This window comes from Bos grunniens, chromosome 13 (genome assembly GCF_055505025.1).
Source record: "Bos grunniens cultivar Pamir isolate PY7600 chromosome 13, Bosgru_T2T1.0, whole genome shotgun sequence".
NCBI lineage: Eukaryota > Metazoa > Chordata > Mammalia > Artiodactyla > Bovidae > Bos > Bos grunniens.
Window position 1 is genome coordinate 73,808,163 of NC_141177.1, and position 576,716 is coordinate 74,384,878.

A 576,716-nucleotide genomic window follows, 5' to 3' on the forward strand; every position below is an offset into this window, starting at 1 on the left:
AGATATTTTTTTCCCTCTGCAAGACTGGTTTCTAGTACCGACTTCACTGGGTTAATCAATAAGTTATCTCGCGTTAAATTTAATAACTCTTGAGTCAATGAAAATGACAAGGATTTTTTTTCTTTGCTGAATTTCGTTGTTGTATTGTTGTTTATTTAAGATAAATGGAAGAAGTCTCGTTTTCAATGTGAGTTTGCTTATTTCCATCTTAAAAGATGAAAACTTTCAGAGATAATCTTGGCCAAAACCCAGGACAGAATAATGACAGACCTTGGATGGCAAGTCAACTCCTTAAAAAAAAAATGCTGGTTACCTGCTGATTAGCCAAATGCTGGTTTCCTTGGGAGAACATGAAGCTGTATTCCCTCCCTGCTCCAACCCCCCCACCACCGTTTTCCTCCTGGTGCTCTGTCCGATGATGGGGGATGGGCCAGGGCATACATATGTAGATCAACAGGGCTCCGTGGATGGACTTGTCTCCCTGCTGCGGAGAAGGCTCAACCTTGTAGAACTGAGGTTCAAGGGCCTGTAGCAGCTCTAGATCAGTGATGCCAGGTGGTGGCTGAACTCTGATTTCCTCACCACTTCCTACTCCAATGAGAAAGGGATCTCTGACTCCTGTTCTGGAGAACACAAGGACTACTCCATTTTACAGAGCAAAGTACATTCCCACTCCCATGGCCATAACAAAGCAACTCACAAAGAAACTTATGCAGAATGTACTCACTATGGAAAATCAGGTTAGTTTTATTTCATTCATTCAACCAATGTTTATTGATGATTGACATGTGACACCAACTACTAGGAGCAAAAAGAAGGTAAAGGACATGGTCTGTCTCAGTGAGGTCAAGGTTAACTCGAGGTAAGAGAGCACAGCCGGCAAGAAGATCAGGCTCAAGTCCACTGCTTTGATCTCTTCATAGGAAATCTAGTCAAAGACTAAGTGGACAGGTCAGAGGAAGAGAGATTTAAGTTTTTCTTTGGGGATTAAGTATCCACAGACCAAATCTGGGAACACTTAGGGCTTATGTTCTTGGAATAGAAATTCCTATACTTTTGCTGGGTGTGGAAGAATTTTTGTTTATGTAAATTCTCCCTGATAAAGAGTGTGTTTGCTTTTATATACCTTATGTCAGATTTCTTTTCATTAATAATGGAGTGAGAAGAGCAGCCTCCAAGATATTCCCATCCAACTCCTTCATTTTAAATGTTCAGTTCAGTTCAGTTACTCAGTTGTGTCTGACTCTGCGACCCCATGGACTGCAGCATGCCAGGCTTCCCTGTCCATCACCAACTCCCAGAGCCTACCCAAACTCATGTCCATTGAGTCGGTGATGTAATCCAACCATCTCATCCTCTGTCATCTCCTACTCCTCCTGCCCTCAATCTTTCCCAGCATCAGGGTCTTTTCAGATGAGTCAGCTCTTCGCATTAGGTGGCCAAAGTATTGGAGTTTCAGCTTCAACATCAGTCCTTCCAATGAACACCCAGGACTGATCTCCTTTAGGATGGACTGGTTGCATCTCCTTGCAGTCCAAGGGGCTCTCGAGAGTCTTCTCCAGCACCACAGTTCAAAAGCATGGTTCTTTGGTACTCAGCTTTCTTCACAGTCCAACTCTCACATCCATACATGACTACTGGAAAAACCATAGCCTTGACTAGACAGACCTTTGTTGAGAAAGTAATGTCTCTGCTTTTGAATATGCTGTCTAGGTTGGTTATAACTTTCCTTCCAAGGAGTAAGCGCCTTTTAATTTCATGGCTGCAATCACCATCTGCAGTGATTTTGGAGCCCCCCAAAAAAGTCAGCCACTGTTTCCACTGTTTCCCATCTATTTGCCATGAAGTGATGGGACCAGATGCCATGATCTTCGTTTTCTGAATGTTGAGTTTTAAGCCAACTTTTTCACTCTCCTCTTTCACTTTCATCAAGAGGCTCTTTAGTTCCTCTTCACTTTCTGCCATAAGGGTGGTATCATCTGCATATCTGAGGTTATTGATATTTCTCCCAGCAATCTTGATTCCAGCTTATGCTTCATCCAGCCCAACATTTCTCATGATGTACTCTGCATATAAGTTAAATAAGCAGGGTGACAATGTACAGCTTTGATGTACTCCTTTTCCTATTTGGAATCAGTCTGTTGTTCCATGTCCAGTTCTAACTGTTGCTTCCTGACCTGCATATAGGTTTCTCAAGAGGCAGGTCAGGTGGTCTGGTATTCCTATGTCTTTCAGAATTTTCCAGTTTATTGTGATCCACGAAATCTAATTCTGAACCTATATGGTTTATCCAAAATCACACTGATTAAAAAAAAATGGTAGACTGAGTCTGGAACTCAGTTTTCCTACCCAATCTTATGATATTTCAGAATAAGAAATTACTAAGTAATTGCTGTAATTTCTCCACGATATTCTCTTAATCACTTAAATTTTGTGGAGAAATCTTCAATGTGTCTGGCGGAACTGAATTCATAGATTCAATTAAAATGCGTTGGTAGATTGCAAAATGGCCATAAATTCTTTCACTCTTTGATATAGTCTTTACCTTGTGAGTGATGGTTTTTAAACAATGGGATATTAACAAGTGTGAGGCTAGCTCAGGCCTCAAGGGGGTTCATGCTTTGGGTTTTACCCTCTTTCTGCTGTTGGGGCCCAGCCTCCTCTTGAAGCAGTGGAAGCTAGCATGCAGGCTGATAAGAGAGTGGAACAGTCAGACCAGCTTCTCTATCACCCCTGCCAATAGCCCAGGCAGCCCTTGGCCAAATCATCCACTGACTACAGATGCATGAATGAGGCCAGCTGAGTTCAGCCAAGCCTCGCCCAGACAGAAGAGCACCTGGTCAGTGCTTGAGCTAGATGAATGACTGTTGTTTTAAGCCCCATGATAGGAAGGGTGGTTCATTGCAAAACAAAAATTAGCTGATACAGTGAATGTAAGAATGAATGATGGGGCTTCCCTGGTGGCTCAGTGGTAAAAAATCCGCCTGCCAATGCGAGAGATGTGGGTTTGATCCCTGGGTCAGGAAGATTCCCCTGGAGAAGGAAATGGCAACCCACCCCAGTCATCTTGCCTGGGAAATCCCATGAAGCAGAGGAGCCTGGCAGGCTATAGTTCATGGGGTCACAAAAGAGTTGGACCCCGCTTACAACTAAATATCAAAGAATGAATGATAAGCACAGAAGCGAGTTCAAGAGGGAAGAGCAGACTGTTGCAGGCAGAGTAAATGGTCAAAGGATTCTTTTGAAATTGAGCCTTCCCTGGTGGTTCAAGGAACTAGATCCCACATGCTGCAACTAAGACCCGGTGCAGCCAAATAAACATTTAAAAAAACTAAGCTTTATATACGAGAGCAGAACCTTCATGCTGAATTTGCTATTTTATGGAGGAAAAGGGAAAATCATACTTTATTTTTTCTCTGTAAGAGAATCTTCCTCATGGGATGGATACAAGTTCTTTTTATACTTATTTCCTAATTTAATATCAAGTCTTGGCTAATAACTGGTCACAATTAGCATGAAATTGCAAATAAAACTTTCTATCAAAAGCACACAGGCTTACACACACGCACGCACACACACAACATGTCAGATGCAGAACTGTGCCTCCTCTTACAGGTCATTTATCTGAAGACTGCGTATTGTGGTCTTTTTGAGCCAGAGCCCTGTTTACTGTGGATTTCTGCCAAGATAACTCTTGGCATTCTTCAAAGATTTCTCTTCTAACAAGAGCATCTCTATAATGCAATATGCTTTCAAGGAGTTGAAATATAACCCTGATAGAATATAAAGATAACTCCTTGTAATAAATAAATACAACACTATTTCCTGTTATCCCTGAGAACAAAACTTAGAAAACAGGTTTTTAAAGTCTGATCAGAAAGACACAGACTCCTGACAATATTCTGTAATTTCTTCCTGTTGCACGAAAATACGAATTATAGGAGAAATATATATTGAAAAATAAATACATAATTAGATTGGAAAACAAGAAGAGTTGTTTTTGGTAGATCCGAAGGAAAATAAGATTTTACCATGCAAAGTGAAAATTCATATAGGAAAGGACTTCTATAAAATGTGGGGCATTTCCAGCCTAGAGGTGGCAAGGAGAAGAGTGGGAGAGGACCTAGCTGAGACACTGCAAACAGATAAGCTCAACAGATAAGCTCAGCAGAAGAATCTGGCATTTAGATGGGAGAGAGGGACAACACTCAGGAGGATAGTGACCAAAAGTTTTGGAAATTGCTCCTGTCCAGAAGGTGGTATGCCCTGCCCAGCAACACATCCTGTGCCCACCTGCTGCTCTCAGATCTGAAGAGACTGCAGTCCACCCCATCTGGAAGCAGATCTATGAATCCCTGAAAGGGTTGCCCTGTGAAGACAAAGTATTCACAGAACCAGGGCAATAGGAAAGCAGCAAGAATCTGCAAATATTTGAATGAATCAGCAACTGAAAAAGGGGCACCAAATGCAACAAATTAAGAAACTGAGTTACGATGGTAAACGGTAGAAGATTTTGGAATTATAATAATTCCTATTCTCAGACAGATTTAAGAAGATACTGTAGCCATGAAACTGCTCAATTAGAGATCTAGGAAAATTTTTTAAAATATGTTTTTGAAATTAACAACTAACTAATGTTTTGAACAGCAAATTAGACATTGGTGTAACATAAATCAGTGGCCTGAAAGATTAAGGTGAGGAATCCTCCCAGAAAGCAGGATAAAAAGATAAAAACAAAATTATGAGGTAGAGAAGAAAAATTAAGGGGTTTGAAGGAACAAGCCAGAAGTGCCAACGTCTAAAAAGAATTTTAGGAGAGAATAGAGTGAATGGAGTGTGAGCTCCAAAAGCAATACTAGAAAAAGAAATCACAGAATAAAGAAAAACATCACTCAGGTTGAAGAGGCCCAGTGATGTGTTATTAACAGGAGATGTATCAATAGCATAAGCATGTCAAAAGGTTGAAAATACGTAGATATAAAAGCTATAGGAGGTAAACGCTACCAAAACAGAACAGAAAATCAGTATCTCCGGGCAAGTTTAGATGGGAAAGCATTAAAGGGACAAGAGAGAAGTGTTTTGGACAATGCCACACAGTGTGTAGGTTCCTAATCCCCCAACCGAGGACTGGAGCCACTCCCGCTGCACTGGGAGCTCAGAGTCGTAAGCGCCAAGTCTTAATCACTGGACTCAGGAGATATTTCCTATGGATAAAAGGAACACCTAACACAACAGTCACAAACACTAGGCCCTTTATTTCCCAGCTTTAGAATTTGTAAACAAAAATAAATAGAAGGACACAGCCTTTTAAAGAACTCGTCCCAACTGGTAACAGTGATTATATCTGTGGAGGATAGTGAGACTTGGTTAAATAATACTTTTTCTAACTCTATATTACCTGAAATTATTTTTTTAAGTTTGATGCATCTATGTATTGGTTTTACATTTAATACATTTTAAAATAAAGATTTTACACATATATTTTTCTTATTCCATACTTATAGTACCTTGAATATTTAAGCCAGGAATAATTCCAATCCTGGCCAAAACTTTCTCTTTCACCTATTAAAACCTTCTTTGTCTCTGCCACATAGACTTTATCACTAAATTTCTTATCTTTCTGCATTGTTGTTGGGTTGTTAAATAAACTTCAGTCATGTAACTTCAATCAGAGTATCGTGGATGAAAGAGTTTTTTTTTTTTTTAATTATTTAGGGCTGTGCTGGGTCAATTATTAAATTATTTAAATTATTATTTTTTAATTATTTAGGGCTGCGCTGGGTCTTGGTTTTCTCTAGTTGCGGTGAGTGGGGGCTACTCTCTTGCCGCAGTGCATGGGCTTCTCACTGAGGTGGCTTCTTGTGCGGTGGAGCACTAGCTCCAGGCATGCAGGCTTCAGGAGTCATGGTGCACCGGCTTAGCTGCTCTGCCGCATGTGGGATCCTCCTGGACAAGGGATCGAACCCGTGTCCCTTGCATCGGCAGGTCTCAACCACTGGACCATCTAGGAAGTCCAAGGGATTCTTCTTACATTCTAATAGAATATTATTAATAGTATTTAGAAATACTGTTTTTAATGAATACTCATTATGTGGTACCATATGCATTATTTCATTAATCTTCTCAATAACCTTTTAGAATAAGTACTGTTACAGTTCCCATTTTACAGATGAGACAACTGAGGTTTTAGGCAGAGTAAATGACTTGTCCATTTACTGAAAGCAAATTCTGAGAGCAAGTAAGAACTGAAGGAACCAGTATTTGAAAGTAAGTCTGCTTGACTCAGGACTCTGAGTTGTAATCATTGTGAACAAGTCTGGGCTCATAGAAACTGCTCATCATGTTTCACTGATTAATCGGTAATTTCATGTCTCATGGACAATCCTCAGATTGCAACACCATATGGCATCATGAGGAGGGAGTTGAATCAGAGAATCTGAAGGGTCATACTGAATAATTTTAAGCCTAAGTATCTTGAGTTTGATTATTTGACTGCTGAGGGGAGTGAGAGTAAGAGAGTAGTTCAAGGTCACAGAGCTGGACCCTGAAACAGCTAAGACGGGAACTAGGCTCCCTTGGATCCAAGTGCAGCTCCGTAGAAAGAAACATCAGAGGCCGTGGCTCCTGCAGCTTCTTGGCAGCCCTCCTTCAGCATTCCTCCCTGCAGCCCTTCTTGCTGCCCTGTCCCTCTGGGATACCTTGTGGGGCACCCTTCCAGTCTTGGAGCCCCAGCACGTAAGTCACCGTGTGGAGTGTCTGTAAGGGAACCATAGGGATTCACTGCAGGTGACTTTTTTTTTAAGGTGCTAAAATAAAAAATGATTCCCAGAGCAGAATGCAAGACCGTCAGATACTCAGAGAGTTGCAGAGGGGAGAAAACCAGAGAATAATCACAAACCATAGAGGGAGAACAGAGAGATCCTGAAAAGTTCTGGAAGGCAGAAGAACGGGGACTACATATGGGACAGAATGGATTCAGATGTCAGCACGCAGATGGATGGGAATAATTCCAGAACCTTCTGCTGAGATTCCTGGGCAGTTTCTCCTTGTGCTTTTGTGGTTTCTTTGTGTGTGAGCAGTCACAATTAGAAATTTTGGTGTTTATCCAATGTAGAAACAATAGTCAGACTTATAAAGGAAAATGGCTTTTTCTTTTTATTTAATTTAATTTTATTTTTTAAATTTTATTTTATTTTTAAACTTTACAATATTGTATTAGTTTTGCCAAATATCGAAATGAATCCACCACAGGTATACATGTGTTCCCCATCCTGAACCCTTCTCCCTCCTCCCTCCCCATACCATCCCTCTGGGTCATCCCAGTGCACCAGCCCCAAGCATCCAGTATTGTGCATTGAACCTGGACTGGCGACTCGTTTCATAGATGATATTATACATGTTTCAATGCCATTTTCCCATATCTTCCCACCCTCTCCGTCTCCCACAGAGTCCTTATGATCCAGCAATCCCACTGCTGGGCATACACACTGACGAAACCAGAAGGGAAAGAGACACATGTACCCCAATGTTCATCGCAGCACTGTTTTATAGCCAGGACATGGAAGCAACCTAGATGTCCATCAGCAGATGAATGGATAAGAAAGCTGTGGTACATATACACAATGGAGTATTACTCAGCCATTAAAAAGAATACATTTGAATCAGTTCTAATGAGGTGGATGAAACTGGAGCCTATTATACAGAGTGAAGTAAGCCAGAAAGAAAAACACCAATACAGTATATTAATGCATATATATGGAATTTAGAAAGATGGTAACAATAACCCTGTGTACGAGACAGCAAAAGAGACACTGATGTATAGAACAGTCTTTTTATTTAATTTTAAAACATTCTATTTAAGCCATGTATTTCAAATGTATAGAAGAATTTCAGAAATGAAACAATGAAGACCTGCATACCTTTTGTCTAGATTTGCCAAAAGTATTAGTTTGGCCAAATATTCATTTGGTTTTTTTCATAAAATGTTATGGAAAAAACTGAACTTTTTGTCCAGCCCAATATTTTGCCTCACATTTCTATGCATTTTTTCCTGTTTCTTTCTTTTTTTTGATCTTGCTGAACCACTTCAGAACTTCAGACATCATAACCCTTTACCTGTAAATACTTTAGCCCACATATCCTAAGAAGGAGGGCATTCCCTTCTGTAATTACAATACCATTATCAAATCCTCGTTGTTTTACTATATTGATAAAATATGATTATCAAATAGACAGCCTGTATTCAAATTACAGCAATTCTCTCAATTCTGTTCTTTCATCTCTGGTCAAACATTGCATATAGTTGACATTTCTCTTTAATCTGGAGTAGTTCCTCGGCCTTTCTTTGTTCTTTACAACCTTGACATTTTGAAGAGGATGATTTGGTTTTGTCTGGTGTTTTCTCATGATGAGAGTCATTCAGTATTTACAGCAAGCATGCCACAGAAGTGAGGCTGTGCCCAAAGGAAACAGCTTTAATCACAATATTTTTATATGATATTCATCCTGTCGGATATACTGTTTATTGAGTTCAAGGAGTATGGTGCTAAATGACATCGGATTAGCCATAAAGCAAGCCCAGAAGAGAGAACACACACTCAGAATGCAGGTCCCGCCATTGACTGCATTTTCAACTGCACTCAGCATGGAAAGCAACTACCCTCTACCCAGGTCACGTTACACTGGCCTCTTTGTGTCTGCCGTAGTGACATCACTGATTAATTAATTCTCTTAAGAATTAATTCTCTAAAGAAGGAAGGGAAGGGTCTACTTGGAACGTAACTCCCTGTTTTAATTGGTCCATAAACGAAAAACTTGGAACTTTCATCACCAAACATAGTAATTTCCCTTTGGAATCATCAATCCTCAAAGGATTTCAAAAGTTAGAATAATTCAATCAACTTCCCATTTCTCTCCACTTAAATTTAAAAAATGATGAGGTGAGATATCACATGTAATGATAGCCATATCATTATGTATTTACAGGGTGTTTGTGTTAAGGGCACGTTTCATCTGAGAAGCTCATAATACTGAGTTCTGAAGACTGAAAAACACCTCCTCTGTTGACTGGTTTCTGTCTTCCAAGCTTGTCTTCTTCTCTCCATGCACTTGCCATGCCCTTGCAAGCCTCTACCATCCTACTCAAGATTCTTCTGTTTCCTAACTGCATCCAGCACTCTTGCCCCCACAATCCAATTTTTACCCAGCAGGCATCATGACTCCCCTAAAATGCACCTCACGTCATGCTGCTTTTCTGCCTGATACTGTTCAGTGACTTCCTCTTTATTGCATTTACTTAAAACCCAGATGCCCTACCACAGGCAACAGGACTGACCCTCGTACCTTTCCCTGCCTCTCCTGCTCTCTCCTGTCAGCCAGGTCCAGCCACATTAACTCTTCTGTTCCTTGAGTGAGCCTGTCTCCTCACCTAAGGGCATTTGCACTTGCTGATCTTTCTGCTTGGAATCTACTTTCTTTGACTTGATCCTTGAGGGTTCCTTCTTGACATTTGGATTTCGGCTCAAATGTCACCTCATCACAGAGGCTTTCAAACATACTGGAGTCCCACAAGCAACAAATTTAATTGGTGTAATTAGTTCATGATTTTGTTTTTAAAGCTGTCCAAGTGACGCTAATATGCATCTTGAATAACTGTACTAATGTAATGAAACTAACGTTATAAAAAATGGCCAGTGCAGTTGAAAAAGCATTTGTGGGAATCAGTGTATTTGTATCTTAATTCTGATTCCACTACCTTCTAGCTTTTTGGCCTTGAGAAACCTCAGTGTCCTCACCTGCATAATAGGGCAGTAGTAATATTGGGTTGGCCAAAAAGTTCATTTGGGTTTTTCCATAACATCTTCATTTAGAAGAACCTGAATGAAAATTTGGGCTAACCCAATACCTAATGCATAGGGTTTGCCAGTATAAGAAATAACATTTTTAAAGTGTATATTAAAAGAGAATTAAAAGAAATAGTGTATCAAAATTGTAAGAAATAGTCAAGACCAAATTAAAGTGCTTGGATATGCACAATGGGATGATAAAACTATTTTTTAAAATAAATGTATTTAAAATATTAATTAATTAACTAACTTATTTTGGCTGTGCTGGGTCTTCACTGCTGCACAGGCTTCTCTCTAGGTGTGATGAGTGGGGGCCGCTCTTAGTTGCAGTGCACGGGCTTCTCACCATGGCGGCTTCTTTTGTTGTGGAGCAGGGGGCTCTAGGCTGTGTGGGCTCAATAGCTGCAGTCCCCGGGCTCTAGATCACAGGCTCAATTGTTGTAGTGCATTGGCTTAACTGCTCCATAGCATGCGGGATCTTTCCAGACCAGGGATCACATCCCTGTCTCCTGCATTGGCAGGTGGATTCTTGACCACTGAGCCATCAGGGGAGCCTGATAAAAGTATTTAAAAAATGTTTACTATGAGAGTCAAGATACATATTTGTACATATGTATACATATGCCACGTTCATAGTAATGTTATTCCCAATAGCCAAAGTCAGAAGCAACCCCAGTGTCCATCAACAAAATGAATGGATAGACAAAATGTGCTACATACATACAGTGGAATATTATTCAGTCATAAGAAGGAAGGAAATCCTGAAACTTGCTGTAACCTGGAAGAAACTTAAAGCCATGATGCTAAGTGAAATAAGGACAAATACTGCATGAGTTTATATGAAAGACCTAGAATAGTCAAATTCATAGACACAGAAAGGGAATTGTGGTTGCAAAGAACTAAGGGAAGGGGGACCTGGGGTATTGTTTAATGAGGACAGAATTTCAACAAGGAAAAATGAAAAAGGTCTTAGATGGAGAGTGGTGATGGTTGAACAAAAATGTAAACATATGTAATGCCACTGAATTGCACACTAAACATGGTAAATTTTGTGCTATTGTATTTTACCACAGTTTTTAAAAAGTTAAAATAATAGTTTTGTTTTATGGGGAAAGGAAACAAGACATCCTGATTGGGATGAGACGTGTGGGTGGATCCACAGTCACCAGGGAGGTTCTGTTCATTGAGGTGCATGGTGTTCACAAGGGCATTTGCTTTATAATAGCTCATTGTCTGTTTTATTTGATTTTCTGTCTACGTTTTATTTTATAGCAAAAAGGTTTTTTTTGAAATAAAAGAATAATATATAGAACACTTGGAATCGTGCTTAGCATAGAGACAGCCCTCCACGCACGTGAGTTATTATTGCCGTTACTCTGTGAATCATCGCCGTCTCTGCCTCTTTCCACCCACCTCCACCACCACCTCCCAGCACGGTGATCTGCTAAATTAATGGTGACAGCACAGGACCCAGAGAGCCTGCCTGACTGAACCTGAGGCCTCCTAGCCTGATGGAAGAGGCAAAAAACCCCAAGCTGGACCTCAGTGCTGGGAGCAAATGGTAATCATATGGGGTCATGGGGTGGCATCAGTTGGGGTGCCTTCTCAGGGGGAAGGAGGGAGGCCATGCCTGTTCTTAACAGAAAGAAGCTGAGTTAATCTCCAGGGTACATTTTCTGTTTCAGCACTCCATGCTCAGCTTGGATGAGGGGCATGAAAATTGGTGACCAATCTGAGATGAGAAGCTAATAAATATGTCAGGTTATCAGTGCTGCAGGCATTCAGAGCAAAAAGAAATAGCCTTGAAAAATGAATGAGGTTTGGAAGGACACAGGGAAGATGGCAAAGGAATGGTTTTCCAGAAGCCAACATCAAGAGGAACTGGCTGGCACATTATAATTGGTGAAAAGGCCAGCTGGCACCAGAGGGACACACGGGGGATATCAGGTTAGACAGGTTGCCTGGAGCCAGATGCAGGATGGCCTTGGATTCAGGTAGAGAAATTCACATCTGAAATGATGGGATATAGGGGGTCCATGGGAATTTTTTGAGCAGATGTAGTGAAAAGATTTTTTTCAGCAGCTGCCCTCAAGAAAGTTGGAAGGGGCTGGCGAGGGACAAGCTTGTGAGACACAAGAAAGACTTATTTGGAAAGAAAATCAACAAGACTTGATACCTAACTGGATATGAGGAATGAGGAAAAAATATTTCTAGTCTGAATTAAGGAAGATGAACCATGTCTGTCACAAGATTAGACTATTGTTTTTTTCTGGGTTCTAGACAATCTCAACTTGGACTGCACAATTGAATCATCTAGTGAAGCAAGTGAAGTCGCTCAGTCATGTCTGACTCTTGGTGACCCCATGGACTGTAGCCAAGGCTCCAGTCCATGGAATTTTCAAGGCAAGAGTCCTGGAATGGGTTGCCATTTCCTTCTCCAGGGGATCAAACCTGGGTCTCCCACATTGCGGGCAGATGCTTTACCGACTGAGCCAGCAGGGAATCATCTAGAGACTGTATCAAAATACAGATTGATTCAATGTATCTGGGGCAAATTCTCCATTGGTTTTCTGGCCATGCCTCACATCATGGGGGATCTTAGTTTTCCATCCAGGGGTCAAACCTGCACCCCCAGCATTGGAAGCACAGGTCTTTATCCGTTTGACCTCAAGGGAAGTCCCAGAAGTCTCCATTTCTACCAGACTCCCTGGTAGCTGAGATGGTAAAGAATCTGCCTGCAATGCAGGAGACCTGGGTTTGATCCCTGGCTTGGGAAGTTCCCCTGGAGAAGGGACTGGCAACCCATTCTAGTATTTTTGCCTGGGAAATCCCACCGAGGAGTCTGGCGGGCTATGCCCCATGGGATCGCAAAGAATCTGACACAACTGAGTGACATTCACATTCACACAACAGGTTCCCTCATGCTGCTGGTCCACAGATCAACCACACTTTGAGATACAAAGTTTTAAAATAGTCATTTCCAACTTGACGGTGCACAGAGTCTTCTGGGGAGCTTTAAAACATTCAAACAGCCAGACCAGACCCCTTCAGTCAGCATCTCTGGGTGGTGAGCTACAGGCATCAAGGTTTCTAAAGCTCTCCGGGAGGTTCACACCCACAGCCTAGGTGAATTGGGCTTTAGTCCTTCTGGATTGTGGAGGTTAAAATAACACATTTAAAGTCTTCAAAGGTTTCCTGGATATATTCTCCAGGGAAAATGACTTGACTGAGATTCTTTTTGGAGTGGTTCAATAATTAGCCTATTTAAACCTGTGTGCACCCAATAATCTATAACAACAAAAATCAAATTGTCCCTTAAAATGAAGGTACCTGAGCAAAATAACTGGTAGTAGATCATTAATGCTGCAGCAGCGAGCACATTTCTTTTAACTGCATGGTGGGAGATGTCTTACAATGCCTGCAAAGCTGTGTGATTTATGAGTGTGAATGCACGGTGCAGAAGCCGCTGAATCACCTCAGCTCATCAAAGAAGCTTCTCTGAGGGCTATTTTGAAGACTCCCTGCTGGGTCTTCAGTCCACATTTCTGTACATCCATCTCTGAATGGTCAGGCCACTGCTCCCAACTCCACAGGTTCCTGACTCAGCTCCCCGTTAGTCTCACCATGCTGCAGACACACACAGGCAAGTCCTATACCTTGAAGCAATTCAAGTCCTTTACAACAGACTGCAAATTGTGGTTGTGAAAGAGTGCTTCACCCAGAGCTTTCTCCCAGCACCTTGGGATTTATAGCAAGTGGCTATAAATCTTTCTTTCTCCTGAGTAATAGAATGACACAATGCCCATGCTGGGCAGAGAAATTTAGGAGGCAGGGCCTAGCCCCTCTCTCAGCGACAAGCCCTTTCAATCAGATTTCTGCTGGGCAGCCTGGCACTGAGATGCAGAGCGAGAGCAGTTCCTCCCTAGTGCACGGAGAGGCAGTGCGGTATCATGCCAAGAGCCTCAGTGCAGCAACCACGGGGCCTGTCTCTTGCTTGAGTTTTGTGTTTTAGTGGCCAGAGTTTCCTCAATCATAAATCTGGAATTAGATGGCTTTCTTAGTGAGATTATGGTCAGAGATATGTTGGTAAATGTTTAACAACTATCAGCATGGCAAAAAACCCTGACTTTACAGTTTGCCCATTTCCATGGTGTAAATATCCCCAACCTGGCCTGTTTCAAACTGTCAACCTGTGGGAGCGTGCTGTTATGCAGTATTTCCTCCATTCAGATACAACAGACATAAATTCAAGGACACAGATAATAGTAATATGTAGTAAAATAATTAGGATGTATTTAGTTTTGCAAATTCATCACCTTTTAAGAGTATAGTTTGTTTCATTTTAAGTTAACATAGCTTAATTTTTGCCACAATTTTGGACGGTAAAGAATCTGCTTATGATGGCAGGAGGCCTAGGTTTGATTCCTGGGTCAGGAAGATCCCCTGGAGAAGGGAAAGGCAACCCACTCCGGTATTTTTGCCTGGAGAATCCCATGGACAGAGACACCTAATGGGCTACAGTCCATGGGGTTGCAAAGAGTCAGACCTGATTGAGTGACTAACACATACATAGCTTAATTTTTAATAATGGATGTCCTAAAAATCAGCTCACAAAATTCCTAATATTTTAAGTTGGCTCTCACAAGCCAGCAGAAGATGGTTCCAGGAATGTCCCGGATATGATGATTTAATAAAACGACGTGTAAAAACATCTAGCACACTCACTAGGTGTTTGTTTGCTAGGGCTGTCGTAACAAAATCACAGATGGGGAGACTAACAGAGAAATTTATTTCTTCACAGTTATGGAGCCTGGAGACCCACGTTTAAGGTGTTGGCAAGGTTGTTTTTTCCTGAGGCCTCTCTTTGGCTTGCAGTTGGCAGCCTTCTTGCTATGTCCTCACATGGTCGTTCCTCCTGCTTGCACAACCCTCGTGTTTTTTCCTCTTCTTATAAGGACACCAATCCAGTTGATTAAGGGCCCCACCTTTATGAATTTGTTTAACCTTAATTATCTCTTTAAAGGGCCTATCTCCCAATATAGTCAATCATATTGAGAATTAGGGCTTCAACGTAGAAATTTGAGGAGGTTGGTGGACATGAGTCAGTCAACAGCAGCATTTGGTAAATATTGGTTGTATGTAAATAGAACAGCTTCAACAATGAGCAGAGAAGGATTCATCTCTTCTTTTACAGGTATTACAAAAGATCTTATAGATCTTATGTTATAGATCTTATGTCTCTTATAGATCTTATGTTGTTTTTCAGTCGCTAAGTCATGTCCGACTCTTTGTGACCCCATGGACTGCAGCATGCCAGGTTTCCCTGTGCTTCACTATCTCCTGGAGTTTGCTCAAGTTGATGTCCATTGAGTCAGTGATGCCATCCAACCATCACAGCCTCTGTTGCCTCCTTCTCCTCTTGCTCTCAATTATTCCCAGTGTTCCAGGGTCTTTTGCACTGAGTTGGCTCTTCCTATCAGGTGGCCAAAGTGTTGGAGCTTCAGCATCAGTCCTTCCAATGAATATTCAGGGTTGATTTCCTTTAGGATTGACTGGTTTGATCTCCTTGCAATCCAAGGGATTCTCAAGCATCTTCTCCAGCACCAGAGTTCAAAAGCATCTGTTTTTCAGCACTCAGCCTTCTTTATGGTCCAGCTCTCACATCCATACACGACTACTGGAAAAACCATAACTTTGACTAGATGGACCTTTGTCAGCAAAGTAGTGTCTCTGCTTCTTAATGTGCTGTCTAGGTTTGTCATAGCTTTCCTTCCAAGGAGCAAGAGTCTTTTAATTCATGGCTGCAGTCCCTGGTGGTGGTGATTTTGGAATCCAAGAAAATAAAATCTGTCACTGCTTCCCCTTCTATTTGCCATGAAGTGATGGGACTGGATGCTGTAATCTTAGTTTTTTTTAATGTTGAATTTCAAGCCAGCGTTTTCACTCTCCTCTTTCACCCTCATCATGAGGCTCTTTAGATCCTATAGGTAAAGAAAAGACGTAGCTATGCCAAAATAAACTCTGCCTGGGGGTCTGACCTCGCCACGCTCTCAGGCTCATGTGCATATGGTCCAGTAATGTACAAAGGGCTGTACAAGTGGGATATTGCTGTTGTGGTTAGTTATTTCCTTTCTGCCATGGCTGGTTGCTTTAGTACAAACTAAAAATTTTCTCTAACTGCCCTTAGGGATGTTGCGTGTACAATAGTCTATCGTGGGTAAGTCCATTATGGGTGTATAATTACTTATGTTTTGTGCTTTCTAGTTCTTTATGCCTAGAGGCTATGAAGCATGGAGGTTATGAGTTCAATCTCTAAATCCAGAATGCCTGGATTTGAATCTCAGCTCCACAGTTATATTGTGTGTGTGTGTGTGTGTGTGTGTGTGTTTTAACTTGGATAAACTTCTATTTATATACCAAAAGGAAAACCAATATTTACTTAAAGTCACCTAATCCATATTTCCAACAGTGAAAGTGTTTAGTTTGCACATATTACATTTTCACATCTCATTACAGTTGCCGTAGAAGTTAAAGCCGTCATCCAAAGACCACCAGGAATACAACCATCATTCAAATGTTTAGGTTTATTTAGCTTCCTGTAGCAACGGAGAAGGCAATGGCACCCCACTCCAGTACTCCTGCCTGGAAAATCCCAAGGACGGAGGAGCCTGGTGGGCTACAGTCCATGGGGTCGCTACGAGTCATATACGACTGAGCGACTTCACTTTCACTTTTCACTTTCATGCATTGGAAAAGGAAATGGCAACCCACTCCAGTGTTCTTGCCTGGAGAATCCCAGGGACGGGGGAGCCTGGTGGGCTGCTGTCTATGGGGTCACACAGAGTCGGACATGACGGAAGTGACTTAGCAGCAGCAGCAGCAGCTTCCTGTAGCAAAGGAAAGCATACCCCAAAGAAACCACAGGCTTCTGCATAAGAAGGAATTAGGATGGGATTGCAGTGGGGTTGGGCTTGTTGTGAGTATTTCTAGGAAGTTTGAAGGAAGTTGGGGGTGACAGTTTTGGATGGGACCTGTCAGTACTAGGGGATCATGCAATGATTGGGCATCAGAATCATTTTTATTTGGAGGACAAGAGTATTAAGGCAAGGCGAAAGTTCCAAGTGGTAAAGAAGCAATAGTCACTTGTCTTCATCGTAAGAAGAAAGTGTTCAGTCATCTTTGTGTTTCTAGAGTGTCCTAGTCTTTGTCTTATTTAAAATATTGTCACACCATGAACTTATCTGGTGATCATGTGTATTCTTTGAGCACTGTTCATTTCAACTGGGATCATTACAGCCTATTGCCTCCTGGGGTGTTTCTTACAAGTATCTCAAAATAGCATTCTTATCACTACTTAGAAATAATATTTATTAAACAGGCAACTGTTTAAAACATGAGTATATTGTGATTATATTGCATGATATGTATAGGTCAAATCATACTCTACAACTTAAACTTATACAGTGCTGCATGTCAATTATATATCAATGAAACTGGAAGAAAAGAAAGACTTGAGTAAAGAAGCATATGCAATACCATTTCACACCTATCTTGTGAGATATACACATATTATCGTGATAAGTGTACTTCAATACAATTGTGGGTTTTGTAATTCTATATGTATTTCATTTTTTTGCATTTAAAAACATTATTCTGAGAAAGAATTTGTAGATTTCTTCCAACTGTCAAAGAAACCCAAGGATTTCAGAAGTTTAAGAGCATCTGATAGCCCAACTCTGATTCTAGAAGTCGGGAAACATGTACAAGAAGACAAGTAGCTTTCCTGAATTTATACCGAAAGTCAGGGGCAAAGCAAGGATCAAGATCCACTTCTTCTCCCTCCTTGCTGCTGCTGCTGCTGCTAAGTCGCTTCAGTCGTGTCCGACTCTGTGCGACCCCATAGATGGCAGCCCACCAGGCTCCCCCGTCCCTGGGATTCTCCAGGCAAGAGTACTAGAGTGGGATGCCATTTCCTTCTCCTTCCTTAGGAGGCAGTAAATAAAAGAGTGAAAAAAGCACAGGCTTTGGGGACCAAAAGACCAGCATTTGTTGGGATAATAATATTGTCTTAGCTTTAGTCTCCTTGAGAGTAAGACACTTGGCAAAACTTCCTCTTAATGTTTTATCAAGGGGTGCAACCCCAGGGTGCCAAGAGGGGAGAGGAAAGAAAAGTGAGACTGAGATGGAAGAAAAGCGAACACCAGGAGTTGGATTACTAAGTTTGCTGCAAAAAAAAAGCAGACAGCTATTCAGTCATGAGGATGCCCACCAGCAACAAAGCATCAAAGTCACAGTAAGAGAGAAGACACCGAGGGGACACCAAGTCCCACATCAACAGCCTGGAACATGCTGTCTTCCCACCCCCATGGTAGAGGAACACGGAGAAATTTGGCAAGAACATATTTGTGAGTTAACAGGAGATAAGTTGATGGTGGCAACAAGATTCTCCATCAGGAGATATTTGGAACTCAGAAAATTTGGAAAGGTGCGTAAATTGGAACTGGCTTGAATCACTCTCTTATATCATTGTTGTTAGGATCAGCAATAGAGCACTGAGCTAAAAAACAAATCCCCAAATTGGAATATGCAATGTAATTGCAGCACACACCCTCTCTGTGGTCTTTCCATCGTAACTTAGAAGCTTCCCTTAACGATTTTTCCTCAAGAAGGAACTCAGGATGTGACAGTCTCTTCCTTAAATGTGGTCCTCAGACATGGTTGCACATTGAAGTCAGCTGGAGAATTTTCAAAAACAATGATGACTGGGTCCCACCCTGGTGATTCTGGCTCTGTTGGTTTGTGGTTTAAGCTGGGCATCAGCCGATCTCAAAGGAGGGTTTGGGTTATGATGGCACTTGCTTAATTGACAAACTGACAGCTTGGAGTTCTTTAGTGGATCTTAATTTTATTCTTTAGTTCAATTCTCTACATTCCTTGGATTCATTTTACTTGAAAATTCCACTCTGATTGCACCTTCTCTGTGGCCTAGGCTAAAAGTTCCCTCACGTTCTTACTGTTCCTTTCTATCTCCATATCTATATCTGAAGGCACTCAGGGATGTGTCAAGAGGACCTCAGAAAGCAATTTCTGCTTGTATCCACTTCATAGCATGCAGCACACGCAACGCTGCCGTTTCTTCCATCACTGCTGTCTGTCTGTGCATGCAAACGTCCCACCTGCTGACTGAGACCCTGCTCTAGGCATTTCAATAGGAATAAATCTAAAGCATTAGGGGCTGTTGCCAATAGAAGGTCACTTGGCAATGAAAGGGACAAATCTCTAAAGTTATCAGTAAAATTGAGAATTCAGGATACCTAAACTCATAAGATCTCAGACTTTAGGGAGAGCGGGGTGAGTTACTTGGACCAATCCTCTCCACATTGTAAAGGTTCTCTTCTACAGCATTCTTGCAGATACCAAATGCCAAAGCATTTTATTTATGTAAATAAGGTTCGGGACTTCCTTGGCGGTCCAGTGGTTTAGACTCCACTCTTCCAATGCAGGGGCGCACATTTGATCCCTGGCTGGGGAACTAAGATCCCACATGCTATGTGGTGTGGCTAAAAAATATAAAATAAAATAAGACAGAATCACACAGCTTTAAAAAAGCAAGTTTAAGCCTCAACTTTTCAAAAACATACCTAGTGGATAAAATGCAGACCAGAGGTCCTGATGAAGTTCACCAGGTGGTGAAAGTGAAAGTGTTAGTCACTCAGACATGTCCAACTCTTTTCAACTCCAAGCCTGCCAGGCTTCTCTGTCCATGGAATCCTCCAGGCAAGAATGCTGGGGTGGGTTGCCATTTCCTTCCCCAGGGGATCTTCCCAACCCAGGATTGAGCCCAGGTCTCCTGGATGGCAGGCAGATGCTTTACCATGGGAACCACCGGGGAAGCCACACCAGTGGTAGTGATGCAGAGTCCAGCAAAGCTGCTGGGGTGATGGGAAGCACCCAAGACACCGCAAGTCTGCATACAGATGCGGGAGACTGCTATTCAGGATATGTGCAGAGAGTTGCCTTTTTGTTATTCAAAAGGCACCAAAATTGAAAAAGATACATGTATCCCATTGTTCATTGCAGCGCTATTTACAATAGCTAGAACATGGAAGAAACCTAGATGTCCTTCAACTGATGAATGGATAAAGAAGTGGTGGTACATGTACACAATGGGCTATTACTCAGCCATAAAAAGGAATTCATTTGAGTCAGTTCTGATGAGGTGGATGGACCTAGAACCTATTATACAGAGTGAAGTGAGTCAGAAAGAGAAAGATAAAAGTTGTATTCTAACACACATTGAATCTAGAAGAACGGTACTGAACTTATTTACAGGGCAGCAATGGAGAAAGACACACAGACAATAAACTTATGGACCTGGGGAGAGGGGGGGAGAGGGTGAGATGTATGGAAAGAGTAACATGGAAACTTACCTTACCGTATCTAAAATAGATAGCCAATAGGAATTTGCTGTATAACTTAGGAAAGTCAAACAGGGGCTCTGTATCAACCTAAAGGGGTGGGATGGGGAGGGAGTCAGGAGGGAGGTTCAAAAGGGAGGGGCTATATGTATACCTATGGCTGATTCATGTTGAGGTTTGACAGAAAACAACAAAATTCTGTAAAGCAATTTTCCTTCAATAAAAGAATAAATTTTTAAAATGGCACTTTCTCATTTGAAGTGTTGAGGAAATCAGTATGCTGTAGTGACTGAGGCATTCAGAAGCTCAAGGCACAATAGAGAATGACCTCCCCTCAACCCCGCCCCCAAATACACGGGTCAAAATCAAAGCTCTAGTCCTGTGTATAAGAGCGGAGGCTTGGGAAGTCCACAAGGCAAGAACTTAGCCTTGCTCCCCAGAGAGATGGAAGGTTATTGTTGGTTCAAAGAATGAGAGAAAACATCAAAGTTTAAAAACAAACATTCAAACTTTAGAATAGTTATCTGCTACATCCAGATCAGTAAGACATAATTTCTTTTTATTCTCCACTTGGAAATAACATTCAAACCAGATGTGGAAATAGAAGAGAGGTCGACTGGCATAACACAGTTCCCCGCCACCCCTTCCACTTCCACTTCCTTAGTTTGCTATTTGGGCATAAGGAAGTGTATGCAAGGGCTTACCCGGTGGCTCAGCAGTAAAGAATCCTCCTGCAAAGCAGGAGCCGCATGAGATGTGGGCTCAGTCCCTGAGCCAGGAAGGTCCCCTGGAGAAGGGCATGGCAACCCACTCCAGTGTTCTTGCCTGGAGAATCCCACGGACAGAGGAGGCTGGTGGGCTACAGTCCGTACAGTCACACAGAGTCAGACATGACTGAAGTGACTCAGCACGCATGCAGAAGCGTATGCAAAGTTTATCACACTTTATTTTTGTCATAAAACTGAAACAAGCTTTTATGCAGTGCCTACAATACTCAGCCGACTATGGTAAGAATGGTGATTGAAACACGTCTTTACTATTTTAATATTCAGTTCAGTTCAACCTGTGAACTCAGCCTTTGGCTGGGCCCCTGGGTGCCCAGCTGTCCCCATGCCTGGGACTAACCCTGGTTTGGGCTCTGAAAGTCCTGCATCCTGAGAGCCTCTCACTGGAGGCAAGCTGGGACAGGCGGTCACCGTGGGCACTGAGGGAGTGACCGAAGAAATGTTTCTGAACTTAAGGAGTTTACACCTTACTTAGATTTAAAAGTAAGTTTACAACTTAGATGTTCTTAAAAAGAAACAAAATCTGTACATTACACTGACAGATAGCAATTCAAGAAAGAGTGTGAGTAATACAAGCTTGCTGTGTGGTTAATATGGAGTAGTATTGAAAAGGGGGCTATGGAAGTGCTTATGAAAATAAGTGCTTCAAAGGAAGGAGAGATGAGTTAGCTTTGACGTTCTTAGAGTTTTCAAGCATTGAGTCAAGTATTTATGGAGGGACAAACAGTGCTGATGTCAAACAAGGTTCACCTCTGCCTCGAGACGTGGTTTCTAGTCTCTGTACCAATAATCCTCCCACTGTTGTGAGAAAACCCCTTAAACTCTCTGAATTCTGGTTTTCATATCTATAAAACGGGTCTTATAACCTTATTTGTCTATCTCTTAAGGATGTTGGGAGGCTCATATGAGATGAGAGGTATATATAGGAACATTTTGAAAACTATAGAATGCAATACAAATTTAAGGGGGTAGGTAATGTTATAATTGCTGATGGATAATAAATATATAGGGTGGATTTCAGTGGTCTAGAACTATGCTGGTCAATACAACATAGCCACTAGTGGTTATTTGAATTTAAATTTAAGTTAATTAAAGCTAAATTCAAATTTAAACATTTGTTACTCAGTCACCCTACTCACATTCCAACTGCTTGATAACTATACCTGGCTGGAGGTTGCTCTATTGGTCAATGCAGAGAATATTTCCATTACTGCAGAAAGTTTTTACTGGACCAAGCTGATCTGGAAATAAATGATTGAAATTTTATATCTTGAATATGGTAATATCGTGTCTTTGAGGTGGGACATTTAATGACCCCAAACCCTCTGGCCACAATCAGGTTGAAGTGGCTATGACTTCTGTTCACCAGATGGTTCAGTTCTCTTTCTCTTCTGGGTACATGGTAGCATGCTACTTCCTAGAGCCCCAGGTGGTCGATTGGCAACCATGATCAATTCTGGGCAATAAGCTGTGAGCACGACTGATGTATGTCACTACTAGGCTGAACATGTAATTATTATTATTATTGGTTTCACTGCAAGGTTTGTGGGATCTTAGTTCCCCAAGCAGGGATTGAACCTTCACACTCGGCAGTGAAAGTGTGGAGTCCTAACCACTGGACCACCAGGGAACTGCCAAGCATTTAATAACTGATGGAAAGACATCCAGGGTGCTCTCTCTCTCTCTTTCTCCTCTTGTATAGTTACTAAAAACTTCCCAGACGATGGCTGTTGACCATCCTGGGTCCTGAAGGGAGACTAGATGAACAAAGGCAGAGATCATTTCCCAGCTGACCCTTGAGGGACACACAGAAGGGGCAGTAAATCAACCTTTGCTTGTGTAAGCCACTAGAATTTAGGGACTGTTTGTTATCTTGGCATGACTTAGCCTATCCTGACTGATACATTCATCTTGAGGTAAGAACAGAAAGAGACATAATGGGTTAGATTTCTGATCCCGGTTATTCTCTAGCCCAGATCATTCACCAACACACACACACTCAGACCCAAATGCACCTGTAATAAAAACAGAACAAAACAAGAACGACACAGCACAGCCCCCCTACCCACAAATGCACACAAGCTGCACTGTCTCACTTCTTTGCCAAGGGAAGATTCAAAGCAATTTGTAACCCATTTACCACAGCTCGATTTCAGAAATAGAGTATGATATTCCCATTTTCTTTTACGAGGCTCTGGATATTATCATGTCATGAGGACTCAAATTGATGTAACTGGAATCTGAGTTTTCCAGGGCGGGCTTCATGCCCTGTTTACCTCTTGTCTTAGTCTCTGCAATTGTCAAAGGAGGAAGCAAGAAGGATAGTCTTCTCAAGTGAGATGATTTCTCCTCCCCTAAGGAAGTGTCGGATGCCTTGAGCTAATGGCAGAAAGTACTTAATTTTTGAAGAATGGAAGGGAATATATTGGTTCAAATTATACATATTCTGCTGCCTGATCCCAAAGCAAAGATTCCATTTTAAGATGCCAGTCAGCAATTTAGCTTTTGAAACACATCATGTATTATACTAAAGAGGTGCCGTTGGGAAAACTTTATGAAGAAACTGCACAAATCTTATCTTTCTATGCAAATATGTTGAAGGATCCCCATGGACGAAGATGCAATACTCTACCTGATGCTTCTCTTCCTGTTCACCAGCAATGCTCAACCCAGTGTCTACCCGCCATTTCCACCCCACCCGCTCCTTCCACTCAATTCTGTAAAGCACAGGGCCTGTTGGCAGGGTTATCTGCTGTCATAGCTATGGAGAGTCCACAAGAAAAAGGAAGGTACCTATTTTGAGGGCACTGTGCCAAGCACTCCCTCACATGAGCTTTTCTCCTTCACAAGACTCTGGAACAGTAGCTGCCATGATCTCCACTCTCCACAGGAGAAAACCAAGGCTTTAAGACATTGCCTAACACGTCTGTGGTAGACTCACCACTCACATACACCTGCTGATGTCAGATCAGAGGCATCTGTCACCTCTGGCCTGGTTTTCTCTGGCTAGAGAAGCAAACAGCCCACACAGAGCAGCACAGAAAGGCTAGAGTGTTTGCACCCCTGGGAGCAGTCCCTGGGCCACACGGAGAGATGTCAGTGGATAAAGGCTCCAGCTTCCTCTCCTCCTGTGTGGGGTAATGCTGAGGCATGCTCTGCACAGCACCCTGGAGTCCCCCAGCAGGAAGGAGACAGTTGCCCATAGCAGTAAATTTCTCATTCCCATGCCTTGTCGAGGTCTCCTTCCCCTCCCCTCCTCTCTTTCCCATTCTGTATGTGCACTTCTTGGAAGCACCTCCCCAGGTAACCACTTGCCCTCAAGACTTGTTCTCAGAACCTCCTTTCAGATAGGACCCAATGTTAGACAATATAATGAACAAATGCTACAGCCAAGATTCAAATTCATTTGACTCAATATTTTCTACATCAAGGAGGAGAGAGTATTTTTCATATGGTCTCTTGTCTCCACTCCAGGCCGTGGTGATGGACACTCCATTGGCCAGATTAGAGCAGGGGGTCACCGTCCTCACCAAGGACCTCTGTGCTCCCCAGGGCCCTGACTTGATCCTTCCCAAGAAGCAGCCTCAGAAAGACTTCTTGGCCCTTGAGCATCTGGGAAAATGGGTATCCTGACAGACAGGTATCATTTCTGAGAATGCATGAAGAGTTTGGAGGGAAGGTTTCTGGAAACTGGACATATGACTCATGTATAAACAGCCAGCGCGGTTGGGAAGGAGAAACGTCACTCTGCTCCTACCTGTTTCCTCGTAGTCACAGCATAGCTGCAGTGCCATTGACGGTGGCATCTGCATTTGCCCACTCTGGTCAGGGGCCAGAAACCCAATGACCTGTGGTTGGAAACTCCCTGCAAGGATGAAGTTCCTTTACAGATCAACCACAGCAAGTCATTTCAAGAAGGAAGGATTACCCAAACTACTGAAGAATGATTACCTTTCACTGTAGCTTTTAGTGTTGACACCTCACCCAATTTAATCCTACTAGTCGAGTCTAGTTGGGAAAATCACCACTGTGACTGCCTTCACAAACAATGGGGACACATCAGGGTCAAGAGGCCAGCTATCAGAGAAGGCGGCATTGCCTGGCACAGTTTGGACCAGACTTGGAACTTAATAAATACACAGGAAATTTAGTCAAGGTTTTACTTTAAGTCTGGTAAGTTGCGTGAACTAAGGCCAATTGATCTAGTTTTTGAAAAAGAGGGATGATAGGAAGAGGTGATAAGAAATAGCCTGAAGAATGTCAGTTCACAGATGTCTGCTGCCTGTCTGAATATCCTTGAGATTCTATCTTTCTACAGCTACCTTTTTCCTTTTAAAAAAAAAATCACGGAAGTATAGTTGATTTAAAATGTTGTGTTCTCTTTTCCTTCATATTCAAAAAATGGTTTAAAATGGCTTCATAGTAAAAGTGGTTTGTGACATTTAAAAATCATTTAAGTAGATCTTTTAATTTTTCATTACTAGAAAAACTAATTTGTAACCAGTGTTTGCTGATGGATGTTAACTAAATTTATTGTTGTGATCATTTTGCAATACATACAAATACTGAGTCTTTACACTGTAAACCTGGAAATAGTGTTAAATGTAAGTTATATCTTGTTGTTTCATCACTAATTGGTGTCCGATTCTTTGCAACCCCAGGGACTCCAGCTTGATAGGCTTCCCTGTCTTTCAATGTCTCCCAGTGAGTGAGTGAAGTCACTCAGTTGTGTCTGACTCTTTGCGACCCCATGGACTGTAGCTTGCCAGGCTCTTCCGTCCATGGGATTTTCCAGGCTAGAGTACTGGAGTGGGTTGCCATTGCCTTCCCCAGAGGATCTTCCCGACCCAGGGATCAAACCCAGGTCTCCTGCATTGTAGGCAGATGTTTTACCATCTGAGCCACCAGGGAAGTCCCCAGAGTTGGCTCAAACTCATGTCCATTGAGTTGGTGATGCCATACAACCATCTCATGCTCTTTTACCTCCTTCTCTTCCTGCCTTCAATCTTGCCCAGCATCAGGGTCTTTTCCAATAGGTCAGCTCTTCGAAGCAGGTGGTCAAAGTACTGGAGCTTCAGCTTCAGCATCAGTCCTTCCAATGAATATTCAGGTTTGATATCTAAAATTTTAAAAATGGCTTGTGTAATTTCAAGAAGCTCCCTTGGGCCAGAGATGGGAAAATCTGAGCACCTAATAAATAACAGGATAATAACAAATATAATAACTTGACAAATTTGTTTGAATACATGAGTTCATAATAATTTAAAATTATTTGGAGACCTTTGAGGGGTTGAAGTGAACCAACACACTGTTCCCTGGTAGCTCAGCTGGTAAAGAAGCTGCCTGCAATACAAGAGACCCTGGTTCAATTCCTGGGTTGGGATGATCCCCTGGAGAAGGGATAGGCTACCCACTCCAGTATTCTTGGGTTTCTCTGGTGGCTCAGATGGTAAAGAATCTGCCTGCAATACAGGATACCTGGGTTCAATCCCTGGGTTGAGAAGATCCCTTGGAGAAGGGCATGGCAAACCACTCTGGTATTCTTGCCTGGAGAATCCCATGGACAGAGGAGCCTGGTGGGCTACAGTTCATAGGGTCACAAAGAGTGGGACATGACTGAGCAAGTAAGCACAGCACGCACACAGCACAAATGAAGGGAATGAGTCAGTTAGAAAAGGGTGAAAACAGCAGAAACTAACAGAAAAGCAACTACACTCCAATAAAAATCAATTTAAAAACTATGAAAAAGTCCTATGCCCTGTATAAATTAATAAATATGAAACCTCAATTAAATAGAGTTGGGTGACCAGAAGAGCAGCTCTCATACCCTGTAACAATAGCAGAGCTCAACAGAAGACAGAAAGACTCTTCATTCCTGGCAAGGACTCAGCCAGAGAAAACTCAATAGTCTCTCTCTTTCCTACAGCCCTCCCAACTTCCTCACCCCTTCTATAAAAGCGCTCTCCTTGCCTTGCTATCTGGGGAGCTTGCATGAGGCTCATGATATTTGCAGACCTTGAACTGCAATTCTCTGCTGATCCTGAATAAACCCATCTTTACTGGAGGAATATCTGGCAGTCTATTTGTCTCGTGTCAACAGCCCCATGCCATGTACTCACAGAGGTTCTGGCAGGTCACCACCGAGTCTTGTTGGGGAGGCATTCTTTCTCCTGAAGCAATCCCCCCTGCCATATGCCCTTCCTTCCCCACTGTTGCCTTCGACACCCAGCTCCTCCTGCTTCCACAGTTGCGACCTTCTTTCTGTGTCCTCAGCCCATGCTGGACACAAGCGTCTTCCTTCTTTTCCCAAACACTCCACTCTCATGAGCCAGTTCCATTTGGAAGACTTTAATTGAATTCTTGGGGAAATGGGGGCAGAAGGAAGTACAAAAAACAAATTAAAACTGAATCTTCATTTTGAACTACATTGACCACATTCGCTCCTTGGGAAATTTCTTCCATCTTTGGTCGATTTTCTTTATCTACAGATGGATGAATACATGCCATCTGTGTATCTTGGGTTCCCTCCCCACCCTTTAAAAATGTTTACTTATTTGGATGTCTTGGGTCTTTGTTGCATCACGTGGGATCTGTTGTTGAGGCAAGCATACTTAGTTGCTTCATAAGGCACACGAGGCATGTGGGATGTTACTTCCTCACCAGAGATTGTACCAGCATCCCCTGCATTGGCAGGTGGATTCTTAAACACTGGACCCACAGGAAGGTTCCTGCCCCCACACCTTTTTATTAACTTCTTTTCAAATATCCTTCAAAATCCTTCTCCCAGTTACCACAAGCCCCTACCAGCCTCTTCAAACTTTCTTAAGCTTTTTATTTTTTTAAATTTAACTTTATTTATTTTAATTAGAGGCTAATTACTTTACAATATTGTATTGGTTTTGCCATATATCAACATGAATCTGCCATGGGTGTACACGTGTTCCCAATCCTGAACCCCCCTTCCACCTCCCTCCCCATACCACCCCTCTGGGTCATCCCAATGCACCAGCCCCAAGCTTCCTGTATATCATATAAGAAACGAATCGCCAGGCCAGGTTCAATGCAGGATACAGGAAGCTTTTTATTTTTAAAGGCAAACATGTTAACCCTTCCTTGATTAAATCTCTTCTCATCCAGATTATGCCCTGGAGAACTTGGCATATATATAATCAAATATGCCCATTAAAATTGCTTTTCTTAAAAACAAGACACATTTCTCACTAAATAGAATTCTGGTTTCTTGAGGGTCTGACTCAAACCCCAGTCAGGTTTCTTATTTTCAATTTTCTCATTATAATGAAAAGTCTCTAAAAATTTTAAAGGCTTAATTTCAAGTACTTGTTGGTGCTGTTAATCAAAGATGCAGTATGTATACATTTCAAACAAACGCTGTTCATCAGCCGCCAATTATGTTTTATTTTGTGTGGTCTGTTTCCCCCACAGGCACCAGCCCTCACCTTTTACCCAAAGTGCAGGTTTCCAGCTTTGTTCATTGTAGTATTAGTCTATGACCTTCGAAAACAGACTGTTGCTTTGCTTGGGAAAAAAAAATCTAATTACTGTAGTTAAATGAACTGGAATTAATTAAGTTGTGGGTACTTGACATTTATAGTTAATTAGTCTTATCTATCATAAAAAGAAAAATTGGGCTTTTTAATCTTTCTGTTTTATCAACCATGCTGAAAATCCATATCGTTTTTAGAAGCATGTGTGCATGGGGTGGGGTGAGAGGACCAAGTCTCACAGCCTGTTTGACCCAGAAGAAAACACAAGATGCTACTGAATTATGGCTAGAAACTTCTTAGCTGGAGAGAATCCTCGAAAAAGAATCATGGGCTTCTGCGTTGCTGCACAGGGACTTTGGAGACAGCCTAGACTAGGGACCTTTGCACAGAAAATTTGCTCAATTGAGGAAAGGAGCACTGTCCTCAGTGCTTACTTGCTTGTTTTTTTTTTAATATAAAAAATTACTTATTCATTTGGCCGTGTCAGGTCTTAGTTGTGGCACGTGGTCTAGTTCCTGCCCACGGGTCAGACCTGGGTCTTCTGTATGGGAAGCATGGGGACCACTGGACCATGGGGAAAGTCCCGACGATTTTTTTTTTTTTTTTGATGTGGACTATTTTTAAAGTCTTTATTGAATCAACCCTGAATACTCTTTGGGAGGACTTATGCTATAGCAGAAGCTCCTAGACTTTGGCCATCTGATGCGAACAGCTAACTCACTGGAAAAGACCCTGATGCTGGAAAAGATTGAAGGCAGAAGGAGAAGAGGGCAAAAGAGGATGAGACGGTTGGATGGCATCACTGATTCAATGGACATGAACTTGGGTAAACTCCTGGAGATGGTGAGGGACAGGGAAGCCTAGAATGCTGCAGTCCACGGGCTCTTGAAGAGTTGGACATGACTTGGTGAATGAACAACATTTTTAAAGTCTTTATTGAATTTGTTAGAATATTGCTGCTTCTTTTTCTTTTTTTTTTTTACATTTTACTTTTTGGGCCATGAGGCAGCGTAGCTCCCCGACCAGGGGTCAAACCTGCACCCCTTGTGTTGGAAAGGGAAATCTTAGCCACTGGACCACCAGGGATGTGCTTATGTGTTGAGCCTCATTTCCTCGAGAGTCCCACACTTTCTTTCCATCCCCACGTGTCCAATGTGAACAGCATCCCACCACCAACCAGGGGATGAATTTCTAAGAGCTCATGTGAGGTTTGCTGAAGGTACCTGAAGTCCACGATCCTTCAGCCTTTCTGTTCCACTCCCCGGGGGTGGAAGGGATAATCTACGAGGGAGTGAGTCTATAGTGTCATCATGTCTTTATTTGTTCACAGAAGTGGAAAGAAACACGAAAGGACAAGAGACTTGTCTTGTTTCTGTGACCCTATAAATAAGCCATAACTGCCTTCCAGGAAGGCTGGGACATTTTGTATTTTCATCAGCAGTGTATGAGATGATGGTTCTCCCTGGAGTTATGCTGATGTTATAGCTCTTTGTTTATATATAGTTTTTTATATATATAGTTTTTCAATCTGATGGATGTAAAATAATGCTTTGTTGTTAGGGTAAATTGCATTTCCTTGATGACTAGTGAATTTAGCATCTTTTCATATGTGTATTGACCATTTGGCAGTAACCATTAGAGTCTAAACTGTATATTCTTGGGCTTTATTATTAAAAATCATTATTTGGCTGGTGTCAGGTCTTGGTTACAGCATGTGGGATCTTAGTTCCCTGACCAGGGATTGAACCTGTGTTCCCTGCATTGCAAGGCAGATTCTTAACCACTGGACCACCAGGGAAATTTCCCTAAACTGGTTTTTGGTTTTTTTAATTAATTTATCTGGCTGCACTGGGTTTAGTTGTTGCACATGGGGTCTTTAGTTGTGGCATGTAAACACTTAGTTGTGGCATGTGGGCTCTAGTCGCATGGGGAGCACAGAGTCTTAGCCACTGGACCACCGGGGAAGTCCCTAAAGTGTATATTCTTGATAAATCAGTTCCATTCCCAGAAATACAAAAATCCATTGAAATAACACCAACATATGTAAATACTTATAACAGCATTGTTCATAACTGAAAACTAGACGTGGGTCAGTCAATATCCACTAACAGAGAAGAGCTTGGCGAAACTATGATGTATCTATACCATGAAATGGGGCTTCCCTGGTGTCTCAGTGGTAAAGAATCTGCCTGCTGAGGCAGGAGATGCTAGACACATAGGTTTGATCCCTGTGTTGGGAAGATTCCCTAGAGAAGGAAATGGCATCCTACTCCAGTATTCTTGCCTGAAAAACTCCATGGACAGAAGAGCCCAGCAGGCTACAGTCCATGGCATCGCAAAGAGTCAGACATGACTGAGCTACTGAGGACAATACCATGAAATAGGATACAGGCATTAAGAAAGAACAAATCTTTTAAAAATTAAAAAAAGAAAAGAAAGAACAAACTGTGGCACACAAAGACTTCTGTACAGTGTTACTGAGTGAGTAAAGTAAGAAGCAGAAACGAGGTATAATATCATCCCATTTGGGGATGCAGTACCCTCCTTGGATCCAGAGCCCTGGGTCTTGTGCATCAGAGGCCTTGCTCTGGTCCTTTTCCAGAGTGGATGTGTGCAGGGCTCAGGAAATGTGCCCATGAAGATACCCCGTGCTTCCATTCAGACCCTGGGACCCTCTGCATGGACCTCTTCCCTTGGTCTTTACTCTCAAGTGTGACCATGCTAAGTTAGGCATCCCTAGGCCTGAGGGGTGGCTTTTGGTGGAGGATGTGAATGGGACTTAAGCTTGAAGGCCAGGTATCCATGTGTATTGGTACAAGGTCCTTTGCTGTGCGGGATGGAATCAGGCTAAGAAGCCAAGGAGGCGACCTCAGGCTGAGTCTCCATTTGCGTTCTTGCCACAGTCAAACAAATATGGCAGGCAGGCCACCCCCAGACATGGTGCCATGGACCAACCACCAGGACACTGAGCGAGTGAGTGAGTGAGTGAGTGTGGGAAGTTGTTACGTGCTGCCGCCCAAGAGTTGTCCGGTCCAGCCCGAACATATTGTTCTTTTTCTGTTCATTGTTTAGGCAAAGATACTGTTCCCAGCAGAGTGTCTTTTAGAATGCTGCACACTGAGAGAATGTAGGCCCCAGGCAATAACTGTACCTCTAGAGAGAAAGCAGACACAGAGCTCTCAGCATCTGCAGAGTTGGTCCTTCCTGGAGCCACAGGCACAAGCCCAACACAGCGCAAAGAGGGTGATCCAGGGGGCAGAACAGGCCTGTGATTCCAGGAAAATACTTGAAAAGGTCCTGTTCAGACCCAGAGCATGCCCCTCACCCACCTGGTTAAATATGGGCGTTGCATCTCAGGACCCACCAAGCATCTTTCTATTCATTGACATATATGTTTGCCCAGTGCAAGGTACAGATTTCTCACTCCAGACTGTAAATCCATGTGCCGATGGACCTCTATACATATGTTTACACGTGGGTATCTGCATGAGGTGGTTCCTGTCTGAAGAGAAGAGTCAGGATATTGACCAAGAAAATTCAGATAAAGAACATCCCTCCCAGACTCCATTTTAATGAGATTCTTTTCTCTCTGGTTTTATTGTGCTTCACATAAAACCTATTAAAAGTTCCATGGAAAAAGATGTCCCTCGATATCTTGTGTCTTACTCAAAAAGTTCAGACATTTATTTGGGCTTACAGATGTTGAAAGCATTTTAAACTATTACATAATCATGACATGTTTTAGTTGGAATGAAGCTTTTAGTTCAATAATTTTTCAAAGTTTTTTTTTTAATTCTTCCTCAAAGAAGAAATGAAATAGATCAAAGATGAGCTGATCTAGCTGAATTAGAGCTGAGGATTTCTGTCTTCATACACTGACTCCCCCTTCTCCATTCCCCCTGTGGAAACTTCTAGGGTGAGGAGAGAACGGGTGTCATCACTAAATCCCTTGACTCCTTTGAGCCTGGTCTAAATACCACTCATCAATTTACTCTTCCTTATTTTAGACAGAAAAATATAATTATTAAGAGGTTAACCTTTGGGAGTAAGTACAGATTTATTATTGTTCAAAGTATATAAAATTTTAGAATTTTAATATAATAATAGCAATAGTGGCCAGTACTTGATGAGTACTATAGGTCAGGCCCTGTGCCAAGCGTCTTCCCTCTGGTACCTCATGGAACTGTCTTGACAACCCTAGCAGACAGACACTAGTATTATCCTCATTTTCAGATGAGGAAACTTAGGCTTCAGTTCAGCTCTATGGACCTTCATGCCAGAATCTTCACCTCTACTGTCTCCAGCAGGGTTTCTCAATTGTGGCACCACTGGCCTTCGGAATCGGGTAATTCTTTGGTCCGGAGAACTGTCCTGGGCGTTGCAGGATGTTGAGCAGCAACTCTGGCCCCTCTCCACCTTCCAGATGCCAGTCTCATCCTCTCAGTTGTGGCGATCAAAAGTGCCTCCAGACTTTACCAAATGTTCCATGGAAGGCAAATCACCCCCAGCTGGAAGACACTGGCCCACAGATAGACTAAGTATTCATAAAACTGTTTTATGGAGTACCATCTTCACCCAGCTGCCCACATGGATCTATCACAGGGACCAGCTAAGCAGCTGACAGAGGGCACCAAGCAATACTCACTTTGGGGAACTGTTGATGAAAGAATTTTGTCCTGTGTACTCAAAGCAACAGGTGTAGGTACTGAATGTTTCCTCTCATGAGCTGTCTGTCTTTCTCCATAGATGTTGGTACAAGTGTCTCACTCATGATAATTTCTTTTGGCAAAATTATATCCAATAGGAGGCAGATCCCAATCTGGGAGCCTGGAGATGGAGCTAATGTGGGGGTTCGTTGTATTTTACTTATTTTTAAAAGTATTTATTTAATATATTTATTTGGCTGTGTCATGTCTTAGGTATAGCATAGGGATCTTCACTGCATTCTTCAGGGCCTTTCATTGCAACGCACTGATTCTCTAGTCGTATCACATGGGCTTAGTTGCTTCTCTGCATGTGAGGTCTTAGTTCCCTGCTCAGGGATCGAGCTCATGTCATCTGCATTGCAAGGCAGATTCTTAACCACTGGACCACCAGGGAAGTCCCTGCGGGTCCATTTTAGAAGAAAGGAATAAAAATGTCAATGAGCAAAGAATGAAGCTGAAGCTGAAACTCCAATGCTTTGGCCACCTGACTCATTGGAAAAGGCCTGGATGCTGGGAAAGACTGACGGCGGGAGGAGAAGGGGATGACAGAGGATGAGATGGTTGAATGGCATCACCGACTCCATGGACATGAGTTTGAGTAAGCTCTGGGAGTTGGTGAAGGACAGGGAAGCCTGGCGTGCTGCAGTCCATGGGGGTGCAAAGAGTTGGACACGACTGAGCAACTGAACTGAACTGAACTGAAAGAAGGAAGTACAGAGCCATGGAGGTGCTCATGTAAGTGAGCGGCCGCTAAGCTGAAGCTTCATTTGCTTTACAGTGGATCTGCCTCTGTGCACACAGACAAGGCCTTGGAATCCTGCCTATTTTATTCACACATAGGAAGACTTGACTCCGCCGAGCATAGTCATTTCGCATTCTTTCTCATTCAGGCAGCATCACCGTTTCCTCTTTTGTGATGGCCTTGCTGTATCAGGGTGATGGAAGCTTCCTTGTCATTACCAGGATTTATGTGATCTTGTCCCAAAATATGCTATCCAAATTATGGAAGGAATTTGTCTTGCTTAGTAGCAATTTAATATAGCTGGTGGAAAGTAAAATGGGGTAAATACTTGAAAAAGTGAGTTCCGTTTCACTGATGAAAATCATACTGCAGCTTTGAAGTAGCCAACTTTCTGACTATTAAAAAGAATTATGCTTTGCTACCCTGCTCATAAAGTGTCCCAGCGAAGTTTCTGATCAATAACTTTTCCTTTGCTTTATTAAGCACAGAAAGTGATTGGGTGGAAAAATCAACTTGATAAACCTCAGCAATAATTTAATTTGTCTTCCTTAAAGTTTCTCATGCAGTCGGCGAGAGTAAAAAATGTGGTAAAAACATTAGAGAAAAGAGTGGATTGTGGTAACAAGGAAGGACAGTCTGTCCAGTAATGCCATCCGCATGTCATTAATATGGTTCATACTTCATCTGCTGTTGGAAGAGAGGAGGCAGATTGCTGAAGACAGCAGGTCCTGCCACACTTCCCAGTTAAGAAAAACAAGCCACATCCTCCTCCTCCTCCTCTGTTTCATATAAGCCTCCATCTGCCTTCCATTTCGGCTCTGAGAAATATGAAACCATCGATTTCCATTCTCCCCTTGTCCCTCTGTGTCCTCTGAGAGTGGCCCAGAGTCGAAGGTAAATATTCGTAAATAAAGTTGGTTTCTAAAAGCTTGTGGAGCACCCTCGAAGAGGTGCCACTCCATAACCTTAGAGGGTGGATCCCTTTACCAACCAGGACGTCCGTCCTCCAGCTGCTGGGCATGGTGGCGGGTGACACTGAGCACAGCTTCTGCAGAGAACTGCCCTTGGTCAAATTTAGGTCGTTTGCTAGGGCTGATGTAACAAAACACTATGGACTGAGTGGATTAAACAACAGAAATTCATCTCCTCATCATTCTGAAGTCACGAGTCCAGCCGAGACCAAGTGTCAGAGCACGGGTTTCATTCCTAGGTCTCCCTCCTTGACTTGGAGGCGGTCATCCTCTTCTGCTATTTTCCATCGTCTTCTACGTGCGCGCGCATGTGTGGGTGTCTTTGTTCAATTTTTCCCTTCTTATAAAGACGCTAGTGGTGGTGGATGACATTTTAACTAAATTATCTCTTTAAAGACCTTATCTCCAAATACAGTCACTTTCTGAGGGACTAGGAGTTAGGAATATGAATTTCGGGGAGGCAAAATTCAGCCAGTAACAAAAGGCCACCATGGTGACCCAGCTGCCCACAGCCAGCGGCTGCGATGGAGTTCAAAAGGTAGGCCCTCTTGCCTCCAGGTTAGACCAACTCTGTGGTGGTCTGTGCTCCCGAGTTCCAGGTGGGGACACGCGCCTGCTTAGCTTCTATTCCTTTGTTCTATCCAGCTCCCCTCATGTCCTTTCTCCTGATAATTCTCCAACAAATCACTTTCACAAGAATATCCATCTCAGCCTCTGCTTCTAGGAGACCCTGTAAGCATGTACTTATTAGGACTGATCTTAGAATCCAGGAGACACATTTTCCAGCCATGGTTCACCTTGCCATTTACCTTCGGACACCCTGAGCATCATTTTCCTCGCCTGTAAAATGATGGTGATGGTCAGATGCCCTCTAAAGCTCTAGCCAGCTCCTACCACCATATATGTCCAACTAGCCAGGCCAGTACTCCTTTATTTCTGTTGTTACTAAGGCATCCGCTGCAAAGCTTACCTCCATAGAATTGGAGTCCTTAGCTGACACCAAGGCTCTTTTCTGATATTTTCTTCTGCTATTTTAAGTGGTTAAGCAAGAGAAATGATGAGCAGCTACGTAAAACCTGCCACCAAGGCTGCCACCAGAGAGGCCCCCAGAACCTTCTCTGTCTTGACGAGACTTTAGGTAAGATCATCATATATACTCAAATCTGTAACTGGCAAAAGAATCTCTCAAAACCCACCAAATTGCCAAGTAAGAATAGTACTGCTAAGCTGCTGCTAAGTCACTTCAGTCATGTCCAACTCTGTGTGACCCCACAGACGGCAGCCCACCAGGCTCCCCCATCCCTGGGATTCTCCAGGCAAGAACACTGGAGTGGGTTGCCATTTCCTTCTCCAATGCATGAAAGTGAAAAGTGAAAGTGAAGTCACTCAGTGGTATCTGACTCGTAGCGACCCCATGGACTGCAGCCTACCAGGCTCCCCTGTCCATGGGATTTTCCAGGCAGGAGTACTGGAGTGGGGTGCCATTGCCTTCTCCGAAGAATAGTACAGTACTTGTCAATTGATTAAAACTAATTTCTTTCCCCATTGGACAGGAACAAATCACTGAGGCTAACCAGGCCAGTCGAAGTTTTATATTTTATCAAAACTAAAAAGTTATCAATAGCACACTACTATTTTATATACCACTCAAGAAAAAAAATTATCAATCTCAACTCAAGTAAATGCATTTTTATCGATTAGAATTTTTTGTCCTAATGAAAGAGAATTTTTTAACAATGGCCTTGATTTTTTTAGCCCTATTGAATGAATTAGATTCATTTAAGCATTTTTTCATCAATCACTCTCAAACATTAGAAAAGCAAAGTATTCAGGAAAAACTGTTTAAAGTACTCTTAAAAATTGTTCACATTTGGAGTTTAATTCTGAATCACTGTTTCCATTTTCCCAATGACTGTATTGATATTTTGTGCCAGAATAACGGGTTATGAGGCACTTGTGAAAATGTGTGCACCATGATTGTCTGCTGGATTTTCTGCCAAGCCATTGACACCATATTATAAGACTAAAATTTTTTTCTTTTTTACTTTTCATTATGGAGAATTCTGAACAAATACAGCAGCAACCGAGTAGAATAATGAGCCGCAGTTCTGTGTATCCATCACCCAGCAAATTCACTCACTTTCACACCTTTGTCTGCCTTCTCCTCTTCTGTATAATTTTGAAACAAATGTCTGACAAATCATTTCATATTACACATCTTTCTGACATATGTCTGAAATATCATTCATCCATAAATCTTTTAGTATATATCTTTTTTTGAAAGTTTAAGTGTTTATTTTTAAATATCCAGATTCAAAGAAAGAAAATAACTAAAAAGTTAAACTAAAAGGTTATTAATAATCATGCCACCCAGAGATTAAAATTATTAACATTTTGGTGAGTATATATGGTGAGTATATTTTAGTATATATCTTTTTTTGAAAGTTTAAGTGTTTATTTTTAAATATCCAGATTCAAAGAAAGAAAATAACTAAAAAGTTAAACTAAAAGGTTATTAATAATCATGCCACCCAGAGATTAAAATTATTAACATTTTGGTGAGTACTCCACCAAATGTATGCTCACTGTGTGTTCTTTATACGTGTACAGTCATCCCTTAGTATCTGTGGGGAATTGGTTCCAGGTCCCTCATGGATACCAAAATCTGTGGTTGCTCAGGTTTCTCATTTAAAAAAATCTTTTAGTATATATCTTTAAAAAATAGGATTGCTTTTAGCATACTATTAATACCTTTTCAAACCCCCAAAATAATTCTTTAACATAATCAGATATCCAGGCAATATTCAAATTTCCAACTATCTCATAAGCGTCATGACACTTCTTGAAACTTTTTTTAAAAAATTAGAATTCAAATCATGTTTTCACATGATAGTTTTCTGATATGTCTTTTTTTTAAAACTACAGGCTCCCTTTCATTTTCTTTTTTTCCCTTGAAATTTATTTCCTGAAGAAATTGGGTTGTTTGCCCTTGCAGAGTTTGTTGCCATCTGAATTTTGTTGATTTCATCCCTGTGGTGTAATTTAAAAGATCGCTTTGTCCCCTGTATTTCCTGTAAATTGTTTTTTTGATCTAAAAGCGGATCACAGATAGGTTTGAATTGGGGGCAAGCACTTCATAGGTGACGCTGTATTCTTCCAGCAGGTGGCGCTATGCCTAGTTGTCTCTTCTCATGATTAGCAGCCACTGAAGTTTCATACCAGAGCCCATTAGTTCATTAACAGCTATAAAAAGGTGATATTCCGAATCTATAATTCCTCATCATGTAATGGCTGAAAGCTTCTATAAAGAGAAACATTTTCTCATCTACTGTTTCTGCAAGTCTTAATACATGCACCAGTCAGGAATGGTCATTTCAGCAATACAGCCTGACCATGAGTGGTTGAAATAGTCATCAGCATGTATTTAAGGACCGTATGGTATGAAGATCACTGTTTCTTTAAGCACTGGGAGCTGAGAACATGTGATGCATCTCCTAAGTCGTGCTCCCTTCCAGAGCACTATGTGTGTGCCTGTGTGTGTGTATTTGCCAGATGTGTATAGTGCAACTCATATAAGTTAAATGCAAATATGGTGTATAATATTATACATTATAACCATTACCATGGTTGGTTTTATGTATATGTTTCTACGCCCTTAGGTTATGAGCACATTTACATAATCTTTGTCAGTCTTGAAGTCCTCAAAGTCAAGTTTCTTACAAAAGCAATTTGCCTTGAATCCCTGCCCCCAGCCCCATTCTCACCTCCCTTAACGTTAGAGCAGCCCTTAGTAGTATTCTCCCAACAGCCGAAACTGGAACCCTACGCAAAGATGTCCTGGCTCTCGTGGCTGATGATCTCTTCTGTATTGTATTGTAAGCGCTGTTTCTATGGCCCCATGTTCCTCAAACAATCCAAGCCAAGTAACTATTATTACCTATTTTTACACATGAGAAAACTGAGGTTAAGAGATGTAAAGTGCCTCACCCATGGGACAAGGGTTTAAAGTGAGTTCAGTGTTATTTTATTTTCTTTATTTTCCAAACATCCTCTCTATTAATTCCATTGGGGTATAGCTGTTTTACAGTGTTGTGCTAGTTTCTGCTGTACAGCAAAGTAAATGCCATGTGTATAAATATAGCCCCCTTTTTTGGATTTTCTTCCCATTTAGGTCACCACATCAGGTCAGAGCATTAAGTACAATTCCCTGGGCTATACAGTGGACTCTCATTAGTTATCTGTTTTATACATAATAGTGTACATATGTCAATCCCAGTCTCCCAATTCATCCCACCTCTCTTCCCCCCTTGGTATCCATACATTTGTTGTCTACATCTGTGTCTCTACTTCTGATTTGCACATAAGTTCATCTGTACCATTTTCCTAGATTCCACATATAAACAGTGTTATAGTATCCCTATTTTTAGTGTAAAAATTTTAAATTGTTACAGACATTTCAAAGTAAATATTTTAACTTGTTACAGACAAGCATAAAAATCATAAGTGCACAGCCCAGTGAATTTTTACAAAATGCACACATCCATGTTCTTAGAAACCAGCTTGAGAAAGAGAACATGAGAACTCTAGAAGTTCCCTAGCATCCCTCCAGTTACCAGTTAACCTATAGGCAAGCACCTATAAGCAACCACTATCCAAACTTCTGACAGCAGAGGTTCCCTTTATAGATTTTTGAACATTATATAAGTGGAAGCATGCCAAGTGTACTATCTTCTGTCTGGCTTCTTTCACACATTATGAGATTCACCAAGCCAGGAGCTACATTTTCCAGGCTCTCTTATAGCTAGGTGGGGTCATGTGACTAGTTTGGGCCAATGGAATGTGAGGAAAAGTGGATATGTATTGCATTGGAAAAGACCCTGATGCTGGGAGGGATTGAGGGCAGAAGGAGAAGGGGACGACAGAGGATGAGATGGCTGAATGGCATCACCGACTCGATGGACATGAGTTTGGGTAAACTCCAGGAAATGGTGATGGACAGGGAGGCCTGGTGTGCTGCGGTTCATGGGGTCGCAAAGAGTCGGACACGACTGAGCGACTGAACTGAACTGAACTGAACTGATCCCTATCAGACATCGGTGGGTAGTGCCTTCTCCGTATTGTCCTCAATCTTTCTGTGAGACTCTAGAGGGTAGGTACTGGGACTGGCAGTGTTGAAGCTCAAAGGAGCCTGAATTCCTGAGATACCTCTCAGATCAGGCAAGAAACCAACCAGAAATATCCACATTTGACTTTATGTCACCAAGAAACAAACTTCTATTGTAGTGAGCCATGAAGGCTTGGGGTATGTTTGCTTTAGCAGCTGCCCTACCCTGATTGATATGGTTGGGTTCCTGGGTCTCTCTGTTTCTCAAAACAAGGATTGATAGGGAGAGATCCAATGTGGCAAAGAGTACCTTTTCCTCATTTCTTTTTTCCCTCTTAAGGAAGTGATTTCTTTAGTAAAGGAAGAGAAAACTGAATCCCTTGAGTGGCAGTCCAGGGTTAGGACTCTGAGCTTTCACTTCAGGGGGCACAGGTTTGATCTGTGGTCAGGAACTAAGAACCCACATGCCCAACAAAATTACAGAAGCCCATGCACCTGCCAGCCACAAATAAAGAAATAGTGAATGTATGAAAGACCTGAGAAGCATGATTGTATTATGATGTAAAAGGTTCATGTCTTGCTTCCTCTGCTTTTAAAAATTAGAAATCTGTCTTTTCTAGATCTTTGTATTTAGCCCATTCAAACATGGTGTGTGCAAGGATTATTCCAGATTTCTCATGGGTTGATTTCCTGTTTACTCCTGAAAAATATGCCTGGAGGATCCTTGTTTTTCTAGTGGCACAGAAGACAACTGAGAAGGGCATTTGAGTTTTTAATCTAGAACAGAGGTTAGTAAGCTGTTTTGGTCAAGGGCCAGATAATAAATATTTTAGACTATGTGGGTCACATATGAGCTCTGTCATATATTCATCTTTGTCTCTTTGTTTGTTCATTTATAAACCTTTAAAAATGTAAAGCTGTCTGAGCTTAAGGACTATACAAAAACAGGATGCAAGCTGGATTTGGCCTGTGGCCCATAGTTTGCCAACCCTTGGTCTAGAGCATGGATCACTTTTCTCTGGTTCCTTCTCATCTGGAGCTGAAACATTGCAGAAACAGTTTGCCTCCTAATCCGTAATCTGGAGCAAAACTTAACAGGGTCATTTACTCAACATTCTTTGGATGCTGTTGGAGACTTGAAAGTGAGTCTTTTCCAGCCTCTCAGTTCAACATTCCTCAGTGAGATTATTGGTGAAGAGACACCAATAGCCAGAGGCCTAGCTGCTGTGGCTTTGAACAGCTCCTGTTTCTCATGGTGGGTTGGTCTGGACCACAGAACCCACAAAATCATGTTCTAAAGCCCTCCTGAAGCGGAGCACATCCTGGGGTATATCAACAGGAAAATGGCTCATTTCAGATGATCGCGTACTCCAGCCTAGGACCCCTTCATCATAGTGATGTTTTCATTCAGTTCTAGACCTGGGGCCTGGAGGTAGCCTCTCCGTTCACTGTGGCCTCTGAATTGGCAACCACTGGGTTCCCACACCCTTTGTACTTCTTGCCCCCGGGTCCAATGTGAGGCCCTCAGGCAGGTACTAAAAAGCTACCGTGGACACTGTATAGATGTTTCTGTTTCCTCTTCCCAAGCACTTTGTCTCCTCGCTGGCCCAAATTTGGTTCTGGAATAAGCAGCATCAGTTTCCCCTGGAAATTCCATAGAATGCAGACTTGGGGTCCTGCCTCAGAATTACTAAGTCAGAATCAGCATTTTTAACAAGCTCCCTTGGTGACTGGTATGCACATTGAAGTTTGAGAAGCATGGTTCTAACCTTCTCTTTGTAGATAGATTAGATACAAAGTTCTCAATTCTGGTCATATAGTTGAACCATCTAAGGAACTTTGAGACACACAAATGCCTGAACCCCAACCTCATAATTTCTAATTGTTCTAGGTGAAGGTGAGTTAGAATTACTTGGCTGCACATTAGTATCACTTGATCTGAATTAAATCAATCTCTGGGAGTGAGTTTTTGGTTTAGCATATCTCCCTCAGTCCCAGACCCAGACATGTGGCCATAAACCTCCCATGTATTGTAGTGAGGGCTGAAGGGAGCCTTTGGGATGGGGCTGCTTTCCAATTATTTGTTGCTGTATTACAAAACTCCAAGGCTCAGTAGCTTAAAGCAACATCTTTTTTTTTTTTTCTAGCCCATGAATCCACAATTTTGGCAGGGCTCAGCAAGGGCAGTTCATCTCTGGTCCACTAAACATCAACTGGGACAGCTCACCTGGGAACTGCAGGATTCACTTCCAAGATGGCACGCTCACATAGCTAGCAAGGTGGTACTCTCTGTTGGTTGGGAACTCAGCCAGGATTTTGAACTGCAAGGCTTGGTAACTTTCCATGTGGTCCTCTCCGTAGGCTGCTTGAGCTTCCTTGCAGCATGGTGGCTGGGTTCCTAGAGTGAGTGCTCCATCAAAGAACTAGGCTCTATGGTCTTTTACGACTTAGCCTCAGAAGTCATATTGCATCACTTCAGCCATAATCACAAGATTGAAGGAGGTGAAGTTTGATAGGATTGCTAAAGCCTGTCTATTCCAGAATTTTCCCTCCCAGTCCACTAAGGCCTGGGTTCTGATTCTGACCACTCAGTATCTTTCTCAGAATCTATTCTCAGTTGGGCTGTCAGCAGGAATACCTGCTCACGTCCTCTTCATGTGGCTTAGGCTCCCTCACAGCATGGCAGCTGGGCTCAGAGAATGACCATCCATCCCAAGAGCAAACATTCTGAGGAGCAGGAAGCAGAAGTATCTGGTTCTGTTACAGACCAAGTCTGGAGCAGGCCCTGCATCATTTTGCCACATTCTACAGATAAAGCAGCCACTGGGCCAACCCAGATTCTAGGGGAGAAGAAAAAAAAATCCACCTCTCAAAAGCAAATAACAAAGAATCTGTAGTCATCTTTAATCTCCCACACAAAGTGGAGCAAGTGGAAGAGCAAGCAGACTCCTTTAGGTCTTGCAAGTTTCAGAAACAGAGGGAATGTGGGATTGCTCATATAGGGCAACAGCTTGATGCTAATGTTGCCCTTTTCCTCTGCCTGGAAAAGGAACATTGTACTGTTTATCCTTCATTCATAATTTTACCAGGAAGTGCAGAAGTGTATTTTTTCATTAATCACATTTGGAACTCCATGAGCACTTTTATCTAGAAACCAAGTCTTTTGACAAATGAGCAAAGTTTTCAAGTATGTGAGTGATTAACTCCCTCCCATCTGTCCTGGCTCCTCCATCTGGAATGCCTATTAGTCTCGCGTAGGTCTCTTAGATCCAGCCTCCAAATCTTTTATTTATTTTTTTTAACTTGTGATTTCTATTTCTGTATTATTGCTTCTGTTTTGAGAGCAATTTTTCTCTTTGTGCCCTATCTTCCCAGCTACTAACTCAACTGTCAGCAGTGACCACTGTTTTCTATTAAATATGTCTCTTTACCAGGGTGGGGGCTGGTGGCGGTTGAAGAGGCAGGGATAGGCACTACATCCAACATTTTTTTAACCTCTAAGATATGAAAAAAATACTATTAATTTCAAGGAGGCCCTTTGCCTATACATGTATGCACACCCATATGTGTGCCTGTGTGTATTAACATGTGTACACAGATTTCCACTTACATGTGGCATTTATGAAAGATAAGTGAGCACCCCTCCCCCCTTTTTCTGGCTTTATCGAGACATGATTGACATGGAACATTGTGTGAGATTAAGGAGTACAGTGTGATGGTTACATTTATATACTGCAAAATGATCACCATTAGCTACCACACCTCTTACCTGTCACATCGTTATTTATTCTTTTTTTTTTTTTTTGTGGTGAGAATATTTAAGATCTACTCTCTTAGCAATCTCCAGGGAAATAGTAGAGGGTTATTAGCTATAATCATCACTAGGGCATCTTCCCTTTTTGCTGGTGTTAGGACATACCCTTCAAAACCAGTTATAGCCTCTCAAAATACCTTTTAATATAATTAACACGAATAATTAATTCTTTAATATAAAATCGAAGCCCTTAAAAATGTACACATCTGGAAAGAGCAAAACAAGTATCTTCCCACATAAGGGATACTGTATGTACCACTCAATAAAGACAAAATTATAGTATTTTAATAGAAATGCAAGGATACAAAACAGATACGATGAACAAAATTATTAAATACTTGTTCCTTGGAGATTAATCCTGTGTAGGCTTCCTCATATCTGAGTCTCTGCCTGTAATTACTTGTGTGAAAAGATGATCTGTTTACTTGTTGAGTTGCTGAGAATAAAAAGAGAAGGTGTAGGGTGGGGTGAGTGACTGAAGTATTAGCAGTTTTGTACTGAGGGCCTGCTCTCAGTGTGACCTGGGCCAGCAGGAGCAGCATCTGGAGACTTTTTAGGGAGGAAAAGCCTTCACCTCCTCCCTCAGCCTCCCACCCCCCTGCCCCAGATCTATGGAAATCAAAAGACCTGGAGGTGGGGCCCAGCAACTAGTGTCTTAACAAGTCCTCCAGGAGCTTGCAAGGCACGCGCAAGTTGGGGAACAATCACCCTAATCTTAGTGTGGTCAACTAAGGGGAGGATGGCCGCTTGCAGAACAGGAAGCTGAGCTGGTAACAACGGTCAGGCTTCCTTTTCCATCCTCAGTGCTCCACATCTTGGTGCTCGTCAAACCTCTCCCAGTTCATCCTTCTACACCCTTGCGTAACTGCTTAACTCATTCTTGACATTGTTTAAAAATCACTTTAAAAAAAAATATTCACTTAGACACATTTTCTACCTCTCTAGTGTCAGTTTTGGTCGTGTGTTTTCATAAACATTTATGTCTTTATTGTAGATACCCTTCTGTATTATTCATCACTAATTATTTTTATTTCCTTTTGGTTATATCTAAGATCCTTTATTTGACACAGTAATTACTTGGCTTACATTTTCCCCAGTATTTTATTATGAAAACCTTCAAACATTAAACCCTTTTTTTGAAAAATTGTACAGTGAGCTCCGGATACCCACCATCTAGGTTCTACAACTTTTGATCCTTTGTTTGTTTTATCACTAACCTATCTGTCTAAACATCCCATCTTTTTCTTTTTTCTTTTGGCTGCCCTGGGTCTTCGTTGCAGCATGAGAGTTTTCCTTTGTGGTTGGAAGGCTTTTTTTTTTTTTCCCTCTCTACTTGCTTTATGCAGGCTTCTATAGTTGCGGAGCGCAGCCTCTACAGCGTGAGGGCTCAGTAGCTGCTCTGCAGCGTGTGGGATTCAGTTCCCTGCTCAGAGCTTGACTGAGGTCTGGATCCCAGCTGTGGCTGGCAATGCATCTCCAGTGAGCTCTCTCCAAAGCATCTGAGTCATTAGAGTGGTCTGGAATAGGGCTAGAAAGTCAAGGTCCATCATTACGAGCGATTGGCAGTCGGCCGGGATTCTGGAGGTGACCCTGAAGCAGTAATCATGTATAACATCATCAGTCATTGGCACCTTGGCGTGCAAATGTGTATTAGATCAGCATTGGGATTAGAAGGGAAGGGGCAGGTGGAGAAAGGCTGATGGTGTGTAGGAAAAGGGGAGGGACAATTATTCTCTACAGAAAAGCCTTTGAAAGCAGAACTATAGGAAAGTGCATTGTAAGTAAGTAAGCACATGGAGTAGCTCTGGGCAGCTGGAGAAAGGATGTGATGTGTCCCTGCATTCATTCACCAGGCAGACAGAAGCGTAGAGAGAGGGATGAGGACAGCTGGACTTGCTTTCGCTTGTGTCTCATTCATTTTTCTGGCCTCATTTTCTTCTGGCTCAGCTGGTCCAGAAAGAATTGTGTTTATTTTACATTGAGAGGCTGGATCCCTTGGGTTTCTACTTGCTTTGAGCAACAGGAGAACCAAAAAGGAATGAATTCTGAACACTCTGAGAAAACAGATTTGTGGAAATACACCGGAGATGGTGTTCAAGAAGAGTTTATTCAAGCGAAACTGGAACCTTTATAACCCTGCCAAGGCCAGTGGATCCCATGGTACTTCCCCACGGATGGGCATCCGTGCTCTGAGCCAAGAGGGGCCCATTCTCCCCTTCCAGTCTCCTTAGGAAGGCCCTAGCTCAGTCAGAAGGTAGGTAGCAGGGGAAATTCAAAGAGCTAAACCATGGACCCAACATTGTTGCCACTGCTTAACAGACCTGACGAATGATTGGGAGGAAAGGGAGGTGAAAACCCTGCCCCGGGTGAAGGCTCAGGATATTCTGAGAATTTGAGGGGCTCATCCTTTCAGGGTCACGTGGATATTTGACGGCTGACCATCCATAGGTCAGAAGTAAGACAAGACTCAGATCAGACAGGTGAAAAGGAAATTTGTCCTACACAATTGCTTTGAGGATTTGACTTTGGAGACTAAAGGAAAAAGGGAGGGAAGCGAAGTCGTAGGTCTGAGTCCTGGGAAGATCACCCTCTTCTAGGAAAAACTGCCCAGAGTTCCATGATGCTAAACTGGCCAAATGATTTCTATCATGTCACCCCAACTCACCACTTAGGGTGGTGTTTGTCCTTATTTGAAAATAGGCACCAAAAAGATAAAGATAAAAAAGGAACAAAAAAAGAGAAAATATGCACAAATAAAAATGCAGATTCAAAAGACAATCTGAAGAAAATGATAAGATGGGAAATAGACCTATTTGTGTGTGCCTGAACCACACTTGTGGCAGCCACACTTGTGGCAGCGTGAAGAATCCCTACACTGGTGTTCCCTGGAACTGTCTTATGAATTTGCATTTTTGTTTGTGCATATATTCAAACAGCTGTTGTTGTTCAGTTCTAACTTGCGTCTGACTCTTTGCAACCCCACTGACTACAGCGGGCCGAGTTTCTCTTTCCTTCACTATCTCCCAGAGTTTGCTCAGATTCATGTCCATTGAGTCGGTGATGATGTGTAAATATCTCATCCTCTGCTGTCCCCTTCTCCTATTGCCTTCAGTCTTTCCCCGCATCAGAATCTTTTACAATGACTTGGCTCTTCACATTACGTGGCCAAATTATTGGAGTTTCAGCTTCAGCAACAGTCCTTCTGATGACTATTAAGGGTTGATTTCCTTTAGGATTGACTGGTTTGGTCTCCTTGCAGTCCATGGAGTGGCTATCACTGAAATACAAAATAACAGAATATCGAAACACATCCCTAGGATGACTTGTCCAGGATGATAGAGTGGGGACATCTGCTCTGAGGGGAGCAGACACTGCCCCTTAACACTCTGAAAGCCGATGACTATTCAACTACCTACACTGTCTCCCCTCCACATGTTCTATAGAAAACGATGATCGGGTTGGGTGGGCTTGCCACTCGGCAAAGTCGGGACACAGGTGAATTTTGTCCCCTGTCTTCTATATAGTTTTCCTTTTTTACATTATACTTAATATTTTATTGAAGAATAACATACATATAGAATAAACCCTAACTTTACAACTCCGCAAATTTTCACAAACTGAACTTACCAGTTTAACAAAGTAACCAAACTCAGGTCAAGCAATAGACCACCACTCACCCAGGAGCTGCTCCCCTGAAGCCCATTTTCAGGCACTAGCCCGTCCCTGGGGCAAAGTCACCACTCTTCTGACATTCAGCAGTGTAATTAGATTTGCCAGAACTTTTTTCCTTTATATCAATGAAATCAGAAAGTAAGTACTTTTTCGGTGCCTAGATTCTGGGTTGTGGTGTGAATTACCTGTGTTGTTGCCTGTAATTACAGATGTCTTCTGATATTACTACTATTTTTAGTTGTAGTATTTTGAGAACACTCCTAGCGGTCGATAGGACTGTTAGCTAGTAGCATTCTACTATGTGCTGTGCTGTGCTTAGTCTCGGTCGTGAATGTACCGCAGTCATCCATTCCACTGTTGATGAACCTCTGGGTTGTTTCAGTCTGGGGCTATCAAAGTAATGCTGTCTTCATCTTTTCTGTATTTAATTTTTGCTGAACACGTGTAACTTCGTTGGGCGTATTCAATGAAGTGGAATTGCTGGATAATAGAGTGTTCAGGTGCTTAATTTTCATGGACATCACCAAAGTCTTCCAACGTGGTTGACCATTAGCTCTCTCTGTAATGCTTCCTTATCCCTAATTCAGCTCCTACATTTTTGTCTAGTCCTGAACTCGAAGTTTGTCTGCTGCCTCTGACTACCCAGGGTTTGGCTACATAGATGTACATACACCTTGACATTACACAACATCAAATATTCCAGACATTTTCCTTTGGGGAAAAAAAAAAGTCTGAAAACCTACCTCTACTCCTGCAGTTCCTAAGATGTTTGGCTTATTTCCTCTAAGATCAAGTCTGTCTTCAAATGTGGGCTCTTAAAGACTAAGGGCACGTTATATCTATCCTGCTGTAATTCTGTGCCTGGAGTTCTGGTCATTGTCTTTTGTGACTGACCTGATCACAGGGCCATCAAAGCTAGTGTGTCCTCCTGTGCCCCAGGGCTACTGCCCCTGCCTTACAAGAGCTAGTGTGCATCACCCCGTTTACACTGATTTCATCAACATGCGATGCTTCAGTGTCTCATCTGTTGTTCCTCCTCTCCCAGTGCCTACCCTCTGAAGATTCAGTGCCCACCAAGCAGTGTCAGGAGGCTGAGCGGCTTCTTTGGGAGAGGCAGCATCTTGCAGTCTTAGATTATGGCAGCTTTGATGAGTGGGTCTTCGGGTTCTCACCAAGGGCTCTGACAATGCTGTGCATTTCCTTGACCTAGTCACCTACCTACATAAAAAAGAGTGCTCACAGAGGAAATATTTTAGGAAGGCAGATCTTTTATCATACCTCAACTCCCATCTTTCTCTCTCTCTCTCTCTTTTTTTTTTTTTGACTATGCTGGGTCTTCTTGGAGGTGCACAGTGGGTGAGGGCTGAGTTGATCCACAGCATGTGGGATCTTAGTTTCCCGACCTCGGATCGAATATATGTCCCCTGCATTGGGAAGCAGATTCTTAACCACTGGACCACCAGGGATGTCCCTTCAACTCCCATCTTGAAGCTGCTTCATTTGTGCTTCAACAACATTTAGCAGGACTCCGAGTTCCCACATTTTATTAATTCACTAATTATCTAACGATGCTGGGACTGGTTCCAGAGTAGTTTTGAGGCATGATTGCAATGCTTTTTTGTTCCTTGGGTTTTCTTTGCTGTTAAAAGTGAGTGACCTAAGAGTGCCCGGTTTAGTCTATAGTGCTGTGTTGTGCTTAGTTGCTCAGTCGTGTCCAACTCTTTGAGACCCCATGGACTGTAGCCCACCAGGCTCCTCTGTCCATGGGATTCTCCAGGCAAGAACACTCGAGTGGGTTGCCATGCCCTCCTCCAGGGGATCTTTCCAACTAGGAATCGAACCAGGGTCTCCTGCATTGCAGGTGGATTCTTTACCAGCTGAGCTATCAGGGAAACCCAGTTTAGTTTACAGTAGTAGATACGGAGGAGCCTGTAGGCTACAGTCCATGGGGTCGCTAAGAGTCGGACACGACTGTGCGACTTCACTTTCACTTTCCACTTTCATGCATCGGAGAAGGAAATGGCAACCCACTCCAGTGTTCTTGCCTTGAGAATCCCAGGGATGGGGGAGCCTGGTGGGCTGCCGTCTATGGGTCGCACAAGGTCAGACACGACTGAAGTGACTTAGCAGCAGCAGCAGCAGTAGTAGATACTAAACAAATTTAATTTTTGTTAATAGTTATATTACTTATACATAATTTATGCTTCCATGTACAATTCAATTCAACAAATATTTATTGACCATTTATTATGTATTAAGTATTGCAAATAGGCCTTCCCAAGTGACGCTAGTGGTAAAGAACCCGCCTATCAATGCAGGGTTGGGAAGATCCCCTGGAGGAAAGCATGGCAATCCACTCCAGTATTCTTGCTTGGAGAATCAATCCCATGGATAGAGGAGCCTGGGGGGCTATGGTTCAGAGGATCAAAGAGTTGGACACATCTTTAGATGTGAGAGCATCTAGAGTTTTAAGCAGACTTAACACACACGCATTGCAAATAAGTTGCAGTTCCAGAGAATGGCATTGAAATACGTATAATATCATATATGAAACGAGTCACCAGTCTAGGTTCGATGCACGATACTGGATGCTTGGGGCTGGTGCACTGGGACGACCCAGAGGGGTGGTATGGGGAGGGAGGAGGGAGCGGGGTTCAGGATGGGGAACATATGTATACCTGTGGTGGATTCATTTCGATATTTGGCAAAACCAATACAATATTGTAAAGTTTAAAAAAAAATTGTCCTCAGGGAAATGATTATCCTTGAGGAATTAGGAACCATCAAGGATTAGAGATACCAAGGGAACATTTCATGCAAAGATGGGCTCAATAAAGGACAGAAATGGTATGGACCTAACAGAAGCAGAAGATATTAAGAAGAGATGGCAAGAATACACAGAAGAACTGTACAAAAAAGATCTTCATGACCCAGATAATCATGATGGTGTGATCACTCACCTAGAGCCAGATATCCTGGAATGTGAAGTCAAGTGGGCCTTAAGAAGCATCGCTATGAACAAAGCTAGTGGAGGTGATGGAATTCCAGTTAAGCTCTTTCAAATCCTGAAAGCTGATGCTGTGAAAGTGCTGCACTCAATATGCCAGCAAATTTGGAAAACTCAGCAGTGGCCACAGGACTGGAAAAGGTCAGTTTTCATTCTAATCCCAAAGAAAGACAATGCCAAAGAATGCTCAAACTACCGCACAATTGCACTCATCTCACACACTAGTAAAGTAATGCTCAAAATTCTCCAAGCCAGGCTTCAGCAATATGTGAACCGTGAACTTCCAGATATTCAAGCTGGTTTTAGAAAAGGCATAGGACCAGAGACCAAATTGCAAACATCTGCTGAATCATGGAAAAAGCAAGAGAGTTCCAGAAAGAATCTATTTCTGCTTTATTGACTATGCCAAAGCCTTTGACTGTGTGGATCACAATAAACTGGAAAATTCTGAAAGAGATGGGAAAACCAGACCACCTGACCTGCCTCTTGAGAAATTTGTATGCAGGTCAGGAAGCAACAGTTAGAACTGGACATGGAACAACAGACTGGTTCCAAATAGGAAAAGGAGTATGTCAAGGCTGTATATTGTCACCCTGCTTATTTACCTTATATGCAGAGTACATCATTAGAAACGCTGGACTGGAAGAAACACAAGCTGGAATCAAGATTGCCAGAAGAAATATCAATAACCTCAGATATGCAGATGACACCACCCTTATGGCAGAAAGTGAAGAGGAACTAAAAAGCCTCTTGATGAAAGTGAAAGTGGAGAGTGAAAAAGTTGGCTTAAAACTCAACATTCAGAAAACAAAGATCATGGCATCCAGTTCCATCACTTCATGGGAAATAGATGGGGAAATGGAAACAGTGTCAGAGTTTATTTTTCTGGGCTCCAAAATCACTGCAGATGGTGACTGCAGCCATGAAATTAAAAGATGCTTACTCCTTGGAAGAAAAGTTATGACCAACCTAGATAGCATATTCAAAAGCAGAGACATTGAAGATGGCAGAGGAGTAGGATGGGGAGAACACTTTCTCCCCCACAAATTCATCAAAAGAGCATTTAAACGTCGAGTAAATTCCACAAAACAACTTCTGAATGCCGGCAGAGGACATCAGGCACCCAGAAAAGCAACCCAACTCTTCGAAAAGAGGTAGGAAAAAATATTAAAGACAAAAAAAAGAGACAAAAGAGGGAGGGACGGAGCTCCGTCCCGGGAAGGGAATCTTAAAAAGAGAGAAGTTTCCAAACACCAGGAAACCTTCTCACTGCCGAATCTGTGCCGAGCTTTGGAAGCACAGAGGGCAACATAACAGGGAGAAAAATAAATAAACAATTAAAACTCGCAGATTTCGAGCCCTACGGTAACTCCCCCAGCGGAGAAGCAGCGCAGACGCCTGCACACGCCATTAGCAAGCGGGGGCTGGGCAGGGAGGCGCGGCGCGGGCTGCGTCGCTGAGAGTAAGAATCTGACCTGAATACCCTGAGCGCTATCTGAGCAAAATAATTTGGGTTAGCAAACCAGACTGTGGGATATCTACCACGCGAAAAGACAGTCCTAACCTAAAACCGCCAGGCCCGCGCACGGAACAAAGGACTGAACAGAGATAGCCGGCTGCAGACCTTCCTCCTCCGGTGACAGGCAGCCAGAGCCGGAAGGGGGCAATCGCAGCCCCAGAGAGACATTATCTATAAAACTGTAAGCGGGCTTCTTTGCTAACTAAAACTTCTTGGGGGTCTGGACGGTCAACATCTGCCTGAGAAGGTGCGCCGATGTTACAACCAGAAAACCGAGTGACAGGGAGGCGGTAAGTCGCAGCATTGGCGCTCGCCAAACACCTCATCACCTGAGCTGCTCGGACCTGGGAAGAGCACAAAACGCAGGCCCAACTGAGTCTGCGCCTCTGAGGACTACCCGAGTGCCTGAACCTGAGCGGCTTGGACCTGGGAGGTGCATGCAGCCCAGGGCCAGCCTCGGATTGTTCCCGGCGGAACAACCTAGAGCCCGAGCAGTGTGGACAGGGAGGCTACACGCGCCGTGAGCGGGGGCAGACCCAGGGTGGCTGAGGCACTGCAAGCCCACGCCAGTGTTATTTGTTTGCAGCATTCCTCCCTCCCTCCCCACAGCGCGACTGAACAAGTAAGCCTAAAAAAAAAAAAAAAAAGTGTCCTCCACCGTCCCCTTTGTGTCAGGGCGGAAACCAGATACTGAAGAGACTAGCAAACAGAAGAAGATATAACAGAGGGAAACGCCTTGGAAGCTACAGGCAATAGACCAAAACCCTGTGGTTACTACGGACTACATAGGAAGGGGCCTATAGATCTTGAGAAATATAAGTCTGACCAAGGAACTAGCCAAAAATGAACTGAACACACAACACCACCAAGAAAGTCCTAGATATATTTTTATTATTTTTACGATCATTCTTTTTTTTTAATTAAAAAAAAAAATTTTTTTAAGTCCTCTATTGTTCCTTTAATTTTCACTTTTATAACCTATTACTTTGCAAAAAAAAAAAAAACAAAAAGACCCTATTTTTTTCTTCTTCGGCAAACTTCATATATATATATATTTTATAATTTTTTGACCTTGTTTTTTTTTTTTTTCTTTTCTTTAACATTGTATTTTTGAAATTCTAAACTCTACTCTAGATTTTTAATTTTTGCTTTTTGGTATTTGTTATCAATTTTGTACCTATAGTTTATTTTTATATAATTTCTGTGACTTCTTTTTTTCTTCTTCTTTGTTTCTTTCTCTTCTTCTTCTATATAACATTGTATATCTGAATAATATCAATTTTGTACCTGTATTTTCTTTATAATTTTTGTGACATTGTTTGTTTACATTTGTCTGTTTTCTCTCTTTATTTTTCTTCTTCTTCTTTTTTTTTTTTTTTAACATTGTATTTTTGAAACTCCAAACTCTACTCTAGATTTTTAATTTTTGCTTTTTGGTATTAGTTATCAATTTTGTACCTGTACTTTCTTTACAATTTTCGCGACCTTGTTTGTTTTTGTTTGTTCGTTTTTTCTCTCTTTCTTTTCCTTCTTCTTTTCTTTAACATCGTATTTTTGAAATTCCAAACTCTACTCTAGATTTTTAATTCTTGCTTTTATGTATTTGTTACCAATTTTGTACCTTTAAGAACCCAATCTTCAGGACCCATTTTTCACTAGGGAGCAAGAATACTGGCTTGACTGCTCTCTCTCCCTTTAGACTCTCCTTTTTCTCCACCAGGTCGCCTGTGTCTCCTCCCTAACCCCTCTACTCTACCCAACTCTATGAATTTCTGTGTGTTCCAGACGGTGGAGAACACTTAGGGAACTGATTACTGGCTGGATCTGTCTCCCTCCTTTTCATTCCCCCCTTTTATCCTTCTGGCCACCTCTGTCACCTTCCTCCTTCTTCTCTTCTCTGTATGACTCCGTGAACATCTCTGAGTGGTCTAGTTGTGGAGTGCACATAAGGAAGTGACTACTGGCTACCCTACTCTCTCCATTATTGATTCACCTCATCTCATTTGGGTCACCTCTAACTCCCTCCTCCCTCTTCTCTTCTCCATGTAACCCTGTGAACCTCTCTGAGTGACCCTCATCGTATAGAAACTTTTCATCTTTAATGTAGATGTTTTATCAATGGTGCTGTATAGAAGGAGAAGTTTTGAAACTACTGTAAAAATAAGACCGATAACCGGAAGCAGGAGACTTAAGTCCAAACCCTGACTCCAGGGAACTCCTGACTCCAAGGAACATTAATTGACAGGAGCTCATCAAATGCCTCCATACCGACACTGAAACCAAGCACCACACAAGGGCCAATAAGTCCCAGGGCAAGACATACCAAGCAAATTCTCCAGCAACAAAGGAACACAGCCCTGAGCTTCAAGATACAGGCTGCCCAAAGTCACCCCAAAACTATAGACATCTCATAACTCACTACTGGACATTTCATTGCACTCCAGAGAGAAGAAATACAGCTCCATCCACCAGAACACCGACACAAGCTTCCCTAACCAGGAAACCTTGACAAGCCACCTGTACAAACCCACACACAGTGAGGATACGCCACAATAAAGAGAACTCCACAAACTGCCAGAATACATAAAGGACACCCCAAACTCAGCAATTTAAACAAGATGAAGAGACAGAGGAATATTCAGCAGATAAAGGAACAGGATAAATGCCCACCAAACCAAACAAAAGAGGAAGAGATAGGGAATCTACCTGATAAAGAATTCCGAATAATGATAGTGAAATTGATCCAAAATCTTGAAACTAAAATGGAATCACAGATAAATAGCCTGGAGACAAGGATTGAGAAGATGCTAGAAAGGTTTAACAAGGACCTAGAAGAAATAAAAAAGAGTCAATATATAATGAATAATGCAGTAAATGAAATTAAAAACACTCTGGAGGCAACAAATAGTAGAATAACAGAGGCAGAAGATAGGATTAGTGAATTAGAAGATAGAATGGTAGAAATAAATGAATCAGAGAGGATAAAAGAAAAACGAATTAAAAGAAATGAGGACAATCTCAGAGACCTCCAGGACAATATTAAACGCTACAACATTCGAATAATAGGGGTTCCAGAAGAAGAAGACAAAAAGAAAGACCATGAGAAAATACTTGAGGAGATAATAGTTGAAAACTTCCCTAAAATGGGGAAGGAAATAATCACCCAAGTCCAAGAATCCCAGAGAGTCCCAAACAGGATAAACCCAAGGAGAAACACCCCAAGACACATATTAATCAAATTAACAAAGATCAAACACAAAGAACAAATATTAAAAGCAGCAAGGGAAAAACAACAAATAACACACAAGGGAATTCCCATAAGGATAACAGCTGATCTTTCAATAGAAACTCTTCAAGCCAGGAGGGAATGGCAAGACATACTTAAAATGATGAAAGAAAATAACCTACAGCCCAGATTATTGTACCCAGCAAGGATCTCATTCAAGTATGAAGGAGAAATCAAAAGCTTTTCAGACAAGCAAAAGCTGAGAGAATTCTGCACCACCAAACCAGCTCTCCAACAAATACTAAAGGATATTCTCTAGACAAGAAACACAAAAACGGTGTATAAACTCGAACCCAAAACAATAAAGTAAATGGCAACGGGATCATACTTATCAGTAATTACCTTAAACGTAAATGGGTTGAATGCCCCAACCAAAAGACAAAGACTGGCTGAATGGATACAAAAACAAGACCCCTACATATGTTGTCTACAGGAGACCCACCTCAAAACAGGGGACACATACAGACTGAAAGTGAAGGGCTGGAAAAAGATTTTCCATGCAAATAGGGACAAAAAGAAAGCAGGAGTAGCAATACTCATATCAGATAAAATAGACTTTAAAACAAAGGCTGTGAAAAGAGACAAAGAAGGTCACTACATAATGATCAAAGGATCAATCCAAGAAGAAGATATAACAATTATAAATATATATGCACCCAACACGGGAGCACCACAGTACGTAAGACAAATGCTAACAAGTATGAAAGGAGAAATTAACAATAACACAATAATAGTGGGAGACTTTAATACCCCACTCACACCTATGGATAGATCAACTAAACAGAAAATTAACAAGGAAACACAAACTTTAAACGATACAATAGACCAGTTAGACCTAATTGATATATATAGGACATTTCATCCCAAAACAATGAATTTCACCTTTTTCTCAAGCGCACATGGAACCTTCTCCAGGATAGATCACATCCTGGGCCATAAAGCTAGCCTTGGTAAATTCAAAAAAATAGAAATCATCCCAAGCATTTTTTCTGACCACAATGCAGTAAGATTAGATCTCAATTACAGGAGAAAAACTATTAAAAATTCCAACATATGGAGGCTGAACAACACGCTGCTGAATAACCAACAAATAACAGAAGAAATCAAAAAAGAAATCAAAATTTGCATAGAAACGAATGAAAATGAAAACACAACAACCCAAAACCTGTGGGACACGGTAAAAGCAGTCCTAAGGGGAAAGTTCATAGCAATACAGGCACACCTCAAGAAACAAGAAAAAAGTCAAATAAATAACCTAACTCTACACCTAAAGCAACTAGAAAAGGAAGAAATGAAGAACCCCAGGGTTAGTAGAAGGAAAGAAATCTTAAAAATTAGAGCAGAAATAAATGCAAAAGAAACAAAAGAGACCATAGCAAAAATCAACAAAACCAAAAGCTGGTTCTTTGAAAGGATAAATAAAATTGACAAACCATTAGCCAGACTCATCAAGAAACAAAGGGAGAAAAATCAAATCAACAAAATTAGAAACGAAAATGGAGAGATCACAACAGACAACACAGAAATACAAAGGATCATAAGAGACTACTATCAACAATTATATGCCAATAAAATGGACAACGTGGAAGAAATGGACAAATTCTTAGAAAAATACAACTTTCCAAAACTCGACCAGGAAGAAATAGAAAATCTTAACAGACCCATCACAAGCACGGAAATTGAAACTGTAATCAAAAATCTTCCAGCAAACAAAAGCCCCGGTCCAGATGGCTTCACAGCTGAATTCTACCAAAAATTTAGAGAAGAGCTGACACCTATCCTGCTCAAACTCTTCCAAAAAATTGCAGAGGAAGGTAAACTTCCAAACTCCTTCTATGAGGCCACCATCACCCTAATACCAAAACCTGACAAAGATGCCACAAAAAAAGAAAACTACAGGCCAATATCACTGATGAACATAGATGCAAAAATCCTTAACAAAATTCTAGCAATCAGAATCCAACAACACATTAAAAAGATCATACACCATGATCAAGTGGGCTTTATCCCAGGGATGCAAGGATTCTTCAATATCCGCAAATCAATCAATGTAATACACCACATTAACAAATTGAAAAATAAAAACCATATGATTATCTCAATAGACGCAGAGAAAGCCTTTGACAAAATTCAACATCCATTTATGATAAAAACTCTCCAGAAAGCAGGAATAGAAGGAACATACCTCAACATAATAAAAGCTATATATGACAAACCCACAGCAAACATTATCCTCAATGGTGAAAAATTGAAAGCCTTTCCTCTAAAGTCAGGAACAAGACAAGGGTGCCCACTTTCACCATTACTATTCAACATAGTTTTGGAAGTCTTGGCCACAGCAATCAGAGCAGAAAAAGAAATAAAAGGAATCCAAATTGGAAAAGAAGAAGTAAAACTCTCACTATTTGCAGATGACATGATCCTCTACATAGAAAACCCTAAAGACTCCACCAGAAAATTACTAGAACTAATCAATGACTATAGTAAAGTTGCAGGATATAAAATGAACACACAGAAATCCCTTGCATTCCTATACACTAATAATGAGAAAACAGAGAGAGAAATTAAGGAAACAATTCCATTCACCATTGCAACGGAAAGAATAAAATACTTAGGAATATATCTACCTAAAGAAACTAAAGACCTATATATAGAAAACTATAAAACACTGGTGAAAGAAATCAAAGAGGACACTAATAGATGGAGAAATATACCATGTTCATGGATTGGAAGAATCAATATAGTGAAAATGAGTATACTACCCAAAGCAATTTATAGATTCAACGCAATCCCTATCAAGCTACCAACAGTATTCTTCACAGAGCTGGAACAAATAATTTCACAATTTGTATGGAAAAACAAAAAACCTCGAATAGCCAAAGCGATCTTGAGAAAGAAGAATGGAACTGGAGGAATCAACCTACCTGACTTCAGGCTCTACTACAAAGCCACAGTTATCAAGACAGTATGGTACTGGCACAAAGACAGATATATAGATCAATGGAATAAAATAGAAAGCCCAGAGATAAATCCACGCACATATGGACACCTTATCTTTGACAAAGGAGGCAAGAATATACAATGGATTAAAGACAATCTCTTTAACAAGTGGTGCTGGGAAATCTGGTCAACCACGTGTAAAAGAATGAAACTAGACCACTTTCTAACACCATACACAAAAATAAACTCAAAATGGATTAAAGATCTAAACGTAAGACCAGAAACTATAAAACTCCTAGAGGAGAACATAGGCAAAACACTCTCTGACATACATCACAGCAGGATCCTCTATGACCCACCTCCCAGAATATTGGAAATAAAAGCAAAAATAAACAAATGGGACCTAATTAACCTTAAAAGCTTCTGCACATCAAAGGAAACTATTAGCAAGGTGAAAAGACAGCCTTCAGAATGGGAGAAAATAATAGCAAATGAAGCAACTGACGAACAACTAATCTCAAAAATATACAAGCAACTCCTACAGCTCAACTCCAGAAAAATAAATGACCCAATCAAAAAATGGGCCAAAGAACTAAATAGACATTTCTCCAAAGAAGACATACAGATGGCTAACAAACACATGAAAAGATGCTCAACATCACTCATTATCAGAGAAATGCAAATCAAAACCACTATGAGATACCATTTCACACCAGTCAGAATGGCCGCGATCCAAAAGTCTACAAATAATAAGTGCTGGAGAGGGTGTGGAGAAAAGGGAACCCTCTTACACTGTTGGTGGGAATGCAAACTAGTACAGCCACTATGGAGAACAGTGTGGAGATTCCTTAAAAAACTAGAAATAGAACTGCCTTATGATCCAGCAATCCCACTGCTGGGCATACACACTGAGGAAACCAGAAGGGAAAGAGACACGTGTACCCCAATGTTCATCGCAGCACTGTTTATAATAGCCAGGACATGGAAGCAACCTAGATGTCCATCAGCAGATGAATGGATAAGAAAGCTGTGGTACATATACACAATGGAGTATTACTCAGCCATTAAAAAGAATACATTTGAATCAGTTCTAATGAGGTGGATGAAACTGGAGCCTATTATACAGAGTGAAGTAAGCCAGAAGGAAAAACAGAAATACAGTATACTAACGCATATATATGGAATTTAGAAAGATGGTAACAATAACCTGGTGTACGAGACAGCAAAAGAGACACTGATGTATAGAACAGTCTTATGGACTCTGTGGGAGAGGGAGAGGGTGGGAAGATTTGGGAGAGTGACATTGAAACATGTAGAATATCATGTAAGAAACGAGTTGCCAGTCCAGGTTTGACGCGCGATACTGGATGCTTGGGGCTGGTGCACTGGGACGACCCAGAGGGATGGTGTGGGGAGGGAGGAGGGAGGAGGGTTCAGGATGGGGAACACATGTATGCCTGTGGCGGATTCATTTTGATATTTGGCAAAACTAATACAATTATGTAAAGTTTAAAAATAAAATAAAATTAAAAAAAAAAAAAGCAGAGACATTACTTTGCCAACAAAGGTCCATCTAGTCAAGGCTATGGTTTTTCCAGTGGTCATGTATGGATGTGAAAGTTGGACTGTGAAGAAAGCTGAGCACCGAAGAATTGATGCTTTTGAACTGTGGTGTTGGAAGACTCTTGAGAGTCCCTGGGACTGCAAGGAGATCCAACCAGTCCATTCTGAAGGAGATCAGCCCTGGGATTTCTTTGGAAGGAATGATGCTAAAGCTGAAACTCCAGTACTTTGGCCACCTCATGCGAAGAGTTGACTCATTGGAAAAGACTGTGATGCTGGGAGGGATTGGGAGCAGGAGGAGAAGGGGACGACAGAGGATGAGATGGCTGGATGGCATCACTGACTCGATGGACGTGAGTCTGAGTGAACTCCAGGAGTTGGTGATGGACAGGGAGGCCTGACGTGCTGTGATTCATGGGGTCACAAAGAGTCGGACACGACTGAGTGACTGAACTGAACTGAAGATTTTACCAACAATGTTCTACGTTCGACTTGCCCAGAAATTGACCTTGAGACAAAATACGAGGGCTAGCTGTTTGCGAGGAATCGTAGATGTTGTTGGTATCTGCCCATACCCATTACCTTGTGTTTATCTGGGTAAACAGCCAACAGCTGAATAGTGGAGGATGAGGGTGGGGAGGTTGCAAAGGTCAGTCCCCTATAACTCCAGAGTGTTACAAAGTCTTGGTCTCCAGAGTGTCCCACAGAATCCAGCTGAGGTCAGAGTCTTCCTAAAACCATGCCCTTGCTCCCCCCTCCCCACCTCCATCCTGCTTCCCAGCATTCATTCAGGTTTCTGCTCAGAGCATTCCCTCAATAAAACTCTTGGGTAAGAACCCCTTGATCTACTTCTAGGGAATCTGAAAGTGGCAGGGAGTCTCAGGAAGCACGGGTGGGAGAAAAGTGAAGTGATTCCAAGAAGGAGGCCAGAACCTTCTACAATATCAATAGGTGACCATGTGGGCAACTGGGGTTCAACTTCTCTGGGGTAGAGTCACTACATTTAGCAAATAAAAACACTCCATGAAATTTGAATGCCTGATAAACAACAAATACTTTTTTTGATTCAAGAATGTCCCATGCAATATTTAGGATAGACCTAACTGAAAAATTTTTCATTGCTTAACTGAAATTCACATTTAACCAGACATCCTGTATCTTGTCTTGCAACCGTTGTCTGCAGGTCCCTAGGTGAGAAGATGATCTGGAGCATACCTTGTCCTATTCAAGGGGTGAGGGAGCTAGGGGTATTTATCCTCCAATCCTATCCATCACTGACAAAGTGACACTCCTGATAGCATTAACTCTTTGGTGTTTCTGACTCAGTCTAGACACAGGCTGGGAGAAAGCCATCAAATCGTGAGAAGCAAACTTACAGAAGAATGCTTGCAACAAGTGCTGGGATGGGGGGTGCGAGAGGATGTGAGCAGGACACGCACAGTGTCTGCTGCACACCGCAGCTGAAGTGAGAGGTTTTCTGAACTCCCACAAGGAAAGCTGGATGAAAAGGCAGTTTGTCTTTCCTCATTTCTCTGGATGAGTTCACATTATAACCACAGGATGCAAAAGAGAGAGTCAGCCTGAAAGGAATTAACTATTACACTGAATCATGGCAGGTTGAAGCATGTGCGTTTGTGCGTGTATGTGACAGGGAGAGAGGAAAGGCAGTGTTTACTAGTCCAGAAATGGCATAAGAAAATGAAGATTTCCTGACCTGTCGTTTTCAGCAAAATAATGGTGCAATTATAGGAAGTGTCTGGGTAGTTCTAAAATTCTTTCTGCAACTAGGGACCAAGTTCTCTTTCCATCTTTAGTTAGAATAATGAGGCCAAATGACTGTCTTTCCATCAGCAAGGCCAATTAGATTTTCAAAATTCTCTTTACACCAATAAGTGTCAATACTATGGGTATGTATTTTTATCAGCAGTTCATTGAGTTTCCATATGCCATCTGCTCTAACACATGGGGCTTGTATATTTTCTCTTGTTTTTACAGTTCTTTGGGAATTGTTTAATCTCTAATCAAAACCAGAGAAAATGAGCTAGACATAATTTTAGTGTTATTTCTTCATTCACTGGGTAAATGTGTGTGTTCTTCTGGTCTGAAGGGCCATGGCCTCACTCGGGAAGAGTACAACTCATTTAGACAGTGGTAAAAAGGCGTTCCTTCCTTTCTGGGTTTTCCTGGCTCAAATTCCAGTTTTAAATTATTGGGAATATATGTAATTTGGTCTTGTGACATGTGATATATTCAATTGCTCTAGGGAAAAGGCATAAAATATTAATGAAGTGAAGTGTCTTTTAGTAGGATGGCAGAGGTTAGAAGTTGAATCCCATTGTTTCTAAATAACATTAATGACTTTCAGATTCTCCCCCCCCCTTTTTTTTTGTCCTTAGAAGGACAAGGTGAGATTCTATTAGATTAATTTTGAAAGGCAGGGTATGGGCCATAGCCCATTCAAAGCGATCTGTGAGCCAGCTAGATTGCTACCTCACTTGTACCATTTCAGTCTCGAGAGGAAATATAAACAAACAGTAGCAAAGGCCATCATGTACAATTGCACAGGTTGTCTACAAAGACACCCAGTCAAGCAGATGAATTGAAATCAAGCCATGTACCCTGGGGCAGGGCTATTTATTTCTCAGAAGAAGGGATACTTTTCTTTAATAAACACAGAAGTGGGCAGATGGACTAATGCAAATCTTAGCCATAGCCTTCAAAAAGCATGAATTCTTCTGATTTTGAAAACAAGTTATTTAGGCTTTCCTGGTGGGTTTTTCATTATTACAAGTTCCACTACTGTGCTTCACTTCATGGCAGTTTATATACAATATCTAGGATCTCTGTGCCTTGTTGCAGGGTCCTTCTCCTCTGTGCCTCCAGAAAAATTCAGAGCAGGCTAGTTGTCCTACAGTGCAGGGGAAATTGGTGCCTGATCTCTGAGGGAGGTAGGTAACCCATCCCGGACTGCCTGTCTGCAGATTGCTTCTTTTTTAAAAAAAATAAAATAAAATTTATTTTTGATTGTGCTGGGTCTTTGTTGCTGCGTGTGGGCTTTCTCTAGTTGGGGCAAGCGGGGCTGCTCTCTAGTTCCAGTGTGCAGGCTTCTCATGGCAGGGGCTTCTCTTGTTGCCGAGCACAGGCTCTAGGCACACGGACTCCACAGATGCAGGTCAAGGGCTCTAGAGCTCAGGCTCAGTAGTTGTGACGCACAGGCTTAGCTGCTCTCCAGCATGTGGAATCTTTCTGGACCAGGTACTGAACCCATGTCCCCTGTGTTGGCAGGCAGATTCTTTACCACTGAGCCACCTAGGAAGCCCTGAGTTTGGTAGGACTTCATCCTCACAGATACATTGGAACAAGGAATTTTCCAGGCCATTTAGAACTGTCCATCACCACAGATTTCTTGACCCCTCAGAGCTAACATAACAGCCTTTGCAGCACAGTCCTTCTGGGGGATGATTTTGTGGAGACATGCTGGGATTGACTGGGGGAGACGATCCTAATCACCATTTTGGTGAGTACCATAATATAGAGTGTCCAGGAGGCTAGTGCCAATTTAAGCTTTAATTATTAATACACGGGAAGTGTAAATGCTGTAAACCTACAACAAATAGCATCTGAAAGATCCGTTATTAAAGTTTTGCAGTAGTGATATGTTCCTATTAAATTCAACATCCCCACCTTCCTGTACTAGGTATCACTCCAGTCAGTTTCGAATGTTGTAAACTTTTGTCAGCAGCTGCTCAGTCATCCAGTAACTGAGGCTTCACTTCATCCATAGGAGTTTTAATTAATTAATTAATTTTGGCTGCACTGGGTCTTAGTTGCAGCTCTTGGGCTCTTCATCGCAGCATACGCGAAGGATCAAGTTCCCTAGCCAGGGCCCGAACCCGGGCCCCCCGCATTGAGAGCTTGGAATCTTACCCGCTGGACCACAAGGGGAGTCCCCATCTGAGAGTCTTGACATGACTCCCACAAGAAACAGCCTAATGGGACTGCATGAGGCGATGACGCTGCCAAGCCAGAGGCCCCTCCTGCACATCCACCTGAGAAAGCATCACCCGGTGACGGTGGCACAGGAAAAACTACATATAAAATGGATTATTTAAAATGTGTGAAAGTAAACAAGTGTCAAGTAAAGGTAAGCAATCAGACTTCTGAAGGATGGGTTTTGTTAAGTTGTAACGTTGATACTTCTGAAGTTGTTAAAGCTTAAAACTGCAAGAGGAGTTTTGCACCACCCTGCGAGATCCTTTAGGAATGACATAGAACTTCCATAGATGATTGCGTCTCATCTGCACAGCACATCAGAAGGGCAGCTTTTTGTTCCCACTTTACAATCCAGTAAACTGGATCTTTAGACCCGTAATGTCAACATGGCTAGTGGCCACTAGCCCTGTGTGGCTACTGAGCATCAGGTATGTGGTAAGTTGGAATTGAGATCAGCTATAAACTTAAAATCAGAGAAGGTGCTGGCACCCCACTCCAGTACTTTTGCCTGGAAACTCCCAGGGACAGAAGAGCCTGGTAGGCTGCAGTCCATGGGGTCGCTAAGAGTCGGACACGACTGTGCGACTTCCCTTTCACTTTCCACTTTCATGCATTGGAGAAGGAAATAGCAACCCACTCCAGTGTTCTTGCCTTGAGGATCCCAGGGACGGAGGAGCCTGATGGGCTGCCGTCTATGGGGTCGCACAGAGTCAGACACGACTGAAGCGACTTAGCAGCAGCATAAACCTAAAATATATCCAAGATTTTGAAGACTTGGTAAGAAAAAAATAATATAAAGTACCTCATTAATAATTTTTTAAAAATATTGATCACATATTGAAATAAAAAGAGCTTGGAATTGGGTTAGATAAAACATTTAAAAATTAATTCCATTTGTTTCTTTATAGTTTTCAATGTAGCTACTAGAAAATTAAAAATTACATCTGTGGCTCACATTATTTCTCTTGGACAGTGCTGTTCCAGACCAGTGCATCAACGCTGAACAAAAACCAATATGAATCTACTCTATGTCCTGCTCTGAAGTAAGAAATTAACTGGATTGATGGGTTGTCCTTTCAGGGAGATTTGAAACTTCTAGATTTTTAAAGGCTGCAAAGTTTAACCAAAGGAATGTGTTTCTGATAATAGAAATTGGGGGTCTTTTGGGTGTGCAGTAACTTATTCCACTGAAAAACAAAGTCAGCCAGAATCACGGTTGGGAGGACATCAGAAAGATCACCTCGCATCTAAGCTCTCCGGACCAGCAGCCACCAGAAGCTTCCATTCCTTGGCTGGTCTGGAAAGTCAAAGCCATCAGTGGTGACCAGTAACGTCAGACGAGAAACTGTCGCCAGCCTCCTTTGTTGGGGTAGGAGAGGAGAGAGGGCTAGTTTGTAAGCTCGTTTCCTCAGCTCAGTCATGCTTCTTTGACTGTATATTCAAAAAGCTCACAGACACCGAGAGATCCCACATAGGATCCTACCTGAGTGGAGAGATTTTGTTTCATCTGAGAACACTGTCTAAATATGCCCTGTGCTAATATCCAGAGAAGATGAAAACTCCAGTTGGAAGAGATATCAATATATGCACCCCTGTGTTCTCAGCAGCACTATGTACAATAGCCAAGACCTGTAAACAACCTAAATATCCATCGACAGAGGAATGGATAAAGAAGACATGGTACATACAAAGAATAAAATATTACCCAGCCATAAATAAAAATGAAATAATGCAATTTGCAGCAACATGTAATTTGCAGCTGGTGCTGCTGCTACTAAATCACTTCTGTCGTGTCCAACTCTGTGCAATCCCATAGATGCAGCCCACCAGGCCCCACCATCCCTGGGATTCTCCAGGCAAGAACAATGGAGTGGGTTGCCATTTCCTTCTCCAATGCAAGAAAGTGAAAAGTGAAAGTGAAGTTGCTCAATCGTGTCCAACTCTTAACGACCCCATGGACTGCAGCCTGCAGCTCTTCCGTCCAACATGGATGGAATAGAGATTATCATACCAAGTGAAGTCAGATAGAGAAAGACAAATACCATATGATATTACTTATATGTGGAATTTAAAAAATGATACAAATGAACTTATTTACAGAGCAGAATCAGACTCATAGACATAGAAACAAATTTATGGTTACTGAAGTGGAAGGTGGGGGTAAATTAGGAGATAACAGATACACACTCACTCAGCTGTGTCTCTTTGTGACTCCATGGACTGTAGCCTGCCAGGCTACTCTAGTGAGAAGTTATTCCCTTCTCCAGGGGATCTTCCCAACCCAAGGATAGAACCCAGATCTCCTGCATTGCAAGCAGATTCTTTACCATACACACTGCTATTGTATATGGAAAATAGAGAAACAACAGGGATCTGCTGTATAACACAGGTAACTATATTCATTATCTTGTAATGACCGATAATAGAAAAGAGTCTGAAAAAAACATATATATATTCAGCCATATTTATATATATGGCTGAATCACTTTGCTATATGCCTGAAACTATCCCAACACTGTAAATCTACTATACTCAATTTAAAAAAATTACATAAATAAGTAAATATGCCCTGTGCCTTGCTCTTCTTCCTCAGCAACTATCTGAAGGATCTGGACAACCAAGGAGATACGTATGTTAGCCTTGAGCCTCCACTTCCTCATCAGTAAAGTAGAAAATAACATCATCTGCCTCACAGGATTATTGTGTGATTTAACTAAGACAGCAGTTATGAAAGCAGCTGCCTTTAGGTTTATTAGTTAACCTTTGCTGTGTAATAAATGACTCCAAAGCTTAGTAACTTAAGCAAAAAAATTTTTCTCAAAATTCCATCATTAACCTCATTGTATTCCTGCCCTGAGCTGGTCTCACTTGGGCAGCTGCATTCAGCTTCAGGGTTGGCCGGACCATTCTCTCTCTCTCTCTCTCTCTCCCCATGTGGCCCTTCCTGCTCCAGTGGGTTAGGTTGGGCTTCCTTATGTGGTTGGGGGCAGCTTTCCCAGAGGGAAAGCCCCAGTACACAAGCTCTTATCAAGTCTTTCTTCCAGTCACATTTGCTGATGTCCATTGGTGAAGGCAAGTCACACAGCCAACTCTAGACTATGACTGATGTCAACACCAGGAAGCAGGTCATTGGGGCCATTGATTAAACAATTAAACAATACCAGGCGACCGTTTATTGAGTCCTTACTATGTACCAGACACGGGGTTAAACATTTCAGATACCTATATCATCTAACTTGTTGGCAATCTGGGGAGTTGGGGGCCTTTGGCTACATTTTACAAATACAAAACTGTGGCTAAGTGAGACTGAGCAACAAGCCCAGGAATCCACCAATAGGGAGTCAATAAGCCATATGTTGTCCTAATCCCTCTAAAGTTTGTGTTCTGAAACCACTGATTACCTCTCTCACTGCATGTTAGGACAAGGAAGGGAAAAGGAAAGGGAAAGATTCTACTCTCTGCAGTGCCTTAAATTACTCTCAAGGACAACCTCTGGCCAGTGTATTAGAGGGACAAAGCAAAGGGACTTCTTGGTGGTCCAATTGTTAAGAATCCACCTTGTAATGCAGGCGACATGAGTTCGATCCCTCGTGGAGAAACTAAGATCCCACATGCCGAGGAGAAACTAGGCCCGCGTGCCACAACTGCTGAAGCTCATGCTTTGGAGACCCAACACTGCTGCTACTGAGCCACAGCTAGAGAGTCTGTGCAATGCAGCGGAGGATCTTGCACAATGCAATGAAGATCCCTTGTGCCACAGCTAAGACCCAATGCAGCCAAATGGGTAAATATTTTTAAAAATAAATAAATATAAGAAGGAAACAAAGCAGAGCGCTAAAGGAACTAGGCAGCCAGCCTGGAGCATTTTCATATGCCTCGCCATTTAAAGGTACACCCCTTAGCGTGAGAAACGGAGGGACAGCAGACAGATGAGGTTGGGGCGACCACTATTACAAGCGTCACTCCAGCCCTGAAGTTGTTGGAGGCTGATAAGAACTATGAAACCCATTGAGATTTTAGTACTATTTGATTTCCCCCTTTGCCCAATTGCATATTTATTTTTAAACCTCACACATGAGGAAGCAAAGATATTAGACAAATTACATATTCCAACCAGCAGATAAAGTCAACAAAAGCCATCACAGACAAGCTCCAGCAGAATGGGCCTGCCGTTATCTTCCTTAGAAAATGGGATTTGACTTGAAAAGTGAGCGTCTCCATAGAGAAGTAAAAATGGTCTCCTTAGATAAAAATCTCATTAATAATTCTTTTCTCAAACAAGAGGAGAGGAAGAAAAGATTTGTTGAGCTGGAGCCCACAGAAGCAGATAGCAGTGGTCCCCCGCTGCAGCCCGCAGGAGCTGGAGGAAGGCACTAAAGGTTACATGAATGAAGATCGTTAATATTCACGGCAGCATCTGGTGCTATGTTGCCAGGAGACAGTAATGAGGAAGGAGCAGCTTCCAGGTCTAATGGCACCGCGGCTGCCACATCAATCCCGATGTCCCCAGAAATGAGATCTCTATCATTTGCAAACAGGGAAGTGCTGGTGGCTCGGCTGTCATTCTGGAAGGTCACTAAAAGATATGCAGATGAGCTGCTCATATTTCTCGGGCTGACACCCACCAGGCTCCCCGCAGGGCTTCTCCTTTTCAGAGACACTGTCTGACACAGCAGCTCTACACACGTAGAGGGAACTGGGGATCTGCTCTCGGTCTTCAGCACACGGTGAAATTCTGGCTTCTTGGTTTTCCATCCAAATATCTGCTACATGCACTTTGGGGGAGGCATTTAGCCTTGTCAGACTTGTACTCTCATAACTCCAGTGAAGGGATTAGCTTGCCCAGCTGTGAACGTCCTAAAGATCAACAAGCTAAACATGTAGTCAGAACCCCTTGGCCCTATGTCGCGTTCGGTCTCTCCCAGGAGCAGACCCTGAGACAAAGATTTGCCTTAAACAAAATGTTTGTTTCTCTCTGTGGTTAATGAGATTCTAAATGGAAGAGATGTTTCTAGATCTTTTCTGTCTTTACTTCTTGCCTATCAGGACTGAAGCTTTCCATTATATATGTTTAGAGACCAGGTAGGTATAGAGCGCCTGTTACATTTCTATCCCCATTTCCCACTTTTCTTAGCACTTTTACATTAACTTCTCTGCAACTTCATGGATCAAAAACTATCTCTGACTTGCTATATGTGCATGAGCACACAACGGTGAACGAAACTACACAAAATTTACACGCTTGTGGAATTACAGACTATGAATGAATATGCACATAAATTCATGCAGTCAACCAGTAGTTTTTTAATCAATTGATATTTTGTTTTATTGAAGCAGAATTGACTTACAATGTTGTGTTAATTTCCTTTGTACAGCAAAGTGATTCAGTTATATATATATACACACACACACACATGTATATATACTCTTTATTTTTAATATTCTTTTCCATTATGATTTATCATAGGATATTGACTATAGTGTCCTGTGCTATACAATAAGACTTTTTGTTTATCCATCCTATATATAAGAGCTTACATTTGCTGAGCCCAACCTCCCACTCAGTCCTTCTCCCAACCCTCTCCTCCGTGACCACCACCGGTCTGTTCTTTATATCCATGATTCTACTGCCATTTTGTACATAGCTTCATTTGTCATATTTTAGATTCCACATATAAGTGATATCATTTGGTATTTGTCTTTCTCTTTCTGACTTACTTCACTTAGTATGACGATCTCTAGTTGCAACAAATAATTATTGATCACCTATCCTGGGTCAGGGATCCTTCTAGGCACTGAGGACTCAGCTTGGAATGAGACAGAAAATTGTGCCTTCTTGAAGATTACAACTCAGTAGGGGACAATGAAGCTTAGGAATAGAAATGCATCATTGGTGGAAATAAATGCAATGAACTAAAATAAGAGAAGAGCAATTGATTGGGGAATGGTTATAGGATTTTCTCCTATTATCAGGGAAGCCCTCTTGGAGGAAGTGACATTGAGCAGAGACGTGATAACATCATCTGATCACTGATGCATTGAGTCAGCTGATGCTGGCTCTTGAGAAGAGGAGGCACATCTCTTCCCAACTTCACCTTCAATGACCTTTCACAGGCAGCTTAAAACCAGCCATAGTGGGAAGATTTGCACGCCAGAAATCAGCAAATGCTGTGAATGAAGATTTTTTTTTTCAGATAGTCAGTCATTAACTTGTTTTTTTGTTTTGTTTTTTTTTTTTTGGCTACACCATGAGGTATGTTGGGGTCTTAGCTCCCCAACCATGGATTGAACCCACACTCCCTGCATTGGAAGTTCAGAGTCTTAACTACTGGGCCACAAGGGGAGTCCCAGTCATTAAGTATTTGTCAGAACTCAATTACATCCAAATATCCAGGGAAAGTGTCTTCCTGGAAGAAAGAGCATCCAGTACGAAGGCCCTGGACTGGGAGAGTCCTTTGTATGTTGACACATATCAAGAAGGCCAGCAGACCAGCATGTCTAGAGCAATGGTTCTCATCATCTGGGAAATTTTTAGAATTACAAATTATTGGGCTCTATCTCAGACCTACTGGATCAGAAACTCTGGGGCCAGGGCCTGGAAATCTGTTTTTAAAAAGTGTTTCTGCCACACAGAACATTTAACAACCGCTGATCCAGAATGAGCACAATTATCAGGTAGGAAGGTGGCTTGGGTGAAGGAAGTTTGGAGACAAGGGTTGGGATTCAAATGGCAGAGTCAGAGAGGATGAGTAATGATGCCAGGGGGATAAAATCTGAAGTTAAAGCTGATGTAACTTGTTGACTACATTAGAATTCTTGAATTTGTAAATTGAGAGTCCTTGTACTCAAAGAGACTTATATGAAAAAGAGTTTGTTGCCTCAAGTAACAGAAAAGTCAGATGGCAGGCATGATTGGATTCATGAACTCAAATAACATCATCCTGGCTCATCTCTCCCTTTCTCCATGGCCCATTTCCACTCTCCTCTATGTTGACATAATTCTCAGGTTGGCCATCATGTCTTTAAGCTTGCATCCTTTCTACAGTTAGCAATACCATAGGGAAGATGGTTTCTCTTTTCCAAGTGGTTCCAAGAGGAGTCTCAGAATTTAGTAATTAGGCTCACCTTAGGTCCTGTTCCCTTTGCTGGACAAACTTTGAAGGAAATAAAAATTTGTCACCCTCTTTGGTATATGCCTCTTTGGTATAAAAATTATTTTTACCTGAAAGGAATTGCTGCTGCTGCTGCTGCTGCTGCTAAGTCGCTTCAGTTGTGTCCGACTCTGTGCGACCCCATAGACGGCAGCCCACCAGGCTTCCCTGTCCCTGGGATTCTCCAGGCAAGAACACTGGAGTGGGTTGCCATTTCCTTCTCCAATGCATGAAAGTGAAAAGTGAAAGTGAAGTCGCTCAGTGTCCAACTCTAGCAACTCCATGGACGGCAGCCTACCAGGCTCCTCCATCCATGGGATTTTCTAGGCAAAAGTACTGGAGTGGGGTGCCATTGCCTTCTCCGTGAAAGCAATTAAGAAGTAGTAAATGCAGAAAAATCTCCCCCTTTCTGCCTAAAAGCAGGAAATCAATTCTCCTTTTACTGGAGACAGACTTATCAACCCTGCAATGGTACCAGTGGAATCTGCAAGCAAATGTTAAACTTACCTAGTTGTTTCTTCAGCATTTATTAGCCACAGCCCAAACCCCTGTATCTAACCAATTCTTCACGGATGTATTATTTCTTTGTCTAAAGGGTTTAAAATCTACCCATTCTGGTTACTTCTTCAGCTCTTCATTCTCTTTGGAAGGCTCTAATGCACATATAAAATTTTTATAAAATGAGTATGTTTTTCTCTTGTTAATTTTTGTCGGCTTAATTTTCAGACCCAGCCAGCCACCCTAACAGGACTGAAGAAAGCTTTTTCTTTCCCTACAACTTCTTGGGGGACCCATAGAATACACTGATTGGCCAGTACTGGATCATGTGACCACCATTAAGGAAGTGAGGGTCATCTTCAAGTAAACTCAAGGCCAAGAGGAGGAGTAGTTTCCTAAAAGAAAAGATAATTTACCTGGAAGGGGATGAATGATGAAAGATCAAATTAACCAACATCCAGATGGTAAAGTAGGTAAGACAAATATTTTAGTATTTGTGGGCAAGTCAAGATAGGGGCTTCCCTGGTGGCTCAGATAGAAACGAATCTGCTTGCAATGCGGGAGACCCAGGCTCGATCCTTGGGTTGGGAAGATCCCCTGGAAAATGGCAGGGGATGGCAACCCACTCCAGTATTCTTTCCTAGAGAATTCCATGGACAGAGGAGCCTGGCGAGCTACAGTCCATGGGGTTGCAAAGAGTTGGACACAACTGACCTACTAACACATACACACAAGATGACTGACTTAGACTGCTAATGACAAATAAATGTCTAACCACTCTCAGAATTCTTTTTAGTTCACTTTCTTATTCAGTCAGTCTTGGAGATCTCTTTTTAGATGGTTCTATGTCAACTCTCATAAAGAAAGTGTTTAGAAACCAAAGTTGAGAAATAAGATTACTTACATTTTCTTTACTTGCCAAAGTGTTTAGTGCAGACACCAAACTAATATAAAATTTTAAAAGTCTTGAAATTTGGAAATCTTAGCCTTTCCTTCCTTCACAAAGCCCTGAAAGTAAAACTCTGGTTCACTCTCCCTACCCTCCATCTGTTATCCTGACACTCAGTTACCACTAAAGGGAAATGGGGGAGCCAAATTGATGCCCTCCAGGAGGCCAAAGCTCTGCAGAGCTCCCCACAGCCCAGTGAAGTCATCAATCTTCGAGTCTGCACAGCCCACATTGGAAACAGGGGACTAAGAGTCTGAAGCTGGGGCAGCAGGACTACAAAGAGGATGTGGCTGGATGGGATTAGGAAAGCTCCCCACCAGGAGCTAACTCAATTTTGATACATGTCAGCTTGCAGAGCCCTACCCCACGGTGCAGTGATGACCACGAAACAGAGAAAGAGAGAGGAGCAAGCTAGGTTCATGGGTTGGCAGGCTGGCTGCCCTAGCAGGACCTCCCAAGGGGTCTGCCCTTGACGTGGACAACGTGGGCTTGTGGTCCAATCCTCATCTGTGAACGTACAGGGTTGACTTATTTATTTTTCACTTCTAATCACAAACCCAACCCATCAAAGATTTAGAATGTATGCCAGAATGAAGAAGTTTATTGATTTGCAGTAAAGATGACTTTGCAGTATTCAGTGTTCAAATTCTCCATCCAAGATAGCTCTTTCCCAGGATCAAGGTAGTTGGAAAGCTAATTCAGTCACTAGAAGGCTGCTCACAGGTTTTATGAGAAGGCAGAGCATCAGAGCAAAGGGATGTGGGAACTCTTGTACGATCCTTTATGTACATGGTAGAGTCTAGCAGATTCACTCTGCCACAGAAGGGTAAAACTGGGGCCAGATAAGGTAGACATCCTCTGTACTTCATATGGTTGGAAGCTGGATGAATTTCAACTGTCTCATTTTCAATTGTATTCTTATCAGCCACAAACATCCCTTGGGCATGGACTTGCTACATACAGTCTCCAAGAATATAGTTTATCTCAAATTAATTAACTGTTCAATGATGCCTTCTTGGTGAGATTCTAGGTGAGCCCTTTGAGCCCTTTCAGTAACGCAGGAAACATCTCAGCTTCATCATCCGAGAGCGTTGTTCTGAAAGTCCAGTGACCTTTACTGGATTTGTCCCCGAATTCTATAGTAAACTTTGAGTCATGAAAGTTCCTGGGTGTTGGATTCCAGACCTAGGTGTTGGTTCTTTATCTAACTCCTTCTCTCCCCTCTCTTTCTTCCTTGGAGCGAGATAACTAAATCTATTCCTGTGTATACCCTCCTCTGATGGCACTGTCTCTGGCTCCAAGGGGATGGAAGGAGGGGAATCTCCTTGATGGTGATTTAAGTAATCCTGGCTAATAAAATGTGTAATTTAGGTAATCCTGACTATAACATATAAGATTTATGTAAGCCAGGCTAATAAAATGTGAGGTCTAAGAGAAGTCATTTGGGAAGGATTCCTACTAACCTCAGAGTAAATAGCTTCATTTCTTTCCACTGAACAGTTAACTGCAAATAAGATCTGGCATTGGGAGCCATTTGGAAACCATGAAGGAGTTAACCTGAAGATCTGAAAGAAAGTCGACATTGGTGCCATTCTCTGGCAATAGTCCTTATGAGAGGTAAGATTCCCCTCACTGCTCAAGCCATTTTAAGTTGAGACTTTTGTTTCTTGTAGCTTGCAGCTCCCTCACAGGTTCATTTGGTTAATGGGTCTAGACCTACAACCAGTTGCTCTGTGTGTCTAGATCACTGAAGAGAGATCAGTTAACTTCTCTAGACTCCCATTGCTTCATTTATGAAGTTGGCAAGTTGAAGGAAAGTCTTTCTTCCTTCTCTTTTAACCTTGGCATTTGGAGTTTCTGATTTTTCTTCTGAAAACGAAGAAACCCCTGATTCATCTCTGCTGTTTGTTCTCTGGATTCTCAAGGCAGACAAGCTCTCTGCTCTGCTCCTTTATTCTGAGGTCTGAATTAGATGTTTGATATGTCAGGATGACCTCCTATATGATTCGTTTCTCTTGGATCATCTTAGAACCTGAAGGGGATCAGAATATGCCACCCCCAAATATGCCACTTTGGTATAAGGATTATTTTGAGCTGAAGGCAACTGATTCAGGAACGGTTCTCTGCTCTATCCATATCTCCTAAACTAGACATTAATTTTTCTTTGGGGAAGGTGTCCCTCTATACCAGGACAGAGAGACTGTCTCTCATCTCTGGAGAAGGATGGGGAGTGGTCACACTGAGATGAATTTGCTTAAACAGACTTTACTAAAATAACCCTTCTCTTCCAATAGATTTCCTTATATATTTCCTAGCCATTTCCCCATAATTTATCACCCCTAAGAGCCCAAAGTGAAAGTGAAAGTCACTCAGTCGTGTCTGACTCTTTGCCACCCCATGGACTATACAGTCCATGGAATTCTCCAGGCCAGAATACTGGAGTGGGTAGCCTTTCCCTTCTCCAGGGGATCTTCCCAACCCAAGGATTGAATCCAGGTCTCCCTCATCAGGTGGATTCTTTACCAGCTGAGTCACAAAGGAAGCCCAAGAATACTGGAGTGGGTAGTCTATCCCTTCTCCAGCAAATCTTCCTGACTCAGGAATCAAACCAGGGTCTCCTGTATATTGCAGGTGGATTCTTTACCAACTGAGCTATCAGGGAAGCCCAAACCCTCTTTCATTTTTTCTAGTTGCTCCTCCACAATTTATTACCCATTTGTCTAAATGGTATATAAGCAGGCCCACCACCACTTCTGCTTAAATTCAAACTGCTTCTTTGAATTTTTACTTCTTTTTTGAGAATCTTTCATGCGTGTAAAAAATATTAACATCAGTTTTTAAATTGTATATTTTCTTTGTTAATGTCTTTTGTCAGCTTAATTAACAGGATTCGGGAACAAAACATTAGAGGGTAGAGAGAAGTTTTTCTTTCAGACAAATTCCAACAGTTCCTAAGTTTTCTCACAAATAAAATTAGGACCTAACGACTCTAAGACACCTTTCAATCTAAACATTCCACAGATGTTAAAAATCATGGTAGGATTCATTTTCAGTGATAACCTCTATTAAAATGTGGTTATGAAGTAATATATTTATGTTTTCAAACATTCCAACTCTTACTCCACTTCTCCCAGCTCAGCTTCACATGAAGATACAAGATCCCCTCAGCCTTTAACCTTTCACCCAATTGTTCCAGCCACAGAAATACACTCTCTCTAGGAAGGTGAAGCCAGCCTGGAATATTCCAGTTAGTTCAAGACATAGCTGATGCGGACTGGAAGAAAGGATGTTAAAGGTGGCAAGTGTGTCCACCCAGGAATCAGTCGAGGAGGGAGTGTTTTGGAAAGGTACTGTAATTCACAGCCATTTTGACAAACATTGGAGCTAGACCAATGCCCTCAACACACACACACATACACACCTACACACACACACACACACACACCCCTAACCAACAACCACTAATAGAGTATTTCTGGCTCTTAAGCACACCAGCCCCTTGGCCAAAAAGCTGACTAGTTGAAATAGCCTGCCAACTCACAGAGAAAACCTAGCCGTTTTAAGACTGGTATTCCCCACACAGTCGCAAAGGTGAATATCTAGTTCTCGCATAAGAAAAAAAAAAAAGGTCTATTGACTTCTCTGAATTGGAAAGTTAAATGCTTGAGAATCAACAATACCTCCCCAAATTACAGATTTAATATCAGATAACATTTTGATACCTAACTACCCCTTTTTCTCTTTAATTCTAGCTCCTTTTTATTTAGAAAGTTATGTAACATGCAAGATTTATGCTCCTGCTGACTATGTTGCAGTTTATTTAGAACACGTGGGTTTTTGAGTACCAAACAGGTGCAGTATAGAAAGAAAGCTTAAACATAAATCAACAGGAAATAACATAATACAGTTACACTAATAGCTTTTTCAGCCAGTTTCTATAACATCTTCAATTAGGTCAGGGTCCCATGAACCATTAAAAGGGGAAAATAATCATGAGTCTTTTGAAAGAACATGTTCACAATCTGATTATCTACAGGTCTGCTCTGTATGGAGTATTTTCAACTTCTCTGCTTTATGCTAGTATTGACAATGGATTTTTGTTATTCAATCTACATAAAGCAACATGGAGAAGAGTAATTTGCAAATCAGCTATTGATAATGATTTTAGATAGTTCAGTGAGAAGATGGCAGTAGGGCCATGATCAATTTGACACTAATAGGTTTGTGAGGACCGCTGAAATGGAAACAACACTGCAGCTCAGACTGCTGCTGTCTCCCTCACCTCACCAAGGCCATCAACATGCGGGTTCCCCACTGGAAGTTTGGGTTGGGCATCTGAAGTTTGGGAGGTTGCATCGTTGGTCAGCCTGGTCTTGCCTCGTAAACACAGTCTGAGAAAAGTGCTTAGGAAGTGTGATGTAGGCTGGGGTCCCAGCAGAAGCCAAGTCCTGATGCAAGTGTTGTTTGGAAGGTGATCCCAGGAGCACCAGTGGTAAAGGACCCACCTGCCTGCCAGTGCAGAAGATGTAAGAGACATGGGTTCAATCCTTGCATTGGGAAGATCCCCTGGAGGAGGGCACAGCAACCCACTCCAGTATTCTTGCCTGGAGAATCCCCATGGACAGAGGAGCCTGGCAGGCTACTGTCCATAGGGTCACAAAGAGTTGGACATGACTGAAGCCACAGCTCACCCAGGAAGCCTCCATAGGGGAGGGGAGGAATGAGAGAAGGAAAGGAAGGAGGCTGTGCTAGTTTGGGCCCTCCAAGAAAAACAGGATTAGACACGCAAGAGATATATTGAGAAACCACTTGTGAGGTTGAAAATGCGGATGAAAAAAATGCAGATGGAGCGGCAGCTTGGCTGTTTACAATAGCCGAGACATGGAAGCACCCTGAGAGTTCATGACAGATGAATGGATAAAGAAGAAGTGGTACATATATATGATGGAATATTATTCAGCTGTAAAAAAGAATGGAATATTGTCATTTGCAGGAACATGGATGAACCTAGAGATTATCATACTAAGTGAAGTGAGTCGGACAGAGGAAGACAAATGTTGTATGATATTATTTATATGTTGAATCTTAAAAAATCATACAAATAAACTTATTTACGAAACAGCGACTGACTCGCAGACATAGAAAACAAATTTATGGTTACCAAAGGGGAAAGGGAGGATGGGGATGGATAAGCTGGGAGTCTGGATTAACAGATACACACTACTATGGTGAAAGTGGAGAGTGAAAAAATTGGCTTAAAGCTCAACATTCAGAAAGTGAAGATCATGGCATCCGGTCCCATCACTTCATGGGAAATAGATGGGGAAACAGTGGAAACAGTGTCAGACTTTATTTTTCTGGGCTCCAACATCACTGCAGATGGTGACTGCAGCCATGAAATTAAAAGATGCTTACTCCTTGGAAGGAAAGTTATGACCAACCTAGATAGCATATTCAAAAGCAGAGACATTACTTTGCCAACAAAGGTTTGTCTAGTCAAGACTATGGTTTTTCCTGTGGTCATGTATGGATGTGAGAGTTGGACTGTGAAGAAGGCTGAGCCCCAAAGAATTGATGCTTTTGAACTGTGGTGTTGGAGAAGACTCTTGAGAGTCCCTTGGACTGCAAGGAGATCCAACCAGTCCATTCTGAAGGAGATCAGCCCTGGTATTTCTTTGGAAGGAATGATGCTAAAGCTGAAACTCCAGTCCTTTGGCCACCTCATGCGAAGAGTTGACTCATTGGAAAAGATTCTGATGCTGGGAGGGATTGGGGGCAGGAGAAGAAGGGGATGACAGAGGATGAGATGGCTGGATGGCATCACTGACTCGATGGATGTGAGTCCGAGTGAACTCCGGGAGTTGGTGATGGACAGGGAGGCCTGGCGTGCTGCGATTCATGGGGTCGCAAAGAGTCGGACACGACTGAGCGACTGATCTGACCTGATTGATATATAAAATGGATACGCCATCAGGTCCTACTGCAGAGCACAGGGAATTATATACAATATTTTATAATAACCTACAAAGGAAAAGAATCTGGAAAATATATATATGTGTATATTTAACTGAATCACTTTGCTGTTCATCTGAATCTGACACGACCTTGTAAATCAACTATACTCTAATTTAAAAAATACAGGTGGAGCTGCAGGTATCACCCCTGTAGAGCAGAAGGGAGGAGGCTTGGATGGGAAAGTCTGAGACCGTGGTGCAGCTCTGAGGACGTTTTGGCGAAGCCAGTGGCAAGTCCCTGAGCCACAGTCAGCAGTTAGAAGAGCCCCGTTTCTCCCACCGCTGGGTCTGCCTCAGCTTCCCTGCTGTGCTGCGCCCCGGCAGCCCACAGGCCTTGGGAAGCCCAGACGTGGGGCCGACACAGTGGTGGATTTCAGAGTGCCTCTGTGGGACGTGCATCCTCCATACTTTCTGTGGTCAGAGGTCTAAGAGGTGCATTTTCACGGACAACACAGAAATCACGTCAGAGTGGGAGGGTGGGGAAGATTGAGCTTAAAACGACAGGTGAAGGGCTTCCCTGGTGGTCCAGTGGCTAAGACTGCCTGCTTCCACTGTAGGGGGCAAGATCCCACATGCTGCATGGCAAGATCAAAAAATAAGTGATAATAATAAGACGAAAGTAATTGTGAAAAGCTACTGGTGAGCTCTTGGAGCTTGTGTAGCACTCACATTAGAGATGTCACATCTAAGAAGTGAGGAAGCTGGATTATTTAGTGGCTCTGGCTTATTCCTCAGGCACTTCCCACCCTGCTGTGGAAGGGCTCACAGACAGCCGTCAGGAAGAGTCCAAGACGCTTGCAGTTGGAACTAGGAAGGTGTCCTCTTACACAAAGCGAGGGGTTACAGGGGTACTGGAAGTGTCCTGCGTTTCCCTGCCAAGAAGGAAGCACAGCATGTGCAAGCGTTACATAACCTGCCCTGGGCATGTCGTATGACTGGACAGCCTGCACTGTCTTCACCACGGCCGGGTCAGCCCAGGACTCTGGGCAGCGTGTACTGGTCACTCTCCCACGTAAATGAGCCAGCAGAATTCAGAGCCGTGAGTCCAGTCACAGTGAGGCAACAGTCAGGATCCAGTCCTTCATACTGTGGGCAGCTGGGCTCACAGACTAAAATACAGGGAGAAAAACTTCCAAGTGAATGTGCTTCATGTGGTCTGTCCAGCAGGGCACATACACACTTACACTGATCACTGCACTTATACTCTTCAGTTCCAGATTTCATTCAGGCCAAGGCTTAAACACAGCCTGATACACCCAAACATCCACTGTTAGAGGTGGTACATGAGATGCTCTCTTGTAGGTATATACATACTTAGTTGGAGAGGAAAATTTTTTTTCCTTTATCCTTCTCTAGGTTCTTTGGTTGATCTAATAATTAAATTGACATAAGACAGATTAACAGGAGAAAAAAAGATTTAATTACATACATAAAGGGGACCCCACAAGGATAATGAGACCCAAGGGTGAGTTCGAGATCGAGGCTTACATGCCATGCGAGTTGAAGAATGAGCTAGGGGCTTCAAAAGGAGAAGGGTGACCTCACAGGATGATAAGAGCAGGTCTTTAGTAATTAGATGTTTGTCCTGCCGCAGAGATGGGTCACTCAGATAAAAAGTTATCTCTTAGTAATAGCTGTCCTTCTGGGTCAGGCCCCCCTATCTAAATTCTTTTAGGGACTTTAGGGTAAAAAGTTGTTTTTGTTTTGTTTCTTTGTATCTGCTGGGCTTTGATTGCTTTCATCTCAAAACAATCTGCATGCCAAAGTGGCACATATTTTTGGGGGGGACTCATTCTGATCCTCTTCAATCTCTTTAGGTATATGTTTCATATATATATATATATAAACACTTAAAAATTATTTATTTATTTAGCTGCACTGGGCATGTGGGATCTAGTTCCCCCACCAGGGATCAAACCTGGGCCCCTTGCATTGGGAGCTCAGAGTGTTAGCCACTGGACAACCAGGGAAGTCCCAAACATATTATATATATGTGTGTATGTATATATATGTGTGCATATATGTATGTATATATATTTTAGATATGTATATCTCTTTTGGGTATATATGTATGATATATATATGCATATTTCAAGTGTTATGTATCTCTTTTAGATATATAAGATATATATCTTCATGTATATATTATAGTATATTTTATATATTATATATATATTTGTTTGAGGATAGTAACAAATTTGGCCTGGGAGTCATAGCTTTCCAATCCCTGCACTAAAATATAAAAGTTATTTCTAAGTACTCTGGTCAATAGAAACTAGACTAAAGGGAGTGTATTTCTGGCGCAGGACCAAGGCAGCAATGTGGAATGTGGGTATTATGGATAATGTGGATAATGTCATGACTGAGAATATTAAAGGTCTTCAAGGTAGTGAGACCTGGCAGAGTCTGCACTTAAAGCTCCACATAGGAAGAGAGAGGTGGTGGGTAAGCGTCAGCCTCAGGGGATCAGCATCTTCTGTTTTAATTAGCGTGAAAATGGAGAAGTTAGAAGCCAGAGTCCAGAGACCGAGGTGCCAAAGTCTTAACCTTAGCTATTTTATCTTCTCCTGTTGGTTTCTCCTTTGTGACACCAGTGAGAAAACCACTATCAATGTACATTCCCGGCTTCAGAAATGCTCTGGGGGCTGTGGGGTAGGAAGATGAATTTCTTCTCTTCAGAGCCAGAAATGAATCCGGATCCAATTTAGAAACTGCAGAGAACAGAATCCTCAAAACTCTACAGCTGTAAGCAGGGCACGCTCGGTTAGAGGCACCCTAGGGTTCTCGTCCCCCCTCTCTTTCTCTCTCTCTCAGTGAGATTCACAATGAAACACTTTCTTCACACGTACAAAACTTACGGAGAGCAGTTTTGGTGTTGTTATACTCCATTAACTTTGTAAGGCTACTCTTTGGGAAAATTGTTTTTGCTTATGTGCTTGAAGACGGGGAGGGGGGGGAATATTCTTTTGGAAAGCTGCAGAAGCTTTGAATAGATTCAACAGCTTTTCAAAAGTACTTTAGACCACTCTGTAATAGCACACATGTTGACATAAGCTCTGTAGCACCCACTTCATAACATCTTCAAGTTTCGTCCAACAAATTCTCTTCTTTTTCACTCTGAACAGAAATAGAGGAAGTAGAAATGAAGATGAGTCAGATCCTCTGGCATATTCCCAACAGTCAGGTAATTTGGTGTGGAGATGACTCTCTTTTAAAATTAAAAAAAAAAAAAAGGAACCAGAAGACACCTGTGATACCATGATGCCACACATGTTGGAAATTTACCTACAGGCTCGCCAAGCTTAGAACTTATTCTGAGGGATGACTTTGGTCATTGTCATCCAGGGAGATGTTCAGTGAGGAGAAATGTTGAAAAAGAGAAGGGATGTCACACATTCCCAGGGTGGGAACTCCCAACAGCAGTATGAACTTCCAGGGCCTGAAACATTGGTATTAAGTTCTAACACAATGTTAAAAGCCAGTGTTTTCAGGTCATCTGTTGTGTATTACTTATTTCATTATTGATTAATGAAATGATTCATTTCCACTAATGTAGGTGAATAATTTAGAGCCATTGTCCCAAAGCAGAACTTTCCAGTCTTCTCTGCCCTTCTCTGTCCTTCCTTCTTTTTTTCTGTAATAGTTTAATTATGGTTGTCAGAAGTCACCTGATTGTAAATAGAAAGGAATTTGAGGCAGGGAGGTAGATGTTTGTAAAACCACTGGGAGCCCAGCAGAAAGGCTCTTGGCTGTTTCCAGGAATAACACCGAGAACAGTCCTCCCAAAGGAGCTGCTTCCTGGCCATGGTCAGGATGCCACAAACCCTACCTACGGCCCCCCAGGACACGTGGGCTCTGAAGTGATCTGGGCTCACGAGGCCATCCTCACACCCTTCCTGCCAAGAACATGTCACCTTGGCTGTGACCCATCCTGATAAATGGGTCCCTCTGGCCTGGAACCTAGGGACGCCTTCATCAGGATGATAAACAAAGCCTGGGACTTCTGCTGCCTCAGCGGCTGGTCAACTGCGCTGTGCCATGGCCACAGCTCTCTGCAGAAATATCAAAGGAAAAGAAGGACTGGAGGTCTCTGTCTCACAGCTACCTTCCAAGCACCGCAGGTGTCCCTGGAGGTAACTTGGTTCCCCAAAGTGCAAGGGAGTCTTTCAAATGTGGGCTTCATCTTTCCAGCCTCTGCTACTAAGGTTATGGGGGTGTAACAGAGTGGAGTGGAGTGGGCCAAACCAGAGAGTCTGCTCCACTCTGTTTTCTTGCCCAGTGACTTCATTTAGAGATCTCTCTCCCACTAAAGTAGAAATGACTGGTGGCAGCCCAAGTATTACGCTTTCCAGCTAGGTCTATATGGACTGAAAATTTAAAAATAGCAGGACTTTCAGTGTGATGAAATAAAATTTAAATTTTAAGGCAGGACTAAACATAAAATCTGTGCATTTGTTTGGCCTCCCTCCCCCCTCCCCCTGTGCTTCCCCGGTGGCACCAGGTGGGTAAAGAATCCACCTGCCAATGCAGGAGACATAGGAGATGTGGGTTTGATCCCTGGGTTGGGAAGATCCCTTGGAAGAGAGCATGGCAACCCAGAGTATTCTTGCCTGGAGAAGCCCATGGACAGAGGAGCCTGGGGGCTACAGTCCATAGAGTCGCAAAGAGTCGGACACGACTGAAGCGATTCATTACAACCCCCACCACCTGTGCAATGTGTATCTGTGTTACACATTAACCAGGGCTCCTCAAAGATGAGAAGATTGCCCAACCATAAAGATCAATTTTTTTCTTTTTTCTAATGCCAGCAATGTAGCTTCTTAAAACAACAGTGTTCTTTCCCAGCTCTGTAGGGAAACGTGGTGCCTTTCTGCTTCCTTTGTATGTGCTTTCCAGGACTGTATGTCTTTGGTGAACTTCGTGTGAAATATCAGTGTGTCGTTTTGGTGTACAATCCTTTGTCTCAAAAATGTATGTGACCACACCTTCAGCTTCTAACAGGGAGAACAGAGCTCAGAGCTTTCTGAGAATCTGCTTCCTGTGTTTTAATCCTCGGTTTGACTCAAATAAAATTCTTTGTTTCCCCTTAACTTGACAGTTAATTGATTTTTGTCTATAAGTGAAAAGATAGGAAGCTACAGGATATTCATAAAATTATAGCATTTTGGGAAAATGATGTGGGTGTGCATGCATGTGTGGTCATGCACATAAATGTGTGTGTGCATGTGTGTGCACAAACATATACATGCATAAGACGTATTTGCTCACACAAGACTATGTATGTATCCACATATATAAATAAAATACAACATAGAAAAGGCCTAGAAGAATATACACCTCACACAGTAACAGTGATTAATGCTGGATGAAGGAATAAGGGATGATGTGAGAGGGAAATTATTAATTTTCATAGCTTTGTTATGTTTTAAAGTCCTGTAAAGAATATGTATGACTTTTTGTAATATTTTAATATTAAAACATGGTAGGGTCTCCTAGGGTGCTGATCTGTGTGATGTTCACATATGTAAGAATTCACTATACCACATATATACATATAAAAGAATATACCTCTATACTAAGCTATGCATTCATATATATGTTTGCATAGTTTACTATAGTGGCATATTCTTCAATAAAACAAAGTTGAAAACTAATGGATAATTTAAATGAAATAGTAAAAGAAAAACCTCAGACACTTACCAGGTGTAAAAGAACCTGAGGCAGCCACACCCAAACAGTAAAAGTCACAGACCCTAAGCAAGTCATGTGACTTCTCTGAGACTCGGTTTTACTCATCTGCAAACGACGTATCACAGTGGTAGCTATCCCAGTGCTACAGTGAGAATAAAATGAATTAATCTGTATAAATTGCTTACTGAGTGCCTAGGCACCCAATAGTAAATATGGAAAGGGTCTTCATTCTTCTCCATCAGAGTCATTGTATTACTTTCCTAGGGTGACCATAACAAATGACCACAAGTTGGGAGGCTCAAACCAACAGCAATGTATTCTCTCATAGTTCAAGAGTCCAGAATCCAAAATAAAGGTCTTATCAGCAGGGCTGATTCCGTGTGAATTTCTGATGGAGAACCTCTCCGTGCCTCTCTGTTAGCTTCTGGGGGCTGCTGGTACCCTTGGTGTTCCTGGGCCTGTATTCTTATCTCTCGTCTCTGCTTCCATCCTCATGTGAGCTTCTTCCCTGTGTCTGTCTCCCTGAGCGTCCTCTCCTCTTCTTATAAGGATGCCAGTTTGCCCACCCTCACCTAGCATGACTTCATCTTGACTAATTATATCTGAAAAGACCCTATGTCCAAATAAACTTACATTCTGTAGTTCCAGGTGGACTTGAATTTGGAGTGACACTGTCTTACTCGGGCTTTCCTGGTGGCTCAGTGGTAAAGAATCTGTCTGCAATGCAGGAAACGCAGGTTCAGTACCTAGGTCAGGAAGATCCCCTGGAGGAGGGCACGGCAACCCACTCCAGCAGTCTTGCCTGGAGAATCCTGTGGGCAGAGGAGCCTAGTGGGCTACCGTCCATAAGGTTGGAAAGAGTCAGACACAACTGAAGTGACTTAGCATACACACTATCTTACTGCAGAAAGGCATCATTATTCAGAGATAATAAACATTTAAGGGCAGGGCAGGGGGAGTATCTCATTATCCAAACAGGCTGCCTGCAATCAGCATCTCTGACTACCCAATATTTGCAGACTTCTATTTTATTGTTTTTAATAAAAAATAAAAGTGCCAAGTGAGTATAAATCACAAAACTCTTATGGCTATGATCCAGCCTGTTGTGTTGACAGCAATATCATTTGGCATAAATAAAGTGCAAACTTTTCACCACGATCGATAATAAACAAATATTATTAATCTCCCAAGTCTTGGGTAAACTCTCTCTCTTTGTTTCCCTTGATTTTAATAGGCAAGAGCAGCCTCTGTGATACTTGAGGTTGCTTTTTAAATGTGCCACTAGAGGGAGAGAAGGTTGTATGTTTGTTTTTGAAGTGCATATTGCAGGATAATGAGGTTTTCTTTGTGCAATTACTGAGAGTATGAGCTCCGTGTGTGATTGCAGAGTAATTTCATCTTAATGTTGATGATGCATGCTGCACTGCAGATCAAAGCGAAACAGTATAAATCACAAGCTGTGTTCCTATTAAAAGCATATTGTTTGGATGGAGATGGGAATCTATAACAATTCAAATGCTTTCTTTAATCACTGAAGTTCAAATGCTCTCTTTAAAACTGAACTTTTGCAAAGTGAGGATGGGCATTGCATTATACACAGAATAGCTTCTAAAAAGAACTGTGGTATAGAAATTTGAGAAGATGGAAAATGCCATCGAAAAGCTTCAAGGTATGACCTCTCAGCATTGTTTTTAATGCAACTTTGGGCACCAGGTAGCAAAGCAGTGGTCCAGCCCTGGGTAAAATAAAAGCAATAATAATTATCACTAAGTAGTACTTATTCTGCACCAGTGCTTTACATATATTAACTCATTTAACCTTCACAACAACCTTTTAAAGGAGATATTCTATCATTATCCTCATAAATGTGGAAACTGAGATCCATGTTTACAAAGGTTCTGAGCACCCAGGCTGACAGCAGGGTCTGGACTCAGCCATGATGCTCTGCAGCCTTCTAAGGTGAACATACATACATACATCCTTCGTGCGCCCTAAATGCTTTCATGACATACTATACCACAGCATACTTATTGGAGTTCCTGAAATTAAAAAAACAAAAACTGACAATGACAAGTGCTGACGAGAATGTGGAGCAATTGAAACTCTCATCCACTACTGGTGATAATGGACAATGACTCAACCCTCCAGAAAACAGTTTGGCCATTTCTCTCGCAAAGGTAAATATAAAGGATCACATAATAGAAAGCCAGCACCCACATCACAGGTTGCTAAAAGATCATATGAGTCAGTATCTAGAGAACAAAAGCCACACAAGGTATTTTAACAGAGAGAATGTAATTACACAGATATTGGAAGAAAGCAAAAGGAAATTCTGAGGCAGTAACTGCAGGAAGCAGCTGCAGTGTGCAGTTCCTTAGGGCTAGGGGAACAAGGGGAAGAAATCAGAGTTCGGACAGATTCTAGGAGGAGGAGCCCCATGGAGCTGGATCCAGACCTCTAAAGTGTGCGGGTGTGCTGCACAGCTGTGGCAGGTCCTTTTGTGTGTGTGTGCGCATGTGGCAGGTCCTTCTAAGGGGAGATGAGGCTGATTCTCGGAGAGCAGGATAAGGCTGAAAACTAGAGCCAACCGACAGACGATGCTGGGGAAAGGGCTATGGCGGGGCCATGCTGACATGCTGATGGGAATAGCCGCAAAACAGGAACTAGGGCATCTCCCTCCCCCAGCCTGCTGAGCACCACTTCCAGCCTTCCAATTTCCCTCTGGCTCTCTTCTTGGCAGAAGCTGCCCAGAAGCCAGGTGACAAGGAGCCTCACATAGAAGGGGTGGGTGGGGGCGCCCTCTGGAGCAAAGAACCTAGCATCAGTCCGGGGTGTACAGTCAGCACCCCTCACTCACTCATACGTTCAGTCATTCATTCCTCAAATATTTGTTGAGGATCAAGTACTCAGCTAAGACTCCCATCCTGAAGGAATTACAACTAAATAAGAAAGATTAAAGCAGAATAAACTTATATGCAGAGTATATCATGAGAAACCCTGGGCTGGAAGAAGCACAAGCTGGAATCAAGATTGCTGGGAGAAATATCAATAACCTCAGATATGCAGATGACACCACCCTTATGGCAGAAAGAGAAGAGGACCTAAAAAGCCTCTTGATGAAAGTGAAAGAGGAGAGTGAAAAAGTTGGCTTAAAGCTCAACATTCAGAAAACGAAGATCATGGCATCCAGTCCCATCACTTCATGGGAAATAGATGGGGAAACAGTGGACACAGTGGCTGACTTTATTTTTCTGGGCTCCAAAATCACTGCAGATGGTGATTGCAGCCATGAAATTAAAAGATGCTTACTCCTTGGAAGAAAAGTTATGACCAACCTAGATAGCATATTCAAAAGCAGAGACGTTACTTTGCCAACAAAGGTTCATCTAGTCAAGGCTATGGTTTCTCCAGTGGTCATGTATGGATGTGAGAGTTGGAGTGTGAAGAAGGCTGAGCGCCAAAGAATTGATGCTTTTGAACTATGGTGTTGGAGAAGACTCTTAAGAGTCCCTTGGACTGCAAGGGGATCTAACCAGTCCATTCTAGAGGAGATCAGCCCTGGGATTTCTTTGGAAGGACTGATGCTAAAGCTGAAACTCCAGTACTTTGGCTACCTCATGCGTAGAGTTGACTCATTGGAAAAGACTCTGATGCTGGGAGGGATTGGGGGCAGGAGGAGAAGGGGACGACAGAGGATGAGATGGCTGGATGGCATCACCGACTCGATGGACCTGAGTTTGAGTGAACTCTGGGAGATGGTAATGGATAGGGAGGCCTGGCGTGCTGCGATTCATGGGGTCGCAAAGAGTCGGACACGACTGAGCGACTGAACTGAACTGAACTGAAGCAGAGGTCTTTGTGGATATTTCAGTCTAGTATAGTATCATTTCCATGGGGAAGGCACCTCCTCCAGGTGTCAAATACTTGGAACGGTAAAGCTGGAACAACATCACTTTGTATGGCATTGAGACTGGCTGTCTGCCTGGGGAAAGAAAGTACTCTGCACGCCCTCCTGACATCCCTGGGTCACTATAAGATTGCAGGATCTGATAACTTGAGCAGCCTAGAAGGAATCTTACATGGGATTGTTAGCACAACAAATTTTATTGGCCATTTGCCCTGGGATCTCAAGTAGTCAGATCTCTCCCAAATCCTCCCTATTTCCTTAAAAGGAAATTAAAAGACCTGTATTCTATTTGAAAACAAGGGTGAAATTCTGTTCCCTCTTGCCAATCACAGATATTCATGTAGCAATCTTCATGAAGGTATTGATTTGACTCAATTCCCAGCTTGAGGATTGTTTTTGATTGTTCCAGCTGACTTTATGACTTTATTATGACTCCTGTAGGCAAAATGCCTTCTGGCTTAGCAGCCCTTCTTACACTCAAAAACCCTTGTTCCCCTTCCCAGTGAATTACCTTCCAACTAAAACCTGTCTCAGGCTTTGCTTTTAAGGAACCTGATGCGAGACATCAGTTATTTCTACTAGTTCTCAAAGTGAACCCTTACAGGTACCCCCAGATTAGTTAGGGACGGTCGTCACCTGCTGCTGGCGGGCGCACTTGCATGAACATCTCCGCACTAAGGATGACAGCACTAGACGTGCTCGGAGGTTACGATCCTCCGGGACCTGGGCTCTGTGCGGGGAGCTGGGAAACTGAACACACTGCGCCGGCCGTCCTGGAAGGGCAGACGGCCTCCATCCCATACAGAGTGCTTCCATCCTTGGTGGCCTGCGAATTGCTATGGACACCGGGTTAAAACAGGTTTTCTAAAAGTTTCTATTGGAGTGTTGTCGATTTACTGTTCACGGGGTTCTCAAGGCAAGAAATCTGAAGTGGTTTGCCATTCTCTTCTCCAGTGGACCACATGTTGTCAGAACTCTCCAGCATGACCTGTCCGTCTTGGGTGGCCCTACACGGCATGGCTTATAGTTTCATTGAGTTAGACAAGGTGGTGATCCATGTGATCAATTTGGTTAGTTTTCTGTGATTGTGGTTTTCATTCTGTCTGCCCTCTGATGGGTGACGATTAGAGGCTTGTGGAAGCTTCCTGATGGGATGTACTGGCTATGAAGAAACCTGGGTCTTGCTGTGGTGGGTGGGACCATGTTCAGTAAATCTTTAATCCAATTATCTGTTGATGGGTGGGGCTGTGTTCCCTCTCTGTAGTTTGGCCTGAGGCCAAACTATGGTAGGGGTAATAACAGCAGTAATGGGCCTCCTTCAAAAGGACACATGCCAGCATGCCACAGCTCCCAGGACTGTTGTATTCAGTGCCCCTGACCGTGCAGCATGCCACTGTCGACCCATGCCTCTGCCAGAGACTCCTGGACACAAGGCTGAGCACCGAACAACTGATGCTTTTGAACTGCAGGGTTGGAGAAGATTCCTGAGAGTCCCTGGGACTGCAAGGAGATCAAACTAGTCAGTCCTAAAGGAAATCAATCCTAAATATTCATTGGAAGAACTGATGCTGAAGCTGAAGCTCCAATACTTTGGCCACCTGATGCGAAGAACTAACTCATTAGAAAAGACCCTAATGCTGGGAAAGATTGAACTAGGAGGAGAAAGGGACGACAGAGGACCAGATGATTAGATGGCATCACTGACTTGAAGAACATGAATTTGAGCAAGCTCTGGGAGTTGGTGATGGACAGGGAAGCCTGGCGTGCTGCAGTCCATGGGCTTACAAAGAGTTGGACACGATTGAGGGACTGAGCAACAAAGTTGGTTTATAATATTGTGTTAGTTCATGTGTGAATCAATTATATATATATATGTAACAGCAAAGTGAATCAATTATATATGTATAAATAACATACTTTATATATATAACATATATATATATATATATATAGCACAGGGGCCTCTACTCAATACTCTGTAGTAACCTATATGGGAAAAGAATCTTAAAAAGAGTGGATATCTTTTTAATATTTAAATTAATATCCACATTAATTTAAAAATGGGAAGATCCTTTTCCCATATAGGTTACTACAGAGTATTGAGTAGAGCTCCCTGTGCTATACAGTAGGTCCTTATCAGTTATTTATTTTATATATAGTAGTTATGTCCTGGTGTCAAAGCCGAAGACTGAAACATCAAGGGATGGGGTGCTTGAGCCAGTGTGCTCAAGCTGATTCCAAATTCAGTTTTTGCCAAGCAGAAGTGATCTTCTTAGTGATATGGAGTGCATACCACTCTGCAGGGGAAAGAACATACACTTTGGAGCTAGTTCAGATACAAATGGTGACTCACAAATCACTTGGCTTCTCTGTGCCTCCGTGTTCTCAACTATAGGACAGGGCGATGCAGGAATTCCCTGACAGTCCAGTGGTGGAGACACTGCACTTTCACTGCCAAGGCCTCAGTTTCGATCCCTGGTAGGGGAACTAGCTATACCATGTGGCTTAAAAAAAAAGGATAATAAAACTTCACAGGATGTGAAAATGACAATTTACCTGTGAAACAAGCAGCATGAGGCCTGGAGCTTTTTAAGTGACAGTGATGTAGTTCTTATTAAGGGGTAGCAAGAACTGTCTTCACTCTTCCTTTATCAGCTATACCTGTTTTGTTATCAGGTTGTTATAATTTAGTCGCTCAGTTATGTCTGACTCTTTGCGACTCCATGGACTGTAGCATGCCAGGCTTCCTGTCCTCCACCGTCCCCAGCTGACTGCAGATGTTGACAATACAACTGGCCTGTAGCACAGAGACACTGTGCTACACCGTCTCCCACTTGGGACTTCCTCCATCTTCTGTCATTTCTTTTTCCTCCTCTCACGTTTCTTTGCCTCTTTTTCATCCCTCTTCTGTCTCCTTATCTCATGTTCCCTTTTAACCCTGTTCCCTGAGATCTATTTTAATGTTACTAGAAAGATAGGCTAACCCAACTCTGGGAATCACGAGACGGCATCACAGATCTGCCCTCATGCATTCAGTCCATGAAAGATTTTGTCCGTGCCTTGATTTTGTCTCCTTGGCCCTCACCTTTCCATGCGTGCTCTTGAAACATCTAGGACACACTACAGGCTCCCTCTGGCGTGCTCAGTCCACCCACACCTCTGTCTGGAGGTGCTGGGGATGTAATCAAGAGCAGCTCTCAGCCAAAAGGAAATGAGATTTGGAGGATAAACGTCCCAGTATACTTGCCTTTCAGGAACATCAATTCTGAGGCATGTTTTCCAGTTTCCCAGATGTTCCCAGCAGAACTAAGCTCCCGCTACGGGGTGGAGAAGCAACCCCATCAAATAACTCCCCTCAGATTGTCTTCCTCCCTTCCCATCTTACCTGCCTGATCCCTGGCTGCTGTGTTCAAATCCTTATCTCAGGTTCTGCTTGGAGGGGCTGGGAGCAGCTCAGCAGAAGACATCACCTCACCTGCCCTGCATCTTCAGGCTCAGGGCCATCCCTGGCCTCTTCCTGTCGTGATCTAAGTTAGGAACCAGGGAATTGGTACAAAGAAGAGATATAGGGAGATTTGCTGCAGGGCTCCTGCCACCAGTTTTCTTTGTTTCAAATAGAAAGCATGATTATGGTCACAACTCACTGTGTGTGTGTGTGCGCTCAGCTGCTAAATCGTGTCCAACTCTTTGCAACCCCACAGACAATAGCCCACCAGGCTCCTGTGTCCATGGGATCATTCAGGCAAAAATACTGGAATGGGTTGCCATTTCCTTCTCAGGGGATCTTTTGCACCAAGGGATCAAACCCACATCTCCTATGTCTCCTGCATTGGCAGGTGGGTTCTCTACCACTGGGAGGCCTCACAATTCACTGGATAATACTAATCTTGTTGGTTCTTGCTTCTGTAGGCATTTGTCACCCAGCATTATCTCTTTATTATTTAACCATAACAGTTTTTCCATTTCTCAAAAGACAGCAACAGTTCTGTGAACAACGAAGACAAAATTGGCTGACAGGGGAAATATATTAGGAGTACCATGAGCTCACCAACAAAGAGTCATTAAAACGTCTCTCCGGTTAAAAAGAAAACCAACAAATTGTTCCATTTCGGCTGATGTGAGACAGGTTGGTTGGGAAAAGAAAGAAGAGATTCCTTAGAGACGTTTTCATTTTCCTACTCCCTGCAGCAATTAGATGTTAACCAAGAACACCTATTCTTCATGTATTCCCTTACGTATTTATCTCCAGCCAACATTCTTGCCTGAAATTGGAAAGCTGTGAAAGGTAAATTTTTTTCCTTTCAAGAAATGAAACTAATGGTCAGATTTAAGTGACAGGAAAACATTTCTCATGATAAAAATAAGGCCCAAAGCTCCAGTACTGGTGTACATTGTTTTCAATTCATCAGAACCCCTGGTATTAGCAGAAGTGTCAGGATACAGTAATCAAGCATCTCTACTAGATGTGTTCATCAGGAATTCTTCAGGTTTCTACTTTTGAAATATAGAAAACCCACAAACAGTAAATTCATCCATAATCCCCTTATAATTATTTTAATTGATTTATAAGATAAATAAAATTAACTTTTTTTCCCCACTCTCCCAATACCCTCCCCACTCCATGGGGGGGCATAATTTCACTGTGATAGACATACCTCCAGTCCCTTTCTATGCCTACGAGACATACTTACACTCACATTTTTACATTCAGTTCAGTTCAGTTCAGTTCAGTCACTCATTCATGTCTGACTCTTTGTAACCCCATGGACTGTAGCACGCCAGGCTTCCCTGTCCATCACCAATTCCCAGAGCTTGCTCAAACTCATGTCCATCGAGTCAATGATCCCATCCAACCATCTCATCCTCTGTAATCCCCTTCTCCTCCTGCCTTCAATCTTTCCCAGCATCAGGGTCTTTTCCAATGAGTCAGTTTTTTGCATCAGGTGGCCAAATTATTGGAGTTTCAGCTTCAGCATCAGTCCTTCCAGTGAATATTCAGGGTTGATTTCCTTTAGGATTCACTGGTTTGATCTCCTTGCAGTCCCATCACTTCATGGAAAATAGATGGGAAAACAATGGAAACAATGACAGACTTTATTTTCTTGGGCTCCAAAATCACTGCAGATGGTGACTGCAGCCATGAAATTAAAAGATGGTTGCTCCTTGGAAGAAAAGCTATGACCAACCTAGACAGCATATTAAAAAGCAGAGATATTACTTTGCCGACAATTTTTATATTCACCTACCTGCTATTTTCCTTTTTTTGTTTGTTTTTTTATATAAATTTAATTATTGTAATTGGAAGCTAATTACAATATTGTATTGGCTTTGCCATACATCAACATGAATCCACCATGGGTGTACATGTGTTATTTTCCTAATGAAAATAATATATATACATTTTTGCAAAATTTTTATTTCTATCATATATCATGGGCATTCTTCTAAGAAACCACGTATGAGCCTATTGTAGGTGCAGTGATAAAGAATTCACCTGCCAATGGAGGAGACACAAGAGATGATTATTTAATTATATGCTCATAATAATGTTGTTCAGTTGCAAAGTTGTGTCTGATTCTTTGCAACCCCATGGACTGCAGCACGCCAGGCACCTCTGGCTTCCACTATCTCCCCCAGTTTGTTCAAATTCATGTCCACTGAATCAGTGATGTTATCTAACCATTTTATCCTCTGCTGTCCCCTTCTCCTTTTGCCTTCAATCTTCCCCAGCATCAGGGTCCTTTCCAGTGAGTCGGCTCTTTGTATCAGGTGGCCCAAGTTTTGGAGCTTTGGCCTCAGCATCATCCTTCCAATGAATATTCAGAACTGATTTCCTTTAAAATTGACTGGTTTGATCTCCTTGCAGTCCAAGGGACTCTTAAGAGTTCTCCAGCACCACAGTTTGAAAGCATCAGTTCTTTGGCACCCAGCCTTCTTTGTGGTCCAACTCTCACATCCATACATGACTACTGGAAAAACCATAGCTTTGACTAGACGGACCTTTGTTGGCAAATTGATGTCTCTGCTTTTTAATATGCTATCTACATTTGTCATAGCTTTCCTTCCAAGAATCAAACATCTTCCAATTTCATGGCTGCAGTCACCATTCCCAGTGATTTTGGAGCCCAAGGAAAGTAAAATCTGTCACTGTTTCACCCTTTCCTTTCCTATTTGCCATCAAGTGACAGGACCATATGCCATGATCTTAGTTTTTTGAATGTTGAGTTTCAAGGCAGCTTTTTCACTCTTTCACTTTCATCAAGAGACTCTTTAGTTCCTCTTCACTTTCTGCCATTAGAGAGGTATATCTGCACATCTGAGGTTGTTGATATTTCTTCCAGCAACCTTGATTCCACCTTGTGATTCATCCAGCCCAGTATTTTGCATGATGTATTCTTCGTGTAAGTTAAATAAGTAGGGTGACAATATACAACCTTTTACTCCTTTCCTAATTTTGAACCAGTTGGTTGTTCCATGGAAGGTTCTAACTGTTGCTTCTTGACCCACATGCAGGCTTTTCAGGAGACAGGTAAAGTGATCTAGTAGTATTTCCCTTTCTTTAAGAATTTTCCACAGTTTGTTGTGATCCACACAGTCAAAGGCTATAGCATAATCAAGGAAGGAAAAGTAGATGTTTTTCTGGAATTCCCTTGCTTTTTCTATTATCCAAAGGATGTTGGCAATTTGATCTCTGGTTCCTCTGCCTTTTCTAAACCCGGCTTGTACATCTGGAAGTTCTCGGTTCATGTACTGCTGAAGCCTAGCTTGAGGATTTTGAGCATAACCTTGCTGGCATGTGAAATGAGCACAAGTATACGGCAGTTTGAACATTCTTTGGCATTGCCTTTCTTTGGAATTGGAATGAAAACTGACCTTTTCCAGTCCTTGTGGCCAGTGCTGAGGTTTCCAAGTTTGCTGATATATGGAATGCAGCATTTTAACAGCATCGTCTTTTAGGATCTTAAATAACTCACCTGGAATTTGGTCACCTCCACAGAAAGAACTGTGCACACACGAATGAGCTGCTGTTGGCCTCTGCGATGCTCAGAGCAGTCTGAGAGGTGCCTGGTGCCCACCCCTAAGGTCCGGGCAGAGGGCTGAGGGTGAAGAATGGGCTACTGGCTCTTTTCTGTTAGCTTGTTTAAAAGATGAGAATTGAAGGGAGAAGATTATGCTACCCCAAATATGCCTCTTTGGAGGCATAACATTGTTTTGAACTGCTAATTTTGAGAAACTGATGACACAGTTTGCAATTCTTTGCGACCCCATGAACTGTATAGTCCATAGAGTTCTCCAGGCCAGAATATTGGAGTGGGTAGCTGTTTCCTTCTCCAGGGGATCTTCCCAACCCAGGGATCAAACCCAGGTCTCCTACATTGCAGACATATGCTTCACCAGGCGAACCACCAGGGAAGCCCAAGGACAAGCTCTAAAAACAGAAAAGTTACCCTTTCAGAAGGGAAATTTACATTAGAAAGAGGGCTATTGCCAGAGAGAACTTTTTGCTTGACAGACTTCCTTGCATGGCAGGGCGCCTTTGTTTATGAAACATTTACTCTTCTCACCTTCCCCTCTTGAAGCCCTAACTCCATCCATTAGCTCAGCAAGGTGTATAAGCCTCAACTGTCTGGATTTCTTCCTAGTCTCATATCTTTGTGGTGCTCTCATACATACATAATAAAAATTGTTTTTCTTTTTGTCCTGTTAACCTATCTTTTATTGCAGGGGCATCTCAGCCAAGAATTTAGCACAGAAAGAAAGTTAGTCTTCCTCCTCTATGGAATAATCATGGAAAGTGTTGTCTGTGAGCGAGCTGGAGAAGCACTTTCAGACAGAGGCAGAATGAGAGAATAGAGTTTATTAGAGCAGGAGATGCTGTTAAAAGTGCAGGTTGGCTCAAGGGAGAGCTGAAGCCTTTTGAGGGCTAGTAATCAATTTTTATAGCCTTGAGACAGAGAAAATTCCTTTGGAAGGGTGGCAATAGGTGGTTGGTTAGGATGCTATTGGGTGGGAAATAGAGTGGGTGTTTTGCCTAATATGGGGTCAGGGAACTGGACAATTTTGATTAGGAGGCTCATGGCGACAGTTGCTATGGGAGATGTTTGTCCTGTGACCTTGGTATAAGGCTCCACATCTGTGACCTTAGTACAGGTCTACACAGAAAGCAAAAACAAAGCAAAATTAGAAGAAAGACAGACAAGGAGGAAGGAAGGAGACAGGGAGGGAGGGAAGGAAGGAGTGCGCTACTCAGAGGCAGCATGTAGCCCTCAGATCCAGCTGCAGGAGATGATGAGGGACTGAGGCGCACCATGTGAGGGCATCATCCTTTTCAGCACAAAATCCAGCCCTAAGCTTGAGAGAGACACTGAAGTCCTTTGTGAGAAGGGGACCGCATTCCCTCTAACAGGAATTCGTGGACAGGAAGAAGACACAGGAATTCGTGGACAGGAAGAAGACACGGTTGCCTTAAAAATACACACAAAGTTGATACTTTCCTTTCCACTTTTAAACTTTTTATTTGACTACACTGGGTCTTAGTTGCAGAACTTGGGATCTTTAGTTAAGACACGTGGGACCTAGTTCCCTGACCAGGGATCGAATCCTGGCCCCCTTCACTGGGAGTGCAGAGTCTCAGCCTCTGGACTATCAGGAGGGTCTGTCCCTCCCAGGTTTTTAAACTGCTGACTCTGCTCAAGGTTAACAACGATGCTTGGAGTGTAAGAAATCAACTAGTTCCTTAGCCATTGGAGAAAGTTTTAATGGTATAAGTCAAGGCAGACCCAAGGCCACGCATCTGTCTGTTTTTTAGTAATAATAATGCCATAGTTAAATTTATTTAGCACTTAACTGTGGCCAGGCTCTGGGGAAAGAACTCTCTGGGGAAAGCTCTGAGAGCTAATGTAAACCTTAACAGAGTAAAACCTTAACTCATTTAACTGCCCTCTAAGTGGGTGCTTAGAATAACAGGCAAATTAAACCTTGGAGTACAAAATGAAGCAGGGCAAAGGCTAATAGAGTTCTGCCAAGAGAACGCACTGGTCATAGCAAACACCCGCTTCCAACAACACAAGAGAAGACTCTACACATGTGTATCACCAGATGGTCAATACCAAAATCAGATTGATTATATTCTTTGCAGCCAAAGATGAAGAAGCTCTATACAGTCAACAGAAACAAGACCAGGAGCTGACTGTGGCTCAGATCATGAACTCCTTATTGCCAAATTCAGACTTAAACTGAAGAAACTAGGGAAAACCCCTAGACCATCCAGGTGTGACCTAAATCAAATCCCTTACAATTATACAGTGGAAGTGAGAAATATATTCAAGGGATTAGATCTGATAGACAGAGTGCCTGAAGAACTATGGACGGAGACTCATGACATTGTACAGGAGGCAGGGATCAAGATCATTCCCAGGAAAAAGAAATGCAAAAAGGCAAAATGGTTGTCTGAGGAAGCCTTACAAATAGCTGAGAAAAGAAGAGAAGTGAAAGGCAAAGGAGAAAAGGAAAGATATACCCATTTGAATGCAGAGTTCCAAAGAATACCAAGGAGAGATAAGAAAGCCTTCCTCAGTAATCAATGCAAAGAAATAGAGGAAAACAATAGAATGGGAAAGACTAGAGATCTCTTCAAGAAAATTAAAGATACCAAGGGAACATTTCATGCAAAAATGGACACAATAAACAACAGAAATGAAATGTACCTAACAGAAGCAGAGGATATTAAGAAGAGGTGGCAAGAATACACAGAAGAACTGTACAAAAAAGATCTTTACAACCCAGATAACCACAATGGTGTGACCACTCACCTAGAGCCAGACATCCTGGAATACGAAGTCAAGTGGGTCTTAGGAAGCATCACTACAAACAAAGTTGGTGGAGGTCATGGAATTCCAGTTGAGCTATTTCAAACCCTAAAAGATAATGCTGTGAAAGTGCTGCACTCACTTCAGTTCAGTTCAGTTGCTCAGTCGTGTCCAGCTGTTTGCAACCCCATGAACCGAAGCACGGCCAGGCCTCCCTGTCCATCACCAACTCCCAGAGTCCACCCAAACCCATGTCCATCGAGTCGGTGATGCCATTCAACCATCTCATCTTCTGTCGTCCCCTTCTCCTCCTACCCTCAATCTTTCCCAGCATCAGGGTCTTTTCAAATGAGTCAGGTATTCTCATCAGGTGGCCAAAGTATTGGAGTTTCAGCTTCAGCATCAGTCCCTCCAATGAACACCCAGGATTGATCTCCTTTAGGATGGACTGGTTGGATCTCCTTGTAGTCCAAGGGACTCTCAAGAGTCTTCTCCAACAACACAGTTCAAAAGCATCAATTCTTCGGTGCTCAGCCTTCTTTATAGTCCAACTCTCTCATCCATACATAACCACTGGAAAAACCATAGCTTTGACTAGACGGACCTTTGTTGGCAAAGTAATGTCTCTGCTTTTTAATATGCTATCTAGGTTGGTCATAACTTTTCTTCCAAGGAGTAAGCATCTTTTAATTTCATGGCTGCAGTCACCATCTGCAGTGATTTTGGAGCCCAGAAAAACAAAGTCAGCCACTGTGTCCACTGTTTCCCCATCTATTTCCCATGAAGTGATGGGACTGGATGTCATGATCTTCGTTTTCTGAATGTTGAGCTTTAAGCCAACTTTTTCACTCTCCTCTTTCACTTTCATCTAGAGGCTTTTTAGTTCCTCTTCACTTTCTGCCATAAGGGTGGTGTCATCTGCATATCTGAGGTTATTGATATTTCTCCTGGCAATCTTGATTCCAGCTTGTGCTTCTTCCAGCCCACCGTTTCTCATGTTGTACTCTGCATATAAGTTAAATAAGCAGGGTGACAATATACAGACTTGACGTACTCCTTTTCCTATTTGGAACCAGTCTGTTGTTCCATGTCCAGTTCTAACTGTTGCTTCCTGACCTGCATATAGGTTTCTCAAGAGGCAGGTCAGGTGGTCTGGTATTTTCATCTCTTGAAGAATTTTCCACAGTTTATTGTGATCCACACAGTCAAAGGCTTTGGCATAGTCAATAAAGCAGAAATAGATGTTTTTCTGGAGTCTCTTGCTTTTTCCATGATCCAGCAGATGTTGGCAATTTGATCTCTGTTTCTTCTGCCTTTTCTAAAACCAGCTTGAACTTCTGGAAGTTCATGGTTCACATATTGCTGAAGATTACTTTACTAGTGTGTGAGATGAGTGCAATTGTCCAGTAGTTTGAGCATTCTTTGGCATTTCCTTTCTTTGGGATTGGAATGAAAACTGACCTTTTCCAGTCCTGTGGCCACTGCTGAGTTTTCCAAATTTGCTGGCATATTGAGTGCAGCACTTTCACAGCATCATCTTTCAGGATTTGAAATAGCTCAACTGGAATTCCATCACCTCCACTAGCTTTGTTCATACTGATGCTTCTTAAGGCCCACTTGACTTCACATTCCAGGATGTCTGGCTCTAGGTGAGAGATCACACTATGGTGATTATCTTGGTCATGAAGATCTTTTTTGTACGGTTCTCATGTGTATTCTTGACACGTCTTCTTAATATCTTTTGCTTCTGTTAGGTCACTACCATTTCTGTCCTTTATTGAGCCCATCTTGGCATGAAATGTTCCCTTGGTATCTCTAATTTTCTTGAAGAGATCTCTAATCTTTCCCATTCTATTGTTTTCCTCTATTTCTTTGCATTGATTACTGAGGAATGCTTTCTTATCTCTCCTTGCATTCCTTGGAACTCTGCACTCAACATGCCAGCAAATTCATAAATGCCAGGCTTCAGCAATATGTGAACTGTGAACTTCCAGATGTTCAAGCTGTATTTAGGAAAGGCAGAGGAACCAGAGATCAAATTGCCAACATCTGTTGGATCCTAGAAAAAGCAAGAGAGTTCCAGAATAACATCTACTTCTGCTTTCTTGACTATGCGAAAGCCTTTGACTGTGTGGATAACAACAAACTGTGGAAAATTCTTAAAGAAATGGGAATACCAGACCACTTTACCTGCCTCCTGAGAAATCTGTATGCGGGTTAAGAAGCAACAGTTAGAACCAGATATGGAACAATGAACTGGTTCAAACTTGGGAAAGAAGTGTGTCAAAGCTGTATATTGTCATCCTACTTATTTAACTTATATGCAGAGTATAACATGTGAAATGCCAGGCTGGATGAAACACAAGCTGGAATCAAGATTGCTGGGAGAAATATCAATAACCTCAGATATGCAGATGACACCACCCTTATGGCCAAAAGCGAAGAGGAACTGAAGAGCCTCTTGATGAAAGTGAAAGAGTAGAGTGAAAAAGTTGGCTTAAAACTCAACATTCAGAAAATGAAGATCATGGCATCTGGTCCCATCACTTCATGGGAAATAGATGGGGAAACAGTGGAAACAGTGACATACTTTATTTTTTTGGGCTCCAAAATCACTGCAGATGGTGACTACAGCCACAAAATTAAAAGATGCTTGCTCCTTGGAAGAAAAGCTATACCAATTTAGACAGCATATTAAAAAGCAGAGATATTACTTTGCCAAAAAAGGTCCATCTAGTCAAAACCGTGGTTTTTCCAGTAGTCATATATGGTTTTGAGAGTTGGACTATAAAGAAAGCTAAGCGCCGAAGAATTCATGCTTTTCAACTGTTTTGTTGAAGACTTTGAGAGTCCCTTGGACTGCAAGGAGATCCAACCAGTCCATCCTAAAGGAGATCAGTCCTGGGTGTTCATTGGAGAGACTGATGCTGATGCTGAAACTCCAATACTTTGGCCATCTAATGCAAAGAACTGATTCATTAGAAAAGACCCTGATGCTGGGAAAGATCGAAGGCAGCAGAAGAAAGGAACGACAGAGGAACAGATGGTTGAATGGCATCACCGATTCGATGAACATGAGTTTGAGCAAGCTCTGAGTGTTGGTGATAGACTGGCAAGCCGAGTGTGCTGCAATCCATGGGGTCGCAAAATGACACAATTAAGCAACTAAACTGAACTGTAGTTGGTGCTAGATTTATAGACAAGGAAAGAAACAAAAAGGGTTTAAAGACTTGCCTGGGGTCAGAGGAATGAAGCCCCAGGAGCCCAGGCAGTCTGATGCTGGATCTCCGCCCAGTTCTCCCTGGTAGCTCAGAGTGAGGCTTTGTCTTGCTCCGTGCCCCGTAGGTCTAACCCAGGCCAGGCTCAGACCTGCTTTCTCCACCTTGGTTCATGCCTCCATGTCCTTGTTTTGCTCTTGGCCATTGTTGCTTCCCTTGGCTTTCCTACAAATGGGACATTTAAATAATCCTAATGTTGATTGGAGAAGGCAATGGCATCCCACTCCAGTGCTCTTGCCTGGAAAATCCCATGGACGGAGGAGCCTGGTAGGCTGCAGTCCATGGGGTCGCTGAGGGTCGGACACGACTGAACGACTTCACTTTCACTTTTCACTTTCATGCATTGGAGGAGGAAATGGCAACCCACTCCAGTGTTCTTGCCTGGAGAATCCCAGGGACGGGGGAGCCTGGTGGGCTGTCATCTCTGGGGTCGCACAGAGTCGGACATGACTGAAGCGACTTAGCAGCAATGGTGTTGATTGACCCAGGAATTACAAGGGATTTTTCTTGTGCTTTAGTCAAAGATAGAGAGGCTAACCCCAGCTTAAAGGTCCTACAGGGAGGAGTGGAGTCACCACCTCTCATTTGCGGCAAAGGATGAAAGCTGAGGATGTGTGAGGGCTGTGGCAGCGTGGGTGGTCTCGGAGGGTGGGGGTGGGGTGGGGGGTGTGTGGAGAAAGACCTTTCAGGCTGGCCCCTCCCAGGTCAGTGAAATGACCGTAAGGACCCCAGCCTGATTCTATGCCTAAGTTTTCTAGTTGATGGGGTTGAGATGGAGGGAGGAAGGAAAGGAGATGGGAGAGAGGAAAGTGGAGATCAAAGTTGGTGATTGGAATCCGGCGGACACTGAGCAGAGCAGATCAATGTGTTTCTGCCTCAGATCTCTTTAACTCACCCAAATGGACGTGCTCACCTAAGCTGTATTTAACACCTGATGTTTACAGGGAAAGGAAAAAAAAAAAAGCATATTGGTCACGTGGAGAAAAGTAAAGAAAGAAGGGACACCCTCAAGACACCTCCTTCCCCACGGCCCTGGGGCCAGAAGTAATTCAAGGCCCAGCTCTGTTTGCCTTGGAGGGAAGGAGCGGGGGAACCTGCCTGGCCTCTCAGCCCTCAGTCTCCCCTAAACCAGGGAGAGCTGCACACCCCAGCTCAGCAGCCCGGGACACAGCTCACACCCTGCGGCGGCCCACACTCAGTTCAAGAGCTGCCTCCTCGTGGAGTAGTTTCTGGTTTTCTCAAGAAGCCTTTGTCTCTCCTTTACATGTCCACCCTTCACCTGTAAAATTGATAGTTCATAGCTCTCATTCATGTCACAAGGTTGCCCATGCCCAGTGAATGGAAACCCCTCAGGCGTGCGGGCCCTTACCTGCCCCAGCACACCTGGTGTGTGGTACATCGTCCAGCACAAAGCAGGGACTAATAAATACTTGCTGAGTAAGTGTAGTTGGGTGGGTGTTTCAGTGAAAAAGCAAATTCATGCCAGTGCTTGGGGGAGACAAAGTGGAACAGCGGCTTGTGCCCAGATTGTATAGCGCGTTTCTCAGCCGCCTTTGTACTCTGATGTTGATGCTCAGTCACTCAGCTGTAGTTTTGTGACTAAGTTCTAAGCAATAGGATATGAGTGTAAATACTGCGTGCGATGTCCAGGGAAGCTCCTCAGGTGCAGGGCCTACCATTGTTTGCCTTTTCCCCTTCCTGCTGGCGAGAACAAGGGCGGTGCTCCAGCTGTCATCTTAACAGCAGTGCCGTCCAGCAGAAATACAGGGCAGGCTGCACGGGAACGCCACACACACAGATTAAACTTTCTAGGAGCCACATTTTTAAAAGTAGAAAGAGAACCTCCATGGTAATCCAGTAGCTAAGACTCCATGCTCCAAATGCAGGGGGCCTGGGTTCAATCCCTGGTCAGGGAACTAGATCCCACATGCTGCAGCGTGAGTGCTACAATTAAGACCTGGTTCAGCCAAAGAAATAAACAAATGTAGAAATAAGCAGGCAAATTAAATTTTAATACTACGTTTTTTCATCATACTAAGTTTTAAAAAATGTCAGTTAGGACTGTGATGTGGCTATTATGCTGGGCAGCACAGTTTCAGATCACCAGAAACAAGCTGTGCTTTGAAAATGGCAGAACATAGCCAGGACATGGAAGCAACCTAGATGCCCATCAGCAGATGAATGGATAAGAAAGCTGTGGTACATATATACAATTGGATATTACACAGCCATTAAAAAGAATACATTTGAATCAGTTCTAATGGGGTGGATGAAACTGGAGCCTCTTATACAGAGTGAAGTAAGCCAGAAAGAAAAACACCAATACAGTATACTAATACATATATATGGAATTTAGAAAAATGGTAATGATAACCCTCTATGCGAGACAACAATAGAGGCACAGATGTATAGAACAGTCTCTTGGACTCTGTGGGAGAAGGCGAGGGTGGGATGATCTGAGAGGTTAGCATTGAAACATGTATATTATCATATATGAAACAGATCGCCATTCCACGTTCGATGCATGAGACAGGGTGCTCAGGGATGGTGCCCTGGGATGACCCAGAGGGATGGGATAGGGAGGGAGGTAGGAGGGGAGTTCAGTATGGGGAACACATGTATACCCATGGCTGATTCATGTCAATGTATGGCAAAACCACTAAAATATTGTAAAGTAATTAGCCTCCAACTAAAATAAATAAATTAAAAAAAATTAAAGTTAAAAAAAATAAAAATGGCAGAGCACACAGTAGAAACAGCCTGGGTTCCTGAACATTATAGAACTGCCCTGCCAGCACTGAGTAACTCATCTCTAGACTCCATTTACATTAGAGAGTGAGGGAAAAAATACTTCTGTTCTCTTTTCAATTCAGTTCAGTTCAGTCACTCAGTCGTGCCCCATGGATTGCAGTATGCCAGGCTTCCCTGTCCATCACTAACCCCTGGAGCTTACTCAAACTCATGTCCATTGAGTTGGTGATGCCATCCAACCATCTCATCCTGTATCATTCCCTTCTCCTCCTGCCTTCAATCTTTTCCAGCATCAGGGTCTTTTCCAATGAGTCAGTTCTTCCCATCAGTGGCCCAGGTATTGGAGTTTCAGCTTCAGCATCAGTCCTTCAGGACTGATTTCCTTTAGGATGGACTGGTTGGATCTCCTTGCAGTCCAAGGGACTCTCAAGAGTCTTCTCCAACACCACAGTTCAAAAGCATCAATTTTTCAGTGCTCAGTTTTCTTTATAGTCCAACTCTCACATCTATACATGACCACTGGGAAAACCATAGCCTTGACTACATGGACCTTTGTTGGTAAAGTAATGTCTCTGCCCTTTAATATGCAGTCTAGGTTGGTCATAGCTTTTCTTCCAAGGAGCAACCATCTTTTAATTTCTTGGCTGCAATCACCATCTGCAGTGATTTTGGAGCCCAAGAAAATAAAGTCTCTCACTGTTTCCATGGTTACCCCATCTATTTGCCATGAGGTGATGGGACCAGATGCCATGATCTTAGTTTTCTGAATGTTGAGTTTTGAGCCAACTTTTTCACTCTCCTCTTTCACTTTCATTTTTCTTTAAACTTTCTATTTTGTTTAAACCAGTGCTATTTTTAGTTTTCCACTGCTTGTAGAAGAACTGAGTTCTAACCGTGGTCACTAACCTGTGTTTGACCTCAGCCGTGATATGAAGCACACATGCCCAAGCTAGGGGCTCTGCTGTGCTGAGCACTAGGTGCTCTCATCAGATAACTGGCAATGCCAAGCCAGCTGTAATTGGCTGAGGCAGGGGTCCAGGTGACTCTTTCAGGCAGAACCTGTATTCTCTGTTTGCCACAGAACCTGCCTCTCATTTTTCTTTCTTTCATTTTTAAAAGTATTTATTTTTAGTTGTGGCCCACGGGATCTTTTGTTGTGGTATGTGAACTTCCTCCTGGCTGTGGCATTCGGGCTCTAGTTCCCCAGCCATCGATCGAACCCACGTCCCCTGCACTGGAAAGAGTGTTCTTAACCACTGGACCTCCAGGAAAGTCCCCTGCCTCTCCCCTTTCTTAAAGCCATATGCCTCACTCCAACGCGTGCAGTAGATGCTGGCTCCACCCCAGGCCAACATCCCATCGTCCACCTGGGGTGAATACTACTGTTCACAGCTCTTCCTCCCTCCGGGTCACTCTTCTCACTGAACAGGGGCTGCCTCCTGAGAAGTTATGTGTCCTTCCCCACTAGGTGCTCTCCTAGTGATGGACTGACCCAGGTGTGCAAGAGGTGCACACTACTCCACCCTCCTCTGCTTCCTTTTCTCAAGGTGGGACCAACTCTGTGATATATCTCCTGCTCCAGTGTTCCCCCTGGCACCAGGCTGAGTGCCTACCCCAGCTGAGACCATGCTCTTGTTCAGCTCCTTCCCTCGCTCTGTCCTTTCCCTTCCCTCCCTCCTGCCCCTGAGCGTATGCAGGCAGCAAAGTAAATGCACCAAGTTTCTTGTACCAGGTACAGCTTCTGGAGAAGAAGCCCCCTGTAGAAATTTGAGTTTTCAGTTCTTGGATTAGAGAGAGAACTGAAGTGTGCTGAAACAGTTAAAATATAACCTGTCTACCAGGCAGGGCTGTAGTAGCTGGCCAGCATGCTTCAAGTAGTCACAGTCGATCTTCAGAGATCAGTATAGGCTGCCAGGTTGCTGGCATCATGCGGGACCCAGAATGCATTCCCGCAGTGATCCAAGAGACTTACCGTTCTGATCAAGCACTTGATTCTTTGTACTGGACACCATGGGCTTGTGCGGTGTTCAGTCACTAAGTTGTGTCTGACTTTTTGCAACCCCGTGGACTGTAGCCCACCAGACTCCTCTGTCCGTGGGATTTCTCAGGCAAGACTACTGGAGTAGGTTTCCATTTCCTCCTTCAGGGGTATCTTCCTGCTCCAGGGATAGAACCCAAGTCTGTTTCATTGCAGGCAGATTCTTTACCGCTGAGCCACCTGGGAAGCCCACACCACAGGCTTACTTGTCTCCTAATTGTTGCCTGCCTTCTCTGTCATCAGCTAGGCAAACCGCCCATCCAGAGTCAACTCTATGAAACCAGTAAGATCCCTGACTGCTGCTAGCATGGTGTGGGTAGGGGGGAAGCCTTCCTTGACATGTGTCCTAGCAGAAGAGCTTCTTTTCTGGGCATTGGATGGCTAGCTCATTATTCTACACTAATGAGGTCATGTTCCACCTTCGTACTCTGCTGGAAATAACTGAATCTCTGAGAGCATGCCGAAGGCATCCAGGAATTTTCCAAGAGAACCTGCTGAGAGGAATGTCATTGGCTGAGAGCCTCCAGCTGCTGCAGCTTCAGATCACTCAGCTGAGGCCATGATGAAACGTGGCGGGGGCACTTGAGTCAGGTCATTTTTGCCAGGGGTCACCCGCGAGCAGCTCTCTCTCTGAGGCTCCCCAGTGGTCTGGCTGTGACTTGCTCAGAGCTGGAGTGTGGTCTGAGGCTCCCCTTACTCCACCCCACTCTGTTTCTCTCCCTCCCTTCCCAGGACTTGGGCAGATGCTCTGAAGGTTCTCACCACCTACTCCTGTCTCCTCTTCCTGTTATTCTTTGCAGGCGTTTCCCCCAGGAAACTTCTCAGCCTTTTCATTCTATCCTGGCATCTGTTTCTCACAGGACTCAAGCCAACATATGCAACTTAAACCTTGAGAGCTGATCCATGGAGTTGTGGGTGCAAAGTGAAGATCAAGCATAAACAAGACATTACAATGGAATCCAAGGTAGCAACACTTAAAATTACAGGAAACATTGGTTAATTGGCATGGGAAGATGTTTGTGATAAAGTAAATCGAGAAATTACATTAGTATATAGTGATGTATAATGTGTGTGTGCTTAGTCACTCAGTTGTGTCTGACTCTTTGTGACCCCATGGACTACACCCCTCCAGGCTCCTCTGTCCATGGGATTCTCCAGGCAAGATACTGGAATGGGTTGCCATTCCCTTCTCCAGGAGAACTTCCCAACCCAGGGATCGAGCCCAGGCCTCCTGCGTTCCAGGCAGATTCTCTACCATCTGACCCACCAGGGCTAGCTCGCTAGCCTATATAGTGTAAATAGTATAAAGTGTATATTCCAAATTTGTTTTATGATATTTAAATATAAAAAAAATTTAGAAGAGTCTACCTCAAAATGTTGTTTGCTTTGCAGAAGTCTTTGTTTTTGTCTTTTTTGCACATTTGCATTTTCAAATTTTCTCATAGTAAAAACTGTTTCAGCCTGGAAGAGGAATACCAGAGAATTCTGGGAAATTCACGCAGGTCTAAGATTCCATCGAGCCTCAGGGCTGCTCCAGGAAGGGCTCCATGTGAGTACCCGGGACCGAGGGAAGAACTTGAGAGATGTGAGGGCATAAAGCTGGAGGGAAGTCCCCGGAGACAGTGTGTGTGAGGTTTCCCTCCGGGTCGAAGCAGGGTGAGTCAACAGCTGTCCTCATCAGTACCGCCTGTTTGATTCTGATGTCTTTCTTCTAGGTCCCAATGGCTCTGGCTGTGTGTATTTATTACAGCTCTTTCATTCATTCAACAACAATTTATTAAGTCCTACCCTTCGCTGGTTCTATTAAGTTCTGAGGATTCTAGGATATGGAAGACACCAACAGTGGCCTCTCGATATCCATTCTCCTGTTAAGAAAATGCTGATTTTGTTCAGGGCAGCAGCCTGTCTGGTTACAAACCGCATGTCCCAGCGCTCCTTGCAGCTGGGAGGGGGCTGGCTCAAACTGTGGGCTCCTTTGCTCTTCATCCTCTCCCCTCTCTGGAAAGTAGATGGGGTGCTGGAGAGGAAGAGCCACCTTGGGACCCTGACATGAACATGTGGGACAAGGATTATACCAAAGACATTGGAACAAAAACCTTGAAAGAATCAGTCATTGGCAGCGTCATCAAATCGCTGAGAAGGATCTCTAGATTTCTTGTTCTGTGAGAGAAACAAACTCCTAGTCTCTTTAAAGTGCTGTTTGGGTGGTTTCTGTAACTTGCAACTTTACAGAATCCTAAGCGGTGCAAACAGAATGAGCCATAAGCCCCGCCCTGTGGGTGGGCAGAGAGCAGACAACCAAAAGGCAACCAGGCAAACAGTGCCGTCAGCGGGGCAGAGGAGAAACATACCTGGCTCTCCGGGTGTGTGTATCAAAGACAACCCACAAGAACTGGGGGGTCAGAAAGGATTTCCTAGAAGATGCAACCCTTGGGATAAGTCATGAAAGGTAAGTGGGGATTTAGGGAGTGAAAGGGAGGGAGAGAGTGTGAATGAATGGTTCTGGGCAGAGGCTGTGTAGAATGGCTGGAGCATAGAAAGAGAGCAGTGATGCAGGAGATGAGGAAATGAAGTTGCGCAGTGGTGTGTGACTCTTTGCGATCCCATGGACTGTATTACTCCCAGGCTCCTTCATCCATGGACTTTTCCAGGCAAGAGTACTGGAGTGGGTTGCCATTTCCTTCTCCAGGGGATCTTCCCGACCTGAGGATTAAGCCCAGGTCTCCCACATTGCAGGCAGACACTTTACCCTCTGAGCCACCAGAGAAGCAGGAAATGAGGCCTGGGCTGCAAATCTTAATACTCTGGCCACAGTAAGGAGCTAGATGTTTATCCTTAAGACAACGGAGCAGTTCATTCTCATTTTATCATGTAGTGGAGAATGGATGGGTAGGGTTGGGTGAAGAACATTGCTGATGCTGTCACCCAGAAGAAAGGAGGCAGTGGCCAAAGCCTCAGAGTATGGAAAAGGATCGCAGGAAGGTAGAGGGGTCTGAGGGGCAGTAGGAAACCATACCCAAGCAGCTCTGAAGCGTAAGAGTCACACAAAAGGGAGAAGCAATGATAAAAATGGAAGCATTCAGGGAGTGGCTGACCTGGGGCTGAGCCAGGAGGACTTGGTAAGGCCAGAGGTGGAAGGAACATTCAGGGATGATGCTCCATGTACCCACACGGTGCTCCTGAGGTTTTATGGAAAGGTCAGCCGGGACGGGGGCAGTGGGCACGTGGTTGGAGTATATGCCAGAACAGTGTAGGCAGAGAGAAATAAAGGTGGACAGCTGTGTTTGACACAGATGACAAGGATGTTAGATGTGAGAGATTTAGCTAGTTTCCAAGAGAATTCATCTCTGCAATCCCAGCCTGGGATGAGTCGCTCCACTACTAGGCAAGGGGTCCCTGCCATGTGCTCAGAAAGCTGGGTTTCAACACGTCCTCTTGGGACTTCTAACACCTACCAAAGATTGAGCACCACTTGGCTTGACTGATGCTTCTCAGACTTAAATGTGCATCCCCAAGTTTCCTGGTAAGTGTAGATTTCGACTCAGTAGATCTGGGACTAGGGAGGAGAGTGTGTTTCTAATATACTTTAGGGGGACGCTGCTGTTGCTGGTCACGGACCACGCTTTGAGTAGCAAGAGTCTAGACAAAAGAACTTGTTGAGATAGTAGAGAAACAGCTTCTATACAGAGATCAGGGAATTGGCTTCTTAGCCTGCACAAGGCTGAAATGATTTACTGGCATTCTCCAAAGGACGTTGTTTCAATTTTTCTTTTTTTATTGAGGTCAAGGCACTAGAGAAATGGGCCAGCTTAGAAACAGGCATAATTCAGGATTGTCTGCTTTTTCCTCAGCCTCGGTAATGAAATCTTCAGAGGGTGCTTGTCCCAAGGTTTCTGCCCACGTGGGACTTCCTGGGAGGTTTTCCCCTCGTCACCACCCTGCTAACATCTACAGTCTCTGCTGTATTAAGTCTGAAGGCGACACAGTGGAGGGAAGGCAGGACAAAGACACTGCTGGAGTGAGTTTACTGAAAACGGCAGAGAAGAAATGGAATTTTAAGTACAGTTGTCCCTTGGTGTCCATAGGGTATTGGTTCCAAGACCCTGCAGATACCAAAATCCACAAATGCTCATGTCCCTTATAGGGAATAGTGTCGTATTTGTATATAACCTCTATAAACATCCTCCCCTATGCTTCATTTTTATTTTAAAAAGTATCTATCTATTTGGCTGCACCAGGTCTTAGTGTATGTTCATTGTGACATGCAGGCTTTTAAAAATGTATTGTTACTATTTTTAGTTGCAGCACGTTCGATCTTTAGTTGTGGCACATGGGATCCGGTTCCCTGACCAGGGATTGAATCTAGGCCCCCTGCACTAGGATCATGGAGTTTTAGCCACTGGATGGCCAGGGAAGTGCCCCTCATCTATACTTCAAATCATCTTTAGATTACTTATAATACCTAATACAATGTAAATACTATGTAAATAGTTGCCAGCACATGGGAAATTCAGGTTTTGCTGTTTGGAACTTTCTAGAATTTTGTTTCCAAATATTTTCAACCCATGGTTGGTTGAATCCATGGATGTGAAACTCGCAGATTTGAAGGGATGACTGAAACTGCTGTGGTGACAAATGAACTAGAATCAATAACTAAGATTTCTCCCAGTTCCTCGGAGAACCCTCCTGGGCTGGGGGAGGGGCTGGAGTGCAGGTCACAAAGACCACTCCTCCTACTTAACTGCCAGCTGAACTTCAGTCAGTTCAGTCGCTCAGTCGTATCCATCTCTTTGTGATCCCATGGACTGTGGCATGCCAGGGTTCCCTGTCCGTTACCAACTCCGAGAGCTTGCTCAAACTCATGTCTATCGAGTTGGTGATGCCATCCAACCATCTCATCCTCTGTTGTCCCCTTTTCCTCCTTTCTTCAATCCCTCCCAGCATCAGGGCCTTTTCCAATGAGTCAACTCTTCACATGAGGTGGCCAAAGTATTGGAGTTTCAGCTTCAGCATCAGTCCTTCCAGTGAACACCCAGGACTGATCTCCTTTAGAATGGACTGGTTGGATCTCCTTGCAGTCCAAGGGACTCTCAATAGTCTTCTCCAACACCACAGTTCAAAAGCATCAATTCTTCAGTGCTCTGCTTTCTTTACAGTCCAACATACACGACTACTGGAAAAACCATAGCTTTGACTAAGTGGACCTTTGTTGGCAAAGTAATGTCTCTGCTTTTTAATATGCTGTCTAGGTTGGTCAGAGCTTTTCTTCCAAGGAGCAAGCGTCTTTTCATTTCATGGCTGCAGTCACCATCTGCAGTAATTTTGGAGCCCAAGAAAATAAAGTCTGTCACTATTTCCATTGTTTCCTTTTCTGTTTGCCATGACGTGATGGGATCAGATGCCATGATCTTCATTTTTTGAAAGTTGAGTTTTAAGCCAAATTTTTCACTCTCCTCTTTCACTTTCATCAAGAGGCTCTTCAGTTCCTCTTCGCTTTCTGCTGTAAGGGTGGTGTCATCTGCATATCTGAGGTTATTGATATTTCTCCCATTAATCTTGATTCCAGTTTGTGCTTCATCCAGCCTGGCATTTCACATGATGTATTCTGCATATAAGTTAAATAAGCAGGGTGACAATATACAGCCTTCACATACTCCTTTCCCAAGTTTGAACCAGTTCATTGTTCCGTGTCCAGTTCTAACTGTTGCTTCTTGACCTGCATATAGGTTTCTCAAGAGGCAGGTCAGGTGGTCTGGTATTCCCATCTCTTTCAGAATTTTCCACAGTTTGTTGTTAGCCACAGAGTCAAAGGCTTTGACATAGTCAAGAAAGCAGAAGTAGATGTTATTCTGGAACTCTCTTGCATTTTCTAGGATCCAACAGATGTTGACAGTTTCATCTTTGGTTCCTCTGCCTTTCTTAAATACAGCTTGAACATCTGGATGTTCACAATTCATGTACTGTTGAAGCCTGGCTTGTAGAATTTTGAGCATTACTTTGCTAGTGTGTGAGATGAGTGCAATTGTTCAGTAGTTTGAAAATTCTTTGGCATTGCCTTTGTTTGGAATTGGAATGAAAACTGACCTTTGCCAGTCCTGTGGCCACTGTTGAGTTTTCCAAATTTGCAGGCATATTAGGTGCAGCACTTTAATAGCATCACCTTTTATGATTTGAAACAGCTCAGCTAGAATTCCATCACCTCCACTAGCTATGTTTGTAGTGATGCTTCCTAAGGCTGAACTTGGTAGACAAAGCAAGACTTCTGTTCATACCAGCAGAACAATGGCCTCCAGATACCACAGCAGAGCCTCAGGCTAGGGAGAGACCCTTCCATCCCCATCCTCACCAAGGGTTTTTGTGTGTGCCTCTGGGCAAAGATTTCCTCACTCACAGCTTTCTCCAAGAGGAAAGCCAATGAGGAAAATTACTATAATAATAGCTCACAGTTCAGAAAGAGAAGCAGTCACAGATGCCAGTCTCTGAAATCACAACATCTCGGTTTGAGTACAAACTCCAGCATTTACTAGCTGTGTGTCTTTGGACAGGTTTCTTTACCTCTCTGTGCTTCAGTTTCTTTAACAACCAGCTCTATTTGTTCTCTCCCTTTTACCAGGCTGTGAACTAAGGACAGTAACTTCACTTTGCTCATTTTTGCCTTCTGATAGTGTCTGATTGAGCTTAAGGTGCCTAAGTGACCATTTTAAGTTGGGACCTCCAGGCAGGAAGTGCCACTGACATTCAGGAGAAGGAGAAAGGGGTGCCTCTGTGATTGTGGCAGTTGTGTTGAGAAGGTTTGGAGAAGAAAAACTGTTCTGACTAAAATGGCACAATTATACATTCCAGAGGAGGTGACAACTGCAGGGGCTCAAATGATGTCATCAGGACTCCATCTCCTTCTTTTCACTTCTAAGCCCAACTTGTCCCAGGGTAGGCTCCATCTTCCTGGAAGCTTCCTCTTCAGACCAAATGGAGTCCCCAGACAACTCCAGCTGAAAGAGTTTCCTTTTTTTAATAATTCTGAAACTCCAATACTTTGGCCACCTCACGCGAAGAGTTGACTCATTGGAAAAGACGATGCTGGAAGGGATTGGGGGCAGGAGGAGAAGGGGACGACAGAGGGTGAGATGGCATCACTGACTCAATGGATGTGAGTCTGAGTGAACTCTGGGAGTTGGTGATGGACAGGGAGGCCTGGCGTGCTGCGATTCATGGGGTCACAAAGAGTCGGACACGACTGAGTGACTGAACTGAACTGAACTGAAGGAAAGTCCTGGAATTGAGCCCTTAATGGGCTCTAATTGGTTCACAAGCCATGTCAGGGTCTCCTCTTATTGGTCAGGCCAGGGTCACATGCTCAGCCAGGATGCTGAATGGGGGTCGAGCCTGTTCCACCTACTACACATGGACTGAGGTTGGGGGAAGGTGATGCCCCAAGGAAATAGCAGTGTTGGTACCAGAAGTAGGCAGAAACACCCCCTGATCCTCAGAGCATCCATCCCTGCGCCCTGGGCTTTCTGACTCTGCTCACAACTCCATCCATCTTACCAGAGGAGTTGGCCATGAGCAGGCACCAGGTCACACTCCATGTCCCTCCTATCTTTCTACTGCCTGCATCTGATTCCTGAGCTCAGTAGAGTCAGGGATGATCAAAAGAGTAAATGACTTCACACACAGAGCAGCCCAGCCTAACTTGGACCTTATGGTCAACTTTTATTACATTGTTTCAATGAGAGATCCAACCAGTCCATCCTGAAGGAAATCAGTCCTGAATATTCACTAGAAGGACTGATGCTGAAGCTGAAACTCTCATCCTTTGGCCACCTGATGTGAAGAGTTGACTCATTTGAAAAGACCCTGATGCTGGGAAAGATTGAAGGCAGGAGGAGAAGGGGATGACAGAGGATGGGATGGTTAGATGGCATCACCAACTCAATGGAGATGAGTTTGAGTCAACTCCCAGAGTTGGTGATGGACAGGGAAGCCTGGCATGCTGCAGTCCATGGGATCGCAAAGAGTTGGACATGACTGAGCAATTGAACTGATCTGAACTGAATGAGAAAATGCACTGTGAGTTCCACACAACTGCTCTGCAGATGAGATTTTGGAAAACCAGTATTAGAAGCTAGGATGCTCTTTTTCCATTTGGATCAATAACCATCGGTCAATTTTCCTGCTTGGGAAAATAAAAGCAGCTGATCAGGGTGTCCTCAAGCAAAATCCATAACACTCAGTCTTGGCCCTGGATGGTAGTTTAAATGTTTCCTGCTCTGGCCGCTTTGTCCACATTTGTGACTCTCCCACTCTCGCCTCTCTCCATCCGTTCCCTACTTCCAACCCCTACACCAGTCTTTCCTTCCCACTCACTCTGGCCCAACCAGGCAGCACCTCTGCCTGGAGGAAACAGTAAAGACTGTCCTCATCCTTAAAGGTCAGGGCCTCTGCTTTTCAAACAATTCTTCTGTTCATATCACAGCCAGGTCAGTCTTGGAAGCAGGGGCGGCAAGACGAGTTGAGAAGCAGGTGTTCCAGAAGAAGGCAGCCAACAGGTAAATCACCTGAATGAGGAGGACTTCTAGGAAAGCAGCTGTTGAAGCAGGGCCAGGAATAGAAAACAAGCTCGTGCATTGTTAAATCTAAAAAGGCTCTTTAAGCACAAGTAGGAGCAATCTGTCTTTGGTGCCATGAAGGGAGCAATGCACTTTGTCAGAGGGAGGGGGGTGCCCACAAAACAGGAGGAAAATCTGGCCAGCCGTATCTCCAAAAGGTCAGGAACTGATGAGAGAGTTAATTCTTAGGTAGCTTGATAAGGAATCCTGGGCCCTCAAGGAAGAAGGGGTCTGGGGCCCTCAAAAAGGAGAAAGGGGTCTGGGGCTCTTAAGGTGGAGAAAAGAACAAACATTATTTTTTTCCCCCTACATTCTTTAGTCTTAATCACATAAGATGCTATTTTCTTTAAGCCCAGAGCTAATGATTACACATCAAAACAACTCATCTTAAAAGCTGTCAGATCAGATCAGATCAGTCGCTCAGTCGTGTCCGACTCTTTGCGACCCCATGAATCGCAGCACGCCAGGCCTCCCTGTCCATCACCAACTCCCGGAGTTCACTCAGACTCACGTCCATTGAGTCAGCGGTGCCATCCAGCCATCTCATCCTCTGTCGTCCCCTTCTCCTCCTGCCCCCAATCCCTCCCAGCATCAGAGTCTTTTCCAATGAGTCAACTCTTCGAATGAGGTGGCCAAAGTACCAGAGTTTCAGCTTTAGCATCATTCCTTCCAAAGAAATCCCAGGGCTGATCTCCTTCAGAGTGGACTGGTTGGATCTCCTTGCAGTCCAAGGGACTCTCAAGAGTCTTCTCCAACACCACAGTTCAAAAGCATCAATTCTTCGGCACTCAGCCTTCTTCACAGTCCCACTTACTCCTTGGAAGGAAATTTATGACCAACCTGCTGCTACTGCTGCTAAGTTACTTCAGTCATGTCTAACTGTGTGACCCCATAGACGGCAGCCCATCAGGCTCCCCCATCCCTGGGATTCTCCAGGCAAGAACACTGGAGTGGGTTGCTATTTCCTTCTCCAATGCATGAAAGTGAAAGTGAAGTTGCTCAGTCATGTCTGACCCTCAGCGACCCCATGGACTGCAGCCTTCCAGGCTCCTCCATCCATGGGATTTTCCAGGCAAGAGTACTGGAGTGGGGTGACATTGCCTTCTTCGTATGACCAACCTAGATAGCATATTAAAAAGCAGAGACATTACTTTGCCAACAAAGGTCCGTTTAGTCAAGGCTATGGTTTTTCCAGTGGTCATATATGGATGTGAGAGTTGGACTGTGAAGAAGGCTGAGCACCGAAGAATTGATGCTTTTGAACTGTGGTGTTGGAGAAGACTCTTGAGAGTCCTTTGGACTGCGAGGAGATCCAACCAGTCCATCCTAAAGGAGATCAGTCCTGGGTGTTCATTGGAAGGACTGATGCTGAAGCTGAAACTCCAATACTTTGGCCACATCATGCAAAGAGTTGACTCATTGGAAAAGGCCCTGATGCTGGGAGGGATTGGGGGCAGGAGGAGAAGGGGTCGACAGAGGATGAAATGGCTGGATGGCATCACTGACTCGATGGTCATGAGATGAGTCTGGGTGAATTCCGGGAGTTGGTGATGGACAGGGAGGCCTGGCGTGCTGCGATTCATGGGGTTGCAAAGAGTCAGACACAGCTGAGTGACTGAACTGAACTGAACTGAAGATCCATTCACATTTCACATTGCCAGGAGTCTGGTTGACCCACCTCTGAGAGCCCTGCAGTACTGTACGCAGTGGAGGGAAGTAGATTCCCCAAGAACAGCTGAGGGGCTGTTGCCGAGAGACAGGCAAACACTGTAGTTCTCCTCTAGAGGTCTTCATGTTGTACTTAAGCTTTCCCCATTTATTTAGACTTTGGATATGCTTTTCTGGACTGTTTCTCTCGGCCTCCATGTGAACTCCAGAGACAAAGTTGTAAGTAATCATTCAGTAAGGACGTTCCCCAGGTATTTGACTAAGTGCCTGTGTTAGACCCTTGTGCTGGTCACTGCAACACAAATAAAGCATCACCGTGGCCCCAAGGGTTAGATAGGGAAGGTCCATGCACTGCGGGTCAGTGCAGAGAAACATGGGGCAGGTCTGCCAAGGCAGCGGAGGCTTGAGAAAACTGTGCAACCTGGCAGGTTGGGGAGGTAGGGGCTCAGCTGGGAGACACTCAGGTCAGGAGTCAGCAGCGTGGTGTTCTAGCCAGTCGTGGAGTACTCAGAGCAAGAACAAAGGGGCAGAGGCAGCTCCAGGGATTCTGGGTCCTTAGGAGGAGTAAGATCTCAGATGCTGAGGAGGAAGTGCAGTGTGGTGCTAGAAAAAGCTAGAGGGGAAATCACAGGCCAGGCCAGATCACAGGCGGCCTTTGCAGTCCATGCTAAGGACTTTGGAATGCATCTGTAGGTAAGGGGTGGGGGAGCCCTGCAAGGATTTGAAGCAGAGAAGTGATCTGATTTGCATTTCAGGACGATCCCGCTGTCCCAGGATGAAGGCTGGAAGTAGAGACAGATAACACGTTTATTGCAAAATTCTGGGCAGGCAACCAGAACTAAAGTCATAATCATGAGGGTGAAGAAGAGGCAACAGGTAGTGAGATGCGTAGCAGGAACCATCTAGGACGTAGAACTGATTTGCTAGAAAGGTGAGGGACAGGGAGCATCAGCCCCAGGTTTACGGCTTTGATAGAGGCGGGGGGTGACGCTCTTCTCTCCAAACAGGGTCTTCACAAGAGAGGAAGAACAGGTTTAGGAGAGAAAAACACTAAATTCGGTGTCAGGTATTGGATCTTGGATGTCTGTGGGGCACCTAGGAAGTGCTTTCCCATAGAAGGTGGGATCTCAGTGTCCCAGAGCTGAGAGAGAGGGGTGAGTGGAGGTGGGTGTGTGAATGTGGGTGGGAGAGACCTTAGGCTTGAATGCTTGGGAGTGAAGATGGAGAGGCCAGGGGAGACTGTCGGGGAGGAGGAGAGAAAGGTGTTCTCAGAAGAGGACATGCTCAACCTCAGATGCCTTGGAGAGAGCCCCCGCAGTGAAGCCTGAAAAAAGTCCCAATTGGATTTGACATTTATGAGGTCACTGTTGACTGAAGCTAGAGATCCTTCAGTGGGGTGGTGGGGCCAGATGCTGGATTGGGGTGAGTGACAAGTCAAAGAGAGGGATCTATGATCATAGGCAGCTAAATCCTAACCCTTCTACCTCTCACCTTGGGCCCCAAGCTGCTGGGACCAAGATGACCGGGGCTCTAAGGGATGATGAAGGTTTTCATTCATGTGTTCATCCATGGGTTTGTCAAGCATTGTCTATAGAGGGTCTGCTACATGCCAGGTACTGTTCTGGGCACCCAAACCCAAAGGATAAGTAAGACCAGTTGCTGCCCTAGAAACACTTATGATATAATTGGAGGAACACACCCAAAGGTCAGACATGTAGCCGTGTGATGAAGTCCCTGTTATAACCGAGTTATTACCGAAAGCAGAAATCAAGGAAGGCTTCATGGAGAAAGGGGAGGGACAAGATCAGCTTTTTGTGGTTGTTTCATGCAGATAAGTGATGAATTTTCATAAACAGCACCCAGAATGAGAAACAGGCCATGACCAGCCTCCAGAAGTCCCTCCTTGTCTCCTTCCAGTCACTGGTCCCTCACCGTCGTGACTTCCCCATCCCCACCCTTTTTAGATTTTTTTACACTTAAAAGGGGTATTCATTTCTCATTTGTGTTTTCTGTCTTTAGCTTGAGATTCCATTTATAAGATTCTTCTGTATCACTGCATATAGTACTGGCTGGTCACTCTCTGTTGGTCTGTTAGGAAGATGTGCAAAGATGTGAATGAGTAGATTGTGAAACTCAGTCCCTTCCTTTGCTCTGCAGTTCTGGTACATCTAATTTACCAGGAACCTTGGCTCCTTACCTGTCCCCAAATTTAAATGGGTAGGCCCAGCTCTCCCCACTCCTCACCTTTCTCCTTAAGATTCATCATCCATTTCTCACATTGCTTACAATGTTCATTAAGTGTTCAGTTCAGTTCAGTTCAGTCGCTCAGTCGTGTCTGACTCTTTGCAACCCCATGAATTGCAGCACACCAGGCCTCTCTGTCCATCACCAACTCCCGGAGTTCACTGAGACTCACGTCCATTGAGTCAGCGGTGCCATCCAGCCAACTCATCCTCTGTTGTCCCCTTCTCCTCCTGCCCCCAATCCCTTCCAGCATCAGAGTCTTTTCCAATGAGTCAACTAACTCTTCATATGAGGTGGCCAAAGTACTGGAGTTTCAGCTTCAGCATCATTCCCTCCAAAGAAATCCCAGGGCTGATCTCCTTCAGAATGGACTGGTTGGATCTCCTTGCAGTCCAGGGGACTCTCAACAGTCTTCTCCAACACCACAGTTCAAAAGCATCAATTCTTCAGTGCTCAGCCTTCTTCACAGTCCAACTCTCACATCCATACATAATCACTGGAAAAACCATAGCCTTGACTAGACAGACCTTTGTCGGCAAAGTAATGTCTCTGCTTTTTAATATGCTATCTAGGTTGGTCATAACTTCCCTTCCAGGGAGTAAGCGTCTTTTAAGTTCATGGCTGCAGTCATCATCTGCAGTGATTTTGGAGCCCAGAAAAATAAAGTCTGACACGGTTTCCACTGTTTCCCCATTTATTTCCCATGAAGTGATGGGACCAGATGCCATGATCTTCGTTTTCTGAATGTTGAGCTTTAAGCCAACTTTTTCACTCTCCTCTTTCACTTTCATCAAGAGGCTTTTTAGTTCCTCTTCACTTTCTGCCATAAGGGTGGTGTCATCTGCATGTCTGAGGTGATTGATATTTCTCCTGGCAATCTTGATTCCAGCTTGTGTTTCTTCCAGCCCAGCGTTTCTCATGATGTACTCTGCATAGAAGTTAAATAAACAGGGTGACAATATACAGCCTTGACGTACTCCTTTTCCTATTTGGAATCAGTCTGTTGTTCCATGTCCAGTTCTAACTGTTGCTTCCTGACCTGCATACAAATTTCTCAAGAGGCAGGTCAGGTGGTCTGGTATTCCCATCTCTTGAAGAATTTTCCACAGTTTATTGTGATCCACACAGTCAAAGGCTTTGGCATAGTCAATAAAGCAGAAATAGATGTTTTTCTGGAACTCTCTTGCTTTTTCCATGATCCAGCGAATGTTGGCAATTTGATCTCTGGTTCCTCTGCCTTTTCTAAAACCAGCTTGAACATCTAGAAGTTCACGGTTCACGTATTGCTGAAGCCTGGCTTGGAGAATTTTGAGCATTACTTTACTAGCGTGTGAGATGACTGCAATTGTGCAGTAGTTTGAGCATTCTTTGGCATTGCCTTTCTTTGGGACTGGAATGAAAACTGACCTTTTCCAGTCCTGTGGCCACTGCTGAGTTTTCCAAATTTGCTGGCATATTGAGTGCAGCACTTTCACAGCATCATCTTTCAGGATTTGAAAGAGCTCAACTAGAATTCCATCACCTCCACCAGTTTTGTTCGTACTGATGCTTTCTAAGGCCCACTTGACTTCACATTCCTGGAGGTCTGGCTCTAGGTGAGTGATCACACATTGTGATTATCTTGGTCGTGAAGATCTTTTTTGTACAGTTCTTCTGTGTATTCTTGCCATCTCTTCTTAATATCTTCTGCTTCTGTTAGGTCCCTACCATTTCTGCCCTTTATCGAGCCCATCTTTGCATGAAATGTTCCCTTGGTATCTCTGATTTTCTTGAAGAGATCTCTAGTCTTTCCCATTCTGTTGTTTGCCTCTATTTCTTTGCATTGATCTCTGAGGAAGGCTTTCTTATCTCTCCTTGCTATGCTTTGGAACTCTGCATTAACTTAAGTGTTAGTTCTCTCAAATGTTCACATGTGCACATGTGTGTACATGTATGTGTGCATTTGTTTGTGTGCATGTGTGCCGGTAGGGATGGAGCAGGGAGGGGCTCTGCAAGGTTTGCTCCAGCCCGTGTCCCCTTTGGACAGGTGGCCATGAGGCTGACAGGCTGTCCTGGAGAGAGACAGGCCAGCTTTCAGGCGGAACTAGGATGGACAGTGTGGGAAGTGGAGTGGTAGACGGCATGGCAGGGTGTGAATGATGAAGCCAGAGCCTAGTCTGCTGCAGTGATGAAGGGACCACCCTCCGGGGAGGCCTGAGTCATTACTGTCATTCTAACTGCCACCCTCTTGAATGCTCAGGAAGCTTGCAAATCCCAGAGCAATTCATTCCCCATTTCTGCTGGAAGAAAAATGAGAAATCATACACTGGGAGGAATAAGTAATTCCTGCCTGTCTTCTTAAAAATACATCAAGACCCTGCAGAGAATATGCTTTCAAACTGAGGCCTTCAGATTCCATGCAGCTGGGTGGTTTCTGCCGCCAAGGTCTCTGCTACCTGACAGGTCCCCATAAAATTCCTGAAGGAAGAGGTTATATCACTAATAAAACCTACCCTTGGAGCCGTTCTTGGCTGAGTTTTGCCCTAGGAGCCCTTTATTCTTTCCTTCATCTATTCGGAGGTTAATAAGCTCGTATTTTCAAGGGCAGCTCTCGATGTAAAGGAGCATTGGCTCTGTTCCCTCTCGACCTAGGATGAAGATTTGTTCTTTCTTAAGTTGACAGTAGAAATGTTTAGAGACCTGGCCTGCCACTTGAAAGGGCCCTCTTGTAAATTCTACAGGGCCGGGGGACTTTTGGGGAGTGGTGGGATGGGGCTCTGAAAGGTGACCAGGGACTCTTGTCTCTAAAATACATATGGGCTTTCTCTCCATAGGCATCCAATCTAGTGTTCTGCTTGCTCTGTATTTCTGAGTTTCCTTGTCTGCAAGAGTCTGATTATCTTAAAAGTAGGCAGGTTGGCCTCTGGCTCCAGCTACCTTAGAATGTGGATGGAGCCAAGACCTGAAAAGTCTGTCCCAGAACTTCTAGCTCCTTAGGGGCAGAATCGGGCCTAGGTGGTTTCAGGAGTGCACCCAGCATTTAAGATGTGTTAATTGGGAGCACTCGTTGACATGAAGGTGGAAGGAGTGTTAGAAAGTGAGCCCAGGCCACCAAACACCTGCTTCATTCCTCTTCAGAGCCAGACACCTCCAGACACCTGTGAGACCAGATAGACACTGGTTAGGCCCAGAAGATGCCTGGGCTACAAGTCCAGGCTGTGTACATTATTGGATTATAATTGACATCCCTTTGCCCTCATTTGATTTTTCCCTACATTGCTTTTCTCTAAAAACATAAGTCTTTGCAGACAGTGTTATAGGAGTCAGCCAAATCCATCCCTATATATTCTCCAAGTCAACCATTGCAAATTCAGTCTCACAGAATTTTATTAAGAACCTACTATGTGCCCTTAGAGATGACCTCTGTCTGAATTTTCATAGTCTAGCAGAGAAGATGAAACATTAAAAAATAATTAGGACAAACTGTGGGACTTCCTTGGCAGTCCAGTGGTTAAGACTTGTGCTCCCAATGCAGAGAGCAGAGGTTCCATCCCTGGTCAGGGAACAAAGATCCTGCATGATGTTTGGTGCAGCCAAATATCAATAATGATAATAAATAAATACAAGTGAAAAAATAACTAGAACGAAATGTAAGCACTGTATATAGCTCATTCATCCAATAAACGTTTGGTGAAGATGTTTGTGTCCCAGGTAACAGAGGTCATAGAAAGTGTAGATGTATGAGTAGACAGTAATAGAAACATTTAGGAGCAAAGATCTCCTTTCGGGTGAAGGGAGGTATTCTAGGTACTATAGTGCTTCATAACAATCCCCCCGAAACCTCAGGGACTTAAAATAGCCATTGTATTAAATTCAGGCAGGGCGCAGCAGAAGTGGATTATCTCTGCTACTAACATCTTGAAGGACACTAAGTCTGTCTGTGACCTCATGGCCCCGGACTAGAGTCATCGGAGAGTACTTCACTCAAATGTTTGGTGCCTGGACTAGAATGATCAAGGAGGAACTGACAACCTGCAGGTAGCCTTTCAGTGTGGCTTGAGCTTCTCACAGTATAGAATCTGGGTCCCAGGAGGGAATATCCCAGGACAAGTGTCGGGAGAATGAGGGATCCACAAGAATCAGGAGCACACGGTGAGGCCTTTTATGACCTAGCCTCAGAAGCCTTAAGTGTCACTTCCTCTGCATCCTGCTGGTTATAAGACAGTCACTAAGGTCAACCCAGATTCAAGGGGCAAGACATGATGCCACCTGTCAATGTGAGGAACATACACGAATTTGTAGACATGTTTTAAAACCACCACAGTAAGGGAGGATTCAGAACTTGCTATTGTCTTAATTCAGTTTTATTTTTGCCTTCTTAGTAGCAGAACCCTTCTGTTGATCACCCAATATGCCAGAGAATAAAACCTATATACATAGTAAGGGATCATCTTGCATCTAATAACTATTGATATAATCAGAAACAATGAAAAAACAGTGTTCCTGGACTGATGCTGCACTCAAGTTTTCTGAAACAATACAGTGAGTAGTTTTTCTTACAACAGGGGATTATTTCTTGGGTACATTGTCCAAAAGAAAACTAAGGAAAGATAAACCAAACTCTGTACGCTCAGTTTCTGAACGCATACCCCCCTGTCACCTTCAACTGCTCTGCTGAGAGAAAATAAAGTGTAGTGGTTAATAGCTTAGCGCCCAACGGCTGACTCCCTACATGACTGTGTGATCTTGGTTAGGTAACTTTGTCTCTCTGTGCCTCAGCTTCTTCAATATAGCATGGTAATAATTTATGCCTGATTCAAAGAGTCACCATAAAGGTAAAAAGAGATCGGCCTTGAATAGGGTTTGAAAGGTAGGAAGAATTCAATAAGTTAGAAATTGCAAAAAGCAAATTTTCAAAATATGTAGCTTTAGAGCATTCTAGTTCCTTTGGGGCATAAATCTTGCCATTTTCATGCAGTGCTAGTGTAATGTCATATGCTTAGTCAATTTTTGCTTGTCGGTTGAGTTTAATACCTTCTACAAGGAGGTATTACAAGGAGTTGGCGCACGTGTGTAATTGGAAAGGAGCAAGGCTGGGGAGAAATTTGATTTTTGAGATGTTATAGCACATATTCACGATCCAGAAATGTACTTTGATTCATTCATGACTCATTTTGTTTTCAAGGCTTTAAAAAGCAAAACTCAGTTTGGAGGTCTATTAGGGAATTGGGTAAGTAAACCAGTCTATTTTCTCACATTATTTGATACTGAAATAGTACTTGTCTAGGGAAGGCTTCTTGGAGAAGGCAATGGCACCCCACTGCAGTACTGTTGCCTGGAAAATCCCATGGTCGGAGGAGCCTGGTGGGCTACAGTCCACGGGGTCACGAAAAGTCAGACACGACTGAGCGACTTCACTTTCACTTTTCACTTTCATGCATTGGAGAAGGAAATGGCAACCCACTCCAGTGTTCTTGCCTGGAGAATCCCAGGGACGGGGGAGCCTGGTGGGCTGCCGTCTATGGGGTCGCACAGAGTCAGACACGACTGAAGCGATTTGGCAGCAGCAGGGAAGGCTTCTATTGTAGCTAATGTTCGGGGTGCCACTCTCTGCTCAACCTCTCCATCCATTCAGCCACTAAATCGTCACTGAGCTCCTCCATGTGCCATTGTCAATGCCAGGTGATGGGACTGTTCATGCCCATGTCCATGTCCTAAGTCCATGCCCTCGTGATGCTTACAAAGTGATGGAAAGTCACAAGAAAGAAATGCAATGCTAGTAATTGCGACAAGTGCTCTGAAGAAAAATGGGTACCACAGTGATGTTTCCTGAAGAGGGCAGATGTGTGTGCAGGTATGTTGGCGTATGCATGTGCGTGGGTGCTCAAACACTTATATACGTGTATATACGTGGATATCCACAAACATCCAACATGTGCTTTAAGTTTAAGGGTATCATGAATTTTATTGTCAACAATCAGATTCAAACTGCTACTTTGATGTAATATTGTGCGTAGTCTCTTGCTATTGTGTGTGTCTATTGCTCTTTTCCAACTATTAATAATAATTGACATTTGTTGGGCACTAACAGATACTGTGTCAAAAGCTTGAATATTCCCAACACCACCCTGAGGCAGGAACTCCCATTAGCCCTAGTTCCAGATGAGGGATCGAGGCCAAGTGAGTTCAGTACCTTGTCCTAAGTCAGTCATGGGGCTTGTGTGTCTGCCCACCTGCTTTTGTGTTCCTTCAACAATCACAGTAGAAGAATGAATCCTGTGGGAGACACAGGAGTGCAGGATCTGCACAGAGAGGCAGGGAGCACGCACGTGGTGACTGTTCAATGTAACGCACAAGGTGGTCTCGCGAGAGCAGCAGCAGTTTGCTCTTATGGGCACCACCTGGCCCCTGGCTCTCCTTGAGCGAGCTGGATTGCATCCACCATTTTAACAGCCTCTGGTGCTTGGACAGCCGCTCATCTCAGTCCGTTGCTGAGGTTAAAGGCGTGAAATGCCAGGTGTCTTCTGAAAACCTCTACCTGGTGGTGTCCAGCCCTTCAAGTTCAGCAGGACCACACTCGTCACTCCCCCACCCCATCTCCTATTTCTTTCCTGTTCTCTCATCACCACTTATAGCATGGGTTCCAGATTCATCTTCAGCTTCCCCAGCCCCAACACAAAGCAACTCACAAGGTGAGTGATTGTATCTCAGAGATATTTTGTTCAAATGCTTCCACTCCGTGGCTCTTGTCTGATGATGGTGTGGCTGCCAGAGTCTTCTTGGAGATGTGTCGTTCCCCACTGACTTTTCTTGTCCCCTCATTCCTCGAAGTCTGGGTCCCTGCATGAGCACCCATCAATTCACCCGTGCCTCTCAGCTCAGGTGTTGAAAGTCATTCCCATGCTTGACATGTGAATGGCTCTGGCCACACTGAAGGTTCCAAGGGATTTCCATGGCAGAGAAACTAGGCCGAATGTCTCCTATGGGAGTGGATACAGTGTCAGCAGATGTACTGCTCTCTGAAAACTGAACTTGCCAATTTCTCAAAAGCACTTGGATCCTCCCAGTGTCATGCTCGCAAGTCCACCAAAGCTGGCTTCTGACTGCCCTGAAGTAATCTGTCAGGGAAACCAGCTGCTCCGAGAGTCCAAGGCCAGCTTTCCAGAGGCCTGTGCTAAGTTATGCTTCTGTGCAGTGTTTTGGGGCAGCTGTGTGTATGTGCCCAGTGGGTGGGCAGGCAGCACCTACAATTCCTGGGGGAGCAGGGAAAGGGTGTCTAGCCAGAGAGGAGTGAGAGGACTAAGACAGATAGTGATTGGGGTACTTTGAGAAGGACTAAATTTAAATGAAAACTGAGTTCCATATCTGCACCAAATATTAATGACCAGTAACTTTTGTCAAGAAAGCTAATGGGATTAACAGTATTTCACATATGGTATCGTTTAGGTCTTGTGAGAATTCTAGAAGAAGCTTCTGTTAGCCTGCTGTGTGCTTCACCTTGAGTATTTGTCATAATGACAACTATGCATTTCTTTTGAGATTTGTTAAATGGTTGTCTTCCCTATTAAACCATAAGAATCCTGAGGACAAATCTTATTTTCTCTCTGCGTGCTATGCCCAGCACCTACAGCAATGCCCTGGCTTACAACAGGTGCTCAACTTATACTCAGTGGATGAAGGAATTTAGTAAGTAAATGGACAACTGTATGATGAGGAAGTGATATTATATGGCAGTTGCATAAAAAATATTATCTAAGGTAAAACATCCCTGACAAATATGCATACAGGATTTACCTTTTTGAATGAAGAGAGAGCCTATTCTTTTTATTATTATTATTTTACTTTATGCCTAATGCAACAGCAGACTTTTTAAAAACTTTCTGTTTTGAAATAATTATAGATTCAGAGGAAGTTGCAAAGAAATGTAACTTCCCATGTACCATTCACTCCTCTTTCCCCCAATGTTGAAATATTATATAACTATAGTATAATTCAGGGGCAGTGGCTGGGAGGACCAACCCCTCACCGTGGCTGCACGGGCACAGGTGGGCCTAGAGGAGCTGTCCTACGTTGAAGGTCAGGAAGGGTGGCGGTGAGGAGATACCCCTCGTCCAAGGTAAGGAGCATTGGCTGTGCTTTGCTGGAGCAGCCGTGAAGAGATACCCCACGCCCAAGGTAAGATAAACCCAAGTAAGATGGTAGGTATTGCAAGAGGGCATCAGAGGGCAGACACACTGAAACCATACTCACAGAAAACTAGTCAGTCTAATCACACTAGGACCACAGCCTTGTCTAACTCAATGAAACTAAGCCATGCCCGTGGGGCAACCCAAGACAGGCGGGTCATGGTGGAGAGATCTGACAGAATGTGGTCCACTGGAGAAGGGGATGGCAAACCATTTCAGTATTCTTGCCTTGAGAACCCCATGAACAGTATGAAAAGGCAAAATGATAGGATACTGAAAGAGAAACTCCCCAGGTCAGTAGGTGCCCAATATGCTACTGGAGATCAGTGGAGAAATAACTCCAGACAGAATGAAGGGATGGAGCCAAAGCAAAAAGAATACCCAGCTGTGGATGTGACTGGTGATAGAAGCAAGGTCCGATGCTGTAAAGAGCAATATTGCATAGGAACCTGGCATGTCAGGACCATGAATCAAGGCAAATTGGAAGTGGTCAAACAAGAGATGGCAAGAGTGAATGTCGGCATTCTAGGAATCAGCTAACTAAAATGGACTGGAATGGGTGAATTTAACTCAGATGACCATTGACCATTATATCTACTACTGCGGGCAGGAATCCCTCAGAAGAAATGGAGTAGCCATCATGGTCAACAGGAGTCCGAAATGCAGTACTTGGATGCAATCTCAAAAACGACAGAATGATCTCTGTTCATTTCCAAGGCAAACCATTCAATATCACAGTAATCCAAGCCTATGCCCCAACCAGTAAAGCTGAAGAAGCTGAAGTTGAATGGTTCTATGAAGACCCACAAGACCTTTTAGAACTAACACCCAAAAAAGATGTCCTTTTCATTATAGGGGACTGGAATGCAAAAGTAGGAAGTCAAGAAACACCTGGAGTAACAGGCAAATTTGGCCTTGGAATATGGAATGAAGCAGGGCAAAGACTAATAGAGTTTTCCAAGAAAATGCACTGGTCATAGCAAACACCCTCTTCCAACAACACAAGAGAAGACTCTACACATGGACATCACCAGATGGTCAACATCGAAATCAGATTGATTATATTCTTTGCAGCCAAAGATGGAGAAGCTCTATACAGTCAGCAAAAACAAGACCAGGAGCTGATTGTGGCTCGGACCATGAACTCCTTATTGCCAAATTCAGACTTAAATTGAAGAAAGTAGGGAAAACCACTAGACCATTCAGGTATGACCTAAATCAAATCCCTTATGATTATACAGTGGAAGTGAGAAATAGATTTAAGGGACTAGATCTGATAGATAGAGTGCCTGATGTGCTATGGAATGAGGTTCGTGACATTGTACAGGAGACAGGGATCAAGACCATGCCCATGGAAAAGAAATGCAAAAAAGCAAAATGGCTGTCTGGGGAGGCCTTACAAATAGCTGTGAAAAGAAGAGAAGTGAAAAGCAAAGGAGAAAAGGAAAGATATAAACATCTGAATGCAGAGTTCCAAAGAATAGCAAGAAGAGATAAGAAAGCCTTCTTCAGCAATCAGTGCAAAGAAATAGAGGCAAACAACAGAATGGGAAAGACTAGAGATCTCTTCAAGAAAATCCGAGATACCAAAGGAACATTTCATGCAAAGATGGGCTTGATAAAGGACAGAAATGGTATGGACCTAACAGAAGCAGAAGATATTAAGAAGAGATGGCAAGAATACACAGAAGAACTGTACAAAAAATATCTTTACGACCCAGATAATCACAATGATGTGATCACTGATGTAGAGCCAGACATCCTGGAATGTGAAGTCAAGTGGGCCTTAGAAAGCATCACTACGAACAAAGCTAGTGGAGGTGATAGAATTCCAGTTGAGCTATTCCAAATCCTGAAAGATGATGCTGTGAAAGTGCTGCACTCAATATGCCAGCAAATTTGGAAAACTCAGCAGTGGCCACAGGACTGGAAAAGGTCAGTTTTCATTCCAATCCCAAAGAAAGGCAATGCCAAAGAATGCTCAAACTACTGCACAATTGTACTCATCTCACACGCTAGTAAAGTAATGCTCAAAATTCTCCAAGCCAGGCTTCAGCAATATGTGAACCGCGAACTTCCAGATGTTCAAGCTGGTTTTAGAAAAGGCAGAGGAACCAGAGATCAAATTGCCAACATCTGCTGGATCATGGAAAAAGCAAGAGAGTTCCAGAAAAACATCTATGTCTGCTTTATTGACTATACCAAAGCCTTTGACTGTGTGGATCACAATAAACTGTGGAAAATTCTGAAAGAGATGGGAATACCAGACCACCTAATCTGCCTCTTGAGAAATTTGTATGCAGGTCAGGAAGCAACAGTTAGAACTGGACATGGAACAACAGACTGGTTCCAAATAGGAAAAGGAGTATGTCAAGGCTGTATATTGTCACTCCGTTTATTTAACTTCTATGCAGAGTACATCATGAGAAACGCTGGGCTGGAAGAAACACAAGCTGGAATCAAGATTGCCAGGAGAAATATCAATAACCTCAGATATGCAGATGACACCACCCTTATGGCAGAAAGTGAAGAGGAACTAAAAAGCCTCTTGATGAAGGTGAAAGAAGAGAGTGAAAAAGTTGGCTTAAAGCTCTACATTCAGAAAACGAAGATCATGGCATCTGGTCCCATCACTTCATGGCAAATAGATGGGAAACAGTGTAGACAGTGTCAGACTTTATTTTTGGGGGCTCCAAAATCACTGCAGATGGTGACTGAAGCCATGAACTTAAAAGACACTTACTCCTTGGAAGGAAAGTTATGACCAACTTAGATAGCATATTCAAAAGCAGAGACATTACTTTGCCAACAAAGGTTCGTCTAGTCAAGGCTATGGTTTTCCCAGTGGTCATGTATGGATGTGAGAGTTGGACTGTGAAGAAGGCTGAGTGCTGAAGAATTGATGCTTTTGAACTGTGGTGTTGGAGAAAACTCTTGCAAGTCCCTTGGACGGCAAGGAGATCCAACCAGTCCATTCTGAAGGAGATCAGCCCTGGGATTTCTTTGGAAGGAATGATGCTAAGCTGAAACTCCAGTACTTTGGCCACCTCATGCGAAGAGTTGACTCATTGGAAAAGACTCTGATGCTGGGAGGGATTGGGGGCAGGAGGAGAAGGGGACGACAGAGGATGAGATGGCTGGATGGCATCACTGACTCAATGGACATGAGTCTGAGTGAACTCCGGGAGTTGGTGATGCACAGGGAGGCCTGGCGTGCTGCGATTCATGGGGTCGCAAAGAGTTGGACACAACTGAGAGACTGATCTGATCTGATCTGAGAGTATGATTCTACAAGAGTTTGAAAGAAGTCGTGTTCTAAAAAGAACCTGAAGACAACATTATCATCTCCAAAAGCTGTCTGCACCACACCCCTCTCCCTGACCATGTTCACTGAAGCCAAGATATGGAAACAATCTAATTGTCCATCTATGGATAAATGGATAAAGATGTGATATATATATATATATACATTTCACCATGAAAAAGGAGATCTTGCCATTTGTGATAATATGGAATGGACCTTAATACTATTATACTAAGTGAAATAAATCAGGCTAATAAAGGCAAATACTGTATAATCTCACCTATGTGTGGAATCTAAATGAAACAAAACAAAACAACAAAATAAACTCACAGATACAGATTTGTGGTTGCTAGAGGTGAAGGGGTGGGGGGAGAGTAGGTGAAATGGATGAGGGTGGTCAAAAAGGATAAGTTTCTAATTATAAGAAAAATAAGTCCCAGGGATGTAACGTACAGTATGGTGACAATAGTTAACAATACTGCATCCTGTATTTTATAACCGAAAATTCTTAAGAGAGTAGATCTTTAAAGTTCTCTTACACGAAATATAATGTTGTGACTTACATGTATGGTGATGGGTATAAACTAAAGCTCTTGTGGTGATCATTTCACAATACATTCATATATCAAATCATTATGCTGTGCCCCGAAAATGAATACAATGTTATAAGCCAATTATATCTTAAAAAAAATAAGAACCCAAAAAATAGAGTAAGTGGTGCCTGACAAAGCAGATCATCTCTCTTTCACTGCATGACTAAGCTGCTCATCCTCTAAAACCCTCCCGTGATCTGCATGTTCCCCTCTCCACTCAACTCAGGTGAGCAAGGAGGGTGACTGACAGGTGCGCACGGACCTGGACCCCAGAAGCGCACTTAGCTGCTGCCACCTCTGTGTTCCCTGGAGCTTGAGAGCCAGGCCTCAGTGTTGGTTTTGCCACTTTCCTGCAATTACGGATTCTGAGATCCTCACTCTCAGGACTCATTAACTCCAGGACTTAGGAACTAAAGCTGAGCTTTTTGCACCTGTGTGAATAGTATTTACAGTAATGGAAAATTGAATCTCTGGAGGCTGGTGTATGAGGTTTTGTACCTTCCCCACCTGCTCCCTCTCTGTGTATATTCCTGCGACAAAAAAAAAAAAAAAAAACAAACCCAACTCTAGCAAACATTTGACAAGTGGAAGCTTAGCACTTGTTTTTCATTTCCAGTGCACCTACGGCGTTCTTAGTGAGGCGGACCGACCATCCATCCCATCTGCCACTCGTTAGCGTGACAGGAATTAAATGCTCTTTCCTCCAGCCAAATCAAGTTTCCCTGCGGAAGGCAGGCCTGAAACTCACAGATGGGTTGGAGGCACCTGATTTCTATAATATCCTGTTGCTGCTGCTAAGTCACTTCAATTGTGTCTGACTCTGTGTGACCCCATAGGCGGCAGCCCACCAGGCTCCCCCGTCCCTGGGATTCTCCAGGCAAGAACACTGGAGTGGGTTGCCATTTCCTTCTCCAATGCATGAAAGTGAAAAGTGAAAGTGAAGTCGCTCAGTCATGTCCGACTCCTAGCGACCCCATGGACTGCAGCCCACCAGGCTCCTCCATCCATGGGATTTTCCAGGCAAGAGGACTGGAGTAGGGTGCCTTAGCACTTATCCCGAGGTGTGGAAATTGCTTGTCTCTCTCCAGCAGACAAGATGAGAGCAGGGATCATGACTCAAGTAATTCTCTTAATGCTTGGGGATTCAGTGAAGCATGAATTAAATCAGTATTGAATGGCAATTCTTGATTTGTTCTGAATACAATTTGGAGTGATGAATTTGCCCATCTTTACCAGCCAGCTAACCTGGCTGAATTAAACCTTACGCCAACAATCCCTCATGTCTCATTATGTCTTGGCACCATCTTGCTGTGGCTCTGGGACCAGGACAGGCATGATCTGGTTTTCCTCCTGTGTCTCTCCACTCTGCTTATGCATCAGTGTACAGGGAAGAAACGGTCCCGTCATGGCAGTGCCTTTCTGGCACACGTGGGCCTTCCTGGGTAAGCAAAATCTCTAGGAAATTATATAAGGAGAGAATTGACTGTGCCGTACACCCAGGGTCCATCCAAGCCTGGTAGTTTCCCCGAAAAGACAACTTAAAATTTGCTGTTTTAATTTTTTTTTTAGTTTATTTTTTTTATTGAAGGATAATTTATTTACAGAATTTTGCTGTTTTCTGTCAAACCTCAACATGAATCAGCCATAGGTATACATATATCCCCTCCCTTTTGAAACTCTCTCCCATCTCTCTCCCCATCCCACCCCTCTAGATTGATGCAGAGCCCCTCTTTGAGTTTCCTGAGCCATATAGCAAATTCCCGTTGGCTATCTATTTTATATATGGTAATGTAAGTTTCCATGTTGCTCTTTCCATACATCTCACCCTCTCCTCCCCTCTCCCCATGTCCATAAGTCTGTTCTCTATGACTGTTTCTCCATTGCTGCCCTGTAAATAAATTCCTCAGTACCATTTTTCTAGATTCTGTATATGTGCATTAGAATACAATATTTATCTTTCTTTTTCTGCCTCACTTCACTCTGTATAATAGGTTCTAGGTTCATCCACCTCATCAGAACTGACTCAAATGCATTCCTTTTTATGGCTGAGTAATATTCCATTGTGTATATGTACCACAACTTCTTTATCCATTCATCTATCGATGGGCATCTAGGTTGCTTCCATGTTCTAGCTATTGTAAATAGTACTACAATGAACAACGGGATACATGTGTCTTTTTCAATTTTGGTTTCCTCAGGGTATATTCCTAGGAGTGGGATTGCTGGGTCATATGGTGGTTTTATTCCTAGTTTTTTAAGGAATCTTCATACCTTCTTCCATAGTGGCTGTAAATGTAAATGTATCAATTTACATTCCCAACACTGCAAGAGCATTCCCTTTTCTCCACACCCTCTCCAGCATTTATTGTTTGTAGACTTGTTGATCATGGCCATTCTGACAAGTGTGAGGTGATATCTCATTGTAGTTTTGATTTGCATTTCTCTAATAATTCATGATGTTGAGCATCTTTTCATGTGTTTGTTAGCCATCTGTATGTCTTTCTTTGGAGAAATGTCTGTTTAGGTATTTACCCTGCTTTTTCATTGGTTGGTTGTTTTTCTGGCATTGAGTTGTATGATCTGCTTGTATATTTTGGAAGTTAATCCTTTGTCAGTTGTTTCATTTGCTATTATTTTTCTCCCATTCTGAGGTTTGTCTTTTCACCTTGCTTATAGTTTCCTTTGCTGTTAAAAAGCTTTTAAGTTTAATCAGGTCCCACTTGTGTACTTTTGTTTTTATTTCCATTACTCTAGGAGGTGGGCCATAGAGGATCTTACTTTGATTTAGGTCATCGACTGTTCTGCCTATGTTTTCCTCTAAGAGTTTCATAGTTTCTGGTCTTACATTTAGGTCTTTAATCCATTTTGAGTTTATCTTTGTGCATGGTGTTGGAAAGTGTTCTAATTTCATTCTTTTACATGTAGCTCTCCAGTTTTCCCAGCACCATTTATTGAAGAGGCTGTCTTTGCCCCATTGTATATTCTTGCCTCCTTTGTCAAAAATAAACTACCCATAGGTGCATGGGTTTATTTCTGGGCTTTTTATCTTGTTCCATTGCTCTATATTCCTGTTTTTGTGCCAGTACCATACTGTCTTGATGACTGTAGCTTTGTAGTATAATCCGAAATCAGGAAGGTTGATTCCTCCAGCTCCATTCTTCTTTCTCAAGACTGCTTTGGCTAGTTGGGGTCTTTTGTGTTTCCAAATGAATTGTGAAATTTTTTGTTCTAGTTCTGTGAAAAATGCCATTGGTAAAAATGCCATTGGTAATCCACATTGAATCTGTGGATTGCATTTGGTAGTATAGTCATTTCACAATATTGATTCTTCCTACCCAGGAACATGGAATATCTCTCCATCTGTTTATGTCATCTTTGATTTCTTTCATTAGTGTCTTATAATTTTCTGTGTACAGTTCTTTTGTCTCCTTAGATAAGTTTATTCCTAGATATTTAATTCTTTTTGTTTTAATGGTGAGTGAGATTGATTCCTTAATTTCTCTTTCTGATTTTTCATTGTTAGTATATAGAAATGCAAGTGATTTCTGTGTATTGGTTTTGTATCCTGCAAATTTGTTAAATCCTCTGGTTAGCTCTAGTAATTTTCTGATACTGTCTTTAGGGATTTTTATGTACAGTATCATGTCCTCTGCAAGCAGTGGGAGCTTTACTTCTTTTCTGATCTGGATTCCTTTTATTTCTTTTTCTACTCTGATTGCTGTACCTAGGATTTCCAGAGCTATGTTGAATAATTGTGGTGAAAGTGGACACCCTTGTCTTGTTCCTGATCTTAGGGGGAATGCTTTCAGTTTTTTGCCATTGAGAATAATGTTTGCTCTGGGATTATCATATATGGCCTTTACTATGTTGAGGTAACTTCCTTCTATGCCCACTTTTTGAAGAGTTTTAATCATAAATGTATGCTGAATTTTGTCAAAGGCTTTTTCTGCATCTACTGAGATGATCATATGGTTTTTATCTTTCAATTTGTTAATATGGTGTATCACATTGATTGATTTGTGTATATTGACGAATCTTTGCATTCCTGGAATAAACCCAACTTGCTCATGGTGTGTGAGCTTTTTGATGTTTTGCTGAATTCTGTTTGCTAAAATTTTGTTGAGAATTTTTGCGTCTATGTTCATCAGTGATATTGGCCTGCAGTTTTCTTTTTTTGTGTTGTCATTGTCTGGTTTTGGTATCAGGGTGATAGTGGCCTCATAGGATGAGTTTGGAAGTGTTCCTTCCTCTGCAATTTTTTGAAAGAGTTTTAGAAGGATAGGCATTAGCTCTTCTCTAAATGTTTGATAGAATTCTCCTGTGAAGCCATCTGGTCCTGGGCTTTTGTTTTGGGGGAGATTTTTGATCACAGCTTCAATTTCAGTGCTTGGAATTGGGTTGTTCATGATTTCTATTTCTTTCTGGTTCAGTCTTCGAAGATGGAACTTTTCTAAGAATCTGTCTGTTTCTTCCTGGTTATCCATTTTGTTGCCATATAGTTGTTCATAATAGTCTCTTATAATCCTTTGTATTTTTGCACTGTCTGTTGTAACCTCTCATTTTCCATTTCTAATTTTGTTGATTTGATTCTTCTCTCTTCTTTTCTTGATGAGTCTAGCTAAAGGTTTGCCAATTTTGTTTATCTTCTCAAAGAACCAGCTTTTAGTTTTATTCATCTTTACTATTGTTTCTTTCATTTCTTTTTCATTTATTTCTGCTTGGATCTTTATAATTTCCTTCCTTCTACTAATTTTGGGGGTTTTTTGTTCTTCTTTTTCCAGTTGTTTTAGGTGTAAAATTAGGTTGTCTATTTGATGTTTTTCTTGTTTCTTGAGGTAGGATTGTATTGCTATAAGCTTCCCTCTTAGGAATGCTTTTTCTGCATCCCATAGGCTTTGAGTTGTCATGTTTTCATTGTTATTTGTTTCTAGAAATTTTTGTATTTCCCTTTTGATTTCTTCAGTAACCTGTTGGTTATTTAGAAACATGTTGTTTAATCTCCATGTGTTTCTGTTTATTATAGTTTTTTTCTTATAATTAATATCTAGTCTCTTAGCATTGTGGTCAGAGAAGATGCTTGATACAATTTCAGTTTTCTTAAGTTTACTGAGGTTTGATTTGTGACCCAAGATGTGGTCTATCCTGGGGATGTTCCATGTGCACTTGAGAAGAAGGTGTACTCTTCTTTGGAAGGAATGTCCTGAAGATAACAGGATCCATCTCATCTAATTTGTATCACTTAAGCCTTGTGTTTCCTTATTTTCTTTTTTGATGATCTGTCCATTGGTGTGAGTGGGATGTTGAAGTCTCCTACTATTACGGTGTTACTGTCTATTTCTCCTTTTATGTCTGTTAGTGTTTGTCTTATGTATTGAGGTGCTCCTATGTTGAGTGCATTCAGTTCAGTTCAGTCGCTCAGTCGTGTCCAACTCTTTGCGACCCCATGAACCACAGCACGCCAGGCCTCCCTGTCCATCATCATCTCCCGGAGTTCACTCAAACTCATGTCCATCGAGTCGGTGATGCCATCCAGCCATCTCATCCTCTGTCATCCCCTTCTCCTCCTGCCCCCAATCCCTCCCAGCATCAGAGTCTTTCCAGTGAGTCAACTCTTCACATGAGGTGGCCAAAGTACTGGAGTTTCAGCTTTAGCATCAGTCCTTTTAATGAACACCCAGGACTGCCATCCTTGCATAGATATTTACAATTGTTACGTCTTCCTCTTGGATTGATCCCTTGATCATTTTGTAATGTCCTTTCTTATCTCTTGTAATTTTCTTCATTTCAGGGTCTATTTTGTCTGATATGAAGATTGCTACTTCAGCTTTCTTTTGCTTCCCATTTGCATGGAATATATTTTTCCATCCTCTCACTTTCAGTCTGTATGTGTCTTTAGATTTGAAGTGGGTTTCTTGTAGACAACATATATATGGGTCTTGTTTTTGTATCCATTCAGCCAGCCTATGTCTTTTGGTTGGAGAATTTAATCTATTTACATTTAAAGTATTATTGATATATATGTTCCTATTGCCATTTTCTTAATTGTTTGGGGTTGATTTTGTAGATCTTTTTTATTCTCTTGTATTTCTTGACTATATAAGTCCATTTAACATTTGTTGTAAAGCTGGCTTTGTGGTACTGAATTCTCTTAACTTTCGCTTGTCTGAAAAGCTTTTTATTTGTCCATCAGTTTTGAATGAGATCCTTGCTGGGTACTGTAACCTTGATTGTAGATTTTTCCCTTTTAGTACTTTAAATATATCCTGCCATTCTCTTCTGGCCCGCAGAGTTTCTGCTGAAAGGTCAGCTATTTAAGCATATGGGGTTTCCCTTGTATGTTACCTGTTGCTTCTCCCTTGCTGCTTTTAATATTCTTTCTTTGTGTTTAGTCTCTGTTAGTTTGATTAGTATGTGTCTTGATGTGCTTCACCTTGCATTATCCTGTATGGGAGTTTTGTGCTTTTTGGACTTGATTGACTATTTCCTTTTCCATATTGAGGAAATTTTCAACTATAATCTCTTCAAAAATTTTCTCATGCCCTTTCTTTTTCTCTTTTTCCTCTGGGACCCCTATAATTTGAATGTTGGTGTCTTTGATATTGTCCCAGAGGTCTCTGAGACTATCCTCAGTTCTTTTCATTCTTTTTACTTTATTCTGCTCTTCAGAAGTTATTTCCACCATTTTATCTTCCAGCTCACTGATCCATTCTTCTGCTTTAGATATTCTGCTATTGATTCCTTCTAGAGTATTTTTAATGTCAGTAATTGTGTTGTTTGTCTCTGTATGTTTATTTTTTAATTCTTCTACATCTTTGTTGATTGATTCTTGCGTTTTCTCCATTTTGTTTTCAAGGTTTTTGATCATCTCTACTATCATTATTCTGAATTCTTTTTCAGGTAGTTTGCCTATTTCCTCTTCATTTATTTGGACTTCTGTGTTTCTAGGTTGTTCCTTCATTTGGTAGTATTTCTCTGCCTTTTCATTATTTCTTTTTCTAACCTATTGTGTTTGAGGCTTAAAGGTTGAATTCTTTCTTCCTTTTGGTTTCTGGCCTAAGGTTGGTACAGTGGTTTGTGTAAGCTTCATATAGGCTGAGATTTGTACTGAGTTTTTGTTTGTTTGTTTTCCTCTGATGGACAGGCTGAGTGAGGTGGTAATCCTGTCTGCTGATGATTGGGTTTGTATTTTTGTTTTTTTTGTTGTTTAGATGAGGCATCCTGCACAGGGTGCTGCTGGTGGTTGGGTGATGCCGGTCTTGTATTCAAGTGGTTTCCTTTGTGTGAGTTCTCACTACTTGACACTCCCTAGGGTTAGTTCTCTGGTAGCCTAGGGTCTTGGAGTCAGCGCTCCCATTCCAAAGGTTCAGGGCTTGACTTCTGGTCAGGAATGAATATTTCACAAGTGGTTTGTTATGGCACTAAGTGAGATTAAAACAAATATCAAAAGGCAAGAAACCAAAGATGAACCCCAGACAAATGGCAGTTACAAAATCTGGCAAATATTAATTAAAATAATGGAATATACACATATGCATATATACCCCTGAGCAAAGTCAAAACAGTCCAACAAAAATAAAGTACAGTAGACTGACCTGGCGAACAAAGTAAATAAAAAATTATATTTACCAGTTAAGAACAAAACTAACTAAAGCACAAATGGGAAGACAAGACTAAGGCAAGGTGCCAATGGGGAATAAAGCAATGAAAATAAAACTAACAAATATGCTGAGAGGAAAGCAAAGAAAGAAAAGAAAGAAAGAATAGATGTGCAAAGTTAAATAGAGGTAGATAAAGAAGATTTATTACGTTAAAGATTAACTGCTTTAATGGGGTAAAAGAACAGTAGGGAAGGCAAACAAAGGAATAAATGTAGAAAAAATATAATAGGTTTTTTAAAAAATTAAAATTATAAAAAAGAAAAGGAAAAAAAATGGAAGAAGAAAGAAAAACAGGAAAAGAAAAGAAAACTCCACAGAGCTGCAAAAGTCCAACTTAGATGCAGAGGTTTATAGCAACAATAAAAAGTGTGAGTGAATATACACCTATACATACACACCCATAAGCAAAATCAAAACAGCCCAATATAAATAACATGAATAGATCAACATGGTGAACAAAGAAAACCAAAACTTATATCTACCAGAACAAAACTAACTAAAGCAAAAACTGGAAAACAAAGCTAGAGCAAGGTGCCAAGTGGGGAATAAAGCAATGAAAATAAAACTAACAAATATGTTGAGAGAAAAGCAAAGAAAGCAACGAAAGAATAGATATGCAAAGTTAGAGGAAGATAAAGAAGATTTTCTCATTGGAAGGACTGACGTTGAAGCTCAAACTCCAATACTTTGGCCACTGATGGGAAGAACTGACTCATTTGCTCCACATTTCCCGAACTCCAGCTCCCAGCCGCTGCGCCTTCCAGGGGACCCTCATCCCTGCCTGGGGTGTGTATGGCTGCGGCAAGGACTGTCTGATTCTCATTCTATTTAGGCTGCCACAGATCAGCTGTTTCACTCTCAGCCTTAAATGTTTCTCCTGTTACTCAGACAGTTGCCCCGACGTGGGGATTGGACCCCTGCTTCAGTTCCCCCGCCCGCTGAGGGCAGGTCCGGTCCTACTCACACTCCTGTTCTTCCCCTTAGTTCCTTTGTCCTACCGAGTTTTGCGTGGTTCTATGTATTCTTTTCCTCTGGTCAGGTCCTCCTGTCCGCTCTCAGCTGGTGTTCTGCATGCACTTCTGAAGGTGTAGTCCTGATGTATCATCTGTGGAGAGACATGTACTCCATGTCCACCTACTCCTCTGCCATCTTGTTCTCCTCCTGCTGTTTTGCTTTAACTTAAATTATCTGACTTGGGAACTTCCCTGCTGGTTCACCAGTTAAGACTGCATTTCCAATGGAGGGACTAAGTTTCAATCCCTGGTCAGAGAACTAAGACTCCACGTGCAGAGTGGCATGGCCAGAAAAGAAGATATTAAATTATCTGACTAGGTTGTCTATATAATGATCAAACTAGTCAAGGGCTTCCCTGATAGCTCAGTTGGTAAAGAATCCACCTGCAATGCAGGAGACCCCGGTTCAGTTCCTGAGTTGGGAAGATCCTATCCAAGAAGGGAAAGGCTACCCAGTCCAGTAATCTTGAGCTTCTCTTGTGGCTCAGCTGATAAAAAATCCACCCATAGTGTGGGAGACCTGTGTTTGATCCCTGGGTTGGGACGATCCCCTGGAGAAGGGAAAGGCTACCCACTCCAGTATTCTGGCCTGGAGAATTCCCAAGTTGTCTATATAATGATCAAGCTAATCAAATAGTTATCTATGTCTTTTCATATGATTATATATACAGTGGGCCAATCTCAGATTGTACAAGGAAGTGGGACTTTTTTTCTGATTAGCTGAGAGTTTTTAAATTATTTTAAAAATATAGGCATTTTTCATTTAGTTTATTTTACTTGTGTCAACTGGGATATTCTGGGATACTTTCAAATCTTTATTCCAGGCAGCCTGCTAGGGTCACAAAAGCACAAAGGTAGACAGTCTGAATAATTCAGCTCTGTCCAAATGTGTGATTAACCCAGAGGCTTCTCAGGCAGATAACAAGATGCCAAACTTTAAAATCAGAAATTCCTCATGCTGAGAAAAATAAGCTTGACAGTTGATTTTGTAAGCAATACTGGGTCATATCTTTTGGTACTTTTTTATTCCACAAATAATGTTACCTACCTGCCCTGTTGAACTTCTATAAACAAATACTTTTCAGGACTTCCCCAGTGATCCAATAGTTAAGAATCTGTGCTCCCAATGCAGGGGGCATGGGTTCAATCCCTGTTTGTAGAATTAAGATCTCACATGCCATATGGTGTGATCAAAATTTTTTTAAAAATTAAAACTAAATACTTGTCATGTTAGCAAAGGTCCCTAGGGCTGCCAGGGGTGAGCATCCCAAGAAGCAAAGTTGGTGTGTCTCTCAGAGACCACCCATCATTTCATTTCTTTGGTTTTGGTAGTCTGTGGTTCTACTTCATTCTGTACCATTTCTTACCAACTTATTAAGTACATATAGATCAATGGACCTCTTTCTAGGTTCCATTGGGTTAGGAGAACATGAAAAAACACCCACAGAGTTCTATCTCTTGAGGTGTTAATTTATTTAATTTAGATTAAATTGAACCAACATGTCACCACTTGAAAGGAAATTCTTTTATAAAGGCCAGTATGTTGATTATAGAATGTGTTGTATAGTTACTTTCAACATTAGCCTGATAAATATGGTACTCCACTGAATTAATAACTGTAAGTCGTTTACCAGTGGAAATGGCCCATGCAAGGTAAAGAATCCACCTGCCAATGCAAGAAACACGGGTTTGATCCCTGGGTCAGGAAGATCCCCTGGAGGAGGAAATGGCAACCCATTCCAGTATTCTTGCCTGGGAAATTCCACGGACAGAGGAGCCTGGTGGGCTACAGTCCATGGGGTTGCAGAGTCAGACACCACTGATCATACATACACACAAGTGGATGACACTGATAAAGACTTGGATTGAGCCATTTCATGTAAAATGTGAGGCACAACAAAGACGTGGAAGTAAGGCTCCTGTTATCTTAGTGAAGAGGAGCAAGGTCTGCCATGGATAACGAATCCAGTCTTGCTGAATGTGCAGTAGTATGGTGATGGGTCTCTACTGGTGTATAGTCCCAGCCAAGGGACAATTCTTTCCCAAAGTCACATTCAGAACAACCACATTATTAATTTCCCTTTCCTAACATCTCCTCAATTTCTTCAAGGTGAATAGTATTACTATCAAATCTAGAAAAGTAATTCGAAGAGCCTTTCAGTATGGGTCCAGTCGCAGAGCTCTGAAATTTTTCCTGGTGCTAGTAAATATAACTGTATATATTTTAGCCAAACATTATTGGAGTCTTCCTTTCCGTTTCCATAGCAGTCCGTGTGTTCATGTTATGGAACAGAAGGAAAAAATGCTTATTTCCATATTTATTTTGTGTGTCACTTCGCCCCCAAGTGATTGATCATTTAAAGCAAGTTATTGGGCATTCTTCCCTGAAAGCTGTAAATTTGTTCTCTTTCCTCTCCAATGCTGACTTTCAGTATAGCAATATATACAGCGATGTTAAAAACAAAGTCAAAACAAGTAAAGCTTACACTTTTTAAAAGCAACTTTATTGACATAAAATTCATATGCCAATGCAACAGTCACTTAACATGTATAATGCAATGGTTTTAATATATTCTCAGAATTATGCAAAATTCACTAATAATTTTAGAATATTATTAAAAGAAATATACCCATGAGAAGTCACTCTGCATTCTCCTTTTCCACGACCTCTCTACTTTCTGTCCCTATACATTTGGCTATTTAGCATATTTCTTATAAATGTATTCCTATATGATCTTTTTTGACTGTTTTCTTTTCCTTAGCATAATAGTTTCATTCATGCTGTAGCATGTGCTGCTGCTGCTGCTAAGTCACTTCAGTTGTGTCCGACTCTGTGCGACCCCATAGACGGCAGCCACCAGGCTCCCACATCCCTGGGATTCTCCAGGCAAGAACACTGGAGTGGGTTGCCATTTCTTTCTCCAATGCAGGAAAGTGAAAAGTGAAAGTGAAATCGCTCAGTGGTATCTGACTCTTTGCGACCCCATGGACTGCAGCCCACCAGGCTCCTCCATCCATGGGATTTTCCAGGCAAGAGTACTGGAGTGGGGTGCCATTGCCTTCTCTGCTGTAGCATGTATTCATACTTTATTTCTTTTTATGGCTGGGTAGTATTCTATTGTACGGATATAGCATGGTTTGTTCATCCTCTCATCAGTTATGGATATTTGGGTTGTTTTCACTTATAGGCTAATTTGAATAATATTGCTATGGATATTTGTGTATAAGTGTTTTTATAGACATGTATTTTCAGATTTCTTGAATTTGTACCTAGGAATTGCTGAATTGTATGCTAAATCATACAGATTCCTCATTGGTTCAGTGGTAAAGAACTTTCCTGCCAGTGCAGGAGACTTGAGTTCTATCCCTGGGTAGGGAAGATCTCCTGAAGAAGGAAATGGCAACCCACTATAGCATTCTTGCCTGGGAAATCCCATGGACAGTGGAGCCTGGCTGGTTATAGCCCTTGGGGTGGCAAAGAATCAGACATAACTTATCAACTAAACAACAACATTGGTAACTCTGTGTGTGACGTTTTGAGGAACTGGCAGTTTTCCAAAGTGACCAGACGTTCTCACCAGCAAAGGGTTTCAGTTTTTCCACATCTTTGCCAGCATTTATTACTGTGAGTCTTTTTGACTGCAACTGTCCTAGTGGATGTGAAGTGGGATCTCATTGCGGTTTTGATTTGCATTCCCCAATGAATAGTAACGCTGAGCATCTTTAACATACTTGGACTATTGTATATCTTCTTTAAAGAAGTGACTATGCAGAGCCTTCGTCCATTTTTTAGATTGGAATCTTTTTACTGCCAGATTGTCTGATTCCTTTAACACACATATGATTTGTAAATGTTTCAAAATATTTTCTGTACTTCTATGGGTTGTCTTTTCACTTTTTTAATGATTTACTTGGAAGAAATGTTTTTAATTTTAATAAAATTCAGTATATCATTGTTTCTCTTTGACACTTGTGTTTTTGGTATCAGATCTAAAAAAAATTGACTAACTCAAAGTAATAAGATTTATTCCTATGTTTTCTTCTGAGTTTTATAGTTTTTAGCTATACATTTAGGTCTAAGATTTATTTTGCATTAATGGTATAAGAAAGGAATGCAACTTCATTCTTTTACATGTGGAAATACTATAGTCTCGGGACAATTTCTAAAGAGATTATTCTTTCCCCAAATAAATTGTCTCGGTACCCTTGTCAACAATCAATTAACCATAAATATAAAGGCTTATTTCTGAATTCTCAATTCTGTTCCACTGACCTATATGTCTATCCTTATCTGGTACCACCCTGACTTAATTATTGTAATTTTGAAGTAAGTTTTTAAAATGGGAAGAGTGAGCCTTCTATCTTTTTTTTCTTTTTCAAGGTGGTTTTGGCTATTCTGGGTCCTTTGAATTTTCACATGAATTCTAGCATCAGTTTGGTCACTGACCTTCTCGCAGAAGGTCAGGTGGGAATCTGCAGATCAATTTGGGGAGTATTACCATATTTACTATAACATGTCTTTTATTCATAAATGCAATAGCTTTTCTTTTATTTACATCTTTTTAATTTCTTTTCAACAATGTCTTGTAGATTTCAAGGTACACATTTTTTGTGTGTTGGGCTGGATTGAAGCCTGTACTTGGGAAAAAAACAAAAAACCCTGGGATGCAAAGAACTTTTGCAGCAAGAGTCAGCAGCAACGTGATAGCTGAAAACTGCACAGTGGGTCTGGTGATGGGCTGCTGTTGATAAAGCAGGTCAAGGGCTGGAATATTAAGGATGTGGCTTCCGAGTGAGAAGGGGTAACCTAGGGTAGCAAGTGTAAAAGTGAGGATACTGAGAGCTCTCCTGACATCCTCGCTCTGTCCTGGCCCCCTTGATCCTACTGATCTGGGCATGTTTTAGCAATGGATAAGAAATGCACCAAGGAACCCTAAGTTCTTCAACATCAAGCATATGCTTAACCCTTTGCAGCAAAAACTTATCCCCACCGAGTCCACATGTCTGAGTGTCTCATTTCTGCTGACCCACCCACTAGCTAATGGGGGTCTTGGTCTCTCATAGATGGCCACCTGCAAATTGTGTGTTCTATCTGACAGCTCTCTGCAGATAATGGATAAGTACAGCACCAACTTTTTCAAAAGGCAAAATACCCAGGGATAAGGTAGACCCAGAAAAGTCATTTCCCCTGGAAAGAGCTCAAGGAAATTGGAGACGCCTGTGGTGATGAACTGATCTATAATTGTGACAAGCTGGTATTGTTCCTGAAAGCTGCAACGGGCTTCAGGGACGAGAGAGCTCAGGAAACAATCTCTCTGAAAAAGATGAAACACAGATAATGGTTTTATTTTGTCTGAACCAAACAGGAAACCACATCCCAAACCCTTTCAATCACTCTGCCATGTCATTATTCCCCTCCTTTAACACTGCTCATCACCCCTGACAGTGACAGGAAGACCTCCAGGATGGCATTTATTTCAGGGAAATGGATGTATCAGCTCCTTGTGTGACCTCGGAGGGGAAATATTTGCAAGCGGAGAAGTACCCACAGAAGCAATCCCTCTTGGTTGCTGTGTTTGGGAGTAAAGCTGACATCTTGTTGCTGGGATTAGATTTCTTTTTGAAAATAGATGTTTGGGAGAAAATGCTAATTTCTTTCCACCTTGCCCTGTCCTCTCCTCACCATCCCTATCTCCATTCAAATTCTGTCTGGTCCCAGGATAGATATTGCTCTCTAGAATCAGCAGACAGAAACAGGACTGGGTATTCATCTCTGGAACTTCACTGGTATCTGAACTTTAGGTAGGCCCCCCATGTCTTGACATCAGGCCACCCTGCTCTTATCCTGCCCCTGCCTTGGACCACCTGGTGTTGAGAACCCCCTGGGAAAGCTCTGCTTCTGCATCCCCCAGTGAGCAGATGATCTATGAGGCAAACTCTTATTTTGGTTTCTCTTTACACTCTATTTTCTATTAATTTTTTACAATGCAAAATCAGGCACACCCCACACTGAATATGAAGACTCTAACATTGTGAAACTTTGCAGTTCCACAGTCCTCTCTGCAAAAAGAGGCAGCATGTCTAAGGGATGTTTCAAATCTAGAGTTTGAGGATTAGCATTTTCAAGAAGATGAAGTGTCCCTCTTGTTCTCAAAGAAGAGGTGAGGAAGCAAATTGCAAATAGATGAAATGATAGGAAATACAGATGACCCTTGAAAAATGTGAGTTTGTGTGGGTTCACTTACATATGTGTTTTTTTTTTTTTTCAATAGCAAATACTACAGTACACTATGATCTGAAAGTTGTTAAAACCGGGAATGTAGAACTGTGGATACGAGGACTGCATAGATGGAGGGCAGACTATAAATTTTCCACTGGGTGGAGGGTGGGTGCCCCTAACCCCCATGTTATTCAAGGGTCAGCTGTACTTGACGAGGCCCTAGGGACCATAGACACTCAAATAAATGGAGGCTCTTTTTACATAGGCATCATGAATATATGAGTGTGTATATATGTGTAGTTGTTCAGTCACCCAGTTGTGTCTGACTTTGCAACCCTGTGGACTGTAGATGCCAGGCCTCTCTGTCCCTCACTATCTCACAAAGTTTGTAAAGTTCATGTTCATTGCATCGGTGATGCTATCTGGCCATCTCTGACACCCTCTTCTCCTTTAGCTCTCAATCTTTCCCAGCATCAGGGACTTTTCCAATGAGTCAGCTGTTCGCATCAGATGACCAAAATACTGAAGTTTTAGCTTCAGCATCAGTCCTTCCAATGAGTATTCAGGGTTGATTTCCCTTAAAATTACCTGGCTTGATCTCCTTGCTGTCCAAAGACTCCCATGAGTCTTCTCCAGCACCATAGTTCAAAGGCATCAGTTCTTCAGCGCTCTGCCTTCTTTCATAGCCACATGTGACCACTGGGAAGACCATAGCCTTGACTATACAGGGCTTTGTTGGCAGAATAATGTCTCGGCTTTTCAACCCACTGTCTAGGTTTGTCTTCGCTTTCCTGCCAAGAAGCAAATATCTGGTTTCATGGCTGCAGTCACCATCCGCAGTGATTTCAGAGCCCAAGGAGAGGAAGTCTGTCACTACTACCACCTTCTCCCCTCTATTTGTCACGAGTGGGGCCGGATGCCATGACCGTAGTTTTTTTAATATTTAGTTTTAAGCCAGCTCTTTCACTCTTGTCCTTCACCCTCATCAAGAGGCTCTTTTGTTCATCTTCGTTTTCCGCCATTATCATATATCATCCACATATCTGAGGTTGTTGATGTTTCCTCCACCTACCTTGATTCCAGCTTGTAACTCATCCAGCCCAGCATTTCTCATGATCTGCTCAGCGTATAGATTAAACAGAGTGACAGCAGACAGTCCTGATGTACTCTTTTCTCAATATTGAACCAATCAGTTGTTCCATACAGAGTTCTAACTATTGCTCTTGATCCACATACAGGTTTCTCAGGAGACAGGTAAGATGGTCTGGTATTCCCATCTCTTTAAGAGCTTTCCATGGTTTATTATGCTCCACACAGTCAAAACTTTAGAGATACCTAGGGAACATTTCATGCAAAGATGGCCACAATAAAGGACAGAAATGGATGGACCTAACAGAAGCAGAAGATATTAAGAAGAGGTGGCAAGAATACAAAGAAGAACTATACAAAAGGTCTTAATGACCCAGATAACCACAAAGGTGTGATCACTCACGTAGAGTCAGACATCCTGGAGTGTAAAGTAAAGTGGGCCTTAGGAAGCATCACTACAAACAAAGCTAGTGAAGGTCATGGAATTCCAGTTGAGTTATTTCAAATCCGAAAAGATGATGCTGTGAAAGTGCTGCACTCAGTATGCCAGCAAATTTGGAAAACTCAGCAGTGGCCACAGGACTGAAAAAGGTCAGTTTTCATTCCGATCCCAAAGAAAGGCAATGCCAAAGAATGTTTAAACTACCACACAATTGCACTCATCTCACATGCTAGCAAAGTAATGCTCCAAATTCTCCAAGCGATGCTTCAAAAGTATGTGAACCAAAAACTTCCATATGTTCAAGCTGGATTTAGAAAAGGCAGAGGATTGCCAACATCCATGGGATTATAGAGAAAGTAAGGGAATCCCAGAAAAACATCTACTTCTGCTTTGTTGACTATGCCAAAGTCTTTGACTGTGTGGATCACAACAAACTCTGGAAAATTCTACCAGACCACCTTACCTGTCTCCTGCAAAACCTGTATGCAGGTCAAGAAGCAATGGTTAGAACTGGACATAGAACAACAGAACTGGTTCCAAATTGTCAAGGCTGTATATTGTTACCCTGCTTACATAAGTTAACTTATATGCAGAGTACATCATGCAAAATGCTGGGCTGGATGAAGCATAAGCTGGAATCAAGATTACTGGGAGAAATATCAATAACCTCAGTATGCAGATAACACTACCCTAATGGAAGAAAGTAAAGAACTAAAGAGCCTCTTGATGAAAGTGAGAGAAGAGTGAAAAAGCTGGCTTAAAACTCAACATTCACAAAACAAAGATCATGGCATCTGGTTCCATCACTTCATTGCAAATAGATGGGGAAACAATGGAAATAGTGACAGACTTTATTTTCTTGAGCTCCAAAATCACTGCAGATGGTGACTGCAGCCATGAAATTAAAAGATGCTTGCTCCTTGGAATAAAAGCTATGACCAACCCAGACAGCATATTAAAAAGCAGAGACATTCCTTTGCCAACAAAGGTCTGTCTAGTCAAAGTTATGGTTTTTCCAGTAGTCATGTATATATGTGAGAATTGGACTATAAAGAAAGCTGAACACTGAAGAATTGATGCTTTTAAACTGTGGTGTTGGAGAAGACTTCTGAGAGCCCCTTCGACTGCAAGGAGATCCAACCAGTCCATGCTAAAGGAAATCAGTCCTGAATATTCATTGGAAGGACTAATGCTGAAGCTGAAGCTTTAGTACTTTGGCCACCTGATGCAAAGAACTGATTCATTGGAAAAGACCCTGATGCTGGGAAAAATTGAAGGCGGGAAGAGAAGGGGACAACAGAGGATGAGATGGTTGGATGGCATCACCAACCTGATGAACATGTGTTTGAGCAAGCTCCGGGAGTTGGTGATGGACAGGGGAGCCTGGCCTGCTGTAGTCCATGGGCTCTCAAAGAGTTGGACATGACTGGGCAACTGAACAACAGCCACACAGGCAAAGGCTTTGACATGGTCAATGAAACAGAGGTAGATGTTTTTCTAGAATTCCCTAGCTATCTCTATGATCTGGTGAATGTTGGCAATTTGATATCTGGTTCCTCTTCCTTTTCTAAGTCTAGCTTGGACATCTGGAAGTTCTTGGTTCGCATAATGCTGAAGCCTAGCATGCAAGTTTTTAAGCATGACCTTACTAGCATGGGAGATGAGTGCAATTGTCTGATGGTTAGCACATTCTTTAGTACACCCCTTCTTGGGAATTGGGATGCAGATTGACCTTTTCCAATCCTGTGGCCACTGCTGGGTCTTCCAGATTTGCTGACATACTGAATGCAGCACCTTGATGGCATCATCCTTTAGGGTTTTGAATAGTTCTACTGGAATTCTCTTGCATCCACTAGCTTGACAGCAGTGCTTCCTAAGGCCTACTTGAATTTGCTCTCCAGAATGTCTGGCTCTGGGTGGCTGATCACACCATCATAATAATCTAGTTCATTTGGATCTTTTTTGAACAATTCTTCCATGTATTGTTGCCATTTCCTCTTGATCTCTTCAGTGTCTACCATGTATATACGTATGTATGTGTGCATGTATGTATGTATAATTTGTTTATGCAGATACCTGCACATATATATATATACACAGAGAGAGAGAGATCACTTAAGATTGAAGCATCCTATGATGTAGGTAATATTTATTTCTACTTTATAGATGAAACAGTTCAAACTACTTGCCCAAGGACACCCAAGACTGAGAATCCAATTCAGATGGCCCTGGTTCAATGTTTTCACCTGCTCGGTATCAGTCTCCTTTCTTCCATGGGTTCCTTTTTTTCAGAAACAGCCTACCCCCATGTTGTGCAGTCTTCTGGGGACTGTCAGTCAAGGGGTCATGCCCTCCTCTGCCCAAAAGCAAGTAGGTGATCAAGGTCACTCTATCCTATGAGTCAGAATCCTGAAAGGAACAGCACAGTGATGGTTGGGGCCAATTCATCCCTGTGATTGTTGCACGAGAAATGGTCTCGTTTGTTCCTGCATTCCACACTCCCAAGGCCACTCTGCGCCAGCCCTTGCTGAGGGCTGCTCCTTCAGGCTGCCCCTCTGAGCTGTGAGCTTCCCTTCTGCACAGGGAGGTAGATGCGGGGGAGTGCCATCAGATCCCTCTCCTGGGCCACAGTGGCGCTGGCCCTGATGGCTCACAGCCAAGGCCCTCCCAGTGCTTGCCCTCAGCTACACAGAACTCCCTCACCTGGTGTAGGATCTCGTCCAGGGCACAGTCTTCAGGGGTACAAAGACCTGGCCCTCTTGGCTCAATCTGGATTACCATCAAGGGCACCTCAGGTCCAGAGCTCCCCCTCGGATCAACGCAGTCTCCTGCTGCAGTTACAGTTCAGCTTCTTCTCCCCGCCGCCTTCACTGCCTCGCAGGTGCGGCTCCTGCGGCCACTCGCAGCATACCTGCTGTCTGCAGGCCTATACCTCAGGGTCCAGAGAACGTGGCCGAAGACTGCAGCTCTGAGTAAACTGCTACAACCTGCTGCCAGAGACCCCTAACTGATTCAGCCAGGCCTATGTGCCTCTGTGTGAGTCTCCTCGAGCTGTCCTCACAAAGTGCCACAGACTGGGTGACTCCGACAGCAGACGGTAATCTCACATTTCTGGAGGCTGCAAGTCTGAGGTGTCAACAGGGTCGGTTTCCTCCAGACCTCTCTCTGGCTTGTAGACGGCCGTCTTTCCCTTTGTCTTCATGTGGACTTCCCTCTGTGTTCGTCTGCGTCCTGGTTTCCGTTTCTTATAAAGATACCAGTTATGTAGCGTCAGGGCCTAACTATATGACCTCATTATAACTTAACTTCCTCTCTCAAGGTCCCCTCTCCAAATACAGTTACATTTTGAGGTACTAGGGCTTCAACATATGAATTTGGGGTGGCCACTTGTCAGTCTAGAAAAACCTCTGTAGCCTGAATTCCTTCCCCACTCTACTGTTTAGCAGTACATGGTTCGGAATCTAGGCTGTGAGCAGATGAGTCTGGATGCTTAACTCTCTTGGTGCTTAACTCTTCTCACTGCAAACTGGATACAACTGCAATGTGTGACTCTAAAAGGTAGTGAATAATATCATTGACAGTACAGGAGCTAACCAACAGAAAGTACAATTAAGATGCATCCATTTTAAGTGAATAAGAACTATTGTCTTCCTTTGAGATATAGCCAAGCTGTCAAATCAGTGGAGGAAGGTGAATGGGTCAGGGTGCCAGGGTAACCAGCAGTCATGTAAAAATAAATCAAGTTGGAGCTTCTTTGTAATTATTATTAGTATGAAAAAGAATATCATAGGAGTTTCTTTTTGTTAATGACTTTGGTATGGAAAGCACTTTCCTAAGACTGTCCCAAAGCCCAAAAGCATTTTTAAAGAGGGATCAATTTAGCCACATTAAAAACAAATTACCATCCACATCCTGAGTGATGTGCAGCTAATTAAGACTGGAAACAAAGGGAGAAGCCATGAAACTACACTGAGGAACACTCCGAAAATCGCCCCTTCTCCCCCAGACTTCTCATCCAGCATCTATAAGCCCAAGGTCTCTGACAGCACAAACTGTGTTCTTGCTTCCTGGGGGGTGTCTGCAGATCTGCTGCCCACCTGTGGCATCGCTAACCCATTCTGTCATCAGCAGGTCCAAGTGATCATGGCTTGGTCTGTGGAAACTGATTATACCTTCCATTTGCTGCAAAAGTCAAGGCCTTTTGGCTGCTGCATCTGTATTTGTGGCTGCTGCTCCTATGGCTGCTGCCCCAGCTCCAGCCAAGGTTGTAGAATATGAAGTGTCAGGCTGGAATGAGGATATGGAATTCGATCCCTCTGACTAATCACTGAATAGCAACCAACTCTGCTAAACTTTCCTTGTGAAACAAAGAAATAAAGGCTTCCATCCCTTAAAAAAGTCATGGAAATAAAAACAATAAATAAAATCAAAACTATGAAAAAATATTTATCATATGTACTACTGAAAATGTTTATTTCCCCAGCTTATGAAGAATTTCTACAGGGCAACAAGGAAATGATCCAGTGAACAAATGGGCAAATGATGGAAACCATTCAGAGTTAAGGAAATACTATTAATAGAAATGATACATTTGAAAAAGTACTCAGCTTAACTAAAAATAAGAGAACGTCCTATTAAGTCAAGCTAAGACTATTGGGGGTACTGTATGTTAGCTATCACATTGGTAAAGATAAAGATCAAAAAATAAAAATTGTGAGCACTCTTGGAATTGTTCAGGAAGTGGGAGCGCTATGACAAAATGTTGGTACAGGTAGGCATTATTCCCTTGTCAGTGGGTGGCAACTGGTAATACCCATGAAAGTAAAAATGCACACACCATGTGACGTAGAAATTCTACAGGTCTTCCCACATAGTGTGAAATAGAAGGTTCACAAAGATATATACTTCAACAGTATTTGTAAGAGTTAATGAACCAGCAACAATTCTGGGACAAAAACTGATTGTCGAATCTCAGTATTCATTCTTATCTCCTCCTTTCTTAATAGAACCTCCAAGTATCCACTGATTCCCTGGACTGTGATGACATTCCCCATCTTCCCTTCCAGCTAGGTGTAGCTTCGTGACTAGTTTTGGAAAATGAGATATATCTGAAAGGATTTTGTGAGCTGGGATGTGTCCTTCTTGATAGGGAGCATGTTTGCCTTCAGGCTGGAATGCATACATGAAGGTTGGAGCTCAAGCAGCCACCTTTAAACATGAGAAATCCATATGCTGAGAACAGAGGAACATCAAGATGAAAGCACATTCAGTCTCTGAGACTACAGTTACCAACACCAGCCCTAAGCCACCTAACTCTGCTCATCTTTCTCATGATACACAGTTCTATTTTATTTAAGCCTCTAAGTCATTATTTTAGGTGTGTTTAAAAAGACTTTGCTGAAATAAACCATGTGTACATATAACATTGAGCATTAAATAACTTTTTTAAAAAATGAGGGAAATCTATTGAGGTTTACACAGTAGTACATGCAGGTATGCTGAGATGAAATCTTTTACAAGACATACATTTTATGTGGAAAAAAGGCACATAAAGATGTTTTAAATTGTTATAGTTTCTGCAAAGAATAACAATCTCTAGATTATGTGTTGTTGATTTGTAGACTACTTCTTTTTGGAAGGGCACGAGACACTGGTAACAGTAGTTAACTCTGAGCAAGGGAATTAGGGAAACAGGAAACAGAGACTTCTAGATCTATGCCCCTGGGTACCTTTAAGATTATGGGTTCCCAGGTGGCGCTAGTGGTAAAGAACCCGCCTGCAATGCAGGAGACATAAGAGACACAGGTTTGATTCCTGGTTCTTCCCAGGGCATGGCAACCCACTTCAGTATTCTTGGCTGGAGAATTCCATGGAGAGAGGAGCCTGGGAGGCTATGATCCATAGGATCACAGAATCTGACATGACTGAAGTGACTTAGCAGACACTTGTGTACCTTTTGGATTTATCCTTTGTGTATGTATATCTTATTATTTATAGTAAGTAATATAATTTAGAAAAAATGAGAGGATGCAGCTGAGGATGTCTAGCATGTTCTTCTGTTTAGGGATGAGGCAGAGATATGGAAATTGCTGGGGCAGGGGGAGAGGAGGGACATATGTAACACATAGGAGGTGACCCATATGTCACAGCCTAAAGGCTGACAGCACAGCGTTAGAACCAGCAGACAGGGTGGGTGGCTATCAGCAAAGAGATGCAGAGAAAAGCCACAGGAGGGAGGAATTTGTGTAACAGTCTGAGAGGACCAGGTTCTGACTACGTGTGTTTTCTGCCCAAGACGAAAAATCAGCCTCGGTTACTTCTAGAAAATAACACAATATGATCTGTGCACATTGTAAGGCAGAGCCAGAAAGTGATTGAATTCTCTGCCTAAGCGTGACAGCTTGTTTGCTGCAATGAAGCATGTTTTTCCTTCCTCCATCTTAGGGTGTTTTTGATAGATACATTCTTTTTTTTTTTTCCGGCTGAATCTTACAATTTTTTTTTAATTGGAGGATAATTGCTTTGTGTTGGTTTCTGCCGTACAGCAACGAGAATCAGCCATATACATATCCCCTCTCTCTTGAGCCTCTTTCCCACCCCCCTACTCCACCATTCTAGATCATCACAGAGTATTAGGCTGAGTTCCCTGTGTTATACGGATGCTTCCCATTGGCTATCTATTTTTTGATAGATATATTCTTGAAAGTAGCAGCCGAGATGTTTCATCTTCTGGGTACAGAAAACACACATAAACAGAGTGATTAGAGCTAGGTTACAGAGTTTTAAAGATGCCAGAGGAAGTGAGGAGCTGTCACGTCCAGGCATCACCTGCAGGGTGGTGGCAAGTAAGACTCTCACCCTTAACCAGTGTGCTAAGGAAATTGGCAAGGATGCTGCTTGAGTCATAAACAAACCAATCAAAACTGGACTGACTGAGTACAAGTAATTCCAGTCAGGATTGTTATATGAACTCCCTAATTAACAGGCAGCCAAGTAGCTCTCATATATATATATATATATATATATAGAGAGAGAGAGAGAGAGAGAGAGAGATGTTTAAGGTTGATTTAAGTCTTCTCTGAAGACAGCAATAAAGTCTGTGAACATGTTTATTCAGCTTCAAAAATCTGTACCACATACCTGGTGAAGTGACTTTAAAAAATTGGTGATGCCAAGTGCTCATGAAAAAATGGAGCAGTTAAAATCTCCTATGCTGCTGGTGGGAATGCAAAATGGCATAAGCTCTCTGAAAACCGTTCTGCTTAAAAAAGTAATAACGTTCAACATGGACTTAGCTAGACCAAGATATCCACTTCCTGGGTTTTTACCCCAAAGAAATGAAAACTTAGATTCACATAAAACCCTATACGTGAATGTTTATAGTGGCTTTATTCATAATTGTCAAAAAACTGGAAACAGCACACGTCCTTTAACTGATAAATATACAGAATGTGGTATAATTAAGTACTACTTAGGAATCAAAAAGAAGGAACTATTTATTGATACACTCAACTACATGGATGGCTCTCAAATGTATTGTGCTCAGTGAAAGAAGTCTGACTCATACTGTATGGTCCATTTATAAGACATTCTAGAAAACATAAACCATAGGGACAGAATACAGATTAGTGGTTGCCAGGGGTTGGAGAAGGAGGGAGGGATTTACTACAATGATGCAGAGGGGAATTTTTTTTTCGGAGGTGGGTCTGAGTGATGGGACAGTTCTATATCTTGATTTTATTGGTAGCCACACAACTATAGGCATTTGTTAAGACTCATAGAACTGACTACAAAAAAGGGAAAATATTGCCAATTAAAATGTACCTCATTAAATCTGACTTTCAAATAAAAAGTCTGTAGCTTGATGGATGTTACTGTAATGATGGACGTGTTCTGAATCTCATCTGTGTGGGGGTTACATGAGTGTATATGCATGAAGCAATTCATTAAGGTGTACAGTTAATATCTGTATACTTTGTGCATCCCACTGAATGGATTTTATATCTTATTTTAGAAAAAATGAAGAAGATAAAAGTGTCATAGCTGTTAAAAAACAAATTCAACCGAGTAAATTAGAAAGATCTTATTGGCTTTATTCAACAGTTCACGAGTTGGGGAACATCCCTTCTTAGCGGAAAGAAGAGAGCTTCGGAGAGCTGTACAAAGTAGAAGACTTGTATAGGCAGGAGGGGAGCGCGATGAGAAAGTTATACTGGCAAAGAACTGATTGTGGCGAGGTCGTCTAATTTTAGGGGATGTTTGGGGTTTATCAAGCAGGTTGCCTCACTAGTGCTGACAGTAGTTCTAGAAATTGGTTTAAGGTTCCATTCGGGCATGAAGTGTGGGCTGGGACTATAGTTAGTCAGTTTAGTCACTAGGCTGTGTTTACTTTGCAGTCCTATGGACTGTAGCCTGCCAGGCTCATCTGTCCATGGGATTTCCCAGACAAAAATGCTGGAGTAGGTTGCCATTTCCTTCTCCAGGGGATCTTCCTGACCCAAGGATCGAACCTATTTCTCCTGCATTCACAAGTGGATTCTTTACTGCTGACCACCAGGGAAACTGTTATAAGGTAGGTTTGGCCTTCCCAGGTAGCTCAGATGGTAAAGAACCAGCCTGCAATGCAGGACACCCGGCTTCAACCCCTGGGTTGGAAAGATCCCCTGGAGAAGGAAATGGCAAACCCTTCCAGTATTCTTGCCTGCAGAATCCCATGGACAGAGAAGCCTGGTGGGCTACAGTCCATGGGGTCGCAAAGAGCTGGACACAACTAAGTGACTAACGGTGGTCAGTTGGTGACATGAGGCTTAGCGTAAGTGACTCCATTTTGGGCCTATTTTCTCTCTCTCTTTTAACATAGTTAGGAGAGGAAGAGAGAGGGAGAGAGGAGGGGAATTAAATGAGTCTCTACCACCCTGATGGGGTTGATATAAGACCCCAAATATGATGTTTGATAATGACAGGTAGGAAGGTTGTGGACCCTGGACAGATGTCAACAATGTCACCCTTTGTATCGATGCATGTTTGTGCTTTTTCTCTTTTTATTTAGTTCTGCTTCTGACAGCTGCTTTTCCATTTCTAGCATTTTCTCCAACACATCCTGTGCTGAGGAGGAGGGCTAAAAAGAAAGAAATCCCAGCTCTGAGGACACAGACATTTGAATTCAGAGTCCAGTTTCCTTACCTAGAAGATATCTTCAGAAAATTCTCCATGTTTTTTCATTAGGCAGGTTTTTCTCGATGAGGCACATGTGTATATAGAAGTCCTAGTAATTCAGGGATCTTCCTGAACATTATGACTCTTTCAATAACAAATTTGAAGCCTTCTATTTTGAACTAACACTTATTTTAGGGTTTTAAAGATTTCCACAGCAGTAACAGAAATCCACGGCCTCCTTATGAAGTCATCTGCACAGGGCCAATTGATTTGGATGGTAACAATTCTGATAATCTTTCCCTGGAGGGCAGTGGGGCAGAGTCCCATTTACATACTTTGTGCAGAACAGAAACTGCTGCAGCTCCTAAACAGCCCATCTCTATTCCTACAAACACAAATGTTCAACTGTGCCATCTCCACTGACTGTTGACTAGAGTCACAGGTGAGCCTGGAGGTGTACTCTTAACCCAGATGCCAAGAATACATCCATGGCCTCTGAGGTCAGAGAGAAAGGGAACTTAAACACAGTCTTGGATACATTGAAATATAGAGGTTTGGGTGGTGGTGGGGGAGCGTCTCAGGTGGCCCAGTGGTAAAGAATCTGCTTGCCAATGCAGGAGATGCAGGTTCTATCCCTGGCTCAGGAAGATCCCCTGCAGGGGGAAACGGCAACCCGCTCCAGTATTCTTGCCTGGAAAATCCCATGGACAGAGGAGCCTAGCGGGGTCCATGGGGTCACAAAGAATCAGACATGACTGAGCACGCACAAGGATTTTTTTGCTTGTTTGTATTTTATATTCTGGATAGGCAGATAGTTTATTTTCAAGTAATTGGTCACTCAGAGCTTTTCAGATCCAATGTCTCTGGGTGCTGATCGTTGTGAAACTTCAACCTGCTGCCATCAAGCCTTGGACTCAGCCCAGAGCTACGGAATGCCATGTTGGCTGCATCACTGTCTGCCACGAGCCTTGGGGCTGCTTTGCTGTGACTGGCCGCTCCTCCTTCTTCCTTCTGTTGGCTTTGAAATGCTTCCTTCTTTCGGACCAGTGATGCAGTAAAGCAAGTTACTTGGAGCTGTGCCTTCAGCAATTCGAGGTTTCAACAGTTGTAGATGGGTACACAGGGCAAAGGTTTAATCAGGTGAATCCGATGAACAAACTGTTTAGTTTCTAGGCTAGTGTTCCATGGTAGCATATTTGTCTCCATATGTAAAGAGAGTGCAAATTACTACCCCATCATCTTCTATACAGTATTGAATTACCAATGTAATTGTCATCAGCGCTTCTGGATGTGCTGATGGCCTATTTTGTACGCGTTTGTGTTAATCAATGTTAATTACGAAGAAAGCACAGGGGTTAACGAATTATAATGCGCTTAATTAAGCCTGACAGTAACAAATAGCAAAACCTTTATGTTATGACCTGGTTAGAGGAACAGAAAAGGACAAAAAATGGGCCAAAGAATCATCACATAGAAATTCATATTTATATACTGGCCATCTACAGAAACAGAACAGTATAATGAGTTTACTTGTTTTGCCAATCTGGCATCACCAGGAATGCAGACAACTACTGAGACACACTGTTTACCCTTCAAGGGTTTATACTCCGATTGGGAGAGAGACACAGAAAACCAAGTTTGAAAATTTTCCAGTGAGTAACAAGTGAGTCTGAATTTGGCAATAAGGAGTTCATGATCCGAGCCACAGTCAGTTCCCGCTCTTGTTTTTGCTGACTGTATAGAGCTTCTCCATCTTTGGCTGCAAAGAATATAATCAATCTGATTTCCATGTTGACCATCTGGTAATGTCCATGTGTAGAGTCTTCTCTTGTGTTATTGGAAGAGGGTGTTTGCTATGACCAGTGCGTTCTCTTGGCAAAACTTTATTAGGCTTTGCCCTGCTTCATTCCGTATTCCAAGGCCAAATTTGCCTGTTACCCCAGGTGTTTCTTGACTTCCTACTTTTGCATTCCAGTCCCCTATAATGAAAAGGACATCTTTTTTGGGTGTTAGTTCTAAAAGGTCTTGTAGGTCTTCATAGAACCGTTCAACTTCAGCTTCTACAGCATTACTGGTTGGGGCTAGACTTGGATTACTATGATATTGAATGGTTTGCCTTGGAAACGAACAGTGATCATTCTGCTATTTTTGAGATTGCATCCAAGTACTGCATTTCGGACTCTTTTGTTGACGATGGTGGCTACTCTGTTCCTTATAAGGGATTCCTGCCCACAGTAGTAGATATAATGGAGGTCCCTGACATTGTACAGGGGGCAGGGATCAAGACCATACCCATGGAAAAGAAATGCAAAAAAGCAAAATGACTGTCTGGGGAGGTCTTACAAATAGCTGTGAAGAGAAGAGAAGCGAAAAGCAAAGGAGAAAAGGAAAGATATAAGCATCCGAACGCAGAGTTCCAAAGAATAGCAAGGAGAGATAAGAAAGCATTCCTCAGTAATCAATGCAAAGAAATAGAGGAAAACAACAGAATGGGAAAGACTAGAGATCTCTTCAAGAAAATTAGAGATACCAAGGGAACATTTCATGCAAAGATGGGCTCAATAAAGGACAGAAATGGTATGGACCTAACAGAAACAGAAGATATTAAGAAGAGGTAGCAAGAATACACAGAAGAACTGTACATAAAAGAGCTTCATGACCAAGATAATCACGATGTGTGATCACTCACCTAGAGCCAGACATCCTGGAATGTGAAGTCAAGTGGGCCTTAGAAAGCATCACTACAAACAAAGCTAGTGGAGGTGATGGAATTCCAGTGGAGCTATTTCAAATCCTGGAAGATGATGCTGTGAAAGTGCTGTACTCAATATGCCAGCAAATTTGGAAAACTCAGCAGTGGCCACAGGACTGGAAAAGGTCAGTTTTCATTCCAATCCCAAAGAAAGGCAATGCCAAAGAATGCTCAAACTACTGCACAATTGCACTCATCTCACACACTAGTAAAGTAATGCTCAAAATTCTCCAAGCCAGGCTTCAGCAATACATGAACCGTGGACTTCCAGAAGTTCAAGCTGGTTTTAGAAAAGGCAGAGGAACCAGAGATCAAATTGCCAACATCTGTTGGATCATCGAAAAAGCAAGAGAGTTCCAGAAAAACATCTATTTCTGCTTTATTGACTATGCCAAAGCCTTTGACTATGTGGATCACAATAAACTGTGGGAAATTCTGAAAGAGATGGGAATACCAGACCACCTGACCTGCCTCTTGAGAAACCAATATGCAGGTCAGGAAGCAACAGTTAGAACTGGACATGGAAAAACAGACTGGTTCCACATAGGAAAAGGAGTACATCAAGGCTGTATATTGTCACCCTGCTTATTTAACTTATATGCAGAGTACATCATGAGAAACGCTGGGCTGGAAGAAGCACAAGCTGGAATCAAGATTGCCGGGAGAAATATCAGTCACCTCAGATATGCAGATACAACCACTCTTATGGCAGAAAGTGAAGAAGAATTAAAGAGCCTCTTGATGAAAGTGAAAGAAGAGAGTGAAAAAGTTGGCTTAAAGCTCAACATTCAAAAAACGAAGATCATGGCATCTGGTCCCATCACTTCTTGACAGATAGATGGGGAAACAGTGGAAACAGTGTCAGACTTTATATTTTTGGGCTCCAAAATCACTGCAGATGGTGATTGCAGCCATGAAATTAAAAGACACTTATTCCTTGGAAGGAAAATTATGACCAATCTAGATAGCATATTAAAAAACAGAGACATTACTTTGCCAACAAAGGTCTGTCTAGTCAAGGCTATGGTTTTTCCTGTGGTGATGTATGGATGTGAGAGTTGGACTGTGAATAAAGCTGAGCACCAAAGAATTGATGCTTTTGAACTGTGGTGTTGGAGAAGACTCTTGAGAGTCCCTTGGACTGCAAGGAGATCCAACCAGTCCATTCTAAAGGAGATCAGTCCTCGGTGTTCACTGGAAGGGCTGATGCTGAAGCTGAAACTCCAGTACTTTGGCCACCTCATGCGAAGAGTTGACTCATTGGAAAAGACTCTGATGCTGGGAGGGATTGGGGGCAGGAGGAGAAGGGGACGATGAAGGATGAGATGGCTGGATGCTGTCACCGACTCGATGGACATGAGTTTGAGTGAACTCCGGGAGTTGGTGATGGACAGGGAGGCTTGGCATGCTGTGATTCATGGGGTCGCAAAGAGTCAGACATGACTGAGCGACTGAACTGAATTGAATAGAAGCAGGAGATATTAAGAAGAGGTGGCAAGAATACACAGAACTATACAAAAAAGATTTTCATGACCCAGGTAATCACAATGGTTTGATCACCAACCTAGAGCCAGACATCCTGGAATGTGAAGTCAAGTGGTCCTTAGGAAGCATCACTACAAACAAAGCTAGTGGAGGTGATGGAATTCCAGTTGAGCTATTTCAAATCCTGAAAGTTGATGCTGTGAAAGTGTGGCACTCAGTATGCCAGCAAATTTGGAAAACTCAGCAGTGGCCACAGACTGGAAAAGCTCTGTTTTCATTTCAATCCCAAAGAAAGGCAATGCCAAAGAATTCTCAAACTACCACCCAATTGACCTCATCTCACACGCTAGTAAAGAAATGCTCAAAATTCTCCAAGTCAGGCTTCAACAGTACATCATGAACTGTGAACTTCCAGATGTTCAAGCTGGTTTTAGAAGAGGCAGAGGAACCAAAGATCAAATTGCCAACATCTGTTGAATCATCGAAAAAGCAAGAGAGTTCCAGAAAAATATCTACTTCTGTTTTATTGACTATGCCAAAGCCTTTGACTGTGTGGGCCACAACAAACTCTGGAAAATTCTTAAAGAGATGGGCATACCAGACCACCTGACCTGCCTCTTGAGAAATCTGTATGCAGGTCAGGAAGCAACAGTTAGAACTGGAGATGGAACAACACACTGGTTCCACATAGGGAAAGGAGTACATCAAGCCTGTGTATTTTCACACTGCTTATTTAACTTATATGCATGAGAAACACTGGACTGGATGAAGCACAAATTGGGATCAAGATTGCTGGGAGAAAAATCAATAACCTCAGATATGGAGATGACACCACCCTTATGGCAGAAAGTGAAGAAGAATTAAAGAGCCTCTTGATGAAAGTGAAAGAAAAATTGGCTTAAAACTCAACATTCAGAAAACTAAGATCATGGCATCTGGTCCCATCACTTCATGACAAACAGATGGTGAAACAGTGGAAACAGTGAGAGACTTTAGTTTTAGGGGCTCCAAAATCACTGTGGATGGTGACTGCAGCCATGAAATTAAAAGATGCTTGCTCCTTGGAAGAAAAGTTGTGATCAACCTAGATAGCATATTAAAAAGCAGAGACATTCCTTTGCCAACAAAGGTCCGTCTAGTCAAAGCTATGGCTTTTCCAGAAGTCACATGTGGATGTGAGAGTTGGACTATAAAGAAAGCTGGGCACCGAAGAATTCATGCTTTTGAACTGTGTTGTTGGAGAAGACTCTTGAGAGTCCCTTGGACTGTAAGGAGATCCAACCTCTCCATCCTAAAGGAAATCAGTCCTGAATATTCATTGGAAGGACTGATGTTGAAGCTGAAACTCCAATACTCTGGCCACCTGATTTGAAGAACTGACTTACTGGAAAAGACCCTGATGCTGGGAAAGATTGAAGGCAGGAGGAGAAGGGGACGACAGAGGATGAGATGGTTGGATGGCATCACTGATTCAATGGACCTGGATTTGAGCAAATTCCAGGGGATGGTAAAGGACAGGGAAGCCTGTTGGGCCACAATCCATGGAGTCACAGAGTCAGACATGACTTAGTGACTGAATAACAACACCACCCTAAACCAAATGGCTTAAATGACCACCACAGGTTTATTGTTCATGAGTCTTGTCAGGGTGGGAAAAAAAGAGCTTCCTTTACTTTCTTGAGTTGATAACCTGGGTGTGCAAATTAAACTGGCAAAACAGTTTAACAGAACAAAGTGTTCTTTTCACCATCCAGTCTCAATTAAAGTTAAGGTTAGGTTATGTTAAGGGTAAGGTTAGATTAACGTTAGGTTAAGGTTAAGGTTAGCTCAGGTTAGACTGAGAAGAAAGGTTTAGTTTTTATCTGCATGGAAGGCATCACTGAAAAGAAGTGAAAAAACCCAAAGCAATCAGGCATTGGAATTTATTATTTTAACAAAAGGCAGTACATTTTAGAGAAGTGACTACAAAAAGGAAAAGGGTTCTCATCTCCTAGTGGCTGTAAGGACTGGGTGGTTGTAAATCACGGCAAAGTAAGTATGTGGGGGAAACAAATGGGAGATCAAAGTCAGCTTAGTAAGCTTTGTTGCCTTTCTACCTCTAGTAAGAAGGCATGTTCTTTTGGTATGGGGGAGGGAAGGAGGACCAGCTTCACCAAGGGAAATTTCTGTCCTGCTTTTTGGAAGATGTGGGAAGGCAAAAGCTCTTCCTGTGTTGGCTTATTTTTAATTGCCTTCAGATTTAAGATAATTCTTATACCACAGTTGCATATTTTGGCATCCTGATCCCCGTCCATCTACAGGTCAGCTTGGTGGTTGTGCTGGTCTGGACAGGCTCTGTCATTCTGGGCTGCTCTCGTAAATCTCTGACCAGCTCATGAAGTGGCTGGGGCTGGCTGCTGCAAGGGGTCTCACTCCCATGTCTGGGGGTTGGCTGGCTATTGATGGTGGCACTGGGTTTGACCGGTTATGCCATCATTCAGCAGACTAGCCTGATCGTGCTTGCTTCACATGACAGTGGTAGCGATCCTGGAGTAACAGGGAAAGCACAGGAAGCCTTTCCAAGCTGAGGCTGGAAGGTTAATTCTGCTGCATTCAGTGGGCCAAAGTAAGTAACCAGGCCAGCCATGCAAACAGGTGGAGAAACAGACTCCTTTCCCTGTTTGAGCGCTGCAAAGTGACACTACCAGTACAGGGTTGTGGGGCGCGGGGAGCGTGAGAAAGTCTATCTTTATTTTTTTTTAATATTTACCATTTGGCTGTGACTGGTCTTCATTGCGGCACAGGGAATGTTCATTGCCAGGTGTGGGATCTTGGTTCAGCCTGGGGGACCTTGAGTTGTGGCATGTGGGATCCAGTTCCCATCTAGAGATATTTCCCTGGCACTGGGAGTGTGGAATCGTAACCACTGGACCACCAGGAGAGTGCCCTGTATCACTGTCTTTAAACCTCTAACACTATGCCCTAGGTAAGAGGCTCTCCTTCCTCACTATTTCTGGGGCAGAAAGAAAGAAAGGAAGAAAAGTTGCTCAGTCATGTCCAACTCTTTGCGACCCTGTGGACTACACAGTCCGTGGAATTCTCCAGGCCAGAATCCTGGAGTAGGTAGCCTTTCCCTTCTCCAGAGGATCTTCCCAACCCAGGGACTGAACTCAGGTCTCCTGCATTGCAGACAGATTCTTTATCAGCTGAGCCACCAGGGAAGCCCATTTCTGGGGCAGGACCCTACCTTTCCTGTCTCTGAATATTTGTTCAAGGTATTTCCTCTACCTCAGAAGTCATCTCCTTATCCACCTTCAGGCTTAAATGCTGTCTATCCTGTAAGACTTGTCTCTGCAACCAATTCATCCATGAAACTTGTTTTCATCCCTCCAACTAAATGTGGTTTCTCACTCTGAAGTTGAAATGCTTCCAGACTCTACAAAGTCCATTGATTCTGAACTCTTTTTGACCATAGGTCTAGTTATACACAATTGAAAACAATCTTTTTTTCTATCTTAGTGTATAAAATGACTGTGATTTAGGGTGATAGCTTCTATTAAATTGAATCTCTGTGATTTCTTCATTCACTTCTGCTCTAAAAGAAAACTGCTATTCATAGCTACCTGCCTATAGCTTGCCAACAAAATTACTATGTATGACTTTCAAGATTATCTTTACTGTTACTTTGGTGCTCAGGTTTCACTTTCAGGTCCCCAAGTACATTCTCTCAAATGATGATTGCTTTTAATGTTTAGTGTTTTAGGAGATTCTAAATTTACTTTAAAATTTTATGACTTAGAACATAAAAATCTTCCAGGTTTGGATTTGATATCTATGATTTCTGTCTCTAATACGATTATGTATTTGTTTGAGAACCTGAAGAATAGTTAGTTTTTTGGCTCACTGCATACCTCCTAAATCCAACTTAAGTCCCATGATGTACACCCACATGAAGATATTAAGTGTGCTATGTGATATAATGCTTGAAGTCCGTACTTGCAAACAGAAAAACAGATGGGTTTCTGAGATGTCAGTTGTATTCTATGTTCCAATTGAAGTGTGCCAGTCTGCTGTTTCTCAAGGTTTTGAAAAAGTCATACTGGTGAGAGAGTAAATCAACTTTGTTCCTTAGAGACTAGAGGAAAAATATATAACTGTACATACAGCAGATAGGAGTGTGGTGGTTTTTTTTTTTTTTCTGATAATGGCATTTCAAGATGATTCAAATATTTTGCAGTGGAGTAAACATTTCAATGCGATCTCACTTTGAAATGAAGAAGCTAAATCTCAGGGAGTTTACATGAGTCACAACTATTTGGCAGTACGGGACTGTGAAACATTAGAGGGAAAAAAAGAAAAAGAATTCAACAATAAATGAAGATCCAAACAGGCTACATCAAAACAAGCAAACAAAAGCAAACCATACACACACACACACACGGCTTTAAGGGTGATGGGGTCAATACTCCATTCTTATTTGATAGCATTTGGGGTCTTATTGTTTTACAATTTTATTTTCTTATTTTTGGCTGAGCTGGGCCTTTGTTGCTTTGCCCAGGCTTTCTCTAGCTGTGGTGCCCAGGCTTGGCATTGCAGTGGCTTGTGGAGCACAGCTCTAGGGCGTGTGGGCTTCCATAGTCGCTGAATGTGGGCTCAACAGTTGCAGTTCCCATTCTCTAGAGCACAGGCCCAATAGTTGGGGCGCACGGGCTTAGTGGCTCTGCGACATGTGGACTCTTCCCCTACCAGGATTGAACTAGTGTCTCCTGCATTAGCAGGGTCTCCTTTTACCGTTGAGCCACCAGGGAAGCCCCCCATTCAGGTTTTAACATAGGCCTCAGAATCTTTTCTTCCCTCCATCACCATTCAATTTTTTTTTTTTTTTGAAACTAGAATTGCCCTTCACTCATCCAAGTGAAATGAATTTCCAAATTGTAGATTCTGAAATGCTTTTGTGCCCTGGACCCTTTTGGTTGTCTGGTGAAATGCCATTTTCAGAATAACCTTTTTAAATGCACAAAATACACGGGATGGAAAGGAAAATCAATTTTAACGAAACACAGTGAGCAAGATATAAAAAAGATAAATTTGTGATAGACTAACACATGTGGTTATATTAAATAACAAGATGTAGTGTCAGTCTAATGAGGACCAATTTCAGTGTAACAGTGACTTTTAACAATTTGAGAAAGCTGCAACAATTAAAATTGAACAGGAAAATCCATAATTTCTAGAGGTGTCAAAATCTCTGGTATTACTAAAGTGAATATGTTTTACTTAGAGGCTGTAACAGATATTTACATCCCGCCCCCGCCCCCCCCCCCCCCCCCACCAACCCCCAATCCAAGTTCAGGGACCTTCTGGTAGACTTGTAATTTTGGTATCTCTCATGAGTACCTGCTCCTGGTGGGGGATGCCCTCCACACCGGTGCTGGACTTGCTGCCTTTGACCAATTCGGGAAATCGGCAAACTGAGCTACAACAGAGTCGCGGGGATTGCCATCCTGAAAGGCTGCCTCGCCCAACTAAGAAACCTCGGCTAACTTTTCGAGGCTAAGAAAGAGAAAGAAGCACAGGCTTCCCAGTAATCCCAATTGAGCCCAACCTCCAGCCCCGGGCCCCATAAATTAGGCCACGTGAGACCAGCTGCACCCACAGAGTTTGCTGGAAAAGCAGTATCTCAGGTTTCACACCAGAGCTGTCCAATCATAATCTGCCAGTTCACAAGTTTCCCCAGGTGACTTGTATAAGCATTATTGTTTGCAAAGTACTCCAGAAACGTGCTGTTTACTTTTGACAAGTAGAGCCACCTACTTATCTTGTCGTTCGTCTTCCCTTTGAGAGACTTCTTTCACTCTGGGTTAGAAAGAAATGTTCTCCGGCCAAGTCTCTGTCCCATCCTGCCCAGCGTGAGTCGAAGACTTACAGCCTCACATTCAAAAGTTCCAGGAGTGCTAGGTGAGGCCAAAGTGTCTGCGGGACTGCTTTGGTCTGTTTCGTCAAATGGCGAAGTCACGAAGGGATAGAGGGCTTAGAGGCAAGAGCAGGGTGTTGGAAATGAATGAATGAACAAAACCTTCCGAAGAGCCAACCAGTGAAGCCCTAGACACAGAAAACAGCTTTTAATCTTGAACTCCTCCTGCAAGCTTGTGTAATTTGTTGTCTTTAAGAATTGGGCTGGCTTTGTCGGCTCTGGACCCCTCGCGTGCTCTGTGCACTGAAGCCCCCGACCTTAATAGAGTGGTCGTTAGCAGGGGCGGCGGCGGCTCACGCAGACGATGGGACGCGCCCCCCTCCCCCGGGAAGGCGGCCAGCGCGCAGTTTGTCCCCGCGCAGCTCCCATATAAGGTTGGCTCCGCCCCTGCCCGGGTATCCCGGGCGCCGCGCGAGCTTCTCCGCCTTGTCTTTACCCGGCCCGCCGCTACCGCGCATGCCCGGCCCGTTCCGGACCACGGCGCGCCTAGTTTCTCCGCCTCTTGGTGGTCGAATCCGCACACAGCTCTGTGCTCCCAAAGGGGAAAAGCCATGGGTCTCTGGGCTCTAGGAACTCGCAGGGTGCTGATTCCCGGCCAGCGTCAGGGCTCTCGGGGAACTGACGCTACGATTCCTTGTTTAAGTGTGTCACGTGTTTGCAGGCATCATCTCAAAGCGTGAACCGACAACCAGAGGTTTTTCCTGACTTGTGGATAAAGCAAGAGCCTTAGAGGCGCCCAATAATGCAGACTGGGCTACCCAAAGCTAATGCTGGAGCCGAAGCTCAAACCCAGGAACCCAGCCTCCACTTCTTGTGGGCCCCCATCATAGCTGGACTTGTGGAAAAGCAGTGCCCCGCCCCCCGCCCCCTCTCAGCTCTCTGGGTGCCCTGGGGGTGTGAAACACCGGCAAGGAGGAGATGAGGGCAGAGCACCCTTTTGTGGCTCCATTAGGAACGTGGGGGCACACTGGCTGTTGAGTATGGCACTGCCTTCTGTGGATTTTCCTGCCTGCCCCCACCCCCCTTCAGCTGTGAGACCGGAGGCAGGAAGGGTGGGTCGTGGGGCTGGGATGGGTGGGCTGAGAGGCCCAGAGTGGGGCAGCGGAGGAAGGCAGAATTGATGTCTTGGTTAATGTGGCCTGTGGCTCATAGATGGGCCCTTGGGTGTGTGTGAACGAATGCCCCAAAGAGTGCATTCTTCGGGAGAGGGGAGCAGACAGGAGCCGGGATAGGACCTCGGACTTCACTTCTCCGAGACCCTAAACCCCGGGAGAGAGTCGTTCCCACCCCTAATTCCTTGAAGACGGAACTGTAACATATATGTGCTCAGTCGCTAAGTCCTGTCGGACGCTTTGGGGCCTCATGGACTGTAGCCCACCAGTTCCTCTGTCCTTGGAATTCTCCAGGCAAGAATACTGGAGCAAGTTGCCATTTCTTTCTCTAGAGAATCTTCCTGATCCAGGGATGGAACCCCCATCTCCTGCACTGCAGGGAGATTCTTTACCACTCATTCACCTGGGAAGCCCCAACTGTAACATAAGTGCAAAAAAAGTCCAATTAAGATCTGGTTTCAGACCATATAGCCATTCTTGCCGTACCCTTTTTATTTTCATTTCTTCGTATCCCTGAATTGAAGGGTCCAGAACACAGGCTCAGACAGCTTCAGAGTAGTAGAGAAGACCTGAGCAGTGGCCCACTATCAAGCTGTGATAATCTCTGTGCTCCGGTTTTAAATTGGATGAGTTAACTCCTTCCCGGTGGGGTAAAGCCAGGTCCTTGGTTAGGGCTGAAAAACTGTTTTTGGTAATTTGACCTCAGGATTGTGGTTCTTGAGCTGGCTCTAAATTGCTGCGAACTCCTCTTCTTCTGCCTCCTCCCAGTTTTTTCAAGGAATGAGGTTGGGTTTTAGGCTTTCTTGAAATCGCCCCGTCCCTAGCAGCCCTGAGGCTCGAACTACCTGATTTCTTGACCTCGGAACCGGCTCCCAGGCACCCTGGCTCCGCCCCTGCGCGCCGCCCGGGAGCCGCCGGAGCGCGGATCACGCGGGCCGGAGCCGCTCTGAGCATGCTCAGAGGCGGGGCCGGAGGGCAGCCGCTGCCGTAGAGTCCGGCCCGAGCGCAGGGGCGGGGGCCGGGGAAGGGGGCGGGAGCCGCGGGCAGCGTCTCGGGAGTCGCGGGCTGCGGCGGGCGCGGGATCGCGCGGGCGCACGCGGGCCGGGCCGGGATGAGCGATGGCCTCGGTCAAGGTGGCCGTGAGGGTCCGGCCCATGAATCGCAGGTGAGTACAGGGGTTGGGGCGCAGGTGGCTCCCGCGCGCTTCCTCACCCGGAGGGAGCTGGTGTCCAGCTCCCCTCCAGAGCCGTCCTGGACTTGGGGTCCAGAGCCGTCCCCGGCACCCCGGGCCCGGTGATGGCCTCTGGGGGCCTGGGGCAACTTGAAGCTTTGCTCTCGCTTTTACACTGCTCCGGAGGACACTCGGGGGGTAAAGAGTTTACGGCGCCATGAAGATTCCTGTCAACTCCTCCCCGTCCCGAGAATTTGAGGAAGTTTGCACCCTCCCCCTTTAAAAAGCATCAAGGGATCACTTTCCTGAAGGTGTAAATTCACGAGCGTGGTTACGGGGCACCAGAGCAGTGAGGCAAAGTCCCCTCAATTGTGCCAACTGAGAAGTTCTCTCACTATCATCGGTGTAACTTTTTAATTTCTTAATAAGAGATGATTATGATTCACCGAACATGAACCTTGACTTCTTCTGATCAGTAGTTTCGCCATCCTTAACTTCAGCTTAAAGAGTGGATGGGAAAACTTTAATAAGTTTTGCTTCCTGGGAGAAAAAATTCAAGGACACTTAAGTACACGTGTTTGAAATATGCCGATGTTAATAGGGAGGTGGTTATAATTTAATCTTGAATGTTTCCACTAAGTGATGCTTTTCAGAATGATTTCACTCTACATTCTCTGAAGAATAATCTGTTCTTCCTTTTCAGTGACTATAATCACTGGCTTTAGAATAGTTACTTTTTAAATTGGTTTAACTTTAAAGAATAAAGTGGATCCAAATGGGATATGTCCTTTCCAGTTGATAGGAGTAGTTCACACAAGGCCATTTGTTTTTATTGGCTTCTCAAGCAAGTTGAGCATTTAACTTGCCATATGGCCTTTGCTACTTTTCTTGTGTTGACTTTGGAGGTCATTGTTTGTTAGTTCTGACAGCTGATTGAGGCATCAGAGGATTATAAAATCAAGAGATTGCTGGAACCTTCTTTAATTCACCTGACTATGTTTTTCTTTTGGCAGATAGGGAGTCATTATTCTGATTTGTAGCTATTGGAAACCTGTGCTTTTGTGATTTTTAAGTTATTTCTAAAGCTTTTTAGGGAAGAAGTTTGACTTTTTGGTAAGTCAGATATATGCATTTCTATGTATATTCAGTCCTACAAAACAAATGGCCCCATTTAGATGTTTTTAAAAGATTGTTCTTTATTTTGGATTTACATGTACAAGATATGAAAGTTCTTTTCCTTCTTTGAACTAAAGAAGCTTTGGAGCACATGCTACAAGATTGTATTGAGTAACTAGAAAGCATTTATTTAGCGCCTGCCAATGCTGGAGACCTGTGTTTGATCCCTGGGTCAGGAAGATACCCTGGAGAAGGAAATGGCAACCCACTCTGGTATTCTTGCCTGGGAAATCCCGTGGACAGAGGAGCCTGGCAAGCTACAGTTCATAGGGTCAAAGAGTTGGACACGACTGAGCAATTGAGCACGAGGAGGCAGAAGTCTGGCTACAGGTGGGGGTGGGAAGGCTGGAAGGATCCACGGAGACAGTTTGCTGGCAGAATTGACAGGAGTTGGCAGTTCATTGGGTGGGAAGTTGGGGAGAGGGGAAGAATAGTCACTAACTGAGGTTTGATGCTTAAGAAGGTGTGAGAGGTTTGAGGAAGGTGTGTTCTCTTGGGTTTGTGAGTTTCAGGAGATGCAGTAAATGTAAAATACAAGCACAGTGTCCCCCTAGAATGAGTGCTCCCCCAAGTGTTGACGAAGTTCACTGTCTGAAGTGTCGGAAGGACATCCATTTCTTTGCTGTTGTTGAGAAGACTGGAAGAAAACACGAGTCTCAGGTGATCTGAGGATTGGCATTTGGAAATTTTTAGCACATGGATGACAGTTTAAGAATGTTACAGTGAGGTGGAGATTTCTCAGGAGGAGAAATTTTTTTTTTTTTAACATTTTGTTTATCTATTTATTTGGCTGTGCTGGGTCTTAGTTTTGGCATGTAGGATCTAGTTTGCGGGATCTAGTATCCTGATACGCTGACCCAGAGATCAGACCAAGGCCCCCTGCATTGAGAGCGTGGAATCCTAGCCACTGGACCACGAGGGAAATACCTAGAAACCTTATTTTTCTGTATAAAGCACAGATATACAGTAGATTAAAAAAAAAGACTGTTTACCATCAGAAGAAGAGGGAATCAGGCTGGGCGCTGGGATATGCTTCTCAGCAGGTTTCCAGGGAGATGATTGGCCTGCAGGCGTGGAGGAGAACCAGCACAGCACATGGTCGTGAAGGGAAGGGAGAAGGCGCCCGGAAGAGGCGGTGGTTGCTGGTGTCTGGTGTTGCCAAGATGGTACTCTGCTGTTGCCAGTACGTCTTTGGTCTTGGAGACGAGTGTTGATAACCTTCCAAAGAGCAATTTCAAGGAGAGAAAATGTTCTGGAAGTTGGCAGTGAAGTGGAAAGAGGTATACTAATGGCCAACCAGAAATGCTTGGCTTAACTCATAAGGAAAGAGTTGCAGGTTATAATATTTGTAAGAAACCATTTTTCACTGATGAGATTGGTGATTAGCTGAACTTTGAGTGTTGGTGATGGGATCATAAAGGGTCAACACCTTTGAAACTTCCATGTTGGGAAATTTGACAGTAGCTGTCAAGATATGAAATTTATAAACTCTTTGGTTGAGAAATTTCATTTCTAAGATTTTATTTTATAGATTGTATTCCTATCTACCAAGATGTATGTATAAGGATACTTCTGCATCATTCTTTGTATAACAACAACAAAAACATCATAAATGACCTAAATGTACAGTAATGGGGGAATTTTAAAATTGTGGCCAAGTCATTTGGCAGAGTACAATTTAATACTTACAAAAGACTCTTAGGATCTTTGTCTTAAAAAGAGTTCCAAGATAGAGAATTAGATAAGAAAAGCAAGGTTCTCACAGATGCATACACTGTTGTAGAGTTGTGTGAATGTTAAAAATGTTAAAAATGCACACACACGGCCATATCTGTGTAGAGTGATTCACAAGAAGCCTGACAGCTAACTCCGCGGAGGAGGGCTGATGAAAAGTGTATTAGGCCAGGATAGAAGACTGTTTGAGTTTTTACTTTGCTCTTGGTAGTTTTATAATTAATAATTCAAAACTTGTTTATGTAGTTTTAAAGAGTTATCCAAGAAGTCATTGGCGCCACAGAAAGAAGTTTTAGCTCGTTGTTCAGGAGGTTTGAAGGAAGTTGTTAAATGAATTTTCCCCCAGTTTGATTGAGATGTGTTGACATATTTGTAAGTGTCAGATATACGGCCTAATAACTTGACTTGTATACGTTGTGAAATAATTACCACAGTAAGGTTAGTTAACATCCATCATCTCATATTGTTCCAAAAAAAAGAAAAAAATGTTTTTCCCCTTGTGATGAAAACTCTTAGGATTTACTCTCAAAACAGCTTTTAAATACTTTCCAGAGGTATTAACTATGGTCATCATGTTGTACATTATATCCCCAGGACTTATTTATCTTATAACTGAAAGTTTGTGACTTTGGACGCCCATCATCCAGTCCCCCTGTTCCCTATCCCTTCCCTCTGGAAAGTACAAATTGAATTCCTTTGACCTAGTTGTTGCTGGTTTTTTTTTTTTTGATTCCACGTGTAAGGGCCATCTATACAGTAGTTCTCTTTCTCTGACTGTTTTCACTTGGCATAATGCCCTCAAGATTCATCTATGTTGTTACAGATAGCAGGATCTCCTTCTTCTTTTTCATGGCTGGGTAATACTCACATATTCATATTTATGTGTGTTTGTCGGTCACGTCTTCTTTATCCATTCGTCTGTTGATGGACCCTTAAGTTGTTCCCTGTCTTGGCTTTTGCAAATAAGGGTGCAAGCCCTGAAGGCAGGCAAACAGGAAGCAGCCAGTAGGAAGGAGAGGCCTGGGGTGATAGGGCGGTTAGGTTGCATCCTGTTGAAGGATGGGGCAAGGGGGTGAGATACTGACTCTAAGCCAGGAGCCTGTGTGGTCACCAGTCCTCTGAAGAGGCACCCACTGCTTGATTAAGGACGAAATGTGATGCGTTCTTTTTACTAATTATCCAGGAGGAGGAAACTTCTTCCTCTCCCTCTTGGTGAGTTCTTAGTGCCTGGTCTAATAATGAAATTGACAGAAGGTTAACAGGCGGAAAAGAAACAAACTTGTAAAGAATTGACAGAGGTCAAAGAACCTTAGGTTTTGTGTGCCCAATTAGTGAGGAGTCTAAACAGGGTTTGAGCTTGGGGTGGTTGTTTCGTTGCTAAGTGGCATCTGGCTCTTCGTGACCCCATGGGTTGTAGCTCACCAGGGCCCTTTGTGGAGAATCCCAGGGACGGGGGAGCCTGGTGGGTGGGCTGCCGTCTATGGGATCGCACAGAGTTGGACACGACTGAAGCGACTTAGCAGCAGCAGCAGCGGGGCCCTTTGTCCATGGGGTTTCCCAGGCAAGAATACCGAAGTGGATTGCCGTTTCCTTCCCCGGGGGATCTTCCTGACCCGCGCCTTCTATATTGGCTGAGCCCGCAGGGAAGCCCCTTGGGGTAGCACATTGAAGAAGAACAAGGTCCAGAATCCCCATCTTTGGCAGTAGGGGTGTCCTCCCACCTCCACAGACAGGGGGTCTGCCTTTCATGTGGAGATTGGTTTCTTGCTTTCAGGGAGACGGAGAGGAGGGCCAGAGTATCCCTCATAGATGGGCCGTTTCTTAAGTAACTTTAATTTAAAACAATCAATATGTCATGGAAGTGAATTTTGGGGTGGCCCACCCTGAACCCCAGCACTATCTTGTGGTTTTTGGTTATGTGGCAGAAGTAGTAGTTTGAAGTTTGAAAAAGCCATTGCGTTCCATCAAGTAACAGCCCCTCCCTTTATTGAGTGTTTTCTCTGGACCAGTGGTGCAGAACCTCATTTAATCACAGGTAGAGGCTGTGATTATCATGCCATTTTCCAGACTGAAGAAGATAGCTTGTCCAAAAGTCAGTTTCCTAGACAGTCACAGCTATGCTTTATAACACGAATAAAATGTCAGCAGACACTTCATTCATTCATAATTTTTGTGGGCAAAAGCTTACTATTTATGTACTGTCTCTGTCTTTTTCTTGGTGATTTCTCCCCCTGGTCTGATGCCTCATCTTTTCTTTTTTCACTGGTTTCATTTTTACAGTCTTACAAGATAGATTTTTTTTTTTTTTTTAACCTTCTGAAGAGCCAGCAAAATAATAATTGGGGAACTAATTTGTCCATTTCCCGTCGGTTTCAGTTGCTTGTTTTTTCCTGGAAACACTAGGTGATTTTTCAGGGTCATCCATCCTATCTGGTTGATCTATTGGGGTTACATGTTCGGGGTCTGAGGGTAGACGGCCTGGGTTCCTGTCTTAGCTGTCATTTACCAGGTGGGTACCTTTGAACAAGAGACTTAATTGTCCTAAGCCCCAATTTTTACATCTGCAAAATGGTGACGATAATTATATATACCTTATAAAATCTTCTGTGAGACAAGGTCTTTTCCAAATACTTTTTACTATGACTCACAATAAGAAACACATTTAAAATCGAAGCCCTGTAGATATGTAAAAGATTTATGAAGTGTTACATGCAATTCACTCATAGTTTCAATTTTATCCTATTCTGTCTCTTTTAAAATTTTCTCTTAAAATTTTTTAAAAAATTAATTTCTTGGCCACATCTTGGGACATGTGGGATCCTAGGTCCCTGACCAGGGATCGCACCCACAGCCCCAGCAGTGGAAGCCCGGAGTCTCAACAACTGGACCACTAGGGAAACCCCCCCGCATGTCTATTTTTAGGTCTACTAAATTGACTTGAAGATCTACTGATGAGTTGCAGTTGGCAGTGTGAAGAACACTCATGAGGTGCAGAAGACATACGTGCATGGGGCAAAGCTCTACACGTGGTGCCTGGCATATAGCATGGGCTCTGTGAAGACTGCTGCTGCTGCTGCTAAGTCGCTTCAGTCGTGTCCGACTCCGTGCGGCCCCATAGACGGCAGCCCACCAGGCTCCGCCGTCCCTGGGATTCTCCAGGCAAGATCACTGAAGTGGGTTGCCATTTCCTTCTCCAATGCATGAAAGTGAAAAGTGAAAGTGAAGTCGCTCAGTCGTGTCTGACTCTTTGAGACCCCATGGACTGCAGCCCACCAGGCTCCTCCATCCATGGGATTTTCCAGGCAAGAGTACTGGAGTGGGTTGCCATGGCTGCTGTTATTATTAGAATTTCACAATTGTACCTTTATGCAATAACTTGTATTTTAAAATGTTCTCCCCCCCAGTTTTTTTTTGTTGAGTGCTGGCAGCAGACCAGATGTTAGCTTTGTAATGCGCTTTCTCATCTGACAAGGCAGGTCCACCCCACACCTTCTATCCATGACGGTTCTCAGCCTCTCTTCCCGATTAGCCTCTCAGGTAGAATTTGCTGTCATGTCTGTCAAGTTAAAAGGAAAAGAAAAAATGCCAGTGGTTGTTTGACTGGGGTTGGTGTCGTTAGGCTCTGCTGAAGTCTTCCCATTGGAGAGCAGGTGTGGCGGGGAAGATAGCTCTGCGGAGGCCTCTTCGATCTGTTTTGGCACCAGGCTCTGGTGGGCTGTGTCTGTTGAGCTGCTGCCTTGCCTTGCACCAGGCACGTGCTCACTTCTTCATCTTGGGGACTTCCTTTCCCCCTTCCACCAACTCACTGACAGAGGCTTTTCACCCCCATTTGACAGAGGGGAAACAGAACGGCTGCCCCAGATAATCAAGCGGGCTGATCTGGCTCCGCCTCCCTCTGGAGCCCTCCGCCCGGGGACTTGTTGTCCTGGGCTCGCTGATGACAGAGCTGTTGGCCTCAGGGGACGGCTGGGCTGCTGGCGGAGAAGTCAGGGCCACAGCCACACACGCTGGCAGCAACAGAATCCGAGTGTGGTTGTCAGGGGGACCTCGGGGTTCTGGAGGTTGGAGGCAGAGGTCTGTAGCTTCCCAGGGTCCCTTAGATGAGAGGGTAGAGACTCAATTGAGCCCTGAAGAAGGGGTGTCAGTGACCACCATTTAGAGAGGGTCTGTGAAGTTCTTGACTGATGCCCTTTGAAAGGCAGCACAGTCCCTCCATTCTGCAGATGAGGAGCAAGGCTCAGAGACCCAGAGAGCCTGCCTGAGGTCACATAGCTCGGTCATGGTGGAGAATGGGTTCCCCCCCATAGTACAGAAGGCTCAGATGAGGATAGGCGGGGATGCCTGGCAGATGGCACCAAATACAGTTACCGGGGATCTTAGACAAACTGGAGATTTGGGTAAGGATTGGTTGAGAGGTTGGTAGGCAGGGTGTTCTGAGGACATTTCTTTGTTCAGCTTGGGAGTTGGGGCTTTTATAGTCCTGTCTTGTGCTGGCTAGCGTCGTAGCCCTTGGCTGCGTGCAGCTGCTCATATTAATATTAAATAAGATGTAAAATGTAGTTTCTTGGCTGTACAAGTCACATTTCAAGTGCTCAGTATCTACATGTGGAACAGGGCATGTCTGTCCTCGTGGAAAGTTCCGTCAGACAGGAAGGCTGGGCTGGGCTGGGTTTGAACCCCAGTCCTCCCGCTTCCTCGCTCTGGGTCTTGGCACTCTACTCAGGTGTTCTGTGCTTCCGTTTCTTCACCTGTAAGGTGGAGATTGTCGCAGGAGCCCTCTCGTGGGGCTGAGATGGTTTTTGAATGAAGTAACCCTTGCTAACAGTATCAGGCCTCAGAGTAAGCGCTCTGTAAATATTGGTTGCTCTTTTTAGGCGCTGAGAGCTGCTGATGGATTTTCAGAAGTTTCATCCAATAGCAGTGTAGAGAAACACCACTATGGCCAGCAACAGTGAGCATTGGTTGACTATTTCCCAAGGGCGGTGCTAAGTGCCTTGTATACACCGTTACCCACTGACTTTGCTGCCATTTCCTGGGCTGCAGGGCCCCGAGGCCTCAGCTCTCTGTGGAGTGGGCACACGTTCAGGGAACTGGAGTGTGGCTGAGAGGGCTGGGACCCTGGCTGAGGCTGGAGTTCTGAGTAATAGGAAAGGGCATGAGATCGAAACTTATGAACAGGACCCTGAAAAAACTTTCACAATATTGTTTCGATTGTGAAAATACCGTGTGCTTATTAAAAATGTGTGCAAAAAGTGTACCCAAGAAATCAAATCGAAAATTGTATATAATTTCATGATTCAGAGATGATCCAAAATTCAGGTGCATTTGAATCCAGTCTTTTTTTTTCTTTCTCCTGATTGTGTAGCAACATAATGTATAACTGTTTTATATCCTGTATTTTGCATTTGCAAGAAACATCTTGAAGACCAGTCAGTAGGGCGTAGAGAGGGGAAGAGCCAGATGACTGAGTGGCTCGGGGCCCTGTTAAGTGGAGGCATGACCTTTCCCAAGGTTAGGATGTGGGCTGAGCAGGTCAGAGTAAAGGGCCACCGTGGTGAATTGAGTTGGCTTAGGATGCTGGTGGGGGATCTAGGCAGTAGGCACTCGGGTGGGTAGCTGTGGGGCCCCGGGGAGACTCCCCGGGGAGCGCTGTGCTGGCGCTGACCCTGACTCATGGAGTCTGGGGCAGATGGAGGCTTTTTCTTTCTTTTAGGTAAGACTTGACTTCCTCCACTTTCAGGTGGACTTGACAAGTAACATGAAGCAAATGACTGGCGATGTTTTTCATACACAAAATTTAAAACTATCTTAATATGTGTGATGCACTTGCACATGTGAGTACCAGAAGTTTGAAATAATGTTAAGTGACTTGAGTATTTAGTAAGTGTAATTTAATAGTAAAATTTGCTTTATTTTATTCATGGCATCTGTGTGTGTGTGTGTTTGTGTCAGAGGTTATTTTGAAATGTCCAGTGGTGCAATGTAGAGAGAGCACTTTGGTCTAAAGCTGATTTAGCCTACACAGTCTCATTTCACAATTAATTTTCTAAATTATTTCAATAGCTTTTTCTGTTTTTGTGGATCCTGGAATTGGGATGTAATCTTGCTAAGGCCTGTTTTGTGGAAGGAAATACATTATACTTCTGGCCTGGGGCTGATGTGACAACGCCCCAGCACCTCCATCCCCTCCCCAGGGCAGGGCCTCCCTCTGTTCTCGATGGCCTGGATTGCCTTCTGTCTCGCTGTAGTTACAGACAGCAGCCCGCAGAAACCCCTCACGGAAAGGTAGTCCTTTTCCCCTTGGGTTCAGCCCAGTAACTCTCACCAGACACGGGAGGGACCGCCAGAGGGGCCTGGGTGCGTCCCTTCACTTCCTCCGACTCTGCACCGAGCTTGTGTTTCCTACTCTGTTCTTTCCCAAGTATATTCATTATTCATTGTTGCTGCCCAGGGGAGGGGAAGGAACTTTTTCTGTGATCAGCAGTCCACTCATAGACACGTGGAGCAAATGTCAACACAGAATTTAAAGTCAGTTGAGAAAGTGCTTCACTGTAATAGTGTTGGTAAGTGATTTTTGGCACCAATTACTGTGTCTAGGCACTCACTAGGAACTCTGCTAAATCCTTTGCCATCATTATCTAATTTAATTCTTGACAACAGTCCACAGGAGTGAATATTTTTAGCTCCACTTGCTAGATGAGGAAACTGGGGATTAGAGAAAGATCAGGTCCTGGCTCAAATACCACTTCTTCTGAGACGTCTTTATCAACTGCACTGGTCATCGGCTTCATGGCATTTACCGTGATTGAGTTTTGTGCGTGTGCATGTGAAAGGATTTTTGTTTGGTTTCTTGTTTATCGTCTCTCTCCTTGAATGTAAACTCCATGAAAGCTGGTAACCTTGTCAGGTTTGTTCGTGGCTGTTTTCCAGGGGCCCAGAACGGTGCCTGGCAGGGATGGGCACTCAGAATGTACTTGCTGCATTAATGACTGTCCCCTCCTCCCCAGTCTCTCAGTTCGTGGATGCGTATAGGAATCAGCATCCTTGGGATGCCTCGCGTTGCTCCCTGTGAGTGCAGGGGAATCTTGATGATCTTCCTGTCAGATGTTAGGGGATGGGGAGGTAGGAGCGGGCCAAGGAAGGGCCTCGGTAAGGAGGCTTTGGGCTTTCCCTGTGTATGAAGTTGAAAAAGTGAAACTGAAAGTGTTGGTCACTCAGTTGAGCTTGACTCACTGTGACCCCATGGACTGTTGCCTGCTAGGCTCCTCCATCCATAGGGTTCTCCAGGCAAGAATCCTGGGGTGGGTAGTCCTTCCCTTCTCCAGGGGATCTTCCCAACCAGGGATTGAACTCTGGTCTCCCACATTGCAGACAGATCCTTTATCCATCTGACCCCCCAGGGAAGCCTGTGTATTAAGTTAATTATACACTATACATGTAAAATTTGTTATGTTTATCTCTTAAGGTTAGAGAATTGGTGGTAAAACACTATTTTTCAGTGATATGTGGTTTATGGGACAGAACACTCTTGTTCTTTGGAAAAAGGTTTTTTTTTTTTTTTTTTTAACTTGAAATAGTTATACAGTAAGGTTCCCATATATGCTTCCCCCAGCTTCCTCTGAATCAGCTTTGTATGTAACCATGGTGCAGTTGTTAGGACCAAGGTATTAACAAGGGCAACCCTGGTAACTGGACATGGTTTTCCCACTAACATCCTTCTTCTGTTTTGGGATCCAGTGCAGGATCCCACATGCTATTTAGTTGCTTTGTCTCCTTAAACTCTTCTGGTCAGTGACAGTTTCTGAGACTCCAGAGAGTGCCAGTGAGTTATTTAGTAGCTGCTGCTGTTCAGTCGCTCAGTTGTGTCCGACTCTTTGTGACCCCATGGACTGTAGCATGCCAGGCTTCCCTGTTCTTCACTGTCTTGGAGTTTGCCCAAACTCATGTGCACTGAGTCAGTGATGCCATCCAACCATCTCATCCTCTGTCAGCCCCTTCTCCTCCTGTCCTCAATCTTTCCCAGCATCAGGGTCTTTTCCAGTGAGTCAGTTCTTCACATCAGGTGGCTCAAGTATTGGAGTTTCAGCATCAGTCCTTCCAATGAGTAATCAGGGTTGATTTCCTTTAGGAATGACTGGTTTGATCTCCTAGGAGATCAGCCTTCTTTATGGTCCAACCCTCTACATCTGTACATGACTACTGGAAAAACCATAGCATTGACTAAACAGACCTTTGTTGGCAGAGTGGTGTCTTTGCTTTTTAATATGCTGTCCAGGTTTGTCACAGCTTTTCTTCCAAGAAGCAAGCGTCTTTTAATTTCATGGCTGCCGTCACTGTCCGCAGTGATTTTGGAGCCCAAGAAAATAAAGTCTGTCACTGCTTCCACTTTTTCCCCATCCCTATGCCAGGAAGTGATGGGACTGGATGCCATAATCTTCATTTTCTGAATGTTGAGTTTTAAGCCAGCTTTTTCATGCTTCTTTTTCACCTTAATCAAGAGGCTCTCTTGTTCTTTTTCGATTTCTGCCATTAGGATGGTATCATCTGCATATCTGAAATTATTTACTTTTCCCCTGGCAGTCTTGATTCCAGCTTGTGCTTCATCTAGCCTGGTATTTCTCATGATGTACTCTGCATGTGAGTTAAATGAGCGGGGTGATGATATACAGCCTTGATGTGCTCCTTTCTCAGTTTTGAACCAGTGCATTGTTCCATGTCCGGTTCTAACTGTTGCTTCTTGACCTGCATACAGGTTTCTCAGGAGGCAGGGATGGTGGTCTGGTATTCCCATTTCTTTAAGAATTTTCTATAGTTTTTTGTGATCCACAGTCAAAGGCTTCAGTGTAATCAGCAGAAGTAGATGTTTTCTGGAATTCCCTTGCTTTTTCTATGATCCGACAGATGTTCGATCTCTGGTTTCTCTGTCTTTTCTAAATCCAACTTGATATATGGAAGTTCTCAGTTCATGGAGTGTTGAAGCCCAGCTTGAAGGATTTTGAGCATTACCTTGCTAGCGTGTGAGATGAGTGCAATTGTGCGGTAGTTTGAGCATTCTTTGGCATTGCCCTTCTTTGGGATTGGAGTGTAAACTGACCTTTTCTAGTCCTGTGGCCGCTGCTGAGTTTTCCAAATTTACTAGCATATTGAGTGCAGCACTTAAACAGCATCATCTTTTAGGATTTGAAATAGTTCAGCTGGAATTCCATCACCTCCACTAGCTTTGTCCTTTTTTTTTTTTTTTTTTTTGAATTGAGAAAAGCATTTATTCACTTACAAATTTTATTTTTCTCTCAATGATTTAAAATCTTTCCATCTTGATTTTTTGGGGGGGGGCAGCTAAACCAGAATATTATAGTTTTCCTCCTTAAAAAAATGCAGTGATGTTCTTTCTTATAAACTGGCCTCTCTAATTTTCTTGTCAGCCTGCTTCAAGGAAATCCATGTGTTTAATACACTTGCCTGCAGTCGGGCCCAGATCAAATGGTTATTTAATCCAAATATCTGAGCAGCAAACTGAGCTGATCCTTCTGGAGAAAGGATGGTTGAACAGCCAAGACCACGGGTAATTGAAGAGAAGACCACACATCCTGAGCTCCCCAGTCTGGAGTGAGAGGAGGACAGCTGATAACTGGATATGCAGTGTTACCATACAACACCAGCCCTAAACCATTGCTTCTGCCTGCCACTGCCACAAATACAGTAGGAATTCCATCTCCTTCATACTCAGCTTTAATCCTCAGAGTTTCATCTGGTCCTTTATGGGCAGAGGTGACCCTGAGTTCGCATGGAATGCCAAAATTTCCACAAGCCTTCTTAATTTTTTCACAGTGATTAAGATCAGAGGTTGAGCCCATCAATACTATAACCCTGCACTGACTTTCTGGTTTCAGAAGCAACTCTACTCTTTCTGCAACCTACTCAAAATTTTTCTTTACCATCTGTAGCTCTTCAGGAGTTACTTCCTTGAGATCACGATACGACTGTTTGTCTTTTTGCTGGCTTCGGTCTCCTGATGGCCAGAGTCTCCAGGAATCATTATCAATAACATCAGCAAGAACAATTTCTCTGGTGATTACATCAACACCAAATTCAATCTTCATATCAACTAGTGTACAGTTCTGGGGCAACCAGGATTTCTCCAGTATTTCAAAAATAGCCTGCGTAGCATGACTCATGATATCCACTTCAGTTTGTCCTATAACAAGTCCAGCAAAGCAAAAATTTGCAGCAATTAGCTGTTCCTCAGACCACTGTGGATCATTATTGGCATCATCCTTAAAAAACACCTCCACTTTAGGTGGGTAGAACTTATATCCTTCCTTAACACCAGGATTTCTTTTGAGAAAAGAACCAGTTGCTATTCTTCTACAAACCCATTCAATTGGAATCACTTCACACTTAGGTGCAATGAAAGCTGTCTCCCCACATTTTTTGGTGAAAGCAGTTTTGATACCTGCTTCCTGTAACAACTGAAAAATACAGCTGGTAATTTTATTTGAGATTGCAGCTTTTCCTTCAAGGTGATTCTTTCTGGCTGCATTTCCTGCTGTTATCTGGTCCTTGGATTGCAGGAGGACTTTTCCTGGACTATCCAACAATTCGTAGACTCCTTTTGTTTTACCCTCATAGAGTTTTTTTACCAATCTTCAGTACTTCGACTGCTGCCATTGTCCGGAGAGGTCTGAAGGCTTCGGCCGCCCTGGGAAGAGACGCAGGACTCTGGAAAAGAAACGCATCAGAGAGGCTCACGGGGCGGGGGAGCGAGGTACCGCCCGCAGGCACGCCCCTGGCATGGCCGCGTGACCCCTAGCGCCCCCTCCGGGTCTCTTCGAACATCTCCGCGGCCACGGAATATCGCGGGTCCCTAACCTTCCCAGAACTTGGACCCCGGAGCTCTAGCTTTGTTCTTAATGTCCCTCAGTTTGAATTTCTCTGACATTTTGTCATGACTAAAGAGAAGTTATTCGGTTCTGGCGTGTGGAGAATGTGTAGAATGCCACGTGAGTGCCCTTTGTCTCCTATCATGGGGGTTCATAATGCCAGTGTGTCTCTTTACTGGTGATATTGACCTTGATCCCTTGGTCAAGGTGGTGTCCACCGTATTGTTATATTTTTTTTCCTTTTTGTAATTAATGCATATCTGAAGGAAATACTTTGCAAGAAAAGTTTTTGCCTTCCGTTTTAACAGTATTTATTTATTTATTTATTTTTGCCTGTGGGAACATTTCAGATTTTCTGATAAAAGTTCTTGTGAGTATAAGTTCATTTAAAACATTTTTCTACCTCTGAGTTAGTGAAAAAGGGTTAATCATGTTTCCAATGAAGGACATTTGTACTTTGGAAGGCTGATGACAATTGTGCAGGACTATGCACTTAAACGCTGGACTGGAAGAAACACAAGCTGGAATCAAGATTGCTGGGAGAAATATCAATAACCTCAGATATGCAGATGACACCACCCTTATGGCAGAAAGTGGTGAGGAACTAAAAAGTCTCTTGGTGAAAGTGGAGAGTGAAAAAGTTGGCTTAAAGCTCAACATTCAGAAAATGAAGATCATGGCATCCGGTCCCATCACTTCATGGGAAATAGATGGGGAAACAGTGGAAACAGTGTCGGACTTTTATTTTTTTGGGCTCCAGAATCACTGCAGATGATGACTGCAGCCATGAACTTAAAAGACGCTTACTCCTTGGGAGGAAAGTTATGACCAACCTAGATAGCATATTCAAAAGCGGAGACATTACTTTGCCAACAAAGATCTGTCTAGTCAAGGCTATGGTTTTACAGAGTTGGACTGTGAAGAAGGCTGAGCGCTGAAGAATTGATGCTTTTGAACTGTGGTGTTGGAGAAGACTCTTGAGAGTCCCTTGGACGGCAAGGAGATCCAACCAGTCCATTCTGAAGGAGACCAGCCCTGGGATTTCTTTGGAAGGAATGATGCTAAAGCTGAAACTCCAGTACTTTGGCCACCTCATGCGAAGAGTTGCCTCATTGGAAAAGACTGTGATGCTGGGAGGGATTGGGGGCAGGAGGAGAAGGGGACGACAGAGGATGAGCTGGCTGGATGGCATCACTGACTCGATGGACATGAGTTTGGGTCAACTCCGGGAGTTGGTGATGGACAGGGAGGCCTGGCGTGCTGCGATTCATGGGGTCGCAAAGAATCGGAGACGACTGAGCTACTGAACTGAACTGATGCACTTAAAACGTCTGCAGTAAATCGTTTATCAGCTCAGTCCATGCTCAGGTTTTGTACTCTCTACCGTTTCATTTTTTTTTTAAAAGATTGTTATTATCCACTAAACTGATTTTATAATTGGCAGTTTGAAAACCTTCGTGTAGTGAATCCATTATTCAGAGCAGAACTTGGTAAAATCTGATTTTTCTATGTGAGAGAACTTTGAAATTAGGATGTTACTAGAAAGTGAGTCCTCTTTCCTCTGGGAAGCTGGGGGTGGGGGTTGGGCTTTTGACCCCAAGAGGATAAATAAAGCTTAGAATGAGAATTTTCAGCCAAAGAATCTAGGAACCTGAGCCGACCGTGGGATGTCCACTGTCAGGAGCTTTCTTTCTCAAGTCCTTGTGCCTCATGGTCTTGGGGTCTCTTGCCTGGATGAACCTCCAGAACCTTATTTTCAGGGTTTATTAAACAGAGTCTAAGTCATCAAGGTGACTCAGCCTGGGGCACAGCTAAATTACTTTGTGAGTTCCCTCTGAGTGGGACTTAAACTTTCCCAGGGAGCTTTCCAGAAAAACCATTCAGGTTGATGGAGACTAGCTCAGAAATGAAGCACGTTGTAGAGATATAGCTTTTAAAATATTAGGTTTTGGCCTGTTCGCTTCCTTTTTGTAAAGTTAGTGTTTTTATAGGAGTTATCTCTGCTTGGTCAGATAGAAGGGCAACTATGAGAAAAAAGTCTGTAGTCCTGGGCTGGTGCTCATATATGGTGATCCAGCTGAGATGTTTTTCTTCTGTTTTGAAAAATATTAAAAAATTTTTCATTTTGAAATAGGTATAAAAGTTACAAAAATAGCACAGCGTTCCCATGTATTTTTCACCTTGTACAACTGTAGTATAATTAAAAACCAGGCAAGGAGCTTGATACAGTATTATTCAGTGGTCTGATTCATCCAGATTTCCCAAGTTGCCCCTATAGTATCTTTTTCTCTGGTCTAAGATCACACAAGTCATTTAGTTGTCTTGTAAAATATCTCCTTTTTTAGCTTTTCTTGTTCTTAGGGCCAACTTTGGCTGTACTGATACACTATATTAAAGGTGAGAATAGGTACCCTCCTCCCAGGCCCCCAGTACCTCTGTCTCCTCAAAGGACTGAGGAATTTTGCCTCATGGCATCCTTGATTATTTGAGCTGCTGACCCCTTGGTTGGATTAGTTGTTCCACGTGTCAATGAAAAGGACAGTTGGGGACCTTTAATCCTCGATGGGGCTTTTCCCCAAGAGAGCCTTATTTCTAGTGTTAACTTAACCTGTACGTCTTACTAAAAGCTCTCAGATTTTCTGTTCTTTCTGATGACTAATAAATGAATTAAAGGACCAGTGGAAGGAATTTATTCTTTCTTTCCTGGAACCTAAGTGCTCTGGAATGGATTTGATTGTCTCTAATTTGATCTTGGCTGGAATTCCTCTCTCTCTTGATTATAAAGAGTCAGAGGATTTTGTGGTTGTTTCTGCTTTTACCATCTTTCTCCCTCTTCATTTTAGTTTACTCTTGACTTTTGAGAGACAGCTATTGATAATCGGTCTTGGATAAATCTGATTTATTTTCTCTACCGTCTTTTTCAGGCTTTGGCCCATGTTTGTAGTTATTGATTTTCCATTTCTTATTCATTTCTGCCTTCACTCAGCAGACATTAAGTGCTCTCACATAAGAGAAACTGCTTTTTTTGTGTGGGATCTTTTCCTTGGAGGGACATCTCAGTACTGTGGCTGGATTAAATTAGCAGGACAGAAATTTCACTGCCTCATAATTCCAGACTTTCACACGGTGCTCAGTGAAGGTGCAAGAGAGGCATGGGTGTTGAAAGGTAGGTGAGTCAGATGGTCCCAGAGTTGCCTCCTGCTATTGCCAGTAACTACCTGCATGGTTTTCTAAAGGATACTTTAGTCTTCTGATCTCTTCTTCCTTCATCTGTACAGTGAGGACAGTGATACCTACTTGTAAGGTTATTTTCACAGCGTAAGGAATTCATGGCGGTAAAGTGCTTGCACAGAGTGGGCAAATCAGTGGTAACTTATAATTTCGTGTTGTGCCTTTTGGGATTTCACATGAGTAGTGTGATGATGGAGCAGCATCTTATATAACTCAGTAATGAGTGGATTTGTCTGCTTGTCACCTAGTGTTAGGGTCTCTGTATAGATAATAAAATGCAGTATATGTTGGGATAAAGGAGAATCAATGTGAGCTCAAGTCTACAGGTAGATGTTATAATAGAAATGGAGCTCTGTGGTTTGTATAGGCTTCATGTGGTGAAGAGCAGGTATTTTTCTGGTGACCTTGGCATCTGTCCAGCCATCGAGCTTTTATTGGGCTTTTTCTTTCGTCAGAGATGAACAGGCTCACGATCCCTGCCCTCCAGTAGCTCATGACCTAGTGGGAGCCGTAGACACAAAGAATGTCCCCAGTTCTGTGGGTGATGGTGGGTACTCAGGGCATGGTGGTGAGGGGCTGCAGAGGTATTGAGTGGAGCACCTTTTCGGGGCTGGGAGGGACAGCCCGGAACACTCCACCACTGAGGGCAGGACTCTGTACACGAGTTGGCTGCGCAGACAAGGTGGGCGATGGCATTTGAAGCAGAAAGGGTCCATCGGCCCCAGGCTCGGGAGTGTGACTGGGGAGCTGCAGTGTTGTTACGTGTCCAAAACTTCAGATGGCTCTGAGCACGGGGACAGGGCCGGGAGGCCCAGATTCGGGGTCGTGCCGTCTGGACTTCATTATCGTTTCTCCCTTTTGGTTGTCCTGAAATGGTAAAACTTAAAGCTGATTCTGTAGGTAATGGGAACTGTTTTACAAATGGAGGTAACACTTTTCTAACGTGTGTGAAAGCCAAGGAGTGAGACTGACAGGCAGCCCTGGGTGGGCATCAGGTGTGACTGAATGCAGAGGGGTGGGAACTAGTGCCTTGGAATTGGAGCAGCCCTACTTTCCCAGCCACCTGCTGCCACCACCCCACCCGCCCATCTGTCTACCCATCCACCCATCACTCCACCCATCCACCCCACCCGCCCGTCCACCCACTCGTCCACCCCACCCCTCCACCTGTCCACCCACCCGCCCATCCACTCATCCATCCATCCACCCACCTGCCTATCCACTCATCTATCCACCCACCCACCTGCCCATCCACTCATCTATCCACCCACCCATCCACCCCACCCATCCATCCAATCACCCACCCCACCCACCCACCCATCCATCCATCCATTCATTCACCACCACACCCACCCACCCACCCACCCACCCATCCACCCATCCATCCATCCATTCACCCACCTATCCACCCACCCATCACTCCACCCATCCACCCAACTATCACTCCACCCACCCATCCATCCACCCATCCATCCATCCACCCACCCATCCACCCATCCACCCACCCATCACTCCACCCATCCACCCACCCACCCACCCATCCATCCATTCATCCACCCATCCACCCACCCACCCATCCATCCATCCATCCACCCACCCACCCACCCACCCATCCATCTGTCCTCATTACCACTCACTCCCATCTACCTGCTCATTCATCTCCTCTCCCACCCATCCACCTGCCTGTCTCGCCAACTAGCTGGGTAATCTGGTTCTTTCCTTTCTTAAGAAAGAGTCAACTTAAAAAAAAAAAAGCAAAAAATCCTGACGCTTGGGCACCTCTTTTCTCTATCTTTTGTCTTTACCAGACTACAAACTAGATGTCAGTGTATTTCTAGAAAGAGGTTTCATTTCCCTGTCATTGATTGATTGATAGATTGATCAAACTCTGCCGGCTGTATGCCAGGTCTTGTATTAGACCAGCAGTTTCCAAAAGGTTTTGGAGATTGTTTAAAAATTATTGATGAACCCAGAGAGCTTTTGTTTTGTGGGTTATATCAGTATCTTTACCACATTGGAGGTAAAAAACATATTACTTGTATTTTTCTATATTTAAAAAAAGTGTTTATTGTTTTTAAAATTTTTTGACTGTGGTGAGTGGCATGTGGGATCTTAATTCCCTGCCCAGGGATCGAACCCGAGTCCCCTGCACTGGAAGTGTGGAGTCTGAACCCCTGACCTACCAGGGAAACCCCAGAGCAGACATTTTTAGAAGAATATTTGAGCACATTGTCATTGCACATCTTGCAGCCTCTGGAAAACTTCACTGAGCAGTCATGAGTGAGAGTGAAAAGGCACGTGGTGTCCCGGCATCTTTATGAAAAGGGTCTGGACCTCTCCCAGTTCCCCGCCTCCCGCTCCAGACTGTGAGAAGCCGCTAGGCTGCATGTTGGGAGTCCGGTGGGGGCTCCAGCCCCGCGCAGGCCCTGTGGCCGTGGGACGGCCCCATGGTGCTGTGGAAGCCTGTGATGGGGCTCAGGGCCTCGCTGAGACTTGGGGTGCTGGGAAAGGCCCTTGGAGGGAGAGGCGGCTCAGGCAGGCCTGCAGCGGGCACCGGCGAGTGTGGCGGGTAGAGGGAGCAGCGCCCAGAGGCTTCACGGGAGCAGCTGAGAGCAGTTCCTCAGGGCTCTGTTAAGGTCGCATTTGCTAGGAAGAGACCAGCAGTTTGCTTTCTCTGTGTGGCTTCAGTGTGATGTGATTTTATCCACCTGTTTAACCTCAGAGGCAGACACAGCTGCTCTCAAGTCTCTTTCCCGTGTGACTCAGGGAAGCCTGGGGCCAGGTCTCGGCACTCCTGTTGGAGAGCCTCCTATTTCAGATGCTGAGCGGGATTTGCCAAGCTTTAAAAAGGCCAACAAGAGCCACGAAAGGTGAGGGGCTGAGAAGCAGCGTGGATGGTGCAGCAGAGCGGAGGCCACATGGAAAAGCTTGATTAATCATCAGAGAACAGGAGGGCGACACTTGCGAGCTGAGGACTCGAGTGCAGCAGAAGGGGCCCTGCTCACCCGATGTCACCGTATTATCAGTGAGAGTCCTTGCAAGGAGGGCCGTCTCCCCCCGCTTCTCATCTCTGCCTTTGAGATGACGTCCAGACAAGAGGTGTAGGCCCTGGCCAGGTGCAACCTGAGACCTCCTTCCCCCTGTGTGGCCGTAGGAGGGGTCGCTTTATTGTGCCAGGACTCTCCGCTCAGCAGAGCCCAGGAATGAGGCCAGGCCTGTTCTGCTCTGTCTCCGTTTTACTGCAGAAAGCATGGGGCTATCAGAGGACTTTCTCACCTCAGGCCCTTCAGGCTTGACGACGAGGTGAGTGCTCTGATTTCTGTGTGTAAATCGTGGCAGGGTATTTGGTTTTGAGGAATCTGGGGTGAGCTCTTGAATAGGAGCCTGTGAATGCTGCACCAGTGCTACAGCTCGGGGAGGGGCAGTTTCTTCTTCTCGAGGTGCCTTGAGGACACTTGGGGTGAAGATACTACCCAGGAGTCTGGAAGAATAATCAGGGAGGGTGCAGCCCCCTCTGACAAGACAAAAGGAAATGAGAGAAAGCCACCTCCTGGTGGTTTCTTCAATAAACCCTTAATTCCTGAACGAATCAAACCTTATTTGCTTTTGGCTGAGTGAAATTATGTATCGTTAAAAGTCAGCTAGATGAGTTTCGGGGCCTCTGCCAGCTTTTCCAGGACTCTGTTGCTCCGTCCCAGCACTGTGGGTGGGAGGAGGTCATGAAATCCAGCAGAAGGTACAGGAAGTTTGAAAAGGCATGGTCAGCTCATTTAAATCTGCTGGCAGTTGGTCATCTCAAGGGTTTTACTGTTAGAGGCACAGCCCTTTCTGTGAAGTCTGTGGGTTTCTGGGTGGGGGGCTCAGTGCTCAGGTCTGGGGAGCCAGGTGAGGGGCTGGCTGGCAGGACCCTGCGAGGAGCCCGTCCTGCTGTCGATGCGGATGCAAGAGGGTCCTCTGCTTCCAGAGAAGTCTGAAACCCAGGTTTGTATGTTTGTATGTAAAACCTGATTTTTAACATGTGATGACACGCCAGCTGCCGACACCTGCATTTCCTGCCTGATGACTGTCTTGGGCACCAAAGTGAACCAGGCTGGAATCACCGGGTAATTTAACACCCCAGAACCAGCCCTCAACCAGTGATCCACGAGTATAAATTCCCCCACTCCCTCACCCTCTTGGGCACTTTGGGGTAACTTTTGGGGTAACTTTGGGGTAACTTTGAAGTCTGTATGTCACACCATTTCCAGAGTCCCCAGGTGAAACTAAGCTCCATCGTGCACAGTGTAACTGGCTTGATAATACACCTCTAATACACTTCTGTCCTTTTACCGTCTCACTTCCCTTCCCTCCTACTGGCGTTTGCCAGGATTGCCTCCCACATCAATGCCATGGATTTAAAAAAAAACACACACCCCAAATTAAAGGTATTTTGTCTATTTATTTTTATAATTTTTTATAATTTTAATGAAGTATAGTTGATTTACAGTGTTGTGTTAATTTCAGGTGTACAGCACAGCGATTCAGTTATTTTCAAGTTCTTTTCCATTATAGGCTATTACAAGATATCGAATATAGTTCCCTGTACCACACAGTAGGTCCTTGTTTATCTGTTTTATGTGTAGTAGTGTGTCTGTTAATCCCAAACTCCTCATTTATACCTCCCCGCGTAGGTGTTTTAGAATGCAGCATGTATCAGTCCTTATCCTGGGTGTCCCTGTAAAACCTTTGGTGTAGAATGGAGGTTTAAAATTCTTCCTCCTTTCTTTATTTTATTTAGAACTCATACACTTTGCACCTTTCCCTTCCTACTCGCCTGCATGTCAGCGTCATCCACGCTTGCCAGTCCCATGGTCGAGCCACACGCATCCCTGAATCTCACCGAGCGCTTAGAGATGCAGGTGCTTCCTGGTGGCCGCGAAGATCAGGAGAGAGGGCACATGGGGGCGGGAGCTGCTGGGAGACGCGGGTCTGTAGGGAGCATCTGTGGGCTCCGGGTGCCTGGGAGGCTTGGTCCTCCGCCTAGGGCCTGGGGTCTGCCTTCTGAAAGTGGCGCCCCCTCGGAGGCAGGCTTGGGGATGGGTAGGCCTAGTGGTCCCCAAAGCGTTGGTCGGTCACAGGTGTGGAACCTCAGCCCGGCTGTTTAGATCCGAACCTCAGCTGTAGCTCTGAGCAGGCCGCCTACCTGCGTGGGGTGGGGCGGGGTTCTCTCCTTAGCCTCAGGGATTTTGGGGCTTGCTCTTTTTCCGTCTCTCTCACCTGGTTTCTCCCAGGTCTGGGTCATGATTTGTTTTCCTTTTAGGGCTTTGGTGGTGGCCTGAGTATGGGTGAGCCCTGCCTTGCCCCTGGGACACTGAGTTGGGGGACTGGAGGAGCCAGGAGCTTGAGACACTGGCCTCCACCTGGACTGAGACTTCCCACCCCAGAGAGTTGGATTTAATGAGTGTGGGGTGCAGGTGGGGTGCTGGGGGGCTCCCGAGGCAGGAGCCCTGCTGGGAGGGGATTGACGGCACTTTGCTCTGGGGACCGGATGCCTCGAGGGAGGTCTCCATGCTCTCCTCCTGTTGACGGCCTCGTGTTTCCAGGTGAAACCCTCTGGTGCCCTACCTCCTACGTGTCACTTTTGGTCACGATTGTGCTTCCTTTCTGGGCTGACTTTGTTTCGCCTGCTGACCACAGCCTGGGCTCTCCTTGGTCTGGACGCCTACCCAGCTGTATGCTGGCTTGTCTTCCACAGCCTGTTTGCTCTCGTCCTCGTGGGTGATCGCGGGCAAGAGCTACGATCGTATGTCTGCATCCCTGGAGAGCCCTGTGCAGGGGAGACCAGTGTGTTTGTCCGCTGACCTCCTCCTGCCTCTGGCGACTGTTGCTCCCATTAATTGTGTGTAAGAGTGTGCATTGCACGCTTGCCCCGGGGATGGGCACGATGCGGGAAGGATGGTGTGTCTTCAGATGGCGCGGTCCGTGTGCTCAGTCAGGAATAACCAGACCTAATCATAGATATTTAAGTGAATTTTGGTGTTTCTGATGTTCTTTTTTTAATTTTAAATAGTTAAAAAAATTTTTTTTATTTGGCTGCACCGGGTCATAGTTGCAGCACGTGGCGTCTTGAATCTTCGTGGCAGCGGGCAGACTCTTAGTTGCAGCTTTGGGGTCTAGTGCCCTGACCCTGGATTGAACCCGGACCCCCTGCATTGGGATCTTGGATTCTTAGCCACTGGACCACAGGGAAGTCCCTGTTTCTCACATTCTTATCTTTTTTTTTTTACGAACTATGGCCTCTGGATTGTGTTGTTCATCAAATGATAAGCATTATATAAACAAAATTTATGAAGATCAGCTCTATGGTGGTTGCTCATTTTGTGAGATCTGGCTAGAAAATTTGGCAAAATTTGTTTTTTGGATTCCCTCCATTTCCACTTACTTTGGGAAAAGATTGGAAAGGTTTTGTTAAAATGAATGTCAGTCCCCAGAGGGCAGGAGAGGCACCGTGAATATTTGTTGAATAAATGTTTGGGTCTCGGATTTGTGGTGGAAATGAAAGGGCACTTTGGTTTTCTGCTGGTGTGGGGCCTTGTGTGGTCTGCTTTCCTCTGTCACATCTCTCAGCAAAAAATTATACATGAGGGAAGCTCAGTACTTTTATAGGCGAGGCAGCAAAGACTCAGCAAAGTTAAATGAAGTGCCAGCATCTCGCAGCTACTCAGAGTCAGAATTTGCACCCAGCTCACCGAAGCGTGGTGCTCTCCTGATGATGATTAACCCGCTCTGCTGGGCAACACCTGAGGCTGGGCCTGGTGGAAACGCTGCGAGAGACCACGACTGCATCTCATTCCACCTCGACGCCGAGTGAAGTCCTGAAGAAACAGCCCTGCAGTTTAGTATTTCGTAGCACACCCTTCTGTCAGGTATACTTAGCTGGCAGTGTTGTAAAAGGAATCAATCTTCTCTTTACGTGCCAGCTATTGTATTTTTTTTTTTTTTCCCCTCAAAGGCTGCCACTGAGAACATTTTTCTAAAATGGAGGTAAATCTGGAAGGAGTTTTGTAGTGGCGGTGTGGGTGCAGAGCAGACAGAACTTGGTATTTCGCGGGGCTGTAGCACTAAGCTGATTTCTTTGTGCATGAGTCAACTTAATGTCTGAACACAGAAGAACAAAAGTATTAATAGATCTTATGTTCTCGTTATCATATTATGCTACCCCCTTTAAACTTTCACTTTAAAATAAAAAATGAATAGGTCGGTTGTGTGTTTGGAGAGGCACACTGGAGAAGTTTGGCCATGTGCACATCCTGGCTTTTCCTCTTTCCTGTGACTCAAAAGAGAGGGAAGGTCCCTGTGGCTCACTCTTGGAGTCACAGTCACAGCTGTGGGTCTGCAGGAAGGGTGAGCTTCGTGTCTGCTTTGGAGTTGACATCTGCCAGGTGAGCTGGTGTTTATGGGGGTGTACTTACCTGCGTTTAAAAATCGAAAACATGTCATAAACTTGGAAGCATTTCCTTCACTTTAGTGCTTGAATTTAAGAAAAGCATCTTGCTTTCAGCTGTTTCGTTGATTTCATTTGCTTACTCATTCTTTCGTTCATCCATTCATCTAAGTGCTCACTGTATATAAGGACACTGCAGTTCGTGTCGGGGTAGCTATCAGAAGCAGGGCATAACCTCTGCCTTTGGGAAGCATCTAGACTGGTGGGGAAGATGAAGTGTAGTGGCCCAGCCGTAAGTGGGTAGAAAACGGCAGCTTCCGTGGTGTGTTGTGGGCTGTCACCGCCCAGATGTGGTGAGTGATGGTAGGACTTCACACAGAAGACGTTGGCTAGGGCTGTTTAGGAAGACCTGCTGGAGGAGGAGGCTCGTTAAGCATCTTGAAGGGTAAGTGAGATGGAGGAGGAAAGCACCGTCCAGGCAGCGGGACTGGTGTGAGGGTCTATATGTGTCTTGGAAGAAGGGCCAGCTTAGAACGGCAGGGAGCTCGGGTGACTGGCGTGGGTGGCAGCCGAGGCTGGATGGGCTTCTTGTGCCCCTCCATCCAGCACCTGATGCAGCTGGTGACTTGCACCTGTTTAGACTAATCTTCCTGTGGACCCCTTAAACGTGCTGACCTGCCCACTGGGATCCCATGGGTGCCGAGCTTGCAGAGCTCCCACCTTGAGGAGAACGTCGCTGAAATCAAGTTGGGGTCCTGGCATGTCCTCGACGGTCCTCTGTGGCTGAATTTCTCTAACCTTTCCCAAGGCTGACTCTGCAGGAGCAACTTCGACCCGGTCACTTCACCTCTGGGGTCTTGGGTTCTTTGTGGGTGAGACCAGGGCTGGGCTGGGGCTCCTCTCTCCTGAGCCAACCCCCTCTTCTCGCCTCCTTGTGGTGATGAGCCTCCCCTCGGCTCTCCAGCCGTCAGGATCTTCATCTCAGGTGCTCCCCCTGCGTCGCCTCCAGAATTCCCTGAGAAAGTGTCATTGTCGTCTGCAGTCTTGAGCACGATTTGGTCCTTCAAGATTTGAGGCTTGAGTTTTTGTCTCGTATGAAATTCTTGAGCTTTCAACCAGCTTTTCTCAGCTGGAATCAGGGTTCCATGGCACAATTAAGCGTAACTCCCAGAGTAAGGCATCCATTATATGCAGTGAACTAACCTTGCTCCTGTGCTTTTAGAATGCTACTAGCTATAACCTTCTTTAGGGAAATTGAGAATATAGTTACTTGGTGTATGCACATGCTATTTTCTCTTCCCTGCTTGCTTTTTTGCTGCAAACTGCATCAAAGTTTGCACGCTTTTTTGCTACCTGCTCTTTTTCCCCACGTAACAGTGTTCCTCAGTTCTGTGATGTTCTAGACTTCAAAGAGAAGCCCCGGCCAGAAGCAGCAGTGATACCGCAGAAGGCACAACCCTGCCCTGGGTTTTTGTCCTGGAATTGGGGATTTAGAGGAAGGGAGGGCATCACTGAGCAGAGGGCGCCTGAGAAGGAGCTGGAAGGCAGTGAGGCTTCCCCACACTTTAGGATTCCAGTGTTTCTGGGTTGAGGAGGGCATCACGCTTGGCCATTAGTGTCTCCCAGGAGGTTAAATACCCACACCTGGTCTCCATCCTGGATGTTCTCACCTGGGAAGCCGGGGCTGGGCTCTTGAGATGATTCCATTGCTCGGCGGGGCTTAGGAACCCGGGTTTGACCGTGTTGCCTTTTGAACACATCTTTGCTCTTGCCCCGGTCCAGTGTCTCTGTGTGGCTTGTATCAGTCTCCTCACTGGTCTCCTTGTGCTCTCTTCCTGCTCCGGAGTCTAAGCAGCAGCTTGAGGGGTCATTTAAAAATGTAGCAGCGTTTTGCCCTCCCTTGTCTCCCTGTGTCTGAAACTTCCTGTCCCACGTCGGTTCCTGGTGTCATCTGGCCCCTGCCCCTGTTTTGGCCTGTCTTGCTCCCCGCCTCCCCTCCTGTAGTCCCACCAACCTTCCCTCTCTTCCCCAGACTTCTGGCTGGGTCTTGCCCCAGGGTCTCTGCACCTGCTGTTCCTTTTTCATGGGCTGCCCTCCCAGCTGTCTACCTCGCTGCAATTCAGCCCTTGCTCCCACGCCGCCCCTTGGAGAGGTCCTGTCTGACTACTTGCCTCTCCCTGTCTCTGCCCCTAGTCCCAGCCTAGGACACCCTTTCATTTATTTCTAGCACTTACCAGTATCTACAATGGTATTTATTTTTTTCTAACCCCCTCCCTAAAATGAAGACTTCAGACAGTACTCTGTGTTGTTTACCACTTTATCCCTGTGCTGAGAGTGCTGTTTGGCATTTGAAGGTCTCATGAATATCTGTGGACTGAAGGAATATCTGGATCTCTCCATCCAGCATCCTGGATAAGGATTTGTCATTTAGATCTCCAGCTAAACCTTCTCTGATGATTCTGCACGTCTCAGGGAAGCCTGTTGGGTATGGAGACACTTCTGGTGGTTATGCTGGCCTTCCTTCAATGGAAAGCTGAAAGCAGGTGGTGGTTCAGTTGCTCAGTCGTGTCCGACTTTGCAGCCCCATGGACTGTAACACTCCAGGCTTCCCTGTCCTTTACCATCTCCTGGAGTTTACTCAAACTCATGTCCATTGAGTCGGTGATGCCATCCAACCATCTCATCTGTCGTCCCCTTCTCCTCCCCGCCTTCAATCTTTCCCAGCATCAGGGTCTTTTCCACTGAGTCAGTTCTTCCAATCAGGTGGCCGAAGTATGGGAGTTTCAGCATCAGCATCAGTCCTTCCAATGAATATTCAGGAATTATTTCCTTTAGGATGGACTGGTTGGATCTCCTTGCAGTCCAAGGGACTCTCAAGTCTTCTCCAACATCCACAGTTTGAAGGCATCAATTCTGCGTGCTCAGCCTGAAAGCAGGTTTAAGCAGGTTTAAGGCCTGTCTTAAGGCCTGCAGCCCTGGCTCCTCACTCTCCGCTGGGGGTTTGGGGTGGTTGAAGCTGCCGCTCAACGACACCCTCCACAGCATCAGTTTAAGAGCACTCGGGGTGGTGGACCCTGTGCCTTCATGCACAGAGCTTCCTTTGTGAAGCATGGGCTCCCTGGCCGCTTGGGTGCTGTCTGTGTGGCCTTCTGTGTCAGCCCCTCGGATGCTCAATGTTAGACCCCTTTCCCAGGCAGCCAGTGGTCCTGGTACCTGGCTGTACCTCCAGAACAGCCCATGGGTCAGCCTGGACCACCGCTGGGTCTGGTCGCAGCTTACTGCCCTTTCTGCCCGTCCTGATCCCCTGTCCTCCTCTCCCAGGCCCGGACCCCAAGGGCACACCCTGCCCGCCAGGCTCCCTCAGACCGTCCGCTCCTTGGGGATCCCAGCCCGGAACAGTTGGTTCTTGCCTAATCGTGTAGGTTTATCGCAAGCTCTTGCGGCCGGGGAGATTGTAAGAGGCACAGCCTGATGGCTCTCTCCCACAGTGAGGGTCCCGGCCCAGCAGAGGATCTCATTTGGCCTGAGATGCTCCCAGCATTGGAAGCTGGGATGCTGCTCTTGGCTCGCCGTGGACAGCCCCCAGGGAGCCCAGGTGAGCAGGCTCCCCGCCGGGATGTGGGTCACGGCCCTGCTGACATACTGCTCACCGCTGTGTGGCGAGGCATGTTCCAAGATGCAGTCAGGGTGATGGCCTGAAAACCCACTCCTGTGTGTCTTTGAGGAGAAAAGCCCTTGGGTTTTTTGCAAAAGTTGAGCCAATGCTTTATGATTTTTATGAACAGCAGCTAAGAGAAGTCAGCAAGATATTTGCATGCTCAGAACCAGCTGGAAAGGCTGAGGAGTAGCTCGGGGAGAGAGGGTTGCAGGAGAGTGGCCTGCCCTGAGTTTGATTTCAAGCTTTGACATGGGCGGGCGAGGCGACACGTCTTAATGGAGCCTCTGCTACTGCAGTGGGCACTGAGGTCGCTCCCTCTCTGGGTTGGGGGAGGGAGGTGAGTATAATTGCATCTAAGTGGAAGAGCCGCGAAGTCTGAATAAGTCTCAGGCAATGTTTGGAATGCAGTTACATTAAAACATCCGTTTATCTGAGACTGAAGTTTATTTGGGCTTCCCATGTTTTGTCTGGCACCCTAATCAGGGAAAAAGTGCCATTGGGTGGGGAGGAGGAGTGAACAGCTCATTGAGCATTTGGAGAGCAGGACTGCTTCCTGCAAAGGTGGGATCTCACCTGGTTTTGAATATTGACCTCTCGGGGCCTGGGGCCTGGTGGACATGCGGAGGGTGGGGGTGCGGCAGAGGCAAATCGGGGTGGTGGGTGGTGGTGGTGGGGGGTGTGTCCCCTGTGATGGGAGAGCCGGGGCAGTGAGCCAGCCCTTTGAGAACCTGGACGCACCCCAGGGTGCTGAGGAGCCACCCGATGCCTAAAGTCAGAGACTTTTTGCCTTTTCAGTTCAGTTCATTCACTCAGTCATGTCCGACTCTTTGCGACCCGATGAACCGCAGCACACCAGGCCTCCCTGTCCATCACCAACTCCTGGAGTTTACCCAAACCCATGTCCATCGAGTCGGTGATGCTATCCAGCCATCTCATCGTCTGTCATCCCCTTTTCCTCCTGCCCTCAATCTTTCCCAGCATCAGGGTCTTTTGCCTTTTAATTAACTAAATTTACTTTAATCAACATAATATCAAATCATGCTGAAATAATTCCCACAGTGAAATATTTCAGTTCATTTTCTCATCCCCTGAGGTCTTGCTCCCACTTGCTCTCCAGAGGCCACCAGCTTCACACTTAGCATTTTGCAAATGTTCAGCGGTGTTCTGTGCGTCTAGAAGCATCAGTGTGCATATCCTCTCTGCTTTTTTATCTGCTTATGTGATTGCACACTGGATGTCATCTGCGTGCTTGGTTCTTTCCCCCACTTAACGGTGTTCCTTGGACTTCTTCCCATAGTAGTACCCATGGAGGTCATGCATTCTTTTTATTTTGTATTTAGTTATATCAGTTAATTTATACTTGTATTTTGTTTTTAAATTGAAGTATAGTTGATATACAATAGTATATAAGTTACAGGTGTACAACATGCTGTTTAGTCTCTAGGTTATATCTGATTCTTTGCAACCCCATGGACAGTAGCCCACCAGGCTCCTCTGTTCGTGGGATTCTCTACTAAATGAAGTATTCAGGCAAGAATGCTGAAGTGGGTTGCCATTTCTTTCTCCAGGGAATTTTTCCAACCCAGGGACTGATCCTGTGTCTCCTGCTTGGCAGGCAGATTCTTTACCAGTGAGCCACCTGGGAAGCCTGTACAATATAGTGATTCACGATTGAAAAAAAAAATTTTTTTTGGAGTATACTTGATTAATGATGTGTTTCTGCTGTACAGCAAAGTGGATCACTTACATATATATCCACTCTTTTTAAAAGATTCTTTTTCTATAGAGGTCATTACCAGAGTATTGAAGAGAGTTCCCTGTGCTGTACAATAGGTTCTTTTTTGTTTTAATATTTATTTATTAGGCTGCGCTGGGTCTTAGCTGCAGCACGCGGGATCTTCAGTCTTCACTGTGGCCTGTGAGATCTTTCAATTTTGGCATGCAGGCTCAGTTGCAGCTTGTGGGAGCCAGTTTCCTGCCTAGGGACCGAACCCAGGCCCCTGCGTTGGGAGCGTGGAGTCTTAGCCACTGGCCTGCTGGGGCGTCCCCTGCAATAAGGGCTTTTTGTCTATTTTGTGTTAATAGCAGTGTGTACGTCATTCCCAGCCTTCCGATGACCCCCGCCCACCTTCCTACCAGTAACTGTAAGACTGTTTTCTACATCTATGTGTTTTCTATATGTGATTCTATTTCTGTTTTGTAAATAAGTTCATTTTTACTGGCTTTTTATTTTTTTAGGTTCCACATATAAGAGCTATCATAATATAGTGATTCACAGTTTTAAAGGTTACATTTATGCATTCTTTTTAAAAACAGAGTTTAGAATTTTTGCTCTTGAGTGTCCTCCTGCCCCTCAAGCGAAGGCAGTTCAAGTATTGGTTCATAGTATGTAACTCTTCAGGTGAATTTGGGAATGCTAGCTCACTTCAGAGCTAGGCTGAACGAGCCACTCTTTGGACTCTTCCAGGCTAGTGACGCAGTTTGGGGATCTCGGCGTCACCCAGCCTCGCTGTTCCGTTATGGGACGACCAAACACCATCAGCTGCACAAGGGGAATCAGTCTGAATAGCTGAATAATTTTGAAACATTTTAAAAATACTTGAATTAACAGTTTTTTTTTTTTTTCTAACAAGTTTTCTCTGCTCTCATATCTAGCAGCTGATATAATTCATCTCTTTCTCTGAGTGGATATTTTGCATCTTTTCCTTTCTCCCCCACTTCCCCCAGTATTGATCTGTAACTCAGTCTGATTATTCCAGTGGGTTCATTTGTAGCATCTTATGATCTAGTTTCCAGACCTTTCAAATAAATTACTTATTTATATGAGTGAACCATAACTGACTTTTCACTTGAGAAACCCAGTTCACCAAAGTGGCCAGGGAGAGACATAGTTCATTTTGCTCTATTATCAAATCAATGTTCAAATAATATTTCAGGATGATTTATTTTCCTCAATATGAGAAAAATGTCAAGATTCATTTCCCATGTTTCATAAATGTCAGAGGAAATTGACCCGAGCCTGGCGTCACCTGGATTTTAGCTGAAGGGCTGGAAGACAGAGCACTGAGCTGTGGTTATGAGCGTTGCCCTTGTGCAGGGGGCTCAGCTTGTGGGGTGCAGAGGAAGTGGGCTTTTTGCTTCCCTGGGACCCTCTAGACGACAGGAGAGATGACACCAGCAGGGTTGAAGCCTGTGTGGGTGGGATGAAGGGGTTTTTGAAGGTTCACAGGGTGGGGGGTCAGTCTAGACCTGGGACAAGCCTCACTCGAGGGCCTGAGTGGGAAATCTAGAAGCAGAAATGATGAGAGACCGGCGGGGAGCGTGGCCCTCAGGAGGGCAGCGCCCCTGGGGAAGAGTGGTCTTCATGGGGAGTGTCCATTCAGTGCTTTGGTCTTGATCAGTTGGTCTGTCACATTCGGCAACTGTCTACGGGCACCCACCATGCCAGCTGCAGGCGTGCACACCTGCCACGTGCAGTCCTTCCTTCTAGAGGTTCACACTGGGGTGAGACCAGCTCACGAGGGGCTGGGGCGGAGGCTCAGTGAAGCCTCAGGAAGATATGGAGGGCAGGCTGCGCACTGCCCGGGATGTGGGGGGAGTAGTGTGGATGGTTAGGCTGAGTTGGGTCGGAAGGCCTTGGGTATAGCCAGGAGTTGGGCTTCACCCTGTGGCCTGTGGACGTTGCTGTAAAGCTGGGGAACCACGTGATGTTCTCTATGTTCAGAAAGAGGGGAGGAAAAGGCTGGAGGTAAAGAGACTCGAGGAGGAGGTGGTGGGCGACCTGGGATGGTGGCAGAAGTGACCAAGGTTGGTAGCCTGGTGGTAGGTCAGATGGGACTGTTGGTTGGGGGGAAGGGGAGAAAGCAAGGCTGCCCAAGGGAGTGTCATGTGGACCCTCAAGCCACATGCAATACTTAGAAGCCCTGGGGGTGCAGAAGAGGCTGGAGCAAAAGCCAGTCTCCAGGGGACGAGGAGCCTGGGTGGTAGGGTCAGCAGGGTGGAGAGAAAGGAGCCAGGGGCCGCCGCCTTCCTTTCGTCATCTCTGAAATCCTAGGAAGCCGGAGAGCTGCCTGAAATCCACCGGGGATGAGGGCATCAGGAGTTCGTTTCAGCATTTAATCACACTAGCCATCATAACCACTTTCTAGAGATTACATTGGCTTTCCCGTATTTTCCGTAACTAGATTGAGATTCACTGTCTATGGCTAAATCGCTAGCTAGCTTCTTTATATTTATAGTGCTATTCTTAAAGATTACTTTCAGAGTAAAGATACTTCTTTTTCTTACAATTTTAGTTTTTATGCTTAAGAAAGAAGCAATCTAAGAAATTGTTATTTGTGAAATTTCCTTCTGGAACAGATGGCTTTCCTTATTTATCTTAATGACTTGTGCTGTGACTTAAAATTACTTCAAGCTATTGGCAGCAGCCTTACAGTGATTTTGGGAAACCGTCTGGGTATTGACAGGGCTGGAAGCTTGGCCGGGTACTAAGGATGTGGGAGCCTGGAGATCAGGACACTCAGATGACTTCTGAGATCTGATGATGTTAGACATGCATTGCTCTTGGTTTGAAGCCACCGTACAACTCAGAACCAAGAGTCAAGTCAGTGTCAGCTGACCGAGGTTATCTCCAGTTCTGTCATGAGATTTTACAAGTAAGACTTAAAGGTCGAAGTACAAAGTTAGCGTGTCTCCCAGTGTAGGAAGCAGATTACATGGTAGAGTTTGTCTCGTGAGAGTAACTGAGGCCGATTATGACTTTGTCATGTTCAGACAGTGCCCCAGCCTGGCGTCCCAGTGTCAGTGGTCACTGGGGTCCCTCAGGGCTCCTGTCCCAAGAAGGTTCTGTTCAGCGGGTCTGCAGTGGACCCGAGATCCCTCATTGCTAATGAGCTCTGGGGGCTGCTGGCTCCTGCGTTGCACTTGAATAAGAAGGGTCTGAGCTGGGGTTCCCATCTTTTGGGGCACAGAGCCCTTTGAGGAACTGAGGAAACTCTGAACCCTCCGAAAAGTGAGCCTGCCACCTCCCCAACCCCATCCCATCCTGCCCCACCACCTGCTGTTTCAAGGTTGTATAAACCTGTTGAAACCCACTGAGTGTCTTCAGTTTTTTTTCTTTTTTAATTTATTGGAGCATCTTCAATTTTGATTCAGACGTGGCTGGTAGAAAAGATGCTCATTCAGTCAGTATCTTCCTTCATGTCTTTATAGAGTGGATGTTAATTTAAAACTGGGCATGTACTGTCGTGGCTTCCTATGGGTTTGGAGTCAATGATCCTGGGGAGAGCCCTTTAAACTTAGTGGCTCTCAAAGACTCGTGGCTTCGAGCCTGGGGCTCCTTTCCCTTTGGCTTCCCATCGATGAGAGTGGTGGGCGCCATGTGACCTGCAATTTCATTTTACTTTATTTAAATATTTTTTCCTTTATTTTAATCTTTCGCATTTAGATTTATGATCCATCTCTAATTTTTGTGTATAGTGTGAGGTCTGTTCTTTTTTTCTTTTGGCCATGCCTGGTGGCACGTGGGATCTTAGTTCCCCAACCAGGGATCAAAGCTGAGCCCCTTGTGTTCGAGCATGGAGTCTTAACCGGTGGACCGTCAGAGAAGTTTCTTTCTTCCTGTTTTATGAGTAAGAATTGGCTGGTGATATGAGCGCCTGTCAAGGACTAGTCCTCAGATCCCTGGGTGGTTTCTGTGCTGCTGGCAGATTATTTGTTGACAACATTAGTGGTTTTAAAGTGCAAGAGCTAAACACAGTAGACTGGTGAATGACTGAGAAATGGCCCAGGTGGAAACGGGAGGGATGTCATTAACAAAGGGAATCCTCCTGGCTTTCTCCGTGGGCAGAATGTGCTTTGGAAGTTGAATGCTGTGAAGATAAGTGTGTGTTTTCCAGCTCCATGAACATGGGGTTTCCCCAAGGCAGTTCTCACTTTTGGGTTCACAGTGGAGCCGCCCAAAGACCTGGAGGGTGGAGTGGAAGCTCCACACAGGCGAGGGGGATTCATTTATTTGTCTCTGAGCCAGTGTTGTGTTCGCCCAACCCTGGACTTCCTCAGACTGGCCTGGAGAAGCTGAATTAGGCCATGGGGATCCACTGTAGCTCTTGAATGGTGTTTACCGCAGCATACTCTTCGGGCTTCTGGCTGGTGTGTGTTCTGTCTCTGTTCACCCTGAGGTGGTCAGGGTGCTTCCCCTTCCCAGTTCCACTCCCTACTAGATTATCTGAAAATAAGTCCCAGACATCATTTCATTTGAAATGTTTCAGTGTCTCTCTCTAAAAGGTCAAGACCTTGTAAGACTCAACATGATAGCATTATTACACTTAATAATTCCTTAGTATAATCACATATCTAGTCAGACTTAATTTTTCCCTCATGTCATATAATTTCTAAAAATGTTTTTCTATATGAATTGAGATCCAGTCAATGGATAAGTCTCTAAAATCTTTTTTAATCTATAGGTTCTGCTTCCATCTTTACATTCCTTGCAGGTTTTTGTCATTATTGAACAACCCAGGTAGGGAAAATGACATGATGTCAGGGCCTCTTTCTTCCCCGAGACACAGTCATTTTGAAAGTGGCCACTTAATAATCCTACTATGGCCTGTAGGTGTTCAAGCGAAAGGAAGAGGTGCATGTCTCATCTTAAATCAAAAGCTCGGAGTGATTACGCTTAGTGGGGAAGGCATGTCAAAAGTCGAGATAGGCTGAAAGCTAGGCCTCTTGTGCCAAATATTTAGCCTACCTGTGAATGCAGAGGAAAAGTTCTTGAAGAAAATTAAAATTGCTGTTCCAGTGAACACATGAATAAGAAAGCAAAACAGCTTTATTGCTGTTGTAGAGAAAGTTTGAGTGGTCTGGATAGAAGATCTAACTAGCTACAACATTCCCTTAATCCAGTGCAAGGCCTTAACTCTCTTCCATGCTATGAAGGCAAGGAGAGGTGAGGAAGCTTCGAGAGAAAAATTTGAAGGCAGCAGAAGTTAGATCATGAAGTTTAAGGAAAGAAGGCGTCTCCATGACATCCAAGTGCAAAGTGAAGCAGCAAATGCTGCTGATGCAGAAGATCTAGTTAAGATCATTAACGAAGGTGGCTGCACTAAACAGCAGATAATCAATGTAGACACAGCAGCTTTCGATTGGAAGAAGATGTCGTTTAGGACTGCCATTGGGCAATGCAGTTGGTAACTTTAAAACCAAAGCTCATTGACCATTCCAACAAATTTTAAGACCCTTTAGAATTTATGCTCAGTCTGCTCTGCCTGTGCCCTGTAAATGGAACAACCAAACCTGGATGATAGCACATCTCTTTACAACATAGTTTACTAAATATTTTAAGCCCACTGTTGAGACCTTCTCTCAAAAAAAAAAAAAAGATTGCTTTCAAAATGTTACTGTTCATTGCCAATGCTCCTGGTCACCCATGCCATGGAGATTAATGTTGTTTTCATGCCTGCTAACACAGTATCCATTCTGCAGCCCTCGGATCAAAGAGTAACTTCCCCTTTCAAGTTTTATTATTTAAATATACTTCATAAGGCTGTAGTTGCTATAGATAGTGATTCCTTCAATGGATCTGCGCAAAGTAAATTGAAAACCTTCTGGAAAGGATTTGACGTTCTAGATGCCATTAAGAACATTCATGCTTCATGGGAAGAAGTCACAATACCAGCATTAGCAGGTGTTTGGAAGAGTTGATTCCAGCCCCATGGATGATTTTGAGGAGTTCAAGACTTCAGTGGAGGAAGAAATAATACCACTTCAGAGGTGGTAGAAATAGCAAGAGAACTGATTTAGAAGTGGGGCCTGAAGATGTGACTGAATTGCTACACCTCATGAAAGAACTCTGATGGATGAGGAGTTGCTTCTTACGGATGAACAATGAAAGTGGTTCCTTGAGATGGAATCTACTCCTGGTGAAGATGCCGTGAAGATTATTGAAGTGACAACAATGGATTTAGAATATTACATAAATTTGGTTGATAAAGCGGTGTTTGAGAGGATTGGCTCCAATTTTGAGTGTGTGGTTTAAATACCGTCAAATAGCATTGCATGCTACAGGGAAACTGTTCATGAAGGGAAGAGTCCGTCAGCGAGCAGCACTTCATTGTTGTCACATATGAAGAAACCGCCTCAGTCAGCAGCCACCAACACTGAGGCAAGACCCTCCACCAGCAAAGAGATGACCATTTGTCAAAGGCTCAGATAATGGTTAGAAGTTTTTAGTCATAAAGTAATTTTAAGTTAAGGTATGTACCTTGTTTTTTTTTTAGACAAAATGCTATTGCACATTTTAAACATAATTTTGATACGCTCTGGGGAACAGCAAGGTTGATGTGACTCACTGTGTTGTGATACTCGCTTTACTGCCACGGTCTGGAAGGAACCCACGGTATCTCTGAGGTCTGCCTGAGTATCTGAATTGAATCGTCTCTAGTAAGCCCTGGCATAGCTTAGTGGAAAATGGTATTTAGATACTACTTTGGCCATAAGACTCTAGGCCTTTTCCGAGGACAAAGCTGGGGAGTACTTCTTTTCAGTTTCAGATAAAGTTCATCTTAGATTTCCCGTTTAGATTTAGGACTAAGGAGTTTTTACCTTATGTCATCAATCTGTTTAAAAAAATTCAACCAAGTCAATTTGAAGATCTTATTGGTTTTATTCAATGATTCATGAATCTGGCAGCATCCCCACCTGGCAAGTAGAAAGGCCCTGCCAGGAGCTGTACAAAATGGAAGGCTTTTATGGGCAGAAGGAGGCTGTGACAAGGAAGTTAAAAAAAGTGGATTATATCAGGCAAAGTCAGCTTCCCTGGGGGACTGCAGGGGTTCTTACCAGGCAGGTTACCTTAGACCAGGAATTTCCAGATGGACTGGTTCAAGACTTACTCTTGGGAGAGGCTGAAGCTGCCTTAAGTTAGGTATTAGGTCTTGGTGGGGCTTAGCTTAAGTGACTCCCATTTTGGTGTTACAGTTTCTTTTTAACAAATCTGATGTTTGTATCTCCTTTCAAACCAAAAACTTGGCTATCAGGGGCAGCAACATAATTACTCATGTATTATCCCTCATGTATTACACGCAGACAGAAATGCTAGGATAAATACACTTATTTTATCACCAAAATATGATGCCTAAAAAAAAACTTGACAGTGTCTTTGTATTAATAGTTCTTTTTTCCCTTAGCCTAGATTCCTCCTGCCCAAGGAATCTAGCATGAGATCTGTTCTCACTGTGCAGTGCACAGATTGATTGACTTCAACTTACTTTTGGGTTTTAGGTTATTTAATAAAAATTGTTTTATTTTTGTGTAAATTATTTTCATCATTTTAAACACGATCTACAGATCAAGATGTTTTTGTAGAAATCTAGCTTCGTTCTCTGTCTCTTCTTTCTCCCTAGGTGACCTTTTGAAAGATAAATAGGTTATCCTTTTTATCTTTAAATACAAGTAGTGGTTTCCTGCGTATACTTTTCTCCGCTTTGAATTTCCCACTCAGGGTCCCCTGGCCTCTATCCACAGCAGTACCTAGAGACCTTCCTCTCCCCATTACCAGGGACAACCCTCCTCATTGTGTGGGTGTGGGCTTGTTTATTTAGGAGTTCTCTTAACTTCCTGTTCCAGTGTTTTCTGGGAATGCCAGTTTCTGGATGGAGGTAGAAAGAAGGTGGGGGCAGGGGTTGGCCTGGCTGCCTCTGGGAGCATCCTGGCTGTGAGCACGCACTCCTCTTTCTTCTCAGTCCTCATCCTGGATGGAGCGTAGGTGCCTGTCCTCTGTCCCAGGTGGGCAGGCCCCTCTTACCGAGAGTCAGAGCGCCATCCACGGTCTCTGTCTTTGCATTTATGCTCCTTTTGGCTCCCATGTAGACATTCTCCCAGGGTTTGAGTAATGCAGCATTTTCAGTCTTAAGGTTTTGATAACAGCCTGTTTTGTCCTCATGTTTATGTGGAGAAGGAGTTAGAGATTGTGCTTCATGTGCTGAATAAAAACAGGTCGCTGTACATAAAAAGTAAACACAACAAAAATTGTAGAAGCACTCTTTTCTGTCCTACCTAACCAATACTGAATTACTTGTGTTGCAGGGAAAAGGACTTGGAAGCCAAATTCATTATTCAAATGGAGAAAAGCAAAACGACCATCACAAACTTAAAGGCAAGTAGTGACCTGGCCTGGCTCCAGTTCTGAGTTGCGTGCTTTGTTTCAGTGTTAAATGGTTTGTGGGTGAATAGGACGCATCTGTTTTCACAGCTTTCTTCTCTCAGTTCAGTTAATGATGTCAGCTTGAACTTGGCTTGGGCTTGGCCACGAAGCAAATGGGTGACAGGTGATTATCTGTTACCTGTCCTGTCTCTGGTTTTGTTGACCTTAGCTGCAGAGCCAGGCCTCAGCCTGGGGAGGTGAGACCAGGCATTTTTATCCTCTGTCCTATTGTGGATTTTCAGCCTGGAAATGAGCTCATTGTGGATTATTATACGCTTTGACCCTAGATTTGTTTTCATTTCTTAAAAAGTATTTACTTTTATTTATTTATTCAGCTCTTCCAGGCCCCAGTTGTGGCACACGGGGTCTTTGATCTTCATTGTACAATGTGGGATGTAGTTCCCTGACCAGGGATGGAACCCAGGCCCCCTGCATTGGGATTGTGCAATCTTAGCCCCGGGACCACCGGGGAAGTCCCTGTTTTCATTTTTTACTGAAAGTAACTTTGTAAACCTTGCAGGAGGAGCTGGTATTACTGTTCAAAACTCGAGATGAAAAAATGTAAAAAACTGAAATTTTTTTCTGAAAAAAAAAAAAAAAAAGAAAAATCCCAGAATTTTCTAAGATGGCAAGTTCTTTTGTATTTAAAATATCTTGAATACTTGCCATTTATGGGCAAAAGAAGTGTGTAAAACCAGTAATAAAGGAACCACGCCCCTAAGGACCCAAGCCCCTCCTTCTCCGAGGTTGGTCATTAGCTCACAGGTTTGGGTTTCAGAGGCCTGCTGTCCCGCAGCCAAGTACAGATCACCCTCTGGTTGGATTTCTGTTAATTCATGGCTCAGGGGACTGGACACTTTGTAATCCAGTTTCAAAGTCATGCAACCTGATCCCCAGTGATGGAAGCCAGTAATGTGCCCATCTTCAAACAGGCCGTGGCCCTGGGGGATTCCAGAGGCCTCCTCTGAGGCGCCAGTGCCCCTCGCCTGCGGCCTCTGCAGTGGAATGTTTTTCTTGCTCTGCTGACCTGCACTTCTTGTTCCTCCTGGCTCTGCCCAGCCGCACCTGGCTTCTCCTCCTCTGACCACCCACATCTTCTTGCTTGGCTCACCCTTTCTCTGCTGTTGGTTACCTTCACTTTGCTCTGCTTCCTGTGTCTTTATGTACTCACAGGGCTGTAGACAAAGTCCATCATTCTAATAGTGTATTTACCGGAACCAGTGGGGAGAACCGAGCATTGGATGAATATCCTTTCTTTGTGTGTTGTGGAATCTCACTTTCCTTGATTACTCTATTGCTTTTTGAGTTTTGCAAACATTGCTTTGTTTGATACAACTGCAATAGGTGCCTGGAGTTTTAAACATTTTAATAAGAAGAACCTTAAAATTTTTTCTTTTTTATAGCTTATAGTACATATAGTGCTGTTGTTGAGTCACTTAGTCGTGTCCGACTCTGTGATCCCATGGACTGCAGCATGCCAGAATGTCCTTCACCATTTCCTGAAGTTTGTTCACATTCATGTCCATTGAGTTAATGATACCATCCAACCATCCTATTCTTTGTCACCCCCTTCTCCTGCCCTCAATCTTTCCCAGCATCCGAGTCTTTTTCTAGTGAGTTGGTTCTTTGCATCAGGTGGCCAAAGTATTGGAGTTTCAGCATCAGTCCTTCCAATGGATATTCAGGACTGATTTCCTTTAGGATTGACTGATTTAATCTCCTTGCTGTGCAAGGGACTCTCAAGAGTCTTCTCCAGCACCACAGTTCAAAAATATCAATTCCTTGGCACTCAACCTTCTTTATGGTCCAGCCCTCACATCTGTACATGGCTACTGGAAAAACCAAAGCTTTGACTAGATAGACCTTTTTCAGCAAAGTGATGTCTGCTTTTTAATACACTGTCTAGGTTTGTCATAGCTTTTCCTCCAAGGAGCAAGCATCTTTTGATTTCATGGTTGCAGTCACTATCTGTAGTGATTTTGGAGCCCAAGAAAACAAACTCTGTCTCTGTTTATATTCCCCCCCCCATCTATTTGCCGTGAAATGTTGGGACCAGATGCCATGATTTTTGCTTTTTTGACTGTTGAGTTTTAAACCAGCTTTTCACTCTCCTCTTTGACCTTCATCAAGAGGCTCTTTAGTTTCTCTTCTGTTTCTGCCATAAGGGTGGTGTCATCTGCATATCTGAGGTTACTGATATTTCTCCTGGCAATCTTGATTCCAGCTTGTGCTGCATCCAGCCTGGCATTTCATATGATGTACTCTGCATATAAGTTAAATAAATAGGATGACAGTATACAGCCTTGGCGTACTCCTTTCCCAATTTTGAACCAGTTCGTTGTTCCATTTAAGGTTCTAATTGTTTCTTTTTGACCTGCATACAGATTTCTCAGGAGACAAGTACATTGTCTAAGAATTATCCAGTTTGTTAATGATCCACACAGTCAATGGCTTTAGTGTAGTCAATGAAGCAAAAAATAGGTGTTTTTCTGGAATTCCCTTGCTTTGTCTATGATCCAACAGATGTTGGAAGTTTGATCTCTGGTTCCTTTGCCTTTCTAAACCCAGCTTGTTCATCTGGAAGTTCTTGGTTCAGGTACTGCTGAAGCCTAGCTTGAAGGATTTGGAGCATTGCCTTGCTAGCATGTGAAATGACTTCAATTGTGCAGTAGTTTGATCATTCTTTGGCATTGCCTTTCTTTGGGGTTGGAGTGAAAACTGACTTTTTCCAGTCCTGTGGCCACTGCTGAGTTTTCCAAATTTGCTAGCATATTGAGTGAAGCGCTTCAACAGCATCATCTTTTAGGATTTAAAATAACTCAGCTAGAATTTCATCATCTCCACTAGCTTTGTTCGAAGTAATGCTTCTTCAGGCCCACTCGACTTCACATTCCAGGATGACTGACTCCAGGTGAGTGACCACACTGTCATGGGTATTTAGGTCATTAAGACATTTTTGTATGATTCTTCTGTGTATTCTTGCCACCTCTTAATATCTTCTGCTTCTGTTAGGTCCGTACCGTTTCTGTCCTTTATTGTTCTCATTTTTGCGTGAAGTGTTCCCTTGGAATCTCTAATTTTCTTAAAGAGATCTCTAGCGTTTCCCATTGTATTGTTTTCCTCTATTTCTTTGCATTGTTCACTTAGGAAGGCTTTCTTATCTCTCCTTACCTTCTTTGGGACTCTGCATTCCAATGGATGTATCTTTCCTTTTCTCCTTTGCCTTTCGGTTCTCTTCTCAGCTATTTGTAAGGCCTCCTCAGACAGAGTTTGCCTTTTTGCATTCCTTTTTCTTTGGGATTGTTTTGATCACCACCTCCTGTACAGTGTTATGAACCTCTATGTGGTTCTTCAGGCACTCTGTCTGTCGGATCTAATCCCTTGAATCTATTTGTCACTTCCACTGTATAATCATATATGCCTGAATGACTTAATGGTTTTCCCTACTTTCTTCAGTTTAAGTCTGGATTTGGCAATAAAGAGTTCATGATCTGAGGAGCAGGCAGCTCCTGGTCTTGTTTTTGCTGATTGTATGGAGCTTCTCCATCTTTGCCTGCAAAGACTATAATCAGTCTGATTTTAGTGTTGACCATCTGGTGATATCTACGTGTAGAGTCTTCTCTTGTGCTGGAAGAGGGTGTTGCTGTGACCCGTGCGTTCTCTTGGTAAAACTGTTTGCCTTTCCCCTGCTTCCTTTTTTTTTTTTTTTTTCACTACAAGGCCAAACTTGCCTGTTACTCCAGATGTCTCTTGACTCCTACTTTTGCATTCCAGTCCCCCATGATGAAAAGGAGACATAGGTAGTATCTGAATTATGTTGGCAAATATGATACCGATTAAATTTATTTAGCACATATCCAGGAAGCTGTGTGAGGCATTGGTGGCATATGAAGATGTTTAAACATGATTTTTTTGTTCAGTTTTGGTATGTAGCAAGATAAATCAGATGTATGCAAACATATGCCATAGACTCATAATAGAATGTGTCCTGGGAGAGGCTCGTCTCTTAGGGATGGGAGAAACTACTTCTGGATGGAGTGCCAAGGGGAGCCTTATGGAAGAGGCGGCGTCTGACTTGGAGTTTTCAGTGGAGCCAGTAGATCACACATCTGTTCTCACATTGTCATCTGTGTGAACAGCACCCCCTGGAGTTTTGCAGACTTTAGCTTTGGCCAGAATGTCAGGCTCTTATAAGGTAATCATGATAAAAAGTCCAGAAAAGTTAGCCTTGGGTCGTATTGTAGAGAGTCTGAATGAGAGGCTGGGAGGAGTTCATGTTTGCTTTCTGTTCCTTCATTGAGAAGGTGGTCAGGAGGAATTAAATGGATTTGAGTCAGGGTATAAATAATGCACATTGGTGATTGTTGTGAGCTTTTTACACAATTGTTTTTTTTTTTTTTTTCTTTGAATTGGGTGGATTACTTGTCAGCTAACAGTATTCTTAACATTATTATGGTTTTTCTAGTTGCACTGTTATTATCACAATCTTCTCTCTCTAGATACCAGAAGGAGGGACTGGGGACTCAGGAAGAGAACGGACCAAGACCTTCACCTACGACTTTTCTTTTTATTCTGCTGATACAGAAAGTCCAGATTATGTTTCTCAAGAAATGGTATGATGTTTTCAAAAATCTCTATTTTGGTTTATTTTCATGTTGAGAAAAACATGCCTACCCTCAAACTCTTTAAAACATCTTGCTAATTTTTTTTTTTTTCTGAAAATCATTTATATAAAATTAGTCTTTGCTAACTTAGCTTTTTGGTTGTTACATAGCATGATTTCTCTTAGGCCTGAGATAAATTCCATCCCCAAAAGGTGGAGTTTTTTTTTCCTTTTCCAAGCATGATCGTAATTTTTGTTTCAAAACTTGGCAGTGACTACAGTTTTAAAGGAGCTTTGCAAATAAAGCATTTTGAGGGGGACGTTTATAGACTTACTTTATTTTACTGTGCTTTGCTTTATTAAACTTTGTAGATACTCTTTTTTATAAATTGAAGGTTGTAGCAACCTCGTGTCAAGTGAGTTTGTGTCATTTTTCCAACAGCATTTGCTCAGTCGGTATCTCCATGTCACGTTTTGGTACTTCTCGCAATATTTCAAACTTTTTCCATTATTATATTTGACCAGTGATCTGTCATATTACTTTTGCAACAAGATAATGACTTGTTGAAGGCTCAGATGATGGTTAGTATTTTCTAGTAAGAAAATATTTTTTAATTAAAGTATGTATATTATTTTTTTTAGACATTATGCTACTACACACTTAGTAGACTACTACAATACAATATAAACATAATTTTTATTTGCGCAGGGAACCAAAACATTTGTGAGCCTTGGTTTATTCCAGTTGTTGCTTTGTTGCGGTGATCTGAACTGGATCACAGTGTCTTTGAGGTCTTCCTGTGTGTACTGCTAAGCCTGGCAGATTACTCATTTGACCTTGAGTCCTACCCAGATGCAGAGCTTTAGGATGTAGACTTCAAACCCAAGTCACATTTCCCCTTCTTGGGTGCACCATTGTAGGTTCCAGAAAGAAGGATTCTAGAAAGAAAGATCGTTTTGCCCAGAATCTTTCTGGAAGATAGAATGAAGATGGGGTTTGTCCAGGAAACCTGTGCTGTGGACTTCTGTGATCTGAAATGTATACCTGACATTGGCAGGGAACAGACCCGAAGGCCCTCCAGGGGACCATCACGTGATGACATGTCACGTGACCAGAAGGACTAGTGGGTTTCCTTGGGTGGGACAAGCAGGCATTAGAGCATAGCGGGGTTCTGGGGAAGCGCAGTGTTGTGGGAGAAACTGGTTGCATCTCTGGGCTTCTTCCTGGCTTGCTAACAGCTTCTTTCGAGATGTAGCTTCAGTTCTCCAGGTGTTAAACTGAGGGTATTAAGGGTGGTGCAAATGTGATTGCTGTTTTGGACCGTGAATTTTAAATCATGGTAACGAGGCTCAAACACATTTTTATTAATCAAAATAAGAACCATTACAATCAACACATTTTTGCCAACAAGAAATAAGTTTGTTTATTCCTGTAGCTTAAAAATCTGTGGCTCAGGATTCAACAAACTCTTGGGAAAGCATTTTCTGCCTCCTGCTGGTTGTGGATGCATTTTCCCTGCAAAAAAGTCATTGAGATGCTCAAAGAAGTGGTAGAAAGTTGGTGAGAAGTCAGGTGAATGTGGCAGATGAGGCAGAGCTTTGTAGAATAATTGTTTAACTTTTGAAGTGTTGGTTATGTGACATGTGGTCAGGCGTTGTCGTGGAAAAGAATTGGGCCTGTTCTGTTGACCAATGTCGAATGCAGGCATTGCAGTTTTCAGTTCATCTCATCTTTTTGCTGAGCATACTTCTCAGTTGTAATGGTTTTGCTGGGATTCAGAAAGCTGTAGTGGATCAGATTGGCAGCAGACCACTGAACAGTGACCATGGCCTTTTTTTGGTGCGAGTTTGGCTTTGGGAAGTACTTTGGAGCTTCACGGTCCAACCACTGAGCTGGTTGTTGTATAAAATCCACTTTTCGTTGCACGTCCCAATCTAATTGAGAAATAGTTCATTGTTGCATAGAATAAGAGGAGACGATACTTCAGAACAACGATTTTTTTTTAGATTTGTGGTCAGCTCATGAGGCACCCACTTACTGAACTTTTTCACCTTTCCAAGTTGCTTCAAATGCTGAACGACCATAGAATGGTTGACGCTGAATTCTTTGGCAACTTCTTGTGTAGTTGTAAGAGGATCAGCTTTGATGATGGCTCTCAATTGTCATTGTCAGCTTCCAATGGCTGGCCATTGCACTTCTCATCTTCAAGGCACTCCTTTGCAGAACTTCTTGAACCACCACTGCACTGAACATCCATTAGCAGTTCCTGGGCCAAATGTGTTACTCATGTTGTGAGTTGTCTCTGGTCCTTTCAACCCATTTTGAACTTGAGTAAGGAAATCACTCGAATTTGCTTTTTGTCTAACATCATTTCCATAGTCCAAAATAAATATAAAATATACAGCAAGTAATCACTAGCAAAAGCATAAAGCGAGAAATGTGCATTAAAATGATGTATAACATCACCACATTTATTTAAGAACGTGTTCCAGCCAACCTAATAGAATTCCCAACCTGGCCGTCCTACCCATGTGGTAGCATCTTGAAGTGGTATCATCATCTAGTTTCTTGTCAGCTGGTGTGTCCACGTGCTGGAATCTCAGCATTGCCTGAGGAAGTGTTAGAAATGCAAAATTTCAGGGACTATTCCCACTGAACCAGACTGCATTTTTAGAAGAACCCCAGATGACATGCATACTCCTAATCTGAGAAATGTAGTTGGTTTAGAAATGTTTGGTGGAGACGGCTTTCTGAGGCGATGTAAGTGCTGGGTTAGAGTTAAGATGGGCTGTGAACTTGGAGAAGTTGTTCCAAGGAAGAGCCTGGAGGGATTGGATCTGGAAGATGTTGATTCACCATCAGGGAAACATAGACAGGATGATGGCAGAAGGAGTAGAAGGAGTGGAGGCTGTGAGCGGACGGGAGGCGCCTGGCATGCGGGAGGGGCAGGGAGAGGCAGCGGGGACTGGTGTTGCTGGCATGTGCCCCGGACTCAGAAACGCTGCTGGGTGTGCTGGGTGCTCGTGGCCGCTGCCTGTTTAAGCCCCCCAGGAACCAGACGAGGTCAACGTAGCTCAAATTTTCTTGTCAGAGAGACTCAGGGTAAATAACTCAGTGGATTAGATCAAGTCCGTAGATCTAATCCACTGAATTGAAAGAAAGTGAAGTCGCTCAGTCGTGTCCAACTCTTTGCTACCCTGTGGACTGTAACCTACCAGGATCCTCTGTCCATGGGATTCTCCAGGCAAGAATACTGGAGTGGGTTGCCATTTCCTTCTCCAGGGGATCTTCCCAACCCAGGGCTTGAACCCAGGTCGCCCGTGTTGCGGGCAGACGCTTTACCGTCTGAGCCATGAGGGAAGCCAAACTGGGCAGCGTAGAAATCCTAGGGCTGCTGTACAGGGCAGAGGAGATGCCAGTGGAAGGCCTTAAGGGTATAGGAGAAAGGGTCGGTGTGTTCTCAGTGACAGGTGGACAGGGCTGCCCAGTTGAGTGAGTAAATGGGCCAGCGAGAGAATGAAGATAACTTTGGTCCTGAGATTAGTGGACTTATCAATGTTGGTAGCTAGGAGTGTGGCGAAGAACAGAATGTTACAGCTAGTGGAATCCAGACTTGGGCTTTCGTGTAGGAGTGGGGATGAGGTGACCCGTGTGAGACAGTTTAAGGGGAAAGCTGGTTTCTTCCCCCTCCTTAGAGCGTCTTCACCAGAGGATGAAGGAAGTACCACGAAGCCTTTCCTCCTGACTTACCTGGCTTTCCCCGCATGGAACCTGGGTTTGAGGCCCCTAGGGACAGGGGCTGTGCTGAGGGAAAGCCCAGGCGTGGGAGTGGCGGCGTGGACAGCAGGGCCTGGCCCCCTGGAGGTGCTCAGCATGCGTTTGCTAACCAAGAAGCCTCGTCTGTGGTTGGTGGTCCAATTATGGGAACAGGTGACAGTTCCTGGATTCAGGGAGAGTTAAGGTCAGGGAAGCAGAAACAGGAGGCAAAAATACCTGTCCAGAGTTAAAAATAGTGAGAATATGAAGAGTTCTCAACTCAGGAGCACACTTCCCAGCTTCCGGTCTGAGATTCAGATGTTTGGGTTCCTTGACTCTGAACAGTCTCAGGTTATTTATACGCACTTCAAAACTGATAAAAACCTTTGAGATACGTGAGTGAATGCTGCTTTCTGGTAGAACCACATGTTAATAGAACCAGCAGAGATACAGGAAAATACCTGTGTTTTGCATTTTTTCCCCCAGTTTTACTGAGAAGTAATTGACATACATCACCATGTAAGTTTAAGGTATACAGCATGGTGGTTTGCTTTATATATCTTGTGAAATGATGACCACAGTAGGTTCAGCTGACATCCGTCTTCTCATATAGATACAAGGAAAAGAAAAAGAAAAAAATTCTCCTTGTGATGACAACTCTTAAGATCTGCTCTCTTAACAACTTTACTGTATACTGTGCGGCAGTGTTAACGGTAGTCATCACTGTTTTATATTTCATCCTTAGTATTTATTTCACTGCACTGGTCATAACAAACACCCTCTTCCAACAACACAAGAGAAGACTCTATACATGGACATTACCAGATGGTCAACACCGAAATCAGATTGATTATATTCTTTGCAGCCATAGGTGGAGAAGCTCTATACAGTCAGCAAAAACAAGACCAGGAGCTGACTGTGGCTCAGACCATGAACTCCTTATTGCCAAATTCAGACTTAAATTCAAGAAAGTAGGGAAAACCACTAGACCATTCAGGTATGAACTAAATCAAATCCCTTATGATTATACAGTGGAGAAGGCGATGGCACCCCACTCCCGTACTCTTGCCTGGAAAATCCCATGGACAGAGGAGCCTGGTGGGCTGCAGTCCATGGGGTCGCTAAGAGTAGGACACGACTGAGCGACTTCACTTTCACTTTTCACTTTCATCCATTTGAGAAGGTAGTGGCAACCCACTCCAGTGTTCTTGCCTGGAGAATCCCAGGGACAGGGGAGCGGCTGCCGTCTATGGGGTCGCACAGAGTCGGACACGACTGAAGTGACTTAGCAGCAGCAGCAGCAGATCTGATTGATAGAGTGCCTGATGAACTATGGAATGAGGTTCGTGACGTTGTACAGGAGACAGGGATCAAGACCATCCCCATGGAAAACAAATGCAAAAAAGCAAAATGGCTGCCTGGGAAGGCCTTACAAATAGCTGTGAAAAGAAGAGAAGCGAAAAGCAAAGGAGAAAAGGAAAGATATAAACATCTGAATGCAGAGTTCCAAAGAATAGCAAGAAGAGATAAGAAAGCCTTCTTCAGCAATCAATGCAAAGAAATAGAGGCAAACAACAGAATGGGAAAGACTAGAGATCTCTTCAAGAAAATCCGAGATACCAAAGGAACATTTCATGCAAAGATGGGCTCGATAAAGGACAGAAATGGTATGGACCTAACAGAAGCAGAAGATATTAAGAAGAGATGGCAAGAATACACAGAAGAACTGTACAAAAAAGATCTTCACGACCCAGATAATCACAATGGTGTGATCACTGACCTAGAGCCAGACATTCTGGAATGTGAAGTCAAGTGGGCCTTAGAAAGCATCACTACGAACAAAGCTAGTGGAGGTGATAGAATTCCAGTTGAGCTCTTTCAAATCCTGAAAGAGGATACTGTGAAAGTGCTGCACTCAATATGCCAGCAAATTTGGAAAACTCAGCAGTGGCCACAGCACTGGAAAAGGTCAGTTTTCATTTAATCCCAAAGAAAGGCAATGCCAAAGAATGCTCAAACAATGCCAAGGCAATGCCAAAGAATGCCACACAATTGCACTCATCTCACACGCTAGTAAAGTAATGCTCAAAATTCTCCAAGCCAGGCTTCAGCAATATGTGAACCGTGAACTTCCTGATGTTCAAGCTGGTTTTAGAAAAGGCAGAGGAACCAGAGATCAAATTGCCAACATCCGCTGGATCATGGAAAAAGCAAGAGAGTTCCAGAAAAAATCTATTTCTGCATTATTGACTATGCCAAAGCCTTTGACTGTGTGGATCACAAGAAACTGTGGAAAATTCTGAAAGAGATGGGAATACCAGACCACCTGATCTACCTCTTGAGAAATTTGTATGCAGGTCAGGAAGCAACAGTTAGAACTGGACATGGAACAACAGACTGGTTCCAAATAGGAAAAGGAGTACGTCAAGGCTGTATATTGTCACCCTGTTTATTTAACTTCTATGCAGAGTACATCATGAGAAACAATGGACTGGAAGAAATACAAGCTGAATCAAGATTGCCAGGAGAAATATCAATAACCTCAGATATGCAGATAACACCACCCTCATGGCAGAAAGTGAAGAGGAACTCAAAAGCCTCTTGATGAAAGTGAAAGTGGAGAGTGAAAAAGTTGGCTTAAAGCTCAACATTCAGAAAACGAAGATCATGGCATCCAGTCCCATCACTTCATGGGAAATAGATGGGGAAACAGTGGAAACAGTGTCAGACTTTATTTTTCTGGGCTCCAAAAATCACTGCAGATGGTGACTTCAGCCATGAAATTAAAAGACACTTACTCCTTGGAAGGAAAGTTATGACCAACCTGGATAGCATATTCAAAAGCAGAGACATTACTTTGCCAACAAAGGTTCGTCTAGTCAAGGCTATGGTTTTTCCTTTGGTCATGTATGGATGTGAGAGTTGGACTGTGAGGAATGCTGAGCGCCGAAGAATTGATGCTTTTGAACTGTGGTGTTGGAGAAGACTCTTGAGAGCCCCTTGGACTGCAAGGAGATCCAACCAGTCCATTCTGAAGGAGATCAGCCCTGGGATTTCTTTGGAAGGAATGATACTAAAGCTGAAACTCCAGTACTTTGGCCATCTCATGCAAAGAGTTGACTCATTGGAAAAGACTCTGATGGTGGGAGGGATTGGGGGCAAGAGGAGAAGGGGACGACAGAGGATGAGATGGCTGGATGGCATCACTGACTCGATGGACGTGAGTCTGGGTGAACTCCGGGAGTTGGTGATGGACAGGGAGGCCTGGCGTGCTGTGATTCATGGGGTCTCAAAGAGTCGTACACGACTGAGCGACTGATCTGATCTGATTTATTTCTCTAATAACTGCAGGGTTGTACCTCTTGTCCAACTTCTTCCAGTTCTCTCTCCCCCTACTTCCCACCTTTGTAATCACAAATCTGATCTCTTTTTCTATAAGTTTGGCATTTTGGGGAAAACACCCATTTTCTACTCTGTTCAAAAGGCAATCTCCCTCACCTCTGATTTTATTAGCTGGTATTGTGTGGGCTCATGTTTCACGCTGGCAGATCCTGCCCAGGAGCTGAGCTGACAGGTCACACGCCGGCTGTAAAGAGGGGACGATCACAAGCTTAGTGTGCGTGAAGTCACCCTTTGTCTTTTTCTTCTCTTTAAAAATGATTAAAATGTAATGGCACCTTGAGACAGTATATCATGCCCGTTACTGTAGTACAAGTCAAGTTTCCCATGATCTTAAACAAATTCCAAATAAGATGACAGTTAATATTTCTTCCTTCCAAATTAATTTTAAATTTAGAAAAAAAAAATCAGTGAGCAGTTAAAAGTCCATGCTCATCTTGATTAAAGACCATTTAAGTAAGTTCTGATTTTCTTTTTTTTTTTTTTTTTATTTTTTAATTTTATTTTATTTTTAAACTTACAATATTGTATTAGTTTTGCCAAATATCGAAATGAATCCACCACAGGTATACCCGCGTTCCCCATCCTGAACCCTCCTCCCTCCTCCCTCCCCTACCCTCCCTCTGGGTCGTCCCAGTGCACCAGCCCCAAGCATCCAGTACCGTGCATCGAACCTGGACTGGCGACTCGTTTCATACATGATATTATACATGTTTCAATGCTATTCTCCCAAATCTCCCCACCCTCTCCCTCTCCCACAGAGTCCATAAGATTGATCTATACATCGGTGTCTCTTTTGCTGTCTCGTACACAGGGTTATTGTTACCATCTTTCTAAATTCCATATATATGTGTTAGTATACTGTATTGGTGTTTTTCTTTCTGGCTTACTTCGCTCTGTATAATAGGTTCCAGTTTTATCCATCTCATTAGAACTGATTCAAATGTATTCTTTTTAATGGCTGAGTAATACTCCATTGTGTATATGTACCACAGCTTTCTTATTGATTCATCTGCTGATGGGCATCTAGGTTGCTTCCATGTCCTGGCTATTATAAACAGTGCTGCGATGAACATTGGGGTACACGTGTCTCTTTCCCTTCTGGTTTCCTCAGTGTGTATGCCCAGTAGTGGGATTGCTGGATCATAAGGCAGTTCTCTTTCCAGTTTTTTAAGGAATCTCCACACTGTTCTCCGTAGTGGCTGTACTAGTTTGCATTCCCACCAACAGTGTAAGAGGGTTCCCTTTTCTCCACACCCTCTCCAGCATTTATTGCTTGTAGACTTTTGGATCGCAGCCATTCTGACTGGTGTGAAATGGTACCTCATAGTGGTTTTGATTTGCATTTCTCTGATAATGAGTGATGTTGAGCATCTTTTCATGTGTTTGTTAGCCATCTGTATGTCTTCTTTGGAGAAATGTCTATTTAGTTCTTTGGCCCATTTTTTGATTGGGTCATTTATTTTTCTGGAGTTGAGCTGTATTAGCAAGGTGATTTTCTTAATGGTTCTTCCAACTCCAAAGGGAGGCTCTGCTCTCAGGCTTGCCTGTTCCTTGATTCGACCCCAGAGAAACTTGAGACGTAAAATCTCCCCCTTGATAGCTGGAAGGAGAGTCTTTTGTTTGCAAGTGCCCCGCTGTGGGCAGTTGCCCTCCAGCGAGGACCTGCAGTGCCTCCCTTTGCTCTGGAATCGGCTTTAAGCCTCTCAGCAAGCGTGGTCTCCAGGTCCCTGGCCAGGAGGGCAGCCCATCAGCCCATCCAGCGGCCCCTCCTTCCCCACCTCAGTTGGTCGACAAGTCCTTGGTGGGAGCTGCCACGGGGAGCCTGTTTCCCTGCTAGGGGCCCTGAGGTGTGGGCACTGCCCTGCTGATTCTCTGGGTTCCCAGCCGACTTGAAGCTGAGACCGAGCCCGACCTGCATCTCAGCCCCTCGGGGCCTGCGTTTTTCTGTACCAGTTACAGGGTCCTCTCCACCAGCCCCTGCCCTACCCCCAGGCCCCGAGTCAGGTGGAATACCAGCTGAGTAGATTTCTAGAGAATAAATGAAGAGTAAAGTGGCGGGTATGGATTTTAACCCAAGGGAAGAATTCCATCTTGAAAACTTTGGGGTTTGTTTTTTATTATTGTTATTATTTTGGCCACAGCCTGCGGCATGTGGAATCTGAGTTCCCTGCCCAGGAATGGAATTCAGGCCCCCTTCGGGGGAAGCGTGGAGTCTTAGCCACTGGACCACCAGGGAAGTCCCTGGGGTTTGGTTTAAATATGGCATTTTCCGTGACTTTGTTTTAGCCCCAGACAAAAGTATGAGAGATTGTTTCTTTATTCTTTGGGAAGCTTTTGGAAGGTTGTTCTTCCTCTCCACTGGCATCCTGTGACGTGTTAAAAATCATAATCTGTCATTTGGTTTTTTGTCTGATCAGGAAGAATTAAATATTTGCAGTTTTCTTCCTATTCTATATGCGGTGGTGAAAACCAGCCTCTCAGATGGTTAGTCTGGAGCCCAAAGTCCCTGTGGGATTCCTGGTTCTGCTTCACGGAAGTGTGTGTGTGTGTGGATGTGTGTGGAGGGGGTGAAGGAAGGCCTTCAGCGTGGGCTCGGGCCTCCAGGCCGATGCTGAGCGGCGCGCGGCCCGGGCTGGGGGGGTGGCTGTGGTTCCCAGCCCTGCGGCTGCTGCGGGCCCGCTGCCTCGCCTCTCCCTGGGACAGAGGACCTGGTGGCACGGCTTGCCCCAAGGGTGGGTCACGAATACAGTTGAAGGTTGAGTTAGTCATCTGACTGTGAGAAAAAGATCAGAAGATGTCAGCTCCTAAAGCGGAAGTGGATGAAACTTAAGTCAGAGTGAAGGAGGGTAATGGGAGGTCCTCCGTGGAGACGGCCTGGTTGAAGGGGTAGGCTGTACACCTCTGACTGAGGAGACGAAGCTTGAACAGGAGGGCAGGCCGATGGGCCGGAGGCGTCCTGGCTGACAGCCCGTGTAGGTGGCGGGACGCTTACCGGGGGAGGGGGGAGCAGGCGGCCGGTGGTCATCAGGCCGTCTGGGGTGGGGTCTGCCCGGAGGGCCCAGGCCCCTCGGGAAGGCGGTGTTTCTAGAGTCGGTTCGCGCAGCGTCGCTCCCGGAGAGTCCGCTGTCCTGCTGGGCTGATGTGGATCCTGCCCCGGCCTTTGTGCATCCCACACCTCTTGCTGCTCTGAGAGCCTGATTGCACCCCCGCTCCCTGCCGTCTCCTCAGCTGCTGATGCGACTTGTTTTTGAAGGAGGGAGGTGTTCTTTGTGCCCTTGGTGTCCTGGTCTGAGAGGCCAGGAGGCGACCTGAAAGGCAGGTGGGGGTTAGAAAGCTTCGGCTGGTCCCCTCCCTCGCTGGGGTAAGGAGGATGACCCGGCATCTCGGGTTGCTTCGTTCGCATTGATCACGTAGGTCACGCATTTGTCCTTCGCTCCCTTCCATTCCCGAGTGTCCCACTGCGGTTGTGGGGTACACTGGACGTGGACTCAGGGCTGTGAGCACCATCACAGGCCCCACAAAGCTCATCTTGCTTCGAAAATATCCAAAGAGGGAAGATCGACTGGACTCTGACTTGGTGGAGCCCAGCATCCCAGCCTCACCCGCACCCACCTGTCACTCAGCTCGTGAGAGCCTCTGGAGACTGATGAATAGCCGTATCCTTAAAATGATGGCGTTGATTTGGCATGGTTTGAGCCATAACTTCTGGCTGCTGTGACTTTCAGGTTTTGAATATTTAGTTTATGGAAGCTCTGGTATAGAATGAATCACTTTATGTGTTTATTTACTTTTGAGATGGTAAGTCACCATGCTTTAAAATTGTCTCTGCTTCTGTACATGATTGTCACTTCGCCTTGTTTGCCTTTTTATGTTTTAGGAATCTTTTGTTAACTTAAGTGGGAAAAAGGATGAGATTGCTTTTTGCTTTGTTAAGAAGTTTCTTTTTGATTAAAAACTGGAGTACACGTATTCTGTTGTTAACAGCTCTTCAGTGATTTCTTCGCATGGTATAATCCTATGAATGTAGTATTCAAGAATGCTGTCAGCACTGAAGGGGCTTCTATTAAAATCCATGGTTAATTATATCTTTTTTGTTTTTTTGCTTCCAGGTTTTCAAAACCCTTGGCACAGATGTCGTGAAGTCTGCGTTCGAAGGTTATAATGCTTGTGTCTTTGCGTACGGGCAGACCGGATCAGGAAAGTCATACACTATGATGGGAGACTCTGTACGTGGCTTACACTGTGTGGGAAGCAAATTTCTCATTTTCTCTTTGGACTGATGAGAATGTCCCTTTTGTCTACGTGGTTGGTACTAAACATGCTTTTCGTGTTCTCATCATTCTTTAGTAGTAAGATAAAACTCAGTAATAAGTGGGATGAAATTTCCTCTGAGAGATTTTAAAATTAGAAACAGTTTTAAGTTTATAAGCATGAATAATGGATGGGAGTCTCAGTTCCTTTTCTGTTTTTAAAGGCTTTATAATCTTATAAAAAAAAAAGTGTGCTGGGCCCGCAAGTAATTTATTCTTCTTTTCTGCCAACCCAACAGTTTGAATAAAATTACTGAATTCTGTTCTTTTTAAAATTATTCAAAACACTTTTGCCCAAGAAAAATGTAAAAAAAAAGAATCTCCTTGGTGGAAAGGTACTGCATAAATCCAGTGAATACATGAAAAATGTAAGAATTACATGGGTTATATAGAGTCTACACAGTTACAAATATAGTGTGTAGAGTTTAGTAGTCATGCTATATAAATTAAAGACATTAAAATTATACTTGCCCCAAAATAGACGGCAGAGGAGAAGCTGGGAGTGATTGTAGAACCTTATCCCGTTGTGTTTTCTCCAGACCTGGACGGTGCTGGTGTGTTTTACTTCTCTCATGTCATGGTTTGGAAAACTGTTCACTGACTCTGGGAGTCGAGGACCTAGCAGAGCTTGGCTGGGCTTCCTGCCGGCAGGCTCAGAGGTGGCCCAAGTGCTGCAGGTTCGGTGGTTCGTGGGAGAAGTAATGCATTGAAAGAGGATAGGTCTTTCTGGATGAAAGCCTTTCAGCCCGTGTGTCCTGGCTCCTTAAATCCAGGCGTCTTCTTTGTAGTAGAAGTAAATGCAGTGCTGCGAATCCTCAGTCCTGAGAAGCAACGAAAAATAAGAGAAGAACTGAAGAACCGATGATTTCAAGAGTTTCACATTTCCTTTTACCATTACTCCACCCTTCCTTCTTTCCTGCTGTGCTTTGGGGAAAAAGCCTTCTCTAAAAATGAAATTTTTGGGACTTCCCCAGTGGTCCAGTGGTTAAGACTCTGAGCTTCCACTGCAGTAGGCATGGGTGTGATGCCTGGTCAGGGAACTAAGATACCACATGCCGTGTGTGGCCAAAAAATAGAAAACAAAATTTTTTTTTTTTTTTGCTTGTTGATTTCCTCTTAGCTAGTTTATGTAAGTTCAGCATTTATAAAGCACTCACAAGTTACAGCTGTTTTTCTCTGACCTTAAATTGAGTACCATTTGAGTATTCTTTTTTTATTTGATTTGTTAAAGTAAGAACAAAAAATGTGGTGAAAGGGCCAATTTTTATTTTATAAGAATTGGTACTGATTTAATGGTGTAAAGGAAAAAAAGTTCTCCTAAACCTTGTGATGATATATATATATAAATGTGTATATATATGTATATATATCTTTTTTGGATGGGGGGAATGGGAGATTAGGTGCGAGGAGAGAGAGATTTCAGAAGAAAACATTGAAACCTCAGTTTGGCCTCCTAACAGGAGCATTTTTCCTTGTCTTTGGTGCCATTCTGAGGCTCGTCAGCTTGTCATTGCCGACCGAAACATGAATACTATAATTACACCCAGGTCACATAAGTAATGTGATGTACTGAAATCTTTCTGTCGAGGGAGGACAGGGTAGGAATTAGTGCATCACAGTCTGTATGTCTTAATGTGGTCATCAGCTCCTTTGTAAGACAAATAGCTTCTTTGAGGACTTCTTAAGGTTTCTGCCCAGTGTGTATTTTAGCTTTTTTTGTCCTTTGACCAGATCAAATTTTTTAACATTTGTTTTACAGCAGTAGACTCTCTGGTTTGAGAGCTAGAGAATACATCTTATGTTTGCAAGCCACGATTTAGCTGATTGACAGCTGACAACTGTCTATTACTATGGTCCCAGCATGTAGAAATTAGAAGGCTCAATCCTCTTATTTCAGAGGATAGGAAGCAGTCCTGGAAGGGGTGAGTGGTGAGCCCAGGTCCCTGGGGTGGGCCTGTAGGCCCCCGGAGTCTAAGTCCACCCCAGCCCATTGCAGATGCAATCAACAGGTGCTTTTATTTCAAGTTACAGCTGAGGCACCCCTCTTTCCCACTGCAGGGCGATTCTGGCTTAATACCCCGGATCTGCGAAGGGCTCTTCAGTCAGATAAACGAAACCACCAGATGGGATGAGGCGTCTTTTCGAACTGAAGTCAGGTAGGGCCTGTGCCTTGAGTGAGTGTGTGTGAGCTTGATTCAAGGCATGAGGAATGGATACGGCCTTTGCATCCCTGAAAGGAGAGTCTGCCTTTCCCCATCCTGTGCTGTGCTGGTTGGAAGTCAAGCTCAAAGCACAAATGTGTTCAGTGACCTCCTTGGGTACCATTTGGATGAGGGCTTTGGAGGTTAGTGGAGGTAACCCAGCCTGGTCTGAAATTAATGTATGATGATCATCTCAAATGCAGTGAGCTTTTGACCTTTCAGTTTGTACCCACTTGCCTTATTCTTTTATTTGAATAAGGTTTGTGTTATTCTTTATGTTGATTGGATCACTGTCATTCTGATCTTTAAGTAAATCTGGGCGGTGGAGGTGTTTTTTTCCCCCTCTCCTTGGACTTAAACCTGTGTGGAGAGGCAGTTTGGTCAGTGGTTTGAGGGCAGATATGGCAATCAGGGTATTCTCCTGGCTGCCTGAGCTCTCAGAGGCTGTGAGGCCTTGGACAGGCTGTTTAAATCGCCCAAGTCTTTGCTGCCTAGTGTGTAAGACGAGGAAGATAGTACCTACCTTTGAGCTATTGTAGGGATTAAAGGAAATAATCCCCGTAAAGTGCTGTACCTGATATGTAGTTATCGCCCATAAATGTATGCTGCTGCTGCTGCTATTAGTGCCTGTAGTAATTTTACTGAATTCAACTCTGTTTGTCATTTTTAGCTACTTAGAAATTTATAATGAACGTGTGAGAGATCTTCTTAGGCGGAAGTCATCCAAAACCTTCAATCTAAGAGTCCGTGAGCATCCAAAAGAGGGGCCTTATGTGGAAGGTAAGAGTGGATGTTTTCACAGCTCTTTTCTTCTTGGGAGTTTTTGTTAAGAATAATAGTTTCAGAGAAAAAGAAATGAAGGATAATGGTGACATCTAAAAAATTTAATTTTGGAGTTTAATTATAGTAAAAATTACATGTGCTGCCACTGAACACTGGGGCTTCCCAGGTGGTACTGGTGGCAAAGAAACCACCTGCCAGTGCAGGAGGCATAAGAGACGTGGGGTTTGATCCCTGGGTTGGGAAGATTCCTTGGAGGAGGGCACGGCAACCCACTCCAGTACTTTTGCTTGGAGAATTCCATGGACCGAGCAGCCTGGTGGGCTATAGTCTATAGAGTCTGTAGAGTCCAACTGTAGAGTCTGTAGAGTCCGAGACGACTGAAGCAAATTAGCACGCCACTGTGCTCTATTCACTTAATGTGCTTCTACTTTACTGGCCATTAGCCGATTTTGCAGGGCTTGCCAATAGATCGTGTCTACCTTTAAGAACTCCAGAAACTTATTTTCCAAAGTTTTCAGGCAAGATAAGTAACTCTATAGCTTCTTTAAATGGCGTTGCATTTCAGGGGTGTGTTTTTACTCATCTTAACGGTAACATGACTGTAGGGTGATTCTGAGACCTCTCACCTTTGGGAAGAGTGTTTGAAGTTCCCGTGCTGTGTTCTCGGCCTTTGTGTTGTGATACATTCGTCAGGTCACTGTCCATTGGGAGGACTGTCCCAAGGAGTGATGGGTAAAGGACTGGCTCCTGCAAACTATTTTAAAAACAGGCTGGACGGAAGGCTGTCCTTAGAATAGTCAGCTCTGCACGCTCCTCTGTGTGAGGCAGCTGAGGTGAGGCTGAAGACGAGGAATTGCACACAGACAGGCTCTCCTATCTCCTGTTGTGGTGATGTCCTTCCTGTGTGTTTCATCGGAGGCAAGGCTGAGAACTGGTCATGGATTCAAAGATGTTTCTACTTCTGTTGTCTTTTTCACCTGGAAAACCAGGTGTGCTAACAGGATCCCATCTGCATTTTAGTAAATTTTCGATTGAACTTTTGTGTTTCATGCCCACAGCAAGGTGAGTAACTATGTATCTGTTCCATGGAGTGTGGGATAAATACTGTCGTTAATAGTTTTTAGCCTAACTGCCTTTTCCCTTTAACTGTCTTATCAAATGTTAAGACATACTATAGGGCTGGGTTTGTGGAGAGACAGGTTAATCAAGCAGGGTAAAAATCCAGAATCTACTGTCAATACTTAAAGGGGATTTAGTTTCTAATAAATCTGCTATTCAAACACTGGGGGAATAGGGGTTAGTAAGTTGTCTGGGAGAAAAAAAAAAAGAGAAAATTGGTACCAGAGCTCAATTTGTATACTAAAGTAAATGGCAGATGGAGCAAAGATTTAATGTAAAAAGTGACATAATGACTGCAAGAAACCCTGGATTATTTTTTTTCTGGAAATTTAGAGAAGGGAGGGCTTTTAAAATTTACTTAAAATCCAGAAAATATGAAATAAAAGTGTTAAATTTGAAATGTTGAAACAAAACAAAAAATGAACTTTATACTTGGTAGAAACACCATAGGCAAAGTGAAAAAACAACTTACAAGGTGGAGAGGATATTTTCAATTCAAGTTTCAGACAAAGGACTTGTTTTCCTATTATATAAGGAGCTCCTGTAAATTACAGACAGCTCCACTACCAAGGAGAAAAATGAACAAAGAATGTGACTAGGTTGTCCATAGAAATACTGATGATTTTTAATCAGTATTTAAAAAAATTAATTTACAGTGTTGTGTTAATTTCTGCTATACAGCAGTGCTTCAGTTATACATTTATATGTATGTATGTGTATATATATACACATACATTTTAAAAATACTCTTTTCCATTATGGTTTATAATAGGATATTGAATATAGTCCTTTGTGCTATACAGTAGGACCTTGTCATTTATCCCTTCTGTATATAATAGCTTACATCGCTGACCTCAGCCTCCAACTCCGTTCCTCCCACCGCGCCTCACCCTGGGCACCAGTCCTTGGTCCATGTCTGTGATTCTGTTTCTGTTTAATAGGTAGGTTCATTGGTGCCATATTTTAGACTTCACACAGAAGTGATACCATAAGCTATTTGTCTTTTTCTTTCTGACTTAATTCACTTAGCATGGTAATCTCTAGTTGGGTCCATGTTGCTGCACATGGCATTAATTGCTTCTTTTCTAATGATGTGCATACACACACGTGTATATGTATGTATGTATATCACATCTTGATTTACCCCTTCATCTGTTGATGGATGTCGAGGTTGTTTCCACGCCTCAACTATTGTAAATAGTGCTGCTGGAAACATAGCGGTGCATGTATCTTGTCTGGCTGTATGTCTAGGAATGGAATTGCTGGAGCATACGTAACTCTCCTTACAGTTTTCTGATGAACCTTTATACTGTTTCCACAGTGGCTGCACCAGCTTCCATTGCCACCAGCAGAGTAGGAGGGTTCCCTTTTCTCCATATCCCCTCCAGCATTTATCTGTAGATTTTTAAAATGATGGCCATTCTGACCAGGGGTGAGGGAGTACCCTGTACTTTTGATTTGCATTTATCTAATAATGTTGAGCATCCTTTCATTTGTCTGTTGGCCACCTGGAAACACACATGATTTTTAAATGAAGGAAAGAAAGATTGACGTCACTAATAAGCAGAGGAAAGCAGAAGAAAACTTCTTTGAGATAGCTTCTGCTGCCTGTCCCCAGCAGCTGTAAGGAACCTGATGGGACAGTGTTGGGAGACAGGCAGTCTTTTGCATTGTTACTGTTGTGTGTAAGTTGCCTTTTATGGAGGACAGTTCTGCAATATCCATCAACATTTTGTATATGCTTCAATCTAGAAATTCCACCTCTTAAGAATTTCAGTTCAGTTCATTTCAGTCCCTTACTTGTGTCCGACTCTCTGCGACCCCATGGAGTGCAGCACACCAGGCCTCCCTGTCCATCACCAACTCCCAGAGTCTACCCAAACTCATGTCCATTGTGTCAGTGATGCCATCCAACCATCTCATCCTCTGTTGTCCCCTTCTCCTGCCTTCAATCTTTCCCAACATCAGGGTCTTTTCAAATGAGTCAGCTCTTTGCATCAGGTGGCCAAAGTATTGGAGTTTCAGCTTTAACATCAGTCCTTCCAATGAATACCCAGGACTCATTTCCCTTAGGATGGACTGGTTGGATCTCCTTGCAGTCCAAGGGACTCTCAAGAGTCTTCTCCAACACTACAGTTCAAAAGCATCAGTTCTTCTGCGCTCAGCCCTCTTTATAGTCTACCTCTCACATCCATACATGACCACTGGAAAAACCGTAGTCTTGACTAGATGGTATTCTGGGGCAATTCCTGGGCCTGAGAGAGAGTGTGGCTGCCCGCGTGCAGAGGGCAGAGGTGGTGGCGGGCCAAGTGCCCTTCCCTGCGCCTCCAGACCCCCTTACCCCCGCTCGCCCACATCCATGAGCCTCGTGCCGCTGCCCCGTCCGCAGACCCACGCCCAGCCTCACCTAGCTGCGCCGGTACGCCGGCCATGCCACCCGGCCACAGCTTCCATGCCCATGGCGACCAACAGCAGTGGGGGACGCTGCTGAGTCGCAGGAGCGCAGCCTGAGCACCGGCCCTGCTTAACGCGCTTTGCTGATTGTCCATTTTTATGAGTTTACAACTTTTCTAAGAACTTTTGTTTACAAAGCAACTTTTATTTTAAAGGCATCTCCCTTTTGTATTTAATCCAAAGGAGAAGTATGTCGGGCAATTTGCGGTTTGGTTTTGGCTTCGTTTCTAAATTTTTTTCCTCTTCGTTGACTTTGGGGTTCAGATACTCCTACCGCTTCAGACTCCCGAGGACCTTTTGGGCCCCCATGTTAATGAGCCACCTGGTGAGTCTGATGTGGCCGCCAGGGAGGCGCTGCTCACGTCCCTCCCCACGTTCACATCCGGCCTGGCTGGAAGGACGAGGTGCCCCGAATGACCGCTGGCAGGAGGAGCTCCCCCACATGAAGTGGTTTCCCCGGTGCTTCCCGGCTGCCCCTACGACCTGGCGGCGGCGACCGCGGCCACCGACCTGGAGAGTGGTGGAGTTTGCAGCTGCAGCCCGGCCCTCCTGCTCTGGAAGGAGGCGGGAGAGTTCAGTGATCTCCTGGACCTGGACCTTATCCTCTCCAGCTCACTGTCACATCAGGAGCCCGTGGTCACCATGGCGTTCTGGTAAACATCAGCCTCGTCCTCGCCCTCCCCATGGAGCAGCGGCCCCGCCAGCGTGCCCTCCACCTGCAGCCTCAGCGATGATCGATCCGGGCTGGGGGCGAGGCGGGCGCAGCCGCCTCTGCAGCCGGGAGTCTGCACTCCCTCCGACGGCTCCCTACAACCTGGCAACATCAGTGACGTGAGCCCCTCTAGCGGCTTCGTGGCCCTGCTTCTGCGGCCCAAATTGGACCTGGTGTGCATTCCGCTGCAGCCGCCACGTGGTGGACTGACGGGCACGTTCGCCTGAGTGCCCCTGGCAGCGAGTATGGCAGCCCTTGGTTATCAGTGTTCTCACAGGCAGCCCGGATGGCAGCCACTCGGTGGTGGTGGGCCCTATAGCAGCAGGCCACTGCGTATGTGCCCGAAGATCAAGCGGGAGGCTGTCTCCTCGTGTACTGTCGGTTGGCCCCTCAAGGCCCGCTTGGGCACTGGATCTCTGCTCAGCAGTGGCCACCGGCTGCCTGCGCACGACTTTCCCCTGGGGCAGCAGCTCCCTGGCAGGGCTACCCCGACCCTGGGTGCCGAGGAACTGCTGAGCAGCCCAGACTGTCATCCTGCCCTGCCGCTCCCCCCGGGCTTCCATCCCCACCCCGGGCCCAACCACCCTCCCTTCCTGCTCGATCAGATGCAGACGCAGTTCCCATCGTGCCATGACCAAGCGCGTGCCAGTCAGTTCCTGCATGCTGGAGGAGCCCAAGCCAAAAAGGAGGAGGAGGTCATGGCTCCGGAAAACGATGGCCTCTCATACTTGTAATTATGCAGGCTGCGGCTAAACCTGCGCGGAGAGTTCTCATCTCAAGGCACACCTGCGCACCCCACACAGGTGCAAAACCTTACCACTGTGACTGGGATGGCTGAGGGTGGAAGTTCGCCCGCTCAGATGAACTGACCAAGCACTATGGCAGACAAACCGGGCAGTGTCAGAAGTGTGACCAGGCATTCTTGAGGTTGGACCACCTTGCCTTACACATGAAGAGGCACTTTTAAATCCCCAAACAGTGGATGTGACCCACACTGCCAGAAGAGAATTCAGTGTTTTTTACCTTTCACACTGTCTTCCTGGTGAGGGGAGGAACCCAGCTAGAAAGCATTACAATCATGGTCAAGTTCCCAAGGAGTAAACTTGTAAATGGATAATCAGGAGACACAGGAAACCAAAAGACAAACTCAAAAAAACAGATGGGGTCTGTGACTGGATCTTCTAGCATTCCAATTCTAAATCCAACTTGAATATATATTTCTGGACTTAAAACACGTGAGTTGTAAGGGGGTGACTGGAAGTTGTGGATATCAGGGTATAAGATCTGAAAGTTGGGGGGAGGGAAGACCAGAACCCCCTGAATTGTTTTGATGCAATATAAACATAAAGATCACATTGTATTCTATTTGCCTTCTGAAGGCCATTATGATGATCTTAGAAGAGGAAGAAATCAGGTACAGAAAACGGTGTTTAATAGCCTAAAGGATGGTTCTTGGTAAGTCTTGGTTCTAAAGGTACCAGATGAGGCCAAAGTTCTCAAACTGCTGCTTGCTTTGACAAGGAAAATCTGTTTTTGTCTTCTGATCTAAATTTATGACCTAACTCCAGTAAATACATCTGGTTTACTTTATTGTTTTATATAGTCTGTTACGCATTGTGGTTTCAGATGTGCAATAATTTGTACAATGGTTTATTCCGAAGTATGCCTTAAGCAGAACAAATGTTTTTTTCTATATAGTTCCTTGCCTTAATAAATATGTAATATAAATTTAAGCCAACTTCTATTTTGTATATTTGTAAACTACAAAGTAAAAAAATGAACATTTTGTGGAGTTTGTATTTTGCATACTCAAGGTGAGAACTAAGTTTTAAATAAATGTATAATATCTGGAAAAAAAAGAATTTGTTCTGCAGAATTATTCACATATTCATAAAAACTTGTGTACAAGATTATATGTAGCAGCATTGCTTGTATTGAAAGCAAACTCTCAACAATGTCTGTCATCTCAATAGGAGACTATTCAGTTGGTTATGGTCTATACATAGCGTCTAGTGCTAGTACAGTCTAGTGCTCTGCAGCCATAGACATGAATGAGGGATCACTTTGATACACAGAATTCTTCAATGTATTTTTCACAGAAAAAAGCAAGATGCAAAACAATGTGTATGGTATGCTACCATGTGTAAAAGGGGGAAAAAGATGGTTTAATATTTATGTAATGGCCTGGCCACCTCATGAGAAGAGTTGACTCATTGGAAAAGACCCTGATGCTGGGAGGGATTGGGGGCAGGAGGAGAAGGGGACAACAGAGGATGAGATGGCTGGATGGCATCACCGACTCAATGCACATGAGTTTGGGTAAACTCCCGGTGTTGGTGATGGACAGGGATGCCTGGCTTGCTGCAATTCATGGGGTCGCAAAGAGTCGGACATGACTGAGCGACTGAACTGAACTGAACTGAATGGCCTGTATACATATGGCTTATTTCTAGAAAGTTTTGGAAAAACTAAGAATGTTGGGTTGCCTGACAGCAAAGTGTGGGGTAGGTTATCAGATGGTGGAGGGGAAAGACCCTTGAACAGTGTCCTTTTTGTAGTTTTTGACTATAAGAGCATATGAATGTTTCTCAAAAAAATGAATGAAAAGTTTCTTTAAAAAGGATTTTAAAGAATGTGGTCGTGTTTTGCCTGGAGGTAGTGTTTGCATTTTCCCTGACTGTGACTAGGGCTAGTGATGTTGACGGTGATATCTCACGGTTATCCTGAATACTGTATGCAATAGGTGAGCCCTATCAGGAGAGGTGACCAAGGCTCAGTGAGGTTAAATGACTTCTTCGTAGCCATGTGAGTCCACTGGTCAGCCACCGAGCTGCACCCGAGGCAGTTAGCTCCTGGGTCTGCATTAGGAGCCACCACAGGTTTGTACAGGTGCAGATGCGTGTGCGCTCAGTTGTGTCCGACTCTTTGCCACCCCATGGACTGTAGCCCGCCAGGCTCCTCTGTCCGTGCAATTTCCCAGGCAAGAATTGTGGAGTATTGCCATTTCCTTCTCCAGGGGATCTTCCCCACCCAGGAATTGAACCCTTGTCTCCTGCATTGGCAAACGGATTTTTGCCACTGTGCCATTTGGGAAGCCCACAGATCTTTACAGTCGTGTATTATTTTGTAGAGGTACCTCTCTTCTTCCCTCTACTATCTATTGGGGAGATTTCTTCACCCCCTCTTTTTTTTCAGATTTATCCAAACACTTAGTTCAGAATTATGGTGATGTTGAAGAGCTTATGGACGCAGGAAACATCAACCGGACCACCGCCGCCACCGGGATGAATGACGTCAGCAGCCGGTCTCACGCCATCTTCACCATCAAGTTCACGCAGGTGAGGGCCATCGCCCCGCCCCTGAGCGCGTAGGCAGCGCCGGCTGTGGACTGGTCTGTGCTGAGCCAGGCGCCTCGGAGGCGCCCCACTGCTGTTTTCTTGTTCTTTAGACTGTTGAGCTGTGTGATGGTTTCTCTGCCGTTACATTTGAAATGTAGCCCGATGAAGACCCCTAAGACATATTTAGCAGGCTTCTGCCCTGTTCTCCACATAAAAAGAAAAAAAAAGGTGCTCTGTGTTTAATTAAGCCAGAGTTTTCATTGTTGCAAGCTCTGTGGTAGGTAATGGGTTGCCAGACAGAGCAGCTGGAGGCCAACGTGAGGAACTCATCACCTTGAGTGGTCTAAGGTGGGTGGTCCTGTATGGCTCCGTGGAATTCACCCCACAATGCTAATTATGATGATATTAAAGGACAAGGGATGTTTTTAAGTATTAATGTTCTGATCTGGAGGTGGAGAGCGTTTAGAACACACATGGAAATGAAGTAATGTTAGGGGGAAATAATGTTAACACCGAGGCCAGTTAAACCAATGAGCCTGAAAGTGTAGGGTCCTCTCAGCGCTCAGCCCGTATTAGGAGTTTGGGGGAGTCTGGCCTGTGTTAGCCATTGAGCATATCAGGTAGAAAGACTTGCATAATTCATGAGGGGGATCAGAGAGCAAAGAAGATGAAAAAATTCTCCAAGGTTAATTGGAACAACTCCTGATAAATTCTCCAGAAATGTATCTTTTATTCCGTTGACTGGTTTTTCTCCTGTTTTCTGGTTAATGTGGATTAGGATGTGGCCATCCCTAGTTCCTAAGAGGCTTGTTTTTGTATCAAAATGCAGTAATTTCTTCTTGGCATTTTGGTTCAGACTGTAAAACATAGGTTAAAAGTCTTGGGAAAGTAAGATTTTGGTAAAATTCAGAATCAATATAGTATTTAAGATTTTTGCTATTTTATAATTGTGAAACAAATTGTATTTTAACATCAAATAACAGTTGGATGATCTTTCACATAATTGTCTATGATTATCATATTTTGGAAAACCATTGTGCTTGTCCTGTTCAAGATTTTAGGTGAGAGCAAAACTAATTATTTGTTTACTTACATTTTTCTTTATGGAGTGAGTGCCCCTCAGGGCCTAGCTTCCTTCTCTGCCAGGGTCAGACTCAGCCCTTGTTGAATGAGTGATTTGGATAATGAAATTCGTGGTTCTTCAGAAAGTTTAAGACTCACATATGGTCAGCTTCTATTGTATCCAGTATAATTATTGTAATCAGGAAGAAGCCCAGTGAAACAACAAAATTAAGAAAAAAAATCTACCCTGAGAGATCACAGTGAGGAGTGGGAAATAATTAGAACTTGTTTTGGTGGTTTAGTCGCCAAGTCATGTCTGACTCTTGTGACCCCATGGACAGTAGCCTGCCAAGCTCCTCTGTCCGTGAGATTCTCCAGGCAAGAATACTGGAGTGGGTTGCCATTTTCTTCTCCAGGGGATCTTCCCAACCCAGGGATCAAACCAGGGTCTCCTGCATTGTAGGCAGATTCTTTACCAACTGAGCTATGAGGGAAGCCCTTGAACTTGTGTTATAAACACATAAACATATGTGGCAGCCTGGATGGAAGGGGAGTTTGGGGGGGAATGGATCCATGTATATGTATGGCTGAGTTACTCTCATGTACACCCAAAATTATCACAACATTGTTAATTTATATTCTGATAAAAGAGTCAAAAAAAAAAAGAGTCAATCAAGAAGAATTTGATTGCTAAATACGTTGCCAGTCCAATGCTAGTTATCAGTGAGGATGTAAAAGATTTTGTTCCTGTTAAGAAATAATAATCTAGTTGGGGAGAGAAGATTAATAAGTATGAATGACAGAGAAGAAAAACAAACACACAATGTTATATAAACATTGGTGTCCCTTATACCTCTTCATTTTGCATTTATATTTTACCATAGGCCAAATTTGATTCTGAAATGCCGTCTGAAACCGTGAGTAAGATCCACTTGGTCGATCTTGCGGGAAGTGAGCGGGCGGACGCCACTGGTGCCACCGGGGTCCGGCTGAAGGAAGGGGGCAACATCAACAAGTCCCTTGTGACGCTGGGCAACGTCATTTCCGCCTTAGGTAGGTTCACGCTGGTCTCCTGCCTCCTCTCGTTCTCCATGCTGCATAGTGGCATGAAGAGCTTAGGTTTAATGTTTGTGTTACAAACTAGAGTAATAGCTTCAAGGTTTTTTGAAGCCAAATTCAAGAAGGAAAAAAAACCTTTAATAATTGTCTTTGCCTTCCCCCACCTTTTCTTTCTCCCTGCAGCTGATTTATCTCAGGATGCATCAAACCCTCTAGTAAAGAAGAAGCAAGTTTTTGTGCCTTACAGGGATTCTGTTTTGACTTGGTTGTTGAAAGACAGCCTCGGCGGAAACTCTAAAACTATCATGATAGCCAGTAAGAATTTTTGTTTTTTTTCTTCTCAACGTATAGTGTTTCATGTGAATTGATTATAGCTGTTTTAAGTATTTCATTAGGAAGTAGCACCTCTTTATTAAAAAAAAAATAGTTTTCTATTTTGAAGAAAAGTACTTACTGTGATCCAGTTTACAGTATGGTATTATTGACTCTTTTTGCCTCTTCCTGGTTACATTAACTTGCTGTTTTCTTGGTTATGCAAGCTGATATCCGTGCAGGATGATCCTCAGTTGTGCTTAAAGTATAGGACAGAAACTTCCAACTCTGCCAACTCATGCCAACTCTAGACATAAACTAGAAATAACCCAACTTTGTTTTTCTATTTAAAAGCAGAAAATAAGGAATTTAAGATTAAGAATTGAGAGGAAAAAGTGTGGTATATATGATAACAATAATATACGTCTATATTTTCACTAATTAACAGGAAGAAGCAGAACAGAGGGGAAATGTGCAAAGGGGAGATAACTGTTGAGAATTTCTCTTCCAGCTCCACCCCCACCCTCTTTTCTTGTCTCCGGGTCTCCTCCTGCCCAAGTTGTGCAGTCCCTGTGGAGGCCAGGGGTCTTCCCAGGGGTGTGCACCCCAGATGCAATTGTGTAGTAACTTTAGGTCTAAAGTTTGTTGGGGTTGAGGTGGGGATGTGATCAACCAAAGCTTTGGGAGGAGGAGCGTTAGCTGATCTATAGATTCTTTACAAAAGTTATCATACTCTGGGTTTTCATAGGTGGTAGGTTTTGCCAGAACTCTTTCAAAAGGATTTAAATTTCTGCTTTTTCTTGAGAAGTGTAAATAGTCTTGAAATCCTCTACTTATATGTTCAACAGAGGAAACTCCCTAAGCTGCAATGGAGTGTTTCCAGTCTCGTTTTAGATTTGGTTAGATGGCTGATTCTAAACTTAAGAAGAGTGAAATGGCATTTAATTTGGCATAGTGAGCACCTTTCCTATGAGTCCCAGATAATTTGTAATATTCATGACTGCAGTAATGAATATTTAGTCTATTCAGCAACCTGGGGTTAATCTGACTTTTAAATTACAAAACAACTTTGTGTTAAATGAAACAGAGTGCTGGATAAATTATTTTTTGAATTCATTCTTCACAGCCATTTCACCTGCTGATGTCAATTACGGAGAAACCCTAAGTACTCTTCGCTATGCAAATAGAGCCAAAAACATCATCAACAAGCCTACCATTAATGAGGACGCCAACGTCAAACTCATCCGTGAACTGCGAGCTGAAATAGCCAGGCTGAAGATGCTGCTTGCCCAGGGGAATCAGGTTGGCTCTTTTCTCAGACTTACGGGTAATTTTCTTTGAGTAATGGCATCTATTTCTAGATCTTAATGAGACACTCATCTTGGGAGTCGTATTGATTTGAGTAAATAAGTGCTAAGTAAAGCTTTGAGTGAGTTAGTCCGGTCTCTCCTTAACATCACCCTCCCGTTGGCCTTCGAATTCATTATATGCTCTGTGCTTAAGATTTTATCCACTAAACCCGAGATGATTAACTACCTAATAGTTATCAATTATGGATGGAAATTTAGCATGCAGTAGGATTAGCAGCATAATCTCCATTAGTGCAAGGAAATCGAGGTGCTTGGAGCAATGTTTAAAATTCTACTGAAGCATTTTATGACTTAGATGTATTTTAACAGAATGAGAGACTCATTTGAGCCCCTTTCTGAGTCTGTCTTTGGTACTGCTCCTTACAGCAGTGGTTATAGTGATGCGGGGTCCTGAGACATCCCTGTGGCCTGGCTGAGGTGATGTGCCTGGGCCCCCAGGTGATGGCGGAAACAGCCTCCCTTCAGGATCCTTTGGGGTTTTTGTGAAGGAGTGTTGTCCTTTTCACCGTAGTCTTCTGCATGGTGTGTGTAGCAAGCTACGTTCTGTGATGACAGTGTGATCCGTGCTGGTTGGTTTAGACACAGTCAAGAGAGAAAGTCAGGATCACTTTTTAAAACACTCGAGTTAAAGTGGAGTTAGAAATAAAGAGGGACTTACCTGGTGGTTGAGTAATTGAGACTGTGCTTCCAAAGCATGGGGCATGGGTTTGGTCCCTGGCTGGGGAGCTAAGATCCTGCATGCTGCATGATGTGGCCAAGAAAAACAGCCCCCAGCAAAACAAGATACATTTCTTGCCATTTTCCTAACCCATGAATGGATGTCTGAAGTGTATCATTAAAAAAAAAAGAACCCAGCTTTTCTTCAAATGCACAGAGCTGTCTTCAGAGCAGCGTTCCCTCCAGGAGCATGGGGCCCTTGAAGCCCTTGGCATCCTGTGAGTAGTTTGACTCATGAGACTCAACAGGCCAAGAGCCTCACAGAGTTTCCCGTGTCCTGAAAGCCCCGAGAGTCGCTGTCCTCTAAACTGGGGGACTAGAGTGGGCTGGGAGCTGATCTCTGCACCTAAAAATAGCTCCACATAATTGTACTCTTTTTTTTTTTAATCTTTTGGGTGTGCTGCTTTGCATATGGGATTAGTACCTTGACCAGGGATCGAACCCTTGCACCCCGCATTGGCAACTCAGAGTCTTAACCCCGGGACCACCAGGGAGGTCCCAGCTGTGCTTACTGATGGGGAACTTCCCTGTGTGTGCGTGGAAGCCTCAGCATGAGAGTCCAGCAGCTCATGATGTTACCAGGCTCGAATCACTGATGACGCCGGCCACAGCTGTCATGTTCATTTATATGCTCTGTTACTGGGATCTTTTTTCAATGTTTTAAAAATACTTGTCTGAGGTAAACATATAAAGGTGGTTTGATAGAGTTACCCAGACTACTGCGTGTGAAGGGAAGGACTGGAACATTCTTGTAGTTACCATTTAGTAAGTCGTGAGAACGGAGGAAAAGAAAGATCAGCCTGTTAAATGTTAAACTGAGAACGTCCTCGAAAGGAGCCTTATCACACCAACGGAAGGACTTCATTCAAACTTTTGCAGATTCTGTCCTAGGAATGTCTCAGAGGTGTTGTATATGCCAGTTGCCATATACTTTCTGATCTTCCCTTGTCTTTTTCTTTCATGGCCAAAGACCACCACAGTCATTAAAGGATTATTTTAGTTACTGTAGTTTTGGGGATAAGGATGGAAAAGATTGTTGTCTATTTTGGGATACAGTGAAGAACTCTGAAAAACAATACGTTACAATAAAAACGAGTCCAATTTAAAATAATTTATTGCACCATGAAGCTATAAATTGTTGTGAGACAATACAAGCTTATCCAAAATTAATTAAATTTGTGATGCTCAATAAAATAAGCAGGGGTTCTTAAGCGCTCATTAGAAAAATCTCTGTATAAAATTTTTTGGTGACATTCTTGTTTTCCCACAGTATCCTGTTCCAGATGGCTGCTGTGGTTCATTGAGAATGCTGTTCAAGTCAGAGCTCCATTTCTGGGTTGTTGAAGTACAGCCAGATAAAAGCTCCTGCTTTTAATAATTTTATGTTTAATAATTTGCCAATGCAAAATGCCAAGTATATCAGAATTTCAAAAGCACAGTTTAAATACAGCAAAAGATTCTGACATGTATCCGCTTCTCCTGCTGCATAGATTATAGACAGATAAATGTGTAGTGGTATGTATGTATATATGCATCCATGTGAACGCTCCGCTGAAGAATGACACCCATTCTGAGTGTACGTATCCGTGAATTTTCACAAGCTGTATTCACCCATGTGACCTGCGTGCTATCAAGAAGCAGAACGTTCCCCAGTGCCCTAGAAGCTCTCTTCACGTTCCTCTCCTAGACCCGCCTGCCCTTCCCCTCAAGGGTACCCTCTATCCTGACTTATTCAGGCCGGGTTAGTTTTTAGTTTTGCCTCTTTGTTCTTTATATAAATGTAATCATGTAGTACATACTCTTGCTCTCACTTTTATATAAGATCAGATTTATGGCATTGCAACACATAGACCTACAAAAAACCCGTTTCATAAGGTTGCAGACGTGCAAGGGTGCTGGCCTGCGGTACAGCCTGGGGAGGTGACAAGTTCAGGCAGCGGGGCTGAGGGACAAGTGGAAAGTGACAGTGAGAGCAGAGGACAGACTGAGGGGCCTCATGCGGCGGTGGGAGTGTGCTGGGCCCCCGATGATCATGACCAGCTTCTGTCTGAGGCCTTGTGAGATTCCTCCACGGTGGAGCGTGTGGGTTCAGATCCATGTATGAGCACCGCTGTGCTGCACTCCATCACACGCGTGTGCGCCAGCTCATCTGTTCTGTTTGATGGGCTTTGGAGATTTTCTCTTTGCTACTATTGCTGCTGCTGTGGACTGTCTTCTCCGTGTCTTTTTGTGAACATCCAGCTTCATTTCCAGAGAAGGCAATGGCACCCCACTCCAGTACTCTTGCCTGGAAAATCCCATGGACAGAGGAGCCTGGTAGGCTGCAGTCCATGGGGTCGTTGAGGGTCGGACACGACTGAGCAACTTCACTTTCACTTTTCACTTTCATGCATTGGAGAAGGAAAGAGCAACCCACTCCAGTGTTCTTGCCTGGAGACTCCCAGGGACGGGGGAGCCTGGTGGGCTGCAGTCTCTGGGGTCGCACAGAGTCGGGCACGACTGAAGCGACTTAGCAGCAGCAGCAGCAGCTTCATTTCTGTTAAGTTTATACCGAAGAGTGGAGTTTGTGTGAGAAGGGGTACATAGTGTTTGGTTTTAGTAGATAGCTGCAGAATAATTTTTCAAGGTTTTTGTACCAACTTATATTCCAACATCAGTATGTGAAAGTGCCAGTTCCTTGCCAATGCCTGGTGGTATCTGCTTTTCATCATAGGCCATTCTGAGGGGGCATCGTGGTGTCACAGAATGATTGTAGTTTCCGTGTCTCCAGTGATTAATGCAGTCAAGTGTTTGGGTATCTTCTCTTTTCACATGTTCTCCTTTGTTATATTTAAAGCATCTTTTCAGACTTCTGCTTTGAGTTTGGCAGAGAGAAAATGTCCATTAACTTTTCTCTCTTAAATGTCTCTGAAGATAGCAAGAAAATTAACAACATAGAAATAGGCAAGAACAGTCCAGGAAGCAAAGAAGGCAATGAGTTAGAGAAGGTGGAAGGAGAAAGGATTTCTCATTTGTGTAGCTGAAGTCGCAGATAAACTTTGACTAATAGCTGTATAATAAAAGTGTCATTATGTGTAAACTTTCAAGGTGGACAGCATCTCAGGGAGGGTCACAGAGTAAAACCAGGTGATAGGGTGTTTGTGAAGATGGGCAAAAGCAGACCAGGTAGTCAAGGAAATGTGAAAGCCTCCATGGAGGAGAGACAATGAAAAAAAGTCGTGCATATAGATGATTAACAAATGCCCTTCTAGGAATTTATTCTGTTGATACTGCCATGCATACTGTAGGCAGCTGGTATAAGATAAGTCCCTGTATCAGTGACTTATCTTCTGGTAAAGCAGAAGATGAGAAAAAACTACCAGTCCACTAAGAGGAAATTGTGGACATAAATTGTTGAATAACCACACAGTGGAGCGCTGTGCGGTGGAACTGGAGTTGTTACAAAGAATAAAATAGATTTATTTGTACTGAGTTTTTCCCAAGATTGTGAGATGAAAAAGGCAATATTCAGAATAGCGTTCATGCTGTTACGTTTGAAAAGCAACACAAGCACACTTGCATGTGACCAGAATAACTGCACAGTTATGTAGCAGAATGGGTGAGACGGGTTGCCCGTGGCCTGGAGAGGTGGAGAGGGAGACCCCCTTCCGTCTTCCTTTCAGGTAGCCTCGTCTGGAGCCCCGTGTTCTGCCTCTCAGGTTGTGAGTTACGAATGCAGTCAAAGCCCCCTGTGCCCCACCTGGCTGTGTTTCCCTCTCCCGTCTCTGCCTTGCCTCGTCCCCCCAGGGTGAACCTGATTTTGGAGTTTATCACTCTCACATCCATCTTTGCAACACAGATGAGGAAATGGACACAGACTGTGGCCAGCCTCCCTGTAACTGTGTGACCCAGCAGTGGTGATAAAGGAGGGTCATTTGCACGTGTCAGTGTGGATAAATCTCAGAACCCTCTGGTTGGATAACCCTTCTTTTTGAATCTGTACTTGGTGCAAATTCAAAACGGAAGAGTCTTTCAGGATCTAGGGATTTAGACTGTTTGATTTTGATAAAATGTCAGCCAGTTACGTGTTTGTCTTTTTCTTTGCCTTTGCTGATTTGTGTTGCAAATGTAGTTTTACCAGGATGCTGTGGTTTTTTGAATATTACGAGGCATGTACCTTGTGGATTAAAGACTTCGTGGTGACTAACACTTTGAGGGAGGTGTGGGAAAATACTTTTCACCTCTGTTTGTTTATATGGCAGTTTTTGATGGTTTACAGTGTCAGGACAGATCGTTCCTCTAGATCATCGGTGTACACTCATGGCCTCTGCCTTTTGTGGTTTGCATTGCAGATTGCCCTCCTGGACTCCCCCACAGCCTTAAGTATGGAGGAGAAACTTCAGCAGAATGAAGCCAGAGTAAGTGACACCGTAACTTGGTTTTTTTTTTTTTTTAATCGTAAGTTTCACTATTTTATTTTATTTATTTATTTTTTAAGTTTCACTATTTTAAGTGGATACTTTTTTAGTATTGGGTTAGCCAGAAAGTTTGTTCAGATTTGTCCCCAAGATGTCATGGGAAAACCCAAACAAACTTTTTGGCCAGCCCAGGACTTGCTGTCTGACATTCAGTTTCTCTCTTCATGACAGTTAACGCTCCCACCCTGTTTTTAAAGACCCACACTTGCTGACTTCCGGTGTATCTCCTGTGTCCTCTGTGATTTAATAGATGGGGTTTGTCTGGTAGTCAAGGGTTGAATTGGAGAAGGCAGTGGCACCCCACTTCAGTACTCTTGCCTGGAAAATCCCATGGACGGAGGAGCCTGGTGGGCTGCAGTCCATGGGGTCTCAAAGAGTCAGACACGACTGAGTGACTTCACTTTCACTTTTCACTTTCATGCATTGGAGAAGGAAATGGCACCACACTCCAGTGTTATTGCCTGGAGAATCCCGGGGACGGGGGAGCCTGGAGAATCCCGGGGACGGGGGAGCCTGGTGGGCTGCTGTCTCTGGGGTCGCACAGAGTCAGACACGACTGAAGTGACTTAGCAGCAGCAGCAGCAGCGAGGGCTGAATACAGCTGAGACTGGGCCATTGCACGAGGCGGTGAGGCTGCACTTCAGGAAAGGGAGGCTGTGTTCACATGCTGGTCCCCACAGCCTCACCGTGGGGTTTTTTGGCCATCCTTCTACTTACTAGTGGGAATTGCAGCACTTAGGGAATCACTGAATACTCCGTGAAGGTGCTTCGTTGCTGTAAGCAAAGTGGGATTTGAGGCTGGGGGGAGGGTGTTCTGGGCTGAAGCCAGTGTTAGTGCTGGTGCTTTCTGAAAACTAGTTTCACGGATGACCTGCTTCTATACTATCTTTTTTTTTTTTTTTTTCTTTTTAAAAGAAAAAGACCTTCTGTGAAAAGAGAAACGGGTATTGATAATGTTTTCAGAGTGGATTTTGTCCACTGTGCCAAATGGTTAAAGCAGATTGAGAAAGAAAATAGGATTCTGTTGGCAAAGCTCTTTCAAGAATACACAGTGTTGAAGATACAAATCAAGAGTGTAGTTAGGAACTTGTTGACACTTCCTGGGTAATTATGCTGATTAATTTGCTGATAATAGCATTAGTGAAAACATTAGTTTTTTAACCCCTGTTTTTCTCTTGACATTTTGTATTTTGGTACTTCAGATTTTAATTTTGAGGACTTTGATGGATGTGTCTGGATTGTGTGTGTTCATCACTCAGTTGTATCCAACTCTTTGTTATCCTGTGGACTGTCCCAGCCCGCTGGCTCCTCTGTCCCTGAAATTCTCCAGGCAAAGAATACTAGAGTGGGTTGCCATTCTTTCTTCAGGGGATCTTCCTGACCTAGGGATTGAACCCAGGTTTTCTGCATTGCAGGCAGAGTCTTTACCATCTGAGCCACCAGGGAAACCCTTGATGTGTCTGAATATAGTCTTAAATTATTTCTTACTGATAGTTTTCAGGAATACCTAGCAAGTTAATAGAAACCAATAAACATTTTAATTTGAATTGTTATACATGTGCGGACAGATGTGACTCTTGTTAACAACATTTTCTAAATTTTCATCTCTTCCTTTGCTGACCTTTTAAAATTGTTTGCCATCCACTTGGCTGTAAATCTTATCACCTGGTCACATTGTGAGAGGTGCTATCAGACTTTGCATTTTTTTTTTTCTTGAATTTTAAAAATGAAGATTATTTGGTTTAAATTCAGTGGTAAAAGAAACCGAAGGCATACTTACAGTTCTTTGAAAGCTGGAATTATTTGATTGAATTGGAAAAGGATTAATTGGCTTACGTTTCTTTAGGGAGAACTTACCTCTTGGTAAAATCCCAAAGCATGCTTTGTTAAATACTTGGTGTTTCTCAGATAAATTGCCAATGAGAATCTGTTAACTGATTATTATAAATTAGTAAATTCATCACCCCAGTCTCTTCTACGTCTGTAGGGAGAGAAGGTGTAGAAATATTCCCTCTCTGAAAGCTTTTCCAACACAAAAAGCCCTGTGACCCATGGGGTTGGCGCCACTTGAGTGATGAAAGGAGAGCCTGTGTGTGTGGCTGGTCCAGGGGGGCAGGACAGCCTTGCCTGACAAGTACCAGTGAGCACGAAAAGAAGTTACAGAGGCTCAGTCCTATTTCTTCTCTTACTAAGAAGATGATAGATTTGACATTAATAACTAAAGAAGACGTGTGTGTGTGCTTAGTCACTCAGTTGTGTCTGACTCTGTGACCCCCTGGACTGTAGCACACAGGCTCCTCTGTCTGTGGGGATTCTCCAGGCAAGAATACTGGAGTGGGTTGCCATGCCCTCCTCCAGTGGATCCTTCCAACCCAGGGGTCAAACCCAGGTCTCCTGCACTGCAGGCAGATTCTTTACAGTCTGAGCCACCAGGGAAGCCCAAGAATACTGGAGTGGGTAGGCTACTTCTCCAGGGGATCTTCCCAACCCAGGAATTGAACTGGGGTCTCCTGCATTGCAGGCATATTCTTTACCAGCTGAGCTACCAGGGAAGCCCAGTTAAAGAAGATATATTTTTAAAACCTTTTGTTTTGTATTGGGGTATAGCTGATTAACAAACAGTGTTGTGATAGTTTCAGGTGAACAGTGAAGGGATTCAGCCATACATACACATGTATGCATTCTCCCCCACACCCCCTCCCATCCAGGCTGCACATCACGCTGAGCAGAGTCCGCTGTGCTGTACAGCAGGTCCTTGCTGGTTATCCATTTTAAATACAGCAGTGTGTACACGTCCTTCCCAAGTTCCCTAACTACCCACCCTCCTCTCTCGCCCCGGCCTGCAACCATAAGTTCATTCTCCTTCTCTAAGCCTCTTCCTGTTTTGTAAATAAGTTTATTTGTATCATTTTAAGGAAGATATTTTATTAAAAAAAAAATGCTACCTTAGAACTCCTGTAGTTGTTTGCGGTAAGTGTTCTGTTGCTCAGCCGTGTCCAACCTTGTCCTAGCGACCCCAAGGACAGCAGCCCACTAGGCTCCTCTGTCCATGGGATTCTCCAGGCAAGAATGCTGGGGTGGGTTGCCATTTCCTTCTCCAGGGTGTTTGCGGTAAATCGAGGAGTAAAATGTCTAGCCGTTGAATGAACAAGGTGAGTGAGAGGTGTTTTGGTTTTGCTCTCAGATAAACTGTCACTCCAGTCCCTCCTTTTTTGTCAGTGATGAACACAGCCTTTCTTGAAGGTTGCTGACTCGTCCTTTCTGTTTATGATACCTAAGGCCTGTGGAAAGCATCTTCCTCTTAGCATTGAGCACGTAATCCAATGTATTCTGTGCTTCCACTTTGACCTGGTTGAACAGGGTAACTTACTGGTAGGGAGACCAGTCAGGTGAACTGGGATGGCGTCTGCTGCTGGGTGGGGAGGTGGCAGGAACACTGAAGGGCAGAAGGGAAGAGGCTTCGGGAGGGTGTGTGCCCCGCACTCCCCCAGCGCCTCGGAGGTCACTCGCTTTTAATCCGAAGTATATTCCTTTTGACAGAATTTTCCATTCTTTTTTTCTACCTCTCAATCAGGTATCATTTTACTTCTTAATGACTCACTCAGGTCATTTAAAAAGTTGTGTGGAACTAGCAGAGTATTTTCATTAACTGAGAAGCTATTTCCAACTGTGCTGTGTTTGACAGTGGGGGATATTTTCTCCCTTAAGTTACTGCAGACTGGAAAGAAGCTGATTATTATCAAAAAGATATTTTTACCTTTACTAAGAGTCAATTAAGGAGCTACCTTAAAAAAAAAAAGATAAAATGATATTTATAAACCTTATTAATTAGCTACAAAAGCAGATTATCTCCTAAAAGAAAATGGCAGTTTCCAAGGTGATTTAATCATCACATCTAATTAGAAAGTAAAGTAAATCACCATTTCTTAGGACCTAAAGTATAATCAGGAAAAATTAACCCATGTAATGGGATGGTGGCATCTTTGAACGTGTAATTTTGGTTAATATCCAAGGAAGCAGCTTTTATTTAAGTGCACCTTGAAAAAGACTGCTGTAAAGCTCTAGGCAGCTTGACAGGTTTTTTTTCTGTTCTTTCCTTTGCCGTAATGTAGGTTGTAGGGTGAGATCAGCTCGTTTGATTTATATTTGGTAATGGTACTCTGCAGCATTGCTATCTAATTTAAAAAGGTATAGTATGTTCTTCTATAATCTATAAAAGTTTGAAAACTTTCAAAAGAAAATCACAGTAATTTTTTTATAGAGCAATGACGTTTTTTTTTTTTTTTCTTTTAGGTTCAAGAATTAACCAAGGAATGGACAAATAAGTGGAACGAAACCCAAAATATTTTGAAAGTAAGGACTGTAAAAGGTGCCATAATCTTACTGTGCTTGCTTCAGTAGGTAAACTCCTGCCTTTCTCTGTCACACGCGGCACTTGTGTGCTTTGTTGGGCTGGGACTCTGGTTGGATTTTAAAGGAACAGAAAAGGGAGCTATTAGCCATTAAAGCTGTGTGTTTAGAGACGGTGCTCATACTTACGGCATTTCCTCTCACTTGTGGAGTTTTTTCCATTTTTGACTCAACATATGTTAAATTCCGTTTAATATTCAAGGGCTCCCACTTTGTCTTTCTGCTTTTTGTTAAACTCAATATAAAAGCAATGTGTTTAAAAAAATGTGAAATGGATAGCCAGTGGGAGTTTGATGTGTGATGCAAGGCACCCAGAGCTGGTGCTCAGTGACAGCCTGGAGCCTTGGGGTGGAAAGGAAGGTAGGAACAGGGTTCAGGAGGGAGGGGACACGTGTGCGCCTGAGGCCGGTTCATGTTGATGGTGATGTATGGCAGAAACCATCACAATACTGTAAAGTAGTTATCCTCCAGTTAAGATACATGAATTACAAAAAAAAAAACTTCCCTTGGCAATACTGTAGAGTATGTGTGTAGCGTGCTAGACTTCAGAAGTTTCCCAACTACTGATTTCCTACTGGAATTATTCTTTTCCTGTGTGTCTTAAAGGCTAGGCAGTGATGGGCTGTATTTTTGGCAAGATTCATGGTGAAAAGATGTCAGTAATAGCCTCCATGGTTCATACTTTATGCTTCAAAATACACGTTTCTTTGTGGTCCCATTTTTTTTGCTGAGTTGGTAGGAAACTTGTGTCATCTGTGGAGGATCAGCCATGTCAGGTTTGAGGTTCAGCCTGGAATTTCACGCTTTGATAGCGTCTGTCTGTCCTTACACATGAGAGAAGGTGATTCAGAGATGATTACTGAATCCTGGTTTTTTTTTAAGGTCTGTGGAGGTAAAACTTTCCCAGAGGACTGAGGCCTCCCTTGAACATTGGTGAGGATGATGAGGTTTAGCTGTGTGTCTTTGCAGAACCCTGAGTTGGATGGCCTTCACGTGAGGACGGAGCAGCAGGTGACCGTTGCACAGGGTTGAAGGGGGAGCTTCTGGAGGCCTGGGATAGCCACTGAGCTACTCGGTCTGAGAGTGGGGTCTGCATCATCTTATGAAAGCTTCCTTGTACCATATAGGCAGCCTGGCCTGCTCTGGGGGCTACAACGCTTATTGCTCACGAGCAGAGTTGAGCTGCAGTCCTCAGTAGCCGTGGATCGTGGTGGTCCCAGAGACATTCTTTCCAGCTCTGAAAAGGGCTGCAGTAAGTAAGACTTCTACATCCAGAATTTCTTTGCTTTCCTCCTGATGATGATGATAGCGTCATGTTATTTTAAGGTACTTTCTCAGTGTTTGTTTTGTTGAGAGGTTTTCGTGCAGGAAAACTGAGCAAAGACTTTAGTTGCATTTCTTGAGAGTTGGGTGGGAATGAGCTCGGGCAGAGATGAAACTATTCATCATCGTCTCTGTTGCACCCGTTTGGAGGTGTCGGGCTGCAGCCCCAGTGTTAAGAAGCCCGATCGTTGGACCGTTCATGGCATGATGTATACTTTCCTCAGCAAATTTGCCGGAGAGGACTAAAATCTGCTGCACATAAGGAAAAGAGAAATCAAGTCATTAGCTATTTGCAAAGCCACTGGTGTGCGTTGTGCCTTATAGCACAGGAGGCGGTGCAGCAGTGAACGCGAAGATGTCAGCCCACCCTTGCTGCCGGGTCTCTCTTTGTCACTGTGCTGGGGGTTTTATAATAGCGCTGCAGAGCTGTCCACACTGAGAGTCACCATGGTGAACCCCTGAACCTTTTCTGATGCTTTTTATCCAAATGTTATTCTGGACCCTGAAGCTAAATAAATCCTCTTCCAATTTCAGCTCTGTTTTTCATAAATCTCACTATTTTTATCTTTTATTAACTTTTGAGATGAGAAGACTAGCGAGGTGTTATGTGCTCAGTGTTGAAAGTTATGAAAAGGGCTCATGATGTTTCAGATATTTCCCTTCTTTTGACCCAGCAAGCCCTTTTTAGATCTCTCTACTGGTGTCTATGTTTTAAACCCGTAGTTGCTTTCTGCTCACGTTTGGTATTTTAAGAGCTGTCTTCATCTCTTACTGGAAGACAGCACCTGAGGGCTGAGGTAAAGAAAACGGCTACTCAGATGCTTTTGAAAACATTCTTTGGAAACTGACGGGGAAAGAGATTGCTTTGCGATGAGTTTGTGTCTGTTCAGTGTGTGAATCTTCCTGGTATTTTTGCTGCCCGAATGTTCCTTCATCAGCTCTTGTTCCAGTCATGCTACAGAGAACCCACTCCAGTCCAGTGGCTTAAAACAACATGCACTGTCCCTCGTGCCTGTGCATATTGGCTGCGTGGCTGGTCTGGCTGGGTTTGGATTCAGGCTTCGGGTGGGTTCCAGGTCAGTCTCTCACTCTCTGGGACTAGCTGGTTGTCCTAGGAATGGTCTGTGGTCATGGCCAATGTAGAATCAGGCACACCTGGTCTCGCAAGCACATTTCAAGCATCTCCTCATATCGTGATGGAAGCAAGTCTGAACAGAAAGTCAAGGGGGTGGGGTGAAGTGTATTTCCCCCTCGGGGCTGTGGCAAGGGTGTAAAGGTATAATCTTGCTTTGAGATCAGTGGTTTAATCGACCTGTGCCCCTGATAAAATACGAATCTTCAATTCTGGGACCTTGTTTTTCCACTGCATTTGCTTGTTTCTAGAGATGAGCCCAGTGAGACAGTAGATTCCCAGTATCATCTCCACCATAGCGCTGATTGTTTACTTTGCCGACTTGTCAGTATCATCCCTTCTAAGCCCTGAATCCTGAACATCCAAGGAGAGACCTTTGGAGAGAAGACTGAGAGTGAAACGGTCTGGGGGACTGAAGGGCGATACAGGATGCTTCAGTGCCTCTTGGCACTAGGAGCTGGCCTTGTGGCTTTTTCTTTCCTGAGCTCTCAGACGCTAAGAAACTCAGACGCTCAGAGTGACTTTGTCCCCTTCTTTGTGATCTGGTCTGGGGCTTTCCTTGCTGGGGATGAGTGAAGTCTCAGGCGTGTTGAGTGGGGTGAAGAGGGGATGAAAGGTGCTCTGATGAGATGCTGGGTGTTTGAAGCTGGGCAGGTGACGCCGTGGTGATAATTGCACGAGCCTGGGGCTTTGACCTTCCAGCTCCATCTCAGGCTTCAGTTCTCTTCCCGAGTCACTCGTGGGTTGTGACACTTACCACAGGGTCATGTCCCCTCATCCCCAGCTTGAAAGTCAGGGTGGATGGCAACCTCTTCCTTATACCCAGGTCATGAGGCGAGAGGTGATAAAGTGCTTGGGATTAGGATGCAAGTAGCTGATGAGAGTGTAAAGTGTGTTGACCTTGAAGAGACATTTCTTAGGTGGGTAGTAATGTGGGCTTTATCATCCTCTGCCGCTCACACTGTATATCCACTCTTTTGCCTGTTAATCTCGCTTCCTCATTTTCATTAATCTTCCTTTCTAGAAATTAAAGTCTAGACCCCCTTGTTGGTCCCCAGAGGCACTGAGCTCCTTCCCAGTTCCATAGTTGCGTCTGCCTGTAGCTCCTGGTCTCCCCCCGCCTGGCCAGAGGCCTCGCTGGCCCCTGTCCGCACTGGGTGTTGGGTTCTGGGGTCTCCCGGCCCTTGCCTGTGCTGCTCCATCATCTCAGGTCCTCCCCTTTCCACGCCCATCAGAATCCACCATGAAGCTCTTTCTGATCCCTCTTCTCTCCCACTTTTCAGGTGGAATGATTTTGTCTTCCTCTGGCTTTTGGTTCTGTCTCTTTCACAGCATTCATCATAATTGGAGTTTGGTGATCTTGGTTTCTCCCTCTAAGCAGGAGCAGGACCTGGGCTCGGACTATGTCCTTATCATTCTGTGTCCCAGCTCCTAGAAACTCAACTGTTTCTCACAGAGCAGGTATACAGTGAAAACTTAGTGGTAGTAGTAGTATCAGGGAACTAAAGCAAAATCTTTATATTAGTTTGCTAGGACTATCAGACAGAGAAGGCAATGGCACCCCACTCCAGTACTCCTGCCTGGAAAATCCCAAGGATGGAGGAGCCTGGTAGGCTGCAGTCCATGGGGTCGCTAAGAGTTGGACACGACTGAGTGACTTCACTTTCACTGTTCACTTTCATACATTGGAGAAGGAAATGGCAACCCACTCCAGTGTTCTTGCCTGGAGAATCCCAGGGACGGGGGAGCCTGGTGGGCTGCCGTCTCTGGGGTCACACAGAGTCAGACATGACTGAAGCGACTTAGCAGCAGCAGCAGCAGCAGGACTATCAGAACATCACAGACTTGAGGCCTAAGCAGCAGACATTTATTTGCTTGCACTCCTGGAGGCGAGAAGACCAAGATCAAGGTCTCACTAGAGTAGGCTTGTCCTGAAGCCTCCCTCTCTCCTTGGCTTATGAATACTGCCTGCCCTCTGGGCCTCATGTGGCCTTCTCTCTGTGTGCCTGTGGCCCTGGTCACCCTCTGCAGCCTAATCTCCTTTTCTTGTAAAGACATTGGTCAGATTGGACTAGGGCTCAGCCCCATGGCTTCTATTTTAACATAATTATCTGTTTAAGGGCTATATCTCCGAAAACAACCACATCCTGAGATACTGGGGCTCCGGGGTTCAGCATTTGAGCTTTTAGGGGGACACATTTCAGCTCATAACAGCCATGACCCGCACACACCTGTGAGCTAGCGGGGAAGGTAATGCAGCGTGTTGTGCAGGCAGCAGCTCTGTGCTGGTGCTCCTGCCTGTGCATTCCATCGTGTTTTCCTTATTCCATTTGAAAGGCTCATAGGCGACTGTGTTCTTCATCCTTGGAAGGAATGTGGCCGCGTTCCTGTTGATTACAGTCCGGTTCATCCCTGGGTCAGTTAGGTTTTCCGCTCCGTGTATGGTTCCTGGACCAGCAGCATCAGTGTCGTCCAAGCGCTGGTTGGAAGCGCAGACGCTCTGTCTCACCGCGGGCTCCGAAGTTGGAACCCGTGTGTTAATAAGATGTCCGGCTGACGCGTCCGCACCTCCCAGTGTGTATTGGACCTGAAAAGCTGGGGCAGGAAAGGTGAGGCCATTCTGGACTCTCTTGCCCTCAGTCCGGGTTTTCCCTTCTCCTGCTCTGACCTGTATCGTGGGGAGCTACCGAGCGGGCTGCCCTGTGCCCAGTGGGCTTTGCTGTGAGGGGTTGGAGGGAGGAACCAGACCTCTCTCATGCCATTTCCTTGAAGAATCCCCGGCGCAGTACCACCTGGCGATAGAGCCCTGACTTCCAGAATCTCCTCCTGACCTGCCCCTCCTCCTGGGGCAGTGCTGGTTTCCTGGCCTTGTCAGCTTGTGGATGGCCTCACCAGCTCCACCGGCTGCCCAGCTCTGCCATCAGCAGGGTAACCAGCTCCCTGTCTTAAAATCCCCAGGGATGTGAACACCTGGCATTTCTGTCTGATGCTGGGCACTGCCAGCTGCTCAGAATCTTCGGCTGCCCCAGTGTGTTTTTCATTCTGGCTGAATTTGTCTTTAGCTGCTATAACTGTTGGCTCTTGGAACTTAATGTTGTGATGAATTGGCTTCTACCAGGCCTGGGGTCGGTGCGTTCCCAGGGCCTTCATGTCAGCCCCTCTCTCCATGGCTTCCATGTGGCATCGGCTGCTTTGTATTTGGGATGGTTTATAAGGGGACTGGCCTGGCGTTGTACGTCTTACTGCTGATGAATTTTTTCAAGTCACGCGGAATCCCTCCATCCATTGACCCCTCACCCCCACCCCCTCTCCCCCCAACCCCACCCAGTATGGACCTTTTTAGTTTGTCTGCTCAGGATGCATTTTCATTTCTCTGTTCTAGTGTCTTCTAAATGATTAAAATGAAACTTTCAGAGGTAGTTTTTAGTCTGACTTTATTATCTGACTTCCAAATAATGCGTTGAGCTCTACGCTTCAGAATAAGTTGCAGCCAGCGTGGGCCGCGTGGGCAGCTCGCGGGCGTCGGGCAGCTGGCCTGGCAGAAGGGCCCATGGCTTTGTCTGTGCAGGTCTGTCCAGGGCCAGGCTGCCGTGCGGATGCTCACAGCCCGGAGGGTATGTTCTGTCGAATCCTGCAGCAGGGGTTATTCTTCCCAGTTCTCAGCAAACAGGGTCCCTTCCTTACTGCAGGCGTGTCCTTGGATTCTCTAGCGTGTGACCAGCTTGTGTTCTCACGGCCCTCGCAGGGCCGTCTGACTGGTTTGGCACGGGCTGTGGGGAGGGAGCAGGCTGCTCACGTGCAGAGACTGTCCCTGCAGAGGCTGTCCCTGAAAAGTGGGTGATGTGTTGAATTAAAGTGTCTTTTTTTTTTTTTCCCCCTAGGCATTATTTGGAGTTTTTTCTTACGATAATGTTGAATTGAATTGGAGGGTGGTACATACTTGAATCTACATCATGATGCATTCCTAACACATGATTTCAGCTTAACTTGTGCCAGTGTCTTAAGATTCTGTCTCTGAAGAGGCAGGAGTATCTCACACATTGACGGAGAAATTTTTTTTGTTGTTGTTCTTTCAGAATGTTTTGACTAATAAGAAATAGAGTAATATGAAATTGGAATCCTTGACTGGCTTTAGATTTTCTGAGTTCAAATTTCTTGGAGAGGTATACTTTAAACCAACTTATTTCCATTTTATGATAGAATCTATCAGCTGAACTTTTGTCTCTGGAAGATTACAGAAACCTATCAAAGAATTTCCTCCTGCTGTCTGCGGTTTTCCATTTCACGGAGGAGACGTGTGCTGGGGAGGGTAATGGATATGGAGGGAGCGCGGATCCCTGGGGCTCATGCTGGGCAGGCTTGACGCCAGCCAGGTCATGGACCTCTGAATTCCTGCTGCACAGGGCCCTGGATGTTCTGGTTTCTAGATAACCCACGGACAAACCAGTGGAGAGGTGACATCTTCTGTGGCCGGTGTCTCCATTTGTATCAGTTAAACTTGACCTCTTCCTGGTATAAGAACTGAACCTGGGGGTAGCTCTAGGATAGCATTCTGTTTACAGGCATTGATTTTGCTCAGCTTTCGGATAAAGAGGAGACAACTCTTTCAGCGATGCGTCACCCTCCTTATTAGCAACCATCTGGGGATTTGATGGTTCAAAATTCTGACCTTAGACAGTCAGACGTACTGATTGCAACTTTACGAGAGAAATTGTTTGTCTCCCTGCTTCAGCATGCAGATTGATGTGAATGAGTCTGTGTCTGGACAGAAGTTAACTGTCAGTACCCCTGGTGCGAAGCCCCTTGTCTTTTTGTAGTGCATTCACACATACTGCCTTGCTGGCTGGTTCTCAGTCTGAAGCAAGAGGAAAAAGACATTCAGTTCAGTTCAGTTCAGTTGCTCAGTCGGGTCCGACTCTTTGCAACCCCATGCATCGCAGCACGCCAGGCCTCCCTGTCCATCACCAACTTCTGGAGTTCACTGAGACTCACGTCCATCGAGTCAGTGATGCCATCCAGCCATCTCATCCTCTGTCTTTGACTCCATCCCTTCATTCTTTCTAGAGTTATTTCTCCACTGATCTCCAGTAGCATACTGGGCACCTACTGAACTGGGGAGTTCCTCTTTCAGTATCCTATCATTTTGCCTTTTCATACTGTTCATGGGGTTCTCAAGGCAAGAATACTGAAGTGGTTTGCCATTCCCTTCTCCAGTGGACCACATTCTGTCAGATCTCTCCACCATAACCCGCCCGTCTTGGGTTGCTCCATGGGCATGGTTTAGTTTCATTGAGTTAGACAAGGCTTACTGCTCTTTATATATTAATGGTACGCAGTTGCTAGTTTGTCGACTTCTCTGGTTGTTAATTTCGATCAGACTCTTGTGTTCTCTGCTTTCTAAAGTTCTACTTTTGTACCTGTTTTTTTTTTTAATATAAAAGGCAAAGTAATCAAGTTCATTGTGCTCTGAAACCGGGGTTTGATAATTAATAGAGGAGATGACTGTCGGTGCCTTCGCGCTAGAGGTTGATTGAGGATGTGGCAGAGTCAGAGGCTCAGCGAGCTGTTCTCAGGACCAGCTCTGATGCTGTTAGTAATGCCAGTGCTACCTTATTTTCTGTGGCAGTTTTCATCTTGAAGGAGCTGCTCATAAATAAAAGTATTGCAAGTGTATGTAGGTTCTTACTTTTGAATAACGTTTCTTGGAACAGAAGGCTCAGAAATAAGTCAAATGCGCCCTGTTAAATGTTGGAACCACGTGATAAATTATTTTGAATACATAGGGGATTTTCCTTCTGATGTTTTGCAGTGAGGCATGCACGCTGACGGGCTCTTACTGCATATTTATAGCTGCAGTCAGGGAGGAAAGGATTGCCTTGGTCATATGGAAGTAATGGTTTATGTGCACCTGAGCTCTCTGGAGGTGCTGAACTGTAGGAACTTGGTTTTGTTGGCAGGAAAGCTTAAACAGTGACCGTTTCATGGTACAATCAGTTTATTGTTCCTGTCACCCAGAAACACACTTAACTCCCCTTGGAGGAGTCCTCGGAGTTGTGAGTCTGCAGAGGAGCGAGGAGGTGGTCCTCCTCCTGCCTGGCTTGATGCCTGTGTCTGTGCATACCCTAACCTTGGTCCCTTTGACCTTTCTGTGTCTCAGAATCTCTCTGTGAGATGCGGACAGTAATACTACCTGTCGTATGAGCTGAGTCCAGCGCATAGTCAGTATTGTAAGCATCACAGTAATACTGGCCAGCTCTTCCTTTATTTTTCTTATTGAGGTACTGTTGACATCTAACACTGTGTTAGTTTCAAGTGTACAACATAACAGTTCCGTGTTTGTGTGCTTTGCGAAGTGATCACCACAGCAAACATAGTTAACATTCTTCAGCATCATTTCTTGTTTTGTTTTTTTTTTCACATAATGAGAACCTTTAAGATCTACTCTCTTAGCAACTTTCAAACATGCAAGAGGTTTTATTAACTGTTCATTGCATCCCCAGGACTTATTCATCTTATAGCTGAAAGTCTGTACCTTTTGACCATGTTCACTTATTCCACTTCACATTACCACCCTGTGTAAAAAAGTGTGAAAGTGAAAGTTGTTTAGTCATGTTCAACTCTGCGACCCCGTGGACTGTAGCCCGCCAGGCTCCTGTGTCCATGAAATTCTCCAGGCAAGAATACTGGAGTGGGTTGCTATGTCTTCCTCCAAGCGTCTTCCCAGCCCAGGGATTGAACCCCGTCTCGTGCATTGGAGGCAGATTCTTGACTGTCTGAGCCACCACTGGCAGCCACCAAACCACTAATCTGTGAGATCAGGTTTGTTTTTTTTTTTTTCAGATTTCACATATAGTTCACCATTTTTTTCTTGTTTTATTTTCTCAAAATCCATCTTTTCCAAATCCATATGTAAAACTGGCTTGACAATAATATATGTCTTCTCATTGGCCAGAAAAACCAGAAATTATATATACGCAAACTTTTTTTAAAAAGTATAGTTTTATGCAGCTACAATGGGGCATTACTTATAAGGCATTTTATTATGTAGTGTTTTATGTTTGTTTGTTAATTTCAAATAACAGAAAACCCAGTTCCAGACTGGCTTATACGGTAAAAGAGTGGTGGTCAGGTGGCAGGGTGGGGTTTAGGCATGGTTTGATCAGGGCAACGGCTCTGCTTCTCTGGACTGTTCTTGGTTGTGCCTTTGTGGTGTAATGACTTCATCTTTAGGCTCTCAGAATGGCCGGGTGAGAGCAGCAACGATAGCTTTGTATTTACCCACCACACCATCTAAATTCAGAGAGTCTGGGTTCAGAGTCTCCAGCCAAGTTCTGAGGTTTGCACTGATTGAATGATGTATTTGTGAACCAGTCCCTGGGGCCTTGTGCTGACTGGCTTAGGCCTGGATTATCTCTGCCGGTCACTCTGATAAAGAGAATGGGTTACGCGGATTGGTCGAGGTGAACCAGGGGCCACCTTTGCGCTGGGGTGAGATTACGGTAGCTGCTGGGCACTGTTGGAGCAGGGGGTACAGGTGGATCCTGGTGATACCATCCATGTTTTCCACTGGAGACCCAGAATCTGGTCACTTATACTGTGAAATATACATTGTGAAATATATTCAGGGCAAATAGAAGATGTAGTGTAGTGAAGTATTCTTTTATTTCTTGAAAAGTGAAAGTGTCAATCGCTCAGTCATGTTTGATTCTCTGTGACCCAGTGGACTGTAGCCTGCCATGCTCCTCTGTCTATGGAATTCTCTAGGCAAGAATATTGGAGTGAGTAGCCATCCCCTTCTCCAGGGCATCTTCCTGACTCAGGGATTTGAACCGTCTGAACTTCAGAGAAAATATTTTCAGCCACTTCCTTTCTGACTCAGAAGTCCCGTGTCTGGCCGGGAGACTGTGAAAGGCCCCTGGGTATCTATACCCTCGTGGGAACATTCCACGCAGGAGAAGTCAGCCTTCTCTGGTATTAGAATTGAAGGGTGGCACACAGTGGATTCCATGTGTTTAAGCATATTTCCCTTCCTTTTCTAGACTGATTATGTGATTTTAAAAAGAGCTCTAAATGAGCGCCTGTTCTCTTCTTTGGCTTTTTGCATGTGGTTTTAAATTTGGCTTCATTTCCCGTCAACCCCTTTAACTTGATGTTTCCCAGCCCAGCCTGCCTAGCAACCGTTGCTATGAGCAGCGAGTTGGCACTGCCCTCCATCTGGAGCACAACGGCAGGTTTTAGGAGATTACTGTTCCTTAGCATCTGGGTTGATTTTGCCTTTGCATCATTTAAGGATGACCATCGTTTCTCCAAACTCCAGGCGCTAGAGTTCCAAGTCTCTTAGTAGAAGTGCTGGTTTTAGAAAGTATGTATCTGTAAGACAGGATCATTAGCCATGGGCAGATACTGAAAAACAAATACGGACCTAGGTTGTGTGTGAATATTTATTACCAGGATATTCTGATACTTGCAAGGGGGGAGGTGGTTATAGATTTGTACTATCTTTTATAATACTTTATATTAATAACATTGGCTTTACCAGCTAAGAACAGCCTTCCCGAGAAGTCGTCTGAGGGTCATACATGAGAGGGGTGATTTCCTAACAGCTGTGATTTCTCCTTGGAAGACGAGCAACATGAACGTCACCAAAGATGCTCATTTTCTTCTAGATCGAATCTACTCTGTATCAGTGTATTCTATTTAGGCTTTCCTGTCCTTGCTATTAAAGTAAAAATTAGACTGGCATTTCAAGAGGATTAAGGGACTGAAATGAAACCATAGAACTTGCTATGATGCTGTTTCAGTCGCCAAGTCCAGTGTCTTATCCAAAGCAACATAAGTACCAGTTATTCCATACTTCATACCAGTTGATTTTCCATAGGGAAGTGTTTTCAGCTCAGAATCTCTTGGGGGCCTTTTTAAAAGACCATTTTCTGGGCTTTTCAGTGTCATGGAATGAGAGTTGTGGGGGATGATACCCCCAAATCTCTTTTTTTAAACAGTAGCCTGGAGCCTCACAGGAGTTGGGACCCACAGGTCTAGAAAGCACATCTTGATATGTTTATCATATGGGCGAAGGCTCCCAGAAGAAAGTGGCCCATGTCACTTCTTGCAGAGTTTTATAGTCACCAAATTGCACACTCATGCAAGTGTTTGGAGATGTTGGGTGATGGCATTTGAAAAGACATTTTTCACTTGAGTAGATTATTTGTCGTTAAATAAGGTGGTCTGTTCACAGGACCTTTTTAAAAGACCTCACACAGGCGTTTGAATTTAGTTTTTAATTGAGATTCAACATACACAAACTATGTACATTTGAAATGTGTGCCTTGTTGAACTTATAAAAAAGCGCATGTCTGAAGCGTCCAGCTCACGTGCTGTCACCTGTGCGTGTGTCTCCCTCTAACCCACACCCAGGTCAAGATGCAGACTGTTTCCTGCTCCCAGGGGTTCCCTCTTGTCCCTCCCTGGTCAGCCACTTCTTGTCCTCATCTTCCAGGGGTGTTCAGACAACTCTTAGGTAGAGGAGTGTTGGCTGTCCCTGAGCTTCCTGCAGCATATTCTGTTTGTTTCTGTCTTCTTTCATGCAGGCTGTTGTCTTTAAGATTCATCCATGCTTTGTTTAGCAGTAGTTTCTACTTTATTATGTGACTGTACTGCACTCTATTCATTCTCCTGTTGGTTAGCTGCATTTGGGTGGTTAGCTCCAGTGTTTTGGTTATTATCTAGGAGCATGTGGAAACGTGTTTTGTTGGGTGTGTACATTCAGCGGGCCCCCCCTTTTCTGGCTTCCAGACCTGGTAAGAATTTGGCTACGTGTACATCTGGCCAGTATTGATGATCAGAGTGCCCCTGATCCAAAGGTCCCTTATCTCTATCCAGGTGACTCTCAGCGTGGTCTGGGCCACAGAGCAGAGGACCCCCTGCCCCAGGGGGTCAGGTCTGGACCCGGCAGGAGCATCTCCCTCACCCCCGGTCCTCTAGCAACAGATATTTGCCTTTAGTCTGTGTGGGTTCCTCATGTAATATTTGTTTTTTTCTGTTGTCAGCTGAATATAGTCTAACTGGGTGGGTAACACAAATTCTAATTTCTGTACATTTTTAGAATGATAATTTTGAAGGTTTTCAGTGAGTTGAATACATTCTTTGTGGATTTTTTTTTCCCCCTGCAAGTCCTCTTTTCTCACAGCTAGATATTTGATGATTTGTTTTCTATAAAGCTATAATATTATGGTATGTCTGGTTTTCCTTTGCTCAACTCCGAGGTCCAGAAGGTAGAGACATGTTTAAATTGTTTTTGGACTCTCTTAAATTGCCTTGCATTTAATATTATTAATGATAATATTAATAGGGATAATAGTGGGTAATATTTACTGCACTCTTACTGTGTGCCAGGCATTGTTCTAAGCCAGCACTGTTTAATAGAAATGTGATGCAAGCCATGTATGGGAGTTTAAATTTTCTAATAGCCACATTTAAAAAGAAACAGCTGAAACTGATTTTAACAGTACATCTTATTTAACCTGTTATATAAAAAACTTACCACTTGACATATAATCAATATAAAAATTATTAGTGAGGAATATAATTTTTAAAATAAGTCTTTAACATGACCTAAATTTGCAATACCTTTGCATTTGTAGTACCTCTCAACTCAGTGTGAAGTTTACATTGGATACGCTTGATCTGTATTTTGATTTTATGAAATTTACAGTTGAAAAGTAGATTCTCATTGCAAACTGTGTTCCAAACACATTTAAAAGTTTTCCAGTCGCTCAGCTGAGCACAGTTTAAAACTTAAACCAGTGGGTCATTAGCTGCGTCTCGAATGTTTGATGGCCACACAGATGCACGACTTTAAATATTGTTTGTATTAAGTTGTTCTGCTCTGCTCAGCAACCTTGTGCAAGGTGGAAGAGTATTTATTTTCTCACTTTGCAGACAAGGAAACTGAGGCCCAGAGGGTACTCAGTTAAGGAAGGAGTAGATGAGGTCGGAATTTGAACCCTGTCTCAAAGTTGGCTCGCCGATACCATTCTGCTGTCTGGTTCTTAATTGTTCCAAACTGACCTTTTAATTCCCGTGTTCTAATTTATTGCCTTTTTTTCTGTGTGTGTCTTTCTCTGACCTTTGTCTTTTTTGCTTTTTTATGTTTTAAAGACTGATGGAAAAAGTTGTCTGAAAAAGGGATACTTTATTTGCCGTGAATTTGGTTATTCGTCGGTGTTTTAAAAACCAACACAGAAAAAAAAAATAAAATAAAATAAAAACCAACACAGGTGGTGGCCACTGTTTCCGCACCATCTGCTCTCTTATCTCCATAAATGTCAAGACAAGATTTGCTTTCTCTGAAATAATGGCTCAGGTTTCCTTTTGTGTTTTGTAATGCCCTGTCTTTAATCAGGACTCTGATGCTTTTTATTTCTACCACCGTTGGGCGTAGTCATTTCTTCTGCCTTGGCTCCTTTCTAGTCTTTTTCTATAAACAGTCATGATTATTTCTCTGGGTATCATTTTTTTTCCTGATGTGTTATTTGCATTTGTTCTTATGTTAATGACTTCTCTGAGCATCTTTCAGATTCTTCTTTGAACTATATTCAACCAGCTGGGTGTTCTTGTCTCCCTTTGTAGGTAATATTTTACTTTATATGAGACTTGCTTTTATACAAGTGTTCTATTGCTCTTCACTGCAGTGGTGGTTTGTTTATAAAACAGAGATCTGAAATGTGCTCTTTGCAAGGAAAAGTAGTCCAGACATGCAAAGTGTTCTCTTTTTAAGTGCGGCGTAGGAGGAAGGGAAGTGTGGGGTTCAGTGGTAGTCTTGCTGTATTTCACCCACAGTCAGTGTGCTGTGTTCCCCGTCTCTGCAGGATTGTCTTCTCCTCCCCTCTCTCTGAGGTCCCTTCTGCTGTGGATATTGTGTGCACCTGTCACCTTTCACTGCTTATCTCATTTGAATGAAATGGACAACAGCTGTGTCCTTTCTTGAGCTCTTACCCATTCAGGGTGGTTGCTCAATTCATTCTTTTGAAATATCTTGACCATTTTATACTTAGTTGTCTTAATTGAGGTGACCCAGCTTTTACACTTGAATTTATCCTTAACTAGTTCTCGGACTTTGAGCAAATTATTCTGTCTCGGTCTCTCTCTGTCTCAGTTTTTTTCAGTCATGACCAGGTGGGTGGTGAGGTGAGCTCTCAGGATTCCTTCTGTTTGAGAAGGATGTGGGTTCTTTCTCAGGAGGCTGCATGGAATTTTCCCTGTGGGTTGCCTGTCCTGGGTATGGGCCCCTTCCCCGTTTCTCTGTCTTCAGGGGTCCCCGATGGTTTCGTCTTGCTCCACTTGCTGGGGGAATTCTTTTGTTTTGGGCCACTCTTCCTTTGTGACTGTACCCTGGGAGCTGTTCTCAGTCTGGGCGTTTATGTGTCACATGTGTGTGCACAATGCACAAACGGTGAGTGTCCTGCCTGATGGATTTGCACAGACTGAAGGCACCCATGCAGCCCGTGTCTGGGTGAAGAAGCGGAACGTGCTCAGCCCCTGGGTGTCCCGACCATGCCCTCTTCCAGTCATCACTGTCCTCAAGAAAGATGTCTGGCTTGATTTGAGAGAAGAGTGTTGAAACATGTATATTACCGTATGTAAAACAGATGACCAGAGCAAGTTCCATGCATGAAGCAGGACACCCAAAACCCAAAGCCCGTGCTCTGGGACAACCCAGAGGGGAGGGATAGGTTGAGGAGGGAGGTGGGAGGGGGCTTCAGGAATGGGGGGATACGTGTACCTGTGGCCAATTCATGTTGAGGTATGGCAGAAACCATCACTGTAGTGTAAAGTAATTAGCCTCCAATTAAAATTAATTAAAAAAATAAAAACACAGTTTGGCTTATCCTGCTTTTAAACTTTATGTGTAAGGAACCATACAGAACATAGTTTTTGGTTTTTTTTGTAACTGGCTTTATTTGCTCTGCATTATGTTTGTGAGATCCATTTCTTTTTTGCAAATTTGCATTTATTTTCATTGTTGTATAATATTATATAATGTGTAACGTGGCTATATCACAGATTATTCATTATCTCTTTGAATTTGGGTTGTTGACTGGTTTGGGCTGTTAGGAATACTGCTGCTGTGAACCTTCTTGTCCATGCCGTGAACGAATGTACACGTTTCTCTTGGGTGTCTGCCTAGGAGAAGAATTGCTGTGTTGTAGAGCAGGTGTCTGCTCCTCTTTAGTAGGTAGTGAAAATGGTTTTCCAAAGTTGTTGTACCATTTACACTCCTGCCTGCCATGTGTGAGAGGGCCAGTTGTCTCACCTCCTCCCCAACATTTGTTGTTTTCTATCTTTTGGGGCCATTTTCATTAGTGTGCAGTGGTATCACGTGGTGGTTCTGTTTTGAATTTCCTGATGATGGTATTAAAAATTAAAACAAACTTACCATCATTTTTAATTAGCTTCATTTCTCAGATGCCTTTGCCTTAGAACTCGTCATCAACCGCATTATCCTCGCGTTTTCTGTCCTCCATCGCTGGGCACTGCTCCAGCCTTCTCCAGCTCCCCTGTTTATCCATAAACTAGCTCTTCACTGCCTCCCACCACCTCCCCACACCCCCCAGTCCTGGAGAGCTGTCACTCATTCAGACAGCAGCTCGTCACAAATGCCCATTGAGGGGAGCTCCCTCCTGAGATACTGGGGGGATACCAGTGCAGTGATCTTGAACCGACCTGAATCTTGCCGGGGGCGGCGGGGGGGGGTCTTCCAGATGCAACTCACCAAATTTCCCTGTCTTTGTGGAGTTTGACTGCCCCTCCTTCTGGTCTCCCCACCCCCACAGGTCACTTTATCTGCTCTTCTTCAAGATAGAACCGTTACTTTTAGCTAGGTCAGCATTCTTTCTGAAAAGTTAGAGTAATAAACATAATTGTAGTTGGAAACTCCAGACAGATTTTAAATCAGTTACATCCTCATCCTCAGCTTAGCCTTTTCAATAAACATTCCCTGTACACTAAAGAAAGATCTCAGTTTTTCTGGTGGCAAAACTTCACTTGACCAGAATGTTTGTGAACATCCTGGTTTAGTGACAAAGCCCACTTGAATTATGTGAATTATGAAAAGCTTAATTAAAAGGATTCAGCATTCCTTATGGTTTAGAATATACAAGGCCTCAGTGAATGCTATCTCTGTGGGGTCTCTGGGTCCTGGTGTGCAGAAGAAGGTTTTGTGTGAGGCCTCCAAGCGTCTCTGGCGGGTATGGAGTTAGATTCTAAACGAGATTTCGCCCGTCCTACCATCTTGCTGAGGCTTCTCCTTTGCCCTTGGATGTGTTGGGGGATCCAACATTCTCCTGTCGATGGTTGCTCAGCAGTGAGTTGTAAGTTTGAAGTTCTCACAGGAGAAGATGAGCACACGTCCTTCTTCTCTGCCATCTTGTCTCTCCAGAAAACAGCAAATGTTGGGGAGGAGTGAATGCAGTTTAATATGTCCTTGATCAAGCTCAAGCTGTTGTCGGTGTTTAGTTGCGAACTTGTGTCCGATTCTTTGCCACCCCATGGACTGCAGCCCGCCAGGCTCTTCTGTCATGGGATTCTCCAGGCAAGAATACTGAAGTGGGTTGCTATTTCGTTCTCCAGGGGAATCTTCCCAACCCAGGTATTGAACCCGTGTCTCCTGCATTGGCAAGTGGAGTCTTTATTGCTGAGCTACCAGGGAGATACCTTTATATACTGCACAGTGATTTCACTTCAAATCTCCTTTGTTGAGTCTTAGTTTGTCCTGAATTTCTTAAAAGTGCTGTGTCATTGCCTGTGATTTAACTAATTTTAAAAAATTCTCCTAGATTGTAAAGATCATCTTGTTCATAGAGCACAGAACATAGCACAAACAACCCAAGAAAGAATTTAGGTGAAACTCTTCCCTCATCTCACAAAAGAAAAACTTTTTATTTTAATGAGGAATTTGAAGCCACGAGAAATTAAATGAGTTGTTTTTGATGTTCTAGAGTTAGAAGCAGGGCTAGACTGGGTTTTTTCCTCCTAATCCAGTGCTGCTTAATTATATCTTACTTATCTTTTTAAATGGTTTCCAAATGCCTAGATTCTTAATTCCAAAGTGGTGCTTTACTTTGATTAAGAGACTATGGCTGGCCCACATCTTTTAGAATAATTTTAATATGTAAAATCTGGAGACAAGATTTAGCCCATGGCATATTTAAATCAGCAAGCCATCCTATAATGGGCTTCATCTGCATTTAAATTATTCTCCTTCAGAGATTTTTGAAGTTGGTTTTGAATAAATGGCTTGTATTATATTATTGTTACATTAAGCCGGAGTGCTTTTTGGTTAATTTTAAGAGGAGTCTTTTAATGTCTGCAGAATCTCCTAACTTCCCAGTCTGCTATTGGTAAATAAAGTTATGTTTGCATTTAAAACAAAAAATTGGAGAACAGAGTGATTTCTTCCCCTCAAACAATTGTGTCTTCTCAATGGGTTAATCTTATGAGATACTTTAAATTGGGGGTTAGAAGACAATTGAAAATCAGCAATTCCAGTTATGGAAAAAGCGATATATTTTTGAATTACACATACTCTGATTTTATAGTAGGCGGTTATCGTTATAGTAATTGGAAGGCATAGGGCTCCACAGCGTATTTCCGTTTCTCAGCACTAGATGTCACTAGAGATAGGAAGAACCAGCTCTCCTCCCGTCTTTAATTCCAGGGTCTTTGGTAGTGAAAGGACTCGGCAGGTATTGCTAAGTGGACTGGCGCCTATTTACTGGTTTCTGGATAGAGTCTGAGCGAGCTAAACTGTGAAGAGTTTAGTAGAAGGAATGTCTTTTTGCAGCCTCCTTTGGAATTAATGCTGAAAGATGTAAATATGAACCCTCATATATTTGGAGGTTATTTTCTCAATTTTTAAAATAGTTTTTCCAAAGTTGCCTCAAATCACTGGATACTATCTTATAGGTAAAAGATATATTTTTTAAATCTGGGTGCTAGGTAGTCATTTTGACTAGCTTGCATTAGAAAGCTTTATTTGTCATTTATTTGTATTTATTTGTTTGCTGATATTTGCCCCTTAAAGGATTTTTCTTCTTTTACCTCACATTTTCCTCATTTTCAGCTCTTTGTTTTCCTTTTTCAGTTAATTAATCTTTTTCAGCTCCGGAAGTTCTGAAGAGAATTAAAACGTAGACCCCCTTGCCTCATTCTGCCCAATTGTATGTCTGACCATATTTACTTCAGCGAAGTAACCTTGACTCTGGGGATTGTGGCTGCAGCTTTTTCCTCTTTGGTTTCTCCTGGTTTGTGAAGCCAAGAAGTTTGATAGATAATCAGAGTGAATTTTCTCCCAGCTCGTTCCTCGTTTCTATAGAAACAGGAGGAAGGAGACAGCCATCCTCGGTGACTGAGAGGCAGTGGAGACTGAGAGTTAAGGACTTGAACACTTGAGTTCAGTTGCGTGGAATCCAGTCTCAGCTTTGCCGGTTGCTGGCTCTGTGACCTTGGGCAGCTTAACTTCTCAGTGCTTCAGCTTCCTCATCTGTGAAAGAGAGGTGATGGTACTTATCTCCTCAGGTCGTTATGAGGATTCAATGAGTTGCTTGTGAAGGCGGGCTTCCCTGGTGGCTCAGTGATAAAGAATCCACCTGCAGTGCAGGGGACGCAGGTTCGATCCCTGGGTTGGGAAGATCCCCTGGAGGAGGAAATGGCAACCCACTCCAGTATCCTTGCCTGGAGAATCCCGTGGAGAGGAGCCTGACGAGCGACAGTCCATGGGGGTCGCAAAAAGTTGAACACAACTAGGTGACTGAGCACTTGTGAAGGCATTGAAAGGGGTGCTTGGCAATAATGTCTTAGGGCTTGTTAGGTAAAGAACTTTAGTTTCAGGCACTCTGTGGGCAAATTTATAAAATTATAAATAAATAATCTACAGTATCTCCAGTTTAACTAGGGAGGGACAAAGATCAATTTTTTTTGTTTTCTCTTAGAGTCTTCTCTTAGAAGAGTCTAGGGACAAACTATGAACGGCTTTGTTGTCTTTTTGTCCATCATGGAACATTTTTGAGCACCTGCTTGGCGAGATGGATTGTGTGAACATGAATAAGACACTTTCCATCTGTTGGGGAGACCAAACTTCAAACAAATAGTGAGATAAACTGTTACAGGTTCTAGGTTAATAAGAGTTAACTCTATCAGGGAGGCATTTGACTGCAGATAACGGTACCCTTAGTGCAGAGAAAAGGTGCCTTAAGCCAGCGGAGGATTGTTGGTTTTCCCCTCCCTGGATGAGGATGACAGAGCTGGGCTGCTGCTGCTGGGGGTTCAGTGGTTTGTCCAGAACCAAGGTCTGTGAAATTCCATTGGTCTTTCTCTCAGTAGCTTCGAGACAGTTTATGCAACTACATAATCACGTGAAATTTAGTTAGGAGGCCTGGGAATGGCAGCGGGGTGTGTCTTTGCAGAGTTTATCCCTCTCTTCAGCCCCGCTTCTGTCTTGCTGGTGAGCTGCGCCGCGGGGCCCCTTCTGCCTGGGCTGGGAATAATGTCTTCAGCTGGGAACCCTGCCATCTCTAACAAAACTGGGATTTTGCCCAGGAGGAAGAACGGGAAAGCAGAAGGCAGTTTTGACCACAAGCGCTTGCGGGACCCTGTTCAAAGCGCTCTACAGGTGGTAGTAATTGGTTGCAATCTTGTAACAGTCCTACTATGTGAATGCTGATGGCTCTGTTTCAGGAGGTGGAGACTGGAGTTGATAAGAAACTTGTCACACAGCTAACAAGTGAGCTGGCCAGCCGGAAATGAGTCTTAGGATTGGTGGAGGCACAGGAGCCCTTGGTCAACAGGTCAAGCCTTCTGGAAGACTGCCGGGGTCCTGCCCCGGCTGATCCAGGGTATTCGAAGTGGGGACGGCGTCTGCGACCTATTTATTTAAATATTTTATCAAAGATATAGAGTAATAGGATGAGGATAGCTCAGTAGGAAAATTCAGTGGAGAAAAGAGGCTGAGTAGCTTGGTTTACGCGGGAGACCAATAAAACTTCAAGACAAGAAGTTTGCACCACTTACGTAGGCCGCAGACGTCCTTCCGTTCTCCCGAAGGAGAGGAGACATTGAGGCCTCCCCGGTCGGATCTTAGAAGCCCAGGCATAATTAGTAAGCATGGTGGGTTCCGCGCTCCAGATGGAGACTCAACCAGAGTGAGAGAGAGAGCGACATGGGGAGACCAGTATTTCGAGAAACTGATCCCAATTCTTTATTTTCCATGGTCTACTTTTATACACTGAGATGTTATGCAAAAGTCACACAGGGTCAGCAGTCCTGACTTTTATCAAAGTTAGGTGCTTCATACAAATGTATACAGAGGTCTTAGGGGTGTTACATCATCTTCTGGCCAGGGGGGCCTGCTGACAATTTATGACCCTCTCCTTGTGACAACAGTCAGTCAACCAGGACACTTATTTCTCCAGGGGTGATTATTCTTAAAACAGACACCACCCAAATAAAGTTACATTCCTATAGGGTGACGGTGTAGTGGGTTTTAGTTAAGGAAAGAATTTACTTAGCCTAAGGTCTAACGTGATTAATATCAAAGGTTAATACTTATTTCTTCTATATATTCATTAATGTGTGTAAGGGCAGGGGATGTGGAGACTTAGCAACAAACATTGGCTCAACAAATGAAAAACCCTTCACCAATACAATTTCTAATCAGCCCATTATACTTATACTAATAGTTTTCTAACTTTTCTAAGGAACCTGTTTTTAGAAGGTTTAAAGCATCTCGTGCCTCTCACGGTTGGGAGGCTGTGAGCAATCACATGTGGCCGGACAAGCCTGTCAGGCAGGCTAGAGAACCTTCAGAGGAGTTTGTAGGTTGAAACACTCCTATCACGTCCAGGAATTATTATTAACTGGAGCTCTAGGTTAACTCCTTCTCCGAAAGAGGTGGTGGGGGACAGCCCCCCGTAAAGTCAGAGATGTAGGTGAGAGCACAAAGTAGTAAAGTAGGCAGGCTCTGGTTATGGGGGTAGATGCTCGAGGAGTTCCAGGGGGACTCCTGAGGCTCGATCCCGCCTTTGCATATGTCGAGCCTCCTTCCTCATGACCTTTGTCATGGGCGGAGTACCTCACTCTGGCCCCCAACAGAAGATGATCAGAAAGTGTTCAGAGAGGAGTTGCCCTTGAAGGCAGTGTAGAATTAAGTAGCTGCTGGGAGTCCTGGGTGGGGTGATACAGGCTTCCTGATGGCCAGGGCTCAGATGAAGCCATTACCCTGGGGTATCGGGGCTTCCAGGGAAACTGAGTGGGCTAGGAGCAGGGGGGCAGGGGGATGGGGTCCCAAGCTGGAGAAGGAGTGTGTGTCAGGTCACGGGGATCTGAGTCGCCCCCCCTTTAAAGCTCTCACAGTTTGATCATTGCTTCAGGAAACATGTTCAGAGCTCATTGAAATTCTCAGTGTACATTCTGGAGACGTTTCCAGTTTAGTTTCATTATCTGAGCCATCAGTGAGTCTTTTGAAGTGTCTAAGTAGTATATTGAAATTTCTTACCCGTTTCTCTCATTTCACATTGAATTAATGGCGTAGAATATTTGAAATGGACGGGGCCCGAGAGCCGATCTTCTTCCACCCGTCCTGTGCCACGGTTGGGGCGTCTGGCACCTGAACCCAGGGAGTCAGTGTCTGAGTTTAGGTCAGAAAATAATCATCTGATTGTCCAGTGCCCTTCCACCAAGCAGGGTTTCCCGAGGTGTCTTCTCTAGTCCCTGTGCATCTTCTTCAGGTCCCCGATATTTGGGTGATCATGTCTAACTTGTGGTTATGACAAGGGTCCTCACCAGGACACTTGGATGTGCTTCTAGTCCTAGCCCTTAGTTGAGCTCTTGCTACAGAGCAGGCGCTCAGAACTGTTTGTTGATAGACTGTTCCAGTGTTAATATGGTTCCTTGGGGGAGGGGCACAATAACTCTTGTTCAGATAAACCTGGCAGTTCTGGGTGAAAAGAATTAAACAGGCTTGTTTATGAGCCTTGTGCTCTTGCGTCTGTAGCTCTGAGGGGCTGTGCACTTCAGATCCACTTTGTTCTGAGAATGGCTGTTTGGCCCTAAGCCAAATGTCCTTTTCCAGTTTTGTGTCCAGACTTTATGAAAACCTTGTAGCCTAAATGGATTCCTTAGAACGAAAGTGCTTTTTTATTCTTTTTAGGTTGCCTTTTGGTCTTTTGCTATTAAAATAGTGAAAATCTTTTTTTGTCGAAACTGTGTTGTATTAGAAGATAGTTATGTTCCAAAAATTGAGTGACGTACCATTTCTCAGAACCTGGACTCCTCTCTGTCTGTCAGATGCTGACCCTTAATCATGGGTAGGTTCTGAGGTTGGCCGCCGAAACCTGTTTAGCTCACGGAACGAGGTACTGAGATACTGACTTGGCCAGTCCTTAGGGCATCAGTGCATTGATGGCACATGGCCTGGGTCAGCAGGGCTGAATGCAGAGTCCATGGATCGATGACCAGCCCACTGAGGGATTCTGACTCTGCTCACAGCGTGTCAAGAGCACATAACATGATGCTGTCACAGGAACGTCGATGATACTGTGGTGCACGTCACGTGACGGGATTCGGGAAGTGTTTCCCCAGAGCGTACGAGAGTCCCTCCATTCCAGAGATTGGCTTCGGCTCTTTATTTTTGTGCTAGAGCTTGTATCACACTGGACTTAACGTTATCCCCCAGCTCCCACTTGGTAGAGCTTGGTGGTTTAGAGCATCTACTCTGAGCCTGTGAGTTTGAGGTTGAACCGTGGCTTGGTCATTTGTGAATTTGGCCAATTACTTAATCTTGATAAGCTTCATTTTAGGGCAGTGAAGCTGTTCTATGATGGGACATGTGTCAAAGACCCTAGAATATACAACACCAAGAGTGCAGACATTTTTTTCCCAGTCATGGCTGACCCTCTGAATCTCTCGACATTGTCTTTTGTAGAGCAGAAGTTTTGAATTTTAATGAAGTCCAACTTGAAGTTTCTTTCATTGGTATTGCCTTTGGTGTTGTGTCTGAAAAGTTATCACCATGGCAGAGGTCATCTAGGGTTTCTCCCATTTTATCTTCTAGGAGTTTGATAGTTTGTGCTTTACTTTTAGATCTGTGATCTGTTTCAAGTTCATTTTGGTGAAATATTCCTCCATGGCCAGTGCCTCTGGACTGTGAACCTCACAGAGCCTCTCCATTGTCCTGTGTCCCCTTAGGTGGGGCAGGGTGGCTGGAGTGGGCTGGGGTTGTATGTTTCTCTTCCCACAGCAAGTTTGTTGTTCTTGTTTAGTCAGTAATTCATGTCCAACTCTTTTGTGACCCTGTGAACTATAAATAGCCCACCAGGCTCCTCTGTCCATGGGGTTTCCCAGGTAAGAATACTGGAGCTGGTTGCCATTCCCTTCTCCAGGGGATCTTCCACACCCAGGGATCGAGTCTGTGTCTCCTGCATTGGCAGGTGGATTCTTTACTGCTGAGCTACCAGGGAAGCCCTCCAGGAAGGTTAGACTCCTGTAAAATGTTTTCTCCTTGGTAAGAAGAACCAAGGGCTTTGGCATATGTAAAAATGGCTGTTTTCCCCACCTTCTTCTGAAAGCAAGAGGGACTTTTTCTCTGATATCCTCTATGAGGATATGGGGGAGCTCTGGGAAATTATCTCACAGAGGTTTTGGGACCTTCCCAACTAGAGGCTGAGGCTTCCTGGAGCTTTTAACCAGCAGAGCTGTCCACTCTGAGCCTCCACCGTGTTGTCAGATTACCAGTTAGTTTTCATAGCCTGGCACCTTCGTCTGGGTTTCTGCTCCAGCAGGATGTGATCGTCTGTGTCTTGTCTCTCCAGTCGTGAGGATACCAGTTTGCCCTGTACCCTCCTTTCTCTGACGGATCTAAGAAAAGCTGTTGGCTTTTCAGGTCCTCCCCGCCCCAGTTTTTAACTTACTGTTAGGCTGTTATGGCTTCTAAACTCCCTGCATGGTGAACTAGAAACCAGAAGTTAGCTCTTTTTTTTTCTTTTGAGATTAATCCCAGAATTGGGTTCTCGTTCAGGCCCTCATCATAGTCATGTTTTGCCCATTGTAATAATTTGTATTTTTGTTACAAAACTATAGTAGTCAAACACTATGACCCTGGCATATAAACAGACATACAGACCAGTGGGACAGAATTGAGAGCTCAGAACTAAGCTCATGTATATTTGATCAACTAATGTTTGATGAGGGAGCCAAGAATATCGAATGGGAAAAGGTGGTGGCTTCAGTAAAAGTGGTGCTGGGGAAACTGGACATTAAAGAATAAAATTAGATGCCATCTTTTACCACTCACGAAAATAGACTTGAAATTAAAGTCTTAAATGTAAGATTGTTACTGTAATACTATTATAGGAAAACATAGGAAAGAAACTTCTAGACATTGGTCTTGGCACTGAATTTTTGGAAATAATGCACCAAAAGTGCAAGCAATAAAAGCAAAAATAAACGAGTGGGACGCCTTAAACTGTCAGTGTTTACACTTAACGTGTCCCACTTGCTTATTTTTGCTTTTATTGCTTGCACTTTTGGTGTATCATTTCCAAAAATTCAGTGCCAAGACCAGTGTCTAGAAGTTTTTATGAAAAGGCAGCCTACAGATGGGAGAAAACAATTGCAAACCAGCTATCTGATAGGGGTTAAAAACAAATGATTAAAAAACGGACAGAGGATCTGAATAGATGTTTTTTCCGAAGAAGACATATAGATGCCAACAGATACAGGAAAAGAAGCTCAACATCGCTAATCATGAGGGAAACACAGATGAAAACCACAGTTAGGTGACCGCCTCATACCTGTCAGAAAGGCTCTTATCAGAGACATAACAAGTGTTGGTGAGGATGTGGAGAAAAGAGAACCATTTTGCACTGTTGATGCGAGTGCAAATTGGTGCAGCCACTATGGGAAACAGTATGAAGGTTCCTGAAAAATTAAAAATAGAACTAGCATATGATCTAGCAGTTCCAAATCTGGGAATATGTCTGAAGGAAATAAAATCAGTGTCTGGAAGAGATATCTGCACGCACATCACAGCAGCATCGTTTAAAGAGCCAAGACATGGAAGTAATCTACCTGTCCATTTATGGATGAATGGATAAAGAAGATGTGAGATAGAGATCTACATAATGGAATATTCTCCAGCCATTAAAAAGAAGGAAATCTGCCTTTTGCATAAGAGGATGGACCTGGAGGGCATTATGCTAAGTGAAATCAGTGAGACAGAGAATGACAGACACTGTGTGGTCTCACATGTGGAATCTAAAAATGCTGAACTCACAGACATTGAGAGTAAAACGGGCTTACCAGGAGCTGGGGGAAGGGTGGGGGAACGGGGAGATGCTGGTCAAAGGCTGCAGGCCTCCAGTTATCAGGTGACTCAGTTCTAGGATCTCATGTACAGCACGGTGACTGTAGTTAATCCAGTATCACACACTTGCAGGTTGTTAAGAGAGTAATGGATCTTGAGCGTCATCACACACACACACACACACACACACACACACACACACGCGCGCGTGCGCGCGAAAGTGACTCTGTGAGGTGATAGAGGTGTTAACTAACTTTATTGGGTAATTGTTTTGCAATAAGTGTGGGTGTCAAATCATCACATTGTACACATTAAACCTACATATATGTCGTTAACATCCCAATAAAGCTGGAAAAAATAATTTTATCAGTATAAACTAAACAGACTTCACTTACACTGCTGTGTTGCCTGCCTGGCCTCCACACCTGGGTTGTGTGGTAGTGAGACCTCATGCTCTACATCTGGGTCCCTGTCGTACCGTCTGTTTCACAACATGGAGCAAAACAGACTTGGTTTCCACTGCCACTGAGCTTCCAACATTCTGGTTTTCTCACGCATTTCTGAAGTTTAAGGGAAGAAGGAAAGAAAAGTAGGAATGATTTCATTGTCTCTTCACTAAGACTCCCGCTTTTCTCCGCCTTGGCTGTGTAGACCTGAGTATGTGACGGGGTGGAATATTCTGCAGTGAAAACGTGGACGTGTTGGACACTTACTGGAAGTCTTAGTAGTGATTTTTTTCTTTCACCTTTGGATGTTGAATTAGTTAAAATAATTCATGTAGAGACTTTGTATACATGTGCGTGCCCTGGATAGGAATGAATGTGTATGTACAGACAGGTGGCCACGTGTTTTAAATTAACACATTTTAAAATGATTTAAAATAAATAGTGCAGGGGCTCACTGGAATAGCCACGCACACTTTCGAGGTGTGTGGAAGGCATCACAGGAGGATGGCAGAGGCTGAGGGATGGGGTGGGGTTGTCTGACCGCTTCCCATGAGAGAGGCAGTGGAGCTGTAAGAATCGTTTCTATTCTGAACCTCTAAACTTTCCACTCATGATGGTTAAATACAAGTGCAGCCTGAAGCTCTGTGTGGAATCAGTTGGTTCTGGTTTTATCTCAGGGCAGAAAATACACTGCTGCTGCTGCTGCTGCTAAGTCGCTTCAGTCTTGTCCGACTCTTCGCGACCCCATGGACTGCAGCCTACCAGGCTCCTCCGTCCGTGGGATTTTCTAGGCAAGAGTGTTGGAGTGGGGTGCCATTGTCTTCTCCGAGAGAATACACTAGAATAAATGATTGCTGAAAATCATTTCTTGTCCCAGTGTTGAGCATTTCTTTCTTCTTGGAGCTGCAAATGCTTCTCCAGGAAAGTATTCATTTTCTTGAGGCCGCTTTTGCAGCAGGATCAGAGTCCTGGTCTCATCCACATTTATTTTTAAATGGATAGATACGGGCATGAGGGTTTATCAAAGGTCAGTCCTGGAACTCATGGTGGCGAAGAACTCATCTCCTGGCCTCTGTTCATCTAGTCTGAAGTTCAGCCCATCTGCTGTCCTGTGTCTGATAAATATTCAGCTGGAATAAGTTCTCAAAGAGTAAGGAAGTGCTCTCAGACCTTTGGCAAATATAATTTGATATCATTTTGAAAGTCAGCACTTTTTGCATGACTGTTGTTTGCCATTGTGGCAGGCAGTTGGGGAACAGGTATGGGAGTAAGCAAAGGATTTCAGAGCCCAGTTTATTTGAAGAACCTGCCAGCAGGGAGCAGGGCGCCAGAGAGGAACCATGGAGACTGGCAGGCACGCCTGTCATAGGCTGTGGCCGTGCTGGGAGGTAGAGGCCAGGGGCCTTCTGACTCTGCACTTGCACACCTGCCTAAGAAATTTTCAGAGCGCTGCATTCCTTGAACATTTGTAAGTTGGTATTTATGTTTTGTTATGTATTTAATATCTGCACAAGGTGTCATTTTTGGTGGATTTCAAATATTGACATTTTAAAAGAAAATCACTCCTTTACATGAATCCAGTGAAATGTAAAACCATAGGGATTCAAAATCCACCACCATTCATGCAAAAATAAATGAAATTTATTTACTGTCAGAAATTTTGCACTGTTTTATTTTCTCCTTGAACTTGTGTATCCAGTTTGCCCTACAGAAGTTTTCCCTAGTTTAATATATTTTTTTTGTGCTTGGATGTTTTTCTTTGATCATCTTATCATAGTGCCTTATAATAAAATCATGCAAATAAATTTAAATGTAATTAAGACTGTTTCCTATAACCATGAGGCTGTGATCGTTAAGAAAATTTCTTCCAGAGTGAGTGCCATCATACTTATTTGTGGTACATACTTTAAAGCAATAGAAGTATACATTTTAAAAAATTTGGTAGGTGTTCTTTCTTTTTAAAAAATGTGTGATTTATTTGTTTTTTGTTCTGGGTTTTGTTGCTTTCTCTGATTGTGGCGGGTGGGGGCTGGTCTCTGTTGTGGCCCGAGGGTTCCCCTCACTGGCGGCCTCTCTCGCGTGGAGCGTGGGCTCTCGAGCGCTGGCCCAGCAGCTGTGGCTCACGGGCTTAGTTGCTCCACACGTGGAGGCAGCCCAGACCAGGGACTGAACTGTGTCCCCTGCATTGGCAGGCGGGTTCTTAACCATTGGACCACCGGGGAAGTTCAGAAGTGTGCGTTTTGATAACTATTAAACAGTAGAAGTGCTTTCAGAGACATGTCATTTAATAAAACGTATGGGACATTCCCTTCAGGTAGATGGCTGTTCACAGGGACATCGTCAAGGGGCACAGATTTCCCCTTCATGGATCTTTTCACTTATTATATTGTTGGCTGTGGAAGGAGGGCTGTTTCAGCCACGGCCTTTCATTCTTCAGAGTGGTTTTCGGAGATGAGCGCAAAGTCACATGATGATCTCTTACAAAAATCTGTAGCACTCTGTGTGGTGACCAGCTGAGACCCGGTTCTCCTTCCATTTTGTTGAAGGTTAAGAATTGGAGACCCCCTGACTTCCACAAGTCCTTTGTTCCTCAGTTACTGGAACTATTTACTTTCTCAGTTTCTGGGAAGTTTACCAAAAAGACTTTACCCCGATGTGTCAGATGTCTATCAATGACACTTGTTGTGTTTTCACTTAAAAGACACTTTTAAAATTCCATATACACTGGGAAGGCTGAGAATGCATTTCTGTATTACTGACTTTAAATGTAGTTTTGTCTCTGTGTGCATGCGCGTGTGTGTATATGTAGTTAAAAACCGTGGAGCTGTAGAATTATTGTCATTCCAGTGAGAAAATGTCGGCTTTTAGTTTAAAACCATCTGCCTTCATTCTTCAGTTCAGACAGGTATGTTAATATCTATTTCTCTGTCATCTCCATCACTTCCATTTCCCAGGTCTAAGGTAGTTAGAGGGGAGAGGTGGGGAGAGTGCCTTTGCCACCTTGAAATAAGGAGACTGTCTTCAACATGTCCCATCCATCTGCTTGCCTTGTTGTCAAGACCCTCTGGCATATCTGAATCCATAGCATCCCAGCACAGGACAGAATACCCAGAGTCTGTCATCAGGTTCACCCAGAGCGGAAATATGTGCCAGAAGAGAAAGGCAGGGAGTTGGCCTGATTGCGGATGCTTAGATTAAACCAAATATTGAAAATTTCTCTTGCTTGGCATCCTGAGTGCACCGTAGAGAAGTCAGGATGGGTACCGGGTGTGTCTTGCTGGTGTGAAAGGGAAAAACAGTTGTGATAAGGAGGTGGGACAGAAGAGGGGAGTCATGGAGGGGTGTACAGCGGGCACTTTCTCAGGCAAACCCATGTTAGAAACACACGTGAGAAATCAGAGGCCTGGATACGGATTCCTGTAAGTAGCCATGCTCAGTATCTTCTGGAAGGTTCCCTCCTTAGAAAACTTCCAGTTTGAGTCTCCTGCTTTTGAACAGTAATTCTCAGATACCCCTCTTTGTTCTAGGAGGCCAGAAACTTACTAAAGAATCCATGTCTTCTCTGTAATTATTCTGGTCATATGGTTCACAATTCTCTGGGATCACGGTTCTCTGGGTAGACAGTTCTGTGAGTTTTTGTTTTCATACCTAACAGCTCCTTGATAGTAACTTATTAGGCCATCAAAACTTGATCCTTATGTGGATGAATTGGAAATTTTGGTCAGTATTCCCGTGAGGTCTGTTATTTTTAGGAAGAGCTCTGTTGTCAGTCAGGAACCTCAGTTTGGCTTGAGTTGGGTAGTGGTTTTCAATCATTGATATTCTTTGGATTTTTAAAAATGTATAAATGATAAATTTTTTTAAGATTGGGTTCACTATGATCAATATACTTTATTATTTTTGTTAAATCTTGTTAGGTATAGTGATGGATAAAATGGGCCTGTTTACTTTAAGCAGAGGTGGCATGATTTCATTTCTTTCCTATTTTTTGATTTTTCCATGGAAGGAGGAACCAATGAGTTTCATAAGCTTTGGGTTCCTTAGTCTAAGTGAGTTAAAGAAGAAAAAGTTTGGAAAACTACCCAAAAGATGCAGATTCTTCATCTTTCTCTTTGTTAATTTTGAGTATTTATATTTTCCATTGTTTGTTGTATTAAAGCTTTGCCTTTCTTTTATTCCTCTATATGTACCTTCAAGTCTTGTGTTTATCTTTGTTTTCAAAGTATTAATTTCTGCTTATGTTTTATTTCCTTATTCTCTTTTTTTGATATTTAAAATTTTTTGATTGTTTTTTGTAGAAAAATCATATAAGGCTATACATTTTCCTTTGGGTATAAATTTGGCTGTATCCTCTGTGTTTTGCTATGTACTGTTATATTTTTGTATAGGTTTTTAATTAAAGTTTTATTTTCTTCATTGTCATAATAGATATTTAGGAGAATGTTTGTTTTAAAAGTTTCTATGACTTGGGATTTTAATTTCAGATTATTGATTTATTATTATGCTATCTTTTCAAGGTCTACTTTCTCCCTGTATCTAGGCTATATTTAGGTTAAACCCAATGCTTTTTCTGATCTTTATTGCTTCTCTTCAGTGCATTTGACCACTGGTTGCCCTTTCTTCATTTTGCTATATCTCTTGGATGAATGGAAGTGTCATGCTTGGGATGTTCATGGCTTTTGCAGGTGAATGGTAGCTGGAGTGTCTGTGGGACTCACAGTATTCTTATTAAAGCTTAAACCTTATGCTCTAGTTTCTTCCCAATCCTGAAGTTGAGAAATTTTCAGTTATTTTTGCCACTTGAAGCAAACCTGCATTTAATTTTCATTTGTACTTCTTTGTGGCGAATTCTGTTTATCTTAAAAGCATATTACCGTGAGATGTGCAGGTATTGGCCACTTCTGTGTCCTTTTGTCTGGATCAGTAGCAAAAACTCGGTGAAATTTCCATTGTTTAGATAGTGGCTGCTCCCCCTCTCCCGCCACCCAGTACTCCTCATCTTCTCCGTTTTCATACTTACTGTTCTTTTAAATCAGGCATTTGTGAGTAGAGAGGTGAGACTGAGACAGGAGAGTTTGATAGCTACCTAGGAGATAACGGAGCACTGAAATGGGGGGCCTTTGAGCACAGGTCAGAAGGCAGAGAAAGGCAAGAAAGGGTTTGAAATGTGTCAGAAACTTAAGCGAGAGACCCTTCAGTGCACACTAATCTTAAGAAGGGTTTCTGAGTTTGCCAGCCCACAGGAGATTAGGAAAAAGCAAATTAGAAGAGGGACAGGAGCTGTGAGGAGCCAGGCCCAGGTATCAGGGATAAGTGACAACCTGCTGATTTTGAAAGAGGCAGAATAATTTCAGCAAATCTAAGCACTTTGATGGCGCCTTGGCTTAGGATGAAAGCAGCCTCTGCACCGCCTCCACACGCTCCAACCAACGGCACAGACCGAGTTCTGTTACAGTAGAATCATCCCAGGTGGCAGTGATGACTCTGCGTCCCGGGGGTAGGCGACAACGTACTCGAGAGCCAGCAGGGTGCTCTGTGCTTTCAGCGCAGCTTCCCTGGAATGTAGAACCATTTTAGAAATCGATTTAGAGCTTTTTGAAGGAAGGTCTGGACTGGTCTTTGGCGAGCGCCTGACACCCAGCCCCAGCCACAGTGCTGGTCAGAGATGGTGTTGGTGGATAGTTTTTCTGTTTTAGTTCTTGACCTAAAACAAATAGGCTGCCAGTTATTTCTCCAGTAAAAATGAGTTTATTCAGGATCAGCAAACAGTTTTTTTGATTAATTCATCGATTTTGGCTGCGCTGGGTCTTCAGTTGCGGTGAGCGGGGGCTGCTTGTTATTGTGGTGTGTAGGCTTCTCGTTGAGGTGGCTTCTCTCATGGAACGCAGGCTCTCGGGCACAGGTTCGGTAGTTGTGGCGCTTGGCCTTGGTTGCTCCAAGATACGGGGGATCTTCCCGGACCAGGGATCCAACCTGTGTCCCTGTGTTGGCAGGAGGATTCTTATCCGTTGTGCCACGAAGTCCAGGGTAGCTCTTAAAGACAGGTTAGTGTACAGGCTTTTGGTTGGCTAGGTTGGACAGTCTCTCATTGGCTGAGCTCTTGCCAGTCTAGAAGAGGAGGTCTTCCTTCTTTCTGCTGGGCTCTGCTTTCCTTGTGGGGCTTCCCAGGTGGCGCTAGTGGCAAAGAACCCGCCTGCCAGTGCAGGAGACATGAGAGACGCAGGTTCCATCCCTGGGTTGGGCAGATCCCCTGGAGGAGGGCATGGCAACCCACTCCAGTGTTCTTGCCTGGAGAATCCCAAGGACAGAGCAGCCTGGGGACTATACTCCATAGGGTCGCAAAGAGACGGGCACAGCTGAGTGACTCGCCACCAACCACCACCTGCTTTCCTTGTCCGGCATAAGAGCTCGCCGTTCTGGACTCCACACTGTTTTAACTGAGGCATCCACTCATTACTTTTTACGGCTCCTGTGTCATCTCCCTTCAGTTGCAGGCTTCTTGAGGTCAGGCACTGTGTTCCATGCTTCTCTGTATTACTCGGGGTAGGTCATCAATAAATGTGCCTGATAGTCTTGGTGAGGAGGGCACAATTTTCACAAGTGAGCAGTACCTCTCTGCCTGTGATTAAATTTATAGTAATTTAGTTTGGCAAGAAATCATGACTTGAGGCACTTGTTTAAAAAGTGGTAATCATATAGGCATTGGAGTTGGTGAATAGGGAATTGGTGTTTGCTTAATAGAAGTTCTATGAGACAGCAAAAGAGACACTGATGTATAGATCAGTCTTATGGACTCTGTGGGAGAGGGAGAGGGTGGGGAGATTTGGGAGAATGGCATTGAAACATGTATAATATCATGTATGAAACGAGTCGCCAGTCCAGGTTTGATGCACGATACTGGATGCTTGGGGCTGGTGCACTGGGATGACCCAGAGGGAGGGTATGGGGAGGGAGGAGGGTTCGGGATGGGGAGCACGGGTATACCTGTGGCGGATTCATTTTGATGTTTGGCAAAACTAATACAATATTGTAAAGTTTAAAAATTAAAAAAAAAAAGTTATAAAGAGACTTCTGATTTGACTCATTTTCATTGTTAAAAGAAAGCAAACTGGATATTAGTTATACTTCATCCAGAAGTGAATGGAAATGCCTTTTAGAATAATAAGAAAACAGATACCTTCTATTTATATTGCACCTTTCTTCCAAAGAATTCAGAGCACTTTCCAGAAATTATCTGATTAATCTCTTTTCCTGCAGCGTGGTTAGTGGCGTGTGGAGTGGTGTGCGTGTGTGTATGAGCACATTTGAACGTGAATTTCTCCCTCCCTTCTAACCCTACCTCTCTTCCTTCACTTTTCATTCCACCTAATGGAAGCTCTTTTCTGAATCTAATCGTGGCATGAACTTGGCATTTTTTAAGTCTGATGTTTCAAACAGTTGCATACCATTTTAAGAATATTAAGTCACATTTATTCATAAAGACAGAGTTTTCTGGAAAAAAACAGCATATGTTACCCATGCACGTCAGACCATTTATCAAAAATCGATAATCAGAAATGCTGTTGGAACATGAATTGTGGCAGTGGCTTCCTGTTTTGGCTCTTCTAATAGGATTTGATTTCTTAATAATTGCTTTTATTTTTATGTCAACTGTTGGATGAGCAATCGCCTAGGTGACAAAAGCATGTAACCGAGGAGAAGTGAGCGCTGTGAGGAGGTGAGGTGTTTCTCATTTAACATTTCTCTTTAGACGGAGCAACTGTATTAATTTTCTGTTACCAGACTTGCTCACTTGGGCCGCTTTTCATGCTGCGTGTGTCCTTTTCTTTAATTGACATTCATCTTTGGCAGCCGTCACCGCCTCCTTGGACCATCCTCACAGCAGCTGCATTTGGGCAGGAACGTGGCCCAGAGCAAAACTACATGGTTTCGATCTGGGTTGTGGCAGAATCTTTAATAGATTTTTGATGGACTGAAGTAGCAGAGCGTTATGAAGTCAGACCTGTTAGCACCCCTGTCTGCACCGCCCCCCGCCACCCCCGAAACACTGGCTCTGGGCTTTCCTCTTGGCGGTGCTTTACTTGGGTAGTGCGGGTCAGCTTTTTTCTTTTCAAAAGAGTAAAAGGATTTCACATCCATCCTTTTTCCTGTGATCTTGAACCAGTGATGGAGGCCCGTGGACCTGTGATGGAGGTGTGGCTGAGCAGCGAAGCTTCCCTTGATTACCTCGATGCCCTGTTTCAGGTCCTTTTTCACGAAAGGGGTCAGTCCGGAGGGCTTACTCTTCCTTTTTGTTTTTTCTTAGATTGTTGTTGTTCACTCACTAAGTCATGTCTCCTCTGTCCGTGGAATTCTTCAGGCAGGAATACCGTAGTGGGCTGCCATTTCCTTCTCCTGGGGATCTTCTCGACCCAGGGATCGAACCCACGTCTCTTACATTTGTAGGCAGATTCTTTACCATCTGAGCTGCCAGGGGTTACTCACTTTTACTTATTTGTGATATGACTTTTTATTTTTTACGGAAGTATAATTGCTTTGCAATGTCGTGTTGGTTTCTGCTGTACAGCACAGTGAGTCAGCCACATATATACACACGTCCCCTCTCTGTTGAGCCTCCCTCCCACGCCCCGTCCCAGCCTGCCAGGTCATCACAGAGCACCGAGCCGAGTTCCCTGTGCTGTACAGCAGGTTCCCACTAGCTGTTTACACGTTTATAAACATCATGAGCTGGAAGCTTCAAGACTGCAGGGGACAAAGACTTTTCAAGGCATGGATAGTGATCTTTTTTGTTTTCTACTTGAGACTAGAGTAGAAAACAAAACCTAACTAGTAGGTTAGGCACCATGCACACCCAGCCTGCTCAGCCGTTTATTACTGGATCATAAACCACAGCCAGGCTTTTTATGGATGAAGCAGGTGAAGGCTTTGGAGGGCAGGTCGCATTTGGTACCCACCTCTTCCCCTTTTGCGACATCTCGTAAAGCAGATGTGAAGAATAGGAAATCACATCTGTGACTTCATTTGAGCAAAGGCAACCATTGAGTTTTCACTGTTGGATAAGGAGCAGTGGCTGTGATTTCTGGGCTGAGATGTTGCTCACAGGCACTTTCAACATTAGGAGTTTTCTGTCCTTTTCAGAATATGTGTAATCGTCATTTGGCAGCAGTGCCCACAGATTTAGAATCAATTAGGTTACTGGCAGGATTTGTATGTGTTTATGTATATGTGTGTGTATGTATATGCGTGTACACATATGAAGAAGGCCCTTCTTGCAGGCCTGAAGTGTAATTTGACCAAAGGTCATCCAGAACCTATACCAACGTAAAGGGTTGTTTACCAGCAAGAGTTGTCGGCAGTTGTCGGCAAGAGTAAGACGTTGCTGGGAAGAATAAAACCCGGGACTCGTTTTATTTGCCATGCTTGGACTGGCCTGTACATGAGAACAGTTGGAATAGGGTGAGGAGGGGGATTTTCCTCATTTATGATTCTGTGTCTTATTTGATGTATGACTGGAATCTTCAGGGGTCATAGACTTGCTCTTACCCGGTAGCTTTAGAAATAGACACTGTCCCCCTGAAGCCCAGAGCTGTGTAGTGGGGGAGGCGCTCCCACGGCTGACTGAGCCGTGGCTTCTACGCAGCGGTCTCGGCTCATTGTTGGGTAAGCGAGTTAGGTCCCATCTTTGTTCTGTTCCCGAGCCAGCTGGGGCACAGCACACACAGTTCTGCAGGCTGGTGTGCTGTGGGGGGTAGTACAGAGTAGTGTTGGATGTCCTGCTCTCTGAAGTCAGGTTTCTTAAAGTCCTCTTCCAGGTGCTCTAGTTCCTAGGTGTGTAATTTGGGCAGGTTAGTTACATTTTAGCTATTAGGATATTAGTGATCTCTTTTAGTGCCCATCTTTGCCTTTTTAATGGCTCAGACAGTAGTGAATCTGCCTACAATGCAGGAGACCTGGATTCGATCCCTGGGTCAGAAAGATCCCTTGGAGGAGATCGTGGCAACCCACTCCAGTATTCTTGCCTGGAGAATCCCATGGACAGAGGAGCGGGCTACAGTCTGTAGGCTCACAAAGAGACGGACACGACTGAATGATTTAGCACACACTCACACGTGTGTGTGTATGTTTGTGTGTATGTGTACACATTTTAAATTGGAATAAGAGAAAAAGCAAGACTATTTGTAGCTGGATCCTGGAAGTCGTTTTCTGTTTGCATTTTTGTTTCGAAGAAAGAAAAGTAGTCTATTACAACGGCATGAATGTCAGTTTGAGAATTTAGGCGTCAGAGAGCTGTGTATTCCAAACTGGGCCTCCCAGAGGAAATCCGAGCCTGCCGTGTGTTTATCTGAATGGAGTGTGTTGAGTTGGATTCTAGATCCTTAGAGAGCTTTCCCTATATCAGGTCAGACCTTCAGAATTGTATTTCTGGACTGGATCAAATTAGCTCCCAGTACAGCTGCTTCAGTTGAACTGGTTTTTGGTCTCATCCCATTAACCTGTACTGAAGGACATTGTAAGAAATGCCCTAGAAAGCAGGTTGACACGTTTAGTATGAGAGGTTGTCAAGGACTCGTCCTCGGGTCTCTGTGAAATCCCATGGGGACTGTTCTCTTGGGATCAGTGAAGATGGGGACTCTGCTGAGGAAGGGTTTTGTTTTAAACTCGCAGATGCTGTGAATCACCTAGCCAGGCCTGTCTCCTCTTTGTATTGGCAGATGAGATGTATCGAAGGTAATAAGTTAGTCCTGCCATTCAAGAAGGAATATACAGGACTTTGTGGCAGGCAGTTTGTAGCTTGCCGACCCTCCTTAATTTAGCCTACTGCCCCTTTGTCTTGTTTTTTTCCAAGACAAAATAATGAAAATGTTAACAACATGTAAATATTAACTGAAATGAATAATAATCATTTTTGGATTTTGTTTTTATTGTTTGCAGAATCTTGTTGGACACTAGAGTAGAATTAAAGGAAATACGTAGTCACTTTAGTTCCTGCAAACTGTTTACCTCTTGGTTTTGACAACAGTTGATAATTCTTGCCCGAATCAGTGGTTTCATGAGACGTTGCAGAATGTTTTCTAGGTTTAGTATTCCTTCCTCCTTTGTTAACCGGTGCTCTTCTGTAAAGCTGAGCTTTCCCTTGTCACCAGGGCGCATTTAGATCTTCTGAAAAGACAGGATATGTACATAAGTTTTTTTCTGTAATTGACATTTTTTTAAGGTAAGGAGTTGGTTTCATAGCTATTTCAAATGATGACAAACAAGGTATGTGTGTGTGTGTGTTTTTTTCTCCCCCCAGGCCTTTTCTATTCTTTAAAAAAAAAATTTTATTGTAGTTGATTTACAAGGTTGTGTTAGTTTCAGGTACACAGCACATGCATACATATATACACACTCTTTTTCAGATTCTGTTCCATTGTAGGTTCTTAACATAATACTGAGTGTAGTTCCCCGTGCTGTACAGTAGATTCTTATTGGTTATCTGTTTGATGTATGGAAGTGTGTATGTGTTAATCCCAACCTCCAACTTTATCCTTGCCTACACCTGGCTTTTTATATGTTTTGGCCATGCAACATGTGGGATCTTGGTTCCTTGACCAGGGATTGAACCCTACCCTCTGCATTGGAAGCACAGCCTTAACCACTGGACCACCAGAGAAGTCTCAGCTTTTTCTTTTGTTGACTATTATTACAGAATATGGGATTTCCTAGCTTCAGTGCATTTAGGCAACTACAGTCATTATTTTTTTTTGATGTGCAATCTCTCACAGCTTTGAGAAAACTTTGTTCTTGGTGTTTTTCAACCAGTGTTCCTATATAACTTTATGTTCTGAAAGCTTTCTTTCTCTCTGCAGAACGAGGTGTCCCACGCACATAGTGACCCTTTTCTGTCCGAGAGTGGAAACCAGCCCTTTCTTTAGGAGCCTTTGGTTCCTGTTGGTGATGAACTGCATTAGAGATGGACCTTGCTCCTTGCTGCTAGGGTGCTGTGCTTGTAAACTACTTAGTAAATATAGCTTTTGTGTTTAACTTGCTTGATCTCCTAATTATATGTCTTTATCTTTAACTGAAAATCTGGATTCCTAAGACCATTAACACATTATTTATTTAATTTAATCTATTTACTATTTGATTTGAAAGCTGTTTCTGTACAGCATTATTAATATTATAGCTAGTAATAAAATTAATGAATTTCATTTAAAATAAATTTGAGATCTTTTACCCTTAGAATGCTTTCTGTTCAGGAGGGTTGATGTTCAGAATTCTGTGTTATATGTTTACTTGAAATAATGAGTAATTGTTTATGTGGTTATCTTTTCATTTTGATGAATGATGGAATTCATTTATTTCAGTTTATATCAGTTTTAGGATTGAAAATTTAAATTACACATATATTTCCACATTATGTGTTATAGGTAAATAAAATGTATATGTATGCATATGTGTTCGTTATGTAGTATATTTATGCAATTCTGTAATCTAATATAGAAAGATAATGTAGATAAATCTTTTATTTTTCCCCATAAGTAACTTTTTCTTAGTTATTTATCTTTCATGGTTTTCTTTTAGAAAATAGGAATATATGAATATGCTTTGTGCTTTTGGAAAGCAAATATAAATATGTTTTTATCCTCTACACTTATTGCAAAAGGCATCAGAGGGCAGACAGACTGAAACCACAATCACATACAATAGGCTGATCTGATCACACGGACCACAGCCTTGTCTAACTCAGTGAAACTAAGCCATGTCGTGTGGGGCCACCCAAGACGGCTGGGTCATGGTGGAGAGGGCTGACAGAATGTGGCCCACTGGAGAAGGGAATGGCAAACCACTTCAGTATTCTTGCCTTGAGAACCCCATGAACAGTATGAAAAGACAAAAAGATAGAACACTGAAAGATGAACTCCCCAGGTCGGTAGGTGCCCTATATGCTACTGGAGCTCAGTGGAGAAATAACTCCAGAAAGAATGAAGGGATGGAGCCAAAGCAAAACAACACCCAGTTGTGGTTGGGACTGGTGATAGAAGCAAGGTCCGATGCTGTAAAGAGCAATATTGCATAGGAACCTGGAATGTCAGGTCCATGAATCAAGGCAAATTGGAGGTGATCAAACAAGAGATGGCAAGAGTGAACATCGACGTTCTAGGAATCAGCGAACTAAGATGGATTGGAATGGGTGAATTTAACTCAGATGACCATTATATCTACTACTGTGGGGAGGAATCCCTTAAAAGAAATGGAATAGCCATCATAGCCAACAAAAGAGTCCAAAATGCAGTACTTGGATGCAATCTCAAAAACGACAGAATGATCTCTGTTCGTTTCCAAGGCAAACCATTCAATATCACGGTAATCCAAGTCTATGCCCAGCCAGTAACACTGAAGAAGCTGAAGTTGAACAATTCTATGAAGACTTACAAGACCTTCTAGAACTAACACCCAAAAAAGATGTCCTTTTAGGGGACTGGAGTGCAAAAGTAGGAAATCAAGAAACACCTGGAGTAACAGGCAAATTTGGCCTTGGAGTACAGAATGAAGCAGGGCAAGGGCTAATAGAGTTTTTCCAAGAGAACACACTGGTCATAGCAAACACCCTCTTCCAACAACACAGGAGAAGACTCTACACATGAACATCACCAGATGGTTGACACTGAAATCAGATTAATTATATTCTTTGCAGCCAAAGTTGGAGAAGCTGTATACAGTCAGCAAAAACAAGACCATGAGCTGACTGTGGCTCAGATCATGAACTCCTTATTGCTAAATTCAGACTGAAATTGAAAAAAGTGGAGAAAACCACTAAACCATTGAGGTATGACCTAAATCAAATTCCTTATGATTATACAGTGGAAGTGAGAAATAGATTTAAGGGCCTAGATCTGATAGACAGAGTGTCTGAGGAATTATGGACGGAGGTTCATGACATTGTACAGGAGACAGGAATCAAGATCATTCCCAAGAAAAAGAAATGCAAAAAGGCAAAATGGCTGTCTGAGGAGGCCTTACAAATAGCTGTGAAAAGAAGAGAAGCAAAAAGCAAAGGAGAAAAGGAGAGATATACCCAGTTGAATCCAGAGTTCCAAAGAATAACAAGGAGAAATAAGAAAGCCTTCCTCAGTGGTCAATGTATAGAAATAGAGGAAAACAGTAGAATGGTAAAGACTAGAGATCTCTTCAAGAAAATTAGAGATACTAAGGGAATATTTCCAGAGAAGGCAATGGCACCCCACTCCAGTACTCTTGCCTGGAAAATCCATGGGCAGAGGAGCCTGTTAGGCTGTGGTCCATGGGGTCTCTAAGAGTCGGACACGACCGAGCGACTTCACTTTCACTTTTTACTTTCATGTATTGAAGAAAGAAATGCCACCCCACTCCAGTGTTCTTGCCTGGAGAATCCCAGGGACGGCGGAGCCTGGCATGCTGCCGTCTATGGGGTCACACAGAGTTGGACACGACTGAAGCGACTTACCAGCAAGGGAATATTTCATGCAAAGATGAGCTCAATAAAGGACAGAAATGGTAGGGACCTAACAGAAGCAGAAGACATTAAGAAGAGGTGGCAAGAATACACAGAAGAACTGTACAAAAACATCTTCATGACCAGATAATCACGATGGTGTGATCACTGACCTAGAGCCAGACATCCTGGAATGTGAAGTCAAGTGGCCTTAGGAAGCATCAGTACGAACAAAGCTAGTGGAGGTGATGGAATTCCAGTTGAGCTATTTCAAATCCTGGAAGATGATGCTGTGAAAGTGCTGCACTCAATATGCCAGCAAATTTGGAAAACTCAGCAGCAGCCACAGGACTGGAAAAGGTTAGTTTTCATTCCAATCCCAAAGAAAGGCAATGCCAAAGAATGCTCAAACTACCGTACAATTGCACTCATCTCACATGCTACTAAAGTAATGCTTAAAATTCTCCAAGCCAGGCTTCAGCAATATGTGAACCATGAACTTCCAGAAGTTCAAGCTGGTTTTAGAAAAGGCAGAGGAACCAGAGATCAAATTGCCGACATTCGCTGGATCATGGAAAAAGCAAGAGAGTTCCAGAAAAACATCTATTTCTGCTTTATTGACTATGCCAAAGCCTTTGACTGGATCACAATAAACTGTGGAAAATTCTTCAAGAGATGGGAATACCAGACCACCCGACCTGCCTCTTGAGAAATCTGTATGCAGGTCAGGAAGCAACAGTTCGAACTGGACATGGAACAACAGACTGGTTCCAAATAGGAAAAGGAGTTCGTCAAGGCTGTATATTGTCACCCTGCTTATTTAACTTATATGCAGAGTACATCATGAGAAATGCTGGACTGGAAGAAACACAAGCTGGAATCAAGAGAAATATCAATAACCTCAGATGTGCAGATGACACCACCCTTATGGAAGAAAGTGAAGACGAACTCAAAAGCCTCTTGATGAAGGTGAAAGTGGAGAGTGAAAAAGTTGGCTTAAAGCTCAACATTCAGAAAACTAAGCTCATGGCATCCGGTCCCATCACTTCATGGGAAATAGATGGGGAAACAGTGAACACAGTGGCTTACTTTATTTTTCTGGGCTCCAAAATCACTGCAGATGATGATTACAGCCACAAATGAAAAGACGCTTACTCCTTGGAAGGAAAGTTATGACCAACCTAGACAGCATATTAAAAGGCAGAGACATTACTTTGTCAACAAAGGTCCATCTACTCAAGGCTATGGTTTTTCCAGTGGTCATGTATGGATGTGAGAGTTGGACTGTAAAGAAAGCTGAGTGCCGAAGAATTGATGCTTTTGAACTGTGGTGTTGGAGAAGACTCTTGAGAGTCCCTTGGACTGCAAGGGGACCCAACCAGTCCATCCTAAAGGAGATCAGTCCTGAATGTTCATTGGAAGGACTGATGCTGAAGCTGAATACTTTGGCCACCTGATGTGAAGAGCTGACTCATTGGAAAAGACCCTGATGCTTTGCAAGATTGAGGGCAGGAAGAGAAGGGGACGACAGAGGATAAGATTGTTGGTGGCATCACGGACTCAATGGACATGGGTTTGGGTGGACTCTGGGAGTTGGTGATTGACAGGGAGGCCTGGCGTGCTGCCGTTCATGGAGTCGCGAAGAGTTGGACAGGACTGAGTGACTGAACTGAACTGTTACAAAAAATAAGACCAGAAAATATATATATTGTTCTACGTCTCGTTTTATTCATCTATCCTACTTCTCCTTAATAGATTTTCCTCTTTTTTTTATAGCTGCACAGTACATCCTTGTGTGGATGGATATACTGTATCACTGTTTCCAGTGTACTGTGATACAGTATTTCACACTGTATATCCAGGACAATGTAGATTGTCCCCCAGAGTTCTGTATTACTGAGCATTTTTTTCTTTAACCTTTTTGAATATAAGCAATATTATAAGGCATAACTGAGTCATTTGTGTGTATGTTGTGTGAGAAAACCAGCTCATACTTTTTCCTTTGAGTTCATAGGATAAAATTCTAGAAGTGAAATTCTTGAGTCAAGGATAAATTAATCTGTTAACCCTTTTCCTTAGAGGGTACCATTTTGCTTTCTCCATAGCCTGTCAGTGGTGTATATTGTCGAACTATAAAGTTTTGCCAGTCTGACAGATTAGAAATAGGTTGTTGTTGTGTTGATTTGCATTTCTCTTAGCGAAGTTAGAGAATGTTTTGTTTAAGGGCTAAATAGTTGTCTTAATTTCTTAATTATTTTTTCTTTTTCATCCTTCCTGGGTTCCATACATCTTCTTTTCTCTTCCTATTGTTGTCTAGTCATTTCTTTGAATTCCTGGAATGTTTTATGGTCCCCTTCTAGCGTTGCAACTGGATTTTTTCTGGTGAATTTTCTTCTGCTGAGAAATAATTTTGTTTTTCAATTATAGATACGGCAATTTTACTTGCTTTTCAGTTCTTATTGGAATTATTTATGTTTTCCTAAGTTACTTACTAGCATCAGGGTCCTGTGAGGCTTGGGGGCTTAGAGAAGTCTTCTGGTTTTTCAGCAAAACCTATCTCCCGCTGCTGCTACTGAAAGAGCAGCTTCTTTGCCACGAGGCACTGGCTCTTGGCTCTCCTCGCCCTCCATACCTTTTCTGTCTGCCTCACACAGTGCTGCCTGCTGTACCCTGCCCTTTGTCAGGCCTGCACAGAGCAGCCAGCTGAGGGGAGCACCTGTCCTTCTGGTGGAAAATGCTGTTGCGCCGTTGCCCCGGGTCTGCTCTCACCGTGTCCCTGCCTGCGCCCGCCTGCCCCGTCCTTCCCTGTGGCATCCTCTCCGCTGCATGCAGAGGTCACTTCAGTGCCATCAGTTCGCTGGCTCCCCCACAGCCTCACAGTATTTGAAGTAGACATCCCAAGAGGCCTTGTTCCTTCTCCTGCTTGCTTTTCATGGTTTTTAGGAGAAATGGGAGGATTCAGTTCTGGGCAATTCCCATACTCCTCCCAAACCCAGATAGATCCTTTGTATTCCCCTTAAAATAAGTAAACTTATGAGCTAAATTTTTTTTATGAGCAGTATTAATTAATTATTTTAATTGGAGGATAATTACTTTACAATATTATGGTGTTTTTTGCCATCCGTCAGCATGAGTTGGCCACAGGTATACATGTGTCCCCCGCTCCTGAACCCCCTCCTGCCTCCCTCCCCGCTGTATCCCTCGGTGTTGTTCCAGAGCACCGGCTTTGGGTGCTGTGCTTCATGCATCGAAGTTGCATAGGTTATCTGTTTGACATGTGGTAATGTACATGTTTCAGTGCTGTTCTCTCAAATCATCCCACCCTCGCCCTCTTCCACAGAGTCCAAAAGTCTGTTCTTTGCATCTGTGTCTTTTTTGCTGCCCTGCATGTAGGATCGTTGGTACCATCTTTCCAGATTCCATATATATGTGTTAATACTTGGTATTTGTCTTTTTCTGACTTACTTCACTCTGTATAAATAGGCTCCAGGTTCATCATCTGTGAGCTTATTTTTAAAATACTGAACATTAAAGCAAAATGAAACCCAGGTCTGAATAAAAAATATAGCCGTTCCCAAACCTTTCTGCGGATACCTGTGGGGGTGTTTTGTGTGCACTGGGTGTGTGATCTTCACCACAACTAGACGCTGGATGCTGTGAACGTGAGACAGAGTTTCTCTAATGATTACTCCATATCTTAACTTCATTTGCCGAGTTCACAAGGTAGGGATTTAAATGAACTTGACATGGCATCGGGTCCCATCAGTTCATGGGAAATAGATGGGGAAACAGTGGAAACAGTGTCAGACTTTATTTTTTGGGCTCCAAAATCACTGCAGATGGTGACTGCAGCCATGAAATTAAAAGACGCTTACTCCTTGGAAGGAAAGTTATGACCAACCTAGATAGCATATTGAAAAGCAGAGACATTACTTTGCCAACAAAGGTCCGTCTAGTCAAGGCTATGGTTTTTCCAGCGGTCACGTATGGATGTGAGAGTTGGACTGTGAAGAAGGCTGAGCACCGAAGAATTGATGCTTTTGAACTGTGGTGTTGGAGAAGACTCTTGAGAGTCCCTTGGACTGCAAGGAGATCCAACCAGTCCATTCTGAAGGAGATCAGCCCTGGGATTTCTTTGGAAGGAATGATGCTGAATCTGAAACTCCAGTACTTTGGCCACCTCATGTGAAGAGTTGACTCATTGGAAAAGACTGATGCTGGGAGGGATTGGGGGCAGGAGGAGAAGGGGATGACAGAGGATGAGATGGCTGGATGGCATCACTGACTTGATGGACGTGAGTCTGAGTGAACTCTGGGAGTTGGTGATGGACAGGGAGGCCTGGTGTGCTGTGATTCATGGGGTTGCAAAGAGTCGGACACAACTGAGCGACTGAACTGAACTGAACTAAAATATTTTGGGAAGTAAGGATTTCTTTTATTTTTTATTTTTTCTTGGTGATAATTATTTCAGTTTAATGCCACTGGCATAATGATCCAAAGAAAGAAGTCATCAGGCAACTTTGGAGAGGGATTTAGGGGTCGTTTGTGATTTATTGGGAATCACCATCAGTGAAAATTTAAACACCAAGCAAAGTGCAGTTGTGTATGCTTCATAAACTTTCCGAGTGACGAGAGAGGCTGTGTTGTTTTTCCCGCTCCTCATTATTCTAGGAAATGTATTTTTATGTCTCTCAAGTCTAGCGGGCATCTCGCATTTGCTGCTATAAATGCCTCCCATCAGAGGGCCAAATAAGGAAGTTACAGTTATAGAAATGTTTTCCCTGAAGACGTGAGCCACATGAGATGCTAATTGACTTGCTCTATTTCAGTCTTTCTCATTTGTATTTTTCTTTCTGTGTGAGCTTGGAAAGCAGCTTGCAGAGTATGTGCTGACAGGTTTATTTTCTACATAAAGTGGAAGAAACATGGGTATATGATTTTTGACTGACCCACGGCTGTCTGAGAAGATGCAGGCATGCAGGAGATGACAGTTACCATCCAGACTGCCCTGCAACACTGTTCATATCCTCACATTACTTGTCACTGAAAACAAACTGCAGTGTCTTTTGGTGGAAAACCGAGAGCTATAACCCGCTCACACCGTTTTCCTGTTTGTTTCTCTCCCAAGAGTGGCATGTTCAAGTCTCCTCAGAATTGAACTCCTGTCAGTCCTATTGTAGATCTGAAATACTGTTTCAGTATTTGTTTCCAAATGTCATGCGTCTCTTCTCACTTGAAGCTCAGCTCAGCCCCATGTCATTGGTTGAGGTTGTACCAGATATCAGGCAGTGTTGGGTGCTGGGATTAGAAACCCCAATGAGACGCTGTCCTTGTTTTAATGACCTTAGAGCTCAAGGAGAGAGAGACAGCATATCCATTTGAGAAAGTCAGATGGGAATGATAGTATTAATAACGAAGGAGGTGTAACCTGGGGCCCTTGATCAGAGGGACAGGCCTGTCTTGGCAGGCGTTTGCAAATGTGATCACAGACCCCCAGACCCTCTGTGGCTCTCCTGTCCTTTGCCTTATGCTGGGAAAGCTTCTGCAGTAGAACCTTGCCAACTTTAAGCCAATCACCTAATGTTTGGGTGTTTTACGTGGAGGAAACCTGATGGATGTCTGAGCTGTGTGTGCCAACATTCAGTGGTAGAGCTGGGGCTTGCTGTTGAAGTCGTTTATGTTGTGGTGCTGGTCCTAGGTTGTACAAACACTGACACCAGGATGTGTGTGGAGGTATTAGTGCCTGTCCTGCCTTCATATTTATTTCCTTTATGATCTGAACTAGTAAAAGTCTGTAAAATAGAAAGAGGTCAAAACTCAAATACAAGTGAACTTTTACCATAGGTTAGTATGAAGGTAGACTGGATTGCATTTAGAATTTCAAAACATTTCTGTCTGCTTGTCTTGTACCATGGCCCAGCCTTCCGCAGTGTATCAGTTATAAAGCTTCCTTTCCTGAAAGGTAGAAATTTTTCTGTTTTTTTTTTTTTTTTAAACCACCTTAATTATTTAAGTCTTTTCTAGAATTTCGGCAGTTCAGTCTTGTAGTCACGCTCTTTGAAGACTGTGTTTCTGGCTCACCTTCTTGTGCTGTGGGGCCTGGCTCACCGTGGGCAGTGAATGTTCACTGAACTAGATTATGTGAACTCAGTTTAGTTCTAGCACATACTTTTGCTGGTGATTATTCTCCCTGCCCCCACCATCTGCCATTTCATTTTCGTTTCATTTTACTGTTGTTGATGGAGGTTTTATATTCTAATATTAATAATTCTATTTAATTTACCTTTCTATTTTGACATGCAAATCCAGTTTTACAGCCTCCCTTCCAACAATTGATAAGAACAGTCTTGATTTTGAATGGTTTCTGTGCTCGTCGCTGCTGATTTTAGCCTGTAATTGCCCACATCCAGTCTACGTTTTTTTGTTTAGATTGTCTCTGATTTATCATCTTGCAGTGAGTGTGCAGACTGTCTTTTGGTGCTTCTGCTACTTCTGCAGATGGAAGGACCACGTGGATGTGGAATTTTTTTGTTCTTGATCTTCTCCCTGGAGAAGCTTTGAAGGCCACTGTCTTAGGTTTGGGAATTCACTATTGCCATGGGGAATGCCTGTTATCAGCCTAATGCTTTTTTCCTTTGTAAACATCCTTGCCTTTTATTTTGATACCTGCAGGATTTTAAAGTGCATTTCTTTAATTAAAAACTTAAACGCAGTTCTTCTTCTTCTGCCTTCTTACTCAGAGAGACCTTTTCCTCCTAGGTGCTGCCTCCTTTCAGCTTCTTTCCGTCGATTCCGCAGCTTCTCTCTCATCTGTCCCCTTGTCTGCCTTTAACACAGATTTTCCATCTTCCTTCCTCTCTCACGGTCATCTCCCCACACTGCTCTCGCCTCGTTACTCTTCAGTTTGCAGGCGGGTCCCTGGTGCTGCCTCTTGTTGCCACGCTTCCCGCTTGCTTGTTGTCTGTGATGTTGGTCTGTGTTGGTTTACCTTGTGGTGTTGTTGTTACTTAAGTTTGTGGTTACTTGAGCTTGTTGTTCGTTATGGCTTTTACCTGTTTGGGGGTTTTCTTTGGTCCCCAGCACTGCCTTCCTCCTTCTTTGTTGGAATTCTTTGCCAGACACGAGATGAAGGACTAATCTGAGTGAACTGCCCTTTGCTGGATTCTTGGTATCTTCCAGTCATTTGTCCTAGCTCAGCTTGCTTTCCTGGAGGGGGGATAGCCTATTCCCATTGTATTTTGTGGGGTGACTTGAGGATTTATCTAAGATAAATGGCGATATCTGTATGTTCCCTCTGGGCAGAGCTGCAGCATGATCCTGTGTGGGGAGCCCCCATCCCTCCTTGTCCCCTCCACCCTGTGCCAAGATAGAGCAGACAGTGGCTTGTTCCTTCCATCCCGACTGCAGGTGACAGCGAATGCAGAAAGAGAACTAGCTTTGCGGATGGCTGGCTTGGGATGATGAAATAGTTTAAGCTGCTTCAGAAAGGAGGTTGCTCCTGCCAAGAATTGGCAGTGGGGGAATGGAGAGGCAGTCTTTCTTTCTGTCTGCTCTTTCTGTTTTCACTCAGACACTTACCTGTCCATAATTTCCTGGTAGAAATATCTCTCAGGATGTGACCCATCATTGCCAGTATTTCTGAATTCCAAAGTGTTTGTCAGTTTGCATTTCTTTCTGTGTTTTCATTAGTATTTCAGCGTGGACAAAGGTGAGAGTGGAAGCCGCTGGCTTCAGCAGCTGCATCAGAAGCCAGGAGCTTTGCACTTGAGGTGGGCATTCTTAGTGGACTTGTCCAGTGTATGTTTCTGCACACTTTTTCTTTCTTCAGTGAAAGTGCGGGTCACCCTCTAGGTCCCCTTCACCCGGTTCCTGTGATGAGTGAAGTTGAGGGCAGGCCTCTGATCTTAATTCAAGAAATTCATCAGAAACATTGTGATGTATTCACATTAGAACAAGTCTCTGTGATTTATTACTTATCTGTGGCTTTCTTCTGTCTAATTGCAGAGTGGATTTCCTCAGTCCTAGTAAATCTCTTAGAACAAGAGGAAGAAAAAATGAAAAGATGTTTTAAGTGGCCCCCCTCTAAAGTAGACCCTAAAGAGATGCATTAAGCATTTTCCTCTTTTTCTGTGTTCATGTGCAGTCCATGAGTTGAAGGATTTAAAGTGCTGCTTAATCTGTAAGTGGCGTTTATTTTGAGTTTGAGTGTCTGCTCTGTGCTGGAACTCTGAAAGCCAAGTTTAAAAAGACCAGGTTCTTGTTCTTGAGAGGTAATGCGAGAATAAAGTTGGTGAATGTGGGTGGATTTAATTCAGTGTAAGGGTGATTTTTTTTTTTTTTTGTCTTTCTAATGTTTTCTTAAGTTTGCCTGCAAGTTTTCTTTGGGAGCACTTGACAGTCTGTCACGTCTTCAGGAACCCACCATTCTACCTAGTATGCCTACTGAAGTCTTAAGCCTAAATCAGTGCCATAGTTAGGATTTAAGTGGTACGATCTCTAGGAATTAGATCAACGTTTTCTCTGTATAGCACTTAGAGCTCATGGACCTTTTAGATAACTGGAGATTGGTAGCCATATTCTATTTCTCTCTGTTTTTTAACTAAATTAAATGTGTAGTGTATTTTAGGGGATTGTTATAAGTTTTTAGAGTTCTGTTACTTCACTCTGTTTTAATTGGGTTAGTCCAGCAGGAATTGACGGCGCCATGATGGCATAAGAGGGTGCAGACATAGAAGGTTCCCATGGGCGGGCATTAATGGCATCAAGATGGTGTGGGAGAGCTGCCACCCGGCTCTGTCGCAGCCCCAGAGGCTGCTGTGATGTTTAACAAATGTCTGCCCAAGCCACACAGTGGTTCCTTAGATTAATTAAAGTAAAATCTAACCCCGATTTGGGGTTTTGATAAGACCACAGGGCAGTTGAAGTTGGAATTGGCTGGTCTTCCACACTGTTCTCGTTAAAATGACCATGGAACTACTGTTATGGTTTCTTCTAAACTTCTGAATTTACCTTTTCGCAAAGACGTGGCCTTCCAGCATTCCTGTTTGTGTTCTCTTTGTTTAATCGATCCACAGGGTTTTGTTTTAATGGAAGACGAGACCCTCCTTCCCTCGCTTCACCTTCCCCACTCTGTCTGGGGCACTGGTGACATCAGGGTCTGGTCCTCTCCTGTAAGCTGCCCGTTCTGGCAGGATTTACAGAAAGAGGAGGTTGTTGGCTCTGTGCATAGTCAATGCAGGGTTGTTTTGCATTTTTTTAATATAAAATTTTATTAGCCACTTATACTTAGTAAAATACAGTAAGAATGAATTACTAGAATAATAAAATGGAAGTTAAGACATACACAAAAATACAAGTCCCAGTATTTTATTACTAAATTCAATACTTCACTCTATGCTCTTAAAAAGTTGCTGAATACTTGTGTTTCTTTTCTGTGCTTGTCAAAGTATGCATGTATCACCCTGAATCACTCCACTCTGGACCCTGTGATGCTGTAAAAAGGGACCCGACATACCTGCCCTGACTAAGAGTTGTGATTCAGTCTCTCAGTCGTGTCCACTCTCTGCGACCCCATGGGCTGCAGCATGCCAGGCTTCCCTTTCCTCCACTAAGCATGCAGATGGGCAAAAATGTGACACGGCACTGAGTCTGTGCACGCGTGTGCTCAGTCGCTCAGTCGTGTATGACTCTGCGACCCTATGGACTATAGCCCGCCAGGCTCCTCTGTCCATGGGATTCTCCAAGCAAGAATACTGGAGTGTGTTGCCATGCCTTTCTCCAGGGGATCTTCCCAACCCAGGGATCAAACCCACATCTCCTGAGGCTCCTGCTTTGCAGGTGGGTTCTTTACCACTAAGCTACCGGGGAAGCCCAAAGAGCTATGAAGGCTGCTCCTTATGACATTTTACAACACTTGGAATTCTGAGCAACTTGTGACTTTTGTTTGGTATTCAAATTGCTCACTTAAAAGTATATTTACATTAATTCTTGTAGAGTCTGGTTAGAATGACTTCAGATTAAGGGAAACACACATACACACATATATAGATACATATGTATACATACGCAGTAAAGTTAAATACATTTATTCTCCCCCTCCAAAACCATAATACATGCATATATGATAATTAGCACCTGTCCACTTCGCCCTGGAAACACAGGAGGTTTTTTGGTCTCAATTTAGTGTAGAACTTAGAACCCAAGCCCGGAGGAGGGGTTCTGCATAGTTTCTGACGTGTACATGAGAATCAGCTGTGGATGTCTCTCTGTTCCCTCAGCCATCACTGGAGGCTCATTGTACACACAGTGGTGTTCATCTCAGCATGATATTGGCAGTAGCCTGCCACTGCAAGATTCTGAGAGCCTCTTAAATGCCTGTGAAAAGACAACAGGTTAAATAAATTAGAGCTTATCCACACAACGGAATTTTATGTAAGCGTATAAAACCTCAAGAAGCTCTTTACATGTTGATGTGAAATGAGCTCCAGAGACATGGTTAAGTGGAGAGAGCGAGCAAGGCCCAGGGCGGTACCCACTTTACCTCCGCTTGTGCACAGAAAGGGAAGCGCGGTGCAGTGGCGATGACGTCTTCGCCTGTGCCCGTGTGTCTTGGGGAGGACTGGGCTGGCTGGGGTGTAGGGCTGAAGGGTGATGTCACACTGCATACTCCTTTCACAGTTTGAATTTTGTTCTGGGTGTACTACTGATTAAGAAAAAAATAGTTGGAATAACACAGTCTGTTGGTAATTTTAAAAAGCAGGTCTGATAGCATCATGGGAACAGCAGTACCTGTGGGACGAGGTTAGACAGAGCTGTCTCTGAGAGGACCCCACCGTTTCAGTAGAGATAACTGTTTCTAGAAGGGAAATTTAGCCCTGTTGAGAAACGACCGGTTTCAGTGATGAAGCTATAAGACGTAACATTGAGTGAATTTTTTATCTGGTTGTCACAGGCACTAAGCAGTTTGGGATGTCAGTTTGCCATCTTATGTAGACTCACATGCATTCTGAAATAAATATGAACGTGTCTGTTATCCTTGCTTCTGTAAAGCTGAGAGAGCGAGCTTAAGAGCTAATCTGAGGTCACGGGTCATGAGTCGGGGCCCAGGATTGGATCCAGCAGCTGGAATGAGAGAGCCCTGGTGCTGCTCAGCACAAGCATGGAGTGCCTGTGAATAGACACTGTTCAGAAGCTCTGTGACTTAATTCTGAGGAGGTAGCCACGGACTGACCAAGACAGAACAGCGCACAGTCGCAGCTATTCAGTCTTTGTGTTTGTAGCAGGTGCTGCCCCAGCATCATCTTATCCTTGCACAGTTCAGTTGCTCAGTCATGTCTGACTCTTTGCGATCCCGTGAACCGCAGCACCCCAGCCCCGCTGTCCATCACCTACTCCGGAGTCCACCCAGACTCACGTCCATTGAGTCAGTGATGCCATCCAACCATCTCATCCTCTGTCGTCCCCTTCTCCTCCTGCCTTCAATCTTGCCCAGCATCAGGGTCTTTTCCAGTGAGTCAGCTCTTCCCATCATGTGGCCAAAGTATTGGAGTTTCAGCTTCAGCATCAGTCCTTCCAATGAACATTCAGGACTGATCTCCTTTAGGATGGACTGGTTGGGTCTCCTTGTAGTCCAAAGGACTCTCAAGAGTCTTCTCCAACACCACAGTTCAAAAGCATGAATTCTTCGGCACTCAGCTTTCTTTATAGTCCAACTCTCACATCCATACATGACCACTGGAAAAACCATAGCCTTGACTAGCCTTTGTTGACAAAGTGATGTCTCTGCTTTTTAATATGCTGTCTAGGTTGGTCATAACTTTCCTTCCAAGGAGTAAGCATCTTTTAATTTCGTGGCTGCAATCACCATCTGCAGTGATTTTGGAGCCCAGAAAAATAAAGTCAGCCACTGTTTCCACCGTTTCCCATGAAGTGATGGGACCGGATGCCATGAGCTTAGTTTTCTGAATGTTGAACTTTAAGCCAACGTTTTCACTCTCCTATTTCTCTTTCATCAAGAGGCTCTTTAGTTCTTCACTTTCTGCCATAAGGGTGGTGTCATCTGCATATCTGAGGTTATTGATATTTCTCCTGGCAGTCTTGATTCCAGCTTGTGCTTCTTCCAGCCCAGTGTTTCTCATGATGTACTTTGCATATAAGTTAAATAAGCAGGGTGACAATATCCTCACACAACAAACTAGCAATAGCAAAAATAGCAGAATTGGAGCAAAATAGCTCCTTAAGGAGTGTCTTCAGATTGAGATGACATCTCTTGTCCTACTAATGTTATTTGTCACATCTTACATGATCCCACGATAGTCATCAAACAATGATAAAATGCCTACTGTGTGTGTACGCGTGCCAGAAGCCATGGGAGGTGCAGGGAGGTGTAGGCATAGTCCTGACCTCAGTGAACTCCTGCGGAAATGACTGTAACTTGGTAAATATTTCTTTTTTTCCCCTCTTGGGCACACGAGAAGTATGTTAATTATAAAACAGAGTGTTGCAGGATTCTAGTAGGAGGAATCTGCAAAGCTGGAGAAGACATCCTTTCTTTGATTGATGAACACTGCAGGTTGTTGTTATAGTTTCTGTTCTGCATAATCCTCTATTTATACATAAATTTATGCATAAAAGGGTGAAACGAATATAATATCTTTTCCTATTCTCAGTGCCAAGTTAACAGTCTTTGTTAGTCCCGTGTTGAAATTCAAGATGAGAAATGGAGTGTATGCCCAGGGCTATGATGAATTCAACAATAAATGAGTCCCCCAGAATTCAAGGAGCTTACTCTTCGGTCAAAAGATAGACTTTGGTCTCTGTTCTAGGCGGGTAATAGTTATACATTCTGTTACTTTTCTAATGAAAATTAAAATTGTAAAGTTGATTGACTCAATGCTTAATAGTGCTAGATGAAAAGAAACTACTTATGGTTACCATTTTTTTAAAAAAAGATGAGAGAGGGAGGATCAAACTCTTTAATCCATTGACAATGCCGCCTCTGCAAGAGGCATCTCAGTTAAATGTGGAAGGATGGATTGAGAGTATTTTTAGGACAGACATAATGGAAAGGAGAATTTTATTCCTGCAACTGAATATTCCTTCAAATAATTTGCTTAACTGCAACTGGGTATATATACAATTTTTTCTTTGCTAGTAGAAAACTTAGTAGAAAGAATCTAGGTTATTTTCTTATGAGAAATAAACTTAGTTTTAACTCATCTTAGTTCTATGAAACTTCAGATCTTAAGTGTCTCAGAAGGAAAAAAAAAAAAAGTACCAGGTTTTAAAGTTGTAAATACCTTCAAGAAGTCACTTACCTTTATTCGTTCTGTGGGAGGCAGGGTCCTCCGTTGGCTCAGAATCCCTGCTCCTGTTGTGTGTTCCCTGTGTGACACATACACTCAGTGCTGGTGAATGAGACCCATGAGTATGAGGAGGTGTCACTCCCCAGATTGTGTTACATTATATGAGACTCTGTCCTAGCAGACTCGAGAGACATTCTCCTGCTGACTTCGAAGTAAGCCGTCATGTTGTGATGGCCACTTGGCTAGGATCTGAGGGTGACCCCTCACCTCCTACAGTCAGCAAAAAACTGAAAATGGGGACTTCAGTCCTACAGCCATAATGAACTCTGTCACCATCCTGAATGGGCCTGGAAGAGGACCCTGAGCCTCAGATGAGGGCACAGTGCTGCCAGCTCCTTGATTGTGACCCTGTAAGACCCCGAGCAGAAACAGCTCCGTGCGGTCTCCTGACCTGGGGAAGCCGTATGTGTACATTTGTGTTGCTTTAAGCCACTAAGTTTGTGATAGTTTGTTACTCAGCAAAAGCACAGTAACACAGTTTAAAAATTTATATGTACTTTGTTGTTTCATCTTTTACAAAATTGCCCAGAGTGAATTCCTGGTGATAACTTAATATCAAAAGAAACTGTTCCTTATCTGCTCTTGTGACTGAGGCATTTGCTGTAAATTTCTGTTTTCTAGGTTATACAAGTTTATGTACTTTAGAGCAAAGAAACAGACGTTACCCATTTGGGGTGGAAATTTTTAAGAAAGTAGACAGCACACTTCTCCATTATTTTAAGCAGAGTATAGCAGCAGAACAGTGCCTTAATCCTTGTCATGGCCAGGTTTGTTCTAAGCATTGATATGAACCATGACAGATCACTGGGAAAGGGAGATGACACCTCACCAGGGCTGGAAAATGATTTGTACTTGGCCTGATTGGGGGAAAGATCGAACCTGTGTCCCCTGCATTGCACGGCAGACTCTCAACCACTGAACCTCCAGAAAAGTCCCTGTAAAACTCCTTCTCAGCCCATGGAGAATACCAATCCCGGCAGCTGGCCTGCTGGGGCCTTTGGTGTTGGGGAGCCTGCGCTGGGGGTGGGATGGTAGGCCACATGGTGTAGGTAGCATTTAACTGTGGAAGACACTGCTGGTTTCCCACAGTAGACTGCATCCGAGTGACAGTATGCAAATGGCTTTGTAGTGAATGAAGGACGAGGATTTTATGGTCTGGATTTTGTGATGCTTAGAAAAAGGTTGTTTGCTTGCTTTTGACTGTCGATTAGGAGAAGTTAGATGTTGGTAGATAAGTGGTGGGCATGGCATTTACTAGCAAAAATAATTGAAGTATGTGATTGGTAAATGTTTTATTTTGTTTACTTTGAACAGACCAGATCAGGAAACACAGTTAATTTTTTATCTTGAAATTCATGTTTCTTGAACAATTCTATAACCTTAGCCACATGTTTTACTTGTAAAATGCTTTTCATATGTAATTTCTCTTTTGCAAGTGGGTTGGGTTTCATATTTTAATAAACTATTGAGGCCTGTGCAGGCAGTGTTCAAATTCTTGTTTGGGCTTTTCAAAGTCCTCCTCTTGCATAATCTGAGTGAATGTACCCTGTTGATTTACCGTGCAATTTATCTTACTAAAGGTATAATTAATAATGTTTCCAAGTATAATGTATCACTTACAGGAATACTTGTCTGAAATATTGTTGACCATAAAGGAGTATTTATACAACCAAGACATACACATATATTCCTGCTAAACTGACTGAGGGAGGAGGTGCTGGTCTTTTGGGATTGGTGTCCATGTAAAGTTATGATGTGAAGGACGTGAACTCTCATAGGGTGGGATTTGAGTGGAAGACTGGTCAAATCCCACCCTATGAGAGTTCACGTCCTTCATTCCTGGAGAGTGATTTATCTAGTCCCTCATTAAGTACCTGGTCACATCTCTCTGTGCTGGCCTCTCCTTCCTCGTCCCTGACTTTACTGCATGGCCAGGGCAGAAACTCACCTCTGTACCAATGTGTGTGCTTGACAGGCTAGCACTTCTCATGGTGTACGCTTGACATTGTGTATGGAGCTGTCCAAACAATGTGATTTGTTAGACTCACTGGGTTTTGGTGATATTAAGTTACTAGACAAAAGAGGCGTGTACGTTCTCTTCTCCACAAAAAGCAGGTTTTATTATGAACTAGGAGAAGTGGTGAGCCATTCCCTGGAGGTGTCTTTACTGACTTACCGGGATGCTTGAAGTGAGCACCTCCTCGAAGGAGATTGTGGGAAGCCGGAAGTTGGCCCCTTTCTGTTTGCTTTTCCTCCCTTTTGTTCTCCTCCTCTCCTTCCTCCTCTCTCTCTCGGTTTCTTTCTTCCATTTTTCTGTATTTCCTTCTGATACCGACACTGAAACAAGCAAAATTTCTGCACCAAGTCCTGCTGGAATTAACTTTTCACTGATTCGAGACCACCTCCTCTTTTCTCTTTTAAAAATCACTCTACTTTATGTGACAGAATGATACAAAGAAGCTTCAAACTTGGGGATCTTTGCTTTAATCCTGGTTTATTTCCTGCTTGATTAAGAGCTAGGCATCCAGATGCCATGTGAAATCACAACTTCATGCAGAGGCACCCTTATGTTCTTACATAGAGTTTTAAATTTTACTTTCAAGAGCGTAATCATCATGCCTGTGGAGGATGGTAAGTTTTTCTGAAAGCGTTAATAGGTCTTTCAGGTGTGATTTCTGCTGAAAAAAAGGGTGACTGAAAGTTCCTTTAGTTTCTGGACACCTGAAGGTTGTCCTTCTTTTTGTTTGGCTTTTGTTTTCTCTTCAATTTCATTGGAATGTGATTGATTCAGGTAAGAGAAACCCAAGTAAGACGGTAGGTGTTGCAAGAGGGCATCAGAGGGCAGACACACTGAAACCATAATCACAGAAAACTAGTCAATCTAATCACACTAGGACCACAGCCTTGTCTAACTCAATGAAACTAAGCCATGCCCGTGGGGTCACCCAAGACGGGCGGGTCATGGTGGAGAGGGCTGACAGAATGTGGTCCACTGGAGAAGGGAATGGCAAACCACTTGAGTATTCTTGCCTTGAGAACCCCATGAACGGTATGAAAAGGCAAAATCATAGGATAGTGAAAGAGGAACTCCCCACGTCAGTAGGTGCCCAATATGCTACTGGAGATCATTGGAGAAATAACTCCAGAAAGAATGAAGGGATGGAGCCAAAGCAAAAACAATACCCAGTTGTGGATGTGACTGGTGATAGAAGCAAAATCCGATGCTGTAAAGAGCAATATTGGATAGGAACCTGGAATGTATTGGATAGGAACCTGGAATGTCAGGTCCATGAATCATGGCAAATTGGAAGTGGTCAAACAGGAGATGGCAAGAGTGAATGTCGACATTCTAGGAATCAGCGAACTGAAATGGACTGGAATGGGGGAATTTAACTCAGATGACCATTATATCTACTACTGCGGGCAGGAATCCCTTAGAAGAAATGGAGTAGCCAACATGGTCAACAAAAGAGTCTGAAATGCAGTACTTGGATGCAATCTCAAAAACGACAGAATGATCTCTGTTTGTTTCTAAGGCAAACCATTCAGTATCACAGTAATCCAAGTCTATGCCCCAACCAGTAGTGCTGAAGAAGCTGAAGTTAAACAGTTCTAAGAAGACCTCCAAGACCTTTTAGAACTAACACCCAAAAAAGATGTCCTTTTCATTATAGGGGACTGGAGTGCAAAAGTAGGAAGTCAAGAAACACCTGGAGTAACAGGCAAATTTGGCCTTGGAATATGGAATGAAGCAGGGCAAAGACTAATAGAGTTTTGCCAAGAAAATACACTGGTCATAGCAAACACCCTCTTCCAAAAACACAAGAGAAGGCCCTACACATGGACATCACCAGATGGTCAACACTGAAATCAGATTGATTATATTCTTTGCAGCCAAATATGGAGAAGCTCTATACAGTCAGCAAAAACAAGACCAGGAGCTGACTGTGGCTCAGAACATGAACTCCTTATTGCCAAATTCAGACTTAAATTGGAGAAAGTAGGGAAAACCACTAGACCAGTCAGGTATGACCTAAATCAAATCCCTTATGATTATACAGTGGAAGTGAGAAATAGATTTAAGGGCCTAGATCTGATAGATAGCGTGCCTGATGAACTATGGATGGAGGTTCGTGATACTGTACAGGAGACAGGGATCAAGACCATCCCCATGGAAAAGAAATGCAAAAAAGCAAAATGGCTGTCTGAGGAGGCCTTACAAATAGCCGTGAAAAGAAGAGAAGCGAAAAGCAAAGGAGAAAAGGAAAGATATAAGCATCTGAATGCAGAGTTCCAAAGAATAGCAAGAAGAGATAAGAAAGCCTTCCTCAGTGATCAGTGCAAAGAAATAGAGGAAAACAACAAAATGGGAAAGACTAGAGGTCTCGTCAAGAAAATCAGAGATACCAAAGGAACATTTCATGCAAAGATGGGCTCGATAAAGGACAGAAACGGTATGGACCTAACAGAAGCAGAAGATATTAAGAAGAGGTGGCAGGAATACACAGGAGAACTGTACAGAAAATATCTTCACGACCCAGATAATCACGATGGTGTGATCACTCGCTTAGAGCCAGACATCCTGGAATGTGGAGTAGTGGGCCTTAGAAAGCATCACTACAAACAAAGCTAGTGGAGGTGATGGAATTCCAGTTGAGCTATTTCAAATCCTGAAAGATGATATGCCAGCAAATTTGGAAAACTCAGCAGTGGCCACAGGACTGGAAAAGGTCAGTTTTCATTCCAATCCCAAAGAAAGGCAATGCCAAAGAATGCTCAAACTACCGTACAATTGCACTCATCTCACACGCTACTAAAGTAATGCTTAAATTTCTCCAAGACAGGCTTCAGCAATACGTGAACCGTGGACTTCCAGAAGTTCAAGCTAGTTTTAGAAAAGGCAGAGGAACCAGAGATCAAATTGCCAACATCTGCTGGATCATGGAAAAAGCAAGAGAGTTCCAGAAAAGCATCTATTTCTGCTTTATTGACTATGCCAAAGCCTTTGACTGTGTGGAGCACAATAAACTGTGGAAAATTCTGAAAGAGATGGGAATACCAGACCACCTGACCTGCCTCTTGAGAAATCTGTATGCAGGTCAGGAAGCAACAGTTCGAACTGGACATGGAACAACAGACTGGTTCCAAATAGGAAAAGGAGTACGTCAAGGCTGTATATTGTCACCCTGCTTATTTAACTTCTATGCAGAATACATCATGAGAAATGCTGGGTTGGAAGAAGCACAAGCTGGAATCAAGATTGCCGGGAGAAATATCAGTAACCTCAGATATGCAGATGACACCACCCTTATGGCAGAAAGTGAAGAGGAACTCAAAAGCCTCTTGATGAAAGTGAAAGTGGAGAGTGAAAAAGTTGGCTTAAAGCTCAACATTCAGAAAACAAAGATTATGGCATCCAGTCCCATCAATTCATGGGAAATAGATGGAGAAACAGTGGAAACAGTGTCAGACTTTATTTTTTGGGGCTCCAAAATCACTGCAAATGGTGACTGCAGCCATGAAATCAAAAGACACTTACTCCTTGGAAGGAAAGTTAGGACCAACCTAGGTAGCATATTCAAAAGCAGAGACATTACTTTGCCAACAAAGGTCCATCTATTCAAGGCTATGGTTTTTCCTGTGGTCATGTATGGATGTGAGAGTTGGACTGTGAAGAAAGCTGGGTGCCGAAGAATTGATGCTTTTGAACTGTGGTGTTGGAGAAGACTCTTGAGAGTCCCTTGGACTGCAAGGAGATCCAACCAGTCCTTTCTGAAAGAGATCAGCCCTGGGATTTCTTTGGAAGGAATGATGCTAAAGCTGAAACTGCAGTACTGCCACCTGATGCGAAGAGTTGACTCATTGGAAAAGACTCTGATGCTGGGAGGAATTGGGGGCGGAAGGAGAAGGAGACAACAGAGGATGAGATTGCTGGACGGCATCACTGACTCGATGGACATGAGTCTGAGTGAACTCTGGGAGTTGGTGATGGACAGGGAGGCCTGGCGTGCTGTGATTCATGGGGTCGCAAAGAGTCGGAGATGACTGAGCAACTGAACAAAAACAAAATTGATTCAGAAACATTGTATTAGTTTCAGGTGTACAAATGATTTTATTTATGTATATAATGCAAAGTGATCACCACAATAAGTTTGTTTATCATCCATCGTCTCACTTGGGTACACATTTTTTTTTCTCGTAATGGGAATTTTAAGATTTACCCTATTAGAAGTTTTTGATTATATGACGCAGTGTTGTTAACTTTAGGCCCCAGGCTGCACGCTGCCCCTCTAGCATGGGCACTGGTAGTTTCTAACCGTGAGTGCGTACCTTTTGACCAGTGTCACCCCTTTCACCTCACCCCTGACCCCCATCTCTGGCAACCACCGGCCTGACCTCTGTATCTCTTACTTGGGTTCCTTTAGATTCAACTTATGGATGAGATCATATAGTATTTATCTTTTTCTCACTTATTTCACTTGGCATAATGCCCTCAAGGTCCATTCTTATTGTTGCAGATGGCAGAATTTCCTTCCTTTCTTGGCCAACTGGAGAAGGCAATGGCAACCCACTCCAGTATTCTTGCCTGGAGAACCCCAGGGACCGGAGCCTGGTGGCCTGCCGTCTCTGGGGTCATACAGAGTCGGACACAACTGATGTCACTTAGCAGCAGCAGTAGCAGTTCATTTTGTGTGTGTGTATCACATTTTCTTTATTCATTCGTGGGCTGATGGTCATTTAGGTTGTTTCCATATCTTGGCTGTTATAAATAATACTGCAGTGAATATGGATAAGATGTTTCTTTAAAGCCCTGTTTTCATTTCCTTCAGAGAAATACCCAAAAGTGGAATTGCTGGATCATATGGTAGTTCTGTTTGTAATTTTTTGAGAAACCTCCTCAAGAAAGTACTGTTTTCCATAGTGGCTGTGGCAATTTACATTCCCACGAATAGTGCACAAGGGTTCACTTTTCTTCACATCTTCACCGACACTTGTTTCTTTTTGATAATAGCCATTCTTATGAGTGGGAGGTGATGTCACTGAGATTTTGGTGTACGTTTCCCTGGTGATTAGTGATGTTGAGCACCTTTTCAGGTACAGTAATCCTGCCTTAGCTGTGGTTTTGCTTTGTAAAGTTTTAGTACCTGTGGTCAGCCTCAGTCTGACTATATTAACGGGACAATTCCAGACAGAAACAGTTCATAAGTTTTAAATTACATGCTCTTGTTAGCAGCATTGTGAATTTTTGAGCTTTTGCTTTTGTTGCCTTTGCTTTTGATTGTCATGTCCCCAAAAAATCATGCTAAGACTGATGTTAAGGAGCTTACCTTTGGTGTTTTCTTCTAGGAGTTTTATGGTTTTAGGACTTATGTTTGTCTTTAGTATTTATTTTTGTGTATGTTATAAAGTATGGGGTTAGTTTTATTTTTTACATGTGACTGTCCAGTTTTCCCAACACCATTTAATGAAGAGACTGTCTTTTCCCTATTGCATGTTCTTGGCACCTTTATCATAAATTAACCACTTGTGTGTGTGTTTATTTCTGGGCTTTCTGTTCTGTTCTGTTGATCTATGTGTGTGTTTTTATGCCAGTATCATACTGTTTTGATTATTATAGCTTTGTAATATAGTTAGATGTCAGGAAGCATAATGCTTTCCTTAGTTTTGTTCTGTTTCAATATTGCTTTGGCTGTTCAGTCTTTTGTGGCTCCATACAAATTTTAGGATTGTTTTTTTCTATTTCTGTGAAAGATGCCATTGGGATTTTGATAGGAATTGCATTGCACCTGGCAGATCACTTTGAGTATTATGGACCTGTAAATTTTGACAATAGTTTTTCATTCCATAAGCATGGAATATCTCTTCATTTATTTGTATCTTCATTTTCTTCATTAATAGTTTTCAGTGTACAGGTCCTTTACCTCCTTGATTAAATTTATTCTTAGTTATTTTGTTCTTTTTGATGCAAGGTAGATATCATAGTTTTCTTAATTTCTCTTTCTGAAAGTTTGTTTTTAAGATATTGAAATGTGACTTATTTTTGTATATTGGTCTTGTGTCCTGAAACTTTACTGTATTTATTTATTAATTGTAACAGACTTTTTTGGTAGAGTTTGAGTTTTCTATATATAATATAATGTCATTTGCACATAAAGACAGTTTTATTTCTTCCTTTCCAGTTTGGATGCCTTTTATTTCTTTTTCCTTGTCTTGTTCCTGATCTTAGAGGGAAAGCTATCAGCTTTTCACTACTCAGTATCTTTGGGCAGATTTTCCTTATTGAGGGCTTTTGGAGAAATGGTCTCTGGGCTTTCAGTTTGGCTGATGCATTTTTATCATTTTAGAATTCCATCTTCAGAATGTTATACAACGTACAGTAAAACTTGGCCTTGGAGATTACTTGAGATTATTTAAAATATATTTTAAATAAGATAAATTGGAATAAATTAAGTAAATTAAGTTAAAAATTTCATATGGAAGTATATTCCTTTATTTTATTTAAAAACTATTACCTGCATTGTATTATAAGTGTGTTTGTTATAGAAAATTGGGGAAGTGAAAAAGTATAAAGAAAAAACTGCCCAGAGATGATAATCTCTGTTTCTAATTTGCATGAGAATCTCTACTAGGCTCAGTATCTCTCTTCTTGTCTCTCTTATCTACCTCAATACATGTATTGCATTTATAATATATTCTATATTTATAAGTATATGATGTATATATTAGACACACAAACCCTGCCATGGACTGCCAAAATTTGTTTGCTGAAACCCTGATTCCCAGTGTGACTATATTTGGAGGTAAGGCCTTCAGAAGGAAATTAAGGAAAGGATAAATGAGGTCATAAGGATGGGACCTGAATCCAGCTGGCCTGTGGCCTCACCTCTCTCCCCCATATTGTGCGCACACGCCCAGGAAAGGCTGTGAAAGCACATAGTGAGACGACGGCTCTCTGTAAGCCAGGAGAGGAGGCCCCAGAATAAACTTTTTGGTGACATCTTAATCTTGAACTTCCAAGCTTCCAGAACTGTGAAAAGTCCATTTTTGTTGTTTACACCATCTAGTCTGTGGTATTTTGTTCTGGCAGCCCAAGCTAATACACACACACACACACACACACACTCTCTCTCTCTCTCTTTCTCTCTCTCTCTCTCTCATCATTGATATATCCTTCACACACATTTGAAACAGAAGCTTAAGACATTTTCTATATAATCTAGCGCACGGTTTTAAGTTGACCTGGCAGGTAGTAGCAGATGCTCGTTAAGTGTGAGCTGAACGAGTTGCAGATTCTTCTGCTGGCTGGAGAATGAAGTATAGCACTCGCCCTTCTGAAATCCTGAGTGCACCCAGCAGATCAGAGGCTCATTCCTACTGGGAATACAGAAAATTATGGATGCAAAATACCTGGGAGCTTAAGAAAATACCCTTACCAGGTCCATCTTTAAATGAGATGCTTACTGAAAGGAACTGCAGGGGTAAGTGAAAGTCATTCAGTCATGTCCAACTCTTTGCGACACCATGGACCATACAGTCCATGGAATTCTCCAGGCAAGAATACCTTTCAGGCCTCCAGGCAAGAAGGCCTTTCCCTTCTCCAGGGGATCTTCCCAACCCAGGGATCAAACCCAGGTCTTCTGCCTTGCAGGCGGATTCTTTACCAGCTGAGCCACAAGGGAAGCCCAAGAATACTGGCATGGGTAGCCTGTCCCTTCTCCAGGGGATCTTCCTGACCCAGGAATTGAACCAGGGTCTACTGCATTGCAGGCAGATTCTTTACCAGCTGAGCCACAAGGGAAGCCCCTGCAGGGGTCAGGCATGGTGTTTTTAAAAACTCCTTGACTGACCTACTGGTCTAGTAGTTGAAACAAGCAGGGCATGGGTGTAAAGACACTAGTCACTTTTGACTAAGATACAAGTGATCAGGCCAGATTACTGTGGTCATTGAGAGGAAGGATCCGCTGTGGGCCTGAGGAGACTCCAGGTGTTTCCTGGGGGAGGGGAAGGATGGCTAGGACTCAGGAGAGGAAGGATTTAGAGAGCTGTCCCAGGAACAAAGGCTGGAGGTGGGGATAAGTGGGACATATTTCTGTGGGTAAGAACCATGAGGAAGCCAGCTTTATAAGATCAAAGTTTAAGGCCGATGTCAGATTGGAGCTTTCTGGGTTACAATGCGTCACTTAAAGTGATCCTTTCACTCTGCTTTATCATCTTGGGTTAAAGTCCGTGCTGTATAAAAATGATTTAAAAAAACCAAAAACACCCTTGTAGATCCTTCTGGTGAACCCTCTTGAGTATTTTGGGCTTCCGTTTAGGTCAGATACACTAAAGTTCTTGTTGATCACAAGATCCTGCTCTACTTAAAAAGTCTAGTTAAATATTAATGCAAGGAAATTTGTTCTTGCATATTTTCACACGTAATTTCTTTAATTGGGATTATGCATTTTACATAATTTAAATCCTGACATCTGGGTGATTTGCTTAGCCAGCGAAGGACCGTTTCATCGGAGAGATCTCAGTAGCATCTCTCTGAACTGCCTGCCAGCAGTTAGCTGTTAAGCGCTTACATCAAGAATGTTGTTTCTTCAGTGGGAGGTGTGATGGAAATTGAACTGTCCCTAGAGCTTCTGTTCACTGAAAGGACAACGCTAGTTCTGTGTACTGTGTAGCAGCCGAAATGCAGGGAGAGGTCTGTTTGCTAGAACTGGGGAGCAGGCGAGGAGGTCGTCAGGTTTTTCCCTTCCTGCTTCTGCCCTGGTTAGTCCAGGGCTGTTCGCCATCTGTCCTGTGTGTCTCTTTTGATCGCGGGTACTAGAACATGGATTGTTTAGGGGGGGCGGGGAGCGAGGCTTTTGCATTCCTACTTCAGTTTTTATAATGTATTAGTAATAGGTGCCAGTCTGACAACTTTCTGATGGTTGGTACAGATGTGAACACTCGTTAAATTATGATGACTATCTTTTGGAATCCAAGCTTCGCATGTAAGCAACTTCCCTTATACGCTTCTGACGTCTCTGGCCATTTGAAGCAGTCCTTTGAGGTTCAGGAGCTGCTTTTGCCAGGCTTGGAGTGTGCCCATAGGACTGACGCGAGACAGTCAGCCTTGGGATCAGAGCGGTAGTTTGCCCCTCGCCGACCCCCACCTGCTCTCTTGTTTCCTGAGCTTGGCGTATTGTATTTGCTTTCTGGGGGACCAGGCAGACAATAAACTCACATAAGTTTGATAGACTGGAGTGCTCTGGAAACAGCTAGCCCGGTGGAAAGATAGGATGTGGCCGGGGGCAGGGAGCGGAGGGGTGCGGTTCTTCTCGTGGGAGGTGAGCTCTCTGTGAGCAGGGGCCTCGTCTGCCTGACTAGCCGGGCCTTCAGTCTTCAGAGAGCAGGCAGTGGGCGGGGTACGAGCAGGCTGACAGGAAGGGGCAAGCTGACATGTAGGGGGAGAGTTTCTCCGCAGAGGGAACAGCGCGTGCCGAGGCCCTGCTGGGGTGAGGAGGCCTCTGGGGCCGGAGGCCGGGGGTCACGTGGAGGGTGAGGCGGGCAGAGCGAGGCGGTGGGCAGGGGCCTGCGGCGGCGAGCGGCGGGCGCCATTTTGTGCTAAACGCACGAGAAACCGTCGAAGGGCTCTGGGTGCGATCTCTCGGCATTCTGGGAAGAAGACCGTGGCCGTCGTGTGGAGGACGGAGTGCAGGCTGGCAAGAGACGAAGCAGGAGGACTCCTGGGGCTGTCAGAGACCACGCAGGAGGTGGTGGTGGCAGCGGCCGTGGAGACCGAAGGCCCCAGACGACTCCAGCCGCCGTGTGGGTAGAGCTGGTGGACCTGCTGAGGGTTCGCAGGGGACTTAGAGGCACAGAGAGGGTCAGGGTGACGTCGAGGTCGCACCACTTGATCCTTTCTTTCTTTCTTCAGCCTGTGGATTGCTAAGTCTTTCTTCTCACCAGAACCATCTCTTTCCTTCATCCTCATTCGGACAGGGGTGGTTTCCGGTCCTCCCTGGCCCCTCTGGGTCTGCGGTACCTGCCAGACGCTTTCAGTACAGGTGGATTTCCGGTCAGTCCTGGATTCTCACTGGCTGTTCTTTCCCTTCCCTGTGTTTGTAATTAAAATCTTATGATTCCAAGAGCATCAGTAGAGCTCTCACACGGAGGTTACTCATTACCAGGCAGCCTTGCAGGGACGTGGATGTGCCTCTAGGCAGCAAAGGTTGTTTTTCTTCACCTCATTGTGCTCTCTGGGAACACAGAATAAAAAGTTATTTCTTGGAGGCAAGTGGAGATCTTGACTCCTTTTTATCCCTGCCGGGTCAGGTTACATGAACAAAGGGTGGAGGAAGGTGGGATGGTGTTGCAGGCAGTTGACCGGTACAAGCTTCATCCACTCTGGCTATCTTGGCAGCTATTTCCTTCCTCAGTTACATGGACAGGATTCTTTCTTTGCGCACAAGGATATACAAGAAATTGAAGCTTCTGGGTGAATGCCAGTGTGTATACTTTCAGGATTTCAGAACTAATTGGTTTGTGTTGACTATGACTGTTTACCATTTGTATATTGTAAAAGAAACATGCAAATTACTTGACATTTGCTAGTCAAATTGGTGAGCTATTTTTTTTAACAAGTCAGCAATATCTACTTCATGAGCTGTCTGGAAAGTATTACTGGGAAGTGTCAGGACTTTTTTCCCCTAGCAATAAAAATCTTTTCTGGATATTTATCAGATTTTTGCAACTCTTGCAAACTCTCCAGTTTCCTTATTTTTCATTAAGAGAAGTATGTAAAACAATTGAGAAGAGTCTTAAGGTTAGTCAGTCAAATTGTCACATAGAGTCTGTGAGGCTATTCCTTCCTTCCTAATTTCACCTCCCTTTTCTCTCTATTCCTAGTCATCCCGCACGTCCTTGCCAGGTTTGTCTTCTGTGTGTCAGCCAGTCCCAGTTTCAGAGTTCTCAGTGGCTTCCTGGTTTTTGTGGAGTGGCCTCACAGCAGAGAGTGCACTTAACTTCTGCAAACCTGACTACAACTCCTAACCACCCTGACCTGTTTGTGTGTGATGTGTGGCCAGGAGTGGACACAAACACCAGTCACACAAACCTACATGGTTTCAGGCACAGCTGGTTAAATTCAACAAATACTTCAGTTGCTTTCCGTTAAATTCAAATGAAATCACATACAGGTTTGTTTTTTTTTTTAATTAAAAGCATCTATGCTAGAGGATAATTTTCTTAATAAGAGTCTTCCCATCTGCCTGACTCCCTCCCTCCTCCTCACATGGAAGATGGCCAGGTTCTCTAAGCCCCCATCATGGTGCCCCCTTCTATTCTGCTGCTCTAGTCAGGTTTGCAGAAGTTAAGTGCGCGGTCTGCTGTGAGGCAGTTCCACACAAGTCTCCTAGTTAGCGAAACGCATGATTCTTCATAAACTGAATTTCTACCAGAAAAAGGCCTGACTTTTAATTCTTGGCTAGCAACAACAACAGCAAAAAACATGTAAAACCACCACCTACTTACAGCGCCAAATAATCAGCAGTGTCCTGAGTGACTGCTGGTGCCTGGTGAGCCCTGCTCCCCCCACCTACTCGGTGTGCGGAAACAGTTTCTGTCCCTCTGGAATTCTGAGTTCAGGTGGAGCAGACACATTGCCAGGGTTTTCCCAGTATTTCCCAGGCAAGACCTAGCTCTCAGGAAGGCTTCTCGAGAAGGAGAAACAGGCTTTCTTATTGACAAGTTTTTGTCTTGATTTTCACCTACTTTTTCGGGAAGGCTGTTGTGTTTTGGCAGACACTGGGCTAGATATTAAGGATGTGGTTGTGATAAAAAACAGGGAGAATTCCTGCTGAGTCTAACGAAGGGGTATGGAGTCACATGGGACATGCCAGTGAGCCAGGCCCTGTGGCTTCTCCCTGTAACCCCAGCAGCCCTGCCTGCTCCTCACCTGAACCCCTGGTCACGCCAGAGGAGGCACTGCTGGGGGCAGGGCTTTATTTTTGTTTATTTAAAGATTAAAAAAAATTTTTTATTTTGGATATGGGCCATTTTAAAAGTCTTTATGAATTTGTTACAATATTGCTTTTGTTTTCTGTTTTGGTTTTCTGGACGCAAGGCATGTGGGATCTTCGTTCCCTGACCAGGGATCAAACCCAGGCCCCCTGCCGTGAAAGTGTGGCTCATTAACCACTGGACTGCCAGGGAAGTCCCTGAACACCGGTGTTAGAGTCAGGGTTGAAGAAAATCATTTTGAACATATTTTTGGAAATGTGATGAACGTCACGTTTAAGTGGACTCTATCTTATTATACTTTTTGTCAAGCTATAGTTTCCTTTTTATTCAAACACTGGTTGCCAGAAGCTTTGTTTCAATACAGAATACGTGCAGCCACACGTCTTTGACCACATTCTCTCTTTGGGACCCCGTCTGCTTGGCGTTGGGAAAGGGATTGCCAGCTCTGCTCTGTTAAATATTCCATCTTATCAAAGAGGTGTTTCATCAATTATGTATAACAGTAGATGCCACTCAATAAATATTTTATACGTGATAGATATTTTTGTCTGAAATTACTTTTTCACTCGAGCAATGATTTAAACCCTCGTTTTTAGCTTTATGAGGTGACACTTTTATAATATCATATAGTGACTGCAGCTTGAATGTCATAGAGCTTTAGGGCAGCATTAATCATAAATTCATCTGCCCCCACCCCCGATCCTCAGAAACTTTCTGTTAATTATGGTTTTACCCCTTCTGTGTGTGGAAGAAAATGTGTGTGTGTGAGAGAGAGAGAGTGTGCATGTGTGTGTGTGTGTGCGCACACTTTCTGGGGATGAGACAAGTAATGCTTTTGACCTAACGGCTCTGAAGTTATAAATTCCAAAGGATTTTTAAAGTCTATGTATAGACTTTAAGGAAGGAAAAAAAAGTGTTTTTCAGTGGGTTAAACAAAAAAGAATGTTAAACTAAGCTGGGATATATTCCAAGCCGTCTCTCTAGTTAAAGTGAGTGGAAGCTGTTGAGAGTTTAGAATACACTCCCCCCTCCCACCCTGCTCTCCTTTTCAGGTTATTGTGTACTTTGATGGGGAAGGGTAACACTCTGTCTCTGGACCTTTGAGAACAGCCTCTCCTCTCCTTTTCACATGGACCTGGCAGCCAGGCACAGTCCATGGCTGGGAGCCACCTGCGCTGTGTGCAGCGTCGTCACAGTTCACAGCTACCAGGCCTTCCAGGGAGGACTTTGTTTTATGAAATGAAGCTGTATGATTAAATTCTCCGCTGTAATATATATCTTTAAAAAAAAAATCACAGACTTTCCACTTTATGGGCAAGAGGAAAAGCGTGAATTCTGCCGGAGAAGCAGGAGTTGGGGTCGGTATGTTGAGGATTCATTTCAGTCAGGATTTGCAAGGGTCTTGGTGTGGCGAATTTGGGAAGATGAAGCCCCCAGCCTCTCAGCCTGATATTCTGGGCCTGGTGAGGGAGCCGGCTGATAAGAGGAGTAATTGAAGAACAATGATACGCTTCATTTCCTTTTCTTGAATTTAAGTTATGCATTGGTCATTTCCTCTGCATATCTGTTTAATGGTTGTTAAATTAAATTGCTTTCTCTCAAGTGGTGATTTTTATGTTTTTTTTTTTTTAAACCATCTTTTATTTCCACTTTGCTCCGTCACCCTCTGGCCTGACTCCAGCTCCGCACGCCTGTGGTGGAGGCTCTGATGTAATATTTAAACAACACAGGATGCATTTATTCGATCCAGGGATGTGAGGAGTGCCTGCTCTGTTTCTGGCTGTGCTGGGCTTTGGAGTCCAGAACTGGAGTGTGCTCAGCATGTCTGGCTGCACGAGGGGGTGAGGAAGGTGTTCACTCAGAGCACCCCTGCCCCAGAGTCCCCAACAGCAGCACGGTACTGCCTCCTCCACGGCTCCCGTTGGCCTGTGGTCACTGAGCCTGATGTTGCGCTCTGGGATGGGCGCAGCCTTATCAGCCAGCCCAGCCTTCAGGCTGGTATTTCCACCTTCAGTTTGCTGGAGTTTGTCTGCTTTCCACCTGTGCCCATAAGGCTGGGTTTCCAGTCTGCTATCTCAGGGTAGATGGGCCTCCCAGTCTCATCCCCAAGACCTTCCTGCCTGCATTTCTCTGAACTCTGAGTGTCTGCCCACTCACTCACTCATTTGACAGATCCTCATTGAGCAGCATCTCTGTATCGGATGTGAAATTAGGCTTTGGGTTATATTCTAGTCGGGAGACAAGGGATAAGCTCTTCTATAACGTGCAGAGAGTGGTAACTGCTAAGAGAGAAACAACTCAGGGTAAGAGACATTGGTGACTGCGGTCTTGTATGGGGTGGTGGGGAAGGAGGCTTTGGGGTAGAGCCCTGTGGAAGTGAGGGCCACGTTTTGTGTGCATTGAAGGCAGGCCTTCTCTCCTGAGGCAGATTTCATTCCCCAGGGAACATTTCTCGGTGTCTGGGGACATCTCAGCCTTGGGGGAGGGATGCGTCTCACTGGCATATGGAGGGCAGAGGCCAGGGACAAGCCTAAGGATCCTGCAGTGAACAGAGCGGCCCTGCATGTGGAGAACCATCTGGTTCAAAATGTCAGGCTGCCAGGGTCGGGAAACCTAGTCGGGGAAGGGGAAGAGTAGACAAGAACAGAGGAAACAGTGGCCACAAAAGCAGAAGGGAACCCCCTTAGGAACCCCTGAGGTGGGAGCAGGTTTGGAGAGCAGCAAGAAGCTGGGGTTTGCAGAGAGGAGGGTGCTGGGGGCGAGTGGCAGGAGGTCAGGGAGCGGTGAGGGCACACAGAGCTCTGTAGAACCTTGCAAAGATTTTGGCTGTGACAGAGCAAAGGAGGCCACACAATTGACCCTTGCAGAGGAGGGGCCAGCCCTGACATCCCTCTGGCTGCAGAGGAGAGCGTGGCCCCTGGCTTGGGCACGGGCTGGAGCAGCCAGGATTACTGTGGCCATCTTGCTGGAGGTGCTGGTGCTTGGGGCCAGGGAGCAGTGTGGTGCTGTGGTTTGTTGTTAGATTGGGTGCATATTTTGAAGCTAGAGTCAGTAATGAGTGTTGAAGGGTTTAGAGAAAGACATGTGCAAAGGACAACTTTTTTTTTTTTAACTTTTTGTTTTGTATTGGAGTATAGCTGATTAACAATGTTGTGTTAGTTTCACGTGAACAACAGAGGGACTCAGCCATACATACACACGTATCCCTCAAACTCCCCTCCCATCCAGGCTGCCACAAAGCACTGAGCAGTGTCCCATGTGCTATGCAGCAGGTCCTTATTGGTTATCCATTTCAAATACAGCAGTGTGTAGTGTACATGCAGTTAGTTACTCCCTAACTATCCCTTCTCCCTATCCTTCTCCCTGGCAACCGTAAGCTTGTTCTCTAAGTCTGTGAATCTTTGTTTCATAAATAAGTTCATTTGTATCTTCTCTTTTTAGATTCTGCATATAAGGGATGTCATATGATATTGCTCCTTCTCTGTCTGGCTCACTTTACTTAATATAATATTTTCTAGATCCATCCATTGGAGAAGGAAATGGCAACCCAATCCATTGCCTGGAGAATCCCAGGGACAGGGGAGCCTGGTGGGCTGCTGTCTATGGGGTCGCACAGGGTCAGACACGACTGAAGTGACTTAGCAGCAGCAGCAGCAGATCCATCCATGTTGCTGCAAATGGCACGATTTCATTCTTCTTAATGACTGATGAATAGTCCATGATACATGTATCACATCTCCATAATCCATTCCCCTGTCAATGGACATTCAGTTGCTTCCACGTCTTGGCTGTTGTAAACAGTAGGACAGCCTAGTTTTTGGTCCAAGCAACTGTAAAGAAGATTGGCATTTACCGAGAAGGGCTGGTGTGCAGGTGTGGCAGGCAGTGGGAATCAAGGATTGAGCTTTCGAGGTGTTAAGTTTGAGCTGCCTGCTTGGCGTTGCCAAAGGTATATCGAGGCAGGGGGGTTTGTACACGAGGGTGGAGTTTTAAGGGAGAGGTCTTCCTTCCTTTCCCTTAATTTGAGGTTTGAGCATCGTTAGCATGCAGTTGAGCTCTCTGTGTCTGTAGATTCTGCATCCATGGATTCAGCCTACCACTGATGGAAAATGTTTTGGGGAAAAAAACTTCAGATAGTTCCCCAAGATAAAACTTGAACTTGCCTTGCTCCAGCAAATATGTGCATAGCATTTTCACTATGTTTGCAATGACTTGCGTAGCATTTACATTGTATTAGGTATTATAAATAGTCTAAAGATGACTTAAAAGTACAAGGGAGGATGTGTGTAGAATATATGCAAATCATGTGTTTTTATATAAGGGACATGAGCATCCTTGGATCTTGGTATATGAGGAGATCCTGGAACCAACCCCCTCTAGGATATACAGGGATGACTGTGTAGATTGCTAGTAAATTCAGGAGACTGTCGAGTCCCTGGGATCAAAGACTCCATGAAACTGGAGAGTGCCAGAGGGAGGAAGTGGAGGACCACAAGTAGGGAAGTCTTTGGAGGTGGTTTCCTCTGAAGGGGCACAGAGAAGTTGGTGGTAGCTGGAGGGCAATGCAGGGCCAAGGGAGGTGGTGGCGGTGCTTGGTGGGAGCCCTGCGGGTGGGGGTGGTCAGTGGGTAGAAGGTGGTGCAGACACCGAGGGTTAGCTGCCTCTCGTCCGTGGTAGATAATGCACAGGAAGGGGTTGCTGTCATAGACACGCAGAGATGGACCCTAGTCACCGGCAAGAAGAACCAACGAATCAGGAGACATCTAGAAATTAAGTGAAGTAAAGGTTCTGAAGAGGGGGGGAAAGATTACCTTGTAGTCAACTGGTCCCAGACCCCTTCCTCAGGAAGGCAAGATTTGAGCTTAGCTTCGTGTGAGTGTGTGTATGTGCATTTATAACATATGTATATGAATCTTTATCTGGCAATAAATGTAATTCATTTTATATTGAGCTTTTTATTTGTTCCAAGCTCGCTTTGCCCACCATATGCCAGGATTTCAGCACGAAGTTTATGATCCTTTTTTCTTGCAGTTTTTTTCGTGAGCGATAAAAGCATCGCTCATTTTTAACACTTCCGTGCTCATGCTTGTGCTCAGTCGGTCTGACTCTTTGCGACCCTGTGGACTATAGCCTGCCGGGCTCCTCTGTCCACGGGATTTCCTAGGCAAGAATACCAGAGTGGAAAAAAAAAAAAAGAATACTGGAATGGGTTGCCGTTGCTTTCTCTAGGGGATCATCCCCACCCAGGGTCGAACCCCTGTCTCCTTCGGCTCTTATACTGCAGGTGGATTCTTTTCTGACCCAGTGGAGAAACCTGTGTTAAGTCTAACAAGCACCTAACAGGAAGTTCTCTTTTCCCAAAGTAACCTGTTCCTTTTCTTTCCCTCCTAATTCCAGGAACAGACTCTGGCCCTAAGGAAGGAAGGGATTGGGGTTGTTTTGGACTCCGAGCTGCCCCATCTGATCGGCATCTATGACGACCTTCTGAGCACTGGCATGATCCTGTATCACTTGAAGGTAGGAACTGCTTACCTGGAACGTCCTCAGTTTGGTTTCAGCTTTTTCTCAGACACTGGCAAGGTTTAGTGTAATACTCCATGTCCATGAACACGCTGTGACGGTAAAGAATGTGCAACAAATCCTTGAGCTCTTTGGGGATTTTCAGCAGTTCATTGGGATTCTCTGGCATTAGAAATTCCTGTTTTATGTCATCCTAAAACTAAATGAAGATCCATTCCCTTTGCCTTCTAATTTGTAGAACCAGTAAGAGGGAGGTAAGGAACAAAAAGACAGACTTAGGAAGAAAAGCTACCAGCACCGAAACTGCGATTGCTTGTATGTACAGTTTTCCGGTCCCTCAGGTTAATTATGAAGTTGTGTCTGAAAGTCACTCAGTCATGTCCGACTCTTTATGACCCCTTGGACTGTAGCCCACCGGGCTCCTCTGTCCATGGGATTTTTCAGGCAAGAATACTGGAGTGGGTTGCCATTTCCTTCTCCAGTGGATCTTCCTGACCCAGGGGTCAAACCAGGGCCCCCTCTGTTGCAGGCAGATTCTTGAACCACCAGGTCCCACCTACGTGATTGGGCCTGCTCCCAGAGTAGCCCTTTCATGAGATAAGAATTTCCTTATCTGCATCAGCGGTGGGCTCTGTAACCTTGACTTCAGTATCTTTTCTCTGATCCATGACTTAAAATGGGAAGAGTATCATACTGTGTTTTGGGGGCTCCTCTAAACTGTATGTTTAGACACAAAGAAACCCCTGGCTGCTGGAGGAGAGACTTGTTAGAAACGATTGGGAACAGCCATGGGATTGCAGTCATGGGCAGGTTACTGGTGCTGAAACAGGAGGCCAGCCTTGCCGAGCCCTGAGCCTCAGGAGTCCTGTGTCCTTTTCCAGATACCACGTGCTGTGGCTACAGAGCCTCAGGGGACTCTGCCTGGGCCAGAACTTGCCCACCTGTCAGCAGGTTTCTGGGGCTTCCATGAAAGATGGAGAAGAGACCGTTCTTCATGTTCTTACTAATAAATTTTGCTTGGCTTTTCTCCCTAGGAAGGTCAGACACATGTTGGCAGAGAAGATGCTTCGACAGAACAAGATATCGGTGAGAATCTTTATCAGCTTCCTCTCCCCAGTGGTTTTTAAGCAATCATTTAATGAACTTGCTTTTGAATGACTGACTTTGAAGTAATTATAAAAAAGAAAACATTTTAAATGCAGCATTGATCAGAATGTGTATTTCCAAAATTTTGAACTCAGCTCAAATGACCAACACCGAACACTTAGTTTAGTGAATAGAATGGAGCTGCGAATCCTCTCCCCATGCCCCACAGGCTTTCTGTCCTCAGCCACATCTTTCAAGTGGGCTTTCTTTACACCACTCGGCTCTTGTCGCAGTGGAGATATCCTAACAGGTACAGATAAAAGATACAAGATCCTTTAACGGGAAATTCTTCGCACACAGGCGAGGACAGAAAGCAGGGTACACACATGCCCAGCGTTCACACACACAGAGCAGCACTTCCTGGCTTTTCCCACAGTCTCTGTGAGGTACCCGGCTAACCCGTGCTTTAACCCCTGAGCCCAGTGAGGTCTTGCCAGGCTTTATAGAGTAAATTGGAGCGTGCATGTGGTGATGGTGGACTGTGTGTGTGTGTGGTGGAGGGGCAAGGTGGGGATTGGCAGGGGAAGAATTGTATCTTTTCAGCTGGCTTTTAGAAATGCTGGCAGTGAACTTGCTTTCTTGCCCAGTGTAAGCTGTTAATCAAGTCTACACGTATTTACTGTTTATCGTGAACTTGGGAGAGCTGGGAACCAATTCCTGGAAGTCTCTGGGTGAAACTAGGCATCAGGCCTCTTCTTCTCACCGTTAAGTTATGTGTTGACAAGTTATGTGTTGACCTTAGGGTTTGCTGTACGTGATGCTGAGTGCCCAGCACATGTGTTTTCTGTGAACAGAAAAGTTCTGTTCACAGTGCAGGTCTGTGGAGCATAGTGGAAGCTGTTTGGTTTGTGCTTCTGAGCAGCTGGCCAGGAACTGCGCCTGAAATTGTGTAGGTTTGTGTGACCGGGGTTTGTGTCTGTGCCTGGCCACGTGTCACCAGGAGGGTGGTTGGGTGGGAGTAGGTAGCCCTTGGCAGCCACACGCTCTGAGAGGTCTGTGGAGGTCAAGTTCACCTCAGGATTTCTGGAGACTTCTTGGGCCTCCCAAGATTCATGCCCTCCCACGTTCACCTTTCACCTTTGATCTGTGCTCCTGGAATGCAATGTCGGTAAGAGTGGAGGCCACAGTAAGTCTTTGAACCATGGGGCCATCTGTCCCTTCCATTTTACTGGGACCTTCGGGTACTGGAGGAGGAAGTTATTTAGACTCGAGCAAAGCATGTCAGTGGTAATCAGCTAAGTCACGTTACTCAGCTGTTTTTTCCCTGAAGGTGAAATCCTTTGTTTCAGGTGAGATCCAGACCCACTGAGTGACATGCAAAAGCTTGTTCTGTCAGTTGATGCTGTGAACTCCTGAGTTCAGTTTTCTCACTAAACATAAGTGTTCCCCTCACAGTTCAAACTGAGAAAATAAAGGAAGGTTGGGAATCATTGCACCAGGTACCAATGTACATATTTTCTTCCTTTGTTTTCCCGTCTCAGTTCTTCACGGCCTCGACTTGGAGAGTGAGCACTGCATCTTTGAGAATGTTGGGGGGACGGTGACTCTGATCCCCCTGAGTGGGTCCCAGTGCTCTGTGAACGGTGTTCAGATCACGGAGGCCACACACCTCAATCAAGGTATTGGCTTTTGGTTCTCAATCTTTGTACATGTGTTTTCTTAAAAACAAGTTGGTTAGGTAAGGGGAATGTGTGCATCCTAGGACTAATTACTGTTCAGGTATAAAAAGGATGGAGACTGTTGGCTTCATCAGACTCTTCTCTGTTTTGCTGGAGTATTTCTTTATAAAATGCCCGTTGTCTTGTTGAGTTAAACTTCAGGGTTGTGGCTTAAAAGTTACTGCTGCGATGAAACTAATGACTTTAAAGGAATTTATTAAGTTAAAAAAAGTGCCCTTCAAGTGCAAGTCCTTAACACGATTGCTTCTTTTAATAATTTTATTACCTTATTTATATTCTTTTTATGACCAATTGTAACTATAACACACAGGATCTTGTATAAAATCTTTTTTTAATTTTGAAGTAATTTCTGTATTACAGAAAGTTTGCAAGGACTTTTTCAGGACATTTGAGAGTTAATTGCTCAGGGTCCCTGAGTACTTCAGTGTGTTTCCTTCAAGCAGTGGTGGTCTTGTACATAATTCCAAGGCAGCCGTCCAAACAGAGGAAGGAACAGGTGCGTCCCCACCGCCTGACTTCAGACACCCTTTGAGCTTGGCTGTTTGTCCCAACAGTGTCCGTTACTCTGTTGCCACGTCTCTCTCGTCTCCTTCAGTCTGGACACGTTCCTTGGTCTTTCCTTGACTTTTATGACTATGGCAGTTTTGAAAACTGCAGGTCAGATACGCTGTGGGCTGTCCTGCATAAATGTAGAATTTATCTGATGGTTCCTTGTGATTTGACTACTACCATTTTTTGACAGGAACGTCAGAGGAATGATGCTGCACTTTTCTCACGTCTTGTTACCTGGTTTCTCTTTGTCGCGTCACTGAGGGTATTCATGTTGATCATTTAATTAAGGAGCAGGATGCTAGGCTTCTTCACTGTAAAGTTAATCTTCCCCCCTTTCTAGTTAATAAGGATATCAGGAAGGTACTTCAGAATCGTAAATATTCTGTTCTGTGTCCTACTTGCGCCCTCTGGTTTTGAATCAGTTGGGTTTTTTTGAGGAGGGGAGGTGGTCTGATTTAATTGTTATTCCGATGGCTGCCATGTGGTGATTTTCTTCTTTGTACACTTATCAGTTGGCTTTTTACTGTAAGAAAGAGCTTTCTTTTATTGCTATTTATTTGTTCATTTATTTAAATCAGTAAAGTTATATGTGTTGCTATTTTATTGGTGAGTTTGGTCATTTTCTATTATTGCTTATTTTGATGCCCAAATTGTCCTGGATTTGGCCAGTGGGAATTCTTTCAAGTTGTTTTTTGTGTTCTTTTGGTTTGTCCCCATTGTCTGTGATTAGTTCTGTACTTTCTGACAAATGAGGTATTCCAGGCTCATCTTTCACTTTCCTGGAATCAGCCAGTTCTGCTTCCTTTTAGTGGAGAGTGGGATTTAAAAACCAAGATCTGGGCGCTAGATGTGCTCATTGAAGTATTGCTGCTCACATCAGAGTTAGGAAAAATATGTATGTGTGTATAACATATACAACTACACTTCTCTATCTGTTTATATTGATACATTGAAATATCTGTATTTCAGTACCTGTATTTCTAACCAGGAGTTCATACCCAATACCTCTAATTCCAACCCAGTACCATAGAATTCTTTCTAGTTTTCTCCTTTTTCTTATTTGTAGCCCCTTTTTTGACGGTGATGAACTAGACTCCTGTTATGTAACCGGCATCCCATCACTTCTGCCCTCTCCTCATTCTAGGACCCTTCTCTTCTTGCTCAGGCTGTGACGCCCCATGCTGGGCCACCGGTGCCCTCACCCTTCTGGGGCAGACACAGCTTCCTCACCTCACGCTGAAACTGCCTTCCTTTCCCAGTCTGATGCTTGCTTTGTCCGGCCCTGTCTAATTGCTTTCGTACTAAACTTTGCAAGAAGGAGAGGAAGAAAGACGTCGACATGATATCTTAAGCTCTTTTTGGTATATTATACATAGTTTTTATAGTTAGTTTTTCATGCTTACATACTATATCTGTGATATAGGAATTGTACGGATGGGGTCTGGAAAGCATGTAGTTTATTGGTGTTAGTGAAGTTATACAATAAATCAGTTGCAAGGAGTTATCTTAGAAGCAGAGTACATGGAGCATGGACGAAGTGATCACGCTTTCTTAGGAAGTACAGAGAGTCCATTGGAGACATTCTAAAACCCGCTGATGGAGCACCCGCCCATGGACCATCTCCAAATCATCCACCCATTCATCTAACCATTGATGTCTCCATCACTTTTCACTCTCAGTATTTTTCAGTTTCAAGGCTAATTGAGCTTGGAAGACAGCTGATGCCCTGGAACTGGCCAGGAAGGCAGGAGTAGTTGACCAGCCCAAACAGAGGACGAGTGAGAGCCTGGTGATCATCACCAAAGCAGCATTCCCTGCTCTTTTGCAGCCAGGACAATGGCCCTGGCAATAAGGGCAGTACTGCTTGCCAGGCAGCACTGTTAATCATGTGAGAAGCTGTCTCTGCCCTGGGCTCAGGAAGTCACCATAACTGGCTGGCAGACAAAACGTCACCGTGTAAGGCTCTTCAGTGGCAGCCCCTGCCCGGGAACACACAGGCCCGCGTGTGAACAGCAGGGCTAACTAGAGGGCACCCAGTTGACAGATGACCCCGCAAATGAATTCTGTAACTGGATCTGGACCACAGCCAGACCACCTGGCTGTCCTCTGTCAGGGCCTTAGGACCTCAGGGGAGGGTCCTGCTGCTGTTGCTTCAGGCAGCGGGGTGGTGCAGGGGTCATGATGAGAGGCGAGGATGTGTCTCCATGTCGTGCAGAGACCTCTGTGCTGGCTGCGTCTCCCTCAGTTGGGTCAGAGGGAGGTGCCCTTGTGACGATGATGGCGTTGACTGTTACAGAATTTTATGAGCAACTTGTACTGGTTTTCAGTATCCTTGTTAATGCATGAGTGCACCTCTGGAATCATTTTGAAATATCTCATGCTTTTGAGGTTCACTGGTGTATAAAGTGTAGACCTAATTTAATTTTTCCCCACATTGGTATACCATTAGCATAAACCTTCCCACCACCTCCCTTATGAAGAAACTTAGTTTACCAAAAATAAAAAGTCATGTCTGTTTCTTGGCTCTCTACTCTGTTCCAGGACTCTTGTGTTTCTACTTTTGTGCTTATATCACACAGTCTAAATGCTTGTTGTGTTATGTTGCTGCTGTTACCCAGTTGCTAAGCTGTGTCCAGCTCTTTGTGACCCCATGGACTGCAGCACGCCAGGCTTCCCTATCTTCTTCTCTCTCTCAGAGTCTGCTCAGATGCATGTTCATTGAGTTGGGGGTGCTATCTAACCATCTCATCCTCTGCTGCCCCTTCTCCTTTTGCCTTCAATCTTTCCAGCATCAGGGTCTTTTCAAATGAGTCAGCTCTTTGCATCAAGTGGCCAAAGTATTGGAGTTTCAGCTTCATCATCAGTTCTACAATACTTATATATTATATTATAATACGCTATAATTTCTGTTTTTATCTGGGTAGTTTTTCTGCTATTCATGCCTCTTAATTTTTTCAAAGAAATTTTAGAATTGTTTTGTTGTACTAAAATGTCCTTTGAGAAGTTAAGATTCTAATTTCATTCAGTTTGCTCACATCTAAAAAAAATGTATTTCCATCTTGACACTTGGGTTTATTCACTATGCCTCTTCTCATATTTGAATTTTCATCTATTTTCTCCAATAAAATTGAAGATTTTTAATTTATGTGCTTGTTGAACTGTGTTTATTCATGTATACAAAATTCTGAACGTAGCTGTATACATTAACTGCTCAAAAACAGAAAGGAAAAAACCCTTTCTTATATTTATTCTATAATCATCTGTTTCGATCATTTTGGGCACAAAGGGCCTTTGAAGATATTGATTTAAAACTGGGTGGAAAAGAGGCCCACAGAATTCTGTTGTCTGGCTCCAGGACTTCTGAGTGCATTGCTCTTCCAGATGCAGCCTGGTGTGTCTGTGGAATCACTCACAGGGAGTTAGAGAAGGAGTTATAGTTGAGATTGGTTTGGGGACATTCTTTAGCATGAGCAGTGCTTGAATACAAATAGCCCACAGATGTCGGTGTCAACTGCTGGATCTACCTGGCTGTGTTTTCCGGCCATCAGGCAGTCTCCTCCTGTGCATTCCCTGCTCCAGTCGTGTTTCCCTGGAGCATCTAGAACTTATAGCACCCACAGTCCTGGCCATTGGATGCTGAGAAGGCTGCTGAGCAACCTAATGAAATTCCAGTGACCACCTGCCATGTTATGGGTTAGTCTCTTGTGGATTTTCCTGGAAGCTGACTGTTATGTGTAATGATATTTTTGTGAGAAAATGATTCCAGAGTTCTAAACGACGTATTGAAAAAGGGACTTTTAGAGCATATCTTGTTTCATATGTGAACAGCCTAAAATTTAGTGTTTTGTATTGGAGTTACCTTCCTCATCCCGTAAAAATTACTAGCTTATTCATTTAGTTCATGGAAATGGCTTATAATTCCATTGTTGTTCAGTCATTAAGTCATGTCCAGCTCTTTGTGACCCCATGGACCAGAGCACGCCAAGCTTCCAAGTGAGCTCATGTTCTCGTCCACTGAGTCCGGGATGCTATCTAATAGCGTTATTCCTTCATCATTCCATTGCCGTCTGTTTATGTAGTGATGATTATGTCTCTGGTTCTCTTGTGGAATGGAGCATGGAAGGTAAATAATAAATATCTCCTGTGCAGTGTTTTCATTAAGTGATTTTAAAATCTTAAAACTTATAAAGTCCATCTGAAAAATATGCCTATTCGAGTTTTAGGAATGGCTAGAACTAAATTTTTGAACTTTGCATGGAAGCTACGACATGTCCAAGGAAAGTAGGAGTCCTAATTGGCATTTAAGGTTAACTTGAATTGTCAGGACTATCTTCCCCTTTGGGCACTCTTAATTGTTTTATTACCCTGGTGGCATGGTTTTCAGACCTGATGGGCTGAGTTCCTCTGGAATTCTACTCTGTTGCTCAGCAGCTTTCTCAGTGTGGATGTTAATGAAATTGACAGAGAAATGCTAAAGCATTAAAACACAGTGCATTAAATATAAATGCCATAGTAGGTCTTAGGGCAGAGAAACGTAAGCTGACTTTATGTTTCAGGGCATTACAGAAGAGAGGTAAAATGGTAACTTAAAAAAAAAAACCCTGCACACTTTAAGACTGTAAGATCCCTTCAAGGGAAAAACGTGTACTTTTCTTTGGAAAAGTAAGGGTTAGAATTCTCCATTTAAATTTTCTTGAAAAAAATTTTTTTTTCGAAGATTACTAAAGTAAGAACTGGAACATGTTTTTTAAACAGAGAAAATATTATATATTGTTTGTGGTTACAAAACATATAGCAAAAATGATATGAATGAGACACATGCCTACTTCTTCAAAAATTTTGTTGAAGTATAGTTGACTTACACTATTGTGTTTAATTTCTGCTATGCAGCAAAGTGACTCAGTTATACATATGTGTTCTTTTACATATTCTCTTCCATTATGGTTTGTCACAGGATATTGAATATAGTTCTCTGTGTTCCACAGTTGGGCCTTGTTATTTATCCATTCAGTAATCCCAAGCTCCCACGCCATCCCTCCTTTACTCCCCTCTCCCTTGGCAACCACAAGTCTGTTCTTTATGCCGTGAGTCTGTCTCCATTTCATACATATGTTCATTTGTGTAGTATTTTAGATTCTACATCTAAGTGATATCATTTGGTATTTGTTTTTCTCTAGGTCCATCCATGTTACTGCAAATACATTATTTCATTCTTTTTAATGGCTGAGTGATATTCCATTCTATGTATGTACCACATCTCCTAGTTATCTGTTCACCTGTCGATGGATATTTAGATTGCTTCCACGTCCTGGGTATTGTAGCTGGTGCTGCTATGAACGTTGGGTGCATGTACCTTTTAGAATTGTGGCTTTGTCTGGGTATATACCCAGGGTGGGATTGCTGGATCTTATGGACACATGCCTATTTTAGAATAGTATTAATCTTTGGAGAGAAGTGAGGAGGGGCTTAATCAGGCAGAAATTCAGGAGCATGTTCAGCTATAAGATTTTATTTTTAAAGAAAAACCAAACTCCTCAAAAGGTATATGCACTTTATTAAAACCTAATAATAACAGGAACATAGATTAAAAACAGCAGGGTATTCATACTCCAAAAACTACCTTGGCTTTTTTACTCATGAAGTCATTTTTTTAAAAATTAAAAAAAATTTTTTTTCATGAAACTATTTTTTTCCCCTAATTTTATTTTATTTTTAAACTTTACATAATTGTATTAGTTTTGCCAAATATCAAAATGAATCCGCCACAGGATGGGGAACACATGAAACTATTTTTAAGTAAAGGTATCAAGAACAGAGACTGCAGATATTAAAATATAACATGATTTAACTGTATTAACTCTGCATTTGACTGGATTTATGGTTCACTAGCAGCTTCCTATCTTTTTACCAGTCTCTAGTATATTGTTGGGCTTCCCTTGTAACTCAGTTGGTAAAGAATCCACCTACAATGCAGGAGACCCGGGTTCGATTCCTGGGTTGGGAAGGTCCCCTGGAGAAGGAAATGGCGACCCACTCCAGTATTCTTGCCTGGAGAATCCCGTGGACTGTATGTAGCCTGCCAGGCTCTTCTGTCCATGGGGTCGCAAGAGTCGGACACGACTTAGTGTCTAAACCACCACCACCAGTATATTGCTGGTGCTTGCATGCTCAGTCACTCAATCGTGTCCAACTCTCTGTGACTCTGTGGACTGTAACCTGCCAGGCTCCTCTGTCCATGAGATTTCCCAGGCAAGAATACTGTAGTAGGTTGCCATTTTCTTTCAGGGAATCTTCTCAACTTAGGGATTGAACACACGTCTCCTACCTTGCAAATTCTGTATTACTGAGCCATGTGGGAAGCCCCAGTAAATATTGCTGATACTTGGTATTTAAATGTCTCTTTCATTAGTATATTAGTATTCATTTGGAAGTGTGCTGGTTAGGCTGTGCCATTAAAAAGCACATCATGTAGTAATTCCCATTTCCTTATAAAAATTACCTAATACACTTGTGAATGTCAAGTAACGCTAAGTCACTTCAGTCGTGTCCGACTCTGTGCGACCCCCTAGACGGCAGCCCACCAGGCTCCCCCATCCCTGAGGTTCTCCAGGCAAGAACAACTAGTAGGAGATTTATCTGTGTTTAGCAGATTGTCACCATTGGCAGGGGAAATTTTTTTACCTGTATCGGTCAACTGCCTTAACTTCATTCAGATTGCATAAATAGTAGTTCCTCTGCCTTAATTACAGGAATGTTTTAATCTGGTAAAGTCATTAGAAAGAAACGTATTTGCTAATACCCTGAAAAGTAACTGTGATGACATGTATATTGTATATGTCTAGGACTCTGCACCTGAAGCTTTTCGCCTCTTTCTTGGGTCCCTCTAGGGACAGTGGTGGGATTTGCAGCGTCGCATCTAACCTTGCTCTTCAGTGGATGTGTTCTATGAAGTGTAGTTTCTCTCACTCCCATGATTCCATAGAAAGAGAAGGCCTTTGCCAGAGAATAAAGGATGCATTGACTCAGGTGTCTAATCCCTGGGCCTTGAGTTGTTTTTGATAGAGTCTCAGATCTTAGTTTTTTTTTTTTCCATTTTTTCATATGTTTAATATGAAATGTACAAAAACCAAATGAGGTATCATTAAAAATGTATTTCAACGTTTGTCTTAGAATTGCTAGGAACTGTTCTTTCTTACTTTAATTATTTTTTTTTCTTTTTACTCCAGTATGTATATATTAAAGGTGATCGTTGCTAAACGTAGTGAATTTTCCATTCAGCAGCAGTGGACTCCGCTCATCTGGCTGGTTTGTCAGAGCCATTGCTCGCTCACCTCTCCTGTGAGCAGTGCTGCAGCAAGTCCGTCCAGGGACTTCACCCTTCAGTGCATTTGAATGTGCCATGCTTCAGCGCCAAAATGTACTGGCATGTATTCCAGCTCTTGGAGGGAGCAGGTGGAGTGGAACTCAGGAGCCTTGATAGCATTCTCATCTGCCGAAGGGCTGCTATGAATTTTCAATGACAAATTACAAAAGAATTTTAGTGCAACTAGAAAGGGAGATGAATTTTCAAGCAGTTTAGCCAAGCTGTCTGGAGAACAGAAGAGACCTTCCACACTTCACAAAAAGCCAGCAGATCACACTGTCTCATCTCCCCTTCAACTCCCTTGCCCTTGCCCTTAAGCTGTCATTAGACATCTTCCTCTAATTGGAGATCCGCAAAGCTGACACCTGTCACTTGCATGTGTATGATTACTTCAGGAGAGACTGTTGAGCATCAGAGACCTAACTATTCTTAAAGACTATACCCAAAGCCAGCAGTTTTAGTGTGTCCCCAGATCAGCACGGTCAGCATTACCTGGGGGGGGGAGCCTTTCAAAATGCAATTTCCTAGGCCCCATCGCTGACCCACCCAATCAGAACATCTGGAGATGGGCCAAGCAATCTAGATTCTTTTGACCCCACAAGTCCTACAGGTGACTCTGATGCACACTCTAGAATGAAGACCAAGGGTGACCACACATTCTTGCCCCAGGCTTTGGCCCAGGAGACAACCATATGTCAGTTTCTTTAAACCCTTCTCTTCTCCTGTCTGCATCTTTACATTTATTATTCGTGATCTCTCACAACTGAGGTGGAGGGTGCTGCTCCACGATGGGCAGAACCAAAACTTGTCCTCTAGAGCAGCTTCAGACTGATGAGAAAGGACAGATTTACCCAAAGCTGAGTTCCGAAATGAATGAATTTGTCATAATGGTCCTTGGTGAAAAGTGACTTAGATATACTTGGCCAAAGTGTCTAATGAAGAATTATCTAAAGGCTGGAAAGTGGGTGAGGTGGGGAGCAGAGTAGCGGGAGACCAAGTAACCTTGGCTGCTGAGTCGTGGCAGATTTGTAGCATTCCCAGATCCCAGGCTGGTGGCATGGATTTTCTGCAGAAGGTGCTCACCAGTCAGGGCAACAAGAACGTATTCATGGAGGTGAAGGACAGCCCAGTTTTTATGTAGTCCAGAGGAGGCTTGAGGGTGAGCCGTAAAGAAAAGGAGTTGATGCAGTTAGGAGACCGTCCGTGTTGAGGGAGAGGGGAGAAGAGGGCATTTTGGAAGGAAGGCTAGAATATGGACAGCTTGGTGGGTGTTGGAAGCAAGAGCTGAATAGTTGAGATTGTTACTGACAGAGTAAGCTGTATTGCTGGTAACAGAGTATGAGCTACCAGGTATGAATGGAAAGAAAATGGCAGTCAGCCCTTTGTATGTGGTTTTGCATCCCAGTGAATCCAGCCAACAACTGCAGATTAAAACTATTCAGGGAAAAAGTTCCAGAAAGCAAAACTTCAAATTTTCCATGCTCTGGCGGTTATTTACATATCATTTACATTGTATTTACAACTATTTACATAGCATTTACATTCTGTTAGATATTCTAAGTAAGCTGGAGTAGTTTAAAGTGTACAGGAGGCTGTGTGTAGGTATATGCAGGTACTAGGCCCTTCTACATAGTGACTTAGCAGCAGCAGCAGCAGGCCCTTCTACATAAGGGACTTGAGTGTCCTGGACACTGGTCTCCCTGGGGGTGGGAGGAGGCGATGATCTGGACAAACCCTTCTGGATACTGAAGGGCCACTGTGCTGAGAGTTTGACCACTTAGTGTACTATCTTCCATTCAGTGCTGCAGAATCTAATATTTTCTTGTCTACTGTATCTCCCCCGAGGCTTTAAGAGGAAAAGATTCATCTCCCACTCACCCCACACCCACGCACATGCAACTGAAAATGGCTTTGGCGGGGATGGGACTGGCGCATCTTGAAATTTTATAAAGCTCCACACTAAACCTGTGTACACAGTTGGAGCAAATGATCCTTGTTGATTATTTGGCTAGCAATCTCAATAATGAAGACCGAAAATCAGTTTTCTTTATTCTCCAGAGTCCCAGAATATAATTTGCAATTTTCACTTCACCAGAAGTGAACAAGGGGCTTCCCTGATAGCTCAGTTGGTAAAGTATCCGCCTGCAATGCAGGAGACCCTGGTGTGATTTCTGGGTCAGGAAGATCCCCTAGAGAAGGGATAGGCCACCCACTCTAGTATTCTTGGGCTTCCCTTGTGGCTCAGCTGGTAAAGAATCCACCTGCAATGTGGGAGATCTAGGTTTGATCCCTGGGTTGGGAAGATCCTCTGGAGAAGGGAAAGGCTACCCACTCCAGTATTCTGGCGTGGAGAATTCCATGGACAGTCGATGAGGTCTCAAAGAGTCCAACACAACTGAGTGACGAAGTAAAAAAAATAAAGTAAAAAAGTGGTTTATCTAAAGCAGCAGGTTGCAAATCCACATTTGAATATAAACATTGAAAAGGAGAGTACAGGGCCCAGGTGGCTGTTTGGTAAGGTGTCACATGCATTTACATCCTTCACAAATGCTAATGGGCCATCTGATGACAAGCTTTATACCTGCTATGTTTGATGCCCAGTGCAAGGCACTCACCTGAGCCAGCTGTCAGGCCCAAGCCATGTGACCTGTAAGAATGTGTTAGTGTTCATGTAAAAATTTCATACCCTCCACCAGCACCATGACAAATCTTAAGTCTTCCCTGTCTTGCTGTCCAAAACCACCTTTGAGATAGAGGGAAATTGCTATATTTCAGGTGTCTTAAAAGCTAGTGTCACAAGAGTCCCAGACCTAGGACATATTATGTCAATGTTCTTAAGTATTGGCACGTGTTAGTGGACATTAGACTCTGTCAGGTGATGGACAGGGAGGCCTGGTGTGCTGCGATTCATGGGGTCGCAGAGTAGGACATGACTGAGCAACTGAACTGAAATGAACTGAGGTCCCCTAATTGGTGCTGTCATCTTAACTTATTTTAGCGTTAAGTGTTTTAAAGATCCTTTATATGACTTAAAATTATATACACAAGGAAAGTTTCTTTTAGCTTGAACTAGGAAATGAGAGCTTCACCTGTTCTACCTCACTCAACTTTTCATGTGATACCATTCCAGAAAATTTTTCCAGACAAGAGCTTTGCTTTTCTTTTTTTTATCTTTAAACTTTTTAAAAATTTATTTTTAATTGGAGGGTAATTGCTTTACCGTATTGTGTTGGTTTCTGCTATACAACACTGTGAATCAGCCGTAAGAATACACATATCCCTTACCCCTTGAGCCTCCCTCCCACCCCCTCATCGCACCCTGCTTTTCTGACTGTTGTATGGAAAATGAAAACTTGTCCTTCATTGAGAGTGGTTGTGCAAGGCCTTATATTGTGTGTATACTGGGGAGGAAGTTGCTGAGGAGGGGCTTTCAGAACTAGGATTAAATGCAGAATTTGGAGCCCTGAAGCACAGTTTCAAATGGTCCCCTGTTTTTTTTGGCCAGGAAGCTCATATTACATTTGACCTTGCCCTTTTGGGAATACAGTTGTCTTATGTGTTTTTATTAATGGTAACTTAGAATGAAATAATTCAAACACCATCGCCTCAGAAATATTTATTTGACACCTTTTGATTTCAAACAGTTGATTTATTTGGGCTGTAGCAGAATTAGAAAAATCTCACATGAAATTTGAGGACTGTAATTAATAGTGATATTAGTGATTATTATCACGACACTCCTTAGAAATCAGTAGAAATGTTTATGTGATTAATTTTTTTCAGCGTGCCTGAAATATTAAGATGGAAAATCTCCTATGAAGTCTTGTTCAGTGGTTTCATTCACAGGAGATGTCAGTAAAGCTGTTTTTTCTGTTAATGAGGGTCTTTGTCTACCTTTTATAATGTTGTTTTTGCTCCATCCCCTTTTAAGACTACCTGGGACTTGTCTGTCCTCAAGTATTTAACAGGATCTCAAGGGATCTCAAAGATGCCATCATATATTTCAAGGAGGTTTAGCTACACTCTGAACATGCAAATTAAGTGCATCACAGAAAGTCCATCTGCTGTGATTAATCGCATTAACCTCAGATGAAGGAGTCAATCACAGTTAGAAAATTTGAGATCTAGAAGGAAGTGTTGAGGACTTGATGAGGGCCCTGAGCCCTTGAGGGTTTACTGCAGGCAGAACACAGGCGCTGGGTCTCTTACGAAGGCCTTGCACACCAGTCACTCTCATCCATTCCTTTGTTGCCTCTTTCCCTTCAGCTTTTTGCTTTTTAAATATACTCACAAGTCTCCTTTAAACAAAAATATCCCATGGGATCTGTCATCTCCCTGCTCCAGCCAGCATGAACTCTCTTTCTCTTCATACACAGACAACTTCTTTTTCTCTTTCTGTTTTGTTTTATTGAAGTGTAGTTGATTGATGGGTCAAGTAAACAGAAGAATACACAAACTTCTTGAATGAGTTGTGTGCTCGGGAGACCCCGACCATGACTTCCCTGGCTTCTGAGGTTTTCCTTCTCCCCCTCTGATGACCCTTCTCTGTTCACTGTAGGGGTTCATCCTCTTCTACTCAGCTGTTAAAAGCTGAGTTCCTTTAGGTACTCGGCATTGGGCTCTCTTGATTCCCACCTTTCTGTCCTCTCCCCAGGTGACTTTCCCACAGCTGTGGCTTCCTTTATTAGAGATGACTCAAATATAGAGAGAGATGTAGCACACTCTCATGCACACACATATATGCACATGTGTGTGTACACATTCCTACCTAGTATCTGTAGAGATGCATGTGTTTATATGTACACGTGTATATGCACAGATCTTAGATAGAGATATACATATGTATGTGTGTGTAGCCATCTGTCTGTATATTTTGAGGTCTGTATCTCATGTAATTTTTTTTGGTTATTGTTAGGATTAAAAAGCAATTCTTAACTTTCTAAATTTCTTCATTTCCATCATTTAACAGAATGTACTTGACAAAAACCAGGGGTTCTTTCAAAAGTATACTTGCCAGCATCAGGAAAACATCTTAAAATATTCTATATTTCAGCACAGAACACCAGATTATCAAAAATACGCATGAGTAGTCAAGGCTATGGTTTTTCCTGTAGTCATGTATGGATGTGAGAGTTGGACTGTGAAGAAGGCTGAGCACTGAAGAATTGATGCTTTTGAACTGTGGTGTTGGAGAAGACTCTTGAGAGTCCCTTGGACTGCAAGGAGATCCAACCAGTCTATTCTGAAGGAGATCAGCCCTGGGATTACTTTGGAAGGAATGATGCTAAAGCTGAAACTCCAGTACTTTGGCCACCTCATACGAAGAGTTGACTCATTGGAAAAGACTGTGATGCTGGGAGGGATTGGGGGCAGGAGGAGAAGGGGACGACAGAGGATGAGATGGCTGGATGGCATCACTGACTCGATGGACGTGAGTCTGGGTGAACTCCGGGAGTTGGTGATGGACAGGGAGGCTTGGCGTGCTGCAATTCATGGGGTTGCAAAGAGTCGGACACGACTGAGCGACTGATCTGATCTGATCTGATGTGTGTATATATGTGTATATATGTATATGAGTAAGTAGGTATGAAGGTGGGTAGGTTGGTAGATGGACAGATTGAGAGAGCTCCCAGCGTTTCTTCTGGAGCTTCACGCCCTTCTACCTGCAAAAGGCATCTCAAATTCATTATGTCTAAAACCAAACTCAGTATTTCTGCCCCAACCCAAGCTTGATCCTTTTCAGGTGTTCTCATTCAGTGTGAACAGCTCCCCAGCCAAGAGCCGTCTTCCTCACCAGCATGAGTCCTGGCCATGTTATCTCCGGGTGTCTCCCAGTCTGCTCATTTCCCTTCCTTTTATGCCTCCCTCTCACCCAGTGCTGAGCCGCCAGCATCTTTGACCCAGACAGCTGCAATAGTCACCTGCCTTTTTATCTACATCTTTTTATCTACATCTCCTCTTGCTCTCTGGTTCATTTTTCAAACAGTAGAAAGAGTTGGACTTGAAACTCAAGTCCAGTCACGTGATGCTGCTGCTGCACAAGGGCCTTCAGGTCTTCCTGTTGCCTGGACATGAAATCCAAGGCGCCTCACTGTGTGCTGAGGGACTCCGCGTGCCCTGTCCCTCCCTGCCTCTCAAGTCTCATCTTGGGCAGTACTGTCCTTGGTTTCTGCTTCTGTGTCTCCCATCATCATCGTCTGTTCCTGTCTCTGCTGCATTTGCTCTCCTGTGCCCGCCCCCCCCCCGCCACCCCACCCCGCGCTTGTCTGAGGCACCGCCTCCCGCAGGGCATCCTTCCTAACCTCTCCTTGCACCCCGCTCCGTTCTCAGGTGCCCCATGAGCCCGAGGCAGCGCCTCGCTCCTTCGATTGCGGCTCTGCGTTTGCTGGTGAAGTTGTTTGCTACGGGACCTCTCTCTCCTTATTTACAAGCTCCCTGAGGACAAGGCGTGTGTCTAACTCGTTCCTCTTTGCATCCTCACCCCTAGTGCTTGTCACAGTGATGAGCACAGTAAGTACCCACTCAGTATCTGTTGAGTGAATGGATGCACAGCGGCATCTTGTAAGAAGGAAGCACTGCCAGTAGGTTTGTTCCGGAAAGGAATATAGTGGAGGAAAGAGAAGGGACCAGCCTTAACGGAGTCCCTTTTACGTGCCAAGCAGTTTTTACACATTATGTGGATGGAAGCAAGGAACAGTCACCGGTGGTTTTGTTTTCTTTTATAACTCCTCAAAGAGATTTTTATGTGTATTTCATGCACATACATGGGTGGCAAGATTATTTTCATTCATTTAATACAATATGAAATATGTCTCTGAGATACTATCCTATTTTTCCATTAACATATTTTAGCAATTTTCAACTTGCATGGCTGGACATTTGATTAACAGGAAAAAAAAATTCGATTAGAGGTAATTAACACCTCAAATGAGATTGCCTTATTAATCTCTAATGTCACTTTAAGAGCATTAAATACACATATATCCTGGGCACGGCTGTTTGATTTTTGACTTTCTGTGTGGCACACAGTTTTGAGTCCCAGTCATAAAAGGCACGGGAAACACCTTTCTTCATTATGGTTATGGTGCCTTTCCATAATTGGGAAATATATGAATCCAGTTTTATGTGAGGAAGATAAGCAGATTGTTGGGTGGATAATATCCACTGCTGCCCTTCTGAGTCTCCCCAAACTGTATCCTTCTGCTCTTGGCTCCATTTCTGCTAAATAACAGTAGTCACCAGAACCAGTACTTTGGTTACTCCCTTGGTTATGATCCAAACCCATTAGGTTTTAACTGTATTGGATTTGAAGCTCCTTTGAGATTCTGAGACAGTATGTGAAGTAGGCATATGGATATGCTGGTCTGAAGCTCCAGAGTGGCCATGTGGGATATTGATGCTACCTTCAGAGTCCAGGGGGAGCTGGTACCCAATAGACACTGATGGCTGTGGCCAACCAGAAGTCACGTGCCCTGTCCAGGGGAGGCAGCCGGCAGCAGCCCAGTGACAGTACTGACCTCCTGACACCAGATCCCCTAATTTTTGAAGGGAAGCCAGAAACTCAGACTTTGATTTGAGAACTGTGGAGTTTTCACTGTTGATTTTTTTTTTTTTTTAATTTAAATTTGCATGGGGCACACAAAACACATCCAGGACCTGAATTTTTTTCTCTGACCTTTGTGTTGCAAATTCTTTATCCTGGCTGCTAGTTCTCTGTGGTCTCTTTCTACCTCATCTGTCCAATATGGGTTCTTGCTGCTATTTCACATGCCCTGTGTTTTGGCTGGACTTGACTGTCCTTTCTCCAGTCTCAGGAGACCTATCTCTGGTCTCAGGCCTAGCCCCTCTCCCTGGTCAACCTCACGTGGGCACCTCTCTTGTTCTCTGCTTGTCCTGTGAGACCCAGCAGAGGACCTCGATGCCAGAGTCTGTCTCCCCATCCTGCACCGTGATGAACTCATCTCTTTGATCCTTCATGGTTGAAGACTCCTCATACAAATGTCTTATCTTCACACATATGTTGCCTTCATTTTCAGGGCACAGGTTGAACATGGGGTCTGTTCTGAAGGCTTAATAGACTCTCAGGTGTGATATGTGCTTGTGTGCTAAGTTGCTTCAGTCATGTCCAACTCTGGGCAACCTATGGACTGTAGCCCACCAGGCTCCTCTGTCCATGGGATTCTCCAGGCAAGAATCCTGGAGTGGGTTGCCACGCCCTACTTCAGGTGATCTTCCCAACCCAGGGATCTAACCTGGGTTAGATCTTATGACTCCTGCATTGATTGGCGGGTGGGACCAACTCAGATAGTGCATCTTTTAACTGCTTCCAGGGACGGGGAGTTCACTGCTTCCTGTGACATCTGGGCAAGCTTTGACAGCTCCGACCTTAGAAAGTGCCTTTTTGCTTATTGGCTTAGTCAAGCTGAAAGTTGCCTCCGCACCTAATGATTTTGTCACCCTTGTGCATTTACATTCCATCCTTCTTCCCTTTGTACAGTTTGGAGCCTTGTCAGTCAGAAGGAGCCCTTCTTGTGTGTCTAATGTAGCCATTTCAGTTTTAACAGGATTTTCACAAGGAGCAGCGTCTTTACAGGAAATAGACGCTCCACGTGCACGTTTTCTTTCCTGTCAAATTCTGAGGGAGATGTTAGTAACAGCGGCCTGTGCTCTGGCAGTTTCACTGTGTTTTTTCTTTTGAAAGCACCATCTTTTGAGGTTTTTGCTTCATTGGCATTAATAAACATTTCCTAAATTGGTGACCCTAGGCTTTGTTTGCTTTCCCAACATCTCTTTGGTGAACTGCTTTCTGTTTTTCTTCTCAACAGTCAAAAGTCTAATTATTTGTATATTAAGTTTTGAATCTTGTATGATTTTGTAGTACTTAAACCCCTCACTTCTGCCCTGGGTGACATAAATATTGTGACACTTGGCTGTAAAAAATAAAAGCATTTGAAGGTTTAGAATTGGCTGGTGTAAGCAGACTTTTGGGATGAAAGCCTCCTCTCATTCCTGGGAATCCCATCTCAGCCGTGGAATTCCATGTTAGAGTGTCCTCCGCTGACCAGGTTGCTCACTGTAAACTCATTGCTATTTCTGTGTGTTCTTAGGTGCCATGATCCTCTTGGGAAGAACCAACATGTTTCGTTTTAACCACCCAAAGGAGGCCGCCAAGCTCAGGGAGAAGAGGAAGGTGAGCAGCGTGGAATCCCAGGGAGTCAGGTCCACTCTGGGGGGAGCTGGGGGTGGGGGAAGAGGGGTCTCCGCTTTGGCTCTAGCAATTAGACTTCCTGGGGCAGGAACCAGCCCGCAATCTGGATTGACTCCAGGGAGTTGGTTTCCCCGCGGACGGTGGGCTGGTGGAGTAGAATAGTGAGAGAGGTACCGCATGGGAGGAGACAGGCGGCTCTCCAGCCTCCTCTTAGGCCCTGCGTCCCCATCCCCCGAAAGGGGGTGGACACCCTCTCACATTAAGTGGAGGGTGCCCTCCACTCGGGAGTGTCTGTTTTAAGAGTTACTTCCAGATCAGAATCACTTTCATCTAAAACTTTGCTCACTGCTTATTTTCATTCCCAGTAAGTTGGATTTTGATCGGGCTGTGAAACAGAGAAGGGGTGAGTTTAGGACAGGTGAACACCTGGAAGAGATTGCAGCTTGTTTGATGGGGACGTCCAGGGGCGCTTGAAGCACTAGATGGGGATGTGGGCCAAGGAGCAGAGAGGGAAGGGAAGGGGTGAGAGGGAGAGACTCTGTCTAGCTCTAGTGCACCGTGCTGAGCTTAGATGGAGGAAGAGAATCAAGTCAGAGCAGAGATGTCTGTGTGGCAGGCACCGTGCGGAGCCTCCCTGTGAACCACTTTGTGTCCACAGAGGCCGTTGGTGCCCCCAAGTCACAGACGAGTGAGAGGAGAGACTAAGACTGGCCTGTCTTGTGGCCAGCAAGTGGGGATCAGGGACTTGAGCCCTGAATGCCGGCCCAGATGTGTTAGCCCCTCACACGGGGTGTCAGCCCCCCACCCCGAGTCACATGGCCCCTCACACGGCGTGTCAGCCCCCCACACCAAGTCACATGGCCCCTCACACGGGGTGTCAGCCCCCCACCCCGAGTCACAGCCCCTCACACAGGGTGTCAGCCCCCCACACCGAGTCACACGGCCCCTCACACGGGGCATCAGCCCCCAGCCCTGAGTCATTTATTCCTCACACAGGGTGTCAGCCCCCCACACCGAGTCACACGGCCCCTCACATGGGGCATCAGCCCCCAACCCCGAGTCACACCCCCTCACACAGGGTGTCAGCCCCCTGCCCTGAGTCACAGCCCCTCACACAGGGTGTCAGCCCCCTGCCCCGAGTCACAGCCACTCACACAGGGTGTCAGCCCCCCGCCCCAAGTCACAGCCCGTCACACAGGGTGTCGGCCCCCCACCCCAAGTCACACCCCCTCACACAGGGCGTCAGCCCCCCGCCCCGAGTCACACCCCCTCACACAGGGCGTCAGCCCCCCGCCCCGAGTCACACCCCCTCACACAGGGCGTCAGCCCCCCACCCCGAGTCACAGCCCCTCACACAGGGTTTCAGCCCCCCGCCCCGAGTCACACAGCCCCTCACACAGGGTTTCAGCCCCCCGCCCTGAGTCACACAGCCCTTCACGCAGGGTTTCAGCCCCGTGCCCCGAGTCACAGCCCCTCACGCAGGGTGTCAGCCCCCCGCCCCGAGTCACAGCCCCTCACACAGGGTTTCAGCCCCGTGCCCCGAGTCACAGCCCCTCACGCAGGGTTTCAGCCCCGTGCCCCGAGTCACAGCCCCTCACGCAGGGTTTCAGCCCCGTGCCCCGAGTCACAGCCCCTCACGCAGGGTTTCAGCCCCGTGCCCCGAGTCACAGCCCCTCACGCAGGGTTTCAGCCCCGTGCCCCGAGTCACAGCCCCTCACGCAGGGTTTCAGCCCCGTGCCCCGAGTCACAGCCCCTCACGCAGGGTTTCAGCCCCGTGCCCCGAGTCACAGCCCCTCACGCAGGGTTTCAGCCCCGTGCCCCGAGTCACTCAGTCCCTCACCCGTGGTGTCAGCCCCCCGCCCCGAGTCACTCATTCCTCACCCAGGGTTGTCAGCTCCCCTCCCTGAGTCACAGCCCCTCACATGGGGTGTCACGCCCCACCCGAGTCACAGCCCCTCACACAGGGTGTCAGCCCCCCGCCCTGAGTCCCACGGCCCCTCACACAGGGTGTCAGCCCCCCGCCCTGAGTCCCACAGCCCCTCACATGAGGCGTCGGCTCCCCGCCCCAAGTCTCTCAGCCCCGCGCCTCAGCCTGCTTTTCCAGGACTGCCGGGTCCCCAGTGACCTAGGTGGGAATAACCAGAAAGCGCAGTCCCCACCCCAGCCTTCTGTGGGCCGCTGCTTCCAGCCTCTGAGCCTCCTGTCTGCTCAGCCCAGGTCTCCCTGGAGGGCCCTTTGGGGACCCCGTTGCAGGGAGGAGAGGGAAGGAAGCAGGCCTGCCCGTAACCTTCTGTGGGAGCAGAGCACAGCGTTCGCTCTCCTGGTCTCCCTCCTCCTCCCCGTCCCTCTTTGTCACTCATTGGGTGTGGGTGCTGCTGCCAGGGCCCTACTCCTGCCAGAGCATGGGTGTGCCAGGGATGCCAGGATACCCTCTTCCCTGGATGCAACAGCAGGTCAGGGAACCCCTCGGGGCTGAGTGGCTCCGGTGCGGGGGTGAGACCCTGCTAGTCTTAGTGGGTGGCTTGGGTTCCGGATAGACCCCGGGCCTGGCTGCCGCAGCTTCCGTCCTCAGAGGGCGCAGTTGTGTGTGGGCTCCAGGGGGTGCTGGGCCCCTCACTGCCTCTCCCAGGAGAGAGGCGTGCGCACAGAGCACGGCCTTCTCCTGCCGCTGAGGTAACCGCTCTGCCCTGTGTCTGCTCTTAGAGCGGCCTTCTGTCCTCTCTCAGCTTGTCCATGAGTGACCTGTCCAAGTCCCGCGAGAACCTCTCCGCCGTCATGCTGTACAACCCAGGGTGAGTGGACAGCAGCTTCGCCTTCCCTGGGGTCGTCCCTGTGGTTGTGTTTGCTCTGTTGACCCCATTAAAGTCACTTACTTAAGGAAAAAATCAGGTAAATAAAGCTTCTGCAGTCAACCCTCCTTTATCACATCAGCCATAGCGATTTTTCAGGTTCCTTTCCCGTGCTCACTGTGTATGAGTATCCTATTATGAGGATAATCAGCATTGGGAAGGCTCATCACGGCTTCCTTGTCTTCATAGCAGTCTAATATTTAGAGCTGACACTTGGATCACTCAGTGCACAATCCCTTTGGCTCAGGTACTTCCACTTGATTTTGTAACTGTGGTGTAATCTCAGAATCAGCTTTGGTTCTTAGGGCTTCAGATGCCCAGGGAGTCATGTTCACTCCTTCCAGGCTCTAGGAGATCACTGAGACCACACACGGTGGTGGTTTAAATGGACTTGGTGGTGGTGACCTTGAGCAGTTAGCTTAATTGCCCGAGTCCTCCATGGTTCCATTCACAAAACCGTCACGAAAATGCCTCAAAACAGAGAAGTGGATGGAAGGACTTTGGGGTCCTTGCCAGGCGTGTGAGAGTCCATAATTTTATCTTTCCTGCAAAGAGAATCTCGTGTAAAATGGTGGAGGTAAATCTCATAGCTAAATGTGTTAAAATTGACAACACTGCCATCTTCCGGAACTGATGGTCCATTGGTCATCACTGTCCCAGGCACTGTCCTGAGTGCCTCGCCTTCGTCAGCTCCTGTATGTCACAGTGACTCTCTCTCACACACGTAGAGAGTTCATACAGGTTTGCTCGCTACAGTTTCAGGGTCAGAGCCATGGTGTGAGCCCAGGTCGGCCTGATTCCCAGCCTGTGCTCTGACTCTGTTCCTATCTGCCTTTCCCTACGTGGGGCACGGTTTCCCACCTGGGAACCGGTTCCATGGCCCATTGCCCCCAGCTCAGCACTTCTCATAAAGTGTAAATACCTCGTCCCCCAGCTCAGGTCAGTCCTCCTGTTTGTGGACAGTAGACACGCCTGTAAGGACTTTCTTCACTGTTGTAGGAGTTTAAAGCTGGGAGGGGGCCTTCAGTCATGTTTCTGGATTCTTCTTTCTCTCGGCAAGCAGACTGAAGCCCAGGTCTGGTTAGTAGACCACTGGCTGCAGACTCCTGGGCCCCTCTCTCCTTGCAGAACTCCTGTACGTGCACACAGGCCGGTCCCTTCTGTCAGCTCTTGCCAGCACCGTTCATGAAGCCTTTCCATCTTATGACAGGGTTACTGAGAAGAGTTGTGCTTGTTTAGGTAAATCTGTCTTGGACTAACCCTTGGTGATTGGTAAGACCCCTGAAACATGAGAACAGTCTCAGAGCAGCTGGGTTATTGGTTCTAGGGAAGCTCGTCAGGTTGTCGGTCTTTAATTCCTCCCTGTGGTTTTAGCAGCAGCTTTCTACCATGACTGAGACTGCGTCTTTCACATGCTCACTTTATTTGTGTTTAATGTAACACACAGGTGTTTAGGGTTGTCTTCAATTTAAGAAGCACGTTCCCATCTGTTCAGTGTTGTGGGGCTGCTTGAATCTTCGGGAGTATGTAGCGTGTTTACACGCGTGGATTCATCTCCCCGCTTGGAACCCATTTCCTGTCCCAGGATTCAGGTACCAGCTTCGTTGTGCTTGATGGTGGCGGCTTCGACTCTGGGTAGGCTTGACAGTAACACGTGACTGTTCCATGCCTCTGAAAACAGAAAGTGATCTGCATTCAGCCTGAGCTCTGGGACGCAGTGTTGCCAGCTGTGGGCCCCACTCTCCCAGGCCTTACAGATGGATCTCCTCCAAACGCAGGAGACGATGCTGTTCTCTTAAAAGTGATGCTGTTTTGTTGTTGTTCGCTTGTATTTAAGCTAAAGTGGTTTTTCGCAATGTCTTTGAAATGTAGGTCAGAATGTAGCAGCTTCACGCTCAGAACTTTTCAGTGATTTTTCCTGGTCTGAAACCTAAGATCCCAGGCCTGGGTGAACCTCCCCACCCTGTTGACAGCTCAGCTCTCCATCATCCATGCTGGACCCCCCCCCACCCTCCCCCCCTTGCTCTGGGCACCAGCTGTTCCATTTTGGGTCCCGCTTCGTCGCTCAGACTGCCCTGGACCAGTCATGCTAGTCCCAGAGCCTGGTGTGCCTTTGGTGGTGCTGTCTGCCCGTCCTTGAGGCGCAGTACACGCGGACTCCTCTGGATGCTGTTCCTAACTGCCTCCTCCCACGGCTTTCTCACAGCTCATCGCTCCATCTCTGGCAGCCTTGTCTTGTTCTTTGTGATGCGCACTTGTCTGTCAGCAGGTCCTTTTTCTCAGCCCCTCCTGAGAAGCAGGCATGGTTCTCCCCTTGGGGACACAGTTCCCAGTAAGAGCCCTGGTGGGCTTACAGGTCGCTCCAGGGGAGCAGCCATCACAGGTCGTTTATGAATAAGGGTAGAAAATGAAAATCAGATGAAAGTAGACCGCCTCGGGCAGTCCTAGATGGAGCGGTCAGGAGAGGCCTCCTGAGGCGGGGACATTTCCTTTAAGGCTCATGTGGAGTGAGGATGATGCTTGTGTGACCGGAAGTGGGCGGGTATCTCCAGGCAGAGGAAGAGGAAGCAGGCACGTGGCATCCAGCCAGGAGGTGGGGCGAGGGCAGAGCAGATGGGTGCAGTCACCAGAGGGCGGGATGCCGGGAGCACAGGGGGCCAGCTGATGTGGGCCTTGGAGACCCCCGGAAAGAGTTTGGCTGTTTCCCAAGAGTGCTGGGAAGCTGTTAAATGTCTTTAAGCAGTAGAGGAACGTGAAGATTAATTTACTGCAGATGTCAGTACATGCCGCATTTGGAGAAGGTAGTGTAGAAGCAAGAGACCATTTAGGAAGCTGCTGCCTTAGTCCGTGTGGGAGGTACCAGCGGCTTGGGTCTGGGTGGTCATCATGGAGATGGAGCGTCATGGAATTGAGGGCTGTCCCAGGCTTTGGATTTAAACAACTGGGCAGATGACAAACCTGCTTCTGAGGTGAAGGCAGCAGGAATGACCCCCTGGGCTAGCAATGGGATGAGAGTTCAGTCCATGTATCTTTCCTATCAGGTTGGAAATTTTTAGAGGTCAGAGGCTGGTCTTACTAATTTCTATATTCTGTAGTGTCATTCACGTAACATGCTTGATGAATGTTTAGCAAACAGATTAAAAATGAATTTATAGTGAGATGCACATGTCCTTAGCTTCCCTGGTGGCTCAGACGGTAAAGCGTCTGTCTACAATGCAGGAGACCTGGGTTTGATCCCTGGGTTGGGAAGATCCCCTGGAGAAGGAAATGGCAACCCACTCCAGTACTCTTGCCTGGAAAATCCCATGGACGAAGGAGCCTGGTAGGCTACAGTCCATGGGGTCGCGAAGAGTCAGACATGACTGAGTGACTTCACTTCACACATGTCCTTCAAGTCAAGTCGCTCGCTTAGTCGTGTCCGACTCTTTGCGACCCCGTGGACTGTAGCCCACCAGACTCCTCCGTCTATGGGATTCTCCAGGCAAGAATACTGGCGTGGGTTGCCATTTCCTTCTCCACACACATGTCCTTGGGGCTTCCCTGATAGCTCAGTTGGTAAAGAATCCGCCTGCAATTCAAGAGACCCCAATTCAATTCCTGGGTCGTGAAGATCCCCTGGAGAAGGGCTAGGCTACCCACTCCAGTATTCTTTGGGTTTCCCTTGTGGCTCAGCTGGTAAAGAATCTGCCTGCAATGCAGGAGACCTGGATTCAATCCCTGGGTTGGGAAGATCCCCTGGAGAAGGGAAAGGCTGCCCACTCCAGTATTCTGGCCTAGAGAATTCCATGGACTGTATAGTCCGTGGGGTCGTAAAGAGTTGGACATGACTGAGTGACTTTCCCTTCACTTCGCACATGTCCTCTGTGGGGGAGAAGGTTCTTCACTGATTCCTCTAGCACATGTGTTCCTAATGGTGGAAAATGGCACATCATGCAGAGGAATGTGTATCTGAGGCATGAGTCAGTTCCAGAATGACACTACAATTGGTGGAATTACCTCAAGCTCATCTTCAAGATCCTCAGGCAAAAGGTGCAAAGAGGGCCTCATGAAGACGTGAAGACTTGGGCCAAGGCAGTCTGGGAACACAGTGAGAATCGGTCTGTGGTTGGCTGAAGAAACTGTGCTGGATGAGTGGGCGCAGCTGTGGTGACCCGTTCATCCATGCATCTCGTATCTGCCACCTTTGCAGTGCTCATCTGTACCAATTCAAATTCAAATGACTTGATACTTGATCATACCTTCATTCCCCTGATTCTAGCTGCCCCCTCCAATTGCCACTTGTTACAGAGAACTATTGCCCATGAATTAAAACATAATTGGAGAAAAGTCACTGCCTCTGATTTATGGGAAGCAGGCACCCTGTACAGTTTATCTGCTCCGCAACTCGGCAAAACAAAGTACGAATAAAGCTGCACTGGCTTGTTTGTACCTTTTTTGATAGAACAGGTGTAAATTTGTTGTCATTTAGTCACTAAGTCGTGTCCAACTCTTTGCGACCCCATGGACTGTAGCCTGCCAGTCTCTGCTGTCCATGGGATTTCCCAGGCCAGAATACTGGAGTGGGTTTTGATTTCCTTCTCCAGGAGATCTTGCTGACACAGGGATAGAACCTTCATCTCCTGTTTGCAGGCAGGTGCTTTATTCCTGAGCTACCTGGGAAGCCTTGCAGGTATAAATACCCGTGACCGAGGTTAAGCGCCACTGGATGAATGGAATGGGGGGCTTCTCCCTTTCTTCTGTGCAGTCTCATTGCTGTAGCAACACGCAGCCTGTAGTGAGTCTCCAGGGCCCCTGGCAGGAGGAGGTGGTGTGGAAGGCACAGCAGGGCTCTGAGGAGCCTTCCCTAGCACTTCCTTCTCCATAGCTGAGGATACGAAAATGCTAGAAGTCTGTAAGATGCCTTATCTTGGAGAACAAAGCAGGTCGAACACTGAGCAGAAATTTAGCCCTGGATGCTCGTCAGGCAGAACCCCAGGTCGCTCCCCTCAGTTCTCTTTGAGGAGGTCCTATCCTGTCCAGTGAACTGGATCGTGTGCTGGGCCCTGAGAGGTCTGTAGGAAGGGAAAGTTTTGCCCTGGAGAGTAGATGCTCTGGGGGAGGAAACCAGGTGAGTGCTGGCAGGAGTCATGCTGAGTGCTAGAAGAGAGAAGAAGATTCTGAGGTCGGGGCCTGGCTGGGGAGTGCTCTGAAAGCCAAGCCAGGATGTGTGCAGTTTGCTTTGATAAACACACGGCTGTTCTTTGGGGAGATGCACTTTGGCAGGATGGGGCAGGAGAGATGGCAGCTCAGGTTCTGCTGGCATGTTCTCAGCACCTGTGTGCAGGTAGCATTTTTACAAGTTCTGGTAGGTGTGCTTAGAATAAGGATTGTGATTACAATGTATGGCCCAAAATACAACAGAGAATTGTTTTCTCTGTACTCGTAAGCATATGCTATCTCATTTCTTCATTCCTTTTTAAAATTGTGCTAAGATGAATCCACCTGCCAGTGTAGGAGATGCAGGAGACACAGGTTTGATACCTGGGTTGGGAAGATCCCCTGGAGAAGGAAAGGGCAGCCCACTCTAGTATTCTTGCCTGGGAAATCCTCTGGACATAGGGGCCTGGCAGGCTTCAGTCCATGGGGTCAAAGAGTTGGTCACGACTAAGCACATACACACGCAAGATACACTTAACATGAAATTTGCCATCTTAACATTTTAAGAGTATGGCAGTATTAAGTGTGCCACATCATTGCAGCTAACCTCCAGAACTCCATTGCTATAAAACTGAAACTCTGTACTCATTAAATAGTATTCCAACCCCCCACCCCCCGTCACCCTGGCAACCACCATTCTATTGTCTGTCTGTTCTCTAGGTACCTCATATCAGTGGATTCATACAGTATTTCTTTTTGTAACTGGTATATTCTGTGTAGTATAATGTCTTCAGAGTTCATCCATTCTGTAACAGGTATCAGTTTCTTTCTTGTTAAGGCTAAATGACATTCCATTGCATGTATATGTCATATCTTACATATTCATTCATCTATCAGTGGACACTTGCATTGTTTCCCCTATTGGCAGTTGTGAAGACAGTTATTTTCTGTTTTTTTTGTTTTTGATAGTGGCCACCCTAATGGGCGTGAGATGTTACCTCATTGTGGTTTTGCTTCACTCTGTTTTTCTTCCATATTCTCAAGAATATCCTGTCTGGAAAATAGTGTTTGGAAATACAGAAAGATGGAAAATCTCAAGGTCTGCTCCCCCAGTAAGTACAGTAAATAACTAATGAGAGTCCGTCTGAACCAGACATGGAACAACAGACTGATTCCAAATTGGGAAAGGAATACGTCAAGGCTGTATATTGTCACCCTGCTTATTTAACTTATATGCAGAGTACATCATGTGAAATGCCAGCCTGGATGAAGCATAAGCTGGAATCAAGATTGCCGGGAGAAATATCAATAACCTCAGATATGCAGATGACACCACCCTTATGGCAGAAAGCAATGAAGAACTAAAGAGCCTCTTGAAATTGAAAGAGTGAAAAAGCTGGCTTAAAATTCAACATTCAAAAAACTAAGATCATGGCATCCAGTCCCATCACTTCATGGCAAATAGATGGGGAAACTACGGAAACAGTGACAGACTTTATTTTTGGGCTCCAAAATCACTGCAGATGGTGACTGCAGCCATGAAATTAAAAAGGCATTTGCTCCTTGGAAGGAAAGTTATGACCAACCTAGATAGCTTATTAAAAAGCAGAGATATTACTTTGCCGATAAAGGTTCATCTAGTCAAAGGTGTGGTTTTTTCAGTAGTCATGTATGGATGTGAGAGTTGGACTATAAAGAAAGCTGAGCACTGAAGAATTGATGCTTTTGAACTGTGTTCTTGGAGAAGACTCTTGAGAGTCCCTGGGGCTGCAAGGAGATCCACCCAGTCAACCCTAAAGGAAATCAGCCCTGAATATTCATTGGAAGGACTAATGCTGAAGCTGAAACTTCAATACTTTGGCCACCTGATACAACAAACTGTCTCATTGGAAAAGACCCTGATGCTGGGAAAGATTGAAGGCAGAAGGGGCCAACAGAGGATGAGATGGTTCGATGGCATCACTGACTTGATGGACATGAATTTGAGCAAGCTCTGGAGTTGGTGATAGACAGGGAGGCCTGGCGTGCTGCAGTACATGGGGTCATATAGAGTCAGACACAACTGAGTGACTAAATTGCACTGTCCGTCTGACAAGGACAGATCCAGGTATCCTGATGACCCCCTTCAAGCCCTGCCAAGTTCAGTTCAACCAGCTCACTCGCAGATATCTCAAAACCCAGTCCATGGGGTATGGATCCAGGAAGTATTATTAGTCAAGGAGAGACGTGTTCATAATGGCACAGAGATGGAACAGTGAAGGGTGCTGAGGGCACTGCAGGAAGGACGTGGAGGGGAGCTTGAACTGAGGCATCAGTCGAAGGAGCCTAGAGGCAGGCCTGGGCTGCAGAGGCGCCCCGGGCAGGAAGTGATGAGGCCTGGGTGGGTAATGGGATGTGGGCAGGAAAGAAGGAAAAGCTATTGGCATCCATTTCTGGTTTTAGTAGTTGATTGGGTGTTGCTAGCTCCCCAGCAGAAAGGCGGATATAGGAGGAGAGGCAGGGAGGACAGTGAGCCCTGCCTTGAAAACCTGGGCCCTGGCCATGAACTTCCTTCCAGGAAGGACTGCCTGTGAGCTTGGGGTCAGCCACCATCTCACTGTGGGGGTGCAGGGTCCAGTCCACCTGTCACAGGCCCCCGGGAAGGCGGGTCCCCTGTATCCCCTCAGCTGCTGAATGAGGGCCCTTGTTTGTCCACCCTGAACTGGGGCTCAGACCCCTTGGTGCATGAGCATGCTTACCGGAAAGACTTTGGTAAAGCCTGGCGGGAGTCAGGGTGCTGGTAGCCTTTGCCCTGGGCACTTGGACTCCTCTGGGCTGACTCTGCGTTCTGGCCACTGTGCAGCTCACCCTACCCTGGCTGCATGCCTGCTCCTCCCGGCAAAAGTCCACGTCCCCCCGCCCTGGGCTCCATCCCACAGGCTTCAGCAGGCCTGGCCCTGGAGACACGTGAAGAGTTCGGGGTCCCTTACCCTGTATTTTGAGCATTATTTTACTAGCGTGTGACATGAATGCAATTATGCAGTAGTTTGAGCATTCTTTGGCATTGCCTTTCTTTGGGATTGGAATGAAAACTGACCTTTTCCAGTCTTGTGGCCACTGCTGAGTTTTCCAAATTTGCTGGCATATGGAGTGCAGCACTTTCACAGCATCATCTTTCAGGATTTGAAATAGTTCAACTGGAATTCCATCACCTCCACTAGCTTTGTTCGTAGTGATGCTTTTTTTTTTTTTTTTTTTTTTGAGGGTAAAATACTTATTTATTTATTTATTTTATTTTTAAACTTTACAATTTTGTATTAGTTTTGCCAAATATCGAAATGCATCCGCCACAGGTATACCCGCGTTCCCCATCCTGAACCCTCCTCCCTTCTCCCTCCCCATACCCTCCCTCTGGGTCGCCCCAGTGCACCAGCCCCAAGCATCCAGTATCATGCATCGAACCTGGACTGGCGACTCGTTTCACACATGATATTATACATGTTTCAATGCTATTCTCCCAAATCTCCCCACCCTCTCCCTCTCCCACAGAGTCCATAAGATTGATCTATGGCTTTCTAAGGCCCACTTGACTTCACATTCCAGGATGTCTGGCTCTAGGTGAGTGATCACACCATCGTGATTATCTTGGTCGTGAAGATCTTTTTTGTATAATTCTTCGGTGTATTACTGCCACCTCTTCTTAATATCTTCTGCTTCTGTTAGGTCCATACCGTTTCTGTCCTTTATTGAGCCCATCTTCACATGAAATGTTCCCTTGGTATCTCTAATTTTCTTGACGAGACCTCTAGTCTTTCCCATTCTGTTGTTTTCCTCTATTTCTTTGCATTGATCGCTGAGGAAGGCTTTCTTATCTCTTCTTGCTATTCTTTGGAACTCTGCATTCAGATGTTTAATTCTTTCCTTTTCTCCTTTGCTTTTCGCTTCTCTTCTTTACACAGCTATTTGTAAGGCCCCCTCAGACAGCCATTTTGTTTTTTTGCATTTCTTTTCCATGGGGATGGTCTTGATCCCTGTCTCCTGTACAATGTCACGAACCTCTGATCATAGTTCATCAAGCACTCTATCAGATCTAGTCCCTTAAATCTATTTCTCACTTCCACTGTATAATCATAAAGGATTTGATTTAGGTCTCATACCTAAATGGTCTAGTGGTTTTCCCTACTTTCTTCAATTTTCCTACTTTCTTCAATTTCAGAATTTTGCAATAAGGAGTTCATGATCTGAGCCACAGTCAGCTCCTGGTCTTGTTTTTGTTGACTGTATAGAGCTTCTCCATCTTTGGCTGCAAAGAATATAATCAATCTGATTTCGGTGTTGACCATCTGTAGAGTGATGTCCATGTGTAGAGTCTTCTCTTGTGTTGTTGGAAGAGGGTGTTTGCTATGACCAGTGCATTCTCTTGGCAAAACTCTATTAGTCTTTGCACTGCTTCATTCTGTATTCCAAGGCCAAATTTGCCTATTACTCCAGGTGTTTCTTGACTTCCTACTTTTGCATTCCAATCCCCTATAATGAAAAGGACATCTTTTTGGGATGTTAGTTCTAAAAGGTCTTGTAGGTCTTCATAGAACCGTTCAACTTCAGCTTCGTCAGCATTACTGGTTGGGACATAGACTTGGATTACTGTAATATTGAATGGTTTGCATTGGAAACAAACAGAGATCATTCTGTCGTTTTTGAGAATGCATCCAAGTACTGAATTTCGGACTCATTTGTTGACCATGATGGCTACTTCATTTCTTCTAAGGGATTCCTGCCCATAGTAGTAGATATAATGGTCATCTGAGCAATACGTGAACCTTGAACTTCCAGATGTTCCAGCTGATTTTAGAAAAGGCAGAGGAACCAGAGATCAAATTGCCAACATCCGCTGGATCATGGAAAAACCAAGAGAGTTCCAGAAAAACATCTATTTCTGCTTTATTGACTATGCCTTTGACTGTGTGGATCACAATAAACTGTGGAAAATTCTTTAAGAGATGGGAATACCAGACCACCTGACCTGCCTTCTTGAGAAACCTATATGCAGGTCAGGAAGCAACAGTTAGAACTGGACATGGAACAACAGACTGGTTCCAAATAGCAAAAAGGAGTACGTCAAGGCTGTATATTGTCACCCTGTTTATTTTACTTATATGCAGAGTACATCATGAGAAATGCTGGGCTAGAAGAAGCACAAGCTGGAATCAAGATTGCTGGGAGAAATATCAATAACCTCAGATATGCAGATGACACCATCCTTATGGCAGAAAGTGAAGAGGAACTCAAAACCCTCTTGATGAAAGTGAAAGAGGAGAGTGAAAAAGTTGGCTTAAAGTTCAACATTCAGAAAACTAAGATCATGGCATCTGGTCCCATCACTTCATGAGAAATAGACGGGGAAACAGTAGAAACAGTGTCAGACTTTATTTTTTGGGGCTCCAAAATCACTGCTGATGGTGACTGTAGCCATGAAATTAAAAGATGCTTACTCCTTGGAAGAAAAGTTATGACTAATCTAGATAGCATATTGAAAAGCAGAGACATTACTTTGCCAACAAAGGTCCATCTATTCAAGGCTATGTTTTTTACAGTGGTCATGTATGGATGTGAGAGTTGGACTGTGAAGAAGGCTGAGCGCCAAAGAATTGATGCTTTTGAACTGTGGTGTTGGAGAAGACTCTTGAGAGTCCCTTGGACTGCAAGGAGGTCCAACTAGTCCATTCTGAAGGAGATCAGCCCTGGGATTACTTTGGAAAGAATGATGCTAAAGCTGAAGCTCCAGTACTTTGGCCACCTCATGCGAAGGATTGACTCATTGGAAAAGACTCTGATGCTGGGAGGGATTGGGGGCAGGAGGAGAAGGGGACGACAGAGGATGAGATGGCTGGATGGCATCACTGACTCGATGGACATGAGTCTGAGTGAACTCTGGGAGTTGGTGATGAACAGGGAGGCCTGGCGTGCTGCGATTCATGGGGTCGCAAAGAGTCGGACATGACTGAGTGCCTGAACTGAACTGAACTGAGCTACCCTGTATTTGCCTTGTCGCCTCTCTCAGGACTGGTCTGGGATCAGCATTCTCTGTTTGCTTTTAAACTTTCTCGTCTTAGCCAAACTAGCTTTCTGCCTTCCTGATTCCCTAATGCTTAGTATTAGCTTAATAAGTCAGGTACCCTACAGCATGCCTCTTCCCACCGCCCCCCACGGACACACACACCCTCTCTTCTTCTTAGTTACTCTCACTAAAGCCTTGTGAACACATATTTGTTGGGTTCTTGAGTTTGAGCCGCTCCTTCCCCTTGAGCACCAGCAGCTTTCCTGTCACTTGAGAGAAATCTCAGCCCGCTCTGTCCATTGGGAAACTTTTTCTCCCTTAATTGGCTGCACACATGGCCTCTGCCTCTCCAGCTACCCCCTTCCAGTCTCCCACCTCCTCTTCCAACAAGTTCATTCTGAGAATCATGCTGCTCCTCATTGTGGAGAACGTTCGGGAGGGACTTTCCTCTTTAGGTGGCCAGCGTGGTCAGTCCGTGAGAAGTAGCTGAGCTTCTGGAGTTGTGAGGACTCCCTTGGCCGTGCCCGGGATTCCTGGTTTCTTCTCAAGGTGACACTGGGTTGGGGGACTACTCATGGACTTGCCCCTGGAACCGGCCACAGGATGGAGCTCACTGCAATGCCCCCCTTAACCCTTCGTGGTGACCCCAGCATGGGGCCCAGCCCCTGGTGCCTCTGGGATGCCCTCCAGGCCCCAAACACAGCCACCCATTTGTCCCCTATCACCATCTTCTGTCACTTTCTGCCTTGAAATTTATGGTTTGGTTTAAGTGGACAGAACATCTTTCACAGCTCTCTCCAGGCCAAATCCATCTATGAAACTGTCTACAAATCCCTCCCACTCTCCTTCCCACGGCCAGTCCTCTTCGTCTTCCAAGGTGGGTGCGTACAGGAATTGTCTCCTCAGAGGCATTCTGTGTGTCTCCAGTTTGAGCTCAGTGCTTCCTCTTCATTCTCTGCCAGGTGTCTGGCTCACACCTTTATCACCATAGCTTTTCCCAAGTTCACATCATTAATGCTTTTGTCTGCTTGCCCACCAGGCTTCCTGAGAGCAGGAGCCACGCCTTACTCATCTTTGAGTCTCCAGCATCTCGAATGTAGTGAGCACGTCACAGATGTTCCTGAGATGGAGACTTGGCAGCAGCAGGAGGTGTGTCCACTCATAGGTGTCCAGGGGCCTTGTGCTTCAAATGGTTGCACACACTTTAGAGTCTCCAGTGTAGCTGGGCCTCATCTTTGTGAGGCTGTCATGCACACAGATGTACTTCTTACACATTTTGTGACTTTCTTAACTGTTACACATTCATATATCTTTTGGTTTCCTCGGTATCATGTAGATGTGAGTATGTTTATTGCAGTAGGTTAAAAATGTTTGTTACTTAACATCCACTGCCTATTAGAGCAGTGCTCTCTGGAAGAATTAAATCTGGTTTGCAAATGATTGTATCCAGTAAGACCCAACTCATCTTCAAAGCACCTGGTCTCAACAGGCAGCCTAGTAATTCTCCAAAGAGAAGTTTTCTCCAAAAACCCATGCTGTGCATCACAGCAAGAGTTTGACTTTTAAAAAGTGACATCTTTGTTACCCAAGAACATTTAATTGGCTCACGTGGGCACATGGCGTTGGGTATGTCGTGTCCGAGGTCCTTGTTTGGGAACTGACTGCTGACCCACATTGCTGGCTTTCTGGAACCCAGGATTTGTGTGCACACATGTGTGGTGCCTGGTGCCAGACGGTTTTTGGAGGAGGCGAAGCAGCCCAGGGACTTCCTTCGGGAGGGAGCTCCACTTTGGAGAAGTGCCCAGCCAGGGTCTTTGCCAGGAAACAGTTTCACTGCAGGGAAAACATTCCTCCTTAGTGGCCCAGTGTCTTTAAGAAGAAACCAAGCCCACTCCTCAGGTGTCCTCTGTCTCACTCTGAGGCTGTAAACAGGCGACTAACTTGGCAGAGTGTGGGCACTTTCACAGCTTTTAGAAAGTGCTCAAAGCAAAATTATATGCATTCCAAGTTCATTTCAGTCTTGAAAGGAAAAAGGAGAAATTTTTATTTGTGCATTAGCTCAAATTTTTATTTAAGCACTAGCCAGTGGGGAGCCCATTTGAATGGATATACTGTATGTGGATAATTAAATTCTGAAGGGGAAAAATGCCTAGGTTTCAAATCCAGTTGGATCGAAAATACCTAAAGTCACAAATCACACCTGTGTTTGGCAAGTGGTCCAGGGAGCTTCATGGAGTGTAGTGTTGGGATGGGATTGGTGGGCGTCATGGCCAGCTCAGGAGCTGTGCATGGCCCCTGACTCTGAAGGTGGTCTCAAATCAGGTCACTGACATCAGGGGATGAAGACAGATGAGTGATGATTTTTTTGAAAATTTTTTTTGATGTGGACCATTTTTAAAGTCTTTATTGAATTTGTTGCAATATCGTTTCTCTATTGTGTTTTGGTATTTTGGCCACGAGGCATGTAGGATGTTAGCTCCCTGAAGGATTGAACTCGCACCTTCTGCTTTGGAAGGAGAAGTCTTTTTTTTTTTTTTTAATTATTTATTTATTTTACTTTACAATATTGTATTGGTTTTGCCATACATTGACTTGGCGATTCATTTCACATATGATGTATATACATGTTTCAATGCCATTCTCCCAAATTATCCCACCCTCGCCCTCTCCCACAGAGTCCAAAAGACTGTTCAATACATATGTGTCTTGCATACAGGGTTATCGTTACCATCTTTCTAAATTCCATATATATGCGTTAGTATACTGTATTGGTGTTTTTCTTTCTGGTTTACTTCACTCTGTATAATAGGCTCTAGGCTCCAGTTTCAGAGACGTCTTAACCACTGGACCACCAGGGAAGTCCCTGAGTGATGATTATTTTTAACCTGACTTTTTATTTTCATGTGTTCATTATGGAAAATTTAGAAATCACAAACAAGCAAAAAAGAAACTACTGCAATGAACATGTTGCCGTATATTGTAGTCTGTACTTCTGTTTGCCCCACTGTCTAGTCATGTCTGTCTCTGTGTATGTGCATGTATGTGTACATATGTATACTTTTATATTTATATACATTTATATGTGTTCTTTTACCAGATGGGTTCACACTGGGCTTGTGGGAGTTTTTTGCACTTACGTGGCTTTTCCTCTTCATATGTGTTATCCTCTATCATTTTAAGTCCGTGTGCTTTTGTATGGCCTTTGTATGGCCTTTCCATACCTTACTTATCTTCTGTTGGTAGGTGTTTCTGTTGTGTAGTTTGGCGCTATGATGAGCCATTGGAGTGAACACATTTGTAGCTAAATCTTTGTGCTGATCCATGAGTATTGCTTCCTCAAGGGATAAAAAAGTAGAATGGAATTGCCAGAGGGTATATATAATATATCCTAAGGCTCTTAATATACACTCACAAACTGTTCTATAGGATGGTTGTACATATCACCACTATTCATTTCCTACCAATACCGTCTGAATTTCCCTTTGCTTGCAAACTCGAAAGGAATCCTTTTGAAGTGTAGACTGTGTCAGTATGAGCACACCCTTCTGGGTGCAGCTCTTGGCTGTCTTCACAACTAGGGTGTAGGGAATCCCCCTAGCAGGGGCTCTCTCTGCACACATGTTCCGAGCATCCTGGTCATCAGCAGGGATCCAGCAGGCACTGGTTTGTCCTGTGCTGAGCTCCATGCTGTGTGTGGTTAGCTCCAGCCTGCCTGCTCCTTTCAGGTTAAGAGTCGGGATGGGATTTTGGAATGTAAAGCTAGAAGGAGCTAGATTCTGAATGAAGAGTTCTCAAGATTGCGATGCAGAAAGCCGGAGGCACCCAGACACTGGTACAGACTTCTTACCAGCAGACAGTGATTGTAGGAAAAGAAAGTGGTTTCATTTTCCTTCCTCTCTCCAACCCTTTCCTGGTTTCTTCCTTAGACTCTCCTGCCTCATTTCTTTCGTCCTTCCCTCCCACTCCCCTTACCTTCTTTCAACGGGAAGGATAAATGCATCACACCAGGGAAAGAGTTAGGAGACATCAGTAACAAGGTGTATTCTTCTGTCTGCTGAGCTTAGCTTCCCTCTCAATGCCCGTCAGCAGGATCTAATCTGTTCACTCAGCACCCAGCATAGCACTTTACTCGCCATGTAATACACGTGACCTAGGTTTTCCCCTTAATGCATACTCCATGTAGAAGGCACTTCAGAAACAGCTGGTCATAGCTGGAGATGCCCCTGGGAAGACCTGCACCTTCTGGTGTGATCATGTCCTTCCTGGGGGCTTGGGAGGGACGACCACAGTGCTCATGCGTACAGTGTCCTGCCACCCCCATCTTCCTCTGTTCTTCCCTCTCTCTGGGGCTTTAAACATTGTTTTATCTTGTCTTTTTTTCCTTGCTTGACCTTCAGCGTGAAAGTTTTACGCATGTAGTTGGAAATATTTCTGTTGCTGGTGATGTGGTAGTTAGTCTGTGTTTTAGTCTGCTGGTTTATTTTATCGGGCTTCCTATTTTTCAGAAGTTTGCCTTGCTACAAGGCTGACTTCCTTTCCCATCTCTGGTCTCAGTGGTATCACTTTTTCATGGACCATTTACTTACTTGGCAGTTGCCGTAGAGCGCCTTAAATAGCTTGCAAGATGCACCATCTTGGAGAACTTGTGATGAAGCAGCTGAAAGAAGTGAACTTCTTCCTGCCATTAACAGAGAGCAGCATCAGTTACAGGCGGGCCTCGGGGACACGGCCGGCTGGGTTCCAGAGCACTGTGATAGAGCAAATATTGCCCTATGGAGAGTCGTACCAAGTGATTGGTTTCCCCGTCCTTTTAAAAATTATCCTTGTACTGTGTTACTCCATTATATTTAGCAGTAAAGAACCTGCCTGCCAATGCAGGAGATGTAAGAGACACAGCTTCAATCTCTGGGTTGGAAAGATCCCCTGGAGAAGGGCATGGCAACCCAGTAGTCTTTCTTGGGGAGTGCCATGGACAGAGGAACCTGGCGAGCTATAGTCCATAGAGGCACGAAGAGTCGGACACGACTGAAGCGACTTAGCGTGCATGCACCCACTCCATTATATTGTATGTTAAGTGTGCGGTAGGATTCTGTCTAAAAAATATACATACTTTAATTTTAAAAGTTTATTACTAAAATGTGCTAACCATCATCTTAGCCTTCAGTGAGTCATAATGTCTTTGCAACAGTAACACAACAGATCACTGATCAGCTCACCATCACAAATACAATCATGAGAACGTTTTCGGTATGGAACGTGTTACTAAAACGTGACACAGGCATGAAGTGAGCGAACGCTGCTGGGAAATAGCACTGGTTGACTTGTTCCATGTAAGGTTGCTACAAACCATCAGTTTGTTTAAGAAAAAAAAGACAGTATCTGTGGGAGTGTGATAAAGTGAGGTCTGTCTGTACTGACTTAGCCTTTTTCTTTCTTGTCCTTGAATGTAACTCCACCGCGAGCCACTTTAGATGATGAGCTCCTTTGTTTTCCATGGGCTGTTCCAGGCGCCATCTGTCTTCATTCGGTCCCTTTAGCCTCGCGTTGTCCGCGCAGTGGTGGCATTTTTGTTTCCCTTGTTGTATTGATAGACTTGTATGATCTGAAGCTGAATTACGCGGTAGCTGTGGAAGGGACTTGCCCTGTGCAGTGATGGATGGCAGTTACAGGCGAGGGTGGGAGGTAGTGGATTCCTCTTCCTCCTGCACAGCAGCGTGATTCTCCTCCGAAGCAGCATCTTGTACTAATTTGATTATCTGCCACACGCTGTCTGTAACTTGTCGACTCATCTGATGAGAGCTTGCTGCCGATTCTGTCGTGGGCTCCTGATGTACCTACGTGTCTGTTGTTGCTCCCAGGCCTTTGCCGGAAACGTGCTGTTTCCTCTTCTCGGCCCCTCGGCCCCATGGCCATTTGCTCTTCATGTGCTAAAGCCCACGTCGTCTCTAAGATCTCAGTTTATTTGTTTTTTTTTAACTTTTACTTTTATATTGGAATGTAGCCGATTAACCACGTGATAGTTTCAGGGACTATCAGCCACACATTCTGCCCCAGAGTCTTCCTCCCAGCCCGGCTGTCGCGTAGCATTGAGCAGAGTTCCCTGTGCTGTGTGGTAGGATAAGATCCCGGTCACTTAGATGTCACTTCCTCAGGGAGGCCCTGCCAACCCCAGCCCAGATTTCATTTCCCTGGCTCTTCACTCAGAGCATTTTCTCCTATTTATTTATTTTTCATCATTAAATTTTCATCATTATTATTTTCATCATTTTGCCTGTGCTGGGTCTTCATTGCTGTCAGAGATAAAGAACAAGTTCACAACTGGGGTGAGTTTTTTTTTTTTAATTAATTACTTGCTGGTTGCTCTGGATCTTTGTTGCTGCACGCAGGCTCTCTCTAGCTGTGGTGAGTGGGGGCTCCTCTCTCGTTGTGGTGCACAGGCTGCTCCTTAGAGTCGCTTCTCTTGTTTCAGAGCACGCCCTCTAGGGGGTGCACACCCAGCAGTTGAGCCTCATCAGCTCTGGAGCAAGGGCTCAGTGTGTGTGAGCACAGACTCAGCTGCTGCACGTTAATACGGAATCTTCCCAGAGCAGGGGTGGAACCTGTGTGCCCTGCTTTGGCAGGTGGACTCTTAACTGTTGGACCACCAGGGAAGTCCTGTGGTAGCGCTTAAAGTAGTTGGTAAGACTGTTCTCTCGGTGCAGCTCTTTGCCGGCTCTTGGTTTGTGTATTTAGTAAAATATTTTCAGTATATTTAGTGAAAAGTTTTGATTTTTCTTAATAATGCGCTCCTGCTTCTAAGTAAGTGTTTTGAGAAGTAATTGTTGATTGTGTGTGTGTGTGTGTGTGTGTGTGTGAACTGTTGTGCCTGAAGGAGGACCCTCCACCCCCTTCTTTTCTCCCAGATCATGATGCTAACCTTGAAAAGCTGTGTCCCACATCAGTGACCTCAGATGGTCACCATCAGCAGCCCCCAGATTTTATGATCTACTGAGGTTAGTCATCATCGTTGCTGGAGATGAGTGGAAATGAACTAGAAATTTGTAGGAGCAAAAAAGGAAGTAAGACGGTTGCTATAATCAGGGTAGATTAAGAAAAATGTCTGAAACAGGTAGTTTGTCTCATTATAAATTGAAATGCTTATTACAAAAAATAACACATTCAGAAATGAATAATGTAATCACAAGTATTCACAATCCTTCCACCAAGAAATAATGACTGGTTTATATTTGTAATATTTACTTATATTTTATACTCTATATATTTAATTGTACACTGGGTACTGTAATCATGCATTATAAAGAGTATTTTTAAAAAACAACATTGAGCTCACACTTGACATAGAGTTCCATGTTTGGCTTTTCCTTTTACCATTTTCCTGGGAGTTTGTGCCCAGGCCACCGAAGACTTGTCTTCCTTCCATGTTTATATCACCATGTAACTTGCTTCATCACTGATGACTTTTGGGACTGTTTCTTCTTTTTGCCCCCATAAATTACTGGTTGTGCTCAGTCGCTTCAGTCATGTTTGACTCTTCGCAACCCCATGGATTGTAGCCCGCCAGGCTCCTCTGTCCTTGGGATTCTCCAGGCAAGAATACAGGAGTGGGTTGCCATGCCCTCCTCCAGGGGATCTTCCTGACACAGGGATAATCTGAGTCTCCTGCATTGCAGGCAGATTTTTTACTTCTGAGCCACTGAGGAAGCTCAAATTTTTTATTACATTGCAGCTAATCAACTTGTATAAATCTTTCCTGCTTTACTATTCTTTTTTTCTTTTTTGGCCTTGCCACGTGGCATATGGGATCTTAGTTCTCTGACCAGGGATCCAGCTCGCACCCCCAACACTGAAAGTGTGGAGTCCTAACCACTGGGCAGGCAGGGAAGTCCCCTGCTTTACTATTTTATCAGCTAAATCCACACACCCCGGAATTCTCCATTTGATGGTGCCTTCTGCTTACATTACAGCAGCAAGCAGAGGGACAGAGAGAGATGTCAGAGAGAAATGAGGAATGGGAAGCTTGAGACCTAGAAGAGGCGATGGCAGGGGCAGGCTGGGGTGGATAGGAAAACCCCGTGAGATCACAGGTGCTGCCAAGACCTCCCTCGGCCCGTGAGTTTCAAGCCGTGCCTGGTTGAGCACATGGGCATTGTGTCCCTTGGCACTCCATGTCAAAGGAGCACAGGTGTGCAGAGCAGACTGGAGCTCTTCACCTCAGGGGTGTCTTGCCAGGGCAGAGGAGCTGTGGTGCATTTCAAGTCTTTTTCAAATGTTCAGACCCCCTCCTCTGCCCTCTCTTTCTCTGTACCCACAGATATGCACAGCTTTTCTTTTCATAAATGAACCTTTTTCTTGGTTACCCCATGTGGATCCCACCAAACCGTTTAATTAGAATCATCTACCATGTACATTTGCAGTCTGGAGATTGCTCCCGTAAATCATGGTGCATCTGTGTTCTAAGGTTGCATGATATTAAACTGTGTTGTAGGGTGTTAGTTCATGATTTGGGGATCTGTCCAAGATATGAATGAAGAGGAAAGGGTTTCTCGTGTGTGTGTGTTCAGCTGTGGTGTTGAAGGCCATTTACCAAGACGTTATGATCATGGTGAAGGGCCTTACTGTATTTTCCGTGTTCGCTGCAGTTAATCATTTTCGCCTTGAGGAGTCATTTCTTAGGGCACAGAGAGCTCTGCCCTGGCTGGTGTCGTCTGCTCCTCGCCCAAGCGTTCTGTCACTCTGTCTAACTAGCGTCAGGCTCTGAGTCTCACGACACTGACTTCAAAGCTCTCCCCAGAGCTGAATACCTGCTCTGCGCCTTGCAGAAGGCTCTCAGGTTACCGAGTCGGCTCGGTGGTCTCTGTCCTCTAGGAGCCCTGGTGGACAAAGCTCTGTCCGTCCTCTAGATCTGTACGGCCCTGGGGGGTCTGGGCCCCAGCCCCCTTTGGGCCATAACTGCTCCCGCTCTGTCTCTGCTCCCTGGTTCCATCGGCTTTCACCACGCTAGTCTTGTTGTGTGCTCTGGTCTTTGGCCTGGCTTCCCCCACGTGTGGCACCAACTGCATCCTCGTGGTCATGCCCTTCCCTTAACTTTCCCCCACCCTTTCCTGAGTTCAGTCTTTTTCACAGCATTTGCTACATAAAGATCTCACTGTTGGTTAGCTACCCTCCCTGCCCCTGCCCCAGGGGCTTCCCTGGTGGCTCAGATGGTAAAGAATCTGCCTGCAATGCAGGAGGCCTGGGTTTGATCCCTGGGTTGGGAAGATTCCCCTGGAAGAGGGCATGGCAACCCACTCCAGTTTTCTTGCCTGGCAAGTTCCATGGACAGAGAAGCCTGGAGGGCTGTAGCCTGTGGGAGTTGAACTGAGCCACTAACACTTTCACTCACCCTCCTCCTTCCCCTCATTTCCAAAAGAATGGAAGGCTTACAACAGCAGGGACTTGGTTCCTTCTGCGGAGTCTCAGGGCCTGGGACACGGATGGCGTGCTGATCCAATGAGCTAATGATGCATGAACCACTGGCCCCTCTGCTTCGTGCTCAGAGCCTTGCTTGTTTCTTTCGTCTCTCTCCTGCTGTTTTTCTTCCACCCGATTTCCCCTCTCCCCACATCGTGGCGATCGCCCTTCTGTCCATTTGTGAAGGTCCAGCTTAGATAGACAGTGCAGGCTTCTCCCGTCCCTGCAGCTATAAATGTCCTCCCTCCACCCTGACTCCTGTTAAAAATGAGACTTTCTCTTTGGGCTCCTCACATTCTGTGTGATCGATATGCACACATACTCCATTTCCCTTACAGTTCACTCTTAAGACCTGAAGGCAACTTATCCGTTCTGTACATCCGAGACGCTACCTTGCACACAGTAGGGGCTTGTTAAAGGCTTGTTGGGTGTGTGGCCGGCATGGCTGAACGAAAGCAGGGATGTGCCTTGTGGCGCACTGTTCTGGCGTGTCTGACGGGGAGAAGTCCATCTTGGAACTGTGGACCACCTTTAACTCTGGGAGGCTGTGTCTGGGGTGCAGGCTGCTGTGGTTTGGTTGAGTAGGTGAGACGGAATTCTAGAGATGAGGTAGAGATGGAGGAGGAGTAGGAAGCGGTGGACTTTTCTCTTGGCTTTGTGAAGAGGAGGTCCCCTTGGGCATCTCCCTGAGCCTCCCCGGGCCTCAGTCTCCTGGTCCGTACAGTATCAGGAGGACAGGAGCTGGATGCAGGGGTGTGTGCCAGGTTGATGGCTTGGTCTCTTGAGTCCCATTTTGTTCTAATTACCTGTGGTCTTAGGTTTGATCAGGTGGGTCTCCTGGGTTTAACACGTGGTTCTGGCTGTCTTTATTAGAGCAGGTTATGGCACTATTATGAGAAATAAGCTGCGAAGAAACTCAAAATGCTTATGGTATCAAATTTTACTATTTTTTTAAAGCCATCTTCGTTTCTTTGAGCACTTACCATTTGCAATACAGAAGGCTTAACACTGGCTTCTGGGAAATCTTTATTAGTACTTTGTAGACCAAGGATTTGGAAGTTCATTAGAAAACCAGTCCCAGAGTACTGGGGATACTTTTATTATAATCTTCAATGTCTACCTTAAAGGGGTTTAATTTCACACCTTCCTAGATCAAATCACATTGTGCAATTGATGTAAGCTCTTGGAATTACAGTTGTATGAAATCACTGTGCTACAGGATAGCATAATTTGAAGGGGAAAAGGGGGAATCTAGGAGTGATTGATTGATGTGGCAGTTTCAGTCGTCTCTACAAGTAGCTTTCTCATGCTTGTTTGCATGCTAGTAGCTTTCTGATGCTCGTAGGAAGGACTGCAGGGCCTCTCTAGGCAGAGTCTAGTCTGGAAGAATGGCCAGGTTCTTCTTTCATGAGTTTCCCTTTGCCTCCCTTGGGGAAGCATCTGGTTTCTGCTGAGCCTTTAAAGAACATCTTGAATGACAAGGTTCTCAAGGTCAGGGAGATAGTTGGATGGGACCTGCGCAAACTGTCACACCCAAACCCAAACTTTATCTTTAGTCTTCAGATCCCCTAATCTCCGTGAGATTTGCTTTCTCTACAGTGATTTTCTTGCTGGGAAAATCCCATGGACGGTGGAACCTGGTAGGCTATAGTCCATGGGGTTGCAAAGAGTCGAACATGACTGAGCGGCTTCACTTTCACTTTCACGGTGATTTGAGACTGGCTGGAAGGGAGTTCCCGAAGGTGAAAGGGTAGTGAGAAGATTGGCCGTTCTGGGCTAAACCACTGTAGGACCCATTGTGGTTGTGGTCAAAATCTAGGCCCTTGTAAGGATGCGGGAGAAGGGAACCTTGTACACTAGTTCTTTCCAGCACCTTTCCATTTATCCCTTACCAGACTCTGGACTGAGTCCAAACATCCCGGCAACAGAGCAGAGATGCTTTCAAAAACGACACATGCTTGGTCAGAACCAGCTGCATAGTGTGCAGAGCTCAGTGCATAATGAAATGTAGTATTAAGAATTTCAGGGTGATGATAGCAGAGCATCACATGGGTGCAGGGCCCGGGGCACCTTCACGGACTGACCACCCGTGAGGTCATGCCTGCATTTGATGATAACCTGCAAGCCACATAGGAAAAAGCCCAGCCTCCCCACTGACCAAGAACTTTTCCCTTGCCTGTTCTCGCGCCTCCTGTGGGGGCTGCCTCCCCTTTGGCTCGTCTCCCTCGTGGGGTGAGCGCTCCCTCCTGGTCTGAGCTTAGCATCCATGTCCCGCCCACTTCCCCCTGCAACTGCCACTCAAGTGTGGACTGGGCTCCAGTGGCCACTTTCCTCCTTTCAGAAAGTGAAAGGAGAGGTATCAAACTCATCACCACTGATTTTAAAGCATTAAAATTTTTCTTTTTTTCCTTTTTCTCTTTTGATAATCACAGTCTCACTTTCAGTGTAATGGTGTGAATGGAGAAATTCCCACCCCCTTGTGTTTTCATTGTCAGTAATAACAGGGATATAATTTGCAAGATGTGCAGTGATGTCTCCAAATGCTAGATGTCTTTTAATGCACAAAAGAGGTCATGTCTCATCAGATTGTATGCTGTGCCTTTTTGTTGGCCCTAACACGGTGTGTGTACTTCCAACTGTCATTTAAAAACACTGAGAACAGCTGCAAAAATTATATCCTTTTGTGATTTTCCTTTTAATTATAACATTTAGGAAATTAGCATTTGGGGCCAAGATAATTCCAGTAAAGCAAGATAGTGAATTATACTTATTTAAAATGAAGCCATATTAAAGTACAATTACAGTAGATACTCTTTCCTTGTTATTAACACACATTTATATTTTACAGTCTGTTGAGGTTTTGCTCTTTGAAATAATTATCATTGATTATGGAAAAAGGTGCATTTTGAAGTATGATTAGTAAATATGTAATATTTAATAGAAGCCAAACAGTACCAGCAACAGCTGATATCACCTCATATTTAAAACATAATTCCTGACTTTGTAATTATGACTCTCTCCACAGACTATTTAGAAGTTTAAGACTGAGCATCTTTATCTATTTAACTCTTAATTTCGAGGAAATGGAAATCTTTTTTTTATCAAGGGGATCTTTTCTCTCTCTGTCTTTGACCGCTCATCTTCAGCCTGGAGGGCCCCTCCTTCTCCGCCGGTTGCTGCCGTGTCTGTGGTCTTCCAGACCACCATGAGCGTGGCCACCACTGGGCCTTCTTGTCTCTGGGGATCACATGGGGAAGCACATTTGAGCACCTACTGTGTACAGGCGCTCTGCAGATAGTTCATGGGTGCCGTCTCATTCCACACCTGTGTCCGGGGTGACCCACCCACCTCTGCTCCCTCCCCGCCTGGGTGACCCACCCACCTCTGCTCCCTCCCCGCCTGGGTGACCCACCCACCTCTGCTCCCTCCCCGCCTGGGTGACCCATCCACCTCTGCTCCCTGCCCGCCTGGGTGACCCCATCCATCTCTGCTCCCTGCCCGCCTGGATGCTGGGGAATCTCAGGTCTGTGTCTCCGTCCTTGAGAAGGCTCCAAGTGCCAGATCTCTGTATTCCCCCTGCCTGCCGGACAGCTCAGTTTGGTTGACCCTGGAACCATTAGATTCAATACATGTAAAACTGAGCTTCCTTTCTTGAAGGCAGAATGGAGACAAAGGGTGGCCTCTGGAGTCGGTTGATTCTGCCATTTACTGGAGACATGGCACCTCTCGCGTGTGAAACGGGGGAAAGATGGCACCTAGCTCTCAGGGCCATGGTGAGAGACACGGGTGTGGACTGACTCTTCTGTGGATGCTGAGCACCCCCTGACCTGCACCACCGTGAGCACAGCCACGGCCGCCCCCGCTGCTTCTCCCCTTCCCCGCTGGGCTTCTCCTTGTCTCAGGTCACAGACGAGAGGCAGACTTGTGCACCTACTACGCGCAGGCACGCTGCAGATGTTTCATACGAACTGTCTTCTTTGATGGGATGGGTGTTTGTCTCCTTTGAGGGGATGCCTGTTATTTTCTTCTAAGTCTGTGAAAATTAAGCATCCAAGGTTAAATAACTCATGCTTAGCCTCAGGACCACTAGCCTTTGTATTCAGACCAACTGACCTTTGAGTGCAGTCTCCTGGCTGTAATGCTCTGCCTGCCCTCCCACTGTGTGACCCTATCAGGAACCGTCTTTGATTTTTTCTTTCCCATCACAGCTCCCTTCACAGTGCAGCCCATTGCCAGGTGCTGTCACCTTGACGACTGCACATCAGAAGATACCAGCGCTCCTTTATCCCAGTTATGTTGGGTCCTGCCTCTGTCATCTCTTGTATCCATGATGACACTGGCCTCCTGATCTATTTCTTGGCTTCTCCTCTCACCTGTTGTCTATGGGCTCTCCAACAACCCTGTTCCAAGATACTTTTCTGCCACCATCTTTAGGGTCAAGTTCAGAGTCCTCAATATAACTTCTAAGGCCCCGCATACTGTAGCTTCTGTAGTCCCATTGAACTTTGGATCTTGCCACCCTCTACGTGCTCCCCGCACCCCTCCCCCAACCCAGGAAGCCAAGACATGGCTTTATGAAGCTTTTCCTGAGTTTCTTCATTGTCTCAGGGAAGACTCTCATAGCCTAGGTGGAAGCTCCCTGGAGAGTCTTGGCTTGATTCTCCTCCTGCCAAATTCTGAGATCTGCACCTGCTCCGTTTGCTATGTGTGACCCTGTCCTTCCTCACTCTGGCTCATGACTCACTGGGAGAACTTCCTGTTTTTACCCCATTGTCACTTACAGACTGGAAGCCCCGCGAGGGCAGGGGCCACAGCTTCCTTCTGAGACACTGTATCCCCTGTGCCTTGCGCAGCGCTTGGCACTGGGCTCAGTAAAACACATAGGTGCTGAGTGTCAGCCTGAAGAAGAAGATACCAAAACTCACATGTTAGGACCCTTGGAGACCCGCAGTTACCAGCAGTTGTAGAGTACCAAATTGGTTCAGGGCCTCCCTCTGCTACTTGCGTGCTCCAGGCCTCAGTTTCCTGGCTCATAAAGTGAGGATGAGACCTGCAGAGGTTAGAGGGCAAAGTGAGGGCACTGCATGCTCAGTGCCTGCCAGCACCTGCGAGTTGTGAACTGTCCTGCGAGAGGGGTTTGTTGTTGGATGGTGGTGTTTTTTTTTGCACCGCAGGGCACGTGCAATCTTAGTTCAGCAACCAGGGATCAAACCCATGCCCCCTGCACTGTAAGGACAGGCTCTTAACCTCTGAAACTCCAGGGAAGTTCCTAAATCCTGTGATAGGTTTTCATTCGAACCTTTCAGAGCAGCATTTGGCTTATAACCGTTCTTTTGTGACATTGTCAGGGGAGAGCCATGTTGTCTGCTGATGGTCACATTGAGCCAGTGTTCACAGAAAATAAAAATTGAGAATAAAAACAATTCAAGGAAAATCCTCAGGTTTTGAAAGTGTTTTAGCCAGTGATTTTTTTTTTTTTTTTTTTTTTGCCTTTACCTCTAAGAAGGCTAAACTGTACTGAAGTCTCATACTAGGAATCATTCCCAAGGATCTGTTCACCATTATATAAAGAGAATGATCATATATGAACTTTAATGAAGCCCTGCATCTACTTAGTGTAATGGCATGTAGATAAGGTTTGGAAATTGGCAGATATTCTTCATATAGATTTATGATTGACTTTCCATGGATGACAGTAGCTATAACCTACAGATCATTTTCATTTGACAGAAAAATAAATATAACCCTAAATGATAAGTTTCAATAAAAGATGTAATATTTTTATTAATTTTTTATTAATGCTTCCATTTTATGCATCATAAACTGGAAGCATTGCTCATAAAGTGAATGAATTATCATGTTTTGGAAGCAGACTGTTGTGGGTTCAAGTCCTGGTTCCTCTGTGTCTTACCCTTCTGATCTTGGACAAGTTCTTTCCTATCTCTGAGCTCTGGGCTCCTGATATGTTAATGGGTTTATGCTGTGTGCCGTCTTCAGGATTTGCTGGAAGGCAGAGTAAGCAAGGAGAAGGCAATGGCACCGCACTCCAGTACTCTTGCCTGGAAAATCCCATGGGCAGAGGAGCCTGGTAGGCTGCAGTCCATGGGATCGCTAGAGTTGGACATGACTAAGCGACTTCACTTTCACTTTTCACTTTCATGCATTGGGGAAGGAAATGGCAACCCACTCCAGTGTTCTTGCCTGGAGAATCCCAGGGACAGGGAGCCTGGTGGGCTGCCGTCTATGGGGTTGCACAGAGTCGGACACGACTGAAGCGACGCAGCAGCAGCAGTAGCAGCAGAGTAAGCAAATGTATAAACCGCTCAGTACAGCACTCAGTTCTGCTCCCAACCCCCCACCCCCCCACCCCCCCACTGCTGCCCCAAGACGTCTTACTCTCGGTTGTAACCCAAATTCATTTGGTGACAGATCTGTTTGAAATTTCATTAGCTCATCATAAAGGTAACGGTTGCCAACCTGGATTTGCATGTTATCCAAGGAAAACAGTTGACAATGAATTTTTCCATAGTGTGGCTTTTTGGCTGTATCTGCCATCCCCCACAACAAGAAAAGGTGTAAGTTTAACAGTTGCGGTTCATACTGTTTAAAAGGTATAGTGCAACCTTGAAGTAATTCAGGCTAGTATTTGAGAAGAAATCAACTTCTGTTATCCATATTTTAATGAGTTTTAAATTGCCCAGTGACCTAGCCCCCTTTATTTTGCTACCACTGTGGTCAGTCTATTCATCATCTCTGTAGCTCCCAGGAGCTGCTGTATTACTGATTGTAGGTTTCTCAAGATCCTCCTGTATACAGTAGAACCGTCTATAAAGTAGTAAAAGTATAAATTTGACTTTTGTGGGCAGTTATTATTGGCACTCAGTTATTATTAGCACTGTAATTATTCTGGGAAGTGTGCAAAACCTAACAGCCAACTCTGGAGTATTTGCTTGAAGAAGTGGTTGGGAAATGTGATGTGTATGAAAAGACGTTTCAATTTGTGCATGACAGTTGGCTGTTAAGTATCTTACTGCTTTTCTTGTGGTGTTTCCCCAGTTAATTCTCTTAATTGATGTCTGTGCTTTCTCTCTCTACCTCCCTGGCAGTTTTTTCCCTATAAAAGGACCCATTTGTCTAAGGTAGAGATTCTTCATTTTTTTGTACTAATCTGTGACTAAACTGCATGGAGTCAGCATGCTTCTCATTTAGAAGTCGTCTTTAACTCTGCTTCTTCCATACAGTGGAAGTGTTTCCACTATATGGACTTTAATATAGTGTCTTTTGTTTCCTTTTCTTCAAGTAAAGTATGTTCCTTCTTGGCCTGAATTCAAGCACCTCAAAGTATGTCTAATTGCTAATCCTAGTTATAGAGCAGAGAATACGTTTTAAACTTGCTAATCCACAATGATTAAACATTGTGCTTGACAAACTGATGCTCTTTGGAGAGAAAGAAAGAGTAAAAAAGCACTTTCAGAAAAGTAACTTGTTTTTCATTTGATTTTATTAGACTTGAATTTGAGCGGCAGCAGCGTGAAGAGCTTGAGAAATTAGAAAGTAAAAGGTAAGTCACGTGATATGGAGTCTTATTAACACCACACAGGGGTGGGTGCCTGTATTGGTGTCCTAGACTGACTTCACCTGTGTCTGTGTCGTTCCCCTCTGGCTCAGTGTCCATTTACACATCTGATGACTATAACTCATTTGTCTTTAGCTGGTTAATTTTACTTCATGTTTGAATTTTTAATTGTTTTTAATTACTATTTTTTTTTTTTTTTGGCCATGCCACACGGTTCATGGGATCTTACTTCCCAGACCAGGGAATGAACCTGTGTCCCCTGCATTGGATGTGCAGAGTCTTACCCACTGGACCACCAGGACAGTCTCAGCGTTTGAATTTTTAAAAATAGTTCATCTTCAAATACTTGTGAGAGGGAATAGAGTCAGTAGGCAAATTTACAACACTCATTAAATGTAATACACCAAATAATAGATGTATTCAAATTTAACTAAAAAGTATATCTTCCTTAATAATATCCTCTGAGTTTTAAAAAAGCCAAAAGAATGGCAATTCCCCTTCTTATGCCTTCTCACTTTTTAAACATCTTTCTTTAACGGTGATTGGCCATTTGTATAACCTTCTCTTCTCCACCTCTGCATGTTCTCAGCTCTCTTTTCTTTTGGGGTGTGTCTGTGTGTGCACGCACATGTGTGCAGGTGTGTGTGTGTGGTTATTTAATTGATTTGGAGAGGGTTTTTTTAATATGTTCTGAATATAATTCTTTGAAAAAGCTGTATTTTTTTCCCTGTTCTATATAACAAGCCAAGACATGAACCAACAATAGATACTAGCATAGAAAGTAAGGCCACAGAAAAATCTGTACCCTGGGTATTTATTTCCTAGAACGTGGAGTCTGGAGGTTACAGATGAATTGGTTTAGCTCCCAGCATCATGTAAGTTAGGGCTTGGGTGGGTCAGGAGAGAGACCTTGCACCCACACTCTTGCTCTAGAGGCCATCCCTCCCAACCTTGACACACTGAGTTAGCACCCAGTGGGCACCCTTTGCTCTCTCAGACACATGACACATAGCCCCTGGAATCATGCATTTAAGTATTCTAATGGAGATTGCCATTATTTTCAATGTTATACATTAATAAACTAATATTTTGGGTCACTTGATGATTGCCATTTGTCCTAAACTAGTGATTAAATGCTCAACAGCATGTAGTTATTTGACCTGGAACAATGAAATGTTGATTATCTTGACTTTGATATTTGACCCTGATGAGTTGAGGACAGCATAAGCATTTTTATTTAATATCATTTTGTCACCGAATTTCCACTGAGTTTTAGCCACTGGGCTGAACAGAATTATTCACATTTAAATTTAAATTGGGCACGGCTCTTTCTCTTTGAGCCCAGGGGTCTTTTAAAATTATATCATGCATAACACATTATGCTTATAGGCACTACAAAGAAATGATATCAGAGGCTACTCGAGAAGATTAGGCAAATGATATGTTGGACAGTTACAGAGTAAAAAAATAAAACAGCAGGCCACTGGATATTAAAAGGAAAATGTTGTTCTCTCTTTTTCTTTTTTTAATTTTAGTGAAGGGTGTGCAGTGTTTTAAGGCCATTTCCAGGACGTATCAGTTCAGGGAGAAGTCAGAGCAGCATGTGAAGCTAGTGATCAAATAATGATCGGTCACCGCTTTGCGTTTCAGAAAACTCATAGAAGAGATGGAGGAGAAGCAGAAGTCCGACAAGGCGGCGCTGGAGCGGATGCAGCAGGAGGTGGAGACGCAGCGCCAGGAGACAGAGATGGCGCAGCGGCAGATCCGCAAGCAGGAGGAGAGCCTCAAACGGCGCAGCTCGCACCTGGAGAGCACCCTCAAGGACCTGCTGGCCGAGAAGGAGCGCTTCGAGGAGGCGAGGCAGCGGGAGCAGCAGGAGACGGAGCTTCAGAAGAAGAACCAGGAGGAGGAACGCTTCCTGCGTGTCCAGGAGGAGCTCCAGCGCCTGCAGGAACTCAACAGCCACGAGAAGGCCGAGAAGGTTCAGATATTTCAGGAGCTGGAGCGACTCAAGAGGGAAAAGGAGGAGCAGTACGCCAAGCTGGAGCAGGAGAAGCAGCGGCTGGAGGAGCAGGAGCGGGAGCAGGTCCTGCGAGTGGCACAGCTGGAGGCGCAGCTCCGCGCAAAGCAGCAGCTGCTGCAGCCGCCACGGCGCGGAGAGGCGCAGCGCGCAGCCGAGGAGCACCGGCACCTGGAGGGCATCCGCACCGCCCTCCTGCAAGCCAGGGAGGCCGGGGCCGAGGCGGGTGGCGACAGCCCGGAGCTCGAGCAGGCGCAGCTGCGGTTCTTAGAGTTCAAGCGAAGGCAGCTGGCCACGCTGGCCAACATGGAGAAGGACCTGTTGCAGCAGAAGGACCTCCTGAAACGGGAGGTGGAGGAGGACCGGGAATTCCTCCGCGAGCGCTTACCATCTGGCAGCCAGGAAGAATTGAGGGGGTCGGAAAAGGAGGAGGAGGGCGGCGCGGACGTCCTCTGGGCGGCCGGAGCAGTGGAGGGGACGCAGCCGGCGGAGGGCAGGCTGCAGTGTAAGAAGCGTCAGCTCCAGGACCTCCTGCAGCAGCATTTGCCCAGGCTGTCGGAGGAGAAGCAGAGAGTCCGTGAGATCCTTGATCGAGGTCCTCTCGACCTGGACAACACTCTCTACCTAGTGGAGAAAGAGATGGAAGAAAAGGAAGAGCAGCTCGCGCAGTACCAGGCCAGCGCCAGCCAGCTGCAGAAGCTGCAGGCCACCTTCGAGTTCACGGCCAACGTGGCCCGGCAAGAGGAGAAGGTGAGGCGGAAGGAGAAGGAGATCCTGGAGTCCCGAGAGCAGCAGCAGCGCGAGGCGCTGGAGCGTGCGGTGGCCCGGCTGGAGAGGAGGCACTCCGCGCTGCAGAGGCGCTGCGCGCGGGCTGCTGGCGGCGAGCAGGCTGGGCAGGAAGCCCTGGAGAAGGACCGGGAGAGGTGAGCGCGGCCCAGGGGGTGCCTGCCATGCCTTCCAGGCCCCCGGGCGTTAGGTTGATGGGTTGGATTCTCCCCTTGAGTGCTGTATCTCTGACTGATACATCAGTTGATGGCTAAGCCTCATTTTCTTTTTCCTTAGAATCCTTGTTTTAGAATCACCATCCTAAAGTTGAAAAAAAAACACACAAAAACCAAGTCCTGTCTGTTACCTCAGTGACCTCTGATCGTGCGTATAATATTTTAATAAACATGGAATACCGAAAAGGCTTCCCGCCCGATTTCCCCGCCCTCCCCCGTTCTTTTTTCTTGATCTCCACACCCCCGCTCCCTCCTGCCCACACCTCAACATCTCCGTGAGGATGAGCAGCACTTACTCTGGTGAAGGATCGCTCCTGAGTTCACAGGTTGTGTAGACACCGATTTCCACACCTGGCAGCGAACTGAAAAGAAAGCGCCCCCCACCCCCACCCCGTCCACCCCCCGGGGGTTCTTAGTGTTTGATGGGAGATTTCAGGATTCTGAATTAAAACATAAAGCTCTCCAGATGTTCTGAACACAGGTCTCTCCAGGCTCATTTGGCGATGATTTACTGATACTACTTTGGAGGTTGTGAACTAGGAGCCAGCGCTATTTTCATGGTAAAGGAGTGTTTCTCTTCCACCACCTCTTAACTATTGCCATGCTTCCTAGAGGTAGGGCCTCAAAACAAATGCGCACACTGGAGGGTGCTTTTTCTGCTAACCCTGTAGGTGTGATGCCAAGACTCTCAGCGAGACTGGCAGCCACCTGGTTTGCCCATGTCTCCAGATGTGGTGTTCTGCAAGGGGGCTTTGTCCCCTGCCCTGCTTGCCATGGATAGGCTCTTCCATCTGGAGCCGCAGTGTTCGTCCTTACCCTTAGGAGGAGGACATGGACCTTTTTCTTTAGTTATTCCAGACCCTTTGGTCTATTGGGATCTTAACTGAAGCCCCGGTACAGGGGGCTAGAAGGCTCCCTGCCTCCCTGAAGTCCTCCCCCTGCCTCTCACCCCTTCCTAGGGGCTGCAGCGGAAGCCACCTGCTGGCTTCTCGGAGCCCAGCTTGACAAGGGCAGAGGCTTGAAATCCATCCTGGTGACAAGGCAAGACCTACCGTGAGTTGTTGCTGGAGCCACCATCAGGGTCAGGACAGCCTCCTTTCAAACCATCTGCTTAAACGATTCTCTTTACCAAGCTCCCCGGTGATTCCCTCAGGCACAACAGTGACAGATGAAACAATCAAAACCCACAAAAGCTGTGACTTCAGAGAAACAGGTCTGAGGTTTAAGAAAATGAGTGTAAGTATGTTATGTAAATGAAATTGCTGGACAAAGCTCCAGCCCCAGGAAAGGCAAAGCAGAGGAGGCGTGCTCTCAGTTTGTGCCCTGCGCTTCCCAGCGAGAATGCAGTGGGGCTTGGAGCCTGCCATCCCTGGCTTCTGCCAGCCAGCCTCGCTCCCTGACCATTTACTATTAATACCAGATTCTAGCGGATACACTTTAGTGATTTCCCAATGTCAGCATTTCTCTGGAGGCTTTTAGCTTCATGTGTTTTGATGGAGCAGATTTTGCAAATCCCTGATTGAGGTGGGCAGATTCTCAGCACTTTGCTGTGACAGTCCTGTAGCTTTCTGGGGGGTCTTGGTTTTGTGTCTTAATTATTTCTCTAGGCTCTCCCAACTGAGCCAGGGCCTGCCGTGCACCCTGACCTGACCACTTGTGAATTTCCAAAGTGCAAAATACCAGGTTCACATGGAGCCAGATTGCACCAACACTGTACTGCGTTTGTCTTTCTCTGCCAGCTTGCTTTATGAGCTAGGTTTAATCCGTTTTCTTCTTTCCCCCTCTATGGTTATATAACGACGGGACAAGCGTCAGGCACTTGGAAAGTGGCAGGGTTGCATCTCGACACCAGCTGAGATCCAAGTCTCGTAACAGTGAGTGGGCTAGTGTTCCTTAGGACATGATGACTGGCAAGCTTGGCTCTTTAGCCTGATGGGCCTGAATTCAGTCACGCCTGGGCCAGTGGAGCCCAGCCTCATACACTGTTGACCTTACGTTAGCTGTATCGTTGGCCTTTGGAAATAAATGTTTGGTTCCAGAGCTTATGGTTTATATTAAGTTCTGTAGATACTCAGCCTGTTTTCCTAGGTCTCTCTCACCTGTTTCCCTTTTCCACACCCTCTGCCTTAGCCAGCGCAGATTCCTGGTTTTCGTGGCTTAGTCCCTTTGTTTCTGCACCTGGAATCCCATTCACTGTCATCTCCAAATGCCAAATTCCCACTGGCCTGTGTGGACTCAATTTAGAACTGCCTTGACCTTGAAGGTTCTCTCAGATTGGCAGTTTTAAAAGATTCTTTAAAACAAAAATCTCTTTTGTCAAATAGACATCCTTGTTGGGTTATGATGTATAGTCCACAACCAACAATTTTGTTGAAGCCAGGGTTGGGTCTCAGAATTCTGCACTTTTACCTCTGAGGATTTACTGGACACAGTGGGAATACCTTTGCCCTTGATGTCGAACTCTCTCTAACTCCTGGATGTCTGTGGCGTTTGTCCTGAAACTCTCTGTGGCTTGTTACCACCTTATACATTGTCTTATAGGTCTGCAATAACCTTTTCTACCAGAAGGTAAAGCTCCTTGGGCAGTTTTTGTCTGGATTTCCTGTGGTTTCTAGGGAAGAAGCTCAGGAGACACTGTTAATGTGTGAATTCACATAACTTCCATCTTTGTAGGTTAGAACATGAAATCCAGCAGTTGAAGCTGAAGATCTGTGAGGTCGATGGTGTTCAAAAAGGGCATCGTGGGACCTTAGAGGGAAAGCCTGCTGCTTCCAGCTTCCCATCCAGTGCAGAAAAATCTCACCCGGTCCCTCTGATGGATGAGAGGTACTGGACAGCACACTGATGCCAGGCCTATTTCTGACGTGATTTGATGACTCAGGGAACCCTGTATTGGCCAGTTTGCATATGAAGGGCTCTATACAAGATTATGAACAGCACTTGTCCCCAAGACATATTTGTCTTGATCAGTTGCTGCCTGGCCCCTGGTAGGGTGAGATGTCCTTTATAGGGCTCAAGACAGGATACTCGGCCAGTCAAATCAAGAATGCTGGTGCAAGTAGTTTGTGTAAGAAGGTAGAATTGTTAAAAGGTTCAGGGAGGAACATTCCTGGTGGGCCAGTGGTTAAGAATCTGCCTTGCAACTCAGGGGACGTTTGTTCACTCCTTGGTTGGGGAACTAAGATCTCACGTGCCATGGAGCAACTGAGCCCGCATGCCACAGCTGGGAAATCTGTGTGCCACAGTGAAAATCCCGAATGATGCCAGGAAGATCCCACAGGCCACAAGGAAGACCCAGTGCAACCAAATAAATAAATGTTTAAAGAAAAAAGGTTTCGGAGAACCAGAAAGGAGTGATGCCAGGCCAGGTCGAGAGGAGCAAAGTTGAGTTAATTGGATTGTACCAAGAAGGACCTTGTGCTGACAGATAGTTTACAGACGTCATTGGTTACAAATAGATACCGCAGAGACCGTACCATATATTCAGAATGACCATGAATAGCACGCATGCGTATCTGATGTTACTATAGAAAAATGATTTTCGACTTGGGTGGCATCATGAATTGATCTGTGGCTTGGAGCCTTCAGCTAATCGACCTATTCATTTCAAGCTGGGCTGTCCAGAGCCCTGGGTACTAGCAGAGAGCTATTCACATATCAAAATATACTCAGACGGCACAAACCTCTGAGGGCCTTTAAACCTAGGTTGTCTTCCTCTGTGGCACTTAAAATTTAAGTGAAGGTTCAGAGAGAGAATTTGTTTATAGGAGGCCTTGGCTCATAGTCAGTTGCATATGATTTTCTTTACTGAAATACTGAAATGTAAATACTGTATTCTATTACCCTTGCACCATTCTTTTGGGCTATCTTACCTATAATATTACTCTCTTTACCCAGCATATCAGAAAGTCGTTTAGCCATGGTCAGTAGTACAGAAATGTTTTTAGAATTATGTGTAGACTTAGATGAAACCAGATTTTTAATTTTTAGTGTGCTAAGATGTAAACACGCAAAACAGTTCATTTAAAACAATCTGTGTAATTCAGTGTTTGTAGACCCAGGGCCGGGAGCCTAGAACTGAGAAAGCCTTGCCTTTGGGTGGCCTGAGTCACTGGAAAGATTTTGATGGACCCAAAATCCTCTGTTCTCCCTGGTTCTTCTGGGTGGATGGCTGCACTTTATATAATTTCCCCTATGTATTGTATGGCGTGCCAGATATTTGGTTGACAGCTGCCTCAAAAGTCAGCTGTTTCTGGCGTCCACTGTCTTGGCCCTTCGCCGGGCGTTTTGGAAGGTAGAGACCTGTAAAACACAGCGTCTCACAGCCAGGTGCAGCGAACAGACAGAGAAGGAATGAGGTGAGACAGCGTGCCATCCAGTGGGGAGATCTGTGGAGGCTGCACCCGCCTCTTTGTCTTTCCTTTTAATCCTCTGAAATGACTTTGTGTTTTGTGACAAATAATTATCACCAGTATCTGTGTGAGGAAACCAAGGCTTGGTGAGTGAAGTGCTGGGTCTCAGAGTCAGTCCTGAGACCATGGAGGGTCTCTGACTCTCTCCCTTAGCCCGCAGCAGGAGTTCTGCCTGGGACATCAGCGGGAATTTGGATGGGATAACTGAGTCTCCCTTCTGTTCCCAGGATTCGGTAATGTGTCCAGGCCTCTCTTGTTGGCAGAAAACCCTAGATAGTGAACACGTGATGTCACATTTCTTAGAAAGGAGGCAAAGGTTGGAGGCCCTGAGTTAACTGTGTTTAGCATTTAGGACAAGAAGGCTTCTGGTTGCCAAGGGTGTGGTAAGCAGGATCTCAGATGCGCTATGTGGTTAGACGGGATCATGGACTCCCATCTCCTTGGCTTTCAGGATCAGTGCGTACATTGAAGAGGAGGTCCAGAGGCGCCTTCAGGGTCTGCACCGCGTGGTCGGTGATGGCTGCCGTGAACCTGCGGACACCGTGAAGGTGAGGGAAGGAGCTGGCCATCCGGGCAGGCGTTTTCAAGATGACTTTCCATTAAGGAGCTGGGGGTGGTGATCTTTTATTTACAGTTTTTCAGTGAGAAAATTGAGATATAAAGTGTTCTCAAATAATTAAATATGACTTGGGTGGGGCTTGTCTACAGATAGTCTTATTTCAGGAGTAACTTTATTTGAACACTTTGAACTTACAGGGGGAATTCATAAGTGAATATGAAGTTTCCTAAAATGTTTCATTTACCTCAATTTACAAAAATTCTACACATAACACCTTTCTGATCTCTCCAGAAGTATAATCAATTTCGTAAATATTTAATCCACTTGCTAAATTATCCCAAGTAAGCATACAGTTTTGCCTTTGAGAAGATACATACTTGTGACTTGTTGATTTTTATCAAAATGAAGTCATTCCCTTCCTATCCTACAAATTAAGAAGTATCCTAAGGAAATCTTACCTTTAATGTTATGCTGTGATTTTTAAGGTTAGGAATAAATGGTTCAGTTCCATTTATAGGCAGATGGATCCATACAGTCACGTTTACCTTGGAAATATAAACTCTCAAGAAAGGTCATTGTTGAATGACAAGTATGTTTCTTTAGAATTTTGTTCTCATAAATATTCTAATCAAATCAGTTTTTTTCCCTCTATGTGAACATGCTGTAATTTAATATAGAGGCCTTTTATTTTCATTTCAGGATAATGAGAAACTTCACAATGGCACCATTCAACGTAAGCTAAAATACGAGGTAGGTAATGACTTTTCAGATTGATAGGGTCGCCTTAAATTACAGCATGCTTGTGTGATTAAATTTTCTTAATGTTTAGTTGCATAATTAGAATTTCAAAGTCGCAGTGAGATTAATGGCTAATAGGCAAGGCAAGCTATTATATGACTTAAAAATTAAACAGAATCCTGCCGGTTGCAAACTGCTCTGACTTTACTTGAATGTGTGTAGCTGTGGTAGAAACCCTCTGCCCAGTTTTTCATTTGTAACAGTATCCTTTTTCTTGGTCTGCATTTAAGAGGCTGAATTATATAATCAGAATCAGAGAGGGGGTTTGGAAATGAACCTGAGTACTTCCCAGTGTGTTAGGAACCCTTCCTGTTTATGGACTGTGCTGGCAGTGGCACAGAGGAAACACTCTTGGTTGGGTAACTTATTTCTCCATTGGCTTGTCAGACCAGGGTTTATTTGGGCATACAGTTTGTAAGGCTTTTCTTGTATTTTCCTCCACTGAGGGACTTGTCCTTCCCATACACCCCTAAATTCAAAAATCAAAAAAAAAAGCAAAACTAGGAGGTGGTAGAAATGAACAGAATGAGCGACAGAGGGGTGGATGTCCTACAGGAGACGGCCCATCTCACCCTCCATCCGACCCATCCGGGAATAACGCTGTCTTCCTCTGAACGTCCGACTCCTCAGGAGATGACCTTGTGAAGAAGAGGACGTTGCCTTTCACTTCTTTGCGTCCACATGTCTAGCCTGTAGCAGGTTGGCCGTGAGCCTTTTGTGGTCCTGGTTTGCAGACACCATAATGGTGCTCTAACCAGGGCAGATGTACACGAAGGATTCCCATGAAACAAACGGAGAGGCCAGAGAAACACATGTGAGGTTGGAATACTTGTCAGTTTCTCATTCACGTTAAGTATGCTCCCGGCTACTCTTATATTTTGGACATTTACTCAAGGACTTACTTTCACAGCTAAATTTGCCCCCTGGAAAATTGAATCAAAGGCCTTAGGATTCTGTCTTTTTTTTTTAAGAGTAGAATATTAGACCAAGAAATGGATACTGTGGCTCAATCCCATCTAACATATTTCTGTCAAAATACTTGGCAATTTGTAAGATATGAAATACGGAAATTGATGCTCTGTGTGTGAATCAGCTCCTCTATTCTGAAATCATGAGTCAATCAACACGAATGGCTTTGGTTATCGATTGAACCTCTGCATTAATCCGCACGATAAAACCAATGACCGCAGGAATCTTCATTCACGCAAAAAGAATCGCAAAAGATGCCACAGCCCCCTTTCACCTGTTTTTGACAGAAGAGCTGTCCTGCCCCATTGCTGCCCAGAGACGTCACTGATGCCCCTGGCCAAGACGAGAGCGGAGAGGTGGACCAGAACCACCACTGGAGCCTGCCTGTGACCCAGATCATCCCCGGCCCCTCTGCCCGCTGCTCAGCGCCAGACTGGGGAGCAAACCAGCGGGGGCCTCAGCCCTCGGAGGACGAGCTGTCACACAGCAGCAGTTGTAATAGAGGCGACTCTCAGCCAGAACGCCTCAATCCCACTGAAGCCCCTCCTCTTAGCAAAAGCAGCACCAGCGGTGCGGGATATACTCATGGTGAGTCAGAAAGCCTCAGCGAGCCGACGAGTCCTCAAGGTGGACCCAGCCCGGGGCTCACGTCCAGCTGGACTTGGCTGCAGCACATATCCCAGGAAGTGTCTGTGGACGGCAGGGGCGAGCAGACCTGGCGGAGCCAGCTCCTCTGCTTCATTCTCTCTGAAAGGGTCCCCCGGGCCAGTGTTCCCCCAGCAGCACTGGCCTCCAAGCTCTGCTGGGAGGAGGCAGCAGCTGGAGCGGTGAGCTCTCCAGAGTCCCTGATGACTGTCGAGCCAGAGGGAAGCCGTGGGTTGGGGTTCATTTACCAGTGGGTCTCAGACCTTTACAAAGACACCAGGAGCCACCTGCTGCGGACAGGCACAGAGGCCGTCGGCCAAGCCCAGCTCGTGGGCAGCCTGTGCGACCCCAGCCGGCTCGCCTCGCAGGCAGCGACCTTCCTCACGAGGCTGCCGATTCTGAAGCTGTCACCCCTGCACAGGCTGCTAGAGACAGGTTGGGCAGCAGCAGCAGCTCTTTCTCTCCCCAAGGAAAGTCAGGTTGGCAGCAGAGACGAGGCAGGGGCCGTGGGGCGGGTGGGGAGCCTGGTGCCCTACCGAGCCCTGGGCTGGCCCGCTGGCCCCATGGCCACTGAGTTCCCAGGCTCCTTACTGAGCTCTGTCTCCTGCCTGGAACTGGAAGGTGCCAGAAGGGGCTCCGTGTTTAAGCAGACCCTTGTGCAATTCCCAGACCAAATGCTGAAACTTCAAGAATGCCCCTTAACAGACTTCCTTGAGCTGGTGGCTGGATCCCTACCAGAACTTTGGGGCAACGCGGACGTACCCCAAGGCATGTACTGGCTGGCCGTGGCCAACTGCGCGGAGCCGGCGCCGCGGCCTGTGTGCTTGCTCCTGTTCGGCTCCGCCCTGTACGCCCTGGTTCTGGACCCCCCGGGCTCCGTGGGCGTCTTTCACGCCCTGCCCCTCTCTGGGCTCCAGGAGATTCAGGTTGGCTTCGGTGGGCAGAGCGTTCGGCTCCTGGGCTCTGCAGAGAGTCTGCTGCTCACCGTTTTTACTTACAACAAGAACCTCTGCCAGCAGATATGCCAGGACCTCCTGTATGTCCTCGCGTCTGCGTCCGAGGCCGCCGCCTGTGCCGAGCATCCCTTGTTCCGGGAAGATCTGGTCCAGCTCTCCCTTGACTGGAAAGCAGAAATCCCGGACTTAGTTTTGGCAAACGGAGTCCGGTTATCATCCAGATTCCAGAACACCCTGGTGGACCTGATTTACTTCCTTCACGGGAACCTGGATGCCGGCGCCCCGTCTCTGGCGGAGGCTCAGCTCTTGCTCTACACGACGGTCAGAGTCGAGGGTGACTCTGGCCAAGGCCCCTGCCAGTCGCTCGTCCTTCTGAACACCCACGTGGCCCTGGTGAGGGAAGACTGCGTGTTCTATCCTCGCAGCCCCGCCCTGAGCTCTCCGCCCCCAGGAACACGGTTTGATGTGGTCAGATGCCGAGCCTTAAGGGAATTCAGGTGCCTTGTCATTCCAGAGACAAAGACATCATCCACCCTCGAACTCGTCTTCCTCCAAAACCTCAGACACCAGTCAGATTCAGGAAGCTGTACCTCCCGGCGCCCTCAGGAAGCCCAGAAGGTTCAGCCATGCACCAGCACCTTGGATCTGCAGGGCGGCGGGGATGTGGTCCCTGAGGTCTGGAAACTGACCTTCAACTCTCGGGACGAGGCTCTGTGGCTGACCTCACACTTGACGAGGCTCTAGGGAGGAGGCTTGTAACAGTGCACTGCATGCTTTCCTAGACTGTTCATAGAATAAACACGATGACAACCGTCCAGGGCTATGAATAGCTCAGTGTGGCTAACTGATTTGAAACTGGAAAAGTGCAGACCTCTCTAAATTGGAAATGTAAAAATTTAAATATCTCCTCTAAAATAAAAACAAACATAGCTGAGCACTGATAAAAGACCTTTCTCACCACCGTGCCTCACTTTCCTGAACCTCAGCCTTGTAAATCGGGTCCGCCTCATTGTTTGTGAGGTGCTGGAAGCACGTAGGGGTGTGTTGACTTGTGGTCGTGTACCTTGGCGTCTATTGGTTTCTGCTGGACGCTGGCAGGCGGACGTGAGCTGCCTGAGCAGGTGTCTGGTCTGGCAGCTCCCTTCCCAGCATCCTCCACTGGCCGAGGTTAGGACAGCTCTGTCTCAGAGCAAGCTAGTGAAGGCTTCCACCAGCCTTCCCCAGGGGCCCTGAGGGTTTTAAATACCTGCCCCCTCCCATAACACGTGGGATGGAGGCAGTGCTATGCCCTGCCAGGTCTCCTTCAGGGCATCGCCTTTGTCGTCCTCCGCTCAGACTTCCGGCCCTTTCTTTTCCATCCTGTGGTTCAGTGCCTCCCTCGTCAGCTCGGTTTTGACCGTTCTCCCCCCTGGGCCACGTGGCCCCATTTCCAGTCCTTTCTCTGAGCTTCGGCGTTTCTCTCCTAGAAAGGCTCTTCAGCTCTGGGTAAGTGTCTAGGCTGCTGCTGCTGTCTCATCAGATGGAGGCCGCCCTGAAGGCATCGGCGCTTGCCTGCCACCCCCCTGCTTCCTCCCGGCCTGCACATCTTTCTGAACCTCCCACCACAGGGCCCTGCGTTCCCTGCTTCCGGGGGGAGCTCACGCCATGTCAGCCTGGGTCGGCTCCTCTCCCCTCTGGGTACCATCCAGCTGCCCTCTTCCTGCATAAGCGGCTTAGAGCCGGCTCTTCAGGGCCTCTCCTCTGGTGGACCCCTTCCTGTGCACCTGTGTCTGATCAACGTTCCTGTGAGGCGGCTTGCACGTTTTGTGTTTATGTTTTCCAGCATCTGACCCCGGGTTGCTATGCCTCTCTTCTCCTGTTTCTCGAGTTTGAGGGTTCTCCTAGCTTCCAGAGTCACGGGAGGAAGAGTTCGAGTGTTCTCCTAGCTTACAGAGTCTCAGGAGGAAGGAGGCCCCCTCCCCATCACCCTTTCTCCTCTCTTTCACTTCAGCTGGGGTCACAGCAGCTGCTCTGCAGCACATCTGCAGCTCGCGACTTGGCCTTTGTTTTGGCCTGGCCTGCAAGGGCCACTTTGTATTCCGGTTGGTCTTTGCAACACATCCAGTAGAAGTGATGTAGCCCCCACACTTCATTTCTTCTCCTCGTTGTTGAGTGGGTCAGTGCCAAGCTGATCTGTCCAGAGACGGACCCTCTGCCTCTGGCCAGGAAGCACAGCTCCTGCCTGTTCCCCGTCAGAGCTGACCACCAGCTGCTGAACTCGCCCTGCGTTCCCAGCATTGGTTTTCCTCTCCCCAGATTCTGGGGGAGGGAGCGGGGAGAGGCAGGGCTCAGGAGACTGTGTCAGGGTCCACACTGCTGGCTACAGCCTGGCTGGGGGTGGCCAAGCGAGGTCTTTTATCTTTTTGGAGGAAGTAGAATTCCTGTGTTTTTTCCTTTTCCTGTGGAGCTTGTTTTTAACCCTTCCATAACCCCTCCCCCCCGACACACACAGGCACACACTCTCTCACATGCACACGCATTCACACCCTTTTGCCTTATACGTGAAGACTTTTGAGTCTGTGATAAAGACATCATTAGAATTAGTTTGTTGACACGACTGACTGAACAACAACAACTAATTAAGTGCTAAAAAAATGTTTGTTGTCTGCTTGGATGGTGGATCTTCTATCACAGAAAAAATTCCAAAATGAACCAGAGTAGTCTTCTGATATCTTATCAATAATATTTCCCCATTTTTGAAATAAATATTTTCTTATATGTTCTTTATAAGAACAGAGTGAATGATCATGAGGAGCAGGGAGAGCGGAGTGTAAGATGCCAGAGGAGGATAGCGTGGTTGGGAAGGAAATAGTACATAGGCGGTCCATTTAGCAGACTGATACGCATTAGATAGACTAGCTCGTCCTCATAGGTGAAGAAGCAGGATTCCACCGTGTTATAAGTTATGCTCTTCAATGTTGTCCACAGACGGAGCGTGCAGCAACGTGAGTGCTGCATTCAGATCACATTATCGGTTATGACAGAAGTCTGCTGCATGAGCCACGTAGCCTGAAATGAGGAAGCAGCCTCCGGGCAATTCAGATTCCACCTGTCACTTCCTTTCACCTAAGCATACATTTCACCTTGAGATCAAATGTGGTCCTGATGTGAGGATCTGATTTACCGTCATGAAGTGACTGTTAAGGGTGTCAGGAGGCCGGGAGAAGCCAGTGGAGGGACGTGTGTGTGCCCCCTTACCCTCCATGGCTTCGATCCTAGGGCCTCTCTCTGGCTCTCAGGTTCCTTTTCCGGGGTTCTGAGCCTGGGATACTGCTGCAGGGGAGCAGGTGTGACAGCTTTGCGTCCAGCCTGAGGTACCATCTTCTCAGTGGTAATGAGTTTCTGTATCAGGGAAAAAAAAAAAAAGGTTCACGCATACTTCATTATGTGGCTCTTTGCATTGTCGTAATGTAGGCATAAACACTTAACACTGCAGAGCTTGTTACTGTGTTCCAGACAATACCTGTTTGAGTCCTTTTGAAATAGCAGTTTCATCTGAATTTGATTAAAATCCATTTTGCTCACAGCTGCCTGTTGTGCAGACTTGTGGATGGCAGGGTGAATTTATTTAGTCTTTGTTGAAAAACACTTCAAAACAGTTTGTCTACCCATTCTCATTACTTTAAAAAAAATGTGCATGCATCCTTTGGAAAGAATGCTTATGCCTTCCAGCAGTAGTAATTACAATAATTTTTATTTACATTCTTTTTCCTAGATGGATTAAAGTTCTGAATGATAACTAGATTAGAGCACTTTTATTAATGCTTCTTAGATAGTCAAGTGGTCTTATTGGGCAGACTAGTTTCTAATGAGGTCGTTTTGCTGATTGAGTTACACAGCCTCCACTACTCACTTTTTAGTTAATACTGCTTCCTTCCTTAACATACCTTTTGTCATGGATGTTATATCAGTCAGCTGTTGCCAAGTATCAGGCAACCCTCAAAATTTTAGTGACTTCCAAAAAAGAAAGCTTTTATTTCTCACTAATAGTTTGTAGTTGAACTGAGGCATCTCTCCTTTAGGCCAGGGTCATCTGTAACTCAGCTAGGGTTGGTCTGTACCACCTGTCTCATTTTGGGGTCAGTGTGGAAGGGGCAGTGGCCATGAACTTGATGATAGAAGCAGGAAAAGACAACCACGCGTCGTGTCTGCCAGCATCCCATTGGCCAACACAGGTCACACACGCACATCCAAAGCCAAGGGCAAGGAACAGTACACTCCATTCAGGAAGAATCCATGGCAAGAATATCTTCCTCCTCTTGCTCCTCTGGCTACAAGAGAGAGAATTGGGACCTCACATGGATGCATTCAATCGCGTTTTCCAAGGTTCTCTTGAAGATAAATTCAGGTAAAACTTGTAAGACCTCTCCCTGATGGAAGTGCTGAGTCTCAGTCATCAGTTGAACTTATTTCCCAGTTCAGTCTTCGCTTAACCCCTCCATGGGCTGATCACTGCCTGCCTCTGAAGCAGTTTATTCACTGGGATCTGCTCTCACTGTTAGGGGCTTCCCTGGTAGCTCAGATGGTAAAGACTCCACCTGTAATGCAGGAGACCAGTTTCAATCCCTGGGTTGGGAAGATCCTCCGAGGAAAGGGATGGCTACCCACTCCAGTATTCTTGCCTGGAGAATCCCATGAAAGAGGAGCCTGGCGGGTTACAATCCATGGGTTCACAAAGAGTCAGACGCGACTGAGTGACTTTCACTTTTTCTCACTGTTAGACTGCTCTTGCCATAATTGTCCTTATTGTGACCATCTGCATTCCATCCATCGGTGGCCGCTCTATGGCAGAATGGAGCAGGTCTGTTCCACAATTGTATTATACCAACAGCCTTCCAAGGACACAGTGCCCTCTCTCACCTCCTCTGGTTTTTTTTTTTTACTACCGCCAACGTTCTTTAGTCCCCCTACTGGTTCCTACATAACACAGATTCCGAACTACCAACATCCAGTCACTTATTAAGGATACACTCTTGTAATTTTTTTTTTAAAAACTCATCTTTATAAGGAATGAAACTGAATAATCCAGTTGGTAAGAAGGAAAGAGATTCTGTTGCAAATCAGTGCTAACGATTTTCTTCTGTCATCTCATTAAAATCGTTTGTTGCAGAAGATGCAGTGGATCATCGTGGTACCAGTCCCGACCACCCTTTATATGTGGTTTATAGCCTACTGAGTTCTTTCCTACATGCTATTCCTTTGGAGCCACACTGTGATCCTGCTGGGATGGTAAAACTGTCGATTTCCATTTCATGTCTGAAAGGATCACTTGATTGAGAACTGGAACTCAAACCCAGACCTGACTCTAGGACGGATATTGTTGCCAAAGTCATCTTCTGGTCATGGTTATTCTTGACAGTGCCTGTATACATTTTTTTCTTGATTTGTCTTTTCATAGGCATGAATGATTAATTGGAAGAACTGCTGATTTTTTTCCTGACTTGTAACTTTTTTCTTGGAATTCTAGACATTAAAGATTATTTCTCTTTTTATAAGTTTTGTTTTTCAGGAATTGCCTTACAAGTTTCACCACAGTTCCATTGTTTCTTGGTATGCTTTACATCTCCTTTTTGCTCTCTGCATTTTGGCTCTTAGACAAGAAAACCTGGGATATAACCATTGTGGCATATAGTACAGATAACCACGTGTCCTCCACGTTGCTCCTTCAGTTAAACAGTATACTCTACAGAAACATAGAGACATGGTGATAGAGCCCCGCCAGTCGCCCACTTTAGCTTCTCCTGGAACTGAGAATTCAGCACAGTTTGAGAAGTCAGCGACTGACTGACGAGTGGCACTTTTCATGGGTCATTAAAGACACTGCAGAACCAGGAGGAAGATCACCTGTTTTTCCCTCCTTGGTTCTCTGCTCCTAGACTCGTGTTTGGTGATGAGAGCCACATGACAGCTGCTGCCGCATCCTCAGTGAGTCACTCTAAACCTGTTATTTAGTCTTTTTTAAACCGTCCATCTCACGATGGGTTGTCCATTGTTAACGATGGGCCATTCAACTTATCTTTGGACTAGAGAAAGATGGGAACATTTTTAATTGTTTCAAGTTGAATCATTCGTAAGATATTCAGTATTTCCAAACCTTGAGACAATGTCAGTCATCTCAGATGTGGATGAAATAATCTACTTGTAGTAAGAATCAGAGATTCGGATTTACCATAAGGTCACTAGCCTCAAGATATTCCACACGAATCTATGTCTAGTACAGTTTGTTATTTTCTGGCTAATTTATCCTTGATGATATATAGGTATATAGCAAAAGGACAGAAATACTCCTTTATTTGAAAACTCATATTTCTGTGTCCTGCTGTGACTATTCTGAAGTCACTTTAAAAGAAGGCACAGTTTGGGTTGTTTCTACATGTCGGCCAGTTGTCAGGCCCCAACCTCGACAGGGGTCGTACCGGGAGCAAGTGTGCCCCATGCCTTAGCAAATCTGGGTCAGCGGTAGGTACGGAGCCTGCTGAGTGGCATGGGGCCAGCCCCAGGTCCCTTCTTGGCACAGGGAGGCTTCACCTTCTGGACAGGCATGCAAGCATGTCTTGGCTTTCTGCCACATTCCGTAAGGTACACCTGCTCACACAGGCCGCCCTTGAGTTCTGTTTCTTGTGACGTGGCTCGTACTTGAGAAGGTCCTTGCTGCCTATGCCCCAGCCCCCAGTTTTCAAACTGGGGGGTCACAGTAGGTACCTGATGCAGAGATCTCTAATTAAAACTATCGCTATGGCACATGTGGTTGAAAAAGGAAGGGTTGGAAATACGTGCTATGCTGGGAACAGAGAAAGGGGAACCGCTAGTTTTGCTAAATCTGATAAAAGCCCAGGTTTGCCTGTATTTTAGAAGCAAAGCATGGCTATTTGGCTAAGAGATCACCCAGCCGTCCTGAGGCCTGACCTTGTCATAGTTACAGCGTATACTGAACTCAACCATCTGGTTCGTAATTAGAGTGTTTAGGTGAGAATGCTGATGCCTCCCTGTGGGATCGGTCCACTCCATGCCCTCTGCAGTGCCGACAGCTATTCTGGTGGATGCTAATGCCGCTTCCTATTAATTTCCTTAATTTGCTCCTTTTGAAGGAGACACAGCCTGAGTAAGGAAGAGAAGCTTCTAACCTGAATATTCAAAACATATCCTGTGATCTGTCTGCTTCCTTTGGCTGAGGACTGGACTATAGTATTTCCCTGACACTGGAAAAATAGTGTATTTGTTGACACTGGACATTGTTTTGGCAAAAGCTATCAGAAGAAAATACTTCTCTGTATCTTATTTTAAAAAGTATTTCTTGTGTATAGACATGTAATCTGTTACTGATAATGCACTTTTCCTTGACCTTTTATTTCTAAGTAGAGCCACCCTGTGGTGCATTTAAACTTGCTCGACACATCCCACGTGTTTATCCAGATCGCCTGTGCGACGAGCTTCCACGCTACAGCCTTTCATGCTCCGTCACCTCCTAGCATGCTGTGCCACTGGCTTCCCCTTCCCAGTCTAAGACTCTTCTTTGCCCCATGTAGAGAAACTGTGACTGATTCCAAAATCAGTAATTCCATAGATATTTAAAAGCTCTCACAGAAAACAGGATATGATATGATGCAGCACACATTTACAATAAAACTCATGATATTCAAAATATAACTGCTTTCAAATAAAAAAATAAATTTGGCAGACATTTGTGTTAACTTTCCTTCCTGCCCAACAGAAGCGTAGTTTAGGAGAATGTCAGGAACCTTGCACAGTATATCCTGAGAATTCAACATTTTACATCTTGTTGACTTCAAAACATAGCATCTAAAAATCCCATTGCAGCAGTGATTCAATGGAAACACATACTTGTGGTTTTTCTCTATACTTCTGCTCAAATGTCTTTGGATTCCTGATTATTCTTCAGTTATTCATTTCTGCAGGTGTTTATTTCTCTCCACCTGTTAATATTTAATTACCGTGAAATCAGTGAGATTGAAGTAAACTATGGCCCCAGATGTTAGTGGGAATGCTGACAATATTTCTAGTCTTTGCCATACAAAATAATGAAGAGAAGTATCCTCTTCTCAGTGAAGGGATCAGTTGTTCTTCACTGTCTGGTCCCAAACAGGGCAGTGGCTCTTGTGTACCGTCTCGGAGAACCATTTCCTGGGGTACACGTGCGCATGCTGGGGTGGGAAGGGCTGTCCTAGATGGAGGTGAGTTGCCCGATAAGATCCATTTTCTCCCAGGTCGCTGCTCTGTACAGTATTCATATACCTGTTAAATATGAAGCCAGTGGTTTTTTTCTTTAAAGGATTTATGAGCCTATGCTTCAAGCCACTTTTTTTTTTTCATCAGGAATTTCCACTATGGTGTTTGACACCAAGGATAGCTAAAGAGAGGTATACCATTGCAATAAAATGAATGGTTTTTATCTTGGGTAACCAGCTGTGCAGTGAAAAACTAAGACGATCTAGAAGGCTCTGGTAACTTCATATCATGCCAGGATGTTTGCAGTGTCAGCTGGATGAAAGGAGCCATCTGAGGCAAATCCCACACCTCCGTGTCTCCCAGAGACCTGCCTTTCACACCCGTAGCAAAGCTGGGCCTTTCATGCACTGCCTGGCTGAGGCGCCCAGGGCCCAGGACCCCTTCCTGCCAGAGGGAGAGGGAGCTTATTGCCCCTGTTGTCTTTTTGGTCAAGTAAGTAAATTTAATAATCGTGGGGTCTCCCATCTATTCTGTGTGTGCTGAAGTGTTTATTAGCTCAGTTTATCTCAGGTGGACAGATTTACTTTAAAATGTCTTGAAAGCTACAGAGTGAGGCCAGTCAGAGAAAGACCAATACGGTATGATATCACTTATATGTGGAATCTAAAAAATAATACAAGTGAATCTGTATATAGAAGAGAAACAGACTCACAGACACAGAAAACAAACGTCATTACCTAAAGGGAAAAGATAGGAGGATAAATTGGGAATTTGGGATTATCAGATTCCCACCATTGTATATAAAATAGACAGTAAGAACTTACTCCATACTTGGAGAACTAAATTCAATAACTTGTAATAACCTATAATAGGAATCTGAAAAATATTTGTAACTGGATCACTTTGTATACCTGAAACTAAGACAGTATTGTAAATCAACTCTAATTAAAGAAATAAAATACAAGAGTGGATGTGTGTGTGTGTGTAACTGAATCACTTTGCTGGGTACCTGAAACTTACACAGCTTTGTAAATCAACTATACTCCAATAAAAAGTTAAAAATATGTAGATTAGTACATAAAGGTCATGCTAGCAGTGCAGTGGTGATATACGTGGGCTTTCTCAGTTTGCCTGAGTTTGAGTCCTGGCTCTTAGCACTTCCCATTTTTCTAAACTCTTACATGTTACCCACGCTTTCCGCATCGGGCCTCTTATCTGATAAATTGGGTGAATAATGGTTCTTGCCTCATGGGGAGTGTCATGAGGATTAAATGAAATGACACAGTTGAACTATTCAACACAGTTCTAGGTAATAGTAAACATTCAATAGATGCTAACTGTAATTATGATTTTAATGATTTTATTACTGCTGTTTCAAAAACGTGTCTTTTAGTGTTTTGTAAAGCCCTCCACTGGTGGTAACAATAAGGATTGTTCAACGATCTCCTCCCATTCACACTTAAGAGAATTCCTTTTAATTTTTTTTTTTCTTTTTGCCTCTTCCTCAAACCCCTCCTTGACACCATCCAGACCATAGACATTTGTCGGGAGCTCAGTTGATTATTAATCAGATGGAGCCTAAAAAAAAAAAAAAAAAAAAAAACACTTGGGATTGTTTTAATTGTGGTTTTAAAGAGCTTTCCGTACTATATTGTCTTATAAAAATGCCTAGAAGTTAAAACTAAAGCGAATGTGAATAAAATCTCCAGCTTTGGAGCTTTATGTACAGCAAGCAGTCTTGTAGTCTGTGAAGAAAAAAGATGTTCTTCAGTGATTAAGACTTTCTGAAAAGATTCTGGCTTATATATATATTTTTTAAGTCAGGATATGTGATCTGTTCTTTTTTTCCTGCTCATTCTTGTAAATTGAAAGGAACATCAAAGCCAGACAACATTTGGGAGTGCTTTTGTGCTACCTTTGTGGACTGGTATCTCTTAAGCAGTGGTCTTTTGTCATGAGAGAGACTTAGCGTTTCTCTTTCAAAGGAAACCATCATTTTTCTAAATAAACTCTGCTGGTTGGATGTTCTTTTCTTTGCTTGAAACTGTCTCCCCCGCCCGCCTGGGCGGGGTATTTGCAGTGCAGTGATCTTGGTCTCTCTTTGTTCTTCCATCCAATGTACCTTTGATAGCGGATGGTTTCCCGCTCTTTGGGAGCAAATCCAGATGACCTGAAGGACCCCATCAAAATCAGTATCCCCCGCTATGTTCTCTGCGGCCAAGGGAAGGACGAGCACTTCGAGTTTGAGGTCAAGGTAAGTGTCCCTTCATCGCTCTTTTGGAGGCTGGAGGCGCGAGGCTCTGCAGTGGTTTTTTTTTTTTTTTGTAAAAGGAGATAACGCTACACAAGCACATGCACTTTTGTACAGTACTGGTCGTGTCCTTCTTTAAACCAGTATGTGAAAGTCTGGCCTGGAGCAGGTGGAGGGAAGTTGTCCCATAGAAGGTGGTGGTGGATGGGGCATCAGGCCGACACGGACATTGCTGTCACCTCGCAGGCCCACAGGTGAGGTCACCAGCCACCCTGGACTGCCAGGGTTTTCCTGCTCTGGGCATAGACAGTTCTACGTCTTGGGAAACCACCTAGTGCTCAGGCAAACCAGGACAGTAGGGCCATCCTACCACAGACTTAGGCTCCATGTTTTTTAATCTATTAGAGCAAGAATAATCATATTTATGTCACAGGGATGTTAGGTGCGTATAAAAGGCTGACTCCAGTTTTTGGTATATGATAAAGAATAATACATTATGGCTGTTGCTGTCATCCCTACTGCTGTTTTCACTGTTGTTTCTGTTACTAGTGAGTAGGAAGCTTTCCTAGTCTGTTATTTGACTTATAGGACTTTTCAGGAAGAGACGTGCCTGTCTCCTTAACTCATCCTTCCCCAGATAGTGACTTCATCTCATTTCTAGTGGAGTCCCATCGACTCATACGCTTCATTACCTACTGCTGGCCGCCATCCTCTCCTCAGGGAATTTCTGGGTAATCTCACTTCCCTTTGGAGGATGAGCGAGGGTGTTGCTGTCGGGGCATCCACTAGGATCACCAGTATCTGTCTGCAGGAGGGCCTTCCTGGAGGTGGTTTTGGTCGCCAGAGTCTGGATGTTGAGTTCTCTAAACTTGGATTCTACTGCGGCTGACTGAGTGGCCCAAAGTCTTCACCTTCCTTGAGCTTCGGTTTCCTCACTGGTAAAATGAGGAAATCGGACCTGACCGGGGGTTTCCAGGTTTCTCTTTAGTGTACCCTTTGAACAGAGAATCTCGTATGAGGAGGACACTGTAGAAGCAGATGAGCATGAATCAGCTGTGGGGGGATCTTGAAGCCAGCCCACCTTCCCCCAGCACTTCCCCCACCTCCCAGATGTCCCTCAGGGGAGCCCTCAGGCTCTGGGGGATCCCTCCCTTTAGGCCTGTGTGTTCTTTCTGTCTTCCTGGAGAAACAATGCAAATAATTTATCTAATTAATCAAAGTTTTTAGATTTTTATTTCTACCTACTGATTATCCCCCCTCCCCCACCACGTTTTTAACAGAACTTGTGCATTAGTTTATATATTTGAGGTGTCTGTTGAGAAGGCATGATTGTTGTGTGGCAGTGGTGGTGGTTGAATTTGGCCAGATTCTGCAGTTTCTTATTAAAATGGTCCATCATGTCCTTAACCCAGTGCTTCTACTGCCCCTGACCTAATGCCTGATTGCTGTCCCGTTTCTTTTCTCAGCCATTTGAAATTGTGTGTCTGTAAGGAGAAGGCAATGGCAGCCCATTCCAGTACTCTTGAGAGTCCCATGGATGGAGGAGCCTGGTGTGCTGCAGTCCATGGGGTCGCGAAGAGTCAGACACAACTGAGCGACTTCACTTTCATGCATTGGAGAAGGAAATGGCAATCCACTCCAGTGTTCTTGCCTGGAGAATCCCAGAGACAGGGGAGCCTGGTGGGCTGCTGTCTATAGGGTCGCACAGAGTCGGACACGACTGAAGCGATTTAGCAGCAGCAGCAGCAAAGATCCATTTAGGGCTTCCCTGGCAGCTCTGCAGTAAAGAATCTGCCTGCAGTACAGGAAATGTGAGTTCATTCCCTGAGTTGGGAAGATCTAGAGGAGGAAATGGCAACCCGCTCCAGTATTCTTGCCTGGGAAATCCTATGGACAGAGGAGCCTAGTGGGCTGCAGTTCATGGGGTCACAAACCAGTTGGACACAACTTAGTGACTAAAGAACAACAAAAAGTTCCATTCGTACCTATGTGTTATATGTTGGATTGGCCAAAAAGTTTGCTGTGAGTTTCTCTGTGTAAGGCCTATTTGTATATATTATTTCTATATTTTTAAATTAGAGGGTAAAGAGTGACTTTCACCAACTCAGAATTCTTCAAAACTCACAGCACTGGAGGACATGTAATGATTATGGTTGGTACAGAGATTTCTTTTATTTTAGTGGATAAATGTGCTGCTGCTGCTGCTGCTAAGTCGCTTCAGTCGTGTCCGACTCTCTGCGACCCCATAGACAGCAGCCCACCAGGCTCCCCCATCCATGGGATTTTCTAGGCAAGAGTACTAGAGTGGGGTGCCATTGCCTTCTCCAAATGTGCTAATAAGGTATAATTATTAGATTGATTTCATGAATAAAACTTAAGACATGAGTAAAGAAAATACTTAATTCTTTTTAACTGAGTTGATTTAAATGAAAATTTAAGCAGATTACAGGCTGGCCATATGCAGATCTGGCCAAAATTGTGATGCAATTGTAAAGGCAAATTAGAGAAACCAAAGACATGATGTATCTGGAGCCTTTCAGCATCCCCGCTGCGCTCTCTGAGCTGATCAAAGCCCTGTCTGAAGGCATGTCATTGCTCTGCCTCCTTCTGTTCCCGTCCCGGGTGCTGTCATTACTAGCACCAGGACTGGACTGTTAGCATTTGCCTGGAGAATTCCCAGTTCTTTACAGAGGAAGGGCTGCCTCGTGCATTCTCAGGGTGGCGGCCTGAGGGCCTCATGTTCCTGTAGGGTGCACCCTGTCCACAGCAGTATCAGGGTCCAGCCCTAGACACAAACATGAGAATATGCTGTCCCTCCCTTGGCAGGACAGACAAAAGTATCTGGGTTCCAGTAGAAGTGGAGCTGCTGGAGAAGTGCTGGGGGGTGGGTATCCCCCCTCCAGGTAACCTCACTGTGCCTCATCTGTGAAATGGGGCTGAGGGAGCCTGTGGGCTGGCTTGGTTTGAGGACTGTAAGAGCTTTTGTATGTGAAAGGCTTGGAATAGGGCCGGCCACATTCTAAGTACTGGATAAGGTGTTGAGAATGAGTGAGATTTTACTCTTGGAAATCCCTTAATGACTTTCATGTTTACGACTCTTCGGGTTTTGTTGTTGTTGTTATTTTTCTCCCTCTGAGTTTGAAAATGAACTATGCTAACCGTTTCCTGGGCGTCCCTGGTAGCACTAGTGGTAAAGAACCTGCCCTGCATGATGCAAGACACACAAGAGATGCAGGTTCTGTCCCTGGGTTGGGAAGATCCCCTGGCGGAGGAGATGGCAACCCACTCCAGTATTCTTGCCTGGAGAGTCAATGCTAAAGGAAATTGATCTTGAATATTCATTGGAGAGACTGATGCTGAGGCCAAAGCTCCAATACTTTGACCACCTGATGCAAAGAGCTGACTCATTGGAAAAGATCTTGATGCTGGGAAAGATTGAGGGCAGGAGGAGAAAGGTATGACACAGGATGACATGGTTGAATGGCATCACCTATTCAATGGACATGAGTTTGAGCAAGCTCCGGGAGTTGGTGAAGGACAGGGAAGCCTGGCGTGCTGCAGTCCACGGGGTCGCAAAGAGTGACTGAACAACAGCAACCACCATTTCCTGCCATCACTTTATTTCATGCATAGGCAATGTTTTCTAGAACAGGTCATCACACTTAGGGTAATATTTTGGTTGCTACTAAATTCTCTTGGTGAACCAATAGTTTTGAAAAGGTAAAAAATAACTGTTTTTTGAAAAAATATGTTTAGTCTTAGATTTCCTTATATATGGTATGTAATATTAATGTACATTTTATATCAGGCTCATTTAAGGGGCCGAGCTGACTCAGGCACAGGCCCTGGGTGTACGTCCCCCGTGGTTGAAGTCACAGGTCCCAAGAGCCCAGGAGGACACCAGTATGCAGAGTGAAACTGTGGAGAGCTTGTCTCTCAGCTTCTCACTCATCCTTCCCGTTCCTCCACCTCCTGCCTTCCCGCCCACTCTGCTGTAGATAGAATTGATTAGTTATTTACATTCCATCTTCCTGTCCATTTTCATTTTAACCTCCAGTCCGATCACTCCAGCTCTCCAACGTGGTCTGTTCATTGCCAAACGAAGCAGTCATGATCCTTGTTAAAGGAATGTTTGAGGTTGGCTGCAGGACCGGGAACCTGTGGGCAGAGAGGGGGCCAAAATGCTCATCTTCTGGTCCACAAGGCATCCTAAGGAACTTTCCATCACTGAACTTTAAAATGAGGGGAAAAAAAAAAGTTTTTAATTCAAAAGGACATTTATATCTTCTTTATTTGGGGGGTTAAAAACAACTTTTATAAACTGTGAGAATGGATACGTATAAGGTTTTGGGGTTTTGGTCAAATTTGTAATTTTTTAAATCAACTTCATTCAGGCATTATTTACACCCAGTGAAATACCCCATTTTAAATATAGTTTGATGAACTTTGACGTATGTGTACACCCAAATCAAGCACCCCAATCAAGGTTTAGAACTTCTCATTCACTCTAGAAATTTTCTGATACTCCAGGCAAACACTGATCTGCTGTCTGTAATTATAGATTCCTCGGGTCTGTTGTGGTGTGTGGAGGGGATGTGTGGACCAGAGGCATTCACTCTTGTGTCTGGCTGCTTCCTCTCGCAGCCTTTTAGAGATGCATCCATACAGTTAAGTGTAACAATAATTTGTTTCTTGTTATTGCTTAACAGCATCCCACTGTGGGGGTGCATCACAATTGGTGGGTCAGTGTCTGTTTTGCTGTTCTCATCTGACAGTACAGGAAGCTGTCATCTCCATGTCACACCATCCTCCCCCCCTTATTTCATTGACCCTGAAGGACACATGCCTGGAAAGCCCTGGGTGAAGATGTCTTTGGGTGAAGTCATACCTGCCGGTGTCTCCCAGTAGCACGTCCTTCCAGAGCTGTGTATGCATGTATGTTGAGAGGTATACATCCCGCCAGCTGCTCTCAGCCGCAGACAGGCTGCGGCTGTGCAGCCTGGCTCCTCTTGGCGAAGAGCACACAGTGTGCTGCATTCCACTGACTGGCGGGCTGATCAGCCGAACGTAGTAGGTTGGTGCAAATGTAATTGCAGTTTCGGACCGTGAACTTTTAATTTATTTCAACGAGGCTCAAACACATCTTCACTAATCAAAATAGGAATGATGAGGCAACACATTTTGGCCAATGAGAAATAAGTTTAATCCTGTAGCATAAAAATCCATGCCTCAGGATTTGATGAACTCTTGGAAAGCATTTTCTGCCTCCTGCTGGTTGTGGAAGTGCTTTCCCTGCAAAGAGTTGTTGAGATGCTTAAAGAAGTGGTAGTCGGTTGGTGAGCGGTCAGGTGCTTGTGGTGGATGAGCCCAAACTTTGTAGCCCAATTCGTTCAACTTCTGAAGCATTGCTTGTGTGATGTGCGGTCAGGGTGTTGTGGTAGAGAAGAACTGGGCCCTTTCTGTTGACCAGTACTGGCTCCAGCTGTTGCGGTTTGTGCGTCTCATGGATTTGCCGAGCATACCTCTTCGATGTAATGGTTTTGCTGGGATTCAGAAAGCTGTAGTAGATCAGACCAGCAGCAGACCACCAGACAGTGACCATGACCTTTTTTGGGTGCAAGTTTGGGTTTGGGAACTGCTTTGGAGCTGCTTCTTGGTCTAACCACTGAGCTGGTTGTCACCGGTTGTCATATAAAATCCACTTTTATTGATTTTTGGTCAGCTGACGAGGCCTCCACTTACTGAGATTTTTCACTTTTGCACTTTGCTTCAAATGCCGAATGACCATAGAACAGTCGATGTTGATTTCTTCAGCACCTTCTCCTGTAGTGGTAAGAGGATCAGCTTTGATGATGGCTCTCAGTTGCTTGTGTCAACCTCTGATGGCTGGCCACTGCCCTCCTCATCTTCAAGGCTCTCGTGTCCTTTGTAAAACTTCTTTAACCACTACCACACTGTATGTTCTTTAGCACTTCCTGGGCCAAAAGCGTTGTGGATGTTGCGAGTTGTCTTCAGGGCTTTACGACCTATTTTGAACTCAAATAAGAAAATTGCTCAAATTCTTTTTATCTAACATCATTTCCGTAGTCTAAAATAAATATAAAATACATGGCAAGTAATAAGTCATTAGCAAAAAACATAAAGTGAGAAATGCACATTAAAATGATGTATATATAACATTACCACATTTATTTAAGAATGTATTCCAATATCAAAGAGCAGAGTTCAGCAGTGCAAAACTGTAGTTAGATTTGCACCAACCTAATACCTGTACTGGTGATGTGACTGGTGATAGAAGCAAGGTCCAATGCTATAAAGAGCAATATTGCATAGGAACCTGGAATGTCAGGTCCATGAATCAAGGCAAATTGGAAGTGGTCAAACAAGAGATGGCAAGAGTGAATGTCGACATTCTAGGAATCAGCGAACTGAAATGGGTGACTTTAACTCAGATGACCATTATATCTACTACTGTGGGCAGGAATCCCTCTGAAGAAATGGAGTGGCCATCATGGTCAACAAAAGAGTCCAAAATGCAGTACTTGGATGCAATCTCAAAAACAACAGAATGATCTCTGTTCGTTTCCAAGGCAAACCATTCACTATCACAGTAATCCAAGTCTGTGCCCCAACCAGTAACGCTGAAGAAGCTGAAGTTGAACGGTTCTATGAAGACCTCCAAGACCTTTTAGAACTAACACCCAAAAAAGATGTCCTTTTCATGCTAGGGGACTGGAATGCAAAAGTAGGAAGTCAAGAAACACCTGGAGTAACAGGCAAATTTGGCCTTGGAATACGGAATGAAGCAGGGCAAAGACTAATAGAGTTTTGCCAAGAAAATGCACTGATCATAACAAACACCCTCTTCCAACAACACAAGAGAAGACTCTACACATGGACATCACCAGATGGTTAACACCGAAATCAGATTGATTATATTCTTTGCGGCCAAAGATGGAGAAGCTCTATACAGTCAGCAAAAACAAGACCAGGAGCTGACTGTGGCTCAGACCATAAACTCCTTATTGCCAAATTCAGACTGAAATTGAAGAAAGTAGGGAAAACCACTAGACCATTCAGGTATGACCTAAATCAAATCACTTATGATTTACAGTGGAAGTGAGAAATAGATTTAGGGGCCTAGATCTGATAGAGTGTCTGATGAACTATGGAATGAGGTTCGTGACATTGTACAGGAGACAGGGATCAAGACCATCCCCATGGAAAACAAATGCAAAAAAGCAAAATGGCTGTCTGGGGAGGCCTTACAAATAGCTGTGAAAAGAAGAGAAGCGAAAAACAAAGGAGAAAAGGAAAGACATAAACATCTGAATGCAGAGTTCCAAAGAATAGCAAGAAGAGATAAGAAAGCCTTCTTCAGCGATCAATGCAAAGAAATAGAGGAAAACAACAGAATGGGAAAGACTAGAGGTCTTGTCAAGAAAATCAGAGATACCAAAGGAACATTTCATGCAAAGATGGGCTCGATAAAGGACAGAAATGGTATGGACCTAACAAAAGCAGAAGATATTAAGAAGAGATGGCAAGAATACACAGAAAAGCTGTACAAAAAAGATCTTCATGACCAAGATAATCATGATGGTGTGATCACTGACCTAGAGCCAGACATCCTGGAATGTGAAGTCAAGTGGGTCTTAGAAAGCATCACTATGAACAAAGCTAGTGGAGGTGATAGAATTCCAGTTGAGCTATTTCAAATCCTGAAAGATGATGCTGTGAAAGTGCTGCACTCAATATGTCAGCAAATTTGCAAAACTCAGCAGTGGCCACAGGACTGGAAAAGGTCCGTTTTCATTCCAATCCCAAAGAAAGGCAATGCCAAAGAATGCTCAAACTACTGCACAATTGCACTCATCTCACACGCTAGTAGAGTAATGCTCAAAACTCTCCAAGCCAGGCTTCAGCAATATGTGAACCGTGAACTTCCTGATGTTCAAGCTGGTTTTAGAAAAGGAAGAGGAACCAGAGATCAAATTGCCAACATCCACTGGATCATGGAAAAGCAAGAGAGTTCCAGAAAAACATCTATTTCTGCTTTATCGACTATGCCAAAGCCTTTGACTGTGTGGAGCACAATAAACTGTGGAAAATTCTGAAAGAGATGGGAATACCAGACTACCTGATCTGCCTCTTGAGAAATTTGTATGCAGGTCAGGAAGCAACAATTCGAACTGGACATGGAACAACAGACTGGTTCCAAATAGGAAAAGGAGTTCGTCGAGGCTGTATATTGTCACCCTGCTTATTTAACTTGTATGCAGAGTACATCATGAGAAACGCTGGACTGGAAGAAATACAAGCTGGAATCAAGATTGCTGGGAGAAATATCAATAACCTCAGATACGCAGATGACACCACCCTTATGGCAGAAAGTGAAGAGGAACTAAAAAGCCTCTTGATGAAAGTGAAAGTGGAGAGTGAAAAAGTTGGCTTAAAGCTCAACATTCAGAAAACGAAGATCATGGCATCCGGTCCCATCACTTCATGGGAAATAGATGGGGAAACAGTGGAAACAGTGTCAGACTTTATTTTTCTGGACTCCAAAATCACTGCAGATGGTGACTGCAGCCATGAAATTAAAAGACGCTTACTCCTTGGAAGGAAAGTTATGACCAACCTAGATAGCATATTCAAAAGCAGAAAAAAAGAAAGAAAGAAAGAAAGAAAAACAAAACAAAAGGAGAGACATTACTTTGCCAACAAAGGTCCGTCTAGTCAAGGCTATGGTTTTTCCTGTGGTCATGTATGGATGTGAGAGTTGGACTATGAAGAAGGCTGAGCGCCAAAGAATTGATGCTTTTGAACTGTGGTGTTGGAGAAGACACTTGAAAGTCCCTTGGACTGCAAGGCGATCCAACCAGTCCATTCTAAAGGAGATCAGCCCTGGGATTTCTTTGGAAGGAATAATGCTAAAGCTGAAACTCCAGTACTTTGGCCACCTGATGCGAAGAGTTGACTTATTGGAAAAGTCTGTGATGCTGGGAGGGATTGGGGGCAAGAGGAGAAGGGGACGACAGAGGATGAAATGGCTGGATGGCATCACTGACTCAATGGATGGGAGTTTGAGTGAACTCCGGGAGCTGGTGATGGACAGGGAGGCCTGGTGTGCTGCGATTCATGGGGTCACAAAGAGTCGGACATGACTGAGCGACTGATCTGATCTGAATACCTATATAGTCCATGATGGCACGAAGCTGCTGCCGTCACAAGTTCCTCCACTACCTGGACCACAGCAGGTCAACTTAAAACTCCTGCGTCCTCTGCCTTTCCGTGATTGACACGTGAAATCAGTTAACCTGTATTATACTTAGCATCCTCGGTTAGCTAGGACCAGACTGGGTAGAATTTAATTTTTCAGTTGCATTTCAGCATGACACAGAATCCGTGCTTATGGCTAGCAGAGGTGGTCATACTCTTATGTTACAGAAACAAGCCAAGGTTTCCAGCGTAGTTTTAAATTCCCTGCCTTACATGTTAACATGATAATATAAAGAAATGACCTAACACTTATTTAAAAAAAAAGAACAAACACCCTGTTTCCTGTGGGTTTTTATTCCTGTGAAACTGGAAATAACCTTTACGAGAGACTGTGTTCCTGTTTCCCTTGGAGAGTGAATCGTCGACTGCAAGGCCCCACACCCCACTCAACCCTTTACCTGCTCTACTGCTGGCCACAGCAGGTGTCACAGCCACACTCCTACTTTCTTTTCTCGTTCATTTTGGTATTTAGCACTGGTCTTCCCCCCGCAGGTGTCCGCTCCACGGACCCTCACCAGCCTGTGCAGCCCTGAGGCTCCTTCCCTTCCCCAGGGCTAGGCTGGGAATGGGCCGCCCTGCAGATGACTGTCACATGGCCCACACGAGCTGGCCCAAAGTGGACGTGATCACAGCTCAGCACTTTCTATCTCTGCCATTCTTACCGTTCCATCATGTTTATTTCTTCCATCTTCGGCCTGTCTTATAGGTGATGGGCCTGTATTTAGCACGTCTTATGAGTTCTGCCATTTCTCACATGCTCCTTGCTTACTCAGCTGTTGTGACACATTCTGTGCTATTTGCCTGCATCTCAAAGCCTCACTCTCATCTCCTGGCTGTGCTCAGCCCCTGTCGGGCTCCGTCCATCCCCTGGAACTGAATGTGCCAGGTGGTCTGTGGGCCCCCACTGTGCTCCCTGTTTCTACACTCACAGGGCCTCTTGGAGTTACCTTCCTGTCTGATCCCTGCAGGTGACTGAGTCTGCAGCCTTTCTTCAAGTTTGGACACTAACACGTATCAGGCACCTGTTTTGTCATAGACACTTTGAAGATACTTCCCCAGCTGTGGAAAATGTACCAGAAAGGGGGTGCTATTTACATTTGATGAGCTAGGAACCTCTTAAGTGACTTGCCCGAGGCCACACAGCTACTACGGAGAGTGCTATGTCACTTCAGTCATGTCCGGCCCTTTGTGACCCCATGGACTGTAGCCTGCCAGGCTTCTCTGTCCATGGGATTTTCCAGGCAAGTATACTGGAGTGGGTTGTCATTGCCTTCTCCAGGGGATCTTCCCTGCCCAGGGATCAAACCCGAGTCACTTATGTCTCCTGCTTTGGCAGGTGGGTTCTTTACCACTAGCGCCAGCTGGGAAGCCCATAACTAAGTAGATCGAGGAACCGAATGCCTGTGGGATCAAAGCCAGCTGTTCAGGTTCCTGTGCTTACGTGTCTTCACGGACCTCCTCAGTGTCATTGCTTCCTGCGCATTTTGGAAGCTCAGGCCACATCTTGGTGCTGCCCTCACATGGGGACCATTCCCACAGCCTTGTTTGTTTTCAAGTGTCGACATTATTTCTGTGTGCACTTTAACTTTTATCATGAAGTCTAGGCCAGGTCATGTGCACTCTGTGAACTGGGGCTGTTAAAGTTTTGCCAGACTTGGAGAATTTGATAGTGGATGGACCTGCCAGGAGAAATGCCCAGAAAATGTGCAGTTTGGGAGCTGAAGAAATCACATTTAGAGTCAGGGAAATGTCTCTTTATTTGGCAGAACAGAAATAAGAGCCATTCCGGTCTGTTAGATAAACTATGCACACATACATCTTCTAGAAACATCCCCAACTTGGTAGAATATAAATGTTGAGAAGGATTTGTGTGTTGGCATATGAATCTCTGCTTATTAGTAACTGATAAATGATCTCCCCACATGTGTATTCACAGAGGTGAGATGGATGGGCGGTCACACGAGCTGCAGTTCATCTAGATTCAAACAGTTAGTGTGTGGACTATTTTCAAACATAAATATTAAGGGGAAGAAATAAAATTAGGACTTAAAAGAATCATATATTATCCTAAACTTTTTTTTAAGCATGCCTCCCATCTCTTTGAGAATGCTGTCTTTGACTAAAAAAAAAGAATAAACATCTTTCCCGTCCCCTATTTTAATACAGAACAACTCATCTTTCATGTTGTTTTTACTTGGGCAGTTGTTTATCTTCACCAAGGCAATACTGAATGCGTGAGAAATGATGAAGAGATGAGATTGATTCATAAGCCCAGAGGAAAAGCAGTTAGCACCTTGTGATCCTACCTTGAATTTCCATTTCAACTTTGTTTTTGCGCTATAAGAATCTATTAATATTTCTTCATTTCAGAATTTGGGGAGTTTTACATCTCTTCCTAGAATTTGTTTTAAAAGAAATCACAAAATGGTTTGAACTCCCTTTTTGCAGTTGCTGTCCACAGGTGCCCTGGCCTTTCAGTATGTGTAATAAAAGGGTTTTTTTTTCGGTAAGGTGATTCTGGGCACAGCAGTAGTATGTACTGAGCACCCAACACTCTGCTAGTTGCTTCACTTCATTTAGTTCAGCTATAGGTTAGGATATTTTGGGCTCCAAAATCACTGCAGATGGTGATTGCAGCCATGAAATTAAAAGATGCTTACTCCTTGGAAGGAAAGTTATGACCAACCTAGATAGCATATTCAAAAGCAGAGACATTACTTTGCCAACAAAGGTCCATCTAGTTAAGGCTATGGTTTTTCCTGTGGTCATGTATGGATGTGAGAGTTGGACTGTGAAGAAGGCTGAGCACCGAAGAAATGATGTTTTTGAACTGTGGTGTTGGAGAAGACTCTTGAGAGGCCCTTGGACTGCAAGGAGATCCAACCAGTCCATCCTAAAGGAGATCAGTCCTGGGTGTTCATTGGAAGGACTGATGCTGAAGCTGAAACTCCAATACTTTCGCCACCTGATACAAAGAGTTGACTCATTGGAAAAGACCCTGATGCTGGGAGGGATTGGGGGCAGGAGGAGAAGGGGACAACAGAGGATGAGTTGGCTGGATGGCATCACTGACTCGATGGACATGAGTTTGGGTAAACTCCAGGAGTGGGTGATGAACAGGGAGGCCTTGCGTGCTGCGATTCATGGGGTCGCAAAGAGTCGGGTACAACTGGAGCGACTGAACTGAACTGAATTGAGTCCATTTTACAGATGGAAAAACTAAGGCTGGAGGAGTTGCATAATTTCACCAGAGTCACACAGCTAATTAGTGACTGAGCTACAGTCAGGATCCAAGTCTTAGTCCAGAGCCTTTCATTTTCCATTCTCCAGTGATGACTGCTGAATAATTTGCATTTGGTGCTTTGCCTCTGAATATCTGAGTAATTTGAAGGAAAATTGCTTTGGCTGTCATTCTCGCAATTTACCACAATTTTAAGGTAGAACAGTCCTGCCTATTCCTCACCTGTTTCAGAGGTGTTAGGGAAGGGAGAAGTACTCCTTAGTAATGATCTTGGATTTGAAAAGCATCCATCTCATCAGAATATTCCAATCTTTCGACATTCCTTCAAATTTACTTTCAAATTACCGTATGCTGTTGCTGCTGCTGCTAAGTCGCTTCAGTCATGTCCGACTCTCTGCGACCCCATAGACGGCAGCACACCAGGCTTCCCTGTCCCTGGGATTCTCCAGGCAAGAATACTGGAGTGGGTTGCTATTTCCTTCTCCATATAAAGTTAAGTATATTGAGATAAGTCGTATTATCCTTATTTTAAAGGTGCATTCCTTCTGGTTATTGCAGAAGGCTGGGGTTTGGGCCAGCTCCAAAGCCTTGTTTGGTTTTGCATCACACCCTGCCATGCAGATGCTCTGCAACCAGCAGTGGGCTGCCAGGCTCCCATCTGCCTGGCGCACTGGGTTCAGACCGGGTCCAGGAGCCAGAGGCTGCAGGCACCTTCTTTATTTGCTGGCGGTGCATCTACACAGGGGTGTCTGCAGCGCTTCCCGCACAACAAAGCAGGCTGACATCGTATCCGCATGGCTTTCTGGGATCTTTGTTCTCTAAGCCCCATAGCCTCCCTTGCACGTTATCAGCAGCCGGGGGTATATCTAGGGTTGGACCTTAGACCTCCCTCTCCCCACACACTGCGCTGCCTCTAAGACCATCTCCTCCTGCCAGGGCCCATCATGTTCCCACAGGTGCAGAGGAGATGGGATTTCTATAGTTAGTGGGGCGCTCTAGTTCAAGTTCACAGAGACACTGCAGTGGAGGGGATGCGAGCTCAGCTCAGGAGCTCACGATGTGGTCAGAGGACATGGTTCAGGTGGCACCCATCCCTCCGCCTCCAGTACCCTGGACAGTCGCCGACACAGTGTCTTTTCCTTCATGTCCACTGGGCTGAGGGCTCAGCACTCCTTTGGGTCCCTAGAAAGAAAAGTACGTCAGCTTTGCCGCAGTTTCCCCAGCGAGCCAGAGGAGGAAGAATGTTGTACATCTCAGAGCAAATAACAGAAAATACCCCTTTAGACAGTTAGGTTCTCTGCAAAGTACCAGTGTCCCCACTTTCCTAGATGGCCCCTGGGAGCACCAGCTGCTGCCCGCCCCCCTGCTAAGGGTGGGGGTGTCAGCTCCAACCCCCTTCCTTGGCCTATATCCCCACGCCTGCCTGCATAGCTTGGGACATGATGTTCAGAAACAAAAGTCTCCTCAGTTAATAGAACCCACCGTTTAAAGGCAGTTCAGAGACCACCTCTTGTTTCTTGATGTGTTTTGTTTTAGTTCTTTCTCACCTACCTGTGTTCATTCTTACTCCCAAATCGTTTATCACTAAACCAAGGCTCCTCTCTCTGAAGGAATCTGGTGAATGACATTTTTTTTTTTATGATTCTTTACTTTCTTATCTCGTCCAGTACCTGTTGTCCAAAAGCTTTAGACATGTATAGGTAAATCAGAGAAGGCCTGAGCTGCAGATCATTCTACTGCCCACAGTTCAAGATAGAAAAAGGGAATGGGGAAATTACAGCAAAGTGTGTAACGAAGAGACTTTGGGCTCCACTGTCTTTATTACTCCTCCACTTATTATTTAAGAAGTATTTATTTGGTACCTGTGACACTTTTTTTTTAAGAGCGTACTAGAAGTATCAAGACATTGAGGAACAGAAGAGCTGAATAATCAGTTCACATCCTCTAAGGTCAGTGAAGTGGGAGAAAGAAGAGTACAGAGCAGGGGGTGGGTCGTGAAGGGCACCCGGGAAAACTTAGGTTTTCTGTTCCCACGTGGGAGTGAGATGGGGAGCAGGGCGCTGGGACAAGCCCAGATGAGCTCAGATGACGCTTTGCTAACAGGAAGTAGTACTGCGTGAGGTCGGCACTGGGGGGTACCTGCTTTCACGTGGAAGCCTAGGAGGCTGATGAAGGGAAACTGGAGGGAGGGGGAAAGACGGTAGCAACAGCATCTTTCTTAGATGGGTGAAGCAACTGCTCAGAAGCTGGGCTTGGGTGACCCTAGTCATCTCAGAAAAATATCATTGTCTGTGAAAATTGAAAATGTAGAACATTTAGAAATTTTCTTCACAGAAAGTGTAATTTAGAAAGATTTAGTAGAAGTGACTGCAGAGTTAAGACATGAAAGTCGCTCAGTCGTGTCCGACTCTTTGGGACCCTATGGACTATACTCCGTGGAATTCTCCAGGACAGAATACTGAAATGGGTAGCCTTTCCCTTCTCCACGGGATCTTCCCAACCGAGGGGTTGAACCCAGGTCTCCCACATTGCAGGCGAATTATCTACCGGCTGGGCCACAAGGGAAGCCCGAGAGTACTGGAGTGCAGAGTTTAGTGTCAGTGTTTCCTGCCTTTCTGTGGAGGGGCTGTGGGACTGTCTGCAGCAGTGCTGGGCAGCACACAGGAGGGAAGGGGATCTCTGATGGGGCTCCACCAGAAGGTCTAGGGAGCCAGAGAGTTCGGGGCAGGAAGAGTGACCTGGAGTTCGGCCTGGGCTCTCGGTGAGTGATCAGAGGAGGAGAAGGGCTGGGAGACTGTGGGAGGCTGGGGCATCACAGCAGAGGCAGATACCAGATGCAGCACACGCGGGTTGAGCATCCCCGTTGGAAATCCCAGCACACTGGGCCGTATGTTCTTGGAAAGCCTAGGCCGTCCTAGAGGCGGACCAGGGTGAGGAGGCCCACGTGGCCGACTGTGATTAACGGGATCTGGCTTCTCCTCCCACTTCCTGGGCAGTTCTGTTTGGTGTTTGAGGAGAATTTAATTAATGTATTAATGCTTGCTGTTACACAGATTCAAATATTTGTAATATGTTCGTGTTTCGTCAAGCATGTTCATAGTTACGTTACTGCATAAGACTCTATTTTTCAGAAATCTAATAAAACTTGTTTTAGTATATAGTAGGGTGGTATTAGACCATTTCCTGTGAACTGTTACTGAATACAGGGAGTTTCATTTGTATATACTTGATGCAGCTCCTCCAAACGTTATTTAAAGACAAATATTCCTGAGGAGACCTCTGTGAGTAACTGCTTATTTACTTGGGGCCAGTTAGAGTATTTTTCTTTGAATGAAAAACTGTTGATTCTCCTCTTACACAGATAGATATACACAAGCAAATAAATACTGGTGACAGGTCCTGAAACTGACAATCCCTAAACCAGCAAAATACGTATATAACATAAATTTGTGGAAAGCACTCAATTGAGAATTGTTCATAAGTGAGCGCAGTTCATCTTGTGGACACATTTATGGTGTTTAAGTTGCGCTTGATCATTTTATGGCCCAGAAAAGATGGATTTGTATCTGCAGACCTGTTCAATGAGAGAGAAGTAATGAGTTGGCTCCTCAAAGACATGCAGCATCTATGCCCAGTGTTCTCGGCGTGGAAGAGAATAGTTGCGTGTTTTGACCTGATATGTTTGCTATGCTGCTCGTCTGTCCCTCCTCTCTGCGTCAGCGCCTCACCCCAGGCCCAGTTTTAATTTGGGGCAAAATAGGGCTTTAATGGCTGTTTCTCCCTTCTGTTGGGTTTCCCTGAACTCCACAGGCAGTTGTTTACCCAGCTCTAGGCATGAAGGCGTCCCCATCACAGGAAAGGGATTTGGCCTTTTTCCTACGGGGAGGTGGCCACCGTTTCCATGGTGCTCACAGTGGTCTTCACTCACTGCCACTGTCCACATCTTGTTTACATGTTGATAGATAAGGGGGAGATTTAAGTGTTTTATGTACAAAGCAGGAAACTTGAACCTTTGTAATCCCTGTGTTAACTTGGATTCAGGTGAAAACCTCAAGGGTAAAGAGTTCAGAAATCTCTGTATGCCTCAGTATAAACTTGGGTTACAAATACATAGGGAATGCACCCTAGGCTCAGTACAGAGAAAACAAACAGAAAAGATACTATTGTGTGACTAATGAAAATAGTCTTTGATTCAGAGAAACCTCAGAGAACCCACCAGAAGAGAGTTAATGGAGCCAAGATAGTGGAGCCTTACCTTCTTCGCCAAGCAGAATAACCGTTAAGGACATCACTCGGAAAACCAGCAGCATCCGAGCTGGCGCCAACACATACTAGTAGCTCAATGATTTACTCTCCAGTGAGAGCCCCTCTGCCGCCGTCCCAGCTACCGCCAAAGGCCCGTTCTCTTAGAGGGCTTACGTCTTGTAGGACAGAGAGACAGGTGTCGATGTAATTACTGTTGGTTATGTAAATTGATTAGGCAAAGATTAATGCTGCAATTAATGTCCTGTGACATGTGATCTGATCAGGGTGTGAGCGAGTGTCTTCCTCAGTCTCCCCCCAAGCTCCACAGCCCACCATGGCAGCGCCCGCCTCCCGTTGTGAGCCCTGGGGGCTGATACCAAGAAGCAGAAGGATGTGCATTAGGTGCTTTGGGTTGGGGGGCTCTCCCGGGGATTTTATGTTCTCTTGCTGTCTTGTCATCTTGTACCAAACACCCTGATTCTGCTGCCCGGGGAATCACTCATCCGTGCCTGTCCTCCTGAGGATCTGGTACATGCAAGTTGTTAGAGAAACTTCTGTCCCTTAGAAAGGCCTTGTTCTGGGGCCACTGTGGAAAGGAGGAATGAAACCCAAATTAGGAGGTAGATTTGAAGTAGCTGTTTCATTAGTTAGAGATTTCAAAATACAGTCTGACTTAATGAGCTGTGAAGTCAACGAGGAGGAAGAGGCTGCAGGCCAGAGTCACGCAAGCTGGTGTCCAGTTATCCACATCCACATCCCGATCGGGCTTAAGGCCATCTCTTAAGCACACAGGCCCTGCTGACTCATTGCCGCTGAGCCTGAGGACGTTTGAGATCAGCCCATCCTGAGGCTCTGCCCTCCAGCTCTTCAGGGTGCTCACGCTGCATCAGGTACGTTTCTCAGGTGCAGTGAAGAGCAGCTAGAAATCCCAGCTCTCCTGGGGCTTACTCCAGCAGGGAAGAGAGCCAGAAGCGAGACGTCCAAGTAAATGTATACAGGCACATCTCGTTTTATTGCCCTTCCTAGATACTGAGGGTTTTTTGTTTTGTTCTGTTACATGGAAGGTTTGTGGCAACTTTTAAGTCATCTGATGAAGGTTAGCATTTTTCAGCAGTAAATTATTTATAATTAAGGTATGTACTTTGTTTTCTTGGACGTAATATATTGTGCATTTAATAGACTGCAGTGTAATATAAATGTAACTTTTATATGTATTGAGAAATTAAAAACTTGTGTGACTCCCCTTTTTTTAAACTGGAATATAATTGCTTTACAATATTGTGTTAGTTTCTCCTGTACAATGAAGTGAATCAGCTATGTGCATATATATTTATCCCCATCCTCTTGGACCTGCCTCCTGCCCACCCCCATTCCCACCCCTCTAGGTCACCACAGAGCACCAAGCTGAGTTCCTTGTGCTGTGTAGACAGCAGCTTCCCACTGACTATGTATTTTACACATGGTAGTATATACATGTGAGGCTACTCTCTCAATTTGTCCCACCTTCCCCTCCACACCCCCATGTCCACAGGTCTGCTCTCTAATTCCTGCCCTGCAAATAGGTTCATCTGTACCATTTTTCTACATTCCATATATATGCATTAAAGTATGCTATTTGGTTTTCTCTTTCTGACTTTCTTCACTCTGTATAACAGACTCTAGGTCCATCCATGTCTCTATAAATGACCCAACTTCGTTCCTTATTATGGCTGAGTAATATTCCATTGTGCAGTTGTACCACATCTTCTTTATATATTCATCTGTTCATGGGTATTTAGGTTGCCTCCATGTCCTGGCTGTTGTAAACAGTGTTGCAGTGAACTTGGTGGATTTTTGAATTAAGGTTTTCTCAGGGTATATGCCCAGGTGTGGGACCGCTGGATCATACAGGAGTCCTATTTTTAGTCTTTAAAGGTAACTCCATACTGTTCTCCATAGTGGCCGCAGTAATTTACCTTCCCACAAATAGTGCAAGAGGGTTTCCTTTTCCTCCTACCCTCTCCAGCATTCATTGTTTGTAGATTTTTGATGATGGCCATTCTGACCAGTGTGAGGTGATAACCTCATAGTGGTTTTGATTTGCATTTCTCTAAAAATTAGTGATGTTGAGCATCTTTTCATGTGTTTGTTGGCCATCCATGTCTTGTTTGAAGGCATGTCTGTTTAGTCATGTGACTGACTTTAATGCAATATAGACTTTACTGTGGAACCCAACCCACAGTATCTTGAAGGTATGACTGTACCATGTTAGGTAGGAAGACGTGCTTAGTACAAAAATATGAGGAGTAAGTATTGTGGAGATGGGGAATAAGGGGTGGTGGGGTGCGGTGGTATATCCAGAGGAGGCATCACTGAGAAAGTGAGCTTTTAAGCAAAGACTTGAAGGATATGCTGGAGCTAGTCATATGGAAAGAACATTCCAGAAAAAGGAAAAATCACACATGTACTTCCTGAGGCCACATTTACCGTGTAGCATGTTTGATGGATTCCAGAAAAGCAAGGAAGGTAAAGTGAGTGAGGGAGAGTGCAGTCACAAGGCCAGGGAGGAGAGAGATTGTAAAGGTCCTTGAGGTCAGCAGAAGAACTTGAACTTGTGCCCTGAACGAGATGGTACTCCTTGAGAGGATGTCCTATTTGAGCAAAGAAATGGCTCCATCGAGCAGTTTTTAACAAGATAGCTTTGGCTGCTGTGTTGAGAAAGGCATGAAGGGCAGGGGGCAGTGGAGGTGATGAAGGCTCAAGGAGAAAGATGGAGTAAACTGTTTAGAAAACTCTCATCCGAGAGAGTGGGAGAGTGGATGGAGTTGGGAAATGTGTGTGACTAACTGGTGGGAGACATCCTGGCTGACTTCAGGATGGTGACTGTGACTGAAATAGGACCAGGCGGCCGTTTGGTGGTGTGTGTTCCCACAGCCCCATCCTGCTAGGCAGCTGCAGGCCAGGAGTAAACACAGTCGGATTTAATCAAGGCTGTGGTTTAGCTTAGTTGAGGGAATTTCAAGAGCAGGACTAAGAGATTTGGGTTTGAATGTAAGGGGATGGTTTTAACGATTGCCCGTGGTTTTCCCGTTGGGTGAGGAAGGAACCAGGACAGAAGTCAAAGAACAGGAGGTCAGGGCATTGGAGGGATCATCTATCATTGATTTAATTACCAAGATTCATGGCAGGAGTTCTGTAGCCTGGGAGCAGATGGCTGTGAGCAAAACCCAAGATGTTCAAGGAGCTGGGGACGCAAGTGAGGTGAATTGCCTGTGAGAAGGATGGGTTAACGGTAAGATCTGAAGGCATGGTCTTCACGTGGGGGCGTTCAGAGAGGGCAGAGGAGTAGGGGTGTAAAAGTTGGATGGAAGCACAAGAGCGTCCACCGACCTCCTGGGACGATGGGATGCGGAGTGTGGGGAGAACACAGTCCCTACTTGAGAGGGCTGCAGGGGGAGGGGTCCCCTGGTGACCAGTTAGAGGGAAGGAGAAGGGGATGTTCCTGAAAGAGGCTGGGGATGGGGGGACTTTGCAGATGATTGACTGTGAGTTGAAGAGGAACAGAGGAAGCACTCAGAGATCCAGGGAGCATTAGCATCTGAGGGAGGAGGGGCACCCAGGCTTCCTCCGCAACTTTCTGTAGATTCCAGAGTTCCAGGACAGAAGGGTCTCCCTGTGAGCATCCTGCGTCTTATGGCTCCCAGGTCACAGGTGTGGTTCCATTAATTCCTGGGCTTTCTTGACAAGCAGGCAGTATCACGCCCACCTGGTCTGTGTGCAGCCAGGGTGGCGAATGGCTTTGCTCCTGCTCTAAGGAAGCCCTCCCCCAGCTTGCTGATTGTGCCCAGTGGGGCCTGTTGAGAAGAAAGAGCCAGGGAGAAGGCCCCCAGCTGAGCTCCCAGGGGCAGTATTTCCCAACTTTAGGTGACATTGGTACCATTTTTGCTAAATGCTTTTTTGTTAACATACTTATCTTTTTTCTTTCCCTTATTTAAATATCTTTTAAAAGGAAACAGGAAGAAAGCTGCCACAATTGAAGCTTTGTTGTAAATGATGAATCTAGAGCCAGATGATGAACGTTCTGAAACGTACATCCTTGTACAACCCCAGATCATCTCATTCGGCACTTGGGGGAAATGAGCGAACTCAAGGCTCGCCCCTCCTCCCGAGGGCTCTGCATGGGTGTCCTCCCCCTGCCGATCCCAGTGGTTTGCTGATCCCTGACGTCCCTGCTCACCCCCTGGAGTTTACATGTGGGCGAATCGGGCTGAATCGCCAGCCTGAGGAGAGTGTTCCTCTCAGGCATGGGGTGAGGTTTCTGGTTCAGGAATGTGGCCCCTGCAGAGGCCATCATGGCAAAGAGTGTGCAGTTAACACACCTGCGGGCAGAGGCTATCGGAGGGGCAGGGGTCTAAAACGTGGGTCTTTTTCCAGGAGCAGCCGGAGGCTTCTAGGGGACTTACGGGTGGAGGTAGAATGATCAGATTCAAGTGTTAGAAAGCTCCCCTGTCAGTGGTACAGGGAAGGGATTGGAGGGGCAGCTGGGTGGGGACACTGTGGGAGGCTTGGCCAAGGCCACATGGGACCTGGTGGTGCAGAGTGAGCCGGCAGTGGTGGCAAAGGGTGAGAAGGTAGAACCCTGAGGAAGGCGCGGGAACCGGGGCTTGTCTGACTGTGGTGTGTGGGGCAGCTGGACCAGCATCCGTCTGGCGTGGCTCGGTGGCTGGTAGTGACAGGCACTGAGATGAAGCAGAGTTCAGACTAGGGAGAATGGGTGGGCTTGTTTCAGACAAGCTGACCTTGAAGTTGGTGTGTGACATCTAAAGAAGAGTTGTCTCCCAGCTGGGGACATGGGTCTGGAGCAGTGGTGTGAATGAGATGGGAACTGATGACTCAAGTGTGACCACAGAGGTTGGTGGTGTCTCCCAGCTTCTTCAGGTCCCTGTGACCTTGGTGTATGATTAATGGATGCCAGAGTGTCCACGGGACACATCATCCAGCAGGAACAGTAAGTTCCACTGCTGGTTAGAGGCTGGACTGAGAAGTCTTCCTCCAAAACAAAGCAGATTATAGTGTGGGTTTTGATGCTAATGATCACTGAGACGCAGACAGTTTTTTCTTTTTTCATTTTTCTCTTTGTCCTCCACTTTCTCCTCCTTTGCCCCACATCCCTTCCTTCTTTTCATCCCTCTCCTTTTCTTTGCTGCTGCTTCTCTCTTGTGCATGGTGGTGGCATCTGGAACCGACACCACATTTTATGTAAGAGTGTAAACGTTCTGTGTGGGCACAGCACTGTAAGAGAGAGGTTCCGTTGTGAGGTTTCCTCTCTCCGCCCCACGTGGAGAGTTGAGGGAACTTCTGATAAGCCCTGAAGAGGAGACTCTGTCGTTCACTTTACAGGGGCACATGCTGCTCATAACAAGATTTGGGAAGCAGAGATGCATGCGTCAGCAGAGCACAGTTATTATTTATAAGGCTGATTTGTGTCGCTAGATTAATGTTTTCACTTCTGGAGAAATTTACATGCTAATCACTTTTTGATAATTTGTAAATTATTTTAAAGAAACTGAGTCGCCTTTTCCTCTAATTAACGCTGGTTTGTTTCGCTTTTCCCCGTGAATAGATCACTGTCCTGGATGAGACGTGGACCGTGTTCAGGCGTTACAGTCGTTTCCGGGAAATGCATAAAACACTGAAGCTGAAGCATGCAGAGGTGAGTTATGACATAGTTATTTTCAATTAAGAACATCTGTTTTCAAAAGTAAATGCCATTGGCTGCCCTGTCAGTGCCCCCTCCTTCCTCTTTGGGTATTAGCTTATGCGTGTCACCAAGTTTTCCTCCAGTCACTCATCTCTCAAAGACAGCTTTTTAATTTTTGTTCTCTGTTCCGTTTGTACTTTACACAATTCAGACATCTTTCTGAACACAAAATTTTGAGTGATAGTAAGGAACAGTAAGTCATTTCTATCCTTTTCATTAATTTTATGATGTATTTTAAATAAATATTTTGATCAATTTATAACTTCTCAACCATAAGTGAGACCTATTAAAATGAAATAGTAATACATTTTTCAGTATGAATTTGCCCCTGTTTCCTGTAAAAAAAAAAAGACTGCATTAATGCTTAGACTTCCACATAATGAAGAGTAAAGTCATAAAAGTTAGTTTGCCATCACACATGCAGGGGAGATGGATAGTAAATACGGAATTATCTAGAAGCAAGGAGGCATTTCATGCATCTGATAAGATACCCAGAGTGTGTGGACACATTAGTAGTCATTTTTTAAAAATTTGGACAAAGACTGGTTTTTTAATATTTTTCAGCAAAGGAAGGTATTCCTAAAATTAATGTGTTTCTTCCAAGTGATACACATTATTCTTAACTTTTTGTTTATTTTTGCTCCAATTGAAGTAAGCCTGGTGTAGGCATTTGCTCCTTGGGAAGTTTGGATTCAACTGACTATAAACCAGTCATTAGTCATTGTCTTTCAGCCTGCGTTCCCTACGTATTCTTGCCTGGGGAACCCCAGGAACAGGATGAAAAGGCAAAATGATAGGATACTGAAAGAGGAACTCCCCAGGTCAGTAGGTGCCCAGTATGCTACTGGAGATCAGTGGAGAAATAACTCCAGAAAGAATGAAGGGATGGAGCCAAAGCAAAAAGAATACCCAGCTGTGGATGTGACTGGTGATAGAAGCAAGGTCCAATGCTGTAAAGAGCAATGTTGCATAGGAACCTGGAATGTCAGGTCCATGAATCAAGGCAAATTGGAAGTGGTCAAACAAGAGATAGCAGAGTGAATGTCGACATTCTAGGAATCAGCGAACTGAAATGGGTGAATTAACTCAGATGACCATTATATCTACTATTGCGGGCAGGAATCCCTCAGAAGAAATGGAGGAGCCATCATGGTCAACAAAAGAGTCCAAAATGCAGTACTTGGATGCAATCTCAAAAATGACAGAATGATCTCTGTTCGTTTCCAAGGCAAACCATTCACTATCACAGTAATCCAAGTCTATGCCCCAACCAGTAACGCTGAAGAAGGTGAAGTTGAATGGTTCTATGAAGACCTCCAAGACCTTTTAGAACTAACACCCAAAAAAGATGTCCTTTTCATTCTAGGGGACTGGAATGCAAAAGTAGGAAGTCAGGAAACACCTAGAGTAACAGGCAAATTTGGCCTTGGAGTACAGAATGAAGAGGGGCAAAAGCTAATAGGGTTTTGCCAAGAAAATGCACTGATCATAACAAACACCCTCTTCCAACAACACAAGAAAAGACTCTACACATGGACATCACCAGATGGTCAACACCAAAATCAGATTGATTATATTCTTTGCAGCCAAAGATGGAGAAGCTCTATACAGTCATCAAAAACAAGACCCAGAGCTGACTGTGGCTCAGACCATGAACTCCTTATTGCCAAATTCAGACTTAAATTGAAGAAAGTAGGGAAAACCACTAGACCATTCAGGTATGACCTAAATCAAATCCCTTATGATTATACAGTGGAAGTAAGAAATAGATTTAAGGGCCTAGATCTGATAGATAGAGTGCCTGATGAACTGTGGAATGAGGTTCATGACATTGTACAGGAGACAGGGATCAAGACCATCCCCATGGAAAAGAAATGCAAAAAAGCAAAATGGCTGTCTGGGGAGGCCTTACAAATAGCTGTGAAAAGAAGAGAAGCGAAAAGCAAAGGAGAAAAGGAAAGATATAAACATCTGAATGCAGAGTTCCAAAGAATACCAAGAAGAGATAAGACAGCCTTCTTCAGCAATTGATGCAAAGAAATAGAGGAAAACAACAGAATGGGAAAGACTAGAGATCTCTTCAAAAAAATCAGAGATACTAAAGGAACATTTCATGCAAAGATGGGCTCGATAAAGGACAGAAATGGTATGGACCTAACAGAAGCAGGAGATATTAAGAAGAGATGGCAAGAATACACAGAAGAACTGTACAAAAAAGATCTTCACAACCCAGATAATCACGATGGTGTGATCACTGACCTAGAGCCAGACATCCTGGAATGTGAAGTCAAGTGGGCCTTAGAAAGCACCACTACTAACAAAGCTAGTGGAGGTGATGGAATTCCAGTTGAGCTATTCCAAATCCTGAAAGATGATGCTGTGAAAGTGCTGCACTCAATATGCCAGCAAATTTGGAAAACTCAGCCGTGGCCACAGGACTGGAAAAGGTGAGTTTTCATTCCAATCCCAAAGAAAGGCAATGCCAAAGAATGCTCAAACTACCACACAATTGCAGTCATCTCACACGCTAGTAAAGCAGTACTCAAAATTCTCCAAGCCAGGCTTCAGCAATATGTGAACCGTGAACTTCCTGATGTTCAAGCTGGTTTTAGAAAAGCAGAGGAACCAGAGATCAAATTGCCAACATCTGCGGGATCATTGAAAAAGCAAGAGAGTTCCAGAAAAACATCTGTTTCTGCTTTATTGACTATGCCAAAGCCTTTGACTGTGTGGATCACAAGAAACTGTGGAAAATTCTGAAAGAGATGGAATACCAGACCACCTGACCTGCCTCTTGAGAAATTTGTACGCAGGTCAGGAAGCAACAGTTAGAACTGGACATGGAACAACAGACTGGTTCCAAATAGGAAAAGGAGTACGTCAAGGCTGTATATTGTCACCCTGCTTATTAAACTTCTATGCAGAGTACATCATGAGAAACGCTGGACTGGAGGAAGCACAAGCTGAAATCAAGATTGCCGGGAGAAATATCAATAACCTCAGATATGCAGATGACACCACCCTTATGGCAGAAAGTGAAGAGGAACTAAAAAGCCTCTTGATGAAAGTGGAGAGGGAAAAAGTTGGCTTAAAGCTCAACATTCAGAAAATGAAGATCATGGCATCTGGTCCCATCACTTCATGGGAAATAGATGAGGAAACAGTGTCAGACTTTATTTTTCTGGGCTTCAAAATCACTGCAGATGGTGACTGCAATGAAATTAAAAGACACTTACTCCTTGGAAGGAAAGTTATGACCAACCCTGATAGCATATTCAAAAGCAGAGACATTACTTTGCCAACAAGGGTCGTCTAGTCAAGGCTATAGTTTTTCCTGTGGTCATGTATGGATGTGAGAGTTGGACTGTGAAGAAGGCTGAACACTGAAGAATTGATGCTTTTGAACTGTGGTGTTGGAGAAGACTCTTGAGAGTCCCTTGGACTGCAAGGAGATCCAACCAGTCCATCCTAAAGGAGATCAGCCCTGGGATTTCTTTGGAAGGAATGATGCCAAAGCTGAAACTCCAGTACTTTGGCCACCTGATGCGAAGAGTTGACTCACTGGAAAAGACTCTGATGCTGGGAGGGATTGGGGGCAGGAGGAGAAGGGGACAACAGAGGATGAGATGGCTGGATGGCATCACTGACTCAATGGACGTGAGTCTGAGTGAACTCCGAGAGTTGGTGATGGACAAGGAGGCCTGGCATGCTGCGATTCATGGGGTTGCAAAGAAGTCGAACACAACTGAGCCACTGATCTGATCTGATCTGATCTTCCCTAAGTATGGCTTTTTAGCCCTATTTTTATAGTTTCTTATGATATTCCAAAAACAATTTAATCATACATGTGTCCCTAATTTGTTTCATGTTAATTACATACTATTTCCTCCATGGCTTTTAACTCTGTCTTATCTGATACACAACATAAAGAAGAATTCCTTTTTGTAAATAAAGTGATTCCTTGATGTACGGAAGAATCTTGGGTCCAGGAAAAATTGAGTTATGTCTGAAATTCTGTTGTTAAGTCATTATCATAATAGTATTCAGTTAAAAATTGAAGAAGCTTCAGGTATGAATTTTAGCTCAGTATTCCCAAGAGGCTTCAGTTCCGAAAGTAACTACATCAAAGTTGTTATTAAGCTTGTTTCTACAATTTGCTCTTCCTATCCTGAGTTAATTTTGACAATAAGAAGAAGTAATTGTGTACATATTAAATGTACAGAACAACTGGTTTTTGCAATGAACTTTGCAGCTCATTAACTACTTGATGGTAAGTTACTCTATCAATACTTTAATAATGTATTGATTTTTGTGTTAGCTTACTTATTCCCACAGTGGTAGTAGATGGAGAAGCAATTTACTTGAAACAAAAGGATACAAACTTTACCAGGAATATATATGTGAATGTGAGTGTGTGTGTGTGTGTGTGTGTGTGTACCTTCATTCCATTATTTATTTCACATCAGTTCTTTCAGTGCCATTAGTTCAATGTCATTCTACATAGGCACATTTTTGTAAATTCTCGTAATATAAGTAGCAGACAAGAACCAGAATGTCTTCTCTTGTGCATCTTAAATTTATATCAGGCAGGCTTGACGATAAACCAGGAAAATGTAATAATAACTGACACTTTAAAAATATGCATGCTGTGTTGCAGTTACCACTTGAAGTGAGGTACAGGCATTCTAGGAGAAATATCAGTAAACTGTGAGGGGCAGAAGTAGTATAAGCACGTTTTAGGGTTGCTTTCTAATAAAATGGCATTATAGTTGAGATTTGAGGTGAGCGATATTTAAACACATTTGCAGAGAAATAATAGACAGCTCTAACCAATGCAGTCCATTGGAGAAGGGAATGGCAAACCACTTCAGTATTCTTGCCTTGAGAACCCAATGAACAGTATGAAAAGGCAGAATGATAGGATTCTGAAAGAGGAACTCCCCAGGTCAGTAGGTGCCCAATATGCTACTGGAGATCAGTGGAGAAATAACTCCAGAAAGAAGGAAGGGATGATGCCAAAGCAAAATCAACAGCTGGTTGTGGATGTGACTGGTGATACAAGCAAGGTCCGATGCTGTAAAGAGCAATATTGCATAGGAACCCGGAATGTCGGGTCCATGAATCAAGGCAAATTGGAAGTGGTCAGACAGGAGATGGCAAGAGTGAACGTCGACATTCTAGGAATCAGCGAACTAAAATGGACTGGAAGGGGTGAATTTAGCTCAGATGACTATTTTATCTGCTACTGTGGGCAGGAATCCCTTAGAAGAAATGGAGTAGCCAAAATAGTCAACAAACGAGTCCAAATTGCAGTACTTGGATGCAATCTCAAAAATGACAGAATGATCTCTGTTTCCAAGGCAAACCATTCAATATCACAGTAATCCAAGTCTATGCCCCAACCAGTAATGCTGAAGAAGCTGAAGTTGAATGGTTCTATGAAGACCTACAAGACCTTTTAGAACTAACACCCCAAAAAGATGTCCTTTTCATTCTAGGGGACTGGAATGCAAAAGTAGGAAGTCAGGAAACACCTAGAGTAACAGGCAAATTTGGCCTTGGAGTACAGAATGAAGAGGGGCAAAAGCTAATAGACTTTTGCCAAGATAACGCACTGGTCATAGCAAACACCCACTTCCAACAACACAAGAGAAGACTCTACACATGGACATCACCAGATGGTCAACACCGAAATCAGATTGATTATATTCTTTGCAGCCAAAGATGAAGAAGCTCTATACAGTCAGCAAAAACAAGACCGGGAGCTGACTATGCCTCAGATCATGAATTCCATGTTGCCAAATTCAGACTTAAATTGAAGAAAGTGGGGAAAATCACTAAACCATTCAGGTATGACCTAATCAAATCCCTTATGATTATACAGTGGAAGTGAGAAATAGATTTAAGGGATTAGATCTGATAGAGTGCCTGATGAACTACAGACAGAAGTTCGTGATACTGTACAGCAGATAGGGATCAAGACCATCCCCAGGAAAAAGAAATGGAAAAAGGCAAAATGGCTGTCTAAGGAGGCCTTACAAATAGCTGTGTAAAGAAGAGAAGTGAATGGCAAAGGAGAAAAGGAAAGATATACCCACTCGAAAGCAGAATTCCAAAGAATAGCAAGGAGAGATAAGAAAACCTTCCTCGGTGATCAATGCAAAGAAATAGAGGAAAACAATAGAATGGGAAAGGCTAGAGATCTCTTGAAGAAAATCAGAGATACCAAGGGAACATTTCATGCAAAGATGGGCTCAATAAAGGACAGAAATGCTATGGACCTGATAGAAGGAGAAGATATTAAGAAGAGGTGGCAAGAATACACAGAAGAACTGTACAAAAAAGATCTTCATGACCCAGATAATCACGATGGTGTGGTCACTCACCTAGAGCCAGACATCCTGGAATGTGAAGTTAAGTGGGCTTTAGGAAGCATCACTACTAACAAAGCTAGTGGAGGTGATGAAATTCCAGTTGAGCTATTCCAAATCCTGAAAGATGATGCTGTGAAAGTGCTGCCCTCAATATGCCAGCAAATTTGGAAAACTCAGCAGTGGCCAGAGGACTGGAAAAGGTCAGTTTTCATTCCAATCCCAAAGAAAGGCAATGCCAAAGAATGCTCAAACTACCACACAGTTGCACTCATCTCACACGCTAGTAAAGCAGTACTCAAAATTCTCCAAGCTAGTCTTCAGCAGTACGTGAACCATGAACTTGCAGATGTTCAAGCTGGATTTAGAAAAGGAAGAGGAACCAGAGATCAAATTGCCAACATCTGCTGGATTGTGGAAAAAGCAAGAGAGTTCCAGAAAAACATCTATTTCTGCTTTATTGACTATGCAAAACCTTGTGTGGATCACAAGAAACTGTGGAAAATTCTGAAAGAGATGGGAATACCAGACCACCTGACCTGCCTCTTGAGAAACCCGTATGCAGGTCAGGAAGCAACAGTTAGCACTGGACATGAAACAACAGACTGGTTCCAAATAGGAGTACGTCAAGGCTGTATATTGTCACCCTGCTTATTTAACTTCTATGCAGAGTACATCATGAAAAACGCTGGACTGGAAGAAGCACAAGCTGGAATCAAGATTGCGGGGAGAAATATCAATAACCTCAAGTATGCAGATGACCCCACCCTAATGGCAGAAAGTGTAGAAGAACAAAAGAGCCTCTTGATGAAAGTGAAAGAGGAGAGTGAAAAAATTGGCTTAAAGCTCAACATTCAGAAAACGAAGATCATGGCATCTGGTCCCATCACTTCATGGGAAATAGATAGGGAAACAGTGAGAGGCTTTATTTTTTGGGCTCCAAAATCACTGCAGATGATGATTGCAGCCATGAAATTAAAAGATGCTTACTCCTTGGAAGGAAAGTTATGACCAACCTAGACAGCATATTCAGAAGCAGAGACATTACTTTGCCAACAAAGGTCCATCTAGTCAAGGCTATGGTTTTCCCAGTAGTCGTGTATGGACGTGAGAGTTGGACTATAAAGAAAGCTGAGCGCTGTTGAACTGTGGTGTTGGAGAAGACTCTTGAGAGGCCCCTGGACTGCGAGGAGATTGAACCAGTCCATCCTAAAGATCAGTCCTGGCGGTTCATCGGAAGGACTGATGCTGAAGCTGAAACTCCAATACTTTGGCCACCTGATGCGAAGAGCTGACTCAAAAGACCCTGATGCTGGGAAAGATTGAAGGCAGGAGGAGAAGGGGATGACAGAGGATGAGATGGTTGGTTGGCATCACCGACTCACTGCACATGAGTTTGGTTAGGCTCCGGGAGTTGGTGATGGACAGGGAGGCCTAGCGTGCTGTTGTTCATGGGGTCACAAAGAGTAGGACATGACTGAGCGACTCAGCTGACTGAATCAATGTTTAAACAATAGATCAGTCTTATGGACTCTGTGGGAGAGGGAGGGGTGGGGAGATTTGGGAGAATGGCATTGAAACATGTATAATATCATGTATGAAACGAGTCGCCAGTCCAGGTTCGATGCACGATACTGGATGCTTGGAGCTGGTGCACTGGGACGACCCAGAGGGATGGTATGGGGAGGGAGGAGGGAGGAGGGTTCAGGATGGGGAACACAGGTATACCTGTGGCAGATTCATTTCGATATTTGGCAAAACTAATACAATATTGTAAAGTTTAAAGATAAAATAAAATTTAAAAAAAAATAATAAAATTTTAGGGCAGGCACAAGCAATCTTTAAAGATATAGTAGAAGACAACTCACCTGAGGTAAAAAATAAGTTAACTGGTGAACTGAAGCTGTTGACTGGGACCAGGCAAAATTAATGAACAGAGATGATCCCATGTGCAAAATTATTTTCAGATGAAGAAGAGTGTATTACATAGATGCTGAAAAATTTATGTGGCTTTCAAATGAAAAAAAAAAATGGAGGCGGCTTCCTCTTTCATCCGGTCATAAGTCTGTGTGGAGCAGCCCTGCACTGCGCATACAGTTGTGATGGACACAGCCACACCCATCCTCTCATGAATAGAGAAAATGAGCAATAAACAGACGAATGAAACCCAGGAAATAAGAGGATGGTAAATAGTGGTAAGTGCCATGGGGAAATACAACAAAGCGCTGTGATAGTGTGAGCTGGCCGGTGGGCTGCTGTAGATGGCTTGGTGAGAAAGGTGATATCTGAAGAGTGAGACTGAGCTGAGATCTCGGTGCCGGAAAGAAACGGAGGCATGAAGATCTGGAGGAGAGCTCATTTGAAGGTGAGAGAACAGCAAGTGCAAAGGCCTTGGGGAGGGACCAAGCTCAACGTGTTTCCAGAATTAAAAGACCCGTAAAAAGGGGCAAGTGTGGTAGAGAGGAGGCTGAGACCCAGTGGTGCCATGGGAAACCCATTACACTGGGTGCTGTAAAGGAGGGTGTGAATATTGAAGCCCAGCTGGAATTTCCATTCTGTTAATAGGCGTCCTTTCCCAGAAGCGCATTTCCTGATGGTGGACTCCCGATGTAAATAACGAAGACTGGAAGTTGCTTTTCCATGCTGAGTCTAGCTCCATGACATCAGTTTTTTCCTTTTGAGGACAAAAAACAGTTTATGAAAGAGAAACTGCAGACAGTATGCATGAGTTTGAAAGAGAAGAGAGAATGTGAGTAGTGCTTGAAATCACGTAGTGAGATCTTAAAACAACACCGCCTAGAGAAAGGGAAGCCGAGCTAATCACAAACCCCGTGGGACTGCACCAGAACCAAGGAGCTTTTCTGTGGCCTCGGCTCTGATGGCCATCTCACCATTCACTGAGTGCATCCTGCCTAGCTGTGCTCTGCCTCTGACATTCGTGGTCTCTGGTGCAAGTGAGAGACTTGCCTCTTGTGACACAGCCTGTGAGCAAAAGCCCAGGCAGTTCAACTCTGTTTCCTATTTCTAACCAAACAACAATATCCGAACAGAAATGAGGAGAAGCATCATCTCTAACACAGTAGCGTGTCATTCTAGATCACAGTCGATCTTGTTTTGCTGAGAGGACAGCATTGTCCATTTAAGATATTCAAGATTTTCTTGAATATCAAGATGAATATCAGCTTTTTTTTTTTTCATAAAGTTGACATTTCTTTTGTGTAGCCTTACTTGCCAAGTGTTTGTTGGGACTTGAGATCAAGAATCTGTGCATTAGGTGTTCGTCCATTATAGTCGCTCTTATTGCTGTTTGTATGACCTCCATCCCTATATCTAATGTGAGTCTTCTTGACGTCATCAGCTCCTCCAAATGGTCTGTATGCCATGCTTCGCCCCGGGTGACCCAGGAACGATGTAAGACAGAGATCACTGCTTGCCCGCAGGGCCCAGGGGGAGCCTGGCAGCAGGGAACACCACAGTCCACATGGCTGTCTAAGCACTGCTCTCTCTGCCCACCTCTCCCAGGATATATCCTGGGATATTTAGGTGGCAAGAGAAGAGACCCATGTGGGGAGGCCTGAAGAACCAGTCTGCTGTATAGAATCCTAGGCAATAAGAGAGCCACTTTCTCTGGGAACAACTCTATGGGCAGAATGTCTAGAATCTGCATGCGGGACATGCTGAATTTCAAGAGTCACCTCACTCCGAGAAGCCTTAAGCTCTGGCTTCCTCCCAAATAGCTGTGGCTTCCCTAGCTCACAAATAGTTTATCTACTTGTTAAGCGATGAATCATTTTCCCACGAGCAGTGGTGCCTGGTGACAGAGTTGGCGTGTCACCTGATCAGGTTCCAAGAATCCACTTGATGGCCCTTCAGTCAGTTTCCAGATTTTTGCCGTTGTGACGACCACCCTGTACATTCTGGAAAATACCTACAAGTGCTGACTGTCTCTGGGAAGAACTCTCGTAATTGTTCACCTGTCCTTAAGGACTCAGTTTATGAAAAAGCAAGATTAGGAAAGAGCACACAGAAATGGGGTGGACTGAAACCCCTGAGGGCCTTCACCCCCATTAGTGAGAGGGTTTTAAGAATTCCTTACGCATCATTCAGTTAAGTCTTCTAGTCTCCCTGTTAATTCACTTTCATTTGCTTAATTATTTACTGTAATGTCTCCTTAAGGAGAATGATGTCAACTGAAGGGCCCCTAAGGGATGTTCTGTATACACTTGGGTGATGAACCAATTAAAACAGGCAGGGGTTGTTGGTTATTAGGTGTAACATATGTCTGTGAAGAAAATAGAAGGAACCTAGGGGTATTTACACGCAAAGCGGACTTGTGAATTGAAAGGATGAGAAGTCAGTGGATTCCCTGAAACTCTGGGGCGTGGGGATTGTGGGCAGGGAAAAAGCAAAAATCACAGAAAAATTTAATCCATTGTTTTTTATGGTGACAAATTTCAGAATAGAAAAAGAAAACTGAATTATTTGTCCTGAATAATACTGAAGATGAACAGGTTGCCTGCAGGTGACCGGGCTTGTATGTAAGCGTCATGCTCAGTCTGTTTCCAAATTCACTTGTGTGTGGGGGCTGAGCGCTCACTGGGTGGAGGTGCTGTATTATTCAAGGGTTTTAAAATTGTTGTTTTATTTTTACTTATTTATGTTCTGTCATCTTAGCATTTTCCTCCGGATCCTAAGGAGCTTTGCCTTCTGTTTTGAGTTAGTTTGTCCCCTTGATGCACTGACGTGTATTGTGCAAGATAACGCTCCTCCTGGCTTCTCTTCTCCGTGCCCCTTCATTGACCTCGTATGGAATCATCATCAGATTAAACCCTGTGTTTTCAGAGTCCACATCTATAAAATGATCATGCCACAGCTAGTTTGTAAAAGATTCTGAGAGCCTCAGATGAAATACGTTATTGAAAGTAAATACAAAGAATCGTGCAGTGTCTGCCAGAGAGCACGCCTTTGAAATTTGGTCATGCAAATCACTGCCGCAGTGCTCTTTATCTATATGAGGACTGTGCATTTTCCACTCTATTAAAATCAGTATAACCCTTTTAAATACCAGTGAAGTTATGTGCTCGGAAACAGAGCCCCATTAAATGTCCTCTTCTCTTTATGGATGAGGCAGAGTTTACTATTGATGTCTAATGTCTGTGAAGTTTACTTGTGGGTCCAGGTCATAGTCTGAGAGTCCATCAAGACAAAAGCGTAGCTCATCCAGAAGCTGAAAAGACTATTTTAAAAGCTCATTCCCTTTCAACCATTAGAATGAATGATGAAGACCTCGTGTCCCATCCTGTTCCCCACTTTGGTTGAGTGGTCTGATGGGCGCTGAGTGTATTTAATGAGGTATGGGACACGGGGCTAGAAGGTCAGAGGGTCACTGAGAGAGCTCTCCTTTTAGGAGGTCCGGAGATGCGAAGGACTTCATTTTAGTACGTTTAACAAGGAGTCCTCCTGAGTGCTAGAGCCTAATGGAGCCCTTATGCCTCTAGAGAAGCATCTCGCGGTGAAAGCAGTTAAGCGTTGGAATCGATTGTTGAGGGCCCTTTTATAATCTTGGCTAATAGTGATTCTGAAGCAGGTTTGTGTTCTGCCCAGAGGCAAGAGGATGAACCATGAAAATAGGATATTTTAAGTATTAAAATGTACAATCAAAATAAATGCTAAGGGAAGTTTAAGGCCCACGTGTGGTGAGAGCCTAAGTTACTGGGAACAGGCGTGCCTGTCTGCATCGTAACTGAGTTATCACAGTGAGTCTTCAGAGTCCCCTAGTGTCAGACAGGATCAGTATGCATCAGTCACGTTCCTAGGGGGCCTCCTTTCTCCCTGATGCGGAGCTGAGGGAGAAAAGCATTTTCAGAGCCTTCGAGTAGAACATGAAAGATTGCTGTGTTAGAGCAACTGTTCAGTCTCACTTCTGGCAGTCTCTGGGTGCCCAGTAAATATCACTGGGAGAAGAAAACGATTAGGCAGGAGCTTATGTCATTTGTATATGGACTTTCAGTTTGTACTGATAGAACCATTTCTCACCTTCTTTATTTCCCAAATAATTTCCCCAAAGCAGCACCAAAAAAGGGAAAGAAAAGAAACCAGCTATTGGCTTTATATTTGTCTTAGACAGCTATCTACCATCCATCACTGAAATGCATTCTAAACAGTTTTACAACCAGCATTCCAAATTTAATATAAAAATTGCAAATCTACTCACCACCCAAATTGTAAAGCTACCAACCATAGCCACAGGGAGCATTCGGTAAGCCTTAGATAAATTCAGCTGCATCAAGCACTCAGCCTCCTTGAATTTTTAAATAGCAAACAGCTATATAGGCAAAAAATAGAATGCTGCCAGCTCCCTGATCTGGTACGTTATCAGAGGCCCAGGTATCTCACTGTATGGCTTGTATTACACCATTCTATCGGCCTGATAGATAATCTGTATTTAAATCACTGCTTTCAAAAGTGGGTTGGGGAGAGAAAGACATCAATTAGCTAAGAAGCTTTTCCAAGATACGTGAATGCAGGCCCCAAGCTAGGAGATTCTGATTCAGTAATCTGACATGGAATCTGAGGGTGTGTGTAGTTAGGGGAAAAAATAGCCCCAGATGATGCTCTTTGACTCACTGGTTAAGGTGCTGTCTGTCATTTCTTTCATATCCACCATAGGAGCATTATTGACTTTTCATTATTATAGTCATTGTTATAGATCACCAAATCTAAAAGCTGATTTCCAGTGACAAATAATCTTGTCAAAATTAATGACAAGCAAATTTAAACCTAGACAGTGAAAACAGGTTGATAGCCTCTTGGAGCACCAAAGACTATGAAACACAGATTCATACTAGGCTTTCCTATCCAGCAAGGAGACTTCTGTAACTGGGTCGGAACCATTTGCACAGTATGAAACATACGTACTCCAGGGGGCCTTAAAGATTGGGTAGTCCAGTTTTCATTTTAGAAATGAGATATCAAATCCCCAGAGAGAGTTTTGTTCGGAGTCACCTCAAGACTTGGGGCCCAGGCAAGGTTTATGTCTTCTAACTCCTAGGCCTTCTTCTTGGCCCAGAGTCTCCATGACCATGTTCACTCAAGAAGGGGGAGTTTGCAGAGCGCTTCAGACAAGACCAGAAAGAAGAAGGTCTCTTAACCTATGAAGATCTGTTACATAGCGAGACCCCCATGGATGAAAACTAGAAATGGGGTCCCTTCTACCAAATGTCATGGCAATGACAGGTTTCTGTCACGTTCTCAGTCCCTGAAAGGGACAAATTAGTATCACAGTAACAGATGGAAAATACAAGCATTTGAGTTAATTCAACTGCATAATTCTTCTTTAAAATGCAATATGAAATACTCATAGATCTGAAATGTTTCTCACTTTGCAAAATTGTTGCAACATGCATGAATGTCCTCAAATCTGTCTTACCTGGCTCATACCTAAGTAAAATTGATATTGGCTTTGGGAAGGGTAGGATTTTAAATTACAGTCTTTCTACCAAATATAACAAAGTCAGTGCATTCATAAGTACGTTTCTTTTTTTTTTTTTTTGCATTTTTTTTTGCACATTGCATGTGCAATGTGGCATGCAGGATCTTAGTTCCCCAACCAGGGATCGAACCCTGTGCCCTCTCCAGAGTGGAAGCATAGAGTCTTAACCGCTGGACTGCCAGGGAAGTCCTAGTACATTCCCAGCTGTAGTTTTATACCTAGAATCTCACCAAGTTTCTGTTCTTCAGTGATGGTAGGACAGCAGCTTCTGATGGTGGAATGTCCTAATTATAATTGCTGGCTGTTCCATGTGGACCACCAGCAAAAGATTCTCTCTCGTTCATTGGGCAGATCCTTAAGAGAACCTAGAATATGCCAGGCCCTGAGCTACGCACTTAGCATGTGCTCATAAATATTGTGGTTCTCTCGTGTTACCATGTGCTGTGCTGTGCTTAGTTGCTCAGTCATGTCCAACTCTTTGTGACCCCCATGGACTGTAGCCCGCCAGGCTCCTCTGTCTGCGGGGATTCGCCAGGCAAGAATACTGGAGTGGGTTGCCATGCTCTCCTCCAGGGGATCTTCCCAACCCAGGGATCAAACCCAGGTCTCCCACATTGCAGGTGGATTCTTTACCATCTGAGCCACCAGGGAAGTCCAAGAATACTGGTAAGCTGTCTCTTCTCCAGGGGCTCTTCCCAACCCAGGAATCAAACTGAGAGCTCCTGCATTGCAGGTGGATTCTTTACCAGCTGAGCTACCAGGGAGCTACCAGGTACCCTCATGTTACCATATCAGAGGTCTAAAGGAAGCTCATTGCTCCTTTGATTATCTGACTTGTCCTGAAGAGTGGCCACTTCATGCCTCTAATAAGTCAAACTTGGAGGAGAATTGCGTATTTGTTTGTGAGTATATTTCTCAGTGACAGCTGTTCTTATAAGGCCTTGGGAGCTGCTATTAATTTTGAGTAGTCAGAAACGCTTCCCTCTTGTCAGCTGTGAGAATTATGGTAGCTCTTTGATGAGTTTTCATTATTTGCATTTCTCAAAAGCTGGAGAAGCTGACATTTACAGCCATAAACCTGCAGTGTGTGGGTGTTTCAGATGCTGCCAGTTGTCCTGTAGTTTACATCTACCGGCAAGAGTTGGGTTAAAGCTGATTTGACCGTATAGTTTTGCTGTGTAGAATTTTTCCTTGAGTTTTTTTTTTTTTTGGCCATGCCATGTGGCATGTATGGTCTTGGTTCTTCCACCAGGGGTGGAACCCATTCCCCCTGCATTGAAAGTGTGGAGTCTTAACCACTAGACCACCAGGGAAGTCCCATTTCTCTCTAATATTTAAAAAAAACTGGGTACTGTTTAGGTAGCCACATGCTACAGAAGTAAAGAAAATGTCTAGTAAATGAGGAATGACAGTAAAGTACACTTTTATTAGGTGGTAACAAAAGTCAAATGTTTTCCTTTCATTAGTCAGGATTCCATACTTTATTAGTTGTTGTTCTGTTTTCCTTCAGTGATTTATAACCCAGTTTTAGCTGCTTAATTGTTATAAAACCATAAAAGATAGGTGAGGTTTTTTTATTGCTGACTTTAATTTCTTTTCCATATAAAGGCTGCCATTATTTATATCCAAAGAAACAACGATGCCATTTATCAAAACCTGTGCTGTCTGTCGCCTGCAAGACCACCTGGCTAACCTAGAGTGAACTTGGCCAAGAGAGAAAGGCTTCTAATAAAAACAGACTTTTCCATTGCTTTTAATTTGTCTTTTTGATGGCAGCAGCCTGGCCGACCTATCTTATTATAATGTAATAAACATTGAAGTCAGAATTTGAGCAAGATGGCTCTTAGAAGACATTAGGCTCTGTCAGTTCACTGGGAATAAAAAGGGAAAAGCCAACTTGTAGACGAAAATTTCACGCTGAGATCATTTAGAAATATTACAAAGCAGCAGAGAATGCTGACTCTAATACACATAGCTGGCCAACTTGATGAATAAATGGATACTCTGTTTTCATTTTCTCAAAACTGAGATTCACAAATAATTATATAAATGGGCAATGCTAGTATTATAAGGAACCACTGTCTTTTCTTACTCTGTTCATGATTCTTCCCATAGAGTTATTGTTTAGCCTAAAACTTACGGGCTTCCTTCTCAATTATGCAAAATAAAAGTTGATAACTTGGATTTTTAGACTCCACAGTCAGAGAAAAAGAGCAAGACAGATTTCACTGAAAACCAGTAGGCTTCAAAATTATCGATTTCATTTTTTAATGGCTTTTGTTTCAATACATTTATCTTTAGAATAATGTTTTATTTACTGAATTGCAGAATGAGCTTGCCATTATGTTTCTCTTAGGTCAAAGAAATGTGCTATTTTAATCCTCATTTGTTTCCTATGTTTTACTCTGTATAATTAGATTTCACAGTATGCAATGTAGGTAATAGGGCTGTTGCTCAGTTTCCTTCCAGTGTTTTCTAGACCTGTTGTGTGTCTCACAAATATCCACTATATTTGACCTCAATCATCATTTTTAACTTTAACGTACAATTTTCCCATAAGAGCTCAAACGTCTGCATCATTTCCCACTCCTGCTCTAAGGATAATGACTATAGCAGGAAGTGATACCATTTTAAAGGTTCTCTCATGAATACTGCATTCCCGTTTGTTTCTATCCTTTTTCAATTCTACAACCTCTTGAACGGTAACATTTCATTATTATATTGGTCTATTTTCCCATACACATGTTCACCTTATTTAAAATAAGAATGCTATGAAGATTTTACAGGAAGTGAGGTACACTCCTCAAAAGTAATATAGCCCAGTTAAGTATCTCCATGGTATGTAAAAGTGCTTCTCGTAACTCGGCGTGGAGAGATTTTAATCATTAGTACCTGAGATACAGGATTTCAGAGCTCAAAAATGAAATATCTCAGTTCAATTCCTTCATTTTAACAGATGATGAAACTAAGAACTAGAGACATTATACAAGCAGCTCTTTGCTGAGCTGAGACTTGAAATCTGATTGCCCTAAATCTCAGGTTATTAAAGGAAAAAGGCATACAATGTTAATTTAACCGTTTCATTAAATATATACAGAGAATAATCACTTTTTATTGTTCCTCTAAAGATGATGCATGCTCATTTATAAGAGCTTCACATAATACAAGAAGAGAGCAACAGATTACTCAAAATCATTCTCTAAATATAATTAATATTACTGTTTAATGAACATTATTTAAAGTACTAAAATGGATAGGGACAGGTAAAGAGACAAATATGTAGATTGATACAAAGAAATTGAGGTGAGAAGAAAAAGAATAGGAAGAATGAATAAAATTGTAACATCAGGCTCATTCTGTATATGCTATTTTTAAATGGAAACATTAAATTTATTTTACTTGAATTTAACAAAGGGAAAGAAAATCAATTAAAACTGATGAAATTTCTGAGCTTCAAATTAAATTTTTCTCTGCCATACCCTCTAAAATAATATGTGTTTTTAAGAAAAAACAGCATGTCAGGCTTCCCTGTCCGTCACTGTCTCCTGGAGTTTGTTCAAATTCATGTCCTTTGTGTCAGTGATGCTATCTAACTATCTCATCCTCTGCCATCCTCTGCTCCTTTTTTTTTTCAGTCTTTTCAAGCACTGGGGTTTTTTCCAATGAATTGGCTCTTCTCGGCAGGTGGTCAAAGTATGGGCGCTTCAGCTTCAGTCCTTCCAATGAATATTCAGGATGATTTCCTTTAGGATGGACTGGTTTGATCTCCTTGCACTCCAAGGGACTCTCAAGAGTCTTCTCCAGCACCACAATTTTAAAGTATCAATTCTTTGGCACTTAGCCTTCTTGGTCCAGCTCTCACATCCATACATGACTACTGGAAAAACCATAGCTTTGGCTATATGGACCTTCACTGGCAAAGCGACGTCTCTGCTTTTTGACATGCTGTCTAGGTTTGGCATAGCTTTCCTTCCAAGGAGCAAGCGTCTTTTAATTTCATGGCTGCAGTCATCATCTGCAGTGATTTTGAAACCCAAGAAAATAAAATCTGTCGCTGCTTTCACTTTTCCCCTTCTGTTTGTCATGAGTGGTGGGACCAGATGCCATGATCTTAGTTTTCAGAATGTTGGGTTTTAAGCCAACACTCCCTTCTTTCACCTTATCAAGAGGCTCTTTAGTTCCTCTTAGCTTTCTGTCATTAGAGTGGTATCATCTGCATATCTGAGGTTGTTGATATTTCTTCCAGCAGTCTTGATTCCAGCTTGTGATTCTTCCAGCCCGGCATTTCCCATGATGTACTCTGCAAAGAAGAGAAGCAAAAAGCAAAGGAGAAAAGAAAAGATATTCCCATTTGAATGCAGAGTTCCAAAGAATAGCAAAGAGAGATAAACAAGTCTTCCTTAGCGATCAATGCAAAAGAAATAGAAGAAAACAACAGAATGGGAAAAACTAGAGATCTCTTCAAGAAAATTAAAGATACCAAGGGAACATTTCATGCAAAGATGGGCTCGATAAAGGACAGAAATGGTGTGGACCTAACAGAAGCAGAAGATATTAAGAAGAGGTGGCAAGAATACACAAAAGAACTGTACAAAAGATCTTCATGACCCAGATAATCACAATGCTGTGATCACTCACCTAGAGCCAGACATCCTAGAATGTGAAGTCAAGTGGGCCTTAGAAAGCATCTCTATGAAAAAAGCTAGTGGAGGTGATAGAATTCCAGTTGAGCTATTTCAAATCCTGAAAGATGATGCTGTGAAAGTGCTGCACTCAGTATGCCAGCAAATTTGGAAAACTCAGTGGCCACAGGAATGGAAAAGGTCAGTTTACATTCCAATCCCAAAGAAAGGCAATGCCAAAGAATGCTCAAACTACCGCACAATTGCACTCATCTCACACGCTAGTAAAGTAATGCCCAAAATTCTCTAAGCCAGGCTTCAGCAATAAGTGAACCGTGAACTTCCAGATGTTCAAGCTGATTTTAGAAGAGGCAGAGGAACCAGAGATCAAATTGCCAACATCTACTGGATCATCGAAACAGCAAGAGAGTTCCAGAAAAACATCTATTTCTGCTTTATTGACTATGCCAAAGCCTTTGACTGTGTGGATCACAATAAACTGTGGAAAATTCTTCAAGAGATGGAAACACCAGACCACCTGACCTGCCTCTTGAGAAACCTATATGCAGATCAGGAAGCAACAGTCAGAACTAGACATGGAACAACAGGTTCCAAATAGGAAAAGGAGTGCGTAAAGGCTGTGTATTGTCACCCTGCTTATTTAACTTATATGCAGAGTACATCATGAGAAACGCTGGACTGGAAGAAGCACAAGCTGGAATCAAGATTGCCGAGAGAAATATCAATAACCTCAGATACGCAGATGACACCACCCTTATGGAAGAAAGTGAAGAGGAACTAAAAAGCCTCCTGATGAAAGTGAAAGAGGAGAATGAAGAAGTTGGCTTAAAGCTCAACATTCAGAAAATGAAGATAATGGCATCTGGTCCCATCACTTCATGGGAAATAGATGGGGAAACAGTGGAAACAGTGTTCTGGGCTCCAAAATCACTGTAGATGGTGATTGCAGCCATGAAATTAAAAGATGCTTACTCCTTGGAAGGAAAGTTATGACCAACCTAGACAGCATATTCAAAAGCAGAGATATTACTTTGCCAACAAAGGTCCGTCTAGTCAAGGCTATGGTTTTTCCTGTGGTCATGTATGGATGTGAGAGTTGGACTGTGAAGAAAGTTGAGCACTGAAGAATTGATGCTCCAACCGTGGTGTTGGAGAAGACTCTTGAGAGTCCCTTAGACTGCAAGGAGATCCAACCAGTCCATCCTAAAGAAGATCAGTCCTGGGTGTTCAGTAGAAGGACTGATGCTGAGACTGAAACTCCAATACTTTGGCCACCTCATGCAAAGAGTTGACTCATTGGAAAAGACCCTGATGCTGGGAGGGATTGAGGGCAGGTGGAGAAGGGGATGACAGAGGATGAGATGGCTGGATGGCATCACTGAGTCGATACACATGAGTTTGGGTGAACTCTGGGAGTTGGTGATGGACAGGGAGGTCTGGCGTGCTGTGATTCATGGGATCGCAAAGAGTCGGACATGACTGAGCGACTGAACTGAAGTGAACTCTGCATATAAGTTAAATGAGCAGGATGACAATATACCCCGTTATTGTACTCCTTTCCCAATATTGAACCAGTCCATTGTTCCACGTCTGGTTCTAACTGTTGCTTTTTGGCTCCCGTACAGGTTTCTCAGGAGACAAGTAAGTGGTCTGGTATACCCATCTCTAAGAATTTCCCACAGTTTGTTGTGATCTGCACAAAGGCTTTTGTGTAGTCAGTGAAGCATAAGTTACATGTTTTTCTGAAATTCCCTTGTTTTCTCCATGATCCAGTGAATGTTGACAATTTGATCTCTGGTCCCCTTTTCTAAACCCAGTTTGTACATATGGAAGATCTCAGTTCACATAGTGCTACAGCCTAGCTCAAAGGATTTTGCGTATCACCTTGTTAGCGTATGAAATAAGTGCAGTTGTACAGTGATTTGAACATTCTTTGGCATTGCACTTCTTTGGAATTAGAATGAAAACTGACCTTTTCCAGTCCTATGGCCATTGCTAAGTTTTCCAAATTTGCTGGTCTATTGAGTTCAGCACTTTGAACAGCATCTTCTTTTAGAATTTGCAATGGCTAGGCTGGAATTCCATCACCTCCACTTTGTTCATAGTGATGCTTCCTAAGGCCCACTTGACCTCACGCTCCGGGATGTCCGGCCCTACGTGTGTGACCACACCATGTGGTTATCCAGGTCATTAGGACCTTTTTTTTGTACAGTTGTTCTGTGTATTCTTGCCACCTCTTCTTAATCTCTTCTGCTTCTCTTGGGTCCTTACCATTTCTGTCTTTTATCATGCCCATCCTTGCATGAATTTTTCCTTTGATATCTAATTTTCTTGGTGAGATCTCTAGTCTTTCACGTTCTGCTGTTTTCCTCTATTTCTTTGCAGTATTCATTTAAGAAGGCCTTCTTATCTCTCCTTGATATTCTCTGGAACTTTGCATTCAGTTGGGTATTTCCCTTTTTCCCTTGCCTTTTGCCTGTCTTCTTTCCTCAGCTATTCGTAGAGCCCTCTCAGATAACCATTTTGCCTTCTTGCAGTTTCTTTTTCTTGGAGATGGTTTTGATCATCGCCTGCTGTGCAGTGTTAGGAACCTCCGTCCACAGTTCTTCAGTCACTGTGTCTGTCAGTTCTAATCCCTTGACTCTGTTTGTCATCTCCACTGTATAATCATAAGGGATTTGATTTAGGTCATACCTGAAAGTTCTAGTGGTTTTCCCTACTTTCTCAGTTTAAGCCTGAATTTTGCAATAAGGAGTTCATGATCTGAGCCACTGTCAGTTCCAGGTCTTGTTTTTGGTGACTGTATAGAGCTTCTCTATCTTCGGCCTCAAAGAATGTAATCAGATCTGATTTCGGTATTGACTGTTTGGTGACACCCACGTGTAGAGTCGTCTCTTATGTTGGAAAAGGGTGTTTGCTATGACCAGTGCGTTCTCTTGACAAAACCCTGTTAGCCTATTAAAACAATGGGGCTTCCCTGGTGGCTTAGACAGTAAAGAATCTGCAGGCAATGCAGGAGACTCGGGGTCAATCCCTGGGTCGCAAGATCCCCTAGAGAAGGGAATGATAGACACTAGCTTTCATGTGGTGTGTTTCCATTTTATAAATTATCAATTGTGTTTCTCTTTTCTAAATGATCTTATAATAAAGATAAAGTTCTCCCAGTGTATTTAGTCCCACCTACCTGGTTTTAAAAATTCTATTATTTTTATATTGTCAAACTATAGCACATTTTTATACATAAATTATGCATAATTCTCTCCTAGTTGTGAGTTTAAAATGAGGCAGTGTTTTCTTTGTCTTGCTTTCTTCATTCCTTAGAACCTTAGACTGTACTATCTCTTGGTTGAATTTTTTTGGTCATCCCACATGTTTTTTAAAGGTTCACCTTGATTCATTTTACCAGAATTTTATCTGTTTGAGAATGTCTTCCTGTGGCCAGCACAGTTTAAAGACATTTCTGTGTTAGTTATAAACTTCTTGGACCATATTTTCTTTCCCTTACAATTGGTGCTCAGTCATGTCTGACTCTTTGGGATCCTACGGACCAAAGAGGCTCCTGTGTCCATGGGTTTTCTCAGGTCAGAATATGGAGTGGGTTGCCATTTCCTCTTCCAGGGGATCTTCCTGACCCAGGGATCGAACCTGCTTCTCTTTTGTCTCCTACGTTGGTAGGCAGGGTCTTTACCACTAGCGCCACGTGGGAAGCCTTTCCTTCCTTTAGCACATTTCATCTTGCCTGTGTTTTTCCTACTCTAATAGCTAATCTGTGTTCTTACTGTCATCATTCTAACTTTTTCTTTCTTCTGCTGGGACTTTCTTTCTACTATTTTGTTGTTGTTGTTTTGCTTCTTCCATCTCTTTCTTGAGTTCTTGCTTCTTTTCTTTTTTCTTTTTTTTAAGCAAGTAGAGGGAGTGGGGAGGAGGGCATGGTGTCACTGGATTTTCTTTTTTCAGTCAACATTTTTCACTTTAGAATAGTCTCAGACTGGTGATCTTTTTTTTTTGGCTTTTAGCATGCCTTGTCGTTTTTGTTGCAAGCTGGACACGATGTATCATGTGAAAGCAGCTGAGGTAGACAGGCTTTAGTGTGTGGTTTTATATTTATCTGGCTATGATGTAGGCTAATTTGGGGGAGGGAAGCACCAGTGAATCATGGGGACAAGGAGGGGACAGGTCCTACGGAGAGGGAGGCAGCAATCTGCCACATACCTAAACCTTTGCCTGGAATTTTTCTGAGTTTTGTCCCACCAGTTTTTTCCTTCACATTGAGACATACCTTTTCTTGTTTTCTGGTGTTGGTGGGGACTGTAGGGTCACCGCCTGTGACAGTGAAGCCAGGTGTCTGCCCCTGGGCTGTTCTCCCACCTATACCTTGAGCAGCTCTGGGCTCTCCCCTAGCAGCCCCCAGTGGCCCCCTTGGCTTCGGGTGTCCCCCACCTTCTCCTTGTCCCCAGCTTCAGTCTTTAATCACAGCTTCATGGAACACCTACCTAGGGGTTTGGTTGCCAACTCTGGTAAGTGGCTTGTGGCCCCCAGCCTGGAGGGGCGGTGGGGAAGCTGGGCTCCCTGAGGTCACGTGGCCTGCGTATGGACTTAGTGGTTTCCTACTTTGCAGTCAGAATCTTTCTTTTACTTTTCATGTGCTTTTGAAGGCAATAAGGGGAACAAATAAAAGCTTTAGTCCACTGTCTTTAACCAGAGCTGTTCCATCTCATGTTATGGTTTGTAGGATGAGTATTTCTGTTGCAATCATATTTTTTTAACATGAGACTCTCTCCATGAAAGTTAAAAGGGGAAATTGATGGGTTTTGCTCTTTATGAAACTGAAGTTTTTAAAATTTTTTTCATGGAATGATGAACTCAAGACTTTATGATGTCACTTCTTTCAAAAGTGATCTGTTCTTTCAATACAATTGCAGTAAAAATCCCAGCATACTCTTTTTAGTAGAAATTAGCAAGCTAACTCTGGCAGAAAATGATTCTGACAGGATTTTGTACAAATAAAAAAGTTAATTTTTGCTTATTACTGAATCCCAAGTACCTTGATCATTTTCATACAAGTCAGAAATACTTATATAAGTTGTGAGGAATATAGGACATCAGGAACATTAATTTTTAGAAATGTAGGGCACTGTGTTTTCCTTTGTCAGAGGTTACAAAGGAAATGAAAGAGGAGTCTCTCCCCCATTCATGGATGTTTACTGTTCCTGACAGTGTTTCTTACAGAAATCAGACTTGACTATGTGCTAGATTCAAAAAAAAAAAAAAAATGAAGCCATAAAAAGGAAAAAATTCCAACTGTAAAGAACTTGAGAAGAAATTGTAAATATCCAGATAATATCATTGATTTTTACTTTCAATCTTTTCTTTAACACGAGAAGCCAAACAAATAAACAGCATATGTCAGTGTATGTAGGACATGAGAGGAAAAGTCAGGGACAGTCACCTCCTTTCTGAGCCTCACTTGTGCTCTTAATTTGTTGGAAATAATACTTTTCAGACAGCAACACTTTCTGCACAATAGAAATCTTTTTCCTCTTTTCGGCTGTCCCGGGCACAATTTACAATGGGTAAATTGTCCATTTTTAAAAACATATGGACAGCTTAAAGAATTCATAGTCCAGAAATGAAACCTACAGAGGATTGCTTATGCTGTTCTGCTTCAGAAGAAATGAGGTGGTCGTACTTGGAGAGAGGAAACGCTCAGGCCTCTCTTCTACTCCAGATTTCCAATTCTTCCAAGGGTTTTTCTAATATTAAAGGTACAAAGGATTATAAGGATTTTTACAATGCTGAGAATGAAGAGTCAGTCCTTGCCCTTTTTTCCTCTAATCCAAGAAAAGACTGTGATCGTCTTTTCTGCTTTTTTCCTTTCAAAAGATGGGCTGATGTTGAAAATGGCCCTGTAATCCATTCTGTATCAATAGCTATTGGCCCCTAGGTGGCTTTGGTGTCTCCTGTACTGTTACTGTTTCCCCGGTTCCTTGGCTGTTGTTTCAACGCTCCGTTTGTTTGTTTGTTTGTTTTGGCCATGCCAGGAGGCACAGGGGATTGTAGCTCCCCTACCAGGGGTGGAACCCACATGCCCGGCAGTGGATGCTTGGAGTCTTAACCCCTGGACCAGGGAGGTTCCAGTGTTGCATTTTATAAATTTAAGATGTTTCCAGTTCTGTTTTATTTTTGAGTGCTCTAAGAAAAATATTCCTTTGAAAGAATATTGGTTTAGATGTAGCCAATCAACAATCCCACAACTGAGAACCTTTGCCCTCGGCAGGTAAAAGCAGCTGGGAATGTATGTTCACCCCAGTGGTTTAAAAACGTCAGAAGTTTTATATGGAGTTTAACCTGATGGAATTGCTGATAGTCAACCATTTTTAACTTTAAAATTGGCAATTTCATCTCATTCAACCTAAGAGCTTATAGATGGCAAGGCTTAAACAGCACTGTCAAGATTCCCTAAAAAGGAGAGATGGAGGTAGTTTCCATTCTATCAGAGGGAAGAGATTGGAGAGCTGTTTCTGATGTCATTATTTTAATGGAGGCAATCCTTTTTTTTAATACCTTGCCTCACAGCCTTGCCTTTCTCCTTCACTTTGTTCATGTCCCAGCCCCACCGAAAGGACGTGGACCAGGTCATGCGCGTTGAGTTATGAGTCATGTGGCAACTTTAAAAAAAAAATGTATTTTAACACCAAAAACATTTTCTATTGGGGTATAGCTGATTAACCATGTTGTGGTAGTTCCAGGTACACAGCAGAGGGACTCAGCCGTACGTATACATGTGTCCATTCTCCCCCAGACTCCCCTCCCATCCAGACCGGCAAATAACATTGAGCAGGGTGCCGTGTGCTATGTAACAGGTCTTTGTTGGTTATCCATCTTAAACATAGCCACCCCCACCCCACCCCCAGCAAGGCATAAGTTCATTTTCTAAGTCTGTGAGTGTCTTTCTGTTTTACTAGTTCATCCCATTTGTATCTTTTCTTTTTAGATTCCACATCTAAGGGATGTCATATGGTAGTTCTTCACATGGCAGGTTCTGCTCCCCTTCCCTCTCTCCCTCCCTCCAACACTTCTTAGGTTTTATTATGTATGGAGTCAGTTGACAGGAGCTGATCATCCCTGGACAGGCTTTCAGGGACCCTGCTCCAGGCCCATGCAATTCCCATTGTCCCCGCGATGGTCACTGACCCATCACCTTGCTGCTTCCTTGTCAGTGCAGGTCCCCTCTGAGGTTCGTGGACAGCTCTTGGTGGGCCCATTGGCCACTGCCAGCAACTGTTCCTCAGTTTTTTAGAGGAGGGGTTATTGTCTTTCCTCTGGATCCCTGATCCTCAAGGACTCCAGTAGGGTCTTCCATACCCTGTGGATACCCTTTACAGCCTTGTTGTGAATACCTAGAATCAGTCCTGGTTCCTCATCTTGACTCGCCCACCTCATGACATGGAACTTTTCTAAGTCACTGAATTCTGTGTTTCTTCATCTCTGAAGCTAGATGGTTGAATATGATAGTCTTAGGATTATGTGCCTCAGTGATGTTTAAGGTTGCCCTTTTCTTCCTAAAATCTGAACGACTGTATTACACATAGTTTATACACAGTTATTTCACAGGGTGGATCATCATGGCACAAGATACCAGCCTCCATCCCAGGATGGAGTACATACAGCCATTTGACCATGAGGAAATAAAGATGCTTGCTTCCCACCTGGTTCATCTGCCTGAGGTCCTTTCACTGCACCCGCTCTGATTGAGTGTGCAAGTGTGACTGTGAGTTTCCCCAACAGAAACCACATCATCTCATCAGCCATGTAAGAAAATGACAACCAACTGTGAAAGCATGCTTGCCAAGTTTTCAACATCACTGCATTTGAGGGGGGAACACATTTGTACAAGATGAAATCACGGCTGGATGGAGCCCAAAAGACATGTCTGGGTACCTGTCTTCTGTAAGCTGCAACATACGGAAGTGTGCTTATGCCAGTGAAGGCAGGGTTCCAGAAATCTCTTTACTCCTTGAAGCCACATCACCAATCTAGAGATGGAGAGAAGGGACCAGAGAATGTGGCATGCTGCATTCTTAGAAATTACCAGATCCCTAGTAAACAATGAGAGTAGTTAAGGTGCATTTGGTGTTGCTTCACTAAATATACCTGGTAACATTTACTACCATTGTCTGCAGGTTTTTTGTTTTTTTTTTTCCCAGCAGCGATTACTCAGGCTCAGAGAAACAAACTAGCTAGCTAATTAGTGGTCATGATTCAGAATTGGCCTGTCTTACTTCCATGCCCATGGTCTTTCTCTTTACCTTCAACTGATTTCAGATATGAACAACCAAATTGAAACATTGGTGAGAAAAGGGGAAAGAGGTCCCACACCTCTCTCACCCCAGGTTTCTCTGGTTTGATAGAGCAGTGGAGTTGGAAACTTCTGTATGACTTCAGTTAACTTTAAAAAAGGGGCTTTAACGACTTCAGATCCCTTGAAAAGAATCAAAAAGGAGAATTATGCTTAATGAGAAAAAGGCCTTATACCAATTAAAAAAATGGCCAAAAGAGTTCAACAGGCACTCCCCATATGGTCAATAAGCATGTGAAAAGATGCTCAACATCGCGGCTCATTAGAAAAGTGTAAATCTGAACCTCAGCAGCAATCATGGCATACCCACCAGAATTGCCCTGATGAGAAAGACCACGACATCAGGGGCTGGTGAGGATTTGAAGCTGTTTGGTCTCGCAGTCCCTGCTGGTGGGAGTGTCGGTAGTAAAACTGTTTGGGAAGACCGTTTGATAATTTCAGATAACCACTGAACACTTGCATTCCATATGACCACCTCTAAGACTATGACCAACAGGACTCCCTGCATAACGTTTATAGGAAATGTATAGGAACCTATAGAAAAAATGTTCATAGCAACACAGTGCCTAAGGGCCAAAACAGAACCTAGCCAGATGTCCCATAACCAGAGACTGAACAGACCAGCTACTGAGCCAGCTACTGCTGCGCGTGGTCACAGGGGGTGGCCCTCACACACATGAGGTCGAGCAATGACGGACGCAAAAGGGTTCATGCCGTGTGATGCTGTTTACATGAAGTTCAAAAATGGGAAACACTAAGCTGTTAGAAGTTGGGCTAACACCAGCCTTCCGCAGGGCATGTGGCGCCAGTGGGAGGGAGCACTGGGGGTTACTGGGCTCCTGGGGACGTTCTGTTCCTTGATCTGGGTGGTGGTTGCAGTGTGTTGAGATACTGAAAATTCACATGTTGTTCACTTCCTTCCGATGTATGTGTTTTTCTATATGTATATTGTCCTTTGATACTAAATTTAAGTTTTCAAAGTCCTATATATATATATGTATATGCAGATGTTAGTTTTTAATTTTTGATTCCCACTGTGGAAATATAAATTTAAATCAGCCAAGATTTGCATATGCACGAAATAGGAATTTTGTGGCACATTGTGACCTATATTGTGGGAGAAATGTGTTTTTTTTTTTTTTTTTTTCTTGACAATGCTTCATTGGCTTCTCAATGTATCTGAACCTGACAGGGCAAGGAAGGAAGGAAAGAAAAAGTGAATTTCATCAACACCAGCAATTTTTGCTGCTCAGTATTCATTCAGCCAAAGCCACACGAGCAGGTCGGGTTTGTACCAGATTAGAGAGTTCTTACTTGTCCTTGAGTCTATTAGAAAACTTACCTTTCTGTTATGATTTTTCTCCTTCTGAGAAGAGAAGCTTAAGAATAATACCTGTGAAATCCTAAGACTTGGCTACAACAAATTCTAAATGTTTATTCTTTAGGAAGCAAGGTGAAAGCCTGAAAGAGAAGTCCTCTTTTCACAAAGGCAGTCTGCATTTGCAGTAGTAGCTGAGAAAAGTCCACATGGAAAGTTGAAAGAACCGCAGCAAGGGTCTAAAAACTCTCTTACCAACTGTGCAGGTAGTGTGCTTGTTGAGTTTTCAACTTCATCTCAACACAAAAATAATTCTAGTTTAAGAAGAGGACTAAAAGAAGAACAAACTTGCGTTTTAAAGAAGGAAACTTATGAACCACCATCTGGCAAAGAGTCTACTCTGTATCTGGGGCCAAACGTTGAGACTCAAGTCCATCCTTCCTTTGAGGCCCCTCCTCCTGCCTCCTGTGTGAGCCTGGTGGAGCCTCACCTGGTCTGTTTGAAGTCATACACCTGTTTAGTGGCCAAGTAAAGCAGGACCTACCATCTTGAAACGTCTAACCTCTTTCTCTTCCCACCCCCACCCCCTGTGATAGAGATTCCAAATAATAATGACCCAAAGATCATGAGTGTGATATTAATCTGTCTCTTATAAAATATGTATTTCAGCTTGCGACCCTTGAATTCCCTCCAAAGAAACTATTTGGAAACAAGGATGAACGTGTGATTGCTGAGAGGCGAAGTCAATTAGAGGTAACAGAATCAAGCTTTTCTTTCTGTGTGTGCAGAAAATTTGCCATCTGATTGACCAGTGAGAAGTCGTCCTCTTTAAACACTTAATGGTTCACGGATGTGAAGGTGCTGCCAATCGTTAACGCAGGAGATGGCAGTAGCAGATTGTAAAGTAATGAGATCAGTTTATTTAAAATATAAGGCCTTCCCCTCACCCCTCTCCACTCTAACAGAGCGTTTTCCTGGGTTTTGAGGAGGTACATTTATTCCAAGGATTAGGAAGCAGGTTGCGGGTGAGAACTGAATATTCACGTAGACAGATGGTACGCAGTGCAGGATGGGGGTAGGAGCTTGCTGCCAAAAACCTGAATTAATTAACTGAAGATTTATAGTATTGCATTGCTGTTGCTTTTTCAAGATGGCTGGAAGCAAAAAGACACATACCTATTTTAGTCACGTTAGGTTTTGTTTGACTTACTTTAACTTCGTCTTCTGAGCCAGCTACATGGAAAACTTTGGTTCAACACAACTGTTGTTTTTCTGACTGCCTCTCTGCCAGCGTGCATTGTTGACTGCTTTATATAGCTCGTTTTTCTCTGTAGGATAGAGCTGCTTATTTCATTGGCATCCGATACTACTGAGACAGGGTGTCCGTGCTAGGGTGTGATAGCAGGTGGCTTTCCATCGTGGGCAGCTCTTGCCATTCTGAGCCACTGAGGCCGGCAGATAAAACTAAGCTCACTCCAGTCAACAAGCTTCCTAGGGGCTGTGCAGAGTCCCCTGTGCCACTGCTCTATGAGGAATTAAAAAAATAAGACTTTTTGCAAATGAAATAAGAGGAGGCCTGAGCTAGCCCTTTCTGAATCGTGAAATTCTGCATAAAACTTCAGTATTGTTCTCATTCAATTGAGAGAGGCACAATTTAAAATGGCTGTCTATGGAGTGCAGTGAACACCAGTGAACCAAGGGAAATGTCCAGAGACTGGAGATTCCAGTGAGAGCCAAAATGGGGAGTGGGGACTGTGGAGAAATTGGAGGCCAGGAGACTGTGGTCCATGAAGAGGTGGGGCATTCTAGGGTTTTAAGATCCTCAGTGTAGAACTCCTCTAAGGAAAGATGAGTTTCAGGGTATGGCCATGCTTACAGACTGGTGAGTTAAACTGTAGAATTAAAGTGTTTGAAAAGATCCAGAAACTATTACAACTGAGGTTTGGATGGATCATTGTAGAGCTCTAAAAATCATCCTATGAGATGGCCTGACCCTGATACCCAACTGAAGAGTTTATTACATTCAAAGCAGAGATTATCGTGGTGAGCCTGCTTGGCCAAGTTCTTGTAAAGGTTTAATGGTATCATATAAACAATGTAAAGCTCACAGTAGAACTGGTGATGGTTTTCTTTACTGAAGCCTTACCCACCTCAGTTATCTAGACTTGTCTTTAATTAAAACCTGTGCAGAATGACAGCATATGAAAACGAGTTTGTAAACCAGCAGGACATAGCTGTTGTCGTCTCAGCTTACTCAGAGCTCTGAATAAATGCACCAGGTGCCGGCCGTGCCGCAACAGAGCAGGCATGTGTGCTCTACGTTTGTGAGCCCAGCTCTCGGGGGCTCTTCTCTTTCCACTCTAGCTTCCAGGGCAAGAGCAAAGTTCAGGGCACCCTTTCATTCTTGGTACTCTCAGGTGGAACCCATATTTGTTCTTCCAGGATCACTGCTTAACCCTGTATCCCTACTGAGCCATCAGCTGTTGAGCATCAGTGTTAACATCTCCACCGATACAAGCCTATGATGGTGGTTTACCTGTGGCTGTGGCATTAGTCCATATGGAATGGATTCTACACTTGGAAGGAAAACAAAGGCTTATATTTTAAATTAAGTATATTTCATCTCATGTTGACTGTTAAGTCTTAGAATATTATGTTCTTGTCAAGGAGAGAGTGTAATTCAGCTTCACTTTAATGGAAAGTTAACATGAGATTCTTGAATTAATTTCATGCAACTATTGTGTGATTTGCTTTTTCCAGTCTAACACCAAGAGTCACTGACTTAGTGGATTTTCATGTGAAAATTAACATTAATTTTCCCTTGAATTTCCTATGTGATTTAATTCAATATGGATTTACTTAGTTCCTGGTACATACTGGGGATAGTTTGAGGTATTACATAGAATATCAGGGTGAATGAGCCATCTCTTTCCCTCTAAGAGCACGTGTTTACATTGGTGTATAAATACATAAGCAACGTGCAGAAAGGTGGATTCCAGTAGCACACATTTGTACTGGCGCAACATAACATACAGAGTGTTTGCACAAGAGGAATTACCTGCCAATTTCTAAAATCCAGAAATAGAGTTTTACAAACCTCTTCAGGCCACTGGAGCTGCACAGAGCAGCGCCATTGGGTACTTACAGATGCTTCCATAAGCAAGCATCCGATTGCATTTCCGTCTTCTTTGCTGTTAAAATAGCTCCAAGATTGGGACCTCGTGTTTGAGTTTTTCAGCAAAAAAAGGTCAAATGTTTTCACATGAAAGACATAGACACCTACTTTATAATTTTTTTTTTTTTAAGTCTCTCAGTCGTGTCCGACTCTTTGCAACCCTATGGACTATACAGTCCATGGACTTCTCCAGGCCAGAATACTGGACCGGGTAGAAGGAAAAGCTACCCTTCTCCAAGGGATCTTCCCAACCCAGGGACTGAACCGAGGTCTCCTGGATCAAAGGTAGATTTTTTTACCAGCTGAGCACAAGGGAAGCTCAAGAGTACTAGAGTGGGTAGCCTATCCCTTCTCCAGTGGATCTTCCAGGGCCAGGAATTGAACTGGGGTCTCCTGCATTGCAGGCAGATTCTTTACCAACTGAGCTATCAGGGAAGCCCTACTTGTGAAAATGTTGAAATAATTATTGTAAAGGTGATGGGTAGCAACAGAAATTTATGCCTCTCATGAGCTGTTCTAGAGATTAATTTTCTCACCACGGAGAGAGGAATATTAGTGGTGTGTGTAGTGGTAGCCGTGAGGGTCAGGGTGTGTAGCACCACAAGAAGGCAGGAGTGAGTCACGACGTCATGATGCCACTTGGAGAAGGGTAAATTTGTCCTCCAGAACTCACTCTTATTGACAGACTTGTATGGGACCCACCCATCCAGAGTTATGGGGCCCACTCTGTTTTATACCTGGAGAATCTGGCCTGTTGCTGCTTTGCATCTCGTGCTCTAATGCCACCCCACACTTTTGCTCCAGAAGAGCCACAGTCTCTGGCGGTTCTCACGTGGGCAGATCTCCCTGTTGCTGCCACTGTGGCCCCACTGAAACTAGTCAGTGTAAATGTGCATGTCGTTGACAGAGCCTGACATCGGGCAGCCGGAGGGTTCTGATAGCAACTCTCCCTGTGTGACACGCTTCCCAGCTCCCCCAGCCCTTCTAGTAACGCAGACTACTGCCCAGCAGAGAAGGTTGTGGAGGTAGCAGGAAACGACCACATCAGTCTGTCTGATGCATTTATCTGGAGTGGAAGGGTGCTTGTTATCAGTACTCTACTTGAAGGCAGATACCATTGCCATTGGGTCGAACCTGCCATTGTTGTAGGTCAAAAATGGTGGAATGCTGGCAGTTCCCAGGCTTTCACATAGCACTACAGCTGTCTCCCATTCACTGTGTGTTTCTTACTGAGCGCCAGGCCTGGGCAAAAGGCTTGGTGCATCATGCCACTTATTCCTGCAGCCAGCTTTTGAGGGCTTCTATTATTATCCCCATTTTACAGGTGAAAACATTAAGTCTTGGGGAGGATAAAGAAGGTTGTGTAGCCAGTGAGTGGCAAAGCCTCAGTCTGCACTAGAGTGTCTTCAGGGCAGGCACCTCCTCTTAACCCTCACACACTCTCAGTCTGAGGTGAAGCTGGGTCTGTCACACACTTTGTTCTGGAATGTCCGTGAGACTTCACTTCCACCTCTTTTAAGACCCTTGTTATGCTCTTGCTTGTATCAAAAGGTACGTTTATGTCTCAGATTTCCCCGTTGTACTCCAGTTACTTGAAGACAGCAGAATCGACGTCTAATGGAATTCTCAGTCTCCCATGATACTTTACATGCCTCACTTTCACTGAATTCTCAGAAAATCTACCTATATTATCTCCAGTAGATGAGTTTTTGTTTTGTTTTTGTTGATTGATGAGAGGTGCATTTTGGGTCACTAATTGCAGAAAATGTTACCATCTACTTGAAACATTTCCACTAATCATCTTATAGTCTGTCATTCCAAGGAGTAACTCTAATTAATGAAAACAAGGGAATCCTTTAAAATAATAAAGTTTTCGAGAATAAAACCACCACCTTTGGAGATAGGTGCTCCAATTTCACCTTTGGAGAAATTTCTCGGATGTTTTCTTGAAAGTACTAGAGCAGTCAGGCTTCCCAGGCAGCTCAGTAGTAAAGAATCCACCTGCCAAGCAGTTAACTCAGGTTTGATCCCTGATATGGGAAGATCCCCTGGAGAATGAAATGGTGACTCACTCCAGTACGCTTGCCTGGGATATCCCATGGATGGAAGAATCTGGTGGGCCATAGTCCATGGGGTTTAATCCATAAAATGGTAATACTAATAATACCCACTTCGTAGAGTGGTTGTGAAGGTTAAATGAGAATACATGCAAAATCCTTGGATAGGTACCAGGTACATAGCCGACCCTAGAAATTCTTCTGTTAAAAATTGCTACATTCCAATTGTCATATGACTTAGAGTTGACTTTTAAAATTAAACAAAGTTCTAATTAATGCAATAAGATAAGGACATAAAAGATTATTCAGATTCAGAAGGGAGAAATAAAGCTCTTACAAATCACGTGATTGTCTCTATAGAAAATCCAAAATAATTGACAAGAAATCTCCTGAAACTGATAAGCAATTATGACAAGATTGCAGGATACAAGAACAATCACTTTCCTATATATCAGCAATGAAACATTGGAATTGAAATTAAGAACATAATAGAATGTACATTAGGACCCCAAATTAAATACTTAGATAAAAATTTAATAGACTGTATAAGATCTATATGAAGAGAACTATAAAAACTGATGAAAGAAAGAACTAAACCAATGAAGATACAGTCCATGTTTATGGATAAGACTTAATAGTATCAAGATATCAGGTCTTCCAACTTGGTCTGTGGATTCACTGCAATCCCTCAGCAAGTTATCTGTGGATATGGACAAACTGATTCTCAAGTCTGTATGGAGAACCAAAGGACCCAAGATAGCTGGTATAATATTGAAGGAGAAAAAGTTGGAGAACTGACACTACCCAGGCTTCAAAAGCTACAGTAATCCAGACTGTTTGTAAAATGCAAAATTAAAACTCCTAGAAGATAATGTAGGAGGAAACCCAGATGACCTTGGGTATGGCAGTGATTTTTCAGATACAGCATCAAAGACACAATCCATGAAAGAAGCAGTTGATAAGCTGGACTTTACTACAACTGGAAATTTCTGCTGTACAGAAGACAATGCCAAGAGAATGAGAATACCAACTTCATACTGGGGAAAAAATATCTGCAAAAGACACATCTGATAAAGGACTCATCCAAAACATACAATGAACTTTTAAAACTCAACAATAAGAAAATGAAAAACCCAATTAAAAAACAGGTAGAAGATCTGAACAGGCACGTCACCAAAGAAGATGAACCCATGGCAGATATAGGAGGGAATCATTTGTCAGTTGGGAATGCAAAAATGAAATAGCAGTGAGCTACCTCTGTACACCTATTAGAATGGCCAAAATCCAAAACTCCATGAATATCAGATGCCAGTGAGAAGGTGGAGCAACGGCAACTCTCCTTCATTGGTGGCAGGAATGCATGATTCTGCCACTTTTGAAGACAGTTTGGAAGTTTCTTACAAAACTAAACACGCTCTTACCATACAATTTGGCATTTGAAATCATTGGTGTTTACCCAAATGAGTTGAAAGCATATGTTCACACAAAAACCCACACATAAATGTTTATAGCAGCTTTATTCATAATTGCTAAAACTTGGAAGCAATCAAGATGTCCTTTGGAGGTGACTGGATAAATAAACTGTGGTACATCCGGACAGTGAAATATGAATAACCTTAAAAAGAAATGAGCCATCAAGTCTTGAGAAGACATGGAGGAACCTTAGATACATAGGACTAAGTGACAGAAGCCAATCTGAAAAGACTGCTTACTGTATGATTCCAACCATATGACATTCTGGAAAAGCCAAAACTGCAGACCCAGTAAAAGCGTCAGGGGTGGGGAAGAATGAATAGGCAGAACACAGAGGATTTTCAAGACAGTGAAACTGCTCTGCTTGATACTGCCATGGTGGGTACATGACTTAATACATTGTCAAAGCCCACAGAATAGGGAAGAGTGAACCTAACGTGAACTATGGACTTGGACAATGATGTGTCTGCGTAGGTTACTAACTATGACACATACAACCTTCTGGTGTGAGAATTTAATAGTGGTTGTGTGTAGAGAGCTGGATATGAGAAATTTTGCTTCCTCTCCACTTTTCTATCAACTTTTACCTGCCTTAAAAATAAAGTTTATTTATGAGTTTTATACATTTTTTTTATAAATGTAGTCCTCACACATTGGTAATCTCCTTCCTTTCCTTTTTTTCTGCCTTCATTTTCCTTCCACTTCTGTCCTCCCTCCATCCTCTTATTTTCCTCTTGTCCTTTAATTGCTTTGCTCAAGAAAGGAGGGAAGGGTGGGTGGGTGAGCAGGGAGGTGGGTGAGTGGGTGAGTGAGTGTGGCACTAGTAAACATTTTTCTCAGGAGTTTGAGTTTTAATTATTATAAGGAAGGTGGTCATCATCTAGACAAATTATATTTTTATACATACTTTCTCTACTGCTAAGCATATAGTAATGTATATTTCATTAAGAGTGACTCACTCATTACTCTGAAATTTGGACGTCGCTATTTTATCTGTCTTTGCCAAGCACCATTTTTATTCACTTGTTCTTTCCACACTCAAGGTAGATATCGGTCTTTATGAATCAATGATTTTGAGAATATGCAAATCAATGAGGTGCCCACCCAGCACAGACCACCTTTGTAAATTAAGACATTTGAATACCGAAACGTTTCAAAATTAAAACCTTTGAATAGTGAGGGAAAAAAAAAGAAGGAAATCTCTTGTAATCACACAGAAGCATAAGCTAGGTGAGAGGACTGGTGGAATACTGATGTAATTGACAGGCATAAAGATTATCTTTCCCTGTAATTTTCATGTATCGCCACAAAGGCTTTTCCTCACTGATGCTTGGTGCAGAGGGTCTTCACGTTCACTTGCCTTGTAGTATCACTTGGGATATTCTGCGTGACCTGTTGCTACTTGTAATTGCACTGTCGGCATGATATGTGAAGACTTTTTCTTCAAGGGTCGCTTATGAAATCTGAAAACGGGCTGCCGCTTCCTCTGCCCCTTTTCTCTGTTCTTTCTTCCACTTTCTACAGTACTAAAACTAAGTTCCCCTTCATCCAGTCAGACAGGAGAGTTGAGATGATCTTCTGTCAAGTTAGTGTGAAGAAGCAGAAGGACTTGAGTACGTTAATTTTAGCATCAAGATAAAGTTAGAATGTCCATGTAGAAGAGAAGATCATCCTCTCTCCAGGACATGGCCCTGGTTCTCCCTGGGGCAGAGGGCCTTCTTTGGCAATCCTGTGCAACCCATTCTGGCTCCAAAGAGAAACCGCCTTTACCTAAGAGTGTTGGGTTTGTTGATAGCAGGTGTTCAAAGAACTCTTAGAATCAAGGGATGCAGCCTGTAAAATTAGCAAATTTCTGTTCTGCAAAAGGATATATAACCATCTCCAGCTTTCAGTACACTAAAGGAACTTTGAGATATCATGAGATAGAAATTGATGGCTTAGACATTTTGTTAAACTTTATTTTTTATGACAGTGTATATTACAAAAGCAGAAAGAATGATGTTATAAGCCCAGTGCACCCTCTCACATCACCCAGCTTCATCATTGTCAGCATGTGACCTGTTGCGTTTCATTTCTACCTCAGTCACTGTACACGCCCATTCACAGGGTTATTTTAGAACAAATGCCAGATAGCATATTGCGTGCTTATTTCACTCAGTCTTGTCCAAGTCTTTGCAACCCCATGGCCTGTAGCATGCCAGGCTCCTCTGTCCATGGAATTCTCCAAGCACGAATACTGAAGGGGGCAGCCATTCCTTTTTCCAGGGGATCTTCTCAATCCAGGAATTGAACCCCAGTCTCCTGCATTGCAGGAGGATTCTTTATCAACTGAACCACTAAGGATATCATATTATTTTATCCATAAATATTTTAGGATGAATCTCTTTAAAAAGTGTCTTATAATCTATAGATTTCCCTTCCCTCTTGTTTTCTCATCATTTGTTTGTTGATGAAACCATGTCATTTATCCAGGGAATTCTCACGTTTGAGGTTTTGCTGGTTGCATCCCATGGTGCCATTCACCATGTGCCTCTCAGTTCAGTTCAGTCGCTCAGTCATGTCTGACTCTTTGCGACCCCATGGACTGCAGCACACTAGGCGTCCCTGTCCATCAGCAACTCCCGGAGCTTGTTCAAACTCATGTCCATCAAGTCGGTGATGCCATCCAACCATCTCATCCTCTGTCGTCCCCTTCTCCTCCTGCCTGCACTCTTTCCCAGCATCATGGGCTTTTCCAGTGAGTCAGTACTTCGCATCAGGTGGCCAAAGTATTAGAGTTTTCAGTTTCAGCATCAGTCCTTCCAACGAATATTCAGGACTGATTTCCTTTAGGATGGACTGGTTGGATCTCCTAGCAGTCCAAGGGACTCTCAAGAGTCTTCTCCAACACCACAGTTCAACCAGTTGTTAGATTGAGTGGCTTGATTGAGTTCAAGTCTGATTTTCTGGGGCAGAAACACTGTAGAGGTGGTGCGGTTGTTCCCTCACATCTCAGAGGAGGCACGTGATGTCTGGTGGTCTCCCTCTTGATGGTCTTTGCTGTCTGTGTTAAAGCAATCCATTGACCATGGCAGTCACTGCCCATGCTCATGACCACTTCCTGTGCACGATTGGGCCTGTCTTGCATGCATCAGTTGAGTCCTTCCCGTCTCCAAGGAGCTCATGGTCCTGTCGGAGCAGAGATGACTCATCAAGTAACTACTCAGACAGTCATGTACCACCTCCAAGGTTATCAGAGGACATGACTCCCAAAGCAGTTGTCCCCAAACCTGTGTGGCCAATCTTTGAATTTATCTCAAGTAGCTTTTTGAAAGATACAGTCTCAGACTGTGTTCTAGTAGATTCTGATTCAGCGAGACTGGGATGGGATCCAGGAATCTGAGTCTGCTGTAGAAAGATGAGACTGGTGTCGATGTAGACAGGGAAGGAAAAGCCAGATCCTAAAGCTGTGTTCCTGACTTTGGACCTGAGCCACAGGACAAGGAGGCCCATGGAGCGCTGTATGCAGATGAGAGGAGGGCTGACATTTGAGGACCCTGGGGAGCGTGGAGGGAGCAGGGGAGACGGCGGCAGCAAGAGCAGTGGCTAGGCTGTTACTATCTCCAGAGAAGACGTGACTGTGGCCTCCAGGAGGGTGTGATGGCCGTTGGCGTGGAGGAAAGTGGGCGGATTAGAGAGACACACCAGGGGCAGAGTCAGTGTGGCTCGCCACTCTGTTGAGTGAGAGCCGAGGGCAGTGATGAAGTGAGTGTGGGTGCCCAAGACCTGCAGCATTCATCTGAACCAGACAGTGAGATTCCATTTTACACATATTTGTGTCTTTTGCATTTCTACACACAGTCGATGACACTGAAATAGTGCTTTTTTTTTTTTAGCTTTTCCCTAGCTTGGGGTTTAGAGGTCCCAATATGTGCGGTCGGCAGTCACAGGTCAGGGAGAGCGTGGTCCAGAGGCCAGAGGACCAGGGGAGCTGGTGGAGTGCGTTCCATCCTGCAGGCTGATGTTTCTGTTCACACCCGGAGACGGGAAGGACCACTGTCCCTGCTCAGCACAGTCAGGCACGCATTCTTTTTACTCGGGGGAGGGTCTGCCTTTTCATTCAGCCTGTTGGGTGAGGCCCACACACGTAAGTGAGGACCATATGCTCCACCCAGTCTGTTGACTCAGATGTTCATCTCATCCAGAAACAGCCTCACACACACACACGGAAATAGCATTTGGAGTAACGTGCCAACCCGCTCCAGGATTCTTGCCTGGAAATCCCATGGATATGGAAGCCTGGCGTGCTGCAGTCCATGGGGTTGCAGAAGAGTCAGACACGACTGAGCAGCTGAACAACAACCAAGTATCTGGGCACCTAGTGGCCCAGCAAGTTGACACATAGGATTAATCATGACAGAGCCCATTTCTGTTCACCCCAGATGCAGCTGCAGTGGTGATTTTTCCATTTTTGAGGCTTTTGATACTCTTTAACATCAGCCCCAATGAGAACCCCACCTCAGTCCCCAGTAAATCCTTAACATCTGTCCTCTTCCCGGCTTCCACCCTCACTCACAAGGTGTTTGGGGCTTGGCAAACAACAGGGATCTCCGGCTCTTTCCTCTTGATGGAAATAGCATCAGATGAGAGGATCGCAGCACAGCCCAATACGGCGGGCTTCAGAGCTGGGCCTGCTCTGCTATGGAGTTCAGTACTGAACATTTTTCATTTCCTGGGTCACTTTTAAAAGCAAAATGAAACGAGGCTTGAATATTACAGAATTAAACCATGGCTGGAGGATTGTTCCTGCTCTCCTCCTAGATACAGCGAGGGACCCTTCTGTATCATGTCTCATGGCTTCTGACGCAGAAGCAGGCATCCCCAGCGACGCATGGAGCCAGTGGCCTGGCCTCCCTCCTGTCGCCCGCGCCTGGGGGAAGCTGGCCTGCTTCGCTTGAGATGGCTGTGAGCTCCAGGCTCCTGTTGACCTCACCGTTTACCCTGTAGAATGAAATGCCATTTTCGTCTCTTCTCTCTGCCATCCCTTCCATTTCACACTTGCCGCAGCACATCAGGGATGGGGAGGGACGGTCTTCTAAACTGAAGCACTTAATTAGCTCCCGGCCCCGGGGGAGTGTCAGAAACGCAGCTAAAGCGGAGAGAAAAGCTGTGCTGGATGATGGAAAGAAAACCCGCCTCCTTCCAGGGACACCGAGTTACTACAATGGTTTTGGAGTTAGTGGCCGTTTGGAGTCACGTCTATGACGGTGTCATCTTTATATCATTCATTTCTAGCAGTGTTCGTGTCTGTTCAGTTCCACTTGCTCATTTCTGCCAGAAAAACTGCTTTTTCCTTTTGCCTAGTGCACACATTGTCCTGAATGTAGATAAAAGAGTGTCCCAGTAAAATTCTAGTCCCTTCTTGGGAGCCAGGTTGTCCTTTAGGGCCCCTGATGATGATGGCATAGCTGCATCCCCATCCTGTTATTCCTCACTGGAGGAGGAGACATGCAGTGGATATGTTACTAATTACAAGTAAGATAAAGCGTGATCTTGTTCTTGTTCAGTCGCTAAGTCGTGTCCTACTCTTCGCAACCCCGTGGACTGCAGCATGGGCAGGCTTCTCTGTCCTTCATCTAATAAGATATATAGATTTAACTGTAGATTATATTATGTGAATATGATTATAGGCATAGTTATAGCTATATAGGTAGAGTAAAGAGGTTATAGCTGTATAGCTAATAGGTGTGTAGAAAGATGTCAGTTTTAGAGATAATCAGTATTGTGTATAGATACGATTCTATAGAGTTATATAATACAGCACGAGGCCACTCTTGTGAAAGCGTGAAGCCCAGGAGTCCGTGGAAGGACTACAGTGTAGCCCAGGCCCAGGGCTTTGTGCCAATAGCCGTCTTGACTTCTCCCACCAGCCTGTCGCAGTCCTGCCTGGCGGGTGGGGACTCATGGGCCCCTCGCTCATCTGAACGTTTTGCAGTCACTTGATGATAGATTCACTTAGGCTCAGTGCATGAAACCCTATTCGCCTGAGTTCTTATCACCTAAGGTTGCAATAAAACTTGTATTATAATTCCTTTAAAAAGGACTGTTTAGCCTTAGGAAAGTAATGAGTCAGCTTGCTGTGAAATCAGAAAGTCCTCATCAGAAAACCACACGCTGAAGTCACAGTGCGAGCTCAGGGTGGGGGCAGCAGCTGGGCCAGGAGCAGAGACTGACACGCAATGCCCGGCTCCCGGCATGGGTACCCCCCCCTTTGCAGTCCTGGCTGAGATCCCTCATGCCCCCCAGGCCCATCCCACAGCTGATACATGCTCCTCCCTACCCCATAGCCCCCAGGGGATGCTGGTCCTGCCCGGCAGGTCCAGCGTGTGCGGGCAGTGTCCCCAGGGCCCCTCAGCTCTTCTCCCCCAGCCTCCTCCAAAGCCGAGGAGGACCCAGCCCAGCTGGGAACCAGAGGGAGGCTAGGCACTGGAGGGACCCCACAGGGAGGCTGCATGTCTTTCTGTGGGGAGCCTGCCAGCTCCCCCTCCTTTCCGGGGTGATTGGAAGTACAGTGTTCGTGTTTCTCAGCGTCCCCAGCAGGACCCAGCCCAGCCATATGTGCACAGCTGTGAACCCGCTCAGCAACAGCCCCTGTGTGGCTTTTCTCCATTTTTCTCTCTCCCTCGCTTTCCCACCCCTTTGCTTCCGTGTACAAAGTGCGTCAGTTGCTCGGTCATGTCCAACTCTTTGCGACCCCATGGACTGTAGCGCACCAGGCTCCTCTGTCCATGGGGATTCTCCAGGCCAGAATACTGGAGTGGGGAGCCATCCCCTCCTCCAGGGGCTCTTCCCAACCCAGAGATCAATCCCAGGTCTCCCGCATTGCAGGTGGATTCCTTACCAGCTGAGCCACCAGGGAAGCTGCAAGGTCACCCCTAAATAAGTGACCCCAGTCTTTGCTCTCAGAGGATCTCACGCTGCCCTTATGGGTTGGGCATATACCCTTTCTGACCGTTTTGCTTTTGTTCATGTGTGCGTTTATGTGTGAGAGAGAGAGTGAGTGTGTGTGTGAGTGTGTGTATACAAGCCTGTTGCCCTGTTCTGTATGTGCACAGTCTGTAAAATCAGGGAGTCATGGATGCGCTCACACAAGCCTGGCTCACGTCTGCCCTGACCTGCATCCTCCTGTGCAGCCTCCCAGGTTGTCTCCCCTTCCTGCGCTCCGTGTTCTCCTCTTTCTTGCCTTATTCCCTCGTTTCAACGGAGCACATCCCTAGGAGCTTTCTGAGAAAGGACGCACAGGAGGTGCATTTCTAGAGACATGTCTGATGAGGTCTTTCTTCACCCGCCGCTGGCTGGACAGGATATATTAGATGGAAACCATTCCGTCCTGTAGTTTAGGGGGCTTGTTTCACGGTCTTCTGACTCCAGGGCTGGTGGCAGGCGGGTCGAAGCCATCTCGGTGCCCAGCCCTTTGTCTGTGTCATGATTCTATCCACCTCTGTCCCCAGCATTTGGAGTGCTCAGGGGTCTTCTCTGGTGAGCAGCCGCTCCCTTCTCTGGGCCTCTGTCTGCATGGACTTTATCTCGTGTCCTTCATCTGTGGGAGATTTTTGTGATTGTTTCCTCTTCTGAGGATTTTCCTTCCTGGAGTCCCACTTGCCTGTACTGAGCCTCCTGGCCTGATTGTCCTCTTACCTCCTCTCCTCTGCTTTCCTTCTCTCCCTCCCTCGGCTGGTCCTCCCTGCAGGTTTGAGAAACTCTGTGCCACGTGGTCCCTCTCACCCTGTCATCCTTTGCTTTAAAGCTCTGCTGGTTACTTTTGCATCTTTTCATGTTATAAACCTGAAGGCCTTGCTTCTTGCATCTGGAAATTGTTGATTTGTGTATTTCCATGGGTCAGTGTAGTTCCTCTTTGTACATTCCCTTTGCTGCAGCAGCCCAAAAGACAGGATCAGAATTCTTTCTGTGCTTTTGTTCTACTATCTCTGTCCTGTCTCCATAAAGTTCTCTGCTCACTATTTATATGAACACTGGCGGATCATCTTTTCTCTCCTACCGACCCCCGCCCAGTCGGCATGAGGCTTTCTTAAAGACGCTTCAGTCCGCTTCCCTCCATTCATCAGATTTGTCTGCCGAATCAGTTGTGCTTTTCTTAGGTGACAGGTGTACACCATGTCCTGGGCCCGCAAACCTCGTTTGTTGCCTTTGTAAACTGCATCTTTATTTCAGGGTTCTACTGGTTATTTGTTTTCCCTAGACAATCGTTTTCTCTTCCGTACCTGCCACTTAGGTTTTTCATAGCAGTAATGAATCAGTGTAGTTGCAGCACTTCGAGACAGTATTTGGGGGGAACAAATGGAGAACATCAGTTTGTTCCAATTCCGTACAGTTTTTATCTTTATTGTTTGCTCATGTAAAGCTCTCATCCTTTTCTAGACAGGCTTATTTTTATTTCCAGCAGTTCACTGCAAAATGTTTACATCTGTAATATTCCAAGCAACCAGGAAAAAAAAAAAAAAAAAGACTTTCTCTAATCTATTTTCTAATTGAGATCACCTGTCTCATATTATTTATAAGTGAAATTAAGAAACTGCTATTTGAAATCAAGAAAAAATTGATGATCAGAGATGAAAATAGCAGTAAATGAAGCCATCATCTTTTTCTCAATGGGTTTTCTTCAGCCAGCTGAGGGGTCGAGGTAAGGCTCGTGCTTAAGATGCTGGTGAATGCCATGGGCAGTGAGGGGCCCTGTCTGTTCTGTCTCCACAGTCTGGGATATTTATGCTTCTTGCTGTATGTTGTGATTCCCTTTTCCATTTCCATCTATGGTGCTCATATTCCAGTTCACAAAATTGCATTTATTTGCAGTTCCTCATCAGAAAGAACCTGGGTATATTCAAGTAATAGCACAGTCCCTATAAACTGACCTTCCTTACTTTGCCAGGCAGTTTCCTCGTGGCAGAGTCTGTGGATGACGTCAGGTTAGCCCCCTGTTTCTTTGATTAAATGGCCCTATTGCCGTCCCCAGGACTCCTTAACTGGCGAGGTTTCCTTTTGATCTGTACGCTCGTCTCTCTACCCACATCCTATCAGTCCCTTTTAACTTGCACTGCACCGCTTGCCCTGCCCTACAGTTGAAAACAGTCACAGATAAGAGAGGTCATGACGACTGGAAGATTGAGGCTTATGGAGTTCTGGGTTTGTTTGGCGTTTCTCCCAGCCAGACGCCGGCGTCCAGGGAAGTGTGTGTGTCTTTGTGCCCCAGGTTGGCAGCATCTTTCACTCTCTTCTGCAGGGGCTCCTCGGGTTTTAGGAGCTGTCCAGGACAGTGGTAAAGGTTTCTAAAGTTTGACTTTGAGTTATAAATTGATTTGATAAACTTCATTCTCTATAGTAAATAAGTAAAACCCTTTGAGAGAAAGAAGATCCTCTTAAACCCATGATGTTTTGCTACAAGCATGGATGTGAGAGTTGCACTGTGAAGAAAGCTGAGCACTGAAGAATTGATGCTTTTGAACTGTGGTGTCGGAGAAGACTCTTGAGACTCCCTTGGACTGCAAGGAGAATCAACCAGTCCATTCTGAAGGGGATCAGCCCTGGGATTTCTTTGGAAGGAATGATGCTAAAGCTGAAACTCCAGTACTTTGGCCACCTCATGCAAAGAGTTGACTCATTGGAAAAGACCCTGATGCTGGGAGGGATTGGGGGCAGGAGGAGAAGGGGATGACAGAGGATGAGATGGCTGGATGGCATCACTGACTTGATGGACATGAGTCTGAGTGAACTCCGGGAGATGGTGACGGACAGGGAGGCCTGGTGTGCTGTGATTCATGAGGTTGCAAAGAGTCAGACACGACTGAGCGACTGAACTGAACTGAAGGTCCTAAGGAAAGAAAACCCACGCCTTTCATTGTCTGAGATCTCATTACCTAATGGCCATCTCTGTGTCAGTCATCTAATTGAGTGTGTCTTTCAGGAAGCACACGGATTCAACGTATATATATTTTTCATTGAGATGCTTAACTCTGTAGGTAATATCTGTTTGGTAAAGGAATTTATTTTCATTTCCTTATATGAATTATAGACCTACTCTGTCCTCTTTGAAAATTAGAGATGGTGCGTTTAGAGAAGTTTGGTCTGGCTTTTCTCCCTGCCTTCACCTTCCCTGTCATCACCAAACCTCAGTCCCTGTGAAGGGGGTCAGTGGAGCAGATAATCCAGATCTCCAGCTAATCCTCTCTGTTGGGCAGGGTCACAGGCCCACCACTCGGGGCCACAGTCCTCTTCGTACCTGGGACGTGACCGTGGCTCCCCCTGGGGTGCAAGGCAGCATGTGGACCCTGAGAAATAACTCCCAAGGCAGGAGGATAATTTGCCAGGCAAATAGCCCCTCAAGGATCATCAGGGGCTCCTGGCCCAAAGGACAAAAAAGGAGCAGTGGGTCTACTTCCCCCAGAGTCTCCAGAGCTCACCCCCTGGCCCTGAATTCACAGACTCAGTGTTACTCAACAATGGCCCAGTTCAAGGCCATCCAAGGAACACGTGCCATCGATTATACAGAGGACCTTAGGTCAGACTTGAAAGGGAAGGATCGCCCTGCTCACCCCCAGGCACAGCTGGTAGAAAGGGATGAGATTGTCATTCAGGGTCTTGAAGCGTCTCACTGCACCCTGTTCCTGGGCTGCACTAGGGGTGGAAGCTTAGGGGTGCCAGGAATTCTCAAGTGTTTCAGGACCAGTTCTTTACATGCCTTGTAGCCAGGACATGCCACGCAGCAAGTTCAGTCTGTCAGTTACGTTGGTCACTGGGAGTCGTCCTTCTCTTTCCATATGTCAGGAACCTCTTTGAAGGCTTATGCCGTGCTGGGAGGAGTCATGAGCTTAGAAAGAAAAGAATAGGGTTTGGAGTTTGTTTTTTCCCCAGATGTCACTTTACATAATCTCATTATTCAAAATGATCTTTCAGAGGATAATTTGACTTATAGTTAGATTTGTTTAATATGATTCCCCATTTTGAAAAACATGTGAAGTCATCCTTCTTTTAAAGCAACTCTTGAAATAAAGGGTCTGCCAGTGACTGATACTAGGAGACTTTGGGGAAAAAAATATTCCAGATTCTTGCTGTCCTCTACTTTCCTTTGAAGGGGGAAACATGAAATACTTCCATGCTTTAAGCCCATGTAAAAGAAGAGAGAGTTAACAGATTTGCCCAACAACTTCCAGAGGACCAAACTATATAGATAATAGCATCAATGGCTTAATAAAGACTCCTTGTGAATTAGGCCCTGCCCCAAGCGCTTTTACAGACAGTAGCTCATTTAATATTCTGATCCTTAAAAGACAGTCCGGTGAGGGAGCAGAGGAGTTCAGGGACTCTCTGTCCCTGTGCCGTAATGTCCCCACGCCCAGCGTGGTGGCTGAAGGGTTACTGAGTGCCTGAGGCGCTGGCTCACAGGGCAGAGTTGGACTCCAGCTGCCTGTGAACCCACCGGCTAAGGTGTGTCTCCAGGGCTCTCTTCCAGCCTCACCTCTGTGCTGAGGGTGTCAAGTTGCTCTGCATCTGTCTTTAGCCGGTTACCAATCTCTTACAAAGAGACCCAGTAAACAGAAGTCAAAGAACCAGAGTGAGCCCTGGGTGCTGGGCTCCTCCCAGCGTCCTGGCATATTTTGCTTTCACCAAACAAAGTTGAGAGTGTGGCCTGTGAGACTCCGTCACTCCTGGCTCACAGGCGCACCAAACACTTGACTCCTCTCTTCTGCTCTGGAAGCCAAAAAGATGGGACTGCTGTTGACATGTGCTCTGGAGAAAGGCTTAACAAGCTTCTCAGTTCAAGCAGACCTTGGCTTTCTCATGTGGCCAGTTTGTTTGTGGGGTTTCACCCTGACCTTGCTGCTCAACCCGGCTGGGTCATCAGGACCATTGAAGCTACTTAATACCCCAAGCCAAAATGTCAACCTATAAAAATTGAATATCACATGGACTTGAAATGCACATCCCTTATAAAATTTTTAAAGCTTGCTAGATTTTATTAAAATATGTGAACCAGACTGAGTATATTAAATTTATGAGTCCAACTGATGCAGTACAATAATTCAATACAATATGCTTATGTCATTAAACTCATAAAGAAGATTCTCTGAATAGCGGTAATGAATAGTTCGGATTCTGTAATCACAGACTAACATTTTCACCCTGATGAATTTTAAGTGGGAGCTCTCAGAATTCTATTTAACATCAAGAAATAAATGCCATATTTCAAATGATGACTACTTATTCTAAGTATTTACTTTAAAACCTAGGGTAGGAAAGAAGTACCTGCAAAGACAGAATTATTCATTAGAAATACGGAAAGGGTTGGAAGAGGTTGGCATGAAGTAGAATAGGACTGTAATTTATGGCTAATCATAAATTATAAACAGAAAACAAAGAAACTTCTTCTGTTCAGGTTTGAGTGATACCATTTATTCCTTCACCTCTTACCTTTTCCCAAATATGTGTATTTTGGTAATCTCTTAGTAATAACCTACCCAAAAGTGAGTGCTTTAAAGAAACTACCATTTTGTTGCTTATGATGCTGTGATTCTGGAACATGGGCAGGGCTCCGTCGGGTGGTTCACCTTTTCCAAGTGTCACTGTCGGGTCAGGGCACGGGTATGTGGCAGCATTTGGATCATGGCTGCACTGAAGACTGGGCTCAGCCAGGGCACCAGAACCTGCAAGGTGACCTCTTCACTCTCAGCATTACCTCCAGGGCACTCTCTAGGTTAAAGCAAGTCCCAGGACTTGTCCTGGCAGGACTCTGTGGATCAGAGAGAAGAGAGTTTGGCAGGATACATTCTGGACCCCTGGTCTAAGACACCCCGGTGAGGAAGCAGAGGAGTTCAGAGACTGGTTGAGAACCAGTCTGGTGGGCAGTGCAGAAGCGCCTCCCCCATGCTAAACTGAGCGCAGTCCAGTCCTGCTGGACCAGTGGCCGTGCCCCAAGCTCTGCTACCCCACTGTGAGGCTTTATACCCACTCTGCCGTCTGCCTGGAACAGGCTTCCTTCAGAATCTTTCTCCAGTGTCTTCACAGGCTTGATTCTTACTCACCCCTCAGGTCTTGGCATGGTGAATGGTGAATATCGCTCAGTCATGTCCGACTCTTTGCGACCCCATGGACTGTAGCCTACCAGGCTCCTCTGTCCATGGGATTTTCCAGGCAATAGTACTGGAGTGGATTGCCATTTCCTTCTCCAGGGAACTTCCCGACCCAGGGATCGAACCCAGGTCTCCCACATTGTAGACAGACACTTAACCATCTGAGCCACCAGGGAAGTCCCTAGGTCTTGGCATAAATGTCTCCAGTCCCCAGGGCTGCCTCTCCTAGGTGCTCCAAAAGTATCTCATTCCTATTTTTTTTTTTTTTTTTGGAGCCATATTTTAATTCCTGCTTCCTTGTCCAATCTCCCTGAAAAGCCTGCATGTTACTCAGGATGGACATGAAGTTTGTCTTTTACTGAATTCCCAGCAGCACTGGCAGGAGGAAAGCTCTCAGTTAAGTATTTGTTTGTTGAGTTCATGAATGGGGTCTGAAGAGAGAGGGATCAACAGAGAATAAACCTTGATTTAGTCCTTAAAGGATGAACAGGATTTAGATGATGGAAGCTCAGCACCAGGAAGAATGACTCTGAACCATGAGGAGATGGTGTGGGCCGCCAGGTGCCCTAGGAGGGCAGGCTCTGTGTCTGTCAACACCCACGTGCCCACTCCCCGTGTCACTTCGTGGGGAGCAGGGTGCAGTACCTGTGCAGTGGTTGAGCAAGCTGCTTGCCAAAAACTGTCCTAATTTTATCAGAGCATGGAGGACATTTGGAGGCATGTTGGTAAAGGAACCCAGCATGGTTGATCCAATGGAGACAAATTTTAGGATTCCTAAAATAGCCAGAGAGAGGTGTTCAGAGTAGAATGTATGGGAGTTTAAAACTGGGAAGACTTGACTGTGAATAACATCAACCACCTGGGTTGGTTCATAACAAACATGGCCAGTGGTGACCAGACCTCTCTGGGGTCTAGAAATATCCCAGTGTGTCTCCATCCAGGCCAGATTCATCTTCAGAGCCCATCAATCAATGATTAATTCTCCAAGTACTGCAAGGTAAATGAGACCTCTAAGTCAACTGGACTGAGAGTTGTCTTTAAGCTGCCACCCTGGCTAATGAGTTCTGGAAATGAGCAATGCCACTGAACTGCCTTCTCTGTTAATATGTCATGGTGGAAAGGTGGCTCAAGCCCTTTTACATTTTTAAAGAACATTTCAATTTTAATAATTTCAATAACTTTAAATTAAATTATGGATTGGTGTTAAAATTTTGTAAAATGAAAAGAGCTCCACAACAATGAGATGGCCGGGAAATCATTCGGATGACACAGCTGGGGTGAAATATCGCCCGTGAAATAAGCAGTAGGCTGCAGTTACAGCCGTGAGCCCTATTAAAGCGGAAACTTTTTAATAACATAAAATGGTCATGATTTTATCCCCCCCGTTAATTAGAATAGAAGGAAAGAAGCCAATAGATAAAAAAAAAAAAAAGTCTTTCAAATGCTTCTGAGGCCCTATTCTCATTCCCATCTTATACACACGCATACATACTCACACACCCACACATGCATGTGTGGCAGCTGATTGAAATTCAGGGTAAATTCTGAGCAGGGAGGGGACAGCCCCAAAGAAAGGGGCTGCATGTGCATTTACATTTATACCTTAGCGTTACAGGCTTAAAGGATTCTCCTTGAGAATTTCAAGGACTTCCTCACGAATCTGAAGAGCCAGTCATTTTGTCTTACAGTCGTTGCCCTTGTCCAAGTCCCTGTCTCCTGAGATCTCAATCTTCTTACATGGAAACAGAGGATGCAGACACCTGTCCTCCTTCTCCTTAGACTGTCTCAGGGGTCATAGGAGCTCCTGAGCCCGGAAAGGCTTTGCAAATACCTGCTGACCCTACAGCCAGGTTCAAGGCCCCCAGGATTCTCCTGCAGACCCTGCCCTTCCCCAGGCTGAGCCCTCCACATGCTGGCCGTACTCCCTGTCACATCCTTCACTGACCCTGGGTACCACACACCTTCCCTCCTTTCCCTGTTCTCAGACTTGCCCTTCCTTCCAGATTCCAGACCTGAAAGGAGAGTGGCCGCAAGATGGGAGCGGCCATACCATGTAATGTCCCTCTGACCTCCCAGGTTTTTTCCTGGATGAGCTGTAGAGCACAAGGTCTTCCCTTTGAGCAGACTAGTGTTTCATCCAGAAGCTCCCGAATTGAAAGGAAAAACTCAGCAGAAGCTACTTCAAATCCAGCTTCTACTCAGGCCAGGAACTTAAGTACTTTTCCTTTTAGCCAGAGCCGACACTGAAATCATATTATAGGTCACACATGAATCATGTTAATATAATGACCTTCATCAGAAGTGTCTAAAGTGAAGTAGCATGTAGCAGCACATTATATTTCATATTTCCCCCCTTAGTGCAATGTATTGATTGAGGTAACAGGCTAAAGCTCTGAGATAATTGACTAAGTTCTTGCTGAACCGCCCTGTATCGCTGTAGGGAGTGTGTTTCGCTTTTCAGAACTCATTAACACAGCCAACAGACCATATTAGCCTGTGTTTTTGGTTCAAAAGATTAATAATGTTTAGTGGTTGACTTTTGAAATGGTGTTGAATTTTAAAGATTCGCCCTTGTGTGTATCTGGGTTTGGAGCGGGAGTCTTCCAGCTGAATGCTTGGCTGGGAATGGACCTCTTGCATGGGCTGACCCATCTGAGACGGTATGTATGAAAGCCTCCCAGGACGGACTTTATCCTAAGAGAGGCACCCTCGGCAGATGTCCTGAGCCCACTTCAGGCCCCCACCCCCAGAACTGGGTGTGTTGTAAGTGGGAGGTTTCCTCTTATTCTTGACGGACACCTGCTGACACCCCAGGGGTGTTGATGTCAAGCAGTAGGAAACAACTGTGGTCCTGGTGAGCAAGTGGGCTTGGGAATGGACAGACCAAGAGCTCTCCTGCTTCTGCCCTGGATTTCTTATGCAAACTCTTGAAATGCTCCACAGCACCAGCTCTGCAGTCTGGGAGAGGCTTGCCCCAGAGGACCCTGCATCCCTGCAGGCTCCACGTGGTATCTTGATGCGCTCTTTGGCTACATGAGCCCATCCCAGAAGAGGAAGACGAAGAGACCACCAGCCCTCTGCCCTGAGTCAGCCAGATGACCCATCCGCAAAGAATGGAGACGTATTTTTTCAGAAGGGAATCTGAATGTCATCTGGGAAGGGAAACAGAAGGAAGGTGGTCGAGAAATGACCAGAGCCCAGCAAGGCACTGTGAGGAAGGTCTGGGAATGTGAGCAGAGGTGCGTAGACTCTGTGTAGACGAGTAGAAGCATCACAGGAAGGAGGCCTCTGCCCCACGTTTGCATGGAGCATTCACTCCAGACAACCCTGCACCCCTGTCCCTGTGAGAGCGCCGTCAGGCCAGACGGCAAGACGCCCAGTGCCATCAGCCCGGCCCAGTGAGATGGCAGCGCCCAGAGAGGAGGGTCGGCCCGAGAAGAGGGGGCTGCGGACGGAGCCTGGGGACTGAGACCAGTCTCTGGACTCGGGAGAGTTGGGTGTGAGTCCTCACACTCCCACGCGCTGTCACCTTTAGGACGGCACTTAGGACGGTACTTGCGCCTCCTGGACTGCGGTTATTTTTCTCTGAGAAGATGGAGATAGTAGTCATCTCTGTCTCATACCCTGTTGTGGTCTTTAAATGAAATAGCCATTACGCGTTCTCACTGTGCCTGGAGCATTGCAGGCTGTTGATCAACGGCCTGTCTGTGAGAGGAGCGAGGCGATCGCTGGCCTGCCTGGTGCGTGCACGCGGGGGACATCCCCAAGGAGCTCAGGGGTGTCGGCGAGCGCGAGTTAAAGGACAGAAAGAACCCCTTTGGAGAGAAGGAGTCAGGAACCTGGTGCAGGGCGTCCTTGGCGATCTGTGTGCCCCTCATCCTTCTGCTGATCTCTTGTCCTCCTCTTCTGAAAGCTCATGGTCCCTTTTCAGGATTTTGGTTTTGTTCTGGGGGGAGGGGGCAGTTTTTAAAATCACAAGCCATTTAACATTTTGTTTGGAGCAGACCCACGAGGGCCCATGTCTCCCAGTGACTTCTGCCTCCCCCCACCCTGCTCAAGGCCCCTGTGCCGATTGACTTAAAAAATAAATACATAGATACATATACATATATACACATATATACATATATATATGTGTATATATATATGCCTACAACCTGTAGAAGAAAGACACTTTCTGAAGTCAAGGCGCTGTGCATGAGTACTGAAGTATCCCGTAAAGATTTGTCATCTAAATTTGATTTTCCAAAAGCATTAATAAGAAAATACCTTATATTATAGTGTCGGTCCAAGCAGCTAAAAGAAACCTAGATAAATGTCTAACATATCTATTGTTCTTAAACCTTTTTTTGCCAACTTTGAAAGCAGCTCATGGTCCTCCTGGAGAAGGCAATGGCACCCCACTCCAGTACTCTTGCCTGAAAAATCCCATGGACGGAAGAGCCTGGTAGGCTGCAGTCCATGGGGTCGCTAAGAGTCGGACAGGACTGAGTGGCTTCACTTTCACTTTTCACTTTCATGCATTGGAGGAGGAAATGGCAGCCCACTCCAGTGTTCTTGCCTGGAGAATCCCAGGGACAGGGGAGCCTGGTGGGCTGCCGTCTATGGGGTCGCACAGAGTCGGACACGACTAAAGCGACTTAGCAGCAGCAGCAGCATGGTCCTCCATCCCCAGCGTGGTGTGTGGTTTTCCCTCTCTCCCTCCTCTTCTTTCCACCCCCACCCCCGATCCCGCCCCATCCCCTCTCCCCATCCCCTAGCTGGCCCTTGCCTCTCTTTGGGCTCCTTCTCCTCTCAGTCCCTCCCATCTCCTCGGTTGCTCACTCTCAAGACATCCCCAGACCCCCTCTTGCTCTGCATTCTATGTCCTGATTTGCAGTCTTACTGAAAGAAGATTGGGTTTCATCTGACTTCCCGAGGCAGGGCTGGAATGTCTCCCAACCATGGTAGGTGTAGCCACCACTCTCAGCAGCCCTGATCTGGGGTGTTTCACAGAGCAGAGACTGGATGTGACCTCCCCCTACCCCGCCACCAGGCCAGCCAGGGGTCCTGCAGGCCTTCTGTGATCCCTAACAGCTGCTGAAGCAGAAGCTCCAATACTTTGGCTATCTGATATGCAGAGCTGACTCACTGGAAAAGACCTTGATGCTGGGAAAGATTGAGTGCACAGGGAAAAAGGGGTGATGGAGGATGAGATAGTTGGATGGCATCGCTGACTCAATGGACATGAGTTTGAGCAAGCTCAGGGAGATAATGGAGGACTGGTGTGCTGCAGTCCATGGGCTTGCAGAGAATTGGACATGCCTTAGCAACTGAACAACAACGGTGGATGCAGAGATTGAAATTTGTCTGCTTTTCTTATTTTCATGGAGAGGAAGCCATGTGAAGGAAACAGAAATTGGATATTGGATTCCACAGACCCTTCTCCTACTTTGCCCTTCTGACCCTGATAAGCGCATAAACTCCTGGAGTCCTTGAGTTTTGTAAAAAGTAAACTGCCCTGGGGAGGTGGCTCAGTTCCTGGACTTACTTCCACACACCAGGGAGGGTGGGGGTGTCTTTGGACTCAACATTAGAGAGAGAGCTTTGACAGGAGACACTTTAATTTTCTCCCTTTGGCCACAGGTGCTGTGGAAAACACTAGGAGCACAGACAGCAGGATTTATTAATATGAATGTATGTACTTAAGTATGTATTTTATATATAATTAGGATGTATATTGATATACATGCAGTAGCAGAGTTCTAGTACATTAGACTGAGGCCTCAAGCCCTAAGGGGAAGCTTCTTTATTGTAGGAATAGTAATAAACTTGATTCACCCAACACCGTTACACAGTCGTCGATTTCATTACTGAAGAAGCTCAGACAAAAGAACCAAACCCACCGCCCCTCCGTAGCCCTCACTTCAGTAAGTGGGAGGGTATGGGCCCATGGAATACTATGCAACAGTGAAAACGAGCAGACCACAGCACACCCACCCAGGTGCACAAGGCTCACGAGCGTCACGTTAGTGCCATTAAGCAGTGGAAGCCAGATACAGAAGAGTGCATCCTGTGGGATCCCATCGGTATCAAGTTCAAAAGCTGGCAGAACTGATCGGTGGCACAGGAAGCCAGAGCAGTGGCTACCCTGGAGGATGGAGGATGGGGAGGGCTGCCAGGGCTCTAAAAGTGTTCTCATATTTTTAGCCCAGTGCTCAGCACACCAGTGCGTTCACTTTTGAAAACTCATTAAGCGGTACATTCATGATGGATGCTGTTTTCTCTCTGTATGTTTCAGTTTTTAAAAATGAACTCATCAATACTAGTCATCAAGGTTGCTTGTAAGCACTTTCCCCCAGCTCAGCAGTGGGCCCAGGACAATGGGGAATTACAGAGAATGAGATGCTGTCTGTGACGCCAGGCATTTTCTGCAATTTTAGTTCTTTCTTGTGTCCCCTGCCCCAGCCCTGGTCCTTTGGGTTTGTCACTCACCAGCAAGAATTTGCTCAGCCCACTGCAAGCCTGTGGCTCTCGACACAGCCAACCAAGGCCACGCATCACCTCTTCACTTCAGAGCACCCCGAGGTCTCGGCAAAGAACACTTCCAATCACAGCCTTTCTTTGACCAAAGGAGTGGTCTAGGAAGAGGGAGCCAAGGCCACCCGATTCTGCTGAGCAGAGACTCATTGCAGAGAAAAAGCTCTTCCATAATCAGTTTAGAATCAGTTGGATCAGATTCCTCTCTCTGGAGGTTTCATGGAGGCGTGCTGACGCATTCATTTTAAGGAGAGCCATCGCCGGTGACTGCTTCCTTGCTCTCTCTTTACGGGGCTTCCTCAGGTGGGGAAGGGGGATCTCCAGGACCCTCTCTTTGCACTTTATTTATGGCTTTTACTATTACTTCTCTTTTCATTATCCCTTCAGGCTTTCTTGGCCCTTTAAAGGGCCCCTGCTTCATGAACTGATGATGACACATGTTGATACATCATCTGTTCCCGTCCGTCCGGTCAGAAAGCATCTGGGAGGCAGGCGGCGTGGACATTAGTCTGCGCTCGAGCATGGCCGTGGGGGCGTGGGCTGCAGGGAGCTGCTGAGGTGAGGGCCCGGGTCCTGCCTCACCGCACGGAGGGGGTGCAGTCACAGCTCACCCGCGGGGCGACCCCAGTCCCCCTCCTGCCAGATCGGTATTTCCCAGTAGCCGTGTTTGTTGGATCTGGGGTCCCTCTAGGTCAATGTTCCCGGCTTTTCTACCCCCAGAGACAGGGCATGTTCTCTTCTGCTTCTTTGATGCAAATCAGTCCTGGAGCAAGGTGTCCATTTTCTAGCAATTGGTTTTGACACCTTCTTACCTTGACCTGCTTTTTGTTTAGAGAGCATTTCTTGAGCGTTTACCATGAGATCAGCAAGTTAAGAGTATTGAACACGGGAAACAGTCTGAGTTAAAAATCCTTGCTTTCAGGTCTCCTCTCTGGATTACTAGCCTTGCTCACCAGATAATGGGTGTTACAATAATTTAAAAAAAAGACAAAAAAAGAAGAGGTAGGCAGAGGCAGAGTATGAAGGTAAGCCGCAGTTGGGTGACGCAGGACCCCTCTGGGTGCGGTCCGAGCGTCTGTCACCTTGCTCTGGTGCTGGTTTCGCAGACATCTCCGTGTGTCAGCACTCTGCACGCCCTGCCTTGGAAGAGTACTCAGCCGCTGGGCATCAGTTATACTTTGGTAAAACAGAAAGAGTTCGATTTTTTAGAAACTATAAATTACCGTACAAGTGTTAATTATTAGTAGTCCCTGTTACTGTTTTTAAGAAAGAAGCTAACAGATTTTCCTTGAGCAGAATGTCTTCTTTCAGAGGTAAATCTGAGGTGGGTTAATCATTCAGCCAGCTGAATCTGGCTTCTTCCCCCAGGCCACAGGTTCATTATCCGTGTCTCTAGTGACATTTGGGGTAAATAAGTGTTTGCACAGAGGCTTGTAGGATGTTAGCTGCCTCCCTGGCCTTCTCCTGTTAGATGCGTGCCCACCCCCTGCACCCCATTTTCAGTTACAGGTAGCCTTTGCCATACCGGAACTGTATTAAATATTTCTGCATGTTTTCTTTTCCGTTAACACATCTTGCTGGTGCCCGTGTCTGATTTCAGCCCCAGCATCTCGGGTCTTGGACTCAGAGCAGCTTTACGAGTTTGGTGCCAGAAGAGCTGGCCAGTGCTGCCACAGACGTGTGCACAGGTTGGGGTGGGGGTGAGCACGGGGTTCAGAACAGTTAATCTCAGCAAGAGCTTCCTTTACTGGGTGGTCTGTAAATGTGTGTGTTTTCAGTGGACCCTCTCGCCCGCAGTGTTTCTTTTCCTTCAGTGTATAAGAAGCTGCAAAGCACAGAGGGCCTGTGCCACTTGACACATTACTGACTAAGGACTTACTAGTGCCAGAGACGTTAGTTCCTGCAGAAGTCCCCCGGTCAATAAGAGTAAAAATGTGCATTTAGCGTCATGCAGACCGTTAGCCGTTTTGTTCTCCTTCCTCTTAGTGGCCTTTCTGTCAGTGAGTTGGGCGGGGGGACATGACTCGGCAGGCTGCAGTCCACAGTGTTACAGTCAGACACAACTGGAGCGACTTAGCACATGTGACTTGACTGAAAAAGCGGGGTATTAACTACCAGCACCGTGCTGGAAAGTAGACCCCACCCCCAGCGCCCACTGCCCGGCGATCCCTGGGCTTGTCTGCAGACAGCATGGCCTGTGCGTCAGAACCAAGAGGTGTCACCCGCACGCTGGACGCCGTGGCTGCTCCCCAGGTGGGTCCAGTGTGGGGAAGGCAGCAGAGGGGGTTCCCCGTGCTGTTTCTAACGGCAGTGGCAGCCGCTCCATGCCAGGAGGGGCATTGTTTCTAGGCGTTCCTCCCCGACGACTCCTCCCTGCCCGTGTCTTGACCGTGTCTTTGCCTCTCGTCTCTTCCCAGCGGTACCTCAGGGACTTTTTCAGCGTGATGCTCCAGTCGGCCACGTCCCCGCTGCACATCGACAAGGTGGGGCTGACGCTGTCCAAACACACCGTGTGCGAGTTCTCGCCGTTCTTCAAGAAGGGCGTCTTCGACTACAGCAGCCACGGGACGGGGTAGGACTGGAGATGGAACCTTGCCACACAGTGCCTTCTCATCCGAGCAGCCCCCGACCAGGGGCCTGGACCCCTCACCGCCTCCTCCGAGTGCCTGAGCAGAGCCGGGCCGCGCTGGCCACGGTGACACTGAGGGGCGGCCGCCCCTGCCCCTCAGGGTGAATGCGGCCTTCTCGTTGTGTGCAGAGCCTGTCCTGGAGGCTCCGTCACCCTGGGCCCCTGGAGCCGAGCCAGCCCGGGGGCTTCCCTGGTGGGTGGCTGGGCAGACCTCCCCAGTGACTTCCATCTGGTTTCCCCTTTCACCAGAATACTCTTATTTTTTTAATATCCCTTCCATGTGGCTGGCTGTATCCCAAGAAAAGCATTTTAAATTATTTCATTGTATCTTCCTTTTTCCCCATTTGAGGCTGAACTTTTTGTATAATCCCCTAAGCACCGATGTTTACACAGAATTTCACATTCTGCAAAAGGGATTTTCAGTCCAATCATAACTGGAGTCTTCCATGCTTGACACATTGGATGTAGGTTACATCAGCTTCTATAAATCCATTGAAATAGGATATTTGTTTAATCTTGAATATTCAAGAAGTTTTTACCAAATGGCTGTCCTGCACGTTCAAGCTTTCTCTGCTAAGCACAAAATGAGCTCCTCATTGAATGCATATTTTTAAACATTTCGTTCACATTTTTGTTACTGAATCTACTGGATCTTAAGCTGCAAGACTAGAATTTACTGTAGTTTATTAACGATCCCTTAAATTACTCAGGACTTAATGTAGCATCGCACATCCATGTACAAGTAAAACTGCTTTGTTTTACTAAAGAGAAAAATATGAGAAGAAAAAAAGATATATATGGTATATATGGAAATGTATATAATTCTACCTATAGATTTATATGTGTACACACTCCTGTAAGATAGTTATATCAAAATATATAATTCACATGAAATTTATTAAAGGTATTTGCTTTTTTCAAGATTTAAATGGAGCTGCTATCAATATTAAATGAAGTTATGGAATCCATCCTGTAGCTTAGTTTATTTTAAGCTTGTGACATGATCATTCCTCCTGGTCTGTTTAAAAATTTATCTAATGTGCTTGGAAAGATACACAATGTATAATTTAGCATTTGTTTTGTGGAAGATGCGCTTACAGTAATGATTGAAGTCACAAATGAATGGGTAACAAAACAGGCCTGCATTCAGTCTTCTGGAAGATGCCTGTGCAACAGAGCTCTCCAGTCTGAAAAATGTATATTCAAAGATGCAATTATCCTGATAAGGGGGGAAATTATTATTGTACTAATTAGATATCATAGTTTAGCATGAAAAAAAATGAGGACTTTTTTTTTTTTTAATTGCTGCAGGAAGACTTCGTATTGAGTGCTGTTGTGATTACAGGCAGAGGTTAGGGGTAATTACTGCTAGGAAATTTAAACCTAGAGATTAAAGGATAAAAACTGAGAGATGATATCAGGTTAGCCAAAAACTTCATTTGGGTTTTTATGTACGACGTGCCCTTTTTGCTGAGTAAACTAAATGGTTTTCTTCAACTGACCAGGTCACCTGTCTCCTGCCCTTTGGGACCCGTACTGGAAGCCAGGCTCATGGCAGGTGTCTCACTAGGATCACACAGGGGACATGACAGTTTGACAAGAATAAATAGACGTGTGTTAGTAGGAAGCACAGGAATCAGACAATGCTTTGATTCCAGTCCTCATCTTAAGGCGTCAAGTTGAGGGTGGAAATCCTGGTCGGTGCTGGGCAAAGCTGGCTGTAACACATGGGCGTCATTTCACTTCTCTGAACCTCAGTCCCCATCTGAAAATGACACTGTTGCACAGGGTGACCTCTAGGTTCTCACCTAGCCTAGGGTGACAGGCAGAGGGACCGTCACCACTGTATGGATGCAGACTTCTAATCGGACTCAACAGCATCTTAATCTGAGTAAAACTTGAAGGAATGCTGGCAAGCCAGTGAAAAGTCTCCTCAAAACAAGCGATGAAATCCCTTTCTGAGACGAAGAGAAGACACACGACAGAGATATCTGTCTCTGGTGATAAAATGGAAGCTTCATTAATTTGGACTAATTCAAAGGAATAAAAGAAGGCCAGCAAGTATCTATCGTATTACTTTCAAGTGTGTCAAATAACAGGTATGCTGCACTGACCGCTGAAGGCAGTTCAGAGTGAAGTGCCACCAATTTATAAATGCTTTTGTAGTCAGTGGGACAAATCTAAGGCACTTCAACAGAATCCTTTATTTAGGATGTTTTAGCATGTCCTCCAGAGACGGCAATGGCATCCCACTCCAGTACCCTTGCCTGGAAAATCCCATGGATGGAGGAGCCCGGTAGGCTGCAGTCCATGGGGTTGGTAAGAGTCGGACTCGACTTCTCTTTCACTTTCACTTTTCACTTTTATGCATTGGAGAAGGAAATGGCAACCCACTCCAATGTTCTTGCCTGGAGAATCCCAGGGACGGGGGAGCCTGGTGGGCTGCTGTCTATGGGGTCGCACAGAGTTGGACACAACTGAAGCAAGTTAGCAGCAGCAGCAGCATGTCCTCCAAGGTCTTGCTTACACTCCAAAATATGTGCACCAAACTTGTGTGTAACCACAGGTAGTAGAGTGCCCTTCACCCTGAGTCCCACCCAGACCTTGTTTCTAAGCTAGAAAAATTCCAATTCAGCCTTGTGATTAACTTAGTCAAGTGATACGAGGTCACGCTGCCTCCTTAATGATGGACATCTAGGAGATTCCTGGCCCACAATGCAGAGACGCTCTGAAGATTCATGAACCAGGGCACTGGGCCCTTCTGTTTATGTTTGTTGGCGGGAAGAGCTCAATCTGTTCCCGACTCAGAACTCTAGACAGCATCTTTCAGACTCTGAACAGAAGCTTTCAAAGCCTAGTGCATCCATGAACTGGAAATATAGCTGCTATGGAGATGCAGTTGCAGCCCCAGAGCTGGGCCATGTTGCTGATCTGGGGTCAGCTTTTGCCTACGGCAGCCCTCCCGTGTCTCCCCGGATGCATCTCCTAGCGCACGGCTGTGCCTGGCCCACTGTTGCCTCCGGTTCGCTCCTGGAGACGGGGAGCTGCGCGGCATCATGATGCGGCTGCTTTAACACTCAGTCTGCACCAACCACAGGCGACGCTCATCCCCTCCAAGAACACGCAGGTAACAACGTGAGAGATAGTATTCCGTGACATACTGCTTTCAAAGGGTGCTGTTGGAGAGGTTTTGAAATGGACCCTCTTTTACATTGCCTAAAATGGCGCCTGGAGGTTTCGTGAGTCCAGAGTTGAACGTGTCTGCCACATGAGACCTTGTTCCTCCCGTGTTCCTACACACACCGCAGGAGTGGTCCACACTTTGTTCCTGGAAAAGAGTAAGGACAGCTAGGTAAAAGAACTCCGTGGCCAAATCCAATGCTTCTATTATATGCACATCACCACAGCAGGTATTGATGTTTTGGAAATACTAAAGAAAGACCACTCATCTGAGGAGACTCATTCTTGACAGATTTAGCCCATATACCCTTCTTTGTACAACAGGGCTCTTTCCACCAGCAAAAAGAGGGGTCTGACTGTTGACTTTTTTGTTTGGTTTAGAGTGCTTTTTCTAATGCTAATATAGTAGGTGAAAAATTACTCTTTGATGATGCTCATGTTGTGAATTTTGCACATACAGAGTTATTTCCAAGTTGAAACAAATTACCTAATTCTTAACTGCAGATTTCTAAAGCATCATATTTCATATTGATCCCATGGTGGTACCTGAGAGTTAGCAGGGCAGAGTTGGAACTGGTGGGGATGATGCCTTCAGAAGCCTCCTGCATTAGGGAATCCAGTAGAACTAGTTACATGTAAAATAGCGGGAGGGACATAAAGGCAGTTGAGGGACCCGAAGGGCTTCAAGGATGTGAGTTTACCCTTGTTCCCTCCAGATAGCATTTGCACACACTTGTAACTGTGGAGTTACAGAACTGAGTTCTAGCTTCTAAGGCCACCCCCTGCCTTTCTAAAGGGTCTGCCCTCTGTGCATCTCTTGCTGAATGACTAAATACAAAATACCCTTTTAAAAAATTTTTGTCGGAGTGTAGTTGTTTTACAGTGTTGTGTTTCTACTGTACAGCAAAGTGAATCGGCTATAGGTGTATTTATATATCCCCTCTTTTTTGGATTTCTTTTGCATTTAGGTCACCACAGAGCATGGGGTTCCCTGTGCAAAATAGTAGGATCTCATCAGATATCTATTTTATACATAATATCAATAGCATATATTGACATATATTGTCAATCCCAATCTCCCAATTCATCTCACCCTGCTTTCTCCCCTTGGTATCCATACATTTGTTCTCTTATCCATTTGTGTCTCCATTTCTGCTTTGCAGATAGGTTCACCTGTACCATTTTTCTAGAGCCCACTTATTAAATGCACGTGTTAATATATGATGTTTGTTCTTCTTAGTTCACTCCATTTGACACTCTCTAGGTCCATCCACATCTCTGCAAATGGCACAGCTTTGTTCCTTTTTATAGCTGAGTAATATTTCATTGTGTGTATGTGCCACATCTTCTTTATCTATTTATCTGTCAATGGACGTTTAGGTTGCTGCCATATCCTGGCTGTTGTAAATAGTGCTGCAGGGAACATTGGTGTGCATGTATCTTTTGGAATTATGGTTTGGTTTTCTCCAAGTATATGCCCAGGAGCAAGCTTGCTCAGTCAAAATGGTAGCTCTATTTGTAGTTTTTTTAAGGAGCTTCCATACTGTTCTTCTTAGTGGCTGTTCCCATTTACATTCCCACCAACAGTGTAAGAGGATTCCCTTTTCTCCACAGCTTCTCCAGCATTTGCTGTTTGTACATTTTTTGATGATGGCCATCCTGAGTGGTGTGAGGTAACATCCTTTCTTTAACTGTAGTCATGTGGTACATCTGTATTTGAAAACAAGGAGACTTTTTTCCTAAGTTACGTCTCCCACAATTGATTTCTGCTGTAGGAATTTGAGATTCATCAGTTTGGTTTTGTTCCTTCTGCATTGCTGGAAAGGCAGACTCTTCCCCGTTCAGAGAGAGAAGAGTGGATGTGTTGAAAACTGAGAGGTACTCTGGTACACAGTCGGAAATGCGCAGGGTAAGACGGGCCAGCAGAGAGCCGTGGCAGGCCAGCATCATGAAGCTGCGCGGAGGAAGACGCGCCGGCAGAGAGCTGTGGACGGTCAGCATCACGAAGCTGCGCGGAGGAAGACGCACCGGCAGAGAGCCGTGCTAGGTCAGCATTACGAAGCATGCAGAGGATGACGTGCCGGCAGAGAGCCGTGGCAGGTCAGCATCACGAAGCATGCGGAGGAAGACGTGCTGGCAGAGAGCCGTGGCAGGTCAGCATCAGGAAGCTCTTGGGTGCCATGAAGGCAGGTCACCAGTAAGAGAAACCATTCTCTAGAATTTAAATCCGGATTGAAAAATATTGTTAGACATCTTCACGGTTCAAAAGCAGTTACTTTCCTCCAAGTATCAGGAAGCCTTGCTGCTGCTGCTGCTAAGTCGCTTCAGTCGTGTCCGACTCTGTGCGACCCCATAGACGGCAGCCCACCAGGCTCCCCAGGTCCCTGGGATTCTCCAGGCAAGAACACTGGAGTGGGTTGCCATTTCCTTCTCCAACGCATGAAAGTAAAACGTGAAAGGGAAGTCGCTCAATCGTGTCCGACCCTTAGCAACCCCATGGACTGCAGCCTTCCAGGCTCCTCTGTCCATGGGATTTTCCAGGCAAGAGTACTGGAGTGGGTTGCCATTGCCTTCTCCGATCAGGAAGCCTTCCGCACAGTTAATATTTGCAGAAGTTTCTGTATCTTTCCAGTAGCCACTCAAGTTGTGCCTGAGAGCTACTCGCTGAAGAACAGCCTGGGGGTTCTGCTGTCACTGAGGCTCCTTCTCTGCCAGGCAGAGGGAAGGGAGGGGGGCGGGGGAACACAGCTGCTTTTGCAAAGCATCGGGGACCATCTTCAGAGAAAGGAATCACAGTGAACAAGAAAGCCAATTTGTGGTGATTAAGAGCTTCTTGAATATTTGCACTTTGCTTAATTCCAACTCTGAGCTTTTCTCTCCCAAACACACCAGAGGCCTTGGAGAAGGAGGGGGTGGTTTCTGTCAGTTATGACTTCTTCTCCTATGGTGTCTTGAGCCCTGATTTCAATGGATTTAATAAGAAAAGTCGGTTCACAGAGGGCACAGGCCTTCCGCTGCAGAGGAATCTTAAGATGCTGGCTCTTTATCATCTGTAAGTGGGTTGATGGGGAAGATCAAGTTGACATTCATAAGGGATTTCCCATGCCTTCAGACACATGGCGGATGGCCCACTCCCCTTAGGGTCTGGAGTGGAGGGCCCCTCTGAAGAGCTGGTGGTCCCACGGCTCTCTTCCTGGGGGACGTGCTGCCGTGTCTGCAGCTGATCTGCACTACCACTGCCTGTCCCCGTCTCATTAGTACATGGGGTGAGCCCTTCTCTGGGTGTCGGTCCCTCTGCTGCCTTGTACCCTTCCGGTGCTGGGACGAGGCGGAGACAGACAGGAGGGAGGTGAGCCTGGGACAGCCCGTAAGGTAGGCACTTGCCCTACTTGAAGCCACCAGTATAAACCTGAGTCCCGGCTACCACCCCAGTCCCTTTGTGCAGCAGGAGGGTAGGGGAGGGTCAGCCCAAAGTCAGGCCCTTCTGGTGACCCTGCTGGCCACATGCTGTGTCAGGGGCCTGGCTGAGAGAGATGCACTGAGCATGCTCAGAGCTGGCTGCTCCTTCCTTGTCCGTGGTCCTCGGGGGACCAGCCTGCCCATCCGTGGCCCACCCTCCACTGGCCCGTCACGCTGCACAAACTCTTCTGTGTCACTTTCCGTCCCACCCAGGTCCCCGCGCACAAGGGTGAGCCGCGTGGTCAAGGGCCTGCTCACGAGGGCTCTCAAGCCACTCAGAGCCAGATTAGTAGTGGCAGTTCCATGATGTAAACTGGGATAAAAAAAAGAGCAGGGTGGTGCTAGGAGAGAATGTACTAGAGAAATTATGGAGCCTGGGAGGCACCAGGGCTTCCCTGAGCAGGTGACGTGAGCAGAGAGATGGCCCCCGGGGAGAAGGAAGCTGCAGCGTGAAGGGTCAGTCAGAGGGAGATGGAGGTCAGGGCGGGGGCACCTGAAAGCTGCAGCCAGGATTCTGAAAATGGGATGATGCTTCCCATCAGCTCCAGCTGTTTCGGAAGCTGATATTCCCCGGGGAGGAAGATGAGCACACAACAGCTAAGACTCAACGTTTAAAGGCACGTGCAAGAGGTGAACTTCCTGTTTGTAACAACCAAGGGGCAAGTCCAGGGCCCAGACATGCAGTCCTGTCCTGTGCCATCAAGAGGCTGGTTCTCCTGCTTCTTGAACTTTGACCTTTGGCCTCTCGGGGTTCTGAGATTTCAGAGCCTCTTGTCATCAAGTAGCATGATTTCCATAGACCATCAGAAGTCCAGCTGGGAGTGGACTCCCCTGCCCTGCAGAGGCCGGCAGTAAAGTTCGTGTCCTCTCTTGAGCCACCACCTCCTCCTTGCTCTGTAAACAGCAGAACAGGGTGCTGCACGCAGGCCCAGCTGTCAGGGAGTCACGTGCTAGTTGGGGGCTCAGTTTGTGCACAGTCATGCATTGTGTCCTCCTCAAGCCTGGGGGTGCCACCTGCAGCCCCACCTGGCCATCAGGCCACTTCTCCACCTTCTGAACCTGAACATATTCATCCCAGCTTCCCTTAAAGGAAAAGATTCGTGTTAGAGTGAACAGCCTAATACCCATCCCTTGGATGAACAGAATCACCCCTTTGCTGATGTAGAGAACAGAAGCCTCTAAGCCACCTTGAGAATGTGGCTCAGTAAAAGGGGGCCAGGTTTCCCTGATAGGGTGGCCTGTAGGCTGTTTCCATAGCCCAGAGCCTAGCGGTGTGGACCATCAGGTGCAGTTGCTATGAGTCAATACTGCCATTCACAAGGACTGTTGCTGTTAATGCATTAATTCTCTGGGCTGTGAACAGATGTCTCTGCTGAGGGCAAGCAGAAAGGGTCCTCCTTGGTCCCCACCAATAGGGGATGGACTGCCGTTGTCTATAGCCAGCGAGAGCTTCAAAGAGAAGCAAGAGGCCTTGGGGCCAGGGCACGTGGTCAGCCCAGTAGAGGCTGGCAGGCTGTGTCTGCCTGGCCATGCAGATCTCAGACAGCTGGGCCCAGGCACCTGCTCTCCGATGCTGGTGCTGCCCCAGAGGGCAGCAGGAGAAGGGGGCAACTGAGGAAAAGATGATTAGATAGCATCATCGACTTGATGGACATGAATTTGAGCAAACTCCAGGAGATAGTGAAGGACAGGGAAGTCTTGTGTCCTGCAGTCCACAGGGTTGCAAAAAGTCAGACACGACTCTGAGCAACTGAATGACAACAACAACAACAAATGCCCTTCAGCTGTTCCGGCCCAAAGGCCTCCTTCCTCAGAGTCAGGATGTGTAAGTGGCTGAATCAAGAGTTTTGGGTCTCCCCTTTCCCCCAGCCTTGCATCTCTGCCCAGTGCCCTGTCGTAGCAGAGACTAACTGGGAGTAGCTGGCAGAGCAGAACGCAAATGGCACCCCACTCCAGTACTCTTGCCTGGCAAATCCCATGGACAGAGGAGCCTGGTAGACTGCAGTCCATGGGGTCGCTAGGGGTTGGACATGACTGAGTGACTTCACTTTCACTTTTCACTTTCTTGCATTGGAGAAGGAAATGGCAACCCCGATCCAGTGTTCTTTCCTGGAGAATCCCAGGGACGGAGAGCCTGGTGGGCTGCCGTCTCTGGGGTCGCACAGAGTCACACGACTGAAACGATTAGGCAGTAGTAGCAGCAGGAGCAGCGCCAGGGACCCAGGGCAGATGGAGGTGGGCTCGGCACTGGAGATAAGTCGCTAACTGAGGTACTTGAGTTCTTGCTCCAGTTGAAGCCTGGACCTAATACCCATCAGCTTCCAATTGATTCTTGGATAACAATCTGGAAACCATCCCACACAGCCCATCCTGGGCCTCCTTGAGTTGCCATCTCTCCTACTTGCTGGGAGTTGATCAGGGTCTCTGCCCTCCAGGAGCTCACCTGCAAAGGTAAAATTTATTCCAAACCTTTATTGGGGGTCAAGAGACTGGACACTCGTCTCTCAAAGCAGCCACAGCCATGTGTCCCTCACAGTGCGACCCTCATCACGTGGGAAATGACATCACAAGCATCCCCCGCCTCACCTGGACTTTGTTACAGGCTCGTTTTCTGGAATTGAAACGAACTATTCAAGGACTCAGGAGCACATTCCTAGAGATGCAGCCTGGCATGCTGCAGTCCATGGGGTCACAAAGAGTCAGACATGACTGAGCAACAAATTCAAAGACTGCTTGAAAAAGGCAAGGAACTGAAAACATCCTAGGACACCCAGCCTTGAGCTAAAAAGACTTGGTTTTTTTCTGTTCTTCCCTTACGGGACTGAGAAAATTGCTTTGGGAGTATTCGCTCTAATTCCGTGGCCCCGTAAGGTAGAGCTACCATCTGGGTAGGACAGAGATGAAGATGTTTCTGGAGCATCTGGCAAGGGAGTTCCTATGCTGTTGACTAAACGCACGGGTTTCTTGTCTTTTTGGAGCTGGTAGTAGTACCCTTACTAATCTGCGTTGGAGTCTCATCTGTTCCCCGTGGACTCTCTGTGCAAGGTGGGTGGCTTCATCCCTTCTGCCTCTGTGATCTGAAGTGCTGCTCACCTGAGAAAGTACTGCTCTGTGTTTATCTCCTTGATCGGCCATAACATTCCCGGGTACTGGGCCATGACATTGACTTTCAGAGACTGGAAATGGCTGTTTTCCTGGATGTTCTGAACTTTAGGACCTGGAAACACCTGTTTCCTAAAGAGGTTTAACAACCCATGAGCAAAGACCTGGGAGGTGGGCTTGGTTTTGTTTTTCCCAGTGTGTGGCAGGCTTGATGATGGCTGTTCTAAAGTCGAGGCCGTATCTGCTAAGTCAGGGAGTCCCAGAGCCGTCTTCCCCTTTGGAGCTTTTCTGCTCACTTGCACCAGGAGGTCCAGAAGGTAGATCAAAAGGAGGTGGGCAAGGTTGGGGTGCAGAGGGTCGTGTAGAAAAAGAATTCTCAAAGAGAATTGGCTTGAGGTTGGAAATAACTTGTGAATGGCCCAAAAAAGCCCTCTGGCTCTGGGGCTCAAGCTTATTTCAGTACCATGATAAAATCCTTAAGCAATGAAATGAACATTTAATACTTGCTTACTTTTCTATCTCACTCTCCAGCCAGCCCACAATGGCTGGGCTGGCGTTTGTCTGTCTTCCTCTCAAAATGAAGGCTGTTCTGGAAGCTCAAAGTACTTAATTTATGTTCATTAAATTTCCTGGTATCAGTGACAGATGATCAGCTCATCAGTGTGGGGTTTGACAAGTGGTGGAGGATACATCTGATCACAAGGAAAGCATCGTCTTGCAACCATTCCAGAAGCATGGGTTGTAGCAGTCTCTGACTGCTGTTTGAGAAATAGGCTGTCACAAGCTTATCAGTGTAGACAAGCCCAAACCATCCCTGCAAATGCACAGGAACTCTATTAAAGATGAGGAAGTCTGAACAGATCAAACACATTTTAGGAAATCTCTATATAACTAGCCATCATCCACTTGGCAAAGAGGAAATGGCAAAATGCAGGTAATCCAGAAAATGTGTTCAGACATTTGCAGGTTTGTCTTTCTCTTCCACTCCCCGTGTAACAAAAGTCTCTAGTTCAGGGTCTCCTAATTTGCGTTGTGCCCCTTTTCCTTTTCTGGGAGCAGGAAGGGTCTCGCAGGACTGAGGACACGCAGACTGAGAGTGCACGCATGGAGAATGGCCCCAGGAGAAGATTTATGAGTGGGGGGCGGGGGGAGCGGGGTGTATCCTTTGAGACACGAGGAGTTGCTGCTTCCTGAAACCCCTGCTACCTTGAAGTGAAAGTGTCAGTCGTGTCTGACTAGTTGAGAGCCCGTAGACTGAAGCGACTTAGCAGAAGCAGCAGCAGCAGCAGAGTGTAACCCAAAGGCTCCTCCGTCCATGGGATTTCGCGGGCAAGAGTACTGGAGTGGGTTGCCATTCCCTTCTCCAGGGGATCTTCCCAACTCAGGGATCGAACGCACATCTCCTGCCTTGCAGGTGAATTCTTTAATCTGAGCCACCAGGGAAGCCCTATCCTAAGAGAAGGTCAAGGTCAGAGACAGACTCAACTTGAAAGATATTTAAGTTTAAGCCTGTCACACGCACAGGCCCCTTTCAAGGTGCCAGAGTTCTCCTGGGAGGAAACAGAAGCCCAGCCATTCATGGGATGGGAGCGGGAGTGGGTGATCTCTGCCTCTACCCCACCCCCACCCCCCCACCGTTTAGGCTTCACTCTTCACACGTGGAGGCCTGCGAGCACTGTGGGCAGAGCTGGCCGGCTGCCTCCATCATCCACAGCAGCTGTGGGAGGTGGCTGGGGAGGGAAGGCTGTAGCTGAGTTAAGACTAGTACCCAAGTCCGAGGCCTTGGGGGCTGGTGTCGGGAGATCAGAGAGCTGGTGCTTTAGGCAAGAAGCGCTGCCCATGAGGTTTGGCATCTCCAATAACAAGTTGTGATGCCAAGGAAAGTCTGTCTGTTCTCCCTGCCCATAATGTTACATCACCATCTGATGCAGAAGTGATCCAAAAAAGCAGAAAAAATAGGGGAGGAAACAAGTATTATAGAACTGAGTCGAGCAATTAAGCATGAATAATGATCTTTTAATATAATTAAGATTCCACCCAATGGTCCCAGAAGGGGAAAATTACAGGGAAGGAAGACAGATGTGAGGTTGCCAGGGTCTCAGGTGAAGAAAGGGCAGAACCTGTTAGTCCCTCAGCTGTGTCCCAACTCTTTGCAACCCCATGGACTGTAGCCCACCAGGCTCCTCTGTCCTTGAAGTTCTGCAGGTAGTGATACTGGAGTGGATTGCCATTCCTTTCTCCACGGGATCTTCCTGACCCAGGGACCAAGCCTGGGTCTCTCACAGTGCAGGCAGACTGCTTACCTTCTGAGCCACCAGGGAAGCTGAGGAGAGGGTGGGGCTGACCACAGAGGGGCAGCTGGGGGGATGTTCTGGGGGGAGGGGACGTCTACGTCTCGTTGTGGGGGTGGCTACACAGTTACATGTGTTAGAGCTCATAAAGCTGTATGTAGTGAAGAGTGAATTTTACCGCGTGTAAACGAGGCCCTACACGCATTCTTCTTTATTTTTTTTTCTCACACGTATTTTGTAATTCAGCCAGTAAACGGTGCTGACTCTATTCCGTGCCACGGCTGTTTCTGTTTCCTTTGTATCAGAGACGGCTTACGAAGTCCTACGGGAGAAAATCGAAAGTGCAGCCCTAGACTCCAAGGCCTCTTGGTGAGTTGAGGTCCCGGGTCTGACGGGCTGGAGACGTGCTTTGTCTGCAAGTCTGCCGCTGCCCGAGCGCACCAGCGTGCAGCCGGCAAGGACCATTCCACGGCTCATACAGCAGGCGCTCAACAGAAGTCGCAGGATAGATGCCGGGCTGCCGGCTCGCCACCCGCTGAGGCTCTGGAGCGCCTCCCTCTCCCCGCCTCCTTCCCCCTTCCTCCCCACTCCGCCTTCTCCTGGTGTCTAAAATGTTTCCACCTTCTCCAGGGTGAAAGACCATCAGCCCAGCATGATTCTTACAGGAAAAGGACCCAGAAGGCTTTCTTCCCAGCCTCATAATTCTTCAGGAGGACTCCCCGGTGGGGGGCTGTCAGAAGTCACTTGCGAACAGGAAAAGGAATTCACCAGGAAAGTTACCAAGGGCTCCCCAGGGTGTCAGGCCAGGAGGGATGGACAGGGAGGATGATCCTGGTGGGTGAGGGGGCAGCAGGATGAAGAATTTTGAGCATTACTTTACTAGCGTGTGAGATGAGTGCAATTGTGTGGTAGGTTGAGCATTCTTTGGCAATTGCCTTTCTTTGGGATTAGAATGAAAACTGACCTTTTGCAGTCCTGTGGCCACTGCTGAGTTTTCCAAAGTTGCTGGCATATTGAGTGCAGCACTTTCATAGCATCATCTTTCAGGATTTGAAATAGTTCACCATTGTGATTATCTGGGCCATGAAGCTCTTTTTTGTACAGTTCTTCTGTGTATTCTTGCCACCTCTTCTTAATATCTTTTGCTTCTGTTAGGTTTATACCATTTCTGTCCTTTATCGAGCCCATCTTTGCATGAAATGTTCCTTTGGTATCTCTAATTTTCTTGAAGAGATCTCTAGTCTTTCCCATTCTGTTGTTTTCCTTTATTTCTTTGCATTGATAGCTAAGAAAGGCTTTCTTATCTCTCCTTGCTATTCTTTGGAACTCTGCATTCAGATGCTTGTATCTTTCCTTTTCTCCTTTGCTTTTCACTTTTCTTCTTTTCACAGCTATTTGTAAGGCATCCTCAGACAGCCATTTTGCTTTTCTGTATTTCTTTTTCTTGGGCATGGTCTTGATCCCTGTCTCCCGTACAATGTCACGAACCTCCATCCATAGTTCATCAGGCACTCTATCTATCAAATCTAGTCCTTTAAATCTATTTCTCACTTCCACTGTATAATCATAAGGGATTTGATTTAGGTCATACCTGAATGGTCTAGTGGTTTTCCCTACTTTATTCAATTTAAGTCTGAATTTGGCTATAAGGAGTTCATGATCTGAGCCACAGTCAACTCCCGGTCTTGTTTTTGCTGACTGTATAGAGCTTCTCCATCTTTGGCTGCAAAGAATATAATCAGTTGGATTTCGGTGTTGACCATCTGGTGAGGGCAACATTAATTAAGGAAGACCTTGCAGGGAGGAGCCCCACAGGCACAGCCAAAAGCTGCTGTCCACAGGTGGCAGTTCCTCCATCTCTCTTCCTTGCGTACACATGTGGCTAAGTTGTCAGTCGTGTCTGACTCTTTGCAACCCTTGGACTATAGCCCATCAGGCTCCTCTGTCCATAGGATTCTCTAGGCAAGAACACTGGAGTGGGTTGGCATTCCCTTCTCCAGGGGATCTTCCCAACCCAGGGATCAAACCCACATCTCTTATGTCTCCTACACTGGCAGGTGGATTCTTTACCACCAACGCCACCTGGGAAGCCCCCCTCTCCCTTACTCTCACTTTCTCTCTTGGAAATCTCAGCCCTACTTCCACAGGTCCACCCAAATTGTCCAAGACAACCTCCCTTACTTAAACTCAACTGAGGAGGTGTTTTAATTATATCTGCAAAATATCACAGCAACACCTGGGTAAGTGTTGGATTGGCTAACTGGGGACTGTTGCCTGACCATCACCACCCTATCAGAGAGGGCTGACCGATAGCTTAAAGCTTCCAGGCGCATGCGCCCGCACCTTCCCCTGCTCCAAATCTGCTCAGAGAGCCTGACTGCTCTGCAGGCCAGGAATGAGGTTCTCCTGAGAGGCCCCTGGCTGGGCTCTGATGCTGCGGTGGGGAAGCTGCTGCTCTCCAGGTACAGTTCTACAAGCGTGGGTGGAAACAGTAGCGGTGTCATTCCAGGGGCCGAGGAACAAGCTTAAACTGGCAATCGGCATCTGTGGGCCTTTTCAGCTCCGTGATAAACTCCAGGTTCATAACTCCTGTTTAATAAAAATTGGGAAACAGGGGCAAGTGAGAGGATTTTATTTCTCGTATCATTCCCTCTTTGAAATGTACACAGGCTTCCCAGGTGGCTCAAGTGGTAAAGAATCCGCCCGCCAGTGCAGGAGACACGGGTTCCATCCTGAGTTGGGAAGATCCCCTGGAAGAGGAAATGGTGACCGGCTCCAGCATTCTTGCCTGGAGAATCCCATGGACAGGGGAGCCTGGTGGGCTGCAGTCCACGGGGTCGCAAAAGAGTCAGACATGACTGAGCAACTGGGCACACACAAAATAAAAAGTAGGAGTGATCAGGCCTGCTCACTGTTTTCTCCATCTTCTTTGTTCTCAGGAAAGGAAACAAATGTACATAATTGGCCACGTCCTGTGGTATTTATCTCATTGTTCTTTGTTTTAGACCACCTCACCCTTCTTTATAAAAACTGATTTTCTGGATTTTTTGGGTGATTCTCCTTTAAAAAGGATCCTTCCGAAAGTAGACTAATTATGTGGTTACACTTTTTAAGACTTTCCATAAATTTCCTATCTCCTCTTGGGAACTGATTTCCCCTGGCACACTTTCAGAAATGAACTTTGTTCACCCCCCGGGGCTCACTTTTGAATAACTATTCTTTTTCTCATTCTTGAACTGGTTTAGTGGGAGCCTTGTGATCCTCTTTCTTTTGTTATTAGTGTGGTTTCTGTAATCCAAAATTGGAAAGAATTTTCTGAATATGAGGCCCCAAAAACCAGCATTTAAATTTCTCCCACCTTTCCCCCCTTCTCATTATAGTATTCATTTCAGAGATTCTTCATTCTCAGTCATCTGAATGGAAGCCCATATGCAGCAGCACAAGGAAACCAGCATGGAACCAGCGCATAGCAGGTACTCAGTAAATGGTAGTGTCTTTTCTTTCCCCAGGATCCAGCCTGTCTGCAGGGGGTTCTCTTTTCCTGAGATAGGTGCATTCAGGCCACGTGGGTGGCTGGTCCAGGGTAGGCAGAATCTGAAGCTCATGGTCTCACATTTGGGAGAGATACCCTGCCTTACTGCACTGGCTGCAGCTTCAATCTGGCCCTCTGCCGAGACCTCTCCTTCAGCATGAGGCTCCATTTCCCTCGAAGCTGGGATTGTTGGCTGGCGATGACTCTCAGTTGAGTCCCTCCCCCAGCATTGCACTTGGCTGAAGGGGTTCCCTTCCTCCAAGGTTAGGACCCGTCCCCAGGGTCAGTGCACATCCAGTGACCGCTCAATGCAGCAGGAACAAAGGGCTGGCCCCTGTGAAGGGCTGACTGAGCTCAGAGCTCTTTGTGGGCCAGGCCAAAGTTGTCGGTGCTCTTTCATGACATCCTGATGCCCCTTCTGCCCACACAGCTCCCCTCACTCTTTCTGTCTTTCTGTCCCAAGAGCCTTCTTCCAAAATCTAGCTGCACCCAATTCTCCCTCTCAGTCTGTTTTCTAGGAAACGTAAAACTCAAAAGCTCTCAGACATTGAGTCATTCTAAACAACTGTGCTTTTATGATACTGATGGTGCAGTGAACATCACTGGTTTTTATCAGCGCAGCATCCTTACCTCCTTCTTCATGCATCTGCCTCCAGATTGTCCCCCGGCCGTGGGGAGAGTCCTGCATCAGCCCTCGCTGCCTCCCCAGCCTTGGGTGTGGGTGTGGCCAAGGCCTGGCCCGTCCTAGTGCTGTGCTGCGTTGGCCGCAGTGATTGGCTGAGTGTTGACAAAGGACTTGAGCTGGGCCAGTAACATCCTCCCCAGGATTCACACTCTAACCACTGAGGTAGAGAAGCTCCCTTTGCCCTGGAGCACTGAACTCGTGGATGGCACAGTATTTCAGAGAAAAGTGGGATGAAAAGAGAGAGAATTTGATGACATCCTTTGACCACCTGAATCCAGCCGGCTCTGAACCCAGGTCAACTATAAAGTTTCACTTGGGGAGTTAATGTATTCTCTTATTTACTTGATTGGATGGGTTTTTCTTATTTGAGGCCAAAAGTGTCCCACCTGATACAGAGGTTTGCCCTTTAGCTCCCCTCAATTAATAATAATAACAGCCCCAATGAACATTTTAATTAGAATCTTTTCTAAAGTGTATCCTTTCCTGCTTCTTAAACAGATCTCCAGAACATGACTTTTCCCACTGGCTGGCATTTGACCCTGAGGCCCGAGACCTGCCCTGGGCTCTTGCATCTGTGTTAGCTGGACTCAGTGACTAAGACTCACAGAGTTCTCTTGTAACTACATTGAGTTAAAAGTCTTTCCCATTGTTGCCAGGCTGTTACTCTTTTGCAATTTCTATCTGCTATCACAGCAGTTGCTTCTAGCAACACCCATCCTTCTCTTCAGTTGCTGCTTCGATTTAGAAATCTGGTCTCTGAATTCATTTAAATTGTGTGTAAGGTAAGTAAACATACATGTTTGTGTGTGTGCATGCTGAGTCTCTTCAGTCATGTCCTACTCTTTGCACCAACCTTATGGGCTAGCCTACCAGGCTTCTCTCTCCATGGGATTCTCCAGGCAAGAATACTGGAATGGGTTGCCACGCCCTCCTCCAAGGGATCTTCCTGAGCCAAGGATCCAACCTGCGTCTCCTGTGGCTCCTGCATCACAGGCAGATTCTTTGCCACTAAGTCACCAGGGAAGCCCTAAGTGAACATAGGTTTTGAGCAAATACTTGACACTCTCCCCTCTGCCCTAAATGCATAAGTTTTTGATACGTGGACACTGGGTATTAAATATAACCAATTGCATTTTATGATTTTATACTTATCATGAGACATGTTCTTAATCAGGAAACACATGGGCTAGGAGACCTCCATGTTGGCAGGATGTGAAATAGTCAGCCATGCAACCAGAAAACTTGGTTTTATACAATAGTTTCCATCTGGCATATTGTTCTGTTTTAAAAATAACGTTCTCAAGTGAATTCATTCTACATGAGTCAGTGACTTTTTTGAGTCAAGAAAATTAGATTGAAACCTGTAGTAAATGGATCCATAAAAATACTCATTAGTTTCTACAAACGCACACTGGCATTTATGCCAAGCGCTTCCTCACTTCTGTTGGTGTATCTTGTACTGTCCTCGTTACTGATCTTTCTGGGTAATGTGTATGTGACTATGTCCAGAGACCAAAGTGGAATTCCCATCATTTGTGTGCTTTCTCTGTTTGATTCTAATTGTTTTTGTTTCATGAACTTGACTTAAGGCAGCCAGAATATGATTCCCGGCTTCTGCTAGCAACAAGGACAGAGTCTGGGACCTGTGAGTAGAAAGAGGCACATAGACAGGAAAGGAGATGTTTGCTTCTGTGTTCCCCTTTGTCTGTAAAGCAAAGAGCAGGTATAGAAGGGAGGAAGATGTTCCCAAGAAGGAGATCTGACAGTCCCAGAGAGTCCCACATCATCAATTAGTGTGAACACAGTATGCATCATTTTCAAGCAAAGAAAACTGCTTTTGCCAATCATTTCAGCTCCTCTTTATCACTTCCAAGGGTGTTTGTTTTGACAGTTTTTTATTTACTCTCTCTCTTTTTTTTCCAGTGGTATATCAGAAATATGGCCCCATCTGGAGACAGTGCATAACTTGATGTTTTCCGTGGCCGTTCCAATCAGGAGTAACTACAGCTATCAGGGGAGCACTGAAAAAATGTCAATTAGCTATAAAAGTTTCACAAACAAGCATTATGTCTTCCTTTTACGAGTCCCTGGGTGCAGCTCAAAACGGAGCAATAATGTCCATAGTTAAGAATGGCTTTTGGGGGCCCTAGTATCTCTTTTCGGAGAAGGCAGTGGCACCCCACTCCAGTACTTTTGCCTGGAAAATCTCATGGATGGAGGAGCCTGGTAGGCTGCAGTCCACAGGGTCGCTAAAAGTCGGATATGACTGAGTGATTTCACTTTCACTTTTCACTTTCATGCATTGGAGAAGGAAATGGCAACCCACTCCAGTGTTCTTGCCTGGAGAATCCCAGGGATGGGGGAGCCTGGTGGGCTACTGTCTATGGGGTCACACAGAGTCGGACACGACTGAAGTGACTTAGCAGCAGCAGCAGCAGCAGCATCTTTTTTTCCATTAACAATTGCTGGACACTGGTACTGGAGTCCCTGCCTGGGTGTGGTGGAGCCCAAGTAGAGTATGTGTTTTAAAAATAACTACGGCTCCTATCACACCTTTGGCATGGGGACACGGCGCTCTATGTGCAAACCACATGGCCAAGTGCATCCCTCTGGGGAGCCAGGAGTGGTGCCATCCCACCCTGCTCTCCAAGCACCAGCTGCGTGTTTCCTCCTCAAGTCTGAAAATCCCATCAATGTCGCTCTGGCTCCGAGGAGGAATTAGAGAGCAGTCCAACTCCTGGTGTCACTCTCTGTGCTTGTCCAGGATCCCACCCACGTGGCCTGTATTTGCAGACACGTGCTCTGTCCTCCAGGCTGAAAAGGTAAGGAAAGTCTCTTTCCAGAAGTAAAACCAGACAGTGTGCCCAGTGGGTGTGACCTGTCTTGGCATGTAAAAGTAATGAAATCTTGTTTACAAAACAAAGCAGCCAGCCCATGAGCTGTAGTTTGTCAATTATATTTTTTTTTAAATATTGCACTGAAATAGTATTCATCTTGATTATTGAAGTTTTTGGTACCCTTTTAATCTTGCGCCTGGGGCCAGCACCTCCCTCTTTTCTTTCTACTCCCAGCATGGCCTCCAGCCAGAGAGGAGGTAGGTGGGGTACTTGTCCAAGGGCTCTGCTGTGTGTTGCAGGGGAATGACTTATTGCATTTAGCAGAGTCAGGGCAGAAGGATTCAGCCATGCGTGGCATGGAGGTGACATCTGGAAAGAGCAGGCATCCAGAGCTTGGTTCCAGCTCTTGTTCTGTAGCCAAGTGACCCCCAGCAAGTCATCCAGCTTCTCTGAGCCTCAGACTCCAGGTCTACAAAGCTGAACCAATAATATTGACCTCCAAGTATGGCTGTAAAGAGTAAATGAGATGAAGTTTGTCAAGTGGCTGGCCTCAGTAAGTGGCACTTTAGCAAATGTTTGCAGAGTGAACAGAATGTGCAGACTGTTGGAGGATTTTATAGGACCAGATTGCCTTCTAATCAGCTGGACCTTTTTTATAGTTTGGGCTTCTACATCAGGTTTGTGTGATTTCTGGGCTCATGAATTCTGGGAAGATCCTGCTGGCAGCTTGGGAGCCAGCCCTGTGTAGAGGCCCCATCGACGCTGACCTGAGGCCTCCTACTGACAGTACGTGAGTGCATGAGCTCAGAGCCTGATTCCCCCTAGGTCAGCCCTTGAGATAACACCACCACAACTGATACCCAGACTGCAGGCTTGTGAGAGACCCCAAAGTAGGCCCACACAGTTGGGATGCTCCTGGATTCCTGATCCACAGGAACTGGGCGATTGCACATGTGAGTGGTTTTCAGCTCCTATGTTTCGGGGTAATTTGTTACACAGCAGTAGCTAACTATCACACCGTTACATCCCCACTTTGGGCCGTAGCCTCTATAAGGTGTTCAGAACCCAAAGGAGCCCACCAGTGAGTTGGTATAAGACTAGCAGAGGCCCCAGTGGGGACATGGGGAATCTGGAGGGTCTCTTTGACCCCATTGGGCCATCAGCCCCTACTTTTCTGAACTGGGCATTGTGATCTTTCAGAAAAATCAGCCACGCAGAGAACAGTCCTGTTCAGAGTAAGGTGATAGCAACAAGTTATTTGATTCTTTCTTTTGATTGGATTAGCAGTACAGGCATTGACTAGCCTCTCTCTGAGAGGAGGAAAGTTTAGCCCATCTATATTAAATCTCTTTGGCATCACTGGTTCCAGCAGCCTTCTTACGCTGCTCAGGATGCTTTGTACATTTCTGTTCTTGTTCAGGGCTGGAGGAGAAGCAGAAATGAATTCTTTTTTCTTGGCTAGGAGGACCGACCGCCTCCACCTCCCCAGCGTGATTATCGAGGTGTGTATGGCTGAGAGCCACTGAAAAAAGGCATGGATCTGCCTGAATTAGCACCCGACTTGGGTGAGCACTGGAGCAGAAACTGGCCCTCCTTTTAACACGGGCTCAGCCAGGCAGGCCAAGCCCTATAATCACCATCGATTATCTCATTCGGCCTGACTCCTGGGGGAAATCTTGGGTAAAAGCAAATTGAATTGGATATTTGCTGCCACTCTGGTAAAAGAAGCCCCGCTTAGATTAATTTCAGTCCTGATGGTGGCCTGGAAAATGAGGCCTGGACCAGCATGGTCGAGGCGGCTGTCTGGCCCCGTGAGAAGATGCGGCTCTCATAAGCTGGCGAATGAAAGGGGTGGCTTTGGAGCCGAGCGGGGTCTTTTAACCCAGAAGATTAGTCACAGAGGGGAGGCTACTATGCATATGAGCTTGCCTGGCTGGCACATGGAAAAGGCAGATTGTTAAGGAAGATTAATTAAATAAAGCCCTGGCTGCATTGTTCCTGGGTGTCCTACGCCCCCTAGGGAGAGAGGCTGAACTAGGGCTCTTGGGGGTAGGGTCTTAGAAAGACATGGAGAAGCCCTTTTGTGGACCCTGGGTCATTCTAAGAAATCCCTAACCCTTAGCCAGAGAGGATGAATAGGCAAAACTTAAAAAGGCCAAGGGTTCATTTAATGTCAGAGGAGGATTTGGGGCCGGCAGATCCTGCTGGAGGCGCGAGGGCATGGCTGAGGAACAGAACCCTCTAACTCGAGCGCTTGGCCGGCGTCTCCCTTGCACACGGCCCACCCGGCAGGAAGTGGGGCCTTTCCGCCTGGAGGAGAGGGAACTGCGAAAGACAGGGCACCAAACATGGTGCCAAACAGAGAAGCCGATGATGTGAAACCAGAGTGGAGCGCTCACCCTGGCGGTCAGATGAGGGCCTCGCCAGGGGAGCAAGTGGGGCTCTGGTTGCGAACATGGTGAGGCCCTTTCGGGGAAGATGTTATGGGAAAAATAATAACAATAACAACAACATTAAACATTATTAGGTGTCTTCTGTGTTTCAGGTCTGGAGATATATATGTATATATATAAAATGAAAACAATTATTGTTTGTAGTGTAAAATGATGTTCCACCCAGAACACTTTGGGTCCCTTTTCACCCAATTTTTAAAAATGAAATACAGTTGATTTACAATATTGTTTAAGTTTCAGGTGTACAGTACAGCAATTTAGATATATATTCACATATACATATGTGTGTCTTTTTCAGATTGTTTCCCCTTGTAGAATATTAGATGATAGTGAGTATAGGCCCCTGAGCTATAGAGTAGGCCCTTGTTGGCTTTCTGTTTTCTACATACTAGTGTGTGTCTGTAAATACCAGTCTGTTAATTTACCCTTCCCTCCTTCCCTCTTTGGTAACCATGTTTGTTTTATGACTTCTCACTCATTTACAAAGTTATTTATCTACTTCTTTTGGCTGCGCTGGGCCTTCCTGCTGCCCTTGGGCTTTCTCGTGTGGCATGCGAGGGCTGCTCTCTAGTTATGCCCAGGCGTCTCACTGCAGTGGCTTCTCTTGTTGCGAGCACAGGCTCTCGGGTTTGGGGCTTCAGCAGTTGTGGTGCACAGACTGAATGGCCCTATGGCATGTGGGAGCCTCCTGGACCAGGGATCAAACCTGTGTCCCCTGCATTGGAAGGTGAATGCTTAACGGTTGGAACTCCAGGGAAGTCTGCTTTTCACCCATTCTGTATTTTGTGCCTCTCAGGCCGGGGTGTGCTCCTACTTCTAGCCTTGAGCACCTGTAGCTGTTCTTTTTCTAAGAGTTCCTCTTGGTCTGATGGAACTTGCTTTGCAGAGATGAAGGTGCCCCAGAATTTATGTTCAGAATTTACCTTCCTTCCCACAGCCCTGAATCAGAGGCCGATGGGTGCAGAGATAAGAGAGCACCTCTGGGTGGAGCCAACACCAAGGCATCAGTTCATTCAATAGTCCAGGGTGCCCCTCCAGGGTCAGGCCACCCTGTGCAGGACTTAGATCCGGAATTCCTCTCCTGCTAGGCTTCCTCTGTTCTTTTCTCCTGCTTCCCTCCCTAACTTCCAGTTTGTCCTGGGAGCATTTCCTTAATCCTACACATCCGCACCTTGGGATATGCTCTTGGGAAACCTCACTGAAGACGTTGTCCCCAGTTTGTGGGCTAGAAAACTGAAGCTTACAGTGCAGTGAAGTCATTTGCTTGCCCAGCATCACTATAGAGAATGGCTGAGCTGGGATTTAACACCAGTTCTATCTGACTCCAGAGTGTGTGTTATTTACATCCCTTGTTGGAATGCATTTCCAAAGGGGAAGCCTCTGTGTGTGGAAAGCTGGGAGGAAAAATTCTTATTGTCATTCTGTGGTTCCCTTCTAGGTGTGCTTCTTCCCCATGGGATCAAGAGTTGGTCAAATTCAAGACACCTACAGCAACAACTCTTGGGAAACATGCAGTTGACCTGTGAGGATTTCTCACTATGGTGTATTTAATTTAGTTTTGCTGAAATTTGACCCCAAGAGTCAATAGATTTACCCCAGTAGAGTTGCCCTCAGAGACACACCATCTCTGTAGTTTCTTCTACTCTCAGATTATTTCCTGTGCTGCCTTGGTATTGGCCTGTGGACTACATCACGATGAGGCATGATTGGCTTGTGTTTGTTTCCTCTGAGAGCTAGAAGTCAGGCCACCACTGTCATGATCTTGTCATTGTTATCTACCTGCAAAGGAACTGGTTGGGCCCAGAGGTGGATAAACTTGGGTGCCTGATAGAGCTCAAGCACTGGCCTTAGGTGCCTTACCTGACATTGGAGGCGGGGACAAGTGATGCCCAAAAGATGGGCAGATGCTGGGGTTAGGGATGGCTTTGGAGTTAGAAACACTTGAATTAGAATTCTGGCTCATAAATTAGATGTGTAGTTTCAGACAAGTTACTTAACTCATCTAAACCTATGTCCTCATCTGCAAAATGAGAATTCTAATCACCCCCGGTTTGTAGAATTGCTGTGACCTTTTTATATATGGCTTTAAGGCATTTAGGTATTTTTTACAATATTTCTTTGACTATGTCGAGTCTTCGTTGCAGCACGCAGACTCCTCTCTAGTTGTGGCATGCAGGCTCTCTGGTTGTAGCGTGCAGGCTACAGAGTGTGTAAGCTCGGTCGTTGCAGTGCATGAACTTAGTTGCCCCGTGGCTTAGTTTCCTGACCAGGGATCAGACCTGTGTCCCCTGCATTGGAAGCCAGATTCTTAACCACTGGACCATCAGGGAAACCCCAGAATTGCTGTGACTTCTGAATAAAACTGTGCTTGCAAAGGTTTGGCAAATAGTCCTTGGCCACCTGATGCGAAGAGCCGACTCATTAGAAAAGACCCTGATGCTGGGAAAGATTGAAGGCAGGAGGAGAAGGGAAAAAACAGAGGACGAGATGGTTGGATGGTATCATGAACTCAACAGACATTAGTTTGAGCAAGCTCTGGGAGACGGTAGAGGACAGGTATCCTGACGTGCTGCAGGCAGTGGGGTCGCAAAGAGTCAGACGTGACTGAGCAACTGAACAGTGAACAACAGCAAAGTATTTGATAATGGTCCCTGTGATTAATAGCCTAATTAAAAGTAGTTTTTGCTTATATTAAGCAAGAGGGGAAAGGCGGGAGACTGGAAAAAATATAGCTGGTGTGTCAATGTGGGTCAGCACACACTTGAACTCTAGCAAGCTTCCTGTTCACCAAACAGTTCTTGTTTTGTCCCTGTAATCAGGAGGAAATCGAGGAAAGACCTGTGTTATCAAAACACTGCTTTCTCTCAGGACCCATGCTCTCTGAAACCTGCCTAATGACGACAGCACAAAATACAAAGCCCGTGTCTATGAATTTTTATATTCTGATGGGGCTCGGTCCCCTTCAGACTCACAGACAAATACTTAATGTTTAGGCAGAAACTGCTTGGCTCTTGATCTAAGGGCCAGAAAATTCATTTTCTACATGTGTCCAGTTGGCCTTGTCTTCTAGGCAACAGTGGCTTTTGGTTGTCATCTTGAACAGAGGCCTCACAGTGTTCAGATTTGAGGTATGTCTCCTGGAGATGTGCATGCATCTCTGGGACTGCAGCAATGCTGTCTCCCACCCCCCTCAAAACATCCAAACTCCAGTCAGTTATAGCAGCAGGGGTTTGTTTTCTTGCTTATGTGACTTCCGGTCAGATGGATAGCTCTGCTTCTAGCCGTGGGTTGCACGTGTGTCTTCATTCTGGGGCCCAGGCTTGTCAGAGGCAGCAGCTCTGTGGGCATCCTCTGTTCACGGTGGTCCCAGGCCCAACAGGGCAGCACACGCAAAGCCTCTGCTCCAGCGACGTTGGCCAAAGTGATCATTGGGCCAAACCCAGCACCAAGCACATGGAGGAATGCACTCTGTCCAGTGAGCACAGTGGGAGGCTTTCTGAAGTCGCATGACAAAGCACGTGGATGTAGAATTTAGTTGTGAGAGCGGGAATGGAGGAGTGTCACAATAATCAAACCTATTATATATGAGAATAATAAGACTTCACACTGGACCCAAATCTAGAACAAAAGACAGACCATCAGAGAAAGATCAGAACACATAACACACTATTATATAGAAAATATATCAACAACCAGGACCTCCTGTATAGCACAGGGAACTATACTCAGTATTTTGTAATAACCTACAGTGGAAAAGAATCTTACAAAGAATATATGTGTGTATATATAATACATACATATCTGAATCACTTTGCCCCACACTTGAAACTAACACATCATTGTAAATTAACTATACTTTAGTCAATCAATCAGTCAATAACATTAAAAAAAAAAAAAAAAAAACGCAAGTCTTATTTAAAGACAAATAGAGACCAGAGTGTTAGGAGGCGCTCTGAGCATCAGTGATGCATGGGACACGGAAAATACCCTGAGGGACACCCACAGGTCTCTCGTTTCTACTGAGGATTCTAAGTGCACTGATAAAAATAAATACTCACAAGTATGTACCAGGAATTAATACCGCAGAAATGATACTTCTAGGTAGATAGTCACTAGAGTGGCTGTATTTGGCGGTCGTGGGGCCCCGCCTAGGTTCTTGTGTGACTAGAATTTCTGGGTCAAGTCACAGTTTTGTGAGTTCTGTCGGATCTCTTAGGCAAGTTTTGTTTGCTTTTTTGTCACTTGAATCATCAGAAAGTGGCTCTTAGCTAAGCCGAACATTCCTGTAAGTACATGTTGCTACGTTGCATGCATTTTTGGAAAAATTACACCGATAGAGGCACGTGCCGGGCTCTCGTGCTCTTGGCTAACGAATGAGAGTTGGGGGTTGACTGGAGTGTGTCTGGTCATCCATCCTGTCCCCGCTCCTTTCCTAGTAGCTGTGAGAGGCAGTCATTGTGTTCAGTGGTGATCTTCAGGGAGGACCACTCCTTGCCCCTGAGGATTGAGCTAAATGGGTTGGGGGAGAATCTCTAAAAGGCTGTGGATTTCTTATCCCGTGTGCTGGACCCAGTACTTAAAGGCCCTCAGAACAGCCCTTGTGCTGACATCGCCCCATCCCTTTCTGAGCCTCTGGGCACGTCCATGATGGACTGCTTGCAGGATGTGGAAACGCTGACTCTGCCAGGCAGCCGGGAACAGGACAGGAGGAAAGTCGGCCTTGACAGAATTGATCCTGGCCCCTGCTAATGAGAAGTGCAGCCTGAAATGGCCAGAGCGCTCACTGGAGTGCAGTCCCAGGGTCCCTGTCTTCTGCCAGAGGTTAATCGCCGGCCGTCCATGGCTGACTCCAGCCGGCAGACACAGCTGGTTTAGCTGCTGAAAGCCTGGCACTGTCTTCTTCTCTGGTCCCCCACATTCTCCTGTCTTCGGTCAACGCCCCCTCTCCCACTTGATTGACGGCTGCCCTTCGACTGGCCCTGGAGTGATGTAAACCTACAGCCTCCTCTAGCCTCTTTCTCTATCACCGTGTGAATAAGGCTGATTCACAGGGTTAGAGTGAAATTTCAAGCCAACAATAATAACAGGCCAAGAGCGGGTGAGCACCTCTTGAACTTGAATCGTTTCTCTTTCTTTTCCTGCTTCTTTGTTTCTGGCTTTCCCTTTTCATTTGCCCCTTTTCTCCTTCCTCTCCCTCTTTTTGCTTCCTTCTTCTGTGATGCTTTGATACTTGTTTTATCTCTTTGGTAAACTTCAAACAGGTGTCATAGTCAGTGGGAGCTCTGAGTTGCTCTGGCTTACCCTGAAGGGAAAGGCGTGTTAAATGTCTCCCAGTGACCCCACCTCCCGTTTCCAGGGTGAAGGAGACATACCTAAAAGGCACAAGAGTAACTCAGTATCAAGGTCGTCACATTGAGTCAAGACGCGGTTCAGTACTCTCCTCTGGATGAATCCAGAAAGTAGGTGAAGATGATGGCCAAGCATCTCACCTGGGGAGTCTTAAGGGGAGTGCAATGATGCTGTCTCACTCTAAGAATAGAAAATAAAAGAAAATGTAATTCCAGTTTTCTTAAGACCCACCTAAATAGGTACATAATGCAGGAATTAAATAGCCAAAGGAGAGTTGTTAGCAACTTATAGAACTCAGAGTGAACAGAGTGACAAATTCTTCCAACTATTTTCTTTTCTAGTTAAACAGAAGCTGGTTAGGCCTAAGGGACTTGGAGGCACTCGGGTATCTGATGCTGAGGACCTTTGCACTCAGTGCCCAGTTTCCACTCCTTACCCTACAACCCCACTGACTACAAGGGTCCAGATAGCTTTCTGTGTCTGCATTTTAAATAACAAGAATCGAACCGGCAATCATTAGGGGCAAATGTTACACAATCAGTGAAGAGATTATTGAGTGCCAGTGCTGACCTTGGTTTGAAAAGACATAGGAAGGCATTCCCATAGAATCCCCAAAAGCCGGGGAGGGGAAAACCTTTGACTTCACTGAGATCTGGGGATCAGCCCTGATCTGGATACTTACTAGCTGTAAACTTGAACATGCCATTTAATTTCCTTAAGTTTTATTTTCTTTATTTGCAAAGCAAAGATAATTATTTCTGAACTGCCTGTTTTGAAAACATGTTGTGAGTCTCCAAGTATAGACGATTTTGTCCAACAAAAACATCTCTGCACCTACTATGTGTAGGGTCCATTTGGCCAGACACTGGACAGTCAAAGATGAATATAGCAAGAACATGCTGATTATGCTAAATGATGGAACATTCCATGTGCATAACAGAGCAGATCATTATTATCACTACCTCAGGGCTGCTCCCTTTTCCCTGGAAGCAGGGGCTAGACTTCCATCAGTGCCCCCACAACCCACACAGCTCAGAGACCTCGGATTTCAGTAGCTACTGCAACACTTATGTGCGTGCATGCTCAGTCCTGCCCGACTCTTTGTGACCCTGTGGACTGTAGCCCACCAGGCTCCTCTGTCCATGGGATTTTCCCAGGCAAGAATACTGGAATAGGTTGCCATTTCCTCCTCCAGGGGATCTTCCTGACCCAGGGATCGAAGCCGTGTCTCCTGCACTGGCAGGCAGATTCTTTACCACTGAGCCACCTGGGAAGCCCCACTGCAGCACATAGTACATTATCTAATGGTCATTGTTTAAAACAGAAATTTTTTTCTGTCTTTCTACATGTGCAAGTTTCAGGGATGACTCACGTATTGTTCTTGACAAAGAATCAGGATCCAAGAGGGAATTGCGAAGGACAGAATGTTAAGGAGCAAGGGCTGAATTTCTCAAGTTGCTTCATTCCCAGCTTGCTTTATGGGTCTAGATAACTCACTTGTTTATTCTGAGTTTGAATTTCCCTCACTCTGTTCAGGGAAGAAGATCTTATCCCACCTACTCCAGAGGTTTCTTGGGGAGTCAAGATAGTAATACTTATGGAAGCATTTTTAAAAATGTATGAGTGCTAAAAAGGAAAACCTGCTGCCTACACAGGGCACCTGGAAAAGGAAGAATGAGCCAGATAAATAATGCTTTGAAAACTCACAAATAATCAGGTTTCCTGGAAAGCACACACATGGTGTTCACCAGCAGAAAGGTTAGGGAGAATCGCAGTCTATGAGTTATTTTTAGCAGGATAAACCCAATCTATGCTAGTTGCCTATTGTAAATAAGCCTGAAATGTGTGGATTTATGGGACACAGTGGGAAATGTCCCATAACCTATGTCGTTTGTTTGTTAATTTCTGTGTTCCGCTTTGGCTTGTAAACTGAATTACAGGTGGATTTGGCACTCGGTCTGATCAATGGCCCATGCTGACTGTCACTTGCGTGGTCTCTGTGTTATATCAGGTGCCATTCTAGGTGAGGAATAAGAAGGCATAGGTATCAAAAGGAAGCCTTCTGCAACTGAAATGGCTCCTCTTCAAGCATCATACAAGATCCAGGGCGGAAACTCCCCCGTGTAAAACCTCAACGGGAGCAGCCCCAATGCAGCCGAGATCTGTGGACAGTCTTGGATCTTTGAGAGGGAATGCTGTTTGGCTGGGTTTGGCAATTTCCGGTAAACTTTGAATTGGAGATAAGTCTGGTCCTAGCAGTCCTCAGTGAGTCCAGCTGAGTCTTATTTGTACTGTCTTTGGGCTTTCTCCCAGATAAGGCATCAGCATGGCATCATTTCTGAGGATCACTGAGGAGATACCTGTAAAACCCAATCCAATCTTTAGGGCAAAGATCTTGTGTATGTGTGAGATCAAAGCAAGTGATAAAGATAAACTCTGTGAAATGATGTCTTTACAAACAGGTTTGTGGAGCTCAGTGAGAAAGCGAATCCCCTGGGGCTTTGCTGACTCGGTTACAATCAGAGGGGCAAGTTAGAGATGGGTCTCAGGAGGCTTTGCTGTCCCTTGGCCCATACAGTGGGTGTGCTCACCAGCATCCACAGTCATTATTTACCTATTTTCGTTTTTATTTTATACTGGGGTTTAGTTGATCGACAATGCTGTGTTAGTTTCAGGTGTGCCGCAAAGTGATTCAGTTACACATAGACGTATACCTATTCTTTTTCAAATTCTTTCCCCATTTCGGTTATGATAGAATATTTAGCAGAGCGCCCTGTGCTATGCAGTAGGTCCTTGCTGTTTATCTATTTTATTTTGTTTTTATAATGAAGACTCTTATACTTGGGATTAGCCAGCTGGACTCAGTTTAGATGATTTTAATTTTGTTGGTAACATCCAAGTGTCATAGTCTGGAGCCAGTTGGACACATGCACGCCTTCTTCCCTCTGTCAGGCCTGATCAGGGTGCTGGCCTTAGCCTCATCAGGGTCATAGAGCCTCTTCACGGCCTGTTTAATTTGCTGCTTCTTGGGCTTGACGTCCACATTGAACACCAGTGTGGTGTTGTCTTCTATTTCCTTCATGGCTGACTGAGTGGAGAGGGGGAAACTGATGATGACAGTGGTCAAGTTTGTTTTTCCTGGGGGCTTCTTCCGAGGATATTTGAGTTGCCTCCTGAGCTGCAGCATTTTGGGCTGCTGGGACGTGGATGACGTCTGGATCTACTCTTTTGTTAGTGGCTGTGGATGCCTTTCAACACTGCTTCTTGGCCTTTAAGGCCTTTGCTTTGGCTTCAGCTTTGGGAGGGACAGGGGCCTCCTTCTTTGCCTTTGGCTTCATCCTCATGAAAGGTTATCTATTTTGAATATAGCAGTGTGTGTAGGTCAGTTCCAGACTCCCAGCTTATCCCTCCCCTGCCCTCTTCCTCCCTGATACCCACAAGTTTGTCCTCTAAGTCTATGAGTCTGTTTCTGTTGGTAAATCAGTTCATTTGTGTGAGTTTTTTAGATTCTATGTGAGTGATATCATATGATATTTGTCTTTCTCTGTCTGACTTAGTATGACGATCTTTAGGTTCATTCTGTTTCGTTCTTTTTTGTGACTGAGTAATATTCCATTGTATATAAGTACCACATCTTGTTTATCCATTCCTCTGTCCACGGACATTTAGGTTAATTCCAGGTTTTGGCTGTTGTGGTGAACATTGAGGTGCCTGTTAATCAGAATTATGGTTTTCTCTGGATATATGCTCAAGAGTGGGATTGCTGGATCATAGGGTAGCTTTACTTTTAGTATTTTAAGGAACTGCCATACTGTTCTCCATAGTGGCTGTGCCAATTTACATTCCCTCCAACATATGGTCACTCTTTATTGCTGGCTTTTCCTCTCCCACCAGCCCCCACCAGCCCCTAGACCGCTTATGGTTTCCTCAGGTGCTTATGGTTTCCTCAGGTTTCCTCAGGACCTTATGACGGTAGGTCCTGCATTCTGACCTTCCTCTTCTGCTGTCATTATCTTGATGTGTGTGTACAGCAAAGAGCAGCAAGAATGAGGTGAGCTGGACTCCCGCCCAACTGCTCTGGCTCTCTGCTCCCTTTCTTCACACATTGTCCATCATCATCCTGAAAGCCAAGGGACAGAAGTCAAGTCAGAGGCAAGAGCTGGATATTTTCTTTAGTCTAATAAAAATAGTCTTTTGGGGGGTTAATACAAAAAGGCAAAAAAGAAAGATTTTTATCTTGGAAGCCACAGAGGCTCACTTTTGCAAGCCCCAGACAGAGAGAGAATTGGAGACAACAGTTCTCCACCTTGACTGCAGAATTACTTAAGGTGCTTAAAAAAAAAAACTATGCCTGGGCCTTACTCCAGACTGGTTAAACTAGAGTTTCTGAGAGTGAGACCCAGGCATGCAATTTTTAAAATGTTTCCAAGGTGATTCTAATGGATACCCATCATTGCAAAGCACTGGGGTAGGAATCTTGTAGTCATTTGTTATACTCCTTAGGAAAAAAAAAAATCAGGCAGTTAAGTGAATATTTTGGACATAAAACAGCTCAAAGATGAAACATATGCTATTGTGAGATAAGCTACATGAAAAGGCAACCCAGCTGCAGACTGGAACATTGTCAGCCCATCTATGAAATCTTTCTTTTGATGTTTACAGCACTAACAAGTTCTGAGATGAGGCTGTCTGATGAGACCATGTTTAATGACCCAGATCTGCCTATGAGCCAGAGAGACATCCTGATTTGACTTCTCTCTTTACCAGTTTATTAACTTCAGGGTGTTAATGTTTTTTACCATTTAACAAAATGACTTGCAAGTGGGACCTTATTAGAAAGCATGAGATCACATCACATCAGGGGCATGACCCTCCCCACGTCCTTCCCCTTCACACAAGAGCTGACACTTCTGTGCTCAGGAGAAAAAACACTGAATATGTGTGTTATACCAGAAATTCTGAACTCTGGGGCTAACTGGATCACTTCAAGGATCCGAGTAAGAGATGTACATGTTGTCAATGTCTGCCCTTGAAAGAGTTTCTCTCTGCTTCATTTTGGTTCTTAAGGATGATGGAATGAAGTCCACTTTAATTAAATGTATAGGAAACACTAATCTACTTTGAAAGGCACCACTTAATCCCCTTATTGGTAGTCAAGGTATGTAGTTAATAATGAGACTTTCAGGAGAACAGGCACAGAGGAGACTGTTTCCAGGAAATGCCCACTCTTAGGAGGGGCGCTATCTTGGGACTTCCCTGGAAGCCCAGTGGTTAAGACTTTGCTTCCAGTGTAAGGGTGTGGGTTTCATTTCTCGTCAGGGAGCTGAAATCCCAAATGCCTTGCAGCCAAGGAACCAAAACATAAAACAGAAGCCATGATGTGACAAATTCAATAAAGACTTAAAAAATGGTACACATCAAAAAAAAAATTTTTTAAAGAGAAAGGAATAAAAAAGAATCAACACTCATATGCATAACTCATAGCCAATAGCCACCAAACAATCTCAAAATTAATCCCTTATACTCTGCCTAAATACTTACTGTGTCTTCACTCGGGACTTACGGACATGATACAAACAGTTTTGGGTTAAGCAAATGAAATTATAAAATTATACATGTATTTATAACCTGGGTCTTGTGCACAATTATACATTAGTTTGGTCTCCTGATACTAAACTTTTGTTTATGCACTCCAGACTTCAGGTTATTTTTCTATATATTATTATGGATTTGCATTTCAATCCTGTGGGAAACTTAAAGAAATAAGTTATATGCTACTGCATTTATTGTGTTATTGTGAATAGTTTTATGTTACTATTTTTATTTTCCCTCCTTAAATAGACACTGGAACTTCTCTAGCAAATTACTCACCTATATACCTGCTGTTCAAGAAATGTTTGAATATTTTCAGCACAGGAAAAGAAAAGATGTCATCATCAATTTGATTGGCAAAATAGCTTAGCTCTCTAAGAAATATTCTGGGTTTTACCCTGAGGCTTTACTGAAGGGTAAGCACTTGGAGAAAGAAACAGACAACTGCTAATGCGTCTAAATTGTCCAGGTCTACTGCAGAGCACACGGGGTCTCTGAGCGGGGATTTGACTTTATCTGCATCGTAATAGGTGGTAACTAGTTACCAATAGAATGAAAAAATAACAATAATTTTTTAACATAAAAGAATTCACTTGCAAGCTGTGCCTTCAGTATTGTTGTGGTATTTCTGTATGTATTTATTTGGCTGTGTTGGGTCTTCCAAGGTGGCGCTAGTGGTAAAGAACCTGCCTGCCAATGCAGGGAACATAAGAGACTCAGGTTTGATCCCAGGTCAGGAAGATCCCCTGGAGAGGGGCTTGGTAGCCCACTCCAGTATCCTTGCCTGGAGAATCCTATGGACAGAAGAGCCTGGCAGGCTACAGTCCATGCGGTCGCAGAGAGTCGGACCCGACTGAAGCGGCTGAGCATGCATGGGTTGGGTCTTGGTTGCGGCACATGGGATCTTCACTGCATCACGTGGGATCTCTCACTGTGGTGCACAGACTCTCAAGTTGTGGCACAGGGGCTCAGCAGTGGCAGTGTGTGGGCTTAGTTGCTCTGCAGCATATGGGATCTTAGTTCTGTGGCCAGGGATCAGACCTGTGTACCCCTACATTGTGAGGGGGATTCACAACCACGGGGCCATCAGGGAAGTCCCTGTTGTGGTTTTTAAATTCTATCTTTGCAGAACTCCTGCCTCAAAGATGATTAGACTAGAAATGAGATGCCCCCTGCAAACTGATTAGTTGTATGATCTTGGCTAAGTCACTTTAAGTACTTGAATCTTATTGGCCAGATAGGATATGAGTTATATGATCTTTTCCCTGAAAATATTTTGTTCCTAACAGTGTATAACTCAAATTTTCGACATGTGTTCTGGGGTCATTATATATTACTACTTTATATGCTTTTGTCTTCATGCAGACTATCTTAATGAGCATGGAGTTTAAAAATGAAGATGTCTTTATTCTTCTTCTGATGAGTTTTACAATTATTCACAAATACTTATTCTATTTTCAATTCCTCACTGAATTTAGATCAACTCATATGGCTTGTAGATTAAGACAATGTGAGCAAAATGACTTGTCACTTCTAGGATTAACAGTAACTGATTCTTTATTTGTACTCTCGCTCTTGCTACTGTGACCAGTCTGGGTCTGAGTGAAGATGTGGAATAAACCCCTAGATTTCAAGAGATAAGTATGCATCATAAAGAAATCATTTCTGTTTAAACCAGTAAGATCTGAGGATCGTTTGTCACTGCAGCATAACCTAACCTACCCTGACTAGTACACCTTCATTTATCCATTTCAAGTAGTTGACAAGCAGCCTCTGGGGGAATTTACCAAGTGCCACTGAGGTTAGAATCAACAGGTGAACCATTGCCCCTGTACTACCACTCAGGAAGAAACTTAGCTGCCATGGAATTTCAGTTTACCCATCACTAAGCAAAATCTTGCAAATGATTCAAACGAAACAAATAGCCCCAGCTAAGATCGTTTCTCATCTTACTCGGCAAAATATTTAGTAAATGTCCAATTATAATCAGTAGTGACTTATAAGAGAATGCCTGTATTTTTAGGATATGAGATTATTTGCTTTTTTCTTTTCCAGTATGGTTTATTACAGAATGTTGAATATAGTTCCCTATGCTATACTGCTGCTGCTGCTGCTAAGTCACTTCAGTCGTGTCCAACTCTGTGTGACCCCATAGATGGCAGCCCACCAGGCTCCCCCGTCCCTGGGATTCTCCAGGTAAGAACACTGGAGTGGGTTGCCATTTCCTTCTCCAATGCATGAAAGTGAAAAGTGAAAGTGAAGTCGCTCAGTTGTGTCCGACTCTTCGCAACCCCATGGACTGCCGCCTACCAGGCTCCTCCGTCCATGGGATTTTCTAGGCAGGAGTACTGGAGTGGGGTTCCATCGCCTTCTCCGATGCTATACGGTAGGACCTTATTATTTATCCATTCTATCAATATATGTAATAGTTTATGTCTGCTAATCCCAAAGTCCCAATCCACCCTTCCCCACCCTTCCCCCTGGCAAGCGTAACTTTATTTCTCTTTAGTAGATAAGTTCATCTGTGTCATATTATGTATTTCACATGTAAGTGGTATCATATGGGATTTGTCTTTCTCTGAGTTCACTTAGTCTGATAATCTCTAAATCCATCCATCTTGCTACAAATGGCATTATTTTGTTCTTTTTATGGCTGAGCAATACAGTGGCTAGGGGGCTTCCCTGGTGGTTCAGTGGTAAAGAATCTGCCTGCCAATGCAGGAGCTGCAGGGCTGTAGGTTCAATCCCTGGGCCAGGAAGAGCCCCTGGAGGAGGAGTTGGCAACCTACTCCAGTATTCTTGCCCAGAAAACCTCACGGACAGAGGAGCCTGGCGTGATACAGTCCATGGGGTCACAAAGAGTCAGACATGACTGAGTGACTAAACAACAACAATATTCCGTTGTATATATGTACCACGTCTTTATCCAACATCTATCAGTGGATATTCAGGCTGTTTCCATGTCTTGGCTGTTGTGACTAGTGCTGTTATGAACCTAGAGGTGCAGGTATCTTTTTGAATTATAGTTTTCTCCAGATATATGTCCAGGAGCTGGATTGCTAAGTGATATGGCAACCCTATATTTAGTTTTTTGAAGAACCTCCATCCTGTTTTGCATCATGGCTGCACTGATTTACATTCCCACCAATAGTATAGGAGAGTTCTTTTTCTCCACACCCTCTTCAGCATTTATTATTTGTAGATTTTAATGATGATCATTCTGACTGATGTGAGTAGGTACTCTATTGTAGTATCGATTTGCATTCTCTAAGAGAGATCATTTGTATAAACCGTTGTTACAAATGAAGCCACGGTGCAGATTGCAGATACTTTTATTGTTGTTTCTATTGTTATATATGATTTTTGAATAGAATAACATTTGCTACAATCAATTGAATCACTATGAGGGTGAGAGGTTTGGCTGTAATCCAGATATACCCACGTGACACAAGTTCTCCAAATCAGCCATTTCAAACAATTCCCTTGAAAACACACACCGTAGGGGGGAAAAAAGTTTTCCAAGTTTGCTAACGGCTACTTTATTGTTCTCATTCTCCTGGGACCTGTTTCTCTTCTTGCTCTACATGTTCTTCCTTTGTGACCTCACCCCTCCTGTAGCTCCTAATTAAGGGGACTCAGAAAAGCGAGAATACAAGATTTCCTGGACTGGTCTGGGACTGTGCAGAAAGGGAGGGCGTGTGCTGAGCTGAGCAGCAGGGCTGGCCATGGACTAGTGGCTTGGATGTGCAAAGCGTTCTGAGTGGATTCGGGAGAACAGAGCCTGGGAAGAAGGATGATTTGGGGAGCAGAAAGGGAGAGCCAGGGTTTGGGGATTGCACAAGCAGATCTGAAGACTAAGGGGAAAATCCAGTCAGAGACCAGAAGTGCAGTCAGGAAAGGGAATTGGCAATAAAAATCAGTGACAGGGACTCTGGAGAGTCTTCCAGAGCAGATTGCTGCTTTTCTGCCAGCTTGTTCCAGCTGCTAGCTCTGCTCTGCTCACTCCAGAAATGGCTTCAGGAGCATAGTCCTGCCCCTGGGGGATTCAGGCACCATCTTATGACCTTCTGGTCAACCTCTGTATCGTCATTTCAGTCATGTCTTTCTCTGTGAGATCCTCTGGACTGTTACTCACCAGGCTCCTCTGTCCATTGGATTCTCCAGGAAGGAATACTGGAGTGGGTTGCCATGCCCTCCTCCAGGGCATCTTCCCCACCCAGGGATTGAACCTGTGTCTCTTATGTTTCCTGCATCGGCAGGTGGGTTCTTTACCACTAGTGCCACCTGGGAAGCCCTTTGGCTAACCTTTAGCCTGAGCTTATTTATTTGTTTTGAAGTCTTTACTGAATTTGCTTCTGTTTTATATTTTTGGGGTTTTGGCCACAAGGCATGTGGAATCTTAGCTACCTAACCAGGGATTGAACCCGTGAACCCTGCAGTGAACGGCAAAGTCTTAGTCAGTAGGGCACCAGGGAAGTCCCTAGCCCCAGCTTTAGGGCAGAATTCTAGCTACTCTCCATCCCTTCCAATCCAGATCTTTGCCTATCACTCTGTCTCAGGGAATGGCCTCTCCTGCATCAGGATCCAAGCCAGAGTCCTTGGAGTTATCCTCAACTGCTCCCTCCCTCACTCCCTATATCTAGGCAGTCCTGATATTTCAATCCTGAAATATCTTTTCAATCCAGACTTTCTCTCTGTCCCCACTGTCCTTGGAGGGGTTTCCTACCACCAAAGTTTCTGGCTCTATTTCATCAGATACAGAATGTCAGAGTCCATCTCTTACAGAAGAAATGGGTCAGCCGGGATCTCCAACATAACAGGATGGGGAAATGTGAGGTTTTTATTTTTCTGAAGAAACAAATGAGCCCCTGAGAAGTTAATACAAAGGATTTACGGGCTAACAGTATAATACCTGCCAATGTGGGAGTCCTTTCTGCCAGTCGCCTGGTCTCTCCAGCTACCAGGGTCCCTCTTTCCTCTGTTCCAGAAGGTACCACAAGCCCACCTCCACTTGGGCCAGGAGTGAGACCCAGAGAGACTACAGAGGGGTCTTATCCAAGCTCTGGGTGCTGTTTTGGAACCTTCCTTGAGTGGTTGACTACTCATTTTAAAAAAATTATGTATTTATTTAGGCTGTGTTGGGTCACCGCTGCTGCGTGTGGGCTTTCTCTGACTGCGGTGCATGGGCTTCTTGCGGTGGCTCCTGTGTTGCAGAGCATGAGCTCTGGGGAGTGCTGCTCCGCTGCTGTGACACGCAGGTTCAGTGGCTGCAGCTCCCAGGCTCTAGAGCATGGGCTCAGTGGTTAACGGCACATGGGCATAGTCGTCCTGCAGCATGTGGGATCCTCCTGGATCAGGGATCGAATTGGTGTCCCCTGCATCAGCAGGCAGATTCTTAACCACTGGATCACCAGGGAAGCCTGACCATCCACTTTAAGACAGACCCTTCCTGCATCGCACAGAGGTGTGGTCTTATGATGTCCAGCAGGTACACCTGTTAAAGTACAGTGAACCTCATATCTATAGACACGATATGCACAGAGAAGCCATGGATTGGGGGTTGAAGGAGGAAATTGGATCCTGGGGATGGCCTGGGAGAGTGTCAAGGGCCTGGCATTAAGGAGAAGGGGCAATGGGTGTTTCCAAGCAGGCATGAAACTCATTCCCATAAAGGGCAGAGTTGAGTGCTCTGAGCAGACTGGAATGATGCCTGCCTTGAGAGGAAGAGGAGATTCTGGTGTGTGGCCCCCAGTGTCATGTACTTCATCTAATTTACAGCAGCTTGGGGATACAGTGGGAGCAGAAGTGTGAAGAGATTCAGTTCAGTTCAGTCCAGTCGCCCAGTCGTGTCCGACTCTTTGCAACCCCATGAATCGCAGCACTCCAAGCCTCCCTGTCCATCACCAACTCCCTGAGTTCACCCAAACCCATGTCCATCGAGTCGATGATGCCATCCAGCCATCTCATCCTCTGTCGTCCCCTTCTCCTCCTGCCCCCAATCCCTCCCAGCATCAGAGTCTTTTCCAATGAGTCAATTCTTCGCATGAGGTTAGGTTTAGGTCAGTGGTTCTCAAACACTCTTAAAAAACTACTGAGAATCTCAAAGAGCTTTTGCTTATGTGTGATATTTCTATCACTACTTATTAAAACAGAACATTAAAAAAGATTATTGGCATATAGTTGATGTACAATGTTGAGTTAGTTTCAGGTATACAGCAAAGTGAATCAGTTATACATGTACAGATTTTTTTTTCAGATTTTCTTTTTTTTCCCCCAGATAGGCCATTAGAGAGTATTGGGTAGAGTTCCCTGTGCTATACATGAGATTCTTATTAGCTATTTCTTGTATTTATAGTAGTGTATATATGTTAGTTCCAGTTTCCCAATTTATTCCTCCCCCCTTATCCCCTGGTAACCATAAGTTCGTTTTCTACATCTGTGACTCTACTTCTAAAACAGAAAAAAAATTAAATACAAGAACACACAAGCCCACATTCCATTAACCATGGGTGTGATAATGTCACGTCTTATAATCTCTGGAAAGCTCCTCTGCCTACCCTTAAGAGAAAGAGAGTGAAAAAGACAAATAACATTGTATTATGAAAGTCATTTTGACTTGATGTAGCTCTGAAAGGGGTTCCTCAGGGGATCCTGGACTCTACTTTGAGAACCACTGAAACTGATATCTTTTCTGAGGTGATGTGACTGCTAAGTGTCGGGCTGGTATTTCAATCCAGGTTTGACACTAGATCCAGTGTTCTTTTCACCCCTATCGGGAACCTGAGACTTCATAGGAAAAAGTCCAGAATCTTGTGAAAAGTACAAGTATTAGTTGCTCAATCGTGTCCAACTCTTTACAACCCATGGACTATAGCCTGCCAGTCCATGGAATTCTCCAGGCAAGAATACTGGAGCCATTCCCTTCTCCAGGGGATCTTCCCGACCCAGGGATCAAACCCAGGTCTCCTGCATTGCAGGCAGATTCTTTCCTGTCTGAGCCACTGGGGAAGCCCATCCAGCATCTTACTTTCACCTCAATGCTTTGGGAAAGGGCCAGCAATAGAAGCCTGCACAGTAGATGAGTCATTCTTTACTGAAATATGGATTTCCTTGGATTAATTTGTCATATGTGTTTAGTTAAAATTGCTTTGGGCTTACAATCTGGTCTCTTTCCTGGAATAGAAGTGTCCCTTGTCCTCATACACAGCCTAGTCCAAAGCTCTCAGCAAGGGCTTATTGTGGGGGCTGGTGGTGGGCACCAAGGAAAGGTACCGGGGCAGCATGAGCCAGACTCACTGCTGACTTTATGACATCACGGAGTTGCTGGGAAGTGATACACCTGCCTTTCTAACACCAGACTCAATTGTGCGCCCTCAGCACTGACACAGCCATTAAAAAGAATGAAGTAATGCCATTTGCAGCGACATGGATGGACCTAGAGGTTATCATACTAAGTGAATCAAGTCAGAAAAATAAATACCAACATGATATCACTTATATATGGAATCTAGAAAAAATAATACAAATGAATTTACTTACAAAACAGAAATAGACTCACAGACATAGAAAGCAAACTTATAGTTACCAAAGGGGAAAAGAGGAGAGGGATAAACTGAAGTTTGGGATCAACATATACACACTAATATATATATAATAGATAACTAATAAAGACCTATTGTGTAGCACAGGGAACTATATTCCATATCTTGTAATAGCCTATAATGGAAAATAATCTTAAAGTGTGTCTATTTATTAATATAAATGTATAAATATATGACTTCCAGGTGGCTCAACGGTAAAAGAATCTGCCTGCAGTGCAGGAGATGCGGGTTCCATCCCTGGGCCGGCACGATCCCCTGGAGAAGGGCATGGCAACCCCACTCCAGTATTCTTGCCTGGAGAATTCCATGGACAGAGGAGCCTAGTGGACTATAGTCCATGGTGTTGCAAAGAGTCAGACACCACTCAGCGACTGAGCATGGACATGTATATATATAACTGAATCAGTTTGCTGTACACCTGAAACTAACAACATTGTAAATCAACTATGATGCTTCAAGCAAACAATTTTTTAAAAGAGAGCAGAAGCATGAAAGAAGAACCAAATTTTACTGAAAATTATGAAATCCGACTGCCCTTCCTAAGAGCTTTCAGAATTCACAGTGAAAAGCAGAATCTGTGCACCCCGTGTCTCACCCGAGCCCCGCTGACACTAAGCCTGGTTAGGGGCCGAGCTTCTCTTGGGGAACACGAGTCACTGGGTGTGTGGAGGAAGCAGCTGTGGACAGGAGCTCTTGTGAGCTCCTGAGCATCATGGTGTCGCATCAGCTAAGCACCAGCCTCTAAGCTGCAGCCCCGCTGGGCTGGGCTGGGAGGAGCTTGCATCTCAGGAAGGCGTGACTCCACATGACGTCCATCTGCTGGAGCCTCCATGTTGATCTTCTCTTATAATGACTCTGCTCAGAGGACATACTTGCCACTTGCATATCGCTGGCTTGGCTCCTTAATCCATGAAGGGCCCCGGCAGGAGTTGTCTTGTACATCTGTGAACGCCAGGAACTCAGTGCCATTCAGCCAGCCATAGTGACCTTTTGGATACAGAGATGATTTCAAAATGGCTCATGGAAGGTAGCCTTCAGCAGTTATGATAGTATGCACAGAATTTCCATTAACACCTTAATGATCATCTCCTGTATAAAAGGGGAAAAAGTACTAGTTCGTTAGGCTTTGGTGGCAGCTCTTGGAGCTGAAGAAAGCAGGGAGGACAGCCTGGCTCACAAGGAGGGTGCCAACTGCCTATCCCCCTTGTCAAGGGTCACATCCCATGACTCCAGCCCCCCGGGAAGGGAGAGGGAAAGGGCCCCAGGGCTGACAGACTAAAGCTCAAGGTTCCTGCCTCAGCTCTGTGTTATGAGTCTGCATGACAAAAGTCTCTTTGAGCCTCGACTTCTCCATCTGTGGAATGGGGTCATAGTACTACTTGCTGGATATGTTGCAAAGATTCAGGAGGAGGTGGTTTTGTTGGTTTGTTTGTTATTTTTTCTATTGCATCTCCAGCACTTATCTTTTAACTCGAAGTTTGTACCTTTTGGCCACCTTCACCCATTTTATCCACTCCCCACCCTCCACCTCTGGCAACCAGCAGTCTGTTCTGAGTTTGATTTTTTATTTTTAGATTCCACTTACCTGAGATCATACAGCATTTGTCTTTCTCTGACTTATTTCACTTAGCATAATATCGTTGAGATCCAGCTCTGTCGTTGCAAATGGCAGAGTTCCCCTTTTTATTATTACATAGTGGAATAGTACTCCGCTATGTAAATATACACGTTTTCTTGTTCCATCAGTGAACAAAAGTTGTTTCCATGTCTTGGCTATTGTGAATAATGCTGCAGTGAATAGGCGGGTGTAGATAGGAGGAGGTTTTGAAACCTGAAAATTGCTACTTTTTTTTTTCAATCATTCTTTCAAAAGCAATATACATCTATTAAAAAAAATGATCAGAGATTAGCTGAAATAAGAAATTAAAAATAACTTAATCCCATCACCTGTTTTTTTCGTGCATACAGGTTTATTTATTTATTCCTTCCTTTCTAAAATGGGATTATATTGTGCATACTGTTTGCTAATCATTTTTTAAAAACTGAAGACTATATGAGCACAGCTTTCCAAGCCATTAACTATTTTTCCTATAACTTTAAATGATTGTACAATATTCCATTGCGTGTTTGTAGCATGATCTATCCAACCTGCTCCCTAGTGTTTGACACCCACGTGGTTCTCCCTCTGTTTTTCTCTCTGTATCTTTCCTCCTTCCTTCTCCTCCCTCCCTATCCCTCTTGCCCCTCCCCACCCCCTCCTTCTTCTTTCTTCTTCCTCCCTCCTTCTTGGAAGTTACAAATGATGCTGCTGGTTGCTTCCCCCACTGCTGTGCAGCTCCAGGAGCAGCCACATGGCTGGTTTGGCTCACCACATCCTTTGCGGGGATTCTGGATCCAGACCAAAAGGATGCAGAGAAGGATGACAGGGCCAGAGTTCCTTCATTCTAGATGTGGTGCTGCCAGGCAGTCCGTGCAACTAAAGCTGTTTGCATCTTCCACTTCAGCCCTCATTCCTCAGCACACTCTCCCCTTCGTCCTGCAATCCTGCAGGAGCTTGCAAAGCTCTTTGATGAATTTCCTTCTTGCCTAAGGTACTCATTGGCCATTTCTGCTGTTTGTTATCAAAAGATCTCCTGCAAATTCAATCTTTAATTGTAGATTTTACAGTACTAACCTGACTTCTTAATGTTTTAAGTTAATCAAAGGAATAGCCTACAGACATTAAAATTAAAGTCAAGTCTATAATCTTGTTTATACCAGGATTGAGCTTTGTCTTCTCCTTTCTGAATACATATTTGCCTCTGGAATTAGTAAACTTTAGTAATTTTTTTTTTTTTTGGCCTGCCAAGTAAATTGATATTTGTTTAATTTGCCAACAAATCTATTAGTGTCTTGGCTGGAAACTGTTGGGAAGAAGTTTCAGCCCAGACCCACTTTTTATTGGCTCTTTCTGAACCTCAGAAAACAAAGATTTACTATCAGTTTTATGGAAGCGCTGGCACAACCATAACTATGATAAGGCAGATGGTACAGTTACAAAATATATGTGTATGTGAGCATGCTAAGCAGCGCAGTTTGGTAAATAGATGTTCGGATCGCCTAGGGGAGAGAGGAACTTCGATGTGGCATGGTTTCTGTTTATCCGTATGGCCTCACAGAGCAAGTGACAGGGTGATGCCCCCTTCCACTCTCTTGTCTGGTTTTCTTGAAAAATCCACAGCCCTCCTTCCTTGGAGTCCTCTTACTTTTCTCCCAGGCCAAGAGTTTATGGGAGGGGAACTCTCTGGAATGGTGGCCTTCAGGAATCCACCAAGGACCAGCCCATGGCTTCCAACTCAGAACCAAGTGATGCCAATGACAGTGAAGGGTGCTTTTCTTCACTCCCTGTCTTGCTCTGATTGGTGGGAAGGATGGTACCCACTACAGCAGAAAAGAGTCTAGTCACTACGAAACTGTGTCAGAGAATCAGACTGGTTTGGGCTTTAGAAGGTGGTAGACCTAGTTTTCAGAGAAGGCAATGGCACCCCACTCCAGTACTCTTGCCTGGAAAATCCCATGGATGGAGGAGCCTGGTAGGCTGCGGTCCATGGGGTCGCTAGGAGTCGGACACGACTGAGCGACTTCCCTTTCACTTTTCACTTTCATGCATTGGCGAAGGAAATGGCAACCCACTCCAGTGTTCTTGCCTGGAGAATCCCAGGGACGGGGGAGCCTGGTGGGCTGCCGTCTATGGGGTCGCATAGAGTCGGACACGACTGAAGCAACTTAGCAGCAGCAGACCTAGTTTTGAACCCAGCTCAGCCATTTTGACTTTGAATAATTGATCTACCCTAGTATTGAACATGTTCTCCAAACAGTTTCCTCACCTGTAAATTCTTCCAAATTAATGTAAGAATTTATGAGCTTTGATGGCTTGGTATGTAGTAAGTACTCTTTAATGGTGGCCATCATATTTTTTAATAATTATATCCATATTTGCCAATAAGATATTTTGGGGTTTAAAGAACTCCATAAGCTTCAAGTAATAAATCTATTGAAAGACTACATATGGGAATTAGAAAAACAGGAATTCTGGCCCTCATTTTACACTGAGGAAAGTGTGAAGTACTTAACAAGCAGGGTCAGGGGATGCCTGTGTGTCTGAGCCTCGCAGAGCATGAAAATGGATTATCCTTAAAATTCCACTCTGTCCGCTTTGGCCAGGAAAGAGGTGATGCGGTGCCAGCTTCAGAATTAGCTTTCTTGACAGCTTTCTCTTTCCACCTCTTAAAATGCTCACTCCTGGGAGATTTCCTCTTAGAGCCAGCTGCCACACTGTGAATGCCAAAGCCCCATGGAGGTATTTCAGTTCACAGCCTCACCTAAGCAGCACTGTCCACAGCTGGCCACATGAATGCATCAACTTGAATATTCCAAACCAGCCGAATCTTCACATGATGCAGCCTCACCTGACATCGGATGAATTGCATGAGACATGCCACACGAAACTAGACAGCTGAGTGTGGCCACGCCTAAGAACCCTGAGAGATAATCGTGAGTGATTTCAAGCTGCTGAGTTTTGGGGTGGTTTGTTGTGCCAGAGTAGAGGAACTGGAACAACACCAACCTTGGATACACCACGAAGTGAATGTCTCCATCAAAGGGAGTGAATGTCAACTCTCATGCTCTCAGGATGGCGGGAAACCCCTCCTACTTGCTGCCTGCTTTACGGCGTAGTAGGTAGTTTGCCTGTGGTTAATGTCTTCACAGACCCATGAAGTCATGAGTTTAGTTACCACTTTCTTTTCTCTCTTCCTACTTCCCAGGACTTCTCAGAAATAGTCTGGCTCCTGCTTCTCAGACAGAAGCTGGACTTCTTCCTTTTTCTAAAATCTGGCTCTTCTTCTCGGTATCATGTCCTTACATCCATGCTTTTTTCCTGTTTACTCGTCTCTTCCTGTTTTCCGGTCTTGCCCTGGTTTCCAGCTGGTCCTGTCCTCACTCTGAGTCTACTGTCCTCTCTTTGGTTTCCCTGCCAGTAATAACGTCTCAGGTTGCTTCCTGATGTCTCTCCAGTCTCTGTTTCAGTGCCATGATGGAGACTCCCAACCCTCATTCTCTGTGATCTGAGACTGTCAATCGAGGTCCCTCTCCCAAACCCTCAACCAAAAGTAAGCCATGGGATCAAATATAGGCAAGACTCTTTCTCTCCTGGGACTCTGAGTCTTCCGGGGGCGGTACTGATAGAAGATGGTGAGTATTGAGTGCAGACTCTGGACTGCAGTGTCCATTTCTTCCTGCTACCTGCATTGGGAGAGCTGCCTCTCCCAAGGGCTGCCTGCTTACTTCTTTCCTTTAGCTTTATGAACTGTTCTTCCAAGAGGTAATTTTACATGTGAATCAACCAGAACTGTTTTCTGTTGTCTGGCATGAATTATTTCCTTCCTCCTCCCTCTTTTATTTTTTCTCTTGTTCACTCCCCTCCCCTCTTAGTTCTCTTTCTATTTATTTCCGGGTTATTCTCTAATTGTCTCTTCTCATAGATGTGCATATACAAGAATTTTCTCTCTCTCCACCATTTCTTCCTCCTTCAGGGTCTGCTTCTTTTCTTTTTATAATTAAATTGTTTTAAAATTGCAGTCTTCTGGGCCTTGCTCATGCCCAATCAATTCCGCATGGGCCCTGCTTCCCCGGCTGGTGGGCAATGGGGTTACAATGAAGCTGTGAGTCTCCGCCATGTCTGTGAATTTGCCAAGCCAGAGTTTCATCCCTTCCAGCTCCTTCCCAGGATGGTTTCAGGCTGTTGAAGAAAGCAATGGCCATTTCTTGCTGCATTTCTCAGCTTTCCAAGTTCCAAATCTCTCCTGCTGGGTTTGCGGCGGTGTTTGTACAAGCCTAGCATTAATAGAACACATATTTGGTGCTGCTTTGGGGAGGGGGTGTTTTAGAAATCTGGCAGATGGGCTTGTGTTGAAATAACTTTGGAGTGGAAATAGGAGGTCTGGATGCCAGTCCCAGGCTGAATGGCAGACGGCCTCCACGCTCTTCACCACTCCATATGCTGCCTCTCACGGGTGTTTGCCTGCATCTGCTCCTCCTTTATTTGCCAGCGTTGGTCCTGGTCACAGCTGCACAGAAAGGCAGGTCACAGTCAGAATCCTCTGGAGAGAGCTCCCAGGTCCATTTCCGAAGGATTTCTTAGGATGGAGACGGCAAGTGATAGAAAGGCCACTTGGGAGAGTCTGGATTGGGGAGATTTATACAAAGCTTCCTTGGTGGCTCAGATGCTAAAGAACATGCCTGCCAGTGCAGGAGACCCAGCCTCGATCCCTGGATCAGGAAGATCCCCTGGAGAAGGAAGTGGCAACCCACTCCAGGCAACCCACTCTTGCCTGGAGAATTCCATGGACAGAGGAGCCTGACGGGCTACAGTCCATGGGATCGCAAAGAGTCGGACACAACTGACTCAATAACAATACCATACATATAGCATGAAGCAGACATTGTTACTGCCCTGCCTGTACTCACTTGCCACTCACCACTCCAGTGTGCCATGCTGGTAGCGTCTCACTGCTGGAACCTGAGAATGCCCAGGGACTTTTTCTGGCTGCGGGGTGTGCTTGGTCTGTGAGGACTGTGAGGGCAGACAGGAGTGCAGAGAGGTTTACCTGGAGCAGCCCTGAACCAGTGACACATGGATGTTGGTGGATAAATACCGCAGTTCTCCCGCCCCTGGATTCCGTGAGAGGTGTTCCATACACCTCCATATGTAGAGGCGTTCCAGACCCCAGAGGCCAGCCGTGGGATGGAGCCCCCGTTGTCCGCAGTGGGGACCTGCTCATCAAAGCCCCCTCTAGCAGCTGCCTCCATCTGTCTCACTCCCCATTCCTTTCTGGTGGCCCCTGAGGTCATCCTTTCCCTGGTAAAACACTGTCTGGGAGAATCCAACCCCAAAAGAGGATTTTCAAACTGCAGAGCCAATAGTTGGCAAGCCAGAGTGATGCTCCTAGGATAGAAAAGAGACCGTGAAAAACGGAAAACTCAAGTTGGCCCCTGGAGTGCCTCTTCATCAGTTACTGTGTGTATGTGGGGGGAAGAGAGATGGTGGGTTGCAGATGGAAATACTGTGAAAATGACTCTGGATGAGGATACACGCTAGAAACTAGACTTCAGTACCTTTGAGTTCAACAAATCACTCAACTTTCTCTGTTGAGTTTCTTTCTGAAAATAAATGGCCAAACTGACCTCATCAGGTGCCATGGTATGAAAGCAGGAACTGAAAGCCATGAACCTTCTTAGCCTATTGAAAGATGGTGTCAGGGCATTCAGGTTTTTTCCTTATAAAGGTCTCATTTGTTTTTATGGTGAAATGGTTTTGATGACAGTTTCTAAAACGCCAGCATTATGCACTAAGTGTTTGCCATGAATAGTGCTGATTTTCTACAGCTACGTTCGTTATAAATTCACAGACATAAAAAGTGCCATTGTGATGAACGCGCATGTCCTAAGCTCTGAAATCATGAAAGTTTAATGGCTGCACTTTCGTTGCCCTGGGTCTTGTTTCCATTGTTGCTGTTCAGTGCCTATTTAACATGCTCAAAGCATCCACAATTGAACAAGCTCATCCTTACAAGACAGCTTGTTTTTCACTGTGCTCAGGGCTGGGACTTTGGGCTTTTGATCTTTCTTGCCGCTGCACCGTGGACCAGGTTATGAGTTTTATTCCAATATCAGCAGGCTGTTGTGGGACAGTGATATTTTATGCCGGGTCTCAAGCATGTGATAGGTTAGTTTGCAGATCAAGATTTAGGAGTACGGACTCAGAAATTCAGTATTTTTGGTTTCTTCCAGGATGATTCTGGGGAATGGGTCTGAAGAGTAGAGAGGGAAGAATGGTTGGCCTAAGACCCACAAGGAAAGGATAGAAAAGTGATAATGCTATGGGTTTCTCCATAATTGCTTTATTCAATTTCATAGCAATCCTCTCTGTGTATTCATTATGTCCATTTTTATGGATGAGGACCCTCAGGTTTAGAGGAGTGAAGTGACCCGCCTGAGATCACACCACGCATGAATGCAGAGCTGGGATGCCAGCTCAGTCATTCGTCACTCTGTCCTATGGCAGTGATTAGATATTTGAAGATAAGTAGCATGTAGGAACTTGTAGAACCCAACTTGTGTGGGGTCATGAAAGTAACTCCCAACTTTTAGGTTCTAGGATGGGCTAGGAAATGATGAGCCTCACCCAAAGTATTTTATTTGTGTTCTTATGATAGGACTAGTTTGCCTCCCAAGTAAGATGCTTCTAAAGTCATGAATGGTCTTCATGGTGATGCCATTTGAGACCTTCATTGGAGATCCGCTGGGACCTTCACCACGTTGATTTCAGCACAGCCGGCCTTAACCTGGGTAGCTTCTTGGGGGAAGTTTCCTACATGCAACTGATCTTGTGGCATGTGGATTCTTTTTGGTTCCCTTCCCAGCATTCAGATTCCAAGGTCGATCCATGGAAGCTTTTTGGGGGGCTAATGAACCTTGGGCTTCCCCAACTGGTGTTGGTGCTCCATGGAGGACCACAGTAATCATGCATCTCCTCGTCTACACCTTGCAGGTAGCCTGCATACCCCACACCATTCACCTGCAGACCTCAGTCTTACTATCGTGTAGGTTATCTCCTGAGAGCGTAAGCTTGTTGAATAAGGCATAATGATGGTCAATTTTGGTCAGGACGTCCCTGTTCCAGAGTGGATGGCAATAGTTGTCTCCATGAACTTGAGGAAAAGGCTTCTCAGGTGTAAGTATTGCAGTCTGGTCAATGAAACTACGTATTGTCTTATATGTAGTCTTATATGTCTTATATGTAGTCTACAAAGACCCATTTAGAATAAATAATAATAGTAATAAAAAGTTTTTGAATAGCTTGGGAGAAAAGTGGATTGTTTGTTTTAACCTATGTGTATGTGTATATGAGTGTTTGTGTGTGTTGGTGTATCTGTCTCTCATACATGTCCAGGTATGTGTGTTCAGTTGCTCAGTCATGGCTGACTCTTCTCGAACCTATGGACTGTAGTCCACTAGGCTCTTCTGTCCATGGAATTTTCCAGGCAAGAATACTGGAGCCAGTTGCTATTTCCTACTCCAGGATATCTTTCCGACCCAGGGATTGAACCTACGTCTCTTGTGTCTCCTGCATTTACAGGAGGATTCCTTACCACTGCACCGCCTGGGGAGCCCACATGTGTATGCACACACATAAGCACATTTACACACATATATGTATAGGTATATATGTACATAAGAGAATCAGATCTGGGACTTCCCTAGTGGCCCAGTGGCTAAGACTCTGCACTCGCAATGTGGGGGCCTGAGTTCAATTCCTGGTCAGGGGAATAGACACACGTGCTGCAGCTGAAAGATCCAGCGTGCTGCAATCAAGACTGAAGATTCCGTCTGCCAAAAGTAAGACCCAGCACAGCCAAATAAAATCTTAATAATTTCCTCTTAAAAAAGAGAGAATCAGACCCCTCTGCATGTATCTTATGAGCTGTGGTCTTCCAGGTGTCAGTTTGCCTGAATGGCTTCCCCACCAGAGGAGAGAGGAGAGGACATGCTGCTGCTGCTGCTGCTAAGTCGCTTCAGTCGTGTCCGACTCTGTGCGACCCCATAGATGGCAGCCCACCAGGCTCTGCCATCCCTGGGATTCTCCAGGCAAGAACACTGGAGTGGGTTGCCATTTCCTTCTCCAATGCATGAAAGAGAAAAGTGAAAGTGAAGTCGCTCAGTCGTGTCCGACTCTAGCGACTCCATGGACTGCAGCCTACCAGGCTCCTCCATCCATGGGATTTTCTAGGCAAAAGTACTGGAGTGGGGTGCCATTGCCTTCTCCGAGGAGAGGACATGGAGGGGTCTTTATAAGTCATCCAGCTCCTCCCAAGACTCCAAAAAAGCAGGAGAAGCTATTTTCACAAGAGAACCGGGGAGACCTGGCTGTGGAAGCAGGGCTGGGGTCCCCAGGTGATGAGGGGTGCCATGGATTGACGGAAGGGCTATGTCTCCTACTTTCTCTTGCAGCCAGACATGGCTCTGGCCACAGAAAGAGTTGGAATGGTGTCCAGTGCCTGGCAGTCAGGGGAGAGGATCTCAAGAAAAAGATAGAGTCTCCAGATGGCACCTGTTTGGATCAAGGGCTTCCTCAAATAAGCTTTAAGGAAGGTCAGAGATTTTGTTTTAAACTCAGGGATTAGGACTTCCCTGGTGGTCCAGTGGTTAGGCTTGCAGGTAGCCTGCATACCCCACACCAGTGGTTAGGTTAGGTTGATCTCTGGGAGCAAAGATCCCACACACTGAGGAGCAGTTACGCCCCTGAGCCACAACGAACTGAGCCTGTGCTGCAGAGTTGATGAGCTGCAACTGCAGAAGAAGCCTGTGTGCCGCAATAAAGACCCAGCACAGCCATCAGTGAATAAATATAAATAAATAATAACCTTAGAAGTTAAGGAAAAATACGGGCTCTGTCATTCTTTGGGGCTTCTGTGACTCTTCCAGCAGGCTGATTGTGGTGGGCAGAACTGTCGTCCTCCCCTGCCCCCACTCGGACTGTGAAGATCCTCTAATCCCTAGAACCTGTGGATGTGTTACGTCACTTGGCCACAGTGAGTTCAGGTTGCAGATACCATTAAGGCTGCTGGTCAGCGGAGTTTACAGTAGAGAGAAGAGATTAGATTACCTCGATGGGTTCAATCTCATCACCTGGAGATCCGAGAAGGTGCCATGAGCCGCCTCGAGGAGCCAGGAACAGCCCTCAGGTACTGCCAGCGAGAAAACAGGGACCTCGCTACAACTTCGAGGAGCTACATTCTGTTAGCAACCCAAATGGACAGAAACCAGATTCTCCCCTAAAACTTAGAGGCTTCAGAAAGGAACGCAGCGGCTGACCTCTGGATTTCAGCCATGCCTGCCAGACTTCTGACCTGCAGAGCTGTGAGGCAATTTGCGCTGCTTCAGATGGTGAGTTTGTGGTGCTTTGTTATGAAAATATATATATATATATATATAAACCTGTCTCTCCTCATCTTTAAAAACTTCCTTTCCGAATTGCCTCCCAATATAAGACCATCTTACAATAAAAGATCTTTCCAGTCTTTTATTCAAATAACACTTTGAAGTTCTATTTCTCTGGTGTCTTTTACCTTTTATTTAGTATTAGCTGGAAATTTGATTCTTGCTTCTTCATTTATCAGTTGAAATTTTTCTACCAACACATATTTTGGCAGTTTTTAATCTTATGGCTTTTTTGTTTGTTTTTACCTTAAAAGACTGTTCTAACTCCCTATATTAGGTTTGTTGAAGGGGCTGTAAACCTGAAAAGTTGTACAATCTCAAGTGACTGTAGAAATATAAGTACAAATAATGAGTTGTTTTGATCTGTCATTCAGGGAAAATTAAGAGATGTGTATTATGAAGTGTTGATGAGTGTGAAAAGAAGTGTGCCCTTTTATCCACAGTTAGAGGGAATGTAACCCTGCAGACTCTCTTATGGAAAGGCAGCATGACAGTATTTTCATAAATGGAAATGCGAATTCCTTTTGACCGAGAGATACACATAAAGATAAAGATGTCTATTCTGGTCTTTGAGGTTGTATAAAATTGGAAACCGTGATAAATGGGCATAAAAGCAGATCAGAGAAAGACCGCAGAGAGGAACTGAGGAGGGGCATGCAGCCCTTGTGTCTGAAAACATGTGAATTTTTTATCTTTTACAGAGAGAATCTGACCTTGATCCCTAAAGTAACGTTAGAAGGAAAGAATTTCCAGGTTCTTTTCCCAGAGAAATCCAGGTCTCTACTTCTACTTTATAAAGTCAAAATGAACCCAGTAGGCTGTCAAACCCCAAAAGTTCAGGCAGCAGGTGGACGATTTAGTCATGGAGCTGGCTGGTTAGTTATTTGGGTAATTGAATTTCAGCCATCACGGATAATGTAATCCAGTTTAATTTGCAAAAATGTCATGTCTGGAGACAAATCAGAAGAAAAACATTTGGTAATAGTGGGAACATCATTGGAGAGACTTACTTTGTGTTATGAGCTGTCTGTAGGAACCAACCCTTTCACAGTATAAGCGCCTAGACTGAAAAGATGTGATTAAGAACCTCAGCAATCTGGTGTGTGTCATTGATGTTAGTGTTATATAATGCATTTTGCTAATATATTTATGAAATGTTTGATTTAGAAGTCCATTTGCCCCTTGTCAAAAGCATCTGGGAATGCCTTCATTTTCAATTTGTTTACTGGAATAATAATTTGATTTGGGTTTTCCCATTTGGCAAGTTTTTCTGATCCCAATAACATCTCTAACTACACCACATGGTAGATGCCTATTCTGGAAATTTTGAGCTTCTTTTCAACTATTGGATACGGCAAATGGCCCACCATTTGTCAGCTTAAACATGTTGGCTTTGAAAAGGGGCTGCAAGTAAAAATTGTATTTATCTCCTTGGATCTATGACCAAACACCTTTCTGCTTGTATAATCTTTTCTTAGTCTCAGCTGTGACCACTGCTTGTTTAGAAGATTTGGGCATGACTTGTGGACTACAGGGAGAGCCCAGCTGATATTTACTAGCTTGGTGTCTTCTGGAAGGAAACTCAACATCAAAAAAGGGCTATATGAAGACTCTCAAGTGATATGGGAGGGGAGTAGACATTGTATCAAAAAGTACACATGTGGCTGGAACTCAAATATGGTTTGTTTCAGAGAGACCTACAGATGCTTGGGTTCTAGATACAGAGACCGGAATCCTGGAACACACTGGGGCATGAGGATCTCTTTGGCGACCCCACTAAGGTACGATTAACTTGATGCCCTTTGGGCAAGATTTCAGACCAATAGTACTTTGTGGCTCGGTGTCAGAGGGCTGTTGGACCAGGCAGGACCACAGAGATGCCTCTTGGGATTTTTGAACACTTACTGGAAGTGTAAGAGACTTGGGAGTCTCTGCAATAAATAGTATTGACTTGCTGAATTTAGATGCAAGCTGATGGTCACCCCGGCACTATGACACACATCTGCACTCACATGCTAGTGATGATTGATTGCACTTGGCCTTCACAGTAAGCCTTGGATGTGGACTCTCCACTGAAACAGTCCTTTCACAGTGGTTTGTTTTTGCCAACAATTAAATCCTGCCATTATCAATATGGCAGAATAAAGATATGCATACAGTAGGAACCTCACTGTGAATGTAACCCCTGGGTCCTTTCTGACCCAGCAGAATCTGGCCACTGGAGTGCTCCTCTGGTGTCCTCAAGATCACCTCATTATTCAATGGTATTTGTGAATTATTCCCCAGAGGTCACAGGGTGGAGATAAAAGTAAATGGAGAAAATGATGACCTTTCATTTAGAAGTTCAACTATATTAGAAAAAATTTTCAGAACCTAAGGGCCAATTGTCAATAGGTAGTAAAGGGACGAGTTATAATTGTAGACTTGAGATAGGTTTCCAGAAATAACTCAGTGAAGTTATATCATTGTCACCAATTCCAAGTCCCTAGAAACTTTTTAAATTTGCCCAGGAAACGCTCTGGAGAAGGCAATGGCACCCCACTCCAGTACTCTTGCCTGGAAAATCCCATGGACGGAGGAGCCTGGTAGGCTGCAGTGCATGGGGTCGCAAAGAGTCAGGCACGACTGAGCAACTTCATTTTCACTTTTCACTTTCACGCATTGGAGAAGGAAATGGAAACCCACTCCAGTGTTCTTGCCTGGAGAATCCCAGGGATGGGGGAGCCTGGTGGGCTGCCGTCTATGGGGTCGCACAGAGTCAGACACGACTGAAGCGACTTAGCAGCAGCAGCAGCAGGAAATGCTCTGAATCTTGCATCCCTTCTCCACCTGAGTCCTCAGCCAAATCTGCTTTTCACATAGGTTGTCTTTCTTTCAACCTATGTCGGAACCTTGATAATCACACAATATCTGTCTTCACATGTGAGGTCTCTGTAAGTATGAGGGTAGCCTGGGGGGTCATTGAGCCAGGCAGGGACATCACCAGGCTGCCCATCTTATCAGAGTGTCTATAGGCTGAGCTCTTTGAGAATTACAGGCTAACTCTTAAGTCCTCAGAAGCCTAAGTTTCTTACCTTAGGTCTTTGCCAAAGCATTTTGTGTGCTTAGGTTGTTCTACAGGTAGAGATAGAATATTACTTCTTCCTGGGAAACACATCCTTAGACAAGCACCCAGTTATCCAAATAATTTCCCTTGGCCTTGGTCTTCCTATCTGGAGAATGCATGAAACTGATTTTCCTCCCAGAGGTTTTTGTATGTGATGCTTACATGAGATCGAAGACCTAGGACTCTAAGACCTCTCACGTTGGACTGCTCTGATTGTGTCCATGGGAACCACCCACCCAAGTTGTGTCCATGAGAGTCACTGATCCAAACGTGCTGGTTCTCAATGTAAGTGGGAAAGAGGGCTTGAAAAACTCACCCTGTGGGAGTCAGGTTTAATTGTAAGCACATGGATAGTATTGGAAGCAAGCTGTACTTCCATAATGACCTAGAGATAAAGTTTCCATGGAGGAAGAGATGTCAGAGGCACAGACTGCCCTCCCAGGAAGGATGAGGGATGTCTACTAGCTGGATCTGGCCTGGTGCTATGCACAGTTGCTCAGTCATGTCCAACTCTTTTCAATCCCATGGACTGCAGCCCTTCAGGTTCCTCTGTCCATGGGATTCTCCAGGCAAGAATACTCGAGTGGGTTGCCATGCCCTCCTCCAGGGTATCTTCCCAACCCAAGGATCGAACCCAGGTCTCTCTCATTGCAGGTGGATTTTTTACCAACTGAGCCACCAGGGAAGCCCGGATCTGGCCTTAGACCACTGTTAACCACTGAGTTGCACAGTGGCATCTGTCACCCGGCTTCTCTCACTCATTTCTGAGACCAGGCCACCCTCCAGGCCAATCCCACTGGCATCTATGGGGTGGGACTCAGGCAACTTTGCTGTTAGAGCTTCTCAGGGGATTTGCATGTGGAACCAAAGTGAGAACCACTGCTTGGGTCCCTGTTCTTCTCCGATTGTGGTCCTCGGAGCAGCAGCAGCAGCCACTCCTGGGAGCTGGTTAAAAAGGCAGAACTTTGGCCCTACTCCAGACCTACTGAATCAGAAACTACATCTTAACAAGATCCCCATGTAGTTCTTATTGTCCTTTTGTGCAATCTAGTAACAAGGTTTCTCAGAAGAAGGAAAAAAAACAGGAGAAAAAAAGGCCATGTATATTTTTTATCTTAATGTGATAAAGTGAAAATGACTCCTGTGTTATTACACAATAATATGTTTAAAAACTACTTAAATACTTAAAATAAAATTTTGCGTTTGGAAGGCTGCCGTTTGCAGGCAAAATGTGATTCTGTAGTCCAGACAATAGTTGAAGATAAATGGCAAGGATTGGGCTTTTCGGCTTAAGGATGCTCCTGAAAGCATCTCACATATAGGACACAAGGTAGAAAAGAATTGTGTTGTGATTTTTTTTTTTTTTTCTGTAAAGGCCTCCATTGGGGGAGGCATTACTTTTTCAAGAAGGACTTTAAAATGAGAGAGGTTGAATATAAAAAGGGTGATTGAAAACAATAAATGAAGGCTTTGCCGTTTGTAGGAACACAAATATAGACAGAGGTGAACTGTATTTTCAAAGCAAAGAAAAATAATATTCACTCTGGTGAGTGGAATTTACATAGATCTTGATCAAATATGCATCCTCATCCTAAGTTAAAGACTTGGGCACAGCACACAGCCTCGTTACACAGAGTGCTGGCTCTTTGAAAGAGCAGAAAAGAGAAGTCAGGAGCAACTGAGAGTGAGCACACAGAAAGATAAACACCCAGATTAGGGAAGGGCTAGGCTGGTGAGAGGAAAGGAGCTCTCGCTGTTGGGCACCAGGCCAGGTGCCCCAGAAACAGAGGCGGCAGGCTGATGGAGCCCTTGGGGTAAGCTCCTTGCCTGCAATATGGTCATGGCTCTGAACTCAGACCTCTTTGCTTTCTCTGTGATCCAGGTCATCTGGACGTTCTTGAGGATCTTGGTGAACAGCATCACATTTTCACTTGAGGCCCAGAACCTACCTTGCCACTTTTTAGTGATTTTCAAAACAGCAGAATGATATGTTATCCATTCGCCTCCTCTTCTTCCTTCTTCCCTTGCTTGTCACTTCCTTGTTTTCTGGCTTCTTAAACCATAGCCTTCATTTAGAAATCAGCAGCAGAAAAGCTGTTTCCTTATCACAGCATTCCAGGATTCCCATCAATCCTGCAGTGAAAATTTAAGCATCATTTTCGAGCAGGAAACTTGTCAACTTGCCTGACAGCAAGAGAGATGATGTTTCCAAGATTCTTCCTGACTATTGAGATGTTATAGCTGTGATAAGACCCAGCATCCCAGTGCTTTACTTATTTAGTGTGTTTACCGTCCCAGGGCTGTAACATGAAGGTTCTTTTGGTTTTATAGAAACTTCCTGACTTGAATGTCCTTGGCTAACGGTTAAGGGCAATTTGCTCATAGACATATCAGGGTCTTCAGTTAAACTCCTCAAGCTCGTCTCCATATACTAAACCTAACCTAGACTTGCCTGTGAGTGTCCAAGAGTCTCTGGTGGAGGCATGGGTTGGCAACGGCCTGCTTCAGGGTTGGGGCACTGAGTACAGCATTCTTATCTCTCCTTGCTACTCTTTGGAACTCTGCATTCAGATGCTTATATCTTTCCTTTTCTTCTTTGCTTTTCGCTTTCCTTCTTTTCACAGCTATTTGTGAGGCCTCCTCAGACAGCCATTTTGCTTTTTTGCGTTTCTTTTTCTTGGGGATGGTCTTGATCCCTGTCTCCTGTACACTGTCATGAACCTCCGTATATAGTTCATCAGGCACTCTATCTATCAGATCTAGTCCCTTAAATGTATTTCTCACTTCCACTGTATAGTCATAAAGGGTTTGATTTAGATCATACCTGAGTGGTCTAGTGGTTTTCTCAACTTTCTTCAATTCCAGTCTGAATTTGGTAATAAGGAGTTTATGATCTGAGCCATAGTCAGCTCCCAGTCTTGCTTTTGCTGACTGTATAGAGCGTCTCCATCCTTGGCTGCAAATAATATAATCAATCTGATTTTGGTGTTGACCACCTGGTGATGTCCATGTGTAGAGTCTTCTCTTATGTTGTTGGAAGAGGGTGTTTGCTAAAACCAGTGCATTCTCTTGGCAGAACTCTATTAGCCTTTGCCCTGCTTCATTCACTCCAAGGCCAAATTTGCCTGTTACTCCAGGTATTTCTTGACTTCCTACTTTTGCATTCTGGTCCCCTATAGTAAAAAGGACATCTTTTTTGGGTATTAGTTCTAGAAGGTCTTGTAGGTCGTTATAGAACTGTTCAACTACAGATTCTTCAGCATTACTGGTTGGGGCATAGACTTGCATTACCGTGATATTGAATGGTTTGCCTTGGAAATGAACAGAGATCATTCTGTTGTTTTGGGGATTGCATCCAAGTACTGCATTTTGGACTCTCTTGTTGACTGTGCAAATTTGGAAAATTCAGCAGTGGCCACAGGACTGGAAAAGGTCAGTTTTCATTCCAATCCCAAAGAAAGGCAATGCCAAAGAATGCTTAAACTACTGCACAATTGCACTCATCTCACACGCTAGTAAAGTAATGCTCAAAATTCTCCAAGCCAGGCTTCAGCAATACGTGAACCGTGAACTTCCAGATGTTCAAGCTGGTTTTAGAAAAGGCAGAGGAACCAGAGACCAAATTGCCAACATCTGCTGGGTCATTGTAAAAGCAAGAGAGTTCCAGAAAAACATCTGCCTTCTTGACTACACCAAAGCCTTTGACTGTCTGGATCACAACAAACTCTGGAACATTCCCAAAGAGATGTGAATACCAGACCACCTGACCTGCCTCCTGAGAAATCTGTATGGCGATCAAGAAGCAACAGTTAGAACTGGACATGGAACAAGAGACTGGTTCCAAATAGGGAAAGGAGTACGTCAAGGCTGTATATTGTCACCCTGCTTATTTAACTTCTATGCAGAGTACATCATGAGAAATGCCAGGCTGGATGAAGAAAAGCTGGAATCAAGATTGCTGGGAGAAATATCAATAAGCTCAGATATGCAGATGACACCAGCCTTATGGCAGAAAATGAAGGACTAAAGAGCCTCTTGATGAAAGTGAAAGAGGAGAGTGAGAAAGTTGGGTTAAATCTCCACACTCAGAAAACTAAGATCATGGCATCCGGTCCCATCATTTCATGGCAAATAGATGGGGAAACAATAAAAACTGTGACAGACTTTATTTTCTTGGGCTCCAAAATCACTGCAGGTGGTGACTGCAGCCATGAAATAAAAGACGCTTGCTCCTTGGAAGAAAAGCCTTGACCAACCTAGGGAGCATATTTACAAGCAGAGGCATTACTTTGTCAACAAAGTTCCATCTAGTCAAGGCTATGGTGTTTCCAGTAGTCATGTATGGATGTGAGATTTGGACTATAAGGAAAGCTGAGCGCTGAAGAATTGATGCTTTTGAACTGTGGTGTTCGAGAAGACTCTTGAGAGTCCCTTGGACTGCAAGGAGATCAAACCAGTCAATCCTAAAGGAAATCAGTCCTGGGTATTCATTGGAAGGACTTATGTTGAAGCTGAAACTCCAATGCTTTGGCCACTTGATGCGAAGAGCTGACTCATTGGAAAATACCCTGATGCTGGGAAAGAGTGAAGGCAGGAGAAGAAGGGGATGATAGAGGATGAGATTGTTGGATAGCATCACCAACTCAACGGACATGAGTTTAGGTAAACTCCGGGAGTTGGTGATGGACAGGGCGTTCTGGCGTGGTGTTGTCCATGGGGTCCTAAAAAGTTGGACACAACTGAGCAACTGAACTGAATTGAACTGAATCTTCTAAACTGCCAGAGACTAGAATTTTCAATACACACACACATACACACACACACACGAAGAGATATGTGTGTGTATATATATACACATGGCTATCAGTTCAGTCGCTCAGTCATGTCTGACTCTTTGCCACTCCATGAATCACAGCACGCCAGGCCTTCCTGTCCATCACCAACTTCAGGAGTTCACTCAGACTCACGTCCATCAAGTCGGTGATGCCATCCAGCCGTCTCATCCTCTGTCGTCCTCTTCTCCTGCCCCCAAATCCCTCCTAGCATCAGGGTCTTTTCCAATGAGTCAGCTCTTTGCATGAGGTGGCCAAAGTATTGGAGTTTCAGCTTTAGCATCAGTGCTGCCAAAGAACACCCAGCACTGATCTCCTTTAGAATGGACTGGTTGGATCTCCTTGCAGTCCAAGGGACTCCCAAGAGTCTTCTCCAACACCACAGTTCAAAAGCATCAATTCTTCAGTGCTCAGCTTTCTTCACAGTCCAACTCTCACATCCATACACGACCACTGGAAAAACCATAGCCTTGACTAGACAGACCTTTGTTGGCAAAGTAATGTCTCTGCTTTTGAATATGCTATCTAGTTTGGTCATAACTTTCCTTCCAAGGAGTCAGTGTCTTTTAATTTCATGGCTGCGATCACCATCTGCAGTGATTTTTGGAGCCCAGAAAAATAAAGTCTGACACTGTTTCCACTGTTTCCCCATCTATTTCCCATGAAGTGATGGGACCAGATGCCATGATCTTCATTTTCTGAATGTTGAGCTTTGAGCCAACTTTTTTACTCTCCTCTTTCACTTTCATCAAGAAGCTTTTTAGTTCCTCTTCTCTCTCTGCCATAAGGGTAGTGTCATCTGCATATCTGAGGTTATTGATATTTCTCCCGGCAATCTTGATTCCAGCTTGTGCTTCTTCCAGTCCAGCGTTTCTCATGATGTACTCTGCATAGAAGTTAAATAAGCAGGGTGACAATATACAGCCTTGATGTACCCCCTTTCCTATTTGGAACCAGTCTGTTGTTCCATGTCCAGTTCTAACTGTTGCTTCCTGACCTGCATATAGGTTTCTCACGCCTATACATGTATATAATATACACATGTTTTATACATACCTATATCTATATATGCATATATATGTAACCATGACTTATTATAAAGATTTCTTTGTGAAACATTTTAAAAAATTATTTTTATTTTTGGCTTTTCATCACCGTGTGATGGCTTTTCTTTAGTTTTGGCGAGTGGGGTCTATTCTGGTTATGGTGTGTGGGCTTCTTGTTATGGCGACCCCTCGTACTGCAGAGCATGGGCTTTAGGCAGGCCAGCTTTAGCAGTTGGGGCACACGGGCCTAGATGCTCCAAGGCATGTGGAATCTTCCTGGACCAGGGATCCAGCTATTGTCTCCAGCATTGAAAGGAGGATTCTTCACCCCTGGACCATCAGGGAAGCCCGATGTCAATCGTTTTTAAAGTGTTTCATTGAATTTACTACAATATTGCTTCTGTTTTATGTTTAGGGTTTTTTGGCCACAAGGCATGTCGGATCTTGGCTCCCTGACCAGGGAACAAAACCGCAGCCCCTTCTTGGGAAGGTGAAGTCTTAGTTACTGGACCACCAGCGAAGTCCCCGTGGCTGTGCCTCTCTCACTCACCGTCATCTGGCTTTCGTGCTGCCCATCCTTCCAGCTGCCCTGTTCTTAGGCTCCATCCTCTCCTTCCTCCTATTCCTTCTCTGCACCACATCAGATGATTGCTTGGCCAGCTGCCCCTTGCTGGCCACATGTGGCCCATCACCTGCTTCTGTCAGTGAAGTTTTTCAGGAAATACAGCCTCACCCAGTGACTTCTGCATGGTCAGAGCTCATTTTATTAGCAGAGTGGAAGGGGTTCAACAGAGGTCTGGTCCACAAAAGTCTAAAATGTTTAGGAGGAGTTTGTCAACTCTGTGCTCGTGTCCTGACAGCTGTGATGCTGGCCACCCCGGAATGCAGGGGTGCAAGGGCTCCTGTGTGCCTTGTGGTGGCCTTGTCTGTTTCATCTTTTGGTGTCTGCGATTAATTGAAATCACACGGTGTTTCTAGAGGGAGCAGGTCCTGGTTATAGAGCATCTTGAGGGGAATGATGTCTTGGGCTGACTCATGTTGAGTGATGTAGGTGAACGGACCACAGTGACACCACACAGGTCCCTGATAGGGATCCTTGAAGAACAGGAGGTTTATTGATTTTGGACGATAGAATTGCTGACCTGCTTGGGATTGTCGCTGCACTTCTAACATCAAGAAGCAAGGAAGCAAAACTACAGAGTGTCACGGAGTCAAGCCACGGAGTGGGTGAACATGGCTGCCTCTCTGCCAGGCTTGGAGACACCAGGAGAGACTGACTGCTGTAGCACGAGCAGCTGTGAAGGCAGCAGTGGCCAGGCTGCCAGGGTCCACTGGAGAGGAGCTCACTCTAGTGCAGCGGCTTGTCTTCTGGGGGACCATAGAGCAGGGAGCCCTAGCCAGGATTCAGAGCCCTTCAGGATGGAGGGTCAGGGCTGGAGAACTTAGGTTGACCAAACCAGGGGTCTGCATTGAGAGCTTGGGTGTCACGGGGACTTCATTCAGTCACTGGCAAGGTGGGTTAGCCAGGATGTGGATAAGCTTCCCCTTACTTACCTGACCTTACCTTAGGTCAGGTCCCCGTCTAAGCTCTCAGAGAACCTGGGTTTGAACCAATGATCAAAATCCAGGGAAACTCAGAGCCCAGAGTACTGAGGCACACGGGAGGGGAGGAGTGTGGAGACTACTTTTCTAAAGGGCTCTGAAGAGTCATGGGGCTGAACCCCTGGGACTGAGCTGGCATCAGCCAGCATGCAGGTGATGAGCAATGTTGCATTGCACTGGTTCCCCTTCGGTTGACTGGAGTGAGGCTTGAGTGGCTCCCTTCTGAAGCTGTGGCCTCTCATTCACCCGCCTCCTTGGTCCTCTTAGACCTTGAGCCTCCTGACCTGGAGCCACACCCAGTCCACATGGCTCTCCGAGTGCAGACGTGCTGGGGCCATCTCTTCTCAGGCACCCAGGTGATGCTGAGCTGGGCTCAGCACGTGTGTTCTTGCCTGCCTTCCTCCCCATGTGGCTCATGGTACCACCTGACTTCTAGTCACAAGGCTTGGCCACTGCTTCTCACAAATTCCATTCAAATAGCAACTGAATCCTATCCTTTTAGCCACTCACTCAGGGTCCCATCATTTCTTTCCCGTGTCACCCCTAAAGTGGCCTCGCTGGTCTCTTGCCCTACTGTTCTCCAAGCATCAGCTCCGATGCTCTCATGTCATGAGTTCATCCCCCACCCTCCTTGCCATGAATACTTTTCTCTCCAGGACACAGTCCATGTTTTTAATGGAGCTTCTTCCTGTCCTGCTCTGGTCAAAACTCAGAACCTCTTTTCCAGGCTCACACTCATTCCCTGCCTCTTAGCCGATCCAAGTGCTTTCTTCACACCCAGCTTCACCTGGAGATAAGTCCTGTCCTCATCACTTGCTTGTCTGTATCCACTGCATCCCCACGGGACTGTCCCACCCTGGGCTTAGGTGCCCAGTATCTCGCATTCACTCTCAGCTCACTGGTTTGGTCTCCCTTAGACCTCACGGAGCTGGAATGCAAGCTCTACTTAGGCAAAATCTTAGTTCTCTTGGTGAGTAGATTCCCTTAGCCAAGAGCCGTGCACAGAGTGGGTGCTCCTTGAATTTATAGAAGGCATACATTTGCAGGGTTCTTTGTAATCTGCCGCATTTCCTAACAACCTTTCCTACCAGTAAGTTTTCTCTCGGTTCTAATTAAATCGATATGCTAGAAAGCAAGCACGTTTCCTCATCTGAGTTTTTGATGGAGCTGGCAAATCAGTTAGACTCTCTTTGCTATAAAGAACAGCAACCTGGATTCAAAGGAGTCTGGAGTCCTTGCTGACAATTTTCTCATCTTAATCTGAGTCATTTTGATTTCTTGAACACTTCTTCAGAGACCGTTATCTGTTTTCATAGATTCGCCTGGAAAGAGCCCACATTAGGTAAGCAGCTTCTGATGTTTACAAAACAGCACCAGATTCAGGCCTTTGGCTGTTAAAACCTACAGTGTTCTTGAGAGAAGCCTGGAAACAGTGCCTCATGCTCAAGTGGGTTCACAGTGTGTTTTGGGCTGGGAAAGTCTATGAACCTGAGTGATTTTGGATCGGAACAAAATAATGCCATTTGCAGCAACATGGATGGACGTATGTTTCTAACAGTTGTCATCAGGGAGGAAAGGGACATCGAGATGGACACAGTCCAAGGCCAGCTTGTGCTGTGTCCTTGTGGGGCAGTGAGGGGGATCAGCAGGGTCAGACTTCTAAGGTGTCTCCTCTCTAGCTGTACTCCTGGATTCCGTCTCCATCCTGAAGCCTGAATAATGTTCGAAGTCAGAAGTCCAGCCAACACCTATCTCTGCTTCTTACCCCTCAGCCCTCCCCAGGATGGACAGACCCAAGCCTGCGCTCTGGCGCTCCAGGACTTGACAGGTGCCCCCTCCAGCTCTGCCCTCAGCCTTCTGCAGACTTGATGCTCCAGCTCCCACGTCCACAGCCTCCTGTGTCTTCCATCCCTGCCTCCTTCCTGTTGCTTCTTTTGTTGTTGTTACTTTTAAATTAATTTTTGTTGAAGTATAGTTGCTTTAAAATGTTGTTAGTTTCTACTGAGCAGCAAAATGAAGCAGCCACACATACACATGTATCCCCTCCGTCTTGGACTTCCTTCCAATTCAGGTCCCCTCAGCGCCCTGAGCGGAGTCCCCTGTGTGTACAGGGTGTTCTCATTAGTTATCTATTTTACACAGAGTATCAATAGTGTACATGTCATTCCCAGTCTCCCAATTCCTCTCACCACCCACTTCCCACTTGGTGTCCATATATTTGTTCTCTGCATCCGTGTCTCTATTTCTGCTTTGCAAATATGATCATCTATTCCATTTCTCTAGATTCCACATATATACATTAGTATATAATACTTCTCTCTTTCTGATTTGTTTCACTCTGTGTGACACTCTGTAGGTCCATCTGTGTCTTCACAAATGACCCCACGCTGTCCCTCTTCATGGCTGAGTAATATTCCACTGTGTGTATGTATACATCTTGCTTCTGTCTTGGATGGCCATCTTCAGTTTTCCCTTTGGACTAATTTCTATCCATCCTTTAAGACTCCGTTTTTGGGTCTCTGATGGCAGTAAGCTTTTTAACTGCCTCAGTGTTGGCTGGAAATGGTTTTTCATCTGTGAGCATTGACTGAGTACCTACTACATGCCACATATTAGAGACAGAGCAGAGATGAAGACTCAGGACTCATCCCTAAGGAGCACACAGGCTGGATATCCAAGTGTCCTTGTCCGTGGATAGCAGAGAGAAAATCAGGATCATCCCTCATTTGCAATAAACTTACAGTCATTATGTGTTGAATTTTTTAAAAAAGTTATAAATGAAACATGAGCCTTCAAAGTCACCAGAATATTCCACCACTTCGATAGCCAAGGATGATATTCCTTTATGGTGAACATGGATGCTGATGTTACATATATTAACTAGCATAATATTGGCTTCCTAGGAGACTCAGTTGTAAAGAATCCACCTGACAAGTAGAGGCACAGGTCCGATCCCTGGGTCAGGAAGATCCCCTGGAGGAGGAAATGGCCACCCACTCCAGTATTCTTGCCTGGAAAATCCCATGAACGGAGGAGACTGACGGGGTTACAGTTCACGGGGTCCCAGAGTCAGATACAAGTTAGCGACTAAACAACAACAACATGATGTGCTGTTTTACCAGCATTTCAAGGTTTACTGGGAAAAAAATGGAGCTTGACTCCAGTAGGAATGTTTCACCACGCCCTGCCCAAAGCTTCCCTTTGTGGGCTTAGAAGAGACATTGAAAGTTCAGAGTTTAATGTTGCTCTAATGGTATGCCTATATGCAGGTCAGGAAGCAACAGTTAGAACTGGACATGGAACAACAGACTGGTTCCAAATAGGAAAAGGGGTACGTCAAGGCTGTATATTGTCACCCTGCTTATTTAACTTATACGCAGATTACATCATGAGAAACGCGGGGCTGAAAGAAGCACAAGCTGGAATCAAGATTGCCGGGAGAAATATCAATAACCTTAGATATGCAGATGATACTACCCTTATGGCAGAAAGTGAAGAGGAACTAAAAAGCCTCTTGGTGAAGGTGAAAGAGGAGAGTGAAAAAGTTGGCTTAAAGCTCAACATTCAGAAAACGAAGATCATGGCATCTGGTCTCATCACTTCATGGGAAATAGATGGGGAAACAGTGGAAACAGTGTCAGACTTTATTTTGGGGGGCTCCAAAATCACTGCAGATGGTGATTGCAGCTATGAAATTAAAAGACGCTTACTCCTTGGAAGGAAAGTTATGACCAACCTAGACAGCATATTGAAAAGCAGAGACATTACTTTGCCAACAAAGGTCCGTCTAGTCAAGGCTATGGTTTTTCCAGTGGTCGTGTATGGATGTGAGAGTTGGACTGTGAAGAAAGCTGAACACCGAAGAATTGATGCTTTTGAACTGTGGTGTTGGAGAAGACTCTTGAGAGTCCCTTGGACTGCAAGGAGATCCAACCAGTCCATTCTGAAGGAGATATCAGTTCTAATGATGTGGATGAAACTGGAGCCTATTATACAGAGTGAAGTAAGCCAGAAAGAAAAACACCAATATAGTATACTAACGCATATATATGGAATTTAGAAAGATGGTAACAATAACCCTGTAAGCGAGACAGCAAAAGAGACACAGATGTATAGAACAGTCTTTTGGACTCTGTGGGAGAGGGAGAGGGTGGGATGATTTGGGAGAATGGCATAGAAACATGTATAATATCATATATGAAATGAATCATCAGTCCAGGTTTGATGATGCATGATACAGGATGCTTGGGGCTGGTGCACTGGGACGACCCAGACGGATGGTACAGGGAGGGAGGTGGGAGAAGGGTTCAGGATGGGGAACATGTGTACACCTGTGGCGGATTCATGTTGATGTATGGCAAAACCAATACAATATTGTAAAGTAATTAACCACCAATTAAAATAAATAAATTTATATAAAAAAAAAAAAAACAAAGGAGATCAGCCCTGGGTGTTCTTTGGAAGAAATGATGCTAAAGCTGAAATTCCAATACTTTGGCCACCTCATACGAAGAGTTGACTCATTGGAAAAGACTCTCATGCTGGGAGGGATCGGGGGCAGAAGGAGAAGGGACGACAGAGGATGAGATGGCTGGATGGCATCACCGACTCGATAGGCATGAGTTTGAGTGAACTCCGGAAGTTGGTGATGGACAGGGAGGCCTGGCGTGCTGTGATTCATGGGGTCGCAAAGAGTCGGACACGACTGAGCGACTGATCTGAACTGAATGGTATGCCATGGTTACTATGAAAATTATGACATTATTACTAAATGAAGAGTGTCAATAAATTCAGAAAAAGAAACCTACAACACTGATTCTGAGCAGTCTTGCAGTGTGGTTATTTTGCTTTTGTATTCTGCATCAGTTGAAAGCTGATTGAAGAAAAGGCTTCTCCTCAGGGGAAGAGCACACTGCATTGGTGCCAGCCACCTGAGGCAATTCATTTCTGATAATAAAAAGGAGTATTACCTAATTCAAACTTTTGTCATGCTGGTCAACTGGGCACCTGTAGAAGGCACTGAGGCAAATGATTTACTGACCACCTGATCATGAGGGGACGTGTCCCAGCCGCTGGGAGGTTCTCCTCAGTCCGTGGAGACTAATGGGCAGAAGTGATGGCTTTCCAGGCAGAGGTGTTTACCTAGGAAACAATTAGTCCAGCAGGCTGAAGGCTCACGTTGATATCTGATAGAAATTTTGTTGCAGTTATACCCAGTAAGAGATTAACTCTCATATTTAAATTTGTGTTCTGTCGACAGTCATTTGTCAAGCTCAGTAAGAAGACTGAAACAGGCTGATGAGATTCAGGGCTGCTAAAATGGCACTGCTGCTGCTAAGTCACTTCAGTGGTGTCCGACTCTGTGCGACCCCATAGACGGCAGCCCACCAGGCTCCTCCGTCCCTGGGATTCTCCAGGCAAGAACACTGGAGTGGGTTGCCATTTCCTTCTCCAATGCGTGAAAGTGAAAAGTGAAAGTGAAGTCGCTCAGTCGTGTCTGACTAGTAGCGACCCCATGGACTGCAGCCTACCAGGCTCCTCCATCCATGAGATTTTCTAGGCAAGAGTACTGGAGTGGCGTGCCATTGCCTTCTCCGAAAATGGCACTAAAACTCTCTAAAAACTGAGGAGTCTCACTAATCCCTCTAGAAAATTTTTCAGAGCCAAATAAAAGGGTTGGATTTGAATGGGATGCACAAAAGCAGCTCAGTACCCTTGATTTTAGTTCTTTGAGACAAATGCTGTGTCCGCACTGGGAATAACAGGAAGCGTGTTCTGACTCAGAAGGAGGGGATGGCATTGTACCCCATGTCCTCATGTACCCCCAGGGCCCCAAAGAACAAGGGGCCCTCTGATATTTGAGGCACTAAAATTGAAGACTTGAACACCACCTAATTTCTTCGTCTGTGAATTTCAGCTAGCACCTTGCATGTCTGTAAGTCCTTGCCAGATACTAGTCAGCTCTTGCAGCTAAGATAGCCAGCTGTTTCCCCAGTCAAGATTCCTGGGGACAGAATACAATAGAGCACATGTGAAAAAGGTTTTTGAGTTATTGTTTATTTTCATGACCAAATGTGCATACATATATATGTATATAGGTTTAGATAAATTTACTCAGTGGATATAGCAGATTCGGACCCCTAGGCCAGTGAATAAGTATGTGGCCACCCCACCCCTTACCGTGGCTCAGGACAGAGCGTCATCCCACAGCAAGAGCAATTCCGAGGTGAGGTCATGAGACACCAGCAGAGCCAATCAGAATCTTTCCCTGGAACTGATACACTGACACTGGAAGAAAGAAGCTCAGTCTTTGTGTAGTTACTGGATGGGTTTTTAAAAATCCATCTGTCTTTTAGTTCAGTTCAGTTCAATTGCTCAGTTGTGTCCTACTGTTTGCAACCTCATGGACTGCAGCACGCCAGGCCTCCCTGTCCATCACCAACTCCCAGAGCCTGCTCAAACTCATGTCCATCGTATCGGTGATGCCATACAACCATCTCATCTTCTGTTGTCCCCTTCTCCTCCCACATGCAATCTTTCCCAGCATCAGGGGCTTTTCCAATGAGTCACTTCTTCGAATCAGGTGGCCAAAGTATTAGAGTTTCAGCTTCAGCATCAGTCCTTCCAATGAATATTCAGGACTGATTTCCTTTAGGGTGGACTGGTTGGATCTCCTTGCAGTCCAAGGGATTCTCAAGAGTCTTCTCGAACACCACAGTTCAAAAGCATCAATTCTTTGACGCTAAGCTTTCTTTATAGTTCAACTCTCACATCTATACATGACCACTGGAAAAACCATAGCTTTGACTAGGCAGACCTTTGTTGATAAAGTAATGTCTCTGCTTTTGAATATGCTGTCTAGGTTGGTCATAACTTTCCTTCCAAGGAGTAAGCGTCTTTTAATTTCATGGCTGCAGTCACCATCTGCAGTGATTTTGGAGCCCCCCAAAATTAAGTCTGTCACTGTTTCCACTGTTTCCCTATCTACTTGCCATGAAGTGATGGGACCAGATGCCATGATCTTAGTTTTCTGAATGTTGAGCTTTAAGCCAACTTTTTCACTGTCTTTCACTTTCATCAAAAGGCCCTTTAGTTCTTCTTCACTTTCTGCCACAAGGGTAGTGTCATCTGCTTATATGAGGTTATTGCTATTTCTCCCAGCAATCTTGATTTCAGGTTGATTATTGGGATTACCCTTTGTAATACTGCCATTGAAAAAGAAAAGGATTTTGTAGGCTAAGTGGATAATTTACTCATCCATGTAAAGGTAGAATAAATTAAATGAAAACAAACAATGCAGATATCTTCTGGCTTATAGCTCCTGTTCCTGATGGCATTTTGGCAGCGACCACACGTCCCATCTCATGTGTTCTTCTGCCCTGTGACCTTGGCACTCTGTCCATCAAGATGTGCAGTCTATGCTCCCTCCCTTTGGACCTGGGCAAGCTTGTGTCTCAGTAACGAACAGAAAGTAGCAGAAGGAATGCTGTGTATCTTCCAAGGCTAGGTCGTAAATCAATGCAGTTTCCACCTTGTTAGCTGAGACACTTTCTTTTGGAGCACTGACCTGCTCCAAAAGATACCTGAAGTCACGTGCTCTGAGGGTGCTCAGGCCATTGGAGAGGCCACTCATGGATGCTTCAGTTGATAATCTCGGAGAAGACCCCAAGAGAAAGTCAGCATCCACTGCTAGACACATGGATGAAGACACTGTCTGATTACAAACGCAAACCGTCATGTCACCCAGCGTGTTTCTAGGAGTTCCAGGAAGGACATCTCACGGGTCCCCACGAAGCCATCTGTCTCTCTTCTCAGCTGTTGTCACATGGCCTGTCATCAGTATGTTTCTTCTTCTGTTTATGATGCTGCCTGGCAGTTCCCCATCCCTTTGCCCACTCTGCAACTCACATCTCAAGGTTTAGGAAGAATAATTCCAAAACTTCCCACTACATTCCAAAACTAGTAAAGACTCAGTGTTGAGACAGGGAGAGAAATGTGTCTCCAAATTTCAGCCACACTTTGTAACTTGGGCTCCAGAGCATCTCGAGTGTTACAAAGCCACTCCTTAGCAGTGTCGTGCTGGCCCTGGTAGCCGGACTTCTTCAATAATACTTACACAATGCTGACAATGGGCAGGCAGTCTTCTAAGAACTTTAAGAATAGTAACTTCCTTGCGGGGGAAAGGATCAGGGGAAGAGATAGTTAGGGAGTTTGGGATAGACATGTACACATTTAAATGAATATTTTAAATGGATAACCAACAAGGACCTATTGCATGGCACATGAAATTCTACTGAATATTTGTGGCCACCTGGATGGGCGGGGAGTTTGGATACATGTTTATGCATGGCGGAGTCCTTTCGTGGTCCGCCTGAAACCATGACAACATAGTCGTTTGTTAATCGGTTGTACTTAAAAAAAAGAATGGTGAGTTTTTAATTTTATTGATGTATAGTTGATTTACAATGTTGTGTTCATGTCAGGGGTATAGCATAGTGATTTAGTTTACACGAACATATATTCATTTATAGACTCTTTTCTCACATAGGTTATCACAGAATAGTAATAGAGTTCCCTGTGCTACACAGTAGGCCCTTGTTGGTTACAAATCTTATGATTTTCCCTCCCCACAGTGTTTCTCCTTTGGTAGCCACAGATCTATTTTCAATATCTGTAAGTTTTTATGTTTCATAAATATGTTCATTTGTATCTCTTTTTTAAAAAAGTAGGTATCACATATGAGTGGTGATACACAATATTTGTCTTTCTCTGTCTTACTTCGCTCAGTACGATAACCTCAAAGTCCGTTCGTGTCACTGCAAATGGTGTAATTTCATTCTTTGTATGGCTGAGTAGTATTCCGCGGTACATGGGTACCACGCCGTCTTTCTCTTTCTCTGGTGACGGACGTTTAGGTTGCTTCCATGTCTTGGCTATCGTGACTAGTGCTGCAGTGAGCACTGGGGAGCACGTATCCTTTTGGATTCTGGTTTTCTCTGGAGGTATGCCCAGGAGTAGGATTGCTGGATCATGTGATAGTTCTATTTTTAGTTTTTTAGGGAAGGGATAGTAACTTTTCAACCTTCCCCATAACCTCATGAGTTTTGCTGTTGTCTTTTAGCAGATAAGGACACTGAGGCACATCAAGATTAAGGAACTCTGCTAGAATGTGGGGAAGTCAGGATTCAAATCCAGGCAGTCTGCTCATAAGTCCACGTTCTTAAGCACCGTTTTTGATGGTTCCTCTGGGTTCACATCCAGTCAATATGGCCAGAGAGAGAACAAAGGACGTACTATCTTCCTTCCCTCTCGTGTACCTCCATCCCAATGATCACGCTAGTTCATCTGTGTGTACAAACTAGTGTATGCTTGTGAAGCCACGTCTTTCTCTGCTGTACGCCCTTGGAAGCTGATTATGGCTTGTCTGTGTCTATGGATAGAAATAAAACCAGCCAGTGTTTGTTAAAAGAGATGAACAAGCCCTAACCCAGTCAACCCTAAAGTCATCTGGGTTTTTGAGAGCTTTCCAGGTCCTTTGATGGAACCCATCAGGCCAGACTAATGATGCTGCAGTTTGCCATTCATTCTCATCGGGCTTAATGAAGATAAAGGGCTCTCTTTATGTGTCCAGTTGGGCTTAACAAATTAACCAGGCTGCTCAAAGGGTCCATGTGAACAGAGTATTTGTCCTCATAATGTTCATTAGGAGAGAGCAAGTTAACTAACCTTTTTTTCCTGTGTTTCTTTTCCCAGGGCCCAGTGAAATCTGCAGAGCTAAAATATCATCTCTAATCTTATTTCCAAGGGGCCTTTCCCTAACTTCTTCTTCTATGATCTTTTCATAGCTGTTATATTGAATCAGTATCATTATTGTTTAAAAAAATATTATGTTCTGTGTCTCAGAGCTAACTGTCCAGAACTAAATATTTTGGCTCCTTTTGGGGAGATGGCAGGCTGTGAGAGATCTTTCCAGAGTGGCAGGATTGTTTGCTTGTTTCTTCTGCCTTCTTGGAAGCAACTGGTGAATGAATGAAAGCTGTGGTTCTCGGAATTTTTTTGCTACGGGTTTACACGAGCAGCTCCTCATGGTCCATTGCAAAAAAAAAATCGCCCCCAATTCCTCCTTTCCCTGAATGGACACCTTAATGTGATTTTCCCTTTATTTTAATCAGGAGTGGAGTCTATATTCCATATGTTGCATCTGGACTAAGAAACATGATTTGTTTTGGTTAATAGGAGCTTCCCTGCTGGCTCAGATTGTAAAGAATCTGCCTGCAATGCAGGAGACCTGAGTTCAATCCCTGAGTTAGGAAGATCCCCTTGAGAAGGGAATGGCGGCACACTCCAGTATTCTTACCTGGAGAATTCCATGGATAGAGGAGCCTGGTGGGCTATAGTCCATGGTGTCACAAAGAGTGGGATACAACTGAGCGACCAACACTTTCACTTTCAGTGAGATGTTAGCCAAGCTTGAAGGGTACATGTACTTTGCTCTCTCTTACATCTGAATCTTGAGACCCTTATGATACCTGGCCTAAGCTAGCCTTTCAGAGGATGAGAGACCATAAGGAGAAGAACACAATATCCCCAGTTGCCTGACAGCCTGTTACCTGCCAAACATGTGAATGAAGCCAGTACAGATTATCCAGCCTCTGGCCAATCTGCCAAGTGACCATAGTCACACAAGAGAGTTCAAAAGAGGTAAACTGAGCTAACCTGGACCAGAACAAGTGCCCAAGAGACTCATAGAATCATTCATAAAATAAATGGTTATTTTAGCCATTAAAATTTGAGATGATTTGTTACATAGCTGAACCTAATTGATACACTTCTTTATTCTCAAAGCATGCAGCAGCTTACCTCAATGGGGTACACTTTCTGCCAAGAAGTCTCTGAATCATGTGAAAATCCATCTTCTGAAGGACTTGGCTTCCAAGAAGTTAGCTCCTCTCCATCTAAGGCCGATGTTTTTATTAGTGACGTCGCTGAGACCTGTTTCAACATTGAGTCATCATTCAGTACACATATCAGCTCTGCTATTTCACCTGGCACAGCAGAGATCAAGGCCATTCACGTGCATCTGACTCAAGCAAACCAAGTCCCTGTGGAGTTACCCTTTTGTAAGATCAGACTATCAAAGCCGAGGATAATTAGTCTGAAAACCAATTATATACCATATTACCATGCTTGTGGATATCTGACAGGTTGAATTAAAGTTGTTTCCTCCCAGCCCACCAAGATCATAAGTTGGCTTGTTGGGTTTACTTGATTTAGATATATTACGTTTATATCCCTAAGGTGGTCTTGTAACTCAAGGCTTTGAAAATAGTTGAGAAGAATTAAAATTACATGGTGGATGAACCAGATCCAGGTTTTCAAAAAAGTACTACACTAGTGATCACTAAGAAAATAGTATATTAATAAGGTCTCATCTAGTTACTATTCCTTACTCAAATTTAGGATGGCCAGACTTTTTAAGACATGGGTGGTGTTCTGGATATCTGTTGTTGTTTAGTCGCTAAGTCACATCCGACTCTTTGTGACCCTAAGGACTATAGCATACGCGGATCCTCTGTCCTCCACTATCATCCCCAGTTTGTTCAAACTCACGTCCATTGAGTCGGTGATGCTATCTAACCATCTCGTCCTCTGTTGCTCCTTTCTCCTCCTGCCTTCAGTCTTTCCCGGCATCAGGGTCTTTTCCAATAAATCAGCTCTTCTCATCAGGTGGCCAAAGTATTGGAGTTTCAGCTTCGGCATCAGTCCTTCCAATAAATGTTCAGGATTGATTTCCTTTAAGATTGACTGGTTTGATCTCCTTGCAGTCCAAGGAACTCTCAAGAGTCTTTTCCAACACCACAGTTTGAAAGCATCAATTCTTCAGTGCTCAGCCTTCTTTATGGTCCAACTCTCATATCCACACATGACTGCTGGAAAAACTATAGCTTTGATTATAGGGACCTTTGTTGGCAAAGCGAGGTTTCTGCTTTTTAACATACTGTCTAGGTTTGTCATAGTTTTCCTTCCAAGGAGCAAGCATCTTTTAAATTCGTGGCTGCAGTCACCATCCACAGTGATTCAGAGTCCAAGAAAATAAAATCTGTCACTATTTTCACTTTTCCCCCTGCTATTTGTTATACCGTGACATCTAATGCTGGGTAACAAATCATGCCAGAATTTAGTGACTTGAAACAGCAATCATTTTATTATCTTTCATAGTTTCTGAGAGTCATGAATTCAGGAAGGGCTTGGCTGGGTGGTTGTGTGTGGCTCAGGTGTGCAGAGGTTGCAGGTAGAAGCTGTTCTCTGCATAGGCTATTCCGGGCTTCCTCACAGCATGGCTGCCTCAGGACAGTCAGGCTGCTTACAGGACCGCTTAGGACTCCAAGCCAGTGACCCAGGAGAACACCGTCTGGCCTTTTGTTACCTATGCTCAGAAGTCACACAGCATGACTGCTGCCGTGGACACAAGCCTTGGCTCAAGGGAGTGGGATAAACAGCCTATCTTGATGGGAGGAGTGTCATCAAAAAGCACTGGGTGTGAGATAATCATTGTCACTCTCTTAGAAGTGCTAGTACATCTGCTGCTGCTGCTGCTGCTGCTAAGTCGCTTCAGTCCGACTCTGTGCGACCCCATAGACAGCAGCCCACCAGGCTCCCCCATCCCTGGGATTCTCCAGGCAAGAACACTGGAGTGGATTGCCATTTTCTTCTCCAATGCATCAAAGTGAAAAGTGAAAGTGAAGTCGCTCAGTCGTGTCCAACTCTTCACGACCCCATGGACTGCAGCCCACCAGGCTCCTCTGCGGGTGGAATTTTCCAGGCAAGAGTACTGGGGTGGGTTGCCATTGCCTTCTCCTACAGATGGCTAAAGGCAGAATCTCTGATTTGATCTGAGATCTGTTTCCTTGGCCTGTGCTTCCTTGGCTGTAACACAATTGACACAGTGTTACCATGTGGGTCCTTTCTGCTACTGCTTGCCTCCTGTCTACCTCCAGATACAACAAATCAGCTACAAAGTAAAGTAAAACCCAAGAAACCAACATGACCACCAGGGCAAAGATGAAAAAAGTGTCTAAAACCAAAGGGATCTAAGCTGTTCTCCCAGTAGCTCTGATCTATACAAGAGATAAGGAAATTTAGGAGCTTGGAAGAACAGCTGGGTAAGAGAAAACCAACAACCAGAAAAGAAACATTGAACAGAAAAAGTCTTGCCTTCCAAGCCCAGGAGGAGGAAAGAAGCTGGGAGGGTCATGCAGTTCAAACCATCTTGTACACCTCATTATCTCCTATATTTTTCAGATCTTTTGTGTGGAACTGACTGAATGTCTCTGAAACTCCTAGAAACCCTGGGCTTATGGATGCTAAGGAAATGTCATTCAACTTGTGCAAAAGCGAAGGACAAAAGCGAAATAAGAGAAAGGGGGTGCTGCTCACAGTTTAAAGGCTCTTATTTATGGTTTCCCACAAGATGGGGCCTGAGGACAGAAAATCAGAAGTAGGCTGTTGGGCCAAGTCTCATGTTCAGAACCACTTCTGTCCCGTCCCAAGGCCTTCCTGCTCCAGGGCCTTTACAAATATGCTTCTGGATATTGTACCTGTCTCTACAGTCTCCCAGGTTTACCAGATTATTCCCTTTAAAAAATTCTTTTTTTTTTTTTTTTATGTTTTGGCCAGGCCACACAGCATACTCTTTCTTAGTTCCTTGACCAGGGATTGAACCTGAGTCCTGTGCAGTTCAAGTACAGAGTCTTAACCACTAGACTGCCAGGGAAGTCCCTGACTAATACAATTTTTTTTTTTTTTAAGATGCAGCTCACTTTGAAAATATCAGAAGTTTGAAATTATCTTCAGATGAAGTTTAAAGAATGTGTGCTCTGCTAGGTTGCTTGAGTCCGATCCGACTCTGTGTGATCCCATGGACTGTAGCTCTCCAGGCTCCTCTGTCCATGGGATTCTCCAGGCATGAATACCAGAGTGGGTTTCTGTTCTCTTCTCCAGGGGCTCTTCCCAACCCAGGGATCCAACCAGCATCTCTTCTGTCTAACCTGCATTGGCAGGCAGGTTCTTTACCACTAATGCCACATAGGAAGCCCATGGTGGCTCCATGCAAAACCTTAAAGTATTTATCTGAATCAGTAGTTTACTGAAAACCTATTTTATTGCTGTTCAGTTGCTAAGTCATGTTCGACTCCCTGTGAGCCCATGGACCACAGTGCACAAAGCCTCCCTGTGCTTCATTATCTCCTATAAGTTGCTCAGATTCATGTCCATTGATTCGGTGATGCTATCTAACTACTTCATCATCTTCTGCCCTCCTGCCCTCAAGCTTTCCCAGCATCAGGGACTTTTCCAAAGAGTCAGTTCTTTCCATCAGGTGGCCAAAGTACTGGAACTTGAGCTTCAGCATCAGTCCTTCCAATGAATATTCAGGGATAATTTCCTCCAGGATTGACTGGTCTTATCTCCTGAGTCTCCAAAAGATTCTCGAGTCTTCTCCAACACCACAATTTGGAAGCCTCATTTCTTCATTGCTCAGCCTTCTTCATGGTCCAACTCTCACATCCATACATGACTGCTAAAGAAACCGTAGCTTTGACTGTATGGACCTTTGTTGGCAAATGATGGCTCTTCTTTTTAATACGCTGTCTAGCTTTGTAATATCTTTCCTTCCAAGGAGCAATCATCTTTTAATATAAATTAAAAGATGGCTGCAGTCACTATCTGCAGTGATTTTGGAGCCCAGGAAAATAAATCTGTCACTATTTCTACTTTGTCCCCTTCTATTTGCCATAAAGTGATAGGACTGGATGCCATGATCTTAGTTTTCTGAATGTTGAGTTTTAAGCCAACTTTTTCACTCTCCTCTTTCACCCTCATCAAGAGGCTCTTTAGTTCCTCTTTGCTTTCTGCCTTTAGAGTGGTATCATCTGCATATCTGAGGCTGTTGATATTTTTCCCAGAAATCATTCCAGCTTGTGATTCATCCAGCCCAGCATTTCACATAATGTACTCTGCATATATATAAGTTAAATAAGCAGGGTGACAATATACAGCCTTGATGTACTCCTTTCCCTATTTGGAACCAGTCTGTTGTTCCACGTCCAGTTCTAACTATTGCTTCTTGACCTGCATACAGATTTCTCAGGAAGTGGATCGGGTGGTCTGGTATCCTCATCTCTTTAATTTTCCAGTCTGTTGTGATCTACATGGTCGAAGACTTTAACATACTCAATGAAGCAGAAGTAGATGTTTTTCTGGAATTGCCTAGCTTTCTCTATGATCCAGTAAATGTTGGCAATGTGATTTCTGGTTTCTCTGCCTTTTCTAGACCCAGCTGTACACCTGGAAGTTCTTGATTCAAGCACTGTGAAGCCTAACTTGCAGGATTACCTTGCTAATGTGTTAAATGATTGCAATTGTATGGTTGTTTGAACATTCTTTGACATTGCCCTTCTTAGGGTTTGGAATGAAAACTGACCTTTTCTAGTCCTTGGCTACTGCTGAGTTTTCCAAATTTGCTGGCATATTGAATGCAGCACTTTCACAGCATCATCTTTTAGGATTTGAAATAGCTCAGCTGGAATTCCATCACCTCCACTAGCTTCGTTAATAGTAATGCTTCCTAAGGCCCACTTGACTTCACGCTCCAGAATGTCTGGCTCTAGGTGAGACACCACACCATCATAATTATCTGGGTCATGAAGAACTTTTAAAAAAAAAATATATATATATATATATATAATTCTATGTATTCTTGCCACATCTTCTTAATCTCTTTTGCTCCTGTTAGGTCCTTACCATTTCATGTCCATCCTTACATAGTCCCTTGGTATCTCCAGTTTTCTTGAAGAGCTCTCTAGTCTTTCCCATTCTATTGTTTTCCTCTATTTCTTTGCATTGTTCACTTAAGAAGCCTTTCTTGTCTCTCATTCTATTCTCTGGAACTCTGCATTCAGGTGTATATATATTTCCCTTTCTCCCTTGTCTTTCACTTCCCTTCTTTTCTTAGCTATTTGTAAAGCCTTCTCAGACAACCACTTTGCCTTCTTGGATTTCTTTTTCTTTGGGATAATTTTAATTGCCACCTCCTGTAAGAATGTTAAAATCTCCGTCTGTAGTTCTTCAGGCACTCTATATACCAGATTTAATCCCTTGAATCTATTTTTCACTTCCACTGTATAATCATAAGGGATTTTGTTTAGGTCATACCTTAAAGGACTAGTGGTTTTCCCTGCTTTCTTCAATTAGAGCCTGGATTTTGCAGTAAGGAGCTCATGATCTGAGCCAGTCAGCTCCCGGTCTTGTTTTTACTAACCGTATAGAGCTTCTCCATCTTCAGCTGCAAAGACCGTAATCAATCTTATTGCAGTATTGACCATCTGGTGATGTCCATGTGTAAGTCATTTCTTGTGTTATTGGAAGAGGGTGTTTGCTATGACCAGTGTGTTCTCTTGACAAAACTCTGTTAGCCTTTGCTCTGCTCCATTTTGAACACACAGCCAAACTCACCACTTACTCCAGGTATCTCCTGACTTCCTACTTTTGCATTCCAATCCCCTATGATGAAAAGGACATCTTTTTTTTGGTGTTAGTTCTAGAAGGTCTTGTTGGTCTTCATAGAACCACTTGACTTTAGCTTCTTCAGCATTAGTGGTCGGGGCGTAGACTTGGATTACTGTGGCATTGAATGATTTGCCTTGGAAATGAACTGAGGCCATTCTGTCATTTTTGAGATTGCACACAAGTACTGCATTTTGGACTTTTTTGTTGACTCTGGGGGCTACTCCATTTCTCCTAAGAAATTCTTGCCCACAGTGGTAGATATAATGGTCATCTGAATTAAATTCACCCATTCCTGTCCATTTTAGTTCACTGATTCCTAAGATGTTGGTGTTCATCTTGTCATCTCCTGCTTGACCACTTCCAATTTACCTTGCTTCATGGACCTGATGTTCTAGATTCCAATGCAATACTGTTCTTTGTAGCATCAGACTTTACTTCCACCCCTGGACATATCCACTACTGAGCATCTTTTTTGCTTCTTCATTATTTCTGGAGCTCTTTCTCTGCTCTTCCCCAACAGCATATTAGACACCTTCTGACCTGGGGGGCTCGTCTTCTGGTGTCATAATTTTTGTCTTTTCATACTGTTCATGAAGTTCTTGAGGCAAGAATACTGGAGCAGTTTGCCATCCCCTCCTCCAGTGGACCAGGTTTTGTCAGAACTCTTGACTATGAGCTGTCCGTCCTGGGTGGCATGCATGGCATGGCTCATAGCTTCACTGAGTTACACAAGCCCCTTTGCTATGTCAAGGTGGTGAACCATGAACGGGAAAACCTATTATATACCCCCACTAGGATGTACACTGTTGCAGACTAATAAACAATAATACTTATTGTTATGTAGGGATGATGAGTCCCATAAGAAACTAATAGTAACCATCAATGTGCTGATATTCCTTATACTGTAAATTTTTTTCAGATTCATAGTCAGTCATAATTCTTTTCAACATTGAGACTTAGTCTTGGCTTTGAAGGCTTTAAGTTTGTACAATATCATGAACCAAAATGTCATTTGTGGACTTTGCTTTTTCCCAGGGAGTGGTTATGAAAGAGCATCTCTAAACAACCTTTCCTCACCAGACTTCCAGGCTCGTGATGCCTTCCCGTCTGGAAATTGTGTTCAGATGGACTTTGCTTGGAACTATTTTTTCCCCATGTGGTACTTCAAAACTTCTATGCAAGCAGTCCCAATGCCCTATGGGGTTAAAATACATTAAAAATCCTCTTTCATTATTTTACTTATTATCTGAAATTACATGGCATTGAAACAGTAGAAGATTCCTTCTTTGCCGTGATAATCTACTTTTGTTGATTAACTGAGAACTGTTAAATTTTGTGTTGGTGCTTCACTGTATTATGGAATAAGTATTAATAGCCATGGGTGGGGAGAATTCTAATGAGATGGATGAGATTAGGTAGGAGTAGGGCCGGAATGTTTGCTTCCAAAGTAGCTGAGGTTTAGATCTTCTAAACACCCATCTTAAAATCTGGCATCTAAATGACTTTTCTGGAGATTTCAAAATGAATCTTGCCTTCTTTCCAGCTTTAATTGATCCTGGAACGGAAACAGAAGACAGAAAGCCAATTTGTACCATGCCTCTTTGTTGAAAAGGGTAGTAGTTTGTGTTGTAAGCTGCATGAGAAGAGGGACCATCAGGCCATGTTCCTTCAGAGCAAACTGTTCAGAAGTGCGGTGTGCACATACGCCAAGGGGACATGGAACATCCAGGGCTCGGTTGCTTTTCTTAGCTCTTCTCCGGTAGGTTGCTTCGAGGGCACTCACTGAGTGGACAGCCTGAGGAAGGGTTGAAACATCAATGCGTGGCCAGGGCAGTTCTCAAGTTGTTTCCTAGTGAGGTTTTGATGACTTTTACTGTGAGCTGCCCTGTGGGGCTGAGCCCCAGCTGCCCCGAGTGGAAACCTATCTGGTACCTGACCTTGTGTCTTCCCCTGCCCTTCTCTGTCTCACGCCCTTGCTCTGCCGTAGGTGCTTCCTGGGAGCATCACGCACGTGACCTCATACCTTCCTTATGTCAGAGCCTACTCCTAGAGGAATCCAACTGAAGACACAACCTTTGGAAAACAGATGCTTACCTCTGTGTGCTCATCTTTCAGTCAGCATTCTCTTTCTCTGAACCCACCATGTGGAAGGCTAGGGAAAGAAAGGCGAGAAATGAGACTACCTTCCTGTTACTTAGAGTTGAAAAACAGAAAGGGACTCTCTGTTGAAACAAGGACATCATGAGAGAGGGATGTGAGCTCCCACAAGATCTCCACCCTAAGGATTCCTCCAGGAACTTTCAGAATGACCCCTGGTGTTCCCTAACAGATGGGGGCTAGGAGAGGCTACGTGACTTCGTTGGCTTTTTCCTACCCACTCCTTCTTCTCGTCTCATTTGTGTCTCACTTAGTTTGGGGTTCTTGATGAAGTTTATCTTGTTTTTAAACATGGCTATAACTTCTTTGAACATTTTTATGTAAGTAGAGCATCTATACAGAGAAGTGCACATATTGCCCAAGAAGTGTCCCTCATGTACAGCTTCCTCTCCCCACAAAAGCAATCACTGTCTTCACTTCCCACAGTGTAGTTCGCCTCTTTTTCTCTCTAAATGTCCATGTTTGTGAGTTTTGTACGTAATTGTGCAGGTACCATGTGTACCTGTGTATCCATGTGTATCCCAGTGCGTGAACGACCATGATTGACTTATCTGCTCTAATGTTGAAGGACGGTTGAGTGGTTTCTAGTTGGAGTTCATTCTGGATGCTGCTGCTGTGAACTTCCCAGCACATCTTTGGATGAGTACATGGATGCATTTCTGTTGGGGAGATGCTCTGGAGCGACACTGTCAGGTCATAGAATTCGCGTGTGGGGTCAGTTTCAGTGAATGACTACCTGGTTTCCTCAGTGGGTACACTGGATTACACTCCCACCAGCAGGTTATGAGACGTCCATTGTTTCTGTGGCTCTTCTAATGCTGGTTTTATTCATCCTTTTTTCATTTTGGTTATTCTGATGGGTATGGGCTATATGCTTTTTTAACTTTTCTACAGAGAAAGATTTAAGTATTTTATCTCTGTAGCATAAAACCAGAAGGCTCATAGGAGAGTTTTGTGATTAATAAAAATTTGTACCTGCTATAAAATTTTCTCTTTTGTGCACTTTTTGTCCGTAATTCTTTGAGATTATGACTCATCTTGGGAGCTGCCTTTTGCTAAGCCACTTTGAATACTTTAGCTAATCCTCCTTCCCACCTCCTGGAAGGTGTCTGCATCGCCCCCTTTCAATGAAGTGTGGGTCCACCCACTCGAGAATCCTTTTCTGTCAGTCTTTTCTGCCTCATTATCTTCCTGATGCTTTCACTTTTCAGGCCATTTTCCTGCTTCATCCCCACCATTCTTTTGAAACCATTTTTCCTCCCAAAGCCACAAGCATTTCTTTCATTTTCTTTTCGGTATGTATTTTTTTTTTTCCCAGAGAGTCCTTGAGAGGATGCTAAAGCTAGTTTGCATTGTTACGTGGTTTCCTTTGCTTCTAAATGTTATCTTGTCCTTCGAGGTCATATAATGGTTAAGAGTGATTGACACTGTGGGCTCTGAGGTCACATGCCAGCTCGTCCGTCTTTGGCAAATCATATAACCACTGTAAACCTCAGCCTCCTCATCCATAAAGTGGGGGGAGTTATTTTAACTGTCTCTTAGGGTTTCTGGAGATGAAGTGAGCTGTTAACCTTAGCCTTATAGCTGGCACATACCACTGTCCAATGAATGTTACTGTTAACCAGATCATATCTTGAATTCCTATAATGGAATTTCCTTTTCCTTCCCTTCTTTCTCCCTTTATCCTTTTCTTTCTCTTTTCTTCCTTCCTTCTTCCCTTCCTTCCTCAAACATTTGTGAAAGTCTACCATGTGTCTGATCTTGTTCCAGGAGCTGGGATGTAGTGATCATGGTCATGGCCAAAGAGCCAAGAATTTAGTTTGTATGATAGGAAATCGGGTGTTCACGTGACTCTGTCATTACAAACTATGCTATGTGTCTAGGAAGAAAGGCATGGGCTCCTGGGTAGTGCCTATCAGGAAAATACGATCTAGTCAGATTCCCTGAGAAAGAGGCTTCGGGTCTCACAGGAGGAATTAAGTAGACACCCCACCATCATTGAGAAGTGTATCGTTAACGGATTATTTAACTCTTTCAATAATTATTCTTTTTTTTTTCAAGCAGGCTGTGTTGTAGACTGTTTACCCAGTGCCCCTACCCAGTAAGCCATGTATCCCGGTATTCCTACCCTTGTGCAACCCTTCCCCACACTGACTCTGGGCTTAGTCTTGTTTTGGTCAATGGGATGTTAGCAAGCTTGACCCCAGAAGAATATCCCTCTTTTTTTTTTTTTTTTTTCTTTTTAAGTTTTGTTTTATTGTGGCATGAACTCTTAACATTAGATCTAACATCTTAACAAAAATTTAAGTGTGAATCATCGACTGTAGGCACTCTATTGGGTAACAGACCTCTAGAGCTTATTCATCTTGCTTAACTAAAACTTTATACCTACTGATTACAACTCCCCATTTTCCCCTGCCACTAGCCCCTGGCAACCAGAATTCTGCTCATTATATGAATTTAACTTTTGTAGATACCTGATATAAGGGAAATCTGCAGTACTTGTTTTCCTGTGACTAGCTTATTTCATATAGTAATTATGCCCTCAAAGTTCATCCATGTTGTTACAAATTGAAGAACTTCTTAGAAACTCCCTCTTGAAGCCTTGGACCCCCATGAAGAAGTTAAATTATCCTGCTGGAGGGCTCCCGTGGAGAGATGTCCCCGAGGCGGTGAGACTCCAGGGAAAGTGAATGAGAGAAGTCCAGTCAGCCTCAGTGGTTCTAGCCAAGACCCCACAGTGTGAGCAGAGCCAGCTTGACCCCTCCATTCCCCGGTCAAGCTGCCCCAGCCAGCAGCGCCTGGAGCAGAGCCAGCCCTACCAGGTCCTGCCTGAACTGTAGAATCCCGACCAATACACGGTCACTCTTCTTTTAAACCACTAAGCTTGGGGATGGTTTGCTCGCCTGAAACATGTGGCTTCTTCATCCTGTCTGACGTGGGCGCTTCCTATATTTCAGATGGAACGGGATGTGATCAGTAGCTTCTCCCACCTAGCCCAGTCAGACTCGGGGTTTAACCTCAAAGCCACGCCCCCCTTGACACTGTACTCTCTGCTGGACATATGTTGTATATTTCCTAGGGAGAGGACTTGTGGCTTTAAGTATACTGTTTTCTAAAAGATCAGTGATTCTGCCAAATAAATAGCAAGTGTTTCAGAAGGAAATAAAGACATGTCATATTATCTACAAAAAAAGAAATTTTGAATAAAGTGCTCTGGGGGAACAAAGAGATAGGAATGATTAATTATGCTAATTAGAATCTCTGTGCTCTCCACAGTAGAAGGACTATAACTTCATCTCCTTCAGTAAAATTGAGCCTTGAACCCATATGCCAAGTAATTTGTGTTTTCTCTTGTGTTGCATGAGTTTATTGTACCCTCGTCTTTTAAGATGAGCTAATGTCCTCACAGTTTTCCTAAAGACAAATAAGAAATTAAATAAGTAAATAACAGAGAGTACAGTAAATCATAAAAACTCAGCATCAGGTTTGCTTCCAGCATTTGTGGGGTAAAGAATAGGAGTAAAAATGGAAAATTAGATACCATGACTAAATATTAAAAGTTATAAATTGAGCTAACAAGCTCTTTTTTAGCAATGTAGTATTTAAAAAAATTTTATTGTTTATTTTTGGCTGTACTGAGTCTTCACTGCTACGCACAGTCTTGCTCTCGCTGTGAGGGGGTGTTACTCTGGAGTAGTGGTGGGTGGGCTTCTTACTGCGGTGGTTTCTCTTGTTGCAGCTCTCAGGCTCAGTATTTATGGTCATGGCCTTAGTTTCCCCACAGCATGTGGAATCTTCCTGGACCAGGGATCAAACCCATATCCCCTGCATTGGCAGGCAGGTTCTTAACCACTGGTCCACCAGGGAAGTCCTACCAAACTCTTAGATAATAAAATATGTTCTATTTTCCTACTTGTGAAATTAGCTTCAAACATAGGATCCTTAGGCATCTCAGAGTTCTTCACTTGCATGCAGTGATGTAGAGAGGAATGGCCAGGCTCTTGGGTCAAACTGACCTGTCCGTCTTCTCTTCCTTGCCCCACTTCTGTCCTGCAGAGGAATCTCAATCCACTTATCCATGATCTGTTTCTACCTCCCCCACAAGCACGCATCTCTTTGGAGCTCCTCCAGCATAGGAGTGCACAGAACATCAGCGTAGTTCACCCTCAGCATGGTAACCCCTTCCCTGTAATGGAGCCAGAGAAAGGATCCATGCAAACTTTGGAAGGGGGCTATGCACCGTTTGGGCAGGGAATTGAAAATCTCATATATCTGATGTATAATGCAGAAGGAGATGTGGACGATCTAGGTAGGTGTGTCCCCTTGGCCTCACAGATTCCCCGCCCCCATGATGAGGAGTCTAGCCAGAAGAGGGCCAGGGTGGCTCCCCCTGAGGCTGTGTTATCCAGTATGATAGCCACTAACCACGTGTTGTTCTTTAGCACTTGCAGTGTGACTAGTCAAGATGGAGATGTGCTGAATGAGTTGATTAAAAAGTGCATATCAGATTTGGAAGACACAGTGTAAATAAAAAATAATGTAACATGCCTCATTGAATGTATTGCATTTGCTTCCTTTACCCTTTAGAAGACGTGGCTATAGAAAACTTTTCGTGGCCTGCATGGTTCGCATTTGCAGGACTCTTGGTCCATGCAGCTCTAAAACCTGGCGCCCAGGGCAGCAGCCCCTGTGGTCCTGGGGTAGTGGCATCATGGCGGTGGTGCACTTGGCGGCTCTTCTCCTCCTCTCTTGGTCTCACCTACTCTTACACAGCTCAGACTTGTTTTGATTGATCTCATCTCCCAGATTCTATCCCAGATTGTGGATTCATGGCCAAACTTTGGTGTGCAGTTCTAGACTCCTACTCTGAGATTTAACAGCCTCCCTGACTTTCCCCATGTTGGCTCTCCAGCACTTGTTTCTGACTTACTTCTCCCCTTTGCCCCAACCCCCATCCCGATTCACTTTGTCTTCAACAAGGGCCCTTGGGGTATTAGCCAGCCCATCGCTGGCTTTACTTATGAAGAATGGGTGAGGTCCCATATGCTCCTTGGCTCCCTGGGGTTCCTTTAGGATCTAGTCTGTCTGATATATTTGCTATAATGACTTGGGTTTGATGGGCTTTGCTTCATCTCTTAATTATCTCAAAAAAACATTTACATTTTTGCTTTCAAGTATTTCCTCAAGGATAGAATCCAATGGCAGATCCATGAGGAGGCAAATTTTAGATTTTCCTTAAAGATTTTACAAATCCTTCTATTTGCAAATACTTGTTGCTATTCAGTCACTAAGTTGTGTTTGACTCTATGATCCCATGAACTGCAGCATGCCAGGCTTCCCTATCCTTCAGTATCTCCCAGACTTTGCTTAAAGGCATATCCATTAAGTGGGAGATGCCATCCAACCATCTCATGCTTTGTCACCCCATTCTCCTCTTGCCCTCAATCTTTCCCAGCATCTGGGTCTTTTCCAATGAGTTGGCTCTTCACATCAGGTGGCCAGAGTGTTGGAGCTTCAGCATCAATCCTTTCAATGAATATTCAGGATTGATTTCCTTTAGGGTTAACTGGTTTTATTTCCTTGCAGTCCCATGGACTCTCAAGAGTCTTCTCCAACACCACAATTTAAAAGCATCAATTCTTCAGCACTGTCTAGGCTTGTCATACCTTTTCTTCCAAGGAGCAAGGGTTTTTTTCATTTTGTGCTTCAGTCACTGGCTACAGTGCTTTTGGAGCACAAAAAATTAAAATCTTCCAATATTTCCACTTTTCCCCCATCTATTTGCATGTAGCAATGGGACTGGATGCCATGATTTCAGTTTTTTAAATGCTGAATTTCAAGCCAGCTTTTTCACTCTCCTCAAGAAGCTCTTTAGTCCTCTTCACTTTCTGCCACTAGAGTGGTATCATCTGCATATCTGAGGCTGTTGATATTTCTCCCGGCAGTCTTGATTTCAGCTTTTGAGTCATCCAGCCTGGATTTTTCATGGTGTACTCTGTGTAGAAGTTAAATAATCTGGGTGACAATATACAGTCTTGATGTACTCCTTTCCCAATTTTGAACCAGTCTGTTGTTCCATGTCTGGTTCTAGCTATTGCTTCTTGACCTGCATCCAGGTATATCAGGTGATGGGTAAGGTGATCTGGTATTCCCATCTCTTAAAGAATTTTCTACAGTTCATTGTGATCCACACAGTTAAAGGCTTTAACAGAGTCAATGAAGCAGAAGTAGATTTTTTTCCCCCCGGAATTCCCTTGCTTTTTCTATGATTCAGTAAATGTTGGCAATTTGATCTCTGGCTCCTCTGCCTTTTCTAAACCTGGTTTGTACATCTGGAAGTTCTTGGTTCATGTATTGTTGAAGCCTAGCTTGAAGGATTTTGTGCATTACCTTGTTAGTATGTGGAATAAGTGCAATTATGCGGTAGTTTGAACATTCTCTGGCAGTGTGCCTTTTTGGGATTGGAATGAATACTGACTTTTTCTAGTCCTGCGGCCACTGCTGAGTTTTCCAAACTTGCTGGCATATTGCAGCATTTTAACAGGATCATCTTTTAGGATTTTAAATAGCTCAGCTGGAATTCTATCAACTCTGCTAGTTTTGTTGGTAGTAATGCTTCCTTCCTAAGGCCCACTTGACTTCATGGTCTGGGATCTCCGGCTCTAGGTGAGTGATCACACCATCACAGTTGTCTGGGTCATTAAGATTTTTTCTATATATGTTTTCCCATGTATTCTTTCTACCTCTTATTAATCTCTTCTGCTTCTGTTAGGTCCTTGTCATTTCTGTCCTTTATTGTTGAGTTCCTACTATGTTCTAGTCACTTGTTCTAAATGTGAGGACTCTATAGTGAGTGAAATGGAGCAGTTCCCTTTGATAAATGACTTAAAAGTCAAGGAATCGCAATAGCACCCACTGTTGCAGAGAAGCCTTTGGTGCTGGAGATGAGGGAGTCAGGGAGGTGAGAGATAACCCCAGAGAAATCAATAAACTACTGAAAATGTAAATGGCTTCTTCAGACCCTTAGTGAGGATTAATAGTTGTATGAAGAGGAAAGAATCATCATGTCACTGGTGACATCTTGGGGACATGTTGGAGGCCTAGCCTTGCCTCTCTCATGAAGGGACATTTCCCTGCCTAACACCCTCGCTGTAAATGGGCTGCAAACTATTAGCTTTAAACCAATTCCAGAGCACGTGAGGCTGGATCCTTGACTCTGTGAAAGACCATGTTGCTATCTTGTGGGTATTTGGGCCTGTTCTCCATTAGAGGAGTCACATTTTGAAGTATTGGCCTATGCAGTTATTCTTTTTAGAAGTCATTTTCCCTACAAGGCTTGCATTTCTTAAACTAGAAATGCTGAGTTTGATTGTCTTGAGAAAGAAATATACAGAACCCTGAGAGTAACACAAAAGTTGAATTCTTGGCTTTTGGGATTTTAAATAGATGCTTCTGAGTCTATGGTGAGAAAAGGGTCTCAAAAGTTAAGTGAAAAAAATGAGACTTGAAAATGAAAAGGAAATAGGCTGGCTGTTTGTTCTCCTTAGAAGCCCTGAGAGTTTACCCTTAACTAGCACTTGGGTAAAAGATTGACAGAGATGTGAGAGTTGGTGAATTCTTACTTGTGCTTCAAGACTCCACTCCGAGACCCCTTTCTGAGTGACCCAGCACCATAATCCCATGATACCTCCAGAACGTGGGCCTGTCTTCTGAAAAAGACTTTGGTTCTTCAAGCAAGGATCGTGTTTTATTTTGCTATTTCCAGCTCTATGCTCGACAGCACTGATGCTCAATAAATGTGTGTTAAGTGAATGAGTAATGGCGTAAATTCTCCCTTATTCTCCAGAGTAAAGAGAAAACAGCAAGAGACAGGATTGATATGAGGACATGGTTTCTCTACCAATAGTCAGGATTTCAAGACACGTTTTATGGGAGTAATGAGCATTGTCCTGGGTTTTTGGGTGGCCATCCTGAGAAATTTCCATGTGTCAAATGAAATGTAATACTTGATCCCTACTGTGTGTCAGATGAAATAGGCCAGTGGGCCCAGAGTGGGGTTCTGATCCCTTTTCTGGCGCTGACATGTTATGTAGCCTTGAGTATTATTATTATTATTTCAGCTGGAGATACCGTGGTGCCCATCCTATCTAACTTCCTTGTTTTGCAGGTGAGCAGACTGAGTGGCTTGCTAAAGTTGATACACAAGGCTTTGGCCGAGGTGACAGACTCTTTCTGCTGACTGAGGTGGCCAGCTCTTTAGTCAAAGGGATGTGCTTGGTGCGCATCCTTAACTGCCCACAGATGGGTTACAGCATGATCAAAGCTAGGCAACCTGGGCACACGTTAGCTCCAAGACGAGGCTGGAATGACATGGGAAAATGTAGGGAAATGATGGCCGTTGACCAGGTGTCTGGAAAAAACTGAGTGATGCCATCACTACACATCTGAAGTGAAGCAAAACCATGAGTCAGTCAAGATAGACGTGGGGGCTCCGGTAGGAGAATCAGGCAACTTGAGTTGATGCTAAGAGTCCAGACTCAGTGCTGACGTTCCAACTTGCCCTGCAGCAACATCTTAAAAATGGCAGCCACCACCTACCAGTGCCTACGTGACAACTCTCGCAAAATGTGATGACAGGGCCTGTCAGTGGTATTTACGGGTCTTTCGTTGCTGGCTCAGCCTGGCCATCTGTTCAGAAACCCTTCCCTTGGCATATAGCTCAGTAACTTTGTCAGTTTCTTAAAGGCAGAGACTGCCTTATGATCCCAGTTACGCTCAGTATCCAGCATGACACTAGGCAAAGAATTATAAAGATTGATATTGGCCAGGTAGGAGAGGCTGTGCTGGCTAACAAGCCTGAGATCTCAGAGGCCACACACAGTAAGAAGTAGTTTGTGTGTGAGATCGGATGGACCGGCAGAGGCTCTTCTCCAAGCAGATACGCGGGTGTCCAGGCTCGTGTCCCTAGAGGCTCCGTTTCAGCACACGCTCATCACGGTAGCTCCCCAGGAGGAAGAGAGCCATGAGGGAGCACGCTGGCACTGAGCTGCCTTAGCCTGGAAGTACTCGTGTTGCCTTAGCTCAGAATCCTATCATGTGGCCCAAACTGACCGCAGAGGAGGCTTCCGAGCACTGAGAGCCTTTGCTGGGGGCTTGGTGCTTTTGTCTCAGTGCAGCGGAGCTGTGTGGCGGGTGGACACGGTGCACACGCCAGCCCGGCCCAGAGGGAGGTCAAGGTCCTGCTCCATTGGTTACTCTTCCTGCAACCTTGGGTACTTGTCTCAGCCTCCCTGTCTTGGTCTTCTCATCTGTAAAATGGATATAATAATAATATCTATTTTCAGACTTGTTTGGAAGACTCATTGAGGTGATGGCTGTGAAAAGGGCTTTGTAAAGTGTCAGGGACTATTAGAACTTTTACAGTTTTTTTCTTTCCTTTTTTCCCCCAGAGCGCTTTGTCATTGTAATCTCGTCACAGCACATGTGAGCGGCAGAGCTGGTCCTTGAATAGGGAGGGTTTAAAGAGGACTGGGTCCTGTTTATTATTATCATTTTTAACTTTATTTCCCACCTCCTCTTGCTTTTTCTTCAATTGTTTTATATATATATCTAATATACATTTTAAAGGCTCTTGAAGAGACACTTGTTCGTCTGTTTGTTTTGCTTGTGCTGGGACTCCGTTGCTGTGCAGGCTTCCCGCTGGCTGCGGCGAGTGGGGGCTACACTTCAGTAGCAGTGTGTGCGCTTCTCGTTGCGGTGGCTTCTCTTCTCATGGAGCGCAGACTGTAGGGCTCAGGAGCTTCGGGAATGGCAGCACGTGGGCTCAATAGTTGTGGTTCCTGAGCTCTAGAGCGCAGGCTCAGTCGTAGTGGCACAGGGGCTCAGTTTCTCTGAGACATCTTCCCGGACCAGGGACCGAACCTGCGTCTCCTGCACTGAAAGGTGGGCTGCTCACCACTGGGCTACCAGGGGAGCTCTGGTCCTGTTTGTTATTAATTTATCTGTGTCACCACTGCCCCCAGGGATCCCAGACTGTAAGGATACTTAATCGGTATCTTCTAACTGGATGAGTGGTTGAGCATGTGCATTTTATGCCTCGCTAGCACAGTAAAGAAAGGGTATACTTGAGGCCTTTGGTACATTTGTGCCTTAAGTGTAAATCTCTTAGGGCTCTGCCCCAAGATCCCACATGGACACAGCATCATCCTTCTCCTTTTCCATCCAACCACTTCACCATCTCTTCCTCTCAACTCTATAAACTCTCTTCCTTACTGTCATGACCAGAATCATAAAACACAATAATATAGTCTTTGTCTTGTTTTCTCTTTCTTCAGCCAAGGCAGTCACCTTTCCTCCTCTGCTAGGCTGGAACAACTCTAACAGTAATAGTAGCAGCGACAGGAACATGAATAATAACAGGGACAGTTGACCAAGTGCAACTCTGCCAGGCACTTTGTCCATTACATCTGTTAATCCTCACAACAAGCTTGGGAGTGAGGTGGTCTTTCTGTCTTAGAGATGAGAGAATTGGCAAGGTGATAACAGGGTTGTATTTTAAACCCAGGAAAATCTGATTCCAAAACTTTTGCTCTGAAGAGTTTTTCAATATTGCCCTCTTCAGAGTAAGCCATGATTCCCGCTTCCAAACCAAGATGCTGGAATTATTTTGTATCTGAACTCCTTGTAATTGTTTTCATTGTAAGCTTCTCTTCCCTAAGAACTTTAGTTGTATTTTTAGTATTCATGATTGGCTGTTTCAAAGATAAAGCATGATGCAGCTGACAAATTTATATAGGAGTCACATAGAATTGTCTAAGAATCACAGTCTTTTTATTTTCCCTGTAGGTTAAGATGAATTCATTTAGCCAGTTTTCTATTCTAACGCTGTCTTTTATACATGCTTTCCACCATGCTTCCTAAGCACATTGGTTTCAGTCTATGGCACTCTGAGTACTATTGCTGGCTCAAACCCCCTGAACTTGGTGGTGTAAATCAATAACTCTCATTTGGTCATGATTCTGTGGGCTAGGCATTTGAACAAGGCAAAGTAGAGGACTCTTCCTGGTTCCATGATGACTGAGGACTCAGCTGGGGAGACTTGACTGGCTGGGGGCGACTTGAACATCTGGGGGTTGGACAGCTGGGGCTGGGAGTTGGCTGGCTTCCATGCTGATTTCCTTCCTTGCATGTCTGATGCTGAGGCTGAAGGACAGGCTGGACGGCCCTTCAGCAGGGGCTTCCTCACAGAATGATGGCTGGATTCCAAGAAAATGTATATTGAGAACAAACAGCCTAAGAGCAAGTCTTCTGAGATAGTCTGCAGGAGCTGAACAGCCTCTTCTGATCCAGCCTTAGTAGTCGCATAGCATCATTTCTGCCTTCCTGTTCTCTTTGCTTTTTTAAAGAATTTTTTGATGTGGACCTTTTTCAAAGTCTTTGCTGAGTTTGCTTCAGCACTGCTTCTGCTCTGTGTTTTGGATCCTTGGCTGTGAGGCATGTGGGAGCCTAGCTTCCTGACCAGGGATTGAACCTACACCCCCCACATTGCAAGATGAAGTCCCAGCCACTGGGCCCACCGGGGAAGTCCCTGCCTGGTTGTTCTCTTAGTGGCCAGTGTGTCATAAATCCAGTCCTGATGAAAGAGGAGTGGAATTATATCCTACTTCTCAACTGGAGGAGTTTTTTAAAATGTGCAGCCTTTAAAAAACTGAGCCGCTGCTAAGTCACTTCAGTCATGTCCGACTCTGTGCGACCCATAGATGGCAGCCCACCAGGCTCCCCTGTCCCTGGGATTTTCCAGGCAAGGACACTGGAGTGGGTTGCCATTTCCTTCTCCAATGCATGAAAGTGAAAAGTGAAAGTGAAGTCCTATATATATTAATATTCTTTAGAGCAACTAGGCCTATTCAAAGAAGAGAGGACAGGATGGCACAAACAAAAGAAAAAATATATAAGCAATATTGGCAAATTGATGCGTGGCACAATCTTACAAGACAGCAACTATGGCCATTAAAATTGTATTTTCAAATGATATAAAAAGATAGGGAGAAATGTGTCAATGTATTGTTAAGTAGAAAAATGCAACAGATAGTATGTAGAACCTATACCTGCACATCACAGACTGAAAGAATCCAGCCTTGTGAGCGATTTCTCTTTTCTTCTGCTTATCAGTGTGTGTGAATGTTTCTACAATAAGCATGTGCTTCTTTTGTAATAAGGAAAACAATCAGATAGGAGGAAGGAGAAGTTTGGAAAGTTGAAAGCATCTGCACTAATTTCAAAAGACCCACAAAATGTTTTGGGTCCAGCTGATGTTTCTGCACATGTGTGAGGAGAGCTGACTCTCTGGAGCCTGGGGAGCTGGGATGATTGGGTGACCAAGGAGCCCTGTGAAGCTGGAAAGGGCCAAGAAATTGTTGTCCCCAAGCCGTGGCTTTGGGGAAGGGACAGTCAGATAGGGAGTGACTTATGCAAGGCCAAGCAGCTAGTTAGTGGCAGGCCTGGCATGTAGCTCAGGGCTGCTAGTCTTGGCTGGCTGGATTCTCCCCCACCTACTGCTGCGGCCGTGGACCGAAGGCAGTGCTGCCTGTGCCCTACAGGGAGGACGTTTCCACTCCCGATGGGCGTCTTGCCTCAGACACTGTCTGTTGGGAACTCTTGAATTCTTCTGGCTTGAGAAAGTAGAGTGTGATTTTATGGAAATTGGACCGGAGGTTGTGATAAACTTAGCAGTCGTGGGTTACGTCCAATGACTGATGGCAACTGTATTCTGTAAGAAGCTGAACCTGAGTGTGAAGAATGGGAAAAGCACTGAATGACAGTGAGCTTCCTTGGTTAAAGGGTAACTGAGACAGATCCAGCTTTAGAGGCGGCTTGGAGGGAGGGAAAGGAGCCCCACACTTTGGGCATTCCATTTCTAAAGCTTTTTAGGGGCCCAGATGGCACTGGTACACTGAAAGGCAGCTCAGAAAGAATATGTCTTCTCCATCTCTGACATTTTCCCTTTGGAACATGAGACATATGCTCAACAGAGCCCTGAAAGCAGAGTACACCAGTCAAATGTTTTGCTGTAAATATTGTCTATTTTTTACTTTCAAGTTCCATCCCAGCAGGGCAAATGGCTCATACAGGTCTTTCTGGGCTTTTCATACCCTCTTATATCATCTGATCATCTTTTAATAAAGAGAGCTTGCTTTTTCTACTCCTGTAAAAAAATGCTTTTGGAATTTGGATAGGGATTGCATTGAATCTATAGATGACTTTTGGTAGTATTGACATTTTAACTATATTCCTTTCATCTATGAAACACAGGATAACTTTCCATTTATTTGTGTCTTCTTTGATATATTTTATCAAACTTTTTGATATTAAATATAAAGAATTGATATATAAAAATAAATTCATTAAACAGTTGATTAAAATATCATTAAAAGATTGAATTGCATTCAAAATAGCCCCAAAGGGCACATTTACAGGATAGTGAAAATTTAGTACTGAAAATACAAGAATAATTCAGGAGTGCCCACAGGCAAGTTTGTTTTAAAAATGATTAAAAAACCAAGTAAATTTCAGAAAAGGATAGATACTGGCAAGGATTCAGAAAAGAATTAAATATTAGATAACTTGATCATTAGATGACTAATCATTAAGCAAGTAACTTTTAAGGAGAATTGGCTCAAGCCCGTAAGGATTCCCTGGGAGCTATGAGTGAGCGTGGCTAATGCTCTGGGTATTGGGAGTGATGGTTACAGGGTGATGGCAGACGCTTCAGAGACAATTTGCTTGTGGAATATCAGAATGTCTGAATAATGAGGATAACTCTTACATTCTAGGTGTGCGGCTTTTCTTGCCACAATTCCAGGTCAGGAGGGTTGATTTGTTTGAGCAAAAAGCAATGTGTTCTTCCCCAGATGGGAGAGTCATGTGCTGAGCAGCAGAAGCGCTCGGTCGTGTCTGACTCTTTGAGACCCTGCGGATGGTAGCCCACCATTCTCCTCTGTCCATGGAATTTCCCAGGTAAGAATACTGGAGTGAGTTGCCATTTCCTTCTCCAGGGAATCTTCCTGACCCAGGGATTGAACCTGCGTCTCCTGAGTCTCTTGCATTGGCAGATGGATTCTTTACCACTGAGCTACCTGGAAAGCAGCTGAGCAGAGGGGTATTAAAATGGGAAAATGAATGGGGATTGTATAGATATAGCAAGAGAAACAGGGAGATGCTTGACAGCTGCTGTGTGGGCCTCTGGGCAGAGGGAGAAAAAACAATAACTAAAAATTAGCTTTCAGAGGAATTCCATGACCTTGGTAATGCCACTCTTTAACGGAAATCTAAAAGAAAGGCTAATGTTATTCTCCAAGCTTCTAAAGGCAGATGTTGTTGTTCTTAGATGCATTGACAAGCAAAGAGAAACCTCAGTCTTGCCTGGTTATATTCAGATTACAGTCTGATGGAAGACATATTGGGAAACGTAGGTTAACATTTTGAGCTCTTTTAACTGATTTTACTTTTTTTAAAAAAGCAACAATTATTTATTTGTCTGTGCCAGGTCTTAGCTGTGGCACTTGAGATCGTCGATCTTTGTTGCGATGGACAGGGTCGTTTTTTAGTTGCAGCATGTGAACTTTTGGTTGTGGCACATGGGATCTAGTTCCCTGACCAGGGATCGAACCCAGGCCCCCTGCGTTGGGAGTATGGAGTCTTATCCACTGGACTGCCAGGGAAGTTCCAATAACCCATTAACTAATTTTCCTCTTGATGTCCAGGGCACTGTGAGAAGTGCCAGGTGAGCTGATACAATGTGCTACCAAACACCTGTGATGAGAAGGTGTTTCTGAGGTGCTTTAAGCCAAGGGACCTATAGAATGAAGGGCATATACCACAGGCCTGCAGATATGTTATTTCGTTACTTTTCATTTAGGTGAGCCAGAAGAAAAAAATCTGAAAATTTCACATTCAAATTGGATTTCCAATTTCTAGTGAAAAAACTGAACCGTCTAAGGATAACTTCCTGCATGATTATTGGCTGGACCTGAGCACAGGCTGTCTCCTCTCAGCAGGGTACATGGGCCCTCCGGCTTGCCACAAGCCCCAGCACTCCTTACTGCACTGCCAGGCCAGCATCACTCCTGGTGACCCACCCTGAGAGGCCCCACACTGAGAAAACTGGCCTTGCCTTTGAGTCATCATGACCGGGCAAAGGAAACGCCAGGCATGGGGCACATCTCCCACGTGCCTTCTTTTGAGAATACTATAGAGTGAGGGAGAAGCAAGGACCCCCGGGAATGAGACTCAAGTCTGGCAGCTTCACAGGGTGACTGCGCTCGTGGGCATTGTGGGAAGGCAGCGGGCTTCGTGAAGTATAGAGCTCCACGAAGGGAATGAGGAAGTGGGTTAGAGTCAATACGTAAAAACACTATAAATATTTGATACAGAATTCTAAAGCAGCAAGTGGGACAGGGAGAGGACAATAAGTAAAGATAAAATAGATAAAGCTGTTCTTGAAAGGGATGCAGAACAAGCCAGCCATCTTTGGGACCATTAGAGGGCGAGAATGGGAAATACATGATGCAGCAGGCTGGGAGCACTGTGCATGGAATTTTAAATGTTTCCTCGGGTATTTAGGAGAAAGCTAAGACATCGCCCCTGAACTCAGGCTGGAAGTTCCTCCAAGTGTACCTCTTGTGCCTTTTGTGAGCCACAGCAGGAAACTGGAGAAGGGAAGATGGGGGTGGGATCGGCAGAGCCAGAAACCATCGTTGGCATCGTATCCGGTTGTGCCACGTGCTGCAGGAGACAACCAGTTCCCTCGAGGCCCCGGTCCCCTGGGGCAGCTTACTTCTGCAGCTGCTACAGCTGAGTGATTAACCCAGGAGGACCCTGAATCCTGTTCTCCTGTGCTGAAGAAAATGAATCTCCTCTGAAGTCAGGAAACATTCCCAAGAGCCCAACCTGGATGCAAGCAAGTCTCTCTTGAGAGGGCAGCCCCCAGGGAGAGAGATGCTTGGGCTCTCAGAGTTCAGAGTATCGCTCTAGGGAAGGGTGGAGTGAGCACTGTTCCGTGTTTAATCACTTAGGCTGTGGAGAAATCACTTGGAGAAGAGCATGTGCCAGTCATAACCACTTAATTAAAGCAAGGGAAAAAAAAAAAAAACCCAGGAAGACTAAAAACAATTTGGGTGAAGACGGCTTCCAGCTATTTACAAGGGGACAGAAAAATGCCTGTCAAATCTCTGAAATCGCACACATTTAAGACTATCTTAAGTCCTGCTATTCTGAAACCCTTGATGACAGAATCCACCTGCAATGCAGGAGACCCCAGTTCAATTCCTGAGTCAGGAAGATCTGGAGAAGGGATAGGCTACCCACTCCAGTATTCTTTGGCTTCCCATGTGGCTCAGCTGGTAAAAAATCTGCCTGCAATGTAGGAGACCTGGTTTCTATCCCTGGGTTAGGAAGATCCCCTGGAGAAGGGAAAGGCTACTCACTCCAGTGTTCTGGCCTGGAGAATTCCATGGACTATACAGTTCATGGGGTCACAAAGAGTTGGACATGACTGAGTGACTTTCACTTTCATTCACTTTGATGAGAGAATGACAGGCAATTCATTCATTCATTTACTTAACTCCCCTTTTTGAACTTTGTCTCTCCTGAAGGCACATCACTTTGTCCCTTTCTTACCTAATTTAACAAAGTCTTGCTCATCTTACCTTCTAAACATTTGTGGTTACTTTCTCTCCTGCCCAATGTAGTCAGCACATTTCTCTGTCCGCTAATCCATTCTTCACACCCCACCTATTGTCCTCTTTTCAGAATGATAACCTGTTGCATGAAATCCCTCAAGAAGCAAACTGAGCCAAAGGGGACTTCCTGGTAGTCCAGTAGTTAAGACTCCGTACTTTCACTGCAGGGGGACACAGGTTCGATCCCTGGTCGGGAAACTAAGATCCCACATGCTGCATAGTGCAGCCAAAAGAAAAAAAAAAAGGCAAAATTAACCAAAGACTGACTCTTGGGAAAAAAAAAAAACCACCACCAAAAACAGAACCCAAACTTAAAATATTCTACAACCTTGCTACTTAAAGAGTGGTCCCTACTCTCAATAGAAATGCAGAATCACTGCCTTTGTTTTTGCAAGATCCCCAGGTAATTCACAGGTACAATAAAGCTTGAGAGCCACTGACCTGCGTGGTTTTTGTTCTTCGACTACTACCTACCTGCCTAGTAAATCTACCTAACATTTGTGGGTCTCTAAGCAAGAGTCGAAATGGGGGCCCATAAATCCAGTGCCTAAATATTAAATTGTAAATCAAAGTAGTTGTTAAAATATTTCCTACCCTTCTATATTGACAAAGATAACTTCATCATGATCTGGAAAGTTGGGTCTCCTTTAGAATTCCTAGACTGTTGGTAGTTCTATATTGTAACATAGCAGAGAAGATATGAGCCCGAATAGACACCCCACCCACCCATCAAGCATCTGTCCACAGACCTACCAACAGCTGTCCCGTGGCCACTTTTCAGGACTAGAAATCCCTTCCCTCAAAAGTGTGGACCTGAGAAAGAGGTCACTTAAGCCTTGGGAGCAAGCTAGGGGGTTCTGTGGAGAGGCAGTTCTCCACACCCTGTACCTAAAGGGTGGTCTAGAAGAGAATGAACCCTTGGAGGACAACATCTTTCCAGCCCCAGAAGCTCCTTGCCTCATGGAGAAGAGGGCTGGGCTGATCCAACCATGTAGAGCTGGGTCCTTTTAGAGCCTGAGCCTCGCTTGCCTACATTGAAGGTCAGTACTACTCTCTGAGCTTCTGTTGCTGTGACCTCCGTCCCTCCCTGACACAGGCATCCTGGTCTTTTTTCAGTCCTTTGTTCTTACTCACTTCCTCTCTCCAGCTGTGGGGCTCTGGTCATTCTACCCAAATATGTGTTTGCTCTTCAAACTGTGTGCTTAATGCCAGGCATCCCTGAGATACCAACTCAAGCATTCTTTTCAAGGGACGGTTTCTGCACCCTCCCTGATGAAATCAAATGCCCTGATATTGAATTGACACAGTTACCTGTGTGGTATATCTATCTATTTATCACCCATTTCCTCTTCAAAACCTAAGCTCCATTAGGGTAGGAACCATGGCTGGTTTTGCTTTAGCATCAAGCACTGATTTTTTACATACACTATATACTGATACATATATTTGTGGAGTGATTTATGAATGACGATGAACTCTTTTTTGACAGCAAGAACAACTAAACCAAATATGCAAGGTTTCAGTGATTAAGAAGAAAAAGATTGTTCTATACTTCATATAGGCTAGGTCCAGTGGGTCTTATTTACCTTGTAATGTTGTCTAGAATGTTTGAGGTGACTGTTGACAATCTGCAAGATGGATATAGGGCATTGCTCTGTTTCTTCCAGAAGAGACCATTTGTTGTTTTAAACAAACCTCTGTTTTCTAAAATTTCTTACCATTTTTCTTTGGAAAATGTATTATCTGCACTTTAGCTCCTGGTATAAAGAAACAAAATCCACTACTTTCTAATTTCTTGCCTGTCTTTTACAATGGTGTGATTTAAGCTGTTTACTTTTGTTTTTCAAACTAGCTTCCCATGATTTGCTGTGTGTATCAGCTTTTGTTATGTAGCAACCACCCCAAAACTTACCAACCTAAAATATCAACCATTTTACTTAGTTCGTAATTCAGTGGGTTGGCTAGGAGGTTCTTCTGGACAGGCTAGCTGGTCTGGTCTCTGCTGGATGCCATCATGCATCTGTGGGTCCTATGACAGCTGACTGATCTAAGCTGGCATCACTCACATGTCTGATGGTTTGGTGGCTATTGGCTGGGTGACTAGGTTTTCCTCTATGTGGTTCTTCATTTTCATCAGGCTTGCTAGGGCTCATTTACATCATGGTCTTAAGATTTCAACCAAAGGAAGACAAGTCTCAATCTGTACTCTTTAATCTTCATTTTGGATCACCTTTGCTAATATTCTATTTTCTAAAACATGTCACACGGACAATCAAGATTAAAGGGGTAGAGAAATGGACTCCATTTCCTGATTGGAGGGACTGCAGAAGTGTGGCCACTCTTTCAGTCTGTGGCACTGTGCTTAAACCATGCTTTCTCAAGGTGATCCCCAATTTATTCTACAGGATTGCCCTGTAGAAAGATGCCTTTTTTCCTCTTGATTTTGTCACCAGTATATTTCCCAACCAATAAAAGAACTAACATGGCTACAACTGTGAAGCTTAAAAGTGACAAAGAATGAATAATGGGAGGGCCTGTGTACGTGGTAACGTCTAGGACTGATTCTGTGAGTGGGGCACCCAGTCCGAGCCCAAGCTGGAAAAGTTCACGGGAAAAGATGGCACCAACTGAGTTTATCCCGAGTGGACAGAAGGAAGAGGCTGGGGCATCCATGGTTTCGATACTGCCCTCCAGGAAACCTGTTAGAGACTGTATTTCTGGATGATAGTGCAGTCTGCTCTGTCATATGGAAGCCACTGTAATTCATGTCTTAGGGCTATGAGACTCTGGAAATCTCACATTTCACCATGTTGCCACAACAGGATGTGTCCAGGGGAAACAATGCATCTTGTTTCCCAAAGCTCATCTGTGTTGACCCTCAGTTCAGTTCAGTGTCCGACTCTTTGCGACCCGATGAATCACAGCATGCCAGGTCTCCCTGTCCATCACCATCTCCCAAAGTTCACTCAGACTCATGTCCATCAAGTCAGTGATGCCATCAAGCCATCTCATCCTCTGTCGTCCCCTTCTCCTCCTGCCCCCAATCCCTCCCAGCATCAGAGTCTTTTCCAATGAGTCAATGTTTCACATGAGGTGGCCAAAGTACTGGAGTTTCAGCTTTAGCATCATTCCTTCCAAAGAAATCCCAGGGCTGATCTTCAGAATGGACTGGTTGGATCTCCTTGCAGTCCAAGGGACTCTCAAGAGTCTTCTCCAACACCACAGTTCAAAAGCATCAATTCTTCGGCGCTCAGCTTTCTTCACAGTCCAACTCTCACATCCTTATGTGACCACAGGAAAAACCATAGCCTTGAATAGATGGACCTTTGTTGGCAAAGTAATGTCTCTGTTTTTGAATATGCTATCTAGGTTGGTCATAACTTTCCTTCCAAGGAGTAAGCGTCTTTTAATTTCATGGCTGCAATCACCATCTGCAGTAATTTTAGAGCCCCCCAAAATAAAGTCTGACAGTGTTTCCACTGTTTCCCCATCTATTTGATATGAAGTGATGGGACCGGATGCCATGATCTTCGTTTTCTGAATGTTGAGCTTTAAGCCAACTTTTTCACTCTCCTCTTTCACTTTCATCAAGAGGCTCTTTAGTTCCTCTTCACTTTCTGCCACAAGGGTGGTGTCATCTGCATATCTGAGGTTACTGATATTTCTCCCAGCAATCTTGATTCCAGCTTGTGCTTCTTCCAGCCCAGCATTTCTCATGATGTACTCCGCATATAAGTTAAATAAGCAGGGTGACAATATGCAGCCTTGACATACTCCTTGTCCAATTTGGAATCAGTCTGTTGTTCCATGTCCAGTTCGAACTGTTGCTTCCTGACCTGCATACAGATTTCTCAAGAGGCAGGTCAGGTGGTCTGGTATTCCCATCTCTTTCAGAATTTTCCATAGTTTGCTGTGATCCACACAGTCAAAGGCTTTGGCATAGTCAATAAAGCAGAAATAGATGTTTTTCTGGAACTCTCTTGCTTTTTCCATGATCCAGCGGATGTTGGCAATTTGATCTCTGGTTCCTCTGCCTTTTCTAAAACCAGCTTGAACATCTGGAAGTTCACGGTTCAGGTATTGCTGAAGCCTGGCTTGGAGAATTTTGAGCAGTACTTTACCAGTGTGTGAGATGAGTGCAATTGTGCGGTAGTTTGAACGTTCTTTTGCATTGCCTTTCTTTGGAATTGGAATGAAAACTGACCTTTTCCAGTCCTGTGGCCACTGCTGAGTTTTCCAAATTTGCTGGCATATTGAGTGTAGCACTTTCACAGCATCATCTTTCAGGATTTGAAATAGCTCAACTGGAATTCCATCACCTCCACTAGCTTTGTTCGTAGTGATGCTTTCTAAGGCCCACTTCACATTCCAGGATGTCTGGCTCTAAGGTGAGTGATCACACCATCTTAATTATCTTGGTTGTGAAGATCTTTTTTGTATAGTTCTTCTGTGTATTCCTGCCACCTCTTCTTAATATCTTTTGCTTCTGTTAGGTCCATACCATTTCTGTCCTTTATTGAACCCATCTTCGCATGAAATATTTCCTTGGTATCTCTAATTTTCTTGAAGAGATCTCTAGTCTTTCCCATTCTGTTGTTTTCCTCTATTTCTTTGCAGTGATCACTGAGGAAGGCTTTCTTATCTGTTCTTGCTATTCTTTGGAACTCTGCATTCAGATGCTTATATCTTTCCTTTTCTCCTTTGCTTTTCTCTTCTTTTCACAGCTATTTGTAAGGCGTGGGGCACTGTTGACCCTAATACCGCCTATAACACGATGAGGAAGTGTCAGTGTAGGGCACCACCATGGACCCAAACAGCCTAAACCTAAATTTCACCTGATGTGCTGCCTGCTTCGTTAAGTTAGTTAAGCAGTCAATGCCATGCCTCAATTTCCTCATATACAAGGTTGAGATAATGACAGTACCCATCCCTTTAGTTATTTTGAAGATAAAATGAGTGCATATGTCTAAAATACTTATAATAGAGCTGGTGTATGTTAGGCACTCAGTAAATACTAGCTCTTTTAATTTGTCAGTGAAATTGGAGAAAATAGGAACTCCATGGTGAATCTCATTGGTGAAACAGATCACTTCTCTATTGGACTTGCTTATTCTCCTGTGCTCAAGCTAGATACTCTGTTGGTGTTCTTTTCTCCTTTATACAAGAGACGCAATTATAAGATGGCTCACTTTCTTGACATAGTTCGAAGCACTAATAGTTAATAATATTATTGTAGGATAGAGGGGGAGATGACAACTGAATCCACCTTATGTGTGACTTTTTGCCCCCCTTAAATATTTTTAATTTTATCACTCTCCAGGTGATCATTAAATTATGATGTTGGCAAAAGGATCATTGGATCGGGGCCCAAAGACCTTATTTCTAGATTGGATCCTGCCACAAATCAGCAGGGTGGTCTTGGGAAATGTTCTTTGCACCTCTGAACACCTTTTTAAAATGGAGTCTGTTTCCGTAGACTAGGAAAATCTATACAGAATGATTGATGTGTATTGGGAGGACCAAGAGCAAGCTGATAAGTAGATGTTTCAAGGCATGGGCATGAATATTCTGTGGCAAATAATCATGTGGTATAGTCATGAAGCGACATCCTTAGGTGTGTTTTATTCTATTTCTCTGTAAAGAGAAGGAGGTGGGGTTGGTATTGAACTTTGAAAAATTAAAGGTTTTTGTGAAACTGCAGTATAAATAAGGAGCTTACAGCCTGAAATGATTTCATCTTGGACTCTTTGGACGACTGAGGCTGGTTGACCTCTAGGTGGAAGCAGCTTCTACAAAGCATCTGGGGCTGTTGCAGTGCCTGTGTGCAGGACCTTGCTGATTGCAAGGTGGCTTGTGAAGGGGTCAGTGGTGTGGTCATTTGTGATATTTAATTCTGTAGATATCTATGAAGTGTCTACTCTGTTGTGAGCACTGTGTGATAGGATGATGAAGAAAGTGCACTGGTTTATGATTTCACAAGTGGCCGTGCGATACCAGGTACCATCCGGAACTTCAGGCCTTGGCTATATTAGGACTCCAGACGGCGAGTCTTGAACAAGGGCATGACTGTGTGTGGGGGGGTCTTGACTGAGATTAGTGTCCCTTAACTAGAGCTGAGGTGTCCAGTATGATGAATCAAGATGTGTGGGATATATATGGAGGCCTGCCCAGTTATGCATTGGTGCTTGTACAATTGCAAGGCTTTATTTTTCTGGCCTGGGAAGTGACTAAAAGCAGAACTTGTATTTGATCTAGAGCAGCAGTCCCTAACCTCTTTGGCATGAGGGACCAGTTTTGAGGAAGACCATATTTCCATGAACTGGGGGCAGGAGGATGGTTTCAGGATGATTCTAGCGCATTACATTTATCATGCACTTTATTTCTATTATTATTATTATTATTATTACATCATCTCCACCTCAGATCATCAGGCATTACACCCCAGAGGTTGGGACTCCCTGGTCTAGAGCAAAGTGTTCTTAGAGGTTGAGGATCCATGCCAGGA

At 44.4% G+C, this 576,716-nt stretch overlaps 1 protein-coding gene, 1 long non-coding RNA gene and 3 pseudogenes across 18 annotated transcripts; 3 read left to right on the forward strand and 2 right to left on the reverse strand.

The window, feature by feature from the left end:
• The first annotated feature begins 168,361 nt into the window (after positions 1–168,361).
• Positions 168,362–474,007, forward strand: KIF16B (kinesin family member 16B). Of its 14 annotated transcripts, none has more exons than XR_015139975.1 (27): positions 168,371–168,581; positions 206,773–206,842; positions 211,390–211,503; positions 222,762–222,878; positions 225,021–225,118; positions 225,834–225,943; positions 233,427–233,569; positions 235,516–235,684; positions 235,874–236,005; positions 237,129–237,304; positions 242,421–242,486; positions 246,840–246,899; positions 320,422–320,541; positions 321,579–321,630; positions 323,172–323,309; positions 340,392–340,474; positions 343,196–343,284; positions 371,071–371,103; positions 371,472–371,525; positions 373,191–374,483; positions 377,235–377,387; positions 379,425–379,521; positions 380,232–380,282; positions 393,258–393,380; positions 415,745–415,834; positions 424,221–424,448; positions 444,735–444,818. XR_015139975.1 is itself a non-coding variant. In XM_086335004.1 (27 exons), exons 1-27 carry the CDS (start codon positions 168,535–168,537, stop codon positions 472,984–472,986), a joined length of 3,921 nt encoding a protein of 1,306 aa, XP_086191130.1. In that variant the 5' UTR covers positions 168,371–168,534; the 3' UTR covers positions 472,987–474,007. The 14 variants fall into 14 exon arrangements, 13 of the variants coding, with proteins under 13 accessions (XP_086191122.1, XP_086191123.1, XP_086191128.1 ...); XM_086335004.1 differs by lacking the exon at positions 424,221–424,448 and adding an exon at positions 472,828–474,007; XM_086335007.1 differs by lacking the exons at positions 168,371–168,581; positions 424,221–424,448 and adding exons at positions 192,581–193,029; positions 446,508–446,790.
• LOC147361254 (bifunctional phosphoribosylaminoimidazole carboxylase/phosphoribosylaminoimidazole succinocarboxamide synthetase pseudogene) lies at positions 180,759–182,176 on the reverse strand (annotated as a pseudogene).
• LOC147361255 (Krueppel-like factor 4 pseudogene) lies at positions 229,837–232,090 on the forward strand (annotated as a pseudogene). Its single transcript, XR_015139976.1, has one exon. The product of XR_015139976.1 is annotated as a Krueppel-like factor 4 pseudogene (transcript).
• A 28,786-nt stretch (positions 474,008–502,793) lies between the features above and the next one.
• LOC147361256 (large ribosomal subunit protein uL23 pseudogene) lies at positions 502,794–503,265 on the reverse strand (annotated as a pseudogene).
• Positions 503,266–516,779: 13,514 nt separating this feature from the next.
• Positions 516,780–539,540, forward strand: LOC147361257 (uncharacterized). Of its 3 annotated transcripts, none has more exons than XR_015139985.1 (3): positions 516,780–524,106; positions 525,852–525,941; positions 536,519–539,540. It is a non-coding gene; the product is annotated as an uncharacterized LOC147361257 (long non-coding RNA). The 3 variants fall into 3 exon arrangements; XR_015139984.1 differs by lacking the exon at positions 536,519–539,540 and adding an exon at positions 533,560–533,884; XR_015139986.1 differs by lacking the exon at positions 536,519–539,540 and adding an exon at positions 527,921–528,728.
• The last annotated feature ends 37,176 nt before the right edge of the window (positions 539,541–576,716 follow it).

Excerpts from the sequence above, each read along its gene's own strand:
- KIF16B (XM_086334993.1), top strand. The coding sequence starts at position 192,887 with ATGTGCACATCCTGGCTTTTCCTCTTTCCTGTGACTCAAAAGAGAGGG. Across the intron at positions 237,305-242,420 it reads TGCTTGCCCAGGGGAATCAG|ATTGCCCTCCTGGACTCCCC; the intron begins GTTGGCTCTTTT and ends TTTGCATTGCAG. Across the intron at positions 380,283-381,586 it reads AACGTAAGCTAAAATACGAG|AAGAGCTGTCCTGCCCCATT; the intron begins GTAGGTAATGAC and ends TGTTTTTGACAG.